This window comes from Rhyacophila brunnea, unplaced genomic scaffold, assembly GCF_057557595.1.
Source record: "Rhyacophila brunnea isolate RB1 unplaced genomic scaffold, BYU_Rbru_1.0 scaffold_13, whole genome shotgun sequence".
NCBI lineage: Eukaryota > Metazoa > Arthropoda > Insecta > Trichoptera > Rhyacophilidae > Rhyacophila > Rhyacophila brunnea.
The window spans coordinates 24,591,496-25,168,211 of NW_028232785.1; the positions used below are offsets into that span (position 1 = coordinate 24,591,496).

General features: G+C 34.6%; 16 protein-coding genes, 4 long non-coding RNA genes and 1 pseudogene across 27 annotated transcripts; 11 read left to right on the forward strand and 10 right to left on the reverse strand.

Moving 5' to 3' along the window:
* The first annotated feature begins 529 nt into the window (after window positions 1-529).
* LOC147077019 (uncharacterized) lies at window positions 530-20,574 on the forward strand. The gene is made up of 6 exons (XM_085940968.1): window positions 530-769; window positions 3,535-3,876; window positions 6,848-7,027; window positions 8,883-9,679; window positions 20,312-20,366; window positions 20,500-20,574. The coding sequence occupies exons 1-6, from the start codon at window positions 587-589 to the stop codon at window positions 20,572-20,574; spliced, it is 1,632 nt and encodes a 543-aa protein (XP_085797094.1). The 5' UTR covers window positions 530-586.
* On the reverse strand, window positions 19,767-27,534 carry LOC147077020 (uncharacterized). The gene is made up of 3 exons (XR_015069402.1): window positions 27,312-27,534; window positions 24,099-24,254; window positions 19,767-22,527 (listed from the first exon to the last, which is right to left on the reverse strand). It is a non-coding gene; the product is annotated as an uncharacterized LOC147077020 (long non-coding RNA).
* Window positions 27,535-37,319: 9,785 nt separating this feature from the next.
* On the reverse strand, window positions 37,320-44,498 carry LOC147077021 (uncharacterized). Its single transcript, XR_015069403.1, has 4 exons — window positions 44,285-44,498; window positions 42,809-42,940; window positions 40,722-40,874; window positions 37,320-39,953 (listed from the first exon to the last, which is right to left on the reverse strand). It is a non-coding gene; the product is annotated as an uncharacterized LOC147077021 (long non-coding RNA).
* Window positions 44,499-45,477: 979 nt separating this feature from the next.
* Window positions 45,478-55,683, forward strand: LOC147077022 (uncharacterized). Its single transcript, XM_085940970.1, has 5 exons — window positions 45,478-45,685; window positions 47,147-47,296; window positions 48,590-48,733; window positions 51,076-51,382; window positions 55,670-55,683. The coding sequence occupies exons 1-5, from the start codon at window positions 45,530-45,532 to the stop codon at window positions 55,681-55,683; spliced, it is 771 nt and encodes a 256-aa protein (XP_085797096.1). The 5' UTR covers window positions 45,478-45,529.
* Window positions 55,684-63,987: 8,304 nt separating this feature from the next.
* On the forward strand, window positions 63,988-71,124 carry LOC147077023 (uncharacterized). The gene is made up of 3 exons (XM_085940649.1): window positions 63,988-64,209; window positions 67,079-67,210; window positions 69,058-71,124. Exons 1-3 carry the CDS (start codon window positions 64,057-64,059, stop codon window positions 70,156-70,158), a joined length of 1,386 nt encoding a protein of 461 aa, XP_085796775.1. The 5' UTR covers window positions 63,988-64,056; the 3' UTR covers window positions 70,159-71,124.
* A 19,145-nt stretch (window positions 71,125-90,269) lies between these two features.
* LOC147077024 (uncharacterized) lies at window positions 90,270-99,548 on the forward strand. Its single transcript, XR_015069405.1, has 3 exons — window positions 90,270-90,775; window positions 93,637-93,717; window positions 96,399-99,548. It is a non-coding gene; the product is annotated as an uncharacterized LOC147077024 (long non-coding RNA).
* An 18,567-nt stretch (window positions 99,549-118,115) lies between these two features.
* LOC147077025 (uncharacterized) lies at window positions 118,116-326,832 on the reverse strand. Of its 4 annotated transcripts, none has more exons than XM_085940646.1 (5): window positions 326,467-326,832; window positions 318,831-319,088; window positions 318,112-318,264; window positions 316,857-317,240; window positions 118,116-119,103 (listed from the first exon to the last, which is right to left on the reverse strand). In XM_085940646.1, the coding sequence occupies exons 1-5, from the start codon at window positions 326,641-326,643 to the stop codon at window positions 118,291-118,293; spliced, it is 1,785 nt and encodes a 594-aa protein (XP_085796772.1). In that variant the 5' UTR covers window positions 326,644-326,832; the 3' UTR covers window positions 118,116-118,290. The 4 variants fall into 4 exon arrangements, with proteins under 4 accessions (XP_085796772.1, XP_085796773.1, XP_085796771.1 ...); XM_085940648.1 differs by lacking the exon at window positions 118,116-119,103 and adding an exon at window positions 317,321-318,001 and having other exon boundaries at window positions 317,217-317,240; window positions 326,467-326,812; XM_085940647.1 differs by lacking the exon at window positions 316,857-317,240.
* On the forward strand, window positions 233,558-235,084 carry LOC147077026 (uncharacterized; annotated as a pseudogene).
* On the forward strand, window positions 239,954-264,189 carry LOC147077027 (uncharacterized). Its single transcript, XM_085941613.1, has 7 exons — window positions 239,954-240,131; window positions 241,743-241,883; window positions 243,299-244,370; window positions 254,426-254,598; window positions 257,581-257,733; window positions 259,286-260,068; window positions 264,169-264,189. The coding sequence occupies exons 1-7, from the start codon at window positions 240,000-240,002 to the stop codon at window positions 264,187-264,189; spliced, it is 2,475 nt and encodes an 824-aa protein (XP_085797739.1). The 5' UTR covers window positions 239,954-239,999.
* On the forward strand, window positions 268,080-285,206 carry LOC147077028 (uncharacterized). 2 transcript variants are annotated; one of them, XM_085940662.1, is made up of 5 exons: window positions 268,080-268,296; window positions 270,081-270,233; window positions 278,394-278,519; window positions 280,693-280,818; window positions 283,158-285,206. In XM_085940662.1, exons 1-3 carry the CDS (start codon window positions 268,144-268,146, stop codon window positions 278,490-278,492), a joined length of 405 nt encoding a protein of 134 aa, XP_085796788.1. In that variant the 5' UTR covers window positions 268,080-268,143; the 3' UTR covers window positions 278,493-278,519; window positions 280,693-280,818; window positions 283,158-285,206. The 2 variants fall into 2 exon arrangements, 1 of the variants encoding a protein (XP_085796788.1); XR_015069399.1 differs by lacking the exon at window positions 278,394-278,519 and having other exon boundaries at window positions 268,085-268,296.
* LOC147077029 (uncharacterized) lies at window positions 292,606-306,751 on the forward strand. Its single transcript, XR_015069404.1, has 3 exons — window positions 292,606-292,841; window positions 301,238-301,363; window positions 304,365-306,751. It is a non-coding gene; the product is annotated as an uncharacterized LOC147077029 (long non-coding RNA).
* Window positions 326,833-331,419: 4,587 nt separating the features above from the next.
* LOC147077030 (uncharacterized) lies at window positions 331,420-343,430 on the reverse strand. Its single transcript, XM_085940971.1, has 2 exons — window positions 342,758-343,430; window positions 331,420-331,592 (listed from the first exon to the last, which is right to left on the reverse strand). Exons 1-2 carry the CDS (start codon window positions 343,428-343,430, stop codon window positions 331,420-331,422), a joined length of 846 nt encoding a protein of 281 aa, XP_085797097.1.
* A 13,918-nt stretch (window positions 343,431-357,348) lies between these two features.
* LOC147077031 (uncharacterized) lies at window positions 357,349-361,287 on the reverse strand. The gene is made up of 4 exons (XM_085940972.1): window positions 361,123-361,287; window positions 360,558-360,815; window positions 360,169-360,321; window positions 357,349-359,416 (listed from the first exon to the last, which is right to left on the reverse strand). Exons 1-4 carry the CDS (start codon window positions 361,285-361,287, stop codon window positions 357,896-357,898), a joined length of 2,097 nt encoding a protein of 698 aa, XP_085797098.1. The 3' UTR covers window positions 357,349-357,895.
* Window positions 361,288-367,769: 6,482 nt separating this feature from the next.
* Window positions 367,770-370,138, forward strand: LOC147077032 (uncharacterized). Of its 3 annotated transcripts, XM_085940668.1 has the most exons (5): window positions 367,770-367,812; window positions 367,904-367,965; window positions 368,202-368,338; window positions 368,613-368,798; window positions 368,890-370,138. In XM_085940668.1, exons 2-5 carry the CDS (start codon window positions 367,914-367,916, stop codon window positions 369,502-369,504), a joined length of 990 nt encoding a protein of 329 aa, XP_085796794.1. In that variant the 5' UTR covers window positions 367,770-367,812; window positions 367,904-367,913; the 3' UTR covers window positions 369,505-370,138. The 3 variants fall into 3 exon arrangements, with proteins under 3 accessions (XP_085796794.1, XP_085796793.1, XP_085796795.1); XM_085940669.1 differs by lacking the exon at window positions 367,770-367,812 and having other exon boundaries at window positions 367,949-367,997; XM_085940667.1 differs by lacking the exon at window positions 367,770-367,812 and having other exon boundaries at window positions 367,904-368,338.
* Window positions 370,139-381,164: 11,026 nt separating this feature from the next.
* Window positions 381,165-382,654, reverse strand: LOC147077033 (uncharacterized). The gene is made up of 2 exons (XM_085940973.1): window positions 382,013-382,654; window positions 381,165-381,317 (listed from the first exon to the last, which is right to left on the reverse strand). The coding sequence occupies exons 1-2, from the start codon at window positions 382,652-382,654 to the stop codon at window positions 381,165-381,167; spliced, it is 795 nt and encodes a 264-aa protein (XP_085797099.1).
* A 14,511-nt stretch (window positions 382,655-397,165) lies between these two features.
* LOC147077034 (uncharacterized) lies at window positions 397,166-406,608 on the reverse strand. Its single transcript, XM_085940665.1, has 4 exons — window positions 406,287-406,608; window positions 401,046-401,303; window positions 400,658-400,810; window positions 397,166-400,080 (listed from the first exon to the last, which is right to left on the reverse strand). Exons 1-4 carry the CDS (start codon window positions 406,461-406,463, stop codon window positions 398,476-398,478), a joined length of 2,193 nt encoding a protein of 730 aa, XP_085796791.1. The 5' UTR covers window positions 406,464-406,608; the 3' UTR covers window positions 397,166-398,475.
* Window positions 406,609-410,739: 4,131 nt separating this feature from the next.
* Window positions 410,740-416,298, reverse strand: LOC147077035 (uncharacterized). The gene is made up of 2 exons (XM_085940666.1): window positions 415,979-416,298; window positions 410,740-412,863 (listed from the first exon to the last, which is right to left on the reverse strand). The coding sequence occupies exon 2, from the start codon at window positions 412,481-412,483 to the stop codon at window positions 411,257-411,259; it is 1,227 nt and encodes a 408-aa protein (XP_085796792.1). The 5' UTR covers window positions 412,484-412,863; window positions 415,979-416,298; the 3' UTR covers window positions 410,740-411,256.
* Window positions 416,299-423,162: 6,864 nt separating this feature from the next.
* LOC147077036 (uncharacterized) lies at window positions 423,163-437,824 on the reverse strand. Of its 2 annotated transcripts, XM_085941418.1 has the most exons (4): window positions 437,673-437,808; window positions 436,171-436,320; window positions 433,411-433,560; window positions 423,163-424,183 (listed from the first exon to the last, which is right to left on the reverse strand). In XM_085941418.1, exons 1-4 carry the CDS (start codon window positions 437,742-437,744, stop codon window positions 424,136-424,138), a joined length of 420 nt encoding a protein of 139 aa, XP_085797544.1. In that variant the 5' UTR covers window positions 437,745-437,808; the 3' UTR covers window positions 423,163-424,135. The 2 variants fall into 2 exon arrangements, 1 of the variants encoding a protein (XP_085797544.1); XR_015069759.1 differs by lacking the exon at window positions 423,163-424,183 and having other exon boundaries at window positions 433,338-433,560; window positions 437,598-437,824.
* Window positions 437,825-438,644: 820 nt separating this feature from the next.
* Window positions 438,645-444,259, forward strand: LOC147077037 (uncharacterized). The gene is made up of 3 exons (XM_085941419.1): window positions 438,645-438,861; window positions 441,319-441,474; window positions 443,182-444,259. The coding sequence occupies exons 1-3, from the start codon at window positions 438,694-438,696 to the stop codon at window positions 444,175-444,177; spliced, it is 1,320 nt and encodes a 439-aa protein (XP_085797545.1). The 5' UTR covers window positions 438,645-438,693; the 3' UTR covers window positions 444,178-444,259.
* A 69,398-nt stretch (window positions 444,260-513,657) lies between these two features.
* Window positions 513,658-522,682, reverse strand: LOC147077038 (uncharacterized). The gene is made up of 4 exons (XM_085940610.1): window positions 522,426-522,682; window positions 519,204-519,356; window positions 516,283-516,435; window positions 513,658-515,069 (listed from the first exon to the last, which is right to left on the reverse strand). Exons 1-4 carry the CDS (start codon window positions 522,558-522,560, stop codon window positions 513,690-513,692), a joined length of 1,821 nt encoding a protein of 606 aa, XP_085796736.1. The 5' UTR covers window positions 522,561-522,682; the 3' UTR covers window positions 513,658-513,689.
* A 6,699-nt stretch (window positions 522,683-529,381) lies between these two features.
* On the forward strand, window positions 529,382-534,889 carry LOC147077039 (uncharacterized). Its single transcript, XM_085940611.1, has 3 exons — window positions 529,382-529,638; window positions 530,261-530,368; window positions 534,646-534,889. The coding sequence occupies exons 1-3, from the start codon at window positions 529,609-529,611 to the stop codon at window positions 534,808-534,810; spliced, it is 303 nt and encodes a 100-aa protein (XP_085796737.1). The 5' UTR covers window positions 529,382-529,608; the 3' UTR covers window positions 534,811-534,889.
* Window positions 534,890-576,716: the final 41,827 nt, after the last annotated feature.

Below are 576,716 nucleotides of genomic sequence, written 5' to 3' on the forward strand. Positions count from 1 at the left end.
TTACACATTAGAAAATGAGAGATTTTTATTTATAATATTGAAATTAACAACAGACAACACAGACGAAAACTTGTGTTGTTTTCTTCTTCTTTTTTCTTTCGACCATGTCCGATCCTAATAGGATCATATGGGCCTCTACAGAGTAGAGGTTTATATTGACAGATTTTGTTTTTTACGAGAAATGGATGTCAGCCACTTGCTCAACCTATTAGGTCCATACCCTGACACACACAATTTGAAAAACAATGTGTACCTACTTGCCAGACCCAGGATTCGAACCTGGGACCCACGGCGTTATAGTCCAACGCTTAAGCCGCGCGGCCACCGTGGGCGTTGTTTTCACTGATATATTATTTTATGCAAGTGTACATATAAATAACACAAAATTATAGCATAAGTTTAAGTTGATATCTAATATTGAATTTTCCAAAGCATCATAGATAATTAAAATTTGTCGTCGAACTTCCAATGTCTATGGTAGCTTGATAGAAGCCATTTTAGTCTATGCCCTTTGCATGTTAACCAATAAACCAGGACGCACGCGGTCGTGAAGCTATTGTAAGTTTTGATATCAGATACCGCAAAGATGGAGGTAAAAACGGAAAAAAACGAAGTATGTATGTTGCAAGACGAAACGGCGGAAGTGATCAGCGACGGTGCATACAAATGGATTGACGTAAACCACTTCAAGAGCGTGGGTCGATTTGACGTGGCTGTCAAACAGGAAAATATCGAAGATGACAGCAATAATAGTGTACACTTAAAAGAGGTAAGTCGATTCCTAATATTTTGTTTAGGCGAGAGCATTCATTATTTTGTTGACAAATTCGCAGTCAATTTCTAAACGGAGGTAAGCATGACTTCTTTAAAGCTAAGCTGACAATATTATTTTAAAATCCTTGGAAATGAAAATGGTTTAAGTATTAAGTGTTTTTAATTTGAATTAACGAAATCGCTTCTGCAAAAATAAATACCTTCTTACTTACTTATTGGTAAAATTACCAGTTGTTGGGTGACATAATGCATTATATTAACCATAGTCATTTAAGTAGGTTTTATTTTGTTTTTGATGAAAAATACATCTATCAATTGGCTTCGATAATGTTTTTTATGAAGTGCATTACACTGAATGAACTTTCACAGTAGGTATACAGTAGGTAGTAAAAAAAATCGTCAATATTAACAAAGCAATTGTTGCCAATTCTTTGAATTGACTTGATTCTTGTTCAACGTATAACTTCGACCAAATTTTTTCAACCGTGGTATTATTAAAATGGTTTTTAAGGACTAGCTCATGACTCATTTCCAATAACGCATATTTAACGTTAGCCCAGTTAATTAAATTAACCACTGAAAATGATGTTGGTGGCCGCACATGAGAACCATTGATCTAGAGCAGGGATGGCGAACTTTTTTATGTACGCGTGCCAAAATTTCCCAAATATTTTTTTACGACTGTCTGACGTGGCAGCAGTTTTATTTTGGCGATCTTTTTAATTTTGTAAAAAAATAGGCTTTAAGAATTAATTCTATTAAAAAGGTTTAAAAATTACAATTGAGTTATTATTATTCTATCTTTCATCGTATTTCTAGCCTAATGCCTATCTTTTATTCTTTGTATTTTTTCCCCTTGTTTTCAAATTACAGAGATAGTGAAAGCCAGTGGCAAAGACTCCATACTAGGCGATTATTTAAAGCCTACCTTATTAAGAATTTTTTTTTATTGCATATTGACATATTTATATACTTAATCACTTCATTATTTTATGTTATATAAAAATAATTTATTTTGCCAACGAGAGATGCCGTATATTTAGGAATGTATTACAGTATTACACAGTTTACAAAACAACTGCAAAGGTATTAAAAAATATACCACAGCGCGCCGTAAATAAATAATAAACGACGCGACGTCTTGACGTAAATAAATCTTCGATTATGTGTGAAATAATTCTGAATTTTTTTCGTATGCACTTTATGTCTCGTAACCTCAGCAAGTCTGCTGATTTATACGAAATAAGGTAAGCTCCTATCGCAGAGCCTAAAACATTCGCGCATAATAATGTTGTCACGACTGCGCACTTTGTCCAAAATCATTAATAATTAGATAATTAAAAAAATAATTTCAACGGCGTTTAATCGAATATTAATAAATAAGTAAGTATAGATTGTTTTTATAAATAAAAATAAATTTTATCTAATGATTTTTGATGGGTATACATGTTTTGAAAAATACGTAATTTTAACACATCGCCCATTTTTATGTCGTCAATGAGTTTTTGAAGTTTCATTGAATTAGTGTGTCGTTGTCATTTACTAGTGTGTACCTATTCATTAGTAGTAAATATCGTACTATTCTCGTAAGTATACCTGACAAGTGTGCTCTTTTTATCAGATCTCCGCAGCCTACCTCTTTCCAAAAGTCACCCTTCGCCACTGGTGGAAGCATTTAAACCACTCTTCTTTAATATTATATTCTCCATCACTGAGCGGTTCATTTTTAGAGATTATGTTAGAGGTAAAATAACAAGCAGTTATTATATTTGAATGACTGCTGATAATTAATTTCATAAGGTTTATGATTGTATATTTTTATGTTTTATTCCCCGATCCTAAGGACCGACTTATGCAATTGAATATTTACATTAAACGTAATGATTTGCCTGCAATTTTTTATACAATGCGATTTGTCATTATTTATGCATAAATTTCGTCGTTTCCGCTTCCGCATCGATTGGTACCTAAACATAATATGAAAAACCGAAGAAAATACGCACGGCTATGTTGTGATTATTCATTAATATTATAATATAAGTATATATTTAATTGTAATTTTTAAATATAAAATAGTAATATATTTCTCTCGAAATGAAACATTTGCGTGCCATGCAAAATCATCTCGCATGCCATACGTTCGCCATCCCTGATCTAGAGCTATATTGATCACTTTTATGTCATTCTAGCTGTTTTTCAGTAATGTCAAAAGCATTACTCTGTCACGCTGTCACTATAATTTTCTCACATACTGAGAGCGAATAGCCTTATCGTCATTTAAAAACATGTAAATCATTGCGATAAGTATAATATTGTTTCTTCAGAACTCCCGAATGGACCTGTGAAACACAATGAAAATTGTAATTGGCAAGTTGACTTCAACGGAGAGTTTTTTTAATTTACCATTATGCCTAGGAAACGCTTTTAGCTAAATTTGGATGAATTTGATTCGTAAAATATTCAGGTAGTTCGTAAGCGTTTATTGGTCGGCATAATGGTAGCAAGCGGTGTGCAGCCATGAAGTGTCTGTTGATTAGTATGGAACGGTTTTCAGCCAATGTGATTTTATATCGCTGTTATGCGATGATGTTAATTTTTTGATTGTCTTTATTAGCGCACCGAAAAAAATCAAGTCCATTCAATTGTGAAGCCACAAATCCAGGGCGGTCATATTCCTAAAACTTTCAATTCTTCATGTTGGTCTTTTATGATGTCATAAATGTTTTGATTGATGGGTGTTTGTTTTTTATTTCTTGACAGACCACGTTCGTTGATATCTTTGAAGGACAATTCGCACAATCGTTTGGTGAAATTGATGTTCACGTACCAAACATCAAAAAAGAAGTGGCGCTTGCTTCCGCAAAAGAAGTCCGTCTAATAATGAACAGATCTTTGTTTTATGATAGAAATTTTGTTTGTAACGTATGTTATATATATTTTTCATCGGGGCAAATTTTGAAGTACCATAAAAGTATGCACGATGTGTCGCTGACTTTGGATGAAGTGGTTCTTCCACGCGCACAAGCCGTCGAAGAAAGCCGTCACTTGTTTGGAAATTCTGGCGAAAGCTGTCATGCATCGATGTCTGATAGTGATTCACAGGTAACGGATTTATTTGTACATTCTCATTCTTTTTTATCATTGATATCACTATCAATATCAATTGATATGATTTTATTAATAATTTATGCTATTATCATCTTCATGCCTAGTATAGATACGACGAACTAGTGAGTCAATGGACCTAAATGGATTAAACCTTCAGTGACGTCGCTAGCAAAGTACTGTCTTAAAATAACGTCACCCTATTTTTTAGATATTGCCGCCACAAATGTTATATTACAACGAAAAGTATACTTTACATAAATTTAGTAAGTGCTAATCGGGAAACACAACAATTATTCTATAGGTACCTGATGACTTATTCTTGAAAAAATCTATGATCTTGAAGCTTTCCTAATCGAAATGCGTGAAAAATTGTAGGCCCTACGTAGTAAACCACTTTTGCTAAACTGACCTGTGAAAAATACTGGGACACCGGTTTGAAATACCGGTATTGCAATCCATAAAGTTTTTATTGATTTGATTTAACATAATGAAAAAGTGTTATAGCGGGTTTTGAAACTCAGCGACACGTCTAACCTATTTTGCCGCCAATTTTTCTGATTATCAAACCCATTAGTCAAAATTGAGCGTTACAGCGTTATAGCGGTACCTTTTCGCAAGTTCTATCTAAGAAAAAAATAAAACTCGATATTTTTTAGTCAAGATATTGTCAAGAAGTCAGCAGTAATATTGCAGTAGCTGTAATTATAATGTAGCATCTAGATTAGTCTTTCTCAAAGTGGGCGATAACGCCCCCTTGTGGGCGCTGGATGCTTTCAGAGGGGCAGTATCGGTTCAAAGAAAATTAGGAGGCGTTAAGGAAATCTAGAAGGGCAACGGCAGACAAATTCTATCTATAAAAATCCGACGGAATCTAGACACGACACCACTTGAGATGCAATTTACTACTCGAATGCTCATTAACATTCTTTGATCTCAGAAGTAAGATATGGGTCACACCCTATCTATCCTATCCATATAATAATGCATGTTTAAAAATTATTTGAAAATTGTTGAAATTTGATACGCAACAGATGGTAATGTAAAAAGGTAAGTTGAAAAAAATGGGGGGGGGGGTGGACTTGTTTTTTTTTTTAATCTCAATGTGGGCGTTGGTCGAAATAATTTTGAGAACCTCTGATCTAGTTATAATATTTTCGCCTCCCATATCTGATTATGCCACTACATTGGGCAGGCCAAACGTTATTAACTTATTGACATATTATTTATATTTAATAATGATATTTTATACCAATATTCCAACTTTAAGTAATATTTAAACCAACAATAAAAGTTTCCACTGGGTACGGTAATTTGTTTTTCATCACCAAATACCAATATGGTATTTCTGCCACATTATTTCCAATATGGAGCAGTACCGGGCAGTTAGATTTCTATTAAATCTTGTGAAATTCTTTGATGTGACGTACCTTTTAAAATATTGTCCATACTATTGATCGAGGACGCTTCAAGAATTTGAAATATAATTAATTCTAAACGATTTAAGTATTTTTTTCACCAAGGATTCGCCTTTCTGCATCCTCAGGCTCTATGCACACTCTCCAATGAAATCAAAACGGAAATTACAATACAATTATTTTTCTCGAAAACGGTGTATTTCTGGTGATCATAAATAATTTTATCTAAAGAAATATTAGAAATAAACAAAGCACAGTTGCAGACTAAATCTATCCTGTTCACATCAGTCCAATCTGTAATTTTTCATTCGGGACTAGGTATAATAATTTTATACATGTAGTTGGAATCAAGAATCTTACCACAATTATTGTATCATAGGGTGTAATGCTCAATTCGTACTTACCATAAACACACAGTAAAATTGGTAAGTAGCCGAAATCCATCTGTTAACTATAGATTATAGAGATAAGGAATGCTTAACCATAGACTACTTTTGTTATGAACTCGCCCCCTTCTGTATTACCATTTACCACTGACAGCTGCTGTCAAAATAAATTTACGTGTCTATAATACAGCCCATACACTCAAATTCATTTAACAATTGATCTCAATATTGGTATTGAACAACTATTAAATATCCGTGACATTTAATACGACATATTTTCCTTTACGTTCGTTGATTCTGTACATGTCTTAATTTAGGAAAACCGATTATCGAATTGAAATGTCAGTGTCAATGAATTATGAATTAACTTTTCTTATTCGGATTTAGATATTTATGTAATATTAAACCAATAGATAGGTAGTTAAAATATATAAGTACTTAGTTACCTACACACCAACATGGTCATATTAGTTTTAATCACTCTATATAATTATTCACATCATGGCATATTTGTAATAATTGTAAATGACAAAATCTGACATTTCAACGGCAAGTGTTACCGTATCGGGAAAAACATGGGTCAAAAAATAACTTATATTATTCACTAATTCCGGAGACATTTAATCATTTTTTTTTTTAAAGATTAATTGTGTATTTATAGTTATTGAATTTATTTTGTATATTTTTCATATTTTTGTCATCGTTTAAGAATTACAAAATAATTTACCTAAATTATGAAAAAGAGAATTTTTATATATGGTTATATTTTCAATAGAAAAATAGAACGAAGCTATTGCAGATCTTGTGGACCATATACAACTCGATCATAACTATGAAAGGCTTTCTGGATAGTGTTTTGTTGTAAATAAATTTTAGTTATGACAGACGATTTTGCATCGTGCTCATAGTGTTTTATGCATTTGCTTTTGGATGTTACATGTACGTGCATTTTTTTACCTAGTGATTGAAAAATTCTTATTATTTATTTGATGTGTAATGGTGGGTACTTAGATTATTTATATTGTAATTTTCTTCCTCACTTAAATATATAATTATCTATTAAGACATTGAAATATAAAACGACGAAAAAATTAGTCAAATGGAATGGTATAAAATATAGTTTTGAATTTATAATATTGAGTCCGATTATTTTGGTTTTTCTAGGTTTCTACCGAGGGATATTCTACAAGGCATCTCGATAGAGATATGAGTGAACAATCCTCAGCTGATGGAACCCAAGATCGAATGATGCAGTATTCTGAAGTGACGATAGATGAGCTAAATATTAAGAAGGAAATCGTAAAATTAAATACTCAGAAGGAACTTCGAATTATTCTGACAAGGGTAATACATTTCTAGCGTAATTTGTATTGTAGCATTTGAAAGGCAGTTTTGAATGCGAAAAAACTCTAAAGTCACATTGTGATTCACACGTACCTACGTGATTGCTGATCACCAACATAGAAACCCTGAATTACTTGAAATTTTAATTATGTAAAAATCCTCGCAAACGGTAATAACTATTGTATTTGAATTTTAAAACTTATTTACTTTGGTAGGCACTTAGCGTGTACTGTTAGACGGTCTTCAGTGCCTAACATTTCAAAATGATTTGTGGCACATGGCCACCGCGGCTTTCTTGACGAAGCGCATTCTGAATACCATTTGGCTGGCTGTGTATCGCAAATAGCATGAACAATGTAGGCTTCAAAAGCATCAATTATGTATGGAAATCAACGTATACCTACCAGCGACTTCGTCTAGCCACACATAAAATATTCCATAATTGTCAAATCGCACGACTTTGGAGGCAGATCGACAGGTTTCATGTCATGAAATATACTTATTGCCAAATTTTGATAACAGTATGTAGGTGGTTTCGGTCATTGTATGATACGTAGATACCACATCTTGTCCAGATTAATGGCATGCTTATTTGCAATAGCAACAAATATATCACTGATCATTGTCCAGTGCCTAATGATCTACGTTTACCGGAATGCCAGTTCCGGCCTCATTTGTTATTAAATAATAAGGTTCGATGATTCCACTAGCATGTAAACTACAAAAGCCAGTACATTTATTTCGATGCAATGGAGTTTGTAGGGTCTCACCGAGATTGGACTCTATATGCGCCAATTTTGTTTTTTAACAATCCTGTTTAGCCCAAAATGAGCGTCATCGCATAAGTCAAATATAATTTTGATACCTTGGAATCGCTGTTCGATCGTGAGTCTATTCACGGTTTGCTCGTCAAAATACTGATCGTAAATGTCAAAAAGTATGCAATTGTGAAATCACAACAAACAGACAGGTAAATCACATTCAATACAAATCGCACCAAGTCATGAAACTATCAATATTTCGCCTGACATAAAATATGAAGTCTCCTATGTGCTCTGTTATAAATTATTAATAATATAAAAAAACAAATACCATCATTAACGAGTGTGGTCATGTGCTCTGTTTAAAGATTCATCTCTAAAGTAAGATATTCTTGGTTCACTTCTCCTTGCATGCAGCGTGTATTTTTAGTGTTATTGGTTCACATTTCTCCAATACGAAATACTACCTGTCGTTAATATAGTATTACATCATTTGGAATTATAAAGTATGAAATATTAAAATATTGTCTATGATCGAGGTTGCTTGATGAAATTTAAATATAAATTCTAGTTTCGCCATTCAGCATGGCAGGCACTGTGCACACTCCCATGAAACACTAAAGCAGAATATAGTTAGTAACTACATGAAAATCACGAAATAATTATTTTTCTCGAAAATGGTGTAAAACTGCTTCGCCTTACCTTAGTAATTCAGATGATAGAAAATTATTTTATCAAGAAATATTCGAAATTTGCAGATGCAAACTAAACCTATATTATTCATATCAGTTAATTACTTTACCCAATATTGAATTTTCTATTCGGAACTTTAAACATTTACTACATAGATATAAGTACCAATAATTTTACCACAATTGTATCATAGGCTGCTTTGTGCATTTGCTTTCGAATGTCACATTCATATGTGCATTGTTTTGACCGACTTTTGGATTATTCGGTAACATTATTTTTCTGTCACTTCGTTATTTAATAATGTCTGAAGGCACAGAAAAGCAGAAGTGTCGAAGAAAAAACAAATTAAATATTGTAGCCATTATTGATAATATTGATATCAATTATTATGATTTTTCTAGGTTTCCACTAAAGGACTTGTCACGAGGCATCACGATACAGATGAGAGTCAGCAATCGCCAGATGATGGAATCCAGGATAGAACGATACAGTATTCAGAAGTGACGAGAGATGCGAACAACATTAAACAAGAAATCTTAGAACGAGATGCTCCGAAAGAACTTCGACCCTTTTTGAGAAGTGTTAACTATTTCTTACGTAATTTTATTTGCTGCATTTGTAACGAAGTTTTCGGATGCGGTAGTGCTCTTGAAACTCACAAAATGGTTCACATGGACGTCATTGCTGATCAAAACCAAAGCAATGTATTCTCGCAAAATAGTAATGTCAAAGCACATAAAAAGACACATACTGCTGAAAAAACTTATATATGCCATATGTGTTTATATAGATGCTGGAACCATAGTGATCTTAAAAAACATGAAAGTACACATACTGGTGAAAAACCTTATAAATGCAATGTGTGTTCATATAGATGCTCGACAGCTAGTAGTCTTAAAATCCATAAAATGACACATACTGGTGAAAAACCTTATGAATGCAATGTGTGTTCATATAGATGCTCGACAGCTAGTAGTCTTAAAACCCATAAAATTATACATACTGATGAAAAACCTTATAAATGCAATGTATGTCCATATAGATGCAAGATATCTAGCAATCTCAAAATTCATATAGTGACACATACTGGTGAAAAACCTTATAAATGCAATGTGTGTTCATATAGATGCTCACAAGCTAGTAATCTTAAACAACATAAAATAAGACATACTGGTGAAAAACCCAATAAATGCAATATGTGTTCATATAGATGCTTGAGACTTCGTGATCTTAAGAGACATAAAATGACACATACCGGTGAAAAACCTTATAAATGCAATGTGTGTTCACATAGATGCTCGACAGCTAGTAGTCTTAAAATCCATAAAATGACACATACTGGTGAAAAACCTTATGAATGCAATGTGTGTCCATATAGATGCTCGACAGCTAGTAGTCTTAAAACCCATAAAATTACACATACTGGTGAAAAACCTTATAAATGCAATGTATGTCCATATAGATGCAAGATATCTAGCAGTCTCAAAAATCATATAGTGACACATACTGGTGAGAAACCTTACAAATGCAATGTATGTTTATATAGATGCTCACAAGCTAGTACTCTTAAAAAACATAAAATGATACATACTGGTGAAAAACCTTATAAATGCAATGTGTGTTCATATAGATGCTCGACATCTGGTAATTATAAACAACATGAAATGACACATACTGGTGAAAAACCTTATAAATGCAATATATGTTCATATCGATGCTCGCGCCTTAGTGATCTTAAGAGACATACAATGACACATACTGGTGCAAAACCTTATAAAATGAAATGATTGTTCATTTAAATGCTCGACATCTTAGTGATCCTTATAAAATATGAAATAAGACATACTGGTGTAAAAATTTATAAATGCAATGTATGTTAATATGGATACTCGCGGCTCCTTTATCTTAAAGCACATAAAATTACGCATACTCGTTAAAAACCTTATAAATGCAATGTTCTCATAAATGTTTGCGACTTTAAACAAGATAAAACCACACAAAGTAGTGAAAAACCTTATATATGCAATGTGTGTTCATAAATATACTCGACCATCTAGTAGTCTTAAATAACACAAATAGACAAATAATATTGGTGAAAAACCATATTAATGCAATGTGTGTTCATATATTGATGGTTGCAACTTGGTTATCTTAAAAAACATAAAATAACACGTACAGGTGAAAAACTCTGTGAATGCAATATTCGTTTATATAGAGGCTCGACACATGTTTATCTTAACAATGTGTATAACCTTCTAGATATAATGTATTTCCATGAAAATGCTCGTGACCTTATTATCCATTATGTTATGGCCTTATTGTGGAATTGCACAAAACAATATCAGATATGAATATTAAACTTTTTATAAACCATTTTTATAAAAAGATAACAAATTTAAATTTCAATGTAAGAAATATTATTGTTTATTGAATCGATTCGTGCGATTGTGTTATTTTGCGATTTTAATTTGAATAAATCGTTACCTTTATTATTATTATCCACGGTTCTCTACTAAAGTTAAATTACCTTAGCAACCATTCGACTTGCTCTCCATTTACACACTCAAGCACGCATACGTCTTCGTTTTGTAATCATTCTAGTATTAATAATTTTGCAACAATTGCCGTAGCAGTAATTTTATTTGTTGTAATATTGACACGATTTTGACAGGAATATTATGGGCCGTATGTATGAGATTGACAAATTCTTTATAAGCTTTAAACCGATTTTCCATCAAATAGCTTATAGCATAGTTTGTGACGTAAGCAATCTGACGTCACACGCCATCCAAAATGGCTGCCTCATCTGTCACTTTCAAATGTCATTTTAATAATGCATTCATTATAATAAACGTTTGCTTGAGGCCCTTGTTCATTTTGTAGACTCTGTAAAACATTTGCGAACAGTTCCTAGTCGTGCTGTTTACAAAATACGTATAATTTTAATCCCTAGTCTATAGTCTAGATAACTGATACAATGCCTCGTACCTATTTCGCTTGCAATATTTCTCATGGAGAGATAAGATGGATTTATGTCAGATTACGATAAAATATCTCCGCTAAGCGACTGCAAAAATAGGTACCTACTGTTTTATCTGGCATTAAAATACCTATGCAATTGGAAGCATTCTGCATTCTTCAAAATATTATGGTACCTACCTATCTAGTTAATTATTGTAAGATAACTGTAATAAACTAGGCACAACTCTCAAATACACTGGAAATATCAATAGTGTCATACGGTGATTGGTATAAATGATAATATTATACAGAGATCATTACATATTATCTAAATCCATTTGCATTTCTGTCATTTATTCTTATACTCTGTTTTGACATCTCATAATTGAAGTATGATTGAAGTGAAGTTAGTCATAATAATATTGTATGTATTCAGTATTGCCACCAAATGGAAATATTTACTGGCAATACGTTATACTTTCGTACAGTAGAATTATAAAATAAATGTGATAAAGTAACTGATAAATTATTTAAAGTTCATAATAATTATCCTTTTGTAATTAATAAATTTATATGGTACCGTTCGCACACTTTCAGACACATTTACAATTTCAAAATTTTCAAATACGGACAAATTGACACATGATGACGTTACATTAAATAACGAATTACGTTTGTACTCGTGCATACAAACGTGCAGTATATAGCCTATAAGGTTTTTGGGAATCTCATGCATACGACCCTATGTGTTTAAAAAAATTGATATCAAAACAATATTTGTATTTTATTTTGACGTTTATGAAGACGTACCAATAATACAGTCTATCACACATCATGTTGGTAGAATTGGCCACTGGCATTTATGCGACAAAATTAGTATTTGTGGCATAGCGTCTAGGCGTATTGAGACTAGCGAATCTAATCACGGAATCCCGGACAATTTTCGACACCTTTGAATCCCGGGATTCGGAAACATTATTCCTTAACTTTCGGGTTTGATTTTACTATTAAACACATCATTCGGTACCTATGTGTACACAATTTTTATGTTAGTGACGTGTACGTATCTGCACATGTCACAGGTGTAATCGCCGGATGCGTACGGATACTAAATAACCATTTTTGCTGCCAAAGTAATTGTAACAACATTAGAAGAATAATAAATCCAGTTAGACGCCACTAACGTCCTGGCATGCGAGCAGTGTCTAACCTCCAGTGCCACGGACGTGCATGCACGCTCCTGTTTTAGTGACGAATTTGAGGAATGTTCTAAGTATGCTTTAATTTCATCATTGTATTTTAAAACAAACGTACACAAATAATGACTAATAAGAAATAATGAATGTAATTTTTTTTATTTTAATCAAACTTGTATTTTTGATGGTTTCTTTTTTAATAAATAAATAAAGTGTTTTTACTCTAAATACTTTCTACTTATATTTTCTACATTAAACATATGCATTTCCATGATTCAACGAGTATAATAATAATAATAAAATAAAAAGCCTTTTTTATTTCTAACAAACAATAGTAAATGACAGTTAATTGACTATCTAATGAATATATATTATATAACCTATGAATATGTATATTATGTATATCTATCTATCTATGATTGTATTATTCTCTATCTACTTATTTTCTAGTTTATATAAAATTAATTATTATTATTTTTGTATATATATTAAGATTTTTTATTTTGTATATAATACTATTAGATACAGTGATATGTAATTAGTTTGTTTGGTTTTGTAAGAACCCCTTTGGATGAAAGCCTCCTCCAAAGAGTCCCACTGGACTCTGTTTTTGGTTATTTGTAGCCAATTTGGGCCCGCTGTTTTTATGATGTCGTCTTGCCATCTCGCATGGGATCTTCCTCTATAGCGTTTCACTTTTGGGCCGTTCCATGGAGTAATTATTTTTGTCCATCACTCATCTTATAGTCGTGCTACATGACCCGCCCATTTGTTTTTATCTTTGCTTTCATATCGCCTTTAAATATTTCTTTTAAGCTCCAGTATTTATTCCAAGAACTTTGTATTCTTCTTTCTAATTCCAACTCATTGTTTTTTTAAATTTTATTATATGTAGGAGGACTATCCACAGTACATTTTAGAAAAAAGAAAATAATTACAACAGCAATTGATCCTAGAGAAAGAGAAAGGCAATACAGTAAGAATAAAATATGATAAACTGATCATAGTTAAATCTAATAATAAAAGAACACTCCCTACATTACCTCAAAATAACCCCCTACCACAGAACGATAGAAACATTTAAGCCACCAAAAAGAAAAAACGCTCCAACCACAGACATCGTTTCGAAGATCAAGTAGCTTATCACAAGGAGCCCCAAAACCGGGTATGCTAAACTTCTTAGTCAACAAAAAGACCAACACTATAACAAAAAACAAAGACAAAAACACAGCAACAACCCACCCCTCCCATGAAGATCTCATACAGGAACATACTAAAACAAAAACCATCTTCCATTACGGCTGATCACGACCAAGCCCCTCCAAAGAAAAATACAACCACGATAACAAACATTACACCTATCTCACTAACCAAGCTCTACATACTAACCTACAATATAAGATCACTGCTGAAGTGAGACGTCAAGGAACAAAGATAGAGGAATATAATAATCATATTCTATGTCACATAGGACTTACACCCGGAAAGTATGGCGTCGGATTCTTAATACATAAAAAGCACAAGAATAACATAGAAAACTTCAAAGGTATAACAAATAGAGTAGCTCTATTGAATTTAAAAATACAAGGAAACGAATTATCTCATACAAGTATACGCACCCACAGAAATAGCGAAAGAAGAAGAAATTGATACTTTTTATACAAATGTAAACAAAGCTATTAATCAAGCACATAAAACTTTTATAATAATGGGCGACCTAAATGCAAAAATAGGCCAACCCAGGCAAGACGAATACTTAGTTACGAAATCAAACGGATATAGAGAAAGAAACCAGAGAGACCAGCGATTAATAAACTTCGCGCTTGAAAATAAAATCGCAATCCTAAACACCTTTTAAAAAAAAAAAGCCGAACCAACGTTGGACATGGCGGTCACCAAATGGAACATACAAAAATGAAATCGATTTTATCATGTCAAATCAACCAAAAATGGTTCAAAACATTGAAGTACTAAATGCCAACTTTCCTTCAGCTCACAGACCAGTAAGAGCGACAATAATACTAACAAAACACAAGAAAAATAGGCCAAATTTCAGCAACCACCAACACTACATTAAGGAAATATCGAGATACAATGAGAGTATTGCATCCTTCCTACCAGACTTACAAGACTGCTCCACCGCCTCTATACAAACCTATCATGATAAAATAATAAAAGCTATCTGCCAAAGCCTCTAAAATGCCGGTTCAAAAAATAAAAACACAAAAAAAGTAAAAAAATAACACTTATGAAAAGAAGAGAAGAACTACAAATAAAACTCGATCACTAAAAAATGAACTCTCAGCACTGTATAAGCAAACTCATAAAACAAGACTATACAAGATATAGATATAACACCATCGAAAGACACTTGGTACAGGCAGACAGTTTAAAAAAAGCATTTAAGGAGCTACAAACATGGATCGACGGATTAAATCGGGAAAATGAAACACTCAATAATCGAAATGACGTTATAGACGTTGCAACGGAATTTTATACAACCCTATACAAGCCAAAGAATAAAAACTCACAGGACAGAGTAGCACGAGCACCACAGACCCTTATAACAAAGAACCTAGAGCACAGGTCGACGTAGAAGAAATAGTTGAAGCAATTAAACGCCTGAAACCTGATAAAAGCCCAGGCTCAGATAACGTAACAAACGAAGCTATAAAAACAGCAATGACTCAACTAGCTTTACCTCTAACTCTTCTGTTCAACCGCATACTACCGATATACCTACTCAATGGTCAGAGTCAAATATCACTAATAAATCAAAGAATAAGCACTCCACTAGATGCGGAACAACCCATCGAACAAGCGGGATTTAGAAAGGGCTTCTCAACTATAGAACACTTTGGAACTACTGATTGAAAAAAAATCAAGAAAAAAGGAGAGCTCTCTATATCGCTTAGGTACATAGATTATAAAAAAGCATTCGACACAGTGTCACACTTAAGCATCTGGGAAACGCTGAAAGAGCAGGGTGTAGAAAATGTATACATACAAGTAATTAAAAACATATATTTGAACAATAACTGTAAAGTGAAACTGGAAAAAATTTTACCAAGTTTTCCCATTGACAGAGGGGTAAGACAAGGTGACCCCCTGTCTCCGCAACTATTTATATCCATCCTATAATCAATAATGAGGAAACTGGACTGGAAAACATATGGAATAAATATCGATGGAAAATACCTTAGTCACCTCCGTTTTGCCGATGATTTGGTTCTGTTGTCAGAAACAGGCACACAACTGCAACTCATGATCCATTCACTGAACGAAGTCAGCAAACAAGTCAGTTTAGAAATGAACCTATCAAAAACAATGCTTATGACAAACAGCACAGAATCAAGAATATCAGTCGACAACGATGTACTCACCTACACAAAAAATTACACCGAACTGGGGAAACAAAATTTGTTTCGACAGGAAAAACAACGAACACCATATTAAAATTAAATGTTTTTCAATTTAATCAATGCTATGTGACTGGTTCACAAGCCAAGTGAACCAAGTTTATTCTAGTTCGTTTCTGCTAAACTAGGTTCAAATATTATAAATTTGAGTAGGCATTTCTAATAAAATTCTGTTATTGCCTTTACAGTTTAACTTAAATGCACTCAACATAGCACTTCAGAATTGCAACCATATCTACTTATATTGTAAAAGTATATAAAAAAATAATATTTACTATCGAAAAAAATACCAATCCTGGGATAGTCAAATTGTAATCCCGGGCTCTAAATTTTATCTCGGGATTCCTTAATTGACACATAAGAATGACAGAGATTTCTTAAACTTTATAACTAACTTTTGTAATACAAGCGCATGAATCGTGGTTAAGTCGGTAAACTCTACAAATATTAAGGTCGCTGAGTATCCATTCCATTTTTTTACATACTCAACAGTGGCAGTATTTTATTATTTACGTGATTATGTACTTACTTAAGCACAGTAATTAACGGTTTTGCTCAAATTTAATATGATTTATCAACTAAATATTAGGTAATGATGACGTGTGAATTATTGGCTCCAATAATCTTTTAATTGTGACTGATTGTCTTTCTATACACCCTGCAAATAATACAACGCGGGAAATAATATTTTTTTAGCAACATGTTGTGTAAAATTCTTGTAGCTAATTTCATACTTATACTCTATCTCTACACAAGAAGGATTTTTTTTATCAACTTTGTAGGGACCTGTCTAACTAGAGTGTAGTTAGTAGTAGTTAATCACCACGTAAACACAGTATAACACCCACGGTGGCCGCGCGGCTTAAGCGTCGGACTATCACGCCGTGGGTCCCAAGTTCGAATCCTAGGTCTGGCAAGTACACATATTGTTATCAGTTTGTGTGAGTCAGGGTATGGACCTAATAGGTTGAGAAAGTGGCTGACATCGATTTCTCGTAAAAACATAATCTGTTAATACAAACCTCTTCTCTGTGGAGGCCCATATGATCATATTAGGATCGGAAATGGTTGGGGAATCACCAAATTAATTTATTTGAAATGCTAACATTGAAAAGATCAGATGCTACATTCATAATAATAAATTATCGTAGGTAGGAACGCTACGTTCTGGTCTGCGAAGACAAAGACGAAGACTTTGACCATATTATTTACTTCAATGAGAAATGTGATTTTACTCCTACTCCTTTTTGTGTTGTTCAGTTTATTGTGGAATGTATAGAATCAACCCCGTTTTATGTTTGACCTACAAGTATTCGTGGGTAATAGTCTTCCAAGTTCCTGATGGTAGGAATATAGATAAGTACATACTGGCAATAGATTTATTATGATTCTAAAGAGCGCAATTATAGACAGATTAGTAAATCATTTCTTTGCCACTAGGTACGAGTACTATTTTCGTTTAGGTGCAGCAATTGCAAGGTGGTTACGTTGGCACATATGTTAGTCAAAGAATCAGTGATTTGAAGGTGCACCTCTTTGTCATTGACCGTTTGTGCTAATTATATTGTAAAATTTAAACATTTATTTTAATTTTCTTTCGTAAAAAAATGCCGTAAAATTGTTAACACTTATGTTGTGTCATGTCTTGAACGCTTTAAATTTATAATTTGTTATGTTGAAAATAATTTAACCGTCTGAATAAGCCATATAACAAAGAATTGAACACATTCATTTTTATAAAATACATCATAATATACAATCAAGTTCCACAACAATGGGTCATGAAAGTATCTTACTTTCTACTTCATTGGTAGATCTGCTTATGAAGGGCTTATTATTGAATGAACAGTGGGGAAAGAATGTAAACAAAATAACTGGATTTTAAATTGAACACATTAATAATATATTCTAATGATCTAAGTTATTACACAAAAACGTAACAAAATTAGTTGTTAATAATTACCCACAATACGGGTGCATTGAATTTAATCAGAGTAATACAGAATCTACCTTCAATATGAATAATATAGAAGGAAAGATCTTAACAAACACAAATCTACTAAACAATTTTAAAACAATGCAATATGATACTAAATCTTAATTCATATGGCTATCTTTCCGACATCTTGGAATGAAAACTGGGCTTCTTCCGCGACGTCAGAATTGGGGACGTCTAGAACTAGAGATGGATCGATTCCAACTGAATTTTCAAGATGGCGGCGCGCGGACCTTCCATTAGCTCTCATCAGGCAATTACTATTGCCAACATACTAGTGTGTCAGTCTAGGCTAGGGTTCGCAACCTTTTTGTGTACCCCTGTCAAAATTTTCCGAATATTATTTTTCGACTGTCTGACGTGCCAAGCAGTTTTTGAAGAGGATAAAATGGTTTTTCAGAATTCTATTAAAATGATGATATTCTAGATACCACTCACAGAACATAGCCTACATATTGCTTTATCACTTTTTTCAAATAACGCCTATTTCTTCGGTTCATCAATTTTGAAACTGTCTGCCGGAATTACAGTAATATTAATAATAACATATATGTATAATAAATAATAATAATAAAATACTTAGTTTGGTCCTTTACGCACAAATTGACAAAAGAATTGCTCTGATCAGACGAGGCATTCTCTCGTTACTGCAGTATCACAAGCATTGTAAATAGATCAAAATTAGAAGTTCGCAGCGCGGCTTGCCCGCCGCCTGATGAGGTTAGTGTGATAGTTTTAAATGTAACGCATAAAGCCTAAGGACCGATCTATACAATTATATTATTTTACATGAAACGTAATGCTATTTTTAAAGACTATTTAACTGCTATGTTTTATACAATGCAATATGTCATTTTTATTGTGGGTATTTTTATCTCTCTTCAAAATCATCATCGCGTAAAATCATCTAAGCAGTCATTTTGCCATTTCATTACAATATAAAAACTCTATAATCATGCGTCTCGAAATGTCACATAATATATTTTTAGCCACATTCTGTATAACTAAATATTTTATGATAAAAAAAGAATACTAAATAATTTAAGACGAAAAAGTATAATTTTTATATTATATAATACTATGTAGGTATGTTAAAAATTATTGAAATATATACATGAGAAATCTAAGATAGAACAGAAAAAGAGAATAATAATTAAATGGAAAAGACATATGAATATACCTAAGTTCATTTGAATCTCTATTAGTGCCAATCAGGGAACTCAGAAATACCTAACGGGTAAGAAACGGGTAGCAAGCAACCGATCTTTTGTGGAAGAATTTGGGATAAACTCAAACACGTGTCAAGAATACATCGAATACTGACAACTGCTCTCGGTTTATGCATTGACGCTCGTTTAATATTGGTGTATTACACACACTATTGCACATCCATAATGCATGGCCCATTTTCGTAGAACACTCACACATTCAAAATCCTGCGTCAAAATGAAGTATATTGAATATAGCCTATAGGAATTATATTTTATTAGTCTGTTTTGTAGCGTCAGTTATAAGAAATTTTGGATAAATTAATGTGTATGAGGCAAGTGAATTATGGATGAAGACACAAGTGGATGAAGATGTTATGTACCCATTATTTATATGGATGTATCAAACATCTTAAAATAATCATTAGTCTGGCATTACGGCAAGGGATGAAGGGACTATGTTACTTTATTTTTTTTAGTTTTAGTTTTATTTTGTTATTTTTTTAGAGGATGAAGGTGTCATGTACACGTTATTATAAATAAATTACACATTTGAAGATTTTAACAAACTATTTCTGACGTTAGTAAAACTGTGTGATCCTTAGTTACCACTTGAATACATCACTAGTTAAATTATCCTCAGCTGAAAAAAATAAATCTAAAAACTTTCACCTCAATTTACTCAAAACTTTGATTTTGTAACATAACTCCTTCATCCGCTTGTGTCTTCGAATGGATCAACAATAGAGACAAAAATATCATTAGGTATTTAAACAAGAGCGCCGAATAAAAGAGTTGTGTCAAATTAGAACCAATACGACTGATACGGTGCAATGGTTCGTTAGAGATTTTCATGAATTAATATCACATCTGTAAAAGAAATAAGCAGCGCAGGCTGTCGTATTTTAAATATCAGCTATTTTAGAAACTTTTATACTTTTCCACATTTCAGCCTATCCGTATTGTATTGTTAAAATATCTAAAAATAGTATTAGTGTACAATATGAATATCGTAATATAATATGAGCGAATGTCTTCTCGTTCTTTTAGGCCGGGAATATACGGGGTGTTGCTGTTGCTGGCAGCAAACGAGCTGCCGACCAAGGTAACTCACACTGCTGTGCTTGGCAGCAAATGTGTCAGCAGGAGCTGGATTTTACGAACGAATGTCGACTCATATCAAAGATGAATGTTGAAGGAGAAGCTGTGTATGAAAGTGTTGTTGCTTGTGCTTTTAGAACGTAAAAGAAGACGTAGAAAACTCGCAGATTTTAGATACATCTTATCATGTCTCAAAGGGCTGGACATGGTGAATTTTATAGTCTATTTATGCAACTACAGCACATTTTACAAATAAATCACATTTTAGATTCCAAATGCACTCATAGTTTTTTTATGTCACTTATAAAAGCGTCCGTGTCAAAATTATGGAATAATTGAATTGATAATTGATAAATAATTGATAAATCACGGTGGGCATGACTAGGGGCCAGGCGGTGAGAGAGGTGGCAGGGGCTGAGTTACTATACCGGCGCGTCGACTGCAGCTGCCGAGGTCGGCAGTAGTGAGTTGCAGTGTGTGCGTCCATTATGAGTTTTGTATGAAAAATTGGGGATCTCCGAGTTGCCACTGACGGCAGCAGCAACACGAAGTTGCCCGTATATTCCCGGCCTTAGATTTAGATGATTTGATATTTTACATGAAATAAAAGTGCTCGTAACGCAAACATTTATTGCTGTTCATTTATCAGTATGTGTCATTTTGTGTGATTTCAACTGTTGCAATCGAATGCATGTATACGAGCATATATTGCATTTAAATGGTTTTTCGCCAGTATGTGTCATTTTGTGAACTTTTAACTGATTCGATCGAATGCATGTATAAGAACATACATCGCATGTATATGGTTTTTCATTACTATGAGTCCTTTTATGCAATTTTAGGTTTTGGGAATGTTTACTAGTAAACGAGCATTCATCACAATTAAATGGCTTCTCACTATTATGCTTGACTCGATGTGTTTTTAGGTTTCGTGAATGTTTGCTTGTATAAGAGCAAAGATCGCATTTAAATGGTTTCTCACTATTATGCTTGATTCTATGTACTTTTAGGTTTGCTGAATGTTCACTTGTATAAGGACAAAGGTCGCATTTAAATAGTTTTTCAGCAGTATGTGAGAGATTGTGTAATTTCAGCTGGTTTGATCGAATGCATGTATATGAGCACACCTCGCATTTAAATGGTTTTTCACCAGTATGTATCATCTTATGTAATTTTAGGGTTTGTAAGTGTTTAGTAGTGTAAGAGCACATATTACAGTTTAATGGTTTATCACTAGTATGTGTTATTTTATGTCTTTTTAGATTATGAAACTTTATGCACGCGTATGAACATATATCGCATTTAAATGGTTTTTCTAAATTATGTGTCATTTTGTGATAATTTAGCTGATGTGATCGTAAGCATGTAAAAGAACATACATCGCATTTAAATGGTTTTTCACCGGAATGTGTTTTTTTATGTAATTTTAGGTATTGTAAATGTTTGCTTGTAAAAGAGCATTCATCACAATTAAATGGTTTCTCATTATTATGTTTCATTATATGTAATTTTAGGTTACGTGAATGCTCACTTGCATAAGAACATATGTCGCATTTAAATAGTTTTTCAGCAGTATGTGAGAGATTGTGTAATTTCAGCTGATTTGATCTAATGCTTGTATAAGGGCACACGACGCATTTAAATGGTTTTTCTCCGGTATGTCTCATTTTATGTAATTTTAGGGTTTGTAAGTGATTGCTTGTGTAAGAACACATGTCGCAGTTAAATGGTTTTTCACTAGTATGTGTCATTTTGTGCTTTTTTAGGTTCTGCAACTCTATGCATGTAAATGAACACACATCGCATTTATATGGTTTGAGATTTTTTTGTATTTTAACACTATCGAATTGCGAACATGCATACGCCTGCTCTTTATCGCCAATCACGTCTATATGAATTATTTCGTGCCTTTTTAAATCACCCAATGATCCGAAGAACGCATTGCACGAACTGCAAATAAAATTTCGTGGAAAATATTTTACTCTTTTTAACACAATTTTAGCTACTTTCGGAAGACAGATTAATAAGACTTCCCGCTTGATGTTTTGTGACTCTATAGTTATTTTTGACATAATCTGTTTCTTCGCGTCTTGGATTCCATCGGTTGAGGGTTGTGGACTCCCGTCCATATTGAGGCTCAGGTTGACGAATCGCCGAGGAGACATCTATAATAACATAAGGTTTATTACAAGTCATTTGAACAAATTCCCAAAGTATCATTTGTTTTTTTTACGTACTAAGGTTATTTTACACTGGGAAATGCTTGAGGGAGGGAGTTAGGTGTATTATAAAATCCAGTAGACGCCACTGACTTTCGCTTTAACCTCGCTTACTATTTATAATTTCTCTTTGCTTTAACCGCAAAACCCACCATATATCCGGATACATTTCGCATACCCAGACATTCAACACTTTATTTATGACGATGAAACCCTGGCCCGTAGATATAATTACAGGTACTTTCCTACGAGTGATCTGTCGTATCAATAAGTAAGTAGTTGTGACTACACGTGACTTAAACGGTCTTAATTATATGGATCTTTAGTATCGCATGCTGCATCAGAATATTAATGGACACAATGATAGCTACACCAATTTATGATAGCCACGGGTCTTATAGTGAAAACAAGCTTTACAATTTGTAGAATGCCGAGAGAAAGACGATCAAACCATTTAAAATTCCATAAAAATAATATTATATTATTTGTATTTTCTTCCGTTCATGTGGGCGCTGATTTATAATGTATTATTGATTAGAATAATTCAGTTTGTTAATTCAACGTGCTCCTCTCTCCCATGGGCACTTTTTATTATATGTCTCTGTTAACTTGTTTGTGCTCCTGACATTCCGAATTTATTGAATATTTTAAGCCTGAGCATAACTTTTTGCAAAAGCAACGAGTGGTCCACTGCCATACTATTAATTGATAAAAGAAAAACTTGCAAGCAGAGTTTTGTATTTTATAATGACTGAAGAGTATAAGTTATTAGTTATTGTCGTTTAGAATCGACTGTCACATTGACAAACGTCCTAGTGTATTATGATATTATTATACACAGAAGAAGTTGATTAACGTTGATCGTCACTTTTAATTAATAATAACACAGAACCACTAAATCAGATGAATTCCAAGATCTCCAAGATACGTTAAAATAATCTGAAATTAAGATTACTCCGACAAGTGAACACGACAGACGCGTCAGTTTGAGCACTCTATAGATAATGACAGGTCATCTATAGAGAACGGGAGGGGCGGAAAGGTAGGACCAGTCGTGAAATGTATCGGCTTTCCTCTTCAGTCGGCAATGATTGAACCCAAACAAAGGTGCCCGTGATGCGCTTGATTAAAACCAAGTATGTTGCAGGGCGAAAAGGTTTGAAGAGGCGTATGTTTGTGTGGTTTCTGACGAAAGATTGTAGCATATTGACATAAATGGTGGTAATTTTAATGAATTGTGCAATCGAAAAATATTAATTTATGGCGTTTAGGTTATCACAGTGCCTTCGAAGACAATAAATTACTAACCCTATCATTGCTTATATCTATGTATGTTTACCTCCAATTTCCTTGCTTCACGTCATGTTGTGAGTATCTTGAACCAGCCTTTTGGAATGTTCACTCATATTTGAAAGATTGTTATTTCGTTTGCGGTTTCCAATGCAACAAAACGTCAGACTCCTAAAGTCTATAATGAAAAAAACTGAAAGAATAATACAAATAACAAAGGTAGGTACCTGATCGATTGGACTGCATCCTGAGTACGAGCATCCTGGTTGAGGGTTTTCATTATAGAACTGGTGCGATACGTCATTAAAAAACTTGTCTTTTACGTCAACTACTTGAAAATTAGTCTCAGGCTTTATATTAAGAGGTACGTTCACTGGAAAGTTCTGAAAATAAAAAAAATATGTACTTTACCAAACATACATATTAATTTAATTTTGAAAACACTTCTGAGAAAATATATAACTAAAAGACACCCAGCAGGATCGGACCTGCGTCTGTTGGGTTTCGCGCCCACTCACATTGACCACAATGCTATAGGTATTCTATCTAATTGTGACAAATTTTTATTACAATACTCTCTGAAGCACTTTTCAAATTGAGTTACTATTGGCAATCGGCCTTTGTATTTTAAATCAAATTAGGTTTAAGTAATTACTTTTAATTACAAACCGACGACATGGATCACTTCAACATTTTTTGTTGTTGTAACTAACTTGAGCTTGCTAATAATTTAATTGACAATTCTTTGTATTCAACAAATAGGTACCTAATTGACAAGGTTTAATAGTGTAACACCCCGTGCATAGATTTACTGTGCACATAAAGAAAATGTACGGGGAAAGATGTATTATCCTGCAGTAGGCAAGATTGCGTGCATTCATCATACAAGATTGGAAGATTCCAAATCGTGATTTTTTCCGCGCAAGTAAGATCTGTACCTGCGCAGTAGAACAATATTGGCGAACATGCCGGTAAAAAAACGAACTATTCATTTGAGGTTAACTGATTTTCAATACGTCCTGTCAGTCCTACAAAATAGTAGTATAAAATGACAACATCGCGTCTCGCTTACTCTTGAAGAATGAGATTGGAGAGATAGTCAGCACTTTTACGTGTTAACAGTTATTGTCATGACAGTTTAAAATAAGCACAAATGCCGACAGTAATTCCATGCATGTATACAGGCGCTATAACATTCTTTTTATAGAACATATTATATAATTTTGAAAACACGTCTGAGAAAATATATAAGCAATAGAAAAAATATTTTGTGAATTCGTTGAATAAAAAAAACAGTTAATCTACCTTACTACTACAATCAAAAAAGATTTTGTTTGCCTCCAAGCACGTATCCAGTTTTCTTTGTCAAACTCAAGCTCCCGACATTGCGTGCTATTTTTATTTTAGTAAGATGCATAGAATTAGTTTGAGTTACCTAGTTTTTAAATCATAGATAGGTATACTTAATAAACAATAAGTACAAAGATAACCTCATTTTTTTAGAATTATTAATAACCATGTCCTTGCTTTTTCGTACGAGGTATTTTGATCAATCACAAGCACCCAGGCTTTGAGAAAAACACATTAATATTGTTTCCTCACCGGGATCTAACCCAGGACTCTCGGGTGGAAGGCCTTAGGCCTTAGACCTTACGCACTGCCCCACGAGAGCCGCCAGTTAAGTCATATGCCAGACAAGAAAAAAAACGACGTATGTTTATTGGTGCGTTTATATTTTAGGACACTTCTATCGTGATATTCATGTTTTGTGTCGGACACTAAATTTCACATACTGTTTACACCTACATAGTATCTGAGTATCTGATACAAATTTACGTAAACTTCTTTCATGAAATCAGTCTGTACAGTACAGTAGCGAAGGATACTGAATACGTGTATTAATTAAGGCGCTAAGTACCAAAAACATAAAAACTGACATTTTTATAGAAAAATGTTCTACATACCAACGCCAATAACTTCAACTATAGTCTAAGTGCCTCAAGCAAGTAAAAAAATACAGAAAAATAATTAAATCTGTCGACGTTGTAAGTCCGTTGGCGTGTTTTATTTATAATGGTGTAAGTAGCACTGCAGTGGTCAACGTCATTCAATATAAAATGGCTGACGATGGTGTGTTGACACTTGCGAGTTCTTATTATCTAAAATTATAGAAGCTGCCGTGATTGCTTCACACTGTAAAACTACATTTTTCAAAAGGTCTGCTTCATGAAATTTTACTGCAATGACTCGGTATTTTGTAACTACAGGCAATACTACTTTTTGGTACTTAGAGCCTTATTTAATACACGTATTCATATTATTATGTAGGCTGTAAAGATCCGCCGTAAATAGTGCACATTACACTTTGTAAGTCGTACGTATTTGGTTTTATTAAACTAATATACTATAATTTACCGCGCCAAATTACAATATACGATTTTGGGAAAATTGATGAATTCAAGAATGAAAACCTAACCTAACCTAACAAATAATCTAGTATATCGGTGATTTTCCAAATTTGTGTCAATTGACTTCTTCTAAAACAAGAACCGTGTTTTATTAAGACATAAATTTTATCTCAGTACTATACGACCCAGAGGTTGGACTGTCTTTAATATACGACCACAATATATTTCCGATACTTACATTTTACGGTGAAGTGTGATACGGCGAACTGAACGTAGGTACGTACAAATTTCGCTGCACGAATAAATTGAGACATGGACATCTAAAATTCTCATTAAAGCCTCAATGACATTGAGCTACTTCACAAGCTGCTTGTTGGCGAATTTAAAAGCGGGCGATTCAGCTGGTGCGATTGTGATGATAACACACAAAACTTTCCACTCGCTTAGAAGCCAACAAGCTAGCGGGTTGAAACCGTCATTTTTGTTACTGTTTTGACAGGACGTATCGAGTAGTTTGTTTTTTTTACCGAGATGTCGCTACTATCGCTCTACTGCGCAGACGCAGTAGGTCTACACGCCATCGTGTAGCGTGTAAAGTTGACCGGCTTTCTTACAATCTGTTTATTTGCTTGTTCGATGATGACACTGGGCGAGTTTACAAGCAAATTATAAATTCGCCAACATGCAGCTTGTAAAGTAGGTAGCTCAATGTCAATGAGGCTTTACATAACATTGATGAGGTTGCATTATATAGAAAGTAGAGCCAATTTTGATTCCCTTTACACGATAGCTGAAGCAAATGTAAATTTTGTATACATCTCAGTTGCTATGCAACAAACTAACATTATTATTTTAACATTTCAAATGTTCTATGAATTATAAGAATACAATAATAAATGTAATTTGTACGTATATACAGTTCACCGTGGATGGTTTTACCAGAAAGATATGGCCATATAGCATTGATTCATTGATATAAATAATTATTAATTTCCTCCGTACTTCGGATCGATATTAGTTTAGAAAACTAACCTCAAATATGCAACTGTCATTGTCGACTTTCTCTTGCTTCACGTAATTCGTACCGGCGTCTGGGCTGTTTGGACGGTCTATGGGTGCATCAAACCAAAAATGCTTTTCGTCGTCAGATTCTCTATCTATTGGTTCACGTTTGATATCCATTTTACGTATTTAGTTCGTAAATGACCAACGATTACCTACTCTTGTTTCCACGCGTGAGAACGCAGTCATAGGCAGTGTTGCCAAGTAAAAATTTAAAATTTTAGATTTTGACAAAAAAAATCGGTAGATCCAAAGAGATTGGACTATACGTAACAGTATTCAATCTATTTGAGTAGATCTACCGCCATCTTTAGATTAATAAAGCCTGAGCATAACTTTTTGCACAAGCAATGAGTGGTCCACTTTTAATCTGTCAAAATCAGATCCCAGATTGCTTGGCATATTGATTCGCCCTTTCTCGTTTCAAATTGAATTATAAAAAATTCTCAAATCAAATACAATAACTATCAGTGTTATTTATAAAAAATAGTATACATTCTTGTTATTTACCAGCTGTCAAAGTCAGACTAGTACTTCACACAAAAAGTGTGTTAGTGTTAGTGTATTATTTATCATTATTTAACTCATCTATCCAAATCAAACCATTCCCTGTGTCAAGATAGCTGGAAATCTCGATTTGTAACAGTAATTTAAAAATCATATTTTTATTAGCAGTGTAGGAACCTATCCATATTATTATGAATAGTGTAGGAATATGTTTTCTGAAAATAGAATATATTAATAGAACACGACAGACGCGTCAGTGTGACCACGCTATAGACAATGATAAGCAATGAATGGTCATCCATAGACAACGGTAGGTGCGGAAAGGTAGAACCTGTCGTGAATGTATCGGCTTTCTCTTCAGTCGGCAATGATCCTATAAAATATCAGTAGATTTTGGAAAATGCAATAATATATTTAAAATGATTTTAAAATATGGAGAGAACTCACATTGTGCCGATAACGACTTTCTTGCACTTCATAATAATTATTATGCTTGTATAATAATTGATTATTAAAATTATTACCGGAAGCCAGGGGAAGTTTAGGAGCAAAAGTACTTACCTAGTTCACAAAACATTGCATGTTACATTTGGCAAGCAGACTATATCAATATATTATAGTAAAGACACGAAGAACCTACCTCTACAAGATTCATAGAAATTAGAAAAAGTTTAGAGGTAGGTATTCCGAAAAAATCTTTTCAAACCGGATTCGAAAAAACGTTACTAACACAAACACGGCGAAGATAATGGCGGTTTGAAAATTGTGTATTGACAGGACGAATATTATCTGGACGGAGTTATGCAGTAGTTAAGTGACACTTTTATGTTTTTGCGTTTTTCGTTTTAACGACAATATGAATATGTTTTCTACGTTTTGCAAAAAAAATCGTGGTCAAATTCGGTCTGTATTGCCATCTATGAGACTTTAAAAAAATGTGTGTAAGTACCTATACAATTATAAACAAATCCATTTTGCAGTTAACAGTCATCCACCAAACATCATGGCCGGTGTTGTGAAACTGAGATGTCAAACGTTGTAGTTTTTTGCATTTTCTTACAATATCTGCCTAGTTATCGTCGCCCCACTTTCTTAAATTCATTATAATTATTGTTTAGTGGAAATATAAAGCTAAGATAAGCTGAATTCAATAATAAAAAAGGGTTTTTTAGGATGTGTCACTTTCAGCCTTCACTAAACTGATTGTTGCAAAAATTATGTTCCCATTTTTGTGGTGCATAATCAGTTGCTTAACTGATTATTGCGAAATATCCCTTACAGACCCAAGGATAAAATTGAATACTTTTAACGGTTTTCTCTTTAAAGCATATCTAAAATGGGTTTGAAGAAATCAAAAATATTTTAATTTTTTTTTACTTTCTTCGTTATTTAGAAAATGCGACCCTCACATTTGTGATGGTCGGGTCTCAAACACTAAAATAATAGGAGTGGAAAGTTGAAATGTAAAACGTAAAAAACTGTTTTTTACGATTTTGAAAGATTTTTTTATTTTTAATATGGTGCACAATTAACAAATATAACAATATATATTAAATACAATATTAATTAGTTAGAAATTACTAATAAAATTGATGTACAAGAATAAAACCTATGGTTGTGGTGGATGGTCGTGGTGCTACATCTGAGTGCCACAAATTACCATCGGTGTCAAAATCCGAATCTGATGAGTCATCTTTGTCGATAGTAGGCGGAATGTAATCAAAATCATTCTCATCATCGTCTTTTTACTCAACATCGGAATTATCTCCATTTCCTATTAAATTATTTATCAGCTTCAATATTTTCCATTTTGAAATCTAAAATAAATATTTAATATAAACAACATGTAAACAACATAAATCAATATAATTAAGTTCTTTAATCTTCAAATAATATGAAATTCCTAATGAGTAAAAAGATGAAAATTGGTAATTTAGTGACTTGAAACCTGGCACTCACAAACGTGAGTCACAAGATTGAACATGTCAAAAACATACTAAATTGATAGTTATGACTTCAAAAACTAGTTAAATATGTTGCAGGATATGTTTATTACATTATTCATCCCAAAAATATTATTGGGAACAATTTTTTGGTAATAAAATCAATAAAGTACTCACACAGAATGCTCCTTACACAGTGCTGTCAAAATGTCACTTTGCAATGTTCCAGTGTCGCCAACCGACGCACATGTAGAATTAAGGATGGCTGTTTTCACTCTGTCAGCTACACTCACTTTCATGTGAGCCAGGGCCAAACCACATACACTACCAAAGTAATTATTTATTCCATACTAAAGTGACCCTCACAAGAGTGAGTGCAGGGTCTGTAAGGGATATGAATCACGTTTTTCATTTTATTTGGATTAAAATGATTTATTGAAATATTTGGTTGATACATAAATATTGCCTTAACAATAAAAATATTGCCTTATATATATTACAATAATTTATTAGTGTATTATAAGGAATTTTTCTATAAAAATAATTTAATTTATATGTAAATGGGGATCATTGGTGGTAATAAATTTTTTCCTTTATTTCCAAGATGAAAAGAGGCAAACTCATGGTTGCTATGGCAAGAAATGAAATGGCTTTGAAAAATAGAAGATACATTACGAGCACGGCAATGATTGAAGAAGATATTGTTGTATTAACAGTAGATGATAATATTGATAATATTGTCAATGTTATTGAAGATACCGTTCTTAGTTTTGGAGGCACATCCAATTATAATAATACATTAAATAGAAAAACTATCAGCAGACAAAATAACTGATCTATAAAAATTACTAAGCTTTGTACTCAAAGATGCCAAACCCTTCTACCAATTTCTAAATAATGACGGTGCTGATTATACTGTCGATGTAGAAGGGTTTGGATTGCGAAATCGAATAGAATTCATATTATTTTAACACTCATTTTAAATTTTATTCATCGGTTAAAACATAACATTTACATTTATTTTTACTGTTTCCTTTTTTATTATCCATACCATATTGTAATAAACACATAATTTTGTAATAAATATTCTATATTCATATTGTTTTTTTAATAAGCAAAACCAAATTGGTAAATAATTGATATGTTAATGGAAAATCAGTTAAGTCACACTTTTGGTGCATAGTGGAATACTGAAAAACTAATAATTTTTTTATTTCCAACGATTACAATTTTTTAATAACCATTTACCTAATATATTATAAACAACAGAAAATATTATCAAAAAAGTCTTTATACAATCACAAGGTACGTTTTCAAGTAATAATTTACAAAAAAAAAAATATAACTCTATTCATTATCTTGACTAAATGGTGTACATTTTAGCTTCAAATGCTTATAACTCAAAACTCCATTTTGGTGGATAACTGGTTACTGCATAACACCGTCCATCTTTAAATTCACCTTAGTGGCTTAATTAAAGTGGTGCAATAGTAAAAATATTAGTTTCTAGTGTTTAATTCATTTAGGTGAAGGTAGGGGGTTTTACGGTACCTACCTACCTACTTCGTTTTTATGGTGACAATCAATAATTTTATTGTAACACGAATTTTAGAGGCATATGTAGTTACATCAAAATAACATTTAAAACCGACTCAAACAAGAACTTGGTGTTAATATCGTTGGCATTGGATGTGGGGCACATATTGTTCACAATATACTTCAATCTGCTTTGGATGGTCCGCCTAACGAAATTGAAGCTCTTGTGACAATATACAAACCAATATTTTCATATCAACCTACACAGTTCAAGCCAGTGGCGCACCCAGGATTTATTATTGGGGGGGGCCGAAGGAGGAGAATGGACATTAGTCCCATAGACTCTTTTTCTTCTTCATATAAATATTTTTACATAATTTCACAATACACGGCGATATATTTGTACAGTTTCTCCTAGTTTTTATTAAATTGGAGGCATAGTGGCGGTAACCGTTGAGCGTGTCATCAGCGACTGGCGGATTGGAAGTGAACAGCGACCATGCTGGACATGTGTACCTAGTATGCTTAAACATTACTTAAATAATATCAGCTGTGCTACCCGCTTGGTCTAGAGCAGTGTTTCCCAAACTGTGGTACGCATACCCCCTGGGGTACGGGAAAAGTTTGGTGGTTATGGCTACGCCTGGTGCAACAAGCATTAATACATGGATGTTGCTAGAAGGTTTATCGCATGCGGAAGAAGAGCAATTGTTGGAATTATTAGCTTCAGACGGATTCTTGCAAAATAAATATAAGGAGTGTACTTAAACATCATTAAGGTTGCAAATGCAACATGTGTTCCAACATCCATCTTCAAGCTATGTGTCTAGCCCATCTCCATTTAAAGCTTTTAATAAACTCTATCACATCATTAATCCTTGTCTGTTCCCTTATCCACTCATTCTTCTTTTAGTCCGTTTGCGTTATGCCCAGGATGCACCTCTCCATACCACGTTGTGCTACTCGTATGTTTCTGGATCTCTCTTTGATCTCGTTTTCTGTGATCACGGGAAGCACACACTGGTTGAAAACTTTGCGCTTTAGGCACAGTGGAAGGTCACTTTTGAAGACATTATTCAGGCGCCCAAAAACACTCCAGCCTAGCTTTACTCTGCGAACAAATTCATCAAATATACATCCATCTATAGACACTTGTCCCAGATTGATGTAGTTTTTCACCTGTTAGAGCTGAATGGCATTGATGAGGATCTCTTTTTGGCCCGAAAAGCAGTTGAACATGACTTTCTTCTTTGATACATTTATTTTCAAGCCTACTTTGTTGCTTACTTCAGCGATTTCCTGCATTCTGCTTTAGAGGTTTTCTGAGTCTTGCAAACTACTATGTATTGTCATCGGCAAAGCGCAGATGACTCACGTATTCTCCATTTATGGGGACCCTTGCCATTCCAGTCAAGTTGCCTTAAAAGTCTTCAAGGGTAGCTGTAAATAGTTTAGGTGAGATCGTATCACCTTGTCGGACTCCTTTGGTGATGGTTTATGGAGAAAATATTTATATATCACCCGGGGACTCCTTGATTTATGAGTGCATCGAGTATTGAAAATTTCTTTATAGAATCGAACGCTTTCTCATAGTCTATAAAACCCATGGATAGCGCAGCTTGTATTCCTGTTACCGCTCTGATTTCTCTGATGACTTGGATATGGTCCATAGTTCTGTATCGTCTTCTAAAGCCGGCTTCTTCTCCCGGCTGGTTCTCGTTTAGTACATATTGCAGATTATTGGATTTGCATTTTTCTGCTTCTAAGGTAGGTATGGCATTTGCATCTTTATGCTATTCTTTATATCTTTTTTATTATAGCAACTAGGACTTTCATCTCTCTGGGCCGTATGTATGAGATTCCCAAATTCTTTATAAGCTATTTAACCGATTTTCCATCGAATAGCTAATAACACTCTTTGTGACGTAAGCAATCTGACGTCACGCGCCATTAAAAATGGCTGCCTCAGCTAGCTGTCACTTTCAAATGTCATTTTAATTTTGCATTCATTGCAAAAAACATTTGGTTGAGGCCCTTATTCGTTTTGTAGATTCTGTAAAACATTTGCGAACTTTAAAAACAGTTCCTAGTCGTGCTGTTTACAAAATACGTATAATTTTGATCCCTAGTCTATAATCTAGATAGTAGGTAACTGATAAAATGCCTCGCTTATTTCGCCTATTTCGCTTGCAATATTTCTCATGGAGACATAAGATGGACTTACGTAAGATTACGATAAAATATCTCCGCTAAACCACCGCAAAAATATGTATCTACTGCTGTATCTGGCATTAAAATATACAATTGTAAGCATTCTGCGTTCTTCAAAATATTACGGTACCGCCTACCTACCTAGTTAATTATTGTAAGATAACTGTAATAAACGAGGCACAACTCTCAAATACACTGGAAACATCAATAGTATCATACGGTGATTGGTATAAATGATAATATTATACAGAGATCGTTACATATTATTGTCTTAAATCATTTGCATTTTCTGTCTTTTATTCTTATTCTCTTTTGAGATCTCAATAATTGAAGTGAAGTTAGTCATAATAATATTCAGTATTGCCACCAAATGTATTCAGTGCTGCCACCAAATGGAAAAGTTTACTGGCAATACAACCTTTCGTACAGTAGAATAATTATAAAATACATGTGATAAAATAGCTGATAAATTATTTAAATTTCATAATAATTATTCATGTATAATTATCAAATTTATATGGTACCGTTCGCACACTTTCAGACACATTTACAATTTCAAAATTTTGAATTATTTATCGGGGAATGAAATTTTATAATACGAACACCATGACACATGATATGTCACATTCGTGACGTCACTTAACAGCTAATTACGTTTTTACTCATGCATACAAACGTGCAGTATATAGCCTATAAGGTTTTTGGGAATCTCATGCATACGACAGTCTGCCTCTAATAAATAAAGCCTTTATGCTGACGATTCTTTAAAAAACTCATTTTCCCCAAAAACGGAGTTGCATCCGTCTGCCTCTGAGGTACAGATTTTATTATGAATGAATTTTATTTTTCGTTTATTATTATTTTGTTCATGTACTACAAAAGGAATATATTTTGATTGTTATTAAAGTACTTATATGCATTTTTCTTTGATGAGGAGTACTCAGTGTTACGAAAATTATAGAAGGGGTACACAGATGTCGAAAGTTTGGGGAACACTGGTCTAGAGAGCTACAATATTTATGCCGAATTCCACCGAAAAAAATGTTCTTTTGATTTACATCACCACCGTAGTGGGTGTAGTCGTTCTTTTCGCCGAATGTTTATAGCAGATTTTTGGTTTTTTAATATTGAGGTTTCAAAATATTAATTGAAAATGGACAAAAAAAGTATTATTGCTTTTAAATTATACACAACCTACTCAATACAACACAGCCTAATATCTCGTTTATCGGTCTTTTGTCTATTGCACTCGGTGTACCTACACCATGGCCCCCACATCCTGAAACGGGCCCTCAGGCTAGGGCAATGGTCAGCAAACTGCGGCTCTTTGGTCCCTTGAGTGCGGCTCTGCCACAGATGCTCTTTGCCATGGCTAAAAAGAAGAAGCAAAGAAAATGGAAGAGGATAACCGTAAATGTAATGTTGAATAGACCGAGATTTCGCGTTTATTCAAAACTTAAATGGCTTACCGACCTTTATTTATGTGTTGGGAAAAATTAGCGCATTCAAATTTAGAGAGATACTACAACTAAAAACTTGTAATTTTGCGCTAAATATTCTGTCGATGATGCAAGGAAGAAATCAGCTGAGAAGAAAAGTCAAGAAAAATAAAGTTCTGAATTTAATTAGGTACTGAATAAAATCTTTCAACAATGTTAATATTGCAAGTTTTGTGGTTAGTAAAAAGATTTCCAAGAGAGGAAATCAAGAGTAAATTGAGAAATCGATTTACTGATGAGAACCTGGAATCGTGCTTAAAATTAAATCAACAACATACGAACCTGACTTACCCAAACTTTACAAGGAGATGCAAGGCCATTATTCACATTGAGTTTCAGTCATTGTCATGGTTCAATTTTATGGATACCTGACTTACAATTTAATTTTTTTTAATAAATAAGATCATTATTACGTATGATATTCAGTTTTATTCAGTGTACCTACCTATAATTTAATTAGGACTTAAAACTTTAACTAAAGTTCATTAAGTAAATTAGCAGTGTACCTACTTACTATCTACGCATATAATTTCAGTTTAAAAAATTTGGCTCTCAAAAGAAATCTCAATCGTTGTACTGTTGATATTTGGCTCTATTGACTAATGAGTTTGCCGACCACTGGGCTAGGGTATTTTACGGGCCCCCTATCCACCGCTTAGATTAAAGACAGTGTGAAACACTATATTACCGTTTTTCAAATTGTGTTTTAGTTCAAATTGAGGGTATTTATACATTGAATTATTGGCGATTTTCAATACATCTACTTTAATAATGAAGCTGTTGAGTATCGACACATAATAATCTGAAAATATATTGGACAATTATATAATTTAAAATGTTCATAGTCATGAAGTGTAATAGCGCCGCAGGCGACTTTTTTTACTATTAAAGATAATTTATGGTGTGTGTTTATCTCACTTATCTGGTCAACCCGACACGCCGGCCCCCCACAGCCCGGGCCCCCAGGCTAGAGCCCTGTAAACCCTCCCAAACAATCACCTATACCTCTCCAGAATTCGGGTGGACACCGAGAATTTCATTAGGGAACGGGTTTCTAAAAAAACCTGACATCAGTGTTTCGAAATTTTTGTGTTAGAAATTAAAATCTAAGAAATTTTACTAAAAAGGGTGCTGGAGAATTACAAATTATTTTTTGCCGTGTTGTTTGTCTAAGCCCAAGGCATAGTTTATTGACTTTCGATTTCAATGTGTAAAATCATTCTGATGATTTGCATATTTTGGGGGGGGCCAAGGCCCCCTGGCCCCCCCCCTGGGTGCGCTACTGGTTCAAGCACCTATTTACCTACCTAACTCAATTGAAGGAATTCTGTTGATTTGTAGATGTGGAATATAAAAAAAGCAATGTAAGTATATTTGGTTAACTTTATGGAATCATTTACATTGACAGCTGTTTCAGGCTATTAATAGCTATGTTTGGAAGAATTGAAGTTGGAATTAATCGAATGGAGTGGAGGTATACCTACCTAAGCCAGAAGAAGAGTATTTAGATTTAAAAAGCAATGATTAATAAAAAAAGCAGTCCCATATAGGTTACGCGGAACTGGAAACATGAAGTTAAATAATATGACAATAATAATATATTGTCCAAAGTTACCTACTTGGTAAATGGATTAACGCACGACTGACAGCTCGTGGCAGTGACGTCCCGTAGAGGTAGGCAGATTGAGCGTCGCTTGGGGGCGGCAGTTACATGAAGGGCGGTAAATCGATCTTTAGACATAATATATAGAACGACTACCTAAACTTAATAATAGCGGAAATATCTTGCTACCTATTAAAAAAACTATATTTTTTTTTCCAGTTTGCGATGTCTAGTTTACATACGTTGTTTTCGGATGTCACGTCCTTGGTGAATAGCAATGACACGTGCAGATTTCGAATTATAGGTAGATACACACTACTCGATTTTGTGTAAAATGTTTGCCAGTTTTCGCGAGTTTAGGAAGTTGTCAGGTGTATTTTTAAATGTATCTGAAACCGTGGACTTGCAATAATGTATATTGAAGCAGATGTTGTAAGTAATGTATCCCTCCAACACATTTCTTACATATTGTAGTCATGAAAGGATTATAAAAAAAATGTGACGGCATTTTGGCGCTGCCTAGGGGTGGCATTTTGTCTAAGGACGTTACTGGCTCGTGGCGATCTAAAACCAGACAAAGATACGTGCAAGAAGAATAAGGATTAAATTAACAGGGCGCTAGTCAGTTCTAAGCACAGGGAAAAATATCAGGTGAACATTAAAGAAATAAAACCATTTTCAACAGAATAAGTCACTGTGTAATTTCATCCACAGTATTTTTTATACAAGAGTAAATATTACAAGGTCATATTTAATAATACATGAGTAATTTATTCGATCACAATTAAATCACTTTTCACTAGAATGGATAACTTGGAAAATTTCATCTTACAGGATGGTATACAATAGTAACTACATTGTTGTTTTCGGCAACGGAAATCCTTAGCAACGGGGCCGATCCTTCACGCGGTCCAGTGGAAGGTGTATGCCATTAATAATACTCGATAGAGATTTTAATCTTTAGTGGTGTTTATTTGCGATGTCTCAGTACAGTTACATGTAAAAAAGGAAAATAATTCAGAAGAGTTCGATCCACAATGAAACCACTCGGGAGAGTAGATGTGAGTTAAGTTTGAACAAGTTGAATGGTCTGAGTTGAATGATATTAGTGACGCTTAGTACATGGACAAGGGTTTATATGTGAATAGTAGCACAGCTAGATAAGTGGATAAATTGAGGTTAATCAATAATATAATATAGCAGGGGTGGCCACACTTTTTTTTCGAGACTCAATACTTAAATCAATCAAGACTTAAAGTTCCTTCAGTGGTAAAACTGTTAATAATTTCAGAAATAGAACTAGCGGACTTTTTGAGCTGGAACGCTGAGTAGTTTTGACTCGTTTGAACAAGAAATAATACATTATAATATTATTATGTCCGCAATCGACCAAAAATACTTTCGCGATCGACGCACTGGCCATCCCTGTAATATAGTGTAGGTATATTGCAATAGTCGATATCACACCGATCGAATTTTTTTAACAATTGTACATAATTAGTAACTTAGGGTGTCGATGAATCAAACAAATGTAAATTTATAGTCATTAGGGGGATATCATAGAGAGTGGAGATATGGATACTTAACAACATTAGTCACATTAAAATGGCTTTTCACCAGAATGAGCCTCTTTGTGTAATTTCATCCTATGATATGTTATACAGGAGTAAATGCATTGGTCACATTTAAATGGCTTCTCACCAGTATGAGTCATTTTATGATTTTTCATCGAACGAGATGTAATACAAGAATAATTACATTGGTCACATTTAAATGGCTTTTCACCAGAATGGGTCAATTTGTGATTTTTCATCGAATTAAATGTTATACAGGAGACATTACATTGGTCACAATTAAATGGCTTTACATCAGAATGAGTCATTTTGTGTAATTTTAGGTTAGTAGCTCTTCTACAAGAGTGATTACATTGGTCACATTTGAATGGTTTTTTACCAGAGTGAGTCATTTTGTGTATTTTCATATCACCAGATGATTTACAAGAGTAATTACATTGGTCACATTTAAAAGGCTTTTCACCAGAATGAGTCATTTTGTGTAATTTCAACTTATCAGATGTTGAACATGTATGGTCACATTCGTCACATTTAAATGGCTTTTCACCAGAGTGAGTCATTCTGTGTCTTTTCATCGAACCAGATGTTATACAAGAGTAATTACATTGGTCACATTTAAATGGCTTTTCGCCAGAATGAATCATTTTATGTAATTTAATCGTATCAGATGTTTTAGCAGAATAATTGCATTGGTCACATTTAAATGGTCTTTCACCGGAATGGGACATGTTGTGTATTTTCATATTACGAGATGTTATACAAGAGTAATTACATTGTTTACAATTAAATGGCTTTTCACCAGAATGAGTCATTTTGTGTTTTTTCAGATCACAAGATGTTATAGAGGAGTAATTACATTGTTCGCATTTAAATGGCTTTTCACCAGAGTGAGTCATATTGTGTTTTTTCATATCACCAGATGTTATACAAGAGTAATTACAGTTGTCACAATGAAATGGCTTTACACCAGAATGAGTCATTTTATGATTTTTTAACGAATCAGATGTTATGCAGGAGAAATTACATTGCTCACATTTAAATGGTTTTACGCCAGAATGAGTCATTTTGTGATTTTTCATCGAATCAGATGTTATACAAGAGAAATTACACTGGTCACATTTAAATGGCTTTTCGCCGGAATGGGTCATTTTGTGTTTTTTCATATTACCAGATTGTGCACAAGAGTAATTACAGTATTCACAAATGAATTGTTTTTCACCAGAATGTGTCATCTTGTGGTTTTTCATCGAACGTGATGCCACACAGGAGTAATTACACTGGTCACATTTAAAGTGATTTTCGCCAGAAGGATTTATTTTGTATAGATTTAAAGAAACAGTATTTTTGTTCATTTGGTTTAAATTCAAATCAGTTGGAATGCTTAAGCATTTTTTTGTTTTATCCGCAATTATTTTTTTATGAAACGCTTTGTGAAGCGTCAATAGAGATAATGATGGAAAAAAATCAAAACAAAAACTGCACACAAAATTTTCGTTATTAAACGACTTTTTCTCCAACTGTATAACAGCCACTAATAATTTGGCATCTGTGACATTAGATTGTATATGCTTACGTTTAGCAGGGTGACTGACTATATTTTTATTGGTTTCATATATCCCCAATTCTCTTTTAATGTCTTGATCTTCGATCTGTATTTCATTGTATGCCTCTTGTAGCTTAATTCTCTCAGAACACCCGAGACTACCGAAATAGGTCACGGCAGTGGTTGCAGAAATCAACTAGAATAAGTTAAAGTATCGCATTCATTTATAGCCGAACGACATAGGTATATTAGAGAATAATATTTAAAAATCAAAAATCTATAAAGATAGTAATTATGTAGGAATCTTGTCATGCTGGGAGGATAGAATTTGAAGGAAGGCGTGTATTTTGGTATGGCATATTAGGCGTCTAATTACAAAAAGCGACAAGTCCACAATTAAATATTTTCGGGAAACAACATTTTTATGTTTCAAGCTTCAATTATTTGTTTTAACGTGAGATTAGTTTTTCCGTTGTATTCTATGTCTAATTTAGAACCAAATGGCAATTTGTTTCAGTCGATAAACTCTTAAATGTAAAAATATAGGCAAAATAAAATTGAACGTAGCTATTTGTACTTCACTTTTTAATTTACTCCGCATAAAGTACATATTTCCGTGGCACTGTCATGAGTTTACCAGATGCTACACCATGGGAGACGCCCTTTTCAATATTGAACATTTCATTATTGGTTGACTTAAAAACGCGCGAAATCAACCAAGCTTTAAATAATATGAAACACGGACTTGGCGCTTTTTGTAATACATCGAGAGTTAAAATATTTTTTTTCGTAGGGTTATGTCGCGTAACTATAAAGTATAATAACTATGTCGTGTAAAATTATACAAAGAATACGTGCGTATTTTTTTCTCGATTTTGACCAAATGTGGACTTATCGCTTTTCGGAATTAGACGCCTCATATCAACATTAGTAGATTATTTAAAATGAATAGATTGTTATATACCTTATTTCCTGAGTTGCATTCAGAATAAGAGCAACCAGGTTGATGGTTATCATGATTGCTTTGCTCTACATCCTCTCGAATAATCTCATTGTGTGAGTCAACCCGCTCAAAATCAGTCTCCAGTTTTACAGTGGTCGGGTATTTTGAAGTTATCTATAAAAATACATTATCTTTATATATAATAATGCGTATCAGTATCTCCTTATGACAATAATATTATAATATAGTGTAATATTACGTCGTTAAATTATGAATATAAAAGAACAATAAACATTATTGCAAATTAAAAGTTATATAGGTATACATGTAGTATTATTAAGAAGGTTTTTAGTATTTAATTTAGTATATTATATTAGTATAATAATAATATTGTCTTCAAAAGTGACCTTCCACTGTGCCTAAGGCGCAAAGTGTTCAACCAGTGTGTGCTTCCCATGATCACATATGCGTGTGAAATATGGACCCTAAGTAAAAGAGAGATCCATAAACTTAGAGTAGCACAACGTGGTATGGAGAGGTGCATGCTGGGCAATACGCAAAAGGACAAAAAGAGGAATTAGCGGATAAGGAAGCAGACAAGGGTTTGCGATGTAAAAGAGTTTATTAAAAGCCTTAAATGGAGATGGGCTGGACACATAGCTTGAAGAAGAGACAATCTTTGGACAAATCTAGTCATACAGTGGTATACAAGAAGTACAAAACATCCGCAAGGTAGACCTGCTGGATCGATGAAGTGAAAAAGTTCTGAGGAAGTACGTGAGAACGCAACGCACAGGACCGAGAGAAGTGGAAGCAGCTTGAAGAAGCCTTCATCTAGCAGTGGATAGATTCAGGCTGATGATGATGATGCTGATGAAGAAGGTGGAGTATAAAATATAAAAGAAGAAGAAACAAACACATAACTGATTCGATATTTGAAAATAAAATATTACGCCTGAAAGACAAACGATATAGTGTAGTCCTTCAAATGATGCACCCGTGAAGTAGGTACCTACCTATGATTTTTTTGGAGTTTAACTTTTCTGCCTTATTATAATAATCTTTGAACGCCAATGAGGCCTTTTGGAATTAAATAAACACATTGAATTTTGAGAGGCAATGTATTTTGAACGTAATAAGCGACGTGATAAGGTGCGAAATCTTTACGGTGATAGGCGGCGACTTGGAGAACTACATCCACTCCTCACGTTTTTCAGTACTTTCAATACTCCGAAATCGAAAACCATAGACAAGATACAACACGAGCGCCGCCGCCAGGTCTCACGTTAAAGATTTCGCAGTCTAGTTGGTGTACATGCGCGGATTTAAGTGTCAAGAAAGTCATTGAAATGTATAGGAAATGTGCTTTTAAGAGCGATATATCTATGATTATGTACAGAAATATTGTGCTGATAGGTACAAATTGACAGTGACGTTCCGTGGGGTTAAGGTAGATTGAGCGTCGCTTGGGGGTAGCAGTAACCTTAAGGGCGGCAAATCGAAAAGAATCACTAGGTATACAATATAGAAAAAAATCATAAAAAAATTCAGCTCACTGGTTGGATACAAAATGTATTAATTAGGTACTATAAAAATTTTAACGGGATATTTTGTCGGGTTTGCGATGTCTGGATTACTTCTGTTGTCTTTGGACATCACGTTATTGGTTAACAGCAATGACAAGTGCACACCTAATTTAAAATGTATCCAAATATGTTTGGCAGTCACTCGCGAGTTTTGGAAGTTGTCAAGTGTATTTTTGAATGTACCTACCTATCTGAAACCATAGACACGCAATATTGTCTATTGAAGCAGATATGGCATTAAGTGGTATATATATTCGTTAGTAATGTATCCATACAACAAATTTCTTAGATATTGGAGTCATGAATGGATGATATAAAGTACTGTATAAAAAAATGTGGTGGCATTTTGTCTTGACGTCACTGCAAATTGAAGCTAATCCGGGTCTTCGAAATGAAAGCGATCATAAATAAACAAACTGGCGTTTAAATAAGTAATTAGTGTGTTATCCAAGATATATTATGTGGAAGATCCAATAATGGTAAATAAAATATTGTGTAATATAATATAGTGTAGGTAAGCACCTGATTTATTGGGTCGCATTTTGAATATGAGCAACAAGGTTGCGGATCACTGTCTTCGACAAATTCTTCTTTAATATCAACTCGGAGAGAATCAATCTCAGATTTAATACCAGGAACGCTGGTTACAGGGCTCTGAAAAACAGGACATTATAATAAGTGTTTATACCGATATTAGTAGGTATGCGTTTCTGCCATTAAGATATTATAATATAATATATTATATTATAATACAATATATATTATTTAATTTTATTATATTATTAATAAACGTTCAACGGCTGTTTTCAGATGAATGAATGTAGACACCGCCATCTTTAGATTAATAAAGCATGAACATAACTTTTTGCACAAGCAACGAGTGGTCCACTTTTCAGCTGTCAAAATCAGATCCCAGATTGCTTGACATATTGATTCGCCATTTATCGTTTTAAATTGAATTAATAAAAAATCTTACATCAAATATATTAACTATCAGTGTTATTTATAAGTAGGTAATATACATTCCTGTTATTCAACAGCTGTCAAAGTCAGACTAGTCCTTCACACAAAAACCGGTGGTAATATCGATTTCCAAAAAATATGTAGCATCGATCTATGCATTACATTTGTAGAAGGTGTATTAAGGATAGTGTATTATTTATTATGTAACTCATCTATCCAAATCAAACCATTTCCTGTGTGAACACGACTGACGCGTCAGTATGAGCACTCTATAGTCTATAGAATGATGACAGGTCATCTATAGACAACAACAGTAGGGGCGGAAAAAGTAGGACCAGTCATTGTGAATGTATCGGCTTTCTACTTGAGTCGGCAATGATGTAAACCAGCGGCCACAGAGACGCAGAACCTTTTACCTGGTCAAATGATCGTTATAAAGAGTCAATACAACGATGTTTAATTTATTAAGTAGGTAAGTAATTATTGTTTCAGGTGGTAAGGTTAAATAAGACATTCAACCATGGCCCCCACAAAGGGGGGGTTGACAGGGCTCTAGCCTGAGGGCCCGGTCTCAGGTAGAACCCAGCGTGGTGAATCGACCAGATAAATGATTTAAACACACATCACAAACTTTCTTGAATAGTAAAAAAAAGTCAGCTGCGGCGCTATTCATATATCTTCAATATTATCATTATTATTAAATTTATGTGGTTGTACGATACAATTTTTAATTGTGTATCGATAACTACTCGACAACTTCAGAATTCGAATAGATGAATTTCAAATATACAAAAAACACTAAACATACACATTAATTTTACCAAGTAGGTACACCATTGGAAAAGGCTACTGTAGAGCGCCAAACTGCCATTATCTCTAGCGATAGGCAGGGGGGCAGTCAAAGATACTAGCCTTAGGCCCCGCTTCAGGATGTGGGGGCCATGTATTCAACTGTTTTATTTGCATTAGTAAGAAACCACTTCAACGTAGAATAAACACAATCTTACAATGATTATTATGTTTGGAAAACCTAACCTCGATATTGCTGTTGGCGTTGTAATCATTCTCTTGTTTTATACAAATGTTTGTAACTGGATTGTTTGGATGGACTATTGGCACATCAAACCATTGCCGGACTTCTGAGCCATCTTCAAAATCATTTAGTTCGGGTTTTACATCCATTTTACATTTTACACGCAAAAGTATCACAGGCAACCGTTTCTAGGTGTTGGTAAGTAGATTGACAGTCGTGACAATCAGTGTTGCCATCTTTTGGTGACCGAATTATAATACGTGGACCAAAAAATTATAGTAGGTACCATTTCAAAAAAAAAAAAAAAAACAGTAGGTACGCGTAGTCGTCACTGTTGAAAATATGTGTTTTTTGTTGCTCAGAAAAAAATACGAAGAATTTGAGAAACTTCGAGCTTCGTCAAAATAAAATTTTTAGGATAAAAATGAATTAATTCCGGTACCTATTCGAAAATAATGTAAGTATTTTGGGCGTACCTACATACCTACTTACTATACCTTTTTAATATCGTACATAGTACGAGGACTAAAAATAAAGTACCTACCTATCTACTACTTACTTACAAATTAATACTAGGTAATTATTATTTGTCAAAAATCGCTTCCCGTGGAATTTCTGCCAAATGCTCTGAAATCCAATGACCCGGTTTGATTTATTTGATTCAGTTTCAATGGAGAATTCTGAATAATAAGTAGGTTAATAAACACATTTTTTCTTTGGAATCAACTTCTCACCAATAATATTAATTGTTTCCGTAGGTAGAGGAGTATTAATCAATTTGTGTTAGCTGGAAACATGTCGAATAATATTATATAAGTAGGTTTTGGGTTTGATTTCTATTTATTTTATAATTATTATTCTAGTACCTACCTACCTATCGTAATTAAAACATAAACCTAAATAAAATATAATATAAATAAATAAAAATACATTCACAAATTATTATGTACACCTGAAAAACATTATTTCAGGCATTGCACGATAATTAAATTACGCTACGATTAATAATTATTATTACAACTATTATATTACACCTTCGTTTTTGTTAACGGCAAAATAATAATTTACAAAATTGTCAAAATTACGACGGCAGAATTTCAGTTCGTCCATCGATCGGATGCATTAGTTTTTTTTGACGATGGCAATACTTGTCGCGGTTGTCATCATTGATTTCAACTGTTTGACGTCTCTAGCTTTTGTTTCGGCAAAGAATATTATTTGTCTTGTTTCAAGTCGCTATTATAAACATGGACATTAAAAAGGAACAAGAAGAAATGTCTACAGACACAAAAACAATGCCGAATAATTATTACGACAATACGGCGATGGAATACCCGTATAAGAAAGAAATCTATCCATACATTAAACAAGAAATTGTCGACGAATTTTCCACGTCCGATGAGGTTGTACTTTTGTGTTAATTTAACTATTAGAAACCATTAAAAAACATGAATTTATTTTTCATTGGCTAGCAACTCCATGTTATTTTGATAGATAGGGATGTATAGCCCACAGCCAAGCAGTTACGATATCACTACGCAAGTGAACATAGGATTCAGGTTACGTATCCTGAATTGAGTGGGTAAGTATTGTGTTGTCAAATTGTGTCTCACTATGGAATTGAAACGTAATTATTCACTAATTAGATATGTACTTAGTTCGAACATGTTACCATAGACTATAAATATATTTAAGAGCATACTTCAGTGAAACGGCAAATAATTTTCAACTATAGGTGCGACGAAATTTTGCACTCGCTGGCAATCGGAGAGTGAGTCTGAGTGAGTGAAAGTCCAGCTGTGAACACGTCAATTTGTTTCGTGATGGCGACGGGGGTATTAATTCTTAAATCGTGTAAAGATCACTAAAAAACGTTACCCATTTACTTGAAAAAGAAAACATGTCTATGAATATATTATTATTGTTACTAATAGAACAATAAACAGAACGTTAAATTGACGCATGTTGAATTTTTATGACAAATTATGTTTTGTTCTGGACGCGTCGTTTACACAATCTTCGCGTCGCGTGGTCACGATCGTTTAAGACCGTGACCCAGCTGAAGTATAGTCTTAATGAATCAAAAATAGGTGATTTTACTTTTGATTTTATTACGTATCTGACTTGAATGCGTATATTCAAAATATGAGAGTGATTTTACTTGTGAGATCACCGCATGATAATAATTCACCTGTGCCTGCGTTGATCGCATTCGACTGAATTGAATGTTTTAAATATATTTCAATTTTATTATATTATTACAATGGAGGTATTCAGCGCCATGATTAGATTAATAAAGCCTGAGCATATCTTTTTACACAAGCAACGAGTGGTCCACTGTTGAGCTGTCAAAATTATATCCCAGATTGCTTGACATATTAATTCGCCCTTTCTCGTTTCAAATTGAATTATAAAAAATTCTAAAGTCAAATATATTATTAACTATCTTTATAAATAATATACATTCCTGTTATTCATCAGTTTTTAAAGTCATACTAGTCCTTCATACAAAAACCGGTGGTAATATCGATTTCCAAAGAATATGTAGCATTGATCTATGCATTACATTTCTAGAAGGTGCCAGTGTATTATTTATCATGTTACTCATCTATCCAAATCAAACCATTCCCTGTGTGAACACGACAGACGTGTCAGTATGAGCACTCTATAGAACAATGGCAGGTCATCCATAGATAACAACGGGAGGGCCTGAAAAAGTAGGATCAGTCGTTGTGAATGTATCGGCTTTCTACTTGAGTCGGCAATGGCGATGTACAATCCACTACAAGGCATGCAACTGCAATGCGACACCGCATAAGTAAAATCCTTGCCATTTCAATATACCTACGTATTTTAATTTCCAGACCGATTCACAACTATGCATTAAAACTGAAATTGAAGTGAATCCTTTGTATACAGAGATACAAGTACCAATTAAAAATGAAACCTGTAATAACGTAGAGGAATCGAGTGAATGCTCAATATCTTCAAAGATATTTCATGATAATTCTCAGGTAAGTGTATCACAGTGGCGAAGAGTGGAGGTAGGCCATGGAGATCCGACATAAATCGTGCACACTAAACTTTGCCAATCATACTTATTTGTTTATATTGAACTAATAATACAAATTGCAGATGGGATTAGTTAGTTTTCAATATTCAATTAAACCCTTTCTAATCCAAACCATAATAGATAATCTTTTATATCTTAAATCATGTACCTATGACTTAATTTACGTACTTACACCCATGGTGGCCACGCGGCTCAAGCGTTGGACTACCACGCCGTGGGTCTCAGGTTGGAATCCTGGGTCATCACACATATTGTTTTTCAATTTGTGTGTGAGTTAGGGTATGGACCTAATAGGTTGAGCAAGTGGCTGACATCTATTTCTCGTAAAAACAAAATCTGTTAATACAAACCTTTATCCTGTGGAGGGCCATATGATCCTATAAGGATCGGACATGGTCGAAGATGACTTAATGGCATAAATTTAAATATTTTATAAATGAAAGAATATTTTTTCTCTTGTATCCTTTATAACCTGGTTTAGGCAGAATTTAACTGAATTTTAACACTGCAATTTTTGTACACGTTCAATGTAAACAAGTACGTCTGACCAAGCTTAGTGTTGACTAGGTATTTATATCGGACCACAGCCTACTTCCACCCTAACTACTGGTGTATCAATATGATACCTGTACACATATTTTAGGAATTTTGGATCCAAATGACTACACTAATTCTTGGCAACATAGCCATATGTAAGTAAATAAATTTGCTGTAAGTTAAAATTTGTCGCAATTAAGTATGACTCCTTGGGCGCGATGCCCGAGGGATGCTGGTTCGATTCCTGCGGGGTGTCTTACTTTTTTCAAAAAGATTTTGTCTATTGGTTATAATATTATAATGATGGAAAAGCCAGTCGCCGTGGAATAAGGCTTTGAAGATCATTTCGGTTTACGACTTAGTGATGGTCAGGTCGTAAAACGCGAGAAATATAAAACCCGCCTGAATGGTCTCAATTATTGCCAATATTGAATGATCGATTCGTTTGCGAAACTAACTAATAATACAAAATTATTATATTATTGTTTATCGCGTGTTTGGATTTAACCCATATTTTTACATACGTGAAAATAAAGCCTTGTTACAGTCTCACCTAAATGATTGATAACGTACGATATAGGTGTTGTTATTGATAAATTTGAAGATGCTGGTTTATGCCCCGGCTTTGGCATCATATTATTTAGTTATGTTTCTGAGGTGTTTCAAAATTATCTATGTTTTAATTGTTTATTTTCAGGACCCCCCGGTGAACGCCTATAGAGATTCTGATACTGCTTTCCTTGACTTCAAAGTCGATTTTATTAAAGATTTGACACATCCGTTTAGTGAAGAAAACCCCCAACCCGGAACATCATATTCAAAACATCTCCCCGTCAATTCGGTAGGTGCTCTTTCTTATTCTCTTATATTTTGACCAGTGACCCAGCTAGCCAAAGGGGGAGACTCTCCGCTAGAGACTCTACGTCAATCTACTGAAGTCTTAAAATGATGCGTCAGTAACGACTTTTTTCGCTTCGGTACATGTTCAAACACGCGCGTTAACATGATCTTAATCCCTAATTCATTTATCGTTTGTCAATTTATGGCTACGGCCGTGTGTTGTAGCTTAACCACTGGGAAATGCCAATAGAAATGGCGTATTTCAAAAAAATACTACCTTATTCTTAGGTCAATAATTATTATAAAACAATCATTATTCGTAGGATGTTTATCACATTTGAATGGTCAAAGACATAGCTTATAATCAGTAGCTTTAGAATTGTCTTCAAATGTGTTAATCGTGCCCATTTTTTGAATATTAAAATGCCTAATTCTTGTCAAATTTGGGATCACAGAGATTATAAATACAATTTTGTATCGTAAATATTTCACTATACAATGTTAACATAAATTTTACTAATGGTTTTTTTAAATGCGTTTAAAAATTGATAAATCTAAAAATTCTTAACACCACTGATCATGGATGGAACATTAGATAGAGAGGTTTAAAAGAATACTATTATATGTAATAAAAATACTTTATGCAGTCATCAAATGTTTAAAATAAATATGAAGAATAATAAGGCTTCAAAATTATATAAATAGATTATCTACAACATTTAAGAAATGTCCAGGATTATGCTCTGAAAATACCATAAAATCTACATCTTGACCTACGTGGGCCGTTAAGCGCTGACCTTTTTTATGCATGGGTTCCGTTTTCGATTTCCGGTGAGGTCACAATATACTTGTGTGATATACATGTGATTTTCTCAAAGTTTGGGTGTTGGATTGTTTCACTTCTATTACTAAATACACTACTGTCATTGAACCTCGTGACCTGTTGTAGAGTAAAAAGAATACAATGAAAGTAGATTATACTTACAGAATCGCTGGCCTTTCATTTGAGAGCTCTGAGTGCGATACACTGTGAGCACACAATACATTTATGGGATTTTATCAAACCCCGAGTGTTTGTGATTGTTCAAAATTAATAAACAACATCGAGTACGAAAAAGCAAGGACATGGTTATTAATGATTAAAAAAAAAAAAACAAAAAAACCGTTTATATGCGTTCATAGAAACAATTGACGACGTTCTAGATAATAGTCTCAAGTAATCATTACGGGTGCCCAGTGGCGAGGGGTGGAAGTAGGCTATTAAGATTAGATTAGATTATTACCCTATTAGGTATTTCAGCTACCATTATATCTGAATTCCCGAATCCTTACCCATGTTATTTTTTTCCTAATCATATTTATGAAAGTTACATTTTTAAGTCTTGAAAATTTTATTTTCTCTCATTAAAAAGATAGTCTATAGTTTTTAAACATATTATAATATTGTTTGTTCGACTGTGGTAACAAAGTGTAATCCCCAATTATATTAAAAATGACCACATGTTCTCTTATTCATGTTTGACTGATTAAAGTATATAATAAAACTATCCTTGGACTTACTATATTATTATAATATATACTGAAACTAATTGATGTGTAAAACCCACACACCTGTTAGTAATGCACGTTCCGTAAGAATATGTATTTTAAACAGTTTTTTAAATTTTTAGTACTATTACTTTTATGAACCGGATTTAGTAATTCGAGGATATTAATATCACTGTCATTATCATGGGAGGCTGACAGGGTTCTAGCCTGGGGGCCTGGTGTGGGTAGTTAAGTGAGAGACCACAAATTTGCTATAATAGTAAAAAAAGTTGCCTGCGTCGCTATTATATTATATAAAGAATATTTACACGATGTGCTATGCAATTTGAATTGATATGAATATTGATATAGTTAAATGATAATTCATGTGTAGAAATTTATTTTATAATTATTTTTAATATGTTTCATCACCATAAAAATGGCCATTTATCCAATAGGTATGTAAAGGTTCGCATGTTACTTGACCAACATAAAGAGGGTGGCGACTAGTGCTTCATAATATGTTGCTGCCGACAACTCAAATCAAATTTAAAAATACAAAAATCGCTAAAACTACACAACCCTTAATTTGACCTCGAAGAACCTTGGTATTCCGCGGAATATCATTTGGGGAACACTAATGTAAAAAATCACACTGCAATTCACCTTAGCGATAGGAAAATCCTGGCCTGGGGGCCCGCTTCCGGATGTGGGGGCTATGGTCATTGTTGATATACCTATTATTTTATGTTACTTCATGTACGGGTAAGATTATATTCAATCCTGTTTGAATAATTACAAATTGTTTTCATATAGATTTCTCCCGGCCAATGTTTCACTGGACGTCCAAAAACAAATGGAGGCCCTTATCTCACAACTGGAGAAATTAAAGAAGAATTGGTACAGCATTCAAAACTATCTACAGATGAAAAAAACGATAAAAATGAAGTAATCCTACCTGATTATCCTAAAGTGGCTGCAATCACGTTGAGAAGATTGATTCATTTTCCACGAAATTTTATTTGCAGTATATGCAATGAAGTTTTTGGATCAGCTCATGCTTTAAAAGGTCACAAAATTGTTCACAATATTGATATTGCTGATAAAAATAAGCCACGTGCAGGTTCACAATTAAATAGTGATAAAATTGACAATGGTGCCAAAAAATTTAAGTGCGACGTTTGTTCGTATGCAACTATGATATCTAGCCATCTAAAATCACACAGGAAGATACATACCGGTGTAAAACCATTTAAATGCGACATCTGTTCTTATGCAGGCTTAACTTCTGGCCACCTTAAATCACACAAGATGTCGCATACTGGTGACAAACCTTTTAAATGCGATACATGTTCATATACATGCAAACTGTCACGAAGACTTATAGTACACAAAATGAGACACACTGGCGAAAAGCCGTTTAAATGCGACATTTGTTCTTATACGGGTATGACGTCTGGCTATCTGAAATCGCACAAAATGATACATAATCCCTCGAAACCGTTTAAATGCGACGAATGCTCATTTACAAGCACATTGCATCACCAATTAAAATTACATAAAGTAACGCATAGTGGTGAAAATCAATTTAAGTGCGATATTTGTTCTTATTCATGCAAACAACCACAAAACCTAAAGAGACACACCATGATACATACTGGTGAAAAACCATTTAATTGCGATGTATGTTCTTTTACGTGTATAACGCTGCAGGGATTAAAAAAACATAAGATGAAACACACTAAAGAAAGACCATTTAAATGCGATATTTGCTCATACGCATGTTCACAACACAACGGTTTAAAATTACATCAAATGACACATACTGGCGAAAGGCCGTATAAATGTGATGTGTGTTCGTTTGCATGCCTCACATCTCACCAATTAAAAATACACAAAATCTCACATACAAACGCAAGACCATTTAAATGCAATCTGTGCTCATTCACATCCTTACAACGCAACGGTTTGAAATTACACAATATGACCCATACTGGCGAAAGACCATTTAAATGTGACGTATGTTCTTATACGGGTATAACGTCTGGCCATTTTAAATCACACATGATGATACATACTGGTGAAAAGCCGTTTAAATGCGATGTATGTTCATACACGTGCATTCAGTCACAAAGGATGAAATTACATAAAATGACTCATACTGGAGAATAACAATTTTAATGTCCTTATTTTTTTTCGTCGTCAAATAATATATAGTAATTAAAAATCGTTGACTCACAATATTTCAAAAAATCCTCGAGGACAGTATAAACTTAATAAGTATTATGATCATATAACAATGGCGAAGGATGGAGGTAAGCTGTTAAGACCCGACATTAATAGTACACATTAAACTTTGTCAATTAAACGTATTTGTTTTCATAATTAACTATTTCTTTTATTCAACGAATAATTCACAAGATTTAAGAATGTACCATTCTGATTATTGAACGTACATACATTTGAAAAACACTTTCTGAGAAAGTATACTCACTGCGAAGCATAGAGGTAAATGTGACGGACGGGGCGGGGCGTAAACCCAGGAGATGCAGGGTTCGATACCCTACCGGGGTGGCTTACTTTATTCAAAAAGATTTTTTCTATTGATTATAATATATTTTCTCAGAAAGTGTTTTTCAAAATTATGTTTATTTGTTTTCATTCAACTAATACTACAATTTATAGTTAGTTTTTGCTAGTTTTTTTTTTAATATAATTAAACACTCCCTAATCCAAGCCGTAGTAGATAATTGGAAAAAAAATAATCTTTGATCTTTAAAATATCTAAAATCATGTCATTAAACCATACATAATTTTACATATATCGTAAGTTTAGGCAGGGCTTAATTAATTGAAAAAAACTAACTAGCACCTTCTGTAATATGTATTCTTAATTCAACGAAAACAAATAAATATGGCTGAAAAAGTGTGCACTATTTTTTCGGATCGCCCATAGAATTCCTATACTATTCTGGTCTGGTTTAAGCAGGATTTAATTAATGTTTAAAAACTAACCAACACCACCTGTAATAATATGTATTCTTAATTCAGCGAAAACAAATAAGTATCACTGACAATGTTTAGTTTGCACTATTTATATCGAATCTTAACAGTCTACCTCCACCCTTCATATAATTATATTATAAGCTATATACATTATTTTGTATTATAACTGTAATTCTTTAATTCTGGTACACATCGAAAATGTTTCGCAGTATCTAGTAATCAATAAAATAATTATTATTTATTTTAATTGTACAGTTGAGAGTTGATAAAATGTAATGTTTACAAGTTCTAAAACTGTGATTTGTGAAAGACATCAGAAATAACAGTTTACAGTTTATTATAATAGGTATTTTAAGATGAATCATAGATTTATTAGTGTTGTAGTCGAATTTCCAGGAGCATGCATTGAATTTAAATATAATATTTCAACATATTATAACAACACAAATTTACATGCATACACCAAGATACAATGACAGCGATTGTTCAAACACGTCATTATGATCACGTCACTTACTGTCACAATATGCTGGTACGGCGACAAATTTAGTCGATTTTTTCGTCATTCCGCAGACTGTCTATAACAGGGATGGCTATCCTATGGCACGCGAGATGATTTTGCATGGCACGCATTTCGGGTAAATTTTAATGTTTATTATTATGGTTTTCTTATCTATGTATTATTTATTATTTAACCCAATTAATATTTTATATAAAGTCTTATTGAATCGTTTGCGAATTATCCCCAGTTTCACTGATACGGCTACCCTGTTTCTTATACATCCCTTACATTTAATTACCTACCTACCCCATAAAATAAATATTGGTTATATTTTTCAATGTGGCTAACTTGAATGCAGAATGGTTCCAGTTGCATGCCTTAATGCCAAAAGAAGCTGTGACTTTGGGGGCTGTATGTATTTTATTTTAATCATACGGAAATCCGTCATGACCATGTCAACTATAGCATTTTTTTAACACATCTTTAGTCAACCTATTATAGTCGATGAACATCCGGGAGAATATTGCATCTATGAACTTTGCATAATCCCATAAATCCATTTTATGGCATCCGTTAATAAGTCGATAAACGACGTATATTTGTGACGTTCATACGTTTTATTAGGAACATAATTAAAGTGACGTCCCTAGACAAAACGCCGCCCCTAGGCAGCGCCAAAATTCCGCCCCATCTTTTATGCAGTATTTTTTACCATACTTTCATGACTCCAATATCTAAAAAATATTGTGTTGTATTTATGTATACATTAACAAAATAAAACCACTAAAACATACAAAATTAAATTTAGATATAAAAAGCGCATAAATATAATATAACTAAGTTAGACACTTACACAAAACCACAAGAGTCTGAGGTCCTTAAAAGATACACCTGACAACTTTAAAACCTTTTATGTTAATTAATACATTGTGTTGCCAACCACTGAGCTGATTTTTTTAGTGGAAAGATATTTTCGTTATTGTTAAGTTTAGGTGCCTATTTCTATATATTATATCAAATGGTTCTCCACGATTTGCCGCCCTTCGAGTGACTGCCGCCCCCAAGCGATGCTCATTCTGCCTACCCCCACGGGACGTCACTGCATAATTACACAAAGGCAATCTCTTATAAAGAGAATTATCTTAAACGTTTTTTTTATAATAATATAATATTATATAAGTATATTATTATCTTATGCTAGCATACAATCTTGATATAATAATACTCATTGCATAAAAAATAAATAACTAATGTAAAGTGTGTAAAACTCCAAAATATTAGAGAAATTGTATGATTTAAACAAGGCCGACTATTTTCAGGCCGCGTCACAAGCAACAATCATCAATTTCTACAAACAGTTTACCATATTGTATTCGCAATAATTAAAACTACCATCTAAGTTTATAGTTTCGTGTCACAAACTTTCTATAGACCAGGGGTAGTCAACCTTTTTATACCTACCACCCACTTTTGTATCTCTGTTAGTAGTAAAATTTACTAACTGCCCACCGGTTCCAAAGTAATGTTAATTTATAGACTAGGCAAGTAGCTTTACTTTATAAAGTTTAAAAGCAGAGTTAAAGCATATATCTATTAATAATTACTTACCAAATACTTTATGTCAGGCTTTGCTAAGTTTGGCAGAATAAATCTGAACAACTATAACATTACAGAACAACTTACTGTAGTTAAATATATCTTTTTATTTATACTTGGCATATAAATAGAAGCATGGAGTCCTACCGCCCACTATAAAAGCTGGAACGCCCACTATTGGGCGGTAGTAACCAGGTTGACTACCCCTGCTATAGGCCACAGGTTTGACAATTATCCAGTTAATTTGTAGTAGGTTCGCCATCCCTGGAATACGTTCACCATATAATTCTATTGTTCAATTTTTAGATAGCAAAACCTGATTTGTGTTGTTTTTTTTTTTAATTATTTAGTAATTATTGTTTGAATCTTTTTGTCAAATATATACTAATATATTCAAATTTATTTGTTTTACATATAATGAACATAACAAATTATAAATTTAAAGCGCTCACGACATGACATAATATAAGTGTTAACAATTTTTAAAATAAAAATACAGATAAATGTGAGTTAATAATACAATAAGTAACAAAATAAGAAAAGAAATAAAATAAAATAACAAAAATAAAAGTATATGGAAGCACACAGAGTGGACTTTGATAGACCCTATCTTAAAAACTTATAAAACATCGTCCACCTAAATTGACCCTCACGTAAGTGGAATATATCAATATCTGAAGCGATTTCATTAACATGGTTATTGCCCTCCCAATTGGCATTACTAATGGGTGGTTAGTTCTGCACCCTGGGACAACAAACAACGGATGCCCTCGATTCCTAAGGTAATTATCGGAGACACACAAGCCAACACCACCAAGAATGGCAGAGTTTACATTTATAAGTAGGTAAGTACTCACTAATATAATATAATCATTGTGTATCTCAAATGAATTTTAAATTTATAATAAGTAGGTATTTAAAGTTTCTTTAGTTCACGTTTGATATTAATAGATATCTTGTTATGCCATCTTATTTACAAGTGTGTTGTAATTAGCTATAAAATGGAATGACATGACATTATAATATATTATATTTAGTTAAACCTTTGAAAACACGTGTAATGTATAATAATATAAATCAGCTTCTGGTATAGGAAATACAATAACAAGATGTTAGGAAATTATATACCTGGTGGCAAAATCGTATTTAACAAGATATTATGTTTCGCCATATGTATTCCAAATTTTATTCTACATTAATTAATATCTAAAGGTACCTAATACAAGAAAATAAATTTTAAGATAGGTATCTACGACCAAAGAACAGTTTAACAAATAATTCCGATAGGCATTCCTCTAATACACTACATTATGGAGAAGGGTTTTGAATGTGTGAGTATCCTACAAAAATCAAACACACATCCCTAAACCAATACAAAAAAAAAACCATTATTGAATGACCGTTGTGCATAAACCGTGAGCAGTTGTCAGAATGAAGTACCATCTTAGAATGACGTACTTATTGTGTTTAAGTTTATCCCATATTCTTCCACACGACCATTGATTCTGTGTTCCATGGGTACGATACAATTCCATTATTCATACTATGGGTCGTATATAGGATATTGGGTTTTCCATATTATCGATAGATTGCAACTGGGGGATTTTGAATATATTGATACCTATCTCAATCTTGATAGCTATAAGGTTTAACGATCTGACTGACTACTTAACGTCTTACTTTTACGTATATTCGTTTTTTGTTCTGTTTACATACCTATCTGTATATTATTATGTTGCATTGGTTACATAGGTACTATTATAATGTCAGCATCTCTTTCATCTATAAATAAATATTTTAGCTTATTTCCTCTTTATTCTAGTTGTCACGATATTACCTTACCAGTATCACGGTATTAACTGTGCTTGTCACGATATTACCAAACTTTTTTGGCTCAAATTAAATTGTAAAAAAAAAGAATAGTTACTATGTTTAGAAAGTCCATTTAATATATATCATTAAGGTGAAGCATGGCCATTTACATCACATATTTCACATTTTTTATAGCATGCAAGTTTACAGTTATATATGGTACTTTGTAAAATCTATCACGATAATACATCCCTTACCCTATAGCAAATTATAAAATTGTTTGGACTTATACACTTACACCGTCACCGGCATGCAGCGCAAGTATAAGCCCGAAATGACGCACTTCGTCAATCACTTTGGTTTGCCGAAATGAATGACGTCACTGTCTTCGCATGGTCTAACTATACAAGGCAATGACATTTTAATATGGACGAAGCATCTGGAAAAAAATGACACTCAATTTTTGTCGGGTCTGTTCTAATCTGTTCTTACGCCATTACAATAAAGGCGATATTGCTATAAATTCCAGATGCTTTTTGTCGGGTCTGCCGAATGGTTTGGTTCGAACGGGTTCGCTCAAATAATGAACATTGACACTAGAAACACTGTTCTAACGCCATTACAATAAAGGTGATATCGCTATAAATTCCCGATGCGTGATATCGCATAATGGAATTGCGTGACGTCTTCCTATACATGTGTGAATGTCGCTATGCATGAATTTACTTGCTAGCTACTGTATTGAGTGCGTTGTCCATTAAAAATATCATTGATACAAGGTATGCTCGCCTTTCATTATCTTGAAGCTCGTAGGTCACTTTGCTCTTAAAGCATTTTTCTCTGCTCTCGTGTGGTATAGTTTCCAATCCCGATATTCTTGTAAATTTGAATTTTTATGCACCCGTCAATTACATGTGGGGTCGCAGCCTTGACCAATTTTGGGTGAAAGCTGTTTCCTCATATCAGACTCACCAGGCACCAATAGCGAGGGCTGTGTGGTTGGTCAACGCACTCCCAAGAGATGTAGACATTTTTAGCGACGCATTATGCATTCTGTTTTTAAAACTCTATTTTATTGTTTAAGTAATTTGTATTTTTTTTTTGAAATATTGTTGTTTTTTATTATTATTATTTTTATTTATTTTCTATGAAATTATTTTTTTTATTTTTCTCTACCTTGTTTTTTCTCAAGTTGATTTACCTGTACTTTTTATTCCAAATGTCTTGTTTTGAACGTCTTGAATTAATAATTGGTTATGTGCTCAACGAGTCTTTTTAAAAAAAAAAAAAAAAGAAAGTTGCATGCAGCGCTCAGTTTTGATTTATATGACTATTATCCCAGTCGAGATAATTTTCAATTTCCGACTGGGCTGATAATTAATTCTTCATGCAACCCGTTTAGGTAGCATAACCAGAGTTGAGGCGACGAAATTACTCACACAGAGGCATTGTTTACAAACAGGTGTTTTAAATTTTTAAATCGACTTTTAAAAAAGGAGATTTTCTGTTTTGATTTAGGAAAAAAAATGGAACTGATCAAAAAAGGAACAGCCTGTAAAAGAATACTGAATTCTTCAAAAATACACCAGTGCACACAATCTTTCGTAGCTGTGATCGCCTCAACTTTCGGTAACAGACCTATACCAATAATAAAATATTAATATTCTTATTCAAGTGTGGCTGTGAATGTCAGCGCAATTGCGACAATGCGCTGATCGGCGAGTTACACAAAAATTTGGCGCATGATCTCAGATACGGTCAGCACATTCTGAAAGTATGACATACTTCGATGAGGGTCAAACAACAAAGCATGGTTAACAAAACGCCACGAAGATGCAACGGTGCTTAGGGTCAGCATTTAGGGTCGGCAGGTTATATGAAAGTATGGTAAAGCAGGCACGTATGGTGAAAAAGTATGGTGAGGAAGGCTGGTAATCAATTTGCGGCAAAATTTCCATGTTAACATTATATTATATGGGTACGTTATCATGGTCAAAGTAAATCCTCCGTGATGCCCTGCATTTTTTTTATCGCGTCGCTATTTCTCGTAAGTAGTTGTCGGCTATTGTTGGCCTACTTCATTCAGTTGTATTTGTACGAGTGAGCCGATTCCTTGCCTCTCTTTTGACATACCTACTTCGATGAGGGTCAAACAACAAAGCATAGTTAACAAAACGCCACGAAGTTGCAACGGTGCTTAGGGTCAGCATATTGCCAATAGTGACCTACCTACATCGATAATGGTTTGCTAAATTTATCGAATATTCATTTATATAAATAGCGAGTCATGACTTGATGGAATATCAGATTCAGTCTCAGTCTGTCAGTAGGTAGTAGTACACTCTACCATCGCACCTCGCCCAGAAGCATCTCTCACCGTGCCTGGGACTCAAGCATTTCTTCTACCGAGCCTCGGACCGCTAACATCTCTCCTGCGTTATTTTTATTCATATTATACCTACCACCTGTATATATTTACGCAGCAGTAAATTCTCGATCCCTGATTCACTCAACAACCAACGGTCTATTCATTCATTTTTAACACTTTCACCACTGCCAAGGAAGTAGGTACTCTCATCTTCCGTCAAGTCGAGAGGGAGAAGATGGATTCCTCTTCTCGCTTAGTATGCTGGTTGCTGGACATTGTCTGTCATGTAGGACATGGAAGTGAACAATTTAAACACCGGAACGATGGTCGAAAATTGTGATTTTTATTTAAATACCTACCGCTATTTGGTTACATTTTATATTATTTGTTATAATTTTTGTGGAAGTCAAAATGTACGTGTTTACAATGGCGATATTTAGGAGCATTTCTTGCACGGGAAAATCGTTCGCTTCGTTCGCTGTCAGTAGGTACAACATACGGCGTTGCCATTCATATATTTTTAACGGCATTTGGACAATGATGCCGTTTATAATTAATATTGATCACTATTTATTTATTTATTCTCGCAATCAACCCTTACTATGCGTCGGCTTGATAATGATTAAGGCCTCTTTACATCCACAAGGAGACAACCCAAAATGGGGACCATTCGGGGATGTAACAGTACCTATTGAAAAATATCTCTTTATAGTGGAACTGTATTAAGAAGTCATTGTTGTCGCTAGTGTTAATAAATTTCACTGCGTGCCTACTGCAAGATGAAGTTTTTAATATCTCTGAGAGTAACTCGACAGTTAAAAGTATGCAGTAGTTGTTGACCGAGCACAGTTCACCATGTCATTATATTATTAATATGGTCGTATTTAAAATATTGAGATCAAATTCATGTCTGAATAAAATACTTTGGTGCAACATACTATGGTCCCCATAAGGGGAGGGCTGACAGGATTTTAGCTTGGGGGCCCGGCGTGGCGAGTCGACTAAATAATTGAGATAAACACACATTACAAATTTGCTCTAATAGTAAAAAAAGTTGCCTGCGGCGCTATTTTCCTTTAATTAGTTATGTGATTGTGCGATGTAACTGTGTCATTACTTGATAACTCCATAATTAAAGTGGAGGTAAGTATTAAACATACACATACCCTTAATTTTTTTTTTTTGCCGTTTGGAAAACGCTACTGTAGAGCGTCAAACTGCCTTTAACCTTGGCGATAGGTAGGGCCCTACAAATATCCTAGCCTTGGGGCCCGCTTCAGGATGTGGGGCCCATGCAACATACGTAATAAAAACCATCGAAATAAATACAACGGAAAGATAAAAAATGAGAAGGCACCTAAGTAAAATAGATTTTTTTATTACGTAAGTATATTTTGTATTATTCGAATAATTGTAGCAGTGAAGAGATGTGCATAATTAATTATTATTAAGTATAATACCTAATTCATCTAAAATTCTGGTAGGTTGGTCCCTACTCGTAAGTATCATGTCGTACCTATTAATATTATCATACAATAATGATAGCGCTATAGTCCGATAACTATCTATTTTGCTTGCAATCTATATTATCAAGTTAATGTTGTTATTGAATAGATATTGAATACGTGTATTAATTAAGGCGCTAAGTACCAAAAAAATAAAAACTGACATGTTTATAGAAAAACGTTCAACATACCAATGCCAATAACGTAAACTACGGTCTAAGTGTCACAAGCAAGTCAAAAAAATACAGCAAAATATTTAAATCTGGCGACGTTATAAGTCCGTTGGCGTGTTTTATTTATAATGGTGTAAGTACCACTGCAGTGGTCAACGGCATTCAATATATAAATTGGCTGACGAAGGTGTGTTGACACTTGCGAGTTCTTAATTCCTAAAATTATGGAAGCTGCCGAGATTGCTTCACACTGTGAAAACACATTTTTCAAAAGGTCTGCTTCATGCAATTTTACTGCAATGACTCAGTATTTTGTAACCACAGGCAATACTACTTTTTGGTACTTAGAGCCTTAATTAATACACGTATTCATATAATACAATCAGAACCAGGGAATATTAAATTAATGGGAATTTACCTACTCTATTGATTGTGGTATCACAGGCAACGAATCTCAAGTGTGGAAAAATATGGGATAATCTTAAACACGTGTTAGAATAATATGTTATTATTTGTAACGTCTGACAGACGTGAGGTCATTGGCTCACCCAGAAACTAAAATCTGACAAACTGGTTGGTGATGGAACTTATAAAATGGCCAGCGACTGATGCTCCACACACGGCGCTACCTGCTGAAACCTAATAATCTCATAACCTCAAACTATCAAACAAATAGTCTCACCTACCTACTTGATTCTATGCTTTTACTGTATACAGGCAGGAGTAGTATTTTTTCAACATCTGCCACATATTTTTACTTAAAAATCGGTTCGCCCATTTTCAACTTTTGACGTCTCCACTTGTTATTGCTTGTATAATAATGTGATTTTTCATCGAATCTACTGATATTGGTAGCTACCACTGTTTTATGGGTGACTGGAAACTGAGAGACTAGGAGACTAGCATGTCGCGTCTCTTCGGTTTCGGTCGCGGACGTTTTGAAACTTAGGGATTCCAGTCTTGCCGCTAGCGAGCCGCCATTGAAATACATTAGGTAGAGACATACTTAACTGGATACTGGAGTTTCAGTCTCGTCTTTTTTGAGTATTCACGTGAGTGGATGCCCTGACTGTGACGACGTGCATTCACTATTGAGTGCCGTTAGCATGTTTTGTTTTGGGTTTTCCGGCTTGACCACAAAACAGATACCTAGGTAATAAAAATAAATAGAATTCCGATAGGCTATAATATTTATATCAAACAATAAATTTCGATGCAGGGTTTTGAACGTGCGAGTGTTCTACGAAAATGAACCACGCATTATAGACGTGCAATAGTGTGTGTAATACACCAATATTAAATGAGCGTCAATGCACAAACCGAGAACAGTACCTAAGTTGTCAGTTAGTATTCGACGTAGGTATGACGATTATGAGGGTTTCACAAGCATAGTGAACCAAGTCCATTCTGGTTATTATTGAGTAGGTAAGCTAAGTTCAAACATAAAATTTGAATATTTCTAATTATGTAAGGGTAATATTTCCCTTACATATTAACTTAAATGTACTCAAAATAACACTTCGGAATTGCAATCATACCCTTACAGAATTAGAAATAAGTACCTACTCAAATATTATGTTTGAACCTAGCTTACTCAAAAATAACCAGAATGGACTTGGTTCACTATGCTTGTGAAATACTCATAATATTGAATACGTGTATTAATTAAGGCGCTAAGTACCAAAATAATAAAAACTAACATTTTTATAGAAAAATGTTCTACATACCAACACCAATAACTTCTACTATAGTCTAAGTGCCTCAAGCAAGTCAAAAAAATACAGCAAAATAATTAAACCTGTCGACGTTGTAAGTCCGTTGGCGTGTTTTATTTATAATGGTATAAGTAGCACTGCACTGGTCAACGGCATTCAATATAAAATAGCTGACGATAGTGTGTTGACACTACTTGCGAGTTCTTAATACCTAAAATTATAGAAGCTGCCGTGATTGCTTCACACTGTAAAATTACATTTTTCAAAAGGTCTGCTTCATGAAATTTTACTGCAATGACTCAGTATTTTGTAACTACAGGCAATACTACTTTTTGGTACTTAGAGCCTTATTTAATACACGTATTCATTATGTGTCGCTAGATTTCAAAATAAGCTAAGTCCACCTTTAGGTATTTTTGACTTTTTTGTGAACTGCTTTCTAATATTTCTGCATTATTGAAATGTGGAACTTATTAATTTTAAATATTCCATAATTTAAATAATATAAACTTTGACCCTAGTGACTGTGTACTTGAGAAAACAAAAAGCTGTTCTTCTCCTATTCATCCATTATGGACTTGGCTGATATTGAAATCTAGTACACATATTATATTCTTGATACGTCTTTAAATTTATTACGTATTCTTCCTTACTCGAGGTCGGGTGACCGCTTCTCCTTGCCCGTTAGGTATTTCAGTTCCAATAATTATTTTCCCCTATAGTTCTCTTGGCTTGACAGCCATACAATACCCTGCTTCAAAATATTAGTCCACGGCGATAGCTTTCAGATTTATATTTTTTATTAATCTGACCTGTAATTAGGATGTAACCTGTATTACTGTCTTCAATCTACATGAATATTTTTTATCTAAGTACTAAACGGCCATTTTCTTTCGGTAAGAGAGCTCACGATGAATTCTGATACGGCGAATGTAATACGTACATTTTACATATTTTATTGACTCATGAAAGTACTCGGGGTAGAATCTTTTTGTTGCATTTAGAATTTTTATATACTGGCAACTTTAAGCAATATCTATGGCTACTTATTGCCTATGTTAATGCAATATTGTTTGACTCGTACTGTCATTGTCTGACGTAAATAGATTTAAAACGTAAAATGGACGTTAAACGTGAACCGGAAGACAATGAACCAACTTCAGAAGTACAGCCGGCGAGCCCGGACTGGTTTGATGTGCCAATAAAGGTCTCCAACAGCCCAAACATCCCTACTTCCAATAAACATTCCGAAGATGGCGAACTGACACATGAGGTACAATTTTAACAATAATTCAATGACCCAGTATTAATTAAACAGTAACAACTCAAAAATCGTAGTTTTGAGATAATCATGTTTTAATATTTTGAATAAGTATTTTACAATACACAAGATTTGACAAGTTTTAAAAGGATAAAAGTCCGAATTTATTTATTCTAAATTGAAACGTATGGTCAATTGCCAGTTTTAAATGGAAACAGTTCGAAATGGATCTGTACAAAACTGGTTTTGTTTAAAAGTTTGTAAAATTTCATATGGGTTTTTTCTGGATCTCAAGGTATCTAAATTATTTTTTTCGAATTGTTTCTGTACAAAAACAACTAGAGCTCATTTTTACGAGTATTTTCATACCAGTATCGTGAAATATCGAATTTTTGACTTGTTACCGTTCAATACTGAGTCATCGATATAATATTATATCGTACATATTTTCAAAATCTTCATAGTCACTTCTGTTATCCGTTTATTCGAAATTTCCGTTTTGGTCAGTTCAGTTTTAAAACGTTGATGTATTTAGACGATCAGCTCAGTCCGTTCAGTCGAGGTTTCAGTTCCCAGGTCAGTTCGTTGCGGTGTGTATTTAGGTATTTTTTATCAACTAAAAATGAATAATATTTGTATAACTACTTTCTAAACACATTGGTTGGTGTCAGCTGTGCATATATGACGGGTGGTGGTGGGAACTTTAACGTAGTACCTATTTAAAGAAATTATATTTCAATCAAAATTAGAAACGTAGTATGAAATAATTACAAGATAAAATAACTTTTTATATTATACAACGTTTTTAAATTTTCTGTTGAATTATTATGCTCAATATGCTCAAACTTCTACTTGATTTATGAAGTACTTAAATAAAAAAAACAAACAAACAAATATAGAATACTGAAACGTCATTTTGACATTTCATTTTGATTTCCATAGTAACGCATATATATATTTTTAATTTAGTTGCCAAGACCACCCCCTTAGCAACCAATAATAGTCTTTTACTTTTTACGGATTTTTCTGAAATAACTTTCCATACAAAACAGAATTAACTGATAATGAATTCAATTCTGCTTAAAGATGGCTAAAAGTATTAAAAGAATGCATTGGCATCGTGCTCTGATATATTCTAAAAGTATCAAATGTCTAGCTAGTCGGGAAGTTAGTTAAAAATCGATTGCAAGATTCGTACTGGATAAACAACCACCGGACAAACAAGAATACGAGCTAATAAAAACGTTGTAAAATACGGCAACATAGTAATTTACTCGTCAATTTAACTGGAAACTCTAAAAACGGATACGATAACCGATAGAAATTCTATCTTGTCTCGTCTCCGTTTTAGTTTCAGTCAGTCGCTTCAGTTTTGCATTTACCGTCAGTGTAACTGACAGCTCGACGGAACCGTAGACTGATTGGATAGCAAAACTGATCGTTTATCCTTTAATGTGATTAGATTATCACAGAAGGGGCCCAGATTCGATATCCGTTGAAGTCTTAATAATGAATAACTGTTACTTACCTACATATTTTGTTTAAATCGAGTTTATGTTGATGTTGTACCTACCTACGCCAAACGCAAGACAGTACACGCGCGTGTGGCAACACATGGAAGCTCGTGGTTAATTCGGATATTTTCGTACGTTCTCGGTAATCTTCGACACGATCGTACACAAAAAATAAGAATTGTTTCAAGTCGGTCCTGATTCCAGGGAACGACTCAAAAGTGGCTTTTAACGAACAGGAGCGAACGCGGCAGACGGTAGGCGTTAGATTCTGCCGATGTAATTTGAGCCCGAATACCGAATTTAAATGTATTCTTTTATTTTAATTTTATAAATAATGCTTCATGAATATTATGTTACCTATGTACTTAGTTGATGGTTTTAGACTAATGATATTTTCACATTTTTTATAATACTTATATATTATGTATCATGCACTAAATTTTTTTAAATTGTTCGTCCAAATATTTTAAATACCTCTTCTTCATCTTCGGCTATCTCAGCCATTTAACTGAAACATGTGGACACTACATGGCGCATCCAAGAATCCTTGTTATTCATGCGTCATTCCAGGTCACACCAGACACTTTTTAGATAGTGTTTTGCAGCCTTCTAGGACGTCGAAATCTGTTGGTTTGAAAAACAGGCAAGCCAGGTTGAAGTTCTCTTCTGACATCCTCAGCAAACGACTGACATATTAAGTCCAACGTCGCCTCTTCACTCTCAACATACCTAACGAGATGCTGCGTATTTCGCTCTCTTATATCTTCATCGTAAACATAATCTTCTCGAAGCTCAGTATACGATTGGTCAGCCTTCGAATCGAGATTTTAATCACCTAGTAATGGTTAAAAACTTTGCAGTACGAATGCATTTCGTTTTTGTCTTTGTGCAATCGTAATAAAGCAATTTCAAAGCAGTATTACCACAACTTAATTCTAAATTCAAAATTACTTGCCTCTAGTTCAATAATTAATGTAGTAGCTTCATTTACACATTTATTTCTTAACAAAAAAGCATTTTCATGAACATCTTTTAATTATACTCATTTTACAGTATGTATTTTTTTTCGACCATGTCCGATCCTAACGAGATCATATGGGCCTCCACAGAGTGGAGGTTTGTATTAACAGATTTTGTTTTTACGAGAAATGAATGTCATCCACTTGCTTAACCTATTAGGTCCATACTCTGACACATACACAAAATGAAAAACAATATGTGTAGGTACTTGCCAGACCCAGGATTTGAACCTGAGACCCACGACGCTATAGGCCGAAGCTTGTGCCGCTTTGCTATCGTGGGGCAGTTATATTATGTAATTTTGTATGTAACTAATTTATTGTTTTTTTTTTTTTTTTTTTTTACAGAATAGTGACATCGTAAATAATGACCATCTAGACGTTTACGAAGCAATCAACATCAAAGATGAAATCATCGAAGATCCACTCTCAGCTGGGTATGCCAACACATTCGGGGAATGTTCATATTCACAGACACAGGTAATTTATTATACATGGCACGTTTTTGAAGTTATACTTTTTTTGGCGCAAGTCTCGCGACCTTTTCTTTCCCTATCTTTCTACCTGACGTGTTAAAAGACATTTATTTTGAATTATTACATGCTCGCAACAATATACCCAACTAGAATAATTCAGATCCCTCCAGATTCATCATTTTCAACTCCTGACTTCTCTACACGGGGTACAGAGAACAGTTCATGTCACTAACCTGATCTGTGCCGGAAGGTTTTGCATGGCGGCAAGTGAAATTTTTTCGAAATATACATATTGAAAGTTTATCATAAACACTTACCAATCATTTGCTAAATGTATTATTATTGGACCAGTATTCTTCCGAATTTTAAATTATTCAAAACAAACGCCTAATTCTGTCTTCAAATACAGGCGAATAAGTTCGCGTTTTTTGTATGGCCGGCACTGTACGCCCGGCCATATCCGCGAACTGGTTCGCTTTGGCAGAGAACCGGTTTTAAAGATAAATGACGGCAGAGAAAGTCAAGATTCTTTTTATTTTCTAAAACTCTTTCTTAAAGCACTAATGTGCATGGTTGCTACACCTGTCCCGTGCAGCAACGTTTCGGAACAAAAAGTGTAGCACTAAAATCTTTTCATTCTGACACGTTTATAGCGACATGGAAGACGGCTGTGCATAACCTGCGGCTGCATATTATACATGGCGGGTGGAGATGTGGTAACTCAAATCATCGCTATATATTACTTTAGGAACAAACCTTCACAGCCATATAATATACGGCCGATTCAAGACAGTGTCACAAAACTGTAAAATGCGATGGTAGTGCTGGTTATTTCTCACACTTCGAATGCAACGTGGTAAACTGCTAAATTTGCGGCGTCGTATTGCGAACATGAAGATCTCTCTTCACATAGTTTTGTATGTCTGTAATGTTTTAGGTTTATTTCTTGTACGATGTATATATGTATTAATTAGAATCATTGATTTATGTGAGCTTCTCGCGCTGCTCTCTCTTATATGAAGTTTGTATTAAAAACTCTGTAAAGACACTTGAGTGTGTGGTGACCCCAGTTCTTGTGTATCGGTTCCTGAAACATTGCCAGCCAATCAATTGTCTGGTATAATATTAAGTAGGGTAACGGAGATGAAAGTCTATTGTATGATGCAAAGTTCACTTTCAATCAACATATTCTTAACATCAGTACTTCCTTGATCTAGCAAAATGCTTGCTTTTGTTATGAGGGTTTCATGATGATTTGAAAACGTCCGAGTGCTACGTACATTAAGCGCTATCATTATTGTTATCAGATATTAAATTTGATATGTTCCATTTAATGTTTAATCTTACCTAACCTAACCTTACCATACATATCAAATAATCTAGTATATCTGCTATTTTAATTTTTTCCCCTGGCTTCTTGTAAACTGTCAAGAAGCGTGTTTTATTTAGACATGAATTTATCTCAGTACTCTACGACCTAAAAAGGTTGAACGGTCTTTAATATACGACCATATATTTCCGATACAACATTTCACGATGAAGTGTGACACGGCGAACTGCATACGTACAAATTTCCTGACATGGAGGTGCCATTCTGATGGTACTGTCGTCTATTTCGGGGAAATTTACATTTCAAACTTCAGTTTTATTTCCCTCCATCGAGTAGGCATAGTTATATCTCGATTACAGAACATCTATTTTATGCAATTTGAATTCATGTAGATAAACTGAGGTATTTTACATGCTTTTTTATAGATCTGACCTCATTGATCAGACAGATTTCTCCGACTTTGTGACAGTTATCACAATTAAATTGGTTATTTTATTTCTCTTTTTCTTGTATATTTTTAGTTTCCTGGTCAAGATTTCAATAACGTAGATACCCACACCGATATTCATCATCAAGATTCTATAATAAACGAAGCTGTCATTCCTGAACAAGGTTTTTTGAAGCATGATATTCCTGCAGCAGTTGAAACCGATTCGAATGATATGACAATACCCAAAGTCTACGAAGTGCCAATAGTGACGGGGACAAAGAAGAAACAGACTCGAAACTTATCAAAAGGCGACAAAAAGCAGTTGGTCAAAATTAAGTTGTACGGCTGCGATAAGTGCAGTTTTCAAACGGGTAACAACAAAGACCTAAAGAAACATTTGGTGATTCATAAAAGTAAAAAAATGTGGCAGTGCAATGCATGCGAATACAAATGTCCGACTTCCGGAGTACTGCGCAGGCATCAGCTCGTGCATACAGGAGAAAAACCTTTCAAATGCGACGAATGTGGATACAGATGTACGCAATCTTCACACTTGAAGAAGCACAAAATGCTCCACAGCGGCGAAAAGCCTTTTAAATGTGAGTACTGTGACTACAGATGCACGGGATCCAACGATTTGAAACGCCACGAGATGAATCATACAAATATTAAACCTTTTAAATGTGAAATATGTGAAGGTACTTTCACCAGTTCGTCTCATTTACGGAGACATCAAATGGTTCATACTGGCGAAAAACCCTTGAAGTGTAACGAATGTGATTATAAAAGTACAAGTTCTAGTAACTTGGAAAGGCATCAAATGTCGCATAGTGGTTTGAAACCTTTTTCTTGCGATGAATGCAGTTATAAATCGAGAATGCTGTCAACACTGAAGAGGCACAAAATGACACATAGCGGGGAAAAACCATTTGGATGTGATATGTGTGACTACACTTGCGCTCATCCTGATAGTTTGACAAAGCACAAAATGAATCATAGAGGAGAAAAACCGTTCAAATGCGATCAATGCACTTATAAATGTACCAACTCGAGCGACTTGAACAAGCATAAAAAGATACATACGGGAGAAAAGAGATTCCAGTGCGACTTTTGCATTTACAAATGCAACAGTTCGAGTGATTTAAATAAGCATAAAAGGACTCATGGAATAACTAAATCTAATAATGTTTAAAACATTATTAGTTGTGATCTGAAATCTGTCACATTGTGGCTCATAATTAATGACTTTGGAAAATCGAAAAATATGCTTCCTGTTCCCCTGTCACTCACTGCCTTAGCGTTTGGTATTTAAATTCAAATTAATCTTCTTAGAATGGACTATTCAGTGCGCGTACCAGTAGCGAAGGCATGTAGGTAAGCTGTTAACCTTATCACTGCCAGCCAAATTTTACTAGGTGGACACTTGTAGGCCAGCTGTTTTCGGAATAAAATAAATCCTTTAAAAAATATGAAATAGGAACGGAATGATTAATATTTGTGAATACTTAGCAACACAATATCATGTTTATCAAGTTTATCGTGAATATTTTCACACTAAAATGATAAATATTGTTTAGAAAATGTACACAGAATGTTTATTCAGAAGTTATAACATTTACAAGAACCCGCGAATATATTCGTCCGTGGCCTGACGTGACATACATGCTTTGGCTAGTTAATTCGTCCGTGGCACGGATAAGATTTTAAGATCCGATATAAAAAGTGCTCATAAAACTATGTCAGCCATACGCATTTGTTTTTATTGAATCAAGACTATAATTTACACATGGTGTTGGTCAGTTTTTAAATTAAAACAATTACACCCTGCTGAAACCTAACCGTAAAGGCTCTGGCACATAGAACGCGATCTAGTTGTATATACAAGATTGCATCATCCCCACCACACACAGGGCGATCTGTCGCAGCGAGCAGGGATACGGTTGTTCAAAATTACAAAATCAGCAGAATTTTATCACACTTAGAGTGAAGATGCGATGTTGGATCTGGTTCGGCCACGTGCTGCAGACGCCTGGAGAAAAATTGTCGCGTCCTGCGAAATGCGTGATGCTGGAATGACGCAAGAAGAATGGTGAGCGATAAGGATTCTTGAAAGCCACGTGTGGTGTCCATATGCTCCAACTAAGAGGCCATCATTGTCAAATAATAAAAAAGAGTATTACGTTGTATTTGCTTGCTGTGACAGTCGGTATACCTAGGGTATATTAATTGTGTTTTTCGAGTAATAATGTCCTGATTTTATTTTATATCAGTGTAAAATTTTATGGTAAACATATTTTCAATAATAGGGTCAACTAATACGTAAATGACAGGGTGATAAATATTGACTTCCTCAAACGAATGGAGGATGTGACGTTTTACTTATTATCATAAGCATGGTCCCCACATCCTGAAGTGGGCCCCCAGGCCAGGATCTTTGGGGGCCCCCTCTACCTATCGGAAGGTTAAAGGTGGTGTGATGCTCTTCAGAAGCATTTTCCAAATGGTGTTCCAGGTAAAATTAAGGGTATTCAGTGTATTTTAGCGATTTTTTGTATTCTTGCATACACCTAAATTATGGAGTTTGCAAAAATCGACAGACAATAATTTAAAATTGTATCACAGAACCACACATTTTAAAATCTTAATACTGTTGAAGTAAAATAGTTCGCAGGCGACTTTTTTAGCATTAGAGCAAATTTGTGATGTGTGTTTATCTCACTTATAAGGTAAACGCGCCACGCAGGGCCCATCGTAAAGCCCGGGCCCCTAAACTAGAGCCCTCTCAGCCACCCCCTTATGGGGGCTATGATCATAAGTACACCATTCGGCCACATTATGAGATGACAAAAATACAGCATTCTCAAACTCGTTATCCAAGGAAAGATTAATGGCAAAACTATCAGAAGACAACGCCGCATGAACCTTCATTATTGGTACGTGCGCAGCTTAAGTTAACCCTCCCAGGTGGCTTATGCTGGCACTGGAACAAGTGGACGCTAGTACAAGTAAGCGCCGCACTGTTAATGAAGTTTATTAACGTTCTATCTACTACAAAGTAGTTTTAATTGATTTTACTCTTAGCATAATGTTTTTATAATTTAAAATTAAAACAACTCTCTTCTCGTCGAAACTTAAGCATAATATACACAATTAAATCATTGTTTCAGTGTGTATTTTCCTTTTGGTGAGTGCAAATAGCGCCTGAAGATGCCGAAAGACGAAACTTGGGTCGCAAAAAACGACTCAAATGGAATAGTATAAAACTTAAATCATTAGAATTTAAATTCCATCAAGTACTGTCGGTCGATAGTATTTATAATTAATTCGTTTTTTACGTGTGCATGTTTAAATTCTCTTCTTCTTCTTATTGTGCCATCCCCTAGTGGAGGTCGGCCACCATCAAGGCGATCTTATCTTTGTCGTCTGCTGCCCGGAACAGTTCAGTGGAGCTGCACTCGTACCAATCACGGAGGTTCTTAAGCCACAAAATGCGGCGCCGTCCCTCTGCTACGCTTCCCATTGATCTTTCCTCGAATGACAAGTTGGGGAATGCTGTATTTTTGTCCTCTCAAATGTGGCTGAGGTACTGTCGTTTCCTGGTTTTGATACTACGTAGAACTTCTCGGTTCTTCCCCATTCGATTGAGAACTTCAACATTTCCCGGTCAGTCCAAGGAATTTTAAATTCTCACCAAGTACTAAATAGTATATTTTAAAATTACCTATAATTCACGTACGTCTATTAATTTTGGAATTTCATTCGATTGCCTAGTGCCGAATCGTCTTAGTTTCCTTATGTTCTAGCAAAGATTGCGCCGATGGTGGTAGAATTGCGAAAGGGAATGATTGTACGAGATACTGTGTATACCTATTATTTAAAAAGTAGTCTTGATGATATTATTAATTTCAAGTATTATTAGCAATTAACTTATAGCAGTGGCGAAGGGTGGATGTAGGCTGTTAAGATTCAACATAAATAGTGCACACTAAACTTTGTCAGTCATATATACGTATTTATTTACATTGAACTAAGGCTAGATATTGCAGATACCTAGTGCTTTGTTTAGTTTTTTTTTAAATTCAATTAGTTGCAACTTCACATTGTATTAATATATTTATTTTTTTCGTAAAATGTTGATTTCTTAAATAAAAAAGACAGGGTAACATCATAATGATCACAGAGCAGATTATTAAAATATAAATGTGAAAGCCAGTCATCACAGACAGTATGTCAAGCCACAATACGTACTACAAGTGTCCTCAATTATCGCCAATATTGAATACGCGTTTCGTTTATGTGACAAACTTCAGTGACGTCCCTAGATAAAATGCCGCCCGTAGGCAGCGCCAAAATACCGCACCATGTTTCTATACAGTATTTTTATCATCTTTTCATTACTCCATTATTTAAAAAATGTGTTGTATTGATACATTACTAAGTATCTGACTGTAATTATTCGCAAATCTGCACGTGTCGTTTCTGTTCACCAAGGACGTCGAAGGGCAACGGAAGTAAACTAATATTGCGCACCCGACAAAACCAGTGAGCTTTATTTTTTAATGGAAAGATATTTTCGTTATTACTAAGTTTTGTTAGCTATTTCTATATATTCCAAATGATTCTCCTCGATTTGTCGCCCTTCGAGTATCTGCCGCCCCCAAGCGACGCTCAATCTGCCTACCCCCACGGGACGTCACTGACAAACTTTAAAGCTCAATATGATACAGACATAACTATTGAATATAACCTATTATTCTTTAATACTTAAATTTATTCAATATTTCTCCACTCTTGAGATTTAAACCTTATTACAACTTCGCCCAAAAGACAAACCACAAGTGGCGAAGGGTGGAGGTAGGCTATTTAAATCCGACATAGTAGTGCACGCTTAACTTTGTCAGCCATACGTATTTTTTTTTCATTGAACTTAGATAAATTGCAGATGGTTTTGGCTAGTTTTTAAAATTCAATTGACCCTGCATAAACTAAGCCACAATAGATAATAGTAAAAAAATATTCGTCTATCTATAAAATACCTATCTAAAATTATCTCATTAAATCATACACAATTTAAAATATTTTATAGGTAGAAGAACTATTTTTTTATCTATTATGGTTTGGCTAGGCAAGGGGCACATGAATTAAAAAAAAATAAACCAGCGCCATCTATAATTTATACTTTTCATTCAATGAAAACCATTAAGTATAACTGACAGTGTGCACTATTTTTCTCGGATCTCCACAGCCTACAACCACTACAAAGGTTTAGATTAGGCAGGTTTTAATGAATTTTAAAACTAACCAGCGCCATTTGCAATTTGTACTCTTAATTCAATAAAAACAAAAGTTATAACTTACAAATTTAATGTGTACAGACACCCACGATGGCTGTGTGGCTTGATTTTCGGCCTAATACGTCGTGGGTTCCAGGTTCAAATCCCTGGGTCTGGCAAGTACACATATTGATTTTCAATTTGTGTATGGGTCAGAGTATGGAGTTAATAAGTTGAGTAAGTGGTTAACATCCGTTTCTGGTTGGAACAAAATCTGTTAATAAAAAACCTCCCAATAGAGGCCTATATTATGATCTTAGTAGGTTCGGTCATGGTAAAAATATATATACACTTAGATGTCGGAAGAGCCTACCTCCACCGTTCGCTAATGGTATTCATAATTAATCTACATATTATATAAACTTAGTTGGTAGCAAAAATGTTATCATATATGATGTTAAAAAATAAAATAATAATACGTAGTTACATAGGTATAATGTAATCGTAAGATTTCCATGACACATAGGTAATTTATTTTATTTTTTAAAAACGCAAATAATATATCATATTGTAGGTATTAAATTTGTTAAATGATTTAATCCTGCTAGGTGATAATAATTATAAATTTTACAGTAAATCAAAATTTTGAATAGTATTTAAAACCCTTTGGCTGCTACGATGTTTTTCAAAATCCTGGCGAGGATTGCTACCAATGATTGTCAATAAATGAAAGTATTGTATTATTTTTAGACACCTTACCACTCTAATTGATTCTGCGAAATCGGAATATTATGAAAACACATTTCGTAATTAATTTATCGTTTTGAATAGTTAATGAGGCAATTAGATATCCCGCGCTGCATGTACTGTTAAAAGTAATTGACATATCGCTTTCTCGCTCTATCATACGAGCGACAGCGAGCGAAATGCACGATCCGCGCACAGAGTTTTGATTTTTACCAGTTATTGGAAACAATCGGTTAACCCACACGACGGATAATACAAAGAAGTGGAATTAGAAAACTACCCGGCCGAAAACAAAAATTTTGCATGGTGGCCTCGTTAAAAGATCGCGTACAATATGCGTGATTTGTGAAAAAGGTCTTCATGGTGTTTGTTTATTGGAACATTTAAAATATGTATTGCAAATGATTTTATTTTATTATTTTTTTATAAATGAAACTGATTTTATATAGCACAAATCCACTTTACTTTAAACACTGAGTTGAGTAAAAGTCTTTCCCATTGTTTCAAATGTATAAAATAAAATAAAACATTGTCCTTCCATCAAGAATTTGACTGTAAACAAATTTTTATATGGTAAACTGAAATTTGTATTTGGAATTGTTTTTATTGTAAAAAGGGTGATGCCATGAAAAAAATACAATAGTTATTAGTTCTAAACCTACCCAGTCACAAAACATATATGAATAGGGTTATATTACACAACAATAAAACTAAATAGATAAAACAATGTTTCATACCACTGGTGCAGTAGTATGTTCCTAAATTAACTTAACAATTCAGGCATCAAAAGCAAAACGACGATCGTTGTTAGCATTTCTGGCCATTATCGAAAACAACGATATATCGTTGTGTAACATAACAAATTTATGTATAATGATCATCATTATTTATTCTGAAGTCGATATAAATAGAAAAAAAAATCTAGTTAATTTTAATTGAATTAAAAATGTATTTAAAGATAATATCATGTTATTTAAAAAAATAGATTTATCTTCAAACTGCATGATAAATATAAACACGAAGCTGTCAGTGCCAATAAGATAAAAACTTTTCAAAGGTTTATTTTGATCAAATTGTGTTAACTTTTGTTTAAAAAAAAATTATACTTATTTATTATTTACATTTTAATGTATAAATATACGTAAGGGGGCAGACACACGGCATTACAGTCGACGCTTATTCGATTCCAATTATTGCATCCGATTAGAATCACCAATTGGATTTGTTTTATCTAATTGGTGATTCTTATCGGGTCCAATTAGAATGGAAGACAAGCAATGCCGTGTGTCTGCAGTCTTACTTGGCATAATGGAAGTAGGTACATAGGTTAAAATATTAATTTTGTAAATCACATTAAATTGTTTATTGAATATTCGTCATTAGATCACTAGATGTCCCTAAAGGCACTACATTTCTTTTCATGTTAAGTACATAATAAATAAGTTAGGTATTTTATTGCATTTTAAATAATATGTATACATACCTATAATATGTCTAATTTCATTATTTTACTTTTAGTAATAAGTAGAAAATTATCATGTATCTCAGATCTTTTTTAAAAATATTTATTTAAAAAAAATGAACTTACAAAATAAATTTATGTCAAGAATTGATTGAAGGCGTTTTGTTTTTACTTCATTCTTCTTCTTTCACCCTGTCACGTTCCAGTATTGAGGCATACAGCAAGCACTTTAGCAAGCCACTTTACTTGATCCATCGCCAACGCTCGTAGGTACCTCATGCCATGCCATGTGTAGATCACTTTTGTAACGTCGCTGCAGGGTGAGGGAAGGCCGGCCACGGCGACGAAACCCTTGAGGATGTACCACAAGGTACGAAGTGTCACATTTTGGCGGCATCCAGAACAGTCATGTCCCAGCCACACGAAGCGTTTCTTCGCGATAACAGTAATCAGCGAAGGCTTGCCATGTCCGATCACGAACTCGAGTGTTTGTAACGCGGTCGTACCAACGTACCCATAAGATTCGGCAGAGACATCGATTCTCAAAGTTCACAAGCCGAGCCCTTAAGACACCTAACGAGAAAATACCTTAGAGTTAGAGTTAAGACCTTAGTAAGATGACACGTCTCACAGCCATACAGGAGCATACGTTGAACAAACGATATATTTTGGTCCTCACATAATACAGTCTTGACCTCCATGTGACTCGAAATTGGCTGAATGCACCCGCCATATCCATGCGGATTCCAAATTCACTGTAAATACCACAAACATCGGTAATTTTTACTTTATACCTACGACATTATGAAACAATATTTTATTACCGATAGGTCGGTACAGTGAATCATTAACAACCTAATTATTATATTGACTTATAAGATGAGAAAGGATATGGTATCAAGACGACATAGTCTACAGATTATTCGGGCTTAGCTCTTTAATATATACTCCAAATGTTATTTTTTATGTATTAACACGCTTTGTACGTTAGAGACTGAGGCCCAGTATCATGGGCAACTAGGCCAGGTTATTTGGCGGTCCCCCTACCTATCGCTAAAATTAAGGGCAGTGTGATGTTCACAGCAGTATACCCCAAATAGTAATCCTAGGTGAACAGTGACGTCCCTAGACAATATGCCGCCTCTAGGCAGCGCCAAAATGCCGCTTCATTTTTTATACAGTATTTTTTATCATCCTTTCATGACTCCAATATCTGAGAAATGTGTTGTATACAAACGTTACTAACAAAATATAATGCCACTAAATCTAATTTAAATGCCATCTATACTTCAATAGACTGTATTGCGAGTCCACGGCTTCATATACATTTAAAAATATACCTGACAACTTTCAAAACTCGTGAGTGACCGACAAAAATATTTGGATAAATTAATTAGGTAAGTATGTACTGTCACCAAATCAATACGTGCGACCCCCGTCGCGCTAAGGTTGTCTATCCCTGCGCTGGACAGGGCAGAGGGATAACGGTTCTTTTAAGAAAGCGGTGGATCGCGGACGTTCCAAGGTCAGCAATGCGACCCTGACCATACTGCCTGCTGTCTTACGCAGAGCAAATAGATAATAAGGCATCCGATGCAAAAATCGACGTACATAACGGCACAAAACCTGACGCTCTCAAATCCCGGGAAATAGACATTACCGCTCGAATATCCACTCCAGTTGACTTAAAATTGTAAATGACTAATGTTCAAATAAACCGGCAATAGTGATTAGGTCGGTATCTTCGAAAGATCAAACTTTTCCCGCCGCAGCTATCGGATCTCAAAAACGGATATCCTAGCGACATCTCGCCGCGAGTAGCGGCAAACTCGGTCACCTGCGCGAGGCATCGCCGAACAGATAAGACGTTCTGCACCTATGCGAAGGGAGGCGGTCGCCAAGAACCCCAGAACCAGGAGGGCGGGGTGGACGACATCCCAGAAGACCTTCGGGCAGTTTAAAAATCCCGCCGACATACCGTTACGTAGTAAAAAAGGCCGGAATCTACCTCAGCAGCGGATAGCAGAACTAACGACTGCCGCCGAAATGCCCCCTCCACGCGGGCGGCGCAAAGAAGCTTGCTCAACTCGAAAAGGTCTCATTTTCTTCTCCGACGCCTTGAAGACCCCACCTGGGTCTCCACAGCACCTTCATCCGAAGGCGCCACCCGCCAGCATGCCGCCAAACCCTGAGTACCCTGTATCAATATTTTCCGTTTATGTCTTCTTAGTGTATAACTCTGTATATTAATAACTTTTGTCTTCCCCTTTTTATTTCGTGCCTAATTTACGCAAATTTATTTCGAACTTGTCTCCCTTTGGGTGTACATAATATTAAAGCCATGCCCTGTTAGTGGAAAGTCAACTCTAGTTGTTATTGGTTTTATTTTTAATTGTCATTGTGTAATTGTTTCATAGCGTATAGAATCCCATTAATGTTTAAGAATTTTTTTTTATTACCGATTTACGTCTGTGTCCTGCTCTTCATAGAGATCGCTGTATTATTCGTGACCACCCAGGTTAGATTATTCCGTGGTTATACCTATTTTAATTTAATTCTCGATCTATTAATTCTAATATTGTCATTTACGTGTTTAGGAATTAAGTCTAATTGACCTGTGATGTTTGTAGTGTGTTACGTGGTACCACAATATATGTTAAGCGAGGTGTAAAGTAACTAATTGTCGTGTTAAATTCTACCATGTCGTTCTTTTGCTTGGTGTGAAATAACGGCGATTACCGATTTCCCGAACCTACACTGCCATCTATAAAAATCAGATAGAGGCGCGTTACCTAAAGCGCGAACCTTTGTGTCAATATATCGATTTCCATGATTGGCTTTCTTACGTTCTTTTGAAGTGTTTTTTTTTTATTCCGTTATTGCACACGGACAAATTAATCCTAATAAATAAATTAATAATGTCGGGTTAATTTCCGCGGAACAAAACCGCTCCTCCCGCCTGCAGAAAGGGCATTTCACTGGACGTAATTGTTATATGATTGGCGAGCTTTGTGGTGCCACATCTCACCAAATACACGTAGATATAGGGCTTTGTTTATCTTCGGTTGATCTAACCATCAACACAACTGCACCTGTCTGGCTAGCCAGCTTTTGACGACTCACAATCTTCGAACATAAATTAAACAATTATTATTTTTTTATGCTGTTGCCATCTGTGTTCAGTTCATAGAACACGACAAAAAAATGTATTTAATTAGATAAAATAATTGAGCTAGAAAACCCGCAGACGTGCCCCTCCCTGTAAAGGGCCTGATTCGAGGATTGTGAAGCGGCTTTGGGTAGCCAAATCTATAAAGCTTCAGCCAGTGGTTGTCACACTGGGCGCCTCTGGCCCAGTACCCTCAAACAAAGCCCTATACTGTTCACATTATATAGGATTAAATTAGTATGTAATTTTTCTTTATGGAAAAAAAAATTCTCATTTGTTATTTGATGTATCACTTCCGTGTTATGACTCATGTCACACCTGAAGTACAGCTCGTACGTCTATGTCTTAATTAGATGTGTCTTTTATAATTGCACGTATGTAACACCTGACCTAATTTTTGTTTGTTCTATTTGTGTATAACTCCAGGATTAAACCTGTCTCTGTCAATAAATAATAACTTAACCTATATTTCTGTCGTCTATTTTAATAAACGTGTTCCTGTTGAATAGACCCAGCGTTTCATTTCAACCGCCCTCTTCTCAGTACATACCTATAATTCAAACATAATTCGCAAATCTGCACGTGTCATTGCAGGTCTTCAAGGATGTGACGTCCAAGGACAACGGAAGTAAACTAGACATCTTTAACCCGATAAAAAATATTTTTTAAAAATTTAAAATTTTTTTTTATAAACCCGTTCCCTAATGAACTGAAAAAATTCTCGGTGTCCACCCGAATTCCAGAGTGGTGTAGGTCATGACTGGGGAGGGCTGACAGGGCTCTAGCCTGGGGGCCCGGACTGTGGGGGGCCAGGCATGTCGGGTTGACCAGATAAGTGAGATAAACACACACCATAAATTAGCTTTAATAGTAAAAAAAAGTCGCCTGCGGCGCTATTATACTTCATGACCATGAATATTTTATATTATATAATTGTCCAATATATTTTCTGATTATTATGTGTCGATACTCGACAGCTCCATAATTAAAGTAGATGTACCTATTGAAAATCGCCAATAATTCACTGTATAAGTACCCTCAATTTGAACTAAAACACAATTTGAAAAATGTTAATGTAGTGTTTCACACTACCTTTAATATAAGCGGTGGATAGGGGGCCCGTCAAATACCCTAACCTAAGGGCCCGTTTCAGGATGTGGGGGCCATGGTGTGGGTACACCGAGTGCAATAGACAAAATACCGATAAATGAGATATTAGGCTGTGTTGTGTTGAGTAGGTTGTGTATAAGTTAAATGCAATACTTTTTTTTGTCCATTTTCAACCATTTGGAACCTCAATATTAAAAAACCAAAAATCTACGATAAACATTCGGCGAAAAGAACGACTACACTCACTAGACCACATTTTTTTCGGTGGAATTCGGCATAAATATTGTAGCTTTCTAGACCAGTGTTCCCCAAACTTTCGACATCTGTGTACCCCTTCTATAATTTTCGTAACACTGAGTACCCCTCGTCAAAGAAAATTGCATATAAGTACTTTAATAACAATCAAAATATATTTATATTTTCCTTTTGTAGTACATAAACAAAATAATAATAAACGAAAAATAAAATTCATTCATAATAAAATATAAATAAAAGTTATATTATAAAAAATAACATTCATCATAATCAACGAGAAGGATGATATTATTGTATATGTTGAAACGACAGATCATCGTAATTTGGTTCCCTAGTTATTAATTTTAATCTGAGATGCGGTTCCAACCCAAAAGGCTGTTCCTTTTTTTTGACTTAATGTTTACAAATGCTGAAAAAGCAACTTCACATAGATATGAAGTTGGAAAAGGCAAGACGCATTTCAGGAATTTCTCTGTTAAAACTGGATACACATGTTGCATTTGCAACCTAAATGATATTAAAGTACACTCCTTATATTTATTTAGCAAGAGTCCGTCTGAAGCTAATAATTCCAACAATTGCTCTTCTTCCGCATGCGATAAACCTTGATACCGCCTAAACCATGGCATCCTCAGAGGATCCAAGGCCATGAGGCCTGAATCATCATTGGGCTGATTCATGCAAACATGAACAGATCGACTGCGAGGCAAATTTCTAGCCCGTAAGCTTAGATGTATGAAAATTTATAGTCACCCTTTTGCAAGTTCTACAAAGTTTAATAGAATCAGTCTAGCCCTTAATATAAATAAAATCCTGCATTTTTTTATACCTACATTAATTCCATAAGCAAGCCAAGTAAAACCTAGTGTCATTATAAATTCTATACTTAGTCAATTTTAAAAATACTTAGAAGCAAGCTATAATTTTAAAGCCAATCAATAGCAAACGATTTTGTAGTTACCTATATAGGTAACTTAAAACAATTGTCAGCACAATATTTTAGATGCCAAAAATAGTAATTATTAATACGTCCTATCATTTTTTAATATTATTACCTACATTTCATCCAATTTTGACCAATAGATATTAAATTCGTACACTTACCTATATAGGTAAATGTTGAAAGCAAAGTTCCCAGCCATACAATGTACCTAATACCTAGAATATCTGATTTGAGATTATTTTGAAAAAATATGTATTTGTGTACCTAGTTCAAATATTTCAAAATATGTACCTACAAGCAAAGAAATGCAGAAGGTAATAATAATTCCAAGAAATTCACAGCCCCCTTTTCAAAGCATGTACCTAGAAAAGGTCTGAGATATGAGACTCAAGGTACCTACCTACAAGCCAGGTACATATTGTGCCAGAGGCTGTTTTTTTTGTCATTTTTTCAGTGACAGAATTTGTAGGTTTTATTTTATTCTTGCCTAGAGTTGACCTGCTCTCCAAAAAGGTTGAGTCATTTGGTTTTTGGTCTCTGCGGACGTCGGCTGTGGCGCCGCGCTCCCGGCATCACCGCCATTTTAAATTTATTTATTTTTTAAAAAATATTTTTGAATATTTCCTACGCTGTAGTACTTTGTACCTAACTGTATTCCGAACAATAAAACGCCGTTTTCTCCAATATTTCCGCGTTGTCAATCAACATAAGCATGTCCCCGAAAGAAGCCAGCAGACGATATCACCGTGACATTACATCATCATCAGGGGGGTCCAGCTCCTCATTACCTTTCGGAGGTGACAACCTTCTAGCATGGATGTTGTATTAATGCTTGTTGCATCTGGCGCAGCCATAGCCCGGTGCAGCGTGTACCCCCACCAAACTCTTCCCGTACCCCAGAGGGTCCGCGTACCACACTTTGGGAAACACTGCTCTAGACCAAGCGGGTAGCACAGCCGATATTATTTGAGTAATGTTTTAGCATACTAGGTGCACATGTCCAGCATGGTCGCTGTTAGTCACTTCCAATCCGCCAGTCGCTGATGACACGCTCAACGGTTACCGCCACTATGCCTTAAATTTAATAAAAAATTGGAGAAACTGTACAAATATATCGCCGTGTATTGTGAAAATATGTAAAAATAATTATATGAAGAAGAAAAAGAGCCTATGGGACTAATTTACATTCTCCTCCTTGGGCCTCCCCCAATATTAAATCCTGGGTGCGCCACTGAGTTAATTGTGTTATATTATTCATCATATCACAGTTTGCATCGCATAGCCACATATTTTAAAATGTTAATATTCTCCAATGAAAAAAGCACCGCTTGCGACTTTTTTTTTCTAGGTATCTATTAGAAATATTCTTGTGGCATATTTTTTTAAACTGCTCAACACGAATTTGCGTTTGGGTATAAACTGGGACGTCAAAATCTTTGGTCAACCAACTAATATTATTATTCTATATTATTCAGTATTTTCCCCATAGAGATTAATCTCTTTGGTATTCCCCCAATTATAACGATATATTATCTGCTATCTCTTAGGTACCTACCTAGTTTAAGTACCTACCTATACGCGGGACATTTGATTTTCGACATCAAATTTAAAGAAAAAGCTTAATGAAATCATTAACAATATCTTGCACTTGCAATATTATGTAGGTACTTGCCTAGTAATTGTAGAGAACACAACAATTATTATTAATCAACACTAATTATAGCTTTATTATTTATTATGCGTGGATATACTGGCAAAAAGCTTTAAGTCAAAAAACACTGTTTTGAGAAAAACGATTTGTAAAGTTTAAAGCTATCTGTTAAATACACTTTAATTATAATTAGTAAAAAAAAAACTCTTCGTGTAGTTCATTAATGATTTATTATCATGATTAAATTTATATTAAGTCTTATTTATAGTAATAATAGGTATATTTTTTTAATTGTTTGCAAAATGGCACCACTTAAGAGTTTTTGCCTGAACACAAAATGGGATTTTATTGAGATTTTTTTCAACCACAAGTAGTAATGTTTGAATGGTTTGACTATTAAAAATAGTTTGGAGGATAGCTGGTTCTAAAGAAAATATACTTATTTTTTTGCATAATTTCAATTATTCATTCATTAAAAAGATATACCTATACAGAGAATTAAAACATAAAATGGTTTAATATTATCAATTTTTAATGAAAATACATTTATGTACTTATATTATGATTATTTATTAAAAAATTGTGCAGGTAAACATTTTAATGATAAATTGATTCAATTTATCAATTAATTTGATCAATGACAGACTTAAGAACCACGTGTACAGTTACATAATAAATTTATAATAAATAATTGAAAAAACATTTCAAAAAATATTTGAATATCAATTTGTCAACAGGAAAAATCTATAAATAAAATAATAAAAAATAACAAAATACAAAGTAACCAATTTAAAATGAGTTCTACATTAATATAGGTAAACTTAATTAATGAAAATACATACTTATGATTTATTATGATCAATTGTAAATGTGCAGTTCAACGTTTTATTAACTAATATATTAATTTTATCAGTTGATATTGCTTTGTTTTAATTTTATCAATCACAGACTTAAAAATAACACTAATGCAATAACATAATTATTTATATCAATAATTACAGAAAAATTTTAAATACTCTAATATGAATTGATCAAAGGGAGAAATCTATACATAGTGAAGGGTTTTGGGTTTACGTAGGGTGTTGATTTATACTTTTCCACTTATTAAAAACACGGATTCAGGGACATTAAGTATTACGTAAGTATATTTCGCTTGACAAGTAACAATTAATTATTAATAATATTTTCAAACGCACGCTTTGGCGCAAAAAGGTGGCAAATCATATTGAGAGGCGACGTTCAAGGCTCAAGGATAGGTTACCGACTGACCGTACCTACACTCGATCCTTCGTTCGCCTAGAAACAGATAACGGTAACTTTCTTTTTGTCCTCTCCTGGTATAGCCTTGACTCATTTACGGTTACAATAATATTATCATTATATTCCCAACTCTGTCGATTGGAAGATTTTTGATGGGGGATTTAGGCATTATGATATTTGGTATCAATAGATACATCTTTTACTAATTTTCTATGTCAGAATCGAATTCTGAGGGCTTTGGTACTGTATCAATTAACGAAGAGCTGGGCAAACTCTGATACCAGGGATGAAGCTCTGGAGGAATAATGTTTTTGCTACACTTTGTCAATAAATCTTTTTTTTAAGCGTTTGGTATGTCTTCTAGTGGTAGAACACTTCTTCGACCTCTACGATTACCAAATATATCATTTTTTTGTATTCACTTGAATAATCGTAGCGGTAAAAGATTTTTCCTGGCGAATTTTTTTCATATTTAAAACATTTTACTTTGAGCCAGTTGACTTTATCTTTGTCTTCGTCAATATTTTTATTCTTGATAATTTTTTTCGATAATGTCTTCAAGTCGAGCATGTCGTTGAATGTCAATTGTTTCACATGATACGGATTTTTATTAATATTCTTAGACTTCCGTGCCACACAGCTCATTTTGAAAATGTTCAGCCAATCCTGCATACTGAACACTGAACATTGCGATTTTGGCCTCCACAAGTTAGTTGCTGATAGTGGCACTTCATTTCTTATACAGATGGCCAAACATGATCCGATTTCACAAACTCCCCTCTTTCCGTCTACTTCACTCCATGCATAGCAAAATCCTCTATTTGGAGGAGCACCTTCATATACTTATATGGTTAAATTGAAAATATTAAGATTCCGCATATAATATGCCAGTGAAGCTCTAGATGATGGTATTTATAGGACTTTCTGCAGGTCAAAAGTTAATGTAATGTATTTTACGTTGTTGATTGAAATGTTTTTGTCCGATGACTTCGATAATTCAGCTGCCATTTTTCGTTCAATGTGCATTCAATATTCTGATTCTGATATGATTTTTTCCTCACTAGAGGCTTGGGAATACCAAATGCAATTGACCCACTGATCCTTTTTTTAGTTTAAAAAAACTTAAATTGTAATTAAGGCTAAAAGTCCTTAAGTTATTGAACTCACCGGAAGTTTATTATTTTCTTCGCAGTACACTATATGCTGATCGTACATTTCGGATGTGGACAAACCACAATCCAGATATTCCCTCGTTGAAGATGCTCTGGTATAGTGGCTTTCCATTTTCGGGTATCTTTCAATATGACCCTTTACAAAGTTAATGTCCTCCTGTTTAGTTTTATTTGATGGGCTTTTGCGTCGTCGCATAACCATCCCTATAAATACGCATTGGTCACCTTTTGTTTTAAAAGCATTTTTTATAACTGTGTTAGAGAAGCATATCGTCTTTATAAAAAAGTTTTGGTAAACTCTTTGCCTAATTTGGCCGGTCTTATTTAAGTAATATGCTTTTGCATCTTTACGTTGTTTACCTGTTACAGTGTTCTGTTTACGGTATTTTGGACTGTTGGACTCCACATTTCTTAAAATAAAATATCTTTTCCTTTCATGATTTCTCAAGCCCCAGTAAATCCTACAAATTTGTTGACGATCTTCCGGTGTAAAATGATCACAACATTTAAATCTGCACAAAGAGCAATCAATAATCTTCGGGAGCTTTGCTACTTTCATGTTCCCTTTTCTGTTTTTGTAAGGTAGACAGTTGTCCCTTTTTTCTTTTTGAATGTTTCGCTTCCATCCTGCAGGATTACATGTCTTCCAACGCGTATGTCGTGCAGATAGATACTGTGGTGCAACTTCTTGCAGTTCGTTATTCATAGGATTACGACAATTATTTTCAACTCCTGTGGATGGTGAAACAGGCAAAATCATAGGTGGAGACAGTAAAAAATCTTCATTGGCCAAAATATATCCAATCTCATCTGCCAGCTTTATTTGATCTTCGTCCATGTCGCTTTCTTCTCTGTATTCTATGATTATATTATTGACCAATGCAACTTCTTGTGTAATTTCTGTAAATAATTAAAATCAACCATTTAACAATACGTCATAATAATATATTAATCTAATTTCAATTTTTTTTTAACATATTGTGTACATTACAAATTATAAGTTTAAGACGTTCACAACATGATATTTAGAAACAAAGATATATAAATATAACAGTATTACATAAAAAAAGAGATAGATGAGTAGATAAATTTGATAAGTACAAAGAAGTACACCGGATGAGTTAAGCAGACCCTATTTTAAGAATTTATAAAACAACGTCCACCTAAACTCATTCTCACGTAGGTGGAATATATCAACACCCGAAGCAATTTCGTTGAACATAGTTATCAACCTCCCAATTGGCATTACCAGTGGCAGGTTGGTACTGCACCTTTGGAGAATAAACAACTGATGGTCTCTATTTCGAAGATAGTTATCATGTACGCATAGGTCAACACTGCCCAGAATGGCAGAATTCTCATTTATACCTCGCATAAGTCGAAAAAAATACGTAGCTAAATAAAGATTTCTTCTAATCTGCAGACTAGTGTATGTAAGCATGCATAACTACTACAACTACTTATATAACTATAACTAACAAATCATTTCAGCCCGTATTGCAAGACAATATCTGTGTGTCTTATTATAATAATATGTAGCGCAACTGGTGAGCACTTTTAATGTCAATAATTATTTTAAAATAAATAATATCCATATACAATTTTATTGATATATGAGGTGTCTAATTACAAAAAGCGACAAGTCCACAATTCAATATTTTCGGGAAACAACGTTTTTATGTTTCAAGCTCCAATTATTTGTTTTAACGTGAGATTATTTTCTCCATTGTATTCTATGTCGAAATTAGAACCAAATGTCAATTTGTTTCAGCCGATAAACTCTTAAATGTAATAAATATAAGCAAAATAAAATTGGACATAACGCTATTTGTACTTCACTTTTTAATTTACGCCGCATAAGGCACATATTTCCGTGGCACTGTCATAAGTTTACCAGATGCTTCGGCATGGGAGACGCCCTTTTCAATATTGAATGTTCCCTTATTGGTTGAATTAAACACGCGCGAAATCAATCAAGCTTTAAATAATATGAAACACGGACTTGGCGCTTTTTGTAATAAATCGAGACATAAAATATTTTTTTTCGTAGGGTTATGTCGCGTTTTGGAATTAATAGAGCTATATATATTGTGTAAAATTATACAAAGAATACGCGCGTATTTTTTTCTCGATTTTGACCAAATGTGGACATATCGCTTTTTGGAATTAGACGCCTCATATGTAAATTTAGCTCACAAAGAGAGTTAATGAATTATTGAGTTTGCATATACTTAGTATAATTCTATTTTACGATAGTGTAATAATTTCAATGCATTATAATTCTTCTTCTTTTGCCATATCCGCCCCTTAACTGGAGCATATGGACACCACGCGGCGCCTCCAAGAATCCCTGTCGCTCGCCAGTCTTCTTGCTTCATTCCAGGTCAAACCTGCATCCCGTAGCTCCGCCGTATACACTCTGTAGATTGTATTTAGCGGCCTTCCAGGACGCGGACTCCGGTCGGCTTGAAGAACAGGCAAGCCAGGTTGAAGTTCTCTTCTGGCATACACAGCACGTGGCCGAGCCAGGTCCAACGTCGCCTCTTCACTTTCAGCGTGATGAGGGGCTGCTTGGTGCGTTCTCTTATCTCCTCGTTGCTCCCAAAGTCATACCACCGCACACCTAGTATTCGTCGCAAACATCTGTTTTCGAAGCTCAGTATACGGTTACTCTGAGCCTTCGTAAGGTGCCATGATTCGGTACCGTAAAGCCGCACCGTCAAATAGGCGGCATTTGGTTTATATATTATAATTCTACGGGTCATTATCTAACCTAGTCTATTAATCACAAAAAGTTGGTGATTTGAGTTGGTTACCTATTTGTTTTTCCTGTGGAATTTGCTGTGCTGTGTTGGCTATCCAAGTCATGGTATTCAAATCCTGCGTCGCATAATAATTATCTATAGGAATCTTCTTCAAGTCAACCTCATGTATCGGTTCAGTTTCTGAAAATTTAAAGAATATCCATTAATTAAGGTTTCTCCATAGACCCGAACCGAACTGTATATATATTGTGTATATATACTGTAATAATAATTATACATCGTGTAAATATTTGTAAGCACATATTGTGTCCCTTGATTTCAAAATCAGCCAAGTCCATAATAGATGAATAGAAGTAAAACAACTTTTTGTTTTCTCAAATACACAGTCACAAGGGTGAAAGTTTATATTATTTCGAGTATAGAATATTTAAAATTAATAAATTCCACATGTTGATAATGCAGAAATGTTAGAAAGCAGTTCTTCAGCAATTTCCAAAAAAGTCAAAAATACCTAAAAGTGGACTTAGCTGATTTTGAAATGTAGCCACAAATATTATCTAATGAATAATTAGTCAAAATATTCATAATAAAGGACAAGTAGGTAACAGAATACTTGTATTATTGATTTATTTTGAGGTTAGAAATTATTGAAACACATGCCTGTTTTATTTGTTGGTATTTTATTTTGCTGCTCGCACAAACTCATGATTTTATCCTACCTTGATTGATACATTTTGATTTGATAGAAGACTGATGAAAATGATTAATAACGTAGAAAAAATGTAAAATAGTATGAGCATCGGTTGCAATAGTGCCAACACAGCACGCTTAGTACAGATAGGCGTTGGCACTGGCAAATAGCTGAAAGTATTTTTGAAGTATTTTTCCAGTATTGATGGTATTCATTTTAGTGTGTGTCAAATGACGTTTAGTTATACACACCTATACAGTATTTTTCCATAAATAATATGATCCAATATATACTTAATTCATAGTGACATTTCTAGGAATCTGCTGAAATGGCTAGGAATCTGCAAAAGCTTGTTTTTTCAGACGATAGAGCGTGATATTATAATCTACCAAACTGCATTATTAGGTCAAAACGGTCAATTGTCGACTTAAAAGTTATTAATTGCCAGTACTTATACAATCCATCTAGCTTAAATAATACAACCATGTTCTATATTATATTGTAGGTAGGTAACTACGCAATTATTAATGTGGTTTTTTTTTATATAGTAGGTTAGAAATAATGTTCAAATAATTGTCCGAACCGCTTACATTTTATGTTTTAGTGAAAAATTGCGTACATACCTTTTTATTACTACAATAAAATAAATATCGTACAATAAAATACACAGTTTAATTGTTGTGTTTAGGTACATAATTAAATAATATTTTTAATATTACCTCCTATAATAGTACGGTTGGCAACACAGATATGGCACTGATCTAATTATTATGTGTATGGCATATCGATTTTTTCAACTGCGCATGCGCGAGACTGCAATAATTGCATTACGAGGACGCTTGTGCATCATTACAAATAATGCAAAGGTTAGAATAAGTTACTTAATAAATAAAACATGAACCAAAAAAGTTGATCGAGTGGTCAAAAAAGTTCTCGTAATGAGTTTTTGAGCGGAAGAGATAAAAAAAAATATGAAAACCTACACATTTCCGATGATAAATACAGTACAATAATTTTTGACATCTGCTGCGTACATTCGGTGAAAAAATGACGGCAGTACTGGCTGGCGACAATGCCTATTGCCTCAGATCGACGCCATCTTGAGACAGTTGAGTTGAGTCGGCTTTGTACAGTTACGTGTGACATTTTACTAATTTAATATCCTTATGCCAATGATGCTTATCTGAAGTGGAAGCACACCATTGGTTTGAAGGATTCAAAGAACCCTCAAACATCCCAGACAACTACACTTGAACTACACACACGTGAACCAAGATAAATCAGACAATGGCAGTTCCCTAGGTATTTCAGGTTAGTATTTAAAAAAATAAATCATACTATAAATAATATGACATATTGTAATGTAATGTTGCATTGTAATGTTTGTATTTTATACCCGTAATAAAAAACGGGTACAACCATTGCCGACTCAAGTAGAAAGCCGATGATTCACAACGACTGGTCTTACTTTTTCCGCTCCTCCCGTTGTTGTCAATGGATGACCTGCCATTGCCTGGCATTGTTCTATAGAGTGCTCATACTGACGCGTCTGTCGTGTTCACACAGGGGATGACTTGATTTGGATAGATGAGTTACATGATAAATAATACACTAGCATTAACACACATTCCACAAGTGTATACTGATATTACCAACGGTTTTTGTGTGAATGACTAGTCTGACTGACAGCTGATGAATAACAGGAATGTATATTATATATTAATAACTCTGATAGTTAATAGGTATATTTGATGTGATAATTTTTTATAATTCAAATTGAAACGAGAAAGGGCGAATCAATATGTCAAACAATCTGGGATCTGATCTTGACAACTGAATAATGGACCACTCGTTGCTTGTGCAAAAGTTATGCTCAGCCATTAATCTAAAGATGGCGGTAGTACAACTGAATAGTTCTCCGTCCTCGTGTGCCGGCGTCAGCTGTCGGACGCCATTTCTGAATTCGATTACAGTGTTGCTATCTTTTTGTCATCGAATTATAGTACGCGGTCCAAGAAATTATAGTAGGTCGGTACGCGTTGTCATCTGTAGAAAATGTATAAGTACTTAAGTTTTTTGTTTCTCACAAAAATATAACGGAGAATTCGAGAAATTCCGATGGCCCTTTTTTATTTACTTATTACGAATAAAATAAATTCAATTTTAAATCAATCAATTTTTTTCTCGAATTATAGTAAGTACTGTGCACAAATATTATTCATAGTAGGGAAGTATCCAAATTTTGGTTCATTTGGCATATTTTTAAATGTCGAAATGAAATCGTTAACATGAAAATACATATGGTATTTTGGACGTACTATACTTTTTTAATAGTAAGCGGACCAAAATTATAGTACATGTACTAACATTATAGTTCAGTTGGTAACACTGCGTTGAATATTGTTCAGAAATGGCGTTTGACAGATGGCAGCTCGCGAGCGCGGAGAACTAGTCAGTTGTACTAGAAAACGGTATAAAAACTGTTGACGGACGGTAGGATTAACATAAATATACAAGAACCAACTAACATTTTAAATATTTTGGAAAAAGTATTCCAAATTTATATTACCTAAAAAGATCCAAGTCAAATTTGGTGCAGTACGCGTTTTATTTACTTTCATTGATTTATTATGACTAAAATTCTAATTTTTTTGTTATAAAATACAATCAACTGCAAGGTAACTACCATATTTTATTATGTTATGTCTAGTAAGTGATGTAAGGATCCACAATTTGTTTTAACTGCAGCTTGTACGTACATGAATCGGTTTCACAAAATATGTATTTCTCTTGGTCAAGAACATAATTTCATTTAGTTAAAATGAACTACCTACCTACATAAATTTAAAAAATAAATTAGTAGCCCATAAGCAAGAAGGTTTTTTGATGATTTAAAGTACCTACTAAATCTTTAAATTAAAAATGCAAAAGTTACATACATTTTTTTCTATACTTAACAGTCAGTCCAAGTTGGCCCACCTGTATCTTATTAAAATATATTAGAGACTTTTCAATTGGATCCTTTACGTTTATCTCAATCCATTTAGAATGCCTTTTTACACAAATGCCCGTGTTATTTTGTATTCGCTGCGAATGGGGAACAAGCAATTGCTCTGCCAATCAAGCGAGACGTATGCTTCTAAGATTTTTTTCTTCTTTTTAACCAGCAATACTGACGCTATTCTTTGTGTTTTCGTTAGTTCTCGGGCTATATATGGAATTTACCTGTGGCGATGGGTGGAGGGAGGCTGTTAAGATCCGCCATAAATAGTGCACACTAAATTTTATCAGTCATACGTATTTGTTTTCATTGAACTTAGAATACAATATACAGATGGTGTTGGTTTGTTATTAAAATTCAATTAAATCCTGCTTAAATTCAATTAAAGTTTGCATTTTTCCATTAGATACTTCTCGTAGGTGAAGTATTCGCCTAAAGATATAATTAAAGTCCATGGTTCTTGTCGGTTTAATGGAAGCCAACAGCAAATAAATTTAAAAAATAGCCGATATACTGGATTATTTGTTAGGTTAGGACGGTTAGGTTATCATTCTTGAATTCATGAATTTTGCCAAAATATATGCCCTTATATTATATCGAGCGCGACACCGGTGTCCCGTCTAAAACAAAACGGGCCTTATCGCATCCACTAGAGGAAGTCGGCCACCATCAGAGCGCTCATGGCCTTATCATCTGCTACCCGGACCAACTCAGTGAAGCTTCACTCATGCCGATGTGAAGCCACGAAATGCGGCGTTGTCCTTTGCTATGCTTACCGTTAATCTCTCCCTGGATGACAAGTTTGACAATGCAGTAAGCTCAGTGACGTCCCTAGACAATATGACGCCCCTAGACAGCGCCAAAATGCCACCCCATTTTTATACAGTATTTTTATCACCCTTTCATGACTCCAGTATCTAAGAAATGTGTTGTATGGATACATTTCTAACAAAATATAGAGGTAGGTACCTACCAATAAATCATACAAAATTAAATCTATATATAAAATATTTGGTTGATTTTTCTGACACATTTGGTTTGTACCATTTAGCAATACACAGACTTATTATTTCCACACCATTTTTATTTAGCTATTATTGTAGGTACAACATATTGTAAACAATATATTTTTAGCTATTTCTAATGATACTCCTCGATTTGTCACCCTTAGAGTAACTGCCGCCCCCAAGCGACACTCAATCTGCCTACCTCCACGAGTCGTCACTGAGTATGCTTGTCCTCTCATAATGTGGTAAGTACTGTAGTTTTTAGCTTTTGATACTACGCAGAACTTTTCAGCTATTCCTTTCTAAATTAAATATTTGTCACCCGGTTAGTCCCAGAAATTTAACTCTCCGTGACATCTCTTGGATTGGCGTGTATACTCGCCTACCATAAAATAGAATTGAGAGACACAAAACCATATGCAGTTTCAGACCTATGTTTAACATTTTAGTATAGGAATTTCTTAATTTTGAATTCGAACAAAAACTCATCTTTCAATAGAAAATCATTTTTGCAAAATAACCCAAAAGTGCATTATTGCTTTTCGATATTATCACGGCTAGATATAAATATATTGCATATTATTTTACCAAACATCCGACAATGGACATCACACATCACAGTGAATCTAGAATTGTATTGGAAAACGTTGAATTACTTGCTGCTGACTTCAGATTTTAGGGATCATACTGTTATTAACTTTAAGCTGCATAGTGATTGCCGACTCAAGTAGAAAGCCGATACAATATACTACTTTTTCCGCCCCTCCCGCTGTTGTCTATGAATAAACTTTCATTGCCTGTCATATTTCTAGAGTGCTCATATAAGCTGGCCATATACGTACAGTTTTCGTAACAGGTTGAACATGGCACAGACAATAACTGTTCAATGACTGTACGTTAGTGGGCATACCACAGATTAGTTAAACTACCCCATTTAAATGTGTCGAACTGTCAACAGACGTGCTCATATACCTACAGTTATTGTCTGTGGCAGAGCAAGTGTCAAAAACTATGAAGGGTAGGTTCGTGGAGATAATACACAGGGGTATTGTTTAAATTAGTTTTAGGTAAGGTATACTTCTACGATATTGATACACGAATAATTTTAATCTGAATTTATTATGGTTATAATTGTTTTTATTAGAAACAAATTGACATAAAATACACACCTATGACGTTGGTGAAATAAATCATGATTTCGCTAGTGGATTGTGTATTTTATCGATTCACCGAATTCGTGTAAATATAAAATATAATCTTTTCTTTTGAATAAATTATTCCCTTTAATGGACAGTATTAATTATCTATTTGGTCATATTTTTAGAAAACGATAATATTTATAAAGGTATTGATTTTATATACAATAAATTTAAACATGCCACAAAATTATATTTACATCAATCATCAGTATAATAATTAATTACTATGATATTATTAAAATATAATATACTTAAATTTTATTTAGATTTACCGACATTGTCATTCACAATTAGGTATATAGATTTATGTTGTGAACGTCTTAAATTAATAATTTGTAATATTCAATACATATAATAAATAAAATTTGAGTACTAGGTTATTAGTCTATATTTTCACAATAACTTAATATTTATAATGCTCTCTAAAATTTTAACATTTATATTATATTGTATAAAATAATATGTTTACATAAATAACTATAACTTTGTTTTACTCTCGTAAAAATAAATAAAATATAATATTTGCGATCTCCACGTGCATAATATTATTACATTTTCAATAATAAATGAATTTGTATTTTATAACAAGCAACACCAGCCGCAGTTGTATCGCGCGGTATATTCTACTTTACGTTACCAACATCTAATGTCACCCGATAACTTTCGGTGAGTTGAAATTCCAACAGTTTTACAAAAACACGGGAGTGGGGGTCGCTGGCAGTTTGAACCTGGCACACATCTGGCAAGTCGAAAATTGTCCGTCTATGGGCGTAGCAGATTATCTACCAACTGTAACTGTATGGCCGCCATTACGTATTAACTGGCATGTTCAACCTGTTACGAAAACTGTACGTATATGGCCAGCAATTGAGTCGTCTGTCGTATTCACACAGGGAATGGTTTGATTTGAATAGATAAGTTAAGGCCATACCTTAGTTGAGACACGGTCTAAAAAGATCGTCGCTAGGCGATGCGTGGAATGCGGGTCGCGGGTGCAAATGAAGCATGTCAAACCAAATATAATTTGTCTTATAAATCCAACGTGTGTCCATTTAATGTTCTGTTTATTGTTTTCTCAGTAACAATAATAATACATTCATTGACATGTTTTCTTTTTAAAGTAAATGGGTAACGTTTTAAGTCATCTTTACACGATTTAAGAATTATCACGGCCGTCGCCATCACGAAGCAAAATGACGTATTTCCAGCTCTACATTCTCTCTCCGAATGGGAGCGAGTGCAAAATTTCGTCGCGCCTATGGTTGAAAAATATTTGCCGTTTCACTGATGAATCACCTTAAATGATAAATAATACACTAGCATAAACATATTATATTCTACAAATTTAATGCACAGATCAATGCTACATATTTTTTGGAAATCGATATTACCACCTGTTTTTCTGTGAAGGACTAGTCTATTATTTGTAAACAACACTGATAGTTAATATATTAGATTTTAAAAATTTTTATAATTCAATTTGAAACGAGAAAGGGCGAATAAATATTTCAAGCAATCTGGGATCTGATTTTGACAGCTGAAAAGTGGACCACTCGTTGCTTGTGCACAAAGTTATGCTCAGGCTTTATTAATCTAAAGATGACGCTGACATCATACATGATATGTAACGTTATATGTATACAATTTAATTATGTATTTAATAATTCGTCTGTACAGAAGTATACTTTACTTCGATGTCTTTAATATATACCTTTGTTTCATTGTAGATTTCTACTCAGCGATATTTCAAAATGCGTCCCAATAGAGATGGTAGCCGACAACCCACAACTGATGGAAACCTGGATGGGTGATATAGATTGAGAAAATAACTATAGAAGAACTAAATATATACGAGGGAATCTCGGAAACCAATATTCTGAAAGTGACAACAATCGAATTGAGGAAAGTAATGTCAATTTGTATAAGATCTTTGAATCATCTAGAATTTTAAATACCTACACATAATTTTTCACAAAATATTAATGAAAATCGTCAAACGCAATGCTATTAGCACTTTAATAGTGTTATAATATATAGGAAAATAATCCAGCGATAGAATGTATAGGTGAAAATTGGTTCTGCGTACAAACATTCATATAGCTAAAAACACATAAAATGGCACACCGGTGAGAAACCATATAGTTGCGGGGTGTGATTATATACAAACAAGAAGTTGGACTGGCTAAAGCAATACAAACATGGCGAATACTAGTGAAAATCCTTATAAATGTGGGATTTGTTCTTTCACATGTAGAACGTCTATCAGTCTAATAAGACACAAAATGAGGCATCCTGGTGGAAACCCATATAAATGTGGGGTCTGTCCTTTCACATGTAAAACGTCTATCAGTCTAATAAGACACAGAATGAGACATCCTGGTGAAAACCCATATAAATGTGGGGTCTGTCCTTTCACATGTAGAACGTCTATCAGTCTAATAAGACACAGAATGAGACATCCTGGTGAAAACCCATATAAATGTAGGGTCTGTCCTTTCACTTGTAAAACGTCTATCAGTCTAATAAGACACAGAATGAGACATCCTGGTGAAAACCCATATAAATGTGGGGTCTGTCCTTTCACGTGTAAAACGGCTATCAGTCTTATACAACACAAAATGACGCATGCTGATGAAAAACCATATAAATGCGGGATTTGTTCATTTACATGTAGAACGCTTACTAGTCTAAAACAACACAAAATGATATTTACTAGTGAAAATCTATATTATAAATGTGTTGTATGTTCTTTCACCGGCATAAGAGATAATAATCTAAAACAACGTGCAATAACGCATTCGGGTAAAAAACCATTTAAATGCGATTTATGTTGTTATACATGTAAACAGTCACGAAACCTTAAATCACACAAACTGACACATACTGGTGAAAATTCATTTAAATGCGATGTATGTTCTTTTACATGTGAACAGTCACAAACACTTAAATCGCACAAAACAATACATATTGGTGAATATCCTTTCATATGCGATATATGTACTTTTACATGTAAACATTCACAAGATATTAAATCACTCAAAATTACACAAACTGGCAATAACCTATATAAATGCGACTTTTGTTTATATACGTGTAAGAAGTCAAGTCAGATAAAAGCACACAAAATAACTCATGCTGGTAGAAAAACGTATAAATGCGATTTATGTTTTTTTAGATGCGGTCGGTCACATCGCCTAAAATCACACAAACTGTTACATACGGGTGAAAAACCATATAAATGTGAGGTTTGTTCTTTCACATGTAAAACGCTTACCAGTCTAATACAACATAAAATAACGTATACTGGTGAAAAACTATATACATGTGATGTATGTTCTTTCACCTGCAGAGTTAATCATTTACTAAAACGACACAAAATGACACATACTGGTGAAAAACCATATAAATGCGATAAATGTTCTTATAGCAGCAGGCTTTTAGGAAACCTTAATAATCACAAATTGATACATACTAGTAAACGACCATATAGATGTGAAAGTTGCTCTTATACCTTCAAAAGATCTAATGCTCTAAGACGGCACAAACTGACGCATACTGGTGAAAAACCATTTAAATGTGATGTATGTCCTTTTCGATGCACACTGTTACAATCCCTTAAATTTCATAAGATGACACATACTGGTGAAAAACCATATTTATGTGATAAATGCTCTTTTACTTGCATAAGAGCTTCTACTCTTAAATATCATCAGATAACACATGCTGGTGAAAACCCATATAAATGCGATGTGTGTCCTTTTACATGCAAACAGTCAAGCAACCTTAAAATACACAAAATGAAACATTCTGATGAAAGACCATATAAATGCGATGAGTGTTCTTATACATGCATACGGTCTGATAGCCTTAGATTGCATAAGATGTCACATGCTGGTGAAAAGCCATATAAATGCGATGTGTGTCCTTTTACATGCAAACAGTCAAACAGCCTTAAATCACACAAAATGATACATTTTGTTAAAAAAACATATAAATGCGATGTGTGTTCTTATACATGCATGAGGTCATCTTCCCTTAAAATTCATAAGATGACACATACTGGTGAAAGACCACATAGTTGTGGCAGTTGCTCTTTTACCTGCATAAATGCTCATTCTCTAAAAGACCACAAATTGACACATACTGATGAAAGACCATATAGATGTGAAAGTTGTTCTTATTCCTGCAAAAGACCAAATGATCTAAAACAACACAAACTGTGGCATACTGGTGAAAAATCATTTAAATGTGATGTATGTCCTTTTAGATGCAAACTGTCATCAAACCTTAAATCCAATAAAATGACACATTCTGATGAAAAACCATATAAATGCGATCATTGTTCTTTTACATGCAAACTTTTACAAGGCCTTAAAAAACACAACATGACGCATACTGATGAAAGACCATATAGATGTGAAAGTTGCTCTTATTCCTGCAAAAGACCAGATAATCTAAAACAGCACAAACTGTCGCATACGGGTGAAAAATCATTTAAATGTGATGTATGTCCTTTTAGATGCAAACTGTCATCAAACCTTAAATCCCATAAAACGACACATTCTGGTGAAAAACCATATAAATGCGATCATTGTTCTTTTACATGCAAACTTTTACAAGGCCTTAAAAATCACAACATGACGCATACTGGTGAAAGACCATATAGATGTGAAAGTTGCTCTTATTCCTGCAAAAGACTAGATGCTCTAAAACGGCACAAACTGTTGCATACTGGTGAAAAATCACTTAAATGTGATGTATGTCCTTTTAGATGCAAACTGTCATCGAACCTTAAATCCCATAAAATGACACATTCTGGTGAAAAATCATTTAAATGCGATTATTGTTCTTTTACATGCAAACATTTACAAGACCTTAAAAAACACAACATGACGCATACTGGTGAAAAACCATATAAATGCGATCATTGTTCTTTTACATGCAAACTTTTACAAGGCCTTAAAAAACACAACATGACGCATACTGATGAAAGACCATATAGATGTGAAAGTTGCTCTTATTCCTGCAAAATACCAGGTAATCTAAAACAGCACAAACTGTCGCATACTGGTGAAAAGTCATTTAAATGTGATTTATGTCCTTTTAGATGCAAACAGTCATCGAACCTTAAATCCCATAAAATGACACATTTTGGTGAAAAACCATATAAATGCGATCATTGTTCTTTTACATGCAAACTTTTACAAGGCCTTAAAAAACACAACATGATACATACTGATGAAAGACCATATAGATGTGAAAGTTGCTCTTATTCCTGCAAAAGACCAGATGCTCTAAAACAGCACAAACTGTCGCATACTGCTGAAAAATCATTTAAATGTGATGTATGTCCTTTTAGATGCAAATTTTCATCGAACCTTAAATCCCATAAAATGACACATTCTGGTGAAAAATCATTTAAATGTGATGTATGTCCTTTTAGATGCAAATTATCATCGAACCTTAAATCCCATAAAATGACACATTCTGGTGAAAAACCATATAAATGCGATCATTGTTCTTTTACATGCAAACATTTACAAGGCCTTAAAAAACACAACATGACGCATACTGGTGAAAGACCGTATAAAAGCGATATAATTTTTGTTAGATGCACACGGTCACAAAGCCTAAAATGACACTCAGTCATGAAAAATTTATACATGTGATAATTATTGTTTAACTGTAAGGGTGGCAGGTTATATGAAAGTATGGTGAAGCAGGCTGGTATGGCGAGGCAGGCTGGTAATCAAGTTGCGGCAAAGCTTCCACGTTAACATTCTGTTTTATGGGTACATTATAATGACCAAAGTAAATCCTCAGTGATCCCTTGATTTTTTTTTTATCGCGTCGCTATTTCTCGTAAGTTATCGGCTATTGTTGGCCTGCTTCATTCAGTTGTATGAGAAAGCCGATTTCTTGCCCCTCTTTTTATTTAATATCTCTATGGTTTAACTTGTGTAACAGCGCATAATCTAAGCCAACAGGAAATGTCACATACTGGTGAAAATCATGTAAATACGATATATGTTCTAATACATGCATTTACTATATGCCATAAGGTCAGGAAACCTTAAAATATACAAAATGACACATACTGATGAAAACTATTTAAAATTGATTTGTTTACTTTTACATGCAGGCACACAGACTTAAATTATACAAAATGACACATACTAATGGTAAATGTACCAGTATTTGGTCTTCCACGTACAGGAAAGCATAATAATCTAAAACCACTCAAAATTCAAAAGTCACAAAATCTTAATTCACATAGTTGACCCATAATGTCGAATAACCATTGAAATGTAGAACATGTTTGTAAATGTGCAACGGTCACAAAGCTCTAAAACGCACAAAATGTCACATGAGACACACGCTTCTAGTGAATAAACTCAAACCAGCATATCAGCCATGTTATTGAAACGTTCAAACAATGAATACCAAAAATGTGTTGATCAATCGCTTGAATAGTTATTTCTAAACCGATCTATCAATCTTTTAAGCGAAAAGTGTTCATCCAATATGTGCTAACAGTGCTCACGTATGCATGTAAAATACATCCTCTAATGCAAGAGAAATCAAAAAATACGAATTGCGCAAGATGGAATGGGGAGATGAATATTGGGCATAACGTCACCTTCATAATATTAGCTTGCCTGAATTTTTACCCAAATGTAACTTTAATACTTTTGAAATACGACGTACTATTTCTGACCATATTTTTATATTTGTATTAATTAATATCATTCAGAATGCCCACAATTACTGTCATAACATTAAGTTTAACATACACATAGTCAATATTAGTCATAGCATCTTTTCAATTTTACACATTTATTCATATAAAACCAATCTAGGCTACTATTTGCGGGTGCAGATCTACAAAGTTATAAGTGTTTATTTTGTAGGAACTAAAGTAATAATAAGACATAGTTGAATTAATACCTACTATTTCATTGTTAGGTTTGGTCAAAAATAAACATTAAGAACCTTGTACCAAGTATTAGGCTCGTGTATTGTCTGCAGAACTATGAATCATCCCATGAAGCGCCTAGTTTCAAAAGCCCCTAAAACGGTTTTTGAAAATTTTTGAGTTAGATATGTATTTAAGTGGATATTTTTATTACCTATATGATGTCCAAAGAATGAGCTTGAAACAACGCCAAAAACCGTCAATAAGTATAATCAAAAATTAGTGTTCTTTTCAAAACCCGCTAAAATGGTTGGGTGTGCTTTTCAAATACCCCTAAAATGGAAAGCCAAAATACTCTTTAAAATGTAACGAATTACAAAATAAATACATAAAAGTCACAAATTTAATAGAAATGATTTTTTCTCAAAACTTCCTAAAATCATTTTTCTCAGAACAACATAAAGTCGTTTTAGGGGCTTTTGAAACTAGGCGCTTCTCATCGTGTATTGTATCATTTTTAATCATTTATAATAGTTCTGTCTAATGTAATTTTCTTTGTGTACTATTATTGTTTAATTTTATTATGCCTTTTTTGTCTACCTGTTCTATGGACCATCATCTTTATTATTCTCGTAGGTATCTTATTCCGAATATTGTAATATTTTATAATTGATCTTATGATTAATCTTTAAAATACCATAAAAGAAATCATTAGATAAGGAGTCAAACATAAGTACGTGACGGGATAGATGTCGCCGACCAGATGAAATGGCATATCCCTCGACGAGTGGACCTATGGTCAAATACCTATTATTTTGGTATTTATGTGGCACAAAACGATCATAAAGACGCTCTAAAATCCGCTGGATATATGAACTCATAAAGTTCGCCCGATGTCGGTATTTGACAGCGATGAATCTGGTACCGCGTACCGAGTCAATTCTGTAAATAAAGTGCAGCATGGTATTTTATAAATAGCTTTTAAAAATTGTAAATTCATTTTTACTTAATCGCAAAAAACTTCAAAATATTGTGCTTGAAATTGATGTTCAGTCAATGTTATATTAGGAATAAAATAATACCTATCTATGTGTCGCAATCATTGTACTATTTATCTTAGATACATAGTGTTTAGCATGTTATTCTACGGATTTTACCGTTTTCTTTCTCTCTACTTGTATATTATATTATTTTTCTTTGTTTTATTTATACCTTTCCACATGATGTTACGATGATAAATATGCGACAATGAGTGTTGTAAAGCAATGCATCATTATGATCGGGATTGCCATTAAAATTACTCGTTATTCTGATAGATTCAAATATTCCGCCATTTGCAAATGTTACTCAAAGAGGTGAATTTTATGTTCATTAGGGGACTGTTGACGTGTGTACCTACTACTGATCCTGCCCCCCTCATCCACCACTCAATTTATAAAATTTAAATGTATGTATCACATTATATGTACAAAAAAAAATACATTTAAGAATGTAAAAACTGTGCATACATAAAATGACTTGTGGTTACGCGTGGGCACTTTTTTCAAACATACAATGCCATCAAAACGAAATCACGACTAATGGTTTTTTTGCATCTATTTGTAACCACGGGTCTAATGATCAAAGCGACCCTCGTAGTCCAGTGCGTAAGCTCAAGGCCTTTCAGAGTCATACTACATTTAAGTATGTGGTTTTCTTAAAGCATAGGTGTTTGTGATTGCGCTTAAAATAGTGATTACTAGGGCCCGGATTTGTATGCAACAAAAAACATGATTATATGCATGCACGTAAGCACTTAAAATCAATAAAATATGCACGAAAACCGAAGAAATATGCAGTTAAAAATTGACATTTTTTGCGGGAAACATTGTAAATACCCACTTTACCCAATATTACTGACAAAAAATCGAATAACTAGTTAATAATTTTTCAACATAATACGATATCAGAACAAAAAACACAAACAAAGAATATAAAGTTAATCAATTACAATTTTCAAAATAGTTTTTTCACAAGTACCTACAAACAATTGAATAATAAATGCGATGTAAACCAAACATAACTCAAAAAACAAAAACGACACACTTAACTATTCCTAAATACTATTTTCTGTTTTTTGCCCGAAAAAAAATTACATTATTTTTTTCAATATTATGCTCTGGCATTAAATTTTTCCGCATAGGTATCTGTCAGTATTTTGTTTATATGCGGAAAACTACCTCTCAACGTCCACTTGGGCAAACTTTAAATAATAGTGCCCGAGTTAACTTCACTTTTTTCACTGATAAATCCACAGCTCGGAGATGGCATTAAAAATGCAAGTGCATCTAAACTATCTTCCTTCCTAACTTAGTTATATTTCGATAAAATAATTTAAAAAACTAAAATTATAAATTAAAAAGCTCTAAAATATGCATTTATTCATGAAATATGCACTAATGTCTCAAATATGCATTTATATGCACAACAAAATTTTATTTTTGGATTCTGTGCCTTTCAAAATAGATTTCTGTGCAACTCTCACAGCTGTGCATACACCCTAACAAAACATGCACTAGCATATAAATCCGGGCCCTAGTGATTACATTCCTGTCATTTTAAGTCAAAATCAAATGTCAATAATATATAAAACTGTAAAATCAAGTGTGATAAATGTACTAAATTCTAAAATAGTAAAATGTAAAAATATTTCTTGATTATGATATTTGTATGAAACTAATTGTAACTAAGAACTAATACAAAAGAGACAGAAACGTATAACAAAATTAGAATTCTTTATATCAAAAATAATTTTAAACTCATGTTATAGTGATAAAAGGTTTTGAATTTAGAATGCCAGTACAATAATAATTATTATGTTGTATTGTTGTCAAATTGTAAATAGTTTTGAATTTGGAATGTTGATAAAATTAAATAATTTAGTACTTAGTAATAATTCGGAAATAGCTGTAAAGATTTGTAACGAGGGTGAAAAGGAAGGATTGTTAGATTGTGCCACGCAAAAGAAAGAGACGTTATGAATAACAGGTAGATGCAAGTAATAAAATGTCAAACTACATACTTATTTGAATTTAGAATACTTTTATATAATACATTAGTTATAAGTTAATTGTATTAATAAAAGAGTATGCTTAAAATTTAGAACTCTCTTTTTAAGATATATAATATGTTAGCTTTAAGAATGTTTTGTATTGGCGCCAAAGGCCCTACAGGAATACATGGCGAGTGAAAAAGAGCTGAAAGATAGACGAATGGCAAAAGAAAGACAATAGCGAATGCAATAAACAATTAAGGTATGTTTAGATTTTTACATTATTATACACGCCTTCAGCTAATCTTCCAATGGTTTGTAATTTTAAATATTCATATTATGGGGTTGGTAAATAGGAACGAGGGTAGTGAATTGAAATGAAAATAATCAGATAGGGTTGCGTGTAAAAATGAATTAGGTACCTACCCGTTTTATTCTCCCACATAAATAAATACCGTTGCTATTATGAATTCCATGTTACATCATTGAATGGCTACTTTAATATTTGTACCTATTTTATAATTTTTCAATAAAAAAACAAAAAAAAATTTAACTTGAACCACATTTTATTATCTCATAGGGTTCGAAACATATTCGAAACAAAAAATAAACTCTCCTGAAAAATTTTGTAAATGGCTTATGTCCTACTTTGATACTCCTCGGCTAACCAAATACAGCAGTACGCCAATGCACAATGATGCCAAATGGCATCGCAAACATTTTTCAAAATATTTCTATGTACCTACCTACCTATTTGATATTCAGCATAAAAATTGTAATAAAATCATAAAGTAGGTACATACCTGAATGTACCTATCAGGAAATATTTTTTTTTATGTTCTTGAATGGACTTTCTTCGGCTAAAAAGTATATTTGAAACAGGTGAATTTCAAGTACGTACAACCCTTAGACTATAGATACATCTAGACGCCACCCATTGCATTGCTAAATGAAGCTTCGTGACCATTTTGCTAGTGCTCGCACTAGGCGCTCAGAATTAAAATATAATTTTCTATTTTTTTATTATATACTAGCTGAAGTACCCGGCTTCGCACAGGGTCGCTTCGTGGTTATATTTATCTTAGATATTTGAAAAATAATAAGAGGTAATTATTTTTTTAATATTAAAATATCTGTGTAATACAATATGGCAATATGAAAATAATTCTAATAGGAGTAAAGGTCAAACATAAGAACACTAAATTAAAATCGAATCCAAAATATTAAAACGTTATTAATGTTATTAATATGTAGTAAAAAAAAAATCAAAATTGGATGGAACAAACAAACAACAAACTTTGTATTTTATATAATAATAATTTAGAAACCTTTGCAGGTGTGCGCACACCAACTGACAAAAGTTTCATCGCAATCGGATGATCGGTATAGGAACGCATACGAATAGTAGAAGAAGATGATTTTCTAATTCAGAAATCTTCGTGGGCATGCACATGACAACTCACCAAAGTTTCATTGCAGTCGAATTAATGGAATAGGAACACATACGAATAGAAGAAGAAGAAGATGGTTGTACTAATTCAAAAACCTTTGCGGGCGTGCGCACAACAACTGGTCAAAATTTCATCACAATCGGATGAATGGCATAAGAACGCATACAAATAGAAGAAGAAAAAGATGATCGTACTAATTCAGAAACCTTTGCGGCCAAGGGCACAACACTTGATAGAAATGTCATTGCAATCGGATGAATGGTATAGGAACGCATACGAATAGAAGTAGAAGATGATTTTCTAATTCAGAAATCTTCGTGGGCATGCGCACGACAACTCACCAAAGTTTCATTGCAATCGGATGAATGGTGTAAGTACGCATTCGAATAGAAGACGAAGATGATGGTTGTACTAATTCAGAAACCTTTGCAGGCGTGCGCACGACAACTCACCAAAGTTTCGTTGCAATCGGATGAATGGTATAGGAACGCATACGAATAGAAGAAGAAGAAGATGGTTGTACTAATTCAGAACCTTTCGCGGGCGTGCTCACAACAATTTTTCAAGATTTCATCGCAATCGGATGAATGGTATAAGAACGCATACAAATAGAAGAAGATAGAATAGAAGAAAAAGAAAATAGTTGTATCAATTCAGAAACCTTTGCGGCGTGAGCACAACACTTGATCAAAATTTCATTGCAATCGGATGAATGGTATAGGAACGCATACGAATAGAAGAAGATAGAATAGAAGAAGAAGATGGTTGTACTAATTCAGAAACCTTTGAGGGCTTGCGCACAACAACTGGTCAAAATTTCATCGCAGTTGGATGAATGGTATAAGAACGCATACGAATAGAAGAAGATAGAATAGAAGAAAAAGAAAATGGTTGTATCAATTCAGATTGCGGGCGTAAACACAACACTTGATCAAATTTTCATTGCAATCGGATGAATGGTATAGGAACGCATACGAATAGAAGAAGAAGAAGATGGTTGTACTAATTCAGAACCTTTCGCGGGCGTGCTCACAACAATTGTTCAAGATTTCATCGCAATCGGATGAATGGTATAAGAACGCATACAAATAGAAGAAGATAGAATAGAAGAAAAAGAAAATAGTTGTATCAATTCAGAAACCTTTGCGGCGTGAGCACAACACTTGATCAAAATTTCATTGCAATCGGATGAATGGTATAGGAACGCATACGAATAGAAGAAGATATAATAGAAGAAGAAGATGGTTGTACTAATTCAGAAACCTTCGCGGGTGTTGGCACAATTACTGACGAAAATTTCATTGCAATTGGATGAATGGTATAAGGACCATACGAATAAAAGAAGATAGAATGAAGAAGAAGAAGAAGATGGTTGTAAAATTCAGAAACCTCGCGGGTGTTGGCACAATTACTGACGAAAATTTTATTGCAATCGGATGAATGGAATTAGAACGCATACGAATAGAAGAAGAAGAAGAAGATGGTTGTACTAATTCAAAAACCATTGCGGGTGTTACCACAACAACTGACGAAGTTTCATTGCAATCGGATGAATGGTATAGGGACCATACGAATAAAAGAAGATAGAATGAAGAAAAAGAAGAAGAAGATGATGATTTTTCTAATTTAGAAACCTTCATGGGTGTGCATACAACCACTTGCCAAAATTTCATTGCAATCGGATGAATGGTATAGGAACCATACGAATAAAAGAAAATATAATGAAGAAGAAGAAGAAGATGATGATTTTTCTAATTCAGAAACCTTTATGGATATGCATACAACCACTTACCAAAATTTCATTGCAATCGGATGAATGGTATAGGAACGCATACGGGACAGACACACAGACATACAGACAGACAGACATTCATTTTTATATATTAATATAGCCTATACTCTTTCCGCAAGTGCAAGCAATAAGTTTACAAAGTTTTATCGCAATCGGATGAACGGTATGGCTGCGCATTAAATACGAACAAACAAACACACAAATATTAATTTTTATATATTAGATTGTATTTTTATGCGGTCAAAATGCAACGATTAAGTAAAGATATCCATAATTTAAGTTATTTTAAAGAAACACTAGGTCACTGATAATAAAAAATATAATAATATACGAATAAATTATATCAACTTACCCATGAAACGTAATACCATCTTCTTGCTTATCAGTAAGGTTACCACATTTTAATACAACACACAGAACCATCTTTTCTAATTAATTAACTAAAAATATTTACCACTGACTTTACAAAAAATATCAATTTTAGCAATATGCGCTCGCAGGTTATCGATGCTTAGCTATGCAACAAACTAAGATTTTGCGGCGACACCACAGCAAATCACCTCACACATCTGTAAACCTTTTATCTCACTCTAGCGCGTGTCGCAGAGATTTTAAGGGTGCTGAATACTTTTTCACTCACACTTATTTTTTTTACTTACGTTTTTGTTCAGGCCTTGGTACAATCGCATTCACTTCCGTCAGTTTTGTATTAATTTGGGGACATCTGATAATTAGCTGTAAATAGGTATTACTTACATTTACTTATGCTACATAGTAAAACATTTCGAAAACAAAGTCGTATATAAGGTTAAAAATATTAATTTGCATTAAAATGAGGCGTCTAGTTGCAAAAGCGCCACTGTTTGATTTTGGTCGATATTGAGTTAGCCACTGATCATGAAAGTGTATCAAAAAGCTATCGAATGCAGTCTTAGTTTTTATGCAAAATCAACCCTACATACTATAAAATTACTTTAAAATACGCTGTTTTGTGCAAACTCGCCACTATTTAAGAAATAACTTGCAAAAATGCCACTGTTCAATTTCAACCAATCACAGAACAACTCTGGTATAAAATTTGTATGGCTATGCGGTGTTGTTTTTGTCAGTTTATAGTCATTATGCTGTATTAAAAAGATGAATTTTATTGTGAAAATGGACGTGAATGTGACACCTGTGATGGAAAACCAAGTCAGAAAAAGGTATATAACAATAAAAAACTAGAAAAGAAACGAGGGAAAAAGCTAAAAGGTATGATTTTACTCTTCAAAGTTATGCTTCTATGGACAATGAAATGGGTGCCATTTTGTCAATGCAACCCATTCAGAACAATATTCAAAAAAATATATAAGTATAACAATTATGTCATTTAAATTTATGGTAAGTGATAATTTTGTTGTGATCAGAATAAAAATATTGACGGAAAGCAGATTTAATTAAATATAACATATTTATCAACCCATTCATAAAAAAACGGATTTTTTTTTGTCATTTGAATTTATAATACTTATGTAATAACTTTGTTGTTATCAGAATTAAAAGTATATAAGAGAGGAAAGCAGATTTAATTAAAAAAAAATTCCCGACCATGTCCGATACTAATAGGATCATATGGGCCTCCACAGAGTAGAGGTTTGTATTAACAGATTTTGGTTTTTACGAGAAATGGATGTCAGCCACTTGCACAACCTATTAGGTCCATACCCTGAATCACAACTTAATTAATTAACAATATTATTAAACACTAGATTAAAAAGAAGATATTTATCAACTCTTTAAGAAAAATATTTAAAAAAAAAAAATTTTGTCATTTGAATTTATGGTACTAATGCAATAATTTTGTTGTGATCAGAACAAAAATATATATGGAAAGCTGATTTAATTGAATAGTAGATATAAGAAATTTTTATTTCCTTTGAATTTATGGTAAGTATGTAATAGTTTTGTTGTGATCAGAATAAACATATTAACGGAAAGCAGATTTATTTCAATATAACATATTAATCAGTTTTCCGTAAAAATGTTTAAAACACCGAACTATCTATCCAAAACCAATATGTAAGTACCTAAAGTGTCAATAATTTTCAAATTGGAGATATTATTCGTACATTGTACAGGTTTTTGTTAGAGATACTCATCGAAAAATTCACCAAATCTGGATTTCGGAAAAACCTTTGAACATAGTTGCAAGAAACTAAAATATAACAAAATTATACAAGATTTTCGAAAAAAACTTAATTCGTTTTATGAAAAAATATATTATTTATTTTTTTATATATTTTAAAGTTAACTTTTTCTAACTATAAAAGTATAGTAGGTACCTACCTATTTCATATTTTTCTTGTTTTCATTGTTGAATTTTAATATATTATTATTATGTCATAATTATACCTACATTACAAAATGTAAGTTATTTTGAAATCCTCGCATGATTAAGTAACAAATTAAATAAATGTATACAGTTTTGAATACTTACATTTAAACGAGTCAAAAAATTGATAATTCTGTAGGAGGTCGTCGATGTGAGGGCCAATGGAGTTGTCACGAGGTGAGATGAGAAGTCGTTGTCGTGATTATGAAGGGTGTGAGTTTATTTAAATTCCATAAGTACAGGTGTACAATTGTTACAATAATGTGAATCACAGCACAGAGCGATTTGCTTCGGTCGAAAACTTACAATCGAATAATTCTCTTTTTATCAATCATGACGTACTGATTATTATTTTATCAACTTATAATTATGTGATAATTAGGCTATTAACTAACTAAGTGAGAACAGATATACAAAGATTATTGTCGCGGTCATTGATTTACAAAGTTAGCTATGACTTGATACCTACATGGAAATGCCTATTAATTAGATTTGTAATAATATGTAATATCGCCATATAACTCAACTAGCAGTAATTACGTTATATTGTTATATGATCACAGATTTACAATTGTTAAGAGCTTAATGAAAACAAAATAATAATAAAAATAAAATGACTAAAAATATTATTTAATTAAAACACTTGTATTATTAATATTTCGTAGCACTTTTGAATATGAAATTTTGGTGTGGTTTTCAGCAGTCTAGACGGTCAGGAAAGCGTACACGTCTGCCTGTACGTGTGACGTAATCGTGCTGGCTGATGTTTTCTGGTGCTGGATCGTTCAGTGCCGGTTTCTCCTTTGATGAGTTGTCATCCTCCTCTGCCATTATGTATGCAGGTTTGAGGCGGTCTACAGTGACTGTGGTGTCCTTGCAGTGGCGCACCCAGGATGTATTATTGGGGAAGGGGGCAAGGAGGAGAATGTAAATTAGTCCCATAGGCTCTTTTTCTTCTTCATATAAATATTTTTACATATTTTAACAATACACGGCGATATATTTGTACAGTTTTTCCTAGTTTTTATTAAATTGGAGGCATAGTGGCGGTAACCGTTGAGCGTGTCATCAGCGACTGGTGGATTGGAAGTGAACAGCGACCATGCTGGACATGTGTACCTAGTATGCTAAAAGATTACTAAAATAATATCGGCTGTGCTACCCGCTTGGTCTAGAGCAGTGTTTCCCAAAGTGTGGTACGCGTACCTACCCCCTGGGGTACGGGAAGAGTTTGGTGGGGGTGTGCGCTGCACCGGGTTATGGCTACGCCTGGTGCAACAAGCATTCATACAATATCCATGCTAGAAGGTTTATCGCATGCGGAAGAAGAGCAATTGTTGGAATTATTAGCTTCAGATGGATTCTTGCAAAATAAATATAAGGAGTGTACTTAAACATCATTTAGGTTGCAAATGCAACATGTGTATCCAGTTTTAACAGAGACATTCCTGAAATACATCTTGCCTTTTCCAACTTCATATCTATGTGAAGTTATGTCAGCATTTGTAGACATTACGTAAAAAAAGGAACAGCCTTTTGGGTGTGGAACCGCACCTCAGATTAAAATTAATAACCAATGAATGTTATTTTTTATAGGTAATATAACTTTTATTTATATTTTACTAGCTGACCCGGCGAACTTCGTACCGCCTCAGAATCAATAATCTTGTGTTAACTTATTAGCTGAATTAAAATACTCAAAATGAATTAAGTTCAATAAATGTGCAAAAATCAAATCAAAATGAAATAGATTACATAGTTTTGGTTGGTTCAGATTTCGAAGCATGATAACTACCAAGTTATTCTTCAGTTGTAAATTGTGCGGTGACAAGCCAGGCAGATCCAATAAGTTTAAAAATTCAGTTGGATAGTTGGTTGCTTCTTCTTCGTTTATTATACAGTCGATAGATTTGAAGGAATGCATTGGACCAACGATTTGATTTTGAATTGTGGAGTTTAAGTGATCCACATCTTTGTTCTTTGCCGCAAAAATTGCTCGTTCACTCAACCAATTGTGATTGTTGTGGTTAGCAATGACGTTCGGGAACACTTTGTTGATGAGGTAGTCCTTAGCTGAGACGAAATTTCAAAAATTCGGCGGAAACGAAATCAATCCGTTCGATTCGTTGACAGGAACACGGCAGTTACCGATAGTCAGCAATTGCTTAGAGAAATCGTCGGCAGATGGATCGTTTAGCAATGCAACTCGCATGTTCGTCGTCAGCCGAAGTTTCTTCACATAGCGCCACAGAGTCTATGATTTGAGGCAAGCGTTCATTTCATCGGCAGCGGTCGATCTTGAAATGACTGGTAGTGTTTGGCAGAAATTGCCAGATAGTAGAATCATTGTGCCACCAAAACATCTTGAGTAATTGCGCAGATCTTTCATAGTTCGATTGAGTGCTGCCAATGCGCATTTCTGCGCCATTGTGCATTCATCCCAGGTGATGATTTTACTTGCTACCAAAACTTTGGCCATTGCTAAGCGTTTCGCAATACTGCTTGTCGGTGTTTCATTCATTTGAAGGTTTAACGGCAATTCCAACGCTGAATGAGCCGTTCGGCATCCTTCTAACAACATGGCTGCTATCCCAGAAGAAGCAACTGCTACAGAAATTTCGGATCTCGCACGAACAGTGGCCAAAATCAATGTCATGAGAAATGTCTTCCCAGTTCCACCAGGCGCATCGAGGAAAAATAAACCACTATTTCCATCATCAATTGCCTTCATTAACGTATCGTACACTTCCTTCTGTTTGGGGTTCAACATTGGTACATTCGATCAAACCGATAGGTTCAATGCATCTTGATCATATTCACGTTCACGTTCCAATTCTCGATTAAAAGCACATTCATTCCACGATCAGGCGTTGGCATTCCTAACTTGACTAACAAACTGCCGCACATGAGATAACACATGTCTTCGATCAAAAGCAAAGCCTGGTTATGTATTTCCTCATTCACTTCGAGATCGGGATTCTCTGAACTGACACGAATTCGATGTAAAATAATGTCTTCTGACATGTCATCCTTGTACTTGTTCCACAGCTCAGGTGGAGTTGATGGGACGCATGTCGAAATAATGATAGCAAATAATGTGCGTATCTGACTTGGAGATGCAGAAACAAATGCTTTAGCGATTGTCATGTCCCAATGAGTATCATTTTCAAGCAAATTGAGTTTTTGACATGCAGCCCGAAATGTTGGGCACACTACACCATTGACAGTTCGAAGTGATTCAAATGATGTCGGCCCACGAACATTTACCAGCAACAACCGCAAGTAGAATCATTCGCCATTCTTCGAATGAACTGTGTAAATGCGACCAAGAGCATCAGTAGAATGCACATCCGGATGATCAGGAACCGCATCGCCTTGCTTCCGACGTTGAAATTTCTTCGATGAAGCATTCCAAGTGTAATAACGTGGCATAGAGTGGCATCAAACGGATCGCTTTGGCAAATCGAAAAGAAACTGGTCAATGTTGGTGCTGGAGATATTTCAGCACGTTGAGCAACATTCGATGCGTTGAAATAAACTTGTTGACCATTCTCCAGATGCACCGCCAAATGTACAGCAGTGGGATGACGTTCATGAATGGGGAATGAGAGAATACGCCAAATTGCTTCATTGCAGCTCACATATCGACCAACTTGATAGTGCGTGATTTCATCGTTGGTATTGGGAGTTTGAACGCCAAAAACTACAATATCGCTGCCTTTGGTGACATATTTGCAGATGTATTTGATGGACTTCACTGAATTGCAAAACTCCACGTTGCAATGCGCCTTGAATGTTTTGGAAAAAAGTGGCGAATACGGAACAATCCAAGTGTTGTCGACCACGATATCGTTTCACTTCATTTTCGTTGTGATAGTTCTACCGTTATCATTGGGTGATCGACGCCGATACAGTGGATAACCATCATTGGCAGTGATAGTCTCCGTCGTTAAACTTCGTGGATAACGCTTGGAACACTTGCCGTCGACCATGCACGGTGATTGGGGGTTGATGGCGCCACACTGTCCATGAATCATGTAAGTAATTACAACATCATGCAGGTCTGGATCAGTTTCGGGATCAGGAATCTCGGCACATATGATGTCATCTTTTTGGTCTGGTCGAATTCTTTTGACTCACCAAATAAGAATGTGTGCATGCGGCAAGCTTCGTTTTTGTCATTCAATCGAATACATCCAGCATCGATTATCCCAAAGACGCGATGATTAACAATGTAGTTCATCAACGACAGGGTTTTTTGTTTAAACACACGTGCGGTGATGTCGTGCCGATCACTTGATGTTTGTCTGGGGAGTAGCAGTTGAACAATTTCTATTCATTTCGGATTTCATGTAAAGGTGATGAATAGATCTGGACGACCGTAATGACGAACATATGTCATTGCATCTTGCGCATATTCATGCATATGACGTGGGCTGCCAATGTACATCGCCGATAGAATAGTCAATCGACCAACATTAGCTGCATCTCCTACGGTGCTGATTGCATCGCGTAATTGAATATACTCCTCCGATCGCAGTTTGGCTTGGTTCAACCGAATGAAAGTGAGGCGCTCCGTCTCGATTTTAAGCAATCGACGAAATCGCAATTTAACCATCTGTTGTCCTCGAGACAATCTGAAATACAATAAAATAACGAGTAGGTATCACTTTTTGTAATTTTAGGCGTGTCAGAATGGTAATATAAATAATATCTACGTGTCAAAACATGCCTACGAGCGGTAAAGTACAACACATTTTTGAAGTTATACTTCTTTTAGCGCGTTTGGGAAATCAGATCAGAGTGTATTTTTGGCGTGTGACATGTAACACATAATTTATTTTTTCACACGAAAAAAAACGCACTCGATTGGATTCGAACCACTGATTGTTCGGTTATCAGCCGAAAGCACAACCTTTACGCCACAGTATGATACTTCAATCGTGATGATTATACAGTATAATATTATAGTTTAGAATTGTTCCGTTGCCTAGGCAGTGAATTTATAATTGTCGGCCATTTGCAATTACTTACGTAAACACACTATTTAAACATCATAGTGGCAGTTGTTACTTTAAAAATAAAAACAACGATTAATAATTATATAATTTTGTTAATATAAGTTAAAATTTATAGAAATAAAACAACGGCGCTTCAATAAGCAGCCCGTTTTCTTACGAATGTAATTTAACAAGATAATTAAGAGCTATTTGAAAAATCTAAGTTATCGCAAGTTTTGTTACGCCAAAGTATAACTTCTAACGCGCGTACGTAAGTACACACACCGATTTTTTTTTTAAAGAATGAATATAATATTATTAAGTAGGTATGTTATGTATACATACGCAAACAATATTAATATGTCAATGTAACATTACAATATTACATAACGAAACCAATTAACAATTGTATAACACGAAAAGTTAAACAAGAAAACTTACATCTCGCTCATTTTGAGGTAAAGTACCTATGTTGTATCACTCGATGAATACTTAATATTGAATACAAATACTGTTAAGTTAGTAGAAAAAGCAAATAACTATATTTCAAACTATTGTTTAACAAATTGTCAACTTAAACATTCTTTTATCACTAATGGCTCGATGAAATTGAGCTACTTTACAAGCTGCTTGTAAACTCGCCCAGTGTCATCATCGAACAAGCTAACAAGCAGATTGTAAACAATCTACCGAGAAAAGTTGAAAGCCGGGCTACTTTACACGTTACACGCTGGCGTGTGGGCCGATCTGCGTCTGCGCAGTAGAGCGATAGTGGCGAACCAGCCGGTAAAAAAACGAACTACTCATTACGTCCTGTCAAAATAGTACCAAAAATGACGGTTTCAAATCGCTAGCTTGTAGCTAGCGAATGGAAAGTTTTGTGTGTCATCATCACAATCGCACTAGCTGACTCACCCGCTTTTAAACTCAACGACAAGCAGCTTGTAAAGTAGCTCAATGTCATCGAGCCACAAATTACATTGAGGAAACTTCTAAAAACAATCCCGCGAACACGCTTTGTCAATAGAAATATGACACGAATGATAGCTACTTTGAGCGAATTTGACAATTTTGATTTAACAATGGTCACATTGATATGTAGGTGGATATGCAAGAAGGGCGAATATCGTATATTCGCCCTTACATCATAACACTTACCACTACTTAAGGACATATTTTATTTTAAAAGGCCTAATACTTATGTCACATTCGCCTTTTATTCTTAACACTAAGTGGATATTCGCCCTTCCGATTATCGTTTTTAAGTACTTTCCCGTGGAAATACAAGTTCGCCGTTTTTACATAACAAAGCTAGTGAGGTACATATTGTGTTTTGATTAAAATCTCAATTTCGCCAAAATGGCTGATTCGCCCTTTTTACAAAACAACGACGAATTATGATCATAGACACTAAAACGCTCTTGTCACATATGTGCCCAATCGTCATATAGTCTATTTGAACCTTAATATAAATATTATTGATCTCAGTGTGCGGTATTAGCCTATGGATGTAGTCTTGCATTGTATACTCTAAAAAACTAACGTGACAGTTAATGACGGCGGCCGGTGTTTGCATTTTTCGGTCGTAATGCCGGCGCTCCATTGGCACGCAAGTCAGACGATTTACAGTCTTCGGACTTTTTTTTCGCGTGGAGCACCCCAGGTCTGCGGACTTTTTAATCCGCAGACCAGGCTCGTTGGATTTCAAACATGTTTGATATTTTACTCGCCGAGCCGCTGAAATTCGTACGTTCACCACGCTTTACCGTCACATTATTTATATCTATGCCGACGGACGACAGCGCCATATGTTAGTCTATGAGCGCCATCATTATTTTACTGTCATTCAAAGTGTTCGGACATCGAAAACAACAATGGTAGATCTACGAGTGCATTCGAAAAGTTTCTTGGAAGATTTTATTAGTTGTTTTAAAGACAACCCGTCGTTGTGGAAGACGACCAGCCCACTATACAAGAATCGTGATGCCAAGTCCTTGGCGTATGCGGAACTTTTGGAAATATTAATCAAGGTGGAGCCGCAGGCAACGGTCAACGATGTCAAAAAGAAAATACAGACATTGAGGTCGGGTTACAGAAAGGAGAGAAATAAAGTAAGGACATCATATCGAAGCGGAGCCGGCACAGACGCAGTATATCTACCCAAACTGTGGTACCATAAAAATTTGGAGTTCTTGAACGACCAAATGGAAGGTACGTGGGAATGCTTTAAAGCTATTTATTATACACGTGCAGATTATGAAATTGTCGTAGCTCTGAAAGTGACATCGCATTAGATTAGCTACTATTAAGCAATTAAAACATACAGCTATGAATCATTTCTAGTCACAATAAAATTACTTATTCTTTGCTGAGGTAGGTAAGAAATAATAATATATAGGTACGATCATGGCGATGGAAGCGCGGCTTAAGCGTTGGCTTATTGAGTCGTGGTCGGGTCCCAGGTTCAAATCCTGGGTCTGACAAGTACACATTGAATTTCAATTTGTGTATGAGTCAGAGTATGGACCTAATATGTTGAGCAAGTGGCTGACATCCATTTCTCGTAAAAACAAAATCTGTCAATACAAACCTCCACTCCGTGGAGGTCCATATTATGATCGGACATGGTCGAAAGAAGAAGAAAAGAAATGATCATGAAATCAAAAATCGCTCGAGTTAGGTTCCTTCAGAGACAATCAATAAATCGTCAATCATCAATCAAAATTAATGGTACAGTTTGGTTATGAGGAATAAAGCGGAAAACACATTTTGAAAATACCCGATATACTGGATTACACCAATTATACCAATATAAATAATCATATCAATATTAACCGTATGAAGGAATGGGTACTTAGGGGAGAGATAATAAAAAACAAGTTTGAGTATTATGTTGTATTTTAACAATTTACATTTTGTTTTACAGAATCGAGCTCAATATCCAGCATGGCGGACGATTTGGAAAACATGTCTCCTGATGAGAGTTACTCCAACTCGTTAAACAACGAAGATTGTATTGAGGTAAAACATTTTAACTAAATTGTTACATTGGTTTAATTTATCTATTGCTTATCATACTTTCTTGCCATGTGACAGCCCCGGTAGTATTAAAATATTTTTCAAAATCTCCTCGCGCTTTCTTAGCATTCGCAGTCGAGTTCCGATTAGTCGTTGCTTCCAAAGGCACTAAGGTGTCCTGTGACCTCAGTCCGAGCTCTATTAAACCTGTCTCAGGATTTTCCCTATCAAGGTCATGAGAAGGAGTATAAGAATCTGTTGATTTGCGACGAAGAAAGTTGTGCAGCACACAGCAAGCTAATACAACTGTATTGATATTTTCAATTTTCATGTTTATTGGAGCTTGAAAAATGCGGAATCTAGCAGCTAAAATGCCAAAAACATTTTCTATAATTCGCCTGGCTCTGCATGTCCGATAATTATATATTCTTTTACTGTGATTTAATTGCCTTTGTGAATACGGCTTTAAGAAATCGTTACGTAATGCAAAGGCTTCATCGCCAATATAAACAAATGGCAGTGCATCAGAATTAGCAGTAGGTTTTTTTGGTGCATGTATTTTTAATCTGCCTTCGTCTAAACGTTTGAAAAAATCAGATTTTCTCAGTACGCCTCCATCAGAAATACGTCCATTTGTTCCAACATCAACATAAATAAATTCATAATTAGCATTTGCAATCGCCATCAAAATAATGCTGTGGAAATGTTTGTAATTATAAAAGTGGGAGCCGGCGCCTGCAGGTGGCACGATTGCAATTTGTTTCCCATCAACTGCGCCCAGGCAATTTGGAAATTGCCATTTACTATTAAATTCTTCTGCAATCGTCTCCATTTCTTCGTGCGTATCAGGGAACTGCAACAAAAAATAATCAATATTTTATTTACAGATAGAATATTCGCCTTCAACATCAACGTTGTCGACTACTCCAAGGTCAAATCTCAATAGAGCACCAGAACCCCCATCGTTCAAACGAAAAAAATCGAATGATAGCGCCAACAAAGTGTTAGAATTAATCACCGACAAACTAAGCAAGTGACACGAGCAGAAACGCCGACCTTAAGTTAGTGTTTGTGGCAGAGTATGGTTTAACGACATAACTATACAAATCTAGCCTTGTAGTCAATTCTACTTCTCAATAGCCTTGCGACAACCTCACGACACGGTTCAGACAGGATATATAAGTCCCATGGTTCTAAACTATGGAAGAAGCAGGGAAGAAATGGTCGAAAGAGACCATGAACACGTAACCAGTAGCGTAATCGTTTAGTAATAGGAAGTAAAATGTATGTTGTTAACCTTTTCTTTGTAAATGTAATAAAATTTTACGTAAAAAATTTCGCCTCCGAAAATCGAGACTGCTAAAGTGTAATTGGAACGCTGTGACCACAGGCTTCGAAATGTCACATCGCGTAGATTCAGCGCGATGTATTTTGGAAATAATTTCCGGGAAATCTCCATTAAACTTAGAAAATAAGTTATGGGAGAGATTGTTTACGTAAAATTTAGCAAGTACATGCTTCAATAACTTTTATAGCAATAATGGAAGTGTATGAAAATTGGAAAAGAAAATTGAATATTTATAAATTTATATACTGTATAATTATGAAAAAGGAATTTTAATACTAATTTTATCAATACAAGATAGAAGCTAACTACCGTTATAAAAATACTGTAAACGCGTACCTATACTTATAGACGCGTAATTATAATTATAGATTTTATTAATGCTATAACTCGCTGACTATAATGAATATTGTAAAAGTAACAATTGGAAAAACTTAAGATTCTGGTATAGATGGGTTTCTACCCATAAACAATAATAAACCTTAATCGCATCCTAAGTAATAAAAGAATCAAGAATCACAACTAAAAATACGAATTATCACACAACCTTGAACTTTAAAGAGAATCTATTTCAGGCAAAATCACGGCCTAGCTGTGCTGGCCCTGGCTAAAAAAAATAAAGACAACGGAGAACCAGTATAAAACACCAACGTCTCGGTACATTTTTCTACAATAATGGAACCGCTTACTTTTACCCACTATATATATTTTGGGGAATATATATTCGCACAATTGAATAGGTAGACTGTTTTCACAAAGCGCTGACAACATTTAAAAAGATGTTCGTCACATCGGAAATGGATAATATTCACAAATCAACTACAACTGTCAAAAGTGATCGATTTGCACTAAGGAAAAAGTAGGTAATCTTTACGACGTATCAATATAAATACTATTGTAACTAATTAATCGTAAAAGAACACAAACACTTAGAAATTTAGGTTTAATGATTTAAAACTATATTTTGGCAAAATATAAGGATGTAGGTGTTAGGTACCTACTTTCAGATTCAAATAATACTATAAGTAACTACCTATTTAAAAAGTAACGTTAATTAAAACTTAGGTAATTGTGCTGCAGATGCCGTCATGAGCTTTTATGATTTTTTTTTTACGAAAACAGTGTTTATTCCATGTAGACAATTATAATAAATAGGTACCCTTTTCTGTCGGCGCATAGGTTTTTCAATCCAATAATAAATTGTTAATTTAAAATTTGAAATGCTCATACATTTTGATGCATCATTATCACAAACTAATAGGCTATCCATGGAATTGGCAAAACCGAATGGTTTATGACGGTCTCACCTTACGCCGGAACCGTTTATTGCCGCAATAAAACTTGTCGAGTGTTCACTGACTTGTCTTCGGCTTTGTATACTCGGTTGCCGCGGTGTTATATTATGCTCACAGTATGCTGCATTCAAATAATGGTGTTTGTATATGCACGTCTATGTAAAACAAGTATTCCTTATATTAAAACAGAAACATATTTTTTCTCTATGGTCAGTTTTTGATGTCTATGTGCACTTAACTGTCAAACAAACGATATTTTTTCACACTTTGCCGCTAGGTAGCCCTAGTAGTCCACATATTTTGAACTCGCTATTCAACGACATGATGTCATTGTCGCTATTACATAATTTTATATTATTTCTTTTATTTTTCGATTAATACTATGTACATTATGGCCGGATAATCCGAATGCCGAATAAACGTTATTAAAAATAAATATAATCATTACAATATAAACAAATGAAAGGAAATGGTTACCTATCGTGATAGTATGCCTACCTACCCTATAATTATTATGCATAAATCGATTCCAGCATGATGTGAATTGTGTTGTTAAAAATATTGTATTATATTTATTTGATTTTCATGAATCTGCGCTAGATTAGCTTCATCTACGAAAGCAAAGTTTAGTACCTATAAATAAAGCATTCATGATTGAATAAAATGAAGCACCAATTATAGGATCAATTGTAAAATAGATAATACCATTAGACAATAATCAAAATAATTCACTGAATCATAATGAAATACGGAAGAAAACAGGTACCTAGGTATGACAATTATCAACAAACGCGGGCTGTCAGTTGATCTGTCAAACATCGACTCTGACAAATTTAGCAATCGGTTCGCTCAACTTATGGTAGAGGGGCATTCGGTGTACGGATTCGGCGAGATGCTTATATACAAAATTTGGATGAACGCAATTATACGGGCGTATTATATACCTGGCGTAAAATCGCATTCGAAAATTTTGGATGAACACCCTGTAAGATTATATTTGGTACCTACCTAATATTAGGTTGGGGTAGGTTAGGTTTTTTTTTAGAATTATTAATAACCATACCTATCCTTGCTTTTTCGTACAAGGTGGTTGTTAGTAATTTTGAACAATCACAACTAGGTGGTGTTATATAGTAGTTGTAGATGTACATCAAAATAATATATGAACCCTATTTATATTACTGCGTTAAACATTAATTATATTGACACATAAGCATCATTTTTGCGATTGCCTTCTAATAAATTGTATTGCCGCAACAATTATTAGTTTGACATTTGTGAATTTCTCCATTTTCTTTGTGCGAAACAATTTTAGAAAATGTGTCCAGTTGTCAAAATTGAGTGAATTTATATTTACAATGAGTGATTTATGATTTTTGTTTTGTGAAACAAACTATTGTATGTGATTTCATCTATTTATTTGTGAAATCATTTAGTATATGTGAAAACTACTTTCCAAATGTTTTATTTTTTTTTGTGAATTTTGATTATTGCAATGTGCGATTAATTCCCACCCATTTTTTTTTGATGCCGAAATACAAAACGGCGATAAAAAGATGGCAACACTGCTAGGAACGGAAATCTTGTATTTTCAACTGGCAACAATGCTATCGATCTGTCTGACATGCTGAAGACATGTGCGTTTCAATTTTTTACGAATCAATTCTCAAAATTGATATCAAGCTGCGTGTCTGACGTGAAAACACCATAGCTTTAAAGAACTCAAAGAACATTCAATCATCCTGGACAACTGCACTAATTACCTGAAGCAAGAAAAATCAATTCAAGTTGCCTCGGCATTTCAGGTTAGTTTTCCAAAAAATAAATCATACTCTAAATTTAATAATATGTCATGCACGTAATTATTTATACCAGTCAGTTGAACGACAATAATTGGATTTAAATTAAATTTAAAGGATTAACATTTTAAGTATTTTGAGCAATGGAACTACCTAGTTGTAAATATATTTAAAATTTCAATTAGGTGCCTTAAAAGAACCAAGTTAAATGTAGGGCCTAACCATTGCCGACTCAAGTAGAAAGCCGATACATTCACAACGACTGGTCTTACTTTTTCCGCCCCTCCCGTTGTTGTCGATGGATGATCTGTCACTGCCCGTCATTATTCCATAGAGTGCTCATGGTGACGCGTCTGTCGTGTTAAGACAGGGAATGGTTTGATTTGGATAGATAAGTTAAATGATAAATAATACACTAGCATTAACACACCTTCTACAAATGTAATGCTATGCTAATCAATGCTACATATTTTTTGGAAATCGATATTACCACCGGTTTTTGTGTGAAGGACTAGTCTGACTTTTGACAGCTGATAAATAACAGGAATGTATATTATTTATTGAATAACACTGATAGTTAATATATATATATGATTTGAGAGTGTATTATAATTCAATTTGAAACGAGAAAGGGCGAATCAATATGTCAAGCAATCTGGGATATGATTTTGACAGATAAAAAGTGGCTTGTGCAAAAAGTTATGCTCAGGCTTTATTAATCTAAAGATGGCAGTGGCCTATCTATAATATCGCTGTTACGGCCATTATGCTTTTAATAGCTACTGTGTGTTGATACTGTTGACCGTTATTTCGTGACTGCAGAAGCCGTATTCGACATTTTGACAGTTCTACTATAAACTTAGTTATTTCATCACCGTCAAAGTATTTGATTGGTTTTTTAAGATAATTGCCGTCATATGTTATGTTTGTATTGAAGCAAATTATAATTACTTTTCATCATTACCAATAATTACTTCACTTTGGCTAATTTATGCACAGTGGTATGCACGGTGGCCGCGCGGCTTAAGCGTTGGACTATAACGCCGTGGGCCACAGATTCGAATCCTGGGTCTGGCAAGTACCTACACATATTGTATTTCAATCTGTGTATGAGTCAGAGTATGGACCTATTAGGTTGAGCAAGTGGCTGATATTCATTTCTCGTAAAAAAAACAAAATCTGTTAAAACAAACTACTTTGTGGAGGCCCATATGTTCCTATTAGGAGTAGTCAAAAATTATAACCTCAAAATTTCCGTATGGATGTATTTATTTTATAAGTCGGTGACGTCCCGTGGGGGTAGATAGATTGAGCGTCGCTTGGGGGCGGCAGTTACTCGAAGGGTGGCAAATCGAGGAGAATCATTAGGTGTATAATAAATAGAAATAGCTATCTAAACTTAGTAATAACGGAAATATCTTTCCATTAAAAAAATCAGCTCTATGGTTGGAAAAACAAATGTATTAATTAACATATATTATAAGGTTTAATATGACTGTTTTTTTGTCGGGTTTGCGATGTCTAGTTTACTTCCATTGTCCTTAGAGGTCACGTCCTTGATGACCAGCAATTTGAAGTCTGTATCATTCAACCTGAATCAAACAAACGAAATGGGACCGTTTGGTTTGGGACCGTTTGGTAAATGTCCACGGAAACGCTTTTCTGATGACTAATTAGTGTTGCCAATACTTAAAATTAATATATAACATATTAGTCTCTAAAACAGAAACATATTTATTGAAACGTCAACTTGTTATGAAATTCTAACCTCCTATTGTCGTCTACAATAATACAAATTCGTATTCATTCATTTTAACTGTACAAAATATAAAGAATGCTTCGTGAATAGGTAGCCATTTAGTTAATTTATAAGATTTATAGGTATGGTAAGTTTTTAAAAATTACTTTTGATAAGAGCTTTTTATAATTGACCACTTGTTCATGTCGACAGTATGATTTTGTGACCACATAGATGACAATCGAACATATTAAATTGATAAAATTTGTTAGGTAATATAAAGATCATTCCGGGTTGATTTATTAACACAGTTTGAAAAATGAAAATAAATTCTTGGTCTGACATAATAATTATAGTAATGATATTAAATCGAACTCTTTGCATAGAAAATATGTGCTGGATTTTGAGATAATAATACCAAAAGCGGCGTCATGTTCACGTATTGTTACTTATGAATAATATGTATTGATTATTAATCTATAATAGGTATACATAATTCAAGTGAACTCCTATGGTGTAAGTGTCTAACATATTAATATGAACACCTCACGATATATATCAATGCCGAATAATGCTTATCAACACTTTGACAGATTGCCATTAGTCTATGGATCGTCCGAATCGGTTTGACGTTTCATGTCAAACCATTTCTGATGGTCCGAGAACGGTTTGATTTTCAATGATACACTGAATCAAACGTCAAATCTCAAACCATTTCCGGTCAACTTTCTACTCATACAATTTGTATGTATATTGTCTATGGTTTAATTTGATTTGTTTCGTTCAGGTTGAAAGATACGAACCTGCAGCCCGAATTCGTAACTATCGACTCGTGTGGTCGAAAACTGTGTGGTATGACAAGTTAGTATCGCCCGTTTCATACCGTATACGATAACTATTTTTGAAGCCACTCGCTACGGACTATTTTAACTCGCGAGTGACCAGTTGGCAACATCGCCAAAACCGAGAAAATCGATGTCTATGGTACGAGATGAAACGTCAAAAATTAAATGTTAAACGAAATCATTATTTTTGTTGGTTATGTTTGTGTATAATTCTTATAATATTCGATTGATTTAGTATAATATGATATATATATATATATATATGTACGTAGAATATAACCTTACATAAATGCGAAACCATATAATATTATTACACTGTGAAACAAGATTTAACAAAATAAACACAGTGTCTTCAATAACATTTATTTTTATGTAGGTACCGTAAAACACCCTAACTTCGCCCGGTTTTTTTAACAGAAAGTCGTTTTGCCACCATAATATCTACCAATATGAAGTCTTATAGATTTTATGTAATGCACATGATAGTGTTTAATTTTATTTATATTGAAGTAATACCCTTTTCATACTAAATAATACAATAAATCACTATATTTTATATAGACGAAGTTACGGCACGATTCCCTAACTATGCCTAATGTGTCTTAGTAGGTACACTAAAAAAATATTGTCTATGGATACTCACGAAATCTATTAAAAAATAGGCTTAAGCAAATTCAGGTCTAGAAGACAATTTGCTAGGTGCTAGAGACAATTTGACATATTTTAAAGAAATATCTACGTTGGCGAAGATAGGAATCACTTCAATGACTGTTTTATACAACCTACCAATTTACGCTAGGGCTGCCAAAACCCAAAGCATTATAGTATCATTGTTATGTGTTGATTTACATAGTAAATTTTTAATAAAGGAAATATGAGAAAAATTGCTAACTGGTGTTTCAAAGTGATGAATTGTTTTTAGTCTAAAAACCATTAAAAAAAAACACATTTATTTCAAGAAAATCGTTTTTTGTGACAACCCTAAAGCCAGGGGAAGTGTAGGAACAAGTAGTTCACAAAACATAGCCTTACATTGCATACTCAAATAATTGATGTTTTATTATAAATATCGGAAATCGCACGTCACATTTGGCAAGCAGACTACATCACTATATTATATTAAAAATATGAAGAACCTACCTTTACAAGATTCGTAGAAATCAGCAAAAGTTCAGAGGTATTCCGAAAAAATCTCTTCAAACCGGACTCGAAAAAACGGTACCAACACAAACACGGCGAAAATAATGGCGGTTTGAAAATTGTGTGGTGACAGGACGAATATTATCTTTAAAATCGCCCTAGTGGCTTAAAGTGGTGCGATAGTAAAAACATGAGTTTTTAGTGTTTTATTGATTTAGGTGAAGTTAGGGACACTTGGCGAAGTTAGGGGGTTTTACGGTATTTATTCATTATAAACCATTAAAAACATTAACATAATTAATTGAACTCAAGATAACAGAGTATTAAGTAACATTGTGAATAGGTAATATAATAATTCGGCATCTTTATTGTTTATAAATTGGTAATTGCCGTGTTCTTTCCGTCAGCGAACTCATTCATTTTGTCGTTTTGATTTTCAAGGTCACTGTCACATACGAAACGAAATATCAAAATAAACATGGAAATCGGGAAATAGGTACATGAATTCACGTGATCAAGTGATTCAAGTGATCTTAATTGAAATCAGGTAGGTAAGGTTATGTCCGTCTCAACATTATACCTACCTACGACTTTTTAATTCTCCATGGATATAATATTATAAACGTCATAATGTGTCAAAATATAACATACAACTTCTATGTCTTTGATTAATTTTAAGCTATACAACCATATTCATTTTTTCGCATTGTAAACTCTTCACGCTTGTAGGTAGGTAGTAACATTAAACTTACGATAATATACCTATATGGCGTGAGAATTCGTAAACTATATCTCACAAGCTCTTTGTTTAACCGAAAATTACGTATAAATAGTGCATCACTGAGTGAAAAAGCATTTTGACATAAGTTAACATAATTATTTGATCTGTTTCGCGGATGATTACGTGATCCTAAAAGTGAAGCAAAAGTAACTATTTATGGGATTGACATATTTTACAATAATTGGGTGAATGATACAAATCTATAGCAATGCTTTGGCGAAATATAAAACAATAATATGTAGGTAATTATTCTCGCGAGCCCAATAATAAAATACTATCTTTTCGCAGCCTAACCTTTCACTTTTATTTGACAGGGCAAAACTAAACTGCGTTATCGGCGCGAGACATTAGTGTGCATGCTCACAGACTCAACTCGTATGGGGGACTAAGGTCACGAGTGCCCTTTGGTATGGGCAATAATGTCGACACGGATTATGACTAATTCAGGTAGTGATAAGTTTCAACATGCCATGTTTCGATAACCTACGTCACGTTCGCGAATAACTACGATGTTTCACACGAGTCGTTAGTTACAGAATCGACCTGCTGGCGTGTGCAGATTTTCGAGTTATAGGTAGGTACATTTATACCTAATTTAAAATGTATCCAAATATTTTTGCCAGTCACTCGCGAGTTTTGGAAGTCGTCAGGTGTATTTTTAAATGTACATATCTGAAACCGTGGTCTCGCAATATTGTCTTTACACCACATGCAATAATGTTAATCCTTTAAATTTAATTTAAATCCAATTATTGAAGTAGAGATGGCATTTAAATTAGATTTAGTGGTATATATTTTGTTAGTAATGTATCTATACAACACATTTCTTAGATATTTTAGTCATGAAAGGAAGATATAAAATACTGTATATAAATGGGACCGCATTTTGGCTGTGCCTAGGGGCGGAATTTTGTCTAGGGACGTCACTGGTCTAAGTACATGATGAGCATAGCGTGCAATTTATTATAAGTAGAAAACCATGATATCAATGACTGTTTACAATGTTAACATTATTAGTTCTGACAAATAACTGCATAAATGAAAATATCACAGAATCTTTAGGTGGGTAATGTAATGACCCTTAATAATTAATTGTAAGACGGCATTCAAACTAATAAAATAGGTAGTTAATGTTAAAGTTGATTACTTTCAAGTTAGAGATATTAATTTTTATTAAGAAAGGAGAAATAAGAAAAGAAGAATGTTTAAGAATTCACTAAATGAAAGGGAACACACAATAGAAGGTTATGCAGTCTTAACCCGTAATAATAAAATGTTGTGGAGATAATTGCAAAAAAGTGTCATATCCATATAATCAACAAGAGAATTGATATATTATGTCACCGCCATCTTTAGATTAATAAAGCCTGAGCATAACTTTTTCCACAAGCAACGAGTGGTCCACTTTTCAGCCGTCATAATCAAATCCCAGATTGCTTGACATATTGGTTCGCCCTTTTAGTTTCAAATTGAATTATAAAAAATTCTTAAATCAAATATTTATTAACTATCAGTGTTATTAATAAATAATATACATTCCTTTTATTCATCAGCTGTCAGACTAGTCCTTCACACAAAAACCGGTTGTAATATCGATTCCCAAAAATATGTAGTATTGATCTATGCATTATATTTGTAGAATGTGTGTTAATGCTAGTGTATTATTTATCATGTAACTTATCTATTCAAATCAAACCATTCCCTGTGTGAACACGACAGACGCGTCAGTATGAGCATTCTATAGATTTATAGAACAATGACAGGTAATGACAGTTCATACATAGACAACAACGGGAGGCGCGGAAAAAGTTGGACCAGTCGTTGTGAATGTATCAGCTTTCTTCTTAAGTCGGCAATGGTCATGTACAATTACTTATTTTAGATTTTGACAAATTTGTAGTTACTACCTACTTTTTTAATAATTTATAGGTATGACTGCTTTTCTGTTATTTGCTATATTTTAGATTAATTTTAATAAATTGTCATACAATATTATGTTGTTGAAGATCACAAGTAATTCATTTTATTTTATTATTGTAAACGGATTCTAAATAATATAATTAGGAAAAATTTTAATTAAATAATTAATTGATATTCATGAAAAAAAATGTAGATAGTACCATAAAAAAATCGCCAAAAGTACTAAAATTACGATACTTTTGTACTATAAACTGGTGCTAAGTAATTACCTTGGTACCTACATTATTTTCATAAGTGAATAAAAGTTATCAGGCCGAGAAAAAAAGTACCACGTAGCTCGAAACAGGTCAACAAATTTAATATTTCATTTGATTTAAAATTGAATTCCTTGAATTCGCTGGTAACCATTTTTGGTTGAAAGATGTACTTTCCTAAGCAAGAAAAGTATTGTAATTCCTCAAATTCTCTGCTTTTTTGTTTGAAACATAAAAAAAAAATATTTCCAACAGATGAAAACCCGTAGGTACTACAATAATTTTAATGCTGCCGAAACATTTCGGTGATAAAAATATGGCAACCCTGTTAGAACTGAAATTTTGTATTTTCAGCTGGCAACAATACCATAGATTGGTGTGACATTTTGGAGACAATAATGATGCGTGTCACATTTTTACGAATTTATACGCAAAATGCGTATCATACTGGAACCCAATGATGCGGATCTGACGTAACAACACACCATTGCTTTGAAGAACTCTAGGAACCTTCAAACATCTCGGACAACTGCACTAATTACGCGAAGCAAGAAAAATCAATGACAGTTGCCTATGTATTTCAGGTCAGTTTTTCAAAAATAAATCATATAAATATGTCACGTTCGTATTTTATACCGACAAGTTTTAAAACTGTCGACGGAAAATTATTAGATTTAGATAAGCATAAAGGACTCAACTGACAATTTTAAGTATTTTGAGTTATGAATGGGAACTATAATCAAAATATTCCAAATTTATGTTAGAAAATGTTCCTGAATGACAAATATTTCAGCAATACACTGGTGTAGGTATGTATTTGGTTTTTTTTTTTAAATTTGTTTCCCTGTTCTTATTTTTTTCTAAATCTATAAAAATATAAAATAAATTGTCAAATTGTTAAGTCGTATTTCTGTCATAAATTGATTTTTTATTACTTATCCTTTTATTTAAATGTCATAAGTATTTTAAGAATCTTGAATAATTAATAGTTTAGTATTCTGAATATATAAAAAAAAAATTAGTTTACATGGATAACATATTACTTAAAATCCTCTAATTTTTCTTAAACATACTGTAGGTAATTATTATCATATCTGTACTATATTTTGGTCCACGGTGGTTGTTTCAAGTGAACTCTTGTAGCCATGACAAGACGTCATGACCTAGATCAGGGGTCGGCAGTTTGTCAAGTGAGAAGAGCCAAATTGACAGGGAAACTGGATAACAAAGGTTGCAGAGAGCCGCATATGTAATATACATTAATGTATATGGATATGGATTTTTAGGGGGGGAAAAGTTAAGGATTTTTAATTAAAAAAATTAATCAGAACGGCGTCCATTTGGTTCATAGATGAAAATGTTTGTTCGCATATATATGTAGAGCCAACGATTGTGAGAATACCAAAAGATAGTTTCTTTTAACTCGTCATATTTTCAGACAAACTATTCCATGTATCATATGTTATTGTTTCTAATTTAGGCAGTAATCTGTTGTTTTATAGCTGTCCACTTGTGCTGAGAAATCAAAACTCATAAGTTATAAGGCTGCTTGAGATGAGGTGAAATTGGAGTTTATGTCAGAAGAGCTGCAAACGTCTATGCAAAGAGCCGCTTCTGCCGACCCCAGACCTAGATGAATAAGTGTAGGTATACTTTAATTAAAAATGCCTCGTAATATGAGTAACAACATTTACATGGAAGCAATGCTATCATGAATGACAGTGCCTTTAAGTACACCGCGTATAAAGCGGAAAAAATATGTGGCTAAATATAAATCTCTCATTAATGTGTATGCATTAGAGATGGGAAAACTTGTCGATTTTGAAGACTAAGTATACTTACTACCAGTATAAAAAAATACTTAGTATTTAAACTTGTTCCAAAATACTTACTAGTATTTGGAATACTATATAGAGCGTTTGGCGTGCGTATGCGACAAAAATTTAATACTCAACTGAAACCAAAACCAACTCTATATTAGTATTTGAAATATCGGCTTCAATAGAATCGCTAAAAATACTATCGTTAGAAATGTCCCATTTATTATAAAATTTTAAACATTTTTTAAATATGTTTTTATGTTAAGTTATAATATTCTTGTTACCATAAAATGAATAACAATGATTTTTTTTATTGTAAACTGCGTCACCTTAGTCAACTCACAATATTTCCGAGGGAATAGTATGCTGCTACAAAAAATGTATGACTTATTTGTTCATACATAAGATGATGTCATTCGCATACATAGACTAATAAATTAAAATATAATTGTATTCAAGTGCAACCTCGCTCGCCCGCATTTAATGTCAATAGTATTGAAAGTCTACCAACTAGCGAGCGACTCACGATGATATCATCACAAGTTTTTTGGAATAAGTTTATCGGGCCACACGTACTGGGTATGGGTAGTTTCATCTGATACTTGAGTACACAAATTGTTGACAGTATTTCCAACTCACCTCTAGTATGCATTGTCAATCGTATAAATAATCGACGAATAATATCCATACAGCATAAAGTAAAGCTGCCTCACTTCAACTGATACAGGGCGAAAATCATGGCCCCACATCCTGAAGCGGGCCCCCAGGCCAAGATGTTTGGTGGGCCCCTTACCTATCGCTAAAGTTAAGGGTAGTATGATGTCTTACACTTCTTCTTCGATGGCGCTACAGCGCAAATCGAGCCCTGGCCTCCACCGCCGTCCTTCAGCCGGAACGGTCCTCCGCACGTCTTTTCCAGTTCATGATTTTTAGCAGCTGGTTGGCATCTTTTGTAATGTTGTCACCCCATCGTGTGCGTGGCTTTCCCACTGACCTTTTCCTCCTGGGTTTCCTTCGAGGAACTTCTTCGGTATCCGTGAGTCAGGCATGCGCTGGACATGGCCTACCCAGTTTAGCCTCTGGAGTTTTATGAAGGCGGAGAGTTTTGAATCTTGGTATAAGCGGTATAGTTCCGTGTTGTACCTAATTCTCCACTCCCCACCATCATTTATGGGTCCGTATATCCGCTTCAGGATCTTTCTCTCAAACCAGTCCACCATTTCAGCTGCTTTCACATTTAGCGTGATGTCTTACACTAGTGTTTCCTAAATGGTATTCCGCAGAGCTCCAAAGCATATTAATACTTTGGACGCTAAAGACGCACTTGGCGCGTAATGTCCGATCGATATACGTGCATTTTAAAGGTAGTAATTAAAAAATCATTATCTATTCAGCGGCGAATGAGTAAAGCGCTTATAGCAACCCCTTTTTGTGGTAGCTAAGTAACATGCGACTCTGCCATTTTGGATAAATAGCTATCAGAAAATACACTAAAGATAATTATAAAATAACATTCTACACGTGAATTTTCTTCTAATTATATCAATCATCATATTACATAAACATCAAATTGCATCGCACAACCTCATATTTTCTAATAAACAATTATAAAAAAAAATTCTATACGACTTTTTTTACGATTAGAGCAAATTTGTGGTGTATGTTTTTCTCTTACTTAACTTTTCGACCCTCTACGCCGGACCCTCCTTAAGCTCATGCCCCAAGGCTTGAGCCCTGTCAGCCCCCCTTTGTGGGGCTATGGCGGAGATACTATTACAAGACCCACTGTCAAACCGGCTTCCGACGAACGAATTATAGATATCCTTACATTAGTAACATCCGAAAACAGTGGACTAATACCCAAGACATATTTCAACATTCGAAACATATCGTGTAAAAATAGTAGTGTTATACGAAGTTTACCGTTAAACGTTGGGCCAAGATCCCTTACAGATGATTTTCACAAGAGAACTCTGCCATTATGGAGTATATCCCCAATACATATCATCATCAGCTGGGGTCAATCCACTGCTGGATGAAGGCCTCCCCAAGTTTCTTTCAACTCTCTCGGTCCTGTGTCGTTTGCTGCCACGTATTTCCGCCAAACTTTATTAGTTCGTCAATCCAGCGGCTTTTTGGGCGACCTTGTGGCCGTTTCGTGCCCCTTGGGTAACATTGGATGACGGCATTTGTCCAGCGGCCGTCCTTTCGATGAGCAATGTGCCCCGCCCATCTCCATTTTAGCTGTTTGGCAACGTCTTTTACATCGCGCACCCCTGTCTGCTTCCTAACCCATTCGTTTCTCATACGGTCCTTTCGCGTAATGCCCAACATACACCTCTCCATGCCTCGCTGTTCGACTCTTAGCCTTTGGACATCTCTCGTGTTGAGGGTCCACGTCTCGCAGCCATACGTGAGCACGGGCAGCACACATTGGTTGAACACCCTACGCTTAAGACCCAATATATATAAATTTAGATAATATGAAACTGACTATAAGAGTAAAACCTGAAATTCTATTGAAAACGTAAAATTGGTTGAGGTTTTTTTTAAAGCTGGTGATCATACTATCATGCGATGTTAACATATCATCTGAATACAATTTAATCATTTATTTTATATTAAGCCTACACAGATGAATCTTTTTTCAACGTCCCTAATAAGACCCTGTCTCGTTGTAGATTTCAACACAGCGATCTTTCACTGAGCGTCCCAATTCGGATGGTAGCCGACAACCTACGACTGATGGAAAACAAGATGGGGTAATAATTCAGAATTAACTATAGAACAAAGAAATAAGTATACATGAGGGAATCTCGGAAGCCTATATTCCAAAAGAGGCTGCAATCTATTTCAGAGAAGGAATGTTTTTTTAAAGAAATTTTATATGCAGTATCTATAATGATATCTTTGAATAATCTAGTATAACATAAATATATTCATAATGATGTAAAGCAAAATCGTCAAACGCAACGCTTTTAGCATTTTAAATCTGTAGTGTAAAATATATAAGAAAACAGACACCAGCGATAGATTAGATAGACGACAGATTTGTTCTTGTATGTACAAACATTCACATAACTCAAAATCACATAAAACGGCACACTTGAGGTACAGTGTGATGGGATGTGTTTTTATATTCATGCAAAAAATTAGACAAGCTACAGGAAAACTAAAATACTCATACTGGTAAAAGATCTCATAAATGCGATATAGGTTTTTAAGATGCACACGGACATAAAATGAAACCATAAGTCACACAAAGTGACAAATAAATTGATAGAGTTTCTACTACAGCTGTAAAACGCTCACCCGTCTAAAATAACACAAAATGGCGTATGTTGCTAAAAAACCTTATAAATGTGGGGTTTGTTCTTTCACCTGTAAAACGGCTATCAGTCTAATACAACACAAAATGACGCATGCTGGTGAACAATCTTATAAGTGTGAGGTTTGTTCTTTCACCTGTGAAACGATTACCAGTCTAAATATACACAAAGAGACGCACACTGGTGAAAACATATATAAATGTAAGGTTTGTTCTTTCACCTGTAAAACGCTTACCAGTCTAAAACAACACAAAATGACGCATACTGGTATAATCTCTTATAAATGCGGTGCTTGTTCTTTTGCATGTAAAACGTTTTCCAGACTAAAACAGCATAAATTGACGCATACTGATGAAAAACCATATAAATGCGGTGTCTGTTCGTTTAAATGTAAAACGTCTATCCGTTTAAAACAGCACAAAATGACGCATACTGCCGATAAACCGTATAAATGCGGAGCCTGTTCTTTTACATGTAGAACGCCGATCAGTCTTATACAACACAAAATGACGCATACCGTGGAAAAACCATATAAATGCGACGCTTCTTCTTTTACATGTATTACGTCTACCAGTCTAAAACAGCACAAAATTACACATTCTGCCGAAAAACCATATAAATGCGGCGCTTGTTCTTTTACATGCAATACGTCTATTAATCTTATACAACACAAAATGACGCATACCGTTGAAAAACCATATAAATGCAGTGCTTGTTCTTTTACGTGTAATACGTCTACCAGTCTAAAAAATCACAAAATGACGCATACCGTTGAAAAACCATATGAATGCGATGCTTGTTCTTTTAAATGCAATACGTCTACCAGTCTAAAAAATCACAAAATGACGCATACTAGCGAAAAACCATATAAATGTAGTGCTTGTTCTTTTACATGTAATACGTCTACCAGTCTAAAACAGCACAAAATGACACATTCTGCTGAAAAACCATATGAATGCGGCGCTTGTTCTTTTACATGCAATACGTCTACCAGTTTAAAAAATCACAAAATGACGCATACCGTAGAAAAACCATATGAATGCGATGCTTGTTCTTTTACATGTCATACGTCTACCAGTCTAAAAAATCATAAATTGACGCATACTGGCGAGAAACCATATAAATGCGGCGCTTGTTCTTTTACATGCAATACGTCTATCAGTCTTATACAACACAAAATGACGCATGCCGTTGAAAAATCATATAAATGCGATGCTTGTTCTTTTACATGCAATACGTCTATCAGTCTTATACAACACAAAATGACGCATACCGTTGAAAAACCATATGAATGCGATGCTTGTTCTTTTACATGTAATACGTCTTCCAGTCTAAAAATTCACAAAATGACGCATACCGTTGAAAAACCATATAAATGCAGCGCTTGTTCTTTTACATGTAATACGTCTACCAGTCTAAAACAGCACAAAATGACACATTCTGCTGAAAAACCATATAAATGCAGCGCTTGTTCTTTTACATGCAATACGTCTATCAGTCTTATACAGCACAAAATGACGCATACCGTTGAAAAATCATATACATGCGAAGCTTGTTCTTTTACATGTCATACGTCTTCTAGTCTAAAACAGCACAAAATCACGCATATCGTTGAAAAACCTAATAAATGCAGTGCTTGTTCTTTTACGTGTAATACGGCTACCAGTCTAAAACAGCACAAAATGACACATTCTGCCGAAAAACCATATAAATGCGGCGCTTGTTCTTTTACATGCAATACGTCTATCAGTCTTATACAACACAAAATGACGCATACCGTTAAAAAACCATATGAATGCGATGCTTGTTCTTTTACATGTAATACGTCTACCAGTCTAAAACAGCACAAAATGACACATTCTGCTGAAAAACCATATAAATGCGGCGCTTGTTCTTTTACATGCAATACGTCTATCAGTCTTATACAACACAAAATGACGCATGCCGTTGAAAAATCATATAAATGCGATGCTTGTTCTTTTACATGTAATACGTCTACTAGTCTAAAAGAGCACAAAATGACGCATACCGTTGAAAAACCATATAAATGCAGTGCTTGTTCTTTTACGTGTAATACGTCTACCAGTCTAAAACAGCACAAAATGACACATTCTGCCGAAAAACCATATAAATGCGGCGCTTGTTCTTTTACATGCAATACGTCTATCAGTCTTATACAGCACAAAATGACGCATACCGTTGAAAAATCATATAAATGCGATGCTTGTTCTTTTACATGTAATACGTCTACTAGTCTAACAGAGCACAAAATGACGCATACCGTTGAAAAACCATATAAATGCAGTGCTTGTTCTTTTACGTGTAATACGGCTACCAGTCTAAAAAATCACAAAATGACGCATACCGTAGAAAAACCATATGAATGCGATGCTTGTTCTTTTACATGTCATACGTCTACCAGTCTAAAAATTCATAAATTGACGCATACTGGCGAGAAACCATATAAATGCAGTACTTGTTCCTTTACATGTAATACGTCTACCAGTCTAAAACAGCACAAAATGACACATTCTGCCGAAAAACCATATAAATGCGGCGCTTGTTCTTTTACATGCAATACGTCTATCAGTCTTATACAACACAAAATGACGCATACCGTTGAAAAACCATATGAATGCGATGCTTGTTCTTTTACATGTAATACGTCTACCAGTCTAAAAAATCATAAATTGACGCATACTGGCGAGAAACCATATAAAAGCAGTACTTGTTCCTTTACATGTAATACGTCTACCAGTCTAAAACAGCACAAAATGACACATTCTGCCGAAAAACCATATAAATGCGGCGCTTGTTCTTTTACATGCAATACGTCTATCTGTCTTATACAACACAAAATGACGCATACCGTTGAAAAACCATATGAATGCGATGCTTGTTCTTTTACATGTAATACGTCTACCAGTCTAAAAAATCATAAATTGACGCATACTGGCGAGAAACCATATAAATGCAGTACTTGTTCCTTTACATGTAATACATCTACCAGTCTAAAACAGCACAAAATGACACATTCTGCCGAAAAACCATATAAATGCGGCGCTTGTTCTTTTGCATGCAATACGTCTACCAGTCTAAAACAGCACAAAATGACACATTCTGCCGAAAAACCATATAAATGCGGCGCTTGTTCTTTTACATGCAATACGTCTATCAGTCTTATACAACACAAAATGACGCATACCGTTGAAAAAACATATGAATGCGAGGCTTGTTCTTTTACATGTAATACGTCTACCAGTCTAAAAAATCATAAATTGACGCATACTGGCGAGAAACCATATAAATGCAGTACTTGTTCCTTTACATGTAATACGTCTACCAGTCTAAAACAGCACAAAATGACACATTCTGCCGAAAAACCATATAAATGCGGCGCTTGTTCTTTTACATGCAATACGTCTATCAGTCTTATACAACACAAAATGACGCATACCGTTGAAAAACCATATGAATGCGATGCTTGTTCTTTTACATGTAATACGTCTACCAGTCTAAAAAATCATAAATTGACGCATACTGGCGAGAAACCATATAAATGCAGTACTTGTTCCTTTACATGTAATACGTCTACCAGTCTAAAACAGCACAAAATTACACATTCTGCCGAAAAACCATATAAATGCGGCGCTTGTTCTTTTACATGCAATACGTCTATCAGTCTTATACAACACAAAATGACGCATACCGTTGAAAAACCATATGAATGCGATGCTTGTTCTTTTACATGTAATACGTCTACCAGTCTTAAACAGCACAAAATGACACATTCTGCCGAAAAACCATATAAATGCGGCGCTTGTTCTTTTACATGCAATACGTCTATCAGTCTTATACAACACAAAATGACGCATACCGTTGAAAAACCATATGAATGCGATGCTTGTTCTTTTACATGTAATACGTCTACCAGTCTAAAACAGCACAAAATGACACATTCTGCCGAAAAACCATATAAATGCGGCGCTTGTTCTTTTACATGCAATACGTCTATCAGTCTTATACAACACAAAATGACGCATACCGTTGAAAAACCATATGAATGCGATGCTTGTTCTTTTACAAGTAATACGTCTACCAGTCTAAAAAATCACAAAATGACGCATACCGTTGAAAAACCATATAAATGCGATTCTTGTTCTTTCACATGTAAAACGGCTATCAATCTAATGCAACACAAAATGATGCATCCTGGTGAACAATCTTATAAATGTGAGGTTTGTTCTTTCACCTGTGAAACGATTACCAGTCTAAAACAACACAAAATGACGCATTCTGGTATAAACTCTTATAAATGCCGTGCTTGTTCTTTTGCATGTAAAACGTCTACCAGACTAAAGCAGCACAAATTGACGCATACTGGTGAAAAACCTTATAAATGCGGTGCCTGTTCTTTTACATGTAAAACGTCCATCTGTTTAAAACAGCACAAAATGACGCATTCTGGTAAAAACTCTTATAAATGCGGCGCTTGTTCTTTTACATGTAAAACATCTACCAGACTAAAACAGCACAAATTGACGCATACTGGTGAAAAACGATATAAATGCGGTGTCTGTTCTTTTAAATGTAAAACGTCTATCTGTTTAAAACAGCACAAAATGACGCATTCTGGTAAAAACTCTTATAATTGCGGCGCTTGTTCTTTTGCATGTAAAACGTTTTCCAGACTAAAACAGCACAAATTGACGCATACTGGTGAAAAACCATATAAATGCGGTGTCTGTTCTTTTAAATGTAAAACGTCTATATGTTTAAAACAGCACAAAATGACGCATACTGCCGATAAACCGTATAAATGCGGTGCCTGTTCGTTTACATGTAGAACGCCGATCAGTCTTATACAACACAAAATGACGCATACCGTGGAAAAACCATATAAATGCGATGCTTGTTCTTTTACGTGTATTACGCCTACCAGTTTAAAATATCACAAAATGACGCATACCGTTGAAAAACCATATAAATGCGGTGCTTGTTCTTTTACATGTAATACGTCTAGCAATCTAAAACAGCACAAAAACACGCATTCTGCTGAAAAACCATATAAATGTGGGGCTTGTTCTTTTACTTGTAAAACGTCTATCAGTCTAATACAACACAAAATGACGCATACCGTTGAAAAACCATATAAATGTGGTTCTTGTTCTTTTAGCTGTAGAACGGCTATCAGTCTTATACAACACAAAATAACGCATACTGTAGAAAAACCATATAAATGCGGTGCTTGTTCTTTTACATGTAAGACGTCTATTAGTCTTATACAACACAGAATGGCGCATACTGGTGAAAAACCATATAAATGTGGTGCTTGTTCTTTTACATGTAAAACATCCATCTGTCTTATACAGCACAAAATGGCGCATACTGGTGAAAAACCATATAAATGTGAGGCTTGTTCTTTTACATGTAAAACATCTGTCAGTCTTATAAAACACAAAATGGCGCATACTAGTGAAAAACCATATAAATGTGGGGCTTGTTCTTTTACATGTAGAATGCCTATCAGTCTAACACAACACAAAAGGACACATATTGGCGATAAACTATATAAATGCGGGACTTGTTCTTTTACATGTAAAACCCCTCTAAATCTAATACAACACAAAATGACGCATAGCTCTGAAAAACCACTTAAATGTGAGGAATGTTCTTTCACCTGTAGAACGCTTACTAGTTTAAAAGAACACAAAATAACGTTTACCGATCAAAACCTGTATTATAAATGTGTTGTATGTTCTTTCTCCGGCATAAGAGAATATGATCTAAAACAACGTAACATGACACATTCTAGTTTAAACCCATATAAATGCGATATATGTTGTTTTTCATGCAAAGAGTCAGAAATGCTTGAATCACACAAATTTACACATACTGGTGAAAAATTATTTAAATGCGACGTATGTTCTTTTGTAAGCAGTCAGTCACAAACTCTTAAATCACACAAAATAATACATATTGGTGAATATCCGTTCATATGCGATATATGTACTTTTACATGCAAACGGACACATACTGGCGAATTACCAATTAAATGCGACTTATGTTTATATTCGTGCAAATTGCCAACACAGCTTAAGGAACACCAACTAACTCATACTGGTAAACAAACGTATGAATGCGATATATGTTTTTTTAAAAGCGGACGGTTACGAAGCCTTAATTTGCACAAAAAGAGACATACCGGTGAAAAACCTTATAAATGTGGAGTTTGTACTTTCACTTGTAAAGCGCTTACCAATCTAATACACCACAAAATAACGTATACTGGTCAAAAAATATATAATTGCATTATGTGTTCTTTTACATGCAAAGCGTCAGAGAAACTTAAAGCACACAAAAGGACACATACTGGTGAAAACCCATATAAATGTGATAACTGTTCTTATGCCACCAGGCGTCCAGGAAGCCTTAAAGTACACAACATGATACATACTGGTGAAAGACCATATAAATGTGACAGTTGCTCTTATGCCAGCATAAGAGCTGACGCTCTAAGACGACATAAAATAACACATTCCACTGAAAAACCATATAAATGCGAGGAGTGTTCTTATACTTGCAAACGGTTAAAAGACCTTAAATCACACAAAAGGGTACATACTAGTGAAAAACCATATAAATGCGATGTGTGTGATTTTACATGCAAAGATTCAAGAACCGTTAAGCAACACAAAATGACTCATACTGGTGAAAAACCATATAAATGCGATAAATGTGCTTATTCATGCATTACGTCAGATAAATTTAAATTACACGAAATGAAACATACTGGTGAAGAACCATATAGATGTGGTGAATGCTCATTTACCGCCATAAGAGCTGATGTTTTCAAACGACACCAAGTAACGCATACTAGTGACAAACCACATAAGTGCGATATGTGTTCTTATACATCCAAAACGTCATCGAACCTTAAAGCACACAAAATGGTACATACTGGCGAAAAACCTTATTTATGTGATGTGTGTCCTTTTACCTGCACAAAAAAGGATACTCTTAATCGACACAAACTGACTCATAATAGTGAAAAACCATATAAATGTAATATATGTAGTTTTTCATCCAAAATTATATATAGCCTTAAAAAACACATAATGACACATACTGGTGAAAAACCATTTAAATGCAATATATGTACTTTTGAATGTAAACAGCCCAGCATCCTTCGATTGCATATAATGAAACATACTGGTGAGAAACCACATAAATGCGATATCTGTTCTTATACATGCAGAAAGACACTTAGCTTAAAAACACATATGAAGAGACATACTGATGAATATCCATATAAATGCGATGTGTGCTCTTTTACGTGCAAACAGTCAAAACAGCTTCAATCACACAAAAATAAACATACTGGTGAAAACGCATATAAATGCGATTTGTGTTCATATTCCTGCAAAAAGCCAAGTCGCCTAAAGACTCACAAAATTACTCATACCGATGAAAAACCATATAAATGCAAATTTTGTGCGTTTGCATGCAATAATCCACATAGTCTTAAATCACACGAAATGATACATACTGGTGAAAAACCATTTAAATGCGATATGTGTCCTTTCACATGCAATCAGTCATGCAACCTTATAACACACAAAAAGAGACATACCGATGCAAAATCATTTAAATGTGACAGCTGCTCTTTTACCTGCAAAATATCTCAGACTCTGAAACAGCACAAAAATACGCATATTGGTTTAAAACCATATAAATGCGATTTATGTTCTTTTACATGCAAAAAGTTACATAAACTTAAATCCCACAAAAGCACGCATACTGGTAAAACACACTATCAATGCGACTTGTGTTTATATACGTGCAAAAAGTCAAGTCAGATAATTGCACACCTAAATACTCATACCGCTAAATAGTCGGACAAATGCAAAAAACCTAAATCTCATAAACCTGACTCGCACAAAGTGGCGCAGTAGTTTGTACGAAAACTATAAAGATGTATGTATGTTCTTTTACTATTCATACAGACGAAAAACCATAATATAACCGGGTAACTGCCACGACCATGCTTAAACGCTCTACAATTTTATTCTGTGAGCGGTTACATATATTTTAAAAAGAGCTTCATTGCATCAACGAAATGTGTCGCTAAGCAGGGTTTTGCCACACGTTTGCATGCATCGCGTAGGTACTTATATTTTACCGAGATGTTGGAATTCCCCGTTGTACAGTACTAATCAATGAGTTTCTGTATTTGTGTTTGACATATCGAATTTTATTTTCCGGCTGGATAACAATTGTAACAGTATGAATTATTTATTTCATGATTGTTGTATTATGAATATTTGTATATTATTGACAAATTAATATTTCGTAATTAACCCGTACGATGTCGCGTTTTTTTACCATTGTAATCTGTGTTGTGAGCAGTGGCGCACCCAGGATTTGTTATTGGGGGGGGGGGGGGGGGCGAAGGAGGAGAATGGAAATTAGTCCCATAGGCTCTTTTTCTTCATATAAATATTTTTACATAATTTCACAATATACGGCGATATATTTGCACAGTTTCTCCTAGTTTTTATTAAATTGGAGGCATAGTGGCGGTAACCGTTGAGCGTGTCATCAGCGACTGTCGGATTGAAAGTGAACAGCGACCATGCTGGACATGTGTACCTAGTATGCTTAAACATTACTTAAATAATATCGGCTGTGCTACCCGCTTGGTCTAGAGCAGTGTTTCCCAAAGTGTGGTAGGAATACCCCCTGGGGTACGGGAAGAGTTTGGTGGGGGTACGCGCTGCACCGGGTTATGGCTACGCCTGGTGCAACAAGCATTAATACAACATCCATGCTAGAAGGTTTATCGCACGCGGAAGAAGAGCAATTATTGGAATTATTAGCTTCAGACGGATTCTTGAAAAATAAATATATGGAGTGTACTTAAACACCATTTAGGTTGCAAATGCAACATGTGTATCCAGTTTTAACAGAAAAATTCTTGAAATACATTGCCTTTTTCAACTTCATATCTATGTGAAGTTGCTTTTTCAGCATTTGTAGACATTAAGTCAAAAAAAGGAACAGCCTTTGGGCGTGGAACCGCATCTCAGATTAAAATTTATAACCAGGGAACCAAATTATGATAATCTGTCGTTTCAACATAAATAATTTCATCCTTCTCATGGTTTATAATGAATGTTATTTTTAATAATATAACTTTTATTTATATTTTATTATGAATGAATTTTATTTTTCGTTTATTATTATTTTGTTTATGTACTACAAAAGGAATATATTTTGATTGTTATTAAAAAACTTATATGCATTTTTCTTAGACGAGGAGTACTCAGTGTTACGAAAATTATAGAAGGGGTACACAGATGTCGAAAGTTTGGGGAACACTGGTCTAGAGAGCTACAATATTTATGCCGAATTCCACCTAAAAAAATGTTCTTTTGATTTACACCACCACCGTAGTGGTCGTTCTTTTCGCCGAATGTTTATCGCAGATTTTTGGTTTTTCAATATTGAGGTTTCAACATATTTATTTAAAATGGACAAAAAAAAGTATTATTGCTTTTAAATTATACACAACATACTCAATACAACACAACCTAATATCTCGTTTGTCGGTCTTTTGTCTATTGCACTCGGTGTACCTACACCATGGCCCCCACATCCTGAAACGGGCGCTCAGGCTAGGGCAGTGGTCAGCAAACTGCGGTTCTTTGGCTCCTTGAGTGCGGCTCTGCCACAGATGCTCTCTGCCATATTTGACATGGCTATAAAGAAGAAGCAAAGAAAATGGAATAGGATAACCGTAAATGTAATGTTGAATATACCGAGACTTCGCGTTTATTCAAAACTTAAATTGCTTACCGACCTTTATTTATGTGTCGGGAAAAATTAGCGCATTCAAATTTAGAGAGATACTACAAGTAAAAACTCGTAATTTTGCGCTAAATATTCTGTCGATGATGCAAGGAAGAAAGCAGCTGAGGAGAAGAGTCAAGAAAAATAAAGTTCTGTATTTAATTAGGTACTGAATAAAATCTGTCAACAATGTTAATATTGCAAGTTTTGTGGTTAGTAAAAAGATTTCCAAGAGAGGAAATCAAGAGTAAATAATTGAGAAATCGATTCATTGATGAGAACCTGGAATCGTGCTTAAAATTAAATCAACAACATATGAACCTGACTTACCCTAACTTTACAAGGAGATGCAAGGCCATTATTCACATTGAGTTTGTCAGTCATTGTCATGATTCAATTTTATGGATACCTGACTTACAATTTAATTTTTATTAATAAATAAGATCATTATTACGTATGATATTCAGTTTTATTCAGTGTACCTACCTATAATTTAATTAGGACTTAAAACTTTAACTAAAGTTTATTAAGTAAATTAGCAGTGTACCTACTTACTACCTACGCATATAATTTCAGTTTAAGAAATTTGGCTCTCAAAAGAAATCTCAATCGTTGTACTGTTGATATTTGGCTCTATTGACTAATGAGTTTACCAACCACTGGGCTAGGGTATTTGACGGGCCCCCTATCTACCGCTTAGATTAAAGACAGTGTGAAACACTACATTAACGTTTTTCAAATTGTGTTTTAGTTAAAATTGAGGGTACTTATACAGTGAATTATTGGCGATTTTCAATACATCTTCTTTAATAATGGAGCTGTCGAGTATCGACACATAATAATCTGAAAATATATTGGACAATTATATAATTTAAAATGTTCATAGTCATGAAGTATAATTTTTACTATTAAAGATAATTTATGATGTGTGTTTATCTCACTTATCTGGTCAACCCGACACGCCGGCCTTCCACAGTCCGGGCCCCCAGGCTAGAGCCCTGTCAACCCTCCTAAACCTGACATCAGTGTTTCGAAAATTTTGTGTTAGAAATAAAAATCTAAGAAATTTTACTAAAAAGGGTGCTGGAGAATTACAAATCATTTTTTGCCGTGTTGTTTGTCTAAGCTCAATGTATAGTTTATTGGCTTTCGATTTCAATGTGTAAAATCATTCTGATGATTTTCATATTTTGGGGGGCGCCAAGGCCCCCTGCCCCCCCCCCCCCCTGGGTGCGCCACTGGTTGTGAGTCATTGTTTGTTTATTTTATAAGATTTTAGGGTATACTGTTAAACTTGTTGATCTTCTATGAACTGAAATGCAAGGAGAAGCCTTCATACGTCTAAAATATCACACAACACACGCGCTTCTGGTGACACTCAAACTAACGTCATAGTATCACAATGTTCAAACTATGAATACTGAAAATGTGATTATAAATCGCTTTTATTTATTTCAAACTGACGCATCAATCTTTCGATGAAAAGCGTTCATTCTATATGTGCCATCAGTGCTAACGTATGCACGTATAATATTATTATACCCCCTTAAGGCGATACTTCAGTGAAACGGTAAATAATTTTCAACTATAGGCGCGGCGAAATTTTGGAATCGCTGGCAGTCTGAGAGTGAACGTCGAGGTGTCAATACGTCAATTTGTTTCGTGATGGCAACGGGGGCATATATTCTTAAATCGTGTAAAGATGACTAAAAACGTTACCCATTTACTTTAAAAAGTAAACATGTCAATGAATATATTATTATTGTTACTTATATAACAATAAATAGAACATTAAATAGACGCATGTTGGATTTATATGACAAATTATATTTCAGTCGGCATGCGTCATTTGCACCCGCGACCCGCAATCCGCGCATCGCCTAGTCACGATCTTTTTAGACCATGCCTCAACTGAGGTATAGTCTTAATGTAAGATAAATCAAAAAAATACGAATTGTGAATGATGGCATGGAAAGGTGCATGTTAGGCAAACTCCACCAATTACCTTCATAATATTCATAAACTTGCCTAAATTGCTTCCCAAGTGGAACGTTTTAAAATCAAATCTTCTATCACGTTCTATCTCTGATCTTATTTTTATATTCAATTTGATTAATAATAATCAATGCCCGCAATTACTATCATATGCACATAAAGTGTAACACATCAATATTCAATAGTCAATATGCATCCTTACATATTTTCACTTTTACACTCTTTCAAACATAATGTTTAGCCAATCTGGATTACTATTGTATGGTTCTCGACTATGCATAACTATGAATCACCTCAGAGTGAACTGTTTTGTTTTCTTGCCTCTTTTAATAAATTAACCTTATCACTGCCAGCCAATCTTTACTAAGTAAATACTTGTAGGCCAGCTATTTTTGGAATAAAATAAATCCCTTATAAAATATGAAATAGGAACAGAATGATAAATATTTTTGAAAATTTACCAGATCAATATGTTTCTCGAGTTTAACCAGAATATTTTCTCACTAAAATGATAAATATTGTTTAGAAAATATACACAAACAGTTCATTCAGAAGTGACATTTACAAGAGCCCGCGAGTTAACTCGTCCGTGGTACCTCTCACAAATGAACGACTATTTTTATTGTCTTTTTTCCCAAACGTTCTCAATATACTTAAACCATAAATATAATATATATTTATATATAATGTTTTTTATAATTATTTACTACCAATCAACTACTGTGTGTTTTTTTATTTTGTAATAGCTTTACCGAATGTATTTTTCACTATTCTATTTTTAAACATATTTTTGTAATATGTGTCGCTACATTTCAAAATCCGCCAAGTCCACCTTTAGGTATTTTTTACTTTTTTGTGAATTGCTGAAGAACTACAGCTTTCTAACATTCTTGCATTATCAAAATGTGGAATTTATTAATTTTAAATATTCTATACTCGAAATAATATAAACTTTCACCCTTGTGACTGTGTTTTTGAGAAAACAGAAAGCTTTTTTCTCCTATTCATCTATTATGGACTTGGCTGATTTTGAAATCTAGCGACACATATATTAATATGTAATTGTAAACTGTTTGTAGGTATCATTAAAAAATAAAAATAAAAAAAATAACTGTATGATTGTTGTTTGATGTAATTGTGCTTTCTGTGTTGGCCGGTTGTACGGACCATCATTTTTATTCTTGTATCTTATTCGGAATATTGTACTCTTTTGTGATTGATCTTGTTGGTTATAAAATAATAAAAAAAAATGTGAAAATACCATAATACCATATTATTATGTGGTAGATGTCGCCAATCAGATAACATGGCAATTGGCCGGACATATCGCTCGGCGATGGGCCAATGTCGTGTTATACTGGTATCCATAGGACACTAATCGATCTTAAGGACGCCTAAAAATCTCTAGATAAATGACGATATTCAGAAATATCAATTCTTCTCTTCTTGGTCGTGCACTCATGGCTGAGGATCGTGACCACATTTAAATTTCACCATCCTTTGAGCGACCAAAGTAGACCAAAAAACCTAATAACAATTAAAAATACCAAATTATTTTTTTACTATATTACAGAAACCATTATAATCCATTTCGATGAAAATGTCTAGTGTAAGTGTAATATCTATCATAGATAGATTAGCGTATTATATAGGTTAAGCATGTATGCTGTATTTTCAATGTATGTATGTACCCTTTTCATTATCTTTGCTTGTATTTATTTGTATTCTTTGTTTTACTTGTATTTTACAACGTTTTTCTTAGCTCGTATTCTTATTTGTCTGGTACAAATCTTGCAATCGATTTTTAACTAACTTCCCGACTAGCAAGACATTTGACACTTTTAGAATATATCAGAACACGATGGCAATGCATTTTTTTAATACTTTTAGCCATCTTTAAGTAGAATTGATTTAATTTTCAGTTAATTCTGTTTTGTATGAAAAGTTATTTCGACACCATTATTGGTTGCTAGGGATTAGGGTCCTAGCAACTAAATTATTAATATATACGTGCGTTACTATGCAAATCAATATGACATGTCAAAATGACATTTCAGTATTATTTCTATCAAGTACAAATTTTTTTGATCGTTTAAGCTAGTCAAGTCAAGTTTATATGATTCAACAAAAAATTTTAAAACGTTGTATATAAAAAAATATTTTTATCTTGTAATAATAAATTGTTTCCGAATTTTTCCTTGATCTTATATGTTTAAAATCGTAAAGCAATTATTTTGTTCGTGATTGACTAACATGTCGAGGTATTTTTAAAATTGTAAATATCCCGCTGTTTGCGAATAGTACCTTGCAGAAACATACTCAAGAGCGTCTGATTTTGTGAAGCCACCCCCTGTTCGACATATGATGTTCATTGGGGCGCTTTTAAAATATTAAGTAAGATTTTTATTCTCCCCCATGGTCCACGACTGCCAAAATTTATGTATGATTATGTAAAACATTAAATACATGTACGAATTTAAAACTGGATAAATAAAGTTACCTACTTGTATAAATTTGTTTTTTTCCTAACACCACTCCATTCAAACAAAAATCGTTGATATCTTGCATCTATAAGTAGCCAAAAGTCGAATGATTACTACGGCCCACGTAGTCCAATTCGTAAGGCGCTGATTAATCATCCGGGGGCTCCCGGTTCGACCACGGTTATGTTCTAATTCCGTGATTTTTGTTAAATTATTGTGATACAAGTGATTGTTTTGTTTAATTAGATACTGTTTCACGACATCGCTGTCGTTCGGTATCATCAAAAAGAATATAATATAGGTACCTAGTGATACCGGGGGGAAAAGAAGAAGAACTCACATGTCTTCTGGGTAGATGTCCTGATCCGGTATCACTTCGGGTTGCAGGTCATGTGTGGACATCAGGATCCATAATTCAAGATAAAACACGTCTTTAATTTGACAGTCCCACGTGGAACTACATTTATTTAAGCTAGGGCATAGGCAATCATTGATAATATTACATCATTTTTACATCTAAAGAGGTCTTAAATTAGTTACCGCACTGTCTTTATATTAGGGGTCGGTTTATCATTATTATCCCGCGCACTAAGCACTGATTCACTTCTTCGCTCACTAGGGAATTGATTAACTTTCGTTGGGTTTTTGCGCGAGTCACCGATTGGTATTACAACGATTACGGGTTATTAACGATCGATTTAAAAATGGGCCGGGAGCGTCATTAATTGCGCGGGAGCACGCCCCTCCGGCGTGAAACTTATTTCATGTTATCGCTTTGGTAGGTAGGTCCGGACTGTCCTTATTTCAAAAATCATCTTTTAATTTTTGGCGGGGTCCATCCTACGGAGGGGAAGAGAAAGGGCAGGTCACCGACTAACGGGACAAACATTTCGGACGGGCCGCTACGGGCCGCTTCTACCCTCGAGCCGGGTAATAAAAATGCATCTTTGTGAATGACCGTTTACGAAATGTTATTTGTAATATTTTCGTGTAAGTCAGAGGTTCTAAACATTCTACAGGGAAGTCGGATATATTTTTTTGTTAAATTGCTGATCTAGAATTTGAAACTGTCGCGCCGGGGTCTTTTCTTTTTTTGTCTGGTGACACTAGGTACCTGTATACTTTTTAATAAAAAAAAAAATCTTTCTGATTCACCCCATGGTGGCGAGCGGTTTCCGTATTGGCTTATAAATAGTATCATGGACAACGTTCCCTCTAATTTTTCTATTGTGTATGCGGATCATCAACGTAACTGAGCAGAGGCGTAACTAGGGTTGTAGTCATTTGTCAGTGATGGGCCGTCACTTGGTGCGTTAAATTTACACCCCACTCCCTTCCCATGGCCTCCACAAAGGGGGGGCTGACATGGCTCTAGCCTAGAGACCCGGCGTGGCGAGTCAACCAAATAAGTGAGATAAACACACATCACAAATTTGCTCTAATAGTAAAAAAAGTAGTCTGCGGCGCTATTTTCCTTAAATAATAAAAGTTTTTTTTTGCGTCATTACTTGATAACTCCATAATTCAAGTGGATGTAATATTAAAAATACACTAAATATCCTTAATTTTACCGTGAACACCATTTGGAAAACCCTACTGTAGAGTGTCACACTGCCTTTAACCTTGGCGATAGGGAGGGGGGCCAGACAATGATCCTAGACTTGGGGCCCGCTTCAGGATGTGGGGGCCATGCCACTCCCCCACAAACACACACATACAATAATTTTTTATTGAAACTTCTATTTTTAAGGTTAGTATTTATTAATTTCAGTGACTTTATATAATAACACTAACAGCGATAAATTTTGAAGTAAAAAAGAAGAGGGAATAAAGAAAAAAGTAATCGTTGACCAAATTTTATATTGAATACTACACTTCGACGGCCCCAGGAAAAACCATGATAAGTCTGAAAATAGCGTTTTAAGTTTTATTAGCTTTTTATAATATCATATTTTTTGTGCATGTCCTGTAAAAATTTCAGGTCTCTAGCATAAAAATTGACAAAGTTAGGTTTTTGACAATGGTGCTCTATATCTACATATCGCATCGACCAAATTTGTGTTCACATAAATATCCGAGGAGTATAGTCATATATCAATAAAAAAAGTGTACTGCGTTTTATTTTACGAGTAAGAAGGTTGTTATACTTGCTATAACAGTCTTTAAAGGAGATCCTAGTATACGGCATGGTTTATATTGACGTATCACATTAGTTTCGAAAAATATATTGGTTTATCTTCGGAAAATATTGGAATTTGCAGTAGGTAAATGCAGTTTTAGTTAAAAAGCTACTCACTAGTCACTAGTACTAGTGTTTTATTATCAAAATATTATATTATTGAATATAAAACAAACAAAATAGAAAAGAATTATTTTGTACTAATATAGGTAGGTGCTTTTACTATACTAGGACACAGTAATAATGTTTAAATATAAATTTTGATTCATCAGCCAATTTCAATCCACCGCAAAATAAAGACCTCCACAAGCTTTCTTCGACTATTTTCGGTTAATTACTCTTCTACTTAGATACCCAAAAAACAATGTTGTAGGTAATGTTTAAGTTTGAAATTGTTATATTATTTGATATTAAACAAATATCTAATAGAAAACAATATGGATATATCATATAATAATTCACTGTTTCAATTATTTAGATGAGTAAAAAAAGTATGTAATTATAAATAAACTTAATTTAAATAAATACCCAGCAGAAAACGACATATTTTAATTAAATATTATTACCTATTACTAGAAAACAAATTGTTTTGCAATTAAAAATGTACCCACCTAAAATATCCGATCATGTCCGATCCTAATGAGGCCCCTCACAGATTGGAGAACAGTTTTTGTTTTTACGAGAAATGGATGTCAGCCACTTGCTCAACCTATTAGGTACGTACTCTGACTCCGACCACAAATTGAAAAACAATTTGTATCTATTTTTCAGACCCATTATTCAAACTCGGAACCTACGATGTTATAGGCCGATGCTTATACCTATAATATTATGTTTTAACTTCATAACATTATTTTATTTTCGGTACAGTATGACACATTTTGATTAAATTAGTCTTGTACATTGATAATAACAACTAGGCAGTATTTTCATGTTTAAATTACAAAATATTTTATAATTTAAAAGGAAGGACTTATCTAGCTAGCTAGCAAATACAAGAGAGTTTATTTTATTATTCTCTTAGTAAAATTCTTACTAATTACGGAATAATATTTATGACTTAAGAAAGTGAAAAAAATCATTTTTATTACTCTTTCAAATGGTGAGAATTTCCGAAAGGCTTACTAATTGATTTGTACACATTGGGACCAACTTAAGCACATTGTAAAACTTAAATACGTCCGACGTGTTAATTTTATGTTTGCAATAATATAAAAGGGTATATATTATTATTACTTTGTACATTGAATGTTTCTCGAAAACGAGCTCTGTGGATTATAAATTATTATTATATGTCGGTCACATAAAAGAAAAGATTAGCCGGGTTTTTTGAAAACTTATTTTATCTATTATTTTCAATAGAATTTTACCGAAAAACGTATATAATAATAGTCAGTTTATGAATCATTTATTGTTGTCTAGAATCTAGGTAAATAATATGTATGAGATGGGATTAACATATTGTGTTATCCCCGGTAGGTATAATATCGAACAAAATATCAATTATTGGTTTTGAAAAATCTAGTACCTACTCTCATATATACATACCTCGTATTAATTTATTGAATATGATTGTTTTAAAATATGAAAACTAGCATAAATAGTAATTACTATTTTATCTAAGTTAAATCGGTCGGAGTTATATAGATCGATCAAAATAGTAAGTTAAATAAAGTGCTATGAATGATAATTGATATTAAACTATGTTTTTTTGAGAAAGTATTTAATAAAACTCTACGTAATTGATTAGAAAAGATAACAATATAATGTATCATTTAAAGAAAATACTTAAAAGCCAACCGTTTAGAAAAATGCAGATTCGTACCACGATTATTTAAATTTTAAACTAAATATTACAATGTTGGGGAGGTACATATTTATTTTATCTTTCCAAATAAATTATTGCAATCATGACACCTCGTATTAATTAACATAACTGAGTTCAATTAAGACGTACTTATACTGATGTTTCATGATTTATGTTGACAATTAAATATAATTCAACTATGTTTACTAATCGATAATTAAAGTCATATCAACAATAAACATTAGAAAGACAAAACGAAAGTTAATATGATTACTGTATCAGTATTTATAAGCTTTTAATTATAATTTTACAAGATCAATTACAGAAAGATATTATGTTGCAAAAATTGAATTGAAAAAAGAGAATAGAAGGTAGGTACTGAAAAGGTTATCACTCTTGCTACATCAGAACTACATAATGTTGTATCAATGTTATTTTAGATAGGTAATTACCTAATCGTGATTATAGAATGTGTATGTAATACAAGCCTAGTATAAATTTTATATGAATTTAACTTCTGCTGATGAACATTTTAATAATGCCATCTCATTTGATAACGAAAGTGAATTCAGCTGTCTTTAAATAATAATTATTAGGTTATAAATAACACTTTCCTTAGGTTTATTAGTATTAAAATTTTTGAAACTAATAAACCTACTTAAATATATTTTTTCCAACATTTCGATGCTTTGGTAGGTACATTTGTGCCAAATTGTTATGTATAATATTATATTCCACTAGTTATTTAATATATTTGTGTTTTTGTACTGAACAAAAATAATTATGTGTTTTCTAAAGTGATAATTACTAATTTAATTCACTCAGTATATCCTTTATGTAAACTATTAACGAACTTATAATGATTTATTTAATGAAATATATTATCTCTCTGGTTTCGATAATTGTACTGAATATTAATTAAATTAAAATTGTTCTAGCGATATACATGACCATTAACATTACATTGTTTTTTTTCTATCTATTCTATGTTTTTAATGAAAAATTTGTTACGAAGTAGGTATAAAAAATAGATATTTTATTGATGGTGTAGTAAGTAGTGTTATGGACTAATTTCCTCATAACTTCTTTATTATTCCATTATAAACATTTTTCCTGAATGTTTATTATTTCGTAATGTACATATTCTGATTATTTATAAAAATATCAATAATAATTTGCAAAAAAACATAAAAAGTCATACTTAAATACATTTAAATTATAAAAACTCCGTATAAAAATATATATATATCAATATGTCCCTATATCCCTTGTTAAGATTTTATACACACGCTGTACTATTTCGAGTTAAATATTGCGCAATGTCAATTTTTCCGTAAAAGAGCGTTATAACTATAGTTGTAATTAATAAAATCGTATAGAGAAAGAAAAATTCGACGTAAAATAAGGTTTCTATCTCAGAATATGAATGTGTTATGCGGAGTCAGTAATCTATTTCGTCCGCGCAAAAGCATGTTGAATCGAGTCGAAATATAAAGTGCGTAATATTATTCCAAATAAAAACGATTTTTGGACATTATCCCAGCTGTTAATTAATTAATCACCATTTAATTTTGATAGGAATATAGACCATAAAATGGTCTATCTGATTTACTTAAATAAGATAAGAAAAAACCTACTCATTGTATATGATGAATTTAATAGCGTAAATATTTTAGTTTTTTCGCTCTCCTGAACATTTATGATTTTAGACTTATCATGGTTTTTCCTGGGGCCGTCGACTTGCAGAACGTCCAGTAAAACTGAAATACAATTGTTCTCTTGAATTGCTTGTCACGTACACTGAACACATCTGCACCTAGTTATTTATTACAAAAAATGATTACGTATTAGTTTTGTATTATAAATATTTTATGTAAAAAATACTACATTTTGGCACGAACACTTTTACCCCTTAAAAATATTGTAAGAACCGTCATGTTTTCACAATAAAGACTACTATGAGACTGTACTCGTGTCTGGCCGATTCACATTTTGATTTGGATCAGTGTATGTAGGTACCCAGTGACGTTCCTAGACAAAATGCCGCCCCATTTTTTATACAGTATCTTTTATTATCCTTTCATGACTCCAATATCTAAGAAATGTGTTGTATGTATACATTACTAACAAAATATAATTACCACTAAATCTAATTTAATTAAAATACCATCTCTGCTTCAATAGAAAATATTGCGAGTCAAATGCATTTAAAAATACATATAATTCAAATATAATTCGCAAATCTGCACGTGTCATTACTGGTCATCAAGGACATGACCTCCAAGGACAATGGAAGTAAACTAGACATCGCGAACCCGACAAAAAGTTACAGTCCTGTTAAACCAATTTGCTTCCAACCAGTGAGCTGATTTTTGTAATGGAAAGATATTTCCGTTATTACTAAGTTTAGGTAGCTTTTTCTACATACACATAACGATTCTCCTTCGTATAACTGCCGCCCCCAAGCGACGCTCAATCTGCCTTCCCCCACGGGACGTCAGTGTATGTACCTACCTAATGGGATGATTAATAGTGGCTAACATCAATCTCTCTCTACAAACCTACACTCTGTGGAGGTCGATATGTTCTTGGGTTATGTCATCGTCAACAATATGTTATATAATTATATAGGTATATTGATACTGCAATGGGCTCAGACTTGATCTTCTGAAGGACGGGTGTCAATCATTTTTGGGGTTTTGTGTAAGAAAGAGCTGTGAACTAATATTGTGACATTATAGGTAGGTAACAGTAAAAAAAATATTAAAAACACAGAGATTATTGAGCCATGTTTAATACTTTGGACGCTAAAGACGCACCTGGCGCGTAATGCGGACGATCGACGCAATCAGTGACGTCTCATTCTTGCATGAGTCCAATATCTAAGGAATGTGTTGTAAGGACTCAGGATAAATTACTAACAAAATATCAGACTAATTATTCGCAAATCTGCACGTGTCGTTTCTGGTCACTAAGGATGTCGAAAGGCAACGGAAGTAAACTAGATATCGCGAACCTGACAAAACCAGTGAGCTAATTTTTTAATGGAAAGATATTTTCGGTATTACTAAATTTAGGTAGCTATTTCTGTATATTCCAAATGATTTTCTTCGATTTGCCGCCCTTCGAGTAACTGCCGCTCCCAAGCGACGCTCAAGCTGCCTAAGGTAGTAATTAAAAAGACATTATCTAGTCAGCAGTGAATGAGATTTATTGTATAAAAATATACAATCACACAGAAGATGTTGATAGGTACATTGTAACGTTCTGATTATTATAGAGTTAAATTTTAGATTACGGTTCTGAAAAATTATTATAGTTAGATGGGATAACATTGTAGCCTGGGAAACGTTCGATTGTCGAGAGATGCATAATTGCACAGGAAAGTTGATTACTTTTGGAAATAATATAAGGTTAGGTCAGTCATTTCCAAACTTTACATTACTACGCCTCCCTTTTAAAAAATATAATCATGGCGCCTCCTCCCCCGCCTTTATTGCATTAAATACATATTTACACAAAATACATTTTTCTACTAAACGGGCTCGATATATGGATTTTATTGCATCTATCGGAAGTGAGATGGAATAAGGAACCGGAGGGTAGGTTTGTTTGACTCCAATAATAAGAAGATTGATGTGTGAATGAAATGAACCCTAGGTTTTATTATCTCCTTCCAAATCAATATCAATTTAATTATTACAGGTAAGTTTACAGATTTATAATTTAGCTGAGTGAAATCACGTGTGAGTTCTGGTGAATTACGAAATCGACCGGGCGAAGTTGAACGGTAACCTTACGGTTACTTCTTTGATAACTGACTGACATATTGATTTCATGTAATTGAGTGTTTATACAGATTCGATACAATAGAAAATGCTGCTATCACTATTTGGATATTTTGATAATCATGCTTATTAGGTTTATTTTGTAATGCATGGCTTGTTTGTAAATTATAAATAATTGATTTTAATTTTAGACAAATAAGCAGTTTTAATAATTAGGCACGATTGATTTTCATATAAACAATTTTGTGCATATCATGATGTTTTGTAAACTATAAATAATTGTTTAATATAATTATTTTGCTAAATTAGCTTTCTGTTAAAAATTGATTGATTCACATAAATCGCTTGTTCTGCTATTTCAACAGTATTATGTTGCAAGATACATTGTAATTATAAATTAAGTCATGCAGATGGTAGGGTATTGACCCCTACAGGACCCCCCTTCCAGTAATCCGAGTGGAGGATTGCGATACAGGTAGGTGTTGACGTGGGTGTTGACTGGATGATGGTGATGGATTGATGTGAAGATCTGGTCGTGTGTTGTCTTTATTCGGTACAGCGCTCGCGTTTTGTGGATCAGACTGTACTGACAATTTTTGGTGAGAATGCGTCTCTTCGTTCATTGCTTGGCACATTGACATTGCTTGTATGTTGAATTGTGCTTACAATCATAATGCCGAAAATAATATTTGTCATTTGAGATGCTTGATGTAGGTCAGGTTTGAATGTTGTGAAATATGATGCTTGCAGTGGATTAATTCAGTTGTTTCATAACTGTATTTGTTTGCAGGTGTCGAATTGCTTGGATTTCTAGTTTTTGATGTCATCACTCGTCTGGCTCACTTAGATTTTCCTTGTTACATGTGTGGTGTGTGCACTTTTATTACAAGTTGTAAAAGTCATTGACATTTCAGGTAGTATGAAAAAAGCATTAAGTTATTATGCAGAAGCTGGGGTTGTGACTTGAATTATTTGATAGAGTGTCCAATTTAGTTAGGCTTGTGTATTTTCGGGCCATCTGAAAACATTAAGTACGAGGGAATTTGTCATTCGGCTGCTCGTAAGATGAATTCTTCTGGCATTTCCTACTTGCAATTTGTGCAGAAGTGTGGAAAGGGTAACTTAGCTTGTGAGTGATATAAGCTGTTGAGGGCGTTCGCGCCTGCTCGGATGAGCTTAGAGGCTGCTCTGTTAGTACATATCATCTGTGTGTGCGTAACAGGGTGCAGTGGAGTAGTTTGAAAGTGCGATATTGAAACTACGAAGGGATGTGAAAAACGGTTGGTTGAGTTTCGAAAAGTCTAGAGTTGGAGTATCAAAGTTGCCTTAGACAATTACCAATAGTCAGGAATCTATCTAGTGTTAAGAATAGATCCTTCAAGTAAAAATGTCTTGGTGATAGAAGTCAAAGGTTGCTGCTTCTAAGTGTAACTAGAGATGCTAATTTCGTGGTGTGTACCTATATATGAATGTGTGTAGGAAAACTTTGAGCTTGCCTGAACGGATTTAACATGTCGTCTAGATGCACCTGGTGGATGACGATGGCCAAAGCAGGTTGCTTGCTGTTCTCCGTCGTGACGCCTGTGATGCACTGGTCAGCTTCTGGCTGCACCGGAACTGCCTCCGCCTGATTTGCTGCGAGGTCCATGGTGCTCCGGTGATTCGGCTACGCTGACGGTTGGATGAATGTGGCTGATGAGTGCAAGGATGCGAATCCTTGGTGGCTTGGTGGTCTGCGTGGTCCGGTGTCTCGTTTGACGTGTTAGGACTCTGAAGTGGGCAGAATCTGATTGGATTGTTGTGGCTGGCCTCTGATGGTGAAGACAGATTGTTGAAATCGTGGAAGCTGTCATCGAACCAAGGAATTGGTAGTGCCATTAGCGTGCACTGTAGTAGATCCCGGTGTGTTGTAGTTGTCAATGTCTGTATGTGTCCAGATGATGCGTCTTCTTCCATGGTGAGTTTGGCTGAGGCTGATCTGATGATGATGGCCATTGTCGTGTCAAAGGTTCGCGGAACTGCGTTATAGTTGAACGCGTTGGCTGAGCGCGGGGATAGCGTTTTAGTTGAACGCGGTAAACAGCACGGCCTTCCGACTCGCAAATCGAAGTCGATCGGGCAAAGCGCAACGATAACCTTACGGTAATGTCTTTGATAACTGACTGACATATTGATTTCATGTAATTGAGTGTTTATACAGATTCGATACAATAGAAAATGCTGCTATCACTATTTGAATATTTTGATAATCATGCTTATTAGGTTTATTTTGTAATGCATGGCTTGTTTGTAAATTATAAATAGTTGATTTTAATTTTAGACAATTAAGCAGTTTTAATAATTAGGCACGATTGATTTTCATATAAACAATTTTGTGCATATCATGATGTTTTGTAAATTATAAATAATTGCTTAATATAATTATTTTGCTAAATTAGCTTTCTGTTAAAAATTGATTGATTCACATAAATCGCTTGTTCTGCTATTTCAACAGTATTATGTTGCAAGATACATTGTAATTAAAAATAAGTCATGCAGATGGTAGGGTATTGACCCCTACACATCTAATGCAGAAAATTCTGTTTCGTATGAATATGATGTTACGAATGGTAGCAGTACCTACTCGCATTGCTTTTCTTGACTAGTATATTATATTAATCTTCAGTCCGATTCAACCAAAATTGAACAAAGGTTTTTGTTTCCATATACCTAGCCATTTTTATTAGTCAGGAAATACACTACAAATAACCATAAAATAAAATTCTACGGGTGAATTATCATCTATCACACACATTACACAATCACATCAAATTATATCACACAGACACATATATTATAAAATGTTAATATTCTGTAACCGAAACAGCGCTGTAGGCGACTTTTTTTTACTAATATAACAAATTTGTGGTGTGTTTATCTCACTTAACTGGTCGATCCGCAACGCCGGGCCCCCAGGCTGGAGCCCTGTCAGCCCCCCCCCGTCTTGTAGGGGTATGCACAATAGTATAGAAATGAAATATAATAAAATTAGTCTCCATAATATCTTCATACAGGTTTGCAAACAACCTTACTTATATAGGACTGTTTTTTATGTAGTTTACTAGCTGCCATTTTATGAACTATGCACTTGCAAACTGCAAACCTGTGGCTACATTATTGTGTTAAACTTTTTGCGCCTCCCTTTGCAACAGTCCGCGCCTCCCCAGGGAGCGTTAGGTAGTAAAAAGACAATTCTTTAAAGACATTCCAAGATCTCGGGGCTCTTCGGGGCCTCTTGGTACCTCGGGCTGCTTACTCCGCTTACCGCTAGACCTGCCCCTGACCTAGCTGGTAATGTATTATTTTTCAGGAAATATTTTTATTTTTTGATGCAAGCCATTGCCGACTGAAGAGAAAGCTGATACATCCACGACTAGTCCTACCTATAGATGACCTGTCATTGCATGTCATTGTCTATAGAGTGCTCATACTGACGCATCTCTCGTGTTCATTTGTAAATGAGTTTAATGATAAATAATACACTAAAGATTAATACACAAATGCAATGCATAGATCAATGCTACATATTTTTTGGCAATCGATATTACCACCGATTTTTGCGTGAAAGACTAGGTACCTAGGTAGTCTGACTTTGACAGCCTGCTGATGAATAACAGGAATGTATATTATTTATAAATAAAACTGATAGTTAATATAGGTAGGTAGGTATATGATATAAGATTTTTTTATAATTCAATTTGAAACGAGAAAGGGCGAATCAATATATCAAGCAATTCGGGTTCTGATTTTGACAGGTGAAAAGTAGACTACTCGTTGCTGTGCAAAAAGTTATGCTCAGGCTTTATTAATCTAAAGATGGCGGTGAGCAAGCAAAACTATTTCTGTCAATATTGCTCATTGATAGGAAGGTATTATGTTTATTGAAAATAATCACTATTTGTATATTCTTTTGGGCAATTATTATAGAAAACTGGACCAGTTTACCACTACATACCAAGAGTTAGAGGCATCACAAACAATATTTGGCCTATATTATAGCCCCTATAATATTATTTGTTTGAAAATTTTTACGATTCAAATTCATAAAATTTAGGTGCTTAAAATAATATTTTAAAATAGTAATAGTAAATAAAATTAATAAAAGCACTTGTGGATATTTAATAAATCACTCATCCTTAAATTGGCACATTTTAATGACTTTTAGTTGTGATTACATTGTTCTAAAAAAAGTTTTGGTACTTGTCTTATTGCCTTTTTTTACCACGAAATTTTACTCATATTTCTCTTCCAGTTTTCTGGACATCTTGACAGTTTCTTAGCTTTATTTGAAGCGATTTCCAAAGGGTGACAATCCATCTTTCAAAATTTTATACTTAATTTAACACTTCGATTCACAATGTTAGCACAATAATCACAATAATTATAAGCCGCAGCAAAAATGAACTGAGCCGCCATTTTGTCACGTGACTTTGTATGGGAGGGAACATTTAGAGTGAAGAAAGCTGGATTTGCTTCTGGCGCTAATTTTTAACGACCATTTTCTATGAAAAAAACGTAAGTTTGCTACTAAAATATCAGCTCACAAACTGTAGAATTTTTAACTCTATGATTCTGCATTCATAGCTGATTAAAAAGTCATTTTTTTTCAAGAAAGCTGCCTATGCTTCTGATCTCAATTATTTACATGTTTTGTAGCGCCGCCTAACTAATAGTCATCCTGGGCTAGAGACGTATATTTCAGCAGTACCTAGGTACATTGTTGCATGTACTGTACGAAAACATTTTCTTGACTACGTGTTAAAACTGCGAACTAACATGCTCCGTCCATTTTTAACAGCAATTCCATTATAAGCTCCTTCAATTTAGTAAACAACAACGCCTGGAAATGTAGCCAAGAAGATGTTTTCGTACCTACATATAATAAAATTTTGTAGGTATATCCGTTTGACTTTTATAAAATCTATAAAATGAAATAATTTCTTAACGTAGGTGATTATCTACTTATTTCAGTTGTAAATAATTGATTTACGTAATTGTAGTACTAATTAATAGTTTATAATGCTGGAAATAATAATTGATAAATAAATACATAGTAACGCACGTATATATTAATAATTTAGTTGCTAGGACCACCCCCTTGGCAACCAATAATAGTGGATCGGATTACGGATTTCTTCCGAAATAACTTTTCATACAAAACAGAATTAACTAAACATGAATTCAATTTTACTTAAAGATGGCTAAAAGTATTAAAACAATGCATTGCCACCGTGTTATGATATATTCTAAAAGTTTCAAATGTCTAACTAGTCAGGAAGTCAGTTAAAAATCGATTGCAAGATTTGTACCGGACAAATAAGAATACGAGCTAACAAAAACGTTGTAAAATAGATGGGATCATGTAACAAATTTACATCTTTAATTTTTTGTTTATTGTTTATTGTTTATTGTTCAAGTTTTGTACTTTTCCGCTTGGTGCCTCACGTAGGTAGAGTATTCGCATTAAGGGAGGACATGCTCAGCGTACGTCAAAATGGAGCTTTTATTCTATTTTCAAAGCATGATCCTGGACATTCCTTAAACGTTGTAGATAATCTATTTATATAATTTTGAAACCTTATTATCTTTTATATTTATTTTAAACATTTGATGACTGCATAAAGTATTTTTATTACATAAAATAGTATTCTTTAAAATCTCTCGCTCTAATGTTTTAGAATATAGTCATATTTCAGTACATAAATGTGCAGTGGTATTAAGATTTTTTACAGTTATTAATTTTTAAACGCATTTATAAAACCATCAGTATAATTTATGTCGACATTATTATAGTGAAATATTTACAATAAAAAATTATATTGATTATCTCTGTGATCCCAAATTTGACAAGAACTAGGCATTTTATTATTCAAAAAATGAGCAAGATTAACACATTTGAAGATAATTTTAAAGATACTAATTATAAACTATGTCTTTGTGTAATAAAACACTTTATTTTATGTAATAAAAATACTTGATGCAGTCATCAAATGTTTAAAATAAATATAAAGGATAATAAGGCTTCAAAATTATATAAATAGATTATCTACAACGTTTAAGGAATGTCCAGGATCATGCTTTGAACATAGAATAAAAGCTCTAAGTTAAATAAAAAAAAACAAATAAGTATCTCTCTGTTTTCCGTCCACACTTCTATACCATAGAATAGAATTAAGAGAACATAACACCGTACCGTACGCTGTCTCAGACATAGGTTTACAATAATAGGTTACCTATATTAACAGGCATTTCTATTTTTTTTTTAATTGCACGCTATAACACAGAATTTACCTATAAAATTTGTTTAATGATAACACCCCGTCGAAGGCCAAATTTGAATTCATTTATAATAGAAAAAAAACTCGGCGCTCTGCGCTGGGCCCCTCAGATTATTGCGCCCCCAGATGATAGTTACTTAAAACCAGACAGCCAAAATTATTAAACATGGATACATGCTTTGCCTACTGATTCTTTTAATGCTGATTGGAAAAATGTTTGGAAAAATGCCAATCTCTGTTGCTAACGAATTATATACGACTATTTACTTATTCATATAGTATATTACGCTTTACTTTTTTACTGCACTGATACGCCTTTTCGACTGATTACCTCGCAATTAATTAGATCAAATGTTATTCACTTGTATGAATACACCCACGTGGCCGCGCGGCTTGAGCGTTGGACTAACACGCCGTGGATCCCAGGTTCGAATCCTGGGTCTGGCAAATACACATATTGTTTTTCAATTTGTGTGCGAGTCAGGGTATGGACCTAATAGGTTGAGCAAGTGGCTGACGTCCATTTCGTGTGAAAAACAAATCTGTTAATACAAACCTCTACTCTGTGGAGGCCCATACGATCCTATTAGGATCGGACATGGTCGAAAGAAAAGAAAGAATATTAAATAATTACGGAGTGCAAAGTTATGGTGACAACTCTACATTTATCATAAAAAACGTTCTTAAACGGTTTGGAAGGTGGAAATATATTTTTTAAATTATTTATTGTAAGAGTACATTATTCTCAAGAGCAATATCGGAAAACCATCTTGACGAAGAGAACTTACCTTACATACCTAATAAAAACTGATCATGCACATTATCAAGACTACAAAAATAAACTACTAATCTCTGCTTAGGCATTAAAAAAATATATAGAGCAGCCTGAAATTTGTTAATACTTATAGAGTTATCAAAATAAATTGCTGGGCGCGGGTTTACGCGTCATTCCCGAAGCGCCGCTCGGGTCGTCTGGAGTCTCTAGCGGCCGCGAAACTTTTGTGGCATTATTTTTCGTTACGCCTGTACCATTTTCGTTACGAAACCGCCTGGGAGGTCAAGACAAAAGCATGTACCAATGCTAATATATTATTAGCATATTATGTAGTTGATTTGATTAATTTCTAAATATGTTACGAACCGGAACGCAAGTTTTCATTTTCCCACTTGACCAGAGTTATGCTCCAGTAAGCTCTAGTCAATTTTAAGCCATCTTCATAAATGTCATATCAATGTTGAATGTATACCTTCAAAAGAATTACAAATGTTATCAAACATAGTTTACTCTAATTTCTTCTCTACTCTGATACGAGTATATCCACATATAGTAATTATTTGACATATTAATTTGAGGTTAACGCATTTTTTACCTTTATACGGCTTTCCTAATTTAAGAGTGAATAATATTCCTAATTCAAATATACAATAAATGAACATTACAAATTAAAAATTTAAAGCGTACACGACACGACATAGGAGAATAAGTCGTCTTTGTTTTGGCAGAACACACTAACTGGAGAATACTAGTTTTGAGTAATTTGACTTTGAAGTTGTTAAAATGTTTGAAATGGTCTATCATGTGAGTTTATTAAGTAATCGTAAAAAGGATGACTTTAAAATAAAGACTGTTTATTTATTAAGAAGGTTTCCAGACGGTAAAGTTTAAAATAAGGAACATTTTGGTATAACTAACTCAACATGCCATTTTTTCGAATAAGTGTCTTCTGCCAGAACAGTGACGAAGTGTATACCTACTTAAATTTAAAATACCGGGTAATATGAGCAAAAAAAATAGGTACATGGTAGTAGACCGAGTGAAGGAAGTAGAGCATATTTTAAAAACTTATAAAACAACATCCATATTAGCCCACTCTTACGGAAGTGGAACTTATCTTTGTACAATTATTTTATTTTTATAATATATTTTATTTTTATAATATATTTTATTTATGCATACCTATACAGATGTGTCTTTTTTCAACGTCTTTAATATAGACCTTTTCTCGTTGTAGATTTCTACACAGCGATGTTTAACTGAGCGTCCCAATACGGATGAAGGCTTATAACCTACAACTGATGGAAACCAAGATGGGGTGATATAGTGATCAGAAATCTTCTAGTATTTAATAAAAAACATAAAGTTGTCAAACAATTGTCACAAAAACATCATACGCAACTCCTATGATATTTTAATAGTGTTTAAATAAATAAGAAAAGACACCAGCGATGGACTACTTTAGTGCGAGATTTGTTGTTCCACGTACAAATATTCACATATCTTAAAAACACATAAATTGACAAACATCAATGAGAAACAATAAATAAAAAGTGTCTTTTTATATGTTCAAAAAGTTAGCACACAGGATTACTATTTTATACTGGTAAAAAATCGTATAAATGCAGTAGAAGTTTTTTCTAGATGCACACTGTCACAAAATGATACATTGTGTTGAATATTCATTAAAATGCGATGCATGTGCTTTGCAGACAGTCACAAAATACAGAAAATGACACATACTGGTGAAAAACCATATAAATATGAGTTTTTTTCTTTCACGTCTTAAACACTAATATCTAAAAGCACACAATATGGCGTCTACTAGTAAAAACCTATATAATACATGTGTTGTCTGTTCTTCCACCTGCGTAAAAGATAAAAATGAAAAACAAAAAAAATTGCTACATACTGGTAAAAATCCATTCATATGCGATTTATGCAATTTTACATGCAAACAGTCACATGGACATAAGTCACCCAAAACTACAAAAACTGGTAAAAAATCATACAAGTGCGATCTTTGTTCAAAAAAATTCAAAAAATCAGGTCAGCTAAAGGAACACAAAATTACTCATGCTAGTGAAGAATCGGATGAATCCGATACAGACGTTTTAAGAAGCACACGGTCAAAAAGGAGTAAAACTCATAAAATTACACAGAGTGCTGAAAAAACATATAAATGTGTGGTTTGTTCTTTCACCTGTAAAACGCTTACCGGTCTAATACAACACAAGATAACGGATACAGGTGACAAACTATATAGATGCGATGTTTGTTCTTTCACCTGCTCGAGAAATTATAATCTTAAACTACACGAAAGGACACATAATGGTAAAAAACCTTATAAATGTAATAGATGTTCTTTTACATGTGCACAAGCACCAAACCTTAAAGTACACGAAATGACACATATTGATAAAAAACCATTTAAATGTGATGTGTGTACTTTCAGATGCAAACGTTTACAAACCCTTAAATCACACAAAATGACCCATACTGGGGAAAAACCATATGAATGCGATATGTGTTCTTATACATGCATACATCCATCAAACCTTAAAGTACACAAACTTTTGCACACAGGTGAAAAATCATATAATTGCGATAGTTGTTCTTATACATGTACAACGACACAGCACCTTAATTTACATAAAATGACACATTCTAAAGAAAAACCATTTAAATGTGATCTATGTTCTTTTAGATGCAAATTTTTGCACAACCTTAAATCACACAAAAATACCCATTCTGGTGAAAAACCACATAAATGCGATGAATGCTCTTATACATGCAAACACTTGTCAAACCTTAAAGTACACAAAATGGTACATACAGTTGAAAAACCTTATCAGTGCGATGTTTGCGGATATAAATGCACAACGTCAAAAAGCCTTATATCACATGAGATTTCACATACTGGTGGCAAAACATATAGCTGTGATGTGTGTTCGTTTAGTTCCAAACATTTGAAATCCCTTAAATCACACCAAAATAAACATGCTGACCTACCATTTGAATGTGAATTTTGTGATTTTAGATGCAGAAAAAAGCAAAGACTTAAATACCATACAATGACCCATACTGGTGAAAAACCATATAAATGCGATAAATGCTCTTATGCATGCATACAGGCACCACAACTTAAAGTACACAAAATGGTGCATACTGGTGAAAAACCATACAAATGCGATAAGTGTTCTTATGCATGCATTCAGTTAAACAACCTTAAATTACACAAAATGAAACATTCTGGTTAAAAACGCCAATCTAGGTTACTATTGTCAGGTAGCTTGACTCTGCAGAACTGCTAATCATCATAGTGATAGTATTTTGTTTTCTCAACTCTTAAATTAAGTTGCTCCAAAGTGTACCACTCTTTGTAACTGGGCGAGTATTTTTTATTGTATTTATTCCACAAATATATTATTTGTCCTTAGAATATGTCACTGTTACACCCATGATTATTGGGCCTCTCCCTATAGTCTAAATTACATAATTATTAAGCTTCATCATGTCACCTCACCTAGTCAAGAATTGGCCTAATAAAACGTACGTCCAAAATTCCTTTAAACATGGACTTAGCACGTAAGAATTGTAATGATAATAATAGTATGTCAGGGAAAAATGTGGTTGTGCCGAATAAAAGAGACGAAAGCCAAAGGAATTTAATATTGAGGAGTATGTAAAAAAAGATGATAACACTACTCGATAGAAAAATCAGTCTGGGGTCGCCATCAAAAGAATGAACATCGGCCCCACGACTATCATTATCGCGTTAATTAAGCTCGTAAAACGTGCCAAAATAAAATTAATCTAGATATTAACAATTAGAATATAAGTGATCGTTGTTAGATAATAATTAATTAAGAAAGTAACTTGCTGACTAAAAATGCGCAGTGTATAACGTAAGTTCTTTTTTTATTTAAAAAAGAGTGTAAATATAAAACCACGAGGTCAAAAAACAAAAAGACTATTTTTATTATTTTTGTGAATTTCCGGGTTCAACTATCTTGAGCTAGCTACAGAACCCCGGATATCTCATTACTTTGTGTTTTATTATTTTAATCATTAAATTTTGTAATATTTCTCTCTAATGTGTTTGTCATAACAGTAATAATTTCATTGTAATATGATTTAATTATGCTTTTTGTGTCTGCCTATTGAGGGGACCTTAATTTTTTCTTGTGTCTTATTCAAAATAATGTTGCCTTTTATTATTGATCCTTTTGGTTATAAAATAGTCTAAAAACCCGTGAAAATACCATATAAAAATCATTAGATATAAAGGCTAACAAGAGTATGCGACGTGTATAGATTCTCTGGAAATATCGCTCGGCGAGTGGACAACAGTTGTCCACTCCACTGGGTAAATGTGGTCATACAGAATCATACAGTCATGCATGGGGCACTAAACAACCACGAAGACAAGAGGCTCTGAAAACGAACTTATAATGCTCGGTAGATAACGATGAACTAGATACCGACAAGAGTGTAAGGAGCTAGGGAAAACTTTCATTCACTAGACCAACCACAGTTGATGATATCGAGTCAATTCTTTACTTGATATTCATTAATAGTAAATAAAGTTTTAATATATTGCAGAAAACTGTAAAGTAGTGTGCATAAGTTGATGTGTAATCCATTTATTTAAATATGATAATATGTGATGTTATAATTATAGTGTCTACCATAGACAAATTAATGTATTCTATAAGTTATGCTGCAAATACACTCTATGACGATCGGTGATATATTTATGTCGAAAAACCCGTTTCTTATGTTGGCGTCCTGTGTCACAGAGTGTAAATACGATGTCATAGCTGTCATATAATATGTCGGAATGGCATAGATATGATCATAGACACTAAATCGCTCTTAGCATATAATATGTGCCCGATCGTCATATAATCTATTTAGCTTTATTTAAAATGTATATAAGTAAGTTCATTTTCCCTATGTTTACTTGTAAAATAAATATTGTATTCTTTTTACATGTACTTTTCCACTCAATGCCATGATCATAAATATGCATCGTTGCGTCGTAGGGCAATGCATCATAATGGCAGTAATTGACTTAAACATGGCTAGTTATTTAAAAAAAAAAAAAAAACTGCAACCATTCCACCATTTGTACCAAAATAGTATCTGCAGAAAAATACACAAGAGCGTCTGATCATTCTAATGGGACAACTGGACGCCGCACTGTCGTAGACACGTATAAAGAACGTAGACGAGGATTTTAATCAGTTTATATCTACTACTTAGTAGTTTTAATTCATTTTACGCTTACCAAAATGTTTTTTTATTGCGGATTGCGAATTACCATGCCTAAGGATTTATATAAAAGGAAAGAACTCTTTTTTCATTGGAACTTAAATACATGCACGATTAAATCATTATTTACGTGTGCATATTTAAATTCTCACCAACTATTAAATCATAATATAATAATTTAAATATACATAATTATATTAAATATATTTTTTTAAAGTACCTATAAGTACCTAACGTCTATTTATTTTCGAATTGCGTGGCGTCCAGTTGTCCCGTTGCCAAATTGTCCTAGTCCCCTGATCATGGTGAAGCGCTTGTAGGCCATATAATGTACAATGTATAGTATAGTAAACTTCCTGCCCCCGCACCCATGTTAAAATTAATTTGATGTAAAATATTTATGTTAAAAATAAAATACATGTTAGAATGTAATAAGTGTGCCAAATAAAATAACCTGCGGTTACCTGTGAAAACTTCGGATTTTTTTAAACACCCCCCCCTTGAAATAAAATCACAACGAGTTGTTTTCTTGCATCTTTTTTTTTACCATGTCTGATCCTAATAGAATCATATGGGCCTCCACAGAGTAGAGGTTTGTATTAACAGATTTTGTTTTTTACGAGAAATGGATGTCAGCCACTTGCTCAACCTATTAGGTCCATACCCTGACTCACACACATTTAGATAAACAATATGTGTACTTGCCAGACCAAGGATTCGAACTTGGGGACCCACGGCGCGATAGTCCAACGCTTAAGCCGCGCGTCCACCATGGGCGTCTTGCATATATTTGATAGTAAACAGAGGTCAAATGATTACACCGGCCTTCATAGTCCAGTGCGTCAGGCGTTTGCTTTTCATCCGGGTTTGAACCCGGTGAGGTCACAATACATTTATGTGGTTTTTTCTAAACCTGGTTGTCTGTGATCGTTTCCCATTTGTAAAAGATTTCTCTGCACTACTGTCAGGCCCCATGACACGATATTTGTTTAAAAGGATATATATGCGGCCCACGATGGCCGTGCGGTTACCGCGTTGGCTTAAAATATTGTCGGTCCCGAGTCATTCAAATAAAAAAAATATTTTTCACGTGTGTTAGATCGGTGTATTGATCTAATAGGTTGAGTAAGATGCTAACATCCATTTCTCGTAAAAGCAAAAATTTGTTAATGCATAATATCTCTACTCTGTGGAGGTCAATATGATCTTCTCAGGATCAGACAATTTAGGTATATATGTACGTACCATAGAGGTATTAAATAAAAAGAGGGGCAAGGAATCGGCTTTCTCATACAACTGTATGAAGCAGGCCAACAATAGCCAACGAGAAATAGCGAAGCGATAAAAGAAAATGCAGGGCTTTACCGAGGATTTACTTTGGTCATTATATAATATAAAATAACCCAAATAATATAATGTTAACGTGGAAATTTTGCCGCAAATTGATTACCAGCCTGCCTCACCATACTTTTTCACCATACTTGCCTGCTTCACCATACTTTCATATAACCTGCCGGCCCTAGGTATGTTCTGACAAAACTCAGTAAATATATACTATAAACTTTGATAATATAGATATGGCCATAACCTTGCGATATAACATCACGTTATTTATTTCCAATAATAATTGGCGGTGCTTTGTACTGGACTGTAATTAGGGAGGATTGTGATGTCCGGATTTGGGGGCGGGGGTAGGGTTTAAATGGGAGTCAATCTGGGCACTAACATTGTTGTTTGGCTCTGTGGCCAGGGCAGGTTCCGGGTCATGCGCTCACGCACTGATGAGTAACACTCACACGGTATTTATACATCAATAATGAATATGAATGATGATGACAAATTTGTTTGAAACACCCTATGTCGGTAACACGGCTTAATGTGGTCTAATTGACTGAATTTTATTCAAATTTATTTATTTTACATATAATGAACATAACAAATTATAAATTTAAAGCGTTCACGACATGACATAAAATAAGTTTTAACAATTTTTAAAATAAAAATACAGAGAAATGTGAGTTAATAACACAATAAGTAATAAAATAAGAAATTCAATAAGAAAAGATATAAAATAAAATAACAAAAATAAAAGTAGATGGAAGCACACGGAGTGAACTTTGATAGACCCTATCTTAAAAACGTATAAAACACAAAAAGTCCACCTAAATTCACCCTCACGTAAGTGGAATATATCAATATCCGGAGCGATTTTATTAAATTGTCATCACTAAAGGCAGGTTAGTTCTGCACCTTGGGAGAACCACCAATGGATGCTCTCGATTCCTAAGGTAATTATCAGAGACACACAAGCCAACACCACCAATAATGGCAGAGTTCACATTTACGCCACGTATAAGTCCGAAAAAATATGTAGCTTAATAAAGATCCCTTCTAAATTTTAAGCTATAGTATGTAAGCATACCTAAGAGAAAGTCAGTCGGATAGAGCCACGAATAATATCCATACAGCCGAAAGTAAAAGAGTCTCAAAAATTTCTTTTGGACTCTCTCCACCATAAGGAGGCTGTTATTCTAGCGATGTGGGGCCCAAACGATAGACCCACTCTCAAGTCTGCTTCTAACTAAGGAGTTATAGAGAATTATTTTTAGTACCGTAACATCTGAAAAGACACTGGAAATACGCAAGACAAAGCCCAACATCTTTAGCGCCTTTTTACAAATGGTATCTATATGACCACTAAAGTCAGTCTACTGTCAAACGTAATGCCAAGATCTCTTGCAGATGATATTCGCGAGAGAACTCTGCCATGCATCGAATACTGGAAAAACAATACTTGTGAGGCTTTAGTAAACTATAAAACAATATATTCTATAGGTTGAGGATGTTAACTGTTTTTTCAATGTACGTATGTACCCTTTTTATTCTCTTTACTTGTATTTAATTGTATTCTTTATTTGACTTGTATTTTTCCACATTTTGCCACGATCATAAATAAAATTGACATTGAAAATCGTAAAGCAATCATTTTGTTCGTGATTCACTCTAACATGACGAGTTATTTTGAAAATTTCAAATATCCCGCTGTTTGCAAATAGTACCATGCAGAAACATGCTCAAGGGAGTCTGATCTGGTGAAGCCACCCCCTGTTCAACATATGATGTTCATTGGGGTGCTTTCAAAATATTAAGTAGGTAAGATTTTCATTCCCCCCATGGTCCCCGACTGCTAAAATTTAAGTTTATGTATATTTTATTTTTTATTTTTCCATAACCGCCCCTTAGCTGGAGCATATGGACACCACGCGGCGCCTCCAAGAATCCCTGTCGCTCGCCAGTCTTCTTGCTTCGTTCCAGGTCAAACTAGCATCCTGTAGCTCCGCCGTATACACTCTGTATATTGCATTAAGCGGCCTTCCAGGACGCCGGAATCCGGTTGGCTTGAAAACCAGGCAAGCCAGGTTGAAGCTCTCTTCTGGAATCCGCAGCACGTGGCCAAGCCAGGTCCAACTTCGCCTCTTCACTTTCAGCGTGATGAGAGGCTGCTTGGTGCGTTCTCTTATCTCCTCGTTGCTCCTAAAGTCATACCAACGCACACCCAGTATTCGTCGCAAGTGTTATCGTCGTTATGTATAATATAATAATATGTAAAAAATTAAATAGGTACCTATGTACATGTAAGAATTTAAAACTGGGTAAATAAAGTAACTTGTGGGAACTTCTGTTTTTTTTAACCCCACTCCATTAAAATGAAAATCGTAGATTCTTCTATTTTTATTAGTAGCCAGAAGTCGAATGATTACTTTTGCCCTCGTAGTCCAATGCGTAAGGCGCTGGTCTTGCAGTCGGGGGCTCCCAGTTCGACCACGGTTATCGCCAAGCACATGAAAATAACAATTCTCTGGAAATATCGCTCGGCGAGTAGACAACTGTAGGGCAAATACCTCTTATATTTGTATAAATGGAGCACTAAAAGACAATAAAGACGCTTAAAAATCCGCTATATAGAATAACTCATAAAGTTCAGCAGATATACTAAACAGCGATAAACTTGGTACTTACCTACTTAACTGTGAAGACTGGAAAGTGGTACTACTAGTGGAAGCCATCCACCAGTGGGTCGACCGCAGTTGATGATGATATTATTATTCAGAAGCATCAATAATTAAAAAATAGTCCCTACTTACTTATGTATTTTAATTAATTATTAATTTATTATATTGCAAAAAACTGCAAAACAGCGTGAATAGATTGATCTGTATTCCATTTCTATGAATATAATACATACCTACTTGTTCAATTTCATGTTCAATTCATTTTGAAAACATTTAAAAATACTTTTTGGAAACCCTTGTATAATAACATGAATAATGGAATAGGTATGGAAATTGTTATATCAGACGTAGACAAATCCCCGACATTATTTTCAAAAGTAGTCAAATCCCTACTTTGGTATCAGAAGAAGTCAAGTCCAAAATTAAAACCGTTTTAACAGAAAACGTTGACATATTAACTCAATTTCCGTATAAGTAATAGTTTTGAAGAAAAGAAATAACTTAAACTTTTATTAACACTTGAATTAGATTACAAAACGTTTTTTTCCCATTTATCTCATTTTCTCTAAAAGTAGAGTTGCAGTAGACAGCACATATCTACCAGATTATATAGATTAGCGTATTCTATAGGTTAATCATGTATTTTTACGGATTAATTACTTACCGTAAAAGTGTATTACTTGAGATACTTTTGGTGAATCTATGGCAACAACTTTTTTTAATTAAACACAATTAAAAAAAATATTAAGTAAGTACCTACTTTGATTTATGGGTATCTCATAAAATAAATATTCAATAAAAAACTTTTTTTTTTAATTTTATATTAATATTTACTTTTTTTGTGATTTTACCGAGGCTTTGACTGCGACTCGCTGCCATATCGCCTCTTCTCTTCTAGAAGGGGATCCGTCGATCAGGTCCTCACTCCCATTCTGTTAAATAGCTTTATAATTATTTTTCCTAGCTCTTCCGTCTTTCTTTCTTTCTTCTTTAGACGCCAGTGTTTTATGCACCAGAATCGCTCTCCTCCGTATCCATCCCCTCTGTATTTTCGATACATCGTGTAATCATTGAATTTCAGATAGTCTAATTCAGACCTCAGCCAAGTCTCTGAGATTAATGCTATTGTTATTTGCAATTTTGTTACAGAACCTCCCCTAGAATTTCTCCTAAATTTCCTTCTTTGAAGTTTTTGCATACCCAGTCCACTGCTTTAATTATTAATTGTTTAATGATCTGCTGCCAGTCATCCCCTTTCAGCAAGACTTTCATAATTTCTCCCATCGCATTAACCTCTGTCTTCCCCTTTGAATTTTTCTCATTTTTTGTAGGCTTTACGCTACTACCTGTAGCTGTTATTGTTGAGCCTGAAGCTTCTACCACCACTTCTTCTTTCTTTTTGTTTTCCTTTATTTTTTGAATTATTTCGCTTTCATCTCTTCCCACGATTTTTTTGTTTTAATATGTCAGCATAGCTGTTACTTAACATATTTTTTTTTGCTTCCTTGAAAGGTATATTCAATTTTATCATTGCTTCTTTGCAATTCTTTTCTTCTTGCCACTTTGGGCATTTTTGGCTGTTTGCCGCGTGGTTACCTTCGCAATTGATGCACGTAATTTCCTCATTTTTGTCGCAAGTTTTGTGGTTTTCACCGCACTTTGGGGAAGGTTTCTACTTTATATTTTAATACTTAAATACTTAAAAAAACACTGATCTCAGGTTGAAATATTTTCAATCATTGATGTTATTTGGGACAAACTTTAGAAGTCTTCGGATATTACTGTGTATTTTTTTTTGAATTCGGCAAGGATTTGGAATTTATAAGAGAAACTAATACATGAAAAGCAAAAATGTTTTAAATAATTTTTTTGTCACACAGTTTATAAGTAATACAAGTAATAAATAATTACAAGATAAATAGAACTTTTTATACAGGTACTTACCACGTTTTTAAATTTTCTGTTGAATCATATAAACTTGCCAATTATATGTATTAATAAATACTTTTCTTGTACTTGATAGAAAATATTGAATAAATATTATAGATTACTGAAATGTCATTTTGACATTTCATATTGATTTCCATAGTAACGCACGTATATATTAATAATTTTGTTGCTAGGACCCACTTAGCAACCAGTAATAGTGAGTAGTAAATATTACTTTTAACGAAATTTTCCCGAAACATACAAAACAGAATTAACTGAAAATGAATTCAATTCTGCTTAAAGATGGCCAAAAGTATTAAAAGACTGCATTCCCGTCGTGTTCTGATATACCTATTCTAAAAGTTTCAAATGTCTAGCCAGTCGGGAAGTTAGTTAAAAATCTTGGACAAACAAGAAAAAATCTGTACAAGTACCCTTCATTTTAACTAAAACATAATTTGTAAAACGTTAATGTAATGTTTCACACTGCCTTTAATCTTAGCGGTAAGTAGGGGGGCGCCAAATGTCCTAGCCTGAGGGCCCGTTTCGGGATCTGGGGACCATGGTGTAGGTACACCGAGTGTAATAGACAAAAGACCGATAAACGAGAAATTAGGCTGTGAAGACGAAAAAGAGGCTATGGGACTAATTTATATTCTCCTCCTTGGGCTCCCCCCAATATTAAATCCTGAGTGCGCCACTGCCTACCAGGACATCAAGCGTACGTTGCACCACGTTTAGTAACAGAGGAAAAGAAGAAATACTTACATAATAATTAAGTATTCAAAAAATATCTAGAGTAACGCCTACAAAATAAATAGGATAGCGTTTTGGGATTATCTTCACACCAAAAACTAATTTGTGTACTTGCTTATATTTAAAAAATAAAATACCTAAGTATAATATTCTTGTCATCCTAATATTATTTACATACCATTACATTAAATTATACTTAAGTACTCATTTATTTAATTTTTCAAAAATATTCATTACAATTTTAATTGTAGGTATTTTAGTAATAAGTATAATAACTTGCTGATATTTTTTATTAATGATCATAAGCAAAAAAACAGTAAGTATACTTAATAATTACTGTTTTTTTACCCTAGTATGAAACTGACATAGATCTTTTCAAAATCATAAATAAAAAGATAATAACTAGGTAAGTAAGTAAGTACGTAATTAAAGTTATGTTTTATAGTTAATATTTTTGAATTCTTTCTATTTTTGTGTAAACAAAATAACAATTTTTAATTAGGTATTGTATATTGTAAACCGAAAGATGTATTAAAATTCATTACCTTTTCATGAAGTAACAATGAAAAACATGATATTGATAACCTCTCTTTTCTCAAAATTAAGGACCTTGTAAGAAGAACCACTTATTCAGTGTTAAACATTTCGAAATATTCTCTTTCTATCATAGGATTTATATTTACATATTATTATTATGACGTGTGCTTTTGATTTAATAATATTTTGAATTTGAATTGATATACTGAAGTAGGTACCTACTTAATCAAAAAAAATATCTTGGTAAAGAAAATTATAGCCTTGTAAATGACCCAAGGCACCGCTTTAGATTAATAAAGCCTGAGCATAACTTTTCGCACAAGCAACGAGTGGTCCACTTTTCAGCTGTCAAAATTAGATCCCAGATTGCTTGACATAATATTGACTCGCCCTTTCTCGCTCTCGTTTCTTGCCATAAAAACAACAAATTTCCACTTTTTCCATTTTAATTTTATTGCATTTATACATTCCCTGTGTATGATTACACACAACTGTGCAAATAAATATTTTTAAAAAATGTCCCTCAAACTTTTCTAAAAACCGCAATACTCCAGGCATTTTTGTATAAAAATAGCAAAGGTCCAGTAGTTCAACACTTTTATCACCAGGCGGCGTTAGTAATGTTAGTATTATACATTCCATACTTTTTAGTAACTGAGCTGTCAAATTATCTTTGATTCGTTTAGTTATTGCTTTTTATAACGTTTTCTTACGATTGTTTTTATATTTTATCATGGATTCTAGCATATAGACATCTGAAACATCTCGAAAGAGAAAAAATAACAAAACCAAGCAACGTTTTTACCAAAATATAATGACGTTGACTTACATTTGTTCAGCAATGCATGAAAAACAATCTTTTTAGAGGCGCCATAATATTGAATGGGGTGGTATTGGATGTAATAAGAAAAATTCTGGGCCCTTCATTCTAAAATCTAAAGAGAACGGAGAAAAAGATTTTTTTAATATCAAATATAGGTTAAAACTTTGGCATTTTTTGGTAAAAATTTGCAACGTAGGCAAGTTATAATGTACAAAATAGACCAGGCAAGTAAGGGGGGTGCATTGCGAACATTTCAGTTTCTCTGTGCTGTGGGATTGATTCAATGTAGTGGAGAAAAATCAAATGCCAGTCACGATTGCATTTAAAACAACATATGATGGATTACTTCCATTGAAAGGAGCTAAGAAAAAAGATATTTTAAAATTAGCTAAATATTTACAAAACCCAATAAATGCATCGTTTTATTAGCTGATAATGAAGGTGTCAGACGAAGCAAATCGGTTTTCTTTATCGTGTTAACTGTCAATTATTCATGGTGGAAATCCATTGTAAAAATGATTTAATTTAATAAAACACATTTTTTAGTACTTATTCTACTTTTAATAAATAAATCAGGACAGGTTTCTTTCGCCTTAGAGGGACATTTTCAACTGTTGAGAACAGTTGGCAGAAAAACAGAGGCGGACGAAACCGGTCAAGATTTATTTATTAAAAGTGGAATAAGTAGATACTAAAAAAATGTGTTTTATTAAATTAAATCAATTATAATATGAAGCTAATCAGTATTAACCCGCACATGATTGAACACCTTTTTTTTTAACTTAATTCTTGATTTTTTAGAAACATTGAAGTCGTTTGTTAATAGGTAAATAATAATAATTCTGTACATTAGAGGATAAGCCACGGAAGTCCAGTTTTTACCGATTCTGAGTTAAATATGCAGAAAATTTTATTTTATTTCATTACACAAATGAATGAAACACTGAAGTCCATAAGTAGTAAATTAACCGATATAGCTAATAAAAAAATCACTGAAGTCCAATTCACTTTAGTGCATAAACAACGGGTGTTTTTTTTACGATGTTTATGATAAAAATGTTAATAAACCATTATAATAATTCCATAAACACGGAAGTCCAACAAACGTTAGGTAGGTACATATTATCATCTATACTATAAGTTTCGTTTTTCTTTGTACAAATCCACACGCGGAGTCGGATTTCTTACAAAATTTGGACAGTAGACGGAGGCCGACGAGCTGGAGTGCGTGGTTGGTTGGGGTCTCTAATTTCAGATTTAACCCGTTGCACCCCGGGGAGAGTTTTACGGTTTTTGCGGAAAAACATAAAATAATGGAATAAAATAAAAATTTAATTCGGGTTTCATTTGCGAAGCAATGATACCTGTGACGCCTGCGATAACCCTTAGATAAGTCTTAAAGATGTTAATATTTCTTTTGAAGAAAATTGAATTCAATGACACCTTTCGGAAGATCACATACAGGAAGCAACTGCAATTAAATAAGTATGATAAAACTCTTGCAAAAGAAAAATTTACCCGTATGAAAGTAATAATGGTTGACATGGAGAAGTGTTTACCTACTCCATATAGTTTCCATCTGAGAAAATTGTGGACTCTGAATTTTACAATTTACGATGATGTAAGTGGTGAGACACGTCATCACTGATGTGGATGAAATAAAAAGTAGAAGGGCTGGCAATAAGGTCAGCAGCTGCTTGATGAAATAGGCATCTAGCAATGTTTTAGCAAATATTGAAGGGCTGACGATTTGGTATGATAATTATTTGCCCTGGCCAAAATAGGAATATCATGTTTGTTTTTCATATACCTGGTTTCTGAAAACCATTCCTACGCTGAAAATCATAAATCACAAATTCCTATTACGAGGCCATACACACATGGAGATTGACACTGACCACTCTATAACTGAACGTCAAAAAGATTTGCTGAACGGTATGCAGATAATTGTTACTCCATGGGATTGGGCTCAGTTTGTAGGGATATGTAAAAGAAACAAGCCTTTTAAAGTTATTAACATGGAGTTAAAATGATATACTTAAACAATTATTATTGGTCTTTGTATGCATCATCTTCAGCTCCTTTTGTGGCTCGAAAAAAGAATATTGTTGGCAAACCTTTTTTATTTCTTTTTTATTTATATCTTAAGATAGCGCTGGTTATCTACGTTATAAGGCGAAGTTCTCCGATGAAGATTTCTAAACTGAGGACCTCCGTAGAAAAACAAGGTCGCAAAATATTTTGTTTCACATTGGCATCCCACATGTTCAAAACGTTCAATTAGCACGGCCAAATTACAAAGATCTGCAAACTTTCTTTTCCATCCACGTTTCTATACCCGTTATGCAGGTGTAAACCGTGGCGTAACGAACGTTAGGCGCTCTTAAAAATTTGTGCCGAAAGTGTCCCAGGAGCAACTTCCCAAGACCTTGGTTGGCGTGCACTAGAGTGTGCGTGATCCCTTATTTGATATAATGTATTGCAGTCAATTTTCGATGAGAAAATACCTTCTCGCTCGCCGTAAAATGCCGCAAACTTTTTAAAAGCCTAAAAATTTTCCCTCGTAGATAACAAGTCGCAATGGCCGACCGGTCCAACTGAGGGTTGAACCGACTTGAGAAGCTCTTCCCTTTCAACCGACATATGGGGACACTCCCAGATTATGTGATCGGCATCATGCAATTCGGCACATAAGCAAGTCGGAAATTCTATTAGGCCAAGCTGACAGTTCTTGGAGGCAAAACCACCGTATCCGGTTGAGATCTGCAAACTATGAAACAATGGATATCTCGGGAATTTCAAGAATTTTATGGTAGAATTACACATAATTCCTCATCAGCTGATGTCCCGGAGAATGACCAGGAATAATTCTCATTGCATTGATTTTTTTCTAGAGCAGTAATAAATTTCAAATAATGTTGTACTTAAGTATATAAATTTAAAAATATTTATAATTCCTTTTCATATGTAGACTTACTGAAATATTTTGTGTATTCATAATAATAATGATGCACAGGAAATAAAAATAATTTATACCTATATGGACTTCCGTGTATTATCTATAGGTGAAGTATTGCTTAGTGGTACTTCTACATTATGTGTTAGAACATAAAACACGGAAGTCCATTAATTTAATAATTCTAAATGATTTCGTCTTTCTATCTATACTATGGTCAAAAATAAATTTTATTATGAATAATGCCGTTTACAGACCCTAATTATTATAGTTATTAAAAAAGTTATAGAGTTTCAAACATTTAATCTACACTAAAATCACTCTCCTGAACAAAAGTCTAAGCGTGACTTCCGTGGTTTATGCTCTAACGTCGTATTGATATGTTCAAACCTTATTAAATGTTGTATTATGATTTAAAAAAACAGAAATATATCGTCACTGTTCTGGCAGAAGACACTAATTCGAAAAAATGACATATTGAGTTAGTTATACCAAAATGTTCCTTATTTCAAACTTTACCGTCTGGAAACCTTCTTAATAAATAAACACTCTTTATTTTAAAGTCATCCTTTTTACGATTACTAATTAATAAACTCACATGATAGACCATTTCAAACACTTTAACTAGGTACTTCAAAGTCAAATTACTCAAAACTAGTATTCTCCAGTTAGTGTATTCTGCCAGAACAGAGACGATATATTCTTTATTTAATTTAATAAAATCATAGTTTTAGTCATACTATTTACATTTCCATCTTTTCAATTTTGCAATAAAAACAACAAAGGTTCAGGTTATGTAAAAACAGCAAATGTCACACTCATTCTTTTTTAAATATCTATTTAACCGAAATAAATTAAATATTTTTTTACATCCATACAGTGCATATTATAAGGTTTCTCTATGATTCCTCATTGTCAAATTAATAAAACACCTTTTGACAACCAAGATATTAAGTTTTTACCCTCTCCTGAAAAAAAAGTGTTTTGTGACATTTGCTGTTTTTAGGCCAAGGTCTTCAATTGAATTATAAAAAATTCTCACATTAAATATATTAACTATCAGTGTTATTTATAAATAATATACATTCCTGTTATTCATCAGAGCTGTCAAAGTCAGACTACTTAGTCCTTCACACAAAAACCGGTGCCAATATCGATTTTCAAAAAATATGTAGGTAGCATTGAACTATGCATTACATTTGTAGAAGGTGTGGTAATGCCAGTGTATTATTTATCATGTAACTCATCTATCCAAATCAAACCATTCCCTGTGTGAACACGACAGACGCGTCAGTATGACGACTCTATACAACAATGACAGGCAATGGCATGTCATCCATCGACAACAACGGGAGGGGCGGAAAAAGTAGGACCAGTCGTTGTGAATGTATCGGCTTTCTACTTGAGTTGGCAATGCCCAAGGTCTTAATAAGTTGTTATTCCACACAGCAGGGTACAAATTATAGAAGAGTTTTTTTTTTAAATAAAAAGTGGAACAAAAATAAATGGCAAATTATGTACTTGGAAGAAAATGGTACTTAAAAAATTTAACAAGAAAGCGTTTTAAAGAATTATAATATTTAATCGGACTATAAAAACATAAGCTACACATTAAAAAGGATTTATTCGTTTGCGAGAATACAAAGAGTTGTAAAGGTACCTACATAGGTAGGAATGTTGTCTATTTTTCCCGGATTTTGTAGTAAGTATTACATTTATTTATTGAAGTTATATTCTTTAGGCGTGATTGTAAAATCAGATCAGAGTGTATTTTTTGCGTGTGACATTTGTAACACATAATTTATTTTTTCACACAAAAATAAACGCACTCGATTGGATTCGAAACACGGATTCTTCGGTTATCAGCCGAACGCACTACCTTTACGCCACAGTATGATACTGCAATCGTGACGATTATACAGTATACTATTATAGTTTAAAATTGTTCCGTTGCCTAGGCAGCGAGTTTATTATTGTCGGCCATTTGCAATTCATTACGTAAACAAATTATTAAACGTCCAAGTGACAGTTGGTCCTTTAAAAATAAAAACAACGAGAAACCATTATATAATTTAGTAAAAAAAAAACGCACTCGATTGGATTCGAACCACCGATTGTTCGGTTATCAGACGAACGCACTACCTTTACGCCACAGTATGATACTGCAATCGTAACGATTATACAGTATAGGTAATATTATAGTTTAGAATTGTTCCGTTGCCTAGGCAGCGAATTTATTATTGTCGGCCATTTGAAATTCCTTACGTAAACAAACTATTAAACGTCATAGTGGCAGTTGTTACTTTAAAAATAAAAACAACGATGCATAATTATATACTTAATTTAGATAAGTTAAAGTGTATAGAAATAAACCAACGGCGTCCCAATAAGCAGTCCATTTTCTTGAGTATGTAATTTAACAAGATAATTAAGAGCTAGCTAAAAAAAATGGTCATCGTTATATGATACAATAATTTCATTTGAAAGGCTTCAGTCCAACAAATATCAAAGCGGCGCTAGATTCTAATCTGGGGGTGTCTGCTCCTTTGTTTACAACAGTAAAATATTGGGTGGCGGAGTTTAAACGAGGCCGGACAAGCTGTCAAGACGAACATTGCAGTGGTCGACCAAATGAGGTGACGAAAATCCACAAAGTGGTATAGGATGAACGTCGACTGAAATTGCGCGAGCTAGCAAACATGGTATGCATGTCAAAAAGTTCTGTACATCACATATTAACTGAAAATTTGGACATGAGAAAACTGTGCGCATGATGGGTACCGCGATTACTCACAATGGAACAAAAACACCATCGTGAGGATGCTTCAATCAAGTGTTTGACGAAATTTCACAGCAATAAAACAGAGTTTTTGCATCTATTCATAACCATGGATGAAACATGGGTCCATCACTTCACACCTAAGACGAAGGAACAGTCAAAACAATGGACTGAAAGGGGAGAGTCGGCTCCAAAGATGGCGAAGACAGTTCCATCTGCAGGCAAGGTCATGGCGTCAGTTTTTTGGGATGCGCGTGGGGTAATTTCCATTGATTGTCTTCAGAGAGGAAAATCAATCAAGGGCGTGTATTATGGTGATGAAATCATGAAAAAACAACCGCATTTGGCGAAAAAGAAAGTTTTGTTTCATCAGGACATTGCACCAGTTCACACATCCGTTATCGCGATAGCCAAAATCAATGAGTTAATGTTCGAATTGCTTCCTCACGCACCCTATTGCCAAATCAATAAGTCCCAAAACAGCATAATCTTGGGCATTTTTATTACCAATGCTCCAAAAATTATCAAAAAACTCTTTTTGAAAATACACATCAAATTTTGTTGAGCATTGTTTTGCATTGCACTTTTGGACAGAAACAAAAGATTTTAAATTAATATTTTTCCCACAACTTGCTGTATATTTTACACCAGTTTTACTTTTTTTCTTAGTTAAGTACCTACTTCCTTCTTCCAATTTTCTTTACACTTTTTACGTTTCGCTCCAAGATTTTTTGACACGACATTGTCACTATCAGATGCATCCGAGGTTGTTCCATTTTGTGTACCTACGATTGTCAGTCTTTGAATCATTATGTGAATAATCAATCATAATTACACATCTTGCTATCTTCCACTACTTTTTGATATTATATGCTGTCTGTTTATGGTTAAAAAACGAAAATATATGTTAAAAGAACAATAATTAGGTACACAACACAACAACAAATGTATCTGACAGATAAAAGTGAGGTTATGATACCACCTAAATTGGCGCAAAATCTTAAATGGAAGAACAACTTGTGAGGTGTCTCAACTTAAATAAATATCACGATCTAGGTATATTGACCAAATCAGGGGTGTATTTTCGAAATAAACTTATTCCACTACTTTACAAAAACGAGTTATGGATGCCAGAATTTAAAGGATAAGATTCGGAACATGTACTTAGGTAGGTACCTTTTTTTGTACTTATAAAAGAAATTAATAGCATTCAATCCGGTAGAAAAATCAACTTCAAAATCGGTGTTAATTACAAAAGTAACTTATTCCAATACAAAAAACACAAGTAAGTAGGTAACATTAACACCGTAAACAGTTTTTTTGGCTTTTGCCAAAAAAATGTTAAAATGGAATAATTTCACTTTGAAAAACACAAATAAGTAGGTACAGAAATATTTTTTTGAGAGCTAATAGCCAGGTTAGGTAGGTATTTTGCTTAATTCAACAAGAACCGAAAAACCACTTAAGGTGATTTAGGTAATTCTTCTTACAAGGTCCTCATTACTGTTTTCTCCGATGAGACGAGTTTTTGCTTATGGGGCAGAATATTATGACAGCTCGCAATAACTCACATGTGAACATTCTATCTGCAGGACAGGTGTTTATCGCTAGACTCAAAGTAGGTAGTGTTTTGTCTAGGGATACGTACCTATTTAGAATAATCAATGTTCATCCTGAAGCAAACCCACTCCCCCACAAAAATATTCCATCCCTCTTTCCTGCGACTGCTCCCCGTTTTTGTCCGGAGGCAAAGGGTGTTTTTTTTTAAATTTCAGCTCTCTTCTTCGTTTGTGGTATCAAACAAAAACCTTCTTTAACACGCCTATATTATTATAATATTAAATGAATCCATAATCGATGACAACTAAGCTAGAGAACGACATTTTAAATAGGTACTTACTAACACGCTCTACGTTTACTTTGAGATTATGTGTTATTGTCCGCCCACCACGACAACCCTACAATATCATATTATATTCTTGATCCAGAGGTAAAATACTGCAAATGTAGGTACCAAATTTCAGCTCTCTACTTCGTTTGTGGTACTTATCAACCAAAACCCTTCTTTAACACGCCTATATTATATTAAATACTTACATCCATAATCGATGACAAACAAGCTAGAGAACGACATTCTAAATACTGACACGCTCTGCGTTTACTTTAGGAATAGGGATTATTGTGCGCCCACCATGCAAACAGAACAATATCATACTATATAATTGATCCAGAGGTGAAATACTGGAAATGTACCAAATTTCAGCTCTCTACTTCGTTTGTGGTATCTACCAAAAACCTTCTGTTCCACGCATACATTGTGTTCGATGCATGTGTTACACCGAATGTGTGAAATTGCGTATTACACGAAATCGGCAATATTTTGCCTAATTCATGAATAAGACATCGGGCTTGCATTATTCATGAATTATGCAATTTATCTGCGCAGGGCTCGAAATGGACCGAAACGCACCGGAGCGCCGTTCCGGTACATAAAATCTACAAAATTATCGCTCTGTCTCGTTTTTTGACCGTCTGAGCTAGATATTTCATATAATTTAATTAAATCACATTTACAATTCTGTAGCGTATGGCAGAAGTTGATATGTCCGTTTTTTGTCATTTTGGGTTTATTCTCACAATTTATAGAAAATATTCCCCGGCATGACGTGGTGGCAAAATTTAGTATGTCAGTCATTATCCATTCAAAAGATATAGCGTGTGAACAATCTTGATATGTCAATTTATTTAAAATGATGAAAAGCCAAAAAATGTTATGTTACATATCGTTTTTGGCATCACACAAGTACAGCATTATTATTCATACTATGTGGCGGCAGTACTTGATATGTAGGTATACTTATCAACTTCTGGAAACTCGCACTTTTTGTGAAAAGTTTGAATCAGTGTGAACATTGCACAGTAAAGTTGTCAATGGACCTGTTGTCACTGTCAATGCTTTAATATTGCTTTATTTTGTGTGAAAACACTGTAAAGAAGTTAAAACATACACCATGTATTCAAACCGAACTCGTCTGATAATGGAATTGGCAAAAAGGAACTTCATAGATAAAGAAGGTAGGTATGTATTTGTATGCGTTTAACTTTTTTGTTTCATAACCTCAATTTTGTTTGACACTTGACAACAGAACATGATAATAAGATAAATGATAATGCCTATTTTTTTGTGTTGTTACGTTATTTACATTGTAAATTGTATGGTTAGTTTTTATTTAAACGTATATTGTATTATTTGCATGCTTTTACATTTAACTTTGTTATTGCATAACCTCAAAAATTTTGTTTGACACTACTTGACAACAGAACATGGTATTAAGATAAATGATAAAAATGGCTATTTTTATGTGCTAGGTATTACGATATTTACATTGTAAATCGTATGGTTAATATTTATTTAAACTTATAAAGTATTATTTGAATGCTTATAGCGGATTTCTTTGCATTTCAGAACAAAATGAATCCTAAATTGACAACATATGTGAGAATGCTGGGAGCAGTAGGCAGGAAACAATAGATTTTTCTGATGATTCCGTAGAAGACATTGATTACATACTACCAACTTCAGACGAAGAGTCATCGAATGAATTGGAGCACATCGTATCTATGCAACTTGATTCTGCTGATGAGCGAAACACGGATTTTACCCCTGCCACTGTGGTCGAAGGGAATCATAATGAGCCGATTGAAACATCTTCCTTAGAGCTACGTCAAAAAAAAAAATAACGATTAAGCGTAAGGAGCAACAAGAATTAAAGTGCCGAGGGAAGCAGTATGTAAACCGGAAAGGGAATATGGTCGCTGCTAAAACATTCAAACAAATAGATGAATATTGCAGAAAAAAATGTTACATGTTGTGTTCTTCTCGTGATCAAAATCAGATATTTGACAGTTTTTTATACGAAAACTAGGGATGTACAAAATCAGATCATCAGCAGTGTAATAGCAATTGCCAAGAAGAAAGAAGAAAGAAAAGGAAGATCTGTAAATGGCGGAGAGCATTCCCGTAATATTACGGCTAAATATTTTGTTCATGCAAAGCGGTAGGCAGTCGAATTGTTGTGTGTAAAAAAATGTATCAATGCATTTATGGAATCTCTCGTGACAAAATAGATATAGCACTCAAGAAGGTTAAGGATTCCGGTAATATTATACCTGATGGTGATAGCCGTGGAAAACACGAACCTTTTAATAAAATGTTACCGGAAAGACAATGTCGTCGTTGTTTTGTAAAAAGGGCGAATCAACCATTTTGGCGAAATCGAGATTTTAATGAAAATACAATATGTATCCCACTAGCTTTGTTGTGTAAAAACGGCGAATTTTTATCTCCACAGAAAAGCACTTAAAAACGATAATCGACTAAAATTAAATTAATTAAAATTACGAAATAAAAAGCAAATGTGACATATTAGGCCTTTTAAAATATTATATAATAATACCTATTATAATGACAGTATTCTTTCTAAGCTTTATTATAAACTTGTTAGATATTTATAATCATCTACAGGTAAAAAACAAATAAACGTCAAAAGTTAAAAATACTCCTCCTGTAAAGTAGCATTTTGTTTAATTCGCCCTTTTTACAAAACACCGACGATGTATCAAAGAGTTTATTCAGAAGTTTCCCAAATATGTGAGTCACTATTCACGTCAACACACAGAAATACATATTTACCCAGTCATTTAAATATGAAAAAAAATGTATGAATTATTCAAAGATGAAAAATTGTAAGATCAAGATATCAATATTAAATGTGGATCCTATGATTTGTTCAAAATAGTTTTCAAGGAAACTGAATACAAATTCAAACAACCTAAGCTTGATACTTGTAAAACATGCGACAGTTTTTCCTTAAAACTAAAACTATGCAAAGTTCAAGCAGAACGCGAACTTTTGGAAATAGACTTCAATAGTACAATACAAAGAAACAAGATAAAATCTTTGCAGCAGAAAATCAGAACACCAGAGTTTTGGTTTTTGACCTACAGAAGGTATTGGATACACCATCACTAACTTCGAACGTAGCATTTTACAAACGATTGTTTTCCACATATAATTTAACGATAAGGGACTGCTCTGTTGAAAGCAACACAGAATGTTACATGTGGCATGAAGCAATAGGTAAAAGAGGATCCGACGATATTGCGTCACGCTTGTACAAAAAAAATAAAAATTTACCAGTAAGTGTCACCCGAAATGTAACCTATTCGGATACGTGTGGTGGCCAAAACCGTAACCTTAATATGGCTGCGATGTTTAGTCTGGTAACAAGTTGTCACGATTCAATAGAAATAATTGACCAGAAATTTCTTTTACCTGGCCATACCCACTTGGAATGTGACGTGGATCATTTTCGGATTGAAAGGGCCAAAAAACTTAGTGATATTTCCATTATGGTTCCCAGAGACTGGTTTCAATTTGTTCGAACAGTGAGAGGAAAAAAAATTTACAGTTATTAAGATGACTCAAGATGATTTCAGGGCTATTTCAAATATTTTCCGATCTTGTCTTATAAAAAAAACTATCGATGTTGACGGCCAAAAAGTTAACTGGATGAAAATAAGGTGGATAAGGTACGAGAAAACATTTGGTGTTTTGAGTTTCAAGTACACATTAGATGAGTCCGAGCTATTCAGAACATTAGATTTGCGACGAAGTAAAAGAGGCAGACCTATTAATGTAAATTATTGGTCTTTAGAAAAGCGCTATGATGGACCTCGTCTTGTTAACCCTCTTAAAAAGAAAGATTTAATTGATCTCTTTCCATTAATAAAGGAAGAATTTCATTATTTTTATAACAGCTTAAAAACAAGCCACACATGTCCTGAAGTTGATTTATCCGAAGACGAAGAAGAAGACGATGACATTGATATGAATAATGAGTAATTTTATACGTTCTTAATAATATGTTAACTAATAATTATGTTTAATTTTTGGTTTAATAAAAAAAAAACAGCAAATTGACATATTTTAATGTCATGTCTGAATACTTCTATCATTTTTCAAATACACTATAATAAAATATTATGTAATTACCTACTTTGTGTGCTAATAAAATGTAAATTTTCAAAAAATTGTTTTTTACACTATTACGCTAGCTGCCACTTTGAATTCCTTTCGAATTATCTAATTTAATTTAAATTCAACAATTAATTTTTATGGTATGTCAAACTTTTTCTCATCATTATAAGAGGTGTGAAACTATGCATATGGTGGCAAAACATGTTATGTCACAAAACCACCATTTACAGCTTAACCATGTAAACTATACCAAAGTGCAATTGTTAAGTTACTTGCCAGATGTGTGAGGCACCATTTAGTGAAAGAATTAAAAGAATACCCTTTAATTCTGATTTTTAATAGCCTATCAAAGTTTGTATTTCTTCTCCTGTAAACTAAGGTAAAACGGACATATCAACTTCTGCCATAACACCACAGAATTAATGTAGTAAGTATAGTATAATATAGTTTATATTTTCGTTAATTATCGAGCGCTCCGGTTCGTAAAATTTTCCATCTCGAGCGCTGTATCTGCGTGAATTTGGGAGGGTATGGAATTCTTAAACTTTACTGTCAACATGACAGTAGAAAAAGTAAATTTAATACGGATGGTTTTATTAGTTATAATTGGACATAATATATTATTATTATTATTATTAGATTAGAATAGGTTTTTTAATATAGAATTCAACTGAATGTTCATTTTGAGGTTAGCTAACAAGTGTCAACAAACTATCAAATCATACTATCACAAACAAACATCGACCATTGCCTGATACTCAAGCACGAATCAAATCGCGAAAATACCTTTTAATAAAATTCTTCCGTTATCATAAATTATAGTTCTAGATTTTTTTTTGGCATAGTAAATGGATATGAACGTCATTGTAGTTATCGATTGGTATATTTTTATATACCTAATCAATGACGTTTGACACATTTGGTTAGTTTGATTAGTTACAAAAAACACCACCGGAGCGCGACCATCTATTTTGACCAATGCATGAGAATTTGACACATTTGGTTTAGTTGGAAAAAACACCACAGTAGCGCTACTATTTTGTTTGCCCAATGCATGAACTAGGCAGAAAAATTACTGCCGAATTCACGCACTCGGCAGATATTTTGCCTAATTCAAGAATAAAGCAACGGGCTTGCAATTTCCATGAAATAGTCGAAATTTTGCCTAGTTTTTGTAATAGGTACGCAATTTCACACATTCGGCGTAACACATGCATAATCAATGATAATCAAACTAGGTAAGTACTAGAGAACGATATTTTAAATACTGTAACGCTCTGCGTTTACTTTCGGAATAGGTATGCCCACCATGCAAAACCCACAATAGCATATTATATTCTTGATCCAGATGTGAAATACCTACTGAAAATGTACCAAATTTCAGCTCTCTACTTCGTTTGTGGTAACAAAGACCTTTTTTACACGCCTATATTATTATAATAAATAATGTGCTTTCATAGAACAATAACAACTAGAAAACAATATTATAAATACTGACACGCTCTACTTTTACTTTGGGAATAGGCATTAATATCCGCACACCTCGTAAACCCTATAACGTCATCATATTATATTCCTTCTCGATCAAAAAGTGAAAAACTGCAAATGTACCAAATTTCAGCTCTTTAATTTGTTTGTGGTAGGTACCTACCAAAGACATCCTTTTAAACGCCTTTATTATAATATTATTTTGATGCTTCCTAAATGACAGCTGAAATAAATAATGTTAAGTATTTTAAATAGTGACACGTTCTGTCTTTGCTTCGGAAGCATTAATGTCCACCCACCCCAGAAATACTGGAAAATCAGATATTTTTTCATATGGAGAAAAAATCTGCAAATGTACCAAATTTCAGCTCTCTAATTTGTTTGCGGTATGTATCAAATACCCACCATCTTTTGATGACCTATATTACCCAGAACATCAGATATTTTTGATCCAGCGTCAAATTCTGCAAATGTACCAAATTTCAGCTCTCTAATTTATTTGCGATACGATGTTGTATCAAATACCATCTTTTGATGACCTCTATAATAATATTGCCTGTTTCCAAATAACAATGAGAATAACATTTTAAATACTGACACGCTCTGCGTTTATTTGGGTACCTACCTACAGTGACGTCCCTAGACAAAATGCCGCCCCTCGGCAGGGCCATAAGGTCGCCCCATTTTTTAAGTACAATATTTTTATCATCCGTGCTCGTGTCGTTTCTGGTCACCGAGAACATCGAAGGCCAATGGAAGTAAACTAGACATCGTGAACACGACAAAAAAAGTCCTGTTAAACCTTCCATGTTAATTAATACATTTTGTTTCCGACCAGTGAGCTATTTTTTTTAAGGAAAGATATCTTCGTTATTAAGTAGGTACTCAGTTTAGGTAGCTATTTCTATATATTATTATAATACCAAATGATTTTCCTCGATTTGCCGCCCTTCGAGTAACTGCCGCCCCCAAGCGACGCTTATTCTGCCTACCCCCACGGGATGTCACTGCCTACCGACCTCTATACAGTTATTATATTATTATATTTTAGATAGGTACCGTTTTGAAATTTTATAGGTTAGTGGAGTGGACCTACAAACCAAATTTCAGCTCTCTACTGTATTGATGGTTTTAATTACCTACTAATAAATATTGGTTGTTGCCAATGACGGCTAACTATTTATAACGAGCTAGTTTATAAATATTTACTGAACCGCTTTGAATTTCTCATGAGATCATTAATTTAATGCTCTGCATTCCATCAAAAAAATAGTTTCCATTTGTATGACAAAACGGGATTCGAGTGAGCATTTTGCATGACAACACTACTTGATGGCGATTCCAACATGTTTTTCGCGTGATGGAATTGGTACACAGCAATAGACAAATTCATAATCTATATGTTGGCGCATTGCAAACAATTAAAGTCGCCCTGTTTTGACATTTGCTTATAATGAACATAGATATGACGTCTAGTTCGATGGGTCATTGAAAAATAATACTAATTATGTAACAAATTTTCACGCTTGTGGAAGTATATACCTAGGTAGTACCTACCTACCTAATGAAAAGTTTTTTTTATACATAGGTACAAAGTTACCTTGACGTTTTCTAGAAACGAGCCCGCAATGCGAAATGACTTAATCGCTGATAAGCAAAATGACGGCAGGCGTACATAGTCAATGCCATGCTAAGATCGCACCTACTGTGTCGCATCGTCTCGTTTGGTAAGACTAGGTAATAATATAATAACTCTGTTTCCTAAGTTTTCAAGTATCGAATCATATCACGGTGTGGAAGTTACCTACCTAATCACATTAATAACATTTTAATAATTTTGATTTAAAACTTTCATAGGTAGGTAGGTACATAATTTAATAATATGTAATACATACTTTTACGTCATTACCAATTTATATTATTCAGTCTCTACAAAACAAGGTTTTCTACAACTAACGTCTTTGAGAAGGTGCATATTGAATCCCGTCCGGTTTTAGGATAAGTACCTAGGTACCTACTTTCGAATCTTTTGTGTCTTGCAGAAAGTTTTATTTACCCCCTAAATATAATCAATGATTCCTGTGCAAATCTACATAGACCCGAAATCAGAGCGGCCATTTTGTGAACAGTCATTGACCTTGACATGGCCTGAATAGGCCGTTCTTTTAACCTATTTGCATTGAATGTCATGATTTGATTAAATTGACCAATACACGATTTGTTTTTAACCAAAAATATCAGTCATCCTACCAATAAAACTGTATATTTGGTTGTAATTTTAGCATTGGGCGTGTTTTTTTAATCAATAGATTGACGCGTCATTGTACACAACCATAGATAATAATACTATTGCCAGTAAATAAAACAATATAATATTGAAGTTGTACAGTAAACTTTTAAATAATTTTATTATAAATATTATTACATACGTAGGTGTGTAAATCAATGTATATAAAGATATAAGAATAAATCCTTTAAATATTTAATTATATTCATAATTTATTATTGTGTTGCTGAGAATTTATTGATCGCATCCTAATGCAGTGGTGTCCAAGTGTAATATTAATATAATAAACCGACACCATAGTTAAATTTAATATTATGTCGTGTTTTCAACGTTTTATAGGGGGCCTTTGACTTTCGCACGTAATTATTATTGCATCCTGAAAATGTGTTAAAGTAGAGAGATGTAATAAGAAAAAAAACATCGAAAAGTGTACCTACTATGAAATATTTAGTTATCAATCCGTGTAAAACGAAGCGTATTAGAAATCGAGTGTTTTCTATTAAAAAATGTCAAGAGATAGGTAGTTGTAATCCACCGTTTTATGTATTTGAGAAGGTGACGGGGAGTGGGGGAAAAGAGCGACTGCGTGGAAAAACAGAATTTATGCATTATTATCAAAAATTATCTAAAAAAGCACTTATTTTGCCAAATGATTGATCTCTCGTTTGTTCAGTGCATTGATAACTAAACTTGCACCTTCCAATCACGGATAAAGCGGACTGCTTGCATGCTTATTTTCATAATAAATTTGAAAAAAATATATTTTCATGTAATTTATTCTAATAAACGCTCAACAATCACAGCTGTTTTCAATTAATATCTAGGTTATTCAAAAGGAAATGGTAACATATTCTAGGATTTTTTATTGATTCTTCCCTGAAAATGTGTGTTATTTTTATAATTTACTATAAAAATATTATGAAACGTTACGCTAATCAACAATGATCATTTTCTTTATTTTGTATATAATTATTATTGTATCTCCTAAAATTTAAAGCCAAGAGGCTAAATTTGAATGAAAAATATCTTTTAACGTGTGTTAAATGATACAGTGTAGGTAGGTGCCTACTAGGTAAGTGCCCAAAGACTTTTGCTTAAACTCTTCCGATCAAAAAATTCAGTGATTTAAAAATCAGTGATCTAAAAATTAATTATTTCTTCAGTACCATGTTCTATTAATCCTTTTATATTATATTTTATTTATACCATCCATACTACCTACCACCTACTCGCAATATTATTAATTTCTAACAGATTTTTGGCGTGAGACACTCGTCTCTTTAAAGCTAAGTCAAAATTCAGCTGACTGAAAAATTAATAGAAGTCGCTGTTTTCAATTTATTTAGAAAAATTTAAGGTATAAATTTTACAATAATATCAAAAAAATAGTAGGTACAACCACAGCCATTTTCCATTTATACAACGTTTTTCTTAGCTCGCATTCTTATTAATTTGTCCGGTACAAATCTTGCAATCGATTTTTAACTAACTTAGGTACTAACTAACTAACTTCCCGACTAGCTGGACATTTGAAACTTATAGAATATTTATCAGAACACGGTGCCAATGCATTAAGTAGAATTGATTTAATTTTCAGTTAATTCTGTTTTGTATGAAAAGTTATTTCGGAAGAAATCCGTAAAAAGTAAAACTATTATTGGTTGCTAAGTAGATCCTACAAACTAAATTATTAATATTTACATATACGAGCGTTACTATGGAAATCAATATGACATTTCAGTATTATTTCTATAAAGTACAATTTTGTTGGATTGTTTAAGCTAGTCAAGTCATGTTTATATGATTCAACAGAAAATTTAAAAATGTTGTAGGTATATAAAAAGTTCTTTTAATCTTGTAATTATTATTAATGTGTTTTTTATATAGTTACCTACAACTAACAACACTGACATGGTTATTTGAGATTCCATTAGTTATTTTAATATTGTGTTTAGTTTTTGGTTTCTTTTTAGAAAGAAGTGCCATATTATTATTGTATAAAATAGGTACTCGTTATTTGCTACTTATACATAATTCTACTCTACCCTATATTCCAACATCACAATTTATATTATTTGAATTCAATTTTAATTTTAACTTAATACTATAGGAAGGAAATTATTCAACTGCACTTACAATAATATTATAAGGTACAAACCTAATTTAAAAAGAATAAATTGGCGTGTTAAATTTGTACAGTTTTGATCTCAGGTTATTTGAATCTTCAACTCAACTCGGCCGTTATGAAGATGGGTTTATAGCCCGAAACAGCTATCAACGTAAATGAGTCAATTTTAAAGTAAAATTTATTATTAACCAAAATAAATTTGCCACAAAACCATTATCATAGGGTTGACCGCATAAACGCCAGTTTAATAACCTCTTTATTTATTTTGATATTATTGATCGGAATAGCTATTTTTTGAGAGACAACATAATTTCTACTTGTAGCTACACGAATATTGCATTATTCATTATTTAGAGATCTCATAACTCTTATAATTACTTAACTGGGTACCTAAGACGCAATAAATTGTTTATCTTGTGATAATGGGTTAATCAACGCATCCTCAAAATTCCTTAGACTGACTGGGTGACAAAATATGTTGAAGTTCTCAATCGAATGGTGAAGGACAGAGAAGTTCTACATAGTATAAAAACCATGACACTACAGTACCTCGGTCACATTATGAGAGGACAAAAATACAGCATTCCCCAACTTGTCATTCAAGGAAATATCAATGGAAAGCGTAGGTAGCAGAAGACGGCGCCGCATTTCGTGGCTTTAGAACCTCCGTGATTGGTACGAGTGCAGCTTCACTGAACTATTCCAGGTAGCAGACGACAAAGATAAGATCGCCTTGATGGTGGCTGACTTCCGCTAGGGGAAGGCACAATAAGAAGAATGGGTCAATAATTACGTTATATTTATGTTTAGATCCGTTTTAGAAATAGTATTAAGATTTTGATAAAGAATATTTTTTTTTGATATTGTTTAATATTATTTATTGTCTATTTTGAATAGACAATAAATTAATAGTAATAAACATTTTTCAAAAAAAAAAATAAACTTATAACCCCTGACGACGAGTCCAAACAAACTTTGACAATACTGTCGATGGATAAAATACAATATTAATTTCCAAAAACAATTCCCAAAAAGTTTGTAAGAATGACGTTTTGTACCATACCCCCACTAGAAGTAGGTACGCCACTGCTATTTGTATAGAAATCCTTGATGGGTTTAAAAAATATGTATACAAAAGAAATGCAAATACATGTTTAATCACAGAGCAATGAAGGTATATTATTCTATAATACAGTGTTTTTACATAGATTAAACACCTTATTGTAATAGTTTAAATTATTATTTATATAAATAACAGCTTTTTGATAATTATTATTTTCTTGTTACTGGCCATAATTTAGCGACAAACACGTTTTGCTAACTCTTCCCATTGTCTATGGCTCTTGTTACGTGTGCAGTGGTAGATAGAAAATCAGTATTCGCCGTCATCTGTTCTACGATTTTACAATATTTTACACAGTTTAGCAATAAGGATAATCAAACATGAATATAAAATTAGAACCGGACGAAATGGTGGTCTTTTACGGTCCAGATGTTGTCAGTTTCCCAACAAACTGCGGTGAATTCAGTCCGAAATCTGCGATGTTCCCTTGTGCATACATTAAAGACGAATCGGAAGAGATAGGGTGTCATGGCGGCTCTCAGGTACCACGCTATTTTTATACATTTCTCGTAATATAACGTACTAATTTCTTAACCCACTAACCAAATAGAATAATATACTTCTTGCGTAGATAGATTTTGTCGTATTACATCACTTGATAGTGTTTCCATAACGCTTTTAATCTGATATTCTTGAATAATAATAATCAAACTAGCTGAGCCACCTGGCTCTCGCCAGTCTGTCTCGCTAGGTCTTGTAATAATCAAATTATAGAAATAAATATTCTCCGGACTGGCAGCATTGTTCATAAAAATAATAAATGGCGACCCGTTTTGACGTTTTGCTTTGGATACATAGTTATTACTAACGCAGGGGATTAATATAGTGATTTGCGATTTTTTGTGATATTTATTATACTTTTCTATGTTTTATGTTATTGTCGTACTGATTTATACACAATGTAAAAAACTTGCATAATAGTTAGGACTTTAAATGCATTTATAATATCAACCTTTTTTGTATTACAACACGTGGTGGCGATTTCAGTACGATTTGTCAGTTTTAATTGATACTCTCTGCGATAGCAGCAATGTTAATGAATAGCCGAAAATGGCGGCTTTTTTTGACATGTTGCTTTGGTTAGACCAGCCAAGGCAATTAAATATCAGAACATAATTGTGAAGCTTGTTGTATATGTTTCTGCATAGTAAAACTCGAGAAATACATATGAACTTTTTGTAAAACAGCAGTTCCAACACGTCTTTAGGATGGTTGTATTTGGTCGTATACATAGTAAAATAAACATTTTGTACGTTGGCGTATTGGAAATGGGTGCTATAGACATGATGGCTTGCTATTTTGATATACGGTTATATTTTACAATTATTATGACATATTTGTTTTCGAATTTTTGTGATTTTTTATCTAAATATTCTGAAAAATGATTATATAAATAAATGTTTTCAGCTTAAACCTTCAGTCGGGAGGGTTTTTTTTCAGTGAAGCCTTGACAAATAAATATTTAAATACACATGTGAAACTTGCTACAAATAAAAATGCAATACGAATCGACTTGCAGCCAGTGTTTGGATGATATCTAGTGGGGTATAAGTGAACTTTTTGTATTACAACACTTATTGGCGATTCCAGAGTGTTTTTAGCTTTGTGGAATTGTTTGTTGCCATAGAAAAAAATAGTATTCTTTGCCCTGGCAGCACAGTTTGTAAGTAAATAATTGGCGTAATGTCTTTTTATTTTGCTTATTATAGGTACTTACCTCTTTGCGTAGTCACCGTCATTTGTGATTTTTCGTGATTGTTCATCTAAATATTGAAAATAACGAATGTTCAATGTATCAAAAATACTTAGAATACTAACGCAAAGTTTTTTTATCTCAGTGCAGCCCCGGCAAAAATTCTCAGTCCTCACGTGATTCTTATGACAGATGGTTCTGCAATGCGAAATGACTAAACCATTTTAATCATTAGTCTAAGTAAACTTTATTTTAGATTTATTTTGTAATATTTAGACCCGTTTCCATAAAAATCGTTTTTCTTTTTGATTTTTGTTTCATTTCATTTAGCATTGCATATTATGTGTAGCAAGTATCACACCAGTGCACTGATATTACTCCCTCACGACAGCATTGAGGGAAAGTCTAAAATAAGGTTTATACAATGAACGAGATATATTTAAATCATTTTTTTTGGATTATCACTATTTTTAATATTGCTTAAATTTATTAAGGGTGGCAAAAATCAAAAACTATACCTACTTACGAAATGAAAAAAAATGATAAATGTCAACCTTTTCACCAAGGAAATAAAGGGACCAAATTGTCGGAAAATAGAATTATGTTCATCAGTGGCGAAGGGTGGAGGTAGGCTGTTAAAATCCGGCATAAATAGTGCACATTAAAGTTTGTCAGTCATACGTATTTGTTTTTATTGAACTAAGACGACACATTACACATGGAATTGGTTAATTTAAAAAAACTACACCCTTTCTAAACCAAACCACAATAGTTTTGGTTTAATTTGGGTGAACCGACAAAATTGTGCACACTTTTTCATTCACACTTATTTGTTTTCGTGAAGTTAAGAATACATAAATTACACACCTTGGTCAGGTTTTAAAAAATCATTAAGGCAGCTGAGGCATGGTCTAAAAAGATCGTGACTAGGCGATGCGCGGATTGTGGAAATGACGCGAGCCGAACGAAATATAATTTGTCATAAAAATTCAACATGCGTTCTTTTTATGTTATGTTTATTATTATATTCGCAATAATAATAGTATATTCATTGACATGTTTTCTTTTTCAAGTACATGCAGAACGTTTTTTATCATCTTTACGATTTAAGAATATATTCCTCCGACGCCATTACAAAACAAATTGACGTGCAAACAAGTCGACAATCGCTCTCCGAATGGCAACGCGGCCGAAATTTCGTTCCACATACAGTTGAAAATTATTTGCTGTTTCACTTATGTACGCTCTTAAGCCTTGCTCAACCAAGCCATAATACATAAAAAAATTATTCGATCTATGAAATATTCAAAATTATGTATGATTTAATGTCATAATAATTATAGATATTTTTATTTTATGAGTATTTTTTGACTATTATCTATTATGGCTTGGTTTTTGCAGGTTTTAATTGAACTTTAAAAACTAACCGACACCATCTCTAAATTGTAATCCTAGTTCAATGAAAACAAATACAGTCATACTTGGTTATTACGAGGAAGATGGGACCGAATTTTCTCGTTATAAGCATTACTCGTCATATCGTTATATAACATTTTTCGCGCCACGTTCTATTTAATCATAGAACATAAAAAATCTGAAAACCATCGTAAAAATCCCCGAAACAAGCATGGCATTCATAAACTACAAAAGAAGTGGTTTATTGTAATGAAGTGCTGAGCCGCCGGCACTGGTAGGTACCTACTGACTTCACAAAGTTTGGATTTTTTACATGTAATTTCAACCATATGCGTGGATACTTTTTCAATGTTGTCGGCGAAAACACCAATTAGGTGTAGTACTTAGACACTAACACTAAGTCATAAACGTACTTCGATCCCGGCAGCATCGGTCTAGTTAACTTCCCGGTCGGATTTTATTGCGTAGGGTCAAAAATGTTGTTTTTAAACGATCTATACATTGATAGTTTGCTTGGTATACCCGAGAAGTAGCTCGATATAAAAGTGAATAAATGTATGCAGAAAATCATAAACTAAAATGTCAACAAATCTTTCCTCATTACATGCGAGATCGCACTATTTCCGTGATCGTAATAAAGCCGCGTTGACACGGTCCTAGTACGATCCAAGTACACCTGGATCGAGTGCCATCCAAGAGACCGCTTCATACTAATTATTCCTATCCAAGCTAACTTGGATGAGTAGGACGCGGTCCAAGTAGCTTGGATAGGAATAATTAGTATGAAGGTGTCTCATACGAGTGCACTTGGATCGTACTTGGACCGTATCAACGTCCATTAACCAAGATCGACTGTACGTATAACTGACAAAGTTTAGTATGAACTATTTATATCGGATCTTTACAGCCTACCTCCACCATTCGTCACTGATGTTCATTGATTTACAATAAAGGATAGGCTATTAGCTAAATTCCCATAGATTTTATGCGGAAATCAAACGAAAAATCTGTTGGTAGATTTGTAGAAAATATATATAACTTGGCGCCCAAGTGAAAATATGCGGCCAGTAAGAAAACCGAAAGTAGTGAAAATTTCCATAAATACTCCGTTTATTTTTATACAATTAGCACCGTTTATTTACGTGAAGTGCATAAAAAGATCCATACTGGTTAAACACCGTTTAAATGCGATGTATGATTTTTGATTTGCATAAAGTGTCATATAGATTCATACAGTAATTAATCTGATGTATCGATTTGTCATCATTGCCTATAATCTCTTTAGCGCTCCCTGTCTACTTAAGTCTTTGGAAATCACTGATTTAGATGAGTCACATACTATATAGTGAACTGTGATGAAGGGTAGGCGTAGCCTGTGGAGATCTGATATAGATAGTGCACAACAAAATTTTTTTTGACCTACTTATTTGTTTTCGTTGAACTAAGAATACAAATTGCAGGATGATGTTGGATATTTTTTTAAATTCAATTAAACCCTGTCTAAACCAAACCAAATAATATATTAAAAATATTCTCCAAAGTTTAATATCTTCCGTTTATAGCGGAATTCCACAGCTTACCTCTTCCCTTTGCCACCATTACCAGAAATTAGGTAGTTCTACCAATAAAGTACCGCGGACATTTTGATATTATTGGCAATTTTATGCATTTTAGGGTGGTCTTGCTTAGAAAATTTGCTAAAAAAAATTATCCTATAATAGGGTGGTCGACTTAGAGTGATGATCACAGAACAGATAATAAATAGAATACCGACTATATTCAATACGCTGCATCTTGACGCAGGGTTTTGAATGTGTGAGTGTCCTACGAAAATGAAGCACGCATTATGCACGTGCAATAGTGTGTGTAATACAGCAACATTAAATGAGCGTAAATGCATAAACCGAGAGCAGTTTTCAGTATTCGACGTACAACGCATTCTTGACACGTGTGTTAGTTTAACCCGGATTATTCTTTACTCGAATCGGTTACCTGCTATCGTCTTACCCGTTATATATTTCAGTTCCCATTATATCTGAGTTCCCTGGTGATGATGGAACGAGGATGATGAACTTAGAGCAGCCGTTGCTTGTTGAATCAATAAGGAGGTATAAATATAGACATCTCCTCGTTGGGACCACACAACTGAGGTTCTGTTATTATGAGTGTTATTGGTAGGTTTTGGTATCCGCTTGATTCTCAGCGTACATTTCAAATGTATTTGGTCTTTGATTTTCTTTTGCCTCTACCCTCGAAATCGTTATATATTTTAATGACGTTCGGTTGTAGACATTTAAGATGCATCACTATGGACGAAGCATCTGAAAAAAAATGACACTCACTTTTTTGTCGGGTCTGCCGAATGGCATAATCTGTTCTAACTATTTAATATTGCTATAAATTCCCGATGCTTTTTGTCGGTCTGCCAAGTGGTTCGGTTCGAACGGGTTCGCTCAAATTATCATTAACTCTATAAACACTGTTCTAACGCCAAAACAATAAAGGTGAAATTGCTCTAAATTCCCGATGCGTGATATCGCAAAATGGAAATTACGTGACGTCTACCTATACATGTGCCAATGTCGCTATGCGCGAATTTACTTGCTAGCTACTGTACTGAGTGCGTTGTTCATTATTAATGTCATTGATCTTCCATGCTTAATTTTTATTAAAACAGATTTATGAATATTGGGCACCATAATAATATATTTATATTTGGTCGGTACATTATAGATGCAATCAAAGCCTGAACAAAAACGAACCATAAGTGCGAGTGAGAAAGCATTTGGCATGCTTATATCTCCACAATATGTGTTAGAATAAGATAAAATTTGTGCGGCTGAATTAAATATTTTTTGTACGCGTCGCCGGTAAATATCGATTTGAATGACTACAGTCGTTAAAAAATTGCGACCACGTGTTGCTGAAATTTATTGTTATTGTGTTAAATATAAAGTTAGTGGTAATTATTTTTAATAATTTAGTAGCAAATATTGTTTACTATATGTTGTGTTTTAATTTGGTAGCCGTACTGAGAAGCAACATAATGGTATAATGTTTCATAATTAAGTTAATAATAATAAAATTTAGGTTCTACTACTGTACGTTATACGCAAGAAACACGGCTTCATTTTACCGAACAATACCAACTCTCTTTATAGTATTATATAGGATGCAACTGTTTTACAATTATTCATATTTTATATCTTATGTAACTTTCTCGAACGATCCATCTGTTTTCGGATGTGTCGTAAAAATCTGTTGCATCAAAAATCTTGTAGAATTCAACACGGTACTAAGTTTAAACGTTTGTGTCTTGCATGGGGTGGGGCTGACAGGGCTCTAGCCTGGGGCCCGAGCTTAACGGGGGCCCGGCGTGACGGGTTGACTACATAACTGAGATAATCATACACCACAAATTTACTCGTATGGTAAAGAAAAAGTCGCCTGCGGTGCTATTTTATTGCATTTTAAAATACAATGAAACTTTTGATTATTGTATGTCGATAGGTACTCGACAACTCCGTAATTCAAGTATCTAGTTTTTATTATAGCTGTATTAAAAAATATACTGAATACTTTCCATTAATTTTACCTCGAACACCATTTGGGAAAACGCCACTATAGAGCATAACACTGCCTTAACCTAAATGATAGGTAGGGGCCCCGAAAAAATTGTAGTCTTGCGGTCCGCTTCAGGATATATGGGAGCCACGCAATGACATTAATATGGACGAATCATCTGGAAAAGAAAATGACACTCACTTTATTGTCGGGTCTGCCGAATAGCATAATCTGTTCTAACGCCATTACAATAAAGGTGATATTGCTATAAATTCCTGATGCTTTTTGTTGGGTCTGCCGAATGGTTCGGTTCGAACGGGTTCGCTCAAATCAACATTGACATTAGAAACACTGCTCTAACGCCATTACAATAAAGGTCATATTGCTATAAATTCCCGATGCGTGATATCGCATAATGGAAATTGCGTGACGTCTACCTATATATGCGAATGCGCGAATTTACTTGCTAGCTACTGTATTGAGTGCGTCGTCCATTAATAATGTCATTGGAGCCACGCCTTTGACTGAAATATGATTAATCATACGTGTAACGGTGACTCTGTAGCTGATCAAACCACTTTGTAAAGTAGATATGCTTAAATTATTTTAAGCATTTTAAAATAAGCATAGTTTGTCTATTATTTCGTTATTAGAAATTCTTAATTAAATCATCTCGGAAAATAAATCGACAACCACGATAATTTATTTAAAACATTTTTATATGGAAACCGACCGCGTTTATTTAATTTATTGTTTTTGGAAAGAGTTGTATGGAGACCCCGTGATTGGAGCATCCGGTTTTTTCCAAACTTCGATTAAATGTTTTATCATCCTGTAGGTACCTTTTTATAGTTGTAATTTCACGTGTTTGGATATATGGAAAGTAGGTGAAAAATCCGTTGGCAGATTAACAAATGCCTAAACCGTCATTAGGAGCTTAATAAGAAAACTTGTTTCAGTAGAAAATCGTATAAATGCCTTAAACGCCACTACTCAACATACTTAAAATGACTCATACTGGTAAAAAAAACGCTTAATTGGAATGTTTGTTTTTGCTTGCATACTTTCATGACTTCTAAACTCTAAAATAACTAAAAGTATTCACATAGATTGATATAATAAAGTAATTATTGAAGTAGGTATATTATTTGGTTCGTATAAGGAGCCTGGAGCATTGTAGCATTCTCATGAAAAAACACTATGAACAAGACAACTTTTGAAATTGCGCACGAATTACATAGGGGTTATCATTATTTTCGACTTCTCATACACGAAGCGTTTTCCTCGTTTTCTCTAGCTCGGCGTCGCTCGAACTTCGTAATACTATCGAACTTCACGCACATGTAGTATGTTTATACTACATATTTAATAATATTATAATAGTATAGTTAGAATCATTTTTCGGCCATGTCCTCCTCTAAACTGGGGCATATAGCTACGACACGACGCTTCCAAGAATACCCCACGGTAATTCCAGGTCTTGCAAGCATCCCGTAGCTCTGACGTATATACTCTGTAGATAATATTTAGCAGCTTTCCAGGACGTCGGAATCTGGTTAGCATGAAAAACAGGCAACTTGTAATTTACTTCAAGCGTCCGCAGCACGTGGCCAACTCAGGTCCTATGTCGCCTTTTCACTCTCAGCATATTGAGAGGCTGACTGGTTCCCTATTATCTCCTCGTTATTCATACAGTTTAACCACCTCCATATGCCTAGTATCGGACCTAAACATCTATTCTAGCCTTCGTAAGGTACTACGATTCTCCACCGTAAAGGAGCACCGTCAGAATGTAAGCGCTAAATAGGCAGCATTTGGTTTTGCTTCAACTATTCCATCTCTTTAAGTAGCTCTCTCAAATACAATTTCTAGATCATAGATTAAATGAAAATGAGGTAGTATGCCATTTGCACTGCCTGGCAGAGGCGTAGAATATTTTTATTAATTACGAAAAAATCTATTATATTTAGAACGATTCTCGGAATTGGCTAAAATTATCTAGCAAACTATTACGCAGGACGCAGAGCACGTACTGTGGGACTGTCCACTTATGGGCCTCGAACGAGCGGAGTTGTTTGCCCGGGTCCGACCCCATTCGGGCCCAATAGGACACGCTGTCCTATTGGGTGGTGGTAACCGAGGCCAATTTTGAGGCCCTTACTAAATTCACCAGAGCGTACGGACAACCCCAACTCCCCTTGCGACTCGTCAAACTAAAGACACTTTGATAGTTGCCGATAAATAAATAAAATCCATTTACTTTAGCACTTCGGTGCAAGGTTGCATCACCAATCCCGTGCGGCTCCGCTCGGGACAAAAATGAGGGCTTAAATTCTTTGAACTGGCACACTTAAGGGTTATGATAGACGGTCGCGCATCGACGTGACTGCATATACATAACGGGAGCGGAGGCGGGAACCTTTTCCAAAACATGTACCTGGTATTTGCGTAACGATACACTAAATGTGAGATTAATCCAGAGACATAATCCCGTCCAATGGCTATGATCTCGACAACTGTTATCTTAAAATTTTCAATATACATAATATGTATATTATTATATACATATTATTTAATTTATTCATATGCCGACCTAAAAAAACAATGAATACAATATTTTTCTCAAAAAGAAAAAATCATTATAAAATAAAATCACAGAAGTAATAATGTAGAATGTCAAATTGGTACTGGCAAGGCATCAATACAGACAATAGATTCCGGTTTGGCCCGGTGAATGGCTAAAACTCCTGGGAAGGCATACATGTCACATGACTCCACGATGTGCTTCGTTGTCTGAATCTCACAACACTCGAATGCCCACCAGATTCGGTTCAGACACACGCCATATTTTCGTGGAAGCCTATTGCCTGGAAACTCGTCCAGCGGATTCTCAATTTGATGGAAGTACTGAAGTAACCTTGCCGGTCACTTCCGTCAAGCATCCTCTTGCTCGTTCTGAAGCAGCTGCAATACTACACTCTAGAAAGGTTTCCTCAAGCGAAGACGCTTCGTTGGTGGAGACTTAAAATCGTTTTCGTTACTTTTCGTTACTTAAAATCATCTTGTACTTCCTCATTGTAGCCATTTTCGCCATATCTTTGATTCAAATCAATGAATGTATCTTTGACAACACATTTAGCCATGGAAGAGGCGTATAATATAAGGTGCCACTTCTTCTTCTTCTACTTTGTCGTACGATCATGGCAGAAGAGGGTCGTGACCACCATTGAATTTTGTCATCATTTGAGTTTTTATTCCTCTTCATCTTCCGCTTCTCTCAGGGCAGAATGAATAGTGCCCCCAGTCAGCTCTTCGACTTCGTCGCTCCAGTGCGCCGATGCTATTTTCTAGAGGCCACCAGAAAAGACTCTCACAACAGGTTGACCGGTCCGCGCCGGACAATATTTCCAAAATACTGCAGAATACGTCGCAGACATACTGCCATTCCTTTATCTGCAGTCTCTGGATGATTGAGCGATTCGTCCTGTGCTCTGTCCAAAAAAAATTAAGCATTCAGTACCAATACCACATCTTGAACGCATCAATTGCCTTCCGCCCCGTTGTCTCTAGCGTCCACGACTCGACACCGTATAAAATATGAAGAACACTAATGTTTGCACAAGCATCATTTTTGTGGTAATTGATATTCCTCCATCCTTCTAGCAATAAGACGTGTCATCAGATTTTTTGCAATCTTTGTAGGCCTTCGTATTTCCGCTTCACATCTGCCTTTTCCACTAATGGTCGATCCCAGATATACAAACTCGTTTACTGTTTCTAATTTTTTGTGTATACCTACTTGCTGTTGGTAGAAGGTCCTGTGAAATGTTGGCTACAATATGTTGGATCTGATTTACATTTTGAAGAATGATACTTGACTACACTACTTTTTCTTTAAGAATTGTGGAGACTATAGTAACACCTATCGACATAAAATAGAACTAACTGTATCAGTTTAATTACTCATCACTTGAATTTATCATAATATTACATTAGTCGATAACAAACCTTTCAATCAAGCAGTTTCTCAATATTATAATTATTGTTCCTCGCATACTATGTTTGTCCAAGAATGACATAAAACGATTAAATACTAAATTCACACAGATCACTAAATATATACAAAATGTAATCCAGTGTACAAATGCATACAATATTAAATACAGTTATCTGTAATCAACTAAAATAGTATCCATATTATAAAATCAACTACAAATTTATTCCTTGAATGAATAAACAACTATATTATGACATCTCATATAAATGTGATAAACTCTTAAAACTACGTTACTACACAAATAAGTTGGTCGACCAAGACGTGGTCGCAGGATGCCATTTTCTTCTTTTATTAACAATGCTGCCATCGTAAAGCTTATTAATTTTTCTGTTGTGACTTATTCAATGCACGAAAATGGTTGTAGATTCAGTATGAAAATAAATGTTGTTATGCAAAAAGTTTATTTTTATTGCATCTGGTTTTGTTAAAAGAGTTTAATCGCATGTTTTTCCGCCACCACCCGCTTTTTACCAACCACTATTCGTGCGTAAACCATGACGTTACGAATATCAGGCGCTCTTCAAAGTTATGATGGGTGTCCCGAGACCAACCTATCAAGACATTGGTTTGTGCACACTGGCGTATAGTTCAAGGCTATTCTTATTATCGCTCTCCGTAATGCTTCAAATACACTCTATGACGATCGGTCATATATATGTCGAAAAACCCGTTTCTTATGTTGGCGTCCTGTCTCACAGGGTGTCACAGAGTGTAAATACGATGTCATAGCTGTCATACAATATCTATGTATAAATGTATTTGAACCTTAAGATGTCCCAAAATTTTTGACATCTTAGACATATTCCCTCGTAGAGATACCGAGTCACCATGTTGGCTGACCATTTCAACTTGGGATCGACTGACTTAAAAAGTTGTTTTCTTTTACCCTAGATATAGACACACTCAATGGAAATATGATCAGCATTTTGCGCGATTTCTGATATAAAAACGTTTGGGTATCTACGTGTATTAGTCCAAGTTGACAGAGCTTGTCGGTATAACGGCTCATTAAGAACTGGAAAGTCATATTCCATTGGCGGGAACATAAGATGCCATCCAACGACCAGCGCTATGGCACCCCGGACATGTATGTGCAAGTCTAGCGAGACCCACCAGCAGCAAATGCAGGGAAAGAGCTATTAATAAAATTACTGCTTTTCGTATGTAACCTTCTTCTTCTTCTTCTGCCATATCCGCACCTTAATTGTAGCATATGAACACCACGCGGCGCCTCCAAAAATCCCAGTCGCACGTCAGTATTTTTCTTCGTTCCAGGTCAAACCAGAATCCCGTAGCTCCGCCGTATACACTCTATAGATAGTATTTAGCGGCCTTCCAGGACGCAGGACTCCGGTCGGTTTGAACACAATTGACAGGCAAGCCAGGTTGAGGTTCTCTTCTGGCTTTCGCAGCACGTGGTCGCGCTAGGTCCAACGTCGCCTCTTTACTCTCAGCGTGATGAGAGGCTGCTTGGTGCGTTTTCTTATCTCCTCGTTGCACCTTAAGTCATACCACCGCACACCCAGTATCCGTCGCAAACATCTATTTTCGAAGCTCAGTATACATACGGTTGCTCTGAGCCTTCGTAAGGTACCATGATTCGCTACCGTAAAGCAGCACTGTCAGAATGCGAGCATCGAATAGGCGGCATTTGGCTTTGATCGAGTACAATCGTGAGTCCCAGACATTCCGCATCGAGTTGAATGTTGCTTCAGCCATTCCCATTCGAAAAGCGAGCTCTTTCTGCAAAATTCCATCTCCCATGTGTACCCCCAGGTACTTAAAGCTGTCAACGCTCTCGATGTTTTGTCCGTCGTTAATCAGAGGGAAATCTGGATCAGGACAGGTGCTATTACACAAAACGTTGGTTTTATTCGCGTTGGTTTTCAAACCAACGTGAGATGAGTTGTTATGCAACCTGTCAATTGTTGTCTCTTGAATGCCCTCGATTGAGTTGTCGAATAGTACAGCGTCATCGGCGTATTCCAGGTCGCATAGCATCACCGTGGGGGTAACAGGGATGCCTCGGTCGGGTGGTATTGACTTCCGTAATATGAAGTCAAAGAGAATGATGAAGAGAAACGGTGCAAGGACACAACCCTGTACGATTCCGGTCGTGCCCGGAACCATTCTGTGATAGTGTCTCGAATTCTGACACAGCATTCGCTATTCTCGTGCAGGCATTTGATTATGGCAATGATCTTGGGAGGGATCCCGTATGCTCCCAGTATCCTCCAGAGGTAGGGGCGGTGCGGACTATCGAAAGCCGTCTCATAATGAATAAAGCAGCAAGCCATCGGACTGTTTAGCTCATGGCTCTGCTGGAGAAGACTACGAAGGTTTTGAATTTGGTCTGCATGCGCTCGACCAGGTAGAAACCCGGCCTGGTTTTTTCTGAGGACGAGCATTATTGGGTCCCTTATTCTCATTAAGAGGATGTTTGCCAAAATCTTTCCCGGAACACTAAGTAGCGTAATGCCTCGGTAATTGTCACCTTTTTTATGAAGTGTGATGATTTCACCGTTCACCCAGTCCCTTGGACAGCGCTCTTCTTCCCACACCTTTGTCATCAGATGAAACAGGGTGCAGGATTGCGCTCAGGCTGTACTTAGGGAATTCAGGATGAATCCCGTTCCCCCCCAGTGCCTTTCCGTTATTGAGCCTTTTCACAGCCGATTTTATCTCGGTGTGCGTGGGCGAGCAATCGGTAATGTCGGTCGCTCGGGGAATTTCCAAAAGTAAAGCTTCCGCAGATATATCGAAGCGATCCAAAGGGGGTGGGCGGTTCAGCACTCCGCAGAAATGATTCTTCCAAAACTTGACGCATTCGGCGTCAGAATCTATTGCTTCACTGGGGCCACGAATGGCTCCGGGAGTCGGTGGTCGCCTGCCGCAGACTTGACGGATGATTCGGAAGAGTTTCCTGTTGTCATTTCTCCTTGTTGCCTCCTCTGCCGCTTCAATTTGCTGGTTCATAAAATTGCGCTTGTCCAACCGTACGGATCGTTTGACTACCCTGTCTTGGGTCTGGTAGTCAGTCCGGTGGTCCTCGGTTTGGTCGAGGTCATCCTCCTCAGGACTTTCAGCCTGGCTCGCTTTCCAATTTGAACCCACGTTTCATCAGACATCCACTTTGGCTGCTCACTCCTTCTGGTACCAAAGACGGTATGGGCCGACGACACAATCGCACTCTTTATGAGGCTCCAGTCCGCCTCAATGAGGTCGGATTCAGATGTGTGCCGCTCGTAGTACGATCTACACATCTCGTACAGCAGTTTTGAAGTCGATCCGAATTCTGCGGCGTCGGAGCTTCTCAACGTCAATTTGTACGCGCTTTGGAGGCCTCGCCTGGCGACTTAGTATTTTTATAATATTATTTAAAATATTACACATTTTACTTTCATAATTGTTAAAAAAACAATGTTCTATCTATAAAATATCTAATTTATCTACATATTATTTTATAAATAACCAACCAATAACATCTGCAATTTGTATTATTAATTGAATGAAAACAAATAAGTATGACTGACAAAGTTTAGTATGCACTATTTATGTCAGATATCCAAAACCTATTTCCACCCTTAGCCACTCAAAAAAATATAAAAGATTAGATATAGTAACAATCAATGTTACTACTCCTGGAATAGGTAGGTTATAGTATATTTGGTCCATTTAAATGGGCAAAAATATGTCCGAAAAAATGTGTGGTGCATCGGATAAATTGACCAGGTAAACGATATATCTTCTGATTGTGCATTTAGATGGTATTTCGCTAGTATGAGTAATTTGATGTGTGTTTGAGAAGTGAGACGCTTTGCTTGTGTATGAATAACAATTAATAATATGAAATATTAATATTATGGTCCGTGTTTCTCACGTTTTTTGCATACAAAACATCTTTTAGGTTTGTCGCAAAGTGCAAAACTTGCAAGGCGTTCTATCTCTTAATGTGTTCCTAACAAATAGTCAAAGCATGAGCATGTGTGTGATGGATGGCATAGGTAACTAATTATTCAATCCTTTTTATCTTTTCTTCGTTAATTTCTCACATAACTCACAAAGTAAGCTTAAATAAATTAATGTTAAGCCGGAAAAAGTTATTTGGACTAATGATTAAATATTTTAAATTCATTTAACATTGTAGAAATAATTTAAGAAAATTTGTATTTGCCAAGGCTAGACTTAGTCAATAATGTACCTATTACATTCGTGTAAATGAGTTTTTTTTTCTGCAATGAAAAATCCTCAATTGAAATATTTAGATAAACGCAAATATCAGTACTCTATCACACTTCTTGTTAATCTAATGATATTATGACACCCTCTCGCATGACATACGTTACCGCATTTTTTTAAAGGTTAGGGGGTTGATATTTGTCAACATCTCAAATAATGAATACGCGGACTTATCCGAGGTTTGTGCGAGTTGGTTCCGTGAATGCTGATCTTAGAATACCAGGTGCCAATGCTACTGCATTTTTTACATCCGGTAGAGTGAACTCCTTTGTTGTGTAATGCAATAAATGTCAGGAAAAATTAACACCTTTTGATTGTCGACAGGAATTCCAGATAATTCATCTTCCAAATACAGTCTGAAATTCCCGACCAGGCCCGTGACATGCTCATACGCCAGTAAATCTTCACGATATGTGCGAAATTATAATTTTCTTTGACTTTTGGATTTTGCCGACTCAATTATAACGAAATCAGTCGCACAACGATCTAAACCGTATCGCGAAGAATGTCTGACATGTGTTAGAAAGTCGAGAGAAAAACAAAAAGTTTCACTTCTACCATGTGTGTTCATCACGCGCACTCATTTATCGTTGTTTTTTGACTGAAGATTAGTGATGTTTTGTGTTTTTTGTCAAATGGACAATTTTGAAATCAAAAATATTTGGCGGGCCGCTATTGTGTAAATATTTTCTATTTTTAAAAAACAAGCAAAAAAAAAATATTTCACTGTGTAAACTTATATTTTTAACCAAATATACATTATTATTACTTACTCTTATTAATATACAAAAAAATAATATTAAAATTTTACACTAAATGTGTTAATTTTTAACTTACGATTGATTTATTAGTGCCCATGGTAGAAAATGTTTTTTCACAGATAATAGTACTTCCAAATAAAGAAGCAATTTGATGAGCATGTTGTATGTAACTGATTTTGGATATACCTCAAATGAATGTTCTTTGTAGAAATCAAGCACGATAAGATGCTTTTGTATACACGTTCTCTTGAACATTTATTAATTCAAACTGCATGTTTACGGGAACAGCGTCCGGGTCACTTGAAAACGGATCTTGAAAAATATTAAAATTCATTTGATGTTTCTTAAAATCCAAGAAGCGCTTAGAAAATTCATCTCACACACATTGAATGATCCTGGAGTATGTTCTGATCGCAGAATACTGAAAGCAATCACAAATGTCAAAATATCTGACCATTTATTCTTGCCAGAAGATGGTTAGATGGTAAAGATACAGATGTACCTTTCAGCAGCTGAATCACTCATAGCTTGCTCCCTCGGATTACTGCAGCAGACGAGATATAATCAATTTAAAAAGGGGGCGACGGTCTAGTTTGCAGAACAGAAGGTTTTTTTAAAATGCGTTAATATGGTTTCAGGGAAAGTATACACATTAAATGTGATCTACGCAATAAAGTTAAAACTTTATTAAAATTACCATTTTCTAATTTTTTCATTTTTATTTGAAACCATGGATGAAACGCAAAAAATCTATATATTTTAATAATGGATAGTTGAAGCGCCTAGTTTCACAAGATCCTAAAACGATTTTAGGTAGTTTTGAGAAATAATCATATTAAATCTGTGAACTTTATGTATTTATTTTTTATTTCGTTACATTCTAAAGAGTATTTTTGGCTCTCCATTTTAGGGGTATTTGAAAACAACACCCAGCTATTTTAGCGGGGTTTGAAATTTACTCTAATTTTTGATCATACGTAATGACGGTTTTTAGCGTTTTTTTCAGTTTAATCTTTGGCCATCATATAGGTAACAAAAATATCCATCTAAATAGATATCTCACTCAAAAATTTTCAAAAACCGGTTTAGGGGCTTTTGATACTAGGTGCTTCAGTTAACCTATAAGTATGTAATTTACTATTTCTTTTATTCAACGCATAATTCACAAGATTTTAAGAATGTACTATTCTAATTGTTGATATATTATTTACATTCGATACATAATTTTGATAACACTCACAAGAAAATATAGCCTATAGAAAAAAATCTTTTTCGAAAAAAGTAAGACACCCGGCCGGAATCGAATCTGCGTCTCTTGGGTATCGCGCCTAATGCACATGACGCGATACCCAAGAGACGCAGGTTTAGCAGATTTTTTCTATTGGCTATCATGAGTGTTTTAAAAATTATGTATTTTCTATAAGTACTTTCTATGTGTTTTTGAACAAATCTAAAGGTAGCCACTCACCGGTGCGAAAAATTCGCAACGCAACCGCTAGGTACCGAAAATATTGCGTTTGCATTTTATGCGAATTTCGTGTTTGTCATTATATATACCCTTGCGTTTGTTTCTCACCCATAGACTAAACAATTTAATTTCTGCGCCAGATGTATAAAATAGTAAATTATAAAAATACTGTACGTATACGATAGCGGTTTTAGAATTACTATAACTTTTACCGACTTCAGGTAAAATGTATTATAATTCGATGAAAAGGACATGGCAGTCCTGGTTGAAGCCATAGACTGAATACAAATGTCAAAAAGTGACAGAAGATATAATATTCATCTTAATATTACTTATCCACATACAATATTCATTCATTTCTCTTTCAATTTCATCCTTTTATGAATATTTTTATCACCCGTGTCCGACAAATCGTAAAGTTTGTAATACTTACGGACCAACTCAATAAGCTTCCCAGTCGTCGCCATTTTTATTTGCATTGAACGAAGTCGACTGCTTTATTGAAATTCGCACACTAACGCCATCTCTTACGTAGGCGAAGTCGATGCGAACGCGATTGCCACGCGGTTTAAAGCGATATAAAGCAAAGCGATGCCAAGCGGCTACGTTGTCAAAAATATCAAACCAACTGATCGCGTCGCTGAAGCCCCGCGCCGCTTCGCATCGCTCGCCGGGTATTATCTGCACGTAGACCATTCCATGTTTTTGATATTTCCGTGCCGCGCTGCGACGCATCGCATTCGCATCAACTTCGCCCACGTAAGACGCCGCATAAGCGCGAGACAGTCGCGCAAGTTTACTATTTCCCGTAAGTGCTAAGCTCGACGTCTGCAACTCAACCGTATAACCGTGTGTGAAATGTTCGTAAACAATGTCTTTTTTTTGACACTTCACACACTGTTATACGTATGAGTTTCACGCGCCGCTACCGGCCATCTGTCCGCGCGTTTACTCTGGGATGCGAAACATTCGCAGCTGCGAACTAAACGCACCGTTGAGTGGGCTCCTTAAACTATGATTGTGATATATGATAATATTGAAGAAATATAAGTGATACCTATCCAATTGTATTTATTTTGTATATTTTGTAGGCATATTAAAATGTTTATACAACAATATTGTTTTTTGATTTACTTAGAAATTTGAAAGTTAATTCTATAATTATATTGCACATGCCGGGACATATTACAATGACCCAACACTTACAAAAAGAAAACATTTCATTTAATTTATGTAATATAAAAAATAATTATTATTTTTATCAAAATAATATCAAACCATTAAGTTTCAATTTCTTCTTTTTGACCACTTGTTTGGAGCAAATGGACAGTACATGGCGCCTGCAAGAATCACTGTCATTCGCCAGTTTGTTAGTGTCTTCCGAGCCCTTCGAAGAAAAAGCAGGTCATGTTGAGGTTCTCCCAAGGCATTCGTCGCACGCTACTTAGCCAGTTGGACGACAATAAATTTTAGAAAATTAATATCGCATATTTTGACATTAGTACTTTTGCATCGCGGCGGATCAGCATTTATATTATTTATTTATTTAGTATAGACAATTGTGTCATTACAGCGATTGGCCAATGCGCCATAATACATAATAAATAAAAATTATAAAATTTACTTATTTACAAAACAATCAATATAACAAGAAAGTATGTGCTTATGTAGATATCAGTGGCGAAGACTCCATACTAGGCGATTATTTAAAGCCTACCTTCTTAAGAAAAATATTTTTTAATTGCATATTGACATATTTATATACTTAATCACTTCATTATTTTATGTGACATAAAAATAATTTATTTTGCCAACTAGAGATTTCGTGTATGTAGGAATGTATTACAGTATTACACAGTTTACAAAACAACTGCAAAGGTATTAAAAATATACCACAGCGCGCCGTAAATACATAATAAACGCCGCGACGTCTCGACGTAAATAAATCTCAGATTATGTGTGAAATAATTCTGAATTTTTTTCGTATGGAGTTTACGTCTCGTAACCTCAGCAAGTTTGCTGATTTGTACGAAATAAGGTAAGCTCCTATCGCAGAGCCTAAAACATTCGCGCATAATAATGTTGTCACGACTGCGCACTTTGTCCAAAATCATTAATAATTAGATAATTAAAAAAATAATTTCAACGGCGTTTAATCGAATATTAATAAATAAGTAAGTATAGATTGTTTTTATAAATAAAAATAAATTTTATCTAATGATTTTTGATGGGTATAGGTACATGTTTTGAAAAATACGTAATTTAAACACATCGCTCATTTTTATGTCATCAATGAGTTTTTGAAGTTTCATTGAATTAGTGTGTCGTTGTCATTTACTAGTGTGTACCTATTCATTAGTAGTAAATATCGTACTATTCTCGTAAGTATACCTGACAAGTGTGCTCTTTTTATCAGATCTCCACAGCCTACCTCTTTCCAAAAGTCACCCTTCGCCACTGGTAGATATAAAAGTAAAATGGTAAATACAATTATGAATTTAACTTATTTAACACGTACACAAACATGATATTATAGTTACTAAAAAATAAACCAACCTTTATGGTGCCATCAAATAAGTTAATCGCACGATACACAGCATCATGAAACATCACATGCATCCTGCGACGGGATATCATGGAGACCGTAGAGTTACGAGTGATATTGGTGGACACATGAAAATTAATATTTGCCAGTGTATACGGATTGTAAATGAACCCACGAAGAAGTAAAAAGAAATGCTTTCAAAGAGCAATCACTCTTCGGGTGGACAAGGACTGCATTGCTATCAATGAACAACCAAGAAGAAAACTAATCGGAAAATTATTTTATATCATTTTATTATCATTATCATAAAAAAAGATTTCATATATCATTATCAAATATTTAAGGCAATATACTTCATCTATCCAAAGCCAAAATGCATAGAATGTGATACACTTAGACTATAGAAAAATATAGATAGAGCTATTGCAAGTGTTCGTCCCTCAAAACATGACGAACTTTTCCACGCACTTGCCTCGCCCACTTCACTCTACCTCCGCGACCCTTTCCAGGGTTATTCGAAAATATGTGTGACTGTGTGCGTGTCGTAGTGTTGCCAGATATCGAATATTTATTCCAATGTTATAATTTTACAAGCGGTGTTTTTATAAATTATATTATGGCAACACTGGCGTGTTGGCTATCCACTTGGTAAAACATTACTCACTAAAATCGGCTCATGCGGAGGGCTTGGTGATACACTATTTTCCAGTATTCTGTTTATCGGCTGATTAACGGTATCGGTCAGCTAAAACCTGCGACAATTTGTCTAGCGACGTTACGCGTCGTACGAATAACACGACAATAATACATCATCCTCTGGGAATGTCTGAGTATGTGTTCCGAACGGAAGGAAATGCTCAGGTCGGTCCAACCAGCTGTTAGACCATCGACCTGTCAGACTTGGATGCTACAAAGACCAATTATCTTGCTTTTAAAAAAATTGCGCCGTCTTACTGTGGGCGTGAAGATCTCTTCACATAAATTTTGCTGTCAGTACGATTAGCTTCGTTCTTTTTGATTTATACACAGCGTAACTTCATTTTCTTTTTCGTAATTTTCATGTGCTTTTTCTCTCCCCGGCACTTTGCATTAAAGTAAAATCAGTCAGAGCTCACTCTGAGCGTAACAACCTAAGTCTTGGGCATCTTCTCCCAGGACACTCCCAGTCAAATTGATTCAGATGCTTCACATCACCAATTGAAGGGTCCCGTTATACTCTCTATTAAAACCGAGGGTGGTGCGGGGCGGCGGTGAAGGGCTTTTAACTTCATTGTCATTTTTAAACCAGTAAGTAAATTAAGCCGTCGAGTCCCAAAATCAGCTCTGGTGAATATACATACGAAAAAGTAAAATTTTCCTAGCTAAATTGCAAGAAAGTGCCATGTTATTTATAAAAAATATGTGTTAAAAATGTCTTATTACCTAATTAAAACCAAAAGGATTTTTTCTATTGGTTATTATATATTTTCTCATAAAGTGTTTTTCAAAATTATGTATGGTCATTACCTATATTTATTACAACTGAAGACGCATGAAAATCCAATATATAATTTCAGACGACTGCAAATCCTTCACCACTATATGAATTTAACATTTGAGGCGTCTAATTCTAAAAAGCGACAAGTCCACATTTGGTCAAAATCGAGAAAAAAATACGCACGTATTCTTTGCATAATTTTACACAATATGTATTGATCTATATATTCCAAAACGCGACATAACCCTGTGAAAAAAAATATTTTAAGTCTCGATTTATTACAAAAAGCGCTAAGTCCGTGTTTCATATTATTTAAAGCTTGGTTGATTTCGCGCGTGTTTAAGGCAACCAATACGGGAACGTTCAATATTGAAAAGGGCGTCTCCCATGCTGTTGCATCTGGTAAACTCATGACAGTGCCACGGAAATATGTGCATTCTGCGGAAAAAATGAGGTACAAGTAGCGCTACGTCTAATTTTATTTTGCCTATATTTATTACATTTAAGAGTTTATCTGCTTAAGCAAATTGCCATTTGGCTCTAATTTCGACATAGAATACAACGGAAAAAATAATCTCACGTTAAAGCAATTAATTGAAGCTTGAAACATAAAAACGTTGTTTCCTGAAAATATTGAATTGTGGACTTGTCGCTTTTCGTAATTAGACGCCTCAATTATATGAATTACTTTTTATTTGGGCAAATATTGGCAAGGTAGAGGAACCCCCGAAACATGAATTTGATATCAGAACGGGAAAATCCATGTGTAAGCTTTGTGTATCATCGATATGAATAAAGTTTCGCAGCTTTAAAACACAGAATGACATACTGGAAAAAATCCATGAAATTCGATATGTCGTATTTTTCCAGCGAATTTTCGTTATTCAAAATTACATAAGACAATAATTCAAACAGGTGAAGCTTAACGTATCAACTAAAGTTCGTTTTTCATTTTGCTTTTGTAATCGCATGTTTGAATCTTTTATGTGATAAGATTGCGAGCCACTATTACTGAATAATCACGTAAAGTCACAAAACCATATACAGTATAACCTCGTTTTTACGTGCCCGGAATTCACGTTTTCCCGGCAATTGCGTGTAATTTTTTCAGTCCCGATGTACTTCAGTACATTTAATACCCGCATTTACGTTTTCCTTTCCCGCGATTTACGTCGGAAATATTCAAAATATGCGAGTTACGCGCGCTTTTGAAGAACTGTCTGATGAAGAAGAGCTTGATATTCCAACAAAAGAAGAAGCAATGAGGTTCACCGAGGGTTTAAAAACCTATTTTACAAGCTTTGCTGATATTCAAGATGACACTTTTAAATGTTTATATAGTCTTGGAAGAGAATGCAACAAACTAAAATACATATATACGTAAGCAATGCAGAAACAACACCTTAGCTTTAGTTTATAAGACTGCACTTCGCATGAACTTGAAGCTTATGTGATTGTTCACATCGGGCATCTTTTTTATTATCTTAGTGCAGCCTGGGCAAATAAATGGTTTGAGATTAAACTTTTTTATTCAATTAATAATTCACGAAATTCAACATTGAAAGAAAATCAATACGTACTTTCATTCAAAATCACTAAAAATGTTCGCAGTTAACGAAATCTTCGAAAATTTTGAAATCACTCATGTGAAAATATAGCCAATAGAAAAAATACACCAATATAAAGGCCAATAGTTAAAATTTGTCGCAATTTCTCATGAATTTTTTCAAACTTATGTAAGTATTATTAAATAATTATAATGGTACATTCTTAAAATCTTGTAAATTATTCGATGAATAAAAGAAATAGTTAATTAAAATTATTAGCGAGTTCAAGTAAGTTACAACATACGTTGGTTAGGAATTAAAGTATTAAATACTTTAATTTAGAATACAAAAACCAATCGCCCACCATAACTCAAGTTGAAGAGCGCTTATGAGCAGTAATACCTGCTAAAATGCCAATAGTTAAAATTTGACGCTATTAAGAATGACAGTCGTAGCATAGTGCGCGATACCCAAGAGATGCAGGTTCGATTCCTGCCGGGTGTCTTACTTTTTTCAAAAAAAAAAATTTTTTTTTGAAGAGTGTTTTCAAAATTGTGTGTTTTGAACAATTATTGGTTGATTTTGTCTTGATTAGGTATGGTTCAGGTGGCATAATTGGTTAAGCTCATTGGCCAGAATCCGATGGATGATTTGAGTATCTCGTAACCAATATTTTCTCTAATGCCGGCGCTCCATTGGCACGCAAGTCAGACGATTTACAGTCTTCGGATTTTTTTTCGCGTGGAGCACCCCAGATCTGCAGACTTTTTAATCCGCAGACCCAGGCTCGTTGGATTTCAAACATGTTTGATATTTTTGCCATACTTCGTCAGTCGATCACTATGCAAATTCTATTTGATATTAATACGCAATGATTCGGACCGAAAAAAAATCTGTAATTGTTTTAAACATTTTCATTGATTAATTTGTTAATTTACACATTAGAAAATGAGAGATTTACCAATTATTTTTTTATTTGTATTTATGAAATTCATAAAAGAAATCGTAAAACTTGTGTTGTTTTCACTGCTGTTATTTTATGCAAGTCTACATATAAATAACACAAAATTATAGGATTATCGGAAGACATTACGAGAATCGTAACTTTTCACTTTTGACAGCTCGACTTTTTTATTCGTTCGTTGATCAGTAGCAGAGCATAGACAAATCAGACGATTTATTGTCCTCGGACTTTCGGCTCAATGGAGCGCTGGAATAATGGGCTGGTCTGAGGTGATTCCGAATTATTTAAGTTGTTATACAAAACCGATCATTTTCTTGTACCGAATAATCAACACTCCAATAATTGATTATACCAAACATCACACTGTTGGGCTGTGAGATTTATTTTTCAGAGTTGCACATATTATAATTCTATTAGAAGTTATCTTGTATATAATATAATAACCACCATTATTTAGTGAATCCTATATTGTGTCTTATTATAATCATAACCAAATGTCAAAACAGGCTGACAAAATAAATTATTCTTAGCTGATATTTTTCAATACACTAACGTTCATAATATTGATTTGAAGTACATTGAAAACACTTCACATCTATACCGACTAAGCTGTAACCACTGAATTTGTGCCCATGTGCTTTACCAATTAAGCTATGGGTGTCGGTGGTTATAGTTTCAAGTCTTGTCGGGCGTCGTATTTAAAAAAAAATGATTTTATTGTAGGGGGGCACCCGTATATCGTTTCAAATTATCTGTGTTCAATATTCAAATTCAAATTTTATTTATTTTTTACATGAAGTGAACATTAGAAAGTATTAATTTAAGACGTTCATGACATGACATTTATATAAAAAAAAGAAATAGTTTAGCATTAAATAGTAGAAAAGTGTACCGAAATACAAAAAATATATAAATTAGATACAAGGAAGTACATCAAATGAGCTAAGCAGACGCTTTTTTTAAGAATTTATAAAATAATGCCCACATATATTCATCCTAGTGGAATATATCAAATATAAAGAATTTTACATTCTCAAATCTTGTGAATTATTTGTTAAGGCTCAGTTGAGGCACGGTCTAAAAAGATCGTGGCTAGGCGATGCGCGGATTGCGGGTCGCGGGTGCAAATGACGCATGCCAAACGAAATATAATTTGTCAAATAAATCTAACATGCGTCTATTTAATGTTCTGTTTATTGTTCTATTAGTAACAATAATAATATATTCATTGACATGTTTTCTTTTACAAGTAAATGGGTAACGTTTTTAGTCATCTTTACACGATTTAAGAATTAATACCCCCGTCGCCATCATGAAACAAATTGACGTGTTCCCAGCTCGACGTTCTCTCTCCGAATGCCAGCGAGTCCAAAATTTCATCGCGCCTATAGTTGAAAATTATTTGCCGTTTCACTGATGTATCGCCTTAAGCAGTTTATGCATTAAATAAAGCAGTGTAAATCACAATTAAGTGTTGTAAGTTGTAATAGATATTATGCTATATACAGATTACAGACTCCCTGCGGTTATAATAATATAGTCAGTATTCTTTGATATTTCAATTGTTTGAGCTTTGTTTATCTATTTTCAGATCGAAACCGAGGGCTGCAATACCCGCACCATGGACGGGTTTATATTTGACAATGACATTTCTGAAGATAGCACCGAATCATTTGACATCACACGCGTCAAAATCGAAAGCTCATGCACCCAGGTGAAGACAGAAAAAATAGAAGAACCTTCAGAAATCATCGTAGACGAACAAGATATAAGCGTCAAAATCGAAAGTTCATGCTCCCAAATCAAGACAGAAAAGATGGAAGAACCTTCAGAAATAACCATAGACGAACAAGATATAAAGGAAGAAACTATTGCGAATTACACCGCCGAATTATGCGGAGTGGAGACTTCTTTGATGAAGATTGAAATCCATTTAGAACGAGTTTCGACTACAAGAAAACATTTTGTGTGTAACATTTGTTATGTAGTCTACGGTTGCCTAGCAACACTGACACAGCATAAAACCTATCATTTTATTAAAGACGAAAAAAAATATTGTCCCATTAGTCCAATTTATAATAGTACAAATTTTATAGATGATAGTTGCATTGTTAAGCGGTATAGAAAAGAAAGACCTTTTCCATGTCAAACATGCTCTCACAGGTCTAAAACGTCATATCATCTCATGCGGCACACAATGACCCATACCGGGGAATTACCGTACAAATGTAATTTGTGTTCTTTTAAATGTCTATTATACAGAGATTTAAAAAAGCATAGAATGTATCATAATAATGGTAAATTTTATAAGTGCAATATATGTCTGTATAGAACTAGTAAGTCCAGTCACATGATCAGTCATACACTAATACACGAGGGTGTGAAAAAGTTTCAATGCGTTTATTGTGGGTTCAAGTGTTACAACAATAGTGCTCTAAAAAAGCACGTTATGTCGCATACGGGTGAAAAGCCTCACAGGTGTGATGTTTGCTTCTACGAGTGTACTCTACTGAGCGACCTCAAACGGCATAAAATGTCACATACCGGTGAAAAGCCGTATATGTGCGATATTTGTTTCTACAGGAGTAACTATCAGGCGAATGTGGCACGGCACAGGCTTACACATATTTTCGGTAAACCATACGAGAAGTGTCAAATGTGGATTAACGATTATTATTGAGTTTTAAAATGCCTAAGGACCCAAACGCTGAATTTATTATTATTATTTAAATAAGATTTATAAATTCAGCAATAAATCTTAACCTTCCCAGTACGTGACAATCACCAATGTTACACAACTGTGAAATATTATATGTTTTAATTAATATGCTCTTAAAATATTGTAGCTATTCTTACATTAATTTACAAAAGAATTAGCAAATAACGATGACGAAATGAAGTCTATATAAGTTATGAAAAGAGCACATTTGTTTTAAATTCTTCATATAGTAAAAATGAAGTTATGGAAAGGTTAAGAAAATATCTTACAGACACGAGTATATTTGCTGAAAATGTTTAGTAACTGCGTGAGTTGTTTTAAATTTCGGTTAGACATGTCTACCACCTTGTAATAGATCTTTGGGTTTTGTTTGTGTGTACTTCTCCCTTCTTTCTTCGACGTTTCGGGCTCGTTACAGAGGCCATTATCAAGAGATATTTGTTATGATGGAGTGTAGTGTAGTGTAGGTGTATGAATGCATACATATACCCGAAACGTCGAGGAAAGAAGGATTAAGTACACATGGTGGAAACCCAAAAATCTATTACCTACGATAAAAAAACAACCATGAAAGTCGCATACATTGCATGTCTACCATATTTATAAATTTGGATCTCGTCAAATCATCGATCTATAGATGGCGTCAGGAGTAAAAGTGTGTATTTTTAATAAAAAATAACCGTCACCTTCTTAAATCTTGTCATGGTTGACAAATACTTTCATCGAAAATTTAGATTAATTTTATTCTTTTATAGACTTCAAAAACAAAATCTCATACCTGGCAGGGTTTGAAAGTTTGTAACGTTTGGGATTTTATTTTACGTAGCCCTTCAATTATTTAGGCAGTCATGTCAGTGTGTTATTCGCTAGTTATAAGTAACCTTGCATACTTTTATCTAATAATTAGTAATTACGTGCATTTTTTATCAACTTATGTTAATTCATAATATTTATTTTAATATATGTCGCTAGATTTCAAAATCACCCAAGTCCACCTTTAAGTATTTTTTACTTTTTTGTGAATTGTTAAAGAACTACTGCTTTCTAACATTTCTGCATTATCAAAATGTGGAACTTACTAATTTTAAATATTCTATAATCGAAATAATATAAACTTTCACCCTTGTGACAGTGTACTTAAGAAAACAAAAAGCTGTTTTTCTCCTATTCATCCAATATGGACTTGGCTTATTTTGAAATCTACCGACACATATATAATAACCAATTCAGCCTCTCTATGGCAAAAAAACGTTATCACGACAAAGTCTTCAATCAATCAGTTCAAACGACACCATAAGTATATATCAGTGGCGAAGGGTTGCGGTAGACTGTTAAGATTCGACATAAATTGCGCACACTAAACTTTGTCAGTCATACTTATTTGCTTTCATTGAACTAAGAATATGTACAATTTGCAGACGGTGCTTGTTAGTTTTATATTGTGCTATGGGCGATCTGATAAAATAGTACACACTTATTCAGTGATATTTATTTGATTTCGTTGAATTAAAAATTTATATTACAGACGTTGTTGGTTAGTTTTTTATAATTCACTAAGCCCTTCCTAAACCAAACCATAATCGATAAACAAAAAACTTTTTTTTTATATTTTTTGACCATTATCTACTTTATTCGGACCACTATCCAAACATTGCAGTCTAAGTTCAATGAAAACAAATACGTTTGACTGACAAAATTTAGTATGCACTATTTATATTAGATTTTAACATCCTTCCTCCAAACTTCGCAACTGATATGTATTATCGGCCGGGGTTGATCCATTGCTGGATGAAGGCCTCCGCTATTGTCGGTCTCTGCTGCCACGTACATTCACCGAACTTTATGAGTTCGTCTATCCAGTGTGTCTTATAGCGTATCTTGGTACCACTGTATAATATCCAGCATTTGTCCAGCGGTTGTCCTCTCGCCGAGCGACATGTCTATTTCATCTGCTTAGTGCCTCTAATACATCGCATACTTTTGTCTGCTGCCTTATCAATTGTTTTCTTTTGCGCTCTTTACGCGTTGTGCCCAACATGCACCTTTACATGCCATGTTGGACTACTCATAATATAGTGTAATGTAAATAATATGTATATTAGCTAGGTACTTGACCGAAAATCATTATTTTTATCTCGACAACAGATGGAAGTGAAATTGTTGGAACGTTGTCTCGTGGGTTGTGTCAGATGATTTTTAATCAGGAGCATTGTTTAAACGCCATTATCTCAAGTAAATTTTCATTATAACGTTTTTTTGCTGAGGAGGAACTCAAATCACCCTGTGTTTAACATACCGTACGGCAAAATGACTATTGAATTACGATTAGTTCGTAAGTTACAACTACTTTTCAGGGCTGATAAATTGAATCAAATTTATATATATTTTTTTAATAAACTATGTACCATGGTACATCTGCATAATATTAGTTGGTTTTGTGTTTATATAGTTATATATATTAGGAAGGTTAAGTAAAATAGCCTCAAAATATAACAGTCATAAACGATATCCACTATATTTTGCTGATCCAGACCTCTACCTACTGGGATATTTTGATTTTGCCACATTATGCCCAGCATACACCATTCCATATTGTTAAGTTTCTATGTTTCTGGGCCTCTTATTGTGGGTTTATTATCGTTTTTTTATATATATGTGTGATCCAGTGACGAAGGGTGGAGGTAGGCTGTGGAGATATGTCATAAACAGAGAACACTGCATTTATAAATTATACTTATTCATGTTTATTAGACTAAGTATGCAAAACTGCAGTTGATTTCTGAAATTAGATTAAACCAAACATATTAAGTAATGTATGCTTTTTAATGACATAATTGTAGATTTTTTTATAGATAGAAGTGAACCAAGTCCATTCTGATTATTTTTGGATAAGCTAGGTTCAAACATAATATTTGAGTATTTATAATTCTGTAAGGGTATGATTGCAATTCTGACGTGTTATTTTGAGTACATTTAAGTTATTATGTAATGGAAATCATACCCTCAGATAATAAGAAATACTCAAATATTATGTCTGAACCTAGTTTACTCGAAAATAGCCAGAATGGACTTGGTTCACTATGCTTGTGAAACACTCATTTGTTATCTAATATTATCTATTATGGTTTGGCTTAGGTTTAACTGATTTTTAAAACTAACCAACACCATCTGCAATTTATATTATTAGTTCAATCAAAACAAATAAACATGTTTGTCAAAGTTTAATGTGCACTATTTTTGTCGGATCTTCATAGTCTACCTCCACCCTTTGTCACTGCTCAAGATGTAAGTATTATACTTAAGGGGAAACAATGCATACGTATGCAGTTGCGTTTAGTTGGATTGTAATTTGTATGTTATTATTATAATATAGTTATAGGTTATTTTTGATGTTTTATTTTATAATTCGGTCATTGTGTAATCCGAAATAGATAAGTTATTTTAAGGTAAAGGCATAAAGATCAAAAAAATTAAATATAATAAACTAATACTAAGTAATTAGTGATATTTTATATATTTCTTTAGCGTTTATTGGTTTGTGTAAATTCTTTGATTTTTTAAATGAACATCCACTGAAAACATATTGTTGTATCTAAATGTCTTCAGTTTAAATAGTCATTTACACATTTATAGGTACCTATACATTTAGGCAATAATTTTGTAGTCACAAAATACTATTAATTTGATAAAAAGTGTTATAAATTTACACTAATAATGCACTATTTTTATCAGTGATGTGTTAGGTTTAATTTTTTTTTTTTAAATTTAAGTACATTTAAAATGTCTTTCTTGCAAATTAATAATATGTAGGGGTAGCTCTACCTTGCGTGTGCATGATAGTAATGTAATACCTGGTCAATATAATAAATGAAAATTCAAAACACCAATTTGTAAGCCTTATTTTTAAATGACTGTATTACAGGTAAACATGTTTTAAATCATCAGATTAAAATAAATAAATAAATAGATGTAGTGTTTCTATACCGAAATATTGCAATAATGTATGCCAATTCTGAAAATTGTAAATGCTCACGTCATGGTGATCATAGCGCACAATTTGTCATACGAGTCTGTCAGTCATTGTAAATGGCAAACTAAAAGTTACCTTGTTTTTAAATTTTTCATGATCGGAAAAATGCATTTTTATCCTATAGATTGACATTAAAAAATATTCTAAAAGCACAAAAATACGTTAAATTGGTGCAAAGTACAATTAAAAAAAATAATAGTTATAGAAGAAAAATTGGTGAGCCGAGAAAAAAAAGCTCGAAAGAGGTAGAAAAAAGCCCTTGACAAATTTTATATATACTTACTTAATTTATTAAATTCTGCGTTATTTTCTTTGTAAGAAACAAAAAGCATAATGCCAGCGCTCCATTGGCGAGCCAAAAGTCCGAGGACAATAAGTCTTCAGAATTTTCTACGTTCTGCTACTGGCTAATGGACGTTCAACGACACGAGGTAATAACGAGTAAAACAGTCGACTTTGACAGCATAGATAATATACTTACGTAAATTTGACAGTTAAATCGTGATGGCGGTTAATGATACCGACGTTTGTGTTTTTTGGGTTATTGGGTGGCAGATAATTTAATAACGAAGCAAAGTGTACACAAATACTGGGTGAAACATTGGATAAGGAAAAGGACAACATTATCCCACACCAATTTAATAAGAGAATTGCGTTTGCTGTCCGATACGATTACTTGGAACTGCTTAATTTGGTCTCCGTAATCATTAAAAAAAATACTACTATGAGGGAAGCTATTTCTCCTCACGATAGATTATGTGCAACCCTGCGATTTTTGGCTGCCGGCGGAACGTTCACTGACTTACATTATAGAATTGCGATTGGATGTCAAACTCTGGGCAAGATAATTCCTGAAACTTGCCAAGTCATCATTGACGTTTTGAAAGGGAATATTAATTCAAGGTGGGTATTATATTATACGTCATCAAATAAAGTTTATACTAGTTAATAATATATTTGTAAAAGGGCAAATTTACAAATATATTATTAACAAGTAGACATCGGTTGGTCTTATAAAGTGAACCTTCAGTGGATTGTTTTACCTATATAAACCATGGACAGCAACGGCATAAGAATGACAGACAAGATGCATTTGAGATAGACGGTTCCATGACAAAACAGAACAACGATAAATATAACTATGACCTTTCAGGAAAAATATAAATTGTCCTATCTCTATTATGTTGATAGATTTTTAATAGCAGAGATTTTCAATACACCATAATAAATCAAATTATATACCAATTTCTGCATTACTAATCGCTAGAAAGCCTCAAATAAACTTAACTCGGTGTTGCCAGCAAGCTTAGGATGGGTTTGGGTCAAAATCCCGAATGCTGAAATCCCTAAAGCCTAAATCCCGAAGGCCGAAATTCAGAATGCTGAAAACCCGATTGGCCGGAATCCCGAAGGCCGAGATCCCGAAAAATAATTAACAAAGATAAAAAAATGCTTTTTTTGTCTCCTGTAAAAAATTGCGCAATCGTAACACTTATCTTAAATTGCGCAAATTTTACAAAATGTATGATTTTTTGTCTCTCTTGTAAAATATGCGCAATTCAAAATAAGTGTTAAGGTTGCGCAATTTTTCACAGGATAGACAAAACCCATTTTTTCTACAAAAAAATGTTATTTTTGTTTCCCTTGTAAAATTTTCGCAATTCAAAATAAGTGTTGCGATTGCGCAATTTTTTACAGAAGAGACAAAAAACCATTTTTTTCGTGATTTTTGATTTCGTCCGGCACCCCGATTATTATTAGCTAGTGCTCATACAGGTCGCCTTGAAGTTAATAAAGAAAAAGTATGAGACACTTAGTAATCGAGTGGCAATATTATTATAATTAATATAAAATTGTTTATAATGGCCGATATAAATAATCATGTCAATATTTACCTTATGAAGGTATGTGTACTTAGGGGAGAGATAATAAAAAAATAAGTTTGAGTATTATGTTGTATTTTAACAATTTACATTTTGTTTTACAGAATCGACCTCAATATCCAGCATGGCGGACGATTTGGAAAACAATATGTCTCCTGATAAGAGTTACTCCAACTCGTTAAACACCGAAGATTATATTGAGGTAAAACATTTAAACTAAATTGTTACATTGGTTTAATTTATCTATTGCTTATCATACTTTCTTGCCATGTGACAGCCCTGGTAGTATTAAAATATTTTTCGAAATCTTCTCGCTCTTTTTTAGCATTGGCAGTTGAGTTCCGATTAGTTGTTACTTCCAAAAGTGGTAAGGTGTCCTGTGACCACAGTCCGAGCTCTATTAAACCCGTCTCAGGATTTTCCCTATCAAGGTCATGAGAATGAGTATAATAGTATGTGTAGATTTGCGACAAAGAAAGTTGTGCAGCACACAGCAAGCTAATAATACAACTGTATTGATATTTTCAATTTTCATGTTTATTGGAGCTTTAAAAATGCGGAATCTAGCAGCTAAAATGCCAAAAACATTTTCTATAATTCGCCTGGCTCTGCATGTCCGATAATTATATATTCTTTTACTGTGATTTAATTGCCTTTGTGAATATGGCTTTAAGAAATCGTCACGTAATGCAAAGGCTTCATCACCGATATAGGTAAACAAAAATGGCAGTGCATCAGAATTAGCAGTAGGTTTTTTTGGTGCAAGTATTTTCAATCTCGTTACCTTACTTTGAAAAGGTTCTAACTGACATTGTGGCCTAAAATGACTTTTTGGGCTCTATGTTAAGACGCTACTCCCTGGGTAAACGTCAGATTTTTTTCTTCAATATTTGAAAGCATCTAAGTGACACTTTTTGAGCATAGACAATCTTTGAAAAAATGCTATTATATGTGTAACACGCTATTATAACTACATATATAAAAATCTTTTACAATGAAAAATAGATTACAAAAATCAGTATAGCATATTAGAGTTCGCCAATGCATTTCATAAAATTTAAATAATTATAAAGTAACCTTCGACACAAAGACACTCGTGCTTAAACCTTCATATAAAAACGCTTCAAATAGGTAGGTAAGTATGCGAAAATAAGGAAAATTTTTCAAAATAACGTTATAGATAATTTAGCCGTGTTAACTAAACGATATTGTTATTATTTCAGATTATTCCGACTCAAATTTAATCAATAAAATAAGAAATACGAGTGAGATGAAATGAGCCATTGAATGGCATTTATTTACTCTTTGATTAGTGATTGTTTTTATAAGATAATAATATTTATCCATAGTCAGTATTCCGTATTTGTATTCATTTAATTAAATGTATAATAAATAAAACAGGCTCCAGTTTATGAGCCCCAAAAACATTTCGCCTCCACAAACAAATGGCCCGGTCAAATAGTCTCGATAAAACGGCTAGCACTGATTGAAATTAAACGTCACTGGTTTTCATTAAAATGCCACTTTTCCTACTTAAAACTTACCTTTCGGCATAATATACCTATCATAAATATTCATGAAGCGTGTTTTCATATTACATATACCAAACTAACCTCGTAATTTTTTTAAATCTTAATTTTCTCGGTTATGCTTTCAACCTAGGGGTAGACTACAACTTAATATATTATAACTACTATCTTATTACTTGTCTTGAAGGCCGACGAAAAAACTTTGGAATATGTAAATAAGTGTTTTATGAAACGTATCTGCATTGCAACCGCGCTTATCGTCGGCTTTCGTGGACGACATTAATTATTATTGTTTCAAAATTAGCCATTTACAAGGTTGAAAAAGACGTAGCTTTATTTAAAAAGAAATAAAAGCCAAAATATAATCAACGCTCGAAAGAAATAGGAACTTGCATATTTCATTACGCTTCGACATGATAACAAAATATTACTATATATTATTATTGAAACGATCAATCGTTATTAATCGGCCGTGGCCGGCGAAGGGATACATTTTATATATTATAATATTCTGCCGATAACTTCACGTCGTGGCGGAGGCCAACCTTAGTCTATGGGCCAACCTATCAATATAGAACAGTATTGCAAGCTGTCAAAAATGGCAACTTATCGGCAGAATAATAATAAGTATGCAAGTAACAATGCCGGATTATGAGTACCAATTTCAGTTAATAACTATCAATCCAACCATCTCCAGAGTGAGAGAGAATTCTCGTGAACGGGATTCAATAAGGTATGAGAAATAATTTATCTATGATATTGTACGTTTATTGATGGAAGAGAGGAGAAGACAACTAATTTGCGAGCATCTACATGAACATTATTCGCATTTATAAGGTTTTTTTATCAGTATTGCCATTCCATAATATGTTTTAAGCTTACTAGGTACTTTTAAATTACATATTTGATTATATTGGAAAACACATTCATCACACGCAAATGGGTCTTCTCCTGAATGTGTAAGTTCATATTATGAACTTACACATTAGAACTTTAAGTTCTTTCATTGAATAAGTTTATGTAATTTGATAATGTTTCTGATATTTCTTCGATATACCTTCTGTTGTAAATAATGTAATTACATTATTCTATATACTGTAAACATCTCTACAGTCTTTTGATGTTGAGAAATTGAAAAATCAAGAGTTACGTATTTTTATCAACATAATGAATAGCTAAAAATACAATGTTCTAAAAATCGGATGATCTTGATTTTTTTTTCTAGCAAACGTATATAAGTAAAGACATCTTATCCGTGGTAAGCTCAAAATACCTAAACTATCGACTTACTAACTTTTGGCAGCAATGTATTGAATACGTTGTTTAAGAACTCATAAACTTACACATTCAGTAGAAAAACCAGTTGCGTGTGATGATTGTGAATTGAAATGTAATCAAATATGACATTTAAAACACCTTGTAGTCTTAAAATATGTTGAATGACAATTAATACTGGTGCACACCCTCACAAATGCGATTTGTGTTCATATAGATGCTCGCGAATTAAATTTTAAAGACACAATGACGCATTCTGAAGAAAATCTAATAAATGCAATGTATGTTCATATAGATTCTCGCGAATAATATGCGTACTTGCTAGACCGAGGATTAGAACCTGAGACCCTCGACGCAATAGGCCAACTCTTAAGCTGCGCCGGCATTTTTGGTGACTGGTGAAAAACCTTATAAATGCAATGTATGCTCATATAGATGCTCGCAACTTAGTCATCTTAAAAACAAACAAATGACCAATTCTGGTAAAAAACCTTTAAAATGCGATGTATATTCATATAAATCCGTGCGACTTAGTTGTCTTAAAACACATGAAATGAATATATACATATATAGAACATACTCGTGAAAAATCTTATAAATGCAATGTATGTTCAATTGGGATGCTCGCGACGGAGTAATCGTCAAACACATGTAAAGATACTTAATGGTGATAACCTTTTAAATAAATTGACTACCTATACGGAGCCTCGGCACAACATTATCTTAAAGTTCAATAAAACGAAACATGAGAAAAACCATTTGCGTGTGATCTATTTCATTTTAAATGTAAACAAATATGTCATTTAAAAACTCATAAACGTGATGAATTTAAATATAAATGTAAACAGATATGTATGTCGGTACGTTGTTTAAGAACTCATAAACTCACACATTCAGAAGAAAACCATTTGCGTGAAACAATTGTCCGAAGCCGTCAGAGGCAATAAACTTACCTACAAAACTTCATTTGATATCGATTCTGAAGAGTATAATATGAAGTTTTTGTCTAACACTTCTCTCCTTACATAATACCTACCAGAACTACAAGCATACGTTGCACCATCTGGAGAAACAGAGAAAAAGAAAAAAATCATAATACCTATGCAAATATTATTAGGAAGAGTTAAGTGCCTGCAAGGTAACTCCTATTATACAAAATAAATATAAATGTCATTCCAATATTATCTTTTGAAGAAAATATCGTTGCATAAAATATATTGCATTTTTCAAAAATATGCATACCTAATTGTATTCTTATAACTTATTTATTTTTATTGCGGATCATATTGTTAAAAAACAGTAGGTACCTAAGAATAATTATTAATTACTGCTTTTCCCGTATGCAACTGACATTGATATATTCAAAATCATAAATAAAAAGATAAATGTTAAGAATGTTGAATGTTTTTGTAATATTTAGTATTGACTTACAATAAAAACACACACAGCATAATATTTTATTTAAAAAGGTTGTATCGTCCGGTTGAACTTTTTTCACTCTATGATTAGTATGTGTTTTGACAGTTCTCTATCGATGGTCATAGTCATGTCATAGTTGAAAGTCGTTTTACGTTCGTTCAATCAATCAAGAGTTTATTATAATTCTGTTGTATAATAACTAGGTACCTACTTATAAGTAATAGTTGTAATAAGTTATAATAATATTGCGGAACAATGCTGTGTATTCTGCCACTACAAAAAATACGAATAAAAGAGACGATGAGAATTTTCAAATGGACTACCTTGTTACATTGCCATGCTCTTTAGAATCAAATAGTAATAATGGATCTAATGATTGCATCCTCGACATCACAACGGATAATAAAAACAGGTGCGTAAATTAAATGAACATATATATAATTCATTGCTCTTAAAGTCTAAATTAATGAGATACTCGTAAATGAAACATAACCTTTAAATATTGTTTTCGAAATTGTGCTCGCAAACGTCGTGTTTTGTTTCTAGAGTAAGTACGAGCAGGTACTATTTATTGTTCATAAAAATCGATGCGGCCTTGTAGTCCAGTGCATACGGTGCTGGATATTCATCTGGAGGTTCAGGGTTCGATTCCCGCTGAGGTCACAATATATTTATTTCATTTTCTCAAAGCCTGGATGTTTGTATTTGTTTCTCTTCTATTACTAACTACCGTTTCATTACACTACATTGGGCCCCATGGTCTGTTTAGTGTTAAAAAAGAATACAATATAATATGTAGGTATACATATATTTTCTAAAAATTTTGAATTTTATGTTAATTGAGCTATTACTTCCATTACATATTAAGTATTTCTTCACTGAACTACATTTTACCAGTAAAGTTAAGATGAATTTGACAACATTATTTTATATTTGTTTTAGACTCGATGTAACTAATAATTACACACCACATCCAGAGGACTTGTCTCCAGACACTCCAATTATTATAATCGAAGAAATCATCATACTGCCATCAGGTTCTTCTGAATTGCCGTTGATCTCAGATACTAATCGTATTCAAACTACATCACCTATACCTGGACAAATAGATGCTGAATAAAACATGACTCCGAAAAAGAAATGCCGTAAGCGAATGGCTAATTCCAGCAAATGGCACTGCAATGTTGCAAAAAAAAAATGTCAGGCTCGGGAAGCCTACAAAAATAACCACGGAAAACTAATCCCTAAAAAAAATTTAAATCGTTAAAAACTGCATTAAATCGTGTTTATTTAAATGTTGTAAAATATTACAGCCGAAGAAAGAACACAATTATTCAATTCATTTTACTCGTTAAATGCTAATGAGAAAAAACACTTCTATTTGAACACAACCAAACGAACATTAACGAAACGTGTTATTAGAGATGACTCTGAAGAAAAATCTCGTCGACAATATTTATTTGAATATTTTTTCATAGTTAAGACATTTTCGTTTTTATTCAAATTAATAATAGGTACAATGCATTTCTACCATGAATTGGTAGTTAACACAGTAAAAGAAATTATTATTTATCAATTACAGTTTTTGAATCACTGGCAGACAGTAATGAATAAATTAATAATGATACTAGGTAATCTAAATGTACCTACATAATATGACACCTTCTGCGAATAAACACTTAGCTAATAGTCCTGAAATAATATAACACCAATTGATTCTCCCACAGGTATCACCCAGAGTACTTGAAATAGTAGTTAAAATGATATTAACTTAATTAGGAATCGTTTCTGATTTGGTTTAATTACCAGTCGATGGTAACTGTGTCACTAACTACATAACCATTCATAAAACTAACGCACTTGTTAGTAATAGCAGGTACCCCAAGCCTTCCTACAGGTATCCATGTGGTGGAATTTTATTATTAGCCTGATAAAAGTTTGATAGGTATGTATTCATTCACAACCATCTTTAGATTAATAAAGCCTGAGCATAACTTTAGTGGTCCACTTTTCAGCTGTCAAAATCAGATCCCAGATTGCTTGACATATTGATTCGCCCTTTCTCGTTTCAAATTGAATTAAGTATACAAAATTCTCAAATCAAATATATTAACTATCAGTGTTATTAATAAATAATATACATGGTACCTACTGTTCGGTTATCAGGAATACAGCGGAAAACACGTAAAATTTTAATGTTTAACTTGCTTGTTTAAAAATAAATAGTGAACGTTTTTGAGTCCCCATATGAGGACAGAAATTTTTCTAGATTATCGAATGTTGAAAAAAAAGATTTCATAATTTGCCCCTGAATGAATTAAGCACGCTGTCAATATCTCAAAAGCCAATTTATACCGTTCATCTTCAAAAAAGCTTGTCAAATACTCCGAAACTTGATGGAAGGGGTTTATCGGATAAAAGTATCCATAAACTACCAGAGGAACAAAAAATAAAAGATCGTGAAGATATAAACTCCTACCCTCGTGTAGAATCACACTACTGCCGAGCGACAACAACTAAAAAATACCTGGAGTCAAATCTAAATATAGCAAAGATGTACGAGATGTACAAAAACCTCGCTATCACTGACAATTTTAATCCAGTAGGAGTCTGTATCGAAAAATGTTTCTCACAGAGTTCAATAATTTAGATTTTCATAAAAGAAAATCTGATCGTTGCGATTTCTGCGAGAATTTCGATGTAGCCAAGAAACAATCTTTTGTGACGGAAGAGTTGCAATTGTCCTACGACCATCATATAACTGTGAAAAATGCCATGAGATGTGAACGAAAACGAGATAAAGAAGGAAATGTTCCAGTACTTGCAAAATGTCATTACTTGTCCCCGAGCAGAAATAAGTTCCTTCTTTTATAAAAGAAAACTTAACGTATACATTTTGACTGCGCATCTCTCAACAACCAAGACGGTGTATTGTGCCATGTGGTCTGAAGGAACTTCTGGCAGGGCAGGTAATGATATTGCAAGTGCATTTACGAAAATACTGTTACGCGTTTGTGAAGAAATGTCACTACAGATCTAATTATCTGGAGCGATTCTTGTGTGCCTCAAAATCGCAATTCTATCATTGCAAATGCAGTGATGGATTTTCTTATAGAACACACAGAGGTAAACAGCGTGGAGATGAAATACTCTGTTCTGGGGCATTCTTGCATACAGGAAATGGATTCAGCCCATAGTGCCATTGAAAAAGCTTTAAGTAAAACATAAATATTCTCCCCGGTGTCTTTACTTAAAGTTTTGAAAACCATAAATTAAAAAAAGCCTTACCGGGCCGGGTGATACAAATGCTTCCAAATGATTTCAAAGAGTTCTCCATAAGTGCGAAACTATTTAATTATAAACAAATACCCTTTTTAAAAATAGCAAATGTAAAGTTCACTCAATGCCTTCCTGAAATTGAATACAAGCTCTCTCACAAAGATACAGAGAGTGTAAATATAGTTAATATTAAACGATTAGAAAAGCCTCGTCAAGGTAAGTTACCACCAACCTCACCAGCAGTGATCTGGCCAAAAGTTGTGACCTAAAAAACAGATATATCTGATGATAAAATATCAGATATAAAAGCTATGGTTCCTTTCATGCCGTTAGTTGATAGAAGTGTATCTGTAGTATAGTAGCGATCAAATATCTATTGTTTAATGTATCAAATTATTCTGCAATAATATATTCCCAGCGAATCAATATCCAGTAAACAAATCTTACCTAGATCAGCAAGTTGATTGGCGATATTAGATACGGTATATTATTACAGCTACATATCACAGCACATTATATCATTATGGTGTATTAGCCGAATAATCATTTTTCATGGTATCATATTTTCTTACGACTGTAATAAGAAATAATATTTCACAAGCTACTCGATTTAAAACGCTGAATCTATAATTAGTCCAATATGATTATGTACCAGAATTTAATGCTAATGTATTACTTTTTATTGCATAAATAACGAAGAATTATTTATCTAAATGTCACTCGAATCCAAGTACCTAGCTCGTAACTACCTCAGTAGATTATATGTACTATCATTGTATAATATACTATTGTACCGATACGCTGCTAATAAATCACACCCTGCTACATCGTAGACTTCATTATCATCATCCTCGACCCACACATCGAACACCACAGTAGTGACCCAATAGAAGTTATTATTGTGCTTTATTAAAAAATAATCCTTAAAATACTGAGTTTTTAAATGGATTATTTCATTATTTTGTATAAATTTAAATTGCTATAATATAATGTATATAACAATTAATAGTGTAATTTTATTTTATTACTAAATTAAGATTAAATAATAATTTGTGGGTGTAAAAGTTCTAAGGTTAAAAAATTGTAAAAATGATACTATATTATTATCATAACTCTGTTTGTTAGAATATATTGTTTTTTTTTTAATTAACATGTTTTTTTTTATGAAAAATAAATAATTGTTCAATAATACCATCTAAATAAATCTTTTATTAACCATATTTACATAAAGAAACATCTCAAAAAAGAGAACAGTTTGTTTGACAAAGTTCATATAGCCAATAGAGCCTTTTCAAACAAATTATTGATATTAATTCAGTACGACAAGGTTCTAATTACAATGTATTATAGGTACAAGTTATTTCCTAATAAACTGCTTTGAATTATAAAAAAATATGCTTAAACAAGTAAAATATCTATAAACAAAAAATCACTAATAGCACTTTTTTTCTTTTTATATTCAAAATATGGCCATTCGAAATTTCAAACGCTCGTAGCTCAAAACATGGTCAAGTGCAAATAGAACCTTTTCACAGTAAGGTAACGAATTCTGCCTTCGTCTAAACGTTTGAAAATTTCAGATTTTCTCAATACACCTCAATCAGAAATACGTCCATTTGTCCCAACGTCAACATAAATAAATTCATAATTAGCATTTGCAATCGCCATCAAAACAATGCTGTGGAAATGTTTGTAATTATAAAAATGGGAGCCGGTGCCTGCAGGTGGCTCGATTGCAATGTTTTCCCATCAATTGCGCCCAGGCAATTTAGAAATTGCCATTTACTATAAAAATTTTCTGCAATCGTCTCCATTTCTTCGTGCGTATCTGGGAACTTCAACAAAAATTTACAGATAAAATATAAGCCTTCAAAATCCACGTGGTCGACTACTCCAAGGTCGAATATCAATACAGCGCCGGAACCCTCATCGTTCAAACGAAAAAAATCGAATGATAGCGCCCACAAAGTGTTAGAATTAATCACCGACAATCTAAGCAAGACTGAAGATGAGTTTGATGTTTTTGGAAAAATGATGGCAATGAAATAGCGAACGATGTCACAGGGACAAAGATTGCTGACCGAGAAGCTGATGCATGAAGTTGCCTTTATAGTACAAACTGACAAAATATCGCAGCAACTACTGTTGATTCTCAACAAGTTTATCGTAAGTATATTTTATTTAGCAAAAATGTACAAAAGCCGGTATAATAAATTAATGTTTTTGTGTGCATATAAATATCTTGCAATGTTTTGTTTTTTATGCCTATAAACCTTAAGGCTTAAGCGATACAACAAATATTTGAGCTATGTTAGCATACCCAGTGACGTCCTGTGGAGGTAGGCAGATAGAGCATCGCTTGGGGGCGGCAGTTTTCCGATGGGCGGCAATTCGAGGAGAATCATTTGGAATACATAGAAATAGCTACCTAAACTGAATAATAACGAAATTATCTTTCCATTAAAAAAATTCAGCTCACTGGTTTTGTCGGGTTCGCGATGTCTAGTTTACTTCCGTTGCCCTTCAATGTCCTTGGTGACCAGAAACAACACGTGCAGATTATCGAATAATTACAGTCTGATATTTTGTTAGTGCTTAATGTATCTATACAACACGTTTCTTAGATATTGGACTCATGAAAGGATGATAAAAATACCTACTGTATAAAAACATGGGGCAGCATTTTGGCGCTGTCTAGGGGCGGCATTTGATCTAGGGACGTCACTGACCATACCTATATTATTATGTAGCATCATGCCTATTTAGAAATCAAATCCATGCTTGCTTTTCGAAGAATATGACTAGTAGTACAATACATCCAACAGGAATAATTAAGTAGCTTGCTTACAGCCTATATGGAGAGTCCTGGCTAGGTACAGAATTTTGATTGTGTATTGAATATTTAGCATGTCGACGATGGCCTTATTTGTGACTCAATATATAGGATGACCGAACAAAATAGAACAAAACAAAACAGAACAGCCAGGGGAAAAATGAAATATTAATTTTTGTGGATCTATTTTATAAATATTTAATATTAAAAAAAAAAAAAAAAATAAGTGAAATCATCAAGGTATAATACTCGTAATATATACTTTCATTTTTTTTACAATACCGTTATTTTAAAATAATGCATTTTTTTATATACCTATGTTTTAATTGCTTAATAGTAGCTAATGCGATGTCACTTTAAGAGCTACGACAATGACATAATCTGCACGTGTATAATATTTAATAGCTTTGAAAGCATTCCCACGTACCTTCCATTTGGTCGTTCAAGAACTCAAAATTCTTATAGTACCACAGTTTGGGTCCATACAGTGCGTCTCCTAACTTTATTCCTCTCCTTTCTATAACAAGACTTGAATGTCTGAATTTTCTTTTTGACATCGTCGAACCTTGCCTGCGGCCGTACCTTTGTTAGTATTTCCAAAAGATCCGCATATGCCATTGACTTGGCATCGCGACTTTTATAAAGTGGGCTGGTCGTTTTCCATAATGACGGGTTGTCTTGAAAACAATTTATGAAGTACCTATTCTAAAAAACTTTTTGAGTGTACCTGTAGATCAACCATTTACTAAGTCCACATTTAGTCACTTCATCACCCAATTCCTCTTCAACTTTTAAATACTTACTGGTTTGACACCGACAAGACGACTTCAGTGCGCTAGTACTTTCATTACAAAATGGCGGCCATTTTCATACCGATTTGAGGGCCGACGACGCATGCCCTGTGATCAATTCGTGAGACGTACGGAAACGTCCTGAGTCCTATTGTTTGCGATAGTCCGAACACTTCGAATAACAGTAAAATAATGATGGCGCCGTCGTCCGACGGCATAGAAAATGTGACGGTAAAGCGTGGTGAACGTACAAATTTCAGCGGCTCGGCGATTAAAATATCAAACATGTTTGAAATCCAACAAGCCTGATCTGCGCATTAAAAAGTCCGCAGGGGTGCTCCACGTGAAAATAATGTCCGAAGACTGTAAATCGTTTGACTTGCGTGCCAATGGAGCGCCGGTTATATACAATTTCAACAAATGACAACGCGTACAAAATTTGTTTCCGAAATACTCCAATACCAATCTCTTTGGAAATACTATATTTTTATTAATAAAATTCTTAGACCGCTTATTATACTCGTAATTCAGTGGGGAAAAGATGTTAACACTGCTAGCGAAAGAGGCAATTAGTCTATGGGCAAAAGCATAGACAAATAATTGGAAGAGAGTTCGTGTCACGATAAACACAAGGTTACGACATAAATCCTTCAATAAGCAGAATGGACGTGAAACACGAACCTAGTGCAAAAGACCAAAATTGGTTTTATGTGCCGATAGAAGATAAAAACATGCCGGAGCTTCTTACTTCTATAAAACAGGAGAACCCTGACAATGATAGTCGCAGTTTTGAGGTTAGTTCTTGACAAGGCGTGTTTATTGATTTCTAGTTTATTTTATCTCACATTAAACGTGAATAATCTCATTTCGGTACTAATAATCTTTTATTGTTTCCAATAAACGCGTTTGTATATTATTTAAAGATGAATGATGAAACCTTTACTTGTGGTACCTATCAATAAAATGCAATCCAACTGGGCACCTACTTATTTTATTATTTGACACTACAACAGGTCATGACGCCATATGACAGTAGTGACATATTAATATAACTGAGCTTGCCGACTCAAGTAGAAAGCCGATACATTCACAACAACTGGTCTTACTTTTTCCGCCCTTCCCGTTGTTGTCTAAGGATGACCTGTCATTGCCTGTCATTGTTCTATAGAGTGCTCATATAGACGCGTCTGTCGTGTTCACACAAGGGATGGTTTGATTTCGATAGATGAGTTACATCATAAATAATACACTAGCATTAACACACCTTCTACAAGTGTAATGCAAGGTCAATGCTACATATTTTTTGGCAATCGATATTACCACCGGTTTTTATGTGAAAGACTAGTCAGACTTTGACAGCCGATGAATAACAGCAATGTATACTATTTATAAATAACACTGATAGTTAATATATTTGCTTTAAGACTTCTTTATAATTAAATTTGAAACGAGAAAGGGCGAATCAATATGTCAAGCAATCTGGGATCTGATTTTGACAGCTGAACAGTGGACCACTCGTTGCTTGTGCAAAAAGATGTGCTCAGGCTTTATTTATCTAAAGATGGCGCTAGTCAGTCACAATAAAACAGTTCCTTTGTATACCAGCCTAAAACATTTGGTTATATTACTGTATTGAATCACGTTTATCGATGGTTATGTTGGCGACATTCGGTTTCATCGAAACGCAAAGAATGAAATGATTTCGAACCATGCGCCCACCTATGCGTAGGTAATGCGAATAGGTTCCAGTAGCGAAGAGTGGAGGTAAGCTCTTAAGATCTGCCATAAATAGTGCATATTAAACTTTGTTCGCTGTACGTATTTTGTCTTTATTTAACCAAGACTATAATTTAAAGATGGTGTTGGTAAGTTTTTAAAAGTCAATCAAACACTGCTTAAGCCAAACCATTATAGTAGAGGTATATTTTCGGCGATTTGACAAAACTGTGCACACTTTTTTCTTTTCGTGGGATTAAGAATACAAATCAGACATTTTGTTGGTTCATTTTTTAAGTTCATTAATCTCTGCCTAAACCAAATAGATAAAAAAAATATTATTATATCTTTAAAATATGCAGAGTTATGCATGATTTAATTGCATAATCTTTGGTTTAAGGGTTTAATTGATTTTTACAAATTAATTTTCACCATCTGTAAATTGTATTCTTACTTCAATAAAAACAAATACGCGTGACTAACAAAGTGCACTATTTATGGCGGATCTTAACTGCCAACTTCCACACTTCACCATTGCATTAATAATATAAATGTAGAAAGGGTAGGTTTTCGATGCGAGCATGTATGGGGTTTATACAATGTGTCCTGCGATTGGACTGTTAGAAGGGAACGACAATGGCATTTTATTTTGGGCATACATTATAATTTACTTTGTGTTTATTTTGCAGATATGTGAAACGGACCCTGTCAATATAAAATCTGAGAGTTTTGAGCGGTTTAACATCAAAGACGAGTTTTCAATGAAGTCGACCAAGTGTGCATATACTCAACCTAGTTGTTCTTATTCCGAGCAAGCATCGGATAATCAGGTACTTACATTTGATATTGTATTATTGTATGTCTAATTTTAATCAACTATTTCTTTTATTCAAAGAATAATTCACAAGGTTTTAAGAATGTACCATTCTAATTATTGAACATACATAATTTTGAAAACAGTCATGAGAAAATATAGCCAATAGAAAAAACCTTTTTTTTATATAGTCAGTGCCACGTGCATTACCACTATGCTACGACTGCCATGCTTAAGTGTGACAAATTTTAACTATTGGCCTTATTAATACCTGCTCATAAACGCTCTCCTAATTGAGTTACGGTAGACGATCGATTATTGTATTCTAAATTAAAGTATTTATTACTAGACCAAACCATAATAGTTTAGGTATGCTATAGGTAATTCGACAAGAATAGTGCACACTTTTTTAGTCATACTGATTTCTGAATTAAGAATATAATATGGTGTCGTTAGTTTTTTTTAAATTTATTAACCCCTGCCTAAACCAAACCAAAATCAATAAAAAATATTCTTTTATCCATATAATTTATCTAAACTTATGTATGGTTTAATGGCATAATTTTATATATTTTATAGATGTATTTTTGACTATTTTCTATTACGACGTGATTTACGCAGGGTTTAATTTAATTTTTAAAACTAACAAACACTATCTACACATTGTTGTCTTAGTTCAATACGAATACGTAATTTTGAAAAACACTTTCTGAGAAAATATATTATAACCAATAAAAAAAATCTTTTTTGAAAAAAGTAAACAACCCCGGCAGGGTATCGAACCCTGCATCTCCTGGGCTTACGCCCCATCCGTGCATTACCTCTATGCTACGCAGTGACATACTAATTGCGACAAATTTTAACTATTGGCGACTTTTAATACCCATTCATCAGCGCCCTTCTAAATTAAGCTACTTTGGCAATCAATTTTTGTTTATTAAATCAAAGAAGATACCTATTACTTCAATTACTAACCGACGTCGTGGATTTCTCCAATATTTTTTTATGATGTAGGTAACTTACTTGTACTTGCTAATAATTATTTATAATTAACTTTTCTATTGGTTATAATATATTTTCTCAGAAAGAGTTTTTCAAAATTATGTATGTTTAATAATTAGAATGGTACATTCTTAAATCTTGTGAATTATTCGTTGAATAAAAGAAATAGTTAATTATAATACAAATACGTTTGACTGATAAAGTGTAGTGTTCTATATATGTCGGATCTTAACAGGCTAGCTCCATCGTTCACCACTGATTTATATGTTATATACCTATACATACATGTCTATTTAAAAGTAGCAATACTAAATATTTTTTCTGTACCATCCCATTTATTCATCCTGACGCCATCTAAAGACCTCGATATGCATAATATTTCAATACCATATTTTGTGTGAAAATTCAATTAAATTATGTCTTTTTTAGGTAATCTCTGCTACTAGTACCCTAATGGTTGACGTTATCAATTTAGAAACATCATGGTGTTTATCGAAAGAGCAAGAACTCACTGACACCATCGATGAGCAGGACATCAAAGAAGATGTAGACAAATACAAAGAATCTTTTACTATGTTAAGTGGCAGTATTCAAAGTGATGACAATAAATCAAACGTGATAAACCTGGAATTAGTACCCGTTGCAAAAATGCAAACAGCTCATTACAATGAAAAACTGTATCAATCCACAGAATGCAATTCCTTACGTAGACAATCCTTAAATAAAAACAATATGACTCAGTCTGGGAAAAAGCCATTAAAATGTGATGTATGCAATTACTCATGTAAAAAATTTAGTAACATGAAAAGCCACAAAATGATTCATACTGGTGAAAAGCTACGAAAATGTGATAAATGTAATTATTCATGTATACATTCCAGTGCTATGAAATATCACAAAATGATGCATAATGGTGAACGACCGTTCAAATGTGATTCATGTGATTTTACATGTATAACTTCTGGTAACTTGAAAAAACATACAATGACTCATTCTGGTGAGAAGCCATTTAAATGTGAGGAGTGTAATTTCTCATGTATACGGTCTTCTGGGTTGAAGTTGCACAAACGTATCCATGCTGGAGAAAAACAATTAAAATGCGATGAATGCAATTTCACATGCAATTGGTCTAGTTCTTTGAAATTCCACAAAATGATTCATTCTGGTGAAAAGCAATTTAAATGTGATGAATGCGATTACTCTTGTATACAATCTCGCCATATGAAATCACACAAAATGACCCATTCGGGTGAAAAGCCGTTTAAATGTGACGAATGTAGCTTCGCTTCTTCCCTATCGACTAGGTTAAAATTACATAAAATGACTCATTCTGAAAAAAAACCTTTTAAATGTGACCAATGTGAGTACTCTTGCATTCGATCTAGCAGCATGAAATTACACAAAATGAACCATTCTGGTGAAAAGCCATTTATCTGTAATGAATGCAATTACTCTTGTAAACGATCCGCCGACATGAAAAGACACAAAACAACTCATTCTCGTGATATAACTTAGTAATTTATTTTATGAATAATATTACTTTCATAATATACAATCTGCTACCATAAAACTTCACAAAATAAGTCACTTTTGAGTATTTCTATACGTCATAGTATTTCATCAGTTATTGAGAAATTAGATTTTAAGATGCTATAACTGTGGTTCATTCTATTTTTCATAAACTCAGATAATTAGGTAGATTGTTTTCATACAACAATAATTAACCATAATATTGATGCCAATTCCGTGAACCGTAATAATAAAACACGTCATCGTTCTTATTTTACTTACCTGTCAGCCACCTTTTTTCCAAATCAATGCAATTAGCATACCTACTAAAATTTGTCTCATTATCTCATATCTACGTATAAAGTCGTGAAATAAAAAAATAATTGCGCTGACTGTCTCGCCGATCTCATTCTTCAAGAGTAAGCGAGACGCGATGTTGTCATTTTATAGTACTGTTTGACAGAGAGTGAAAATCGTTCGTATTTTTACCGGCAGGTTCGCCACTATCGTTCAGAAGCTTTCGAACTGCTTTGATTCATGAATACAATCTTGCAGCTTGTAAACACGATGTAACTCATTACAATGTTTCTTTTGTGTAATGCCACAATTAATAGCCACTAAAAATATACAATTTATCAAATATAAGTAGTGATAACACCCAATCCGGCTGGTTAGTGCGTGATGGTGCTCTGGAGCCCTTCATCTTCGGGTTGGAGTATATGAAGGAGAAGGGGAGGCCGCTTGCAGAGACTCAGAACACAGTTGTTTTTCAGTTAAAGCGAAGAAATCACGGAATTTGAAATTTAATATCTCTGCGCAGAATTGGATAAAATTTTTTATTAGTGAAACAATACAATTAAGGGTACATTTGTATAGGGTAAATATTTAATTAAGTATCTTAAAAATTTGATTGATCATTACTAAGAGCCCTATGCAGAATCCAAGATTTTGATCCTAAGGATAAGTTGCCGAAAAGCATGACTTAACTATAGACTATACTGAGTATAGAGTTGAGGAATCCTTAACCATAGACTACTTTTGTTATGAACACGCCCCCTTCTGTATTACCATTTACCACTGACATCTGCTGTCAAAATAAATATTATATAATAAAATTCATTTAACAATGTATCTCAATATGGATATTGATAGTGTTAATTCGTTTGGCATGTACTTGCAGAATATTATTTTACTTTTATACGCCAGCCCGCAAAAATACAAGATGCCAGATGATAGAATGACACTTGACGCTAGTGTTACCATGTTAAAAAAATATCTTGTCCCTGTGGAATCACGTATAATTACTTATAACGGAAACATAAGAGTATTATAATTAAATATTAATATGTATATATAGTATTGCATTTATAAAATGCAGTTGTCATGCTTTAACAATTATAAAATAATTTACCTAAACTATAGAAAAGAGAATTTTTAAATATGGTACTATTTTCAATAGAAGGACAATGTTTCTGCATAGTGTTTTCTGCTAAGGAAACTTTAGTTATGACAAATGTTTCTGCATTCCGCTCTTAGGCTACATATTATTGTGTGTGTGTGAAGGCGTTTAATTTTTTTTTATTAACCTGGTCTTCAGATCAATGAAATCAATTGGACACATTACTACAGTAATGTCATTAATATACGTATTTGTTTGATAATTTTATTGTTTGCTACGAATTAAATCCGAAACTTGTATTATTGGACTAAACATGCTGCCCGCTTGAGGGAGCGCAAACCCTAGCGGTTTGGGGGTGTTTTTCTACTGCCAAATATTTACAAAATATAATAAATGTCTCGTGGTAATCGAAGCGGGGGTAGGTTTCTAGAATCATCTATTATTTCGTCTCGGCAGATATTTCCGTTTGCAATAATTGTTATCTCTTGATCCACCTCGGCGGAGTATGAGTGCTGTAACGATATTTATCCACCTTAAATTATAAATACGTTACGTAACGCTGGCAACCCCGGGCGGTTAAAATTATATGCCACTGCTTCGTTGCAAGCCTGAGAAATATAAAACGATTACTTTGGTACGATTGCGTCGTGAACACGCAGAGTGATCGATGACGCGGATCGAGAGGGGAGTTCAACAACGGAACTCGCCGCAGAAGGTCGTCTCGAATGAAGATTCTTCACGCTCGTCGTTCGGACCGATTCGAGAACGGCAAATGGCGGTATTTTAACAGTATCATATTTTTACATTATGGACTAACTTCTTTTGTTTTCTTTATTTAATACCCCACAGAATTTATATCTAGGGTATAGGCCTAGCTATTTGTTCGTTATTTCTGTTTCACTTCTACGTGTTTTGACTGACCATGTGTTTTGCTTAACTTTTATTTTAATAAACCTTTTGATTATGGACATGGTTCCTAGCACAAACATTCTTTTATTTTTAAAAAATGCCTGATTAATCCCATTGCGTTATCGCCCAGTAGAATTAAATCAGGCATGGCGCTCTAATCTATTACTTGTTACATTACCATGTGCATGAGTGGAACTGTTGACAGGCAGCGTTCACAATCCGCTCTCACGACCCGTCATTATATTATGTTTTCTATAAAGATCATGGGCTCTACTTTATTTACTCTAGCAAACCGTTATTCATGGGGAATTTATGGTTATATTCTATTTTATCACGAGGCTGTGATTTCTCACATACATTCGTTACATTATACACTAAAACTCTTAATCGTTACAGTGGCCTTATTACCATTTGTTATATTTAACCTCCATGACAGTGCGGATATATCTGTTCAAAGAAAACGTTTTTACAAAGCATCACTATCAAAGTCAAAGGCTACTATCGGCGGCTATCGAGAGTAGTTTATCATATTTATTTATTAAAAAGGTTAATTGTTACAAAAAGTGCTATATTTAAAGAGCATCTCTCTTGGCTGTTAACTTTTAGAGCAAGATACACAGCTTAGACGGTTAACTTATAACAATAATAATTATAATACTCAATACATAAATTTGACAAACTACCCATGATAGCTGGATACATATTATGTCATTTCAAAATGTATTTTGTCCACATGTTTCGCATCAAATCAAGTTTATTGTCCATACTTATTTAATTAATATTTCCTAAATAACCATAAAATTCATCTTTTTGTTTTATTCTCATCTTTCATACTCTCTCGGATTGCATTAATATATATATATAAATTCTTTTATATTACCTACCTGAAAAATGAGATATCAGTTTTCCACTTTTTCTTAAGAACGAGTAAAAGTGGTTAAAATTCTATTGGGTAAGTTGTTCCACATTTTGGCTTGCCATTTTAGGGGTATTGAAAAGCACACCCAACCATTTTAGCGGGTTTTGAAATTTACCCTAATTTTTGATCATACGTATTGTCGGTTCTTGGCGTTTTTTAAAGTTCAATCTTTGGCCATCATACAGGTTATTAAAATATCCATCTAAATACATATTATCTAACTGCAAATTTTCGAAAACCGTTTTAGTGGCTTTTGAAACTAGGCGCTTCAGTTCTGTTGTCCGCTCAGTTAATGTTTCCGTGTTGGTCCGTTTAGTTTTGAGACGGCGGTGTATTTAGACGATCCTAGTTGTCCGTTCAGTCGAGGTTTCACTTGCCCTGGAGGGTGATTCACGAATGAAGCAGTATGACCGGTTGCACAACGTAAGCGCAAACCTACTTCAACGAAGTACCGTAAAACCCCCTAACTTCGCCAAGTGTCCCTAACTTCACCTAAATCAATTAAACACTAAAAACTCATGTTTTTACTATCGCACCACTTTAAGCCACTAAGGCGATTTTAAAGATAATATTTCTCCTGTCACCACACAATTTTCAAACCGCCATTATTTTCGCCGTGTTTGTGTTAGTACCGTTTTTTCGAGTCCGGTTTGAAGAGATTTTTTCGGAATACCTCTGAACTTTTGCTGATTTCTACGAATCTTGTAGAGATAGGTTCTTCATATTTTTACTATAATATAGTGATATAGTCTGCTTGCCAAATGTAACGTGCGATTTCCGATATTTATAATAAAACATCAATTATTTGAGTATGCAATGTCAGGCTATGTTTTGTGAACTACTTGTTCCTACACTTCCCCTGGCTTTAGGGTTGTCACAAAAAAACGATTTTCTTGAAATAAATGTGTTTTTTTTATTTTAATTGTTTTTAGACTAAAAACTATTCATCACTTTGAATCACCAGTTAACAATTTTTCTCATATTTCCTTTATTAAAAATTTACTATGTAAATCAACACATAAAAATGATACTATAATGCTTTGGGTTTTGGCAGCCCTAGCGTAAATTGGTAGGTTGTATGAAACAGTCATTGAAGTGATTCCTATCTTCGCCAACGTAGATATTTCTTTAAAATATGTCAAATTGTCTCTAGCATAAGACCTGAATTTGCTTAAGGCTATTTTTTAATAGATTTCGTGAGTATCCATAGACAATATTTTTTTAGTGTACCTACTAAAACACATTAGACGAAGTTAGGGAATCGTGCCGTAACTTCGTCTATATAAAAAATAGTGATTTATTGTATTATTTAGTATGAAAAGGGTATTACTTCAATATAAATAAAATTAAATACTATCATTGTGCATCACATAAGATCTATACGAATTCATATTGGTGGATATTTTGGTGGCAAAACGACTTTCTGTTAAAAAACCGGGTGAAGTTAGGGGGTTTTACGGTATATTAAAAGTCGACCGGTAGTGTCAAGTACAGTATGCAATTTAAGTATACACGCTTTGCCGGTAGAGGCGCCAGCAACTCTCCGTTTGACATATTATTAAACGTCAAAAATTCGTACGTAGTGAACAGGCTGTTATTCTATTTTTTTCTATCTTTTACATAACTATTACCGCTGAAAGTATTAGTTTGTATTTAAATTCTCATATAAATATTTATTGTGATTTTTTAATACAGAAACACACATTTTTGCTTGCAAAATACAACGGAAATTCCGTGTTGTAATATTGTTATATTGGAGACGTAACTAGCTTGTTTAAAGATTAATTGGCTACGTACTTCAACAATGAATGATTTAATCATGCAACGTTAACGGTAAGTACTGATTTAATATGAAGTCATTACCAAAATGGATAAAAATGTTGTTTAATTTCCATGACATTCACAAACGTTCCGTTTTGGCATGTTTACTTTCTATCTAACTCTAACGCATGGACATGAGGTATAAGCATGCTGAATGCTTTCTCACTCGCACGTATCCATTTCGTTCGAAGCTCTATACACACAATATCTCCTGTAAAACTAAAAATTTTACATGCTTCAGTTTAAAGCGGTGTTTTTCACTGCTTCATTCGTGAATTGCCCTTCAGGTCAGCTCGTTGCGGTTTATATTTACGTATTTTTTGTCCACTAAAAATGAATATTATTTTATAATTAGGTACTTTCTAAACATATTAGTTGGTGTAATGCAGTACCAATATTTAAAGAAATTATAATATTTCAATCCAAATAAGAAAAGTAGTACCTATTAAAAATATGGCAACCTACCTACTAATTTTAGTAAGTCAATTTAACTGGCAACTCTTTACATTATTGATTAGGGTTGCTGTCGTCAACGTTCACTCAGTAACACATAAATCGCGATTCACCTAATTAAATCACAGGTATCGTTATTCTACTTTTCAATCGATATTTTGCATGCAAATGTAAAATATGCAAAACACTCACTGAATTGATGAGAGCCCACGGTGGCTGGGTGGCTTAAGCATCGGCTAATGACGTGGTCCCAGGTTCGAATCCTGGGTTTACCAAATTACCGATATATTTTTTTCAATTTGTGTTTGGAGTCAGGGTATGGACCTAATAGGATGAGCAAATGGCTAACATTCTCGTTAAAACAAATATCTAAAGAGGACATAATATTATTATATTCGCATTATTCGTTAAAAATAAATAAAGATATCGGACATTGACATAAAAAAGAGGACTTGTCCAGGTAAAAGAGGACCTCTGGGAACCCTTAATAATATGACCAAGCAGGTTGTGGATCTTCATAACTGATTTTCCGTACTGTGTATTGTTAAGAATTAATTCAGGGCGCTTAACAAAGAATATGTACCACCTTTTTTTATAGGTACTTATATTGTATGCGATGGAGATTGTATTAGTCGGTAAGTGCAACATATTATATTATCATTTTATATGGTTGAGGTTCGATTCCGTCCCAAAAGCATCAACGCTGATCAATACGGTTTTGGCGAGTGTTGTTGTAGAGAGACGAGACCGCTGTGATTGGGGATGGACCAAGAGGTGTAGATGGAGAGTCGTCAGGAGGAGAAGTCGAGATTTGATATATTAGATATTATATTTGTATATTATATTATTTTATAGTACCTATTCAATATATTTGAATAACTGGGGAGGTAAAACAAATCCCTGACGAAGTCCCTTCTCGGTTCGGATACAGTGTGGCATTTGTTATATTATGTATAACTAATAGGTTTTTGATGAGACAGGTAAGGCGTGCTGGAACTCCCATTTCCAGAAATACATTCCACAATATAGTACAGTTCCATCTTACACCGTCGAATACCTACCTTCTAAAATAATTATTGAAGCATAGATTATTGAGGTACCTACCTATCAAACTCGCCGCATTTCAGTAAACAGTCGGTAACATCTAAATTCAAGGGATAGTCTGAGAATTTGTTGCAAAACTAGCCTTTGAGTGCCTATGTACATGTACCGGCAAATTTTTGTAGGTCTACAATACATTTGGATTTAATTGTCATAATTAGTAGGGAGGAATACTCAAAAAAGGCATAATAAAAATATAAATAATTATTACAAGATAAAAAGATGGCAACACTGACTGAGATTCACAATTCCCTCTATTTCGTCGCCGGCCTTCAGCGTAGCTATGGGAAATGAGTCACTTAATGAGGACTCCGACCGAATAGGTTAATTACGGATAGTGATTTGTTCGGACAGATTAGGTCAATTGTGTCTTTTGTCGCTGTAATAAAATGTATAGTACTAGCGCGTACGAATTACGGAATCTCGTCGCCACCCCCCCCCCCCAATCTATCAAAAATTACGCGCCCGAATTCCGATAATCACCGGAACCCGAAGGGGTCAGCCCAGCCAAAGTGCAATGGAAGAGCCTCGCCCTAGGGCTAAGGAACCGCATTAAAACCACGGTACCCCCTGCGTCGGGTGAACAAGTACACTCGCTCATCCCGAACGCCCATATCTTGAGCTGTTTGAATAACTTATTGCCATGCGTTGACATTGCACGTGCGATTTCAGAATATTGAGTGACACACGACATCTAGCAATGATTTTAAAAACTAAATAATTTTTGAAACTAGATGAATAAAAAAACAATAAGTATATTATTATGTAATTAATACAAATTAACAAAATTGTCAGTCTCTATTTTTTCCAGATAAATAAGTTTCAATGCAATAGTATGAATATACTTATTAATATGCCCACCACCGTAGAATTAAATTAGCAATAGACAATATTATACCACAAACCTGTACAAGGTACCTATTTAACTTGATTCCATACAGTCGTATTCGTATAATACAGAATAAAAGTTTATAATTTTGCATAGATTTAAATATCTATTATTATATTTAATATATATTTAATATAAGTTATTTTTTCTTGTGAATTTTGATTATTGCAATGTGCGATTAATTCCCACCCATATTTATTATGTCTTATAAAAATCTAACACCAGGTGTAATATAATATTATGACGTATTCTTAATTTGACGAAAACAAATGAATATGACTAAAAAAGTGTGCACTATTGTTGTTGGATCGCTAATAGCATATTAAGGTGACGCATCAGTGAAACGCCAAATAATGTTCAACTGTACGCGCGACGAAAATTTGTACTTGCTTCGCATTCCTTGAGAGAACGTGGATTCGGACGCACGTCACTTTGCTGGGTGATGGCGACGGGCCAATTAATTCTAAAATCGTGTAAAGATGACTAAAAACTTTACCCATTTACTTTAAAAAGCAAACATGTCAATGAATATATTATTATTGATACTAATAGAATAATAAACAGAACATAAAATGGACGTATGTTGGATTTATATGAGAAATAATATTTCGTTTGACAGGCGTCATTTTCACCCGCGACCCGCAATCCGCACATCGCCTAGCAACGATCTTTTTAGACCGTGCCTCAACTAATGCATGGCCTTAAACTATTATGGTTTGATTTGGCAGGGCTTAATTAAATTTTAAAACTTAACCAGCACGATCTGCATATTGTATTCGCAGTTCAATAAAAACAAATAAAGTATAACTGACAAAGTTTAGTGTACACTATTTATGTCGAATCTTAATAGCCTACCTCCACCCCTCGCCACTATTACGTATTAGTTAGCATTATTAACAAACGTGTAAGTAAGTATATTTGCTGCATTTATATAGGTACGTACCCAATTTCCAATAAAATCTATTTAGAAAATGGCAGATCCAAATTATCATACTTGTAACGTTGTAACCATACCTACCCAAAGACCAATGCCTTATGGCTTACGCATTGGTTAACTGCTAATTATTAATTAATTGAATAAATATATAACAATAGACTACCGTAGAATTAAATTAACGATAGAAAATATATTACAAGCCTCAGATAAATATTATTTATTTTGATTACCTACCTTCGTATGTTACAGATTAAAAGTTCATAATTTTGCGTAGATCTTAAATACCTACTTAGATATTATTTCTGTAGATTGCAAATTAACTTACAGATTATAACTACATATTGAAATGTGTGGAAACATGTATAAAAAAAAAATCCGTTATACCCACACAGATTGTGGATAATATTTTCTTTAGCAAGATTTGTTTGAACTATAACAAGTGTGTTGGACTTCTAATACTTTTATTAATGGTCAAATCATACTTTACTACTACATTATTATAAAAGGGTTACGACACCGTTGTGTTATTGTTACATTCGTTACTGGTAGTAGCTAGTTATAAAATAATTAATGTGCTTGTTGTTATACCTATTTAATATTGTACATAATTAAATTGAATTAATTTTATTTTTTATAAAACTTAATAAAAAGTAATTGTCCAAGTTATAGATAATCTACGAGTAGGTACATACTACATTCTAATTTTATTCAATTACACCAAATTTATAATAAAAATCTATCAAAAAAGGCAGATCCAATCTGTCATACTACTCATACTTGTAAATTAGATCCTACAAACTTATTTTTTATTCGAAAAACCGTTGGCAATGTATGCACGTACGTTTCTTCCTATACTGCGCGCGCACTCTCGCGAATCTCGTTCGCCTCGAACGACATATTCCGTTCGCCGGGCAGCGTATCCTTCGCACCCACGTTTCTTCCTATACTGCGCGCGCACTCTCGCGTATCTCGTTCGCCCCGAACGACATAATCCGTTCGCCGGGCAGCGTATCCTTCGCACCCACGTTTCTTCCTATACTGCGCGTGCACTCTCGCGTATCTCGTTCGCCCCGAACGACATAATCCGTTCGCCGGGCAGCGTATCCTTCGCACCCACGTTTCTTCCTATACTGCGCGCGCACTCTCGCGTACCTCGTTCGCCCCGAACGACATAATCCGTTCGCCGGGCAGCGTATCCTTCGCACCCACGTTTCTTCCTATACTGCGCGCGCACTCTCGCGTAACTCGTTCGCCCCGAACGACATAATCCGTTCGCCGGGCAGCGTATCCTTCGCACCCACGTTTCTTCCTATACTGCGCGTGCACTCTCGCGAATCTCGTTCGCCTCGAACGACATAAGCGCCACGTGACTCGGGACCGATTTGTTCGCTGGCTAAAGATTAGTTTTAAAAGATACGTTCGTTCGAGAACGACGCATGTCTACTTCAGCGTTTATGGTCGTGCTGTTGCTCTTGAATCTAGAAGTCGTGCCAGACGGTCGAAGTTCTAATGTCTATGGTGGAAGCCGAATTATATCACGTATTTAGACACTGAAGCGACGACCGAGTTTGTGAGGTTATTTGACAGATTTTGATATTAACTACTGCATAAAATGGAAGTTAAAACCGAAAAAATGGATGAAGACGTATTGCCTGACGAAACGGCGGAGGTGATCGGCGACGGTGCATACCGATGGATTGACACAAATTACTTCAACAGCAAAGGTCGATTTGACGTTTCGGTCAAACAGGAAAATATCGATGACGACAGCAAAAATATCCCCTTAAAAGAGGTAAGTTGATTCCCAATTAGTTCAGGGTATTCATAATTTTGTTTAAAAGTCCGCAATCAATTTCTAAACGAAAGAAACCACGACTATTTTTCAAGGTTACCAACAATTGCTGGACCATATGGTTTTAACATCGGAAGTAACAAAAAGGTTTATAGAGTGAAGTTTCCTTTCAATTTACGAAGTCGTAGGTAATGTAAAAATGAAATGAATCAACAATACAATGCAGTTCCACCATGAATTGACAGTTAAAACAATACAAGAAAAGAAAATAAAGTTTAAAAAAATATTCAAATATAGTCAAGTGACAGTGCATCGTACTAACAGTATAAACCATAGGTCGTCAATTTAATAGGTATTATTTTTGTAGTTTGTACATATGCAGTTCACCATACTTCTTCGTGAGCCGTTATTATTTAAAAGTTTTCGCATATTATTTAATCAAATGTCATGTTGTTCGTTGAAAATTTCACCGTAAAGTGTATTTTTTTTTAAAAATATTAATAACCATGCCCTCGCTTTTTCGTACAAGGTGGTTGGGTGGGTTAGTCGCATCGATGTGGGGCCAATTAGGTTCCTCCATTCCACCTTCCTTCCTTCCTTCATTCGGTTCCACCGTAGAGTGTATTATACATGTGCATAAACAGTGATGTTCCAATTAGATTCAGTAGCTACTATTTTTATGAGATGTCTTTATTGGTTTTAAATAAGTAATTTAATTTTAAAACGACATTAATATAATATGCGGTATGATTGTTATTCCAATTAGTTACCTACCTATCTTCTTCTGTCTTTCCTTTATATTCCGATGGTTTTATTACGTATTTTTAAGTGTTTTATTTAGACATGAATCTTATATGTTAACTGAAATAGCATTATTTACTGCAATGTTGAAAATAAATAATATTATATATCTGGACCTTGGTAAAATAAATGCCTATGTTAATATGTCATGGTTTCTAGTACAACCGATTGTTTAATGCCTTTCCAACTACCTAATTGATTTTTTTGTTTTTTTTTAATAGGTAAAGGTACGAGTAAATTATATGGGAAATACTAAAAAATAAAACAATAAAGAACTTTGAACAATTAACTTAGTATTAGAAAATTTTGACATATTATGCACTTCTTTTACCAAGATCCAGATTAAGTTATAATTCCTTGTGTTATATCTATCTCATGTAAGTATTTAGGAGTAAGTAGCGATCAGTTAATATGTATGTTTTGTTGTCAAAACAAAACAATATAAAGAAAACGAAGTCAGCATTACTTCAATCATAACTAGATCAGTATGGTCTGTTATGACAGTGTATAGGTAGATGTCACGTGACCATATGACGTTCCGTTTCCATTGTGCGATACAAGCTTCGAGAATTGATGGTAATATAACCTTTATTGTAAAGGCGTATTAGTGTCATGACTCATTGCGTTAGAAACAGATTCTCGGGTACTTACGACTTCTCGGAGATTAGACGCAAGTGAGCGCAGCGCATCACAGGCGCATCACACACCAATGGTTTCTGTCATTCAATTATTGCATTGAATAAACATTCACCAATATCTTAAAATGGCATTTTATAAATGCCATTTTAAGCCAGACCGCTTGCAAGCAGAATGCTCATTTGAGCGTAGGATACCGATATTAAAATATGAATTTCGCCATCCGGCAGACCCGACACAAAGTGAGTGTCATTTTATTTTCTAGATGCTTCGTCCATATTAATGTCATTGTTTGCGACAGAGTTTTTAAAAATTACTTTTGCCTAAAGCTTTTCATAATTGCCCACTTGTTTGATGGTTTTCATTTCGACAGTATGATATTGTGACCTTTTGAACATAAATTGATAAAATTCGTGAGGTAATGTAAAACCTGATCATTCCGGGATGATTTAACACAGTTTTTAGGTTATAATCTCCGTTACAAAATATAAATAAAATGAAAATAAATTCTTGGTCTGACATGATATAGGTACCGTCAAACCCCCTAACTTCCCCGGTTTTTTAACAAAAAGTAAAATCTAACTCTTTGCATAGAAAATATGGCTAGATTTTGGGATAATACGACCAAAAGCGGCTTCTTGTTCGCGTATGGTTACTTACTAATAATATGTATTGATTATTAATCTATAATATACATAATTTAAGTAAACTCCTATGGTGTAAATGTCTAACATATTAATATGAACATATCACGATATATAAATGCCGAATAATGCTTACCAACACTTTGACAATTTGCCATTAGTCTATGGATGTCAGAATTGGTTTGAAGTTTCATGTCAAACCATTTTTCATGATCCGAGAACGGTTTGATTTTCAATGTTACATTGAACCAAACGTCAAATCTCAAACCATTTCAGGTGTATTTTCTCACTGACGCGCCCATTCGATTGTGAAGACTCGACACTGGATGGTAATGGATGCGAAACTTTCCATTGTTTTTGTGGTTTTTTATAATGTCATAAATGTTTTCATTGATTTATGTTTGTGTTTTATTTCTTGACAGACCGACGTGGATTTTAAAGCACCTGATATGTTTAAGAGACAATCCGCACAGTTTGGTGAAATTGAAGTTCACGAACAAGACATTAAAACGGAAATAGCGTTTGGTTCTGCAAAAGAAGTCCGCCTAAAAATAAATAGAGCTTTATTTTATGATATAAATTTTGTTTGTGACGTGTGTTATATGTTTTTTTCATCTGTGGACATTTTGAAGTACCATAAACGTATACACGATAAGTCGACGTTCGCCAATGATTCACAAGTACACAATATATTCATACATTTTCATTTGATTGTTGTTGGTATATAATGTATCGTATACTGACTTCTTCTGATACGTATATGTATAATATACAAACAAATATTTTTATTTGTAATACACAAAACTGTGAAAATATTCTAATACTGATGTCTTTGTTTTTATTGTATTCCGACGTAAATGGAAAATATTCTTCTCCTATCTACAAAACTCTTTATTTTCAGAAGAGTGAAAATTGTCTCATTACTATAAAGTCAGAGAATGATCAAGAAGAAGTCATCATCAAAGAGGAATTTGTTGTCAGCGCAATCCGCAAAATCAATATTGAAAATCCTCAACCTGGTTCCTCGGATCCGAAGTACAGGACATTAGATCAGGTACGTTCGATTAAAATTTTGATTTTTGCCCCGTTAAAACTTTTAAATATTGTAAATAATAACACATGCTCTATTCATCATTTTGTTTTCTATTCGAAAGATACCTACTGTCCAACAAGATTTCCTTGGCTAGGTACGTGTTAAAACTGTGAACTAACAAGCTCCTTCCATTTTTAACCGCACTTCGTTTGATGCACCTTCCGATTAGCGACGAGTTGTCCACGTTTTAAAACTGTGATCTACTAAGACTCATCCTATTTAGTTGACGACAGTGACTTCTGGCTTGTGCCTAAATCTTTTTGATGGACAATACATGGCGTAAACATTTGAAAATGGTTTCGGGCATGTGCTCACCGCAGCTGTGGCCGGTCAATTTCTACCACTTTTTGCTGCCTTTCTTCTACCACAGCTGGCCGTATATGACAAATAACACACTAAACACACACGAACAATGTTGGCCTCCAATGGGTCAATTGTTGCATGTTTATTAGCACGAATCCCAAAAGGAAATTGTCCAGAGATTTCAAAAAACTAGGTTTTCTAATCATTTAAGTGTCATTCCATACGCGGCAGTTTTTCTAATTAACAAACACATTAAGCAAAAATGAGCAACATCAATGAAGGCAAATTGCGTGAATCGACGACTGATTTTCAAATTAAATTTTGATAATTTTGTAGCGTTAAAGCGTGACTATTAACGATGGTTTTCACACAAGGTACCGAGATATCCCGGGACCTGGTGACTAGCTCGGGATGTTGGTGGGCCCGGGATTTCTCAAATTTAAACTAAATTGGTATCTGTTTCATGGTAGGGTTAAATGAAACTCGTTGTATTATGTTTGGTTAATATTTTTAGATTACACGTGTTAGTTAGTTACACTTCCAATGTTTTATGCACTAATTTTAGTTTTGTTATTAATAATTAATCGTTCACAATTATGGCCTTTCACTCCGTATCCCATTTTTTTCACTTCCGTGTTCGATTTTTACTTGTTTTACTCCGAGTCGTGAGGGCCAGTGTTTTTCGTTTTTTTTAATGGCGACCCTCTACTCTCTTCTTTCTCTCGACAGTCTTGCCATCCTTCCCTTACATACTCCTTATTATTAAATTCCTTTGGCTTTCGTCTCTTTTATTCGGCAAATCACATTCTTCTCTGACATACTATTATTATAATTACATTGATACAATTCTTACGTGCTAAGTACATATTAAACATTTTGACAGTTAATCAAGGAATAATGGACGTACGTACGCCCATTGTTGACTAGGAGGTCAGGTGACATGGTTATACCTATTAATTAATTTAATCTATCGGGAGAGACCCAATAATCATGGGTATGACAGTACCTATACAAATCATAAATGTCAAATGGTGAGCGCATTGTCAGAGATCGGTTTAACAGTGAACCCTATCGTAAGTTCTGTAAATGCAAAAAAACACCCTTCATTTACAACAATAACTGTCAAAACACATAGTGAGTATCTATATAACATTGGGGACACAATTGTATTTTAATTTTCTTGTATTGAATATACCAACCCTTTTTGTAGGTTTCTACCCAGCAATGTTTTACAGTACGTCATAGTAATCCACTGGAGATTGCTAAAAAGGATACAGTTGATAATACCTTGGTCAACAATGAAAGAGCCAATGCCACACGAAGAATCAAAAATATGATGATACAGCATTCAGAGATAACTATAGATGAAATGAACATCAAAGCAGAGATCCAATTATATTTACCAAAGGTGGTTCGAATTATGTTGAGAAGAGTTACATATTTCCCTCGTAACTTTATTTGCAAGGATTGTTGTGGAGTGTTTGAATCGGTACATCATCTAAAGAGTCACTACAATTCATGCAACAAGTGTCAGCATCAGCTTAAGTCAGATAAGGATACTGGTAAGAAACTAGATGAATGCAATATTCGCTCAATTGAAATGTCGCAATGTGGTAGGCGCACGGTTTGTACGGGTGAAAAACCACATCATTGCGATGTATGTTTAAAAAAATTCACAATAATTAGTTATCTCAAACAACATAAAATGACGCACACTGGTGAAAAAATACATCAATGCGATGTATGTTTCAAAAATTTCAGGAAAATTAGTCATCTCAAACAACATAAAATGATACACACTGGTGAAAAACCACATCAATGCGATGTATGTTTAATTAAATTCTCACGACCTAGTTATCTGCAAAAACATCAAAAAACACATACTGGCGAAAAACCACATCAATGCGATGTATGTTTCAAAAAATTCACAATAATTAGTAATCTCAAACAACATAAAATGACGCACAATGTAGAAAAACCACATCAGTGCGATGTATGTTTCAAAAAATTTAAAATATTCGGTCATCTTAAAAAACATAAAATGACACACACTAGTGAAAAACCACATCAATGCAATGTATGTTTCAAAAAATTCACAAAAATTAGTTATCTCAAAAAACATAAAATGACACACAATAGTGAAAAACCACATCAATGCGATGTATATTTCGAAAAATTCACAATAATTAGTTATCTCAAACAACATAAAATGACGCACACTGGTGAAAAAACACATCAATGCGAGATATGTTTCAAAAATTTCAGTAAAATTGGTCATCTCAAACGACATACAATGATACACACTGGTGAAAAACCACATCAATGCGATGTATGCTTTAAAAAATTCAGACAATTAAGTACTCTCAAAACACATAAAATGACACACTAGTGAAAAACTACATCAATGTGATTTATGTTTTAAAAAATTCCTAAAAAATAGTTCTCTCAAAATACATAAAATAACACATACTGGAGAAAAACTGAATAAATGTATGTTTTAAATAATTCACATTGATTAGTGATCTAAAAAGACTTCAAATGACACATTCTGGTGTAAAACCACATCGATGCGATGTGTGTTTTAAAAAAATCTCGTATTTCAAATACCTGTATAAATTAAAAACAGTAAAATTGATTTAATTTTATTTTAAAATGGTAAATATTAAAATAAAATGTAGGTAGATTTAATTGGTACACAATTATTTAATCTGGTGAAGGGAGACAGTATATAAATAAAAATAAGTTTGCTAAAGCTTTTCTGGGAAAATTACTATTTATGCAGTGTGTTGATTAAACATGAAATGTCGTTTAGTTATAAAAGAAAATGCCATTAATTCATGAATGCAAGTGATAAGCTAATTATGTTAATTTTGATTTTCTCATAGCGCAGTTTTTTAATAATAGTGATCATTCACCCCAATTGCAAATGTAATGTATATGTTACGCCGAATGTGCGAAATTGACTATTACATGAAATGGGCAAAATTTTGACTAATCTAATATGGCTCGTTGCCTTATTCATGAATTAGGTAAATTATCTGCAGAGTGCGTGAATTCGCCAGGGTATGAAATTCAAACTGTTTACATGACAGTAGAAAAGGTAAATTTAATACGGATGGGTTTAACAGTTATAGTTGGACATAATATAATAATATTATTATTATTAGGTTAGGTTAGGTTTTGTAATTCTGTTTTCAACTGAATGTCCATTTTGAAGTTAGCTAACAAGTGTCAACAAACTATCACAAACAAACAATTGATCAAATCGCGAAAATACCTTTTAATAAAATTCTTCCGTTATCATATTGTAGTGTAAGATTTTTTTGGGCATAGTAAATGAATATGAACGTCATTTTAGTTATTGATTGGTATATTTTTATATAATCAATGACATTTGACACATTTGGTTAGTGTGGTTTAGTTGCAAAAAACACCACCGTAGCGCTACTATCTAATTTGCCCATGCGTGAACTTACTGCCGAATTCATGCACTTGGCCGATATTTTGCCTAATTCATGAATAAGGCAACGGGCTTGCATTTTTCATGATTTAGGCAAAATTTTTCCCATTTCATGTAATAGTCAATTTCGCACATTCGGCGTACCTAACATATGTACGCTTAACACGGCTTTTATGAAAAGTGGAAAGAGGGAATGAAAAAAAATGTATTATTTATTAAATACTTATACAGATAATTTTCCTAACGTCAATAAAACAGTAGTTTAACCATGAATTTGGCAAAGATGCCAAAAATGAATTTTAATGATCAACTGTTATATTGAGTTTCTAGGTCGAAAATAGGTGCAGGAAAAATAGAAAAAAAATGTTTTTAATAAGAATTACAAATATTATGCGAATATATCGTCACTTTTCTGGCAGAAGACACTAATTCGAAAAAATTACATATTGAGTTATATCAAAATGTTCCTTATTTCAAAATTTACCGTCTGGAAACCTTCTTAATAAATAAACAGTCTTTATTCTATAGGGTATCCATGGAATTAAGCAAAACCGAATCGTTTATGACGGTCTTACCTTACGCCGGAACCGTTTATTGCCGTAATAAAACTTGTCGAGTGTTCACCCACTTGTCTGCGAATTTGTATATACGGGTGCCGCCGTGTTCCATAATGCTCCATTCAAATAATGGTGTTTGTACATGCACTTCTATTTGAAACAAGTATTCCTTATATTAAAACAGAAAAATATTTTTTCTCTATGGTCAGTTTTTGATGTCTATGGGCACTTAACTGTCAAATAAATGATAATTTTTCACATTTTGCCGCTAGATATCCCTAGTGGTCCATATATTTTGAACTCGCTATTACATTATTTACTTTCATATTATTTCTTTTATTTTTCGAAATCCTTTTTATTTATATCAACTCGAGATTCAATATTGTGACCATGCCTAAAATAAAATTTGATATAAATAAAAAGGATTTCGAGTTATACACATTTATATATTTTTTAAAATCGATGTTTTTTAAAATATATATAAACAATATTAAAACGATGAATTAGTCAAAAATCTACATCACATGAAATCTAAAACTTAATAAACTAAATTTTAATAATAAATATGGCCATAAAATATAATGCAATAATAAAATTTGACCCTGCAACGAATTCACATTTTATTACATTTTTTTACAATTGTAAGTTTATCTTTAAGTTTAAAAAAAAATAAAAAATCTTTTTTATGTTTTCGGATACATATTTATTAAATAATAGAGTTGAAACTGTAAATTATCAAAAAAAAACTCAAATTCGAAGCTTCGTATTTTTCCGTTAGGTGCCTCTTTTCGCCTCTGATAGTATAAGCATCCCCCTTAATACTACATCATGGCCGGATAATCCGAATGCCGAATAAACGTTATTGAATAAATAATCATTACAATATAAACAAATGAAAGGAAATGGTTTTCGTGATAGTATACCTACCTATCATATAATTATTATGCATAAATCGATTCCAGCATAATAATGTGAATTGAGTTGTTAAAAATATTATATTATATTTATTTAATTTTCATGAATCTGCGTCTGGTGTGTATTTACTAACGAGACTCTTAAATTCGAATGCGTCGCCGCTTTTACGAAATTTGCGGCATTGTAGATTTATTAGCTTCATCTACGAAAGCAAAGTTTAGTAGGTACCTATAAATAAAGCATTCATGATTGAATAAAATGAAGAACCAATTATAGGATCAATTGTAAAATAGATAATACCATAAGACAATAATCAAAATAATTCACTGAATCATAATGAAATACGGAAGAAAACAAGTACCTAGGTATGACAATTATCAACAAACGCGGGCAGTCAGTTGCAATCTGTCAAAAATCGACTCTGCCGAATTTAGCAATCGGTTCGCTAAACTTATGGTAGAGAGGCATTAGGTGTTCGGGTTCGGCGAGATGCTTATGTACAAAATTTTCATGAACGCAATTATACGTTTTGCACGCCATCTGGCGTAAAATCGCATTCGAAAATATTGGATGAAAGGGGTGTTAAAGTCATCCTTATTACGATTACTTAATAAACTCACATGATAGACCATTTCAAACATTTTAACAGCTTCAAAGTCAAATTACTCTAAATAAGTATTCTCCAGTTAGTGTGTTCTGCCAGAACAGAGACGATATGAAGTATATAATCAATTATTTTGAATAAATTACTACAAAACAATATCTTTGCTTTCTTGTACCAAAACAATAGTCTGATACTATTAGGTACACCCACGGTGGCCGCGCGGCATAAGCGTTGGACTACAAAGCCATGGGTTCCAGGTTCGAATCCTGGGTCTGGCAAGTATACATATTGTTTTCCAATTTGTGTGTGTCAGGGTATGGACCTAATAGGTTGAGCAAGTGGCTGACATCCATTTCTCGTAAAAAAAACAAAATCTCTCAATACAAACCTCCACTCTGTGGAGGCCCATATGATCCTATCAGTATCGGACATGGTCGAAGAAGATTAGGTACATGTTTTGCAATACACTGGTATTTTTTTGCCAAAATTTAAAACATCCTATAACATATCTAGTGGGTATAAAGTGGCCAAAATTGTATACTCTATGGGACTTGTAGGCCTATCTGATCTTAAAATAGCCTTTTCCCTCAAGTTTTGTAGACCTGCCCAACAATCTAAAATCAGAAAACTTTGTTAAACAAATGTTTATTATATTCTTTGACTAACTGATGGTAGTCATCATCCACTTTTTATTTTGACTTCTAGGGAAAACTTTTTAAATTTAAGAAGATACTCAGCCGCTAGGAAATTATTTATCAGAGTGACAGGTACATTATCATTCCAACGTACAACCACAAGTTTGTTCCTATCAGAAACGATCCTTCTTCATTACCTTTTCTGTGGAGAGGATCTTTTCATCCCTGTTGTTTTGAACCGAGCATAGACTATAATAGGGATTAGTCCATGATTAGTATATGCCCTACTGAGAGCAATAATTGAATTTAAAACAATTCCTATTATTATTATTATTAATATTTCGTGATGTAGTGATTAAATAACAAAGGTGTGAAAATTATAGGTAGGTACCTAGTAGGTATTATTTCTGTAAAAACTATAGCACGTGAACATTTTTTTTGTCTTGAGTTTTTCAAGAGTATGGTGGGGACCTACCTATTACTTAACAATTTTTGCGAAATTATTAATGATTGTAGGCACCTACCTACCTACGTAGGTACCATAATTTTTCTCTATAACTCCTTAGTTAGAAGCAGACTTGAGAGTGGGTCTATCGTTTGGGCCCCGCATCAGTTGAACTACGGCCTTATGGTGGAGAGTCCAAAAGAAATTTTTAAGACTCCTTTACTTTCGGCTGTATGGATATTATCCGTGTTATCCGTGGCTCTATCCAACTGATTTTTTCTTAGGGATGCTTACATACTGTAGCTTAAAATTTAGAAGGGATCTTTATTTAGCTACATATTTTTTCAGACTTATACGCGGCGTAAATGTGAACTCTGCCATTCATGGTGGTGTTGGCTTGTGTGTCTCTGATAATTACCTTAGGAATCGAGGGCATCCGTTGTTTGTTCTGCCACGGTGCAGAACTAACCTGCCATTAGTAATGCCAATTGGGAGGGCAGTAACCATGTTCAATGAAATCGCTTCAAATATTGATATATTCCACTTACGTGAGGGTGAATTTAGGTGGACGTTGTTTTATAAGTTTTTAAGATAAGGTGTACCAAAGTAAACTCTGTGTGCATCCATCTATTTTTATTTTGTTCTTTATTTTATTTATTTTCTTATTTTATTATTTTATTTCTTATTTTATAACTTATTCTCTGTATTTTTATTTAAAAAAAATATTAACACTTATTTTATGTCATCTCATGAACGCTTTGAATTTATAATTTGTTATGTTCATTATATGTAAAATAAATAAATTTGATTTGATTTATTATATTACGATTGGCTGCTAAAAATTTCCTTTTTATATAGTAGGTACCTAGGTAATTTTGTAACATATCTACAGGAAAGCAATACTAGGACAAAGGTATTTTAATAAATTAATGTTCCAATATGTAATAAAATTAGTATTATTATTGGTTCCTGTGGCTCTATTCTTTACACAAGGCGGCTATCAGCTGCTATCGATGATAGTTTATCATATTATTTGTGTACCTTTAGAGGCGCTTAATTTGTTTTAATAAGTTAACCGTCTAACTTTACTAAAATATCAAAAAGTGCTATGTTTTCAGTCCTTCTCTTGGCTGTGTTAGCTATTAGAGCAAAATAGAATTTTTAGACGGTGAACTTATTGAAAAATTTATTATAATAATAGGTACCTACTCAAAAAACAATGATAAACTATCGCCGATAGCTGCCATGTGTATATAACAGACCATTGCCGACTCAAGTGGAAAGCCGATACATTCGCAACGACTGACCCTACCTTTTCCACCCCTCCCGTTGTTGTCTATGGATGACTTGTCATTGCCTGCCATTGTTCTATAGAGTGCTCATACTGACGCGTCTGTCATGTTCACTTGTCAGAGTATTCTTAGTATCAGATTTTATCAGGTTAAAAATATATTTACTGTGAAGGCCTACGCCCTATGTTCTAACTAGTGATATAAAGTCACCCGACGACATGACGTAATTGTGACGTCAGCCAATACACGCTCGTGGCAAGCCGTCCAACGCACACGGCTCACCATAGATATTATTATGCTGAAACACCTATTTGTGTATGGGGACAATGGATAACGCCACTATTTTAGTAGCGTTATATTCTCGAATGCTATTATCACTCCGGTAGTACGTCACAATGATGTCATATGACGTCATGTCGACCGGGCGACTACAACTCGCAAGTTCTAACATAAGGCCCCAGTTGCCCTAATTCATAGACCAATCTCAAAACTCAATAGTCTATGGACTATGCTCTATCAAACCAGTGCTGCCAACTGTACTATAATTATAGTATTTGTACTATAATTTTGGTCCGCATACTATGTACGTTATTTCCGTGGGACGCCATAGCCTAACAGAAACTGGTCGCCGTGATAAGTGCTCTCTACACCAATACAGAGTGTCGCGTGAGAGCAGCCGGAACATCCTCTGACCTCTTTGAAATCACGTCAGGAGTCAAGCAAGGATGTGTACTTGCACCCTTTCTTGTTATCATCATGATGGACTTCATAATGCGTAAGACGGTTTGCCCCGACAGTGGGATACGCCTACATCATGATGACACAACCGATCTATGCGAAGAAAGACTGTGTGACTTGGAGTATGCAGACGACGCAGTCGTGTTTGACTCGACGATCGAAAGGTTGGAGGTAACCGTGACCAGGCTCGCCGCGAACTCGAAACGTGTGAGTCTTCATCTGAATGCGGCTAAGACCAAATCCATGTGCAGTGCTGCATGCATCGACGCCGACACTCCACTGCGGGTTTTCGGTCTGCCCGTCGAGCTGGTGTCCAGGTTCAAATACTTGGGTGCCACGGTTGCCGATAATGGTGGTATTTCTAGTGAGCTTGGAATCCGCATGGGTGTGGCGGGCTCTGCGTTCAACCAACTTGGAGTCGCATGGAGGTCAAGGCTGTATTCTGTGAGGACCAAATGTCGTTTGTTTAACGCGTGCGTGCTACCTGTGCTCATGTATGGCTGTGAGACATGGCATCTTACTAAGCTTCAAGAGTCTCGGCTTTTGAGCTTTGAGAATCGATGTCTCCGCCGAATCTTAGGGGTACATTGGAACGACCACGTTACAAACACCAGAGTTAGTGAGCGGACACAATAGCCTTCAGTGATTGAAGTTATCACGAAGAGATGATTTACGTGGCTGGGACACGTATTCCGGATGCCGCCAAAGAGTGCGGCACTTCGTACCCTTGTGGCACAGCCTCAAGGGTTCCGTCCCCATGACCGGCCCTCCCTCACCCTGCAGCGGTGCTACAAAAGCGACCTACGTGCTGCAGGTCTGACATGGCGGGACGCGTAGGAGTTGGCGATGGACCGAGGGAAGTCGCGCCAACTTGTGCTTGCTTTATGCCCCAATATTGGGACGTGACAGGGTGAAAGAAGAAGATGTACGATATAAAACAAGTATAGTATGCCCAAAATACTATAATTTTGAATATCGGAAGCAATATGTAAAAAGTAGGTACCTACTAAAATTTCGATATTTCCGCACGATAATTTGGTTCAAATTAGTATAATTTCGTACAATATAGGAAGATTTGGAGAACATGGAAAAAAATGCTCGTAAAATGTAAAAAATTCTTTGACTTTGTGAAAATGAAATTTCTTGATTTTTTCGGTGAGCATTTTTGGCCGGTAGAAGTACCTACCTACCTAAATAAAAAGGGGTCTCGGAGTTTCTCATTATTTTTTTTTCTGAGAAACTACAAACGTATACTTACATTTTCTACAGGATGACAACGCATACTATATTTTTCGCCCAAATACTATAATTTTGGAGGGTCTGTACTTTTTGAAAAAATGGCAACATTCTATCAAACCAACCCATGCCCGATAAGTAAGTTGTTCCTTGACACGTCAATTCAAAAGTTAATTATTCTATAAAATGGATGTCAAACGCGAACCATATTTTAAAGAAGTCGATACGGAAGGACAATATTGGTGTGATGTACCCATAAACATAAAACAATCCAACAGCCCGGACGCCAGCGCTTACGTAAAGCAAGAGAAAGTAGACAATGACAGTTGTGTATTTGAGGTTAGTTTTTGAAAACTTATATTGAACTTAATTAACATTTGTCCTCGTGAACGTTGCCATGGTGATATACTATCCAATAAATAAAAATATAATGTCTTTTTTACAATATGCGCGTCGTTTCAAAGCTATCCATCGGTCGGTATTCGCCATCGATATATGTAGTCCAGGATTCGCCCCCATACGATCTTTTACATCTATATGTAGCATTATTTGTCTATGTAGGTATCTACATTCCTGGACTTTACAATAGTTAAAGGTATTTTCTATTCACTATATCAGGTTATAACTTACTATAAGGTTCCTAATCTGTGTTATATAATTTGTCTTGGTTTGACACATGAACGCATTTATTCTACATTTGAAATACAAACTGACACGCAAATAAAGAGAATCAAGTATCTATTCCGAATTTGTCGGAATCGAACTCCTTGTCCAGGATCCCGGCTTAAGCATCCCCGGCACGAGCAAAATATCTAGCAAAACCTTGCATTATGGCTCAAATATACTATGACGATCGGTCATATAAATGCCGAAAAACCCGTTTCTTACGTTGGCTTCCTGTGTCACAGAGTGTAAATACGGTGTCATAGCTGTCATACAATATGTATGTATAATATATGTCGGAATGGCGTAGATATGATCATAGACACTAAATCGCTCTTAGCATATATGTGCCAGATCGTCATTGTGTCTGTTTCAACCTTTATATGATAATTTTTTATTTATAATTTTCCCCGACAAATCAAATTATAATGGACGCAATCCCATAAATATTATCCTTATATTTTAGCCGGAAGAGCTATACATTATTCTCTTCCTAAATTGTCCCGGTATTTTCTGAAAAAAGTACGCAACCTTATTGTACGACAACATCTTCTAGGCGCTGCTGTCTACTTAATTGGAGGAGCTTGTTAGTTTATAATGGAATTCGGGGTAAAAATGGGCGGAGCATGTTAGTTCACAGTTTTCACACGTAGCCAAAAAGATGCTGTCGTACAATAGTTAAGATTACAAACGATAGGATACTCATAATGTTTTGCGAGATGCTTACAGTGCAATACTAGCATGTTGCTACATCCAAGAGTAATGACAGGAGGCGCCTGGTAGTTTTTCCAAGTACATACTGTTATCTCCCTCCAAATGGTTGCAAGTTATCTGCATTTTTTTCCCTGGCTGTATGCTGATTATCGTCTGTCATAATTTGGGACTCGGCAGTGAACAAATAACACCGGAATGATCAAAAATGGTGATTTTTATTTGCTTCTTACGACTGGGTATTTGGTTAAGTACCTACTACATTAGGTACTTATATAATTTTTGCGGATAACGAAAGATACTATAATATGTTTACAATTTGGATGTCAAAATGCTTCTGGATGATTCTACACGCGCGAAAATCGTTTTACGCTTTCGACGTAGCGAACGACAAGCCAGCGCTGAAAGCAATGCGCAAAATGCTACGTTGCCATTAATATATTTTTTAACGGCATTTGGACAATGTTGCCGGTGATATATTTATTATTATTTATTTATTTATTCTCACAATCAACCCTTACTATGTGTCGGCATAATGGTTCAGGGCTCTTTAGATCCACAGAGGAGACATCCCCAAATGGGGACTATTTAGGTGTGTAATACAATACCTATTAATGTAATATGGTTACTTCCCGTACTGTCCCGGCTGTCCAAATGCGGTTTTTCTTTGGTTACGAATCGCTTAGCTTCCACAATAAAATTACGTTTACTACGCACCTTTTTAATATATTTTATTATATTTTTTTCAGAGCCCTCCAGCGGACATAGTCTGTATCAAATCTGAAAATAATTTTAAAGTAGTTTCCTTAAAAGAAGAGTTTCTTAAAGACGTGACGCATCCTGGTACTGATGAAAACCCTCAACCTGGATGTTCTTATTTCGAATTTAGGCCACTAGATCAGGTATGATTAATTATAAGAAATGTAGGTGCTCATTCGTTTCCTAAAAATATACAAAATGTAATATGGTCGCCAAAACACATCTTTCGTCTGCAAGACTGTCTATGGTTAAATCATTTATCTAATTCTACTTCGACCACTGCAACTTTTATGGTACCATCTTTAGAAATTCGACGTTCTATATCTGATCAATATTTTCTTTTTAAAATTATTAATAGTTTTGTTGACTCGCCAAATCTACTCGAAAGGGTGGGTTTTCATTGTCCGTCAAGGTTTACGCGAAACCAAACTTTGTACCATATCAGTCGTAGCGGTTCTAATTATGCACAAAACTCTTTTATTTGGCGCTCTTGTTTAAATTATAATATGTATTTCTCCACCGTTGATCCTTTTAATAATTCACCTGTTTCATTTAAATGCGCTATCTCCAAAATTTTGTATAAATAGATATATATATATACATACTCATATATATATATTGTTTTTATGTTACTTTTTTTGTATATAATTTAATTATTCATTATTCTTCCTCATTTTTCACATGTAATTTCTTTATATTTATGTTATTCTGACTCTCTATCTTGTTAGGCTTAACTATATTATAATGTATACATGGAAACTTTGCTGGTTGCAATAACTTTTCATTATTATATTTTAAATTTTTGTAATCAATATATAACTGTTTGTTTCCTTAATAAATAAAAAAAAATCATCCCTTATTATCAAAAAAGGCCAAACTGAATAGTCAGTATCAAAAGTGGCCTAGAGCATATTTTAGATGTCAAATTGAACTATGTTAATAAAGTTAAGTACCCTTAAATTTACTATTTAAAAGTATTCAGGAAACGTTATAGTGTATTATCTCCTATATATTATTATCCTACAGCTTTCCCGGGTTTTGGCGAGCGATTTTATGCTTTATTTGTCATGTCCGATGGGTTCAAAAAAATAATCCGTTCTCGAATCGTTTAAAATCATAATTTCACAGTAGACACCCGCTGGATTAATTTCCAGTCGATTTCGGTGATTTTTGTGTACTTCCCATACATTTTCGAGCGACATGCGACTTTATTGACCGGGCACTCGATTGGGAAAAAAATTCACTTACTTGAAACACTGATTTAATATCATCCCCAATTTAAAATTAAAATACGTTTTTACAAACTATTCTTAATCGAATCGACAGATACACATATTTTATTTTATTTATTAATGTTTCCGAGAGATTTCATTCGCAAATTTATTCATAAGGTCGTATCAAAAATTATACCCCTATAACCTAAAAATATCCGTACCGACCAATTATTGTAATTGTAATCATTATTTACGTTAATTACTTAATAATCATTATATTTTTAATGTCTTTATAAACGAGTATGACAAACAATCGTCATTTTTAACACTGTTCTTTAAATCAAAAGGAAATGATATTTCATATCATTAGGTAGGATATACGTAGATGTCATAATAATAATAATCTATATACACTTTTATCATTCTTGACTTCGCACGATTCCACTGACACTTTGTTAACTTTCGTCACTTAAAAATGTATCCTGTTGTAATAACTGAACACATTAAAATCGTTTATTCGTAATAACATTTATACAAATTTCCATTAAAACTGTTCATTTTATTATCCGGTTATCCGCGCGCATTTTAAGCATTTGTAGACTATATGATCAACCCAGTGTTGCCAAGTCAAAATTTAAAAATTTACTAGATAGACATGGCAACATTGACTATGCGACCAACCCAGTGTTGCCAAGTCAAAATTTAAAATTTCCATAGATTTTGACAAAAAATTCAGTAGATTTCATAAAATATCAGTAGATTTTGAAAAATGTGGTTTTTTAGATATGATTTAAAACTAATAAGAATAACAATAACTAATAATATTAATTTATTGTAAACAATGATGATATTAATGGGTAAAATGGCGCTCTTGGGTAGAGTTACAATGCGTTTTATGTCAATTTAGAAGTGTATAACATCAAAAAAGGTCATGCGTAAATCATTTTAAGTTTATTATTAAAAGAATCATCAGTTAATTTACAATTATGGAGAAACACAAATATCAGTAGATTTCTTGAATTTCGAAAAAAAATAAAAAATTCAGTATATTGGCAAAAAATATCAGTTGATCTACTGAAATTTCAGTAGACATGGCAACACTGGATCAACCATAGAATAATATTTCAAAATTTGATAACGTTACATTTTTTTTATGGCTGTTAAATGATAATTTTTTTAACCAATGAAACCTATATATATTCAATTAGCTCATATAACCCAAAAAATATTTAGAAGGTATTCAACAATATCAACCACGATCAATCCACTGCTGGATAAAGGCCTCCCTAGCCTGATTCTACTCCTTTCTGTCATTTGGATTGCTGTATTTATCAAAATTGGTGATATTATATTATCTACATATTCATATCGTCATCATCATCATCGACCTGAACCAATCCACAGCTGGATAAAGGCCTCCCTACCCTGATTCTACTCCTTTCTGTCATTTGAATTGCTGTATTTATCAAAATCGGTGATATTATATTTAACTACATATTCGTATCGTTATCATCATTATCAACTAGGATCAATCCACTGCTGGATGAAGGGTTCCGCAACCTGGTTCTACTACTAGTGGTTAAACGAATTTGTGATATTATACCTATTTCTATCATCCTTATCAACATCGACCTGAACCAATCCACTGCTGGATAAAGCCCTCCCTAGCCTGAATCTACTCCTTTCTGTCATTTGAATTGCTGTATTTATCAAAATCGGTGATATTATATTTATCTAGATATTCATATCGTTATCATCATCAACTAGGATCAATCCACTGCTGGATGAAGGATTCCGCAACCTGATTCTACTTCTAGCGGTTAAACGAATTTGTGATATTATACTTATTTCTATCATCCTTATCAACATTTACCTGAACCAATCCACTGCTGGATAAAAGCCTCCCTAGCCTGGTTCTATTCCTTTCTGTCATTTGAATTGCTATATTTATCAGTGATATTATTATCTACCTATCTATATTGATACCGAGAAGAAAGGAAGGACCCCCATGTGTGACGTCATCACTGACAGGGTAAATTATAACACGGATTCTTGATTTATAATCCTGCGCAGGACAGCAATTTATTTAAGCTAACACATAGGCAAACATCGATAATTTTACAATATAGGCTACATCAAGGGTCTTAAATTAAACACGACACTGGCGTTATATTTGGGGTCGATTTATTATTATTATCCCACGCGTTAAGCACTGGTTCACTTTTCTTCACTAAGGGATTGGTTAACTTTTATTAGGTTACCCGAGTCGCTGATTAGGATTATTTTCAACACTGTAACGTTAAAGGGGTATCTTTTATATTAAGATATGATAACTTTTGATTGATTATTTTTAACGCGGGAATCCTAACTGAAACACGTTTTAGGTGTCCGCCGCACCGCGGGCGGACGGGGGAATGTTTGTGCCGCCTTCACTGCCGAATGGGTACTTGTGTCCCACACGCAATCGTAGGTAGATTCGGACTGTCCTTATTTCAAAAGGCATCTTTTAATTTTTGCGGGGTCTCCTCTGCTGAGGGGTGGAGGAAGGGGGCAGGTTACTGACAAACGGTACATTGACTTGAGATCGGCCGCTTCTATCCCCGGGCCGGGTAATAAAATGCACCCTCGTCGGCACGCTGTACAACCGACAGAATGCGTTTCGCAATTCTTATTTCGTAAATCAGAGGAGGTGAACTATAAGTTACAGCGTTATCTTGATCAGGTTGTGGTTTTGGAATTTGAAACTGCGGACCAGGTATTTTTTCGTCTGGCTGGTAACAATATATAATGCCATTATTATCACGAGCCTCAATAAGTCCATTGCTGGATGGAGGCCTCTCTACGTTGATTGTATTCTTGACAGTATTGAATTTCTATATTTATTAAAAATGCTAATGTTATTTATCTACATATTCATATCGTCATCATAATGACCATCATCTTCAACCAGGGGGTGAAGGGTTCCGCAACCTGATTCTACTACTAGCGGTTAAACGATTGCCATATTTATCAAAATTGTTGATAATATATTTACCTATTCATAATATCGACGGCCCCAGGAAAAACCGGTGTAAGTCTAAAATCACAAATGTTCAGGAGAGCGAAAAACTAAAATATTTACGCTATTAAATTCATCATATAAAATGAGTGAGTTTTTTCTAATCTTATTTAAGTAAATCAGATAGACCATTTTATGGTCTATATTTCTATCAAAATTTAATGGTGATTAATTGATTAACAGCTAAGATAATGTCCAAAAATCGTTTTTATTTGGAATAATATTACGCGCTTGATGTTTTGACTCGGTTCAACATGCTTTTGCGCGGACAAAATAGATCACTGACTCCGCACAGCAGACTTATATTCTGGTATAGAACGGTTTTTTACGTCGCGTTTTTCTTACTCTATACGATTTTATTAAACACAACCATAGTTATCGTGCTCTTGTACGGAACAACCATTATAGCGCATTATTTAGCTCGAAATAGGACAGCGTGAATACAAAATAATGACAAAGAGTAAGGAGACATATTGACATGCAGTTTTTTTGTACGAAGTTTTTATTACAGAAAAGTATCTAAGTATGACAATTTTTAAAAAATCAAAAAAAAATGTGAATTATTTTAGTTATTTATATAAATATTGTTAATATGTACAATAAGTAATATAAATTATTCAGGAAAATAGTAATTATGGAAGGATAAAAAAAGTTATGTAAGAAATTAAAATATAACGCAAGTACATACGAGAGAGAAAAATGTTTATTTTTATACATAATAACACAATTTACATTAAAAATATGGAAAGAACAATCATAATGTTAATAAATATTTTATGTTAATACAAATAAATCACATTTTATTAATTTTATTGGATTATTGATAACACAATTTGATATTAAAAATATGGAAAGAACAATCATAATGACAATAATTATTTTATGCTAATACAAATAAATCACATTTTATTGGATTATTGATAACACAATTTACATTAAAAATATGGAAAGAACAATCGTAATGTTAATAATTATTTTATATTAATACAAATAAATCACATTTTATACATTTTATTGGATTATTGATAACACAATTTATATTAAAAATATGGAAAGAATAATCATATTGTTAATAATTATTTTATGTTAATACAAATAAATCACATTTAATTAATTTTATTGGGTTATTGATAACACAATTTAAATTAAAAATATGGAAAGAACAATCATAATGTTATTAATTATTTTATGCTAATACAAATATCTCACATTTTATTACTTTTAATGGATAGTTTATACACCAATCGACTATTTTTCCTGCCTTCGAAATATATGTGGAGCCAGTATTGATTGATGTTTTCAAAATATTTTTTTTCCAATTAATTTCTTGTCGTCTTCTCTTTGCACCTTTAGATGGAGAATACGTTGATCGTACATCATTTTCATCATGTGTAGTCGAATTGGGATTATTTGGTTTTTCATTTGTCAAGGTATCATTGTCCATTATGATTTCTGGAATGGCGATTATGTCATTACAATGCACTGAAGTGGACGGAATCGCAATATCTTGATAATCAATGCGGTATGTTTGTATTGAATCAGTTTGCGGTTTCGATATTTCATCCATTAAGTAATCCAAAACTTCAGGAGATGCGCATTTAAAATATTCGTCAATATCTGGAGCACTTGATGTAAACGAAATTATACTGGGACAGTATTCTGAATAGCTAGAATTGTAATCCTTATCTGTCGTATCGTTAAAATCTGTAAAAACAAAATATAAAATTATAATTTAATACTCCAATGTATATACCCTATGATTAAAAAAGTAGATAACAGAGTGATACCAGTAAAAAACATTCCTAAAGATGAGTTTACAGTACCTAACCTTATAGAATTGCTTATTTTTCAGAAATATTAAAACTTAAATCTTTTCTAACATCTCAATATTTCGTGGTATTCAGAAAATACATAGATCGTCTGCTACATATATAACAAAAAAATAGGTTTTATCAATATAAAACGCAATATAATTCAAATACTTATTCCCCATAATTTACTACCTATGAGGGTTAGTTTCTTCTACTTTGATTGGATAGTGATATAAAACTTATAAACCAACACAAAATCTTTAAAAAAATAAAATCTTCTATTGAAGCATAAAAAAACGGTCCTGTTTGTTGTCAAATTATGTCAAATAATATGACATAAATTGAATTATATTTTAATAAGTGGTTAATACACACACAGTCTCTTCACCAAGAATCGAATAATATTTTAATAGTCTTACGTTGTTATAGTGGTTATATCATATTATGCTTACCTATGACTTCATCGTTGTCAAGGGATTCTTCATTCACCATGTTTTTCACATTGCAGAATACGCCACTTACTTCATCCAATATACAAGTTTAATCTGTAAATCAATACACAAGCACATTAGATACCATGATTTGGTAGATATTCATAAAATATCTCATTTAAATAGTAAAGTAGTTAAATATATAAAAATACAGATAAGTATGAATTACAATGAAGAAATGCAGAAAATTTAATTATTTAAGAGGGTTGGCGCAAACCAGCAATCATTGCGTTATGCATTAAATTTATAAATTAATCAACTTAATATTAACATAAGCTAATTGGTTATCAAATAGTATTTTCTTTAAATAGTGGATATCATTATCTAAGCGTTTCATTATGAACTTTCAAAGAAACAGGGTTTAATATCAATTTTCATTCATATCTAATTCTTTTTTATTTAGGTAATTATACAAAATGTAAACTCTGTCCAATTTTACTAGGATTAAATAGCTAATAACTTTCATAATAATAAAACAATCATAATCAATAAGTAAAAAGTATGTAAATGTATGTACTTACCACTCTCACCACTACTAGATTTTTCAAAATTAATTGATAATTTATTTTGAAGTCCACCCGATGCTAAATGCAATATATGTTTTGCGCGATCAGACATGGTATAAGTACTAATTAAATTTTAAAGAAAATAACGATAATTATAAACCGTTGATCATAAAATCATATAAATTAATACCAATTAGGTCACTAGTCATAAACACAAAGATTACATAGGTAGGTACTTAATACTTATTTGTAATTAATGATAAAAATTCTCAGTCGCTAATCAATGGGAAAGTTAAACGAAGAAATTATTCTGTGTACATTTCACCATCTACACGACGTTTTATTTGTTTCATCTTTTCCTAAATTTCTATTATAATAATATATAGGTATAATATAAGGCACCAAGCCCAAAAATTTAAAATTAAAAGAAATTCTTCAATATGTATGTAGAAACGAATAAATGCTTCTTTGACTGCATTTTGTATATTTTTGTTAATGTTTTATTGCGGCCAATAAATGCGTCTCTGTGAAAGCCCGCCTAATCCTTTTAGGACATCCCGCCAAATAAAATTATTTTCCCAGGATACTTAGAAGTGAGTAAATTTAATGATTTTGTCTACGAGACATATTTAAAGTGATAATATAATAACAATACTGGCTACATTGTCATATTTGCAAAAATATTATGTACATGTGCTGTACTTAGGGCCACATTCAATAATTTCATGTTTGAATTTATTTTGATCTTAGCCGAAGTCATAATATTATTATAAAAAGGTAATATTCCCACAAAATTTTATCAGTCTTTTGTAAAAACTCACTATTTCGAAGTGTCATAAAAAGGATTACCTATTTAACTTATTTGTGTCATAAATATCAGTCCAAAATTACTATGTATTCCATTACACAAATAATAAAATTAAGTATCCTTACTAGGTATTTGTTTTCTATTAAATAATAAAAATTGTCAAATTTAGAAATAACATTACCGACTATTTTTGTAGGAATTTGTAATAATTTCAAGAGCAATTTATTTTATTAGTGTATATTATGTTTTCCTACTAGGATACATGGTTGTATAATACGTATCGAAATTATCGGCAGAGTGCATAAAACGTTTGAACTGAACCTTTTGTTGAGTTTAAATAGCAGGGTGTTTAGTCAACGTGTGTTTTCAGTCTCCAATGTATGCATTCAAATTTTTATGTCTTGTTAATTAACAGAAAATCCGAAAAATTAAGATTCTTACAATCTGTCACAATAATGACGTATATGTTGACGAACACACACAAATACAGAAAAAGGATCGAATGAATAAATGAGCAATCAAGAGTCTGCGGCGTATTTAGGTATGTCTAACCCTTAAATTGAGATGGGCCGGACATAATATATCGCAGATGAAACGACCGCCGAATGAATGCAATAATCCAGTAGTTTTAGAGGAACGTAAGATAATTAGAATTATAATAATATGCTATATTGACAAGATATTTAAGTTCGATGAAATCAGTGCCCGTGAAAAATAATTAACCAAAAAGAATGGAGAAAGCGTGAGGAGGCCTTTACCACAGTGAATAGAAACAGGTGATGAAATAATATAGTTTCACAAATTTTAATGCAAATTAATTTGTTTTCTACGAGGAATTTATTTTATACTACTAAAACTACTGACCAGTTTTTAATTATTAATGCGTATAAATTCTGAAAATATCAATCTTTTTCGAAGATATACCAAAACAAATTACGAGTCTTATGTGATACATCAATATAAAACATGGTATCTATTCAGATATCCGTGAAAGAGCGTAATAGCAAGTATTATGAGCCTCTTATTCGAAAGAAAGAGCGCACGACACGTTGCTTATTTAGATATGACTATACTTTTCGGAAATTTCTGTGAACACAAATTTAGTCGACGCAATATGTTGATATATTGCACAATCGTCGAAAACCTAACTTTGTCAATTTTTATGCTAGAGACCTGAAATTTTTACAGGACGTGCACAAAAAATATGATATTATAAAAAGCTAATAAAACTTAATACGCTATTTTCAGACTTATAATGGTTTTTCTAGGGCACGTCGATATCGTCATTATCATCATCAACCAAGATCAATCTACTGCTGGATGAAGGTTATCTCAACCTAATTCTACTCTACTTGGTCATATAAATTGCATTATTTTTTAAATTTGTGATTTTATATACCTACCCATTTATATCGTCATTACTTATCGTCATCGACCTGTATCAATCCACTGCTAAATGAAGGCCTCTTTAAGCTAATTCCACATCTTTTGGTCTTATAAATTCCTATTCTTGTCAGAATTGTTCTATTCCTCTCAAATATAATATGTATTGCTTCATTATTTATCAACATTTGTCTCGATATGAATGTCCCGCACCGGGAAACTATATTGTTTAAGGTTAATTTTTAATTAAAATTTTGATTTTTTAAATATTATTCTATGGCTGCAAGCATTTATTTTTTATAGACAATGAAACAAAATATTGTTTAAATTTATTTTTTACACTGCTAATCTACTTCTATTATCTCAATGGGACCCGAAGGAGATTAATATCACATTATATTGGATCGCTATTTATGATAATCACATAATATATTGCTTTATATTCGAATGATTGAGGCGTATAATTATTTATCATATATAACTGCACATACCTACACATATATTGTATTACAATTAAAATGTCAGAAGTAGCAATCGGTGATTCTGCTAGGCATAGCAGCCTAAGGCGGAGTTAGACGATATTGTGAAGGCCAGACTTCTGAATAGACTGCGCATATGAGTCCAAATTTATATTGGCAGTGACGATTTGCAAATCGTAAAAATGACAAATCAGCGAAATGTCAAACAGTCTGACGTGAATAAAAAACCCATACCGAAGGGAAAACTATGGCGCCATCTATGCATATTTCACAATTTATATTAAAATCCAACACCGCCAAGCCGTCTGCAAGACCTAGCGAGACAGACTGGCGACCGCCAGCTGGCTCAGCTACTAAAAAATATAATAGGTATTTAAATATACATTTTCAAAAGTATAACTACAGTTTTTCGCCTTTCCTGTAAAAAACATCAAGATACCTTTGGCCCACTTTGATACTGGGTGCCTCAAATATTTTCAATTAGGTATTCTAAAACTATTGAACCAACAATAATGGTGTCTAAATAACTTTTCATACAAAACAGAATTAACTAAAAATTAATTCAATTCTACTTAAAGATACCTAGCTAAAAGTATTAAAAATGCATTTGCATCATGTTCTGATATAAGTAGGTATTCTGAAAGTTTCAAATGTCTATCTAGTCGGGAAGTTAGTTAAAAATCGATTGCAAGATTTGTACCGGACAACGAACCACAGGACAATTAATAAGAATACGAGCTAAGAAAAACGTTGTATAAAGCGGCGTTTGGGCATGATAATAATCACTTTCTGCCTGATCTTGTCAATCCTGACTACGATGCACCCTTAATTGTATAGGTATATTTTTTCCAGAAATCTTCAACGAACCTTCTTGATATCAAATCGGAGAATATCAACGAAGAAATTGACTTCGATGACGAGGATGTTGAAGACCCGCAACCTGGCTGTTCATGTTTGGACCGTAGACCAGCAAATCAGGTATACAATATTCTAAGGAAATAACTAGCTACATTCATATTATTATATTTTTAATTCACAGCAATCATATAGAGGTAAATGCTTAACTTGGATTGACCATCTGATTAAAATAGATACAAGACTAGTGCTTAGGAATCTTCAAAATGTCAAATAATTGCCAGCTGCCATGTTTACATTCTTGCCATCTCTAGGTCCTACGCGTACTTTAGAAATGTTAAATTCATATAGTGGTGAAGGATTTGCAATCTTCTGAAATTATATATTGGATTTTCATGCTTCTTTAGTTGAAATAAATATAGGTAATGACCATAAATAATTTTGAAAAACACTTTCTGAGAAAATATATTACAACCAATAGAAAAAATCCTTTTGAAAAAAGTAAGCCACCCCGGCAGGGATCGAACCCTCCATCTCCTGGGTTTACGCCCCGTCCGTTGCATTTAGCTCTATGCTACAAGGTGACGTACTAATTGGTACAAATTTTAACTATTTGCCTTTTTAATATCTACTCATCAGCGTTCTTCTAAATCAACCTACTTTGGCAATCGATTTTTGTTTTTATTAAATCAAAGTAGATACCTATTACTTCAATTACTAACCGACGTCGTGGATTTCTCCAATATTTTTTATGATGTAATTTACTTGAACTTGCTAATAATTTATAATTAACTGAGGTAAATGCAACGGACGAGGTGTAAACACAGGAGATGCAGGGTTCGATTCCCTGTCGGGGTGGCTTACTTTTTTCAAAAGAATTTTTTCTATTGGTTATAATATATTTTCTCAGAAAGTGTTTTTCAAAATTATGTATGTTCAATAATCAGAATGGTACATTCTTAAATCTTGTGAATTATTCGTTGAATAAATGAAATAGTTAAGTATAAGTAATGACATCAAGTGTTAGAAAAATCCAGAAACTCCAGAAGCCCATAATCATTATCTGACTGACTCATAGACTTATGAGCAGATGTGACTACGAGACAAAACTATTTCTAGTCAATAAGTCAAATTTATGGACACCCGTGTTGACCAAAAAAATAAGTCATTGGTACAAGAAAACTAAGAGCAAGCCAAAAATATGTATTCGATATTGATAATATTATGATTATGTGTACTGCGCCCGCAGAAAGTGCAAGCCAAAGTTCTTTTGCCGTTGATAAGTCACAGCTTTTCGGGGGGCACTGATCTTTGTAATCCAATGTAACAGATATAATTGACGAGCTCATTATCAAACACAGCAAAGTCATGTTTTGGCCGATGTTCATTTTTGGATTGATTCCGGTAGGGAACTTCAATGCCCACAATTCTATATATATTTCAGCATCAAATTCGGACTAACAGTATATTAAAATCAACTTAAAATGTGCTCTCAATATCAAAAACTGCCAAGTCAGAGGCATCTTGTTATCAATGCGGTTAAGTCATCAAGGAGCCAATCAGATTGCAGCATTTCAATCAGCTGTTTGCAATCAGGCAATCTTTTGTATAGAGTTATTTTTGCCTGATGTTTAATAGATGATGGAAAAAAAAATAACTGCTGTAAGATTAAATTCCTTATGTAAATTTTAATTTTAAATGTTATTTCAACTCATTTCAGTTTCAAAAGCGGCCAGGTCAGCACCTTAGTAATAAACACAGCCAAATCATGTATTCAAGCTGATTTTCTGACAAAACTAAGCATCTTCAATACAATTTTATATTATTGGGAGTATAGAAAGCTGTATTTGCATAAAAACATAAAATATCATGAAAAGGTAGTCAAACTAACTTTCGCCTCTCCTGAAAAAAAAGTGGACATGACTTGGCCGTGTTTGATAATGATGTCCTCAATTTTTATTCTCCATTAAAAATGGCGTTCTCTACAGTCCACACAACCATACGATATCCTTATTATTTTTGTTTGTATCTCCGGTTGCAAACAGCAGAAGGCGTCATAATCCTACACCACACCTAGTGAGAGGGGATGCCTAATGCTCTCTCCCCCCCTTGCAGGTGATATTAGTGATACAACTTACTCTGCATATCAACATTTCTTTAATAATTCATAATTTAAGGTTGAAACAGACACAATAACGATCTGGCACATATATGCTAAAAACGATTTAGTGTATATGATTATATCTATGCCATTCAGACATATTATACATACATATTGTATGACAGCTATGACATCGTATTTACACTCTGTGACATAGGACGCCAATATAAGAAACGTGTTTTTCAGCATATATATGACCGATCGTCATAGAGTCTATTTGAGTCATTACTTTTAAGATACCTACATATTTTTAAAATATAATTAAATACTTTACATAATGCATTACTCTATGTTCTTTTAGTTGAATCCTACAAACAGTAAATTGAGCCACGTCGCTAGTTTCGGAATGTCAGAGAAAATCTCAGAAGTTCAAGAGGTATACAATGAAATACAGATTTATGACCAAGACATAAAGAATGAACTCGGAGTACATGAAACGACTACTGATGTAGACGCCGTTGGTATCACTGCTAAAGGCAATCATTTACAATGCAATGTCACAGCTCCTGAATTATTAGTAGCTGTTATAAAGATAGAGAAAAAAACATTTTTTAACCAAAATTTTGCATGTAGTTTTTGTTTCGAGTTTTTTGCACCAATATATTTATTGAAACTTCACAAAGCGTTTCATAAACAAGTAACAAAGAACAAGACGGTTAGGACTTTACAACCATATAAATATAACCAAGATAATTATTCCAACGTTCGATCTACTAACATGAAATTAAACAAAATGACCCATTCTGATGAAAAGCCATTTAAATGTGACCTATGCGATTACTCATGTTTAACATCTAATAAAATGAAAATACATAAAATGAAACATTCTGGCGAAAAGCCATTTAAATGTGCCCAATGTGATTACTCGTGTATAAGTTCTACTAACTTGAAGAGGCACAACATAACGCATTCTGTTAAAAAGCCATTTAAATGTGATCATTGTAATTTCTCCACCATTAGACTTGTTACCTTGAAACTACACAAAATGACTCATTCTGGTGAAAAGCCATTTAAATGTGCACAATGCGATTACTCATGTATAACATCTAATGACATGAAAACACATAAAATGACGCATTCTGGCGAAAATCCATTTAAATGTGCCCAATGTGATTACTCAACTATAAGATCTACGACCTTAAAAACACACAACTTGACTCATTCTGAAGAAAAGCCATTTGAATGTGATCAATGTAATTTCTCCACCATTAGACTTGTTACCATGAAACTACACAAAATGACCCATTCTAGTGAAAAGCCATTTAAATGTGCACAATGCGATTACTCATGTATAACATCCAATGACATGAAAACACATAAAATGACGCATTCTGGCGAAAAGCCATTTAAATGTACCCAATGTAATTACTCGTGTAGAAGATCTACGAACCTGAAAAGACACAACATGACGCATTCAGATGAAAAGCCATTTAAATGTGATCAATGTAATTTCTCCACCATTAGACTCGCTACCATGAAATTACACAAAATGACTCATTCTGGTGAAAAACCATATATATGTGATCAATGTGATTATGCATGTATAAAGTCTAGTGGCATGAAATTGCACAAAATGGTGCATTCAGGTGAAAAGCCATTTAAATGTTATGAATGTGAATACTCTTGTACTACATCTTCTTTCATGAAATTGCACAAAATCAAGCATTCTGGTGATAAGCCATTTAAATGTGATCTATGTGATTTCTCATCTATAACATCAAATATAATGAAAAAGCACAAAATGTGGCATTCTGGTGAAAAACCATTGAAATGTGCTCACTGTAATTTCGCATGCATATTCTTTGGACACATGAAAAGACATGAAATGACGCACTCTGCTGAAAAACCATTTAAATGTGACCAATGTGATTACTCTTGTATAAGATCTACTGACATGGGAAGACATAAAATGACGCACTCTGGCGAAAAACCATTTAAATGCGATCAATGTAATTACGCATGTATACAGTTTGGAAGCATGGAAAGGCATAAAATGACGCATGCTGGTGAAAAGAAATTTAAATGTGGTAAATGTAATTTTTCATGCCGACTATCTGGCCAATTGAAATCACACAAAAAGATTCATCCAGTTGAAAACACTGTTTAGTTTGTTAACATCGTTAATCTTTACTAAATCACGTGACACAAACTGTTTGGTTCGGTATTTATTATAACTTTTTACAATTAGATTAGACACATATTATAAAGGAAGTCAGAGCACGTGGTCGCGAACAGCGATCACGCAGGCTCGAAACCTGATGGGTGTCTTCCAAGTGGTTATATATTAATACCGCTTTAACTCACGTAGGTGTTGTGGAGTCCTTCTTGCAGAGACATTTTAGGTGTCGATAAAAAGTAAAAAAAAAAAATGGTTAACACGAACTTGGATTTGTTAACCCTGCGCAGAGTTATAATTTATTCATGGTTATGCAGACATTGTCATTATGATACGGATTCAAAACAATTCCGCGGGGGTTTCACTTTCGGCGTGGCGCTTGGCAAGTGTTAACATTGAAAAAGCTGTCATCCGAGGCACTTGCGTCACTGGCCCTGCCTTTCATCGCGAGGGTGATCTTTCGACTGACTACAAAACTATCTTTCAAAGGGAATGATTGTGGGATTGCGGGGGATGTATCGTCTCGCGGAGAGGGGTAAATGGAAGTTACTTAGCAAACTTTCGAAAAATATCTCCACCAATTTATAAGGACTCGGCCAACTAACTGTGAAATTCGCTTGTCCGCTGTGCTTTCAAGATTGGATGTAGGTATATTGCCTCTAACAAGCAGGTGGCTCTGTAGATCGCCTTTCGTTTGCGGGATATATTTTATTTTATAATATTTATCGGGGGTTGCAAACTTTTGCAGGACTGGTCATTTATGATTTCATATAGAATTCTGATGTGTAATTTGAGGCATTCTTTGGGGGATGGGGGGTATATTTGGTGACAATATATCTTAGAAGTGTTTTTAAATTATGTATTTTCAATAAATCATATTATATTTCCTGTTTTTAAAAACCAAATAATTAATTAAATCGTAAAGGGACATGGTGCTTAAAATTAAGAGTTTTCATTATTTAGAAAACATGTGTTCCGGTGTTGAAATACAGTGTTGCATCATACGTATTTTTAATAAGGGTAATATTACTTGATTTATGTTATTAAATATTTAAATCTAAAATAATCTTATTGCCAATGTCTCACTTTTGTTTCCAAATGATTATGTGCTTTCTAGTTTGTCTAAGTACATAACTTGGTACGAACTAAATAACACAAGTCTTCACAAAATAAATACTTTATGCAATTATAATATTAGTTTTTTTTTAACCCTACCGCACCCATGTAGTAACTATACTATTGTTATCATCATCAGCCGGGATCAATCTACTGCTGGATGAAGGCCTCTCCAAGTTTCTTCCGACTCTCTCGGCTCTGTGTCTTTCCCTGCCACGTATGTCCGCCGAACTTTGCCAGTAAGTCAATCAAGCGGCTTTTAGGGCGACCCTATGGCCGTTTCGTGCCCCTTGGGTGCCACTGGATAACGGCGTTTGTCCAGCGGCCGTCTTTGCGGCGAGCAATGTGTCCCGCCCATCTCCATTTCAGCTGTTTGGCAACGTCTATTACATCGCGTATTCCTGTCTGCTTTCTTACCCATTCGTTTCTCTTACAGTCCTTTCGCGTGATGCCCAACATACACCTCTCCATGCCTCGCTGTGCGACTCTATTGTTATTATTTTTATAATGACTATTATAATATACCTATATCGTTATACCAAGAAATTCATAATATTACAACGTTCATTGAAACTTGGTTCGAGAAATATTTAATTTCGAAGTCAAATAATAACTATTTCTTTTATTCAAATAAGTATATAGTAAAAAGTTACCTACTTTGATTTAATAAACAAAAATCGATTGCCAAAGTAGCGCTTATGAGTAGGTATTAAAAATGACCAATAGTTAAAGTTTGTCGCAATTAGTATGTCACACCGTAGCATATTGGATAAATGCGACGTTTGGGACGTTTTCCCGTGGAGATGCAGGGTTCGATTCCCAGCTTACTTTTTTCAAAAAAAAAAGATTTATTCTATTGGTTATAATATACTCTCTCAGAAAGTATTTTTCTAAATTATATATATTCAAATAATAATATTTGAGAGGCAAATTATAATTATTATAAAATATCCTAAGTAAGCTACCGAAAAGGACCCATGAATGATGGTGGGGAGTGGAGAATTAGGTACAACACGGAACTATACCGCTTATACCAAGATTCAAAATTCTCCACCTTCATAAAACTCCAGAGGCTAAACTGGGCAGGGCATGTCCAGCGCATGCCTAAGTCACGGATACCGAAGAAGATCCTCGAAGGAAACCCAGGGGGGAAAAGGCCAGAGGGAAAGCCACGCACACGATGGGGTGACATCATTACAAAAGATGCTAACCAGCTGCTAAAAATCATGAACTGGAAAAGACGTGCGGAGGACCGTTCCGGCTGGAGGACGGCGGTGGAGTAGGCTCGACTTGAGCTGTAGCGCCATCGAAGAAGAAGAAGCTACCGAAAATGCCGCCGCGAGTTAAGCGTCAATTACATTGAGCTTCTTTACGAGATGTTTGTTGGCGAATTTACAATCTGCCTGTAAAGTCACCTAGTGTAATAATCGAACAAGCTAACAAGCAGGTTGTAAACACTCTACTGAGAGAAGTTGAAAGCCGGTCAACTTTACACGCTACAAGCCGCAGTAGAGCGCAGTAGCAAACTCCCGGTAAAAAAATGAACTGCGTTCTGTCAAAATAGTCGCTGGCCTGTGGCTTCTCAGCGAATGTAAAGTTTTGTGTGTAATAATCAAATCGCAGTAGCTGAATCGCCCGCTTTTAAATTCGCCAACAAACAGCTCGTAAAGAAGCTCAATGTAATTGACGCTTTACCGGTAGCTCGCGAGCGATCGTTTGGCGATCACTGAACTATAATAGCTTATTAGCAGGAAATAAATTTCGTTCCGGTGTTGAAATGCAGTGTTTGCATCATACTTATTTAATATTTAAATCAAAATATTAGTGCTGATAATATCTACTATTTAATGGAAGTCTTCACAATATAATAAATTAATACTTTCTGCAATTATAATATCTGTACCTCAGAGGCAGACGGAGCAACTCCGTTTTTGGGGAAAATGAGTTTTTTTAAGAATCGTCATGCTAAAGGCTTTATCTATTAGTGGTAGAGAGATGAAAGTCCTAGTCCAAGATATGCATAGCATAAAGATGCAAATGCCATGCCTACCTTAGAAGCAGAAGGATGCAAATCCAATAATCCACTAAGATAAAATTCTCTCAAACCGTCTGCAATATGTACTAGACGAGAACCAGCCAGGAGAATGAGCTTTAGAGGAGGATACAGCACTATGGACCATATTATCCAAGTCATCAGTGAAATCAGAGCGGTAACAGGAATACAAGCTGCCGCTATCCATGGGTTTTATAGACTATGAGAAAGCGTTCGATTCCATAAAGAAATTTTCAATACTCGATGCACTCAGAAATCAAGGAATCCCTGGGCGCTATATAAATATTTTCAATAATATATACAGTAGCGCAACAACATCTCCATAAACCATCGCGCATTTCCTATCAGCAAAGGAGTCCGACAAGGTGATACAATCTCAGCTAAACTATTTACAGCTACATTTGAAGACTTATTTAGACAACTTGACTGGAATGACACGGGTCCCCATAAATGGAGAATACGTGAGTCAACTACGCTTTGCCGATAACAATAAATAGTCGTTTGTAAGACTCAGAAGGCCTCCAAAGCAGAATGCAGTAACTCGCTGGAGTAAGCAACAAAGTAGGCTTGAAAATAAATGTATCAAAGAATAAAGTCATGTTCAACTGCTTTGCGGGCCAAACAGAGATCCTCATCAATGGCATTCAGCTCGAACAGGTGAAAAACTACATCTACCTGGCACAATAAGTGTCTATAGATGGATGTATATTTGATGAAAATGTTCGCAGAGTAAAGCTAGGCTGGAGTGCTTTTGGCTGCCTGAATAATTTGTTCGAAAATGCCTAAAGTGAAAAGTGTTCAACCAGTGTGTACTTCCCGTAACCACATGCGTTTGAAACATTGAGCTTAAGTAAAAGAGAGATCCAGAAACTTAGAGTAGCACGACGTGGTATGGAAAGGTGCATACTGGGCATAACGCAAAAGGACAAAAAAATGAATGAGTGGATAAGGGAACCATGTGATAGAGTTTGCTAATAACCTCAAATGGAAATGGGCTGGAACATGGCTCGAAAAAAGGACAATCGTAGGACAAATTTAGTCATCCAGTGATATCCAAGAGGTAAAAAACATCCGCAAGGTAGACCTAGAAGCCGCTGGATCGATGATATGATAAAGTTCTGCGGAAAAACTTGGCAACGCAACGCAAAGGAACGAGAGAAGTGAAATCAGCTTGGAGATTAGCGAGGCCTTCATCCAGCAGTGAATAGATTCAGGCTGGTGATGATGATGATGACATAATAAATTTTTTTTAAAAAATGTGTTTTGCTTTGTTATATTTATACCTATAAATTTTGTAAAGTTATAAATTGTTTTATTTTGGCTAGGTTAATAAGATACAAATCCACATTAACAAAATATCTTTAGAGGCAGAAGGATGCACATCCACACTACGTTTTTTATTTTATTTTTTTTAGATATAAAATTGTATTATTTATGTATTCCTTTCTTACATATTCCAGAAGTACTTTAATTGAATTAGAATAAAAAAATAATGGTCATTCTATGCATATTTTGTTATTATGAAGTTATGAGTATTCGTTGAAAATAAAAATTGTTTTTTGGCTCTCCTGAACAATTGGGTAGTTATTTGGATTTGCATCCGTCTGCCTCTAAGGTACAGCTGATATTAGTCGTGGAGTGGAGTGACTAGATTATACATAGGTAGTCACTGTTACCTGACAACGAAATGCCGTATTAATCAAAATATTTCGATAACCGTATACCTGGATAAAATTCAAATATTGGCGCGAAAGCGCATAAAATAAAACGCTGCATTGTAAACAAAATAAATGTCACTTGTCGGTAATTAAAAATAATAATATCCCGTTACATTTTGACGGCCTGGAACTAAGTAAGCTGCAAACTGCAAAAATATAGTACACCTACTGTCTTCTCCCGTCAAGTGCTAGAGCGATCTGATGCATTCTTCTTCTTCGATCAGTATGCAGGTTGCTGGGCATCTTCTGTTATTTGGGACTTGAAAGTGATCACATAAACACCTCCGAATGGTCAAAAATTTTTCATTTTACATACTTTTGGTTATTACATGTTTATTCAATTTTGCGAAGCAGTTTATGTTTGCTAATGCTGTTTACAATTCCAATCTCTAGAAGCATCTGCGTGCGAAATTCTTTTTGCGCTTTTGGGCGCTAACTGGTACTACTACTGGGGCTACTTGTAGTCTATGTTAAAACTAGGTAGTTAGGTAACCATAATATTATAATTAATTATGGTAGGTACCTACAATACCTACTTAATTTTTATTCCCCAAAAATAATATAATGTTTACAATAAATATTATGCCAAATTACTATTATAGGTAGGGAGCAAAGAGATTGAAGACTGGAGAGGGAACATGCCATCATTTATGTACTAAAAATACGAATCGGATAAAGACAGTTGATATTCTGGAGCAGCTACTTCAAGTTCGTGCCGTAAAACAACATGGCGGATATAATATTGTTATTCTCTCGATCTTGAAAGAAGTGAGATATTTTCGTCGACGTTTTAAGTAAAAAAAACTATGGTCTCTTGCAGTGCAATAGGATGCAAAGCCAGGAGAAATGCCGGCGTATCTTTTCACAGGTATTTATAATAATAATATTACATTTTTCTTTACGTTTATTGACAAATGAGTGTTATTATATGAGAATTATTCTACGTTATTATTCGGTAAAAAAAGTGTTTATTAATGGAAGAATACAAATGAGTAACAGTTTTTCGGAAGAATATGCATACTATTAATAATTTATACATTGATAGTTTTTCCTAAAAGATCTTTTACAATAACAATTCACAACTTTTACATCAAACGTCAAATGGTTGTTTATTGCGAAAAATCTATGGCCGTATGCATAATATTAGGTTGAACCCAAAATATACGATGTGTTTTTCAAAGTAAAAACTGTTAGTGCTAGACAATGAAATTCATTATTTACATAGATTTTATATTTCATTTAAGAGTTAAATATATTTTTAAGAATACCAAACAAAAAATTGTATTTATATGAAGTATGTAATGGAGTATATATAAATTAAATTATTTCAGATTTCCGAAAAATGAAGTTCTTCGGAAATTGTGGATTGATGCAGTCGGGCGGGAGAGCTGGGTGCCATCTAAATATTCATTTAGTGGGAAGCATTTCTTGGAAAATATTTTCTTCAGAGGTGGACACATTATCCGGCTGAAAGAGTCTTCAATACCATCAATATTTTATTTGAAACTATGCACTTTGTGCATTTTATATATTTTTACTATGGTTTAATGAAATGATATTTTGTGTCTAATAGGCTTATATAAACAAGTAATTTTATAACAATATGTCAAAAATGAACCCATGTTATATTTTTATTTCATAAAATATTTTCAAAATATACATGCGTAAATAAGTAGGTACCATAATAAACTTTTTTTTGTTTGTAATTAACTGTTATTATTTGTGTTTTTTATTTAACAGTTTTATCTAAACAATACTGCTATGTTATTTTATATAGAACAATATGTAAAAACAAGACCATATTTCTTATTCCAATATTTAACCCTTTGCTATTAACTGATTTGTGTTTAATTTTTCCCAATATTGTTTTTTTTGTTATTAAAAATAAAATACTTACTTTATAATGAAAATACGTTTATCATAAATTGGTTGTAAGCTGAAGTGTTGATAAAAAAATACTCAGTGGGGCATTTTTATGTCCGAGTATGGCCCATTTGCAGCAAAGTGTACCCAATATCAGAGAGATAAAACTTTGTCTCACAAAACGAGTACGCACTGACAGTTGTGTGCTACCCCTATGGGGAGTCCAATTTCTTTGGTAGGGAGCTAATTTTGAAGTATTCAAGGCAATGAAATATTTATGGGCTATAGTTTTTTTTAACAAAAATACTATAATTTTCACACCGTTGTACTATAATCTCCACATAATTGATTAATATAATGCCCTAATGCATAGACTACTCAAAAGTCAATAGTCCATGGCCTATGCTCTATCAAACCAGTGCTGCCAACCGTACTATAATTATAGTATATTTGTACTATAAATTTGGTCCGCATACTATGTACAATATAAAACATATTTTATAGTACGCCCAAAATACTATAATGAAAGAAATATGTAAAAAGTACTAAAATTTCGATATTCCCGCACGATAAATTGGTTCAAATTACTATAATTTCGAAATATAAGAGGATTTGGAGAATTTCTAAAAAAATTGCTCGAAAAACGTAAAAAAATCCCTTGAATTTGGCTTAAAATGAAAATTCTTGAATTCGTCGTTGACCATTTTTGGTCGGAAGAGGTACATAAATAAAAAGCCGTTTCGGAGTTTCTCAAATTCTCCGTTATTTTTTTCTGAGAAACAAAAAACCTCTAAATTTTCAACAGATGACAACGCGTACTATATTTTCTCCCCAAATACTATTATTTTGGAGGCTCTGTACTATAATTCCACTTTGAAAAGATGGCAACACTCTATCAAACCAACCGATGCCCGATAAGTTAGTTGTTCCTTGACACGTCGATTCAAAAGTTAATTATTCTATATAATGGATGTCAAACGCGAGCCATATCTTAGAGAAGTCGATAAGGAAGGACAATATTGGTGTGATGCACCCGTAAACATAAAACAATCTAACAGCCCGGACGCCAGCGCTTACGTAAAGCAAGAGAAAGTAGACAATGACAGTTGTGTATTTGAGGTTAGTTTTTGAAAACTTACATTGAACTTAATTACCATTTGACCTCGTGATTGTGATTGTGATATACTATCCAATAAATAACAATATAATAGTTAGAGGTATTTTCTATTCACTATATCAGGTTATATTTACTATAAGGTTCCTAATCTGTGTCATATAATTTGTCTTGGTTTGTCACATGAACGCATTTATTCTACATTTGAAATACAAACTGATACGCAAATAAAGAGAATCAAGTATCTATCCCGAATTTGCCGGAATCGAATACCTTGTCCAGGATCCCGGTTTAAGCATCCCCGGCACGAGCAAAATATCTAGCAAAACCTTCCATTATGGCTCAAATAGACTATGACGATCGGTCATATAAATGCGGATAAACCCGTTTCCTACGTTGGCGTCCTGTGTCACAGAGTGTAAATGAGTCGCTTAGAATCACCTCACATATTCCAAAAATCAAGTTTTGAGATAATCACTAAAAACCAACAGAGCACTATTTTTTGTAATTAGAAGAACAGTACATATTGAACTCCCTAGAATATTAATGAGTGAGAGAGTCGAATAACTTTTTTTTTTTTTAAATATATATACCTAATACTCCTAACGTTGCAGACATACAGCATACTATGAGAAATAGAGCTCCCCGATTGGTTAGGAAGGCGTTGGTGACAAAACTCTATTCTTTGAAATATACGACATATTACACCAACAATGAACTTTGTCAACGATTTTCACATGGTTTAAATTGACTTTTAATATTTAACTATTTTTCGGTATATAGATTAATTCATTTAGAATCACTTGGCATATTTAACAAAAAAACGACAAAATTGCAATATGTGAGTTATGATTCTAAGCGACTCAAATACGATGTCATAGCTGTCATACAATATGTAGGTATGTATAATATGTCGGAATGGCGTAGATATGATCAAATACACTAAATTGCTCTTAGCATATATGTGCCAGATCGTCATTGTGTCTGTTTCAACCTTTATACGATAATTTTTTATTTATAATTTTCCCCGAAAAATCAATTCATAATGGACGCAATCCCATAAATAGTATCATTATATTTTAGCCGGAAGAGCTATACATTATTCTCTTCCTAAAATGTCCCGGAATTTTCTGAACAAAAGTACGCAACCTTAGTTGAGATTACAAACCATAGGATACTCATAATGTTATGCGAGATGCTTACAGTGCAGTACTAGCATGTCGCTACATCTAAGAGTGATGACAGGTGGCGCCTGGTAGTTTTTTTTTAAGTACATACTGTTATCTCCCTCGAAATGGTTGCAAGTGATCTGCATTTTTATTTCCTGGCAGTATGCTGATTATCGTCTGTCATATTTTGGGACTCGGGGGTGAACAAATAACACCGGAATGATCGAAAATGGCAATTTTTATTTGCTTCATACGACTAGGTATTTGGTTAAGTACATTAACACTCCCGTTGCCACGATGGTCTCGCAGTTTAGAATTGACCTAAAATCATAGATACCCCACTTATTATTATGTATATAAACGTCTACTTTTAGCTATTTGTAGATAAAATATTTAGGCATAAAAAGAAAAATATGTAGGTAGTTAAATTGAATGTCTTATATGTAAAATTAATCATTTTTCGAAAGTCTAATCAATATTTTGATAAGACAGTGACAGGACTATCTAGAAAGATATACGTTAGAGAAACGCGCATAATAGTAATGTAAACATGAGACACTATTTTAAAATGTCATTTGTTAGTCAGAGATAGAAATGTATGTCTTTGTTCAACATAATTCTGTGAAAAATGCATTCAGTGATAGCCTCCCATAATATATCGAACCTTGAAGTTTACATTTTTCAAATACATCTGACGATAAACGCCAGAGCAACCTTTAACGCAATGTTATTAATGTTCATTTTTCCGTGTTAACTTCGCTACATGTGGCGTTTTTTCATAAACAATTGACAAAAAGGGTCCATTGCCATTGACCATAATTCTAGTAATAAAATAATAAAGTAATAAAATCTCTCCCCGGATTTAGAATACGGACCCTTGTTGCAAGGTTGTGTAAGGATTACATCAGTTTGTGGGACACAAGCAATTGAAAAAAATCTCGAGCGGGCTAAATAAAAACAGCACAGCATGTGGCGTGGCGTATTCACATGTTCTACATGTTTATACTATTATCATATAAGGCAATGCAATATGTTAAATATTGGCGAGGGTAATATTATTTCATTCTGTTTTAGAATTTTAGGAAAATAATACAATGCGATAAATTTCATAATATTGTTGTACCTACCCATTCAAATGTTGTATTCAAACCCAAATGTTAAACCCGTTTAAATAAATACCCTGCATTGAAATCAGACAGCTACAGAAAATGTAGGTATGTTCTAATGACTGGCATCAATAATAATATATTTGTATTTATTTATTATCGTTAACTGTAGCTTTGTAAATTGCGGTGCGGTGTAGTTAATACGATATTCTAAAGTATCCTTTTTTTGACGATATTACTAATACCTACCTATATTAGTTTTTTTTTTAATTATAAAAGATTATAAATGAGACATTATTTTGTTGGTCCATGGTTGAACCGTAATAAATTGTGTTGTCGTCGTAAATCACTAATAATAGTTTTCATCCGAAAATAATAATGAGTCAGCAAATGCAATTCAAGTGCAACTAGGTAGTACACGTGGAGTTTCTTTTGTTTATGAAGTAGACACACAGTTGCAAAAAATATTTTATAGTGTTTGCAGTTACCTATGTTCAAACTTTCCCGTCGGAAAAATCGGTATAATATCTTTTAGTAGGTACAATGAATATTTACTTTTTTTTTACATTTGTATCTCTTAATTTTATAAGTACCAATAATAAAATTATAAAGTAGGTACCTACTTACATACCTAATATGTAAATAAATAATCATAGTGAACCTGTTGTGTTTACATGATATTGTGTTATAATAGTATATATTATTAACTATATAATATAATATATCCATAAGATCGGTGGATTTTAGGTAGGTACAAGAAATTCATTTTAAGATTACTGAATCATTCTAATTTCATAAGTACTTACCAAATAATATTATTATATAAATAAATATGATCATACTCAATCTGATGTAGGTATATACATAATATTATACTATTATTTCTTAGTGGTGAAGTGTGGAGGTAGGCTGTCAAGATCCGACATAAATAGTGCATTGTGAGTCATACGTACCTATTTGTTTTTCTTGAACGAGTACTACAATAATTTACATAGTATGGTGTTGGATAGTTTTAAAAAATCAGATAAACCCAGCCAAAATAAAACCATAATAAGTAGTTTCAGTACGCTTTGGGCAATCCGACAATTTTGTGCACACTTTTTCATTCATACTTTTTCTTTTCGTTGAATATAAAATACATATTATTATTACACGTCATGTTGTTGGTATTTTTTAACTCTTCAAGTGAAGCGCCTAGTTTCAGAAGCCCCTAAAAAGGTTTTCATAAAATTTTGAGTTTGATATATATTTAGATATATGTTTTTGTCCACTATAATTTATATTGGACAAAATGTAAGCAATAAAACTTAATGTGTTCATTAACATATATCGAAGCCAATATTATTTCATAATATGCTTGGTATCTATTATTTTATGTGGCGAACGTAATAACGAACGCCTGCACACGTGCTAGTCTACCTTACAACACCCTCGTCCGCTTCGGATGAATTAGCCATCCCCACTCTCCGTGAAATGCCAGCGTGTGTTCGTTGTTCCATTGAAAACAGATCGAGACACACCGTGGTTTGGTTATGACGTACATTTATCGATGTCCGATTATTATACACGATTATAAGATAATTGCATGTGATATACACAGAATAACATGTTAAACGATGACTAAATAGTATTTAAAAACATACTTTACCTTTTGAAGCACTCAATTAGCTTTTAAAATGCCTTAAAATGCCAAATTTCTAGCGGAACACTGAGTGGACGGCATGGGAACGGACGTAATTTTTTTACCATGGTAAGGGAAAGGTTAAAAATTATCAGTTAAAAAATAATATGATCTATACATATTTACAAAGGTCAACATAATAAATATCGGTACCTAGGTTCTTTTGGTTGCTATAAAATATTGTTATAAATCGACTTTAATCGTTAAACTTATTGATAGGTGGTACTATTTTACTACGTTTTTATGAACTCGTATTCTTGTTTGTACGGTACAGATTTTTCTTGTTTGTTCAAAATTTGTATTGGACGATTGGAGATTTTTAACTTACTTTCCGACTAGCTAGACATTAGAAACTTTTAGAATATATCAGAACACGACGAGAATGCATTCTTTTAATACTTTTGGTCATCTTTAAGCAGAATTGAATTAATTTTCAGTCAATTCTGTTTTGTATGTTTCGGAAAAAAATCGTTAAATGTAATATTTACTACTCACCATGGCCCCTACATCCTGAAGCGGGCCCGCAGGCTAGGATCTTTGCAGGACCTCCCTACCTATCACTAAGGATAAAGGCACTATGATGCTCTACAGTAGCGTTTTTCAAATGGTGTACGTGGTAAAATTAATGTGTATATTTAGTGTTTTTTTTATAATACATCCATTTGAATTATAGAGTTGTTGAGTATCGATACACAATTAAAAATTGTATCGTACAAGCACATACTTTTAAATAATAATATTATTGAAGGAAAATAGCGTCTTTTTTTTACTGTTCTACTGAGCAATTTGTGATATGTGTTTAACTTACTTATCTGGTCGGCTCGCCACGTTAGGCCCCTCCTGAGTCCGGGCCCCCAGGCTAAGCCATGTCAGCCCCCCCCTTTGTGGGGACCATGCTACTCACTATTATTGGTTGCCAAGGGGGTCCCAGTAACTAAATTTTTATTATTAATATATACGTGCGTTACTGTGGAAATCAATATGAAATGTCAAAGTGACATTTCAGTATTCTATAATATTTATTCAGTATTTCTATCAAGTACAAAAAATGTATTTATTAATACATAGAGTTGTCAAGTTTATATGATTCAACAGAAAATTTAAAAACGTGGTTTATAAAAAGTTCTTTTTATCTTGTAATTATTTCTATATTATGTTTTGATGAATACCGGTATTGATTATAATCCCTATGCCAAATGTGAGATCTTAATTCACCGGTACTGATGCAAGTGTCAGCTGTGTGTCTCCCCATGCAATATTTAGGACGTTCCATGCGAGTCTGTTTTTAATGTAATAATTACAAGATAAAAAGGACATTTTATATACGTCGTTTTAAATTGTGTTGAACCATATAAACTTGACTTGACTAGCTTAAAAACAATTGTACTTGATGACATGACCCGGCTCACGGCTAGCTCAATAATGCTACCGGGCCGTCACTGAGGAGACTAGTGATGAATTAGGAGAGGTGGATCTCCTTTGTAGTATCACAACTTTTGAATTCCCGAATAAAACTCTCAGCTGGTGTGGTGCCGAATTTATTCAGGTACTAGAGTTCACGGTCACACAATAAGGTTAACTGTCATTGTTCCCGTAATTAAATCTCATTAAAGTATCAGTAAACTATTTATTTGTTCACTATAGGATCTCTGTGAAATCTTTCACAAATTCCCAAAAAAGTCACACCTAATTCAGAGAATGTATACGCAGATATTCTTTGGATATTCATGAAATATTTTCCCATAAGAAAGAAAATATAAATTATTCTTTGGTCACACAGTATTAGGTTTATAAAAGAATAGAATTATTTTATTGTTGTTTATAAAGTTTATTTATGTTCACAGTGTATTTACAAATATTTATTTGTGTTTACAGACTTGTTTACAAAAGGTTTGCTTAATGTTTACAAATTTATTTACTAAAATTTGTTTTTATGTTTATGAATTTGTTTACTAAAATTTATTTTATAATTATGTTTACTTAATAAAGTTTCAAAAATTTATTTTATAATTATGTTTACTTAATAAAGTTTCAAAAATTTATTTTATAATCCCGAAAAGATTTGTAAAATTTATTATTACAGACTGAGTTTATTAATTTGTTTTTATAAAACAAATTCGATCGCGTAATTTATCTCGATTACGTCACCTCGTATGATGAGTAATGAAAAATAAAATTAATCCGCGGCGCGTCACTATCGACAGATACGTAGTATTCGTGCTACGTTTTGGCGGCCGACGTCACTACTGACAGATACGAGTTATTCGCGCTACGTTTTGCCCGTCGAAGGGGACTTACTGGTACGTATGAATCGCGAATGTACTGAGAACCGTGTCCCACAAGCTCGCAGAGAGGTCTGCTGCTTACTGAAGATCGCCGGTGAGAAGTGTAGAAACTAATGATTTTACGGAAAAAGGATGTCACCTTTTATACCCTCGGGATGGAGGTTTAACAGGAAACAGTCCGTAAGGGATAGCAGATGTATATCTTTCTCTCACGGGATAAATTTACGTATATCTCCCGTTCCTGGTAACTTTCTAATAGAGATATCTTCTAATTAAATCGGGTTAAATTTACTCTACTTTATTTCCGCAAAATTAAGACTTAATAGGGGTGTTTTAAGCACCCTCTAGAACATGTCCTTTAAATACGTAGTTACGGTGACGTCAGCAAAATAGTTGATTTTATATGATTTTTCGTGTTCAAACGAAGGGGAAAGTTTTTAGCTTTCCAACGAGGTATCAGAATAGGTACTCGTGTACTAAATAAGGGAATGGCAGTCTTTAAATTTAAAATGTCAAAATGAAAGGTTGACACCCACGTACTAGTCCTTTCCACCACTCTTGGCCTTTTTAGGCCAATAGAATTTTACTAAGTTTTAATAAAACTATTTGGAGCCGCAGAAAACGTTTCATTCGATATTTACCTTTCGGACGAACATTATTACGTGAAAATACTATAATATTATACTTAACATTTCAACTTAAATATATAAATGCTTAATCCTAACAAGATGTTATTTACAAGCGACTACAAATTTATTTCGTCCTTAATAGTGGCTTTTCCATAGTAATCTAAACGTAACCTTGAATCTATTTTTATCCGGCAACTCAACACAGCCGGGCCGTAAATTCTAGTCGAACAGAATTCAGTTAAGGTTCAAGGTCACGCGCCAACTTGTGTTTTTAGTCGCAGTATTTGATTCTTTTATTACTTAGGAGGCAATTAAGATTTATTATTGTTTATGGGTAGAAACCCATCTATACCAGAATCTCAAGTTTTTCCAATTGTTACTTTTACAAAATTCATTATAGTCAGCAAGTTATAGCATTAACAAAATCTATAATTATAATTACGCGTCTATAGATATAGATACGCGTTTACAATATTTTTTATAACGGTAGTTAACTCCTATCTTGTATTGATAAAATTAGTATTAAAATTCTTTATTTACAATTATACAGTATATAAATTTATAAATATTCAATTTTCTTTTCCAATTTTCATACACTTCCATTATAGCTATAAAAGTTATTGAAGCATGTACCTGCTTAATTTTACGTAAACAATCTCTCCCATAACTTATTTTCTAAGTTTAATGGAGATTTCCCGGAAATTATTTCCGAAATAGATCGATTTGAAATTTCATGGCGTGTCATTTCGAGGTCTGCGGTCACAGCGTTCCAATTACACTTGAACAGTCTCGATTCTCCGAGGCGAAATTTTTTACGTAAAATTTTATTACATTTACAAAGAAAAGGCTAACAACATACATTTTACTTCCTAATACTAAACGATTACGCTACTGGTTACCTGTTCATGGTCTTTTTCGACCATTTCTTCTCTGCTTCTTCCATAGTTTAGGACCATGGGACTTATATATTCTGTTTGTACCTCGTCGTGAGGTTGTCGCACGGCTATTTGAGAAGTAGAATTGACTACAAGGCTAGATTTGTATAGTTATGTCGTTAAACCATACTCTGCCATAAACACTAACTGAAGGTCGGCGTTTTTGTTCGTGTCATTGACATGTCATATTGATTTCCATAGTAACGCACGTATATATTAATAATTTAGTTGCAAGGAGCCCAGATCCCTAGCAACCAATAATGGTGTCGAAATAACTTTTCATACAAAACAGAATTAACTGAAAATGAATCTAATTCTACTTAAAGATGGCTAAAAGTATTAAAAAATACATTGGCATCGTGTTCTGATATAAGTAGGTATTAAAAATTCTTTAATGTCTAGCTAGTCGGGAAGTTAGTTAAAAATCGATTGCAAGATTTGTACCGGACAACGAACCACCGGACAATCAATAAGAATACGAGCTAAGAAAAACGTTGTATAAAGCTGCGTTTGGGCATGATAATAATCACTTTCTGCCTGATCTTGTCAATCCTGACTACGATGTACCCTTAATTGTATAGGTATATTTTTTTCAGCAGTCTTCAACGAACCTTCTTGATATCAAATCGGAGAATATCAACGAAGAAATTGACCTCGATGACGAGTATGTTGAAGACCCACAACCTGGCTGTTCATATTTGGACCGTGGACCAGCAAATCAGGTATACAATATTCTATGGAAAAAAGTAGCTACATTCATATTATTATCTTTTTAATTCACAACAATCATAGATAGGAATATGTTTAACTTGGATTGACCATCTGATAAAAATGGATACAAGACTAGTGCTTATTAGGTATTTTCAAAATGTCAAGTAATTGCCTGCTGTCAAGTTTCACATTCTTGCCATCTTTAGGTCCTACGCGTACTTTAGAAATGAGGCGTCTAATTACAAAAAGCGACAAGTCCACAATTCAATATTTTCAGGAAACAACGTTTTTATGTTTCAAGCTTCAATTATTTGTTTTAACGTAAGATTATTTTTTCCGTTGTATTCTATGTCGAAATTAGTACCAAATGGCAATTTGTTTCAGAGGATAAACTTTTAAATGTAATAAATATAGGCAAAATAAAATTGGACGTAGCGCTATTTGTACCTCACTTTTTAATTTACTTCGAATAAGGCACATATTTCCGTGGCACTGTCATGAGTTTACCAGATGCTAGAGCATGGGGGACGCCCTATTTAATATTGAACGTTCCCTTATTGGTTGACTTAAACACGCGCGAAATCAACCAAGCTTTAAATAATATGAAACACGGACTTGGCGCTTTTTGTAATAAATCGAGACTTAAAATATTTTTTTTCTCGATTTTGAGCAAATGTGGACTTGTCGCTTTTTGGAATTAGACGCCTCAAATGTGAAATTCATATAGTGGTGAAGGATTTGCAATCGTCTGAAATTATATATTGGATTTTCATGCGTCTTCAGTTGTAATAAATATAGGTAATGACCACACATAATTTTTCCACATAATTAAAAAATCCTTTTGAAAAAAGTAAGCGACCCCGGCAGGGATCGAACCCTGCATCTCCTGGGTTTACGCCCCGTCCGTCGCATTTAGCTCTATGCTACAAGGCGACGTACTAATTGTCACATTTTTTGTCGTACTAATTGTCTTTTTAAAACCTACTCATCAGCGTTCTTCTAAATCAAGCTACTTTGGCAATCGGTTTTTGTTTTTATTAAATCAAAGTAGATACCTATTACTTAAATTACTAACCGACGTCGTGGATTTCTCCAATATTTTTTATGATGTAACTTACTTGAACTTGCTAATAATTTGTAAATTGCTTTTTTTTAAATTTGTTTGCTGTATTTGCGGGCGTAAACACAGGAGATGCAGGGTTCGATGCCCTGCCGGGGTGGCTTACTTTTTTCAAAAGGATTTTTTCTATTGATTATAATTTATTTTCTCAGAAACTGTTTTTCAAAATTATTTATGTTCAATAATCGGAATGGTACATTCTTAAATCTTGTGAATTATTCGTTGAATAAAAGAAATAGTTAAGTATAAGTAATAACATCAAGTGTTAGAAAAATCCAGAAACTCCAGAAGCCCATAATCATTATCCGGCTGACTCATAGACTTATGAGCAGATGTGACTACGAGACAAAACTATTTCTAGTCAATAAGTCAAATTTATGGACACTTGTGTCGACCAAAAAAAATAAGTCATTGGTACAAGAAAGTAAGAGCAAGCCAAAAATATTTATTCGATGTTGATAACATTATGATTAGCCCGCAGTAAGTTAAAGCCAGAGTTCTTTTGCCGTTGATAAGTCACAGCTTTTCGGGGGGCACTGATCTTTGTAATCCAATGTAGCAAATATAATTGAGGAGCTCATTATCAAACACGGCCAAGTCATGTTTTGGCCGATGTTCATTTTTTGATTGATTCCGGTAGGGAACTTCAATGCCCACAATTCAATATATATATGTCAGCATCAAATTCAACTTAAAATGTGCTCTCAATATCAAAAATGGCCAACTCAGAGACATCTTGTTATCAAAGCGGTCAAGTCATCAAGGAGCCATCAATCAGCTGTTTGCAATCTTTTGTATGGAGTTATTTTTGCCTGATGTTTAATAGATGATAAAAAAAAATAACTGCTGTAAGACTGAATTCCTGATATAAATTTTAATTTTAAATGCCATTTCAACACATTTTAGTTTCAAAAGCGGCCTAGTCAACACCTTAGTATCAAACACAGCCAAGTCATGTATCCAAGGTGATTCTGAAGAAACTAAGCATTTTCAATAAAATTTTATCTTCTCAATTGTATATATAGGAAGCTGTGTATAGATTGCATGAAAACATAAAATGTCATGAAAAGGTAGTCAAACAAACTTTCGCCTCTCATGAAAAAAAAAAGTGAACATGACTTGGCCGTGTTTGATAATGAGCTCCTCAATTTTTATTCTCCATTAAAAATGCCGTTCTCTACAGTCCACACAACCATACGATATCCTAATTTATCTCCGGTTACAAACAGCAGAAGGCGTCATAATCCTACACCACACAGTGAGAGGGGGTGCCTAATGCTCTCTCCCCCCCTCGCAGGTGATATTGGTGATACAACTTACTCTGCATATTAACATTCCTATAATAATTCATAATTGGATATAGTTATGCAGAAAGTAGCCAATCCACAAAAAAAAGATATGATATAGATCAGATGCGAGAAGGTTTTCTCTACGTTCTGCTGAAAATAGCCAAGCCGCAAAAAAAATATTCTTGAAATAAAATACTAGGTATTTACAATTTGACATGCATTTTTAATATCACGTTGCTAAAGTGCCATTATCTCAGGTCGACATTATTGTGGACTGGCTACATTCTGCATAACTACGTTCAATTAAAGTTGAAACAGACACAATGATGATCTGGTGCATATATGCTAAGAGCGATTTAGTGTATATGATTATATCTATGCCATTCCGACATATTATACATACATATTGTATGACAGCTATGACATCGTATTTACACTCTGTGACACCCTGTGACACAGGATGCCAATATAAGAAACGGGTTTTTCGGCATTTATATTACCGATCGTCATTGAGTCTATTTGAGCCATTACTTTTAAGATATCTACATATATTTTAAATATAAATAAATACTTTACATAATCCATTACTATATGTTTTTTTAGTTGAATTCTACAAACAGTAAATTGATCCACGTCGCTAGTCTTAGAGTGTTAGAGAAAATCTCAGAAGTTCAAGAAATATACGATGAAATACAGATTTATGACCAAGACATAAAGAAAGAACTCGGAGTACATGAAACAATTACTAATGTAGACGACGCCGTTGGTATCACTGCTAAAGGAAATCTTTTACAATGCAACGTCACAGCTCCTGAATTATTGGTAGCTGTTATAAAGATAGAGAAAAAAACATTTTATAACAAAAATTTTGCATGCAGTATTTGTTTTGAGTTTTTTGCATCATTATATTTATTGAAACTTCACAAAGTGTTTCATAAACACGTAATAACGAACAAGACGGTTAAGACTACTAACATGAAACTAAACAAAATGACCCATTCTGGTGAAAAGCCATTTAAATGTGACCTATGCGATTACTTATCTTTAACATCTAATAAAATGAAAATGCACAAAATGACACATTCTGGCGAAAAGCCATTTAAATGTGCCCAATGTGATTACTCGTGTAGAAGATCTACGCACTTGAAAATACACAACATGACGCATTTTGATGAAAAGCCATTTAAATGTGATCAATGTAATTTCTCCACCATTAGACTTTCTACCATGAAACTACATAAGATGACCCATTCTGGTGAAAAGCCATATATATGTGATCAATGTGATTATGCATGTATAAAGTCTAGTGGCTTGAAATTGCACAAAATGGTGCATTCAGGTGAAAAGCCATTTAAATGTAATGAATGTGATTACTCTTGTACAACATCTTCTTTTATGAAATTGCACAAAAGTAAGCATTCTGGTGATAAGCCATTTAAATGTGATCTATGTGATTTCTCATCTATAACATCGAATATAATGAAAAAGCACAAAATGTGGCATTCTGGTGAAAAACCATTGAAATGTGCTCACTGTAATTTCGCATGCATATTATTTGGACACATGAAAAGACATGAAATGACGCACTCTGCTGAAAAACCATTTAAATGTGACCAATGTGATTACTCTTGTATAAGATCTGATGTCATGGGAAGACATAAAATGACGCACTCTGGCGAAAAACCATTTAAATGTGATCAATGTAATTACGCATGTATACAGTTTGGAAGCATGGAAAGGCATACAATGACGCATGCTGGTGAAAAGAAATTTAAATGTGATAAATGTAATTTTTCATGCCGACTATCTGGCCAATTGAAATCACACAAAAAGATTCACCCAGTTGAAAACACTGTTTAATTTGTTAACATCGTTAATCTTTACTAAATCACGTGACAAAATGATTGATTCGGTATTTAATATAACTTTTTACAATTAGATTAGACACATATTATAAAGGAAGTCAGAGCACGTGGTCGCGAATAGCGATCACGCAGGCTCGAAACCTGATGGGTGTCTTCCAAGTGGTTATATATTAATACCGCTTTAACTCACGTAGGTGTTGTGGAGTCCTTCATGCAGAAACATTTTAGGTGTCGTTAAAAAGAAAAAAAAAATGATTAACACGAACTTGGATTTGTTAACCCTGCGCAGAGTTATAATTTATTCACGGTTATGAAGACATTGTCATTATGATACGGATTCAAAACAATTCCGCGGGGGTTTCACTTTTGGCGTGGCACTTGGCAATTAGTGCTAACATTGAAAAGTCTGTCGTCCGAGGCACTTGCGTCACTGGACCTGCCTTTCATCGCGAGGGTGATCTTTCGACTGACTACAAAACTATCTTTCAGGGTAAGAAGAAGTTACTTGGGAAACTTTCAAAAAATATCTCTCTCCCCAATTTCTAAGGACTCGGCCAACTAACTGTGAAATTCGCTTATCCGCTGTGCTTTCAAGGTCGGATGTAAAATGTGATGTAAAGCGCCTTTCGTTTGCGGGATATATTTTATTTTATAATATTTACGGCGGTTGCAAACTTTTGCAGGACTGGTCATTTATGATTTGATATAGAATTTTGATGTGTGATTTGAGGCATTCTTTGGGGGAAGGGGGGTATATTTGGTGACAATATATCTTAGAAGTGTTTTTAAATTAAGTATTTTCAATAAATCCTATTATATTTCCTGTTTTTAAAAACCAAATAACTAATTAAATCGTAAAGGGACATTTTGCTTAAAATTAAGAGTTTTCATTATTTAGAAAACAAATTTGTTCTGTTGATGAAATACAGTGTTGCATCATACGTATTTTTAATAAGGGTAATATTACTTGATTTATGTTATTAATATTTAAATCTTAAATAATCTTATTGCCAATGTCTCACTTTTGTTTCCAAATGATTATGTGCTTTTTAGTTTGTCTAAGTACATAGCTTGGTATCAACTAAATAATACAAGTATTCACAAAATAAATACTTTATGCAATTATAATATTAGTTGTCTTTTTAACCCTACCGCACCCATAGAGTAACTAAACTATTGTTATCATCATTAGCCGGGAACAATCCACTGCTGGATGAAGGCCTCTTCAAGCTTCTTCCAACTCTCTCGGTCCTGTGTCTTTGCCACGTATTTCCACCGAACTTTAACAGTTTGTCAATCCAGCGGCTTTTAGGGCGACCCTGTGGCCGTTTCGTGCCCCTTGGGTACCACTGGATGACGGCGTTTGTCCAGCGGCCGTCCTTTCGGCGAGAAATGTGCCCCGCCCATCTCTATTTCAGCTGTTTGGCAACGTCTATTACATCGCATACTCCTGTCAGCTTCATTAACCATTCGCTTATCTAACGGTCCTTTCGCGTGATGCCCAACATACACCTCTCCATGCCTAGCTGTGCGACTAATAATATTAATTTGAATAAGACTGTTAATATTGTTATGATTACTAGATATTGTATAATATACTTATATCGTTATGCCAAGAAATTCATAATATTACAACGTTCATTGAAACTTAGTTCGAGAAATATTTCATTCCGAAGTCAAATAATAACATTTGAGAGGCAAATAATAAATATTATAAAATATCCTAAGTGAGCTACCGAAAATGACCCATGAATGATGGTGGGGAGTGGAGAATTAGGTACAACACGGAACTATACCAATTATACCAATATTCAAAACTCTCCACCTTCATAAAACTCCTGAGGCTAAACTGGGCAGGCCATGTCCAGCGCATGCCTGAGTCACGGATACCGAAGAAGATCCTCGAAGGAAACCCAGGGGGCAAAGGCCAGAGTGAAAGCCATGCACACGATGGGGTTCAACATTACAAAAGATGCTAACCAGCAGCTAAAAATCATGAACTGGAAAAGACGTGCGGAGGACCGTTCCGGCTGAAGGACGGCGGTGGAGTAGGCTCGACTTGAGCTGTAGCGCCATCGAAGAAGACTAAGCTACCGAAAATTCCGCCGCGAGTTTAGCGTCAATTACATTGAGCTTCTTTACGAGCTGATTGTTGGCAAATTTACAATCTGCCTGTAAAGTCGCCCAGTGTAATCATCGAACAAGCTAACAAGCAGGTTGTAAACACTCTACCGAGAAAAGTTGAAAGCGGGTCAACTTTACACGCTACACGCCGCAGTAGAGCGCAGTAGCAACCTCCCGGTAAAAAAACGAACTGCGTTCTGTCAAAATAGTCGCTGGCTTGTGGCTTCTCAGCGAATGTAAAGTTTTGTGTGTAATCATCAAATCGCAGTTGCTGAATCGCCCGCTTTTAAATTCGCCAACAAACAGCTCGTAAAGAAGCTCAATGTAATTGACGCTTTACCGGTAGCTCGCGAGCGATCGTTTGGCGATCACTGAACTATAATAGCTTATTAGCAGGAAATAAATTTCGTTCCGGTGTTGAAATGCAGTGTTTGCATCATACTTATTATTTATAAGCTTGGTATTGCTTGATTTATGCTATTTAATATTTAATTCCAAATATTAGTGCTGATAATACCTACTAAATAATGGAAGTCTTCACAATATAATAAATTAATACTTTCTGCATAGTATTTCAATAACCGTATAATTAATAAAAACTCAAATATTGACGCGAAAGCGCGTAAAATAAAACGGTGCATTGTGAACAAAATAAATGTCACTTATCGGTAATTAAAAATAATATTATCCCGTTACATTTTGACGGCCTGGAACTAAGTAAGCTGCAAACTGCAAAAATATACATAATACACCTACTGTCTTCTCCTGTCAAGTGCTAGAGCGTTCTGATGCATTCTCCTTCTTCGATTAGTATGCACAGTGACGTCCCGTGGGGGTAGGCAGATTGAGCGTCGCTTGGGGGCGGCAGTTATTCCAAAGGGGGCAAATTAATAAGAATCATTAAGTGTATATAGAAATAGGTACCTAACATAGTGATTACGGAAATATCTCCATTAAAAAATACAGCTCACTGGTTGGAAACAAAATGTATTAATTGACATGAAATGTTTAACAGGAGTGTATTTTTTGTCGGGTTTGTGAAGTCTAGTTTACTTCCGTTATCTTTGGACATCACATCCTTGATGACGAGCAATGACATGTGCAGGTTTGAGAATTATATACAGGTACCTACATACTCGTACTTACCTTATTAATTAATCCAAATATTTTTGCCAGTCACTCAAGAGTTTTGAAAGTTGTCAGGTGTATATTGAATTGTATCTGAAAACCGTGGACAATATTGTGTTTTGAAGTAGAGATAGCATTTAAATTACACCTATAGGTATATTTTGTTTGTATTGTATCCATATAACACATTTCTTAGATATTGGAGTCATGGAAGGATGATAAAAAATATTGTATAAAAAAATGGGGTGTCATTTTAGCGATGTCTAGGGGTGGCATTTTGTCTAGGGACGTCACTGAGTATGCAGGTTGCTGGGCATCTTCTGTTATTTGGGACTTGGAAGTGATCAAATAAACACCTCCGAATGGTCGAAAATAGCGATTTTCATTTTACATACTTTTGGTTATTACATTTTTATACAATTTTGCGATCCAGTTTATCTTCGAATGCTGTTTACAATTCCAATCTCTAGAAGCATCTGCGTGCGAAAATCTTTTTGCGCTTTTGGGCGCTAAATAATCATTAATAATAACTACCTAGGTATTGTTCATGATGTGCCTTGTAGAACTGGTACCTATATTATTGTATTTTATGTTACTTTCATGTTTGTTGCGACTGAATTAAATGCCTCTTTGTGAGCTTCAGAGGACTAGGTAGGTATTATCGGCTTGTTATGTCAAGTATTACAACTACATAATAATATATGGAAGGATCGGAGAATTTCAATTGCCACAAAAATGATGCTTGTGTAAACATTAGTGTTCTCTATATTTTTATACGGAATCGAGTAATGGAGCATGAAGTCCGGAAGAGGAGCGGAGAGCAATAATTAATTGATGCCTTTGAGATGTAGTGTTGGACATAGGACGAACCAGTCAATCATCCAGAGACTGCAGATAAAAGAACGGTTCTCAACAATATGTCTGAGACGCATTCTGCAGTTTTTTGGACATATTGTCTGGCGTGGACCGGACAACCTGAACAGACTGGTGGTTTTGGGTAGCCTCCAGGGAGGTTACCTACTTTATTGTATTGATTTATTATATAAGCTAGGTAAAGAGAGTTCGTTGTCAGTGTGTGTTTACCTTTGGTGAGTGTACACGGCGCCTGAAGATGCCGAAAGGCGAAACCCGGGTCGCAAAAAAAGACTTAAATGGAATAGTACAGAGCTTAAATCCATTAGAATTTCAGTTCTTCTATGTTTGGCTTTGTTTTGACCAGAGCAACTTTAATAAAAGGATGATGTTCGGTTCTGTATTCAATTGACTGACAAACGTTTTCCATCAATGATATTACCAGTCAATTGGAATTAGAATATAAATGTATATTTTTCAGCCGAGGTCGATCCAATTCTGGATGAAGGCCTCCCCCAGCTCCCTCCACTCTTCTCGGTTCCTTGTTTTTTTTTCCCACGTACTTCCACCAAACCTGACAAGTTCGTCAATCCAGCGGGCTTAAAGGCGCCCCTGTGGCCGCTTAGTGCCCCTCGGGTACCACTGAATGACTGCATTCGTCCAGCGGCCGATGGAGAATATATAAATATATAAAAAAATATTTTTAAACATACTTAATATGATATTACTAATATTATGTTTTATATCACTACAACAGGGCAAAAGGCCCAATGACAGTAGTGTATTATTTAATACTTATTGAAAATAAAAATAAATAATCACAAACACCCAGGCTTTGAATCCTTATAAAATTAGCGCTTGAAATGGAAAAGTTTACGAACCGGAGCGCTCGACAGTTTTCTGAAGATATTTCCATAGCTATCAAATTTTATGGGTATTTCATAAAAATAAGTGTGTTAGATTTTCTATTTTTGGCCTATCTGGTTCAAATGGTCAAATAATTTTTTCCACGAGACGGATCGATAATTTTACCGATTTCACGAACAGGAACGGCACTCCGGTATGCTCCTGTCAATTTCGAGCCCTGTATAAAATGCAATGTGATCTCGTATAAATTCCGAAAACCTGTACTAATTCAACAGATATTATATTATTAAATGTCTAAAAATTACTGTTAATTACTGTTTTCTGTATCATTATTAAATAATATTCAATTTACGAGAAGTTGTGTACCTATATTTATTGACCAGCGATCGAAATGGAAAAGTTTAAGTAACGATATTAACATAGGTAGTTATCAAATTTTAGTTGTGTATTTTATAAAACTAAGTGTGTTGGATCTTGTTATATTGCCTATCTATTTCAATCGGACGAATTATTTTTTTCCACATAACGGAGCGATAGTATAAGGTACCGATTTCACGAACCTTATATATAATTTTAAGTAGGTACGTACCATGGCTCGAAATGGACCGGAACACACCGGAGTGCCGTTCCGGTTCATAAAATCCACAAAATTATCGCTCCGTCTCGTGGAAATATTAATTTGACCGTCTGAGCTAGATATTTCATATAATAAAAAAAAATAACACACTTATTTTTATAAATCACATTTACAATTAACGTAGTATTATACTATAATATAGTTGACATTTTCGTAAAATTATCAAGCACTCCGGTTCGTGACTGGAACACGTGTTCCGGATGCCGCCAGAGAGTGCAACACTTCGTACCCTTGTGGCACAGCATCGAGGGTTCCGTGTCGGACTGAGAGAAGAGGCCCGAATAATTTGTCCTTGCTATATGCCCCAATGCTGGGGCGTCGCTGTATGAAGTAATAGTTTAAGTACCTCTTACTACCTATTTGAACTTACGTATGTGTTGGTGGAGTTCTTCTTTCGGGTATTTTTGATGTTTAGGGAGTGAGAGATATTGCATAACGGGCACAAATTGATAACACAAAGGTTTAATTTATAATTCCGCGAAGAATTATGTTTTATTACACTGAAGCGAGCATTATTACAATCATTCGCATATTTGCATTCGCATATTTGTAATTCTTAGTAATAACATCAAGATAACAATAATCGATCATATCTACTATTGATTGATATCTTACATTTGGCATTGTTTACTATAGTGAACATTTTAAATTTAGATTTAGATGCTATATTCCGTAATTTTGGCAATGTTCACTGCGGTAAACATTGTGTTTCTGAAAATTGCAGATTATACCGTCTATTTTTCCTGGACGTATTTCCAACAGAAACTCAATAAAACAGTCGTATCATTAAAATTTTATCTTTGACATCTTTGCCAAATTAATGGTTAAGGCTACAGACACGGCAGAGCGAACTCTAGAAAACATTCGAATACGTTCACGCAGACGGCGTTTGCGTTGACGCATTGCATGCTTAACGTTTGACATATCGATACATCCATGACAGACAAAAATACATTTTTCAGGATAGAACGTAAATAATTTTTTACAACGTTTTTCTTAGCTCGTATTCTTATTTGTCTGGTACAAATCTTGCAATCGATTTTTAACTAACTTCCTGACTAGCTAGATATTTGAAACTTTTAGAATATATCAGAACACGGTGCCAATGCATTTTTTTTAAATACTTTTAACCTTCTTTAATTAGAATTGAATTCATTTTCAGTTAATTATGTTTTGTATGAAAAGTTATTTCGACACCATTATTGGTTGCTAGGGGGCTGGGGTCCTAGCAACTAAATTATTAATATATACGTGCGTTACTATGGAAATCAATGACATTTTTTTTTGATCGTTTAAGCTAGTGAAGTCAAGTTTATATGGTTCAACAGAAAATTAAAAATCGTTGTAAGTATATAAATAGTTCTTTTTATCTTGTAATTATTAGGAATTTCACTCCTGCTGCGTGCGTAATAATAATTATATCTCAGTATAGTGACGTACAAGAGTAAATAAATAAATATCAGTATATAGCATTATATTGTACCTCGATTTATTTTCTTTGTAAATTAAACTATTTTATATCAAAAGAGGTTTTAAAATTACGTAGTATTGAGCCTATTATGTATCATCATAAAGAATGTCTGATAAATACTCTCGGATGGAATTTATATTTAAATTCTAATTGATTTAATTGTAAGATTATTCCATTTAAGTAGTTTTTTGCTGCCCGGGTTTTGCCTTTCAACATCTTCACTCGCCAATGGAAAATACACATTGATAACGAATACCGCTGTTTTATTGACGTTTGTGAAATTATCTGTATATAAAATAATTTTAAAAAAAATCTTTCTCTCCTCCCACTTTTAACGAAATCCGTCTAAGCGTACATACATTGCGTCAGCTGAATACAGAACTATTCTAACTTACATTTGAAATTTTTGAGGTGAGAATTTTTTGAAACAACTTACTGAAATTATTTATTATCTTTATGGATAAACGGATGCATTATTTAGTAGGATTATTGATGAAAAAAATGGTGCAAACACTTGTCCACATAAATAATAAATAACTGAAGTAGGCTGTTTCAAAAAAACTTTTCTGCAAAATATTTCAAATGTGAGTTAGAATAGTTCTGGATTCAGCCGACGATTGTCTTTGGCAATAATTGGAGTGAATGTTCACTATTATTATAAAACTACGCTTTGTGAAATTGTATTAACATTATCAACTTATCACTAACATGTATGAATTATTATTGTTTTCTATTATAAATAAACGACATTTTGCGTTTAGTCAACACACAGCATACAGATATAATAATGTTTCAGGAATGCTGTAGCAAAATTATTTTTATTTGTACCTATACTGTCTTCCCTTCACCAGATAAAAGAGTAAAATAATTTACATTGGACTACACATGAGTTAAAATATTTCAAAATGCCTAACTACATCTTATTTTATTACTTACGCATTTATAAATTAGAAAAAAATCAATCGTATTGTTTTAAGTTTATACAGGCATTTGATTGACAAATAAATTGGTACATATCGTGGGTTTTCTGCGAAAAAGCACTTAGTCAAAATTTTGCTGTTTTGACTTAATGATGAGGTAATCTTATTAAGAGTACGCTCTATAGTCTACAAAAACACACACAGTCATATCTATAAAACTGGCGAAGATAATTTATGTTATAAGTAAAAAAGACATACATCTATTCAGAGAAAAAGCACCAAATGGACTAAGTGCATTTGTTTCTCTCATTCTCAGGCTATATTCACAAAATTCTGCGTACGAAACTGCACTAAGTCATACTCAAAGCAATATCGCAGAAAGGAATTTGTCTTTTATATATATAAAAAAAGTTAAGACCGTCCAAACTTTCAAACTCGATTATCTCAAAACTAGTATTTTTTACTTAATGCTTATTCGCAGAATACCCACGATATATAACAAATCCATAATTAATTCATATCTGTAATCAGAGGCTCAGACCAATATGATATTATACTCTGTGGTCGGCGCTCAATATTCTGCAACTTATGCATGGCAAAAACGATTAGCACGGTTTCCGTTGTTTTATAAAAGTTATAGGTATAAAGTAAACTAATTATATTGCCGGGACGCAATTATTACGATTGAAAATGACAATATACGGTGCATATTGTGTGTGCTATTGCTTATTGGCAATATGGGCACATTATCAAAATAAAATACGGTTTGTTTTACAATAAATGAGTGACAATAATGAAAACCTATGAAGAAAAAATATGGTTCACGTTTCTAAACAGTCTTAGAGCAGCCGCGGCTGAGTTCAACTACCTAGGTATGTACTCAATCTAAACTAGAAGGTACCTAGGTAATTTAATGTATTTTAAGATGACTAATTTACAAGATTTTTTAAAGCACACATCGCATTAATTTGGTTGTTCACCAGTATATTGTCATTTTATGTACTTTGAGAACACTTCTTCGTATAAATCGTTGAAATATACTGATGTTCTTTTTTCCGGTATGTGTGATATGACTTGAATTTGATATTTGAAAGATTTTTTAAAAATATACATCGCATTTCAGTGTTTTTTTAACCTGTGCCTACCACGAATAATGCATGCATACAGTTTTTCACTAGTATGTATATTTTATGACTTGTTAGGTTACCAATAATTATGAAGTTTTTGAATCACACATTGAATTGATGTAGTTCTTCACCGGTACTTGTCATTTTATGTTTTCCGAGTTGATGAATTTCCTCATTAAAAAAAAATAACGCATTTATGTGGTTTTTCACCAGAATGTGGCAGTGTTCACTGAGGTGACAACTTCATATGAATTGTTAAAAACATACCATATTAGTCATTTTATGTTTTCTGAATATACTCATTTCCATGAATTTTTAAAAATATACAATGGTTTTTTCACCAAGGCGTATCATTTAATGATTTTAAGTTGTCCTATTTGAAGATATTTTTTAAAACAAATATTGCATTGATGTGGTTTTTTCACCAGTATGTTTCATTAAAAGTCTTTTGAGGTCACAAATTCGAATGTATTTTCTAAAACATACCTACGTCGCATTGATGTGGTTTTTTATCGGTGTCTTTTTAGATCACCAATTCGTAGGATTTTTTTTAAAACATACATCTCATTGATGTGGTTTTTCAGACGTGTGTCATTTTATGTTTTTTGAGAATACTACTTTTTATAAATTTTTTAAAACATACATCGCATTGATATGGTTTTTTACCAGAATGTGTCATATAATGATATTTAAGTTCAGTAATTCTTGTGTATTTTTTAAAACATACATCGCATTGGTGTGGTTTGTCACCAGTGTGCGTCATTTTATGTATTTTTAGATTACCAATTATTAGGAATTCTTTGAAACATACATCACATTGATGTGGTTTTTCAGACGTGTGTGTCATTTTATGTTTTTTGAGAATACTACTTTTTATAAATCTTTTAAAACATACATCGCATTGATATGGTTTTTCACCAGAATGTGTCATTTTATGATATTTAAGTTGAGTAATTCCTGTGTATTTTTTAAAACATACATCGCATTGGTGTGGTTTCTCACCAGTGTGCGTCATTTTATGTCTTTTCAGATTAGCAATTATTAGGAATTCTTTAAAACATACATCACATTGATGTGGTTTTTCACCAGTGTGCGTCATTTTATGTTTTTTGAGAAAAATCCTAATTGTAAATTTTTTAAAACATACATCGCATTGATATGGTTTTTCTCCAGAATGTGTCATTTTATGATTTTTAAGTTGTCTTATTTCTATGTATTTTTTAAAACATACATCGCATTGGTGTGGTTTGTCACCAGTGTGTCTCATTTTATGTTTTTTTAGATATTCAATTCTTGAGAATTTTTTAAAACATACATCACATTGATGTGGTTTATCACCAGTGTGTGTCATTTTATGGTTTTTGAGATTACTAATTAATATAAATTTTTTAAAACATACATCGCATTGATATGGTTTTACACCAGAATGTGTCATTTTATGATTTTTAAGTTGAGAAATTCCTATAAATTTTATAAAACATATATTGCATTGGTGTGGTTTCTCACCAGTATGTGTCATTTTATGAGTTTTGAGTGTACCATTGCAAGCAAATTGTTTTGAACAAACATTGCATTGATATGGTTTCTCACCAGTATGTGTTATATTATGCCTTTTAAGTGCACCCAATTGACGGAAATTTTTAAAACACACATCGCATTGATGTGGTTTTTCACCAGTGTGTATCGATTTATGGTTTCTGAGACAACTACTAGTTAGGAATTTTTTAAAACATACATCGCATTGATGTGGTTTTTTACCAGTATGTGTGATTTTATGACTTTTAAGTGCACTATTACAATAATATTGTTTTAAGCAAACATCGCATTTATATGGTTTCTCACCAGAATGTGTCTTGCTATGCCTTTTAAATGTACTATATTGACGAAAATGTTTAAAACAAACATCGCATTGATGTGGTTTTTCACCAGTGTGTGTCAATTTATGTTCTCGGAGATTACTTATGTTTGGGATTTTTTTAAAACATACATCGCATTGATGTGGTTTTTTATCAGTATGTGTCAATTTATGATTTTTGAGATCATATATTCGTTCGAATTTTTTAAAACACACATCGCATTGATGAGATTTTTCACCTGTACATACCATGTGTCTACCACGCTGCGTCATTTCATTTGAGCGAGTATTGCATCCATCTAGTTTTTCACTGGTATCCGTCTTGTCTGACATAAGATGCTGAGACTTATTGCATGAAATGTAGTGACTGTTTAGATGATATACAGATTCAAACAGTCCACAACAATCTTTGCAAACAAAGTTACGTGGAAAATATGTAACTCTTCTCAACTTAATTCGAACCACTTTTGGTAAATATAATTGGATCTCTGCTTTGAGGTCCTGTTCATCTATAGTTATTTCTGAATGCTGTATCATCATATTTTTAGTTGTTTGGTTTTCATGGGCTATTTTGTTGTTGACCAAGGTATTGTCAACTGTTTCTTTTTTAACAATGTCCATTGGTTCAGAAACCTACAAAAAGGGTTGAATATTCAATTTAAGAAAATTTAATAAAATATGATTATGTTCCCTAATGTGATATAGATACCTACTATGTGTTATGACAGTTAATTGTTGTAAATTATGGGTTACGATAGGGTTTACTGTTAAACCGATCTGTGACAGTGCGTTCACCATTTGACATTTTTTCGTTAATAGAGTCACCTTTGAACGCAACAATATGATCCAAATTTAATTTCAAAATCAGTCGTCGATTGGCGCAATTTTCTTTCAGCGATGATGCTCATTTTTGCTTAATGTGTTTGTAAATAAGGACAATGAGGTGTCTATCTAACACAGCTCCTTGACTCCATTACATCCACAAAAAAGCATCATATGGTGAGGGTTACACGCGGGTGACATCATGGGTCGAAGCTCACGTTACGATCAATGGAGATCGTTACCGAACCATGATCAATATTTATTTATAAATATTGACATTCAACCAGAACAGATGTGGTTTCAACAGGATGCCGTTATGTGGCATACGGTAACCGAAAGCATCGACTTATAGAAATCAAAATTTGGCGAAAAGTCGTTTTAGATAAATGGACCTGTCAATTGACCTTCGAGGTCATGCGATTTGACATATCTGTATTATTTCTTTTGTGAATTTGTGGTCACTGGTTTATGCTGATAAAAAGCAACGATTGAAGCATTGGAATCTGTTATATAAAAAAATGGTGCAAATTCTTTGGCCAGAATTTTGAGCAGCTGCGGAGGCATGTGGCCACCTATAAAAATGTTAGAATACAATATAAGTAATTAAAAGAACATGTGCTATTTTTCACAATATTTTAAAATTCTTACTGGGCTTAATGAAACCTTTTACAATTAAACGTACCTGCTCTAATGGTCTGCATAGTAGATCAGAGTAGCCAGGTCGAGGATACTCAATATTGATTTGACGGATTGCGCTGTCATCAAATTCCTCTTTGATGACGACTCCCTGATCATCATTCTCAGACTTTATACTCATCAGACCGTTTTCGCGCTTCTGAAATATAGACTTTTGTAGATAGGCGAAGAGCAAGAAGATTTTCTTTTTTCATCAATACAATAAAAACAAGGAAATTTGTATAAGAACATGTTCATAGTTTTTTAGACAATGTTGGTAGGTAGGTACAGTATTTATATCATGTTCAATTCTTTTACACACACACTAGTACTTCGGGTCTGGAATATGCATGACAGTCCTATTATTTATTTATATATTATACATAACATTAACACCCACGGTGGCCGCGCGGCCTAAGCGTTGGACTATCACGCCGTGGGTCCCAGGTTCGAGTCCTGGGTCTGGCAAGTGCACATTGTTTTTCAATTTGTGTGTGAGCCAGGGTATGGACCTACTAGGTTGAGCAAGTGGCTGACATCCATTTCTCGTAAAAACAAAATGTGTTAATACAAACCTCTACTCTATGGAGGCCCATATTATGATCCTATTAGGATCGGACATGATCGGGAAAAAAAAGTTATACATATAGGTGTCATAAAAGGATAATATACAATACATTATATTACAGCATTAATCATATGAGAATGTATGAATATATCATTTACCTTTGAACCATTGTCGAACGTTGATGCATCGTGCATACGTTTATGGTTCTTCAAAATGTCCACAGATGCAAAAAACATATAACACACGTCACAAACAAAATTTCTATCATAAAATGAAGCTCTGTTAATTCTTAAGCGGATTTCTTTTGCAGAACCAAACGCTATTTCCGGTTTAATGTCGTATTCGTGAACTTCAATTTCACCAAACTGTGCGAATTGTCTCTCAAACATATCAGGTGCTTTAAAATCCACGTCAGTCTGTCAAGAAATAAAATACAAACATAAATCAATCAAAACATTTATGACATTATAAAAAAACCAACATAAACAATGAAAAGTTCCGCACCCATGTGTTGAATCTTCACAATCAAATAGGCGCGTAAATGAGGTTTGATTATTTCGCTGCACTCATGGCGACGCCCTTATAAACGAAAATTGTGCAGTTCCAAATTACACACTCATCAGCGGACACCCATTAGCTGCATACCGCCTACTACCAATACGTCAACCAATCAACGTCTGCTAAAACCTCACTAACTGTCTGAAATTGTATACCTTCTCATAAAATTCATCCAAATCAAGCCAAAAGCATTTCATAGGCATACTGATTGTAAATCAATTAGGCGCATTTTCCTCAGTTGAAGTCAACTCTGCTTTTTTGTCCCATAGTTTTTGTTTGCCAGGTCAGTTGGGAAGTTTTGAAGAACAATTATTATATTTGTCTCAATGATTTGCATGTTTTTTTAAATGAAGAAAGGACTAGATCAATGAGAAAATAAAGTGACAGCATAATGCGATTGACATTATTGATGAACTTCCAGCACGACTGAAAATCGTGTTTTGAATCGGTTTCCTCTTGTTTCTTTGAGGTTATGTCCGATTTTTTCCACAGGCACGGTGAGTTATTTTTGAAACGGCGAAAAGAAATGGCGCATTTCAAAAAAATACTACGTTATTCTTAGGTCAATAATTATAATAAAGCAATCATTATTCGTAGGGTATTTATCACAGTTGAATAGTCAAAGACATAGCTAATAATCAGTATCTTTAGAATTATCTTCAAATGTGTTAATCGTGCCCATTTTTGAACAATAAAATGCCTAATTCTTGTCAAATTTGGGAACACAAAGATTATAAAATATAATTTTTATCGAAAATATGTCACTATAATTATAATGTTAACATTAATTTTACTAACGGTTTTGCAAATGCATTTAAAAATTTATAATTCTAAAATATCTTAACACCACTGCACATGTATGTACTGAAATATGACTATATTCTAAAATATTAGAGCGAGAGGTTTAAAAGAATACTATTTTATGTAATAAAAATACTTTATGCAGTCATCAACTGTATAAAATAAATATAAAGGATAATAAGGCTTCAAAATTATGTATATATATTATCTACAACGTTTAAGGAATATCCAGGATCATGCTTTGAAAATGCAATAAAAGCTCTATTTTTACCTACGCTGAGCATATCCGCCCTTAAGCATAATAAATTAAAAAACCTAAAGGTAGAAGGTTCATCGGAGATGAAGTTTTCCAGCTGTTAGGTACAAAGTTGAAAGGGAATGCAATTTTGCAGGACGCTTCTCGTTCGTTACGCCATGGTATATGCCTGAAATTGTTGAGACGTGGCGAGTGGTGGAGAAGAAAGCATGTATCTATAGATTTGCAATTATTCTTTTCCCCGATATAATCATTAATGTTTCGATATTTAAAATTAAGAACAAACCGATTTTTATCATAATTGGTCTATTTTTATAACCTTTATAGTTTGTGTTATTTTTGAGTTTACTTATATTTTTCTTTACTTATTCTTTTAAGTACTACATAATTTATTTGGCAAATATGTTTGAATCGTTACTTGGATGTATAACTTGATTTATCTAATATATAAAAATTAATATTTGTGTGTTTGTTTGTTCGTATTTAATGCGCGGCCATACCGTTCATCCGATTGCGATAAAACTTTGTAAACCTATTGCTTGCACTTGCGGGAAGAGTATAGGCTATACTACTATATAAAAATGAATGTCTGTCTGTCTGTATGTCTGTCTGTCTGTGTGTCTGTCCCGTATGCGTTCCTATACCATTCATCCGATTGCAATGAAATTTTGGTAAGTGGTTGTATGCACACCCATAAAGGTTTCTGAATTAGAAAAATCATCATCTTCTTCTTCTTCTTCATTATATTTTCTTTTATTCGTATGGTTCCTATACCATTCATCCGATTGCAATGAAATTTTGGTAAGTGGTTGTATGCACACCCATAAAGGTTTCTGAATTAGAAAAATCATCATCTTCTTCTTCTTCTTCATTATATTTTCTTTTATTCGTATGGTTCCTATACCATTCATCCGATTGCAATGAAATTTTGGTAAGTGGTTGTATGCACACCCATAAAGGTTTCTGAATTAGAAAAATCATCATCTTCTTCTTCTTCTTCATTCTATCTTCTTTTATTCGTATGGTTCCTATACCATTCATCCGATTGCAATGAAATTTTGGCAAGTGGTTGTATGCACACCCATGAAGGTTTCTGAATTAGAAAAATCATCATCTTCTTCTTCTTCTTCATTCTATCTTCTTTTATTCGTATGGTCCCTATACCATTCATCCAATTGCGATGAAACCTTCATCAGTTGTTGTGGTAACACCCGCAATGGTTTTTGAATTAGTACAACCACCTTCTTCTTCTTCTTCTTCTTCTTCTTCTATTCTATATTCTTCTATTCGTACGCGTTCCTATTCCATTCATCCGATTGCAATAAAATTTTCGTTAGTCATTGTGCCTACACCCGCGAAGGTTTCTGAATTAGTACAACCATCTTCTTCTTCTTCTTCTTCATTCTATCTTCTTTTATTCGTATGGTCCCTATACCATTCATCCGATTGCGATGAAACCTTCATCAGTTGTTGTGGTAACACCCGCAATGGTTTTTGAATTAGTACAACCATCTTCTTCTTCTTCTTCTTCTTCTTCTTCTATTCTATATTCTTCTATTCGTATGCGTTCCTATTCCATTCATCCGATTGCAATAAAATTTTTGTCAGTAATTGTGCCAACACCCGCAAAGGTTTCTGAATTAGTACAACTATCTTCTTCTTCTTCTTCTTCTTCATTCTATCTTCTTTTATTCGTATGGTCCCTATACCATTCATCCGATTGCAATGAAACCTTCATCAGTTGTTGTGGTAACACCCGCAATGGTTTTTTAATTAGTACAACCATCTTCTTCTTCTTCTTCTTCTTCTTCTATTCTATATTCTTCTATTCGTATGCGTTCCTATTTCATTCATCCGATTGCAATAAAATTTTCGTTAGTAATTGTGCCTACACCCGCGAAGGTTTCTGAATTAGTACAACCATCTTCTTCTTCTTCTTCTTCATTCTATCTTCTTTTATTCGTATGGTCCCTATACCATGTATCCGATTGCGATGAAACCTTCGTCAGTTGTTGTGGTAACACCCGCAATGGTTTTTGAATTAGTACAACTATCTTCTTCTTCTTCTTCTTCTATTCTATATTCTTCTATTCGTATGCGTTTCTATTCCATTCATCCGATTGCAACAAATTTTTCGTCAGTAATTGTGCCAACACCCGCGAAGGTTTCTGAATTGGTACAACCATCTTCTTCTTCTATTCTATCTTCTATTCGTATGCGTTCCTATACCATTCATCCGATTGCAATGAAATTTTGATCAACTGTTGTGCTCACGCCGCAAAGGTCTCTGAATTGTTACAACTATTTTCTTTTTCTTCTATTCTATCTTCTTCTATTTGTATGCGTTCTTATACCATTCATCCGATTGCGATTAAATTTTGACCAGTTGTTGTGAGCACGCCCGCGAAGAGTTCTGAATTAGTACAACCATCTTCTTCTTCTTCTATTCGTATGCGTTCCTATACCATTCATCCGATTGCAATGAAACTTTGGTGAGTTGTTGTGCCCTTGCCCGCAAAGGTTTCTGAATTACTACAATCATCTTTTTCTTCTTCTATTTGTATGCGTTCTTATGCCATTCATCCGATTGTGATGAAATTTTGACCAGTTGTTGTGCGCAAGCCCGCGAAGGTTTTTGAATTAGTACAACCATCTTCTTCTTCTTCTATTCGTATGCGTTCCTATACCATTAATCCGATTGCAATGAAACTTTGGTGAGTTGTCATGCGCATGCCCACGAAGGTTTCTGAATTAGAAAATCATCTTCTTCTACTATTCGTATGCGTTCCTATACCATTCATTCGATTGCGATGAAACTTTTGTCAGTTGTGTGCGGTTTCTAAATTATTATTATATAACATACAAAGTTTGTTGTTTGTTTGTTCCATCCAATTTTGATTTTTTTTTATTACATATTTATAACATTAATAACGTTTTCATATTTTGGATTCGATTTTAATTTAGTGTTCTTATGTTTGACCTTTACTCCTATTATAATTATTTTCATATTGCCATATTGTATTACACAGATATTTTAATATTAAAGAAATAATTACCTCTTATTATTTTTCAAATATCTAAGATAAATATAACCACGAAGCGACCCCGTGCGAAGCCGGGTACTTCAGCTAGTAATATATATAATTTAATGAAAACACGTTTTTTTATTTCTCCAAACACCTTTCTTTTTCTTTCGACCATGTCCGATCCTAATAGGATCATATGGGCCTCCACAGGGTGGAGGTTTGTATTAACAGATTTTATTTTTACGAGAAATGGATGTCAGCCACTTGCTCATCCCATTAGGTCCAACTCTGACTTATACACACATTGAAAAACAATATGTGTACTTGCCAGACCCAGGATTCGAACCTGGGACCCTCGACACTATAGACCAGCGTATAAGCCACGCGGCCATCGTGGGCACCTTTAGGTATGTAATAAATATTATTATCGTATTTTTGAGATTGTGTGGTACCTAAGTATATTACGTAGTAGCAAAATTCACTGTGCTAATATTGTTTATTAATATAATTTATAAATACATCGCTTGTCAAATTTCATTTTAGAACTACAAACATATCTGGAGAATGGCCAAAAATGGAACTACGAACTACCATTGGACGCCATATTGAAAAACGTCATCCAAATGTCAGATTTTGCAAAATCGTGATTGGGTAGTTTTCGACAGTGGCTCCCCATCTCATTCTCCAGATAAGTTTGTAGGTCTGGACATTGGAATAAATATTCGATATCTGGCAACACTACGCCAAATAAATGTTCTCGAACAGTCATGCATATTTTCGAATAACCCAGGAGTGGGGCGAGGAGGGCGAGGCAAAAGCCTGTACGAATTCGTCATTTTTTCAGGGACAAACACAATAGCTCCATCTATATTATTTTTTAATCTGAGGCGGCCATAAAATCTCTCGCATTCGCCGGTTGCCGTTGTTGCGTGATTTTTCGAAGGAGAATTTATTGATCGATACAAGAAATACAATAACACTTCAATAAAGAAAGCGTGAGATTATAATCGCGGATACGGATGAACTGGTGAGATCGATGTAATCAAGAGATTGATTACCTATAATAATGAACTGAGAGACTGATTCGAGTGGAAGGATGATTGATTACGTCGAGTGGATGACTCGTGACGATAGCAGTGCGTCGCTTGATGGACTCAATGAGTTGAGTGAGGATTCATGCATTGTCCTTCCAATTTATACAAATGCAGTAGGACATTGCCCACTGAAGAAGGAAGCCGATATATTACACGACTGGTCCCACCTTTCGCCCCTCCCGTTGTCTATGGATGACCTGTCATTGCCTGTCATTTTTCAAACGTTTCATTTACTTTTAGACTATAGATACATCTAGACGCCACCCGTTGCATTACTAAATGAAGCTGCGTGCCGTGCGTTTTGTTTATGGGCGACGAACGCATTCGTATTCAAATGTTCGAGACCATATACCATTTCGCTAGTGCTCGCACTAGACGCTCAGAATTAAAATATATTTTTCTATTTTTTTTACGTTATATAGTATTTTTAAGCGGTGAAAATGCAACCATTAGGTAAAAATATTCATAATTTAAGTTATTTTAAAGAAACACGGTCACTTGATATTAAAATATATAATAATATACAAATAAATTATCACGAACATGTATCAACTTACCTATGAAACGTAATACCATCTTCTTGCTTATCAGTACAGCTACCACATTTTAAAACAACACACAGAACCATCTTTTCTACTTAATTAACTAAAAATATTCACCACTGACTTTATGTTTAACACAAAAATAGCTATTTTTACAACAACGATAACAGACGCATAATTAAGCAATAAGGTAAGATTTGGCGGCTAGACCGAGCAAACCATCTCCCAAATCTGTAAACCTTATTCTTACTTGATTTCAGTTTCACACATTACAAGCCAATCTATATTCAGAAAAACATATTCCTAAACTAGGTATTCATAATATATGAAAACACTGCTAATAAAAATATGAGTATTAAAATGCTATTACAAATCGATATTTCCAGCTGTCTTGACACAGGGAATGGTTTGATTTGGATAGATGAGTTAAATGATAAATAATACACTTTCTACAAATGCAATGCAAAGATCAATGCTACATATTTTTTGAAAATCGATATTACCATCGGTTTTTGTGTGAAGGACTAGTCTGACTTTGACAGCTGATAAATATACATGAATGTATATTATTTATCAATAACACTGATAGTATATATATTTGATTTGAGATATTTTAAAATTCAAATTGAAACGAGAAAGGGCGAATCAATGTGTCAAGCAATCTGAGATCTGATTTTGACAGCTGAAAAGTGGACCACTCGTTGCTTGTGCAAAAGTTATGATTAAACCCGGTAAAACACGAACTACGTTCTGTCAAAATAGTCGCTAGCTTGTTGGCTTCTCAGCGAATGGAAAGTTTTGTGTGTCGTCATCATAATCGCAGTAGATGAATCGCCCGATTTTAAATTCGCCAACAAACAGCTCTTAAAGCTCAATGTAATTGAGGCTTTACCGGGCGGTTGCTACCACGCTCTACTGCGCAAACGCAGTAAGCCCACACGCCGGCGTATAGCGAGTAAAGTTGACCGGCTTTCAACTTTTCTCGGTAGATTATTTACAATCTGCTTTTAGCTTGTTCGATGATGACACATAATGACAGATTGTAAATTCACCAACAAGCAGCTCGTAAAGAAGCTCAATGTAATTGACGCATTAAGAACAACGGCTCACGAAGAAGTGTCTTACGGTGAACTGCATACGTACAACTTACAAAAATAATACCTAGTCAATTGACTGTAGTTAATTGTGTTAATACGATGCACTGTCACTTGACTTTCATATTTTAATATTTATTGAGTATATTAAATATCTTTTCTTTTATTGTGTTAACTGTCAATTCATGGTGGAACTGCATTGTACTATGAATTCGTCTTATTTTTACATAACCTATTGACTTCGTAAATTGAAAGGAAATTCCACTGTATAAACCCCTTTGTTACTTCCGATTTTAAAACAATATGGTCCAGCAATTGTTAACCTTGAAGAATAGTCGTGGTTACTTTCGTTTAGAAATAGATTGCGCACTTTTAAACAAAATTAAGAATACTCTCGCCAAAACAAATTGGGAATTAACTTACCTCATTTAAGTGGATACTTTTGCTGTCATCGATATTTTCCTGTTTGACAGGAACGTCAAATCGACCCTTGCTGTTGAAGTGATTTATGTCAATCCATTGATATGAACCGTCACCGATCACCTCTGCCGTTTCGTCAGGCAATACGTCTTCATCCATAGTTTCGGTTTTAACTTCCATTTTATACGGTAGGTATTTAATATTAAAATCTGTCAAATAACTTCACAATCACGGCATCGCTTCGTTGTCTAAATACGTTATAATGATTTGGCTTATACCATAGACATTAGAACTTCGACAGTCTGGCACGGCTTCTAGATGCAAGAGCAACAACCCGACTTTACACGCTGAAGGCCCGCGACCAAAGAGAAAGACTTAGACATGCGTCGTTCTCGAACGAACGAAACTTTTAAAACTAATCTTTAGCCAGCGAACAAATCGGTCCCGTGTCACCTGGCGCTTTTGTCGTTCGAGGCGAACGAGATTCGCGAGAGTGCACGCGCAGTATAGGAAGAAACGTGGGTGCGAAGGATACGCTGCCCGGCGAACGGAATATGTCGTTCGGGGCGAACGAGATTCGCGAGAGTGCGCGCGCAGTATAGGAAGAAACGTGGGTGCGAAGGATACGCTGCCCGGCGAACGGAATATGTCGTTCGGGGCGAACGAGATTCGCGAGAGTGCACGCGCAGTATAGGAAGAAACGTGGGTGCGAAGGATACGCTGCCCGGCGAACGGAATATGTCGTTCGGGGCGAACGAGATTCGCGAGAGTGCGCGCGCAGTATAGGAAGAAACGTGGGTGCGAAGGATACGCTGCCCGGCGAACGGATTATGTCGTTCGGGGCGAACGAGATTCGCGAGAGTGCGCGCGCAGTATAGGAAGAAGCGTGGGTGCGAAGGATACGCTGCCCGGCGAACGGAATATGTCGTTCGGGGCGAACGAGATTCGCGAGAGTGCGCGCGCAGTATTGGAAGAAACGTGTGGGGTGGCGACGAGATTCCGTAATTCGTACGCGCTAGTACTATACATTTTATTACAGCTACAAAAGACACAATTGACCTAATCTGTCCGAACAAATCACTATCCGTAATTAACCTATTCGGTCGGAGTCCTCATTAAGTGACTCATTTCCCATAGCTAGAAAGACTTGTAAAAATCTCAGTCAATGTCAGTGATGCCATATTTTGAAAGTGGAATTATAGTACAGTGCCTTCAAAATTATAGTATTTCGGCAAAAAATGTAGTACGTGTTGAGTGACCAATAATTTTCTGCATTTTCAAAAAATTAAACGTGGGGTAATTAACGTCTTGTTTTTTTTTGACAAAATATCTATAAAGGGTAATTATTAACGTCTTGTTTTTTTAGACAAAATTCAAAGTCAGTGGTTTCCAAACATTATGGTACTACGCTTCCCTGTAAAAAAAATCTAATTTAGGCACCTCCCCCCCTTATTTCATTAAATAATACAGTCACCTTTTTAAATAAACAATGTAACTACTTACGAATACGAAAATAAAAATAAACAAGGTTTTACTACTTATATTACATTAATTTTTGACGAATTTGCTTGTTTATTAGCACAACCGATTTCAATAGTAGTCAATCCAAATTCATCTTCGTTCATTGACAAATAATGGATTCTATCATGGACCCCATATCTTGAAGCAGACCCCCGGGTCAGGATTTTTCTACCACATATTTTTTTTTGCCATCAATAAAATAATGTGAAAAGTGCATTAGCAAACTAACCAAGAACTCAGTGAATAGATTTTTGTTTGCTTCAATATATCTGGCATAGAAATCGTTTAAAAGTGGAGACATGGCGAACTTTTTTTTTTGTCATTTTGATTTCCTAAGCTCCAATTTTTTATGAATGTCTTCGCTTTGTCGTTTTAAATCAGTGAATGCATTAGTGGTCCTTGGATAGATATATTCACTCAATTTTTTTTAAATTTCAACCAAATAGACAAGTTTAACAACAAAATTATCGTTCCTAAATAAATTTGCCTCAAATTTCAACATTTTGATTAATTTGACCCTTTTATTTCATTTTTTACGAGATTACGCTTCACAATAGTATAAAATTGAGGGGTTATAAAATTAGTCTCCATATTTGCAGAAAGGTTTGCAAACAACCTTTTATAGGACTGTTTTTTTGTGTAGTTTATAACTAGCGGCCGTTTTATAAATTGTGCATTTGCACACCTGTGGCTACAGTAATTGTGTTGAACTTTTCGCGCCTCCCTTTGCAACACTCCGCGCCTCCCAGTTTGGAAATCGCTGTGTTAAGTAGGTAATTAACGTCACCTTTTTTTAGAAATGGAGAATTTTTTTTGCTTCTCACGGATTATTTTGGCGTTGTTTTTCTTCTATTTGAAACTTTTTTCCGATTTCTCAAAATTATAGTATTTTGGGCGTACAATACCTGTTTTATATCGTACATAGTACGCAGACGAAAATTATAGTACAAATACTATAATTATAGTACGGTTGGCAACACTGGTCAATGTCAGTGTTACTGTTGCCATCTTTTCAAAGTGGAATTATAGTACTGAGCATCCAAAATTATAGTATTTGGGGAAAAAATATAGTACTCGTTGTCATCGGTTGAAAATGTATAGGTTTTTTATTTCTCAGAAAAAAAGGAGAATTTGAGAAACTCCGAGACCTCTTTTTATTTATATACCTCTCTCTTTAAAATGCTTGGCGAAGTATAATTCAAAAAATGTCATTTTAAACCAAAGTCAAGGGTTATTTTTACGTTTTTCGAGCAATTTTCTTCCGAAGTTCTCCAAATCTTCTTATATTGCGAAATTATAGTACTTTGCACCAATTATCGATCGGAAATATCGAAAATTTTAGTACTTTTTAAATGATTCTTTCAATATTCAAAATTATAGTATTTTGGGCGCATCTGTTTTATAGCGTACATAGTACGCGTACCAAACTTATAGTACAAATACTATAGTTATAGTACGATTGCCAACACTCCGGTCAACTCTCTAAACAACAAAAAAAATAGGTACCATCTGCAAATTCTGTCGCTGGAATCAGTGACGTCCCGTGAGGGTAGGTAGATTAAGCGTCGCTTGGGGGCGGCAGTTACTCGAAGGGCGGCAAATCGAGGAAAATCATTTGGAATACCTATATAGAAATAGCTACATAAACTTAGTAATAATGAAAATATCTTTCCATTAAAAATATCAGCTCACTGGTTTTATCGGGTTCACGATATCTAGTTTATTTCCGTTGCCCTTCAACGTCCTTGGTGACCAGAAACCAAAGACCACATTTGCAGATTTGCGATTAGTATGATATTTTGTTGGTAATGTATTCATACAAAACATTTCTTAGATATTGTTCTCATGAAAGGAAGATAAAAATAATGTATAAAAAATGAGGTGGCATTTTGGCGCTGCCTAGGGGCGGCATTTTATCCAGGGACGTCACTGGCTGGAACTGACAAAATACGCCCTTCGTTCCTTCGCCCGCCGCGATTGTGTCAGCGAGCCGAAAGTACCTACCTGAAATGGGGTCTTTCTCTGGGATATCAGGTAGAAGCTTCATGCGGAATATAATGATTACAGGATACGTTACGGTTATGCCGGGCTGATTTTTACGAGTGAAATCTTAAATCCGTTATTCAGTAGGTATTATGATAAATTAAATATAACATGGCATGTGGTTATAAAAATATATTTTGTGATAGGAATTTATTTGTTTTGGGAAGTATAGTAATATTACATACAAATTATCATACGCATGGTATCTCTGTAATTATTTCTACCCACTATACATACTACGTCTTACTTCTCCATTAGACACATTCAATATTTTACTTTGGGAAATTATTCTCTCGGGGGAGTCTGTAACCCCTAGAGAGCGCGTCTCCAGGTGGCGGATAGGAGAATGCCCTAATCAAGGGTAGGAGAAAAATAAAATATCTCCCGCGGACCAACAGACCTGGCCCTCCAGGTTGGGGTTGGGCAGAGGGTTAACCACTCTCTTCCGTGAAAACACCAAAGGTTACTAATACTACACAATGCCTCGGACATATTAATTATGGCAACCGCTTTTAGACGACCCGGACCGAAAAATGGACTATTTTGGAAAGTACTCAGCCTATACCGAGCTGGCGTAGCTCAAAACCTAGTGGAAGAACTGTCAAAATATAAGGTCCAAATTACCGCCGTCCAGGAAACCCATTGGCCGGATAGCGGAGAACTTATAGTCGGACAGCATGTTATCTACTATATAGCGGAAACACAGAGGGGAAACATGTTTTTGGAACAGGTTTTGTGGTCGCCAGAGAAGTAGCAGATGCTATACTTTCTTTTGAACCCGTAAGCGAGCGCATATATGTGCTCAGAATCAAAGGAAGATGGTTTAATATATCACTTGTGAATGTACATGCCCCGACAGAGACTTCAGAAGAGGCCGAAAGGGATGATTTCTATGATCTCCTTGAAGCGACTTTTGACAGGCTACCGGGACATGTTATCAAATGTATGCTAGGAGACTTCAATGCGAAAATAGGGAAGGAAGCTGTATTTAGACCCTTTATTGGAAAAGAGAACCTATAAGATCAGTCTAACGAAAATGGTAAAAAATTGGCTCTCTTCTGCATTCCAAAAACTTAATCGCCCGAAGTAGCACTTTCCCTCCTAAAAATATACACAAAGTGACTTGGAATTCATGGGACAGGAAGACCTTTAACCAGATTGCCCATTTTCTAATTGATAGACGACACCATAAAGCTATTGAAAACATTCGAAGCTACAGAGGCACTAACTGTGATAAGGACCACAACTTATCGATAGCAACCTTTGGGGAAAAACTTAAAAAGACAGCCCACGCAAATGCGAGGACGAGAGTGAAGTACCATATAGAAAAGCTGACAACTCCAAACGGAAAAGATAGCTACAGAAAAGAGTTAAAAACCCAAGTCGTAAAACTCAACGAAGGAGAAGCCTGGAGTATCGATGAGAGGTGGAAGAGACTAAAAGAAGGAATGGTAAAAGCTGCGGAAGTCTCGATAGGACTGGCACCCAAGAAAGTAAAGTGCCCTTGGTACGACGACACTTGCCGACAAATGGTGGAGGAGAGAAGAGCAGAAAGAGCGCTCTATCTGCAAAATACGCAGAGAGAAAAAGCACAGAAACGATATAGCGAGACGTGCAAAATGTCCGAAAGCATCTGAGAAAGTGCAAACGAAGCTTCATCAAAAGTAATTTTGAGCAGATGGAAGAAGAAGCAAAACGAAATAAAACTTGATCATTCTTCTCGAGAGTGAGCTTTGAAAAAAGAGGCTTTCAACCTAGCACGCCACAAATCAAAGATCAACAGGGTCAGATAGTGGCAAACAAAGAGCAAGTGCTAAACATATGGAAGTCCCATTTTGAAAACTTACTTCAACGCTCTGTACCAGATGAACCTTTGGAATCGCCAGAAATCGCGACAGCAGAACCTCTTATACCCCCACCAAATAAGGCAGAGTTGATGGGAGCACTGAGTTATTTAAAGAATAACAAATCGGCAGGAAACAATATTATTCCATCGTAGCTTCTCAAGCATGGAGGAGAAACCTTTCTTAGTGCCATGCCTCAGCTACTGCAACAAATATGGGAGGAAGAAAAGATCCTGGAAGAATGGAAAGAATCACTGGTCTGTCCTATCTTCAAGAAAGGGGACAAACTCAACTGTGCAAACTACCGTGGCATCTCTCTTCTTCCTACTGCATACAAAGTTCTGTCGAACATTATTCTCGAAAGAATTCTGCCATATGCCGAAAACATTCTTGGTGACTACCAATGCGGCTTTAGACGAAACCGCAGTACTACCGATCAAATCTTTGAAAAGAAATGGGAATACGACCAAGATGTACACTGCCTCTTTGTAGATTTTAAAACCGCATATGACTCTATTGATAGAGAAGCTCTCTGGAATATATTGAAAGAATTTGAAATACCGTCAAAACTTATAAATTAATATAATAAAAGTATGCATGGACGGATCCAGAAGTAGAATTCATATGCAGGGTAGTATATCAGAATCTTTTGAGGTGACAGCAGGACTAAAACAAGGCGAATCCCTATCACCAATGCTGTTCAACTTAGCTTTAGAGAAAGCCGTTAGAGAAGCTCTGAAAGCAGAAGGTGGAGTTACCCTGAATGGGTCCCATAAAATATTGGGCTACGCAGATGATTTGGTGGTGCTCGGAGAATCTGAAGAAGAAGTCAGAGATATTTTCACTCCTCTGGAAGAAACAGCGAAAAGGTTGAACCTACGAGTAAATGTGGGAAAGACCAAGTATTTGAAAATGACAAGAGGCATTGAACCCTCTGGAAACATTGGAATAAGAAACTCCTCGTTCGAGAGAACCTCTCTCTTCAAGTACTTTGGCTCTAACATTACCTCTAAAAATGAAATGTCCCTTGAGCTCGCTGACCGACTGAGAAGTGGAAATGCAGCGTACTTCGCGCTGAGTCGTCTGTTCAGGTCCAAAATGCTGTCCATCAAAACTAAATTCCAGGTGTATAACGTAGTCATCAAACCGATCGTCATGTATGGATGTGAAACGTGGGATTTAACGGAAAAACAAGTTGAAAAGTTGAAAACAGAAAACAGAATCCTCCGGAGAATACTTGGACCCGTCAATGAGAACCACCGGTGGCGCATCCGCACAAACGCTGAGCTCTTCGACCGATACCAACCTAGAATCACTAATATTCTGAGGTCAAGAAGGCTCAGATGGGCGGGCCACGTTGTCCGATCTGAAAGATCTAGAACTCTCTATAAATAGGATTTACAAAGGCACACCAGCTAGCACTCGACCTCTTGGCCGCCCTCGACGGAGATGGGCGGACAACATTCAAAGGGATGCGGAAAGGCTGGGGATAGTCAACTGGGAAGAGAGAGCGCTGGACAGAGATTCCTGGAGAAACGTTTTGCAGTCGGCCATGGACCTGAACCAGTGCCATTTTAATAATAATAATAAATTCATTATTAAGTTTTTTAAATGTAAGACTTACTATGTATTAAGCATGCAGCAACGTGCCGTAGGGGTAGGCAGGTTGAGCGTCGCTTGGGGGCGGCAGTTACCCAATGGGCGGCAAATTGAGGAGAATCATTAGGTATATATAGAAATAGCCACCTAATTTCAGTAATAACTGAAATATCTTTCCATTAAAACAATCAGCTCACTGGTTGGAAACAAATGTATTAATTAGGTACTATAAAAGTTTCAACAGGACTTTATTTTTTTTGCGGGTTCGCGATGTTTAGTTTACTTCCGTTGTTCTTGGACGTCACGTTCTAGGTTAACAGCAATAACAAGTGGAGATTTGCGAATTATATTTGATTTGTAGTTGGGTACATACATACTTGCATAATTTAAAATTTATCCAAATATGTTTGCCAGTCACTCGTGAGTTTTGGAAGTTTTCAGGTGTATTTTTAAATGTACCTACCTATCTGAGCTTACTTTTTATATATATTGATACTTATATACTTACTGATGATTGATTTATTTGTTATTTTTATCATACAGCCATTCAAAAATGTAATGTATTTAATTAGAAAAAATGACTCAAACGAACGAATCAGTCCGAACGACTCGGTACATCTTATTGAACTAAAGTCTCTGAGTCCTTCCTAAATGACTCATTTCTATATCTACTGTATATTATTAATAATTATCGCAGTCAGTGTTACCATCTTTCTGTGACCGAATTAAAGTACGTGATACGTTGAAAATAATATAATACTCGTACAATGTAATTGTTTCTTAGAAAAAAAAATCGAAGAATATGAATAATATCGAGAGCCCATTATATTAATTAGGCACCGCTTCTGACCATAAACACATACCAACCGACGAATTCAAGATATTTAATTTTAGATAAGTACCTACCTAATAATTAAAGTCAAGGTTTTTTTATTCAGATTTTTTCGACAATATTGAGTAGGTACCTACTTTCCATAAGATTAATCAAAAAACTATCTCAGATAATAATATTATTCAATACCTAGTAGGTAGGTAGTGTCATCTCCCTCCATTTTAGAAAGTGAAAACACGCTGTCACTTTTATTCTTTGTGGTTTTTCGTCTGGATTCAGGACTTGGAGGTGGACAAATAACACACCGGAATTGTGTTGGAAACAGCGAGATGTATTTACGTTAATATATTCTAAATAATGGTTACATTTTTAAACAAATTCTTTTCAATTTAATTTTGGTGGATAGCTAGGTAAACACTGCTAACTGCGTTGCTGTCAAAAATGCTTCTCTCGCGCTAAAACAAACGGCCGCTTACGAGCGGTACAAATGACGGTCAGATATTTAACATTATTTAATTATTTTCGCAATCAACCCTTACTATTTGTTGGTTTGATACCTACTCGGGTCTCTCCAGATACAAAGAGACATCCCCAAATGGGGACCATTCGGGGGTGACACAGTAGCCTATTAAAAATAAGGAACTAACTTTATTTTATTATCGCAATAAAAACGCCGAACTTTTGTATATTTAACCATAGATTAGGTACTATAGTTTTTATGGTTTGAGTGCAAAGTCACCCCTGTCAATATAAGTAGGTACCTACCTACACAATTTCCTCAGATTTTATGCGAATAGGTAATAAGAGCATGGATATAGAACGGATACCAGTTGAAGCTGATAATACAGACGTGCAGCAATATTTTGTTCTGCCAATATTGCATCCAAACATCCTAGCCGCCAACACTTTTATAAAACAAGAAAATGCTGACAATGCCGGCAACATTATCCAGGTCATTTTCTTATTTTTATTATATTGTTATTTTAATTTAATAAAACGCAGTTTTTTGTAGTGCCTATTCCACTTTTAATAAATAGATAAGGACCGGTTTCGTCCTTCTCAGTGGGACATTTTCAACATGAAAAATGAAAGTTGAAAATGTCCCTCTGAGGCGGACGAAACCGGTTTTAATCTATTTATTAAAAGTGGAATAAGTACTACAAAAAAATGCGTTTTATTTAATTAAAACAACAATACAATGCAGTTCCACCATGAATTGACAATAATTAACAAAATAAAAGAAATGCTTAAGTATTTTTATTATGATTGTTTGTTGAGTAGGTACCTAGTATTAATTTGGTCTTTTAAATCCAAATGTCCTTTAGACCTACAAATATTTGCCGACGAAATGATACATATGCACTCAAACCCTTGAATTTTATTGTTGCTAACTGTTGAGAACAAAGTTTAAGGATAGGTAGGTACCTAGCCAGTGGCGAAGGGCGGAGGTAGGCTGTTAAGATCCGACATACATAGTGCACATTAAACTTTTTTAGTAATAAGTATTTGTTTTTATTGAAGTAAGACTAAAATTAACAGATGGTATTGGTTAGTTTTTAAAAATCAATTAAACCCTGCCTAAACCAAACCATAATAGTTTTAGTATACTTTGGGCTATCCGACAAAATAGTAGGTACACACTTCTTCATTCATACTTATTTGTTTTTGTTGGATTAAGAATACACATTATTACACATTTCGTTCTTAATTTTTTAAATTCAATAATGCCTGCCTAAACTAAATAGATAAAAATTATTATGTTTCTATAAAATATTCAAAGTTATGTACATATGATTTATTTGCATAGTTTTAGATATTTCATAGATGGACGAGGATTTCTAGACTATTACATTCTATTAAAGCTTGGTTTCCGCAGGGTTTAATTGAATTTAAATAACTGACCAACACCGTCTCTAAATTGTATTTTTATTTCAATGAAAATAAATACATATGAATGAGAAAGTTTAGTGTGCACTATTTATGGCGAATCTTAACAGCCTACCTCCACCCTTCGCCACTGGTACCTACCTAGGTAGAGTGAAATGTTTTAGTTCTAGGTACCTACCTATCACATGTAATAATGCATTTGACATCAGTTTTTTCTGTTCTTCGGCTTCTTCAATAAGATAAGATAGGTACTTACCTATGTTCGATTCTATCAGGTGTGAGATTTACATCTAGTTGGTAACATTTTTGATTCATATGAAAGCTCATTATAAAGACTAAGAATATGGAACGATAGTGATTATATCCAGCTTCCAACATATTGACCAGCGTTGATGCTGTTGGAACAGAATCGAACCTCAGCCGCACAAAATGATGGGATATGGGATAGGTAAATTTAAACACGTGTTCCGGGGATACCTATTATAACTGTCTTGTCTATTTCCATACACAAACCGCACATGTCTTTCTTAAGTTTATAAAATTCAATAAACTCCATATAAAACATTCGCATATAACGATAATTATTTTGTCGGGAAGGTGCTATTATCCACACAAAATTGAAGATACAGTTCATACATCTTTGTAAGGGACAAACTTTATTCTAAGCATTCTTTTCCAGTGTCTTTCCTACGATAATGTGATGGAACTATTGCAAAAAGGTTGATAATATTTGGACTGTATGATCCATTATTGGTGTGTTCAATTAACCAATTTTCTTTTTTCCGTGGAAGTCAAACATTCTTATTTGATAGAATACTTTGCAAATTATAAATTTAATATTATCATTTTTAAAGAAATAATATTCAAAGGAAAATATTTTTTGGCGTTTGCGGTCTTTTATTAGATGCTCTATCACAGTGGACTTTCTAATGGTGGTTTTTTCATAATCGAATTCCTTTCGTCGTCTGTTTTGCTCCAAAATTCATCATGAATAATTTACCAGAGCCTCAAGTGTTGTTTTTCAAATAATCGATGCCTGGCAGAGTTCTGTCACGAATATCATCTGTAAGAGACCTTGGCATTACGTTTGAGAGTAAACTAACATTCAGTACCTAGCCATAATATAGTTACCATTTGTAACAAGGCGCTTAAGATGTTGGGGTTCGTCATACGTACCTAGTTCCCGGGTCTTTTCGGATGTTACGGTTTTCAAATTTTTATTTAATACATAAGTTCAAAGCAGGCTTAAGAGTGGGTCTTTTGGTTGGAAACCGCACCAGTTGAAGTATGTACTTATGTTCGAGGGTTCAAAAGAAATTCTTGAGATTCCTTTACTTGAGGTTGTATGGATACTATCCGGGGCTTTATCCAACTGACTTTATTTTAGGTATGCTTACATACTGCAGTGTGCAATTTAAAAGAGATTCTTATTTAGCTACCTACGTATTTTATTCGACTTATACGAGACATAAAAGAGAACTCTGCCGTTCTGGGCAGTATTGACCCTTGTGTCCCTGATAACTATCTTAGAAATTAATAGGGAGCATCAGTTGTTTATCCACCCAAGGTACACAACTAACCTGCCACTGGTAATGCTAATTGGGAGGGCGATTACTATGTTCAACCAAATAGCTTCGGGTATTGCTATATTCCACTTGCATGCGGGTCTCCTTAGCACACTCGGTGTACATCTTTGGACTTATGTATAAATTGTAATTTCACTACATTGCTTATATTAATGTTCTTTTTTTATATTTCCATTTTGATCTTTTATAAATTTTGTTTTTCTTTCTTCTTTAGGTACCTATAATGTTTCATGTCATGTTGTGAACGTCTTAAACTTATAATTTGTAATGTCCACAATATGTAAAAAAATAAATGAATTGAATTGATCAAATTCTCTAAGATTTTCAATAACGTGGAAGAGGCTAAGCGCCGTGTGAGGTTTTGTATACATAATGTCTTACCAAGATAACTGCGATATACCAATATTATTGCTTTTCCCACATTGTTTCGCATGTAAATACCTAGGTACTCGAACGTAAAACCAAATTTCGTTAAGTTGACAGATTAAGGATTTCTTTTATGCCGGAACGACGTTAAATAAATAAACCTTAAAATAAAAAAACTTTGTTTCAAGTAACTTTTAATGAGATTAACCAGTGGCGACGGGTGATGCTTAGGATGCAATTTTAGAGGGAGTGCATTAAAATTAAATTAAAAAGGTGAGATCGATGCTGTGTTGTTTCTGATCGAACAAAGCTTTATTTATAACATTTTTAATCCTTAGTTTAAATTTCTTCACTATGGAAACATTCAATTACAAAAATATTGTACAACATTTTGGCATATTTTATTATGTTATTTATGTAGTCGTTATTAAAAATTAGTAATCTACAAAATCTTGTTAGTAGGAGCACTATGTAGTAGTATTGAAAAAGAATGATACACTCACACTTAGATAGATACGCACAAATTGTTTTTGATAAGAACAAACCTGTGGTTGTATGTTGGAATGACAATGATGTACCTATCACCCTGATAAGTACTATTGTTGGGACTAAACCCTTCAAAAAATAAAAAAGTTTAATAAAGTGGAATCAAACGTAGATGCTGACAGCCCACAGTAAGTCAAAGAATATAATGCATATTTGGGTGGAGTAGACGTAGCTAATATGTTGATAACTTTGTATAAAACACCATTTTTAAACAATAAGATAGTGTTTAATATTTGCTCAGTTGATAAGTCACTTTGCGTCAAAAATAACTGCCAAAAAATAAATAAAACCATTGAATGTTTTATGATTGGAAATTGATTAATTTTGACGAAGATAGGTAGGACTAATAAACTTGAAAGAAAAAAGTAATTTAAGATAAAGAATCCAAGATCATGCAGGACCACATGCAATGGACCATATCGAGGGCTTAATGTCAAACAACACTATCTACAAAAGTGCAACTTTACAGGAGAGCCAAAAATCGTTTTTTTAGATTCTTGTTACTCAACAAGGGAAATGTTTATTTAAAACCTAATGTTTATATTTTATAATTTGTTGTGTATTGGACATTTAATTGCATATGATGATGATATAATTTACAGTAATAGTTTTAAAAAAATATATAAACAAGGGTAACTAATTAAGTAAATGTTAAACTTTACTGACGATTTAAGAAGAAATTAGAAAAGGTAGACATAACGTTATTTGACTATCATGTAGCCGAAAATGTAAAATAACGTTATCTCAAAACAAAAAAAAAACACTTTTGTAGATAACGTTGTTTGACTTTAAGCAGTTGATATGATATGGGATGTTGAAAATTTTGGCAAAAAACAGTGTATTGTGAAAAATATGATATTATCAGACTTTGGTTTTGTGACAACAAAAAAACTAGATAATGTTTTTAAGCATTCAGTCATTCGCTCAATTTTACGGTAGGTAAAGATACACAATTAACAGGGTCTAGTGACGAATTCGAAGACACTGCAAAAACAATATTCGGTAGCCATGATATGGCGAAAATGGGTTTTTTAAATGTGAAATCTGATTTTTCAAACGTAGTGTATTACAATATTACACCGCCAACTGTGGACAGCTGATCTCTGTGAATGGAGGGTGTAAAGGTATCCATGTGGAGGCGTCTAATTCCAAAAAGCGATAAGTCCACATTTGGTCAAAATTGAGAAAAAAATATGCACGTATTCTTTGTATAATTTTACACAATATGTATTGATCTATAAATTCCAAAACGCGACATATCCCTACGAAAAAAAATATTTTAAGTCTCAATTTATTACAATAAGCGCCAAGTCCGTTTTTCTTATTATTTAAAGTTTGGTTGATTTCGCGCGTGTTTAAGTCAACCAATAAGGGAACGTTCAATATTCATATGTTATATATATATATATATATATATATGTTTAATAAAACGGCGTCTCCCATGCTGTAGCATCTGTAAACTTATGACAGTGCCACGGAAATATGTGCCTTATGTGGGATAAATTAAAAAGTGAAGTACAAGTAGCGCTAAGTCCAATTTTATTTTGCCTATATTTATTACATTTAAGAGTTTATCGGCTGAAACAAATTGCCATTTGGTTTTAATTTCGACATAGAATACAACGGGAAAAAAAATCTCACGCTAAAACAAATAATTGACGTTAAAAACATAAAAACGTTGTTTCCCGAAAATATTGAATTGTGGACTTGTCGCTTTTTGTAATTGGACGTCTCTGATGGTATACAATATTATTACGAATTCCGAATACATAAAAATTAATGAAAGATGATTGTTAATAATATTAAAATATATAAGCTACATTTTGTTTTCTTATTTGAAACCATTCTTATTTTAAATAAATTCTTTTAATCGAATATTTTTTTTATTTTATTTGCCGGCTTTCTTAACAAACTACCTCCCTTCCTACAACCAACAATTAGTAGTTTCTTATCAACATAATATAGAAATCAGAGTTAGGTGCATAAAATACTTTGATTTTAATTATTTATTGATACCTATTAAGAAAACGTTCATTCTAACTGATCTAAAACTGATTAATATTTCCTAGCAATCAGTTTGGCAGCCATCGGAATTCAAAATTGTCATAACCTCTTAAGTGAAAAAATCTGATAAATTTAATTCACTTTAGTAAATACCTATCTAGTAAAAAAACATTACAATAAACATAACGATGATAATATTATATCATTAATACATACAACGAAATAACATTTGTATAGTATGACATCTTTTTGGCTACGTGTTAAAACTGTGAACTAACATGTTTCGCCCATTTTTACACTGAATTCCATTATAAACTAAGAAGCTCCTCCCATTTAGTAGACAGCAGCGCCTAGAAGCGTAGCCAAGAAGATGTTGTACAATAGAAGTCTTCGCCGTTTCAAATCATTTTATTTAATATAACAATAAGGCAAAGTTCCGTTAAAATTTCATAATTTAATTAGAATTATTTATAATTCGTTTACAATGATAGTTATTGATTTTTATTAGAGATTAAATTTAAAAAAAAATAATGAATATAGTGTCTATGGTTAAATTTAACTTAATTTTGTCGCAAGTCTACACTTTCAACTTGCAGCAAATATCTGAGGCCTTCTGACATTTTGTCGATATGTCGATTAATCAATATATTTGCATATTTATAATTCATAGGGAAACATTCATTTATTATTTTTCGTGGACCTGTCTTCGACCCAGGGACTCACTATAACGGTCGTGTCATTAAAATGTTATTTTTGGCATCTTTGCCAAATGTATGGTGAAACTCTCTCGTTGACGTTTGGGAAATTATCTGTATATAACAAATAAAATATTTTTTCTCTTTCTCTTACTCCCACTTCTAACGGATGCCGTCTTAAACATACATTATCTTTTACAATGGAGGTGAATGAACACTATTATTATAAAACTGCGCTTTTTGTAATAGCATTAACATTATTAGCTTATCACGAGCAGTCATGCCTTAATAGCGATCACTATTATAAATAAACATTTCGCGTTTAGTCGACACACAGTATAAAGAAGTAGTAATGTTCCAGAAATGCTGCAGCAAAATTAATTCAATGTATATACTGTCTTCCCTTCACCAGATTAATGAGTAAACCAATTTAAATTGGACTACACATGAATCAAAATTTATCAACATTTGCAACACAGGAATTTAACATATGAGATTGCTAAATCTAATACTAAACACCACTCGGATGCGGAAAATTAAATATAACAAATCTGCAATAGCTTAGTCGGACTAATATGACAACGTCATGCTCTGAGGTCGGCGTGCGATATTCAGCACCTTACTAATCTACAGGATTCTTTTAAAACATACATCACATCGATTTTTCATTGTGTGTCGTTTTATGTCTTTTGAGACTACTAATTTTTGTGAACTTTTTAAAACAAACATCGCATTGATGTGGTTTCTCACCAGTATGTGTCATTTTATGTTGTTTGAGATGACTAACTTGTAGGAATTTTTTATAACATAGATCGCATTGATGTGGTTTCTCACCAGTGTGTGTCATTTTATGTTCTTTGAGATGATGAATTCGTAAGAATTTTTTTAAACATATATCACATTGATGTGTTCTTTCACCATTGTGCGTCATTTCATGTCTTGTGAGCTGACTAATACTTACAAATGTTTGTAAACATACATCGCATTGACGTTGTTTTTCATTATTGTGTTTCGTTTTATGGCTTTTGAGATTACCTATTTGTACGAACTTTTTAAAACATACATCGCATTGATGTGGTTTCTCACCAGTATGTGTCATTTTATGTTGTTTGAGATGACTAATTTGTAGGAATTTTTTATTACATAGATCGCATTGATGTGGTTTCTCACCAGTGTGTGTCATTTTATGTTCTTTGAGATGATGAATTCGTAAGAATTTTTTTAAACATATATCACATTGATGTGTTCTTTCACCATTGTGCGTCATTTCATGTCTTGTGAGCTGACTAATACTTACAAATGTTTGTAAACATACATCGCATTGACGTTGTTTTTCATTATTGTGTTTCGTTTTATGGCTTTTGAGATTACCTATTTGTACGAAATTTTTAAAACATACATCGCATTGATGTGGTTTCTCACCAGTATGTGTCATTTTATGTTGTTTGAGATGACTAATTTGTAGGAATTTTTTATTACATAGATCGCATTGATGTGGTTTCTCACCAGTGTGTGTCATTTTATGTTCTTTGAGATGATGAATTCGTAAGAATTTTTTTAAACATATATCACATTGATGTGGTTTTTCACCACTGTGCGTCATTTCATGTATTGTGAGTTGACTAATACTTACAAATGTTTTTAAACATACATCGCATTGGTGTGGTTTTTCATCATTGTGTGTCATTTTATGTTTTTTGAGATTACCTATTGTTAGGAATTTTTTTAAACATACATCGCATTGATGTGGTTTTTCACCAGAGTGTGTCATTTTATGTTCTTTGAGATGACTAATTCGTAGGAATTTTTTTAAACATATATCACATTGATGTGGTTTTTCACTAGTGTGTGTCATTTCATGTCTTGTGAGTAGACTAACACTTACAAATGTCTTTAAACATTCATAGCATTGATGTGGTTTCTCACCAGTATGTATCATTTTATGCGTTCTTAGATAACCAATTTTTGTGAATTTTTTAAAACATACATCGCAATGATATGGTTTCTCACCCGTAAATACCGAGGGCCCACCACGCTTCGGCATTTCAATTGAGCGAATATTGCATTCAACAAGTTTTTCACCAGTGTACTTATCTGACTTAAGCTGATGATGATTGTTGCATGAAATGTAGTGACTGTTTAGACGGTGTACCGATTCAAACACTCCACAACAATCCTTGCAAATAAAGTTACGTGGAAAATATGTTACTCTTGTCAACTTAATTCGAACCACCTTCGGCAAATATAATCGAATATCTGCTTTGACGTCCTGCTCATCTATAGTTATCTCTGAATGCTGTATCATCGTGTTTTTGATATATTGGGCTGCATGGGCTATTTCGAGTTTGACCTCGATATTGTCAGCTGTATTCTTTTTAACAACGTTCAGTGGTTTACTATGGCGAACTGTGAGCTGGGTAGAAACCTACAAAAAGTGTTGGTATATTCATTTCAAGAAAATAAAATAGGATTGTATCCCCAATATTATATAGATAAGCACCATGTGTTTTGACAGTAAAGTTAATTGCTGTAAATGACAGGTATTTTTTGCAAAGATAAAACTGTTAAACCGATCTGTGACACTGCGCATTCTCTCTGACATATATGATTGAAATACCTAGTCATTAAAATTATCGTTATAAACACTGTGTGATATTATAATTTGGTGATAAGTTGATTTAATAAAACGGATTTGTCAATTGACCTTCACGGTCATGCGATTTGACATCTCTGGACAATTTTCTTTGGGGATTCGTGGAAGTCACTGGTTTATGCTGTTAAACCAGCAACAATTGACCCATTGGAAGGGAACATTGTTCGTGTGTTATTCGTCATATACGGCCAGCTGTGATCGTAAAAATATGTCCGAATTGCCAAAATTGCGACCAGCTGCCGACGGCAACTGCCCGAAACCAATTTTAAATGTTATTGCCATATATGTATCGATCTTTCGAATAGAAAACAAAGTGATTAAAATGGCATGTGTTATTACTTACAATAATTTAAAGCTCTCTCGGGAAAAACAACATTTTTAATTGAACGTACCTGATGCAATGACCTGTATTGTGGATCTGAGCAGCCAGGTGGAGGATTCTCAACATTGATTTTGCGGATTGCGCTGTCAACAAATTCCTCTTTGATGACGACTCCCTCATCATCTTTCTCAGACTTAATAGCAATAAGACAATTTTCACGCTTCTGAAATTAAAGACATTTGTAGATAGGCGAAGAATATTTTCCATCTACATATTACTTATACTCAAACATATTAGGTGCTTTAAAATCCACGTAGGTCTGTCAAGAAAAATATACAAACATATGAATCAAAATATTTATGACATTATAAACAATTAAAAGTTCCGCATCTATGACCATCCAAAATTGTCCAGTTCCAAATTACATACTCATCAGCCGACACCAATTGGCTGCATACCGCCTACTACCATTACGCCGTCCAATGAACGTCTGCGAAAGTTTTACGAACTGTCCGAAATTGTGTACGCATAATATTCATCCTAATTTAGCCAAAAGCGTTCCTTAGGTATACATATTGACACGGCCACAAAATGAACGCCTTCAGCCGGCATTTCTTGCGGATAAATTTGTGACGTCACAACTTTTCAGTCCGATCGTAAATGTCGATTTTTGTATGAAGTTACGCAGCCTACCTCTAATCGAAGCTATAATGATCTTGTAGTGAGTCCCATAGTACAGTCTGAGCGACTTATAGCCACTCAGAATGAACTATGGATGAGTTTCTTTCAGGAAGACCGAACGGTCTAGTAAGATAAAATGTAAGTAACTAAAATGTCTAGAATTAAGGTTAAAAATAAATAATAAAATGTAAACGACTTATGTGATATAATTTGCTAAATAATGAAAACAAATGCCCGTTCATAATTAGTCCAATTTTGAATTATATAAAATCAAAATTTATTTATGTGGAATAATTTGAAATTGAGTCGCGATGTATTTCTCGTTTACTACTATGAAATATCTTAAATAAATAAATTATGATATCAGATAACGTTTTAATTTATCGAATGATTGTATATTGTAAGTATTAATTTCACACACGTAATTTAAATAATAAATTAATGTTATCAATTATGATAAGGTACGTACGAGTTTAAGTACCTAATTTTGTAAAAGGTAGATAAAATAATTTCGAAAATAGAAATTCTAACAATGTAAGTCCGAGGACACAATTATTTTGCTATTTACAAATATAAATTATTTCTTAGATCTGTCAATTAAGCCTGACAGATCATTTTCAAATTGTAAAAAGTTACCCTAAACAGGTAAATTTCAAACCTTATAAGTCAATACTTGTCGTAGGAATCTTACTTGGATCTAAAGTCATATCTCTAGTTTAAAGTACCTCATAAATGTAATTAAATAAAATTTTATCGTACCTACCTCTCAGCTGACTAGAATCGGTGCGGAAATACTGAGTATAAAAGAAACGCCTGGATTAACTTTTGCGTCATTCTGTTTACATTAATATATCCGAACGGTTGATTTTGTCATTCGTATTAGCAATACGCACCGTTTTGAACGGATAAATTTTCATTTTCCATAATCGCGATCCTGATAAATGAATAAGAAGATATTTAACCAATCTGTATCAAAAGTACCAGAGGGACTTTTGCGATTGTTACGAAACTTGTTCCACCTATAGACATCTATAGGCCGCTTATTTTTATCTAATCAAATATTCATAGTTTTCGGGAAAACCCGGGAAATGAACGGTTTTTCTGTAATTAGTCCAAGAGTCTAGCTCTTGTTCTCATGGAGGAGGTATAAAAACTGCGCCATTGGTCCACTTTTCGCGTGTCAACACGCCTCGAAAAGTCATGTAAGACCTTTTCCGACCTTTTTGTGTATTTTAAGTTAATAAAATCCATATTTAAATTATAAGTATTTGAACCCTTACGCGTGGACATAATTTCTTAATCGAAACTATGCACGGTTTTTTAGTTATTCAAAAAAAACATAAATTTAGAGTGGGGGAAATTTGCATCTGTGACGTGAAATTTCGGGAAAATCCTTCTAAAGGGTATAAAGGAACGCGTTTTTCCATACAAGTCAGTAGTCGATTTCATATAATAGAGTTAAGTTGTCCGTAGCTGTGTCTCTGCACAGAATAAATTCGCGAAGTTTTGAAAATATATCCGGGACATTTTACGAAAATTACGCCGTGCTATTAGCGTGTCGTCATCGTGGGTGACGTAGTAAACCGCGTCAGCAGTAGATATTCGTAAACAACGAAACCGTCATAGTGTCGCGTCATAGATGCCCGCGATGTTTTACAAATAGAAAATGGTTTCCTAAAGTTTATAGGCGGCGACTCATTAGTAAATAAGTATGCAACTATATATTAAATAAATATAAGATAATTATAATTAGTTTTCTTTTATAATATAATAATTAAGTTAAATAAGTTTTTTTCTAGATTCTTTTTGAACAATTAAATTTAAATAATATTGTTACGGTGTGTTTAATAGTGTCGAATAGAATAGAATATAATAGATAGGTGACTACCTCCTTCCACTTAAGGCTGAGCTAGCTTAAGCGAAGGTTCTCAATCCGGCCTAAAGGCAGGACCGATTGAGGGTATAGTGCCTTTGTGGTTATATCGGGACTGGGGTAACGTCACTATGTTAATTCAATGAGACTCATCACCCTCAGTAGAAGTCAACTCCCTGATTTTTAATATTAGAGTTTTTGTCTGAAAGGTTCGTTGGGGAGTTCAGAAGAACATTTATAATATTTTTGTCGCAATGACTTGCATGTTTTTAAAATAAAGAAAGGACTAGATGAGTGAGAAAATAAAGTGTCAGCATAATGCATTTGACAATACTTATATAAAGCTAACGTGGCTGTAAAACTAACCACTAGGTAACCTACTGCAGCATTAGCTCGAGCGATAAAACAATATTTTATTGCCGTGTTACCAGAATACTCGCAGATCTTAATACATATGGACTGACAGTCGTAACTCGCAACGATCGTCGCCGAATACAGCGGCGATACAATCTCTTTCATTCGCCGGTGCCGTTGTTGCGTGAATGTTTGGAGGAGCGTTTATTAATCGATACAAGAATAAAATAACACTTACATAAAGATGACAGCGTGAGATTATACTTGCGGACACGAATGAACTGGTGAGATCGATGTGATCAAGAGATTGATTCGAGTGGATGAGTGGTGACGATAGCAATGCGTCGCGTGACGGACTCGATGAGACGAGTGAAGTTACATACGTTGTCTTTCCAATGTAGGTATATAATGCAGTATATATATTTCAAGAGATATTGTCGCAATTAACCAATCATAACAGACCATACTGATCTAGTTATGATTGAGGAAACGATGACTTCGTTTTCGTTATATTGTTTTCTTTTGACAACAAACATACATCATAAAGTGTGTCACTCATTTAATACTGAGTAGTATGATTGCTACACTTGTAAATATCATCAATTATCAATACTTACTTGGTATCAACCGTTATATTACCTACCTACACAAAGAATTAAAAACCTGGATCTTGGTAAAAGAAATGCAAATATCAAAATTTACTTGTCAATCAATTAAAAAGTTTGAAAGGCATTAAATAATCGCTTGTACTAGATGCCAAGACCTATTGACATATGCACTTAAAGATCCAGAAATATAATACCTATGATTTATTTATTTATATTGAAGTAAATAATGCTGTTTCGGTTAACCATTATTATTAATGTCTAAAAAAATACGTAATAAAACCAACGAAATATAAGAGAAAGATGGAAGAAGAAAGATTGGTATGTAATTATTTAGAATCACAAGAATATCGTATGTAGATATGTAGTTTTAACATTAAATTATTTAAAACCAACAAAGGCATCCCATAAACTAGTATTGAATCTAATGGAACAGCACTGTTTATGTATATTATATACAATACACTCTACAGTGAAATATTCAACGAACAAAATGCCATTTGATTAAAAATGTTATACAAACACGTGTTAATTCGATAGACTTTGTTACTTGACTGTCAGTCAACAACAGACTATTTTACTAAAGTAATCTAGTAACGTTATTAGTACCTAGGTAAATTTTTATTTATACATTTCCTACTGACTTCGTAAATAGAAAGGAAACTCCACTGTATAAACCCCTTTGTTACTTCCGATTGTAAAACAACATGGTCCAGCAGTTGTTGTTAACCTTAAAGTATAGTCGTTTAGAAATGGAATGCGCACTTTTAAACAAAATTATGAATACCCTTGCCTAAACAAAATGGGAATCAACTTACTTCATGCAAATGGATACTTTCTCTGTCATCGATATTTTCCTGTTTGAACGAAACCTCAAATCGACCCTTGCTGTTGAAGTGATTTGTGTCAATCCATTGGTATGCACCGTCGCCGATCACCTCTGCCGTTTCGTCTGGCAATACGTCTTCATCCATAGTTTCGGTTTTAACTTTCATTTTATGTAGTATTTAATATCAAAATCTGTCAAATACCTATCGCCACAATCTCGGTCGTCGCGTCATTGTCTAAATACGTAATATAATTTAGCTTCTATCTTAGACATTAGAACTTGGACCGTCTGGCACGAATTCTAGATGGAAGAGCAACAACCGACCGTACACACTGTAGGTCCGCGACGAAAGAGAGGGAATTAGAAAATCACTGTAAGTGTTGCCATCTCTTTGTGACCGAATTAATGTACGTGATCGTTGAAATGTGTAATATTGTGTCTTCTTACAAAAAAATAAGGAAGATTATGAGAAATACCGAGCACCCTTTATATTTAGGCACCTCTTCTGACCATAAACACACACCGACAAATTTAAGAACTTTCATTTGAAATAATTAAAGTCAAGGGTTTTTTCGACTATATGGAGTTCTTACTTACTATAGTATTTCTTAAACAACTATCTCAGATAATATTTCCTGCCTTGTAGTATATTAAAAATAATTAGTACCAACTTACTTTATTTTATTATCGCAAACGCCGAACTATTGTATATTATAACCATAGATATACCTACTAGAGATGAGAAAATTGTTTGATTTTGAAAACTAAGTATACTTACTACCAGTATAAAAAAATACTTAGTACCTATATAAACTTGTTCCAAAATACTTACTAGTATTTGGAATACTATATAGATCGTTTGGCGTACGTATGCGACAAAAGTTTCATACTCAACTGAAACTAAAACCAACTCCATACTATTAGTATTTTAAAAAACGTATCGGCTCAGGGAACTCAGGCTGTGTATCGGCTTCAATATAATCGCTAAAAATACACTGAGCTCAGATTGTCAAAAAGTCTTATTTATTATAAAATTTTAAATTTATGAGTTGTTTTTCTGTTAATGAAACAATGAATAACGTTAAAATGAATAACAGTGATTTTTTTTAATTTTAAACATGTTTTGAGCGGTATATAACAAGCCTAAGCCTGTGCGTCATCTCACCACTGTGCTGCGACACAAAATTTATGACCTTTTATTATTCATACATTCGAACGCAATAGACTATTAAATAAAAATATACCTATATTCAAGTGCTATTTTGTTCGTGCGCATTTAATGTCAATAGTGTTGATAGTCTACCAACTGGCGAGTACTCAGAACAGCGACTCGCGATGATATCATCACAAGACTTTTGAAAAAGTTAATTGGGCCTCAAATACTTAGGCCATCCTCCCACGGCGCAACTGAAATCTGATGGAACTGGTTTGTGAAGGAACTCATAAACTGACCAATGTGATGCTTCGCACACGGCGCTACTAAAACCCAGTTGAAATAATAATCACATAACCTCAAACTATCAAACTGGACTGTCAGCTGTGTTGTACAAAAACTGACAATACGCGCGCTGCAGCTTTTACAATTATGTTATTTTAATTTTCCGATTAATATTTACTTTTGACGTCTCTGGTTGTTTTGGTTTTTACGATATGACGCTAGCGGCTTTACGAAGTGCTACCAATTTTGGTAAGAAAATATGATTTTTCACCGAAATCTAATGATGTTGGTACTACTGTTTTACGGTGACTGGAAACTTCAGAGACCGCGCGACTAGCATGTCGCATCTCTTCGCGACCGTTTTGAAGCTGAGAGATTCCAGTCTCGCCGTCAGCGAGCCGCCATTGAAATACATTAGCTAGATACTGGCTGGAATTTTAGTTTCAGTTTCGACGGACATAAGTTGCGCCGTGGGAGGAAGGCCTTAGTATGGGTAGTTTCATCCGAAACTTGAGTACACAAGCTGGTGACAGTCAGTGGTGGCCGGTGGTCTTCAGAATAGCATTTTTTGGTAGTGCGCAATGGTTTACCTTCTATACCCTGCATTGGAGCATAGGACAAGCACAAGTTCCCGCCACTTCCCTCGGTCCAACGCCAACTCTTGCGCCTCCCGCCATGTCAGACCTGCAGCAGGTAGGTCGCTTTTGTAGCACAGAGGGCCGGCCATGGCAACGAAACTCTTGAGGCTGTGCCATAAGGGTATGAAGTGTCGCACTCTTTGGCGGCATCAGGAACACTTGTCCTAGCCACGTAAAGGTCGTAAAGCGTCTCTTCATCATTACCTTAATCACCGAAGACTGCCGTGTCAATAAGCTAATATAATATGTTAGTGTACAATAATGACTGAACGTCGAACTTCACAGAAAATAAATTAAATATGCTTTGTTTATTTATTCTATTTCTTAAAATGTTTTTAAACACTTGAATGATTTAATATCAATAAAGAAAAATAAATGTTACGGTTTATGGCTTCGCACGCTGCGAACAATGAATGCGTCAGCCAAATTGAACCGTTTTAAAAACGGATGACGACACTGGGTCACTTTGTCAATAGTGAATTGCAGTATATTTATTTTTTAAATTTCACATTATTATTAATTTAAGTGAAATTATAAAATAAACTAACATTGCGTAGGTAATATTTATATTGTAAATCAGCGTTCATTCGAACTCAGATTTATTTCTAATGTATTTATATATCATTAAAAGTATGTTTCTCTTATATTATCGTTCTTATTTATTTTTCAGCTACGACCTACTACCCATGTAGAGCTGCTGTGTTTTTTTGAATTTTGATTTATTATATGAATGTATTTGAGTGGTTTAGAAATAAATGCGAGTTGGTATTTTCGTAAAATTTTGGCGATTCATTAAATCTTAAATGTGAAATCGTTAAAAATTAGCTCGCCAGCATTGTTATAAAACAGAAACTGGCGTTTTTGTTTCTAGAGTCCTAATTTCGTGCGCCGATCAGAAAGTGTATAAAAAATGCTACACACAACGCTTACATAGGAACATTTGATCACGGTTTAACCTTTCCCTTACCATGGTAAAAAAAAATTACGTCCGTTCCCATGCCGTCCACTCAGTGTTCCGATAGAAATTTGGCATTTTAAGGCATTTTAAAAGCTAATTGATTGCTTCAAAAGGTAAAGTATGTTTTTAAATACTATTTAGTCATCGTTTAACATGTTATTCTGTGTATATCACATGCAATTATCTTATAATCGTGTATAATAATCGGACATCGATAAATGTACGTCATAACCAAACCACGGTGTGTCTCGATCTGTTTTCAATGGAACAACGAACACACGCTGGCATTTCACGGAGAGTGGGGATGGCTAATTCATCCAAAGCGGACGAGGGTGTTGTAAGGTAGACTAGCACGTGTGCAGGCGTTCGTTATTACGTTCGCCACATAAAATAATAGATACCAAGCATATTATGAAATAATATTGGCTTCGATATATGTTAATGAACACATTAAGTTTTATTGCTTACATTTTGTCCAATATAAATTATAGTGGACAAAAACATATATCTAAATATATATCAAACTCAAAATTTTATGAAAACCTTTTTAGGGGCTTCTGAAACTAGGCGCTTCACTTGAAGAGTTAAAAAATACCAACAACATGACGTGTAATAATATTATGTATTTTATATTCAACGAAAAGAAATAAGTATGAATGAAAAAGTGTGCACAAAATTGTCGGATTGCTCAAAGCGTACTGAAACTACTTATTATGGTTTTATTTTGGCTGGGTTTATCTGATTTTTTAAAACTGTCCAACACCATACTATGTAAATTATTGTAGTACTCGTTCAAGAAAAACAAATAGGTACGTATGACTCACAATGCACTATTTATGTCGGATCTTGACAGCCTACCTCCACACTTCACCACTAAGAAATAATAGTATAATATTATGTATATACGAGTACCTACATCAGATTGAGTATGATCATATTTATTTATATAATAATATTATTTGGTAAGTACTTATGAAATTAGAATGATTCAGTAATCTTAAAATGAATTTCTTGTACCAACCTAAAATCCACCGATCTTATGGACATATTATATTATATAGTTAATAATATATAATATTATAACACAATATCATGTAAACACAACAGGTTCACTATGATTATTTATTTACATATTAGGTATGTAAGTAGGTACCTACTTTATAATTTTATTATTGGTACTTATAAAATTAAGAGATACAAATGTAAAAAAAAAAGTAAATATTCATTGTACCTACTAAAAGATATTATACCGATTTTTCCGAGGGGAAAGTTTGAACATAGGTAACTGCAAACACTATAAAATATTTTTTGCAACTGTGTTTCTACTTCATAAACAAAAGAAACTCCACGTGTACTACCTAGTTTCACTTGAATTGCATTTGCTGACTCATTATTATTTTCGGATGAAAACTATTATTAGTGATTTACGACGACAATACAATTTATTACGGTTCAACCATCGACCAACAAAATAATGTCTCATTTATAATCTTTTATAATTAAAAAAAAAACTAATATAGGTAGGTATTAGTAATATCGTCAAAAAAAGGATATTTTAGAATATCGTATTAACTACACCGCACCGCAATTTACAAAGCTACAGTTAACGATAATAAATAAATACAAATATATTATTATTGATGCCAGTCATTAGAACATACCTACATTTTCTGTAGCTGTCTGATTTCAATGCAGGATATTTATTTAAACGGGTTTAACATTTGGGTTTGAATACAACATTTGAATGGGTAGGTACAACAATATTATGAAATTTATCGCATTGTATTATTTTCCTAAAATTCTAAAACAGAATGAAATAATATTACCCTCGCCAATATTTAACATATTGCATTGCCTAATATGATAATAGTATAAACATGTAGAACATGTGAATACGCCACGCCACATGCTGTGCTGTTTTTATTTAGCCCGCTCGAGATTTTTTTCAATTGCTTGTGTCCCACAAACTGATGTAATCCTTACACAACCTTGCAACAAGGGTCCGTATTCTAAATCCGGGGAGAGAGATTTTATTACTTTATTATTTTATTACTAGAATTATGGTCAATGGCAATGGACCCTTTTTGTCAATAATTGTTTATGAAAAAACGCCACATGTAGCGAAGTTAACACGGAAATTAAAGGTTGCTCTGGCGTTTATCGTCAGATGTATTTGAAAAATGTAAACTTCAAGGTTCGATATAATTATTATGGGAGGCTATCACTGAATGCATTTTTCACAGAATTATGTTGAACAAAGACATACATTTCTATCTCTGACTAACAAATGACATTTTAAAATAGTGTCTCATGTTTACATTACTATTATGCGCGTTTCTCTAACGTATATCTTTCTAGATAGCCCTGTCACTGTCTTATCAAAATATTGATTAGACTTTCGAAAAATGATTAATTTTACATATAAGACATTCAATTCAATTACCTACATATTTTTCTTTTTATGCCTAAATATTTTATCTACAAATAGCTAAAAGTAGACGTTTATATACATAATAATAAGTGGGGTATCTATGATTTTAGGTCATTTCTAAACTGCGAGACCATCGTGGCAACGGGAGTGTTAAGAAGTATATAATGACCTCATTGTAATCCTGTGCAAACTGAAAATCTATTTGGATCGCAATCGCTTTGCGCCCTTGAACGAAGTATTGTTCATAATATTACTAATGTTCTACTTCGCTAAGTGAGTGATACACATATTATGAATAACAATGAAAAGTTGAGCGATGTCTTCAAAAATGCAGGCGGTGCGTAGCACTTGCATGGTATTAGAGGAGCCGCCGCTGGTGACAGTATTAATTCCAACTCACCTCTAATACCTACCTACCTAGGTATGCATAGTTTTTATGGCTACCTATGTGTTTGAGTGGAATGTCACCAATGTCAATAGACAATATTATTGTTAACGTATTTTACGAAAAATAAGTAAAATTAAACAGATGCCAGATGAATTTGAAGCTGTTATAGACGTGCAGCAATGTTTGACTTGTCAATATTGCATCGAAACATCCTAGTCGCCAACATTTTTTTTAAAACGAGAGAATTCCGACAATTCCAGCAACATCATTAATACGCACTCAACGGCTAGTTATGCAACAAACTCTCAGATTATCATTCTTTGAATTATTTGAATGTAACCGACTGTTGAGAACAAAGTTTAGTTAGAGATTGAAATTTTTAGTTTTAGGTTGGTATCGATGTAACAATGCATTTGACATCGGTTTTTTCTTTACTATGACTTCTTCAATAAGATACCTATTAATGTTAGATTATAAATCAGGTGTGCGATTTACATCTATCATAAGCCAATTTCAATACCTACCTAGTTAATAATAATGACATATTTTAGTTTGTCACGTTAAAGTGATAGGTACCTAACATATATACTTTCAACCTTTCGGAAGCTTCGGCGGGATTTTTTTTTACTCGCGTTTTATGGTGGTCAGGCCATAAACTACCTTGCTTCAGAACTTTGGTCCGTTGTGATGATTTTTACATATCATGTATTTAATTATTTCGTGACGTGCTTATATTTTGTTTAGCGCCATGATATAATGAACATCGCCATTTTTACAATGTCTGAGACTGAAGGTACCTACAGCAAATTAGTTATGAAGTTTCACAACCAGGTTGTTTATATTATTAAAGGTTCCGACACGTCGTCATTTTTACCTGGACAAGTCCTCATTTCTTAAGTCAATGTCATTTTTATCAAATATTACATAATAATAAGTCCTTTTTACCTATGAACAATATTAAAAATACAATAATAAACTATGTTCATCGAAATTGCTTCGGGTGTTGATATATTCCACCTACGTGAGAATTGTTTTATAAATTCTTAAAATAGGGTCTGCTTAACTCATCCGGTGTACTTCCTTGTACCTATCTAATTCATCTACTGATATATCTCTTTTTTTGTATGTAATACTGTTATATTTATATATATTTGTTTCTAAATGTCATGTTGTGAACGTCTTAAACTTATAATTTGTAATGTCCACAATATGTTAAAAAAATAAATGAAAATGAATTTATAATAAATGTTTTTTCTGTAAATATAATCTTTGGTTACGCATTCAGTTTGTCAATTAAAATTAGAAACTTAATTTTTATTTATTTAATTATTTATATTAAATCTTAATTAATTAAGCACATAGTTATAATTTATAAAATAGTCTTATATTTATTTATTATTAAAGTTTAACACGTAATGGAACTATTTAATTTGAGAGGTAAACGTTCGAATTGGATTCACGTATTTGTTTTATGTTCACCAAGGAACTATCGTTTATAAAATTCAGTACAAGTTTCGTAATACTATAGGGGTGAGGTCATCTACGTATGACGTCAGTTTAGCGCGGCGGGAATTCCGCTAAGAATTATACGCGGTGTATCTGCTGGCCGGTAACTATTTACGAAGAGTGCGTAAAAGACCAAAACGTCTTGCACGTGCTTCGGAGGATATCTCTAGGACCGGAACTGATTTGTCCGAAGAGATTATACTCTTTTATAGAGGTCCAGAGGAACATCGGGAGGAAGTTTCGCCAAAGAGGGAAAACCCTCCCGTCTCTTTCTCCAAGAAAGAAAATACGTGGTTGTCAACAAACGTGATGATTTGCTTAGAAAAGATATGTACAAGATAAAATCGATTGATACGAGTATATAGTAAATTGGATACTTTTAAAAAAGCTAGAATAATCGGAAATAGGATATTTTGACCTTCTTAATTCTTCATACAACTAATCTCGTGAGGCGCGAATCGAACAGATCCGCCTAGAAAGAGTAGGGTGACTAGTTGTATGGATTATTATCTTACCTCTCAAACTATCACAAAGGGTTAAATAGTATTTACTTGAGAAAGAAGATGCGTGACATCATTTGTGTGAATTTACCAGAGAATAATATTTTATATGAAAGCGCAGCTTTCGTATGATTCTATACATTGGAAATAACATCTTAAATTTGATCAGCGATTTAAATTGATAACATTATAAAATAATTCAAATATCAATAATTGACTCGCAGTATGCGAGGGACACCTATGAAATAACTAAAATCACACTTATGTGATACCTTTTTTATTACTTACTTATAGTTTGTTCGTGACCTTTTCAGGTCGACTTTTATCATCCACAGCTCACTCTGCAGGACTTAGTATAGGGATTTTGTATCAGTTTTGTTGTGGGAATTTAACGACATTTCAAACGATGAAAGGATTGACTACAAGGCGGAAACATTGCTGTTATGGCTTCAAAATTTTACTACTACAAACATCAACTACAGATCAATGCATTTATGTTGGTGTCACTACCAATATGATTGCTTTTCCATAATTATCGCATGTAACTCGAATGTAAAACATATATTGGTACAGTATTTTGAATTGACCGATAAAACGACGATAAATAAAAATATCATAATACTAAATACCTTGTTTCAGTCAATCAAGTCAATTTTGATGAGATTAGCCAGTGGCGACTGGTGATGTTTAAGATGCAATTTTTGACGGAGTGCTTTCAAATTATATTATTAAAAAATGAGATCGATGCTGTGTTGCTTATGATTGAAAAAAGCTTTATTTATAAAATTTTTAATCCTCAGTTTAATTTTGTTCACTATGGTTAAGACTCAATTACAAAAATATTGTACAATATTTTGGCATATTTTAATATGTTATTTAAGTAGTCGTGACTAAAAATAAGTAAAATACAAAATCATGTTAGTGGGAGCTCACTTAACATTATTAGCATACCACTAGCAGTCATGACTTTATAGCGATCACTTTTATAAATACACATTTCGCGTTTAGTCAACACACAGCAGAAAAAAATAGTAATGTTCCAGAAATGCAGTAGCAAAATTAATTTAATTTATATAATGTCTTCCCTTCACCGATAGATGAGTTAACCAATTTAGATTGGACTACACATGAATCAAAATATATCAACATTTTCAACACAGGCATTTATCATACAAGATTGCTAAATCTGATACTTAACATCACTCGGATGCGGAAAATTAAATATAACAAATCTAAAATAGCTTAGTCGGACTAATATGACAACGTCATGCTTTGAGGTCGGCGTGCAAAATTCAGCAACTTACTTATTTGTAGGAATTTTTTAAAACATACATCACATCGATTTTTCATTATTGTGTGTCGTTTTATGTCTTTTGAGACTACTTATTTGTACGAATTTTTTAAAACATACATCGCATTGATGTGGTTTTTCATCATTGTGTGTCGTTTTATGTCTTTTGAGATTACCTATTTCTAGGAATTTTTTAAAACACACATCGCATTGATGTGGTTTCTCACCAGTATGTATCATTTTATGTTTCATAAGTTTACCAATTTGACGAAATTTTTGAAAACATACATCGCATTGATGTGGTTTTTCACCAGTGTGTGTCATTTTATGCGTTTTTAGATCATCGAGTCGAGTGAATTTCTTAACACATACATCGCATTGATGTGGTTTCTCACCAGTATGTATCATTTTATGTCTTTTGAGATAACCTAGTTCCAGGAAGTTTTTAAAACATACATCGCATTGGTGAGGTCTTCCACCAGTGTGCGTCATTTCATGTGTTGTGAGTTGACTAATACTTACAAATGTTTTTAAACATACATCGCATTGATAGGGTTTTTCATCATTGTGTGTCGTTTTATGTCTTTTGAGATGACTTATTTGTAAGAATTTTTTAAAACATACATCGCATTGATGTGGTTTCTCACCAGTGTGTGTCATTTTATGTGTTTTGAGATAACCTAGTACCAGGAAGTTTTTAAAACATACATCGCATTGGTGAGGTTTTTCACCAGTGTGCGTCGTTTCATGTCTTGTGAGTTGACTAAGACTTACAAATTTTTTTAAACATACATCGCATTGATAGGGTTTTTCATCATTGTGTGTCGTTTTGTGTCTTTTGAGATTACTTATTTGCAAGAATTTTTTAAAACATACATCGCATTGATGTGGTTTCTCACCAGTGTGTGTCATTTTATGTGTTTTTAGATCAACGAGTTGAGTGAATTTCTTAAAACATACATCGCATTGATGTGGTTTCTTACCAGTATGTATCATTTTATGTCGATTAAGTATACTAATTAATGTAAATTTTTTGAAACATACATCGCAATGATATGGTTTTTCACCAGTGTGTGTCATTTTATGCGTTTTTAGATCACCGAATCGTGTAAATTTCTTAAAACATACATCGCATTGATGTGGTTTCTCACCCGTACATACCGAGTGCCCACCACGCTTCGGCATTTCAATTGAGCGAATATTGCATTCAACAAGTTTTTCACCAGTGTCCTTATCTGACTTAAGCTGATGCTTGATGCATGAAATGTAGTGACTGGTTAGATATTGTACCGATTCAAACACTCCACAACAATCCTTGCAAATAAAGTTACGTGGAAAATATGTTACTCTTGTCAACTTAATTCGAACCACCTTCGGCAAATATAATCGGATCTCTGCTTTGACGTCCTGCTCATCTATAGTTATCTCCGAATGCTGTATCATCGTATTTTTGATTTTTTGGGCTGCATGGGCTATTTCGAGTTTGACCACGATATTGTTAGCTGTATTCTTTTTACCAACGTTCAGTGATTTACTATGGCGAACTGTGAGCTGGGTAGAAACCTACAAAAAGGGTTGGTATATTCAATTCAAGAAAATAAAAATAAGTAAAATACGATTTTACAAGAAATGAAAATATAATTAATATTAAATTCTACAGGTTACAAGACCTGTAGAATTTAATATTAATTATATTTTCATTTCTTGTAAAATGGAATTCTACCAAGTAAATGCTAACTCAATTAATAAAATACGATTGTGTCCATAATGCTAATAGATACCCACCATGTGTTTTGACAGTAAGGTTAATTGTTGTAAATGATAGGTATTTTTTTGCAACGATAGAACTGCTAAACCGATATGTGATACTGCGCATTCTCTTTGACATATATGATTGAAATACCTAATCTTAAAAATCATCGTTATAACGCTGTGTGATATCATAATTTGGTGATAAGTTGATTTAATGAAGCGGATTTGTCAATTGACCTTCAAAGTCATACGATTTGACATCTCTGGAAACTTTCCTTTGGGGATTCACTGGTTTATGATGTTAAACCAGCAACAATTGACCCATAAGAGGGGAACATTGTCCGTGTGTTATTCGTCATATACGGCCAGCTGTGATCTTAAAAAAGTTGTCCGAATTGCCAAAATTGAGACCAGCTGCCGTCGGCACAAGCCCGAAACCATTTTTGTTATTGCCATATATTATGTAGCGATCTTTTGAATAGAAAAAAAAGTGATTAACAGAGCATGTCTTATTATTTACAGTTGTCTCGGTGTTGAAAAATTACCTTTTTAATTGAACATACCTGATACAATGACCTGTATTGTGGAACGGAGCAGTCAGGTTGAGGATTCTCAAAATTGATTTTGCGGATTGCGCTGTCAACAAATTCCTCTTTGATCACGACTCCCTCATCGTCATTCTCAGACTTAATAGTAATAAGACAATTTTCACGCTTCTGAAAATAAAGACATTTGTAGATAGGCGAAGAATATTTTCCATCTACGGCTGAATACAAAAAAAACAAGGACATCAGTATCAGAACTGGATTAGTAATAAAGTTGATATTGTGTAGGTATTACAAATAAAACATATTTGTTTGCATATTATACATATAGGTATCAGAAGAAGGAAATATACAATACATTATTTTCCAACAATAATCAAATGAGAATGTATGATTATATCGTGTACCTGTGAATCATTGTTGAATGTCGACGCATCGTGCATACGTTTATGGTGCTTTAAAATGTCCACAGATGAAAAAAACAGATAACACACGTCACAAACAAAATTTCTATCATAAAATGAAGCTCTGTTTATTCTTAGGCGGACTTGTTTTGCAGAACCAAATGCTACTTCCTGTTTAATGTCTTTTTCATGAACATCAATTTCACCAAACTGTGCGTATTGTCTCTCAAACATATTAGGTGCTTTAAAATCCACGTCGGTCTGTCAAGAAATAAAATACAAACATATCAATCAAAATATTTATGACATTTTAAACAATTAAAAGTTCCGCATCTATGACCATCCATGCGTCAATGAAGTTTGATTTTTTTGCTGCGCTTATGGCGACGCCCTGATAAACGAAAATTGTGCAGTTCCGAATTACATACTCATCAGCCGACACCAATTGGCTGCATACCGCCTACTACCATTACGCCGTCCAATGAACGTCTGCGAAAGTTTTACGAAATGACCGAAATTGTGTACGCATAATATTCATCCTAATTTAGCCAAAAGGGAATCAACTTACTTCATTTAAATGGAAATTTTTTCTATCATCGATATTTTCCTGTTTGAACGAAACGTCAAATCGACCCTTGCTGTTGAAGTGATTTGTGTCAATCCATTGGTATGCACCGTCGCCGATCACCTCTGCCGTTTCGTCTTCGTCCATAATTTCCGTTTTAACTTCCATTTTAAGCAGTATTTAATATCAAAATCTGTCAAATACCTAACGTCACAATCTCGGTCGTCGCGTCAATGTCTAAATACGTTATATAATTTGACTTCTAACATAGACATTAGAACTTCAACCGTCTGGCACGAATTCTAGATGCAAGAGCAACAACCGACCGTACACACTGAAGTTCCGCGACGAAAGAGACGGAAATAGTAAATCGCTGTCAGTGTTGCCATCTTATTGTGACCGAATTAATGTACGTGATCGTTGAAATGTGTAATATTGTGTCTTCTTACAAAACAAATAAGGAAGAATATGAGAAATACCGAGCCCCGTTTTAATTTAAGTACCTCTTCTGACCATAAACACATACCGACGAATTCAAGAACTTTCAATTATAATCCTAATTCTAGTCAAGGGTTTTTAGATGGTATTGAATAGGTACTTACTTACTATAAGATTACTTAAACAACTATCTCCGATAATATATCCTGCCTTCTAGTATATTAAAAATAATTAGTACCAACTAACTTTATTTTATTATCGCAAACGCTGAACTTTTGTAAATTATAACCATAGATATACCTACTCCTACTAGAGATGGGAAAATTGATCGATTTTGAAAACTAAGTATACTTACTACGAGTATAAAAAAATACTTAGTATATAAACTTGTTCCAAAATACTATATAAATATTATTTCGAATACTATATAGATCGTTTGGCGTACCTACGTATGCGACAAAAGTTTCATACTCAACTGAAGCAAAAACCAACTCCATATTATTAGTACCTATTTTAAAATACGTATCGGCTCAAAAAAATCAGACTGTGTATCGCCTTCGATATAATCGCTAAAAAATACGTTGAGCTCCGCTTGTCGAAAAGCCCCATTTATTATAAAATTTTAAATTTATTAGTTGTTTTTCTGTTAGGTTACAATATTATTGTTGACAAAAATGAATAACAAGGATTTTTTTATTGTAAACATGTTTTAAGAGGTATATATATAACATGCCTAAGCCTGTGCGTCATCTCACCTCTGTGCAGCGACACTAAATTTAGGACCTGTTATTATTCATACATTCGAACGCAATATACGATCGCAATAGACAAATCATCACAAGTTTTTTGGAATAAGTTTATTGGGCCACAAATACTTAGTATGGATAGTTTCATCCGAAACATGAGTACACAAACTGGTGACAGTATTTCACATCTCACCTTTAATACCTATCTACCTAGGTAAGCATAGTTTTTATGGCTACCTATGTGTTTGAGTGGAATGTCAATAGACAATATTATTATTGTTAAGGTATTTTGCGTAAAATAAGTAAAATAAAACGGATGACAGATGAATTTTGAAGCTGGTATAAACGTGCAGCAATGTTTTGATTTGGCAATATTGCATCGAAACTTCCTAGCCGCCAACATTTTTTTAAAACGAGAGAATTCTGACAATGCCAGCAACATCGAGGTCATTTATATATTTTTATTATGAATTTTTGTTCAGTAAAATCAAATGTCCTGTAAACCCACAAATATTTGCCGCCGAAATGATACATAATAATAATTATCAATATGCACTCAAAGGTTAGTTATGCAACAAACTCTCAGATTAGTATTCTTGGAATTATTTGATTGTTACCGACTGTTAGTACAAAGTTTAGTGAGATTGAAATTTTTAGTTTTAGGTTGGTATCGATGTAACAATGCATTTGACATCGGTTTTTTCTTTTCTTTGACTTCTTCAATAAGATACCGATTATTGTTCGATTATAATATCATGTGTGAGATTTACATCTATAATAAGCCAATTTCAATACTTACCTATCAGAGCTCGAATGGCCCGGAGCGCCGTTCCGGTTCATAAAATCTTGAAGATTGTCGTTTTGTCTCGTCGAAATATTAAATTGACCGTCTTAGCTAGGTATTCCATATAATAAAAATGTAGCACACTTATTTTTATAAAATACACATAGGTACAATTATTAGACAACTATGTTAATATTTTCGTACAAATATCGCGCGCTCCGGTTCCTAAAATTCTCCATTTCGAGCGCCGCTACCAACCTGGTTAATTATAATGACATATTTTAGTTAGTCACGTTAAATTAGTACCTAACATACACACTTTCAACCTTTCGGAAGCTTCAGCGCGGTTTTTTTTTACTCATATTTTATGGTGGTCAGGCCAAAAACTACCCTGCTTCAGAACTTTGGTCCATTGTGATGATTTTTACATAATATTATATATTCATTAATTTCGTGAGGTGCTTAAATTTTGTTAAGCGCCATGAAATAAAGAACATCTCCATTTTTATAATATCTGAGACTATTCTGAACAAGACAGAAGGTACAGCAAATCAGTGAAGAAGTTTCACAACCAGGTTGGTTATATTACCTATTAAAGGTTCCCAGACGTCGTTATTTTTACCTAGACAAGTCCTCTTTTCTTAAATGAATGTTATAGCGCGGGGTCTCCGAATACTTTCTTGCTCGCACATTGGTCGTCACCTACAGTCAACGCGGGCGCCCCCACCACAGCGCGTTCCCCACCGAAGCACACCGGCCTTATCAGCTGGACGGCAAGAAAGGGTCGCCTAGTTTACTATATAAGGCGATACACGGCCTAGAATCATCAGTTAACCTTGGGCCAGCTTGGCCCTGACTCAGCATAGTAGTCTTGCTTACTCTGACAACGGTATACACGGCTTTCCGTGACTCTATCAGTGTACAGTGAGCTATTGTGATGAGCCAGGTACGAGCTCAGGTTTCGCCATTGTTACACCTTCAACAACTCAACGAACCCTTACGAATTTATTATGGAAGTACCTACTTTTACCCTTATAAATTGGCGCCCAACTAGTGGCCGAAAGTAACAATGGCGACCGTAAATTTCACAAACGCACAGTTTAAAGATTTGATAAAGGAGCTGACAAAAGACGCAAAGCATGGAAGTTTTGCGCAATGTACGGCGAAATACGATGGAAACAATGATAGCAGCCAAGTGGAAGCATTCATCACAACAGCGACTGTGTTCAGGATAATCGAACACATCAACGAGAATGATTCAACCGATGACCGAAGAAAGGATCAACCTAGAACAAACATCGACAGTCAGATTCTGGATCTTCAGCGGACGCTTATCAGATCCAGAGGGGGAGATTATAGCGCGGGGTCTCCGAATACTTTCTTGGTCGCACATCGGTCGTCACCTACAGTCAACGTGGGCGACCCCACCACAGCGCGTTCTTACTATCGGCGGTTCCCCACCGAAGCGCACCGGCCTTATCAGCTGGACGGCAAGGACAGGGTCGCCTAGTTTACTATATAAGGCGATACACGGCCTAGAATCATCAGTTATGAAACATCAATCATGACTCAGCATAGTAGTCTTGCTTGGCCTGACAACGGTATACACGGCTTTCCGTGACTCAATCAGTGTACAGTGAGCTATTGTGCTGAGCCAGGCACGAGCTCAGGTTTCGCCATAGTTACACCTTAGATAACACAACGAACCCTTACGAATTTATTAAGAAAGTACCTACTTTTACCCTTATAATGTCATTTTTATCAAATACTACGTACTAATACGTTTCCTTTTCCCTATGAACAATAATTTATGCCTCTATTTTGTACAATATTCAGCACACCATCGTCGCCAATTTGTTGATTACCTACCATGGGAATGAATCGCGGAGTTTTAGAACAAACTCTGCTATTCCTCAAGGCTCAAATCTTCGCCCAAATTTATTTATTAATTTATATTTCTATATTATATTTCGATTATATTGTCAAAGCTATATCTACCCATTTCTTCTTGTTTGTTATTCGCAGACAGTCTTTAACCTTTTTGAACGATTAAAGCCATGATGCAGTCTGATCTAGATGCTGTTTCGTAATGTTCTATTTTGAATAAATTTGAATTTGCTACCTCCAAATTATGTAGGTAATATTATTTCGTTAAGTCGTTCAAGGCACAGCTTATTTTTTCTGTACACATTGTCTGGTTTAATATTGCGTAGGGAAACTGAGGTAAAAGATTTGGGTGTATTGTATGACGCAAAGTTCACTATCAATCAGCCAATACTAGATCTAGCAAAACGCTTTCTATTGTTATGAGGGTTTCAAGATCACTTGAAAACGTCCGAGTGCTACGTATATCATACGTGTCATCATATTTGTGTGAGTATTCTTGAATATGCCAGCATTATTTGGAGTCTTAACAGGTCCGTCCACGCAATTAAGTTGCATTGAGTCCACAAAAATTTCTCTACTTAAGGACATACTGACGGATTTTTCCCTTATGATAATGATACTAAAATGACTTTCCCAGCTAGTTTTCTTCTGGTTATGCTATCAAAGCAATCCTTGTCCATCCAAAGAGTGATTGTTTTTTTTTTAATCATTTCTTTCTATTTCTTCGTGGGTTCATTTACAATCCGTTTAAAATACAGTACTGGCAAATATTAATTTTCATGTTCCCACCATATCACTCGTAACTGTACGGCTTCATGATACCCCGTCGCAAGGACGGATACGATGTTTCATGATGTTGTGTGTCATGCGAATAACTTATTTTATTTTTTTTATTAACCTATATCATAATTGTGGGCGTGTTTAATAGGTTGAATTTATAATTTTATTGTATTTATCATTTTACTTTAATATCTACATAAGCACATATTACTTTCTTGTTATATTGGTTGTTATTTGTAATTAAGTAAAAGCTTTTGCTATTATATAAAAATGTTCATGCCTGTTTATCAGGTCCATTTACCTGGAACACCCAATGTTAAAACTCCAACTTTTTTTGCGTGCATTTGTTTGTGCATCGTTAGTGCACGTTTGTGCACGATTTTTTTTCGTTTGTGCACCTATAATAACCGAAAAATTACAATTTTAAATTGGGTGTTCCAGCTAAACGTTGGGTCACCCAATGTTGAAATTTCAACTTTTTTCGAGTGCATTCGTTTGTGCATCGTTAGTGCACGTTTGTGCACGCGTTTTTTTCGTTTGTGCACGCACATTAAGGGGGTTATTCGCATTTCAATTTGGGTGACCCAGCTAAATGCTTGATACTTGTGTCACTAAACATGACGTGTTTTTCCTTAAATTTAAATTGTAAACACTTGTGCGTTGGTAGTGAACGTTAGCGCACGATTTTGTTTTGCTTTTTCACCTACATTCAGCGCGCTATTTAATTTTAAAGTTTGTCTGCAAAACCTGACTAGGTGGGTTTAAAAAAATATTTTGTAGTTAAATCTCTTGTTGCATAGCTAGTGCGCAATTCTTTATACTTTTTTTTTTTTTCTCATATAGTGCGTGAGTTATTCTATATGAAATATTTAATAAACGTTAAGTAGAACCACCCAACAAATTTTTTTAACTTTTTATTAAGTCATCAATTTGTCTATTATTGGCTTACGTTTGTGCACGTGCTTTTTTTGTTTTATCGATTATATCGTGAGAGATATTATTTTTTAAAATTTAGTGACGTGATACTTGAACTATTAATTTTGCCTTAAATTTTTTTTGTTTAGTGCATCCGATTAGGTTAATTTATGTAAACTTTTAGCAAGATTTTTAAAATTTTTATCTCTTATATTAAGCTAGTAATTAGATTTTGAGTGGCCGTCAAGTTTTAAAACAAAACATTTTTTTCCACATTTTTTAAATGCACACCTTTGAGTAATTTAATTACATGATTTTTCATGAAGTTTTTCTTGTTTTTCCATTTAAATTACGCGAAAAATTCGCATTTTTCCATTTTCACTAAGTACCCTGTCAAAATGTCCTGAACAAAAACGACCGCATCCGTTTGGAACATCCAGTCAAAAGAGTCTCCTCAAAATAGCCAAAACGGTGTAAGGCTCACTAAATATGTCGGTTTATAATAGACTACCTCAAAATTGATATTTGATTACACAAAAGTGTCAACATTACAAAATCATTCAACTTTCTTAACATTTATCTATTTATTTATGGTTTTGAATGGATCAATGTCAGTTTCATAAGGAAAAATGCAGTAAATTATATAATTATACTTACCTATTTTTTTTTAAATGATCTGTAATAAAAATAAATACCGTTAAGTTATTAGAATACAATTAGGTATGCATACTTTTGAAAAATGCAATAGGTATGTTTTTATGCAACGATATTTTCTTCAAAAGATAATATTGGAATGACATTTATATTTTTTTTATATAAAGGGGTTAACTTGCAGGCACTTAACTCTTCCTAATAATATTTGCATCTTTTTTATCTCTGTTTCTCCAGGTGGTGCAACGTATGCTTGTAGTTCTGGAGGGCGATTCATGAATTTAGCATGGCCGACGTGAGTAGTGTGAGTAGTCATAATTGGATAGTGATGCTTCGACAGAAGCACACTGTTCCTTCCTGTGTCCAATAATGCAACCTAATAATTGCCAAAAACGGGCGTACATTTATGATCGCCTAAGAGTTTTTTTGTCTATGCCCACATCTGACAGCTATTTCTCGCGCGCAAAAACTTTCATAAGAACAGATACGTCGGTAAGTCAGATTTGTTTTCAAATATACTGTTTCTTTTATAAAATAATATGTAGGAATCATACTAAAAGTGTATTTATTTATTCCTTTACAGAATTAACAAAATGCCAGCGGCAAATAGCCACCAGATGGAGCAATTGGTAGAATTCATGGAATGTCAGTAGCTACCACGTTTTTATTCAATACTCGTAAGAAATGTAGCCTACTAAAGTTATGCCAGCATGTGGAATTAACACAGTTCGAGACATAGCCTGTGTCATTATTATGACATACTTATAATTGTGTAATGACCTCGTTTTATGAGACTAAAAACCAAACCATAACTTACTGTAACTCAAACCAGCTTAACCGCAATGATATGGAATACTATAACATTACCATATTTTCCGTAGTGCATCCAGACCTCGTCGCCGGAAGGCTCACCGGGCAGTTCACCAGCCTCGACATGGAGAGGTTGTGGACAGAACTGTCGGAGCAATTAAATGCTTGTTTGGGCGGTGCTACAAAATCCCACAGACGGTGGAAAAAGGTGATTTACTATTTATTACTAGTATTGGTAAAAATTATTATTTATTTAAATATAATGGACTGTGTCAACAACCTATCCAATATTATTTTACAAAATATCTTACTCTCCACATAAATCCACCATAGGTAGCTATAGATAGCAAGTTCAAGTAAGAAATGTTTTCATAAATTAAACCACATCTTTTGAAAGCATCCCAAATGTCACTGCTGTAAATAGTACTAGATCGTTAGTAATATTGTTGAAATTGAAAATTTCTAATTATTATTGTTTACAGGTATGGCAAGACACGAGGCGGAACACGCGGGCCAAAATGGCCAAAATCCTGATCTCCCAGAGGAAGACAGGAGGCGGCCCGCCCTGTAGAATCCGGCTGTCTGCTCTCCAGCAGCGAATTATGGCTCTAATAGTGCCATTTACAGTTACTGGGGAGCAAGGTAGACAGGGCAATTACACTGGGGGGGTAGGTCATTCATGTAATTCTATATTGATTAACAGTATAAAAGGGTTCACCCGTCGCACGTTTACTTATGGTGATAACATTTAATTCACAGGTACCACAGGAAATTTTGGGTCGCGTCTGTGTCAACGTCGCATCAACGTCGGAGCCCCAGCGGTGGATCATCCAACCCAGCACCAGCAGCATGGAGGTGGCACTCACCGCAACCCCTCTTACTGTACCTACTACAGCATATTCTGAATCATCATCAGATGCAGATATGATGACAACCCCCGAATGTGCAATCTCTGCGACACCACGGCTCACGGCTCAAACTGTTGCACTGGAAGACAGTGCTGCTTTCACAAGAGCCCATGCTGCTACAAGTGAAGGCAGTGCTGTCTTCCCAGCAACAGTGAGAGCCCACAGGCTCTCGTTGTCACAAACTTCTGTGGCAACGCAGACAATGGGTCCGGTGCCCGTGTTGAATGCCGCCGTAGAGTTGCTGACCATCAACGTTGCTGCGCTCAGGTCTGACATGGTGGCTCTCGGCATTGCAACCAGGTCAGACACGCAGGCTCTGATCATTGCAGCCAAGTCAGAGACTGCGGCTCTGATCGGTGCAGCCAAGTCAGAGACTGCGGCTCTGATCGGTGCAGCCAAGTCAGAGTTGAGCGCACTAATATTAATGCTAGGTGCAAAAATTGACAATCTCGGCTATGCACCGTAATCGCTTCTTTGGGGTGGTTGTTGCTATTTCGGGGGTTTCACTGAATCATAATTACCGTGTTGAGCCGAATATAAAATAAAATTTTACAGCATCGTGTATATCAGTATAAGTGATCCTTGTTACATTTTAAACGATGTATGATTTCACCTGTTTACAATCAACTGTGAAACATTATTTTATATTTGTCTCAAAACAGTTTTTTCATGTAAATACTCAAAAGAAATCTATTTCAAAGTATACATTCATGTCAGTATCCTTATGAAAAACCAATAATTTGTCTAGTTCTGTTTCAATGCAGTGATTTATTTAAATGGAATTGTTTAATGAGTATTTATGTGTGTCTGCATCTGTGATTTTTCCAGCCTTATATTGTTTGTTATTATTATAATAAGTGTCTTGAAAATTTGCAAATTTTATGCAAACCTATATTAAATTTCATATTTTGTGCGTATAATTACTATGTATAATTAGTCTATAAAATATTTCTAAGGAATTGTTTAAAGAGTGTTTATGTGTGCCAGCATAGTGTATTTTGTTTGATATTATAATAAGTATCTTGAAAATGCAAATTTTACGCAAAACTATATTAAATTTAGTGAATTGTGCTAATGATTGTGTACATAAATCATTTTTTGAGACAGGATGAAATAAAATTCCAAAGTATATGAAATAATCATTTTTTTTATTGCTTTCATATTTCACAAGAATATTCAAATATTCTAATATTAACATAGAGTAACAGAATCATAGTTTTGATTTTTAAGTATGTGTCCGATGCATATCGGCGTCAAGATATGAAAACCTCATAACTTCACAGTTTTTTTACTTATTTTATTTTTGATGAGCTATTGAGGCGTCTTAACTCATGTGGTATTTATTTATAGTTACTGATAGATACTTCGCTGCCTTATTTCCAGGTTATTCCTAAGAGGTAACGTAAGAGACTGTTTTGTGAAAACCGGTGATCAAATAGATGGGTAATTGAATATTGGGTCAGCAAATTCACAAAAAATCTTTTTTTATTGTGGCTTCTACAATAAATATAGAGTACCTATTTTACTTACCGAGCAGCCATGTCGTAGGATGTTGCCTATGGATAAATTCCATGACAGTCCCAATTTCAGACATTTTATAAATGTGAGCGTCGTTGGTGCTGCCCGGAAACAGTGCATTCACGTTAAGAATGCGCAACTTTGCATCACATACCTAACGAGAAAGGAGATTAAATAGGATTAGACAAATTTATGCAATATTTTGCTGTATATAATATTTTAATTAATTTGAATAGTTAGCTTACCAATTGCACATTGATAGAGTGATATAGTTTTCTATTGACGTAGATATACTCCGGGCGAAGAGGATCATTGGCAGGTGGAGCAACAATTGCCACATGTGTGCAGTCGATGGCCCCCGATACACCCGGGAAACCGTATTTGTTGTAAAATCTGAAAACAAGTAAACATTAAATTTTTTTTAAATTTGGCACAAATGATAATTTACGTGTAGATAATTAATTATTTTATATAAGTACTCACTCTTGTTTCATAGGCTCCAAATTTTCAGAAGGGAATAGCACCCATTCGTTCAACAAATGGTCATCAATGGCCATCGTCACTTCTTGAACGGCTCTGCTGACAGATGCTTGGCTTATCATAACTGTGTGCTCATCGCCGACACCCGTTTGATAATTTCCAGTCGCCAAGAACCGAAGTGTGGCTAAAACCTACACACAAGAAACAATGTTAAGCGACAAACATTTAATATTTTTTTCATTACCTATATAAATAGACATCAAAGTCCACCACTCACCTTAGTTTCGATGCTTAATGCCGAAGATCTGGGTGGAGGTGCCATCAATTCTTCCAACCTGGTAATAAGTCGATCTGCTAATCGTTTCGATAACCGAAAACGTTTTACAAACGAGTTGTCGGTCATTTTGAACGCATCCGTTCGATTACCGAATTCTGACTGCGGGACTTCCATTTTGTGGGCGTAAAATAACCTAAAATATGTTAATAACATCATATTTAATCAGTATTTACCCGTCAACGTTGCGATATAAAACGTACGTAGATAATTAAAAGAAAGAAACGTCTCCATTATTAGAATATTCAATACAAGATACAACAATATTTTACAGACAAACTATTACAAAATCACAATAAACACCTCCTTAAATGAGAATTGAAACACGAAATAATAATTTTAGCGGTAATATGTAGTAATAAATGGTAAATGTATAACAATTTATTAACAGCTTTCTCCAATATTACGTATGATACGAATTGAAAATCTGACGTTTATTATGTCAAACGGAAAGTTGCGAGCGCCTCTACCGTCAAAGCATGTGTACTACCAAAGCCTGGCCTAGTGACATCCAGCGGTCGACTTTTAATATGCTACGGTTGAAGCAAGTTGAAGCAAGTTGTGTAATAGTTGTGCAACTGGTCACTTGTGCTAAATTCATGAATCGCCCTCCTGGTAGGTGTTATGTTAGGAGAGAAGTGTTAGTCACTTCATATTATGCTATCCAGAATCGATATCAAATAAAGTTTTGTAGGTTCTTTAAAAAGTTATTGCCTCTGACGGCTTCGACAATTGTTTCACGCAAATGGTTTTCTTTTGAATGTGTGTGTTTATTAGTTCTTAAACAACGTACCTACTTACATATCTGTTTACATTTATATTTAAACTCATCACGATAATGAGTTTTTAAATGACATATTTGTTTAGGTACTACTTTCAAAATTAAATTCATCACACGCAAATGGTTTTTCTCCTGTTTCGTTTTATGAGCGTTAAGATAATTTTGTGCCGAGCCTCCGTATAAGTAGTCAATTTATTTAAAAGGTGATTCACCATTTTGTATCTTTACATATGTTTGAAGATTACTCCGTCGCGAGCATCCAAATGAACATACATTGCATTTATAAGATTTTTCACGAGTATGTTCTATATAATATGTACTTATTCATTTCATGTCTTTTAAAACAACAATGTCGTACGCATATAAATTATGAATATACATCGAATTTTAAAGGTTTTTCACCAGAATTTGTCATTTGTTAGTTTTTAAGATGACTTAGTTGCGAGCATCTATATGAACATACATTGCATTTATAAGGTTTTTCACCATCCACCAAAAATGGCCGCGCGGCTTAAGCGTTGGCATATTGCGTCAAGGGTCCCTAGTTCCTATCCTCGGTCCGGCAAGTACGCATATTATTCGCGAAAATCTATATGAACATACATTGCATTTATTAGATTTTTCATCGGAATGTGTCATTTTGTGTCTTTTAAAACTTTAATTTGCGAGCATCTATATGAACATAAATCGCATTCGTTAGTGTTTTCACCAGTATTGTCATTCCACATGTTTTAAGACTACTGGGTTTGATAAATGACATATTGATTACATTTCAAAGTCATCACTCATTACACGCAACTGGTTTTTCTCCTGAATGTGTAAGTTTATGAGTTCTTAAACAACGTATTCGATACGATGCTGCCAAAAGTTGGTAAGTTGATAGTTTACGTATTTTGAGTTTACAACGGATAAGATGTCTATACTTATATACGTTTGCCATATATTAATATCAAGTTCATCCGATTTTTAAAACATAGTTTCTTTAGCAGCTATACGTAACTCTTGATCGTTCAATTTACCAACATCAGAAGACTGTAAAGATGTCTACAGTTTTAATATAGATAAGAATCTAACTAATGACACGCTGTGGTAAAATCTTTCTAATACTATTACCTAACATTTTTATTATTTTTCAATAGTTGAGCTAAAATAATATAGGACTTCCGAAATAAGTTTGTAAATATGATGGTAAAATGGCATAGAAATTACATTATTTTCAACAGAAGGTATATGGAAGAATTATCAGAAACATATTCAAATAACATGAACTTATTCAATGAAAGAACTTATGAACTTACACATTCAGGAGAAAAGCCATTTGCGTGTGATGAATCTGATTTCCAATATAATCAAATATGTAATTTAAAAATACCTAGTGAGCTTAAAACATTTGAAATGGCAATACTGATAAAAACCTTATAAATGCTATGAAAGTTCATATAGATGCTCGCAAATTAGTTGTCTTCTCCTCTCTCCTTGGTTGTATACTCATGGCTGAGGATCTTGACCACTTTTAAATTTTGTCATCCTTTGAGCGATCAAGACTTTAAAGCCTTCTCGACCTTCAGCTTCTTGCTGAGCAGAATGAATGGTGCCAGCAATACTCGTAAAAAACATGAAATAACACATTGTGACGAAGAACCTAAATGTGATCAGTGTACATATAGATCGTCCACTTATTGCAGAACTAGCCTAACTGATTTTTTGTGATTTTTTTTTTATTTGATAGACAAATTCCTTTTTTGATTCTCTATTTGGAGTCCGAACAGGCGTATCTGAATTATCAATATAAAAAATGTTATCAGTTTAGATCATTCCAAGCCTAAATTCAATCTTAAACATAATTTGGAACTAAATTAGCCTAACTGACGTTAAGCTAGTTCTGCACGCAAAAGTACACCTACACGTTGGCAATATCGCCGCTTTCTATTGCAGTTAGGATTTATTTGTACTAGTTCGCTGTCAATGTCAACTGCCAACGTAATTACGCTGATGCTGTAATTACCGACAAGTATTGCAATTATTCTATGGACCATCTAGTGGCTCCTTCCACATCTAATTCGGTTGATGATGATGAGATAGTTAACACATTTTCTACCGAGATCAGTGGCATGACTGGAGTTCAATCAACACCAAATCGATTGATCCCGCTGACTCCAAATAACGAAGGAGAAATCAGTGCCACAGTGGCCCACTTTACATTAGAACAACGAGGTACCTAATTATGAGTTTTATTGTTCATTTTTACAACAAAAATAAACACTTTCTTGACTGAAATAAGAACTGCAATTTGCTTCTATCCCGCACATTAGCTCAATGATGTATATATTTTCAGACTCTGTAATCATCGACAAGGTTTGCAATAATTTTATGGATGATCAAGAGATTCTTTCGACATCTGATTCCTTTGATAATGATGGGAAAGTGGACCCATTTTCTACCGACAGTGTATCAGACTATGAACCACCACAGCATTCACTATCATCACACAGTGATGAAAACTCATCAAATGGTATTGGTAGGTAATATTGTAAATCGACTTTCAGCACCTGTCCTAGAGGTGTATAACTCAAGTCAAGCAGGGAAAAAAAGACTAGGAAAAGACATCGTAATGAAGCTCTGTGGCGCAGAAATGTAATAAAAAAGTAGCGAAATTCTGGAAACGAATTTATAAACTGGAAAAACAATGTAATATGTGAGCGTCAAATGAAGGAACCCTCTCCTCAAACATGCAAATTTGGTTGTTCTATAAAAATTACCCAAGAACAGAGGGTTGCAATATTTCATCAGTTTTGGAATTTAGGTGATATAAATAATCAACGTGAACCGCTTCGTTGAATTTAATAAAAAAAAGAACTACAATTGATATAAGTGAAGGTCGAGAAAGAAGTCATCGTAAAATGACTGACAACTCAAATTTTCTTTCAGAAGATCTTAACAAGATTAAAATATGCCAATTGTTTTTAAACTCATTGAGCATACGTTATCAAATGGTTAAGACTGCTGCAAAGAATTCATACCACCTTAATTCAAGCACGGTTGCTGATGACAGCAGAGGGTCGCAGAGGATATTTGCGGTAAGCGACCACATGAAGCAAAACGTAAGGGATCACATTAACAGCTTTTCTACAGTAAGCAGCCATTATTGCCGAAAAAAGACTACAAAGCAGTACTTGGATGCAGCATTAAATATAACAAAGATGTTTGACGTATATAAAAAGGACTACGAAGGAAAAAGCTTGACAGTAGCCATTGCTTCAATGTACCTACATATAGAGGCATATTTTGTAATGAATTTAATTATTCTTTACTCCGAAGAAGGACCAGTGTGACTTTTTCTTGAAATATGAGCAGAGCAGTAATGAAGAAAAAGATATTATGAAAGCAGAATATTATGATCCTCATTTAAAAAATAAAGAAATTACCCGAAAGTTAAAATAAATGTCAAGGAGCAGGCAAACTTAAATAAAACGTTCCTATTGCGCAACAAGTCTTACAAATCCCAGAGCAGAAGCCGCACAACTATACTATAAACATAAACGAAAGTATGCCACATACAATCTCAGTATTCATGATCTAGGATCACAACAAGATCATTGTTTTATGTGGCATGGATCAATTGGAATGAGAGGAGTGTGTGAAATTTGGAAGCTGTGTCTTTGATTTCATCAAACAACAGGTATCGGAAGGGATAAAAGAATTCATATTTTTTTCAGATAATCGTGCTGGAAAAAATTGTATCCATTTCATGTACTGTATATACATGTTCTGTGCGGCCAATTTTTCTTGTAAAATAACACATATCTTTTCAGAAAAAGGTCACACGCAGAATGAAGTTGATTCGATTCATAGTGTTATTGAAAGGGCTGCCAAGAAAATACCAGTATATACACCGAGCTAGTGGTATTCAATAGCACGATCAGCATGTAGGAAGAGACCTACATTGCTTGAAATCAACAACCAAAAATTGGGATTAGGATGAACGTGGAATCAAATTTTCTTGGCAAAAGATAAAACGAATCTCAGTAATGCCAGAAAATCCACACACACTCCAAATCGAGTACAACTTTGAAGATTCGCCTGCACCAGTTAATACAGCTGAGCGTAGCCGTGGACCACTAATTCAAAAGATAACTGACTTCAAATTGATGCCAGTAAGAAGTTCGGTCATACCAATAGCTAAGCTAAAAAATTGTGACCTAATGTATCTTTGCCCGGAGAAAATAATCCCTGTTGACTACCATTCTTTCTATACAGGACTGATCACCTCACCACAAGAAGTGAATAGGGATGAAACCGACAGTGATTAAATTAAAAATAGTGCTTATGAGTAATAGGTTTTATTGCCTTTTCATTTATATAACTTCTTGAACTTTAACTTTCCTTAATAACTACAGTATATTATAAGTACCCATGTTCATTGAAGTGTTTGGTAGATTTTGTGAATAAAAAAACTATGTCGTGAGATTTAATTTTTATTTTGTAGTGCTATACAAATTTAGCCTAACTTCCTAATGCGCTTAAGGTACCATTTTTTATTGCCTTATGTTCAAATACCTTAACTCAATTAAGATAGTTCTGATCTGAATTATTGTAGTACAACTATATCCTAATAGTTATGCAGAACAAGCTTAACTCAAATAAGATAGTGCTGATTTCAAATACTGTAGTGCAAAAGTAGCCTATCTGCATAAAATATGTGACAGAATATACTTTTTGGTATTTTTTTTTCACATAAACAAAGCATTTAACCAATGCATTATCATATATTTAAATCAATTTTTTTATATTTACAATTTTCAAATTAATGACGAAATAAAGTTTAAAAGTGCTCTCCTGTAAAATGTCCAAAAATCAGTTAGGCTAGTTCTGCAATAAGGGGACGATGCTCGCTAGTTTAAAAATACATAAGATGACAAAAAAAAGTGTTCAAAAACCTTATGAAAGATATGGAATAAGATATGGATACCTATATGGAAGAATTATCAGAAACATATTCAAATAACATGAACTTATTCAATGAAAGAACTTATGAACTTACACATTCAGGAGAAAAACCAGTTGCGTGTAATGAGTGATGACTTTGAAATGTAATCAAATAAGTCATTTAAAAAACCTAGTAGTCTTAAAACATGTGGAATGACAATACTGGTGAAAACACTAACGAATGCGATTTATGTTCATATAGATGCTCGCAAATTAAAGTTTTAAAAGACACAAAATGACACATTCCGATGAAAAATCTAATAAATGCAATGTATGTTCATATAGATTTTCGCGAATAATATGCGTACTTGCCGGACCGAGGATAGGAACTAGGGACCCTTGACGCAATATGCCAACGCTTAAGCCGCGCGGCCATTTTTGGTGGATGGTGAAAAACCTTATAAATGCAATGTATGTTCATATAGATGCTCGCAACTAAGTCATCTTAAAAACTAACAAACGACAAATTCTGGTGAAAAACCTTTAAAATTCGATGTATATTCATATAAATGCGTACGACTTTGTTGTCATAAAAGACATGAAATGAATATGTACATATTATATATAACATACTCGTGAAAAATCTTATAAATGAAAATAAATGTATGTTCATTTGGATGCTCGCGACGGAGTAATCTTCAAACATATGTAAAGATACAAAATGGTGAATAACCTTTTAAATAAATTGACTACTTATACGGAGGCTTGGCACAAAATTATCTTAACGCTCATAAAACGAAACAGGAGAAAAACCATTTGCGTGTGATGAATTTTATTTTGAAAGTAGTACCTAAACAAATATGTCATTTAAAAACTCATAATCGTGATGAGTTTAAATATAAATGTAAACAGATATGTAAGTAGGTACGTTGTTTAAGAACTAATAAACACACACATTCAAAAGAAAACCATTTGCGTGAAACAATTAATTGTCGAAGCCGTCAGAGGCAATAACTTTTTAAAGAACCTACAAAACTTTATTTGATATCGATTCTGGATAGCATAATATGAAGTGACTAACACTTCTCTCCTAACATAACACCTACCAGAACTACAAGCATACTTTACGTTGCACCACCTGGAGAAACAAAGAAAAAGAAGATGCAAATATTATTAGGAAGAGTTAAGTGCCTGCAAGTTAACCCCTTTATATAAAAAAAATATAAATGTCATTCCAATATTATCTTTTGAAGAAAATATCGTTGCATAAAAACATATTGCATTTTTCAAAAGTATGCATACCTAATTGTATTCTAATAACTTAACGATATTAATTTTTATTACAGATCATTTTAAAAAACAGTAGGTAAGTATAATTATATAATTTACTGCATTTTTCCTTATGAAACTGACATTGATCCATTCAAAATCTTAAATAAATAGATAAATGTTAGGAAAGTTGAATGATTTTGTAATTTTGACACTTTTGTGTAATCAAATTGTCAATTTTGAGGTAGTCTATTATAAACCGACATATTTAGTGAGCCTTACACCGTTTTAGCTATTTTGAGGAGACTCTTTTGACTGGATGTTCCAAACGGATGCGGTCGTTTTTGTTCAGGACATTTTGACAGGGTACTTAGTGAAAATGGAAAAATGCGAATTTTTCGCGTAATTTAAATGGAAAAACAAGAAAAACTTCATGAAAAATCATGTAATTAAATTACTCAAAGGTGTGCATTTAAAAAATGTGGAAAAAAAATGTTTGGTTTTTAAACTTGACGGCCACTCAAAATCTAATTACTAGCTTAATATAAGAGATAAAAATTTTAAAAATCGTGCTAAAGGTTTACATAAATTAACCTAATCGGATGCACTTAACAAAAAAAATTAAGGCAAATTTAATGGTTCAAGTATCAAGTCACTAAATTTAAAAAAATAATATCTCTCACGATATAATCGATAAAACAAAAAAAGCACGTGCACAAACGTAAGCCAATAATAGACAAATTGATGACTTAATAAAAAGTTAAAAAAGTTTGTTGGGTGGTTCTACTTAACGTTCATCAAATATTTCATAACGAATAACTCACGCACTATATGAGAAAAAAAATAAAACAGTATGCAGAATTGCGCACTAGCTATGCAACAAAAGATTTCACTACAAAATATTTTTTTAAACCCACCGAGTCAGGTTTTGCATACAAACTTTAAAATTAAAAAGCGCGCTGAATATAGGTGAAAAAGCAAAACAAAATCGTGCACTAACGTTCACTACCAACGCACAAGTGTTTACAATTTAAATTTAAGGAAAAACACATGTTAAGTGACACAAGTATCCAGCATTTAGCTGGTTCACCTAAATTGAAATGCGAATAACCCTCTTAATGTGCGTGCACAAACGAAAAAAACGCGTGCACAAACGTGCACTAACGATGCACAAACGAATGCACAAGAAAAAAATTGAAATTTCAACATTGGGTGACCCAACGTTTAGCTGGAACACCCAATTTGAAATTGTAATTTTTCGGTTATTATAGGTGCACAAACGAAAAAAAGTCGTGCACACACGTGCACTAACGATGCACAAACAAATGCACGCAAAAAAAGTTGGAGTTTTAACATTGGGTGTTCCAGGTAAATGGACCTCTGTTTATCTCAGTTATCTTATCAACCCGTGATGCTCGCATGTAACTCGAGTGTAAAACATATATTAGTACTGTAATTTGAATTGACCGATGAAACGACGATAAATAAATAAATCATAAGACAAAACACTTTGTTTCAGTCAATCAAGTCAATTTTGATGAGATTAGCCAGTGGCGACTGGTGATGTTTAGGATGCAATGTTTGAGCAGAGCTTTAAAATTAAATTATTATGAAATGAGATATCGATGCTGTGTTGTTTCTGATTGAACAAAGCTTTATTTATTACATTTTTAATCCTGTTTAATTTAGTTCACTATGGTGAACAATAAATTACAAAAATATTGTACAACATTTTGGCATATTTTATTATGTTATTTATGTAGGTAGTCGTTATTAAAAATAAGTAAGATACAAAATCTTGTAAATGGGAGCACAATTAACATTATAAGCATATCACTAGTTTCTTTCTTTAGCCTTATCCGCCCCTTAGCTGGAGCATATTGACACCACGCGGCGCCTCCAAGAATCCCTGTCGCTCGCCACTCTTTTTGCTTCGTTTCAGGTCAAACCAGCATCTCGTAGCTCCACCGTATACACTCTGTTAGATTGTATTTAGCGGCCTTCCAGGTCACCGGAATCCGGTCGGCTTGAAGAACAGGCAAGCCAGGTTAAAGTTCTCTTCTGGCATCCGCAGCACTAGGCCGAGCCAGGTCCAACGTCGACTTTCAGCGTGATGAGAGGCTGCTTGGTGCGTTCTCTTAACTCCTCGTTGCTCCTAAAGTCATATCACCGCACACCCAGTATTCGTTGCAAACATCTGTTTTCGAAGCTCAGTATACGGTTGCTCTGAGCCTACGTAAGGTGCCATGATTCGCTACCGTAAAGCAGCACTGTCAGAATGCAAGCGTCGAATAGGCGGCATTTGGTTTTGACCGAGTACAATCGTGAGTCCTAGACATTTTGCATCAAGTTGAATGTTGCTCCAGCCATTGCCATTCAGATAGCGAGCTCTTTCTGCAAAATGCCATCTCCCGTGATGTGTACCCCCAGGTACTTGAAGCTGTCAACGCTCTCGATGTTTTGTCTATCGCTAATCAGAGGGAAATCTGGATTAGGACAGGTGCTATTGCACAAGACGTTGGTTTTCTTCGCGTTGATTTTCAAACCAACGCGATAGGAGTTGTTATTCAACCTGTCGATTGTCTCTTGAATGCTTTCGATTGAGTTGTCGAATAGGAAAGCATCATCGGCGTATTCCAGGTTGCATAGTTTCACCGTGGGGGTAACAGGTATGCCTCGGTCGGGTGCTATTGACTTTCATACTATTAAGTCAAAGAGAATGATAAAGAGAAACAGTGCAAGGACACAACCCTGTCTGACTCCGGTCGTGACCCCGAACCATTCCGTGACAGTGTCTTCAATTCTGACACAGCATTCGCTATTCTCGTGCAGGTTTTTGATCATGGCAATGATCTTGGGGGGGAATCCCGTATACTCCCAGTATCATCCAAAGGGAGGAGCGGTGCGGACTGTCGAAAGCCTTCTCATAATCTACAAAGCAGCAAGTCATCGGATTGTTCAGCTCATGGCTCTGCTGGAGAAGACATCGAAGGTTGTGGATTTGGTCTGCACACGCTCGATTAGGTAGAAACCCGGATTGGTTTTTCCTGAGGACGTGCATTTTTGTGTCCTTTATTCTCATCAAAATGATGTTTGCCAAAATATCACTAGCAGTCATGACTTTATAGCGATCACTTTTATAAATAAACAATTCGCGTTTAGTCAACACACAGCATAAAGAAACAGTAATGTTCCAGAAATGCTGTAGCAAAATTAATTTAATTTATATAATGTCTTACCTTCACCAGATAAATGAGTAAACCAATTTAGATTGGACTACACATGAATCAAAATATATCGACATTTTCAATTTAAATTGGACTTAACACAGACATTTAACATACGAGATTGCTAAATTTGATACTAAACATCAGTCGGATGCGGAAAATTAAATAAAACAAATCTAAAATAGCTTAGTCGGACTAATATGACAACGTCATGCTCTTTGGTCGGTGTGCGATATTCAGCAACTTACTAATTTGTAGGATTTTTTTAAAACATACATTACATCGATTTTTCATTATTGTGTGTCGTTTTATGTCTTTTGAGATTACTTATTTGTATGAATTTTTTAAAACATACATCGCATTGATGCGGTTTTTCACCAGTGTGTTTCATTTTATGTGTTTTTAGATTACCGAGTCGAGTAAATTTCTTAAAACATACATCGCATGGATGTGGTTTCTCGCCAGTGTGTGTCATTTTATGTTGTTTGATATTATTTATTCGTAGGAATTTCTTAAAACATATATCACATTGATGCGGTTTTTCACCAGTGTGCGTCAATTCATGTCTTGTGAGTTGGCTAATACTAACAAATGTTTTTAAACATACATTGCACTGATGTGGTTGTACATCATTGTGTGTAATTTTATGCATTGTGAGTTGACTAATCCTTACAAATGTTTTTAAACATACGTCGCATTTATGTGGTTTTTCATCATTGTGTGTCATTTTATGTGTTTTTAGATCACCGAGTCGAATGAATTTCTTAAAACATACATCGCATTGGTGAGGTTTTTCACCAGTGTGGGTCATTTTATGTAGTTTGAAACTAAAAATTTGTCGAAATTTTTGTAAACATATATCGCATTGATGTGGTTTCTCACCAGTATGAATCATTTTATGTCGCTTAAGTATACCAATTCGTGTGAATTTTTTGAAACACACATTACATTGATGTGGTTTATCGCAACTATGTGTCATCTTATGTTGTTTGAGATTACTTATAAATGTGAATTTTTTGAAACATACATCGCAATGATGTTTTTCACTCGTACGTACCGTGTGCCTACCCCGCTTCGACATTTCAATCGAGCGAATATTGCATTCAACAAGTTTTTCACCAGTGTCCTTATCTGACTTAAGCTGATGCTTGATGCATGAAATGTAGTGATTGTTTAGATATTGTACCGATTCAAACACTCCACAACAATCTTTGCAAATAAAGTTACGTGGAAAATATGTTACTCTTGTCAACTTAATTCGAACCACCTTCGGTAAATACAATAGGATCTCTGCTTTGACGTCCTGCTCATCTATAGTTATCTCTGAATGCTGCATCATCGTATTTTTGATTTTTTGGGCTGCATGGGCTATTTCGTGTTTGGCCAAGATATTGTCAGCTGTATTCTTTTTGACAACGTTCAGTGGTCTACTATGGCGAACTGTGAGCTTGGTAGAAACCTACAAAAAGGGTTGGTATATACATTTCCAGAAAATAAAAATAAATAAAATACGATTGTGTCCCTAATGTTATATGAATACCCACTATGTTTTGATTTTGCCAGGAAATGTAATTGTTGTAAATGATAGGTATTTTTTTGCAAAGATAAACATGTTAAACCAATTTGACACTCTTTCGCGCATTCTTTTTGACATTTATGTTTAAAATACTGAGTCAATAAAATGATCGTTAATAAACGCTGAGATATCATAATTAATTGGTGATAAGTTTATTTAAAGAAACGGATTTGTCAATTGACTTTCAGGGTCATGCGATTTGACAATTTTCTTTGGGGATTCGTGGAAGTCACTGGTTTATGCTGTTAAACCACCAACAATTGACCCATTGGAGGTGAATATTGTTCGTGTGTTTCCGTGTGTTATTCGTCATATACGGCCAGCTGTGATCGTAAAAAAGTGATCCGAATTGCCATCATTAAAAACAGCTGTGGTCGGCACATGCCCGAAACCATTTTCGCAAGAAGATGTGCATAAGCATGAGCTATTATTTACAATAATTTAAAGTTCTCTCATGGTTAAAAAACATTCTTTTTAATTGAACGTACCTGATATAATGACCTGTATTGTGGATCGGAGCAGCCAGGTTGAGGATACTCAATATTGATTTTGCTGATTGCGCTGTCAACAAATTCCTCTTTGACGACGACTACCTTATCATCATTCTCAGACTTAATAGTAATAAGACAATTTTCTCGCTTCTGAAAATAAAGACATTTGTAAATAGGCGAAGAATATTTTCCATCTACGTCCGAATACAATAAAAATACGGACATCAGTATCAGAACTGGATTGGTAATGAAGTTTAGATTGTGTATTACAAATAAAAATATTTGTTTGCATATTATAAATAAACGTATCAGAAGAAGGAAATATACAATACATTATTTTCCAACAATAATCAAATGAGAATGTATGAATATATCGTGTACCTGTGAATCATTGTCGAATTTCGACGCATCGTGCATACGTTTATGGTGCTTCAAAATGTCCACAGATGAAAAAAACAGGTAACACACGTCACAAACAAAATTTGTATCATAAAATGATGCTCTGTTTATTCTTAGGCGGACTTCTTTTGCAAAACCAAATGCTACTTCCTGTTTAATGTCTTTTTCGTAAACATCAATTACACCAAAGTGTGCGGGATGTCTCTCAAACATATAAGGTGCTTTAAAATCCACGTCGGTCTGTCAATAAATAAAATACAAAAATAAATCAATTAAAATATTTATGACATTATACAAAAACCAACATAAACAATGGAAAGTTCCGCAACTATGACCATTTAGACGTAGTCTACACAATCAAATAGGCGCGTCAATGAGGTTTGATTTTTTCGCTGCGCTCATGGCGACGCCCTTATAAACGAAAATTGTGCAGTTCCAGATTACATACACATCAGCCGACACCTAATGGCTGCATACCGCCTACTAACATTTTTTTCGACCATGTTCGATCCTAAAGGATCAAATGGGCCTCCACAGAGTAGTTGTTTATATTACCAGATTTTGTTTTTTACGAGAAATGGATGTCAGCCACCTGCTCAACCTATTAGGGCCATACCCTGACTCAGACACAAGTTGAAAGAAAAATATGTGTACTTGCCAGACCGAGGATCCAAACCTAGGACCCACGGCGTGATAGTCCAACTCTTAAGCCGCGCGGTCACCGTGGGTGTAACTACCATTACGCCGTCCTATGAGAGTCTGCGGAAGTCTTACGAACTGTCCGACTTTGTGTACTCATAATATTCATCCAAATTTAACTAAAAGCGTTCTTTAGGTATATCTATGGTAATTTAATGAGGCGCATCACCTTCAGTAGAAGTCAACTCTCTGATTTTTAAATTAATAGTTTTTGTTCAACAGGTCCGTTGGGGCATTCTGAAGAACAATAATTAATATATTTGTCGCAATGACTTGCATGTTTTTGAAATGAAGTAAGGACTAGATGAGTGAGAAAATAATGTGTCAGCATAATGCATTTGACAAAACTGATATACTGCCAGCATGAGTGAAAATTTAACCACTAGGTAACTACAGCTATTAGCTCGAGCGATAAAACAATATTTTATTGTCTTTGCCGTGTTACCAGAATACTCGCAGGTCTAAATACATATGGACTGAAAGTCGTAACTCGCAGCGATCGTCGCCGAATACAGCGGCGATAAAATCTCTCGCATTCGCCGGTTGCTGTTATGGCGTGAATGCTTGGAGTAGGGTTTATTAATCGATACAAGAATAAAAGAACACTTATATAAAGATGACAGCGTGAGATTATAATTGCGGATACGAATGAACTGGTGAGATCGATGTGAACAAGAGATTGATTCGAGTGGTTGAGTCGTGACGATAGCAATGCGTCGCGTGACGGAGTCGATGAGAGGAATGAAGTAACATACATTGTCTTTCCAATATAGGTATATAAATGCAGTACATATATTTCATGAGATATTGTCGCAATTAACCAATCATAACAGACCATACTGATCTAGTTATGATTGAGACAAAACATCCATATTAAAATGTGTCACTCATTTAAGATGGTATCATTGCTACACTAGTAAATATAATCAATTATCAATACTTACATGATACAAATATATTACCTACTAATTATAAACCTGGATCTTGGTAAAAGAAGTGCATATGTCAACATTTACTTGTCAATCAATTAAAACGTTTGAAAGGCATTAAATAATCGCTTGTACTAGAAACCATGACATATCGACTTTTACCAAGGTCCAGAAATATATTATGATTTATTTACTAATAATTTAATATTAGGTAATGTCCTAATAAAAAAAAATGAAAATTACGTAATAAAACCATCGTAATATAAGGGACTGACAGAAGAAGATAGATATCTAACTAATTAGAATTACTATCTACTACTATCATATCGTATGTATGTAGTTTTATCATTAAATTATTTTAAACCAATAAAGACATCCCATAAATTTGTATTGAATCTAATTGGAACATCACTGTTTACGTACCTAGGTATATATGTTACACCGATTGTGCGAAATTGAATATTACATGAAATGGGCAAAATTTTGCCTAAATCATGAAAAATGCAAGCCCGTTGCCTTATTCATGAATTAGACAAAATATCTGTAGAGTGCGTGAATTCGGCAGTAATTTTTCTGCCTAGTTCATGTATCGGACAAATTAGATAGTAGCGCTACGGTGGTATTTTGTGCAACTAAACTAAATGTATCAAATGCTCACGCATTGGTCAAAATGTACATATATTATCTTTGGTCAAAATAGATGATCGCGCTCCGTGGTGTTTTTCGCAACTAATCAAACTAAACAAATGTGTCAAATCGATGTTGCAGATCACAAACCTTCTATGTCAAATTTTTCGATTTTGACCTTATGGTATCAAAAAATCAACAAAAATTTAACGGATCTGTTGAACTTTACCTCCTATGTCAAAGAGAAATATAGCCCAGTTTATTGATCTTTTAATTAAAACTCCTATGTCATGTTCATGGTATTATGCTGCACAAACCTCCTACACGACGTGAAGTTGCTGCACATTGCTTCTATATCAGTTCATTGTATGAAGCTATCAGTGAAGTTTTACAAGCAAAACTGTATACAAAAAGATTTATTAGAGATAAATGGGTTTTAGGTCTACGTTTTTGATAATATAAACCCAAATAATGAGTTCCTGAAGTAGAAAGATCATGCGATTAGCATTGTAAACAAATAAAAATCAAGAATTTTCGGTATGTATAAACCTATACTTTCAGATTCTGTTCAAGATAATGAAAATATTCTATCGACTGAGATAATAGGAAGGCATATCAATGATGTAAAGAGAAACAAAAGCAAAGTGCATGGAAACGAAATATATCTGCAAATAATAGAGTGAAAGGACAGGAATATCCGGACCGAGTTAAAGACAATATCAGTAAAAAAAACATACTGTAAAAATAAAAACAAACAAAAGCTTGGTCCACGTTGCATCTCACAAGCATGTGTTTCAAGAAACCCGGGAATTTCAACCACTTTTGGTTGGATATGTCATGGCCACAGAGAAAATCATACGTTTCTTTACTAATAGATTGTATAGACCCCAATCAGAAGCTATGTAAGAACTCTGGAGGTAAATAGAAGGGAGTATATCTATCACTACCACTTAAAGATAAACGAGGAAAAAAAAGAAGTTTGCCGATAAATGTTCTGTAATACTTTCGCCATACGAGTTTAGAGTGCTAGAGTGGGCTAAGAATGCCATTCACGGGTACCAAAGCCAGCAATGCAAGGACAATGAGCGAAATACTGATACTAAGAAAAGATATCCTGCAGAATTTATCGATTCACTACCAAGAATGAAGTCACGTCATTACTGCCGTAGGGATCCATTAAGACTCTTTCTTGAACCAATGTTTCGTTAGAAAATGGGTCTTTATCGAGTTTACAAAGATAGATGTAATGAAACATCAAATTCATAAGGCATTCTCACAGTGTACATTTGATGAAGTTCACTTATAAGAAGACTTAGAAGCTCCGACATTTACATCTCTTGATTAATCACCTAACGAACCTCATATTAAATTAGAAATCAGTCCATTTAAATATTGAGCTATGGGTGCGTGTATCGAAATAAGAACAATATTCTTGCAAAGTTAATGCACTCCTCGAATTGGCAGTAAAATATCAATTCGAGATTACCTACTCAAAAATACTTGGAGGTTGGGCACACGTAAATGGAAGGAGATTCTTTACATGCTGCAATCAAAAGAAAATTGAAGAACAGGGAAATTTATCTGCCATCTGATTATGCAGTGGCTACATGAAAAGCCATAAATATGTCATTTCCTTATAGAGTGCACTATGTAACTCATGATGTTTTACTTAACTATAATATTGCATTGATTCAATACAATTCATTATAATAAATTCAATACAATGCAGTCCACCATGAATTATTGACAGTTAATAAAAAAAAAGTAACTATAATGAACTAGTGACTTGGGTACACATTGGTAAGACCAGAAACAAGAAAGGGGATCCAATTGTTAACGTTGTGTGTCACTTGGTTTACATTCCAAATGGGAAAATCCAGTACACAATTAATTTTAGTTATGATCTTAAAGAGCTATCGAGACGACCGAAGATCATAACAGTTCCAATATTGTTTATCCAAGATTACACGGTTCAAGTAAAAATATCGGCCAACAAGTTCAAGCACCTTCAAGAACTAAAATGTGTTATACCAAGGGACTGTCACCATTTTTATGACTCTTTACCACATTTATAATTTAAATATGTAAGAATTTAAAAAAAAAGCTTCATACATAACTATGTTGGGTTTGATTCTGTTTTGTTTATGTTTGGTTATTTATAAACATGTACATTAGTTAAATATACATTATTTTTTATTTATTAATTAATTATCCAGCCATTCGATATTTAACTCCTATGTCACGCAAACTGTTTTATTACTTTTTAAATAAAACTAATTTACTTTTCTCATAAAACGTAATGTAAAGGAAAACCTCCTTTGTCAATTATTTCAACAAATCTGAGTGCAACAATACCTCTATGTCATGATAAATGTAATACGGTTTATATTAGTTATAAATAAAGTTATACAATCATTAAAAAACACAAAAACATTAGACTTTGGATATTTTTTTTTTAATAAAAGTCTTACATTATCAAATAAATCAGTTTAAACCTTCCCCTATAAAATCCCATTTTTTGACTAAGGTTTGTGATCTGCACCATCGAAATGTCATTGATTATAATATAAAAATATACCAATCAATAACTACAATGACGTTCATATCCATTTACTATGCGCAAAAAAATCTAGAACTATAATATTATGATAACGGAAGAATTTAATTGAAAAGTATTTTCGCGATTTGTTTTGTGCTTGGGTATCAATTGTGCAATTGTCAATTGAATGTTTGTGATAGTTTGTTGACACTTGATAGCTAACCTCATAATGGACATTCAGTTGAATAATTTAATTCAGAATTACAAAACCTAACCTAACCTAACCTAATAATAATATTATTATATTATGTCCAATTATAACTAATAAAACCATCCGTATTAAATTTACTTTTTCTTCTGTCATGTTGACAGTTCAAGAATTCCATACCCAGGTGAATTCATGTACTCAGCAGAAAAATTACTTAATTCATTAATAAGGCAACAGGCTTGACTATTACATGAATTAGCCAAAATTTTGCCCATTTCATGTAATAGTCAATTTCGCACATTCGGTGTAACATATATACAATACACTCTACGAACATGTCATTCGATTAAATGTTATACAAACACATGTTTTAAGAACATCGGCTCACGAAGAAGTGTCTCACGGTGAACTGGATACGTTCAACTTACAAAAATAATACCTACCTAGTCAATTGACTATGGTTAATAGTGTTATTCGATGCACTTTGTCACTTGAATGTCAGTCAACAACAGACTATTTTACTAAAGAATTCTAATAACGTTATTAGTAGGTAAATTTTTATTTATACATTACCTACCTATGACATCGTAAATAGAAAGGAAACTTCACTGTGTAACCCTTTTGTTACTTCCGATTGTAAAACAACATGGCCCAGCAGCTGTTGTTAACCTTAAAGTATAGTCGTTTAGAAATGGAATGCGCACTTTTAAACAAAATTATGAATACCCTTGCCTAAACAAATTGGGAATCAACTTACTTCATGCAAATGGATACTTTTTCTGTCATCGATATTTTCCTGTTTGAATCGACCCTTGCTGTTGAAGTGATTTAACTCAATCCATTGGTATGCACCGTCGCCGATCACCTCTGCTGTTTCGTCAGGCAATACGGCTTCATCCATAATTTCGGTTTTAACTTCCATTTTAAGCAGTATTTAATATCAAAATCTGTCAAATACCTAACGTCACAATCTCAGTCGTCGCGTCATTGTCTAAATACGTAATATAATTTAGCTTCTAACATAGACATTAGAACTTCAACCGTCTGGCACGGATTTTAGATGCAAGAGCAACAACCGACCGTACACACTGAAGGTCCGCGACGAAAGAGAGGGAATAAGTAAATCGCAGTCAGTGTTGCCATCTTTCTGTGACCGAATTAATGTACGTGATCGTTGAAATGTGTAATATTGTGTCTTCTTACAAAAAAAATAAGGAAGAATATGATAAATACCGAGCCTCATTTATATTTAGGCACCTCTTCTGACCATAAACACACACCGACGAATTCAAGAACTTTCATTTTAAATAATTAAAATCATGGGTTTTTCTAATATATGGAGTAATTACCAACTTGAGATTAGTTAAACAACTATCTCAAATAATATTTCCTGCCTTGTAGTAGGTATATTAAAAATAATTAGTACCGACTAACTTTATTTTCTTATTGCAAACGCCGAACTTTTGTATATTATAAACATAGATATACCTACTAGAGATGTGAAAAATTGCCGATTTTGAAGACTAAGTATACCTACTTACTACCAGTATAAAAAAATACTTAGTACCTACCTATATAAAATTGTTCCAAAATACTTACAAGTAGGTATTTGGAATACTTTATAGATCGTTTGGCGTACGTATGCGACAAAAGTTTCATACTCAACTGAAACTAAAACCAACTCAATATTATTAGTATTTTAAAATACGTATGGGCTCAGGGAACTCAGACTGTGTATCGGCTTTAATATAATCGCTAAAAATATGCTGAGCTTCGCTTGTCGAAAAGTTTATTGGAATAAGTTTATTGGGCCACAAATACATTGTATGGGTAGTTTCATCCGAAACTTGAGTACACAAACTGGTGACAGTATTTCCAAATCACCTCTAATACCTACTCACCTAGGTATGCATAGTTTTTATGGCTATTTATGTGCTTGAGTGGAATGTTACCCATGTCAATAGACAATATTATTGATAAGGTATTTCGCGAAAAATAAGTGAAATAAAACGGATGAATATTTAAAGCTGATATTGACGTGCAGCAATGTTTTGATTTGTTAATCTTGCATCGAAACATCCTAGCCGCCAACATATTTTTAAAACGAGCGAATTCTGACAATGCCAGCAACATTACCTATCCAGGTCATTTATATATTATTTTAAAATTTATTTTACAACGTTTTTCTTAGCTCGTATTCTTATTGATTGTCCGGTCCAAATCTTGCAATCAATTTTTAACTAACTTTCCGACTAGATAGACAATTGGAACTTTTAGAATATTTCAGAACACGATGCCAATGCATTTTTCAATACTTTTAGCCATCTTTAAGTAGAATTGAATTAATTTTCAGATAATATTCTTTTGTATGAAAAGTTATTTCGACACCATTATTGGTTGCTAGGGGTCTGAGGTCCTAGCAACTAATTTATTAAAATACACGTGCGTTAGGTACCATGGAAATCAGTATGACAATGTCAAAATGACATTTCAGTATTATTTTCTATCAAGTACATTTTTTTTGATCGTTTAAGCTAGTCAAGTCAAGTTTATATGATTCAACAGAAACTTTTAAAACGTTGTATATAAAAAGTTATTTTTGTCTTGTAATTATTTACTACGACTTTTTATTGAGTTAAATCCAAATGTCTTGTAAACCTACAAATATTTGCCGCCAAAATGATACCTAATAATAATTTTTATAAATACCCACTCAAAGGCTTGAATTATTTGATTTTTACCGACTGTCGAGAGTTTAGTGAGAGATTTAAATTTTTAGTTTCAGGTTGGTATCAATGTAACAATGCATTTCACATCGTTTTTTTCTTTTCTTTGACTTCTTCAATAAGTTACCTATTAATGTTCGATTATATTATCAGGTGTGCGATTTACATCTATCATAAGCCAATTTCAATACCTACCTACCAGGGCTCGAAATGGCCCGGAGCGCACCGGAGCGCCGTTCCGGTTCATAAAATCTTGAAGATTACTGCTTTGTCTCGTCGAAATATTAATTTGACCGTTTGAGCTAGACATGCCATATAATAAAAAATCGAGCACACTTATTTTTATAAAATACACATAGGTACAATTAGACAACTATGTTAATATTTTCGTATAAATATCAAGCGCTCCGGTTCGTAAAATTATCCATTTCGAGTGCCGCTACCTACCTAGTTAATAATAATGACATATTTTAGTTTGTCACGTTAAAGTGGTACCTAACATACATGCTTCCAACCTTTCGGAAGCTTCGGCGCGGTTTTTTTTTATTCAGGTTTTATGATGGTCAGGCCAAAAACTATCCTGCTTCAGAACTGTGGTCCATTGTGATGATTTTTACATACTATTATCTATTTATTAATTTCGTGAGGTGCTTAAATTTTGTCTAGCGCCATGAAATGATGATCATCGCCATTTTTATAATATCTGAGACTGATTCTGAACAAGACAGAAAAGGTACAGCAAATCGGTTATGAAGTTCCACAACCAAGTTGGTTATATTATTAAAGGTTCCCAGACGTTGTCATTTTACCTTAACAAGTCCACTTTTCAATGTCAATGTCATTTTTATCGAATACTACGTAATAATACGTCCTCTTTTCCCTATGAACATTAATATTTATGCTTCTATTTTGTACAATATTCAGCACACCATCGTCGCCAATTCGTTGATTACCTACCATGGGAATGAATCGCGGAATTTTAAAACAAACTCTGGTATTTCTCAATGCTCAAAACTTGGCCCAAATTTGTTTACTTATTTATATTTCTATAATACCTATATTTCGATTATATTGTCAAAGCTCTACCCATTTCTTCTTGTTTGTTATTCGCAGATGGTCTTTAACCTTTTCGAACGATTAACACCCCATTATGCTGTGCATTGCTACCTCCAAATTATGTAGGTAATATTATTTCGTTCAGTCGTTCAAGGCACACCTTATTGTTCCCGTACACATTGTCTGGTTTAATATTGAGTAGGGAAACTGAGGTAAAAGATTTGGGTGTATTGTATGATGCAAAGTTCACTATCAATCTGCCAATACTAGATATATAGCAAAATGCTTGCTTTTGTTATGAGGTTTTCAAGATCATTTGAAAACGTCAGAGTGCTATGTATAATATTATACGTGTCATCATTTGTGTGAGTATTTTTGAATATGCCAGCATTATTTGGAGTCTTAACAGGTCCGTCCACGCAATTAAGATGGATTGAGTCCACAATAGATTTCTCTACTTAAGGACATACTACGGATTTTCCCCTTATGATAATGATAATAAAATGACTTTCCCAACTAGTTTTCTTCTAGGTATGCTATCAAAGCAATCCTTGTCAACCCGAAGAGTGACTGTTTTTTAAAATCATTCATTTTTACTTATTCCTGGGTTGATTTACTACTAGCAAATATTAATTTTCATGTTCCCACCATATCACTCGTAACTGTACGGTCTTCATGATACTCCGTCGCAAGGACGGATCTGATGTTTCATGATGCTGTGTATCATGCGATTAACTCATTTGATAGCACCATAAAGGTTGATTTATTTTTCATTACCCTATACCATGTTTGTGGACGTGATAAATAGGGTAAATTTATAATTTAATTGTATTTAGCATTTAAGCATAATACCTACATAAGCAAATATTACTTTCTTGTTATATTGGTTGTTATTTGTAATTAAGTAATAACTTTTACTTTTATAGAAAAATGTCCATGCCTGTTTATCTTAGTTATCTGGTCAACCAGTGATGCGGCACCTCCCCCCCCCCTTGTGGAGGCCATGGATATACCTAGCAAATGATAGCTTTTCCATAACTTTGCATGTAACTCGAATGTAAAACATATATTAGTACAGTAATTTTAGTTAACCGATTAAAGATTTCTTTTATGATACGTCGATAATTAAATGAATCATAAAACAAAACACTTGTTTCAAGTCAATTTTGATGAGATTAACCATCATCATCATAATCAGGGGCGCGACAACCCGGTGTGGGTCCTGGCCTCCTCCAACAGCTCCCTCCACCTGTCCCTATCCAGTGTGGCCGCTTTCCAATTTGGTACCCCTAGAATACGGCAGTCACTGGCAGCTCCATCTAACCAGCGAATCTTTGGCCTCCCTCTTCTTCTAGGTCCTTTTGGATTGCTGGAAATCACTCTCTTTGCCGGTTCATTGTCATTCATACGGTGCACATGACCTAGCGATCGCAGTCTCCTAATCTTAATTGATTGAACTGCGCTGCTATCTTCGTACAGCCCGTAGAGCTCAGCATTATATCTTCTCCTCGAATTGGTGCCATCCCTGATCGGTCCATATATACGGCGGAGAATTTTTCTTTCAAATATGTCCAGGGCTCGTTCATTTCGCAGAGTTCATTTCAGGTTTCCGATGCGTAGGTGAGCACTGGCTTTACAAGTGTCTTGTAAAGAGTGCTTTTAGTTCGGCGAGATAGTAGGCGGGACTTAAAATGTCTTAACAGACCTAAGTAGCATTTATTCGCAGACATGATTCTCTTGCTGATTTCTTCTGTAATATCATTATGTCGAGTTACAAGAGATCCAAGGTATATGAAAGTGTCGACCGTATTAAACTTGTATGCACCAATATCTAACTTTGGTGCGACTTCTCGTGGTGTGACATAGACAGGCATGTATTTAGTTTTTGCCTCGTTTATTTGTAAACCTATTCTTTTGGCAGAGGCTTCTAGTGCTGTGAATGCCTTTTTCAGCGCCAATTCTGATATGGCAATGATGTCGATATCATCGGCATACGCCAGCAGCTGCACAGGCTTAGTAAATATCGTGCCGCTGCCACGGGCATCAAATCTTTGCATCCCGTATCGCCTTTTCTAGCGCAATATTGAAAAGAAGGCATGCCAGAGCGTCACCTTGCCTTAGGCCATTCAGTGATATATATGGCTCAGATATTTCCGCTTGGAGCTTTACCCGGCATTGTACTGGTGTTATTGTCATCTCTACAAGTTTAATAATTTTCGTCGGAATTTCAAATTCTCGCATTGCTTCGTATAACCGGTATCGATTAATGCTATCATAAGCTGCCTTAACATCGATGAACAGGTGATACGTATTAATATTGAATTCAGTGGTCTTTTCTAGAATCTGCCTTACAGTGAATATTTGAGTAACACATGATCTCCCCCGTCGAAAGCCTCCTTGGTAGTGCCCGAGTATTCCTTCTACAATGGGTTCCAGCCGCTGGAATATCAGAATCGACAACAGTTTATATGCAGAGTTAAGGAGTATCACCCCTCTGTAGTTACTACATTTTAGTTGGTCTCTTTTCTTGTGCAGGGGACAAATCAGCCCATCCTTCCAATCCTCTGGCATCTTTTCTGAAGTCCATACTTGGTGGATTAGGCTATGTAAATGTTTGAGCAGGCTTTCTCCCCCACATTTTATTAATTCACTCTGTAGGTTATCTATTCCAGGCAATTTGTTTGTTTTTAACCTTGACATGGCACCTTTCACCCCATTAAATGTCGGTGGTTCTTCGTTATCATCCATGCCACTTTGTACTGATTCCTGGTCATGAGTATTAATGTTAGTGTTGCCGGCATCATTATGGGGGGTATTTAAATGTTGATTAGAGAAACCCACCCACCGGGCAAGAATACGGTGCTTTTCTGTGAGTATCATGCTATTGTCATCCTTGCACATTGTGATACGAGGCTTGAAACCCTTCTAACATTATTAATCTTTATATAGAACAGCAGACTTTCTTGGGCTTCTAGTGTTCTTGGAGTAGGATCATTTTCATTTTTAAATAATCACGTTTCTTTTTCTTGTGTAGTTTCTTTTCGTCATGCCGGCGCTTTTTATACTCATCGTCTGATGCCCGTGTTTTCTTCTGTAGCATCATTAAGTAAGCCTAATTTTTTCTCGTCGTGACTTCGCGGCAATCTTTGTCAAACCATTCTGATCGTTCACCTGTTTTTCGGCGTCCTAAGGAATCATTAGCTGAGGATACTATGGCAGTCTGCATGTCCGGACGCTCATTAGATCCGATCTGTGCCTGTTGTCTATGAAAATATGGTCTATTTGGTTTATTGTGCACCCATCCGGGGATTTCCAAGTTCCCTTATATATATCCTTACGGGGAAACATTGTCCTACCAATAACCATATTTAGTGACTCCTCCCGTCTTATTATGGCACTTAGATCACCGAGTATTATTTTCACATCGTGATTTGGGCAACTGATGTACGTGCTTTCTAATGCATCGTAGAAGTCCTCTTTTTCCTCATCCGACTAATCATCTGTAGGGGCATGTACACTTATAAATGAATATTTGAAGAAACTTCCTTTAATTCGCAGTCGCATGATCTTTGGGTTGACTGGTTCGAACCCAATAATTAAATGTTTCACTCGTTTGCTTACGATGAATCCAGTCCCAAAGTGATGTTCACTATCATGGCAGCTATAGAGTATAGTGCAGTCTCGTTTCTCCATCACTCCTTGACCTATCTATCGCATCTCCTGTAGGGCCGTAATATCACATTGGTATTTTATGAGTTGTTTTGTAAAGAGTTTAAGTGCTCCTGGTCGATAGAGTGATAATGTATTCCATGTTTCAAATCGTATTTCCTTAAAGCGTTTGCCAGGTTGTCTGAGTTTAGTGTCCGGTTTCCGAGGCTGTTGTGGTTTCGTAACAATGTGTTTTTACATTTTTACGGGATGAAGTTGTTAGCCCCACGCTCAACCCCCTTTTAGGAGGGCCATTTCTTCCTTCTCCGTTAGCCCTGAGTACACCTTCCACCAGGGTTGACTACTTGATCTTAGGTGTAGTTGCTCAGGTATCCAGGGTTCACCACGTGGAGGTAGAGATAGGAATTGAGTAGGAGAGGCTATGCGACACTATCAGGATACAGTGTCATGCGGTATGCATGCACTACCCCGTTAGACCCCTGATGAGATTAACCAGTGGCGACTAATGATGTTTAGGATGCAATTTTTGAGGGAGTGCTTTAAAATGTAATTCTTAAAAAATGAGATCGATGCTGTGTTGTTTAGGCTTGAACAAAGCTTTAATTATAACATTTTTAATCCTCAGTTTAATTTTGTTCACTATGGTGCACATTCAATTACAAAAATATTGTACAACATTTTGGCATATTTTATTACGTTATTTATGTAGTCATTGTCATGTTACATTTCACGTGACATGTCTACATTTCAAACGCAGACTTAAATAAATAATGTTAATTAATTAACAACAAAATTTGGCACAACCTTGTTAACAGTGTGTGTCAACCTTTTTTCTAAAACGATGACCGTTAAAAAAAAAGAACCAATTGGGATTCTTCCCGCTTTTTTGAAAGCGTGATGCAAACAAACAACTCATTTCCGACCACAAGATTTCACTCCGGGATTAGATTTAGTGCAGTACGGACGTCATCGGTTAACATATAGAAACAGTTTCAACGCCTTTTGTGCTTCCCCTTCGGACAGGAAGATATAGTTCCAGCCAAGCTGAAATAGCAGCCATCATTTAAAATATAAAAGTTAAGTAATCAAAACCATTTAAAAAATACTCTATGACTCATACCAAACGAACGCTTCTCAAATTTGTATTAAAATTTCTATTTGTTTTTTGTATTAATTTTAAATTTCAATGTAGTACGCTTATCGTACGAAATTGATGGTGTGTAATTAAATAACACTTTTAACAAATTAAGCTGTGTTCTTATTTTTATATTGTTATATTTAATTTGTAAATACACACCTTTCAAGGCGCCCAAAAATTATAATTTAATATTTCAAACGAGTTTACAAATGACATTTTATTCGAGGTAGATAATGATTTATAAGGCATTCTTTACAGAAGGTTAAGTTGGCAGAAAGCCGAAGCTATATGCTTGAGAATAATAGTACTTAATATTTCATGTTTTATCGATTGAATTAGTTGGCACTCCATGTTTAACAATTGTGCATACGATTGTTAAACCATTTCTATTATCATTCTAACGATACTACTTTACACTTTTTTCTTTTTTTTAAATATGACATCGTTTTTAAAAATAAGTAAAATTAGTAAAATATAAAATCTCGTTAGTAGAAGCACCATCCACATTATAAGCTTATCACTAGTTGTAATGACTTAATAGCGATCACAATTAGAAATGCTGTAGCAAAATTATTTCAATTTAAATACTGCCTTCCCTTCACCAGATTAATGAGTAAACCAAATTAAATTGGACTTCACATATATCAAAATATTTCAACATTTTCAACACAGGCATTTAACATACGGGATTGCTAAATCTGATACTAAACATAACTCGGATGCGATAAATTATATATAACAAATCTGAAATAGTTTACTCGGACTAATATGACAACGTCATGCTCTGTAGTCGGCGTGCGATATTCAGCAAATTACTAATTTGTAGGATTTTTTTAAAACATACATCACATCGATTTTTCATTATTGTGTGTCGTTTTATGTCTTTTGAGTCTACACATTTGTATGAATTTTTTAAAACATACATCGCATTGATGTGGTTTTTCACCAGTGTGTATCATTTTATGTGTTTTTAATTCACGGAGTCGAGTGAATTTCTTAAAACATACATCGCATTGATGTGGTTTCTCACCAGTGTGTTTCATTTTATGTTGTTTGAGATGGCTACTACTTCTAAATGTTTTTAAACATACATCGCATTGACGTGGTTTCTCACCAGTGTGTGTCATTTTATGTTGTTTGAGATGACTACTACTTCTAAATGTTTTTAAACATACATCGCATTGATGTGGTTTCTCACCAGTGTGTGTCATTTTATGTTGTTTGAGATGACTACTTCTTCTAAATGTTTTTAAACATACATCGCATTGATGTGGTTTTTCATCATTGTGTGTCGTCTTATGGTATTTGAGATTACAAGTTGTTGTGAATTTTTTGAAACATATATCACATTTATGGGGTTTTTCATTAGTGTGTGTTTTTTCATGTTGTTTTAGATTACAAATTGTTTTGAAATTTTTGAAACATATTTCACATTGATGTGGTTTTTCACCAGTATGTGTCATTTTATGTAGCTTAAATGTACTAATTTGACGATATTTTTTAAAACATACATCGCATTGATGTGGTTTTTCACCAGTGTGTATCATTTTATGTTGTTTGAGATGACTACTAGTTCTAAATGTTTTTAAACATACATCGCATTGATGTGGTTTTTCATCATTGTGTGTCGTCTTATGGTATTTGAGATTACAAGTTGCTGTGAATTTTTTTAAACATATATCACATTTATGGGGTTTTTCATTAGTGTGTGTTATTTCATGTTGTTTTAGATTACTAATTGTTGTGAATTTTTTGAAACATATTTCACATTGATGTGGTTTTTCACCAGTATGTGTCATTTTATGTCGTTTGAGACTACCAATAAATGTGAATTTATTTAAACATACATCGCATTGATGTGGTTTTTGACCAGTGTGTGTCATTTTATGTAGCTTTAATGTACCAAATTGACGATATTTTTTAAAACATACATCACATTGATGTGGTTTCTCACCAGTATGTATCATTTTATGCGTTTTTAGATTACCAATTATTGTAAATTTTTTAAAACATACATCGCAATGATATGGTTTCTCACCCGTAAATACCGAGTGCCCACCACGCTTCGACATTTCAATTGAGCGAATATTGCATTCAAGTTTTTCACCAGTATCCATATCTGACTTGAGCTGTTGCGGAGTTTTGCATGAAATGTAGTGATTGTTTAGATATTGTACCGATTCAAACACTCCACAACAATCTTTGCAAATAAAGTTACGTGGAAAATATGTTACTCTTGTCAACTTAATTCGAACCACCTTCGGTAAATACAATAGGATCTCTGCTTTGACGTCCTGCTCATCTATAGTTATTTCTGAATGCTGCATCATCGTATTTTTGATTTTTTGGGCTGCATGGGCTATTTCGTGTTTGGCCAAGATATTGTCAGCTGTATTCTTTTTGACAACGTTCAGTGGTCTGCTATGGCGAACTGTGAGCTTGGTAGAAACCTACAAAAAGGGTTGGTATATACATTTCCAGAAAAAAAAAAAAAAAAAATACGATTGTGTCCCTAATGTTATATGAATACCCACTATGTTTTGATTTTGCCAGGAAATGTAATTGTTAAATTAAAAGATAAACATGTTAAACCAATTTGACACTGCGCATTCTTTTTGACATTTATGTTTAAAATACTGAGTCAATAAAATGATCGTTAATAAACGCTGTGATATCATAAATTGGTGATAAGTTTATTTAAAGAAACGGATTTGTCAATTGACTTTCAAGGTCATGCGATTTGACAATTTTCTTTGGGGATTCGTGGAAGTCACTGGTTTATGCTGTTAAACCACCAACAATTGACCCATTGGAGGTGAATATTGTTCGTGTTTCCGTGTGTTATTCGTCATATACGGCCAGCTGTGATCGTAAAAAAGTGATCCGAATTGCCATAATTAAAAACAGCTGTGGTCGGCACATGCCCGAAACCATTTTTGCAAGAAGATGTGCATAAGCATAAGCTATTATTTACAATAATTTAAAGTTCTCTCATGGTTAAAAAACATTCTTTTTAATTGAACGTACCTGATATAATGACCTGTATTGTGGATCGGAGCAGCCAGGTTGAGGATACTCAATATTGATTTTGCTGATTGCGCTGTCAACAAATTCCTCTTTGATCACGACTCCCTCATCATCATTCTCAGACTTAATAGTAATAAGACAATTTTCTCGCTTCTGAAAATAAAGACATTTGTAAATAGGCGAAGAATATTTTCCATCTACGTCCGAATACAATAAAAATACGGACATCAGTATCAGAACTGGATTGGTAATGAAGTTTAGATTGTGTATTACAAATAAAAATATTTGTTTGCATATTATAAATAAACGTATCAGAAGAAGGAAATATACAATACATTATTTTCCAACAATAATCAAATCAGAATGTATGAATATAATTATCGTGTACCTGTGAATTATTGTCGAATGTCGACGCATCGTGCATACGTTTATGGTGCTTCAAAATGTCTACAGATGAAAAAAACAGATAACACACGTCACAAACAAAATTTCTATCATAAAATGAAGCTCTGTTTATTTTTAGGCGGACTTCTTTTGCAGAACCAAATGCTACTTCCTGTTTAATGTCTTTTTCGTGAACATCAATTTCACCAAAGTGTGCGGAATGTCCCTCAAACATATAAGGTGCTTTAAAATCCACGTCGGTCTGTCAAGAAATAAAATACAAAAATAAATCAATTAAAATATTTATGACAGTATACAAAAACCAACATAAACAATGGAAAGTTCCGCAACTATGACCATCCAGACGTAGTCAACACAATCAAATAGGCGCGTCAATGGCTTAGTCCACATTATTCCTTCATCGCCCAATTACTCTTCAACTCTTGTGCATGCGCAGAGATGAATGCATTTTAGTGGTTACATTCGTTCATCACAGCTTTCACTTTGTGAAGTCAAATAATATACCTGCGATTTATTTTGTTCGTATAATCTTTATGGGTTATATCCCATAATGCGCAATGTGCCCTATACTCTACTACGAAGCTGCTGGGGTATTGAACAGAAATCGAAACCGGTCGGTTCGCATTACGCTAGTACTTTCATCACAAAATGGCGGCCATTTTCAAACCGATTTGAGGGCCGATGACGCATGCCCTGTGTTCAATTCGTGAGACGCACGGAAAAGTCCCGTGTGTAGACTTGGCTATAGAGGTTTGATTTTTTCGCTGCGCTCATGGCGACGCCCTTATAAACGAAAATTGTGCAGTTCCAAATTACATACTCATCAGCCGACACCCATTGGCTGCATACCGCCTACTACCATTGCGACGTCTGCGCAAGTTTCACGAACTGCCCAAAAATGTGTACGCATAATATTCATCCAAATTTAGCTAAAAGCGTTCCTTAGGTATACCTATGCTAATTCAATTAGGCGCATGACCCTCAGTAGAAGTCAACTCCCTGATTTTTAATATTATAGTTTTTGTCTGAAAGGTTCGTTGTGTAGTTCTGAAGAACAATTATAATATTTTTGTCCCTCACGAAGCCTCAAAGACTCACGAAGTACTAAGAAATAGAACACTACAGAAAATATTTAATCCTGGCCATAAAGAAAATTAAAGACATAAATGGAGGAACCTAATTAGCTCCACATCAATGCAACTAACCCACCAAACCACCATGTACGAAAAAGCAAGGGCATGGTTATTAATTTAAAAAAAAAAAAAAAAAAAATTGTCGCAATGACATGCATGTTTTTTAAATGAAGAAAGGACTAGATGAGTGAGAAAATAAAGTGACAGCATAATGCATTTGACAATGATGATATACTGTTAGTGACGCACACTTAATTTTCCGCCCCTGTAGGGGGCGCTCCCATAAGGAGTAGTGCCTCCCAACCGCTCGGTCTGATCCTGGTAGTCAATGTGCCACCGGTTAGATGATTACGACCCTCGACAAAGCAGAGCAATATTTAATACATGTCAATATAAGTCCCGCAGTTTGCTCTGGCAAGTCCCACCACTTCTCAGAGTGAACTGTGGAAGAGATAAGTCGGTCACAGACCATGTACATAGAGGTAATAAGGTGATAGGATTAAATTTTGATTAACTACATGTTTAGATAAAGGGTTAATTAAGTTAGATTAAATGTAAAATATGATTTGATTTGTAATGTACCTAATGTGTAATATAAATTGTAATATAATAGGTAAATTTAATATAGATATGCAATGGGTTAGTCAAATAATAAAGCGGGATGTATGGACGGGCGTTAGTGGTATATAGTAATTAAGGGATTAAGATAATTAAGGAATAATTAATGTTAATAATATGTGAATCGATATCGCTACATGCACGCGTACATGGCGTGATAATTGTAAACATATGCTCATAGCCTGTTGCGAAGACTCCCATTTGCACATTTTTTGCAATCACAAAGCGTACCAATACACATAGGCAACCATCGAGCCGATTTTAATCGCGATTCCCCGCGCAATCGAATTCATTCGGCATCGATCGAAAAATCCACGGCTGTTCTGCGAACGGCGTTTCCAAATCGGTATTCCGGCAGCTTTCCTGCTCTGGCATACGACGGCGTCTCTGTCGAAACAGAGTCGAAACAGAGTCCCTCTCGCTTGCGCGTATGACCGCATCACGTTCACACACGCCAAGCGACGGGGCGGGAAATCGGATCGATGGTACCTGTTGTTCAAGTCGATCGAGTACCACAATAAGGCACAAGAAACCCTTGATTGACGGAATATGAGTATGTGCTAAGCGATTATTAATGCCTATATGTTTGGTTGACGGAATAACGTCCGTCAACTAGACGTAAGTATGTGCCTGTGGCGATATCGATCTAAAATAGATAAGAATGTAGAAAAGGTTTTGCGACGGGCACGTATATAAATCCATATTGATCAATGTTCCCGGTTGACAATTGTAAATATTAAGCTTTCATTCAATAAGGGGGTTAGTAACCTACAGATTTCATATTCGGAGACCAACGTCCGGGAGGTATTCAGGCCGCCAGAGGGCTTCAAAGTTGGCCCTCCGGCGGGAGTTGGCCGAAGGATTGGTATGCGCTATTGTAGGCCTGGTGCCGCAGATATTCCAATTTCACCACTGGGATATGATGCCTTACCATCCAGGCTAACTCGTGAGCATTCTTGTTTCTGGGTAAGAGGTACCGTCACGCCACCAGGACCTACGGTCCGGCCGCCCCTGTAAACAGCTCTCCCTCAGACATGAGGAACGTCACCACACGGGGGTATGCTGTATCGATGGGAAATTCAAAAACGAATCCGTTGATACCAGATACTTTTACGTACGTGCATTTTTCGCGTGGCTGGGCCAGAAACAAGATACAATTGCTTCATTGGGTAATTAGTCTCAGTACGGAGAAGTACACGAAATACGCAAGTCACGTAAGACCAGTATCGCCCGTTCGAAAGCGGGGTCCGATACCTACAATTTAGTATAGCGGTTCTGCACGTAAATACTACATGCAATTAGCCACCGAACAATTTCCTCTAATTTGCATAATGAAACCGTTACAAGATTTTTGCATCCCCTAAACGTTGGCCGAAGAAATGAAAACAACCCGATTTGAATAAAAAGTCCAGATTTTTGATTCCGGTATCAGTCTTTCTTCGTGCTTCCGACCCTGTGTCTGCGACAGTCGGGAGCATAATTTATTCATCGATTTTTCATACAAGTCCGAAAACTTGAGGAGTAGATCCAGCCGATCTGGAATCACTCCCCCTGAGCCACCCGTCGAGGCTCAAATACTTTTTGGTTAAAACCTCTTGGTAGAGACGTGATACCTATACGTCGCTAAATACCTACTTGTCATTCTGACAGTTCGCAGTTGTGTGAAGTGTCAACCAGCGACTTAGCCGTTTTGAAATTTTTTTGGACCTGGTTCTCAAACTTTCGCTTCAGTGCCCCGTGCCCTCGTAATTTCGTCTACATAATAATAAATAGTTAATTATAAATAATTAATTAATAAGTAATAAATAATAAGTGAATTAATTTTAATAATTAATTACCCTATAATAAATTGAACCTTTTCTAACTTTTGTGGTTTTCGGATATTAATAAAATCGAACTTTTTCTAACTTTTTGTGGTTTTTCGGATATTAATAAATCGAACTTTGATACAGTGACTATTCTTTTATTGACTTTAATATTGTGTCTGCCTGCTCTTCCTCATTGATGTACCTCCACTTCCGGCATCAAGCTAGCCAAGAATTCGGAGGCCTACATTAGCATGACTGAAAATTTAACCACTAGGTTACTCCAGCATTAGCTCGAGCGATAAAACAGTATTTTATTGTCTTTGCCGTGTTACCAGAATACTCGCAGTTCTAAAAACATATGGACTGAAAGTCGTAACTCGCAACGATCGTCGCCGAATACAGCGGCGATATAATCGCTTGCATTCGCCGGTTGCCGTTGTTGCGTGAATGTTCGGAGGAGGGTTTATTGATCGATACAAGAATAAAATAACACTTATTTAAAGATGAATGCGTGAGATTATAAATGATACGGGTGAACTGGTGGAATGATGGTTGACAACGTCGAGTGGATGACTCGTGACGATAGCAATGCGTCGCGTGATGGACTCAATGAGTCGTGTGAGGATCCATGCGTTGTTCTTCCAATTTATACAAATGCAGTAGGTACATATTATATTTCAAAAGATATTGTTGCAATTAACCAAAAGAAATAAACCATAATGATTGAGTTATGATTTAGACAAAACATACCTACATATTATTAAAGTGTGTCACTCATTAACTATGGTATGATTGCTACACTACTTAAGATCATCAATTATCAATATTTACTTGGTATCAACCGATATATTACCTACCTACACAAGGAATTATAAACTTAGATCTTGGTAAAAGAAGTGCATATGTCAACATTTACTTGTCAATCAATTATCGATATATCGACTTTTCCCAAGGTCCAGAAATATATTATGATTTATTTACTATATTGAAGTAAATAATGATATTTCGCTTAACTTTTAATATTAGGTAATGTCTAAAAACTGAAAATTACGTAACAAAACCTTTGTAATATAAGGGATTGACAGAACAAGATAGATATCTAACTAATTAGAATTATAATCATATCGTATGTATGTAGTTTTAACATTAAATTATTTAAAACTAATAAAGGCATCCCATAAATTTGTATTGAATCTAATTGGAACACCACTGTTAATGTACCTAGGTATATATACAATACACTCTACGAACATGTCATTCGATTAAATGTTATAAAAACACATGTTTTAAGAACAACGGCTCACGAAGAAGTGTCTCACGGTGAACTGCATGCGTACAACTTACAAAAATAATACCTAGTCAATTGACTATGGTTATTAGTGTTAATTCGATGCACTTTGTCACTTGACTGTCAGTCAACAACAGACTATTTTACTAAAGTATTCTAGTAACGTGATTAGTAGGTAAATATTTATTTATACATTACCTACTGATTTAGTAAATAGAAAGAAAACTCCACTGTATAAACCCTTTTGTTACTTCCGATTGTAAAACAACATGACCCAGCAGTTGTTAACCTTGAAGTATAGTGGTTTAGAAATGGAATGCGCACTTTCAAACAAAATAATGAATACCCTAGCCTAAACAAATTGGGAATCAACTTACTTCATTTAAATGGATACTTTTTCTGTCATCGATATTTTCCTGTTTGAACGAAACGTCAAAGCGACCCCTGCTGTTGAATTGATTTGTGTCAATCCATTGGTATGCACCGTCGCCGATCACCTCTGCCGTTTCGTCAGGCAATACGTCTTCATCAATAGTTTCGGTTTTAACTTCCATTTTATGCAGTATCTAATATCAAAATCTGTCAAATACCTAACGTCACAATCTCGGTCGTCGCGTCATTGTCTAAATACGTAATATAATTTAGCTTCTAACATAGACATTAGAACTTGGACCGTCTGGCACGAATTATAGATGCAAGAGCAACAACCCGACCGCACATGCTGAAGGCCCGCGACGAAAGAGAGGGAATTGTAAATCTCAGTCAGTGTTGCCATCTTTTTGTGACCGAATTAAAGTACCCACGTGATCGTTGAAAATGACGTGAAATAATATTTTTGCTTCTTACAAAAAAAATAACGAAGAATTTGAGAGAAACCGTGACCCCTGTATATTTAGGCACGTCTTCTGACCATACACAGATACCGACGAATTCAAGAAATTTCATTTTAAATACCTAATTAAAGTCAAATGTTTTTTTATAGTTTTTTTCGACTACATGGTGATCTTACCTACTATAAGATTATTTAAACAACTATCTCAGATAATATTTCCTGCCTTGTAGTCTATTAAAAATAAGTAACTTACTTTATTTTATTATCGCAAACGCCGAACCTTTGTATGTTATAACCATAGATATACCTAACTACCTAGGTATGCATAGTTTTAATGGTTACCAATGTGTTTGAGTGGAATGTCACCCATGTCATTATACAATATTATTGTTAAGGTATTTTGTGAAAAATAAGTAAAATAAAACGGATACTCTAGATGAATTTGAAGCTGCTATAGACGTGTAGCAATGTTTTGATTTGGCAATCTTGCACCGAAGCATCCTAGCCGCAAACATTTTTTTAAAACGAGAAAATTCTGACAATGCCAGCAGCATTGTGAAGGTCATTTACATATATTTTTTTTTATTTTACAACGTTTTTCTTCGCTCGTATTCTTATTTGTCCGGTACAAATCTTGCAATCAATTTTAAACTAACTTCTCGACTAGCTAGACATTTTAACTTTTAGAATAGGTAGGTATATCAGAACACGATGCCAATGCATTTTTCAATACTTCCCTAACTTCGGCCGGTTTTTTAACAGAAAGTCGTTTTGCCACCAAAATATCCACCAATATGAAGTCTTATAGATCTTATGAAATGCACAATGATAGTGTTTAATTTTATTTATATTGAAGTAATACCCTTTTCATACTAAATAATACAATAAATAACTATTTTTTATATAGACGAAGTTACGGCACGATTCCCTAACTTCGCCTAATGTGTTTTAGTAGGTACAATAAAAAAATATTGTCTATGGATACTCACGAAATCTATTAAAAAATAGCCTTAAGCAAATTCAGGTCTTATGGTAGAGACAATTTGACATATTTTAAAGAAATATCTACGTTGGCGAAGATAGGAATCACTTCAATGACTGTTTCATACAACCTACCAATTTACGCTAGGGCTGCCAAAACCCAAAGCATTATAGTATCATTTTTATGTGTTGATTTACATAGTAAATTTTTAATAAAGGAAATATGAGAAAAATTGTTAACTGGTGATTCAAAGTGATGAATAGTTTTTAGTCTAAAAACAATAAAAATAAAAAAAACACATTTATTTCAAGAAAATCGTTTTTTTTGTGACAACCCTAAAGCCAGGGGAAGTGTAGGAACAAGTAGTTCAAAAAACATAGCCTGACATTGCATACTCAAATAATTGATGTTTTATTATAAATATCGGAAATCGCACGTTACATTTGGCAAGCAGACTATATCACTATATTATATTAAAAATATGAAGAACCTACCTCTACAAGATTCGTAGAAATCAGCAAAAGTTCAGAGGTATTCCGAAAAAATCTCTTCAAACCGGACTCGAAAAAACGGTACTAACACAAACACGGCGAAAATAATGGCGGTTTGAAAATTGTGTGGTGACAGGACGAATATTATTTTTAAAATCGCCTCAGTGACTTAAAGTGGTGCAATAGTAAAATATGAGTTTTTAGTGTTTAATTGATTTAGGTGAAGTTAGGGACACTTGGCGAAGTTAGGGGGTTTTACGGCATCTTTAAGTAGAATTGAATTCGTTTTCTGATAATTCTGTTTAGTATGAAAAGTTATTTCGACACCATTATTGGTTGCTGGGGTCCTAGCAACTAAAATAATAAAATATACGTGCGTTACTATGGAAATCAATATGACATGTCAAAATGACATTTCTATATTATTTCTATCAAAAACATTTTTTTTTGATCGTTTAAGCTAGTCAAATCAAGTATAATTATATGAATCAACAGACAACAGAAGTTGTATATAAAAAGTTCTTTTTATCTTGTAATTATTTATTATGCACTCAAAGGCTAGTTATGCAACAAACTCTCGAATTTATCATTTCTTTGAATTATTTGATTGTTACCGACTGTTGGAACCATTGGAACAAAGTTAAGTGAGATATTGAAATTTTTAGTTTTAGGTTGGTATCGATGTAACAATGCATTTGACATCGGTTTTTTCTTTTCTTTGACTACATCAATAAGATACTTACCTATTAATGTTCGATTATATCAGGTGTGAGAGTTACATCTATAATAAGCCAATTTCAATACGTCCTACCTACCTAGTTAATAATAATGACATTTTTTAGTTTGTCACGTTAAAGTGGTACTTACTTAACATACATACCTACTTACGACCTTTCGGAAGCTTCGGCCCGGTTTTTTTTTTACTCAGGTTGTATGACGGTCCGGCCTTAAACTACCCTGCTTCAGAACTTTGGTCCATTGTGATGATTTTTACAAAATATTATCTATTTATTTCGTGAGGTGCTTAAGTTTTGTTATGCGCCATGAAATAAAGTACACCGCTATTTGTATAATATTTGAGACTGATTCTGAACAAGACAGAAGGTACAGCAAATCAGTTAAGAAGTTCCACAACCAGGTTGGTTATATTATTAAAGGTTCCCAGACGTCGTCATTTTACCTGGACAAGTCCTCTTTTCTTAATTCAATGACATTTTTATCAAACACTAAATAATAATTCGTCCTCTTTTTCCTATGAACATTACTTTATGCTTCTATTTTGTACAATATTCAGCACACCATCGTCGCCAATTTGTTGATTACCTACCATGGGAATGAATCGCGGAGTTTTAGAACAAACTCTGGTATTCCTCAAGGCTCAAATCTTCGCCCAAATTTATTTATTTATATATTATATTTCGATTATATTGTCACAGCTATATCTACCCATTTCTTCTTGTTTGCTATTCGCAGATGGTCTTTAACCTGTTCGAACGATTATAACCCCATTATGCTGTGCAGTCCGATCTAGATGGTATTTCGCAATGGTCTATTTTGAATAAATTTGAATTTGCTGCCTCCAAATTATATAGGAATTATTATTTCGTTCTGTCGTTCAAGGCACACCTTATTGTTCCCATACACAATGTCTGACATAATATTGAGTAGGGTAACGGAGATAAAAGATTTGGGTGTATTGTATGATACGAAGTTCACTTTCAATTAGCATAATATTCTTCATAACAGTACTACATCTAGCATTGTAGATCTAGAATCGCTAAAATTGAAGGCAGTTTGATGCAATGGAGGTAGATAGCGAGTCAAGTCATACTCAAATATTTGTTTTCATCTACTAAGAATACAAATTAAAGTTGAAATTTGTTTAGTTTTTGTTAAATTTAGGTAAAACCTGCCGAGACCAAAAGATAACAATATAGGTGGGGTGTGAAAATCCTACAAAAATAATACACTTATGTAGGATCTCCGCAGCCTATCTCCACCATTCGTTAGGGGGTTTTCAAAAGGTGTACATTTTACAAGGTAAAATTAAGCGTATTAAGTGTATTTTTAGGTATATATATTATATATGTGGTACACTTTAATTATGAAGTCGAGTATTGACACAATAATAAAAAAAGCTTTGCACATCACATATTTAAAATTCTAATATTCCTGTAGTTAAGTAGCTTTTACTATTGTAGAATAATGTGCATGCCTGTTTATCTCAGTTATCTGGTGAACCTGAGATGCGGCTCCCCCCCAACCTGTTGGAGGCCATGGATATACCTACCAATATGATTGCTTTTCCATAATTTTCGCATGTAAAACATATATTAGTTCTGTAATTTCAGTTGACCGATTATAGATTTCTTTTATGAAATGACGATAAATAAATAAATCATAAAACAAAACACTTGTTTCAAGCCAATTTTGATGAGATTTAACAGTGGGGACTGGTGATGTTTAGGATGCAATTTTTGAAGGAGTGCTTTAAAATTAAATTAATCAAAAATGAGATCGATGCTGTGTTGTTTCTGATTGAACATAGCTTTATTTATAACATTTCTAATCCTTATTTTAATTTTATTCACTATGGTGAACATTCAATTATAAAAATATTGTACAACATTTTGGCATATTTTATTATGTTATTTATGTAGTCGTTATTAAAAATTAGTAAAATACAAAATCTTGTTAGTGGGTGCACACTTAACATTATAAGCTTATAACTAGCGACCATGACTTAATAGCGGCCACTTTTATAAATAAACATTTCGCGTTTAGTCAACACACACCTATACTAGTTTACACCATGACTTAAACGCAAAATCACTCGGATGCGAAAAATTAATATTGATAAATCTGTAATAGCTTATTTGGACTAATATGACAACGTCATGCTCTGTGGTCGGCGTGCGATATTCAGCAACTTACTAATTTGTAGGATTTTTTTAAAACATACATCACATCGATTTTTCATTATTGTGTGTCGTTTTATGTCTTTTGAGATTACTTATTTGTAGGATTTTTTTAAAACATACATCACATCAATTTTTCATTATTGTGTGTCGTTTTATGTCTTTTGAGATTACTTATTTGTAGGAATTTTTTAAAACATACATCGCATTGATGTGGTTTCTCACCAGTGTGTATCATTTTATGTTGTTTGAGATGACTAATTCGTAGGAATTTTATTAAACATACATCGCATTGATGTGGTTTTTCACTACGGTGTGTCATTTTATGTACTGTGAGTGTACCAATACTTACAAATTTTTTTAAACATACATCGCATTGATGTGGTTTTTCATCATTGTGTGTCGTTTTATGTCTTTTGAGATTACCTATTTCTAGGAATTTTTTAAAACATACATCACATTGATGTGGTTTTTCACCAGTATGTGTCAATTTATGTTTTTTGAGACGATTAATTTGTTGGAACTTTTTATAACAGACATGGCATTGATGTGGTTTTTCACCAGTGTGTGTCATTTTATGTTTTTTGAGATCACTGAATTGTAGACATTTTTTTAAACATATATCACATTTATGTGGTTTCTCTCCAGTGTGTGTCATTTTATGTATTGTGAGTTGACTATTCCTTACAAATGTTTTTAAACATTCATCGCATTGATGTGGTTTTTCACCAGTGTGTTTCATATTATGTTTTTTGAGTAAACCGATACTTATAAATTTTTTTAAACATACATCACATTTATGAGGTTTTTCAACATTGTGTGTCGTTTTATGTTTTTTGAGATTACTTTTTTGCAGGAATTCTTTAAAACATACATCGCATTGATGTGGTTTTTCACCAGTGTGTGTCATTTTATGTATTTTGAGTACACCAATACTTACAAATTTTTTTAAACATACATCACATTGGTGAGGTTTTTCACCGGTGTGAGTCATTTTATGTAGTTTGAAACTACCAATTTGACGAAATTTTTGTAAACATAAGTCGCATTGATGTGGTTTCTCTCCAGTATGTGTCATTTTATGTCGCTTTAATATGCCAATTTGACGAAATTTTTGTAAACATATATCGCATTGATGTGGTTTCTCACCGGTATGTATCATTTTATGTCGCTTAAGTATACCAATTTGGCGAAATTTTTGAAAACATACATCGCACTGATGTGGTTTATCGCAATTATGTGTAATTCTATGTATTTTGAATTCACCAATTCCCATGAAATATTTAAAACATACATCGCAATGATATGGCTTCTCTCCCGTACAAACCGTGTGCCCATCACGCTTTGACATTTCAATTGAGCGAATATTGCATTCAACAAGTTTTTCACCAGTGTCTTTATCTGACTTAAGCTGTCATGATTGTTGCATGAAATGTAGTGACTGTTTAGATGGTGTACCGATTCAAACACTCCACAACAATCCTTGCAAATAAAATTACGTGAAAAATATGTAACTCTTGTCAACTTAATTCGAACCACCTTCGGCAAATATAATCGGATCTCTGCTTTGACGTCCTGCTCATCTATAGTTATCTCTGAATGCTGTATCATCGTATTTTTGATTTTTTGAGCTGCATAGGCTATTTCGTGTTTGGCCAAGATATTGTCAGCTGTATTCTTTTTAACAACGTTCAGTGGTTTACTATGGCGAACTGTGAGCTTGTTAGAAACCTACAAAAAGGGTTGGTATATTGAATTCAAGAAAATAAAAATAAATAAAACATGATTGTGTTCCCAAATGTTATACAGATGTGTTTTGTAAGGTACCATGTGTTTTGACAGTTAATTTTTATATATGAAGGGTGTTTCTTCTGCATAGATAAAACTTACGATAGGGTTTACCATTTAACCGATCTGTGACAATGCGCTCACTAGTTAACATTTATTTTGTGATTTGTATACCTATTGTGAAAAGTCAAAACAAAGTCAGTACAAAATTATCCAAATGTAATTTGAAAATCAGACGCAATTTGCCTCCAGCGATGATGCTTATTTTTGCTTACCGTCCCACATGCCCAACGTACGTCAAAATGGAGTTTTTATGGTATTTTAAAAGCATTAGCCTGAACATTCCTTAAACGTTCTAAATAATCTATTAATATAATTTTGAAGCCTTAATATCCTTTATATTTATTTTAAGCATTTGATAAAGTATTTTTATTACATAACATAGTATTCGTTTAAACCTCTCGATCTAAAGTTTTAGAATATAGTAATATTTCAGTACGTGCATGTGCAGTGGTGTTAAGATGTTTAAGGTTTATTAATTTTTAAACGCATTTATAAAACCATTAGTAAAATTAATGAAATAATATAAATAAATATAAATATTAATAAATAAATAAATAAAATAATATTAAATAAATATAAATATAAAAATAAATAAAATTAGTGAAATATTTACGATAAAAAATTATATTTTATAATCTCTGTGATCTATCTAAGATGTGAAATAATTTTCAATAGGCTTCTTTAAGAAGTAAATATGTCTATTTTAGTTAACCTATACTATTCAAGTCTAAATAAAGCACTTAAATATATACAAAATAAAAAGGACTTTTTATATACCACGTTTTTTAATTTTCTGTTGAATCATATAAACTTGACAATTCTATGTATTAATATAAACTTTTTATTGTACTTGATAGAAATATTGAATAAATATTATAGAATACTGAAATGTCATTTTGACATTTCATATTACTTAATTTCCATAGTAACTCACATATTAATAATTTAGTTGCTCGGACCCCCTTAGCAACCGACAATAATAACTTTCCATACAAAGCAGAATTAACTGAAAATGAATTCAAATCTACTTAAAAATGGCTAAAAGTATTAAAAGAATGCATTGTCGTCGTGTTCTGATATATTCTAAAAGTTTCAAATGTCAAGCTAGTCGGGAAGTTAGTTAAAAATCTTTAATCGTCCAATAGAAATCTTGGACGAACAAGAAAAAATCTGTACCGGACAAACAAGAATACGAGCTAATAAAAACGTGGTAAAATACGTAATAAAACCAACGAAATATGAGGGAATGACAGAAGACAACTAAATGAAGGTACCTTACATAATAATTAAAGCCATACCGTATATACTTATGTAGTGTTGACATTAAATTATTTAAAACCAATAAAAACATCGTATTGAATCTAATTGGAATATTGCAATGTATGTACACCGACGGTGGCCGCGTGGCTTAAGCATTGGACTATCACGCCGTTGGTCCCAGGTTCGAATCCTGAGCCTACATATTGTATTTGAATTTGTGTACTTACGGTTTGGACCTAATAGGTTGAGCAAGTGGCTGACATCCATTTCTCGTAAAAAACAAAAATCTGTTATGCAAACATCTACTCTGTGGAGGCCCATATGATCATATTAGCTTTGGACATGGTCGGAATGATGAATGAAAATATTTATGTACAATACACTCCACGGTGAAATGTTCAACGAACAACATGTCAGTTGAATTACATGTTATAAGAACACATGTTTTAATAATAACGGCTCACGAAGAAGTGTCTCACGGTGAACTGCATAAGTACAACTTACAAAAATAATACTTGGTTAATAGTATTAATTCGATGCACTTGTCTATTGCCGACTCAAGTAGAAAGCCGATAGATTCACAACGACTGGTCCTACTTTTTCCGCCTCTCCCGTTGTTGTCGATTGCCGCGTCCGTCGTGTTCACACATGGAATGGTTTGATTTGGATAGATGAGTCACATGATAAATAATACACTAGCATTAACACACATTCTACAAATGTAATGCATAGATCAATCCTACATATTTGTTGGAAATCAATATTACCACCGGTTTTTGTGTGAAGGATTAGTCTGACTTTGACAGCTGATGAATAACAGGAATGTATATTATTTATTATTAATACTGATAGTTAGACACTTTGATATTAGACAATATATTTATTGGCTAGTGGTCACTTATGGCTGTGAGACTTGACTCAAAACGAGGAAAACAAATTAGCTGTCTTCGAGCGAAAAATACTCCGCAAAATCTTTGGACCCACATTGGAAAATGGGAACTACAGAATAAAAATGAGCCACGAGTTGGAAGAGCTGATTGAACAGCAAACAATCATAAGATACTTTAAGTCCAAAAGACTACGATGGGCGGGACATGTGAAGAGAATGCCTGAAGTTAGAGCGCCAAGGATCATGACGAAGTGGCTACCCCAACGGAAAAGACCCAGAGGCCGTCCAAGAAGGAGATGGGCTGACGCCGTAGAAGTGGACTGGCTTCATATAGGAAGACCCGGTAACTGGAGAAGTGTGGCGAGAGACCGGAGTGAGTGGAGAGCGGTTGTGGAGCAGGCCAAATCCCACCCCGGGATGTAGCGCCATGGAAGAAGAAGTTAATATATTTGATGTGAAATTTTTTATAATTCAAATTGAAACGAGAAATGGCGAATCAATATGTCAAGCAATCTGGGATCTGATTTTGACAGCTGAAAAGTGGACCACTCGTTGCTTGTGCAAAAAGTTATGCTCAGGCTTTATTAATCTAAAGATGGCGGTGACTTCTCACTTGACTCTCGGTCAACAACAGACTATTTTGCAAAAGAATTCTGGTAACGTGATTGGTAGGTCCTAAATATTTACTTTTACATTTCCTACTTCGGATTTTAAAACAATATGGTCCATCAATATTTGTTAACCTTGAAGAATAGTCATGTTTAGGTACTTTCGTTTAGAAATTGAGAACGCGCTTTTAAACAAAATTATTAATACCCCGCCTTAACAATTTGGCAATCTACATACCTCTTTTATGTGGAATTTTTTGCTGTCGTCATCGATATTTTCCTGTTTGACCGAAACGTCAAGTCGAACCTTGCTGTTGAAGTGATTTGTGGCAATCCATTGGTATGCACCGTCGCCGATCACCTCTGCCGTTTCGTCAGGCGATACGTCTTCATCCATAATTTCGGTTTTAACTTCCATTTTATGCAGTAGTTAATATCAAAATCTGTCGCATTAATGTCTAAATTCGTGATATAATTTCACTTCTAACATTGACATTAGAACTTCGACCGTCTGGCACGAATTCTAGATGCAAGAGCAACAACCGACCTCACACGCCGAAGGTCCGCGACGAAAGAGAGGGAATCAGTGCTGCCATCTTTTCAAAGTGGAATTATAGTACAGAGCCTCCAAAATTATAGTATTTGGGGGAAAAATATAGTACGCGTTCTGTTGAATATGTATAGGTTTTCTGTTTCCCAGAAAAAAAAATAACGGAGAATTTGAGAAACTCCGAGACCCCTTTTTAATTAAGTACCTCTTCCAAACAAAAATGCTTACCGTAGAATTGAAGAAATTTCATTTTAAACATATAAACCAAAGTCAAAGGGATTTTTTTACGTTTACCGAGCATTTTTTTCCAAGTTCTCCAAATCTTCTTCTATTGCAAAATTTTAGTACTTTCTACCAATTTATTGAACGAAAATATCGAAATTTTAGTGCTTTTTACATATTTTTTCCGATATTTAAAATAATTATAGTATTTTGGGCGTACTATACCTGTTTTATATCGTACATAGTACGCGGACTAAAATTATAGTACAAATACTATAATTATAGTACGGTTAGCAACGCTGGAGGGAATCGAATATCGCAGTCAGTGTTGCCATCTTTTTGTGATTGAATTATATTAGTACGTATCATATTATTTATGCGGAAAATGTATAGGTCATGGCCTCTATAAGGGGGGGGGGGCTGACAGGGCTCTATCCAAGGGGCCCGGGTTCAGGGTGAGCCCGGCGTGGCAGTTCGACCACATAATTGAGATAAATACACATCGTAATTTTGCTCTTATAGTAAAAAAAAAGTCACCTGCGACACTTTTTTACTTCAAGGTTATTACACAATTTGAAATAGGTATAATTATGGTTGCGCAATGCAATTAATGGTTATTGTGTGATGATACTCGACAACTCCATAATTAGATGTGTCAAAAATCACTAAAAATAGGTAGGTACACTGATTTTTTGTTGACTCCAACTTTTGCCTTTAACTTTAGTAATAGGTAGGGGGCCGTTTTTTATTCTTTTTACAATCTACTTTTACGGGTATTCAAAATCATATTATTTTGGGCGAAGGTACTTACTATACCAACCTGTTTTATATCGTATAATATAGTACCTACGCAGACGAAAATGATACCTAGTCCAAATAGTATAATAAATTAATTAATTATAGTACCTACGGCTGGCAGCACTGTTTCAGACAGTATGCAGGATTATTCTATTTCACATTTATTATTATTATGATTTCACGTGAATGCTGATATATTTTTTTATATTATTGTATGGTAGGTACCTATTGTTTTATTATAATAATATTTCTTCGGTTATTAATGTCATGTTGTGAACGTCTAAAATTAATAAGGTAGATAGGTACCTACCCATATTAATGTTCACTATATTACATAAAAATAAATAAAATTTCAATTTCAATTCACTTTTTTTAATTGTCTATCTATACTTGTCTTTCGATAGGGGTACAATATTCGAATTTTGTCTACACAACACGCTAATGGTGTCTGTTTATCTAAAAACTTGAATGGTGATAATTTATTTGTTTTTATAAATCGAAATGCCATATTATTAATATTGTAAACGTAATAATTGACAATGTCCACAATATGCTTTTACTAAATAAATTATTATATTTTTCAATGAACTGAGGAAAAGGAATATTTATCAGGTTGAATTTTGACATTAGCATCTGGCAACTATGCTATTATCACACAGCGTTGCCATGTCTACTGAAATTTCAGTAGATCTACTGATATTTTTGGCAATATACTGAATCTACTGATATTTTCTGAAATCTACTGATATTCCTTCATTTCACAAAATTCCCACCAGCCGGGAAAAAAACTAGACATTTTTGAAAACTTGGGAATCTGCGGCCCGCGGCGAATTTTTTCTCCTAAAAAAACGAGCCGACCATGAAAAATAGGGAACCTGCGGCCCGCGGCGAAATATTTTTCATAAAAAAAACAAGCCGACTATGAAAAATTGGGAACCTGCGGCGCGCGGCGAAATTTTTTTCCTAAAACAGAAATCTTCTGATATTTTGTCGAATCTACTGAATTTTTTTTACACATTCTATGAAATTAAAACTTTTGACTTGGCAACACTGTTATCACAGCTGAGCGCCGAGAACTTTACATCTTTTATAACCCATAACATAATATTATTATAGTGTTTTAATACATAGGTAACATGGATGTCAAGCTCGAACCAGATGATGGTGAATCCGAAGCAGAAAGAAATCGCTGGTTTGATGTACCCATAGAATGTCCAAACACCTCGAAAGTCAGCACTTACGTAAAACAAGAGACAACGGACAGTGACAGTTACATCTTTGAGGTTAGTTTTTGAAAACATTTATCAACGAATTGCGTATGATCATGTTAATATTATGGTATGTAGGTGTTTTGTAGTCAACGTAGTGTGGCCAGGAAGTGCCAATTATTCGATTAGGTATCTATTATTTAAACAGATCATGCACAGTCAATATTACTGACATTAATATTGCCTTATGCGTCAATGACATTGAGCTACTTTACGAGCTGCTTGTTGGCGAATTTACAATCTGCCTGTAAAGTCGCCCAGTGTTATCATCGAACAAGCTAACAAGCAGATTGTAAACAATCTACCGAGAAAAGTTGAAAGCTGGTCAACTTTACACGCTACATACCGGCGTGTGGGCCTACTGCGTCTGCGCAGTAGAGCGTAGTAGCGACATCCCGGTAAAAAACGAACTACGTTCCGTCAAAATAGTCGCTAACTTGTTGGCTTCTCAGCGAATGGAAAGTTTTGTCCATTTGGAACAATCGCAGTAGCTGAATCGCCAGCTTTTAAATTCGCCAAAACAGCTCGTAAAGTAGCTCTATGTAATTGACGCATTAGTAAAAATGGCGTCCACCTTTTTCCGTCATTACACAATTAGCATCACTGTCAGTAGTATCTTCTAATGTATAATATTTAAAAAATATAATTTTTATGTGTTTTACTAAATTTAAATTGTGATAATAGAATACCGAAAGAGATTGGACAGAATACCCCATTTACACGTGCATGGCTTTACTGCTGACAAATACGTATTAATGCGGTAATACCAAGGAAATGCTTGGGTAATCATTTATTATCCTGCAAATTGCAAGAATGCATGCATGAATCAAAAAAGTTCGGTAGTTTCTGAATTTTCACACGCGACAGTTGGATATTCGCCTGCGCAGCAGAACGATAGTGGTGACCCTGCCGGAAACCACACCACGCAAAGACTCACTTTAAGGTTAACCGATTTTTACGACTGTCAAACAAATAGTGCCATAAAATCACAACATTTCGTCTCGAAGATCTTGAAGAATGAGATTGGAGAGACAGTCAGCGTGTTAACAGTTATTGTCACTATAAGTGCAAGTAAATCCATGCACGTGAACAGGCGCTATAACGCTTTATAGACCCCCCACGATGGCCTCGTTGCTTAACTATCGGCCTATAACGTCATGGGTCCCAGGTTCGAATCCTGGGTCTAGCAAGTACATTTACTACTGTTTTTCAATTTGTGTATGAGTATATGTGTGTATGGACCTAATAGTTTGAGCAAGTGGCTTACATCCATTTCTCGTAAAAACAAAATCTGTTAATACAAACCTCCACTCTGTGGATCCCCTTAATATTTGATCTTATTAGGATCAGACAAGGTCTTCCTCTTTCATAGTTTTTTTTTTATAGATACTTTTTTGACGGCCCTAATGTGTCACACCCAAGGTGGCCGCGTGGCTTAAGCGCTGGACTATCACGCCGTGGGTCTCAGGTTCGAATCCTGGGTCTGGCAAGTACACATATTGTTTTTCAATTTTTGTGTGAGTCAGGGAATGGACCTAATAGGTTGAGCAAGTGGCTGACATCCATTTCTCAAAAAAAAACAAAAATCTGTTAATACAACCCTCTACTCTGTGGAGGCCCATATGATCCTATTAGGACCGGACATGGTCGAAAAAAATGTGTCAGTAGGTAGTGGGTACCTACATACCTGCAGGTACCTAGGTACGACAAATATCCTTGACACACATACGAGTTTAACACCTACGTAAAATTTAAAGTGCGAACTACGTGAAAAAGAGACACTATTGGCTCGATGCACCCCCAGAGCATCCAAACCTAGGACGTTTGTGAAAAGAATGGTCTACTGTTCAGATTAGTTGGAAGATATATTACATTACAGTTTTCGACCAAAAATAACCATTTTTCTGTTTTTTTTGGTTAGGAAGGTTAGAAAGGGTGGAGGTAAGCTGTTAAGATTCGACATAAATAGTACACACTAAACTCTGTCAGTCATACTTATTTGTTTTCATTGAACTAAGAATACAATAATTTGTAAATGGTGCTTTTAAATTTTGAGATTCAATTAATCCCTGCCTAAACCAAACTAGTTTAGGTATGCTATGATATAACCGACAAAATTAGTGCACACTTTGTAAGTCATACTTATTTGTTTTCCTTGAATTGATAAAGATGGTGTTGGCTCGTGTTTTAAAATTCATTGAGTCCTGCCTACTCCAAACCTTTTTTTTTCGACCATGTCCGATCCTGATAGGATCATATGTGCCTCCACAGAATGGAGGTTTGTGTTGACAGATTTTGTTTTTTTATGAGAAATAGATGTCAGTCACATGCTCAACCTATTAGGTCCATACCCTGACACACACAAATTGAAAAACAATATGTATACCTACTTGCCAGACCCAGGATTCGAACCTGGGACCCACTGCGCTATAGTCCAACGCTTAAGCCGCGCTGCCACCGTGGGTGTCCAAACTCAAAACTTTAATCGATAGAAAAAAATCTTGTACCTATAAAATATTAAAAACTATGTATGATTTCAATGGAATAATTTTAAATATTTATAGATAAACGAATATTTTTTTACTATTATCATCTACTATGGCTTGGATTATGCAGAGTTTAATTATTGAATTTTAACGACTAGCAAACACTATCTACTCTTAGTTAACTGAAAACAAATACGGTTGACTGACAAAGCTTAGTGTGCACTATTTATGTCGGATCTTAAGGCTATACCTCAGTTGAGGCATGGTCTAAAAAGATCGTGGCTAGGCGATGCGCGGATTGCGGGTCACGGGTGCAAATGACACATGCCGACCGAAATATAATTTGTCATATAAATCCAACATGCGTCCATTTAATGTTCTGTTTATTGTTCTATTAGTAACTGCGGCCTTTACTAAATTCGCCAGAGCATACGGGGGGCGGGACACTCTCGACTCCCTTTGCGACTCTTCAAATTAAAGTCACTCTGATAGTTGCCATATAAATTAACATCATGCATTCGCACTTCGGTGCAAGGTTGCATCACCAGTCCCGTGCGGCTCTGCTCGGGACAAAATGAGGGCTTAAATTCTTTGATCTGGCACACGTAAGGGTTATGTTAGCCGGCCGCGTATGACGTGGCTGCATATACATAACGGGAGCCTCGTGGGAGTTTTACACACCATGTTCTATTAGTAACAATAATAATATGTTCATTGACATGTTTTCTTTTTAAAGTAAATGCGTAACGTTTTTAGTCATTTTTACACGATTTAAGAATTAATACCCCCGTCGCCATCACGAAACACCTCGACGTTCGCTCTCAGACTGCTAGCGAGTCCAAAATTTCGTCGCGCCTACAGTTGAAAATTATTTGCCGTTTCACTGAAGTATCGCCTTAACAGAATGCTTCACCCTTTGCCACTGTTATGTAAAGTTGGTTTCGGATTTGAATTTTTATAATTTTGTATTCAGAATCCTTCATTGGAGACAGTTTATATAAAACCGGAAGCAAATCATCAGGTGGATGACTTCAAAGATGAGTTTTTTAATGACGCGACTCACCCATACACTGATAAAAACTCTCAACCTGGAAGCTCTTACTCGGAATACACACAAATACATCAGGTAAATGCATTTTAATATTATAACCCAGGGTTTCCCAAACTATATTCCGCTGAACTTGAATAGGTGTTCCGCGACCATTTGGAAAGGTTTTATACACTGCAATACATTTAAAGATCTTCTACTAAGTAGAAGTAAAATAAGTAAAACTAAAATAATTAAAGAATCTACTTCATATTGAAAGACGAGTGATGATAATCTCCACTGTTGTTTATGACGTCAAGTATCTAGATAGGTGATGGCTCCCACAAGGGGGGGGGGCTGACAGGCCTCTAGCCTGGGAGCCTGGGCTTACGGGGGGCCCGGCTTGAGAGATCGACCAGACAAGTGGGATAAACACACATCACAAACATGCACTAATAGTAAAAAAAATGTCGCTGTTTCATTTCAAGCATGCTAACATTTTTTTAATAATATGTCGTTTTGCTACACCTACAATTTTTGATTATTATCGATATTTGAGATATCCATAATTATTGTGCATATCAACATACAAGTGGGTGTATTAAAATACAAAAAGTCGCTAAAAATACCCTTAATTTTACGTCGAACACCATTTGGAATATGAAACTGTAGATCGTCACATTGCCATTAACCTTAGCGCTAAGTAGGGGGCCCGGCAAAGATCCTAGCCTGGGAGCCCACTTCGGGATGTGCGAGCCATGATCTAGATACAAACGGAGGACCATCTTTTCTCACACCGTGCGCATGAAAAAGATGGGGTATATTGTTTTTAACTGACCGGCTGACAAGTCTAGTCAGTTTAACGACAGTTGCCAAACGGTTAGCTGCGCTAATAAATAACCTACAAAATAAACTAAGTGTTCCGTTAAAATTTCCGGGTTTGCGAAGTGTTCCATTGCAAAAAAAGTTTGGGAAACCCTGTTCTAACCTATATTTAGATTTTTGGCTTTAGGAGTGTGTTATTTTGCCGTGAAATACGTGAGCAACTTCAAACATGAAAATCACTTTTTGACTTATCCCCGATAGAAAGCATTTATGTTATACTCCAACTGTGTTAGTTACATTTTAAGTGTTATATAACTTTCATTAGTATATCATTATCATCCATTCACTGTTGGATGAAGGCCTCTCCAAGCTGATTCCATTTCTCTCGGCCACGTACTTCCGCAAAACTTAATCATTTTATCGATCCAGCGGCCTCTAGGTCTACCTTGCAGACATTTTGTACCTCTTGAGTACCACTGGATGATTATATTTGTCCAACGATTGTCCCTTCTTCGAGCTAATGATTATAAGTAAATCCACACTTAATATTAGTAGCTAATTCGTAAGTCGTACTATGCTGTGACGTATCGGAAATTGGCAGTGACGTTCGATTAGGGTGGGCAGGTTATTCATTGCATAGGAGTGGCGATTGAAAGAACAAATGCAAATTTCACAACGTTTGAGAGTATTGGGGGATTTTCATGAAGCAGACAACGAGATCGCTTCAATATAAAGTATCGATATATCAGTTTAAAAACTGCATTATTATCAACATCCTGACAATATTGTCACTATAATACAAATTTTTCTGGAGGCTTATCGCAGGGGTGCCTCCAAACCCGTCATCGCCACAGACCTCCGCTTACATTAAACCACCACAGTTTGAGAGTAGGTTTCATGGAAATACTCTAATAGTTCTCAGTAGATATTATGAATGTCAATTTATGATATTTGTGTATTTATCCTTTGACAATTGCCTAAGATAGTAAGTAATACTTATCACACTATACAGAAAATTAGAGAGGGCGGCATTTTGCCTGAGGATGTCACTGCTTATTGCCCAATTAATTAACCGTTCATACGCGCTTAGCTTCAGACTAAATATATGGGTTTTCTTGTAAAGTTTTTTAAAATTCATTTTTCATCATTCAATCATTCAATTTTTTAAATTTCCTTGTCTTATAGATGTATACCCAGCGATGTATCCCAAGACGCTCCACTACAGATGGGAGTCCACAAGTCTCAACAGATGGAAACCACGATGATTCTGAAATAACGATAGATAAACAACAAATCAAAAATGAAGTCTTATTACTCGATTTTTCAAATGGCCCTGGAAGTTTTGTTTGCAAAATTTGTAATGCAGTCTTTGGATCCGAAAGTGTTTTAAAAACACACGACCTCATTCACAACAAAGTGATTGATGACAACAGTCAAGCCATTGCATTAAATAGTGTTGATATAACATACACCGACGATAAAAAATTTAAATGCGATGTTTGTTCACATACATGCAAACGTTCATATGCATTAAAATTACATAAAATGACACACACCAATGAAAAGCCATATAAATGCGATACATGTGCGTTCACATGCAGACAGTTGCGACACTTAAAGTTACATAAAATGATTCATACTGGGGATAAACCTTTTAAATGCGACGAATGTTCATTTACATGCAAACAATCACAACATCTAAAATTACATAAACTATCACATACCGGTGAGAAACCATTTAAATGTAATATTTGTCCTTATGGAACCACATCAGCGCAGCAATTAAAACAGCATAAAATGAAACACACTGACGAAACGACATTTAAATGCGAAATATGTGACTATACATCCAAACGGCCTGATCTACTAAAATCACATATACTGACACATACTGGTGATCTACCATATAAATGTGTAACATGTACGTTTACTTGTAATAGTCTGAGAACCCTAAAATTACATATAATGCGAGAACATACGGGTGAAAAACCATTTAAATGCGACAAATGTTCTTTTACGTGCAGATCATCTACTAATTTAAAACAACATCAGATGATACATAGTGGTGAAAAACCGTATAAATGTGATGAGTGTTCATTTATGTCCATATCGTCTGGCCACCTCAAAACACACAAAATGACCCACACTGGCGAAAAGCCGTTCAAATGCGATATATGCCCCTATACATGCATACAATCACAACACTTGAAAGTTCATAAGATGGCTCATAGTGGTGAAAAGCCGTATAAATGCGATGAATGTTCCTTTAGGGCCATATCGTCAACTCAAGTAAAAGAACACAGAATGACCCATACTGGCGAATGGCGATATAAATGCGACCTATGCTCTTATACATGCATTAAGTTACAAAATCTAAAATCGCACCAAATGACACACACTGGCGAAAGACCGTTTAAATGCGATATTTGTTCTTTTGCATCCAAGACGGCTGTACAACTTAAAAGTCATAAAAGTAGACACGTTCCTGATAAAGCTGTTTAATTACAAATATGTCCTCATACAAATGTTATATTGCACTAAAAATAGCTACACACTAACACTCTCTTCTTGGTCGTGAACTCATGGCTGAGGATTGTGACCACATTTAAATTTCGCCATCCCTTGAGCGACCAAGACTTTCCATCCTTCTCAATCTTCCGCTTCTCTCAGGGCAGAATGGATGATGCCCCCCCCAGTCAGCTCTTTCACTTGGTTGCTCCATCGCGCAGACGCTCTTCCACTGCTTCGCCTTCCCTGGAGGCTACCCAAAACTACCAGTCTCTCCAGGTTGTCCGGTCCGCGCCTGACAATATGTCCAAAAAACTGCAGAATTCTTCGCGCACATATCGTCGAGAGCCGTTCCTTTATATTCAGTCTCTGTATGATTGACTGGTTAAATATATTTAAATACATTACTTTTTTTTAAGTTATACTTCGTTTAGAGCATTTAGTTGAGGGTAAAATTGAGAGCTGCGCGCGCAAACCGTTACGAAAGTGCGACATGATGAAGTGAGCCGTGAACGTGATCAGGGTATACCCAACGCGCATGTGCGAATCAGTTGGCTGTATATAAACTTAAGATACTCAGCGTAACACGTGGTTATTCTTAAAATCCATAGTAAATCAGTTCATGTATTACATTTTATTTATATTTTATTAATTGTTTATAATTATATACATACACATATATATATATATTATTCTTGAATCAAGAATGACCTACCATTATGTCTTAAACGTAGGGTGTTCAATGAATGTGTGCTGCCGGTGCTCACGTATGGCTGCGAGACGTGGGCCCTCAACACGAGAGATGTCCAAAGGCTACGAGTGTATGTTGGGCATCACGCGAAAGGACCGTAAGAGAAACGAATGAGTTAGGAAGCAGACCGGAGTACGCGATGTAATAGACGTTGCAAAACAGCTGAAATGGAGATGGGCGGGGCATATTGTTCGCCGAAAGGACGGCCGCTGGACAAATGCCGTCATCCAATGGTACCCAAGGGGCACGAAACGGCCACGGGGTCGCCCTAAAAGCCGCTGAATTGACGAACTGATAAACTTCGGCGGAAATACGTGGCAGCGAACGACACAGGACCGAGAGAGTTGGAAGAAGCTTGGGGAGGCCTTCATCCAGCAGTGGATTGATCCCGGCTGATGATGATATATTATTAATTTATTTTTCCTACATTGTGCAGTGAAAAATTTATCAGTGTCAAAACATGTGTAAATTTTAAATAAATTTTAAAAGTGTTTTCAAGTATTTGAGGTTAATTTTATTTAAGTATTTTTTTATAGTACTTATATGTTTTATTAATTTAATGAAACTTGCTGAATCTAATAATCTTGTATAAATCTCTTCATTTAATATTATAGAGAATTTTCATCTAAAATTATTTTTATTCTATCTATTTTTATTTTGTTTAATTGTGTAAAAATAATTTCACTGTGCATAAATACATATCATTTTAATTAGAATTTTAATGCTTTTTAACCAAAACTTTATTCATTGCATCAAATATCTTTCAATTATTTTGTAGTTTTTTCTACTTTACTACGTAAATTATTGACACAAGGGATAATATTTTTTGTTTTGTTACGCCAAAGAAGTATAAGGACCGTTTCAGACGGGACACCGGTGTCGCGCTCGATATAATATAGGAGGCCTTTGTATTCGAATAAAGAGGCATTTGTATTATGTTTATGAATGCCCAGAGCTTTTCGAATACAAAGGCCTCCTATAGTATATCGAGCGCGACACCGATGTCCCGTCTGAAACAGGCCTAACTGCTAACGCGCGAACATTAGTACACGCACCGATTTTTTGTATACATGTCGACTTATTACAACGTTTTCATTAGGTCGTATTCTTATTTATTTTGTCCGGTGGTTATTTATCCGGTACAAATCTTGCAATCGATTTTTAACTAACTTCCCGACTAGCTTGACATTTGAAACTTTTAGAATATATCAGAACACGATGCCAATGCATTTTTTAAATACTTTTAGCCATCTTTAAGCAGAATTAAATTGATTTTCAGTTAATTCTGTTTTGTATGAAAAGTTATTTCGGAAGAAATCCGTAATCTAATCCACTATTATTGGTTGCTGGTCTTGGGGTCTGGGACCTAGCAACAAAATTATTAATATATACGTGCGTTACCTACTATGGAAATCATTATGGAATGTCAAAATGACATTTCATTGTTATTTCTATAAAGTACAATTTTTTTTTGATCGTTAAGCCAATGCTAGTCAAGTCAAGTATATAATTATGATTCAAAAAAAAATTATAAAAACGTTGTATATAAAAAGTTCTTTATATCTTGTATTTTTTTTATTCCTTGCATTCAAAGCTATTCAATGAGAGGATAAAACAATAATATTTTTTAATTTATGATAAATTTGTGATAGGGCCCAGGGGCCTATTAATTGACAACCGCTTATACCAAGTTTTTAGTCTAAGTAATTATCTAACCTTTATACAATATGTAGCTAATGTTTTGTGTAATAAAATTAAAATCAATATACTTCTTGGAGATGTGAAAATATCAAACCTGGTTTTTTCTTTCATATTACTGAAAAATGATTAAGATTCTAGTCCCTACAATAAATCTCTCCACCCTATTCCAAAATTAAGGACTTCCTCAGCACCCTCACACTGGTTCCAGCTCAAAGTGATTATTATCCCATATGACTTTTTTTGTGAATTTTCTGTGTTTTACTGTGTCATTTTATTTTTAAAAGTTTATTTTATGCACTAGAACTTATTTTTCCTTGAATTTAGTCATTTCTTTAGTTGGTCAGAGCACAGTTAAATGTTGGTTGAGCTCTATCTGGCTGATACAAATACGGTTATATTTAATAATAATTATAATGTCCAGAATCTATATCAGAGAACAGATTTTTATAAATGTAATTTTAAAAGCCATCGCAATGTAGGTACCATGGTTCTGAAACAGGATAGTTACGGCCTAGCAGCCAAAAACCCTAGCAGAAAAAACTGCGACGGTTGACACAAATTTAAACCTCGTTACATTAACATTAAAATGCATATTGTTTTTATGTAACTATTGAAACTAGCATATTATTCTTATCACGTGTTTATGTTGATCCCAAATTCTCCACACTCGAGATCCATAGCATGTAATACCACAGCGAGTAGGATAAACTAGTTCACTTTAGTGACAAGGCCCACTTAAAGATGCGGAGCTGGACGCTCGTGGCTAGGGAATCCAATCCCGAGCCAAAATCTTGATCCCGGGATTTCGGGATTAAAATTTGACGATCCCGGGATTGGCATTTTCTTCGATAGTTAATATTAAATGTTTATATGTACAAATAACATTGATATAATCGGTCAAAAATAAATCTAGTATAAATTATACTATTTAATAAGACATTTATTGTTAATATATTGTGTAGGTTCAATCTTTGGAAATACATAGGTTTAATGGAGTAAATAATATTGTAATAATATAATAATGTCATAGTAAAAAAATTGTATTTATTTATGAAAAGATAACAAATAGAAATACAAGTTCAATTAAAATAAAAAATAACATATTGTGTCGACAATAATAATTTAAAAAAATTTAAGATTTAAGAAATTAAATATTATTCCCGATAATATGCCCGCAATAATACCAACGCATCAAGTGTTTCGTCATTTAATCTGGATCTAATTTTGGTACCCAGGCAGCCTGCTGCTGAAAAAGCACGTTCAGCTTCCACACTCGTTGGGGGCATCGTCATCAGATATTATATACCAATTCAAGGTGATGACGACGTGAACCCCCATTTTCAAATAATACCATTTCTTTTTTTATTACAGACATGAGGCCAGTATCATTTTGAACTTTCGGTTCGCACATCATCATGCTTTTTGTTATTGCGTCTTGTAACTGTTCTTTCATCGTTATTTGTTCACTTGATATGGATTGTATACGAGATGACTGTGTTGAAGAGGGTTCAATAGATGCTGTACGATCGAGTGGCTCTGGTATTTGCAGCATAACTTGTTCCTTTTTTTCAGCTAATCTTTCAATTAATTTTTTAATTGTTTCCCTCATAGTTTTAGGAGTTGCTGTCGAAAACATTTTGTCATTTTCATTGTCATCGAATGATTGAGGATTTATTAGATATTTAAGTGTATCAGTTAAATCGGTTCGTCTTCGTTTTTGTATATGTTTTTTTAGAGAAATTGACATGTCTTTGCTTAATGCAGATTTAAGCTCGGTCAATTGCTTGAAATTGAAATTTAAAATTGCGTCGGCTGCGGACAAGTTGGAGTCACGTCAGCAGAGTGCTTCGACAGCAAATTTTAAGGGTTTCAAGACTTCTATAATTTCTGCAATTTTCATCCAGTCATTTTCATGAAATGTCACGGGAAAATTCCTCAAATCTATTAGTGTTTTTTGTATACTTGATTTCAAATATATAAATCGCTCCACCATATTACAAAGACTATTACACCTTATTTTACAGTCTAATATAAGTGAAAGTTCTTTTCCGTGTTCATCTCTAACGAATTTTTGTAAATGAGCATCATTTTTAGAGGGTGATCTTCTAAATAATGCTACAAATTTTCTGACTCTATTTACTGTATCGCTGATACAGTGTTCTTCCGATAAAATAATATTTTCCGGTTCACAGTGAGCTATCGTAAATCCTCCTTCTTCATAGCCATCAGTGAATTCGTCATTTTCTTCAGAGCATGATTCTGTGGATTGAGCTGGAATCTTTTTATAAAGGACTTCAGAAATAGCAAGGTGAATTCCATGAGCGATACATAATTGGTGTTCTGAGATGACAAGCTTTCCAACGCGCACCATAACGCTTGCACCATCGGTTACTATGGAAACTATATCATTATCCAATGAAATACGGTGTTTTTCTAGGCGTTTCTATATTAATACTACACAAGCATCGGCTGGCATTGATCCATACACTCTAGATAAACCAATATTCCAAAATTTACCATTTTCACTGTGCACATTAATGTTCATGTAACGTTTATTGGCCCCCGATGTCCACTCATCCAATGTCAAAATAAAACGCTTTCCGTTTTTCTTATATTCATAAATTTCTTCGATAATTTTATATCGAATTTTCTTGCTGTAATCTACTACACGGTTTCCTATTAAAGTAGCAGAAGATGGGAGGGACTGGTATCCTTTAGCCAACAGAGCTGCTCTCAAATCAATCGATGTAGTAAAAACACTGAATGGCAAACCATCTCGCGATGTCATCCGTGCCAGCACAGCGTCAAGTGATTGATCTTCTTTGGTTAAAAAAAAATCGGATATAAATTTTCTCTTCAGCGGTCGTTCAGAAGTTTCGGTGGTTTTCGTAATAGGATTGAATGTACTTGATGGAAGAGAATTATTGACAGAAGTTGGATCATAAATTTACATCTTGTGTATTTAAAACAAATGTGTGTGCAGTCCTTTGGTACTTCCTCCGCCAGTTTTTAACACCACATTACATGTTTTACACTTAGCTGTAGCTCCATCAACTGATGTCAAATAGTATTTCCATATTGAATTATTGATATCACCATCTTTCTTGTGAATGCGATATTTTAATAAATTGTTCATTCATTTTTCTGTAGGTGTCCTGTTGAAATGCGATCTTAGAACTGATTGAAATAAAAAAAGATGCCAGATTATTTATATAGTATCTGAAAGGAGTGATTTTTTGTTGATTCGTCATAATTTCAATTGTTATTATTTTAAAAAGAGAGATAATAAATAACGTTTTTATTGATGCTGTTTTTTTTAGATGCATTAACTTTCGGATGTTATGATAGAATTCCGACTATAATGCTTTTTACATCCATAAAAAACATGCGCGCTAACAATATTTTCAAAGTCTTTGCAAATTAGTAATAATATTAAAATAATTATTATTTGAGAATGTAAGTATGTGCCGCCAAATAAATGATTCAGATAGAATGATAGATAATAAAATATTGTATTATTTCATTATTATTATCATGAATCGCAAGCGAATGAATAAGAGCCGACAAAGGACAACACATTATAATAATAACAATAACATTAACGCGCCTTGCTAATAAAAAAATACTAAGGGCGAAGATTTCTGTCGAAAATACGTCGCCGCACTTTGGTCACCCGATCCGCTTGTTTTGATGGCTTTGTCGCGAAAATGTTTTTATTCCTATTTTCTAATGTAGTTATGTTATTAAAAGTATTATTAATAAGTAAGTATTTTATTTTATTTTCCATAAAAATTGATAAAAAACTAATCCCGAAAGTTTCGGTATTATGTTTACCAATCCCGGGATTCATATGTATCGAAAATAGTTCGGGATCCCGGGATCCAGGGATTGGAATCGCTACTTGTGACGTACTTCGAAACCAGACTGCGTAGAAATCTATAAAAATATTGATGATATTAATCATACACTATATTATAGTGTATGATTCGATGACATTGAGATAAATAATTTTAAAAAACCGGTAGGTGTACTTATGTACGTGCGTTAGAAGTTATACTTCTTTGACGTAACAAAACAAATAATTATTGTGTTGGATCAAAACTCATCTTTGCCGTACAGCGGTTATAATCGATTTAGAAGTGCCCATGATGAATTAATAAAAACTCGAATTTTATTGGCGTGTTATTATGATTATATTCATTTCGGTCTCAAGGACCGAAGAATTTTATCGATATAGGTACTGTCAGTAATAATATTATTGCAGAATGTACCTACTTTGGAAGAAAAAAAATCTCAAAACCTGTGTTTAGAAATTTTACAATTTAGCAAACCGCTATTTCGAACATCTTTGCTTCAACAGATTACTGTACAACTATTATCGTTAACAATAATAATTTATAACAAAATATCAAAAGTAAATCAGAGCCTATTTAATGGTTTAACTGAAACGTGATATTGGCTTTTGTGAAGAAACATAATAATTATTATTGTCTTCAATTAGGTATTATAAACCGCCAATAAATAAATTGACATGGGATATACGACAAATCTTATCCTAAATTGTAAAAATATATATTTTTGTGTATGAAGTGTCTAAATATAGTAAATTTACACCATAACATTGTTTGAATTATTTACCAACTCAACATTCACAAAATTTATTTATTTATTGTAATATAATACTTACATAAATATAGCCTCAAATCTTGATACACAATCTTTACAATAAAAAATAAATATACACTACAGTATAAATAAAGTTTTATGGATATAAATTAGCAGTGTAGAATGTTATAATGGTTATAAGAATAAATAACCATACTAATAAATTGTGTTGCAACATCTGTCACACGCCTAACGCGTTACATCTGCGTGCGCAACTTTGTCATACGACAAAAATTGACTCTGATCTCGGTTACATGTAAATTGTACGTAAAACATTCACCGTCGCACAGTTCGCCATGAGCTTTCTTATCAGAGGAAGATGACCGTATACCATACGGTCTTTAATTTTATTAGATTCAATATGAACATTAATTCAATTTTCATAGCTTATTTTGGTTAAATTCATTAATATAAGAATTAAAAACTAACCTAACGTAACAAATAATCCAGTATATCGGTCATTTTAAAAATTTGTTTGCGGCTGGCTTCCTGTAAAGTCTAAACCGACAAAAACCGTGTTTTACTTAGACATGAATTTTACGTCAGTACTATACGACCCAAAGAGCTTTGACGGTTTTTAATATACGGTCATATATTTGCGATACAACATTTCACGGTGAAGTGTGATAGGGCGAACTGCATACGTACATGTTTCCGTGCACGATCCATGGCAACGGGATTGTCATGCATATAAACGTTATCTATAAATTCTAACATTTTTCTCAATCAGTAGGAATTATCGAAGGAGGTAATATTTACATATGTAAAGGTGAAACATAAAATAATAAGTCACTCATCATAAGCCATAATATAATATGTCACCAAGCAGAGTACTTAGAAGCTGTATAAATACAAATGAACGTAGGTACATCATGATCTGCTGTCCCGTATATTGTGTCAGTTTGAGGATTAGTATAATTATTGAATTGGCCCTTCTTCACATCAACGATTTCGTCTTTGATGTCGATTCGCTCAAAATCAATCTCAGCTTTTATATTGGTATGGCCGAATGTTGAGTTCTGAAAATGACAACATATTCATTACCTACGTAAATTAAATAAACTATTTTTTTGATAACTGAACGAACAATTTACAAGATTTAGGATTGTAACATTCTTTATCGAACATACATAAGTTGATAGCATTACCAAAAATAGTGGGTTACAAAAACATAAACCCCTCGAAACCAACCCACTCCGCACCACACTCTGTCTTAATCCAGCGTATTACGAGGCCCAACATTTAAATGTGAATCATCAGCAGTTTTATTTACCTATGTTGTCTCAGGAGCAGATATCACCGCGCTCTCTTTGACTGAGTTTACTGAGTTAATATACGTTAATAAAAAGTGCAGTGGGAAAGAAAAGCATGGAGAACTAACACTAACATTAAATAAAATTATTGTTTTAAATTATAATTATTAATTATTTTGGACAAAGAGCAGTCATGAAAATAATATATGTACCTCAAAGGCAGACGGATGCAAATCCAAATACCCAATTGTTCAGTAGAGCCAAAAAACAATTTTTATTTTAAACGAATACTCATAACTTCTAAGAAAATATACATAGAATGATCATTATTTTTTTTATTCTAATTCAATTAAAGTACTTCTGGAATATGTAAGAAAGGAATAAATGTAATACAATTTTATATCTTATATATATTCTGCCTCTAAAGATATTTTGTTAATGTGGATTTGTATCTTATTTACCTAGCCAAAATAAAACAATTTATAAGTTAAAAAAATTTATAGGTAAAAATATAACAAAGCAAAACACATTTTTTTTTCAATTTTTATTATGTCATCATCATCATCACCAGCCTGAATCTATTCACTGCTGGATGAAGGCCTCGCTAATCTCCAAGCTGATTCCACTTCTCTCGTTCCAGTGCGTTGCGTTGCCAAGTTTTTCCGCAGAACTTTATCATTTCATCGATCCAGCGGCCTCTAGGTCTACCTTGCGGATGTTTTTTACCTCTTGGATACCACTGGATGACTAAATTTGTCCAACGATTGTCCTTTCTTCGAGCCATGTTCCAGCCCATTTACATTTGAGGTTTTTAGCAAACTCTATCACATCATTAATCCTTGTCTGTTCCCTTATCCACTCATTCCTTTTTTGTCCTTTTGCGTTATGTCCAGCATGCACCTTTCCATACCACGTTGTGCTACTCTAAGTTTCTGGATCTCTCTTTTACTTAGGCTCAATGTTTCACACGCATGTGGTTACGGGAAGTACACACCGGTTGAACACTTTGCACTTTAGGCATTTTCAAAGAAATTATTCAGGCGGCCAAAAGCACTACAGCCCAGCTTTACTCTGCAAACATTTTCATCAAATATACATCCATCTATAGACACTTATTGTGCCAGATAGATGTAGTTTTTCACCTGATCGAGCTGAATGCCATTGATGAGGATCTCTTTTTGGCCCGCAAAGCAGTTGAACATGACTTTTTTCTTTGATACATTTATTTTCAAGCCTACTTTGTTGCTTACTCCAGCGTGTTACTTCATTCTGCTTTGGAGGTCTTCTGACTCTTGCAAACTACTATTTATTGTTATCGGCAAAGCGTAGATGACTCACGTATTCTCCATTTATGGGGAGCCGTGTCATTCCAATCAAGTTTTCTAAATAAGTCTTCAAATGTAGCTTTAAATAGTTTAGGTGAGATTGAATCACCTTGTTGGACTCCTTTGCTGATAGGAAATGCGCGATGGTTTACGGAAATGTTGTTGCGCTACTGTATATATTATTGAAAATATTTATATAGCGCCCGGGGATTCCTTGATTTCTGAGTGCATCAAGTATTGAAAATTTCTTTATGGAATCGAACGCTTTCTCATAGTCTATAAAGCCCATGGATAGCGGCAGCTTGTATTCCTGTTACCGCTCTGATTTCTCTGATGACTTGGATAATATGGTCCATAGTGCTGTATCCTCCTCTAAAGCTCGTTCTCCTGGCTGGTTCTCGTCTAGTACATATTGCAGACGGTTTGAGAGAATTTTATCTTAGTGGATTATTGGATTTGCATCCTTCTGCTACTAAGACAGGTATGGCATTTGCATCTGCACTGACAGGTGGGGGGGAAACCAGTCCGGCAGCTTATAGAGGCAGACTCTACCTACAAGGCTGTACCTCAGTTGAGGCATGGTCTAAAAAGATCATGGCTAGACGATGCGCGGATTGCGGGTCGCGGGTGCAAATGACGCATGCCAAACGAAATATAATTTGTGATATAAATCCAACATAAGTCCATTTTATGTTCTGTTTATTGTTCTATTAGTAACAATAATAATATATTCATTGACATGTTTTCTTTTTAAAGTAAATGGGTAACGTTTTTAGTCATCTTTACACGATTTAAGAATTAACACGCCCGTCGCCATCACTAAACAAAGTGACGTATTTCCAGCTCGACGTTCTCTCTCAGAATGCGAGCGAGTCCAAAATTTCGTCGCGGCTATAGTTGAAAATTATTTGCCGTTTTACTGATGTATCACCTTAATGATGAGATACCGACCTTTGACAGGTGATACGGCTGCCCTAAATTAGAGAGGGTGCTACAATTTTCAAACTTCGATAGACAACAGCACCAATAGAAATGATTGAATTAAACGTACCTGATGTACTGATATGTTACTTGAATACGAACACCCTGGCTGAGGATCTTCAACATTGAATTGATGCGTTGGCTTTTCAAGAATCTCACTCTTGATGTCAACCAGATGGTCAATATCCTGTTTAATTGCATTGAGGCCCGTTGTAAGGTTCTGAAAGACAAATAATTATAGGCACACAATGGTAAGTAACACAGAACAGATTAATAAATAAAAATATAAAAGCCATCGCCATGGAACAAAGTTCTGAAGCAGGGTAGTTTATGGCCTGACCGCTATCAAACCCGACTGCTTCCAAAGATTGAAAGCACGTTATATTAACGTGACAAACTAAAATATAAGTAAAGATTTGAAAATAGCATACTTTAATGTTATGTTAACGTGTTTCAGTTTATCCCATATTTTCGAGATCTCTAGCCTTTAGAGTAAGCCAGTTGGTTCTCATAAATTGTGTTCCCTGGTATGTAATCATATAATATAGATACGTACAGTGACGTCCATGGGTAAAATGTCGCCATTAAACAGATTTAGAATGGCGCCCTCTTTAATTTTTAGTTTTAAATTGTCTAAAAATTCGTTATGTAGGCATATATTTATTTATTATCGGCTATTAAACAGACAAATACGCCAAAAAATCTTAAAATTGACGAACCATTTAGGTACCCACTGAGAATTAGACCATGTCCACGAAACTTACTCTCAAAAGCAGTGGTTTTATGCATTTGGAAATCTCTGGTGCAGACAGGTTTGAAGGCACCCTTTGTGAACATCACAGCAACAGTTAACTTGTCAGGATTCTTTGTTTTGATTTTTATTAAAACTAAGATTTCTATATTTTAGTACCTATGAATCTATCGCGTTGTCGGCTTCATTTTAAACCACCACAGTTCTAAAAAGTATAACTTAATATTTGTATTCGATCCTTCATTCGTCAAGCTTTATAATATGTCGACCTCAAGCAAATTACGACTTGCATAGCCCCACGGGACGTCACAGTATACCTGCACATCTATTAATTCCATAAAATAGCCTGCTATCGGCAGCTATTGAGGGTAGTTTATCAAATGTATGTATTGATGTATTATAACTGTTACAATAAGTTACCTACAATAATTGATATGTTTTAACTGCACTTCTCTTCGCTGTGTTAACTTTTAGAGCGAGATAGTCAGTTTAGAGGGCTAACTTATTGTAACAAATTATGATAGGTACCTCGATACATAAATATGATGAACTAGGTACCCTGGATAGCACCCTTGTGAATAGAATTGTTGCGCTGGCGTATTGAAGCATAATATTATCAGTTGTTGTAGCTATGTCTAAACTTTACAGTAAGTACCTAGGTATTTAAAGTTAGCTGGGAATACAACAATATAATAATAATAATAATCGCCAGTAAAAGAAAACACTAAAATTGTATCTGATCTAACCTAGGAAGACTGTCAACATTCCTTCGATTTATATAAGTATTGCTGCCCGGGATTATCGGGATTATGGGTACCTACATCTACCCAAACGGAACAAGGTGGATTTGCAACTATATCAAACTCGTTTTCTGGTTCTTGTTTTATATCCATTACGTGTTATTTTAGGCGGACGATAATGGTATCTAGACAACTTTTGACAGGACACAGCTCTCGCAGACAATCCATAGACTAAACACAATAGTCATAGGTACAGTGTTGCTATAATTGTAATAATATTATGTCAATTTACCCGTTATCTGCTACTACGTCGATTTACGAACCATTTTTTTTATACCTAAATATAATATTATGTGGCGAAGTGGCGAAGGGAGGGGCTAGGTTGTTGTTAGTGACGGCACAAATACACACCTCAAAGGTTCGTTTGATTCTAATTAAGACACTTATTGTTCTCATTTAAGAACCGACATAAATATTGCACACAAAGGCTTATATCAGTCAAACGTATTTCTTTTCAATAAACGACTATAATGACGCCCCTTATTTGCGTAATGTCGCATGTGACTTAAGTACGCACACGTATAAACCGTTAAAATTCATTGAAATTGGATCATTTAAAAATATTCTGCAGAATGACGAAACCACAAACTTACTTTGTTGCCATGCCAGCATGTGACGTGGCATGTCATCGCAGCATTATTTTGCTACAAATAATAATGTTATGACAAAAGTACTTTCTGACAGAATTGGTCGATTGAGGTAAAAAAAATCCCTGGAGTTTGGTTTAAAATAAAATTTCTTGAATTTGAATTTGAGATTGAATTTCTCGGTAAACATTTTTGGTCGGAAGAGGGACTTAAAAAAAAGGGTCTCGGAGTTTCTCAAATTCTCCGTTATTTTTTTCTGAGAAAAAAATAACCTATACATTTTCAAAAGATAACAACGCGTACCATATTTTTCCCCCAAATACTATGATTTTTGAAGTTCTGTACTATAAATTCCACTTTGAAAAGATGGCAGCACTGACACGGATAATTATTTTTGTCTATGGCTAAATGCAACGTCACGTCACGCCTGTTGCGTTCTGTGTGCCACGATAAACATGACCAATTGCATGCATAAAATGGATATTAAACCCCAACGAGAAGACTCCGAACCTGGTGCAGAAGGGAAGCAATGGTTTGAGGTACCTGTGAATCATGATCCAAACAGAAAACTGCTTACCTACATAAAGCAAGAAAACACAGACGAGGCCGGATACACTTTTGAGGTTAGTTTTTCATAACGGGATTGTTACACGTCGTAGTTTTGTTTGTTTTAAGATGTGTGTCGTCTGTTGTAAATAACAGTGTATGTATTTGTGTAATAAAAACCGCATGCAAATTGCGTCACAGTTCCAAGCGGCCTACATCATCACTCGTATAACCCCAGTTAATTTTGCTGCTAACACTCTCCCTGTACTTTAAAATGAGTTTTCTTAATAATTGATGGCACATAATATCATTGTCATGGTTATTGATATCATTGCCCACAAACAATGCATTTATTTCCATAAAATAAAGTCAGCTGCTTTAAACATGGGACTCCGGATAAATGAAACACACAATATATTCCTGTTCTCGACCGTGCAACAAATGATATTAAAAGCTTTATTACTGGTGGTGACCATTTTGAAACCGAATTCATTTGTTTTCCTAGGGTCCGTTGTCAAAGTTAAAGTTAAAGTAAACAATTATTTTTAAAAGTAGGCAATGCTCTTCTTTTTCTTTGTTCGTTGTTTTTTTAAACCTTTTTTACAAATTTCAGAAATTAGATTAAACAAATTAATATTTAGAAAACAAAAATGTAGTACAATATGTTTAAGGAAAATTCTCTATAATTAAATGATTTCAAAATGAAACCGAATAAGAAACATGAGATCTAAAAAACCCTTTTTGGAAAACATAGCATTAAGTTCAAGTAAACAAATATTTTTTTAATAGTAGGCAATGCTCTTTTTTTTCATTGTTCATTTTTGGTGAACCATTTCCACCCATGATGACACTAGAATGATTTACCTATAAAATATTTATTGTTTTTCGTTTGTGTGGCATCTTTTAATTATTTAGTTTTGTACAGTGGCAATACGTGTATATTATCTATGATCAATACTTCTTTGTCGGCCCTAGAGTATATTAGTCTATGCTATTGCGTGACACGTGACAATAAAATATTATGGATGTAAAACGCGAGTGTAATATGGAGGAATCTGAAACAGAAAGGCAGCCTTGTTCTGGAGTTCCGATTAAGCATTTTAACAGTCTTGACTCTCGCACGTTTGTAAAGAAAGAAAATATCGACGAATACAATACTTAATTGCTATATTGAGGTTAGTTTTTGACAACGAATTGTTAATTTTATAATGTTTGAGACTTTCACGGTTGTTTTTTTTATCGTAATAGATTTTTGGGTTTCAACCGTGTGTACTTTTTCCTGCTTTCCTCGACATTTCGGGCTCGTTGCAGAGGCCATTATCTCTTCAGAGGACATGACAGGACACGAGCCCGATACGTCGAGGAGATAAGGAAGATGTACATATGGTGGACACCCAAAAATCTGTAACGTATTGTTATTTTGACAACTAATTCCGTTCATCATAAAGGTAGTAGGAACATCATAGTACTTAAGTATATTATTTTCTTTATGATTTGCTATTTCGTGTATCCAAGCATTGGAATGTGATATTTTAATAAATTTTACTGTAGGTCTATTCTTAACGGTTGCCTATCACTTTAGCACATTTCCGTTATTTTCATTGGTTCAAAAATGAATACAAAAGAGATTCTAAAACCAAAACAGAATCGACGGCTATCTCTAATTCATAATACGCCGAAAATTTAGGTTAGTAGACTTCATGTTGGTCAAGTTCGGATATGTTCGTGCTGCCAAACCCAAAAGGATAAAGTCGAACCAGCACCATATAGTCGGTAATGAGCCAAATACAAGAATTTTGTATTGACACGTCAGGCATATCAACATAACCTACAATTTTATTAGACAATATGTCGTTGCGACTGCAGAACAATATAGTCGAATCTTGCATCTAAATTCTTAATATGGAAAATTGACGTAATCAATCTCGTTCTCAAAGTTAGAACGGCTAAGAGACGGGATGTTAAGAGATAGGTATCACTATTTAACAGTTAAGACGGTTAACTTTTTACATAATTAACCGCCAGAATACCTACGTAAAGTGATAAATGTAATATATTTATGACAAATAACTCTTTTTTGATGTCAGGATAGGCCTGCAGCGCATCTATTCTATACACAATTATTCGGCCACTACAGCAGCTATCTAGGGTACCCACTTTTTATCGAAGTATTAGCACTATTACAATAAGTTAGCCGTCAAAACTGTCTATCTCGCTCTAAAATTTACCACAACCAAAAGTGGTAGGTGCTGTTAAAACAGCACTTATTGTAATTGTTACAATAAGTGGTAATACATCGATATAAATCTACCCTAGATAGCTGCCGTAACGCCCGAAATCCGTCTTGTGTATATAATAGATGCGCTGGTGTGTATTAATCGCAGTGAGTGTTAAATAATCAACAAAAGTGACGTTTACACATTATTTGCGTGTCCTTTCCAAAATTTCTTAGAAAAATAGTATTTTTAAATGTACCTATATTATTTTAACTGTTATTATGATCGGATGGTTTTTATTATGTGGTTTGATTTTAGTACCAAGCAACGGACCTGACTGATGTAAAACCCGAGACTGACCTTCGCATTGATGATATCAAATGCGAGTTTGTCGAGGACATATCACACCCTTCATGTTATATCGAAGAACCTCAACCTGGATGCTCGTATTCAAATTATCCACCAGTAAATCAGGTAAGTTAAATTGTATATGTCAAGCAGTGACATCCTGTGGGCATAGGCAGGTCATCCGTTGCAAAGGGCTAGCACATTTTACGGTAGCTTTAGCACGGTAGTTTTCCATAGAGCAGACGATATTGTGAATAGAAATTATCTTAAAATTTAAAGAATAATCCTGTCAACGAATGGATATTTTATATAATTTCATTGACATTTTTTGCACTAGCTGACGATAAGATCGTTTTAAAATTAATCCTAAGAAATCGCGAGTAACTTCTTCGTAAAATATGATTCGTATTGGATCTCTCACGGCTGTGTGAGTGTGAGAAAACGAGAGAAAGTGAATTCACACGCTGTTAACTCGTGAGTAGTTTCTTGTTATCATTGCACAGTAGGATAATAGTCTGTTAATGAATGCCCAAAAGAACGCCAAAACATAGTTTCAACGAAGAATGGGTATATAAATATCTCTTTTTGGGTTCCATAAATAAACAGAACATGAATAAACAAAACGGTGACAAAACAGAACACGAAAGTTTGGAGCCCGCTTGTGAATTTTTAAAATCGAGATGCATTACTTTCTAACGAAGTGACCGCATCGCCCACTTCATGGAATACCATCGCCGCTTCCTAAAGTTGTAATGTTCGTATTTTTGTTCCTTCACTTGCCGCCCCTTAGCAACGAATGTCACCAGTTGCCTGTTTTGATCGACTTTTGACTATTGAAAATCGATTTCTCCCCCGATTTAATACGACTGCGTTACAAATACTGGAATTCTTGAACGGACACGTCAGCTCTCGGCGACTGAAGTTGTCATGAAGACACGATACGAGTAGAGGATCTTGATAATGATCTCACAATAAAATTAGGGATTCCAATCCCGGATCCCGGAATCCCGAGCTATTTTTGATACCTATGAATCGCGGGATTGATAAACATAATCCTGAAACTTTCGGGATTGATTTTGTTATCAATTTTTATGGAAAATAAAATAAAAACGAGAATATGACAGAAAAAATACTTTTAATAACAAATAACTACATTAGAAATAAACTGGGTTTGAATGAAGATTGATTTTTATCCACGTGTAAGTTGCCGAATAATTTTATTTTTTATATAAATTAATAAAAATGAGAAAGATAAAAAAAAAAACGATGCTTAGCATTATTAACAAAGTAATTCCACCATGATCTCATACGTTTTACGCAGTTTCATACTTGGCTGACTAATTAGATTTATGAAGCGGAAAGGCCATAAGTACACCATGATTTGCTTTATTATTTTAAATCTCGCTAACCCATTCATTTAGTCTTTACTATCAGAAACAGCAATTTCATATTAAATTCACATTATTATTTATATTACAATATTATTTACTCCATTAAACTTATGTATTTCCATGATTGAACGTATACAATATTAACAATAAATGTCTTATATAGTATAAATTATACTAGATATATTTTTGACCGATTTTATCATTGTTATTTGTAAATATAAAAAATTTATATTAACAATGGAAAAATGCCAATCCATGGACCAGTCCCGGGATTGTCAAATTGTAATCCAGAAATCCCGGGATCGGAATTTTGGCTCGGGATTGGATTCCCTAGTCACAATCATCAAATTGAAATTTGTCTTAAAATGTGAGGAAATAAATATAAGTAGTCAACATTATACGTATTGCGTGCACTTATATCATAGTTTTGTGATATTTTCAGATTCTGGCAACTAGGATGGTAAATATTAAATCTGAAAATGATTTTAAGAAAATCCCCATCGAATTTGAGCGTGTCAACATTAAAGACGAAATTGTAGATGATGTTTTGAGTCTCAAATCGTCTCAAAAGATAACAAAGGTACAAGCAACTTGCGATGATATACATATTGACGAGCAAGATATTAAAAAAGAGCTTAAAATATGTATTGAAAGATATACAATAATAGACGCTATCACGGGTAAACCAAATAATATTCAAGCAAAACCTGCTATAAACACAGATCAACAACAAATATTTGTGTGCGAAATATGTCTTGATATATTTGCATCATTAGACTTATTGAAGCTTCATAAAATGTTGCATGTAAAAATAGTTGTGAAAAAAACACATTCCGGTGCCAAGTCATATAAGTGTGAAAAATGTGATTACTCGTGTTTAACTGATAAAATCATGAAAATACACAAAAAGACTCATCGTGGAAAGATATTTAAATGTGGTGTTTGTAATTTTTCATGCAAAAAATTTGGTCATATGAAATATCACAAACTGACTCACTCTGATGAAAAGCCATTTAAATGTGAAAAATGTTATTACTCAAGTATATCATCTAGCAATATGAATAGACACAAAAAGTCACATTCCGGTGTGAAGCCCTTTAAATGTGATCAATGTGATTACTCAAGTATCTCACATCGCAATATGAAATATCACAAAATGAAACATTCTGGTGAAAAACCATTAAAATGTGATACGTGTAACTTCTCGTGTATACAAAGATCTCATCTGAAAATACACAACATGACTCATACTGGTGAAAAACCATTCAAATGTGGTGATTGTGACTTTGCGTGTATAAGATCTAATACCCTAAAAAAACACAAGATAACTCATTCCGGAGAAAGACCATTCCAATGTGACGAATGTGATTACTCATCTATAACATCTTATCACATGAAAAGGCATAAAACTACTCATTCTGGTAAAAATAAGCGGTAAGGATAATAAACTTAATTTTAAACATGTATCTAAAATATTTGAATAAAGAGTTTCCCACTGAATGGGTCAGTACATCTGGACAACAATTTATTGTACACTTCCTAATTAATTAATTTAATAAGTAAGTTAATAAGCGTATTGCATTACCTACTAATACCAAATCTACCTTAACCTATAAATGTCCTAATTTTCTATTGAAAATCTAAAATAATATAACCAACGTCAAAATACCCATGGAATAAAACAGTAATGTATGCCAACATCCCGCAAGTTCACAACCACTGGGCCGAAAAATAAATTTCACTTGGCAAGAATATCAACCCAATAGAGAGTAAGCTAATGATCTTGGACATTGCAGCGCAGAAATTCAACGGGACTTTATGATCCTAGATTATGTATTTAATCAAACACAGAATCTTTAATTACCAATAATGGAAGGCTGACGTTGAATAATGATTACGATATGGAGTATAGTTAACGCCGGAATCTAAATTGACAAAGTTGTAAATATAAAAGAAAATGTAGCAGTGGCTTTCTGCCCTGAATATAATGAATGTCATATAGGTACATTTTCTTAATACAATTATTATAAAATTATTTCATAGGTACTAAATCTTTACATCGAGTACATGACCATTTATTATTTGTCATCAATCATGTTTTCTTCTACGGCTCAATCGATCTTATGTCCCTTTCACACACCATTAAATTACTATAATTTCACGGACCTGAGCAGAAGCACACTTACTTTAATGCGCATAGAGTAGGTGTGTAAACGCTGTATCTGTGTGTGAAAAGTCTGTTTTCCAAGATACATTAATATATTTACATAGGTACTGATACCGGGAAGAATGGTGGAGAACTCACATGTAGGCTGGTGGGATCCTTCATCAGCATCACTTAGACCAGGGGGAAAGGTGTGACATCATAGGACATAATTATAACACAGAAACTTCGATTCAAAACCTCCGCGCAGAGGATATATTCAATTGCATTAAATTATACAGGTTAGGAATACAAGGGTCAGCATGACTGAGATAAAGTAACATTTAAATGACCGGGACTGCGCGAAGCATGTGGGTGGCCAGCGGGCAATCGGCATTCGAATAGACAACACTTCACTTTTCGTTCTTTTTCACATGGACGCGTTTGCACATTATTATATTTAGTTTCACGGGCACTTTGATAGTTATCGATAACCGCACGTGATTCGAGACGTAATAATCGGCAGGCCGACAAATCCACGCGTCACTTTCCCGCCGCCCGCGGCAACGCGCCGCTTCGGTATTTTAGTGACACCACGGTCGTGGGTAGATTCGAACTGTCCGCAAAATTATTTTTTTAAGGGACTCTTCCCCCTCGCGGGGTAAGGGATGAAGTTGCTTCACAAAACTCGAACGAATTACGGTATTTTCCACTGCGGAGTGGGCGACCGTCAATGCCCTTGGTCGTAGGCAGGTACTTCCCTTTGTGACCGTGGATACCCGAGATTCACATCGTCGTTTTGAAAGATAATGTTCGCAAGGTAGGGCTGTGCAACCTTTTAGTTGGGGAGGTGTTTCGATATTGATGTTAAATTGCTGATCTGGGATTTGGAACTGTCGCGCCGGGGTCTTTTCTTTTTTTGTCTGGTAACAGTACATAAATTTGATACACTTCTGAGAAAATATATTATGTACCTATAACCAATAGAAAAAATCTTTTTGAAAAAAGTAAGACACCCCGCAAAAATCGAACCTGCATCTTTCGGGTATGCTAAGGCGGCGTAGGTACTTAAGTTCGACAAATTTTAACAAATAGCTTTTAATCAAGGCCTGAACAAAACGATGCATGAGTGCTGGTGAGAAAGTATTCGGCACCCTTACAGTATCTGCGATACGCGCTAGAGTAAGATAAAAGGTCTACTAGCTACAAGCCAGTTTCCAAAAGTATCGCCATCAAATCGGGGCGAAACGCTTCACATAGCGTCGATAACTTGCGAGCTCGTGTTGCTAAAATTGATATTTTTTGTGTTAAACATAAAGTCAGTGGTAAATATTTTTGGTTAATTAAGTAGAAAAGATGGTTATGTGTGTTGTCTTAAAATGTGGTAGCCGTACTGATAAGCAAGAAGATGGTATTACGTTTCATAAGTAAGTTGATACATGCTCGAGATAATTTATTTGTATTTTATTATTTATTTTAATATCAGTGACCTAGTGTTTCTTTAAAATAACCTAAATTATGGATATCTTTATCTAATGGTTGCATTTTGACCGCTTAAAAATACTATATAACGTACAAAAATAGAAAATTATATTTTAATTCTGAGCGTCTAGTGCGAGCACTTTGGGCGAGCACTAGCAAAATGGTCTATGGTCTCGAACATTTGTAGACGAATGCGTTCGCTCGCTCACAAACCAAACGCAAGGCACGCGGCTTCATTTAGCAATGCAACGGGTGGCGTCTAGATGTATCTATAGTCTAAGCTTTTAATACTCTGTTAAGCTACTATTGGCCATCAGCTTTTGTATTTTAAATCAAAGTAGGTATTACTTTAATTACTGAATAAAACATTCTTATAGGGCAAGTTGCTTAGGAATTGACACATATGAAGAACTTGGTAATAAACGTTGGTGCGGAGTCGGATGAAAGCAATTATTATTACCTTCATAGCAGAACAGTAAGTCGGATGAAATATCATAGTTATGCGCAATCCATGGCCCTCTATCTATTGCCAAGGTTAAGGGCATGTTTTATAGTATATTTCCCTAAATGGTATTCCGCAGAATCCCATGGTTCTGCACAGTAAAATAAAAGTGTTCTTTGTCGGTACCTAGGTACTTTTTAAATAAATCCAATTGAATTATTATTTTCGACACTCACCTTCATGTTATAAACTATAAAGTGGGTACTGATGGCAACCATCTTTTATGGCAGCCAAGTAACATGCGACCATTCGCTATAAGTATTGGATATCATAAATGACATAGCATTGGTAATTAAAAATGCTATGTTTTTGTTGTTTGCTGACGACTTGAAACTCTTCATGGAAGTTGTCACATTGGACGATTGTCGTCAACTCCAACTTGATATAGATAATATATTAGATAGGGGCAGGCGTAACAAACTGGACTTCAATATTGATAAATGCAATGTTTTATCGTTTACTAAAGCCTCACGAGTATTGTTTTACAGTACTCGATGCATGGCAGAGTTCTCTCGCGAATATCATCTGTAAGAGATCTTGGAATTACGTTTGACGGTAAACTAACGTTTAGTGGTCATATAGATACCATTTGTAAAAAAGGCGCTAAAGATGTTGGGCTTTGTCTTGCGTACTTCCCGGGTCTTTTCGGATGTTACGGTACTAAAAATTCTCTATAACTCCTTAGTTAGAAGCAGACTTGAGAGTGGGTCTATCGTTTGGGCCCCGCATCAGTTGAAGTACGGCCTTATGGTGGAGAGAGTCCAAAAGAAATTTTTGAGACTCCTTTACTTTCGGCTGTATGGATATTATCCGTGGCTCTATCCGACTGATTTTCTCTTAGGGATACTTACATACTGTAGCTTAAAATTTAGAAGGGATCTTTATTTAGCTACATATTTTTTCAGACTTATACGCGGCGTAAGTGTGAACTCTGCCATTCTTGGTGGTGTTGGCTTGTGTGTCTCTGATAATTACCTTAGGAATCGAGGGCATCCGTTGTTTGTTCTCCCACGGTGCAGAACTAACCTGCCATCAGTAATGCCAATTGGGAGGGCAATAACCATGTTTAATGAAATCGCTTCGGATATTGATATTTTCCACTTACGTGAGGGTGAATTTAGGTGGACGTTGTTTTTTAATTTCTTAAAATAGGGTCTGCTTAACTCATCCGGTGTACTTCCTTGTACCTATATACTTAATATTTTTTTTGTATTTACACATTGTGTTATGTACATAAAACTGTTTTAATAATTTTTTTTTGTTTCTAAATGTCATGTTGTGAACGTCTTAAACTTTTAATTTGTAATGTCCACAATATGTAAAATAAATAAATTGAAATTTGCATATTAGTGAGGTCACACCAACATGAAAAAATACAATAATTCTACGGGTGAATTATCATTTTTTAATTACCCATATCAATCATATCTCGTCAAAATGCATCACGCAGCCTCATATTTTTTAGTAAAATACCACTTTCGTAAAATACGACTTTATTTACTATTAGAGCAAATTTGTAGCTTCTGTTTATTTCACTTAACTGGTCGAACCCCTAAGCTCAACCCTCCGGGCTAGCTTATACTCACGATAATCGAATGTTTCGAGTTTTATGCCATCACTTGTAATTAGTCATAATAATCGTTCACCACAGTAATCAAAATATAGCCATAATTAGGCTTACTATACGTCCTGTCTTAGAATCCTGTCCCGGCTGTTATTCCGCGTATGAATGATTGGCAATAATGCCTACATTTTTTCCGAAATTGACTTGTTAATGCCAATTTATTTATCCCATGAATACAGACACGTCTATGGTCGAAATACTGAGGCTTTTTGTCTGATCCAAATGCTTTATTTTTCAAAATGATGAAAACCACTATCCCTCTGGTGCCTAATATACTAATGTAACAAACTCTATACCACTTCTCGCCATACTATGAAGGCGAACTAATACCCTCTGAAAATAAAAATAATACATATTTTTCTGATAATTTATTGCCGATTACGTCTGCAATAGATGATGACATGACGTATGAGTGTGATAAAAATGTAATGGATTAAGAATTGGGCGCTTGCTATGAACATGAAATACCGTTTACGTGTGAACAAGAATGTGAATACCTACATATGTTTCTCTCAATAATCATGCAATTGTGAACTCTGAACCAGAATCTGTAGTAGCAGAAGTTGAAGAATCATTGGCATGATAACAGGAAAATGGTAAGGCGACTCTCGTGGTGCAGTGGGTAAGACGCTGGCCTTCCGCCCGAGAGTTCTGGTTCGATCGCGGTGAGGACACAATATTTATGTATTTTTCTCAAAGCCTGGGTGTTTGTGATTGCTCAAAATTACTACTTGTACGAAAAGCAAAAACATGGTTATTTAATAATTCTAAAAAAAAATAAACAAGAAAATAGTGATATTCACCCTACCAATATTGACAGAGCAGACAAATTTTCTCTCAGCTGATAGCCAAGTAAGAGACTAATAAAAGAGGTTGAAATAAAAACAAATGGGGATTCTTCATTGTTAATAAATCATCCAAATTTAAATAAGAGATATATACTTTTTTTCCTACCGACTTACAACATACCATTAAATACTTATTGAGAAAAGGGGAAATCAAACGCCGGGTTTATTTTGGCCACGATAGGCGTTGATTGATACATAAGGCGACAGAAATACAGGGTTACGATGATGAGAAGCGGAGTCATGCGAGCATACCTGCACCGGTTTAAAATAACATCTGATGGAAAGTGTCCATGCGACGACGGAAGCGACCAGGACGTCTTACATTTACTCCTAGATTGTCAAATCTTTAGCAAGGAGAGGCACAACCTGAACTTTTTATTACAGATGGCAGATGCGGACATTCGAGACCTTCCGGGGACCATGGCAAACGAGGCCGGAAGAGATGCCCTTTTTAATTTCTGTATTGATGTAATAAAAAGAATAAAAATAATAAATGGTGACATGTAAAGATGATTCATGCCTTTCAGATCCAGTGACTGCAATCATATAAGATAGGATAAGTATATACTTAGAACATTAGTCCAATGCGACATTTCTTTTATCACGCAAATCGCAGTCCTCAGTTCCCAATGAATACGACAAAATATTCATCAGAATCACCTCCGCCTTGCGCTACTAAGAATTTTCCAGGGTTTTTGCAAGGCGGTATCATAGGCCCTGGCCGAATTCAAATTAGCAATACCCGATGCGGGTAGAAGAACAGTTTTCAATAAGGCATATTCTCTCAGCCGGCACAATTTTCATTTGACTAGCATCAAGTAGAGTAGTTTGCGTGCCAAAGTCCTTAAGAAACCTCGATAGTAAATGCGAGGTATCCATAAAGGCATCTAGAAAAAAAAAAAAAAAAGTGGTACAGGGTCGTGGTATGTAAAGTTCTTTTTGCATAAACCTCAGTCCATTAATTAAATTTATACCATAATGTATCCTATTCGCGGGTGTTCACACACTCCGGCTATTCAGATCTAAGCCTGCGGGTAGGTACTGGGGCCAAAAGTGCCCAGTATTACAACCCCGGTTGAAAACTTAGGGTCTCGACTACCCAAAACCACCTTCCAACTCGCGAATTAGTCCTGTCTAAAGCGTCATTTACATTGAGCTACTTTACGAGCTGTTTGTTGGCGAATTTAAAAGCGAGTGATTCAGCTACTGCGAGTGTGATGATGACACACAAAACTTTCCATTCGCTGAGAAGCCACAAGCCAACGACTATTTTGACAGAACGTAGTTCGTTTTTTCACCGGGAGGTTGATACTACGCTTTACTGCGCAGACGCAGTAGGCCCACACGCCGGCGTGTATCGTGTAAAGTTTACCGGCTTTCAACTTTTATCGGTAGATTGTTTACAATCTGCTTGTTAGCTTGTTCAGTGATGACACTGGGCGACTTAACAGGCAGATTGTAAATTCGCCAACAAACAGCTCGTAAAGTAGCTCAATGTAATTGACGCATAAGGTACGGTGAAGCTTTATGGTAATCTGTAGGGGATATTTATATGGGCAAGTTGCCTTGCCCAAGCCATTCAAAGATGGCGGTAGTAATTACTGCCAGCCGTGTCCGGATAATCGTATCGGTTTTTAATCCGACCCGAGACAAGCCGAGATTTGTATTTTCTTGAGTTTAGTCACTTAATATAGGTAATACAAAATATTAACTTATAAAATAACTGAATAACTGGACTGTTCGTTCGTTCTATAAAAAGAATGACCTTGACTTTATTTTCTTACATACATTTTTATATTATAATATGTAGAGACCATAATATAAATATTATGGACTTACCAACTTTTAGCAGCAGCCTCACGAGATATTATTATGTTCTTGCTTAAAAATGCTATTAGAATTATTAGAACAGCTTGTAATTACACAATATTTGTTTTATAAAGTTTCAAGCAAAGATATTAATCGTTTTAACTAGGTAGGTATCTCTATATAAGTACCTAATGGTAAAATATGTTTTCAACCAAAAAAAAAAAAAATCAAAATTGAATTACAGAATCAGTATAAATATTAATGTAGGTTCCGCCCCGCCCAATCATGATTTGGGAACCCTGGTGAGCTCATCTCCACTATCTTTATTAGAAACACAGTTTTTGAATAATTGGGTGATAATAATTTCTCTCGATGACTCAACTGTTCGATAACCGCGTGTTTATATGTTTCATAATCATGACGTTCTTGTTTCAATTTATTAACCAACTTTACTCTTTGCGACGCCACTCGGAAAGCGGTGCCCAGCTGGACCCAAACAGTCCAACATCCTTAGATCGGGCATGCAGAGTAAGGCGGTTAATAAATTTTACTATCAAAACAAAGGAGAGCCCTGAACGAGAGATGAAGAACATTTTTGCTGTAGGTATTCCGATTCCTTTACCGGGCCACATTAGGTACCTAATCTAATTTATTAAACCTTTAATTATTGATATATTAATATTTTGTAATTCTGATCTTTGCCGTCACAATTACAAAATAAAAGGATTTCCTGATATAGTAAGTAAAGTAAGATAGTTAAAGCAAAGAGCATGGGACATGAGAGACAAGGGCCGTGAAGGTTACCTGATCTTTTTCCAAGCCGAACTCCAAATTACTTCTGCAATCTCGCAACGGAATTTAATTAAAAACAAGGGATTTACACGGCTGAAGGCTCGTGCAATCCATGGTTTAGGATAAATTACTGGACGCCACACGATCTTACGACTGTGAAAGATAATAAATATTTAAACAGTGTGGAATATAGAATTGGGAACAATAAATAAAAGAGCGATTTATTTACTTGACAGAAACTATATTATCGCAAAGACAATAATTTAGAATATGTACATTACAAAGTTATTAAGCGGCTCGATACTGAAATTGAAATACTAACTTTAAATACAAGCAGCTAAGTTTGAAAAGAAACATTGGAAGAATGGTAAATCAAATAATAGTTTTAAAATACCCAAATTGGAACGATCGGCTTCCGACATGAAGTAAATCCTCCGTGATGCCCTGCATTTTTTTAATCGCGTCGCTATTTTAAGTTGTCGGCTATTGTTGGCCTGCTTCATTCATTTGTATGAAAAAGCCGATTCCTTGCCCCTATTATTTAATACCTCTAAGGGTTCACTCTTTCATTTCGTCACAATAAACCGTGATGTTTGTAACAATAATTGAATACGTGTATTAAATAAGGCTCTAAGTACCAAAAAGTAGTATTGCCTGTAGTTACAAAATACCGAGTCATTGCAGTAAAATTTCATGAAGCAGACCTTTTGAAAAATGTAGTTTTACAGTGTGAAGCATCACGGCAGCTTCTATAATTTTAGGTATTAAGAACTCGCAAGTGTCAACACACCATCGTTAGCTATTTTATATTGAATGCCGTTGACCACTGCAGTGCTACTTACACCATTATAAATAAAACACGCTAACGGACTTACAACGTCGACAGGTTTAATTATTTTGCCGTATTTTTTTGACTTGCTTGAGGCACTTAGACTATAGTTGAAGTTATTGGCGTTGGTATGTAGAACATTTTTCTATAAAAATGACAGTTTTTATGTTTTTGGTACTTAGCGCCTTAATTAATACACGTATTCAATTACCTATTCATTTTTAGACAAACATGGCATCAAAACTAGGAAAGAGCGACTTTAATCCAAAAGTAAAATCTAAATACCTACTCATTCATCAACGCAAATACGAATAATTGCAATGGTGATGTGGTATTTGTGAAATGCACACGACGTGTTATATTGCAACTGTGGATAAACCGATATTGACAACTGCATATAAACGGGCGATGTCTGCAGCAAATGCAAGTACAAGTCAACATTATAATCGAAGGAAAATCAACGGGAAATTATTAAAAAATATTAAAAGAAAATTAGCTACAGCTGATGTTTATAAGAGTATCATACAGTTGGTAGGTATCAATCATTTCAAGTTTAATGAAATCAGTCGTTAGAGTCCAAAGCTTAAGCCGCGCGGCCACCGTGAGTGGTCCCAGATTCAAATCCTTGGTCTGGCAAGTACACATATTGTTTTTCAATTTGCGTCTGCCAGGGCATGGACTAATAGGTTGAGCAAGTGGCTGACATCTATTTCTCGTAAAAAAACAAAATCTGTTAATACAAACCTCTACTCTGTGGAGGCCCATATTATGATCCTATTAGTATCGGACATGGTTGAATAACAATATTAATAAAATCTGTCGTACATGAACAACATACTGTGTCTACTTTAACCATTACTTCATCCAAATATAATAAGTCGGATATTTTCGAAAGAAATTCTTGGTGAATGGAAAATGATGACCGGCTTCTTATGCTTAGATGGCCATTTATCGGCTGAAAATATCTTTTTGAGCAGATGAAACCATTTCTGTAATATACCCATGGCCCCCACATCCTGAAGCGGGCACCTAGGCTATGATGTTTCCCCCCCTACCTATCGCTAAGGGTAAGGGACGCGCTGCAGTTTCGTTTTCCAAATGGTGTATACGATAAAATTAAGGTGTATTTATAGCTTTTTTATATTTTTAATATGTAGGTACATCCAGTTGAATTACCTATAGAGTTGTCGAGTATCGGCACACAGTTAAATATTGCATCATGCCTAGAACTAACAATTTTTAATTATCAATATTATTAAGTACTTTTTTTACCATTGAGCAAATTTGTGATCTGTGTTTATCTCACTTATCTGCTTGACTCACCACGCCGGGCCCTTTCTGAGCCCGCGCCTCCAGGCTAGAGCCCTGTCAGCCACCCCATTTGGGGGCCATGAATATGCCATACACAAAGCTAGCGGAGTGAGCAAAAGAAAAACGAGAAGATTTCTGATATAATATTCTGTTTAATATACATGCTGTAATCAAAGAAAACTATCTTATTATCATTTATGTATCAAATGAAATGTTTACTGTTATCTGGGTGTTTTGCTTCTTTCCCCCTCACAGATTCTACACTTCTCAATGCGAAAGCTAATCGAGTGACCGGTATGAGTATGAGTATCAGTGCTGCAAGAAGTCACGTGGGGTCTGAAATCTTTAGACGATGAAACCTTAGTCGAGATTAGTGATTCGAATCCCGGGATCCCGAGCTACTTTCGATACCTATGAATCCCGGGATTGATAAACATAATCCCGAAACTTTCGGGATTGATTTTTTTATCAATTTTTATGGAAAATAAAATAAAAACGAAAATATAACAGAAAAAATACTTTTAATAACAAATAACTACATTAGTTAATGAACTGAGTTTGAATGAAGTTTGATTTATACCCATATGTAAGTTGCCGATTCATTTTATTTTTTCACATAAATTAATAAAAATGAGAAAGACTTGAAAAAACAATGCTTCGCACTATTAACAAAGTAATTCCACCATGATCTCATACGTTTTACGGCAGTTTCATATTTGGCTGACTAATAAGATTTATGAAGCGGAAAGGCCATAAGTACACTATGATTTGCTTTACTATTTTCAATCTTGCTAACCCATTCATTATTAGTTTACTATCAGAAACAGCAATCTCATATTAAATTCACATTATTATTTATATTAAGTACAATATTATTTATTCCATTAAATTTATGTATTTCCAAGATTGAACGTATACAATATTAACAATAAATGTCTTAAATGGTAAAATTTATACTAGATTTATTTTTGACCGATTTCATCAATAATGTTTGTAAATATAAAAATTTCATATTAACGATGGAAAAAATGCCAAATCCCGGGATTGTCAAATTGTAATCCCGAAATCCCGGGATCAGAAATTTGGCTCGGGATTAGATTCCCTAGTCGAGATGTCACGGTATTCGAAAATAACTATTGATAATCAAAACATGTAACCAGAAATCTGTGAGGTCACAATATATTTACATAATCCAATACCATTGTGAATTCTTCGAGACTTGGAGTTATGTCGCTGTGGTGTTTATTAATAGAAAAACAAATTTATGAAAAATCTTTCTATTTTAAACTTAGAAAACTAATTGACTGAAGGGACTCACATTCTTCAAAACTTAGAAAATAATTTCTATCGTCATCGAGCTTTGCCAGTCTTATGCAGTACAAGATAAATAATGTAGGTCATACAAATATAATTTAAATTAAACACAGCAAAGCAATCAGTTAATGGCAATACGATAATTTTCCCACAATATTCATGACTAAGGCCAAATATGGGAAAAAATGATTGTGAGAAAATTATAAAAATAGGTCTTAGTTAACTTAGCAACTCGTTAAACCCTATTAACCATTACCTACATAAGTACATTATTTTACTAGTTTTTAAAGTATGTGTTTAGAGTATTTAAATGGGTTACAACATTTTAGTGTTAGAAAAATAAGAGGGTAACTGTATAAAACAAGATTATTAAATTTATCGGATTGTAATATGTAAGTATATTAATTAATAAGTCATATTTGTACAAAAAATCTATCTTTATAAATATTAACTATCATGCCATGTTAAAAAGTAATGCCATATAATATTAATAATATTTATTAGAAGGTAGGTACCAAGTTGAAAATTATTTTTCAAAAAAAAAAATACAAAATACTCAGTAATATATTCTTTAACTATGTACATAATTTGAGAATCAATTAAGTTAACTTTGAGTTGAGATTTTTTTGTATCTTGTAAATATTTAATTATTTGTGTTTTTTTTTTTTTAATATGGAAGGTATACAGGTATAGGTATAGTCTTTTGTACTTACTATAATTTTACAATTTACTATTACCTTCGCTCATCCCATGTACTCACATTATTGTAATTTCTTATTCTATTTAGCATGCAAACCTAATCTTATAGCTTTTGGACATCCCTTTTAATCGTCTTTATGCTATAACAATATTGTATTAGGTAAGTTATAAGTAATAACGCTCTGTGTATTCATTCAATAACATTGTATCTGGTATTATTTGTTTCAGGGTACATACGTACGCCAAACCTCATATGCGTTTTAAGGCGACCACCACCCAATGACATATTAAATGGACAACTCACTTCATATCGGCGCGCACGAGAAATTGTACATGAAAGTCATTCACAGATGTATAGGTAGACGTCACGTGACCATAGACGTATCCATTTCCATTATGCGATACAAGCTTCGAGAATTTATAGTAATATAACCTTTATTGTAATGGCGTATTAGTGTCATTGCTTTAGAAACAGATTCGCGTTACTTACGACTTCTAGGAGATTAGACGCAAGTGAGCCCAGCACATCACAGGCAGACGTCCAATGATTTCTGTCGTTCAATTGCATTGAATAAACATTCATCAATATCTTAAAATGGCATTTTATCAATAATAAATAATATTAACACATGAAAAGTGATATCCCATCTTTCTTGGAGTGTTTAGTAGATTTTTTTTTACAATTTTAACTAGGCACATTGGCATTTTGTAACACAATAATAACGGCGGAGTCGAAACCTGACAGTCGGAAATTTTGTATGGGCAGACCCAGTGGTGTCGCCAGACCGCTTGCAAGCAGAATGTTCATTTGAGCGTAGGATACCGATATTAAGGGGGGACATGCTCGTCGAAGGTCAAAATTGAGTTTTTATTGTATTTTCAAACCATGATACTGGACACTCCTTAAACGTTGTAGATAATCTATTTATATAATTTTGAAGCCTTATTATCCTTTATAGTTATTTTAAACATTTGATGACTGCATAAAGTATTTTTGTTACATAAAATAGTATTCTTTTAAACCTCTCGCTCTAATGTTTTAGAATATAGTCATATTTCGGTACATAACTGTGCAGTGGTGTTAAGATTTTTTACATTTATTCATTTTTAAACGCATTTATAAAACCATTAGTATAATTTATTACGAGATAATTTTTGTAAAATATTCACGATAAAAATTTATATTGATAATCTCTGTGATCCCAAATTTGACAAGAATTAGGCATTTTATTATTCAAAAAATCGGCAAGATTAACACATTCAAAGACAATTCTAAAGATATTTATTATAAGCTATGTCTATGACCATTCAAGTGTGATAAACATCTTATGAATAATGATTGCTTTATAATAATTATTGACCTAAGAATAAGGTAGTGTTTTTTTGAAATACGCCATTTCTTTTGTCATTCCCTAGTGGTTAAGCTACAACATACGGCCGTAGCCATAAATTGGCAAACTATAATTAAAGTAGGGAGTAAAATTATGTTAACGCGCGTGTTTGAACATGTACCTACCTGAATTTTTTTTAATTTTTTTTTAAACGGTACATGTTCAAACACGCGCGTCAATATCATTTTACTCCCTACTTCAATTATAGTTTGTCAATATATGGCTACGGCCGTATGTTGTAGTTTAACCACTGGGGAATGACAAAAGAAATGGCGTATTTCAAAAAAACACTACATTATTCTTAGGTCAATAATTATTATAAAGCAATCATTATTCATAAGATGTTTATCACACTTGAATGGTCATAGACATAGCTTATAATAAATATCTTTAGAATTGTCTTCGAATGTGTTAATCTTGCCGATTTTTTGAATAATAAAATGCCTAATTCTGGTCAAATTTGGGATCACAGAGATTATCAATATAATTTTTTATCGTGAATATTTTACAAAAATTATCTCGTAATAAATTATACTAATGGTTTTATAAATGCATTTAAAAATTAATAAATGTAAAAAATCTTAACACCACTGCACAGTTATGTACCGAAATATGACTATATTCTAAAACATTAGAGCGAGAGGTTTAAAAGAATACTATTTTATGTAACAAAAATACTTTATGCAGTCATCAAATGTTTAAAATAACTATAAAGGATAATAAGGCTTCAAAATTATATAAATAGATTATCTACAACGTTTAAGGAGTGTCCAGGATCATGGTTTGAAAATACAATAAAAACTCAATTTTGACCTTCGACGAGCATGTCCCCCCTTAAAATATGAATTTCGCCATCCGGCAGACCCGACACAAAGGAAGTGTCATTTTATTTTCCAGATATTAATGTCATTGCCACCACCCCATCGGCATTTTGACTGTGTCCTGGCGATGACATATTGTGGCGGCCGTTTCTACTAATGCAGAACGAGACAAGCCATCATTGGATTAGAACCATGTTTCTTGATGGTCGATTATTTAATACGGTTCGTATTAATCGCATGTTATGTACCTACACAAAACATACTGTAAAATGATGATCAAACAGTATTAAAAACCATGATTAACCATTTGAAACGATCATTTATCTTTAAAAAGGCTGTAAAACGCCAAATTTCTTAAATATGACATGAAAGCATGACATCGTGCAATATTTTTAGGATGGCATGGAAAAGGTAAACTTAACAATGTTCGTTTGTTGTGTTATTTCAAGTAACCTGATGTTATGGATGAGAAATTAAAATTAAGTGGTTTTTCACCAGAATGTGCCATTCTTGATTATTGTAGTGATTTCAAGCCAACATAATAACGTACAGAAGTATCAGCTATTGTTAAAAATTAAAATATTGTTTTTAGTAATATATTGTATACATTAGTAATTTTACATTAGAAAACCTAAAAACTCTTTTCGCGATAATGCGACATTTTAGGAGTTTTCATGTTAAGTTTGTATACACGAGTAACCTTTAGATTAAATTTTAATTGCTTTTCAGCAGAATGAGTCATTTTATGCGATTTAAGTGTATCAGATCGTGCAGATTACATTGAACACATTTGAATGGTTTTTCACCCGAATCAGTAAATCGGTGCCTTTTCATCGTACTGTATTGCAGACAAGAGTAATCACATTGATCGCATTTAAATAGCTTGTCACCAGAATGAGTATTTTTTTGTAATTTCAACGAATGTGTTCCACAAGAGTAATCACATTTGTCACATTTAAGTGGCTTTTCACCAGAATGGGTCGTCTTGTGCATTTTCATCTTACCAGATGTAATACATGAGTATTTACATTGGTCACATTAATATGGCTTTTCATCAGAATGAGTAATTTTGTGTAATTTTAACGTATAATGTGCTATAGAAGAGTAATCACATCGGTCACATTTAAATGGTTTTTCACCAGAATGGGTCATTTTGTGCATTTTCATTTGACAGGATGTTATAGTATGTAATCACATTTATTACATTGAAATGACCTTTCACCAGAATGTGTCATTTTGTGAACTTTCATTTTACTATATGTGATGCATCAGTAATCACACTGGTCACATTTAAATGGCTTTTCACCAGCATGAATCATTTTGTGTAGTTTCATTATACTAGGTCTAGTACACGAATAACCACATTGATCGCATCTTAATGGCTTTTTACCAGAATCATTCTTTATGTTTAGATTTTTTAAATCTGAACGAATGTTTTTGATGTTTTCTGTTTTAACCGCTATTGATTTTTTATGACACGCTTTGTGAAGTCCCAATCGAGATAACGATGCACAAAATCAAAACAAAAACTGCACGCAAAATTTGTTTATGAAATAATCCTAATTCTATGTATGTTCGCTGACGACCTACATATTTTTTAGCTCTTCCTGAGTGCAAGCCATACTAACTATATTGTATACAATTTATTGGAATATCGTGAAATTAATTGCTTTCCTGAGAGGCATTATAAATAACAGTAACCGAGTTGAGGATACTCATGTTTGCTTCGGTATTTTATGTCAGAAACACACTCGTCGGTATGTTTCTGACATAAAATATTTCTGGAAAGTACAATACTCTAATACGATTTTATAGTGGAAAGCTTGTGGCAATAACAATAACAACGGCGCTCCATTGGCACGCAAGTCTACGATTTACAGTCTTCGGACTTTTTAATGTCTCATGGAAAATGCAGAATGTCCCATGGAAGTAAAGACGTTTGAAGTATTTTAAGATCCGGTGTACCCAGCTTAGGGCTTGCGCAGACAGAGAGCGGTCGGAGTTCTGCGTTCAAACGACCGTTGACCGCTAGCGTTCAGGGACAGCAGACAGGTGGCGGTCAACAATAAGCGTTCCATTTGTTTACAAACGTTGTAGTGACACAGGCGCTGCATAATGCGAGACCGCTATATTCCGACTGCGAGTGGAAGTGAGAAAGCACCGCTGTTGCGTACTCACTCCCCCGTGTGGTTTCGCTCTATGTTGTGTGACTGCTCAAATTCCTATGACGGGACTGGACGGGTGGTACTGCGTTATTTGTAATTCCGGGAATAGAACTCTAGAACGCTAGCGTTCCAATTGACCGGCGCGGTCTGACCGCCGGCTGTGTACCCATACAGTATGAAGTCCATACAGTACAAAGAACGCAGAACTTCGGACGCGGAACGCAGACCGCCTGACCGCTCTCTGTCTGCGCAAGCCCTTAGATTAGATTGTATACCTGAATTGCTGGATTGCATTCCGAATAAGAGCAACCGGGTTTTGGATCGTTGTGAATGCTTTGGGTGATTGTCTTCAACATACTCTTCTTTGAAATCGACTCCCGGAAAATTGATATCAGATTGTTTGGTGGCCTTCTGATACAACAATAATTTATAATTATATTTTGAAATAAAACAAATCGGTTAGGTATTTGATAAGGGTGCACCCTACTATCGGTATTGGCAAATCTGGTAGGAGATTGTTCTAGAACGGACATCATGTGCGGGCCTTTATTTCGGCTGCAGCCACTGCATGAAGAAACATATTACGTTAAGTGAAAGTACGTAGGTACTGAATGTTGCATGGAAAGGGGGTGTGTAGGGGTGGGTATGTCCAGTGTACATGGGATTCAGAATGCCCACAACCATGGCAGATAAAAGCCATAGCAAACAAAATATTTACGTAGGTACTGAGACATTCAACGTTAGTCAAGCTGTTTGTTTTGTTTTTATTAATAAAACATCGGCTTTCCTTTATTCACGTTGAAGAATCAAAGAATAAAGTTGGTAAAACAATAGGATATACAACGGTTGGACTTGAGCAGTTATATTATATAAACTGAGGCACATTATGATCCTATTATGATCAAGCATGGTCAAAAGAAAGACATATTAGAATTCGAAGATTATGTCGTCACTGGCATTGTAATCTAATATATAATCTAATCTGCATTCATAATTCAACGAAAACAAATAAGTAGACCGAAAAAGTGTGCATTATTTTTGTCGGATAACTGATAGCTTATCTAAAAGATTGTGGTTTCGTTTAGGTAATATTTAATGAATTTTTATATACCTACTAACAAACACTATATACAAATTGTAGTTAAAAAAAAACAATTTTTATCGGTTAGGTAGATGTTCAAACACGCGCGTTAACATGATCTTACTCCCTACTTCATTTATCGTTTGTAAATTTATGTGCGTATGTTGTAGCTTAACCACTGGGAAATGCCAATAGAAATGGGGTATTTGAAAAAAATACTACATTATTCTTAGGTCAATAATTATTATAAAACAATCATTATTCGTAGGATGTTTATCACATTTGAATGGTCAAAAAGATAGCTTATAATCAGTATATTTAGAAATATTTTCAAATGTGTTAATCGTGGCCATTTTTTGAATAATAACATGCCTAATTATTGTTAAATTTAGGATCACAGAGATTATAAATATAATTATTTTTATCGTAAATATTTTAATATAATAATGTCAACATAAATTTTACTAATGGTTTAATAAATGTGTTTAAAAAAATTAATCCAAAAAATCTTAACACCACTGCACATGGACACATGACTATATTCTAAAACATTGATTAGATCGAGAGGTTTAAAAGAATACTAGGTATTTTATGTTATAAAATTACTTTATGCAGTCATCAAAATATGTTTAAAATATAATTATATAGAATAAGGCTTCAAAATTATATAAATAGATAATCTACAACGTTTAAGGAATGTCCAGGAATATGCTCTAAAATTACCATAAAAGCTCCATTTTGACCTACGTGGCGCACGTGATCCGTTAATCACATTTTGGTTGCATAGTGGGATATTATAAAACTAATATAAGTATTTTTGTTTGCAAGATTACAATTTTGCGATAACCATTTACCTAATATATTAATATCAACTGATCATATTATTAAAAAACTCCAAATACAATCACAACATACGTTTTTAAGTACCTAATTAATAATTTAAAAAATAAATTATAACTCTATCTAATGTCTTGACTAAATGGCGTGGATTTTAACTTCAAATGCTTATTACTCAAAACTCCATTTTGGTGGATAAATGGTTACTGCATAACACCGTCCAATAATTAATGTTATATATTGAGAACATAGTAATTTGCAACGTCTACAATACTTTTTAGATAAATAGGAAAATAAATCATTATATTTAAAATCGCCATACCTACCTACTTATAAAATTTTGACATTGGCATCATTCTGGCAAGTATGCCATTGTCAAATTGCAACTTCTGCAAACCATACACGTGGTGTAATTAATTATTATAACCCGCATGGCACATTATAGTGTTTAATACATAACATGGACGTCAAGCTCGAACCAGATGAAGGTGAATCCGAAGCAGAAAGACATCGATGGTTTGATGTGCCCATAGATCTTCCAAACACCTCGAACGCCAGCACTTACGTAAAACAAGAACCAACGGACAGTGACAGTTACATATTTGAGGTTAGTTTTTGAAAACATTTATCAACGAATCATAGGTACAGTATGTACCAAGTATTTTGTAGTAATTCAAAACGTAGTATCCTGAGGCAGTAACAATTAGACGATTAGGTACATATTCTTTAAGCAGACCCTACACAGTTATATTACAGACATTAATATCGCCTCTGTAAAAATGGCATCCATCTTTTACCGACCTCACACGATCAGTACCTATCACTGACAGTATTTACCTAATGTATGTTTGAAACCTATAGGTACCTACCTATTTGATAAATTTAATATAAATTGTGTGAATATAACCATAATAATATACTTACATCCTTTAAGGGCTACTCTTTCATCTCCCATCTGCCCTGCTAACAAAATTTTTGGTTTTAGTGAAATGAGTACCTACCCAAGTTTTAAAATACCTTTTCGGTACAAGTCGGTGATGGGGAAGCTAGCCGCAAACACAATTTGAAAATAGCCGATAATATACTGGATTATTTGTTAGGTTGGATTAGAGTTAGGTTAGGTTAGGTTTTCATTCTTGAATACATGAATTTTGCCAAAATCGTCTATGACGATTAGTGCGGATCTCGCCTGGCTTCCCCATAGCCGACTTGTACCACCATTTCTCTTATATTGTGTAAAATTATTGGATTGTTTTGACATAATGTCACAGATGACAGTGTCTGTATTGATTTAGAGATTATGTCAAAACTATCCAATAATTTTACATAGGTATAAGCATTGATATACTACTGGATGAATCATATGCTTCTTAAAATGACGCCCGATTTTCAGTGACTCGACCAGTGTTGAAACTTACTGTTTTAATATCAGCGGACTTAACTCGATATAAGCTCACTTAATATTTGTCTCGAAAACGACCTGGCAATAATTATGAGTAAGCCCGATCTAGCTTGCATCTTACTCTAACTAATAGTCAGCGCATGACGACTTGCTCTGTCCGCTCAGACATGAATTTAGGTAGCTTGCAAGCTTTGGGTTGCAACCCTTAGGGTCACTATTCCAAGAACGCAAATTTAGTTTTACAGCCAGGCAATACGGGTGAAATTCGGGAATCCATGTTAAAGGTCTTCACGCATTATACCTACAAGGATATATTATATGACGATATTCGTAATATCTTCTTTTGTGGTACATTTTTAAAATGACACTTGTATGGGAACTCCTCATCTAGTAGTATATCAATGGGTATAAGAGAATAGGCAGTTTAAAACTTGCGTTCTCATTTTACTTAAACCAAAAACACTGTCTTTTAACTTAGCAGGTCAGCATATAAGAGAACTGATGTGTTCCTTGATTCACCCCTTACAGCTTACACAACCATTTTTTGATCTGATACTGAATGTAGGTATAGATCTCTCAGCTAGAGTTGGTGCGACACAGATACGAAAGATTGTGTGTATTGGTGAATTTATGAAGAATACCGTAATCTTTTACAGGCTGTTCCTTTTTTTAATGCGTCTGTGTGAGTATTCGTCCGCCTCAACTCTGGGTGTGCGACCTATAATACTAATCGTGTTGATATATACCCGGCTTTAGGATTTTTTCCTCCCGAGAGGGGGAAGATTGTTTTGGCGTTGGTCATTGGCGACTCAAGTAGAAAACCGATACATTCACAACTGGTCCTTCTTTTTCCACCCCTCCCGTTATTGTCTATGGATGACCTGTCATTGTTCTATAGAATGGTTTGATTCGGATAGATGAGTTACATGATAAATAATTCACTAGCATTAACACACCTACGAGTGTAATGCATAGATCAATGCTACATATTTTTTTGAAAATGATATTACCACCGGTTTTTGTATGAAGGACTAGTCTGAATTTGAGAGCTGATGAATAACAGGAATGTATATTATTTATATATAACACTAAATAGTTAATATATTTGATTTGAGAATTTTATATAATTCAATTTGAAACGAGAAAGGGCGAATCAATATGTCAAGCAATCTTGGATCTGCTTTTGACAGCTGAACAGTGGACCACTCGTTGCTTGTGCAAAAATATATGCTCAGGCTTTATTAATCTAAAGATGGTGCTGTGTTGGTACAAAGCGTTTCGTGGACTTATAAAGAGTTACTATTCGTAATATTATATTTTTATGTTTTTTAAGACTAACTGTAATTTTATAACGATGGCAACACAAACAATGCTGTTGTCACTTTGGTCGTCATATCGAAAGAAAACGTAGGTATCTGAATTTGATGTCAGTAGACTTGCATGAATAGATATCAAACCATCGTAATTAGTTTCGTTACCAATCGATACTGGTTTTGTATTGAAATATCCGTCAAAAAGTATCGATAATACCTACTACGCACCGATACTTTTTCGACGGCCCTAGATATTGCCTGTAGAGATCTGCAAGAACGAATCCCTTTGTTAAATACCTACCTTTGTAAAATGGATGTCAAACGCAAACTAAGCGAAGAGATATCTGACGATGAAAGACATTATTGTCTCGATGCACCCCTAGAGCGTCCAAATCTCACGGACGTTTGCACTAATTACGTAAAGCAAGAGACCGTTGACAGTTGCATATATTTTGAGGTTAGTTCTCAAAACTATTAATAAACATACTATTTACATAATATTCTCTTAAAAGTACCTATATCATTAATTAATTTTTTACCACAATTTACTAATTACTATCTGTAAACGATGTTCTTACTGTGGAAATCAACTTTTCATACTATTAAGCGTCAATTACATTGAGCTTCTTTACGAGCTGTTTGTGGGCGAATTTAAAAGCGGGCGATTCAGCTACTGCGATTTGATGATTGCACACAAAACTTTCCATTCGCTGAAAAGCCACAAGCCAGCGACTATTTTGACAGAACGTAGTTCGTTTTTTTACCGGGAGGTTGCTACTGCGCTCTACTGCGCAGACGCAGTAGGCCCATACGCCGGCGTGTAGCGTGTAAAGTTGACCGGCTTTCAACTTTTCTCGTTAGAGTGTTTACAACCTGCTTGTTATCTTGTTCGATGATTACACTGGGCGACTTTACAGGCAGATTATAAATTCGCCCACAAACAGCTCGTAAAGAAGCTCAATGTAATTGACGCTTTACTGTTGAGAATTTTCAAGCTTTTACGTATTAGGTAGGTACGTTCACCGGGAGTTCTCGTACCGGAAACAGATCACCTTAATATGGTATTGAGGTCAATAAACGATGTCATTATAATACTTACTACTGTCCGACAAGAAGATATAGGGAATAGCCGGAAGTCGCTAGTGCGGTTAAAAGTAGGAGGAGCTTCTTAGTTCACAGTTTTAAACACGTGCACAACTCGTCGCTAACCTGAAGGCGCTTCAATCGAAGTGTGGTTAAAAATGGGAGGAGCTTGTTAGTTCAGTTTTAACACGTAGCCAAGAAGATCTTGTTGGACAGTAGTCCCTGCATGCTTTCCTGCTTATATTATTTGATTCATTCATTATTTTATATATTATGTACTTAGGTATATTTTTTTTGACCATGTCCGATACTGAAAAGGTCATTTGGGCCTTCACAGAGTAGAGGTTTGTATTAACAGATTTTGTTTTTACGAGATATGGATGTAAGCCACTTGCTCAACCTATCAGGTCCATACACTGACTCATACACATATTGAAAAACAAGATGTGTAGGTACTTGCTTTTCAACAAGGACCCATGACGTTATAGGCTGACGCTTAAGTTTGAAGGCGCGCGGCCATCGTGGGTGTTATTATCCTCACCTATCTACTTTCTTATGTCTTTTTGTAGTCTTATGGTTTTCATTATATATAATATATTTTGGACATTAAGTGTCTGACACAAAGAGATTGGTCTGACATTAATTTGAACTCAATTCTATACAGCTATCGGTTTACAATACAAAAGCCCACTATAAACTGTGATTCGGCCGATTGCTGCGTACGTACAATTTTCCTGACTCGCTATTTATAGTGTTAACTCTTTCTTCCATGTAGATGTTGTCCCCTAAAGAACATAATTAATATGACTAGGTACTTTTGTACATTGTATTACTTGCATATAATTTTTGTGGACCTTTAAAACTAGTGACTTATTCACATTATCGATAAGTGGCGGAAGCTCACGATAGGCAATGAGACTGGCGGCAGCTAAGCCTTCATATTTGTGATTACCTATATAGAGAAGTATTCGATTTTGAATTGATTTATTTTTCTTCCCAGAATCCACCATTGGACACAGTTTATATCAAATCTGAGGCGAATCATGAAGAAGCTCACTTCAAAGATGGTTTCTCTCACCCATACACTGATAAAAACTCCCAACCTGGAAGCACTTACTCGGAATACACATCAGTCCATCAGGTAATTGCTTTTTATTATTATGGACTATCTTTTGAACTCAGGCCTTGGGAGTTATCGTTCCCCGATATAATACAATCATATTGTTATAATACAACTGTGTGCAATACCCTTATAAATATATTCGACCAAACTCGACTGTACGAGCCGAATGTATATATATAAATAGCACTGATAGGTAATATATTTGATTTGCGTTTTTTTTAAATTTAATTCGAAACGAGAAAAGGCTTAGAATTATGCGGTTCTGCAAATCAATATGTCAGGCAATACGGGATCTGATTTCAACTGCTGAACAAGTGGGACCACTCGTTTAAGCAATATGCTTGTGCAAAAAGATATGCTCTGTATTTGTATCTTTAGTTGGCGCTGATTAGCGACATCGCGCGGCATCGGGATACTTTCGAAGTCAAGTGTGTGAGGCGCTGGCTTCTCATCCGCGGATTTATTATAATGTTGATATTGATCCTGAGTGGAAGTATTGTCGACGTGTTTGGTATATATTCTTTCAGAACGCTCCAGTGGACGTGCCTCATATTAAAACGGAGACAAATTTTCAAGTAATTAACATAAAAAACGAGTGTTTTAATGACGCGACGCACCCATATACTGATATAAACCCTCAACCAGGAAGTTCTAACTCTGCATACAGACCTGTCAATCAGGTAAGGTTAATTATTACGACCACCTATCTTTTGATTACAGGCTTAGCAATACATCATTTTACCTTGCTGCATTGGGAATCTCAAACAATTTGACAATCCATTAAGTTTAAATGCGCATCTATTCTAGGTATACACAGGACTACTATCGGCCGCTTTCGGCAGCTATCGAGGGTAGTTTTGTATCGAAGTATTATCACTTTTTATAAAAATTACAATGTTTTAACAGCACCTCTCTTAGGTGTGCTAAATTTTAAAGTGCGATAGACGGTTTTGCACGTTTAGACGGCTAGTTTATTTTAACAATAATTATAATATTTCGATACAAACATATTGAAAACTACCCTCGATAGCTGCCGATAGTAGTCTTGTGTATAGAATAGTTATGATACAGTTATTTACACTGGTATACAATATAAAATACGAGTTCAAAACATTCACAACAAAACATAAGTTAAATTCTAATGAATTGAAGAGGACATGTGAGTTTAAATACTAGTGGAAGTTTTTTACTATTCCATTTGAGTCGTTTTTGCGACCGGGTTTCGCCTTTCGACATCTTCAAACACGTGTACACTCACCAATGTTATATGCACAAACAAACGACTCAAACGGAATAGTACAACACTAAAATCCACTAGAATTTAAACGCAAATGCCCTCTTCTCAAGTACCCTGCGTCAATAGTATTAATATTATAAATATAAGTTATATTAGTAAAATAGGGTCGTGTGTGCCTTCCTTATACTCCCTAGAGCAGAGTGTCTAATAGGATTTCCCTCTAGTATTCAGACATAAAATACAAACATTTAATCAATAAATGAGGAGCGGTTTCCTCCGCCTCAGAGGGACATTTTCAACTGAATTTTTAAATGAATTTCAGTTGAAAATGTACCTCTGAGGCGGACAAAACCAGTCCTAATTTATTGATTAAAAGTGGAATAAGTACTACAAAAAATTGCGTTTTCTTAAATTAAACAACAATACAATGCAGTTCACCATGAATTGACAGTTAAATAAATAAAATAAATATTTTACTAGTAGCGTAAAAAGTTTGGGAAATACTGCTATAGTGTATAGGGGGTTTCAGAGGATGCTGAAGGTATCTCCGATATTATTGTTATAATATGTTCTTGAGAGTTGCGTCGTATGTGTTATGCGTGACATGATTTATTAGGAACACACTTGAAATAATACACAGTGTTGATATTTTTTGTTTTATATTGTAGTAATACATTTAAGATTAACACGGCACTAATATTAGACCGTCACATTTATTTGTGTTTGCTACGAAAGGTTTGCATTATGATTTTTTAATTTGACATAGTTATGCAGAAAGTAGCCAGTCCACAAAAAATAAAAAAAATGAGATATGATATAGATCAGTATGCGAGAAGGTTTTCTCTACGTTCTGCTGAAAATAGCCAGGCCGCAAAAAAATGTTCTTGAAATAAAATACTATTAATGAATAACAACTGAATTTGTTTGAATCCTGCTCGTATTATTATCTTTGCTATATAAATTAGCATAGATAATAATGCGTCTGTGGTAAGATTGAATAAACCTCTGCAAGTGTATTGGTAATTTAACTAATTGTACATGCGCACTTAGTTTTAGACGACATCTATAAGTTATCTTTTAAAGTTTTAAAATATTTATATCCTTGTCTTATAGATTCATACCCAGCGATGTATCCCAAGACGCGCCAATACGGATGAAAGTCCACAACCCTCAACCGATGGAATCCACGATGACTCAACAGAGAATTCTGAAATAACGATAGATGACCAACAAATCAAAAATGAAATCTTATTAGTCAATTCTTCAAAAGGATCTCAAAATTTTATTTGTAATGTTTGTAATACAGTCTTCGAATCCGAAAGTGCTTTAAAAAGTCACGAAGTTTTTCATAACAAAGTGATTGATGACAATAGTAAAGCAAGTGTTAAAATACGCGACGATAAACCATTTAAATGCGACGTGTGTTCATATACATGCAAACGTTCACATGCCTTAAAATTACATAAAATGACACACACCAATGAAAAACCATATAAATGCGATGTCTGTTCTTTCACAAGCAAACAGTCACAGCACTTAAAGTTACATAAAATGGTGCATACTGGTGACAAACCTTTTAAATGCGATGCATGTTCTTTTACATGTAAACAGTCACAACACCTTAAATTACATAAACTATCACATACTGGTGAGAAACCATTTAAATGCAATATTTGTTCTTATGCAAGCATATCATCGCAGCTATTAAAACAACACATCATGACACACACTGGTGAAAAACCTTTTAAATGCGATACATGTAACTTTACATGCAAAAGTGTGAAAATTCTGAAATTACATGTGATGAGACATACTGGTGAAAAACCATTTGAATGTGATGCATGCTCTTTTAAATGCAAACAATCACAACACCTGAAATTACACAAAATGACACACACTGGTGAGAAACCATTTAAATGTACTATTTGTCCTTATGCAACCATATCGTCGCAACAGTTGAAACAACACAACACAAAACACACTGACGAAAAGCCATTTAAATGCGAAATGTGTGACTACACATGCAAACGGCCTGATCTGCTTAAATCACATATAATGACACATACTGGTGATAAACCATTTACTTGTGATGTATGTTCTATGTTATGCAGAACGTCTCACCATTTAAAAGTACACAATATGACACACACTGGTGAAAAACCATTTAAATGCGATGAATGTCCTTTTACATGCAAATCATCTTCTAGTCTAAAACAACATCAAATGATTCATAGTGGCGAAAAACCGTACAAATGCGATGAGTGTTCGTTTATGTCCATATCGTCTAGCCATCTCAAGACGCACAAAATGATCCACACTGGTGAAAGGCCGTTTAAATGCGATATATGCTCTTATACATGCATACAATCGCAACACCTCAAAGTCCATAAAATGACCCATAGTGGTGACAAACCGTTCAAATGTGATGATTGTCCCTTCAAGGGCATATCGTCAAGCCAACTAAGAGAACATAGAATGACCCATACTGGCGAATGGCGATATAAATGCGAGTTATGTCCTTATACATGCATTAAGTTGCGAAACCTGAAATCTCACGAAATGACACACACTGGTGAAAAGCCGTTTAAATGTGATATCTGTTCTTTTGCATCCAAAACAGCTGAACAATTAAAAAATCACAAGATTAGACACGTTCCTGATAATCCATTTTAAATGCAATAAATAAACTAGTACATAAGTTACGTTGCGTTTAGTAGTAACCTAAATAATCTACACTAAACCTTTACCTAAATAATCTTTACACCCATGGTGGCCGCGCGGCTTAAGCGTTGGACTATACCGCTGTCCGTCCCAGGTTCGAATCCTGGGGCTGGCAAGTACACATATTGTTTTTCAATTTGTGTGTGTCAGGGTGTGGACCTAATAGGTTGAGCAAGTGGCTGACATCCGTTTATCGTATAAGACAACATCTGTTAATACAACCCTCTACTCTGTGGAAGCCCATATGAACCTAATAGGATCGAAAATGGTCGAAAAAAAGAAGACAAATAATCTAAGCTATCAATCAGTGTCTAAGAGTGGAGGTAGACTGTAGACTTTCGACATAAATAGTGCTAACTAAACTTTGTTAAGTCATATTTCAAATGGTGTTGGTTAGTTTTTAAAATTCAATTATACTCTGCTTAAATCTAGTCTCTATTTATAAAATGTCTAAAATTATGCAATTAAATCATTCACCTACTTGAATAGCTAAAAATCGAGAAGTTCTGCGTTGTATGCAAACCAGATAACGACATTACCTTGGCAACATTATGACAATAAAAGTGCAGCATTCCTTGTCTAAAGACAGATCCATGGTAAACACAACAGAAGACGATGTCTTTAAGGCCATGCATTAGTTGAGGCACGGTCTAAAAAGATCGTTGCTAGGCGATGTGCGGATTGCGGGTCACGGGTGCAAAAGACGCCTGTCAAACGAAATATTATTTCTCATATAAATCCAACATACGTCCATTTTATGTTCTGTTTATTATTCTATTAGTAACAATAATAATATATTCATTGACATGTTTTCTTTTAAAAGTAAATGGGTAACGTTTTTAGTCATCTTTACACGATTTTAGAATTAATTGGCCCGTCGCCATCACGCAGCAAAGTGACGTATGTCTGACTCAACGTTCTCCCAATGAATGCGAAGCGAGTACAAAATTTCGTCGCGCGTACAGTTGAAAATTATTTGGCGTTTCACTGATGCGTCACCTTAATTGGCTTGAGAACGTCCACGAGTAGGCACTTCTCTGAACAAATTTTAGATCGCCCTGGTGTTCGATCTCCTTTAGGGTTTGCCATGATAGAAATAAGAAAATAGTTATTAAAATAAATATTATACTTGTATATTGTTTACCAACGTTTTGTCTCGGAATAGCAACTGCTATTCTTATTTCTAGTGCAGAGACATGAAAAAAAGTTTTATTGTAGGAAGTGTCTGTTTTAAATATTTGACTATTTTTGTCCCATATTGATGCGAAAACTCTAATTTTATAATTTTGATAAGAATTTTTTGTACACATTTATCGATCTTTATTATTAATAAAATATAACTTTTTTAATGTAGATAGTATAGTTGTATAGAAAAACATAGTAATAGTACATTTCTCTTTCTGTCATTACTAGTTTTTTAACTTTGCAATTGGCTATTACGCCCAATGCTAGTAGTGTAGTTAGTAATAAAAGTGAAAAGTTCAATCTTAAACAAATCAATTTGAGAAAATTTCAAATATATTATGGCATCACCGGATTTGATCACTGGACTACTCTACTATCTCACAATCATTTTAATTCACGTTTAAATAGGTTAAGAAAACATAATGCATTGTGTATACAATTTCTTATAATAGCATTATTATATAGATATGTAAAGGCATTCATTACACTGCGTAGCATATTTTTAAACATGTTATGTTATAATAATGGGCAAGGAATATTTATTGATTTTAAGTTTATATTTCCAGTCTTATTGTTACTGTATTTATTATGTAGCGTTTCATATATTGCATGTCCTACAATTAATCATTTGGTTATGTAATTAATTTCTCACCACCACCTCTTTATATTTTCTAAATACCTGCATTTTGTATCAATAATGTATACTCAGTGTTGCCTAGTTTAATGAAATATCAGTAGATCTATATACAGCGCTTGAAATGGAAAAGTTTACGAACCGGAGCGCTCGACAAATTTTCTGTAGATATTTACACAGTCATCAAATCGTATGTGTATTTTATAAAAATATGTGTGTCAGATTTACTATTCTATGAACTATCTAGATCAGACGGTCAACATATTTTTTCCACGAGACGGAGAGATAATTTTACAAATTTTACGATCCGGAACGGCGCTCCGGTGCGTTCCGTTCCATTTCGAGCCCCGTCTATATAGGTTAATGGTAATATTAAATATTGTATTAAAGGTCAAATAGGCGTGATCTTTTAGAATATATTTGTGACACTATCGCTCTCTAAAGGCTGCTAATCAGTTGTTGATTTTGTAATACCATCTAGCACAGGGATGTCGAACCTATGGCACGCGAGATGATTTTGCCTGGCACGCGAACGTTTTATGTTGAAGAGAAAAACAATAGTTATAATTTAAAAAATATATTTTAAAAAAAAAAGTTTTACAAATAGGTACCTAAATATGTTGCATAATATTAAAAGTACATATTTTTTTTCAATTTTTAACAATATTTATCAATCGATGCGCAAACGGAAACGACGAAATTCAGGGTCTAGGACGATTTGGCACCGGGACGGAACTGGACGCCACGGAATTCGAAAATAAATAGACGTTAGGTACCTATAGGTATTTTAAAAAAAATATTTAATATTTATATTTAAATGATTATATTATGATTTAATAGTTGGTGAGAATGTAAATATGCAGACGTAAATAATGATTTAATCGTGCATATGTTTAAGTTCCAACGAAAAAAGAGTTTTTTATTTTATATAAAGCCTTGGGCATGGTAATTATAATCCGCAATAAAGAATACATTATGCTAAGAGTAAAATGAATTAAAACTACTAAGAAATAGATAGACAGTGATTAAAATACCTCGACTACGTTCTGTATACGTGTCTACGACAGTGCGGCGTCCACTTGTCCGGAGTCCAGTCGTCCCATTCCCGAAAATCACGCATAAATTATAGGAATGATGAAAAAATAACAGGTAGATACTCTTCAAGAATAAGCATTATAATTAATTCAAATTGCATCGATCAGTTCTTAGGTTTTATGCATCACAATTAATAATATTATAGCACTGACCTCATCAGGCGGGTCGCGAAGAGGATGCTTCACATGATCCGAGAAATTTTGGCGTCAATTTGTGCGTAAATAACCAAACAAAGTACCTAGGTATTATTGGATTAGAACTCAATTACTTATAATTTTTGTACTTTTTTATTACAATTTTTATTACTATTTTTTCATTTTTCGAACTACCTGAAAAACTGCTTGGCTCGTCAGATAGTCAAAAAATAATATTTGGGGAATTTTGGCACGCGTAGGTAAAAAAGTTCGCTAACCCTGATCTAGCAGCATTGCTAAACACTTCATCATGTACTGGTTTTTGATAAAAGTTAATAAAAATGTCGTTGTTTTATTTTTAAGAAAAGATTTTTTTATAAAATATAGAATGTTACATTGTAAAATATTAAAAAAAATATATCTTTTATAGAAAATATTTAATAGTATAATACCGGCCCTATGCTGGGAATAGTTTTAAGGTCATCCAAATTTCTGTTGTCCTAATGATTGTATTGGTTTTTTCTTATATTTGTATCTGTCTGCTTACTTCTCTTGTTAATGTGGAAAATATACCTACTATGCAAATTTACCCAGTGTTTATTTTAATCAAACCTACATTTTTAGCCCTGCTATTATAGCTAGCTGACGCAAATGAATGGAAATGGGGTTGTAGACTTTTCTTAATGCAACTTCAAGGTTATATCAATACCAAGGATATGGGTCGGCTTAATTCTGCAGCATTATATTATGCTCTCAAGTTCAGTCCTAAGCAGTGTTGCCAACCGTACTATAAGTATAGTATTTGAAGGGACTATTGCAAGACAATGATATGCCACAGAAACATAGTTTGGTGATATGAGCAATTTAATGTTCTTGTTCATTCGCTATTGTAACAGGAAAAATTACTATCCTCATTAAAATGTTCGATATATCTCACATCTAATTATTCTGTTTGGAGCAGAGGGCGTGGATAACAGACTATTATCAATTTTGACTGGCATGGCATAGCATATTATTGTTATAACCATTTTGATAGCAAGATATGAAGTTGTAATAACTACACATTGATCATAATTATTGAAACATCTGTGTTTTTTTTTTAAAGTGAGTTTATGCCCAGTTAATTGGTTTTATTCAAAATCAACAAATTCATAATTATGTGGCATATTATCATTGTCTTGCGATAACCCTTTTGTACCATAATTTTGGTCCGCATACTATGTACGATATAAAACAGGTATAGTACGCCCAAAATACTGTTATTTTGAATATCAGAAAAAATATGTAAAAAGTACTAAAATTTCTATATGTCCGTTCTATAAATTTAAGCAAAGAACTATAATTTCGCAATAAAAGATGATTTTGAGAACTTGGAAAAAAATTTGAATGAAAAACGTAAAAAAACCCCTTGACTTTGGTTTATGAGCATACATAAATGAAACGGCAAATAATTTTCAACAGTAGGTGGCACGAAATTTTTCACTCGTCGCCAATCGGAGACCGACAGTGGAGGCGTAAGCACGTAAATTTGTTTTGTGATGGTGTCGGAGGAATATATTCTTAAATTGTGTAAAGATGACTAAAAAACGTTACGCATTTACTTGAAAAAGCAAACATGTCAATGAATATATTATTATTATTACTAATATAACAATAACATGACGTTAAATGGACGTTGAATTTTTATAACAAATTATATTTCGTTCGGCACGCGTCATTAGCACAATCCCCGCATCGCCATTAGACCATGCCTCAACTGAAGTATAGCCTTAAAAATAAATTTCTTGAATTCTTCGGGAAGCTTTTTTGGTCGGAAGAGGTAGGCACCTAAATAAAAAGGGGCGCGGAGGTTCTCAAATTCTCCGTTATTTTTTTTTCTGAGAAACAAAAACCTATACATTTTCAACAGATGACAACGCGTACTCAATTTTTTCCCCAAATACTATAATTTTGTAGGTACTGTACTATAATTCATCTTCGAAAGATGGCAACACTGGTTTATGGTTAAATTTAATAGGTAGGTATAATATTAGTCTATTGTTTATGGTGGCCGTCAACGCGACGTCGCGACATCTCTGTTACTATCTTTTACGAATTAAAAAGTAAAATGGACATCAAACGCGAACCGGATGTAAACAAACCTGACACGGAAAGACACCAATGGTTAGTTACACATACAGAGCGACCAAACAGCCCAGGAACCAGCACCAATTACGTAATCGTTAAACAAGAAAAAATGGAGAGGGACAGTTGCATATTTGAGGTTAGTTTTCTAAATTCTTCGACCATGTCCGATCCTAATAGGATCATATGGGCCTCCACAGAGCAGAGGTTTGTATTAACAGATTTTGTTTTTACGAGAAATGGATGTCAGCCACTTGCTCAACCTATTAGGTCGATACCCTGACTCACACACATATTGAAAAACAATATGTGTACTTGCCAGACCCAGGATTCGAACCTGGGACCCACGGCATGATAGTCCAACGCTTATTGCACGCGGCCACCGTGGGTAAATTACTTCATTCCAAACAAATGAATCATGTTTGTCACCATGAATGTTTCACAACGTATAAACTATCCCTACATTTCGGGGGCTTAGGATGACAAGGGCGAAACTACAATGATGACGGTTTTAAATTGAGCATTGAACTGGCTCCGAAAATCACTTGTATTGCATCATTATAAATAAAATCATTATAAAGGCACAACCTTACACTCTCAACTGTATTTTTTACTGATAAAAATAATATGTCTTAAGGAGAAAATTACTTAAAAAAAGACTGTTTTTGTGTTTATCTCAAAACCATTGTTTTGTAGTTTAGCCCTTGTCACCCTAAGACCTGATTTATAATCTAACAATGCATGAAATGCAACTTTATTTATTTATGTCGTAGTACAATGCATTTAATTTAGTCAATATATAATTTTCAAAACAAAACATTGACAAATATTTTTCAAATGACAGGTAAACCAGTAAAATGACAGTTTTTGAATAAAAAAAAACGTATATTGGATTGTGCATCTGTCTTCCATGTACTGTACGAAAACATCTTATTGGCTACGTTTCCAGGCGCTGTTGTTTACTAAATAGGAGGAGCTTATAATGGAAGTGCGCCTAAAAATGAGCATGTTAGTTCACAGTTTTAACACGTAGCCAAGATAATGTTTTCGTACCTACAGTATATTTAAACATTGAACATGACATAATCGTGTTAAAGTACTTGCTAAAGAACAGAGAATTAATGGGAACTGAAATACCTAACGGGTGTGGAGTAACAGGCAACCAATCTAATATGAGATAAACTTAAACAGCTTAATTCTATTCTTCAGTCATTCGTAGCTTTCCTTCTTTCTAACTGCTCCTTGTTTATGCTCTGACGTTCATTCAATATTTGTGTACCTATTTTAAGTTTGCAACACACACTATTGCATCTCTATAATGTGTGTTTCATTTTTGGAAGACACTCTGACATTCAAAACCCTGCCTCAAAATGTAGTGTATTGCGGTAGGTATAATAATATAGCCTATCTGAGTATCTGAGGACTAAATTGGCCAATATTATATCAACCAATCAAATCTAGAATCAACACGACTGAGTACCTAGCTGGCTTAATCGTGCTGTATAATTTATATTTAACCTTCCCTTTACAATGCTAATAAATTCCGTCCGTTCCGGGGATGTCACATTGGGTTACCGTAAGAGAATTTCAATATTACAGTCATGGGCGGCAATATTACATCGTGAAGCGGGGCCCCAGGTTAGGATCTTTGGCGCCCCCCCCCCTACCTATCGCTAAGGATAAAGGCAGTGTGACGCTCTACAGTAGCGTTTTCCAAATGGTGTACGCGGTAAAATTAATATGTATGTTTAGCGTTTTATTGTATTTTTTAATACATCCATTTGAATTATGGAGATGTCGAGTATTGATACATAATTAAAAAATGTATGTTACAACCACATAATGGCACCGCAGGCGACTCTTTTTGCTATTAAAGCAAATGTTTGATAAGATGTGTTTATCTCACTTATCTGGTCGTCTCGCCTCACCGGGCTCTGTAAGCCTCCCCCCTCCTTGTGGGGCCAATGATTACAGTCGTTAAAAGATAATAAGTCCATAAGGCTCCATCATCGTTATTTGATATTTGTTTTATCTATAAAATGACAGTACAATATTAATCTCACACCTTGTTTTCAAATATCTCTCTGACAATTATTGAGGGTAAGTCTTTCTTTGTCGCAGATACTGATCTACCCATCTCTTTTGTCCGTAATGAAATGCTACACTCTGTGTGCAAAGTGCATTTATATTTTATGTCGGTTAAATTAAATCTGACGGATATCTAACAATTAAGTGCCGAGCCACACCGGGCGACTCTGGTCGGCAGACCAGTCGCCGAGACCAGACCGATGCATGCAGTTATATGGAGCATGCCACACCTGGTCGCCCAGTAATCGCGCAAGCAATAAAGTCGCGCGATCAGTAAAATCTCGTTCGTGCGTTCGGTCTGGTCTCCCGGTCTCTCTGGTCTCTCTGGTCGGGCGATCAGTAGCGATGTATGAAAACATATAGATATGTATTGAGCGCTGCCACACTAGGCGACCAGTCGCCGGCAGCCACGCCGCATTTTTTGCATAATTGCGTATACATTAATAATTATTATTATTATTATTGGCTGCCTCTCTGGTCGCCGGCAAGTCGCCCGAGTAAATCGCCCGAAGAGACCAGTCGCGCGACTGGTCTCGAGACCAGAGTCGCCCGGTGTGGCTCGGCTCTTAGTATTTGTATATGTTACGCCGAATGTGCGAAATTGACTATTAAATGTAATGGGAAAAATTTTGTCTTAATCATGAAAAATGCAAGCTCGTTGCCTTATTCATGAATTAGGCAAAATATCTGCCAAGTGCGTGAATTCGGCAGTAATTTTTCTGCCTAGTTCATGCATTGGACAAATTAGATGGTATCTCTACGGTGGTGTTTTTTGCAACTAAACCAAATGTGTCAAATGTCATTGATTATATAAAAATGTACCAATCAATAACTACAATGACGTTCATATGCATTTACTATGACCAAAAAAAATCTAGAACTATAATATGATAACGGAAGAATTTTATTAAAAGGCATTTTCGCGATTTGATTCGTGCTTGGGTATCAATCGTGTAATGGTCGATTGTTTGTTGTTTGTGATAGTATGATTTGATCGTTTGTTGACACTAATTGTTAGCTAACCTCAAAATGGACATTCAGTTTAATTCAGAATTACATAACCTAACCTAACCTAACCTAACCTAATAATAATAATATTATATTATGTCCAATTATAACTAATACATGAAACCATTCGTATTAAATTTACTTTTTCTACTGTCATGTTGACAGTTTAAGAATTCCATACCCTGACGAATTCACGCACTTGGCAGATAATTTACCTAACTCATGAATAAGGTAAAGGGCTTGACTATTATATGAATTAGGCAAAATTTTTCCCTTTTTATGTAATAGACAATTTCGCAAATGCAAGGCGTAACAACGTAAGTGCCACATACGCGATTATACGAAAGGAGTGTCGAAATATGACGATTATATAAATAGGAGTCGACACGTTTCTTGGATGCTGCCAAAACTCACCTAGACTTCGAGTGCCAATAAGTAAGGGGACTTAGTGAAGGTTTCCATAAACGTTGATTGAAAGCATATTCAAATTTCGTTTTTCAGAACCCCTCAGTGGACGAAACCCATATAAAATCCGAGCCAATTTTTCAAATGGTTGACTTCAAAAATGAGTTCTTTGAAGACGCAACGAACCAGTTCAGTGATGATAACCCCCAACCAGGAAGCTCTTCCTCAAACTGGAGACCAGTCAATCAGGTAAATGGTATTTTTAATTTAATTATACTATTGGGTACTTGATGGAATTTGAATTTGAATTCTAATAGATTTAAGTTTTGTACTGTTCTATTTGGGTCATTTTTTGCGACCCGGGTTTCGCCTTTCGACAACTTTACCATCAGTGAGTGCACATAATGCCTGTAAATATTTTTAATTAATTTAGTAGAAAAGATGGAATAATAATAATTCACAAGATTTAAGAATGTAACATTCTAATTATTGAACATAAATAATTTTGAAGCGCTTTCTAATTTGAGTTACTATTGGCGATCGGCTTTTGTATTTTAAATTAAATTAGGTATTACTTAAATTACTGACCGACGTCATGGATTACTCCCAGATTTTGGTTGTAACTTACTTGAACTTGAATTTTTGAATTATCTATTTATTTTTATTCAACGAAGTTAATTTGTAAGTCGCTTCAGAGAATATTCAGACCCATTAGTTAAAATTTGTCCCAATTAAGTATGGCGCCTATAGCATAGTCGTCTATGCGCATGGGCGCGAAACCCGAGAGATGCAGATTCGATTTCTGCTAGGTGTCGAACTTTTTTTTTAAAAAGATTTTTTCTGTTGGTCATGCGTCAATTACATTGAACTACCTTACGACCTGTTTGTTGGCGAATTTAAAAGCGGGCGATTCAGCTACTGCGATTGTGATGATGACACACAACACTTTCCATTTCCACAAGCTAGCGACTATTTTGACAGAACGTAGTTCGTTTTTTACCGGGAGGTCGATACTACGCTCTACTGTGCAGACGCAGTAAGCCCACACGCCGGCGTGTAGAGTGTAAAGTTGACCGGCTTTCAACTTTTAGCGGTAGATTGTTTACAATCTTCTTGCTAGCTTGTGCGATGATGTAAATTCGCCAACAAGCAGCTCGTAAAGTAGCTCAATGTAATTGACGCATTATAATATATTTTCTCTGAAGTGTTTACAAAATTATGTTTGTTTAACAATTATGTTTTAAGACACCCGTCTATGTATAATTTTCAACAAGTCTAACATACTTCTTTATTTCTTTTAGAATTCTACCCAGCGTTATTTAAAAGGACGTCCCAACACGCAACACACGGCCGATAGCAAACTAGTTGAGTTGAAACAGTGCTCAGAAATAATTATTAAAGAAGAAAAAGATGTCAAACGAGAAATCATATTAGTTAGTTTTCTGAAAGAAGCTTCAATCAAATTAACCAGAGTAATTCATTATAAACGAAATTTTATCTGCAGTGTCTGCAATGCAATATTCAAATCCTTCAATGCTTTGAAATCTCACAAAATTATTCACGGCATTGCGACTGTTGACACATCGATAAGTCAAGAAAGCTCACAATTTAACAGTGTTAAAATACATAAAACAACAAACACTAGTGACAAATTATTCAAGTGCGATGTGTGTTCTTATACTTGCAAACACGCACATCATTTAAAATCACACAAAATGACACACACCGGTGAAAGACCATATAAATGCGATGAATGCGCGTTTTCGTCCATAACGTATACCAATCTAAAAAAACACAAATTGACCCATACTGGTGAAAAACCACACGAATGCAAAAATTGCTTGCGCAAGTTTTCGAATCGGAGTACTTTGAAATTACATGAAATGACGCACACAGGTGACAAACCCTTTAAATGCGATGACTGCTCATATACGTGCATCCAGTCAAGCCATCTGAAATTACACAGATTAAAACATACAGGCGAAAAACCTTTTGTATGCGATGTTTGTTCTGATACATTCAGTTCCAGGCAACAATTAAAAACACACAAGATCACGCATACTGATGAAGAACCATACAAATGTACTGTTTGCTCACAAACATTCTCTTGCCGTTTTAGTTTAAAATTGCATAGAATGACACATACTAGTGACAAAAGATTTAAATGCGACGTTTGCTCTTATACATGCATACAGTCACATGTCTTTAAATTTCACAAAATGAAACACACTAACGAAAAACCATTTAAGTGTGATATATGTTCTTTTACATGCAGAAAGAAGCGGCAATTAGATGCACACAAGATGACACATAATATTCCAAAAATATATAGTTGTAATATTTGCTCACGCTCATTTTCGCATCAGCAATCTTTAAAATTACATACAATGATTCATACTGGTGAAAAGGCATTTAAATGTGATGTATGTTCATATACATGCATACAGTTACAACACTTGAAATTACACAAAGTTAAACATACCATCGAAAAACCATTCAAGTGCGATATGTGTTCTTATTCATGCTTAACGCTGTCGAAATTAGAATTGCATAAGATTACACATACCAATCAAAAAATATATAAATGTGATATTTGCTCACGCACATTCTCCTACCGGCAATCTTTGACATTACATACAAAGATACATACCGGTGAAAAGTACTTTAAATGCGATGTGTGTCCATATACATGCATTCAGGCAATCAACCTTAAATCGCACAAAATGACACATACCGGTGAAAGACCATATAAATGCGAAGTGTGTCCATTTGAGTGCATAACGTCTCAGCATCTAAAGTCTCATATGATGACACACATTGCCTCGGGAGATCTACACGTATAATAATAATGACACCATATTTTATGGGTTGAAAGGATTCGAGAATACAATAAAATTTATGCACTTGATAACATACTTCTTCTTCCAACCATGTTCGATCCCAATAAGATCAAATTATGGTGCTCCACAGAGTAGAGGTTTGTACCAAAATATTTTGGTTTTACGAGAAATGGATGTCAGCGATTTGCTCAACCTATTGGGTACATATTCTGACTCATACACAAATTAAAAACCCATATGTGTACTTGCCAGATCTAGGATTCGAATCTGTGACCAACAACGCTACAGGCAACCGCTTAAACCGTGCGGCAATCATCGGTGCGATGTCAGACGCGTAACTAAAAAATGTCATATTAATATCAAACTGTGTTTTTTTTATTAAACACTTATAGAAGTTAGTGACTTTAAAACTGAATACTTAATACAATTAACTTTTTTTATGTAATTCACAAGATTGGCGTATCACGAATGTAGTAGTTCATTATTAAACATACATAATTTAAAAACCCTCCGATTTCGTGTCAATGTACTGTACCGTAGTTGTTTTTATTTCTGAAGCGCAAACAAACTACGTTAATTTTTGGCAACCGTCTTTTGTGTTTGAAATAAAGGTACATATCGTCTTTGATCTGGCAGAACACACTAACTGGAGAATACTATTTTTTGAGTAATTTGACTTTGAAGTTGTTAAAATGTTTGAAATGGTCTATCATGTGAGTTTATTAAGTAATCGTAAAAAGGATGACTTTAAAATAAAGACTGTTTATTTATTAAGAAGGTTTCCAGACGGTAAAGTTTGAAAGAAACGTTTTGGTATAACTAACTCAATATGTCATTTTTTCGAATTAGTGTCTTCTGCCAGAACAGTGACGATATTCTTTCCCTTATTACTAACTGGCAACACAGGACCTTTACAAATGGTCCCGCTGGACGCCGTATTTTTTGACGTAGATGTTTTAAATTATGTATGTTCAATAAAGAAATGTTTCATTCTCAAATCATGTAAAGTAGGCACTCGTTGAATGTATAGATTTAATAAATTACTAAATGGAAATACGATAGGTATAACTAAAGTCTGGAGAGATCCTGTTAGTAATTAAGGTAATTGAAATATACATTAAATTAAAACACAAAAGCTGGTTACAAAAAAATGATGAAACTTTTTGAGCGCGTATTGTTGAAAATTTTATCGTGATTATATAAGCTGCACATGGCTATGTTTATAGTTATCTGAGGTGTCTTAAATGATGTATGGTAGTAGGTAATATAAGTTTAGTATTATTGTAGATTCTTTTAATGTGGATGTTTTTTTTAATGTGTTTTGAGTGTGTGTTGCTATCAATGTTGTATTAACTCTCTTTATTTTTATTGCCACTCACTAATGTTGTGTGTTCGGAGACTTTTCAGCTGCTAAAACGCTTAGAGCTTGTCTAGATGACGCGTGTCTCGCCATGATACGCCACAAGTGCGTGTGGACAACTCAGTAAGGTCACCTGTACCTCGACCGCGCGCGAGAGGTATCACGCGTCGAGTACATGTAAACGGTCCAATGAGAATACAATATGTATAATGTCAATTTGCGTTGTCTGGATAATGCCTTGTTCACATGACGCATATCTCGATACGATTCGCCGCGAGTGCATGTAGACACCTCAATGAGGTCACTTGTACCTCGACCGCGGTGTATGTGGACGGCGCAATGTGGTCACATGTACCTGAAATACGCGCAAGTCAAATCACGCCATCTAGACAAGGCCTTAGAGGTAAATACCTTAATTACTCGCCACGTCTCAAATATAATACTAAAATAATCTGAAGCATGCTTTAACGTTTTTTTTCCGTGACTTACTCATTATTGCCACAATACTCTGACCATGGCCCCCAAGAGGGGGGCTGACTAAGGGGGGCCTGGCGTAGCGGACCGACCACACATCACAAAATTGCACTAACAGTAAAAATATTTCACGAGTATACTAACATTGATTATTGTTTGTCGATATTCCACAACTCCACAAATTCAAGTGGGTGCATTAAAATACAAAAAATCGCTTTAAAATACTCTAAATTACACTATTTGTATAACACGACTGTAGATCGTCTCACTGATTTAAACCTTAGCGATAGGTAGGGGGGGCGCCGAAAATTGTAGCCTGGGGGCCCGCTTCAAGATGTGGGGGCCATGACTCTGACTACATAGGTATGCTAGAAATATATTATAGTAATGTGTAAATTGAACGTAGTTATGCAGAATGTAGCCAGTTCACAATAATGTCGAGCTGAGATAATGGCACTTTAGCAACAACATGATATTAAAAATGTATGTAAAATTGGATTTAGTATTTTATTTCGAAAATATTTTTTTTGCGGCTTGACTATTTTCAGCAGAACGTAGAAAAAACCTTCTCGCATCTGATCTGTATCATATCTTATTTTTTTATTTTTTGTGGACTGGCTACTTTCTGCATTAGTATGTCCAATGTATCCCGTCATCATTTTCTGTGGAATTGCAATTTTTATGTATTTTAAATAATTATTGTATGTAACCCTGTTATTGTTGTAATGGTGAAATTTCTATAGCAATAAATACTCACTAGCCAATACGGCCGTACAAGTGACTGTCATTGTGTAAACCCATCCTATGATCGAAATGTTACCGTAGGTATATAGCAAATATATGAAGCGCCTAGTTTCAAAAGCCCCTAAAACGATTTTAGGTAGTTCTGAGAAAAATGATAAAAAACGATTTTAGGTAGTTTTGAGAAAATAAGGAAAAATCATAATATCTGTTAAATCTGTGAACTAAATGTATTTATTTTTTAATTCGTTACATTCTAAAGAGTATTTTGGCTTTCATTTTAGGGGTATTTGAAAAGCACACCAACCATTTTAGCGGGTTTTGAAATTTACACCAATTTTTGATCATACGTATTGACGGTTTTTGGGGTTAAGTTCAATCGCCTTCATATAGGTAACAAAAATATCCATCTGAATACATATCTAACTCAAAAATCTTCAAAAACCGTTTTAGGGGCTTTTGAAACTAGGCGTTTCATATCAGTGATCACACGTAGAAAAGATACTATATGGCAGTGCCACCTGTCAACAATTTTAAATGGGGTTTAATTGTGCAATGTAAATTATTCTTATTGATTAATTTAATAAAACGATTTTTTTTAGAACCTGCTTATTTCACTTTTATTATTGAATAAATGTGGACCGGTTTCGTTCGCCTCAAAGGGATATTTTCAACTGAATAATATTTATAAAACAGGTATTTACCAAAACAAAATCATAAAGGCGACACAAATAATCTACCAATACGTCATAACATTATCCGTCCAAATCAAAGAAATTGAATGGAAGGATGAGTCCAATTTCTCTGGTCCAAACAGTACTTTGTCATTAACAATTAAATCAAAATGAATGAGATTGGATACCTATTAATACTTCTTACTAGGTACATCATTAAGGACAATACACAAAATATTATAAAATTATTAACAAAACACAAAACAAAAAAAATAGCAAAAAGCATTTACAGCATTTCAATATATTATAACACAAATATTTACGATTATTTAATTTAATTGGAGAGGCATGGAGAGGTGTATGTATGTTGGGTACACTCACGATGCGATATATGAAAATCATAGGAAAAGCACTTTGAAAAAAAACGAATATTTTAATAAATTTTTTTTTAATCAACAAATAATTACTTTCTTAATCAACGTAAATTATTACTTTATGCGAATGTAACATACATATTTTGAAAATACTTAATATATATTTGTGATATACTTTATTAACAATCATAAAATAAAAACACTTCAGAAACATTGAAGATTTTTAGATTTCCAAATTATATTTTAGAGCTCGAAGTTGTGCCGAATATACAATTTTTCTGCGTCTTGTATAGGTATATGTACGATTACGAGCGTACGATTATCGGCCTATAGTCCAACATTTACACCCGTAGGTTAATATTGGTCGAATCAGCACCTTGTATATCTGATTTTTTGTTCGATGGAAGAGGATGCGAGACTCTAGCTGATTTTGATAACCAAAGTAGCACTGTTCGTGACGATTATTAGACTCATAACTTTAATTCATGCGATTTCAATGCTGGGAACTTTGGCTAAAGCACCGCCATCTTTAGATTAATAAAGCCTGAGCATAACTTTTTGCACAAGCAACGAGTGGTCCACTTTTCGGCTGTCAAAATCAGATCCCAGATTTCTTGACATATTGATTCGCCCTTTCTCGTTTCAAATTGAATTATAAAAAAATCGCACATCAAATATATTAACTATCATTGTTATTTATAAATAATATAGGTACATTTCTGTTATTCATTAGCTGTCAGTTAGACTAGTTCTTTATACAAAAACCGGTGGTACTATCGATTTTAAAAAAATATGTAGCATTGATATATGCATTACATTTGTAGAAGGTGTATTAATGCTAGTGTATTATTTATTATGTAACTCATCTATCCAAATCAAACCATTCCCTGTGTGAACACGACAGACGCGTCAGTATGAGCACGCTATAGTCTATAGACAACGGAAGGGGCGGAAAAAGTAGTACCATTCGTTGTGAATGTATCGGCTTTCTACTTGAGTCGGCAATGGCTGAAGACATTTTATTAAAACAAAACAAAAACTTGAGAAATCATTTCACTTTGTCATTTTGCCTGTATTCAAAAAGGTTTCCCCTGATATGTCTGGACCTGTGACTATCTAAATGCTGAAGTCGTGCCGTTTTATAATTACAATTATCACATTTGTACGGTTTCTCTTCGCTATGAATTATTTTATGAACCTTTAGGTTACCAGCATGCGCGCAACTATAATTACATGCATCACATTTAAAGGGTTTTCCCCCACTGTGTTTATTTTTATGCAATTTTAAGCAGCTCGCAAATGAAGTCGAGAAATTACACTCATCACACTTAAGGGGTTTTACTGTATCGTGTATTGTTTTGTGAACTTTTAAATTGCCAGCGAAACGAGCCTAATAATCACATTGATCGCTTTTGTGTGGTTTATTACCGGTATGTGTCCTTTTATGCATTCTAAGTCCTTTCGCTCGGCTACATTCGAAATTGCAGTTATCGCATTTAAAAGGTTTTTCTCCTTTGTGTTTTATTTTGTGATCTCTAAGTCGACTCGGATGGTTGCATTTGTAGTCACATTCAATACATTCCAACTTCTTTTGTCTTGGCAATGCGACTTTGTGGTTGACATTCGGCAGTTTACTACGATACAGCCCATCAAATTCAGCCAAACGTTTGGTTTTAGTACTTATTCGATTCCTGGTGACATTTAATAAACTTGTGGTCTCCTAAGGCAACTTTAGACCTGAAGATGCCATAGCATATATTGCATATAAAATTACGCTCATAAAACAAGAATTTCTTCACGTTAACATAGACATTCAATGTTTCAATTTCTTTTTGATACTGTGCTCAAAGATTTCTATATCATTAAATGCTTCTTCTGAATCAACTTTATCGTTGACTTTAGCATTTTCGGTCAGTATTTCATTTGATGATACGATTGGCAGATCGTTAATTCTGTTAGAAAAATCATCTTGTTTATCAGAAGCATGAAACTGAAAAAAAAACAGTAAATTTATTATCTTGTTAAAATACCTATACCTACATTTTGAATTTCTGTCAAAAGTTTGTAACTGCTATGGTCATTTCAACATTTAGATCTTTTTCTTCTTCTTCTTGGTCGTGCACTCATGGCTGAGGATCGTGACCTCATTTAAATTTCGCCATCCTTTGAGCGACCAAGACTTTCCATCCTTGATTCCAACATTTAGATATCGTCTATATAAACCAGTGACGAGGTGTGGACAGTGATTTCCCGTGAGGGTAGGCAGATTGAGCGTCGCTTGGGGGCGGCAGTTACTCGAAGGGCGGCAAATCGAGCAGTGAAATTACAATTATACATCTAAAGAAGTTCAAAAAAGTACAGCACTCAATCAGGGACACATAGGTCAACACTGCCCAGAATAGCAGAGTTCTCATTTATACCTCGTATGAGTAAAAAAAAATACGAAAATAAATAAAAATCTCTTCTAAATTGCAGACTGCAGTATGTAAGCATAACTAGATAAAGTCAGTTGGATAAAACCACGGATGGTATCCATAGAACGTCAAGTAAATATTATAGTGAGCTCACCGGATCGAACCCGGAGCCCCTGAATAAAAAGCCAGCAGCTTACACACTGAATTAGTAGGCACACCCAGTGACGTTCCTTGACAAAATGCCGCCCCTAGGCAGCGCCAAAATGCCGCCACATTTTTTTATACAATATTTTTATCAGCTTTCATGACTCCAATATCTTAGAAATGTGTTGTAAGAATACATTATTAACAAGATGTATACCACTAAATGCCATCCCTTCTTCAATAGACAATTAATTAATAGGTATTGCGAGTCCACGGTTTTAGATACATTTAAAAATACGCCTGACAACTTCCAAAACTCGCGAGTGACAAGCAAACATTTTACACAAAATTGAGTAATTATGTACCTACCTATAATTCAAATATAATTCGCAAATCTGCACGTGGTATTGCTGTTCATCAAGAACGTGACGTCCAAGAAAAACGGAAGTAAACTAGACATCGCGAACCCAACAAAACATTATAGTCATATTACACCTTTTATAGCAGGTAATTAATACATTTTGTTTCCAACCATTGAGATGAACTTTTTAATGGAAAGATATGAAGCGCCTAGTTTCAAAAGCCCCTAAAACGATTTTAGATAGTTCTGAGAAAAATGAGAAAAAATCATATCTATTAAATCTGTGAACTTTATGTATTTATTTTTTAATTTGTTATATTCTAAAGAGTATTTTGGCTTTCCATTTTAGGGATATTTGAAATGCACACCCAACCATTTTAGCGGGTTTTGAAATTTACCCCAATTTTTGATAATACGTATTGACAGTTTTTGGCGTTTTTAAAGTTCAAACTTTGGCCATCATATAGATAACAAAAATATCCATCTAAATACATATCTAACTCAAAAAAATTTAAAAACCGTTTTAGGGTGTTTTGAAACTAGGCGCTTCATATTTACGTTATTACTTAGTTTAGATGGCTATTTTACATATTATACCTAATGATTCTCCTCAATCTGCTTACCCCTACGGGACGTCACTGGGCCCGCCTGCTGAATGAAAGCCTCTCCAAGCTGATTCGCTACTATATTGATAAATCGGCGTCATTTGCAGGCCATTTCCAGCCGGCTCCGCTAATATCTTATAATAATAGAATATTGTATAGAAAGTCACCTGATTTCTTGAAACAGTTTCAGAATATGAACATTCACCGAATGATTGTTCATACTTTATTGGATAGATTTGGTTTTCAACCAATTCCTCTTGGCAGTTATAATCCTTGTAAATATCAACTCCAGGTTTTGTCTTGTTGAAGTCTTTTGGCTCCTGTAAAAAATAATATCATTTCTTAACTAAATGAGGTGGTATAAAAATCGTTTATTCGAAGGGAATAGGGAAGGTGGCCTACTCGATATCATACAATGCCCATCTTCAATTCAAGGACAAACCTGCATCATAATCTCATTGGGTGAAAATCACTCCATATTAATCAGTAATATACCTCGGGCTGCATGCCATATATTTTATTATATTATTTTTATTTTATTTATTTAAGAATACAAAACATTGTGGACATAACAAATCTAAATTCAAGACGTACACCTCATGAGATTTACATTATAACAAACAAATATTACAATATAGAATATAATAATAATAATAATAATAACAGAAAAACCATTTAAACCAAAACATACTTATAAGTACAATTTTATTTAAAACAGAAAAATTAAATTTTGAAAACAAATAAAATACAATTTTACACAGAAAAATAAAGTTTCAAAAACAAAATGCAAGGTACATCACTGAAAATGTCTATGTCTTTAGGGAGCGCATTTACTAATCTTGCACTACTCGCTAATGGTGCCTGATAGGCTTGATACGAGGAAACGGTTCCGATCCAGAATAAATCATGGCTGTGAACACGTAGGTAATTGGCAGGCGCATGTTAGTAATACGCCGACCAATGCATGCATTTCGAACGGTCAAAAATTGTATAGGTACGCATAAACCGGCTCTCGAATCAAACCTCGTCTCGCCTGCAACGTGTCGAATACGTCAATGTAACGTCATCGTTATTCACAAAACACACGTCGCGAAATGGAGCTCCGCAGATTTGTTGAATGTGACTTTTTAGTTTGAAAAAACATCTACGGTTGCAATCGACAAGTTGCATGCTTTTCGGGCTGCGAGTCGAAAACGCCAGGAGGCATACGAACACCTACGAATTTGTCATTCATATACCGGCTCGCTGATCGTCGCATCCTAATATCTAAACGTTTTGAAGCTTACGTGCGAATGTCGCTAGGCAGATATGCGCAGTTTTCATATTCAACACCGGATCGATGTTCTTGGAAGATTTGATTTATGGCTGTGCGGCAGATGGGCGAGTTTAGATGTGAGAACCGGCTGGTACCTATCTATATGAATTTAGCTGAAGGCTTAACCTACCTGTGTGGTAAATCTATGGTTACGACCAATAAGTTTCCGAACCCAAAACCCCCTACCACCTGTGTGCGAGTCTGACAAATTAATTGCATACACCACTAATTTGAAAGACATTAGATAATAAAAATAACCTTAAAATGGTTAGCATTTTCATTGCCAAATTCTTGCTTGATGGGACTATGTTCAGTTGGATTTTTTACATCTAACCAATTCTGAACATTTGTTTTCTCTACTGAATCCAGCTCATTGTCGATTGGTTCGTTTTTAATGTCCATTAATATGGCTTTCTTATCGATCGGACCTATTAAAATTTTATGACATGTTTATATTCTGATAACACTTGACCATAGATACGAAATAGTTTTTTTACTAAAGAGACAATAAAGAATATTTTACTAATATTATTATAGGTATTAGGTATAATAATAATTATAAAAATATAAAAGAAAATATATCACGAGTGTAATAGTTATTTTAGTAATAATTAGCCACAAACCAATAATTATTTTAAAAATCTCAGTGTAGACATTGAAATCTGTAATATGATTTTTTTAATGTTGTAAATAAATTAATATTTTCGTTGTTGTGAAGCAACGGTAGCTACCAATAAAATTACATAGGTAGGTACCTATACCTAAATAACACAAGTGGAGGTGTACCAGCCTGTCAGAAGACGTAGGTATCTATGTAATAATTATTTACTTTATTAAATGGGTACCTACCTACATAATTTGAAAGATTATTTTACCTAGGTAGATACCTACCTACCGACCTACCCGAAAAAAACCTTTTTTTGAAAGACTCAACCTATGGATTCACGTCAATGTGATTCAACAATTATTATTAAAACTCTACAGGCATTTTACGTGAACAGCGTCCTTACAATATGAAAACCCAGAGGATATTTAATTATTTTAAATGCAGGTAATTTTTATTATTAGATATGAAGAATGATTAAAAATAATACATAATCAATCCATAGATCTCGCGGGACACACTTTGTGAACACCTGTTAATTAGTCTATGGTTTGAACAAACATTCATCAAGCATTTTTATTGTAACAATATAGGTGCATACTATTTTTCGTGTTATAACTCTCTATTATAAACATGGACATTAAAAAGGAACATGAAGAAATGTCCACAGATCCAGAAACAACGATGAATTACGACTATAAGCCAACGGAATGCTCGAATATAGAGGAAGTCTATATAAAGCAAGAATATGGCAAGGAATTTGAGGTTATATTTTTGTATTTACGTTTTGCAAAGTTTACGCTTGACTCTAGTCAAGATCAACATATATTTGGGTTAGTGGTGATAGCAATTATGATTCTTCTTCAATCAATGATTGTAATTCTATTTTTTAAGGATACGGGTGCCGATATAAAATCCGAGACTAATTTTCAACATGGTGACTTGAACAAATTCAGTTATGAAAACTCCGAACCTGGAACCTCTCATTCAGAATGCAAACCAGTCAATCAGGTAGATAATATATTGTTCTGTCGTGTCTTTTGATTACGTACCTACTAGCTTTTGAAACTTCGTTTGGCTTATTACATTGCGAACATCCGAATTGCCTGGACCGTTATTTAGTCCCCAAAGTGAGTTAGTATGTAATTTAACACTACGCATTGCACAGTTTAATCTTTCAAAATTTAAACTATCTACAGGTCTCATTTAAAGCTCCGATTTTCAATACGACCTGTCAGATAGTAGTATAAAATGACAACCTCGCGTCTCGCTTATTCTTGAAGAATGAGATTGGAGAGACAGTCAGCACTTTTACGTGTAAACAGTTATTGTCATGACAGTTTAAAATAATAATAAATTCGCTGACTAGGTAATGGAACAATTCAAAACTATAATATTATACTGTATAATCGTCACGATTGCATTATGCTGTCGCCTGATAACCATATAATCGTGGTTCGAATCCAATCGAGTGCGATATTTTTCTTGTGAAAAAATAAATTATATGTTACATATCACACGCCAAAAATACACGCTGATCTGATTTTCCAAACGCGCCTAATGCGTTATTAACATTAAGTTTGTTGGCGAATTTAAAAGCGGGCTATTCAGCTACTGCGATTGTGATGATGACACACAAAACTTTCCATTCGCTGAGAAGCCAACAACCTAGCGATTATTTTGACAGAAAGTAGTTCGTTTTTTTATCGCGAGGTCGCTACTATGCTCTACTGCGTAGACGCAGTAGGTCCACATGCTGGCGTATAGCGTGTAAAGTTGACCGGCTTTCAACAATCTGCTTGTTAGCTTATTCGATGATGACACTGGTCGACTTTACAGGCAGATTGTAAATTCGCCAACAAGCAGCTCGTAAAGTAGCTAATTGTCATTGACGCTTATAGAAGTATAACTTATAAATAATATAACTAAAAAATAGTTACTTAATACAATGGTCTTTACTCCATAATGTGTTTTTGAGATTTACAAATAATGTTTAGCGGTAAATAAAGTGAATAAAGTAATTAGCTATTAGGGGGTAAAGTAAAATTATATTGCAAAAGTTCAAATAAGATGGAGGTTCTCTCCAATATGGTTCACATAGTAATACACCTTTTCTTGTTGTAGATGACTGCTCTGCGACGTCCCAGTAAACATGCCAACACAACTGTCAGTTCAAAACCCACAACCGAAGTATTTGAAGACGAAGTCCCACAGCATTCGAAAATAGTTATAGATATAAAAAATATCAAGGAGGAAGTCTTACAAATCGATTATCCAAAAGTGGCTGTAATCAAGTTAATAAGGGTAATTCATTTTTTGCGAAATTTTATATGCAGTGTTTGCAATGAAGTCTTTGGATCTGTGAGGTCTTTAAAAAGTCACAAAACTGTTCACACTGATGTCATCACTTATAAAAATCAGGTGTTACCACGTCCACAGCTTAATCGTATTAAGATACACAATATAGACACCGATGACAAACCATTTAAATGCGACATATGCACATATAAATGCAAACAGTCATATAAACTTAAATTACATAAAATGAGACACACAGATAAAAAAATATATAAGTGCGAGGTATGCCCATATACATGCAAACAGGCATTTAAACTAAAATTACACAAAATTTCACATTCTAGCAACAAACCATTTAAATGCGATATATGCTCTTATGCTTCGAAATATTCTCAAGTCTTAAAAAATCACAAATTGACACATACTGGAGAAAAACCGTATAAATGCGATTTATGCACTTTTACCTGCATAAAACTACAACACCTAAAATCACACAAAATGACACACACTGGTGAAAAACCATATGAGTGCGATGTGTGTTCTTTTAAATCTATTTACTTACATCACCTAAAGTTACACAAAATTACACATACTGATGAAAAACCGTATAAATGCGATGTGTGTTCTTTTAGCAGTATACATCCACAATATCTAAGATTACACAAAATGACACATACGGGTGAAAAACCATATAAATGCGATGTTTGTTCTTTTACATGCAAACGGTCATATCACCTAAAATCACACAAAATAACACATGCTGCTGATAAAACATATAAACCTAATATAAGTTCTAATTCATCTACACAATTAGTGAACACAGAATCAAACATAATGACAATTACTGATGAAATGCTATATAAATGCAATCAGTGTTCTTGTGCATGCATAAATTCACAACAACTTGAAATACATAAATTAACACATACTTGTGATAAACCATTTAATTGCGAAGTATGTTCTTATACATGCAAGCGAACTAATGAGCTAAAATTACATAAGGCGACACATGCTAGTAACAAACCATTTAAATGCGGCGAATGTTCCTATGAATGCATTAAATCTAATAGCTTTAAATTGCATCAAATGAGACATGCTGGTGAAAAACCATTCAAATGCGATGTTTGTTCTTTTAGTTGCATTACATCGAGCTATTTAAAAATACACAAAAGAACACACTCTTCTGACAAACCATTTAAATGCGATATATGTTCTTATACAACAATAACTTCGCATCAATTAAAATCACACAACAGGACGCATACAATTGAAAATCCATATAATTGCAATGTTTGCTCTCGCACATTCTCGCGCAAGTACAGTTTTAAAGTACATTATATGACGCATACTGGAGAAAAACCTTTCAAATGTGATATATGTTCGTATGCGTCCATAACATACCGGAATCTAAAAATGCACTTGTTAACGCACGCTCCTGACAAACCCATTTAAATGCGGTTGATATAACTTAATATTAACTATGTTTGTACGATTACCGTCCCGGTTTGAAAGTTTGGTCCCGGCTACTATGTCGTTTTGACCTGGTTATTTGGAAAAAAATAATGTGTTCTAAATATACATGAAGTCACAACAGTACGGCGTCGAAATAAGTCAACTCGGCAACCCTAAGCCCAGACTTTAAAACCCGTTTCACATGAGACGCTACGTTTAGACATAAATGAATGAGCGCGTTCAGGCGGAGATACTAGTGTTTCGCGGTCTTTTATATGTACTATTATACAGTATCCAGAGTTACCAGTGTCTCGTGTAAAACGACTCTAACCCCCGTTTCAGACGGGACACTGGTGTCGCGCTTTTATATAATAAGAAGGCTTTTGTATTCGAATAAAGGGGTCTTTGTATTATGTTTATGAACGCCCAGAGCTAATGAGTCAACGCATAATTTCGCGATATAAATTAGAACAAAAAAACTGGCTCCGAATAAAAACATGTATATCGGCGGCTTGAGAATGTAGCGACCGACGGAAAAGTGTACCGGACACGCTTTGACTCATTGGCTCGGGGCGTTCATAAACATAATACAGAGGCCCTTTTATTCGAATACAAAGGCCTCCTTATTATACGAACACGACACCGGTGTCCTGTCTTAAACGGGCCTAACCCTGCCCTTACCAGCGCCGTGTATGAACAATCTACGTTTAGTTATAATATGTTGATTGCGTAATATGAAATTTACTCGTGTCGGTCCTCGGTTCATACTGTGAATCAAAAATTTAACTCTCAAAATGCTTAAAGAGACATGGTTGTGCTTTTTATAGTGGACTGTAATTAATTGTGATGGTGGACGTGAATACTAAGGGGGGGGGGGATTACAGGTGCCAGGCACTGAACTTTTATGATTTTCTGCGTTGTGGTTGAAGCGTGTCCCTGGGGCATGCCCTCACTCGCACAGTAAACTTTTGATGAATCATATGATAAATGAGGATAAACCCTGTGTCGGTAACACAAAGGGGCGGCTCTCGTGGTGCAGTGGGTAAGGCGCTGGCTTTCCACGCGAGAGTTCTGGGTTCGATTCCCGGTGAGGACACAGTATTTATGTGTTTTTCTCAAAGCCTGGGTGTTTGTGATTGTCCAAAATTACTAACAACCACCTTGTACGTAAAAGCAAGGACATGCTTATTAATAATCTAAAAACACAAACAAAAGTCTTTTGGCTAACGGAATAAGCTCTGAGACTCCGATAGAGTTATGGTTATATAATTGTTCCACTGGACACGTTCGTGGTATGAGCTTAACATTTTGAATGTTTGAAATTACTCAATAAACGACGGCAAAGCTGTAACAAGCCACACGCGTCCGTAGTCTTGAGGCAACTGAATGTTATTAATCACGATCTACTGCAGGTCGCCTGGTCTTGCGACAATCGGTACTGACGATTTTAGGTAGGAGGAAAGAAAGGAATGAGAACGACCAATTTTGGCCCAACACCAACTGTGTTTATGGATGAATTATTGAGAAAGAGTTAGGTAGCCATCGGTTTTTTGAAAAAAAGTGTCTGGTCACATGGACAAAGTGTAATGCGAACAGTGTTCTTCAGAATTTCATTTGGTTTTAGTTAAGTAGGTTGTTTTGAAATAATATGTCATTCGTAAGTTTAAATATATTATGTAATTTGGTGATTTACATTAGCGCAATATGACAATAGTATTTAAAAATATAAATTTGTCACTCATGTGTGATTTTTTAAAGATTGAATAAATGACATTTTGTTCTAATTTTTCGGTCGAGTAGCGACCCCCAACACCTCTCACTAAATACTAAACAAACCACGAGACAAGTCTGAACACGTTATCTTTAGCCGAGTTCATTGGTTGTAGAATGTCTACCTCCATTTCTACTTATATAGCCATTATACATTATGTTATCAACTCATTTATTTTTAGAACATACATAATTTGAAAACACTTCAAATCAGGTTCAGCACGCAGGTTAGAATCAGAAAATAAGATTTTTTGTATTGGTTGTATATTTATCAGAAGTGTTTTTAAATTGTGTATCTTCAGAAAAAAAAATGTTGCATGCTTAAATCTTGTAATTTCGTTGAATAAAAAAAGTTGTCAATTGTTTATTTTTACTTTGTAACATTGTGCTCTGTTCATTTTGACACGTCACTCACTACTGTACGAAAACATTTTCTTGGCTACGTGTTAAAACTGAACTAACAAGCTCCTCCTATTTAGTTAAGAATAGCGCCTGGAATCGTAGCCAAGAAAATGTTTTCGTACAGTAGTGTGCTGTGTTCGGACACTTTTCAGTTACAAAATCATTTAGTGGTAACTAAATCACTCGCTACTCGACTAATCCGAACCGACCTTAAGTTAGTCTAAGAATCTGCCAATGTAATTTGAGCTTAATAATTTTTAAATTAATTTATATTTACCAAATTATTTATTGATATTTCAACAAATAATTTACAATTTAAGAAAATTCATTGAATATACATTAAAATTATGTATAATCTATATTCAGTAGTAAGTAAACTTATATGTTAAATACTAGAGTCTTAATGGTATATATGTTACGCCGAATGTGTAAATTGCGTATTACATAAAATCGGCAAAATTTTGCCTATTTCATGAAAAATGCAACCCGCAGCCTTATTCATGAATTAGGCAAAATATCTGTCGAGTGCGTGAATTCAGCAGTAATTTTTCTGCCTAGTTCATGTATTGGGCAAATTAGATAGCGCTATGGTGGTGTTTTTGCAACTAAACCAAATGTGTCAAATGCTCATGCATTGGTCAAAATAGATGGTCGCGCTCCGGTGGTGTTTTTTGTAACTAATCAAACTAACCAAATGTGTCAAATGTCATTGATTATATAAAAATATACCAATCAATAATTACAATGACATTCATATCCATTTACTATGCCCAAAAAAAAAACTAGAACTATAATATATAGTAACGGAAGAATTTTATTAAAATGTATTTTCGCGATTTGGTTCGTGCTTGGGTACCAGGCAGTTTGTTTGTGATAGTATATAGATATATGTTAGCTAACCTCAAAACGGGCATTCAGTTGAATTCAGAATAACAAAACCTAACCTAACCTAAGCTAATAATAATAATATTATATTATGTCCAATTATAACTAATAAAACCATCCGTATTAAATTAACTTATTCTACTGTCATGTTGACAGTTTAAGAATTCCATACCCTGCCAAATTCACGCACTCGGCAGATAAATTGCCTAATTCATGAATAATGCAAGCCCGTTCCCTTATTCATGAATTAGGCAAAATATTGCCGATTTCGTGTTAATACGCAATTTCACACATTCAGTGTAACATATATAATAATATATTTCCGTTCTGTCTGTTAACCAAATATTTACACTATTTTTAAATTAGAAATAGAAATATAGTAGAATTAAAAATACCGTAAATTCATGTATTGTATGACTTTCAACTGTGTGTTACATTTTTGATTTATTATTATTAAAAAAAATAATACAATCCACCGTTATTTTAATTTAAATTATAATTGATTTTGTTTTTAAACTATTTTATTTGAGTCATTTTTTGCACTCTGGGTACACTGACAACGAATCAAGTAAATTATTGTTTATAGGTTAAGCAATTTAATACAATAAAAGAAGGTAAAACACCTTATTATCTGATTCCTTCCATATTGAGAGGATAGGTTGACAGGTTTCTTCTTCGCTGTGTCGGATCTTCACCAGCTACAATGTGTCGCTCCAGAAGTTGGCGAAGGCAACACCATTGTCTTGCGTTTGTAGAATCTTATCGAAAATGCAGCTTACTAGGCAAACCTTGCATGAAAAAATGTGCTAGATGCTTTGCACTTCACCATTGTCTCGAGTGCAGTCTCAGTCTATTTAGGGCTTTTCATGTACGGTACCTGAGACTGGCTGCGGGTGAGAGATGCTCTGCTGGCTTTACTCAATCTTCGAGACCCTCAGAAGCTAGGTTCGCCTCCCATGCGGATAGTCAGCGCCATCTTTAGATTAATAACACCTCAGCATATAATTTTGCACAAGCAACGAGTGGTCCACTTTTCAGCTGTCAAAATCAGATGCCGGATTGCTTGACATATTGATTCGCCCTTTCTCGTTTCAAATTGAATTATAAAAAAATCTCAAATCAAATAAGTATATTAACTATCACTGTTATTAATTATAAATAATATACATTCTCGTTATTCAGCAGCTGTCAAAGTCAGACTAGTCCTTCACACAAAAACCGGTGGTCGATGCATTACATTTGTAGAAGGTGTGTTAATACTAGTGTATTATTTATCATGTAACTTATCTATCCAAATCAAACCAACCCCTGTGTGAACACGACAGACTTGCCAGTATGAGCACTCTATAGAACAATGACAGGTCATCCATATACAACAACGGGTGGAGCGGAAAAGGTCGGACCTCTCGTTGTGAATGTATCGGCTTTCTACTTGAGTCGGCAATGGGATAGTCTATCTTCTATCGCCAAAAAGCTTTTTCTGGATGTTAGCCTTGTTTTGCAAATTTGATACCCATGCATGACGTGTCGCAGGTCCTTAGTTAAAATACTCAACTTCATCACGACATCCGATAACGGATATGTCACAGAAAGAAGAAGTACCATACTTCTCCCAGTGGGAATTATATTACATTCTATGAAATTTCTGATGCTTTTGCAGCTCAGCATTTCGCTTACATTTATAACTACATTTATCACACTCAAACGGATTCTCACTACCGTGTCCAAGCTTATGCCTTTTCAATGAACTGGAACGCGTACATCTATACCCACATAAACTACACTGAAACGGCTTCTCACCACTGTGAACCATCGCATGAGTTTTCAAATGATTCGAATAAGTAGATTTATAATCACACAACTCGCATTTATAAGGTTTTTTGCCGCTATGAACCATTTTATGTTTTTTTAAATTGCTAGGATCTGTACATTTATATTTGCATAAGTCGCATTGAAACGGCTTTTCTCCTGTGTGTAAAAGTTTATGAGTCTTCATATTACTTGAATGTGTACATTTGTAGTCACACATATCACATTCAAATGGTTTATCACCGCTATGAATCTTTTTGTGTTGGTTAAGATGAGATACGTATGAGGTTTTATATGTGCATTCATCACAATTTAAAATTCTCTGCTTATTGTTAGTATTTTCCAATGAATGGTTTTTATGTAATATACAGTGTTCTGTTAAAGCATTTAAGGATTGGAACAGATTCGAGCATATATTACATACAACATTTTTCTCATAAACTGTTGTTTTATTTAATTGAAAGCAGGCTTCTTTGTCACTTTGTGTTGCCAGTAATTCCTTTTTAATATTAGATTCATGAATTTCCAATAAATCATCATGTTTGTGAATTTGTTCCGTTATCAATGATTCACTACGTGATCCAGAAACGCAGCTGTTATCGATTTTGCTTTCCAATTTTATTTTAATGTCATGCTCAGGCGTTACAACGTTTTCCAAAGGATATATTGCTTGGTCGGTGCTGACGTCATATTCGATCGGCAACTGTTACAAAAAAAAAAAAAAAAAACAAAGTATAACTTGCTTTTCTCTCCATCACCCGCCACGTCTTCACGCCCATTATGCAGGCGTATACCTTGGCGATAGTATCGGATATGTAGATATATTGTTTTTTTTTATTTGTGTACGAGTCAGAGTATGGACCTAATAGGTTAAGGCTGTACATCAGCTGGGGCACGGTCTAAAACGACCGTGACTACGCGACGCGAAGATTGTGCAAACGACGCCTGCATAACAAAACATAATTTGTCATAAAAAGTCAACATGCGTCCATTTAATGTTCTGTTTATTATTTTAGAAACAATAATAATATATTCATTGACATGTTTTCTTTTTCAATTAAATGGGTAACTTTTTTTAGTCATCTTTACACGACTTAAGAATAAATACCCCCGTCGCCAAGGAATGGAATAGTACAGAGCTTGAATCCATTAGAATTGCTACTGATAAATTTTATATATTATTAAATATATATTATATTGGCTGAAAATGGCTGGAAAATAAATGTAACAAGGAGGAAAGTCATGTTTAACTGCTTTGCGGGCCAAAAAGAGATCCTCATCAATGGCAGGCATTCTGCTCGAACAAGTGAAAAACTACATCTATCTGGGACAGAGACAAAAGACAGATCTAATAGCACAGCGTGGTAACGTATTAACAGGTGTTATGCTGGGCATAACGCGAAAGGACAAAAAGCTGAATGATCGGATAAGAAAGCAGGCAAGGGTTTGCGACGTAATAGAGCTCGCTTAAAACTTCAAATGGAAATGGGCTGGACACACAACTTCTATAAGGGATAATCACTGCACAAATGTAACCATCCAGTGGTACCAAAGAGCTCCGGCAAGGTAGACCTAAAGGCCCCTGGATTGATGAAACGGTTAAGTTCCTCGGAAGTACGTGGCAACGCAACGCGCAGGACCGAGAGAAGTGGAATCAGCTTGGAGAGGCCTTCATCCAGCATTGGATAGATTCAAGCTGATGACCGATTCTAATAAGATCATATTATGGGCCTCCACGGGGTGGTGGTTTGTATTAACAGATTTTTGTGTCTACGAGAAATGGGTGTTAGCCACTTGCTCAACCTATTAGGCCTGACTCCAAACACAGATTGAAAAACAATATAATTGTGTATTTGCCATGCTCAGGATTCGAGCATGGGTCCCACGACATTATAAACTGACGCGTTAGTTGCTCAACCATCGTAGGTGCACTTACGTATTACGACGTATAATAAAAGCAATAATTAATTATTAATCACCTGGTGTACTGGCTTGTATTGATAATATGTGCATTCGCCTGTTGTATGACTTCTATATTTTATAGGATTTTGCACTGTAACATCCCCAGTGTCTTCTTGACTGCAATGAGACTGAAATTATAATTAATTTTTACGTTTACATCTATTTATAAACGGCATAGTTAGAATACAATTTATTAATATTACATTGTTATACAATAATATAGGTACTAATTCATTATCTGTCTATGACCGTGTTAACTGCGAGCTGTCAAATATCGTTGATTAACACAATTAACACGTCTTAATTGATTCCAAATAGATGACATTAGAATCATGTAAGACAGTGGTTTCCCAACATTATGTTACTCTCCCTTTTAAAAAAAATCTAATCTTGGCGCCTCCCCCCTTTATTTTTTTACAGACACCTTTTTAAATATCATCATAGGTATATCAAAAATTATCGTTTAATTATATCAATCATCATATAGGTATCACATCAAATTGCAAACGGATAACCACATATTTAAAATATTTAACAGCCTTAAAACATAGCAACGACGCAGGCGACTTTTTTTACTATTAATAAAATAACGTGAAAAGTGCATTAGCAAACGACCAAGAACCCAGTAAATAGATTTTTATTTGCTTCAATGTATCTGGCGCACAAATCATTTAAAAGTGGCAACATGGCGAACTTATTTTTTTAGTAATTTTCCAAAAATCCAATATTTTATGAATGCCTTCATTTCGTCTTTCTAAATCAGTTTCTCATTTTTTTTTAAATTTCAACCAAATAGACAAGTTTAACAATAAAATTATCGTTCCTAAACAAATTTGCCTCAAATTTCAACATTATGATTTAACCCTTTTATTTCATTTTTTCACGATATAGCCAGCACGTTTCACAATATACCTACTATAGAGGTGATGTATTATAATATTAGTTTCCATATTTTCAGACAGGTTTGCAAACAACCTTTTATAGGATTATTTTATGTAGTTTATATCTAGCAGCCGTTTTTTAAATAAGCATTTGCAAACTGAAAATCTGTGACTACATTAATTGTGTGAAACTTCTCGCGCCTCCCAGTTTGGAAATCGCTGATGTAAGATGTGTTAACTGTGTTAACAATAATTATCGTTGATAACTGCCTTGTTCATGGACTTCTTCTGAGTGATATCCGTGTTATTTTGGAGAAAGCTTTAGATACATAATATTATTTAGAATAGTCTTGCATGACTTCTTTAATTTATATTTAATTTTGATTAAAGTTTTGTATAATCCCATTTGAGTTGTCTTAGTGTGAAATTTACAATTGATGAGTGCGTATCGTGCCTGAAGAAGTGCCAATAGGCGAAACCTGGATCACAAATCAATTAGAATTGAATAAATACTTCATCACTTTTATCCCTGGCATATGATATCAGAATTCTGTCAAAAACAGTAAGAAAGTATTTCAACTTAAGGGCGGCAGGTTATATGAAAGTATGGTGAAAAACTATGGTGAGGCAAGGCTGGTAATCGATTTGCGACAAAATTTTCACGTTAACATTATATTATGTAAATCCTCCGTGATGCCCTGAATTTTTTTATCACGTCGCTATTTCTCGTTGTCGAGTTGTCGGCTATTGTTGGCCTCCTTCATTAAGTTCTATGAGAAAGCCGATTGCTTGCCCCTTTTTTTATTTAATACATCTATGATTTCAACACAGTAGTAATATAGTACAAGTCTGTTTACTAGAAACCAGGTGGGAACAAGGACAATTTTCATAGGCTATTTAGGTACGAATTTGAGAATGAACCTTACCTTACAAATAATCCAGTATATCGGTTATTATCAAAATTTGTTTTCCGCTGGCTTTCAATAAACAGACAAAAACCATAACATTAATAATATGCCGACATTACAAATACCTACATAATATTATTGTTTTTTCAATTAACTTACCTGAAACATGTTATTAGCATTGTCACAATCATTTTGTGTTCTATCAGAACTGTACCCTGGGCTGTTGGAGTCTTTTATGGGTACGTCAAACCAAATTGGACTCGGCATTTGGTCTTCTAGATTATCTTCCACATTATCTGGTTCAAGTTTTACGTCCATTTTACTAAATAATTGGATATATTTCACAGATTATCGTACGAACGGTGACAGCAACACAGCTATTGTATTTAAAATTATCTATGATTGTATTGCCAACCTACATAACTGCATTATAATATTATTATCTATGCCTGCATTTACCGTAAAAACGGTGTTCATTGTACTACAACCTTATTTTTTTGTCATAAATATCCTAGAATAAGAATTATTCTGTTGTTACCATAGAATAAAAATAATTAATAAATATGATTCCGATAAGCTACCCCAATACACTTCATTTTGACGCAGGATTTTGAATGGCTGAGTGACCTATGAAAATGAAACATGTCATTATCATGTGCAATAGTGTGTGTTGCGATCTTCAAATACACCAATATTGAATGACCGTCAGTGCATAAGCCGAGAGCAGTTGTCAGAACGAAGGAGAAGTTTTAATTACGTATTTTTGACACCTGTTTATGTGTATCCCATATTCTATCATCCGTACTCCCACACCTGTTAGGTTTATCATTTCTCATTATTTCCGAGTTCCCTGGTAAGTATCTTCGTCGTTAATTTTCAACAAACACGTATCTCAATTTTTGTCAGCTTTGAGTTGTTTGATGTACCTAATGAATTGAAAATTTGAATACGCACATATTCCACTAACACGTATCTCAAAACATACTTTACAACATTATAGATTTAAGCAATAACAAAAACTCGTATCACAATAAAAGACTTTTATAAATGTTATAAACTCGTACCTTGAGTTACGTGTTTGTAAGTATACAGAATACTGAGCTCCGAGAGATGATTGTACTGAAGCTCTTTCTCGTAAGTCAAGATACGTGTTTGCTGCAGTAATATTCACAGTAAAGTTGCAACGAATTCACGTATCTCCGACAATATGATTGATCGCCGAAAGTATAGTGCGATAAATTGAAGAAACATACATTTTTTTTGTACTAAAACTATACTAAATGGATATTTCATAGAAGAAAATTTATTTCTTAATTAAAAACTGAGAGAATAAAGTTTGCTTCTCCTGAAAAGTTGTATTTTTTTTGAGATACGTATTTGTAGAAAATTACAGACGCTATGTACCTAGTTCACCGTGACATCGTATCTCAGTATACTGTGAGGAGATGTACAGGGAAAAGATAGTCATATTATAGCATTCAAATCAGCTAATTATTAATACACCTGCACACTCCACACACGGAATCAGTAACGTCCCGTAGGGGTAGACAGATTCAGTGTCGCTTGGGGCGGCAGTTACCTACTCGAGGGGCGGCAAACCGAGGAGAATCATTAGATATAATACATAGAAATAGGTACCTAAACTTAGTATCTAATAACAGAAATATCTTTCCATTACAATTTAGCCTACTGCTTGGAAACAAACTGTGTTAATTAACATATTTAGAGGTTTAACAGAACTGTACCTAATTTTTTTGTTGGGTTCGCAATGTCTAGTTTACTTCCCTTATCCTTGGAGGTCACGTCCTTGATGAACCGCAATGACGCGTCTAGATTTGCGAGTTATACTTGAATTATTATAGGTAGGTACATAAGTACTTACTAATTAATTTATCTAAATATTTTTGCCAGTCATTCGCGAGTTTAGAAAGCTTTCTGGTGTATTTTTAAATGTATCTGAAACCGTGGACTCGCAGTATTGTATATTGAAGTAGGATGGCATTTGAATTAAATTTAGTGGTATGTATTTTGTTGGTAATGTAGCCATACAACACATTTCTTAGATAGGTATTTGAGTCACGAAAGGGTGATGAAAAATACTGTATAAAAAATGGGGTGGCATTTTGTCTAGGGACGTCACTGCACGGAAGATTCAAAAATGCGTTAGCAAGTACCGGCAAAACTGGTAACATAGCCCACTTTTTTGATAAAAAGTTAATTATTTTATCGACACATTTTTATATTATAGTCATGTATATTAGTAAATGGCTAGGTATGAAGTTTGAATGATTACATGTTATTGCATGAAAAACGGTTTTTATACTAGTATCGTGCCATAATACTATTTCTAAAAAATGGGTAAAATAATGCTTCAAAAACACTCTATGACGATCGTTCATAATATTATATTTATGTCGAAAAACCCGTTTCTTATGTTGGCGTCCTGTGTCACAGGGTGTCACAGAGTGTAAATACGATGTCATAGCTATCATACAATATGTATGTATAAATGTCGGAATGGCATAGATTTGATCATAGACACTAAAACGCTCTTAGCATATATATGTGCCCGATCGTCATATAGTCTATTTGAACCTTAAGCCTTACTTTCGGTAACTTTTCCCATGAGTATTTAATGTACTATTTCAAAACTTATGGCTATTTTTATTTAAAATACTCGATTTTGTGCAGGGCTTAGCTTACGTTGTAGCTTATTCATGGGGATATTACATACCTTGGATAAAGTTACCAAAGCTACTTTGAAACTTTTCATACAAATGTCCAAAACATCATCTAGGGTTTTCAAAAAATAAAACTGATAGTCTGATATTTTTTCAGGTTTATTTACTCACACCTTTTTTGAAAAAAGAGTTAGTTAAAACTTAAAATTATATTACATTAACTAAAAATCATGGACACATTGACGCCAGTAGATGTGTTAATAGCAAAAGTTGGGAAATGCCAAACTGCCAGCAAGTCCCATCTGCTGGCCTCCCCGTGGCGACCTCCGGGCAATGCAGCGTACGCTGTAGCTAACAGCAGGGGGCGAAGGGCGAGGGGGCACTGGGCTAATCACCTTGCCTCCTTAACCGAAACAGATTAACAAAACACCTACACAGCAGCCTCGGACGACAACCGGCTCTGTAAAACGACGACCTTGCATGGAAATGGACAATGAAACAGGTAGAGTAATCCTCTCTAACAACTCGAGTATGCGCATTGGGACATATAATGTTCGCACCCTGCGTACCCCCGGAAAGGACCTGCACGCCACACGCATCATGCACACCTATGGTGTGGACGTCCTAGGGCTGAGCGAAGTGCGCTGGAAAGGAGCCGGGAGAAAGTTGATTAAGGGTTACTCTATTGTCTACTCAGGTCAGGAGCAATACCATCGCCAGGGAGTAGCAGTAATGATGTCAAAGAGAGCGGCCCGTTGCCTCGTGAAATGGGAACCAATCTCGGAGACTGATACGTGCCTCCTTCAAGACGCCTGGTAGCTCCTTGACCGTCTTTCAGTGCTACGCCCCTACTGAGGATGCCGACGCGCAGACAAAGGATGCTTTTTACGATTCTCTCCACGCGGCAGTCTCCGCCATCCCCCGAAGAGACCGCGTGATTGTAATGGGGGATTATAATGCGAGAGTAGGAGCAGACCCGGTGCTTGGCCCCACGGTGATGGGACGACACGGCCTCGGTGACCCCAACGATAATGGTGAGCGGCTCGTAGAATTCGCCACTCTGAACGAGCTTGCAATCGGAGGCACTGTTTTTCCCCACAAAGACATTCACAAATATACGTGGACGTCTCCTGATGGACGCACGAGGACGCAGATTGACCACTTCTTATACAGCTTGAAGCACCGAAAGGAACTTCTTGACGTGCGTACTTACAGAGGCGCCGATATCCATAGCGATCATGAGTTACTTATTGGAAACATCCGAGTAAAACTCAGTCGCCAGGCGAGGCCTCCAAAGCGCGAACGAATTGACGTTGAGAAGCTCCGACGCCGAAGAATTCGGACCGACTTCGAAACTGCTGTACGAGATAGTGTAGATCGTATCTACGAGCGGCACAAATCTGAGTCCGACCTCATTGAGGCGGACTGGAGCCTCATAAAGAGTGCGATTGTGTCGTCGGCTCGTACCGTCCTTGGTACCAGAAGGAGTGAGCAGCCAAAGTGGATGTCTGATGAAACGTGGGTTGAAATTGGTGAACGAGCCAGGCTGAAAGCCCTGAGAGACGAAAAGAGAGACCCCGACCGAACCGAGGACCGCCGGACTGACTACCAGACCCAAGACAGGGTAGTCAAACGATCCGTGCGGTTGGACAAGCGCAATTTTATGAACCGGCAAATTGAAGCGGCAGAGGAGGCAGCAAGCAGAAATGACACCAGGAAACTCTTCCGAATCACCCGTGAAGTCTGCGGCAGGCGACCACCGACTCCCGGAGCCATTCGTGGTCCCAGTGGAGCAATAGAGTCTGACGCAGAATGCGTCAAGAAGATTTGGAAGAATCATTTCTGCGGAGTGCTGAACCGCCCACCCCCTTTGAATCCCTTTGACATATCTGCGGAAGCTTTACTTTTGGACATTCCCCGAGCGACCGACATTTCCGATTGCCCGCCCATGCACACCGAGATAAAATCGGCTGTGAAAAGGCTCAAGAACGGAAAGGCACCGGGGGGAGACGGGATTCATCCTGAATTCCTCAAGTACAACTTGAGAGCAATCCTGCACCCTATGTTTCATCTGATGACAAAGGTGTGGGAAGAAGAGCGCTGCCCAAGGGACTGGGTGAACGGTGAAATCATCACACTTCTTAAAAAAGGTGACCCTCTAAGCTGCGACAATTACCGAGGCATTACGCTACTCAGTGTTCCGGGAAAGATTTTGGCAAACATCATTTTGATGAGAATAAGGGACCCAATAATGCACGTCCTCAGGAAAAACCAAGCCGGGTTTCTACCTGGTCGAGCGTGTGCAGACCAAATCCACAACCTTCGATGTCTTCTCCAGCAGAGCCATGAGTTGAACAGTCCGATGGCTTGCTGCTTTGTGGATTATGAGAAGGCTTTCGACAGTCCGCACCGCCCCTCCCTCTGGATGATACTGGGAGCATACGGGATCCCTCCCAAGATCATTGCCATAATCAAAAGCCTGCACGAGAATAGCGAATGCTGTGTCAGAATTGGAGACACTGTCACAGAATGGTTCGGGGTCACGACCGGAGTCAGACAGGGTTGTGTCCTTGCACCGTTTCTCTTTATCATTCTCTTTGACTTTATACTACGGAAGTCAATACCACCTGACCGAGGCATACCTGTTACCCCCACGGTGAAGCTATGCGACCTGGAATACGCCGATGATGCTGTCCTATTCGACAACTCAATCGAGGGCATTCAAGAGACAATCGACAGGTTGCATAACAACTCCTCTCGCGTTGGTTTGAAAATCAACGCGAAGAAAACCAACGTCTTGTGCAATAGCACCTGTCCTGATCCAGATTTCCCTCTGATTAGCGATGGACAAAGCATCGAGAGCGTCGACAGCTTCAAGTACCTGGGGGTACACATCACGGGAGATGGCATTTTGCAGAAAGAGCTCGCTATCCGAATGGGAATGGCTGGAGCAACATTCAACTCGATGCGAAATGTCTGGGACTCACGATTGTACTCGGTCAAAACCAAATGCCGCCTATTCGACGCTTGCATTCTGACGGTGCTACTTTACGGTAGCGAATCATGGCACCTTATGAAGGCTCAGAGCAACCGTATACTGAGCTTCGAGATAAGATAAGAGGGCGCCGCGTGGTGTCCATATGCTCCAGCTAAGGGGCGGATATGGGCAAAGAAGAAGAAGAAATTATTCTATTTTATATTTTGACATGTTTGTTTGAAAATTCAATAGACCCTTCTGAATCTGAGGTTCTGTCATAATTTTCACAATGTCAAGTATATTAACAACCGAAATATCCTCAACTCTGAGCCAAAAAAATATGTCAGTATTTACTATTGAAAATATTACTTATTAATTAATAATATGAAGTATGGACGCTAAACCAAAAGAAGTCACGGAGACTTGAAGCTTTCGAGATGTGGCTGTATAGACGCATCCTCAAAATTCCTTGGACTGACCGGGTCACAAATGTTGAAGTTCTCAATCGAATGGGGAAGGACCGAGAAATTCTACGTAGTGTCAAAACCAGGAAACTACAGTACCTCGGCCATATTATGAGAGGACAAAAGTACAGCATTCCCCAACTTGTCATTCAAGGAAAGATCAACGGTAAGCGTAGCAGAGGACGTCGCCGCATTTCGTGGCTTAAGACCATCCGTGATTGGTATGAGTGCAGCTCCACTGAACTGTTCCGAGTAGCAGACGACAAAGATAAGATCGCCTTGATGGTGACCGACCTCCGCTAGGGAATGGCACAATAAGAAGAAGAATTAAATAATCTAACATTCTGAATTATTTTAATGACTTAATTATAAAACCTCTTAAATCGATATAATCGGTAGTTAAATATTAGGATCATTAATGTATTTTTGTGTGCGATGTCTAGTTTTTTAGACTGAGAGATCGTAATTCGTGAGTTCCACTAACACAAGCCTTATAGGCCGTCAATGGAAATAGGCCAAAACGAACCGTTTATGACGGTCTCATATTACACCAGATAACTGTCAAATAAACGATAAATTTTAGCATTTTTCCGCTAGATATCTCTAGCTATCTCGCTATTACATAATATTTTCATATTATTTCTTTTATTTTTGAATAATATTACATTATGGCCGGATAATTAGAATGCCGAATAAACGTTATTGAATATATATAATCATATAATCATCAAAATAAAAGTAAATGGTTACCTACCTATCGTAATAGTATACCTACCTACCATATAATTATTATGCATAAAGCGATTCCAACACAATCATGTGAATTGAGTTGTTCAAAATAAAATATTATTATTAGCATTTCATGAATCTGCGTCTGTGTATTTACTAATGCAACTCTTGAATTCGAAAGCGTCGCCGCTTTTACGAAATTTGCGGAATTGTAGATTATCTTCATCTACGAAAGCAAAGCTTAGTAAGTATAAATAAAGCAGTCATGATTGAATAAAATGAAGCACCGATTATAGGATCAATTGTAAAATAGATAATACCATTAGACAATAATCAAAATAATTCACTGAATCATAATGAAATACGGAAGAAAATAAGTACCCACGACAATAATTATCAACAAACACGGGCTGTCAGTTGCAATTTGTCAAAAATCGTATCTGCCAAATTTAGCAGTTCGCTAAACTTATGGTAGAGGGGCATTAGGTGTTCGAGTTCGTCGAGATGCTTATGTGCAAAGTTTCCATGAACGCAATACATACATTTCGAACGCCATCTGGCGTAAAATCGCATTCGAAAATAATGGGTGGATGGGGTATTATGCTGTATATAAGGCCGAAATAATAGACCAATATCCGCTGAGAAGGGTGTTCGACTGTCAAATTATCCAGGAAACAATCCTCAGTCATGACGTCTAAATTTTTTAAATGTTGCCATCATCTTATATCATAAACCATGGGGAGATTGTCGCGTCACCAAATAAAACGTGCTGATAGGTACACTTTTCGGACGTATAATGACATTATTGACATTACGTTAATGTAGTAGTTTTGATTTTACATCATCCATTTAATATAATAATCACGTATAAGTACTACCAGTTTCAAATCATCATACATGTATTTTTGTAGTTTTGAAACGTAGTGTTTTCATAGACCTAACAATTCCATTGTAATGGTTTTTATTCCAGCAATAACGATATGAGTATATCTGTAGCAATCATACCACACTGCATTACAAGAGTGTCACACTTTAATATACATCGCACCCGGGGAATACTTTTTTTTTATTTTTTTTATTAAGGAAACAAACAGTTACATATTGATTACAAAAATTTTAAATATAATAATGAAAAGTTATTGCAACCAGCAAAGTTTCCATGTATAGATACATTATAATATAGTTAAGCCTAACAAGATAGAGAATAAGAATAACATAAATATAAAGAAATTACATGAGCAAAATGAGGAAGAATAATGAATAATTAAATTATATACAAAAAAAGTGACAAAAAAAAATATATATATATATACAACAAACGCGGAGATATACAACGCTATCTCCGCGTTTAAATGAAACAGGTGAATTATTAAAAGGATCAACGGTGGAGAAATACATATTATAATTTAAACAAGAGCGCTGAATAAAAGAGTTTTGTGCATAATTAGAACCTCTACGACTGATATGGTACAACGTTTGGTGTCGCGTAAATCTTGATGGACAATGGAAACCCACCCTTTCGAGTAGGTTTGGCGAGTCAACAAAACCATTGCTTATTTTGAAAAGAAAATATTGATCAGATATAGAACGTCGACTTTCCAAAGATGTGTAAGAATAGTGGCACAACTCGAAAAACTTGTTTTTGCAGGAGAGCAGTTGGAATATTTTATTTTGGTATGTTAAATCAAAAACACTTGAGTCATCTCATTTTGAATATAATCCGTAATAACAATGACACAATGATCATTGTGCCACAATTTCTGCTTGACTTTAAGTAAAATATTATAATTTAATAATAAAAAAAATGCTTTTAAGGCCACCATTATATTTTTAAGAATTATGCCGCTATTTGTGCGGGTAGAAATGATATCTTGGAACATTTCTGCATACTTACTCAAAAATGAAAAATTTGGACTTGTGCCACTATTATTCCCCGAGTGCGACATGTTTTTGTTGTCAAAACAAAACAACGTATCGGAAACGAAGTCAGCATTTCCTCAACCGTAACTAGATCAATAGGGTATATCATGATTTGTTTAGTTGCAACTATGTCTCTTGTAATGTATAAACTGCATGTGTATAAAAAAGTAAGGACAAGCATAAATTCTCACTCTCATCTTGAGTCCAGTCTCTCGGTTATAGTAACATCTCGGTACATTGCCAGTCAGAATAATATAGTCAATCTCATCAGTATTCACTGTATTTACTTATCCTGTGGGTCTATTCTATACTTATCGACCGCTAAAGTGATAAAGTGATAGATATTATCAAACTTAGGGTAGGTTTGTATCAAAGTATTAGCACTTATTGTAACAATTACAATACGTTGGTTGTATTGTTGCAATAAGTGCTATATTTTAACAGCAGCAAGAGAGGCGCTGTTAAAATGTATCGCTTATTGCAACAATTACAACCAATGTATTGTAATTGTTACAATAAGTGCTAATACTTTGATACAAACCTACCCAAAGTTTGATAATATCTATCACATTATCACTTTAGCGGTCGATACGTACAGAATAAACCCACTGTAATGATAAATAAACTCTCTCCTCACAACATCCAAGCAACAATAATGTTGTTTTCACACACCTCATCATCGCTAAATATCTGTAAAATGGCTGCATTAACAGGATTTTTTATCACTATGTGTCATTTTATGTATTTTTAGTTTTCGAGACGTCTTGCTTGTAAAAGAACATACATCGCATTCAAATAGAATGCCATCAGTGTGTGTCATTTTGTGTACATTTAAACTATTAAGCTGGGTGCACGTATATGAACATTCACTGCATTTATATGGTTTTTCGCCAGTATGTATCATTTTATGTGTTTTTAAAATTTGAGATGTCTTGCATTTAAAAAAACACACGTCACATGCAAATGGTTTTTCACCAGTATGTGTCATTTTATGCAATTTTAGACTACCAGGACTCACACACGTATACGAGCATTCACTGCACTTGAACAGCTTTTCACCAGTATGTGTCATTTTGTGTACTTTGAGATTATTAAATTGTGACGATGTATACGAGCAGATGTTGCATTTGAACGGTTTGTTACCGGTGTGTGTCATTTTATGCGTTTTTAAGTGGTGAGATTGTTTGCAAGTATAAGAACAAATATCGCATTTAAATGGCTTTTCATTGCTGTGTGTCATCTTATGTAACGTTAGATGGTGAGACGTTTTGCATCTATACGTACATTCATCGCAATTAAATGGTTTTTCACCAGTATGTGTCAACTTATGTTTTCTCATATTAAACGGATGCGAGCATGTATACAGACATTCATTACATTTGTAAGGTTTTTCTCCTGTGTGTATCTTTTTATGCATTTTTAAGTATTGAGACGTTTTAAAAGTCAAAGGACATAATTCACATGCAAACGGCTTCTCACCAGTATGTGTCATTTGATGTATTTTTAGACTGCTATTCAATGCACATGTATAAGCACATACATTGCATTCGAATGGTTTTTCACCACTATGTGTCCTCTTGTGTATTTTCAGGCTATTCACGCGCGAGCATGTAAACGAGCAATCATTACATTTAAATGGTTTTTCACCTGTGTGTATTATCGTATGTCGCTTTAAAATATAAGGTTGCATGCATGTGTATGCGCATTCAAAACACTTGTATTCTTGTTTAACACGACCCGATTTATAATATGAAACTTTCGAGTTCATTGGCTGACTTTCATGACAAATTGTAAGTGTCGTTTGTTTGTCGTTAGTGTTCATATAGTTGTGAACAATTGTGTGCCGTTTCAGAGCATTTTTGCTACCAAACACTGCATTACAAACACTGCAAACAAAATTACGTGGGTAATGCAATACCCTTTTTAACTTAATATCTATCACTATTGGAGTGTTGAGTTGACCATCTTTGATATCTTGTTTATCAGTAATCACATCTGAATACTGCAGCATCCTGTCATGAATTTTGTCGTTTGTCTGTTTAGGACTTCCTTTCATCCGTTCTGTGATATATCTCTTGGTAGAAACCTACAATATAATATTGTTGTTAAGTCCATTGTATTAAATAGGCTAATTTGTTAAATTCAAAGAACATATATTTAAGAGTTAAGGATAAAATATATGGTAAAAAAGCCCACATTGGCCGAGCGGCTTACGCGTCGGCTTATAATGTTGTGGGGTCTAGATTTGAATCCTGTTTCTTTCAAATACACATATTATTATTTATTCTGTGCTTGGAGTCAGATTATGGACCTAATAGGTTGGCGAGTGGCAAAATTCCATTTCTCGTTTCAACGTTAATACAAATCCATATGAACTTATTATTATCATATAATATCAGAGCGTTGGAGCGTAGCTCGGAGCAGGAGCACGGAGCACTGGAGCAATGGGATTTTACCCGGAGCAGGAGCGGAGCCGGAGCATCAAAAATTTGTAGTGCTCCACTGCTCCGGATGTTTTTTTTTATTATTAAATTTTCGTCCTAAAATCCAATGCAAATAAAATAGTATATTTTGTCACTTTGCAGCACCGAAGTTATTTGAAATATGGCCACACCGCCGAGTGATAAATTACCCCACTTTTTTGACAGAGGAAGCAAATAACGAGAGACGATTTTCTGTCGGTTTTGTTTAATAGAATTAATTGTTAATGAAAATGACGATTATTTTAAAACTAGTTATTTTTTAAGATTTATCTACTTACTTACATTTATTAAAACTTTTTACCCGGAGCGGAGCCGGAGCAAGTATTAGTTCCCGGAGCGGAGCAACTTAAAAAAGGGTCTGCTCCAACGCTCTGTATAATATGATGATAATAATATAATACTGTAATTTATTATTATATATGGCATTATTGAGACCAAAACCACAGATTATAGAGTATTGGCTAAATAAAACCTTCTGTAAAGAACCACTAAGTAAGGTACTTACAAAAGTTAAGAATTTACTACATCTATGATTGGAAGTTCATTAAAAACACTGTATAATATAAATTATGACTATATTGTATATGACTCGTCCAAAAACGTAGACATGTAACTTTGGCTCTGATATCAGAAACATTCACACAGCTATTCAGTGGCTGCCATAGCCATAGCGGTATCGAATGACAGGATACTTCGGTCTCTATAAACTGGTGTCCAATGTAAAACGGGCCTAACTCACAAAATGTAAGGAACCTATTTAACGGCATTATATTTAGTGTATATTGCAGAGATGGATCAAGTATGAATGAAAGATACCTGATTATCTGTCTTGACTTTAGAACATCCCGCAACTGGATCATCATACGAGTATTCAAATTTACTTATTTCATCGTCTTTAAATTCTTCATCGGTGTTATCTGACTTAGAAATCGGTTCAACCTTTATGTCGGTCGGGTTTATTGGACTATTCTGAAAAAAATAAGAAGATTTTAAAGATTAAACAAAAATAATGAAAAACATATTTCCTTCCTGTATGTTATTCTTTTTCTTCTTCTTCTTCTTTGGCTATATCCGCCCCTTAACTGGAGCATGTGGACACCACGCGGCGCCTCCAAGAATCCCTGTCGCTCGCCAGTTTTCTTGCTTCGTTCCATGTTAAGCCAACATCCCGTAGCACCGCCTTATACACTCTGTAGATTGTATTTAGTGGCCCTCCAGGACGCCGGAATCCTGTCGGGCAAGTCAGGTTGAAGTTCTCTTTTGGCATCCGTAGCACGTGGCCGAGTTAGGTCCAACGTCACCTCTTCACTTTCGGCGTGATGAAAGGCTGCTTGGTGCGTTCTCTTATCTCCTCGTTGCTCCTAAAGTCATACCACCGCACACCCAGTATTCGTCGCAAACATCTGTTTTCGAAACTCAGTATATGGTTGCTCTGAGCCTTCGTAAGGTGCCATGATTCGCTACCGTAAAGCAGCACCGTCAGAATGCAAGCGTCGAATAGGCGGTATTTGGTTTTAACGGAGTACAATCGTGAGTCCTAGACATTCCGCATCGAGTTGAATGTTGCTTCAGATATTCCCATTCGGATAGCGAGCTCTTTCTGCAAAATGCCATCTCCCGTGATGTGTACCCACAGGAACTTGAAGCTGTCGACGCTCTCGATGTTTTGTCCGTCGCTAATCAGAGGGAAACCTGAGTTAACTGAGTTAATATCTCAAGTATGGTTAAAATTAACATTTAAAAAGTTTTGTAACAGCAAGGCTTTGCTTTATTACTTCTTGTAAATGACTAAATTAAAATTTATTATTCGCCCATGAGACGGAAGAAAATAGACACAGTACAAGTTAAATAACCATGTTTCACAAACGGAGCATATGGTCGCCCCAGCGTGGAGGTTACATTAAAAACTCTTCACAGCGAATGGTTGATAGCCATTCCAACAAATCACTGGGTCTTTGCACTGCATGAAATATAAAAATTGGATTACTACTTCAGACAAACTCAGCCAAATATAAAAACTGTTGATTAGGTACAAACATTGCTAAATTATACAATTTTAAAGAAGCCTGGCTAGATCGAGAAATTTGAACCTTTCGAGAAGTCGTGGGCAAAATAGATATATAGGTACATATATCGCTCACTGAGATCTATAGGGTCATAACTGAAAAAAAAACCTGGACTTATGAATGCAGTTCGATAGAAAAAATCTATTTTTAATGCTATATGGCATTAACTGCTACTTGGAAGCAATGGCCTCTTACAAAATTGTGTCCATCGTTATTTATTATTTAAAATTTTAATTTGGAGCTATATAGAGGCATTATCTTACATGAGGCCCTTTTACCAGCGTTAGGCTTTTCCAGCTGCTATAATGCTGCTCTACCAGCTGCTATAATGCTGTCACGTCACGTTTGTCTTTATAATATTAGATGGAAGCATCCATGAAGTATACACATCTACAACGTGATGCTTGTGGCCAACACTTTCCTAAATAAAATCTATGCATTGCTATGAATCGCTTCTCTTGGTGTAGGAGAAGGAAAAACCCTGGGCTTAAGCTTAATAGGATGACAAAAGTAACATTATCTCTAAGAATAAGACTGTCTTTCAATTTCCAGAAGGCATTCCAAAAATTTAAACAATGGAGGAATTCCGTGATAAGGTTAACCTGAAATAAAAATATGTCAAGCGCAAAGTTTATTGTAGTAAAACTACTACACAGTATCTGTCTATCTGATACATACATAATATTTATATATACTCTGCATTGGACTTTCTTGTCTACGTTCTGCTTCACGTCCATATTCCCCTCCACCTCTTATAGAATTAAGTTATCAAGCACATCACTCACATCTCCATACCTATCAAGAAATTAGTCTAACGGCCAACGAACTCAAAACGTTTAGACTCTAGACCAGGGTTTCCCAAACTTTTTCTGCAATCGAACACTTCGCAAACCCGGTAATTTTAACGGAACACTTAGTTTATTTTGTAGGTTATTTATTAGCGCAGCTAACCGTTCTGCCAATTTTGGCAACTGTCATTAAACTGACAAGACTTGTCAGCCGGTCAAAACAATATACCCCATCTCTCATCAAAAGAAAGTCCTCCGCCTGCACATCCCGAAGCGGGCCCCCTACTTATCGCCAAGGTTAAAGGCAATGTGACGATCTATAGTTGCATATTCCAAATGGTGTTCGAGGTAAAATTAATGGTATTTTTTAGCGATTTTTTGTATTTTTAATACACCCACTTTTATGTTGATATGCACAATTATGGACATGTCAAATATCGACAATAATCAAAAATTGTAAGTATGACAAAACCACATACTATTAAATGTTAGTATGGTTGAAGTGAAATAGCGCCGCAGGCAGACATTTTTTTACTATTAGTACATGTTTGTGATGTGTGTTTATCCCACTTGGCTGGTCGATCTCTCACGCCGGGCCCCCCTAAACATCAGTGGAGATTGATCATCACTCGCCTTTCAACATGAAGTCGATTCTTTAATTATTTTAGTTTTACTTATTTTACTTATACTTAGTAGAAGATCTTGAAATGTGTTGCAGTGTATAAAACCTTTCAAATAGTCGCGGAACACCTATTCAGGTTCGGCGGAACATTGGTGTTCCGCGAAACATAGTTTGGGAAACCCTGCCCTAGTCTAAGTACAGATGTCATAACACCTAATCGTGTATATTTTAAACATTTTAACAAACTGTCAATGTACCTACCTGATATGGCAATCTGGAGTGAGAATGAGAATACTCAGCTATAGGTATTTCAAATTTGAATGGTGTCATTGAAATTTCATCAAATTCTCCCTGCGATTTATCCGACTGGCAACATGGTTCAGTCTTTAGTTTAGTGATATTTGTCACACTATTCTGAAAAAATAATACAATTGACGAGAATTAATACGAAATTTATTTAACTACCTACAGATATTAGTTAAAATAAAACACAACTACACAAAAACAAAGGCTTTGATAATGATCCATAATATATTTTTATAAATATGTATTATATTCTTTTTATAACAGGGCAATGGCAGGAGTCTATTAAGTAAGAGAAGTGATAAGATCAAAACACCCAGAGTTGAAGAAAATTACAGAAATATATTGTGACCGCATCGGGGATCGAACACGGATATCTTTAATTTATACTGAGGACACTTAAGGTTATACCTCAGTTGAAGCATGGTCTAAAAAGATCGTGGCTAGGCGATGCGCGGATTGCGGGTCGCGGGTGCAAATGATGCATGCCGAACGAAATATAATTTGTCATATAAATCCAACTTGAGTCCATTTAATGTTCTGTTTATTGTTCTATTAGTAACAGGCATTTGAGAAATTTGCAGCGTCGTATGGGGAGCGAGATAGTCCCGACTCTTCTGTAGACTCATCCATTTCAATTAGTGACACTCAGTATGCGGGTACACAAAGCGCTTAACGTCAGCGCACAGCAGAGCCAGTCCAAAAACAAAAATTTTCTTTCTTAACTTTCTTCTTTAAGCACTACGATGCATGGTTGCAGCATCAGTCCCGTGCGGCTCCGTCTCGGGACGGAATGATCACTTAGGCATAAAGCCCATTGACGCAGCGAGTGCGGCGCTCGCGCAAAATTTCTACAAGTGGCGCGTAAATCAACGAAAATACAACGTAATCAAATACGCCAGCGCCCACTGGATTTGACGACGCATTTTACGCGCGCGCCGCATGAATCATCGTTTTTTCGCGAATCACCGCTTCTCGGCGATACGAATGAAAGAAAATACAATGGAGTCCATTCATTGAACACAGCGAGTAAAAACACGCCGCGCGAGGCATCGTCGATCGACGGGCGGAAAGCAATTATTTAATTACAGAGAAGTCATTGTTTTATTTTATTGCGTGTTCAGTTTATCGCTGGTTGAATAATGTCATCGTAAATTTTAATTACAAGCCCCGAAATAATATAATATTTTTATTGCTTTGTTATGAGAGGCGCTGTAATAATATTTATTTTGTGCTGCTTGGGCCGCTTATAACATAGGTGAAGGGTAATGCGCGGGAAGAGACGAGTGATTATGGTTATGAATAAACACTGCATACGCGGACTTCGCGCGCCCGACGCGTTCTGTGGGCACCATCGCTTAAAATCACTTCTTTCAGACACGTTTAAAGCGTCATAGAAAGCGGCCGTGCATATCCACGGTTGTGCATATATGACGGGTGGTGGTGGGCACTTTAACGAATGTTCTATTAGTAACAATAATAATATATTCTTTGACATGTTTTCTTTTTCAAGTAAATGGGTTACATTTTTAGTCATCTTTACACGATTTAAGAATTAATACCCCCGTCGCCATCACGAAACAAATTGACGTGTTTCCAGCTCGACGTTCTCTCTTCGAATGCCAACGTGTCCAAAATTTCGTCGCGCCTATAGTTGAAAATTATTTGCCGTTTCACTGATGTAATAATCGTCACTGTTCTGGCAGAAAACACTAATTCGAAAAAATTACATACCAAAATGTTCCTTATTTCAAACTTTACCATCTGGAAACCTTCTTAATAAATAAACAGTCTTTATTTTAAAATCATCCTTTTTACGATTACTTAATAAACTCACATAATAGAAACATTTTAACAACTTCAAAGTCAAATTACTCAAAACTAGTATTCTCCAGTTAGTGTGTTCTGCCAGAACAGAGACGGTATCGTCTTAAATATTGAACGGTAGATAATAATATTTGAACATTGTTCTTTCAACATGTCCAATGGTGATTGGAGATAATCAGTTTGACTCCAGCTGACCATCACAAGAGTCAAATTTTGACTGGTCAACTCTTTGAGTTTGGACTCGTCACCCGACCAACACGTCCATGTAGCGGAGAACTACAGGATGCAAACCACATCATCTGGTCATGTCCGAGAATGTGCTCCGAAAGGGAAGAGACGCTCAAGTCGATCCAACCAGCTGTTTGGCCCATCCGGCCGTCCGACCTGGTCGCCACAAACGCCAACAATTTTCGGTATATTATTACGGACGTGAAAACCTCTCCACATAGTTTAGTATATCCGTATTGTTTCAGTTTTTTACATATTACCAGCGCTCGAAATGGAAAAGTTTACGAACCGGAGCGCACGACAGTTTGCTGAAGATATTTACACATTTATCAGATTTTATTTGTATTTCATAAAAAAGTGTGTTAGTTTTTCTATTATATAGCTTATCTAGCTCAGACGGTCAAATTATTTTTTCCACGATAATTTTACCGATTTCACGGACAGGAACGGCGCTCTGGTCCATTTCGAGCCCTGTATAAACAACTGCTGATGCTTCACAGTCAAGCGTAGGGCCTCGTGATACGCTTGATTAAGACTGAGTGTGTTGCGATGCGGTTTGATGGAACTATTATGTACAACCTTTCTTTCAAACAAATTGTAACGTAATAATATCAGTCAATTTTACCATAAACTTAGGTAATAAATAATGTTTTTTTTTTTATTAAATACATGCATGAAGCCATGTTATGTTCTCAATCCTTTCCTATGACATGGAGGTATGGACGCTAAATCAGGAGATGTTACGGAGAGATGAGGCTTCAAAATTCCTTGGACTGGTGAAAAATTTATATTGTCAATATTCTCAATAAAATGGGGAAGGGCCTAGAAATTCCGCGTAGTTTTTCAATACTTTTTGACCGGAATACTAAAGTACCTCTGCCAAATTGCACGAGGACAAAAGTACAGCGTTTCCCCAACTTGTCATCTAAGGAAAAATCAATTGTAGGTAGGTAATCGTAGCAGAGGACAAAGCCGCATTTTACGGTCACCTATGTATTCCGGGTAGCAAAAAATGAGAAAAGCGAGGTACAACCTGCCTACTAACGTTAGTGCATGACACAATAAGTAAGTACATTAAGCTGTTAATGGCACGATCGGAAACAATCTATAGGAGAATAAACTAACCTCAAAACTAACATGTTCATTTTGACGTTTGTCCGGACTGTTTGACAGTTTTATAGGGCCATTGAAACATTCTCCATTATCGTTTCCATGTATTTGTTCAAACTCGTAAACACCTGGTTCTTGTTTTATATCCATTTTATATCCTATTCTTGTATTATTTATTGCATACTATTGCATTAAGAATTAATGACAGACTGTATTTTTGACGTATATACACGCAAAAGACACTGAACATAGACTAATATCTGATCGGTACTAAACTCAGTGCTGCCATTAATCAAAATTATCTGAATGATTTCAAACATTAACATCGAAAGGCAATAAAACACGGCAAAAAAATGATTTGTAATAATTCTCCAGCACCCTTTTTAGAAAAATTTCTTAGATTTTAATTTCTAACACAAAAATTTCGAAATGTCAGGTTTTTTTAGAAACCCAATACCTGTACATAATACAGGAACTGTCAAAAAAATTCTCGGTATCCACCCGAATTCTGGAGTGGTGTAGGTCATGGCTGGGGAGGGCTGACAGGGTTCTAGCCTGGGGGTGCGGGCTGTGGGGGGCCCGGCGTGTCGGGTTGACCAGATAGGTGAGATAAACACACATCATAAATTAGCTTTAATAATAAAGAAAGTCGCCTGCGGTGCTATTACACTTCATAGCCATGAACATTTTCAATTACTTACTTATATAATTGTGCAATATATTTTTTATTGCACAATTAATATATATATAAGATACTGTAAGTCCCAAAGACTGCGATGGGCGGGACATGTGGAGAGTATGCCTGAAGTTAGAGCGCCAAGGATCATGACGAAGTGGCTACCCCAACGGAAGAGACCCAGAGGCCGTCCAAAAAGGAGATGGGCTGACGCCGTAGAAGTGGACTGGCTTCATATAAGAAGACCCGGTAACTGGGAGAAGTGTGGCGAGAGACCGGAGTGAGTGGAGAGCGGTTGTGGAGGAGGCCAAATCCCACCCCGGGATGTAGCGCCGTGGAAGAAGAAGAAGATGTTTTTGATTATTATGTGTCGATACTCGACAGCTCCATTATTAAAGTAGATGTATTAAAAATCGCCAATAATTCACTGTATAAGTACCCTTAATTTGAACTAAAATACAATTTGAAAAACGTTAATGTAGTGTTTCACACTGCATTTAATCTTAGCGGTAGGTAAGGGGCCTGCCAAATATCCTAGCCTGAGGGCCCGTTTCAGGATGTGGGGACCATGGTATAGGTACACCGAGTGCAATAGACAAAAGACCGATACACGAGAAATTAAGCTGTGAAAAAGAAAAACAGTCTATGGGACTAATTTACATTCTCCTCCTTGGACCCCCCCCCCAATATTAAATCCTGGGTGCTTCACTGAGTAGAGCGATAGTGGCGACTTCCCGATAAAAAAACGAACTACGTGCTGTCAAAATAGTCGCTAGATTGTGGCTTCTGAGCGAGTGGAAAGTTTTGTGTGTCATCATCACACTTGCACTAGCTGACTCGCCCGCTTTTAAATTCGCCAACATGCAGCTTGTAAAGTAGCTCAATGTCATCGACGCAGCTGAAGAAACCAGGAAATTTTATTTTAAACCAAAGTCAAGGGATTTTTTTTACGTTTTTCGCAATTTTTTTTCCAAGTTCTCCAAATCTTTTTATATTGCAAAATTATAGAACTTCGCACCAATTTATCGAACGGAAATATCAATTTTTTTTATACTTTTTATATATTTTTTTCCGATATTCAAAATTATAGTATTTTGGGCGTACTATACCTATTTTATATTGTACATGGTACGCGGACCAAATTTAAAGTACAAAAATGAAAGTAGTTTTACCTACCAATAAAACTCTTATTATTCATGTTGACTTTGAAGTCCTTGAGATAGGGTTTGCTCTTTCTTCTTCGCGTGAGGATATATTCTACTAATTTATTTTCCTTTTTCTTGTCGTTGGTCATTTATCCGTTTTCATTTACTGGTCATACCCGCGTGTCTGTTTTTTTATGTATAAAGTTTGGCATCACTTTGTCTTCATTATGATATGACTCAAGGAACCAGGTAGAAGTTACCTGGACTTCAAAGTCAACATGAATAATAAGAGTTTTATTGGTAGGTAAAACTCCTTTCATTATTCGAATTTGACTTTGAAGTCCTTGAGATATCTGTTTGTTATCACCTGGTGTTGGGTATGCCAAATTCCTGTATGTGACAATGATTCATTGACGAGGTATAGACCATCGTGACTTTCCATGTATATGTTGAATAGAGAAGTTAATGGGTTCTTTTCCCCTTCTGATGGTGGTGTATCCATCGTTCTTTGGTAGTTGTCGTGAAATGTCGACTCACTACGCCAGTTACCTCTCTTTAAAAATATCATCTATTGGGTATATTTACAGTTTAAGGAAGCCACTACTGAGCGGACACTACATGGTGGTTCTTGTACCCCTGCTTCCAACAGTACTAACCATATCCAATTCCCTATAACTGTCCTGGTGGTTGGTTTTGGTGATCCTCTTGAAGATATAAATAATTCCGAAATATACCCACCTTCCGCTCTCTTTGGGTTTGACCAGCGCTCGAAATGGAAAAGATTACAAACCGGAGCGCTCGAAAATTAACATGGTTATCAAATTTTATGTGTATTTTATAAACATAAGTGTGCTAGATTTTTTTTATTTTCCACGAGACGGGGCGATAACTTTACAGATTTCACGAACCGGAACGGCGCTCCGGTGCGTTCCGGTCCATTTCAACCCCTGGGTTTGACATGCAGACGAGTTTCCGTAACCAGAATACCGGGTCGATGTTTTGACACGTGGAAGCGCTTAGCTTCCATTCCGATTGACGATGCTTGGCGGTATCTGTATTTGAGCCAAACATTGGCCATACAATTTGTGGCCACTTTTTTCCACTAATCCATTGTCTACTATTACTGAGTAGTGTGAGGTCATGAACCCTTCGTCCCGATGCGAGAAGCAGCCGAGTAGGTGGCTGTCCTGCGAGAGGTTTCGAATAGGTTGTACTCCACCGGTGTTGTTTTCCTAAGATGATCTACCACTCGTCCTGGATCCCAAACCGGTGGTTTGATGGGTTTCATATTTTCAGTTATCATTACCGAAATTGCCTGTAACGTATTGTGTTGTACTACCACGTTGATGCTGATATCTACAATGATAATCGGTTTGCAAAATGTGGCTATGGCTGACTTATGCACCAGGATGGTTATGTACGACAAACCCTCCATGTTGTGCATGTAGCCTAGGTATCTGGCCAATTCCATTGGTTGAGGGCTATTATGATCCATTAGGTTCATGTTACCCATGACATTGTCTTCCATTTGTTCCAAGCTGGTTTATAAGTTTTTAGAGTCGAAGGCCGCCATCTGGAAGTAAGGAGTGCCCTTTCTTCCACCATTCAATTTGATGTTATTTCCACCCCACCCGAAATTATCCATAGTTAAAGGGACAGGTCCCGGGTCCTTGGAGGTGGACCGTTGGTCTCCATACCAACTAGTGTCGTATGTAGGTGAGGCATTGTATAAGCATTGTTTCCAGCTTGGTGCCACTAGTAAGTACATCCCTCTTGCTGAGTTCAGGTGCGCTAGGACTCGTGAAAGGATGTTTGATGGGGGAAATATCCACGCCAATCTCAAGTCCTACACTCGGCTGAAGGCGTCGTGAAACAGCGCGCCACTGTCTGTAACGTCTCGTGACACATACGTTGCAATGACATGTGCTGTTTCGCTTGCGAATAAATCCACCTCGGGAACACCCCATCTTTGAAACAGGGGGGTGGTTGCGGTGTTGATGAGGTGCCATTCGGTAATGAGTTGTCTGCGGGAGAGATGATCTGCCACGCAGTTGTAATTTCTGCGGAAGTATTGTGCAGTAAACGTGATGTTGGTTCGACTGGTAAATACTAGTATCTGTCGGCATAGGTTTGGGAGGGTGACAGATTTTGTGCCGCCCTCGTTGTTGATGTATGCCACCACTGTTTTGTTGTCTGTCTGCAGAAGCAGATCTGATCCTATGATTGATTGTATCTGAGATTGAATTGCAAACATCTCCTTCCGGTTGGAATGCCATGCCATGCTAACTGGTCTTGTTTCCACGTACCTGATAGGTGTGTTCATTCAGTTGGGCTCCCTAGCCTGTGTCAGACGCGTCTGTCGTCAGGAGGCGATTGATGTGTGTCAACTCTGAGGAGCCTATCACCTGGAGCCACCACATGATGTCCTGTTAGGCCTGTGGTGGGATTGTCGTCTATTGGCGAGAATGGGACCTCGACAATTTTGATGACTGGAGCTTTGTAGCCGTCGGCAATGCAATCTTCCTCGTGGAGGTGGGATGCGAAGTTAAGTCGCCCCAGAAGGGATTGAACATGTGCCTACCTGAGGGATCAACTGCCTTTTTGTAACTGCGTTGTGTCAAATCTGAGGATCCTATCGCCTAGGGCCACCACAAGATGTCCCGTTAGGCCTGTGGTGGGATTGTCATCAATTAGCGAGGATGGGACCTCGGCCATATTGATGACTGGAGCTTTGTAGCCGTCGGCAATACAACCTTCCTCGTGGAGGTAGGATGTGAAGTTGAGTCGCCCCAGAAGGGATTGGATATGTGCCTGTCTGAGGGACCAACTGCCTTTTCCTGCGTTATGTCAACTCTGATGATCCTATCGCCTACAGCCACCACATGATGTCCCGTTGGGCCTGTGGTGGGATCGTCATCAATTGGCGAGGATGGGACCTCGACCATATTGATGACTGGAGCGATGTAGCCGTCGGCAATGCAACCTTCCTCATGGAGGTAGGATGTGAGGTTGAGTCGCCCCAGAAGGGATTGGATATGTGCCTGTCTGGGGGACCAACTGCCTTTTTGTACCTGCATTAGCAGCTGATGGTGACGGAGTGCTACACACTTCTCCGGCGACAGAAACCTCCGCTTGTTGTATGTGTCCTACGTGATGTCCAGGGACCCTCATTGTTGGCTTGGGTTCAGACAGGATCTTTTAATATTTATTAACCATCCTAAAGACTGTAGGAAGGTTATCCTGTATTCCACCTGAATCGAGACTGTTTCTCGGATTGGTTGGCTACTAAGAAGTCGTCTAGGTAAGTGAATATTCTCAGCCATTCTTTCGTAGGCGTTCGGCGACTCAATCGGAACAGGGATGCCAACATAATTGGAGTGGTTGGCAGCACGAACGGGAGTCACGTGAATTGTAGGAGCTCCCCTTGGTAGGGTAGTCGAACGAATCGACGATGTTGAGAAGCAATTGGTACCTGGAGGGACGCTTGACTTAGATCTATTATTACTAGCCAGTCTTCTGTTTGTAAGACGGCTGGAACCTCGTAATGGTGAATTAGTTTGAATGGCCTTGGCTGTAGGAACGCATTCAAACGCTTTCGGTTAAAAACAGGGCATAGGGCCCCGTCTTCTTTCTTGATCAGAAACAGGGTAAAGAGAAAAACCAGGGGTTTGACCCGCTTCTTCTAGAACCCCTGAGTTCTTTAAGTCCTCGATCTCGAGAGTGACCGCTGCTGATTGTTGCGTTTGAAAATCTTTCCGTAAAAGTAAAGAAGGACTTACCAATGGTGGTATCCGCACAAAAGGTATGCGGGCTACGGCTATTATTTTTACCAATTGTTTTGAGGATTAGTTGCCCAATCCACTAACCCTTGCATACCCTTTCAGAAGCTGTCCCGTTGGGAAAAAATCGCATTCTGGAGGGCCGCGATGGTCCTTTTCGTCAGATGGTTAGCTGATCACTAGTGGTCGCACCGACGCAACTTGTCATTTAGACCTAACTCTACGACCATAGGGACCGCCAAGAATTGTTTTTTGGGCGTTGTGCCACTCCTTGCCGGTCCCCCTGCTGAAATAAGGTACGTAACGAGGATACCTCAAACATCAGCATCTTAATCGACGCTGGTACGTTGAACTTTTCCTCCTGTAGCAGTTCTGCTGCGCCGTCTGGTGTCCATTGCTTTTAGAATATCCTCCTCACGGTCATTCAGATGTTGCGCCATAATCACTGATCACTTAACGTTCACTTAACTATGACTTAACGTTCGTCCAAGATAATTATTTTGATAGTTAGAATGAACTGTCAGAAGCAACACGTAAACAAAGTAAGAAAGTCAAAACCATAATGAAGACAAAGTGATGCCAAACTTTATACATAAAAAAACAGACACGCGGGTATGACCAGTAAATGAAAACGGATAAATGACCAACGACAAGAAAAAGGAAAATAAATTAGTAGAATATATCCTCACGCGAAGAAGAAAGAGCAAACCCTATCTCAAGGACTTCAAAGTCAAATTCGAATAATACAATAATTATAGTAGGGGTTGACAACACTGTAGGCCACCAAGGCTGTCCCCATCCATAGACAATAATATTATTGTAATGTTTTCAGTGTGTGGAGTGATGCCAACACCAGTTACTATGAGCATTATTTTAATACTTTATTTAGTGCTGGTGTTCCATTTACAATAATTCGTCCCGATCTCTTCACTGTAAGTAATCAGGATATTGTAATTGTTACAATAAGTGCTAATACTTCGATACAAACCTACCCCAGATAGCTGCCGTAGCGGCCGAAAGCAGTCTTGTGTATAGAATAGATGCGATAGAGTTGTTTACACGCGAGTCAAATTGCGCCGTCTGGGCAGGATTCAAATGATCATCGATGACGTTACCTACCATTGTGAAAAATGTGGAGCAATATTTTAAATAACTGTTAGTAGGTAAAAAATAATTTATGGATAAGTACCTACCTACCTACATAATTTAATTTTAGAAGATGTATTTTTTTTAAATCAATATCTTTTATTAATTGGTACATGGCCGGGAAGCGGTTAGAAACACAGACGGGATGTTCTGTAATGGCATATTTTATAAAACCCCTTCCTAACTGCAACGTAATAAATCAATACGTCTTCATAAAGACCCCTCGCCCTTCGATGCACGAGGTCGAATTAGTATTTACAGTCAACCCCAAATAACACAAGCTGTAACTGTAATTGTTTACTCTTTGTAACAATATTATATCAGAAAAAATGGAAGTTATCGCTACAAAGAATATTTTAAATGAAGCAACATAAAATCAAACCGATGGAGGGACACCATCTCAAAGTCCGGAAGGTCAAACGTCCATATTATCATTATTCAATGAAAAAAATATGGACCACCCAATCGAAGAAACTACAGAGGTTAGTAAGTTTAATTTCAATAACATGTTTTTACCATGTTTGTGTTGTTCGCACTAAATTATACAAAATGTAAATCGAAAAACAATGGATGAAATAATTTTCTATGTGCTTGCGCCATTATCCTAAATACATCATGACTGCCAGAAAAATATATTAGAGCTTCTATAGCTAAAGGGTTTTGGTGTAAAAGGCAACGACGTGACGATTTTTAGAATAGGCAGTAAGTGCCGTTTAGTTAATATTATGTGTCATCAGGCTTAGTTCTTTGTTTTCGTTTTGTGACCTCATTTTTTTTTTGAATTTTTTGATGTTGCGACATAGTGCTTTATTAAATAAAGTTTTTCTTTCAATGTTTACTGATGAATTAATTTTATTTTTTTCTTCTAAATCTATTAAGATTGTATGTTAAATCTATTAAAGAAACTTATAAAATAATAGTGCTTATATGAAAAATAAACATTATTATTAATAAGACCCATAATATATCTCTGATAAAGCCTTTTGGTACTTAGTGCCTTTTTTATGTCGTGTAGGTATTCATTTTTATTATGACTTATTTCTCATAAAAATATGTTTTTACAATCAATCTGTTTTTAACGAAAAAAATAATGTCTGTTTGCAGGTCATCGGCAAACCTATCGTCGAAATAAAATATCCTAAAAACGATGACGTTAACCTCGAAGATGAAATCAATAGCCTGAATAATAATTTGCTGGAAGATTCTGAAGATGTAGGTATTTTAATAGGCTTTATAATAATATTAATTATTAATGTTTTACAAATTTATAATCATATTATGTACCCGCAGGAGAGCAATTTTAATAAGTTAGCACGGTATTTATATCACTTTCCCGTTATTTTTCTTAACGCAAAATAACACGAATATCACGGCTTTAAAAATACATTCATGGTATCAAGTATCTAATATTAAGCGTCTAGTTTCAAAAGCCCCTAAAACGACTTTTGACAGTTCTGAGAAAAATGAGAAAAAGTCATATCTATTGAATGCGTGAACTTTACTTATTTAATATTTGATTTATAGACTATAAAGAGTATACCTAATATTTAGTATCCTTTACTCACTTTTTTCATATTTTACTGAGAGAATATATTCAAAATAAAATGAATTTCATTTTAGGGGACTTTGAAATTCACTACCGTTTTAGGGGCTTTTGAAATTAACATGTATGATTTTAGGGGGTTATGAAACTTACATTATAGCAATGGCGCATGAGTAAATTGCAAAAGGCGTCCTGTTATATTTCTTGGAGTAAAAATAAATATGTTTTGTACAAATTGAAAAAATATTTATTTAAAGTAACTAAAATTAACAATATAAATATTATGTTAACGATATAGAATTTACTATTGTACACATACGCATATAATTAAAAATATTACAAATAATAATTAAATAGAACAGTAGTCTATAAATACATATAAAAATGAATGTTTGTTTGTTTGTTTGTCCCGCATGCGTTCCTATACAATTCATCCGATTCCGATGAAACTTTGCACACCTGCGAAGGTTTTTGAATTGGAAAAACTGTTTTTTTCGTCTTCTTTTTCATTCTATCTTCTTTTATTCGTATAGTTCCTATACCATTCATCTGATTGCGATGAAACTTTGGTGATATTGTGTGCACACTCGCAAAGGTTTCAGGATTAGAAAAATCATATGTATCTTCTTCTTCATTCCATCTTATTTTATTCGTATGGTTCCTATACCATTCATCCGATTCCGATGAGACTTTCGTTAGTGTATGTGCGCACACCCGCGAAGGATTCTAAATTAGAAAAATCATCATAATCTTCTTCTTCATTCTAGCTTCTTCTATTCGTATGGCTCCTATACCATTCGTCTGATTGCGATGAAACTTTCCTCGGTTGTTGTGCACACACTTGCAAGGGTGTCTCAATTAGAAAAGCGATCTTCTTATAATAGTATGCGTTCCTATACCATACATCTGACTGCGATGAAACTTTTGTCAGTTACTGTGCGCACACCCGCAAAGGTTTCTGAATTAGTACAACCGTCTTCTTTTTCTATTCTATCTTCTCCGAGCACGGCAACTGACGAAAGTTTCATCGCAATCGGATGAATGGTATAGGAATTTATACAAATATAAGAAGATGGAATAGAAGAAGTAGATGGTTGTACTTATTCAGAAACTTTCGCAGGTGTGCGCATAACCACTGACGAAAGTTTCATCGCAAACGGATGAATGGTATAGGAACCATACCAGTAAAAGTAGATATAATGATGAAGAAGAAGATAGTTTTTCTAATTCAGAAACCTTTGCAGGTGTGCACATAATAACCCACCAAAGTTTTATCGTAATTGGATAAATGGTATAGGTTTAGTGTACATATTATAATTATTTATATTCTAGTTAGTGGCAGTATATACCTACTTTATATTTTGTTATTATGCATTTTTAAATATTTGTATAGAAAATAATAAGTTGGTAAAACCGGTCCTGATAATTAATAAAATATGTGAAAAAAGTATTTAGTCAATAGGTACATATTATTTAACGTTTTCAATGGTAAACTGTAATTATTTTAAATCAAGTAATTTTATAATCAACAATAGGGACAGTATGACGAGACACCACTGTATTATAGGACAAAGAACACGCAGAAATTGGCAATATTCACTTACTGATTTTGGCGTTCGATATTAACTTCCCATGTTTCTTTTCTTCGTAAACGCTTTCTTGACTCATTGGGCTTACATTTCAACACATTAATCAGTTCAACATGCATTATAAATATTGAAAAATAATAATATTAACCTACAGAGCGATCAACACTAAGTCACTTTAATTTTGTTTAGGCAGACATATTGAAATCCGTATCACATGACCATCAGAGCAGCCGCTAATTGGCTTACTCATTTCATGGGGATTTGAAATTCACACGCCAACTATTTTAGGGGGTTTTGAAATTAAGACTAAATTTTGATAATACATATTGACGATTTTAGGCCTTTTTTTGAAACTAGGCGCTTCATATGATCCTTATAAGATCATAGGTATACCTATATAATAGTCCTTCACAAGCCACGTGCTTAGCCTATTAAGTGCATACTGTGACTTAATATTGAAAGACAATATGAATAGGTGCGTGTATTTATTAATTAAGGCTCTAAGTTCCAAAAAAAATAAAAACTGACATTTTTATAAAAAAAAGTTCTACATACCAACGCCAATAATGTCAGCTATGGTCTAAGCGCCTCAAGCATGTAAGCATGCAAGCAAAAAAAACAGCAAAATATTTAAATCTGGCGACGCTGTAAGTCCGTTGGCGTGTTTTATTTATAATGGTGTAAGCAGCGCTCGAAATGGAAAAGTTTATATTAGTTTTATCAAGGATATTACAGGTTTTTTTCTGCAATGTTCAGATAAGGGAAATTACTTAAATCGCTGTCATTTTTGTTACAATAACTTGGTACTTACCAATGGCATTAATAAATGGACGAAGCATCTGGAAAAAAATGACACTCACTTTTTTTGTCGGGTCTGCCGAATGGCATAATCTGTACTAACGCTATTACAATAAAGGTGATATTGCTATAAATTCCCGATGCTTTTTGTCGGGGCTGCCGTATGGTTCGGTTCGAACAGGTTCGCTCAAATTAACATTGACACTAGAAACACTATTCTATAGCCATTACAATAAAGGAGATATTTCTATAAATTACCGATGCGCGAAATCGCATAATGGAAATCGCGTGACGTCTGCAATTTTATACACGTGCGAATGTCGTTATGCGCAAATTTACTTGCTAGCTACCTACTGTACTGAGTACGCTGTCCATTAATAATGTCATTGGTACTTATGTTACGCCGAATGTGCGAAATTGAATATGACATGAAATGGGCAAAATTTTGCCTAAATCATGAAAAATGCAAGCCCGTTGCCTTATTCATGAATTAGACAAAATATCTGAAGAGTGCGTGAATTCGGCAGTAATTTTTCTGCCAAGTTCATGTATTGGACAAATTAGATAGTAACGCTACGGTGGTATTTTTCGCAACTAAACTAAATGTATCAAATGCTCATGCATTGGTCAAAATGCACATATATTATCTATGGTCAAAATAGATGATCGCGCTCCGGTGGTATTTTTTGCAACTAATCAAACTAAACAAATGTGTCAAATGTCGTCCTACAATGACGTTCATATCCATTTACTATGCGCAAAAAAATCTAGAACTATAATATATGATAACGGAAGAATTTTATTGAAAAGTATTTTCGCGATTTGATTCGTGCTTGGGTATCAAACGTGCAATGGTCGATTGAATGTTTGTGATAGTTTGTTGACACTTGATAGCTAACCTCAAAATGGACATTCAGTTGAATAGTTTAATTCAGAATTACAAAACCTAACCTAACCTAATAATAATAATATTAAATTATGTCCAATTATAACTAATAAAACCATCCGTATTAAATTTACTTTTTCTTCTGTCATGTTGACAGTTCAAGAATTCCATACTCTGGCGAATTCATGTACTTAGCAGAAAATTTACCTAATTCATGAATAAGGCAATAGGCTTGACTATTACATGAATTAGCCAAAATTTTGCGCATTTCATGTAATGGTTAATTTCGCACACTCGGTGTAACACTTACAGATATGGGAATTTTGCAGTCGATAGGCAGTATTTTTGTTTTTTTATTACTTAGGTACATCAAAAAGTTATCTTCGTCATATAGGTCAGATACGGGTTATTGACATCAGTGGAACGCATTGATGATTGCATAAATTTAATGATTGTTAACTAAAAACTAGGTACAGTATTTACTGCCTATGCAGGGCTAAAAGAATTTCTTACTCGAACGAAACTTCGCTGTAGGTACAATAAATAATTAAAAAAAAAATCCTTACCTTACCTAATTATTTATCTCATTTTTAAAACACTCTCTATTCTATTGTAATCAGTTAATTGATAGTAGTTATATTCATTAATATTAAAATGATTACATTTTTTTCAGAGTTCCACAGAATATTCTCTCTCGTACTTAGAAGTAGCCGGAATTTGCTGTTATTCTACCTTTCTGTTCATGGTGTCAATATGTGTTTGTCTAATGGAGAATAATATTAATATTAATAATATACTTCAGATTTTATCAAATAATACCTACACCTGTAATTCTTGAAAATATATAATGTATGTTGTACCTCCTGATAATACCTAATTGTATTGATGTTGACTGTTTAATAAAATAATATAATATACTCAGGCTCTGGGATATAAAATACCCATTTACGTATTTTATTTATATGTATTACATATACCCAGTGGCGGCTCGTCCATATGCACTGCGGAACTGCAGCACCCCCAAGCAAAATGAGAAAAATATATTTAATATTAATTTAACTATACTTACATAAATTTATATAATATTATTATGAAAATATCAATATTATTAAAGCGTGTGATAAGCTCGCCCGCGCACCGATACATACAATGTCTAATAATATTATCATACACCCCGGAAGGTACTTGATTTTGTACAGTACCGTTTCCAATAGAATTTGCTCGAGTGTAAGTGGGCGCGGGGGCGGGGCTCGCAGCTGCAAGCTTAATCAGTACTGCGGGTTAGACAGTCTGATTTCAGTATTACGCCCATAGATGAAAACTTTCGCCGTTTTTCGCCAATAGTAGCTTGATTTGGAAGAGCGCTGACGAGTAGGTTTTATAAAAGGCGAATAGTTAAAATTTGTCGTACATAATTAGTATGTCACCTAGTAGCATAGTGGACAATGCGCGGATGGGGCGTAAACCCAAGAGATGCAGGTGCAATCCTGCCGGGTGTCTTACTTAAAAAAAAATCTATTGGCTATAATATTTATTTTCTCAGAAGAGTTTTTCATAATTATGTATGTTCAATAATTAGAATGGTACATTCTTAAATTTTATGAATTATTCGTTGTATAAAAGAAATAGTTAAATATTAACAGTAATATTTTACCCAGTAGTTCTGTAAACTTAATCAAAACACACCTGAGTGCGTGACGACTCAGTCTTGGGTATCTTCCTAGGCATAAACACTGCTGATGCTTCACATAAACCTATGGTCTCGTGCCGCTCGATTAAGACCGAGTGTGGTGCGTGGTGAGTTAGTATGGAGGGGTTATTGTTTGTTTTGATCGCAACAAATACAAAATGTATTTATTTACGTTACATACTTAGGGAACTTTACAAATACTATACGTTTACAGGTCACATATTCTCACATAACTCATAAACTTACACATGCAGGAGTAAAACCAGTTGTTTGTGATGAATGTAATTTGAAATGTTATCAAATATGTCATTCAAAATACCTAGTTGTCTTAAAACATTTGGAATGGGAATACTAGTGACCACCCTCATAAATGCGATTTGTGTTCATATAATATGCTCGCGAATAAGTGTTTTAAAAGACATACAATCACACATTCTGATGAAAAATCTAATAAATGCAATGTATGTTCATATAGATTCCCGCGACGTAGTACTTTTAAAATACCTACATATTATGACACATTTTGTTTTCGACCATGTCCATTACTTATAAGATCATAATATGGGCCCCCACAGAGTGGGGGCTTGTTAGTATGGTTAGTATGGAGGGGTTATTGTTTGTTTTGATCGCAACAAATACAAAATGTATTTATTTACGTTACATACTTAGGGAACTTTACAAATACTATACGTTTACAGGTCACATATTCTCACATAACTCATAAACTTACACATGCAGGAGTAAAACCAGTTGTTTGTGATGAATGTAATTTGAAATGTTATCAAATATGTCATTTAAAATACCTAGTAGTCTTAAAACATATGGAATAACAATACTGTTAACCACCCTCATAAATGCGATTTATGTTCATATATGCTCGCGAATTAGTGTTTTAAAAGACATACAATCACACATTCAGATGAAAAATCTAATAAATGCAATGTATGTTCATATAGATTCCCGCGACGTAGTACTTTTAAAATACCTACATATTATGACAAATTTTCTTTTCGACCATATCCATTACTTATAAGATCATAATATGGGCCCCCACAGAGTGGGGCTTGTTTTAACAGATTTAGTTTTTACAATAAATGGATGTCAGCCACATGCTTAACCTATTAGGTCCATACTCTGACTCAAACACAAATTGAAAAACAATATAAATGTACTTGCCAGACCCAGGATTCGAGCCTGGGACGCACGACGCAATAGGCTAACGCTTACGCCGCGTTGCAATTATTGGTGACTGGTCAAAAACCTTATAAATGCAATGTATGCTCATATAGATGCTCGCAACTTAGTCAACTTAATAGCCATAAAATGACAAATTCTGGTGAAAAAACATATAAATGCAATGTATATACATATAAATGCGTGCGACTTAGTTTGTCTTAAAAGACATGAAACGAATCATACTCGTGAAAAATCTTATAAATGCAATGTATGTTCATTTGGATGCATGTGACGGAGTAATTTTCAAACACATGTAAAGATACAAATTGGTGAATGACCATTTAAAAAAAATGATTTCTTATACGGAGCTCTGCACAACGTTTCTTAAGGCTCATAAAACGAAAAAGGAGAAAAACCATTTGCGTGTGATGAATGTAAATTTAAATAAAAACAGATATTATGTACGGTGCTTAAGGACTCATAAACTCACATATTATTCAGAATAAACCATTTGTGTGAAACCATTGTCAAAGTCGTCAGAGGCAATAACTTTTTAAAGTACAAAACTTCATTTGATATCGATTCTGAAGAGCACAATATGAAGTTTTTGACTAAAACTTCTCTCCTAATATAATACCTACCAGAACTACAAGTATAATATGTTGCACCATCTGAGGAAACAGAGAAAAAGAAGAAATTCATAATATGCCAATATTATTAGGAAGAGTAAGTGCCTGCAAAGTACCTATAATAAAATAATATATAAATGTCATTCCAATATTATCTTTTGAACAAAACAAAATCGTTGTATAAAAATATATTGCATTTTTTCAAAAATATGCATACCTTGTTATTGTATTATAATTATTTTTATTGCGGATCATAAGTTAAAAAACAGTAGGTTAGTATAATTATATTTACTGCTTTTTTCCTTATTAAACTGACATTGATCCATTCAAAATCATATATAAAAAGATAAATGTTAAGAATGTTGAATATTTATGGAATTTCGACACTTTCGTGTAATCAAAATTGTAATCTATTATAAACCGAAATATTTTAGTGAGCATACACCGTTTGGCTATTTTGTCTAGACTCTTTTGACTGGACGTTCCAGACGGATGTGGTAATTTTTGTTCGGGATATTTTGACAGGGTACTTTTCTCGTAATTTGAATGGGAAAACAATAAAAAATACATAAAAACATGCAATTAATAACTCGAAGTTATGAATTTAAAAAATGCGGAAAAAAATGTTTATTGTTAAATTTGACCGCCGCTCAAAATCAAATTTCTTGCCTAATATAAGAAATAAATACAAAAAAATTCATGTAAAAAGTTTAAATAATTATACATAACCGTATGCAGATAACAAATTTTGTATAAGGCAAATTTAATGGTTCAAGTATCAAGTCTCTAAATTAAAAAAAAAGAATATCTCCTACAATATAATTTCGAAAACAAAAAAAGCACGTGCAAGAAATTGACGACCTAATAAATTTTTTAAAAAGTTTGTTGGGTGGTTCTATTTAACGTTCATCAAATATTTCATATCAAATATCTCATGCTCTTTATAAGGAAAAAAAATAAAAAAGTATGCAGAATCGCGCATTTAGCTATGCGACAAGAGATTTCACTAAAAAAATATTTTTAAGCCAAAGCAGTCAGGTTTTGCATACAAACTTAAAAATTAAAAAGCGCGCTGAATATAGGTGAAAAAGCAAATAAAAAAAACGCGTGCACAAACGTGCACTAACAATGCACAAACGAACGCACTCAAAAAATTTCAACATTGGTTGTTCCAACGTTTAGTTGTATTTAGCTTACATTTTTAATTGAAATTTTTCGGTTAGGTATTATAGGTACGCAAACGAAATGAAAGGAGTTTTACCTACCAATAAAACTCTTATTATTCATGTTGACTTTGAAGTCCTTGAGATAGGGTTTGCTCTTTCTTCTTCGCGTGAGGATATATTCTACTAATTTATTTTCCCTTTTCTTGTCGTTGGTCGTTCCTGTTTTTATTTACTGGTATGTGAGTGAGTCATGTGCATAGGTATAGCAATTTGGTTATTTTTGCTAAACGGGTTTGTTGATAAAGAAAATTGCCCAGATGGAATGAGACCGATTCAGAAGACTTCCAAGAATTCATTACATCCATAAAAATGCACCGTTTGGTGCGATTTAAACGCAGGTGGCATCGTCGCACATTTCTTCAAAAACGGGGCCAAAGCTGGATATCCTTGTCGAATCATGATGAATATATTTTTTTAAATATGGATTTATTCGGCAGAACGGTCATTTGAACAGGATGTGCCGTACAGCGACTCGACTGCAACCGTCGCCTTATTTAAATCAAGATTTGGCGATAGATTGATTTTGAGAGATGGACTTGTCAATTGGCATACAGGGTTGTGCGATGTGATATCTCTGGATTACTTAGAGTGAAGCTTTGTGAAGTCACTGGTATATGCTGATAAACCAGCAGCATTTATCGCATTAGAAGCCAACATCTCCCGTACTATACGACCAGCGGTGCTTTTATAAAAGTAGTCTATACTTAGTCTATGTTAATGCTATCAACGTATCGATTTTTCGAAAAAAAATAATTTAATTTAACAATTTACAATTTAAAAGTCCATCGGAATTGAAAAAAAAAAAAACAACCTTTGTAATTAAACATACCTGGTCTAATGGCTTGTATTGTAGATAAGAGCAGGCAGGTTGAGTTAATTCATCATTAATTTGGTGAATTGCATTCTCAACAAATTCTTCTTTGATGATAACTCCCTCATCATTATTCTCATACTTAATATTCATCAGACCATTTTCACGCTTCTGGAAAAAACAACATTATTAATATTATGTAACAGTATCATCATTGCGATTAGCTAGAAAGGGTCTCCCAGAGCTCTTTCTTCAATAAGAGGTCGCCTATGTATGACTTAATTTGGCAGGTGAATGTATAATCACCGAACGAGATTCCAATGTTATGGGCAATCCGACGAAATAGTGCAGTCTTGTGGTCATACTTATTTTTTTTGGTTGAATTAAGAGTACACATTACAGATGGCTGGGTAATTTTTTCAAATGCACTAAGCCTTGCCTACACCAAATTATATATAATAAAAAATAGTCTTCTGTCTGTGGGGTCACGACTGTTGATGTCACCACTGTGGTGTTCAATGTGTGGGTTATGGTGTTGAGGATAATGATGAAGAAGTCTAAGATGTAGCAGAAGCCAGTTTTATTGGCAGCGTAACGATCGGTACAATAGTAAAAATACAATGACAGTCTTTGACTTTTGATAATCCTTGGATTCAGCGCACCCGGTCAAGTCCCACATCCCCTTCATCTTGTTTTTATGTCAGGAATATAGGTTATGTCTGCTTCTACGTGGCGATTTTATTCTTGTTCCCGATTCTTGATGAGGACCGGGAGAGGCTGTTGCCTCCAGGTTCAATTGTTGTAGATTCAATTGATTTTAATATTTTAATATTCGTCGGCATTCTTCACTCTTCGTTCTTCGTTCTTCTCCGGCCGTCTGCTTGGGTTCGCGTTTTATCGTCTATTCTTCCTTCTCTGCCTCTTCTTTTTCTGCTTTGAGAATGGTTGTTCTGGATCAGCGTCTGGTTCTGGGTCCGAATCCGGTTGTTCTGGATCAGTGTCTGGTTCTGGATCCGAATCTGGTTTAGTTGGTGTATCATCTATTTCGATGTTCGGTTTTCGTATTCAGTTAAAATACTTGTCTTTTTCTGGACGGTAATCCTTGATTAATTGGCGAAATTCTCGGGTGAGTTTGAGGTTTCTGCTTTATAGGTCTTGTGAACAGTTATCAAGAGCTGCGTTGTTGCATTTATTTGAGCATTGGCTGTTTGTTTGTTTTCGCTTGTGGTCTTAATTTTCTCCAGTTCTTGACGGAGTTGTACAATGACAGTATATAATATCTACTGAGATAGTTAAAAGCCAGGTACTTAGATTCGAGTGACATTTTGATAAATCATAATTCATTATTTATACAGTAAAAAGTAATACTAAACAGTGTCAGCGGTTTAAAGTAGCTTGTGAATTTTATTTATTATTACAGTCATAATATGATACTATGGGAAATGATTATTAGACTAATTTTCCATTGCGATACCTATTTCATATCACCAATCAATCTGCTGATCCAGGTAAACTTGTTTACCGTTATATGAGTCGCTGAGAAATTATTATTGCGGTCGAATAATTTGATACATTAAAAAAAGATAATATAATGATCAATAATATACTGACAGCTACATACCCCTTTTCCCGAAATTACGAAATTTCGATACTATTGCAATTATATAATATAAAATACAATTATATAAAATTACTGAGTTGTTTTTTTTTTTGGCAAAAAAGGGATACCTGGTTCTTGCTGGTTTTAATTATATGTTAACCTAAAACGATTTACTACTGTATAAACGATATAATTTATATTTCGTACCACTGTGGAATATGCAATTTTGGTATGCTTTTCAGCAGCCTAGACGGTCAGGAAAGCTTACATATCTATAAAATATTCAAAATTCTGTATGTTTAAATCATTTAATAACATATTATGGCTTGGTTTCGCAGAGTTTTTGTTAAATTTAAAAAACTAACTAAAACCATTAGTAAATTATTGTAGTCTTAGTTCAATGAAAACAAATACGTATGACTGACAACGCTTAGTGTGCACCATTTATGAAAGATCTTAAAAGCACACCTCTACCCTTCACCCCTGGACAACTATACTACAAATGTTAATAATTATCATACTAACAGATGTTTACACTAAGTAAGAGATTCTCTGTACAAAAATAAAGTAAATAAATATACCTTGCTATCAGAAAACATTATTATAATCATATTGAGGTACTGAAGCTCCATGAAGTCAGTTATTAGGATTTTAATACAATATGATGAGGAATCAGAAGGCAATAATTAAGGCTATACCTCAGTTGAGGCATGGTCTAAAAAGATCGTGGCTAGGCGACGCGCGGATGCAAATGACGCATGCCGAACGAAATATAATTTATCATATAAATCCAACATGCGTCCATTTAATGTTCTTTTTATTGTTCTATTAGTAATAATAATAATATATTCATTGACATGTTTTCTTTTTCAAGTAAATGGGTAACGTTTTTAATCATCTTTACACGATTTTAGAATTAATATCCCAGTCGCAATCATGAAACAAATTGACGTGTTCCCAACTCTACGTTATCTCTCCTAATGCCAGCGAGTCCAAAATTTCGTCGCGAATATAGTTGAAAATTATTTGCCGTTTCACTGATGTATCGTCTTATTGGTCACACTACTAACTTAATTCTTGACTAGAGAGTGAAGATCACTGAATGCAATATGTGTTGCCAGACAACTATAAAGTATTACTATATACTGGATGAAACCAACTTTATAGAACTGAAGGTATATTTATTTTACGCATGTAATACTTGTCATTTAAATTTTTGAACAGTTTTCTCTTTATACGATAATAATATAATACATGATTAAAAAGTTTGATAGATTATCATAAAGCAATTAGATACCTTCATATTATTAATTATATTTATAATTAAGAATTTTTCTTATTTTACTAATAATTCACAAGATTTAAGAATGTACCATTCTAATTATTGAGCATACATAATTCTGAAAAACACTTTCTCAGAAAATATATTATAACCAATAGAAAAAATCTTTTTGAAAAAAGTATGCCACCCCGGCGGGGAACCGAACCCTGCATCTCCCGGGTTTACGCCTCATCCGCGCATTACCTCTATGCTACGCAGTGACATACTAATTGCGACAAATTTTAACTATTGCGATAAACTCTAAATAGATATTGGAGAAATCCACGATGTCGGTTAGTAATTGAAGTAATAGGTATCTACTTTGATTTAATAAACAAAAATCGATTGCCAAAGTAGATTGATTTAGAAGAGCGCTGATGAGTGGGTATTAAAAGTGGCCAATAATTAAATTTGTCGCAATTAGTATGTCACTGCGTATGCGGTCATACCCGCGCGTAATTTTTTTTATGTATGTAATTTGGGATTCTTTTGTCTTCATTGTGATATGACTCAAGGAACCAGGTAGAAGTTACCTGGACTTCAAAGTCAACATGAATAATAAGAGTTTTATTGGTAGGTAAAACTCCTTTCATTATTCGAATTTGACTTTGAAGTCCTTGAGATATCTGTTTGTTATCACCTGGTGTTGGGTATGCCAAATTCCTGTATGTGACAATGATTCATTGACGAGGTAAAAGACCATCGTGACTTTCCATGTATATGGTTGAATAGAGAAGTTAATGGGTTCTTTTCCCCTTCTGATGGTGGTGTATCCATCGTTCTCTGATAGTTGTCGTGAAATGTTGACTCACTACGCCAGATACGTCTCTTTAAGATTATCATTGGGTATATGTACAGTTTAAGGAAGTCACCACTGAGCGGACACTGCCTGGTGGTTCTTGTACCCCTGCTTCCAACAGTACTGACCTTATCCAATTCCCTATAACTGTCCTGGTGGTCCTCTTGAAGATATAAATAATTCCGAAATATCCCTACCTTCCCCTCTCCTAGGGTTTGACATGCAGACGAGTTTCCGTAACCAGAATAATACTGGGTCGATGTTTTGACACGTGGAAGCGCTTAGTTTCCATTCCGATTGACGATGCTTGGCGGTATTTGTATTTGCGCCAAACATTGGCCATACAATTATGTAGTCACGTTTTTCCACCAATCCATTGTCTACTATTACTGAGTAGTGTGAGGCCATGAACCCTTCGGGCCGATGCGAGAAGCAGCCGAGTAGGTAGCTGTCCTGCGAGAGGTTTCGAATAGGTTGTACTCCACCGGTGTTGTTTTCCTAAGATGATCTACCACTCGTCCTGGATCCCAAACCGGTGGTTTGACGGGTTTCGTTTTATGTACCGAAATTGCCTGTAACACATTGTGTTGTACTACCACGTTGATGCTGATATCTACAATGATAATCGGTTTGCAAAAAGTGGTTATGGCTGACTTATGCACCAGGATGGTGTTGTACGACAAACCCTCTTTGTTGTGCATGTTGCCTAGGTATCTGGCCAATTCCATTCGTTGAGGGCTATTATGATCCATTAGGTTCTTGTTACTCATGTCATTGTCTTCCATTTGTTCCAAGCTGGTTTGTAAGTTTTTAGAGTCGAAGGCCGCCATCTGAAAGTAAGGAGTGCCCTTTCTTCCACCATTCAATTTGATGTTATTTCCACCCCACCCGAAATTAGCCATAGTTAAAGGAACAGGTCCTGGGTCCTTGGAGGTGGACGGTTGGTCTCCATACCTACTAGTGTCGTATGTAGGTGCGGCATTGTATAAGGAGGTACTATCGCCCTTTTTCGTAAGTCCACTCCCCAAAAGCATTATTTCCAGCTCGGTGCCACTAGTAAGTACTTCCCTTTTTCTGAGTTCAGGTGCGCTAGGACTCGTGAAATTAAGTTTGGTGGGGGAAATATCCACGCCAATCTGAAGTCCTACACTCGGCTGAAGGCGTCGTGAAACAGCGCGCCACTGTCTGTAACGTCTCGTGACACATACCTTGCAATGACATGTGCTGTTTCGCTTGCGAATAAATCCACCTCAGGAACAGAAACAGGGGGGTGGTTGCGGTGTTGATGAGGTGCCATTCGGTAATGAGTTGTCTGCGGGAGAGATGATCTGCCACGCAGTTGTGTATAATGTAGTAAACATGATGTTGGCTAGACTGGTAAATACTAGTATCTGTCGGCATAGGTTTAGGAGGGTGACAGATTTTGTGCCGCCCTCGTTGTTGATGTATGGCACCACTGTTTTGTTGTCTGTCTGCAGAAGCAGATCTGATCCTATGATTGATTGTACCTGAGATTGAATTGCAAACATTTCCTTCCTGTTGGAATGTCATGCCATGGTAACTGGTCTTGTTCCCACGTACCTGATAGGTGGTGTTCATTCAGTTGGGCTCCCTAGCCTGTGTCAGCTGCGTCTGTCATCAGGAAGTGATTGATGTGTGTCAACTCTGAGGAGCCTATCACCTGGAGCCACCACATGATGTCCTGTTAGGCCTGTGGTGGGATTGTCGTCTATTGGCGAGAATGGGACCTCGACAATATTAATGACTGGAGCTTTGTAGCCGTCGGCAATGCAACCTTCCTCGTGGAGGTAGGATGCGAAGTAAAGTCGCCCCAGAAAGGATTGAACATGTGTCTGCCTGAGGGACCAACTGCCTTTTTGTACCTGCGTTGTGTCAAATCTGAGGATCCTTTCGCCTAGGGCCACCACATGATGTCCTGTTGGGCCTGTAGTGGGATTGTCATCAATTAGCGAGGATGGGACCTCGGCCATATTGATGACTGGAGCGTTGTAGCCGTCGGCAATACAACCTTCCTCGTGGAGGTAGGATGTGAAGTTGAGTCGCCCCAGAAGGGATTGGATATGTGCCTGTCTGAGGGACCAACTGCCTTTTTGTACCTGCATTAGCAGATGGTGACGGAGTGCTACACAATTCTCCGGCGACAGGAACCTCCGCTTGGTGTGTGTGTCCTACGTGATGTCCAGGGACCCTCATTGTTGGCTTGGGTTCAGACAGGATCATTTAATATTTATTAACCACCCTAAAGACTGTAGGAAGGTTATCCTGTATTCCACCTGAACCGAGACTGATTCTCGTATTGGTTGGCTACTAAGAAGTCGTCTAGGTAAGTGAATATTCTCAGCCATTCTTTCGTAGGCGTTCGGCGACCCAATTGGTCAGGGATGCCAACATAATCGGAGCGGTTGGCAGCACGAACGGGAGTCACGTGAATTGTAGGAGCTCCCCTTGGTAGGCTAGTCGAACAAATCGACGATGTTGAGAAGCCATTGGTACCTGGAGGGACGCCTGGCTTAGATCTATTATTACTAGCCAGTCTTCTGTTTGTAAGACGGCTGCAACCTCGTAATGGTGAATTAGTTTGAATGGCTTTGGCTGTAGGAACGCATTCAAACGCTTTCGGTTGAAAACAGGGCATAGAGCCCCGTCTTTTTTCTTGATCAGAAACAGGGTTGAGAGAAAAACTGGGGGTTTGACCCGCTTCTTCTAGAACCCCTGAGTTCTTTAAGTCCTCGATCTCGAGAGTGACCTCTGCTGATTGTTGCGATTTAAAATCTTTCCGTAAAAGTAAAGAAGGACTTACCAATAGTGGTATCCGCACAAAAGGTATGCGGGCTACGGCTATTATTTTTTACCAATGTTGGGGGGGGGGTACACTACGCCATCCAGACTCCCTGAAAGTCTCTTAGGCGGTCCCCAATGTTGTTGGTCGTCCAGATGCGGTCACCTTCGCTTAGAGTACGGATCCCTGGTGGAGCCCGTACCTCCGATGGAGAACTCCCTTCCCACAGGACGTCGCCCCTTGGGAGTACCCCGGCCATAATTTGAGTTCGAGGGCCTTCCGGGACTTTAAGCTCGGAGGAATCCTTGATAGTGCCTCCAGAGTGAAGGTATCCTTCCGGTAAGGATCTGAGTCATGTTCTCGCAAATTTTATTATGTGTTGTCCCCAAAACCCCCTTCGATTTTTTGGTACAGGCTCATCGCTGTTATGATTTTTTGAGGATTGGTTGCCCAATCCACTAACCCTTGAACCTGAAGCTGTCCCGATGGGTAACATCGCATTCTGGAGGGATGCGATGGTCCTCTTCGTCAGATGGTTAGCTGATGACGAGTGGTCGCTCCGACGCAACTTGTCATTTAGACCTAACTCTACGACCGTAGGGGCAAGAATTGTTTTTTGGGCGTTGTGCCACTCCTTGCTGGTCCCTCTGCTGAAATAAGGTACGTAACGAGGATACCTCAAACATTAGCATCTTAATCGACGCTCGTACGTTGAACTTTTCCTCCTGTAGCAGTTCTGCTTCGTCTGTTGTCCATTGCTTTTAGAATATCCTCACGGTAATTCAGATGTTGCGCCATAATCACTGATCACTTAACGTTCACTTAACTATCACTTAACGTGCGTCCAAGATAATTTTTTTGATAATTAGAAACGTCAAATCATAGGCTACATCTGAAACTGTCAAAAGACAAATCCATAATGAAGACAAAAGAATCCCAAATTACATACATAAAAAAATTAGGCGCGGGTATGACCAGTAAATAAAAACAGGAACGACTAACGACAAGAAAAGGGGAAATAAATTAGTAGAATATATCCTCACGCGAAGAAGAAAGAGCAAACCCTATCTCAAGGACTTCAAAGTCAAATTCGAATAATAAGAAATATGCACAAACGAATGCACCCAAAAAAAATTAAATTTTAACAATCGGTAATACAGGTAAATGGACCTCGATATAAATAATTATGGATATTAATGGCCGGGAAGTAGTAAAGTTAAAATCACAGACGGGATTGTGATGACCCCTTCCTAACTGCGACATAGGTAATAAATCAATACGTGATTATAAAGCCCCCCCCTCGCCCTTTGATGCAAGGATTTTATTTACAGCCGTGTCTAAATAACGCAATCACTTCTATCTAATTGTTTACTCATTTGTAACAATATAATATCAGAAAAATGGATGTTACCGATAAAAAGAATATTATAAATGAAGCAGCAGAAAATCAAACGGATAAAAGGACACCATCTCAATATCCGGAATCTCCGGAAGGTCAAACGTCGATATTATCATTCATCAATGAAAAAAATATGGACCGCCCAATCGAAGAAACTATAGAGGTTAGTTTCATTTCAAGAACATGTTTTTACCATAATTATGTTTGTATTAACAGCAATATTTTATGTAAATATTAGCCTACGTTGCTTGTAGATTGTCATTCTTCATTAGAAAGTATATTCTGTAAACTCAATCAAAACATACTTGAGTGCGTGACGAGTCAGTCTTGGGTATCCTCCCAGGCATAAAAACTACTAATTCTTCACACAAACGTAGGGTCTTGTGACGCTCGATTAAGACCGATTGTGTTGCGGGGTGGGTTGGTTTGGAGTGGTCTATATTTGTGTTGTTCGCACTAAATTATACAAAATGTAAATCGAAAAACAATAATTGAAGCGCATAGTTTTAAAAGCTCCTAAAACGGCTTTTGAAAATAAAATTGTTTAGTTAGATATGTATTTAGATGGATATTTTTTTTGCCTATATAATGGACAAAAATTAAACTTAAAAAAAACGCCAAAAACCGGCAATACGTATGATCAAAAATTAGGGTAAATTTCAAAACCCGCTAAAATGGTTGGGTGTGCTTTTCAAATACCCCTAAACTGGAAGGCGAAAATACTCTTTAGAATGTAACGAATTAAAAAATAAATACATAAAGTTCACAGATTTAATAGATATGATTTTTTCTCATTTTTCTCAAATCTACCTAAAGTCGTTTTTCTCAGAACTACCTAAAATCGTTTATGGGGCTTTTGAAACTAGGAGCTTCAAAATAATTTTCAAATTGCTTGCGCCATTATCCTAAATACATCATGAGTACCAGAATAATATATTAGAGCTAGTAAGGATATTGAAAGATGGGTTTTGGTGTAAAAGGCAACGACGTGATGATTTTTAGAATAGGCTATAAGTGCCCTTTAGTAAATATTATTATGTGTCATGGGGCTTAGTTCTTTGTTTTCATTTTGTGACCTTATTTTTTTTTGAGAATTTTTTGATGTTGCGACATAGTGTTTTTTTAAAAATAGTTGTTTGTTTTTCTTTCAATGTTTACTGATGAAATAATTGTATTTCTTTTCTCCTAAACCTATTAAGATTGAATGTTAAATCTATTGACAAGCTTATAAAATAATAGTGCTTATATGAAAAATAAACATTATTATTCATTAAAACCCATATATCTCTGATTCAGCCTTTTGGTACTAAGTGCCTTTTTAATGCGTTTTTACAATCAATCTGTTTTTAACAACATATAAATAATATCTGTTTGCAGGTCATCGTCAAACCTATCGTCGAGATAAAAAAAATTACTGAAGACGATGATGGAAGCCTCGAAGATGAAATCGATAGCCTGAATAAAAGTGTCCTGGAAGATTCTGAAGATGTAGGTATCCAATTTGATGAGACTTTATAATAATAGTAATTAATGTTTTACACATTCATAATAATAAGGCAATTCTAATTAGTTGGCACGGTATCTATCACTTTTCCGTTATTTTTCGTAATGCAAAATAACACGAATATCACGGCGTTAAAAATACATTCATGGTATTGAATAATCCTAAGTATCTAATATGATCCTAATAAGATCATAGATATACCTATATAATCCTCCACAAGCCACTTGCTTAACCTATTAAGTCCATGCTGTGACTTAATCATAATCATATTGAAAAACAATATGTGTCTGTACCAGACCCAGGATTCGAACCTGGGACCCATGACATTTTAAACCGACGCATAAGCCGCTCGGCCAATTGCAATATTTGCTCGATACTAAAATTCTTGTTTATACTGAGTCTTTTACATTTCGAGGTAAATTATCGAGATCTAGCAGTCATTGGCATACCACGGGTTCTATTACACTAGCAAATTAGTATATCACAGAAACACTCAGAATTATATTATGTATTGACAGATCACCGAGCATCGAACCCGGTACGGCTTGGACAATGAAATAATATGTCCTGTTTATCGCCGTCAGATAAGGGAACCCTAGTCAAAAATTGTTAATGTTAAATTTAAAAAAAATGTTAGATACATATTAATAATAATATCTATGTCTCAAATTGCAAGCAGATCAATATCAGTATCAGCAATGTCAGAAAAATGGAAGTCATCGCTACAAAGAATATTATAAATGAAGCAGCAGAAAATCAAACCGATGGAGGGACACCATCCCAATGTCTGGAAAGTCAAACGTCGATATTATCATTAATTGCCAATGAACAAAATATGGACCACCCAAACGAAGAAACTATACAGGTTAGTTTCATAATTATCAAGAACATGTTTTTACCATAATTATGTTTGTATTAACAGCAATATTGTATGTAAATAATATCAACCTACATTGCTTGTTAAAAAGCAAAACCACAAGGTAGTTTTAAAATAATCGTCATTTTCATTATTAAATCTATTAAATAAAACCGAGAGCAAATCGCCTCTCATTATTTGCCTTTTCTGGCAAAAAAATGAGATTATTTATTATTACTCGACAGTGTTGCCACATTTCAAATAATTCCAGTGTTGCAAAGTGTCAAAATATACCTACCATTTTCATTGGACAAGGAAATTAGGACGAAAATTTATTAATAAAAAAAAAACATCCGGAGCAGTGGAGCACTGCAAATTTTCGGTGCTCCGGGTAAAATCCCATGATCCAGTGCTCCGTGCTCCTGCTCCGAGCTCCGCTCCAACGCTCTGCTTTTTACAAATCGTGCAGGAAGCTAGAAAAACTAAATAAATAATATCCCGTATCTGACTGTTTATAGCTCTCACATGTTGTAAGTTTTAACTACATAGCATGCCAAAAACCCGTAACCTGAAAAGTGGTAAAGCAACGCAAATAACGCCTAATATAATGATAACATCAAAGGATAAAATCCAATAAAATGTGACATATTATTGTAATAATATAATATAATATAATATAAAAGATAAACATCCAAATTTGTTATATTAGGTACCTACTTATTGTTTTTTTTTTTAATAATTTGAAAGTGACATTTTGAAGCTGAATTCAACACACGTCGTGCAACACACTTGACAGCTTAGATAAGCAAGATACGGGCTATTACAGGTTTATTTCTGCAATGTTCAGATAAGGGAAATTACTTAAATGGCTGTCATTTTCGTTAAAATAACTTGGTACTTACCAATGACACTAATAAATGGACGAAGCATCTGGAAAAAAATGACATTCACTTTTTTTTTGGGTCTGCCAAATGGCATAATCTGTACTAACGCCATTACACTAAAGGTGATATTGCAATAAATTCCCGATGCTTTTTGTCGGGGCTGCCGTATGGTTCGGTTCGAACATGTTCGCTCAAATTAACATTGACACTAGAAACACTGCACCGCGATTTCCTAACTCTCGTCTCGTGTGGCACCAGACGAGATGACGTAATTGTGTCGTCACGCTCGAGGCATGCCGACCGCGCACAGAATAACCATAGAAAATATTGTTATGATACACCTATATGTGTATGGTGACAATGAATCGCGCCGCTGTCTGAGTAGCGTAATATTCTCGAGTGCTATTATCACTCCGGTAGTACGTCATAATGATGTCATATGACGTCATCTCGACCGGGAAGCTTGCACTCGCAAGTTCTAACATAGAGCCCCTGTTCTAACGCAATTACAATAAAGGTGATATTTCTATAAATTCCCGATGCGTGAAATCGCATAATGGAAATTGCGTGACATCTACCTATACATGTGCGAATGTTGTTTTGCGCAAATTTACTTTTGCTAGCTACCTACTGTACTGAGTACGTTGTCCATTAATAATGTCATTGGTACTTATAGATATGGGAATTTTGCAGTCGATAGGCAGTATTTTTGTTTTTTTATTACCTAGGTGCATCAAAAAGTCATTTTCGTCATATAGGTCTGATACGGGGTATTGACATCAGTGGTACGCATTGATGATTGCATAAATTTAATGATTGTTAACTAAAAACTACGTACAGTATTTACTGCCTATGCAGAGCTAAAAGAATTTCTTACTCGAACGAAACTTCGCTGTAGGTACAATAATAATTAAAAAAAAAAAAAAATCTTTACCTTACCTAATTATTTATCTCATTATTAAAACACTCTCTATTCTATTGTAATCAATTAATTGAACCAAGTTATGCAGAATGTAGCCAGTCCACAATAATGTCGAGCTGAGATATTTGGCACTTTAGCAACAACGTGATATTAAAAATGTATGTATAATGTAAAATTGTAAATAGTATTTTATTTCAAGTAAATTTTTTTTGCGGCTTGGTTATTTTCAGCAGAATGTAGAGAAAACCTTCTTGCATCTGATCTATCATTTTTTTTTTGTGGACTGGCTACTTTCTGCATAGCTATGTCCAATTTATTGATAGTAGTTATATTCATTATTATTAAAATGATTACATTTTTTGTAGATTTCCACAGAATCTTCCTACATTGACTCGTACTTACAGTACGTACGTACTTACATTTCGTTAGGTACAGTATCTGGATATTGCTTTTATTTTTACTATTTGTTCTTGTTGGCATTGTGTATTATGCTCTTGAGGGATACCATAATGTCATTAATAGCATATATCATTAATTTTATTATAATATTAACAGTAAACTCTATTTTATCTAAAACTGAGATTTTATCAAATAATACCTACACCTGAAATACCTGAAAATATATAATGTATGTTGTACGTCCTGATAATACATATTTGTATTGATGTTGACTGTTTAATAAAATAATATAATATTCTCAGGCTCTGGGATACAAAATATACATTTACGTGTTTTATTTAATATTACATATTATACCCAGTGGCGGCTCTTCCATTTGCACTGCTGAACTGCAGCACCCCCAAGCAAAATGAGAAAAATGTAATATTAAATTAACTATACATAAATTTATATAATACTAGCTGACCCGGCAAACGTTGTTCTGTCATATAAATTATTTCTAGTGAATATTTTGGTTGTTAAATAAAAAATAACGAATGTATTGTAAGGAAGATGCAAAATAATTTTCAAAACAAAAATCTCTGGTTACATTATTCAGTAGGTACCTAGTCATGCAATTTCAAATATTGCAATTCTAATAATAATTTAGAAAAATAGTTTTGTAAGTAAGCACTTAACTTGAATTGTAAGTAGGTACAGTAAAAACGAAAGAATGATTCGAGAATGAGACCCAAAACGTTACTAGAGATTTCATGTTTTTGTGTATTAATAATTATTATTTTTTCTTTTATATCTTACTCTCTATTTGTATCCACATTTTATTTTTGCTGATTGTTATTTTATTTTGTAATAATACGAAAATAATCATATTAGGTATATTAAATTTCATCAACTGTTTGTTAATGCTCACTGTTTCGAGCTAAAAAAATAATGTTTTACCTTGTTAATTCTTGGTGAAGCTATTATAACATTTCAAATTTAACTCATTCTTTCGTACACTTATTCTTACGCCGCACACAATTGACAAACCTCTTTATCGTTTTGATTTTACTGTAAGTGCTTACGTCTTTTTCATGTAAGTACTGACTATTTTTAGGATTACTCTGCATACATGTATTGTGATTGATTTACCTACCACTCCTGTTGTTGAGATAACCACATTAAATAATTAGGTACCTACCTAATAAAAACGTCATTTTTGTTTCGGGACATCACTAGCTTCACTTACATTACTATGACACACTTACCCAAAAAAAAAATGATAGAGATCATTTTTGTTGAAAATCTATCGAAAAGTTTTAATTTAAGAATCAATATCCATTAAATGATATATTATTACCTTTCTATGCATGTAATACGTTATGGTTTTGAAGAACTTTTGGAATAATGGTGAATTTAGTTACACTTACCCCAATATTGGGGTAAGTGTAACAAACTGACTAGTAATCAAAAAATATTTAAATGTCGTATTATAGTAAGATATACAGTAGGTTCCTTCTGTACATATTAATTATATATTATGAAAAATGAGTTAAGTGTACAGCGAGATTTTTGGGTATCAAGTCTTCGTCTAGAATAACTCAGTAGGTACAATTTTTATTCCAGTTAGTCAAAAATAGCAATTTATTTTATCGGTAAGTACATTAATGCAAATTATACACAAGCAATTGTTGGTAAAGTCACTTCTCGTTTAAAGCGACTCATAATATTCTTTACTATCAAAAAAATAGACTGGAAGAACTTGGTAGGTGTGCACTTACTGATTTGTGCCTGGCAGCAATGTGTCGAATGTCAATCTTACGTAGATGTCAGTTCGCTGTAATTGGGCAGTCAACGTTAATAAATCTCAACCTTTTAAATAAAAACCAACAAAATGAATATCATTTGTTTATTTATTTATACCAAACTTTATTTGTATCTGATCAGCATAAATCAATTTATATTTTGATATTATAATGATCAACGAAACCGTGTATATATTGAAGCTAGAGGCTCTATCCTAGAAGTTCAAATTTTCATTTGCTGTTTTCTCAGAACTATCAATATGTTACTTACCAACTTCTGCCAGTACGGTGACGATATGGTAAAGTTTTCAACTGTTTAAAACATACCTATTCATCATGAACCAGGTTGAGATTCATCTCATTAAATTCTATGTCACACTTACCCCGACTCACCTTAATATTATATTTTCTCAGACGGGTTTTTCATAATTATGTATGTTCAATAATTAGAATGGTACATTCTTAAATGTTATGAATTATTCGTTGAATAAAAGAAATAGTTAAATATTGCGGTAATATTTTACCCAGTAGTTCTGTAAACTTAATCAAAACACACCTGAGTGCGTGACGACTCAGTCTTGGGTATCTTCCAAGGAATAAACACTGCTGATGCTTCACATAAACCTATGGTCTCGTGCCGCTCGATTAAGACCGAGTGTGGTGCGTGGTGGGTTAGTATGGAGGGGTCTTTGTTTGTGTTGATCGCAAGAAATACAAAATGTATTTATTTACGTTACATACTTAGGGAACTTAACAAATACTATTGATTTTCCATCAGAATGTTTCGTTGTACGTCTTTAAAACTACTAATTCGCGAGCATCTATATGAACAAAAATCCCCGTTATGTTTATTTTAAGGATTGTAAGGTTTCTAGGTTGCAAGCATCTTTATGAACACACATTGCATTTATTAGATTTTTCATCAGAATGTGTCGTTGTATGTCTTTGAAAACCTTTAATTTGCGAGCATTTATATGAATACAAGTCGCATTTTTAAAGTTGTTCCCCGTTATGTTTTATTTTATGGATTTTAAGGTTTCTAGGTTGCGAGAATCTTTATAAACATAAATATTGCATTTATAAGTTTTTTCAATAGTATTTGTCATCTTAATATTTTTAAAACTACTATGTTGCGAGCATCTATATGTGCACCGATTACAGTAAGGTTTTTCATCAGAATGTGTATTTTACGACTACTGCGGGCACCATTCATTCTGCCCTGCGAGAAGCGGACGATCGAGAACGATTGAAAGTCTTGGTCGCTCAAAGGAAGACAAAATTTAAAAGTGGTCACGTTCCTCAGCCATGAGTGTACGACCATGAAGAGAAGAGACGACCATTAATTTGCGAGCATTTATATGAACACTTATCGCATTTATAAGGTTTTTCACCAGTATTGCCATTCCATATTATGTTTTAAGCTTACTTGGTATTTTTAAATGACATATTTGATTACATTGGAAATCATATTCATCACACGCAAATGGTTTTTCTCCTGAATGTGTAAGTTTATAAGTACTTTCATTAAATAAGTTTTTGTAATTTTAATGTTTCTTAAATTTCCTCCGTATACTGTTGAAAATAATGTAATTTCTATGCCATCTTACCGTAATATTCACAAACTTATTTCGGAAAAGTCTTAACTTTTAGCTCAACTATTAGAAAAAATAAAACTTTCACTATCATCACAAAGATTTTACCACCGCATTTCATTGACATTTGCTTGAATTTTTAACTAGAATTATACTCTTTTACAGTTTTTTTTGAAGTTGGAAACATAAAAAATCAAGAGTATAGCTAAAAAAACAATGTTCTATAAATCGGATGACCTTGATTTTTTTCTAGCAAACATATTTATATAAGTATAGACATCTTATCCGTGGTAAACTCAAAATACCTAAACTATCGACTTACCAACATTTAGCAGCAACGTATTGAATACTCATAAACTTACACATTCAGGAGGAAAACCAGTTGCGTGTGATGAATGTTATTTGAAATGTTATCAAATATGTCATTTAAAATACCTAGTAGTCTTAAAACATATGGAATAACAATACTGTTAACCACCCTCATAAATGCGATTTATGTTCATATATGCTCGCGAATTAGTGTTTTAAAAGACATACAATCACACATTCAGATGAAAAATCTAATAAATGCAATGTATGTTCATATAGATTCCCGCGACGTAGTACTTTTAAAATACCTACATATTATGACAAATTTTCTTTTCGACCATATCCATTACTTATAAGATCATAATATGGGCCCCCACAGAGTGGGGCTTGTTTTAACAGATTTAGTTTTTACAATAAATGGATGTCAGCCACATGCTTAACCTATTAGGTCCATACTCTGACTCAAACACAAATTGAAAAACAATATAAATGTACTTGCCAGACCCAGGATTCGAGCCTGGGACGCACGACGCAATAGGCTAACGCTTACGCCGTGTTGCAATTATTGGTGACTGGTCAAAAACCTTATAAATGCAATGTATGCTCATATAGATGCTCGCAACTTAGTCAACTTAATAGCCATAAAATGACAAATTCTGGTGAAAAAAACATATAAATGCAATGTATATTCATATAAATGCGTGCGACTTAGTTGTCTTAAAAGACATGAAACGAATCATACTCGTGAAAAATCTTATAAATGCAATGTATGTTCATTTGGATGTATGCGACGGAGTAATCGTCAAACACAATATGTAAAGATACAAATTGGTGAATGACCATTTAAAAAAAATGATTTCTTATACGGAGGCTCTGCACAACGTTATCTTAAAGCTCATAAAACGATACAGGAGAAAAACCATTTGCGTGTGTTTAATTTCAATTTAAATAGAAAAAAAAATATGTCATTTAAAAATTAACAAACTTACACATTCATGAGAAAAACCATTTGCGTGTGATGAATTTAAATATAAAATAAACAGATAATAAATGTACGTTGTTTAAGAACTTAAAACTCACACATTCAAAAGAAAACCATTTGCGTGAAACCATTGTCAAAGCCGTCAGAGGCAATAACTTTTTAATGTATAAAACTTCATTTGATATCGATTCTGAAGAGCATGATATGAAGTTTTTGACTAAAACTTCTCTCCTAATATAATACCTACCAGAACTACAAGCATACGTTGCACCATCTGGAGAAACAGAGAAAAAGAGGAAATTCGTAATATGCAAATATTATTAGTAAGAGTAAGTGCCTGCAAAGTATCTATATTTAAAAAAAATATAAATGTCATTCCAATATTATCTTTTGAGGAAAATTTCGTTGCATAAAAATAATAATATATTGCATTTTTCAAAAATATGCCCACCTAATTGTATTATAATAACTTATTTATTTTTATTGCGGATCATATGTTAAAAAAAAATAGGTAAGTATAATTATTATTTACTGCTTTTTTCCTTATGAAACTGACATTGATCCATTCAAAATCATAAATAAAAAGATATATGTTAAGAATGTTGAATATTTATGTAATTTTGACCCTTTGGTGTAATCAAAATTGTAATCTATTATAAACCGACATTTTTAGTGAGCATACACCGTTTTGGCTATTTGGTATAGACTCTTTTGGATGGACGTTCCAGACGGATGTGGATATTTTTGTTCGGGATATTTTGACGGGGTACTTAGTGAAAATAGAAAAATTGTGAATTTTTTGCGTAATTTTAATAGAAAAACAATAAAAAATACATGAAAAATCATGTAATTAAATTACTCAAATGTAAGCATTTAAAAATGTGGAAAAAAATGTTTAGTGTTAAAACTTGACGGCTGCTCAAAATCAAATTTCTTGCTTAATATAAGAAATAAATGTTTAAAAAATCGTGTTAAAAGTTTATATAATTATACATAAACGTACGCACCTAACAATTTTTTATTATGCAAATTTAATGGTTCAAGTATCAAGTCTCTTTTTTAAAAAAAAAAGAATATCTCCCACGATATAATCTCGAAAACAAAAAAAGCACGTGCACAAACGTAAGCTTATAATAGAGAAATTGTCGACCTAATAAAAAGTTAAAAAAGTTTGTTGGGTGGTTCTACTTAACGTTCATCAAATATTTCATATCAAATATCTCAAGCACGATATAAGTAAAAAAATTAAAAAAGTATGCAGAATCGCGCAATAGCTATGCGACATATATTTCACAAAAAAAATATTTGTAATCCAAAGCAGTCAGGTTTTGCATACAAACCTAAAAATCAAATAGCACGCTGAATATAGGTGAAAAGGCTAAAAATAATAAGTGTTTACAATTTAAATAATAAGAAAAACACTAATTTAATGACACAAGTATCCATCATTTAGCTTGGTAACCCAAATTGAAATTCGAATAATCTTCCTTAATCTGCGTATACAAACGAAAAAAACGCACTCAAAACATTTCAACATTGGGTCGTCCAACGTTAAGCTTTATTTAGCTTACAATTTCAAATTGGAATTTTTCGGTTAGGTATTATAGGTACGCAAACGAAAAAAAACATATGCACGAACAAATGCTCACGCAAAAATTAAATTTTAACAATCGGTGATCCAGGTAAATGATCCTCGATATAAATAATTATGGATATTAATGGCCGGGAAGTAGTAAAGTTCAAAATAAATCACAGACGGGATTGTGATGACCCCTTCCTAACTGCAACGTAGGTAGAAAATCAATACGTCATCATAAAGCCCTCCCTCACCCTTTGATGGAAGAGGCCATATTATTTACAGTCTGTCCAAATAACACAATCACTTCTATGTAATTGTTTACTCATTTGTAACAATATAATATCAGAAAAATGGAGGTTACAGATACAAAGAATATTACAAATGAAGCAGCAGAAAATCAAACCGATGGAGGGACACCATCTCAATGTCCGGAAGGTCAAACGTCGATATTATCATTCGTCAATGAAAAAAATTTGGACCGCCCAATCGAAGAAACTATAGAGGTTAGTTTCATTTCTAGAACAAGTTTTTACCATAATTGTGTTTTGTATTAACAGCAATATTTTATGTAAATATCAACCTACGTTGCTTGTACATTGTCATTTTTCATTAGAAAGTATATTATTCTGTAAACTCAATCAAAACACACTTGAGTGCGTGACGACTCAGTCTTGGGTATCCTCCCAGGCATAAAAACTACTAATGCTTCACACAAACTTAGGGTCTTGTGACGCTCGATTAAGACCGATTGTGTTGCGGGAGGTGCGGGAGAATTGGAGTGGTCTATATTAATTTGTGTTGTTCGCACTAAATTATACAAAATTCGATATTATCGAAAAACAATAATTGAAGCGCATAGTTTTAAAAGCCCCTAAAACGGTTTTTGAAATTTTTTAGTTAGATATGCAATTTAGATGGATATTTTTGTTGCCTATAATATAATGGCCAAAAATTTCCCAAAAACCGGCAATACGTATGATCAAAAATTAGGGTAAATTTCAAAACCCGCTAAAATGGTTTTGTGTGCTTTTCGAATACCCCTAAAATGGAAAGGCAAAATATTCTTTAGAATGTAAGGAATTAAAAAACAAATACATAAAGCTCACAGATTTAATAGATATGATTTTTTCTCATTTTTCTCAGAATTACCTACCTAAAATCGTTTAAGGGCTTTTGAAACTAGACGCTTCAATTAAGGATGAAGAAATTTTCTATGTGCTTGCGCCAATATCCTAAATACATCATGAGTGCCAGAAAAATATATTAGAGCTTCTATGGATATTGAAAGATAGGTTTTGGTGTAAAAGGCAACGACGTGATGATTTTTAGAATAGGCAACAAGTGCCGTTTAGTTAATATTATGGGTCATGGGGCTTAGTTCTTTGTTTTCGTTTTGTGACCTTATTTTTTTGAGATTTTTTGATGTTAAGACATAGTGTTTTTTTTTAAATAGGGTAAGAGGTACAATGATGGGCCAGTTAAGCGAATGGCCTGCTTTGATCGGCCAGAACAAGCTTATTAATGCGTTTTTATTGAAATGCAATTTTTTTCGTGTTTACAAAGCATGTATATTGATATATATGTGTACATATTTTATAACATCAAACATGGTTATTACAAAAAATATAAAAGAAAAAAAAATCGCAAAAAGTACAGTGATGGGCCACACTCAGATAGTGATCGGCCACTTTCCAGACAGTGATGGGCCACCCGCCTTTTTCTGAATAAATTAAACAACTAAGGCTTACTTTTCAATAAAATATTGAATCAAAGTGTCTAATCTTATGATATAATCAACAAACATACTTCTTTATCTCACCGTTGATGTAATAAAAGAGGATAGAGTGACAGAGAGTGGATTCTAAGGTCTTAGAAAATTATTGACCTGTCTGTTGAATACTTCATCACCTGAGTCACTAAATAAAACATCAATCTCAATTGGGACATGGATCTGCTGAGATTTTGGAACGCAATAATTTGAATGGAAGCTATCTTTATAGACTGAACATTCTAATTTATTAAGATGTTTTATTATTATTTCACAAATGACTTTGGCACAATGATTTTGGCCGCCATTTTTTAAGCTTTATTATTTTTGATTGCCTCTACTTTCAATTTCCTCATTAAAATGTGCTGTTTATGCCTTTATTTTTTTATCTTCCTCTGCACTTTTCATGTTTTCCATTTTTTGGTCTTAAATATCTCTATATTTTTGCAAAGTGATGGCGAATGGAACTCTTTGTAAAAAAATGTTAATCGTTTATTTTTGGTATCTGAGGCCATGATAATGTTTGAATTAGAACTGTAGATATTATATTTACCATATTTTCATTTATTTCTTCCATGCGTTCAGCATCTATTGCCATGTTGCATTCTCTCTCGGCACTGACACATTATATACATTTAATTGGGTTATATTTTCTATGCTCTAGCTGTTGTCAGATAATGTCTTAATTTGAGTAAATTTTTCCACAATCTATAAGAAGTATGGTATAAAAAATATTTTAACTATTTACCTCCGCTAGTATTTTGAATATTTTTAAGGTTTTCTTCTGTTTAATTGCCCACTAGATCGTAAAATCTTTAAGGATGAAAACAGCATTTTGCGATATTTTGCAGCTTTAACTGGAGGGAAAACAGTTATATCTATAGGCTGAAGAATCCTAGGTGCATTAGGATTATAGTGCTATAAGATGTATTCCAAATAAAATTTTAGACAAAGCTCACTAACTTGGTAGATAAGATGTGGCTTATGCCTTTCGATAAATAATATAGGAAACTCTATACCCACAGTAACCAGATTCGGATAGAAAATATTTCCAATGTATTGATATCGATCGTGGCACTCCGATTTTTTTTTTGCAACTTCACATAGTGATTCCCCATTTTTATAAAAGTATGCAACAGCATCATCTATAGTTTTAACATCATACTTTAAACTTAAATTATTCAATATTTTGATATTCTGAAAGAAATGGGAAGTTAGTTTTTTCTAAATACAGTGATGGGCCAGTACAGATTCAGTGATCGGCCATGTGGCCAACGACTGTTTATAATAAAAATAACATAAAAATAAAAACGGTAGGTACCATAGTGCATTATAAATATTGTATTTAGCATAAAAAAGTTAATTAAAAGTAAAAAACCATTTTTTCAGTCATGGGCCAGCCCGGCCCATCATACAACTGCTACATATATTTAGTGCAGTAAATGGCCACCCAGCTAGACGTGTCATTTTAATTTAAAATAGTCGTAGACTTAATATATATATATGTTTAAATATCTAGCATAACGATTATTAAATAAAAAGTATAATTAGTAATATAGTTAAAGAGATCTTACCTTCCAAAGTATGTTATTTCCTTAACAAAAAGTTAAGCAATTGTCAGATAAAATGCAAAACGTGTGACTTGGTATACAAAATGGTTACTTATATGGTCAGTCCTGCTACCTATATAGAAAATAATGTGCTAGAACCGAAGTATATGACGTTGTGAGTCACATATAGGAACAAATACTCATAACTTAGGTTTTTAAATACCTATCTTTTGTGTTTTACTGCTGAGTGGCCCATCACTGGAGGGTGGCCCACGATTGTACCTCTTACCCTAGTTGTTTGTTTTTCTTTCAATGTTTACTGATGAATTAATTGTATTTCTTTTCTCCTAAGCCTATTAAGATTGTATGTTAAATCTATTGAGAAGCTTATAAAATAATAGTACTTATATGAAAAATAAACATTATTATTCATTAAAACCTATATATCTCTGATTCAGCCTTTTGGTACTTATTGCCTTTTTAATGTCGTGTAGGTATTCATTTTTATTATGACTTATTTCTCCTAAAAATGCGTTTTTACAAACAATCTGTTTTTAACAACGTAAATATTATCTGTTTGCAGGTCATCGTCAAACCTATCGTCGAGATAAAAAAATTTACTGAAGACGATGACGTAATCCTCGAAGATGAAATCGATAGCCTGAATAATAGTGTCCTGGAAGATTCTGAAGATGTAGGTATCCAACTTGATGAGAATTTATAATAATAGTAATTTATGTTTTACAAATTCATAATAATAGGGGAATTCTAATTAGTTAGCACTGTATCTATCACTTTTCCGTTATTTTTCGTAATGCAAAGTAACACGAATATCACGGCGTTAAAAATACATTCATGGTATTGAATAACCCTAAGTATCTAATATGATCCTAATAAGATCATAGATATACCTATATAAGCCTCCACAAGCCACTTGCTTAACCTATTAAGTCCATGCTGTGACTTAAACATAATCATATTGAAAAACAATATATGTGTCTGTACCAGACCCAGGATTCGAACCTGGGACCCATGACATTTTAAACCGACGCATATGCCGCTCGGCCAATTGCAATATTTGCTCGATACTAAAATTTTTGTTTATACTAAGTCTTTCACATTTCGAGGTAAATTACCGAGATCTAGCAGTCATTGGCATACCACGGGTTCTATTACACTAGCAAATTAGTATTGTAACAAAAAAGACTGAAAGTTCTTCTAATGTTATTTAACAATGCTACGACTACATAGCTATCTGATACTTACATAAGGTAGGAAAGATTTGTCACATGAATGTAACATAATGAGTAATTTGAGCTTTACCTACATCAGACTTATACTTCTGAAGCCGCTCGTTCCGACCTCGCTCTCTCGTCCACCTAACTTTGCCACCTTCTGGTGTAGAACATGAGAATTTCTTATCAAAAGGAGTGGATCCGACCGCTATTTGGAGCAGCTAAACCCACGCCGGGAAGCAACTCCCTTGGCGTGGATTCCCAGACTCACCAGGAGTCTGGAGTTAGGCTTGCACGTTTCCTTCAACCTTTGAGGTACCCCCGTCCAACAGGGTTGGACGCCAGCTAGCTTTTCTTTGGGAGGGAAACAGCTGCAAAAGACCATGTGTTTACTGGGACTCTAGGTTGATAAGTGAAAGAGGTTTCAAAGTATATCGCTGAAATGCGGTTACATTTAATGAGAGATTATTTCAGCGAAGGTTTACAAAAGATTATATATAAAAGAAGTGGGACGGAGGTTCTCACAGGAGCGTCTCCGTCACCAGCAAATGGCACTAACCTAGACACAATTTATAATTACATATTTACATGCATCGAGCCCTCCTCAACGTCCTTCCATTTCCAAGTCCAAGGGGTGTATTCCCGGGTGAAGATGACACTAGCACTTTACCCTTCGACACGGGTATGGAAATATGCCATCCATTGTTGAAGCGTGTGCTCCTAACACGACCGCGTTGCGCGGCACGAGCGCGTCCGCCCCGTAGAACGTTTCGAACCAGAAGAAGGAAGTTGCCTCCCACGCACTCGTGTTCTTGCCCCCGCCGCTACGTCCCCCCCACCTTGTCTGCTCCGGCCGTTGATTATTTGCAGCCAGCATGAGTTTGGTGTTGCCAGTTAAGAAAGTATATTTATGGTTTCTTTAGGTGACGAGTTCATCGCGTTACATCACCCGCTTGGTCAGGAAGAAATTGAGTCATGGGTGTCAATTTCCTGCCAGGGGCGTTCTCCGCTTCTTGGTGATGAGAAGTTGGTGCAGTCAGGTGGGACGGTCGGGGCAGGTGACGAAACTGCTGACGGCGGAGCTGCTGACGGCGATCCAGCGCAGACCCTCTTGTGTGCTGGTGAAATGCGCGCCAACGTCTCCTCGTCGCTCCTTGCTCCCTTCATCCATCCTTCTGGGGGGGTTACCTTGCATCACATAGAGGCCTTTTTAAGAAATATAGTTTTGCACAGTACAAATTTTACAAATTAAAGTATCTGTCAACAATATGACTATTGTTCGGTAATCAAATTACAGTTTTTGACGGAACTCATCCTTGATGAGGCCGTCGGCTACTTGGCTGATTACATTTCTTACAATCTTCTCCATTGAGAAGTTGTTTCCTAATTGACAGACAGTTGGACCTCTGTCTCCCCACGCGGGCCTTGCATGTAAGCATGTCGCAAGGGCAGGAATGATAGGTTTATCGGTGCTGTCTAGGCACGCTTACGACTATCTAGTGTGGTGGGGCTCTTCAGACCACCTCCACTTCTATGGTATCCTGACCGATGCCAGACCTAGATGTAGCTTCAGTTTCCCATTCTAAAAGGAGTCTATCCTTCTTGAACTGGTACTTTTTGAGTTTGCCGCTGCTTCCTCCCACAGCTCAAAGCAAACCGATTGCTAATGCAACTTATTCTCAGCGCTTGAGAACCTAATTCTCAGCGCTCCTTCTTCCGCGTCTGAGGTATGCCATTTCGGGCTCCCTCATGTTGACGTCTAAATTGCTTCTGGAGTGACCAACGTACGATGTCGTGACGTGAGCTTCTCCAAGCTCATCTTGTTTACTATCTGAATCTGAAAATGGATGGTTTACTAGACCATCGGATGCTTATCGTGGCAATTAAGCGGTGACGATAAGTGTGGTATTCTGAAAGACATATGCACAAGTGATGCAGCTTGAAGGGGAACCGCGTGAAGCGGGCTCGGACCTCTCTCTGAAAATGAATTTATTATACAAGAAAATACCATTCATTGCCACGTTGGCTTATTGAACTACCATTAAAATAATAAATTTCTGTTTGAGCGCGCAGAAGTTTATATCTATCATGAATCTATAACCTATAAACTTCGATCAGCGTTGTCTAGCCGTGGTGTTGATAAAAACCAGAGCTCTATCTTCATCAGTACTCTATCCTTGTGTGTGGTGTGTGCTTATAATCTAGTTTATATACTACTCCACTCTGGTTCCCACCAGACCACAACAGACAATCTGAGAGTTGCTCATGTCCCTTTAAGGCATATGCCCCCTTGTCGCTGCTTAAAACTATCGTGATCTTACTCTAGTGCGCCAAGGTGACAGATGTCCAAGGGCAACATGAAGCTGTAGGGAATTTACTCAGCGATTAGCCAGATCCACCACACCACGGCTCATCTCCAAATCTGCATTTGCCTATAATGTTAAATTTTGTGACGTGTTGAGTCACACATCTTGTTGACCGGTCTTTATGCCGAGTCGTTTTTTCCGAAAATTATTAATTCTAAATGCTTCCAGCTTATGCGAAATAAGTAACCACAAGCGTTCATATGTATTAGACAATATGAATTACTAAGCTATTAAGAGTTGGTTCTTGAGGTCCCCACTTGAGTTTGCTTGGTCGCGCACCCTAAAAATTTGACAGAACGGACTTTTCCAGTACCTTCCTATCAACAGTCATATCACAGCGCCAGGACACACTGCTTTTCCCAGCTGGATTGACCCTCTCCCAATTACACGACTCACAACACAGAGTCCGGTGTGTAATTAGAGAATTGACCAAACAAACAGAGCAAGTGAGACTAGACCTCTCAGTTGTTTTTCTCACAGCTGCCAAGCTCTTATACTAAATGCTTTAATTAAGCTATATTTACAAGTTTACAACATCTTAGTGTCCTTCATAGCGATTTCATCTGTATCGTGAGATCGGGTGTACATCTCTGGTACAGATCTCGTTGCGTGTTCGCAACATCAAGGTTACATTGTTGGAAGAGACACACTCTTTCTACGGAGTTGTGTCGTAAATTCCATATGCATGACTTACATGCAAGCTCTACGTTTACAATAGTTGGGAAACATTACAAAGAGGTCAACTTAACTTTCATCTGGTATTCACAGCACAGGCTGTGACGCAGCACGTCTCAGACCAGCAGGAGTTCAAGCGTATTTCATGGCCGCAATGGTGCTCATTACTTGCTGTCTATCCCCTGTGGATCTCTACGTTACTGCTAGCACACGAAATCATCGTCCAGATGTAACATTATGTTGAATACAGCAATTCTGAAATTGATAACAAACTTTTGTATGCAAAACAAACAACATTTCTTACATTAGTTAGGCTTATCTTGTTACGTAGAAACGCAACTATAGTATTTCTTAACAATGATATGAGAATTCATTTTTTATAAAAAAATAGAATCTTATACATTTTCATCGTGCATACCGCACAATAATTTTCACATAGTGAGTACAGTTTTTCTATGGTATTCCCATCAGGTATGGATGTCTTTGAACAGACATATTTGTGCTCTTTCCATATTGAAAGAATTTACATTTTGCTTATAAATTACTAGCAAGTATGATCATTTTGTGATTCAAGTGTACTTGTTAAGACATAAATATGGATTTTAACCATAGTTTGTGTGGCACAGACCGCTACATTATTTTTGTAAGTACCATGACCAGGTGATGATGGTACGTTCGCAGTTGCATTTTAACTACATTGTTAAATGCTAAATTATAGTAAATTTAAATTATATTGTTAAGTACTAAGGGGACGGCACATGTTACCCTATTTAATAATAACTAAATCCCGGTAAGGTAGATCCTTCATCGATACGATGCAGAACGCCATATTGCGGGTGTCTCTCAATGAAACATAATGAATGCCGTGTACCTTGGAGGGGTACATAACTTTGTAAGTTGCAAGACAACCATTCGTGTCATTCCTTTACTGATGTTCCAAGAGACGAGACAGCTTTGGTGCTATCATGTAAAACATGAAAGTTTGAACACTTATTTAACTATACCTATTATCGAAATGACAACACAGTACATAGAAGGCGCTTGATGTTACCATCCAGCTTGTGTCGAACGCAGAGGAAACTGTTGTTCGAATTCGGTACAGACATGTGTACTTAGTGCGAAGGATAGGTTATATGCTATCGCTGTACAATATGATCGTACGAGTACTTCGTTCACTATACTTATATTGAAGTGACAATACAGTATGTAAACAAAGACCGCTAGATGTGTACATCTAGCATGTGTCAAACACAGAGGAATCTGTGGTATGACCATCACCCCTTTCGCCAAATGACGAAGAAGAGCATGAATGTCCTCCCTTGGAATTCGTGGGCACGGATATACATTGCTTGGAGCTTACAAGGCTACTTGAACAAATGCAATTTTCCAGGATTAGACGCAGAGCGACGTCCGTTGTCTGGGAATCATAGGTGATCCGAGGCAGTTGGGAGTGCAACCACAGAACTCTGCAAGGAACGGGGTGGTCAAACTAGACACATATGACATATCAGGGAAGAAGATAGACTGTAGAAAAGGGGTTCACATCCACCTACCATGTGAAGTGCCCGTGAAAATGCACAGACGGCTAACATGGAGACCTTATGTGTTATGACACGATAACGGTTCCGTTAGTATGTTACTTACAATGGTGCGATCAAAACGCACTTTACTTAATTTATGGATGTTTATGCCTATGGGACAACACACACAAAAACTTAAGTAAATAAACATGTAAGTAAAATTAATTCAGACTTTGAGACATCAAGAAGATTCTCTCAGTAGGTGGAATAATATCCTAGCAACATTTGATGTGCGCTTGGAAATATTATTAAGGACTACTTGCACTGAAACGACGTGCAAATTTGCATTTGTTAGTGGTTAGTAGTGATGTACCTAGTAACACTACTAGATTTTCATGCTTCCTGCATGTGAAATCTGTGTTACGCTAGAAATGAGGAATAGACAAGTCTTTTTGAAACAATGAAGACCAAATCGATGCTTGTTTATGTAAGGTCTCACCAGTTGTGCTGCTGGCTGTCTGCTTTTAGCACACTTGACTGGCTCGAGAAGACGAGTGGACAAAGTCAGCGACAAGTTAACGGGAATGTGTAATCATTAATTGCACATCCTGAACATTGTGTTTCGCGACGAGTGTAAACTTGAATGAGAAGTATTGGACTTGGGACTCGCATTGTCAATTACCATAAATGTTAAATCGATCCATGGTGAATTGACCCGAGTTACGTAAGTAAGAAGAAAGAGATTGAATTGCGCACTGTGACTTTGGTGATGTTCGCGCACACCGTAGGCAGGCACAAAGTGACGCAAGTCGAAACCACAAGTTGTATATATGAGACTGGTCCTCTGCAGCAAACAGAGAGCAGTAATACACCCCTTCAACACATTACGTCCCTTGGAATGTGATGGTGACCATGGAGCAAAAGATGAAAAATGAAAACTGCGTTTAGTGAGATTTCCGTTTTCACCGAAATCTCACACAATTCCGCACCCTCACTTGAGCGAAAATTTGCTCACCTATCGAATTCCTTCCAACACAAACAACCACTACTTTGATTCTCCCTGTGAACGCAATGGTCAATGTAGTTGGACCAAGGTTTCACTGTACTTAACTTAACGACAAAGTCTTATGTTGAAAGACTTATGTCAAATTATACTAGACTTATGTATATCACAAGGCACAATATGAAGTAATATATCTAACGATGATGTTGGACGAGACAATTATTAACTAATATTTGGCGATGTCCTTTATATGAAATCGACCTAACGGCTTACCATTCAGATCACCTAATTCATAAACCAACGGAGAGATCTTAGTTAAAACTATATTTTCCACGTACCGTTGCGCGAGCTTGGTGCTGAAATAATTTGCCGCATCTGAGATTCTAAAGTTCTTACGCCAGACCCTCTGGCCTATGACAAGTTCAGCATCTTTCCTTCGGAGATTATACCTTTTAGCGTTCGATTGAAAATTTTCCAAAAGCTGAGCTTGGACGATTTCAAAGACGAACGGCAAGTTCTGTATGCGATCAGCATACTGCGCACAGTCTGCTGCCGCGGGGAGAACTGAGTCTTTGGCCTTGAGATAGTCTTTTGGAAGATGAAAACGACCATCCAAGATTATCTCTCGACCATGCATGAGGAAAAAGGGGGAGTACTTGGTTGCTAAGTTTACAGATGCGTTTATCGCAGTCTGCACGCTTTGAAGATATTGCGACCAGAGTCTCTGATCCTTTCCTACTAGGATTGCCAGTGAGGTACCCACTGTCTGGTTATATCTCTCAACTGTGTTGCTTTGCGGAGAGTACACCGCATTAAGGAACAATTTGGGGATAGAATACTTCTTAATGAACGCCTTGAATTCTTTAGATATGAATTGACGACCATTGTCCGTTAGAATACTGTTGGGTACTCCATGTTTAAGAAAGATCTCCTGTTCAATGAATTTTATGATAGGTGTTGCTGTAGCTTTTCTAAGTGGGTGTAACCACACATATTTAGAAAAGACGTCGACAACTGAGAGAATATGCATGTATCCCTCCTTCGATTTAGGTAGAGGCCCTATCAAGTCAATCGACAATGATTGCATCGGGCGGTCGACTTCCTTCGGATTCGACATAAGTCCCGCCGGTGCATTAGTTGTGTGTTTATATGCTTTGCATATAGCACAACCCTTAATGAATAACTTCACATCTCTGTAAATCCCTGGCCAATAGAACAGTGAGGAAATGCGCTTGAAAGTTTTGAATGTGCCAAAATGCACAGAAGCGTTTCCACTATGAAACTCTGAGATCAGTTTTGTTCTATCCGCGCCCTTGACGCACTCTTTCCAATTAGAGTCATCAAGGGGCAGATCTCCTGCCTTGAATTGTCAGACAATCTCTGCAATTCCGCGCTCAAGTTTTAGGTACCAAAAGGCACCTTGAGAAACTCAAACAAACCTCCGCGTGGAACCACAAAATTTTTGACGTCGTTAACGTTTGACCATACCATTTCGAGAAAGTAACATAAAACTAGCCAAGTCTTATATACTAAATGGAAAATGATGCGGATGTCTACATCCACACCATAAATTAATTGCTAGCTGTGTATTAGTTATTACATATCTTTTTACGGAATATGAGTATTATTTGTTGCTATACTAAAACGTAAATGCACCAAGCCACAACGAACAACCACCGACCTATACACTGATCGAAACTGAGTAAACAAACTGGCACACAATTTACAGAGAAATACAATAATAATTATCCTGAAATAATTTAATTGTAAAATTATTCTAATCCTACCTATGACTAAACATAGCATGACGTAACTACAATGACATCACACAATTCTTAACCGAATATTCTGGAATGACGCGCACTACCAATATTAAGACACTCGAAATTAATTACGGCACGGCGCAAAGGAAAAAATCCTACGCGAGTCGGTGTGACTTCTGCCCTTTTCTGGCAAGAGGTGAGCGCTCGTGAATTTTGTAACAAAAAGTTGTTACGAAATTACGATCTCCACTGAAATTGTTATTTGGATCGAACCAAAAAATAAATTTTACCATTAATCTGAGGACGCACAAGATATGCTATGTGACCCAATGGAAACAATAGTCTGACTATCTTGTAAGTTTTCATTCAAGCTAATCTTTTTATAGACGAGAATTCATTTAAGTAATTGCAGGAAGACTTAGCTTTGATTGAGAACGTCGAACATCGTCGTGAACTGGAAGGCCACGTGACTTCTACGTCTTATCCAACATCCTTCAGAAGCGACTTCACGTTCTTCCAACGTGAAAAATCCTAGAGTGCCTCCTGGGTGTATGGCAGGGAATGAAAATAAAAACGTCCTCTCCGTCGTCTTTCACCATTAGTCTCAAGTTTCCTGACTTGATTATGATGATTGATATCCACGAACATGTGCTTTTCAATAAATTCTATAACAGTATATTGGAAGGCACAACATGTTAATTATACACAGCGCGTTAAATGATTAACGCAAAAGTTGTCAGTGTGCATGGATTGCACAGATAAACGTGGATGTGAGGCGGATGTTGGATTCTAACCAACCATCCATGCGGGTAGAAAGCGGAAATGCTCCCTCAAAAACTTCACACTCGTTCACAAAATCACGTGTCGTCACTTATTTGATCGTGTCAAATAAATAAAAATTAATTTCCACAATGCAGAAACAATTTCAAAACCACACTAATGTTACTATTATCAATACTAAAACTGAGTAAAGTTAACTAAGTTACTATGGCAGAGCGCAAGTAATGTGCGTCCTGCTATTGTGAATGTTCAACCAGAAGTCCCCGCATCTTTTTCAAGAATGCGCGCAGTCGCTCACTTCTGGTATACCCAACCACAAATGTTCCGTAATTATAGAACATTCCAGAATCGCTCGGCTAACTAGACAAAATGCACTACGGAAGAAATACATACAAATATAACATATAATATGATTGAATGCTGGTGACAAAAACTCTCGCAAGGCACAGGAAACATGAAACCAACTTCACCGTCCAAATCGCGTTGGAGGCGCAAATGTAACATATTAAAAGAAAACTGACTAATTTGTTATCAAAAGGAGTGGATCCGACCGCTATTTGGAGCAGCTAAACCCACGCCGGGAAGCAACTCCCTTGGCGTGGATTCCCAGACTCACCAGGAGTCTGGAGTTAGGCTTGCACGTTTCCTTCAACCTTTGAGGTACCCCCGTCCAACAGGGTTGGACGCCAGCTAGCTTTTCTTTGGGAGGGAAACAGCTGCAAAAGACCATGTGTTTACTGGGACTCTAGGTTGATAAGTGAAAGAGGTTTCAAAGTATATCGCTGAAATGCGGTTACATTTAATGAGAGATTATTTCAGCGAAGGTTTACAAAAGATTATATATAAAAGAAGTGGGACGGAGGTTCTCACAGGAGCGTCTCCGTCACCAGCAAATGGCACTAACCTAGACACAATTTATAATTACATATTTACATGCATCGAGCCCTCCTCAACGTCCTTCCATTTCCAAGTCCAAGGGGTGTATTCCCGGGTGAAGATGACACTAGCACTTTACCCTTCGACACGGGTATGGAAATATGCCATCCATTGTTGAAGCGTGTGCTCCTAACACGACCGCGTTGCGCGGCACGAGCGCGTCCGCCCCGTAGAACGTTTCGAACCAGAAGAAGGAAGTTGCCTCCCACGCACTCGTGTTCTTGCCCCCGCCGCTACGTCCCCCCCACCTTGTCTGCTCCGGCCGTTGATTATTTGCAGCCAGCATGAGTTTGGTGTTGCCAGTTAAGAAAGTATATTTATGGTTTCTTTAGGTGACGAGTTCATCGCGTTACAGTATATCACAGAAACACTCTTGTATTGTAACAGTATTGACAGATCACCGAGCATCGAACCCGGTACGGCTTGGACATTGTAATAATAATATGTTAGATACGTATTAATAATAATATCTATGTCTCAAATTGCAAGCAGATCAATATCAATATCAGTATCAGCAATATCAGAAAAATGGAAGTTATCGTTTCAAAGAATATTATAAATGAAAATCAAACCGATGGAGGGACACCATCCCAATGTCCGGAAGTTCAAACGTCGATATTATCATTTGCCAATGAACAAAATATGGACCACCCAAACGAAGAAACTATACAGGTTAGTTTCATAATTATCAAGAACATGTTTTTACCATAATTATGTTTGTATTAACAGCAATATTGTATGTAAATAATATCAACCTACATTGCTTGTTAAAAAGCAAAACCACAAGGTAGTTTTAAAATAATCGTCATTTTCATTATTAAATCTCTTAAACAAACGAGAGCAAATCGTCTCTCATTATTTGCCTCTTCTGGCAAAAAAGTGAGATTATTTATTACTCGGCAGTGTTGCCACATTTCAAATAATTCCAGTGTTTGCGAAGTGTCAAAATATACCTACTATTTTCATTGGACAAGGAAATTAGAACGAAAATTTATTAATAAATTGTAACTACATAGCATGCCAAAAACCCGTAACGTAAAAAGTGGTAAAGCAAAGCAAATAACGCCTAATATAATGATAACATCAAAGGATAAAATCCAAATTGATGTGACATAATATTATAATAATATATATAAGATAAACATCAAAATTTGTTATATTAGGTACTTTTTGGTAGATTTATTTACCTTTTAAATAATTTGAAAGTGACACTTTGAAGCTGAATTCAACACACGTCGTGCAACACGCTTGGCAGCTAAGAGGCAAAATATGGGCTATTACAGGTTTATTTCTGCAATGTTCAGATACGGGAAATTACTCAAATCGCTGTCATTTTTGTTAAAATAACTTGGTACTTACCAATGACACTAATAAATAATGGACGAAGCATCTGGAAAAAAATGACATTCACTTTTTTTTTGGGTCTGCCGAATGGCATAATCTGTACTAACGCCATTACATTAAAGGTGATATTGCCATAAATTCCCGATTCTTTTTGTCGGGTCTGCCGTATGGTTTGGTTCGAACAAGTTCGCTCAAATTAACATTGACACTAGAAACACTGTTCTAACGCAATTACATTAAAGGTGATATTTATATAAATTCCCGATGCGTGAAATCGCATAATGGAAATTGCGTGACATCTACCTATACATGTGCGAATGTTGTTTTGCGCAAATTTACTTTTGCTAGCTACCTACTGTACTGAGTACGTTGTCCATTAATAATGTCATTGGTACATATAGATATGGGAATTTTGTAGTCGATAGGCAGTATTTTTGTATTATTATTACCTAGGTACATCAAAAAGTCATTTTCGTCATATAGGTCAGATACGGGGTATTGACATCAGTGGTACGCATTGATGATTGCATAATTTTAATGATTGTTAACTAAAAACTACGTACAGTAGATATTTACTGCCTATGCAGGGCTAAAAGAATTTCTTACTCGAACGAAACTTCGCTGTAGGTACAATAATTAATTTAAAAAAAAAAACAAATCTTTACCTTACCTAATTATTTATCTCATTATTAAAACACTCTCTATTCTATTTTAATCAATTAATTGAACCTAGTTATGCAGAATGTAGCCAGTTCACAATAATGTCGAGTTAAGATATTGGCACTTTAGCAACAACATGATAATATTAAAAATGTATGTATAATGTAAAATTGTAAATAGTATTTTATTTCAAGTATATTTTTTTTGCGGCATGGTTATTTTCAGCAGAATGTAGAGAAAACCTACTTGCATCTGATATCATATCTCATTTTTTTTTTGTGGACTGGCTACTTTCTGCATAACTATATACAATTGATAGTAGTTATATTCATTATTACTAAAATGATTACATTTTTTGTAGATTTGCACAGAATCTTCCTACATTGACATTGACTCGTACTTACAGTACGTAGGTAGGTACTTATATTTCGTTAGGTACAGTATCTGGATATTGCTTTTATCGTTACTATTTCTTCTTGTTGACATTGTATATTATGCTCTTGAGGGATACCATAATGTCATTAATAGCATATATCATTAATTTTATTATAATATTAACAGGAAACTCTATTTTATCTAAAACTGAGATTTTATCAAATAATACCTACACCTGAAATACCTGAAAATATATAATGTATGTTGTACGTCCTGATAATACATAATTGTATCGATGTTGACTGTTTAATAAAATAATATAATATTCTCAGGCTCTGGGATACAAAATATATATTTACGTGTTTTATTTAATATAACATATTATACCCAGTGGCGGCTCATCCATATTCACTGCTGAACTGCAGCACCCCCAAGCAAAATGAGAAAAATGTAATATTAAATTAACTATACATAAATTTATATAATACTAGCTGACCCGGCAAACGTTGTTCTGACATATAAATTATTTCTAGTGAATATTTTGGTTGTTAAATAAAAAATAACGAATGTATTGTAAGGAAGAGGCGAAATAATTTTCAAAACAAAAATCTCTGGTTACATTATTCAGTAGGTACCTAGTCAAGCAATTTCAAATATTGCAATTCTAATAATAATTTAGAAAAATAGTTTTGTAAGTAAGCACTTAACTTGAATTGTAAGTACAGTAAAAACGAAAGAATGATTCGAGAATGAGACCCAAAACGTTACTAGAGATTTCATGTTTTTGTGTATTAATAATTATTATTTTTTCTTTTATATCTTACTCTCTATTTGTATCTACATTTTATTTTTGCTGATTGTTATTTTATTTTGTAATAATACGAAAATAATTATATTAGGTATATTAAATTTCATCAACTGTTTGTTAATGCTCACTGTTTCGAGCTAAAAAAATAATGTTTTACCTTGTTAATTCTTGGTGAAGCTATTATAACATTTCAAATTTAACTCATTCTTTCGTACACTTAATCTTACGCCGCACACAATCGACAAACCTCTGTATTGTTTTGATTTTACTGTAAGTGCTTACGTCTTTGTCATGTAAGTACTGACTATTTTTAGGATTACTCTGCATTCCTGTATTGTATACTATGTATATTTGTGCTCTTTCGAGACGAATAACATTACTTATTAAGAAGTTAATCTTCAAAAGTCTTTGATTGATTTACCTACCACTCCTGTTGCTGAGATAACCACATTAAATAATTAAGTACCTACCTAATAAAAACGTCATTTTTGTTTCGGGACATCACTAGCTCTACATTACATTATGTAGTATGACACACTTACCCAAAAAAAATGATAGAGATCATTTTTGTTGAAAATTTATACAAAAGTTTTAATTTAAGAATCCATATCCATTAAATGATATATTACCTTTCTATGCATGTAATACGTTATGGTTTTGAAGAACTTTTGGAATAATGGTGAATTTAGTTACACTTACCCCAATATTGGCGTAAGTATAACAAACTGACTAGTAATCAAATAATATATAAATGTCTTATTATGGTAAGATATACAGTAGGTTCCTTCTGTACATAATAATTATTGTAATGTTATTGTAGATCATATCGTCACCGTACTGGCAAAAGTTGGTTTGTTGGTTGGTTGGTAAAATTTGTATTCCAGTTTGTCAAAAATAGCAATTTATTTTATCGGTAAGTACATTAATGCAAATTATACACAAGCAATTGTTGGTAAAGTCACTTCTCGTTAAAAGCCACTCATAATATTCTTTACTATCAAAAAAATAGACTGGAAGAAGTTGGTAGGTGTGCACTTACTGATTTGTGTCTGGGAGCAATGTGTCGAATGTCAATCTTACGTACCTAGATGTCAGTTCGCTGTAATTGGGCATTCAACGTTAATAAATCTCAACCCTTTTGAATAAAAACCAACAAAATGAATATCATTTGTTTATTTATTTATACCAAACTTTATTTGTATCTGATCAGCATAAATCAATTTATATTTTGATATTATAATGATCAACGAAACCGTATATATATTGAAGCTAGAGGCTCTATCCTAAAAGTTCAAATTTTCATTTGCTGTTTTCTCAGAACTATCAATATGTTACTTACCAACTTCTGCCAGTACGGTGACGATATGGTAAAGTTTTCAACTGTTTAAAACATACCTATTCATCATGAACCAGGTTGAGATTCATCTCATTAACTTCTATGTCACACTTACCCCGACTCACCATAATATTATATTTTCTCAGACGGGTTTTTCATAATTATGTATGTTCAATAATTAGAATGGTACATTCTTAAATATTATGAATTATTGGTTGAATAAAAGAAATAGTTAAATATTACAGTAATATTTTACCCAGTAGTTCTGTAAACTTAATCAAAACACACCTGAGTGCGTGACGACTCAGTCTTGGGTATCTTCCTAGGCATAAACACTGCTGATGCTTCACATAAACCTATGGT

Excerpts from the sequence above, each read along its gene's own strand:
- LOC147077033 (XM_085940973.1), bottom strand. The coding sequence starts at position 382,654 with ATGTCGAAGCGGGGTAGGCACACGGTACGTACGAGTGAAAAACATCAT. Across the intron at positions 381,318-382,012 it reads AGAAACCACATCCATGCGAT|AGCCATGAGCTGAACAATCC; the intron begins GTATGTTTTAAG and ends CTTCTCCAGCAG.
- LOC147077039 (XM_085940611.1), top strand. The coding sequence starts at position 529,609 with ATGGACCACCCAATCGAAGAAACTACAGAG. Across the intron at positions 529,639-530,260 it reads CAATCGAAGAAACTACAGAG|GTCATCGGCAAACCTATCGT; the intron begins GTTAGTAAGTTT and ends GTCTGTTTGCAG. Across the intron at positions 530,369-534,645 it reads TGCTGGAAGATTCTGAAGAT|AGTTCCACAGAATATTCTCT; the intron begins GTAGGTATTTTA and ends CATTTTTTTCAG.
- LOC147077032 (XM_085940667.1), top strand. The coding sequence starts at position 368,096 with ATGACCTCGTTTTATGAGACTAAAAACCAAACCATAACTTACTGTAAC. Across the intron at positions 368,339-368,612 it reads CCCACAGACGGTGGAAAAAG|GTATGGCAAGACACGAGGCG; the intron begins GTGATTTACTAT and ends TATTGTTTACAG. Across the intron at positions 368,799-368,889 it reads AGGGCAATTACACTGGGGGG|GTACCACAGGAAATTTTGGG; the intron begins GTAGGTCATTCA and ends TTTAATTCACAG.
- LOC147077022 (XM_085940970.1), top strand. The coding sequence starts at position 45,530 with ATGGACATTAAAAAGGAACAAGAAGAAATGTCTACAGACACAAAAACA. Across the intron at positions 45,686-47,146 it reads AATTTTCCACGTCCGATGAG|ACCGATTCACAACTATGCAT; the intron begins GTTGTACTTTTG and ends TTTAATTTCCAG. Across the intron at positions 48,734-51,075 it reads AACATCTCCCCGTCAATTCG|ATTTCTCCCGGCCAATGTTT; the intron begins GTAGGTGCTCTT and ends GTTTTCATATAG.
- LOC147077034 (XM_085940665.1), bottom strand. The coding sequence starts at position 406,463 with ATGGAAGTTAAAACCGAAACTATTGATGAAGACGTATTGCCTGACGAA. Across the intron at positions 401,304-406,286 it reads AAAGTATCCATTTAAATGAA|ACCGACGTGGATTTTAAAGC; the intron begins GTAAGTTGATTC and ends ATTTCTTGACAG. Across the intron at positions 400,081-400,657 it reads AATACAGGTCATTATATCAG|GTTTCTACCAAGCTCACAGT; the intron begins GTACGTTCAATT and ends CCCTTTTTGTAG.
- LOC147077037 (XM_085941419.1), top strand. The coding sequence starts at position 438,694 with ATGACCAATTGCATGCATAAAATGGATATTAAACCCCAACGAGAAGAC. Across the intron at positions 438,862-441,318 it reads AGGCCGGATACACTTTTGAG|TACCAAGCAACGGACCTGAC; the intron begins GTTAGTTTTTCA and ends GTTTGATTTTAG. Across the intron at positions 441,475-443,181 it reads ATTATCCACCAGTAAATCAG|ATTCTGGCAACTAGGATGGT; the intron begins GTAAGTTAAATT and ends TGATATTTTCAG.
- LOC147077028 (XM_085940662.1), top strand. The coding sequence starts at position 268,144 with ATGGATGTCAAACGCGAACCATATTTTAAAGAAGTCGATACGGAAGGA. Across the intron at positions 268,297-270,080 it reads ATGACAGTTGTGTATTTGAG|AGCCCTCCAGCGGACATAGT; the intron begins GTTAGTTTTTGA and ends TATTTTTTTCAG. Across the intron at positions 270,234-278,393 it reads AATTTAGGCCACTAGATCAG|AAAATCCGAAAAATTAAGAT; the intron begins GTATGATTAATT and ends GTTAATTAACAG.
- LOC147077030 (XM_085940971.1), bottom strand. The coding sequence starts at position 343,430 with ATGCCGAAGCGTGGTGGGCCCTCGGTATTTACGGGTGAGAAACCATAT. Across the intron at positions 331,593-342,757 it reads TAAAAATTTCGTACAAATAG|ATAGAGCGCTCTTTCTGCTC; the intron begins GTAATCTCAAAA and ends CGTATTTTGCAG.
- LOC147077038 (XM_085940610.1), bottom strand. The coding sequence starts at position 522,560 with ATGGATATAAAACAAGAACCAGGTGTTTACGAGTTTGAACAAATACAT. Across the intron at positions 519,357-522,425 it reads ATGAACATGTTAGTTTTGAG|AATAGTGTGACAAATATCAC; the intron begins GTTAGTTTATTC and ends TTATTTTTTCAG. Across the intron at positions 515,070-516,282 it reads AAGTCAAGACAGATAATCAG|GTTTCTACCAAGAGATATAT; the intron begins GTATCTTTCATT and ends ATTATATTGTAG.
- LOC147077027 (XM_085941613.1), top strand. The coding sequence starts at position 240,000 with ATGGACGTGAAACACGAACCTAGTGCAAAAGACCAAAATTGGTTTTAT. Across the intron at positions 240,132-241,742 it reads ATGATAGTCGCAGTTTTGAG|ATATGTGAAACGGACCCTGT; the intron begins GTTAGTTCTTGA and ends TTTATTTTGCAG. Across the intron at positions 260,069-264,168 it reads AAAAACCACATCAGTGCGAT|GCCTATCTGATCTTAAAATA; the intron begins GTATGTTTCAAA and ends TGGGACTTGTAG.
- LOC147077023 (XM_085940649.1), top strand. The coding sequence starts at position 64,057 with ATGGACGTTAAACGTGAACCGGAAGACAATGAACCAACTTCAGAAGTA. Across the intron at positions 64,210-67,078 it reads ATGGCGAACTGACACATGAG|AATAGTGACATCGTAAATAA; the intron begins GTACAATTTTAA and ends TTTTTTTTACAG. Across the intron at positions 67,211-69,057 it reads GTTCATATTCACAGACACAG|TTTCCTGGTCAAGATTTCAA; the intron begins GTAATTTATTAT and ends GTATATTTTTAG.
- LOC147077019 (XM_085940968.1), top strand. The coding sequence starts at position 587 with ATGGAGGTAAAAACGGAAAAAAACGAAGTATGTATGTTGCAAGACGAA. Across the intron at positions 770-3,534 it reads ATAGTGTACACTTAAAAGAG|ACCACGTTCGTTGATATCTT; the intron begins GTAAGTCGATTC and ends ATTTCTTGACAG. Across the intron at positions 9,680-20,311 it reads AAACCCAATAAATGCAATAT|GCCGGGAATATACGGGGTGT; the intron begins GTGTTCATATAG and ends TCGTTCTTTTAG.
- LOC147077036 (XM_085941418.1), bottom strand. The coding sequence starts at position 437,744 with ATGGATATAAAACAAGAACCAGAAAACGAGTTTGATATAGTTGCAAAT. Across the intron at positions 436,321-437,672 it reads CTTGTTCCGTTTGGGTAGAT|AACCTTACAACGGGCCTCAA; the intron begins GTAGGTACCCAT and ends TTTGTCTTTCAG. Across the intron at positions 424,184-433,410 it reads ACGGGACAGCAGATCATGAT|AATCATCGTGGTTTCCATCT; the intron begins GTACCTACGTTC and ends TCGTTATTTCAG.
- LOC147077035 (XM_085940666.1), bottom strand. The coding sequence starts at position 412,483 with ATGTCAAAGCGTGATGGGCACACGGTTTGTACGGGAGAGAAGCCATAT.
- LOC147077031 (XM_085940972.1), bottom strand. The coding sequence starts at position 361,287 with ATGGAAGTTAAAACGGAAATTATGGACGAAGACGAAACGGCAGAGGTG. Across the intron at positions 360,816-361,122 it reads AAAATTTCCATTTAAATGAA|ACCGACGTGGATTTTAAAGC; the intron begins GTAAGTTGATTC and ends ATTTCTTGACAG. Across the intron at positions 359,417-360,168 it reads AATACAGGTCATTGTATCAG|GTTTCTACCCAGCTCACAGT; the intron begins GTATGTTCAATT and ends CCCTTTTTGTAG.
- LOC147077025 (XM_085940645.1), bottom strand. The coding sequence starts at position 326,643 with ATGGAAGTTAAAACCGAAACTATGGATGAAGACGTATTGCCTGACGAA. Across the intron at positions 319,089-326,466 it reads AAAGTATCCACTTAAATGAG|ACTGACGTGGATTTTAAAGC; the intron begins GTAAGTTAATTC and ends ATTTCTTGACAG. Across the intron at positions 318,265-318,830 it reads CGTTCGACAATGGTTCAAAG|AAGCGCGAAAACGGTCTGAT; the intron begins GTAAATGATATA and ends TCTATATTTCAG.